General features: G+C 52.4%; 14 protein-coding genes, 1 long non-coding RNA gene and 1 pseudogene across 105 annotated transcripts; 9 read left to right on the plus strand and 7 right to left on the minus strand.

Annotated features, from left to right (window-relative positions):
* The first annotated feature begins 34,807 nt into the window (after positions 1-34,807).
* Positions 34,808-83,014, plus strand: CSNK1E (casein kinase 1 epsilon). 14 transcript variants are annotated; one of them, XR_012418733.1, is made up of 14 exons: positions 55,512-55,781; positions 58,760-58,847; positions 69,834-69,944; positions 70,065-70,213; positions 72,490-72,718; positions 73,358-73,528; positions 74,461-74,609; positions 75,186-75,295; positions 75,393-77,514; positions 77,931-77,991; positions 78,841-79,033; positions 79,126-79,265; positions 80,041-80,105; positions 81,777-83,014. XR_012418733.1 is itself a non-coding variant. In XM_045363627.2 (12 exons), exons 2-11 carry the CDS (start codon positions 58,772-58,774, stop codon positions 80,055-80,057), a joined length of 1,296 nt encoding a protein of 431 aa, XP_045219562.1. In that variant the 5' UTR covers positions 34,808-34,873; positions 58,760-58,771; the 3' UTR covers positions 80,058-80,105; positions 81,777-83,014. The 14 variants fall into 14 exon arrangements, 9 of the variants coding, with proteins under 9 accessions (XP_045219562.1, XP_073859870.1, XP_005567359.1 ...); XR_012418734.1 differs by having other exon boundaries at positions 75,393-75,893; XR_012418735.1 differs by lacking the exon at positions 55,512-55,781 and adding an exon at positions 55,926-56,276.
* Positions 83,015-100,765: 17,751 nt separating this feature from the next.
* TMEM184B (transmembrane protein 184B) lies at positions 100,766-154,745 on the plus strand. 14 transcript variants are annotated; one of them, XM_074003792.1, is made up of 11 exons: positions 100,766-100,896; positions 126,392-126,641; positions 127,524-127,624; positions 128,275-128,440; positions 143,616-143,706; positions 144,200-144,275; positions 147,498-147,589; positions 148,771-148,940; positions 149,388-149,582; positions 151,375-151,395; positions 152,320-154,745. In XM_074003792.1, exons 4-11 carry the CDS (start codon positions 128,281-128,283, stop codon positions 152,559-152,561), a joined length of 1,047 nt encoding a protein of 348 aa, XP_073859893.1. In that variant the 5' UTR covers positions 100,766-100,896; positions 126,392-126,641; positions 127,524-127,624; positions 128,275-128,280; the 3' UTR covers positions 152,562-154,745. The 14 variants fall into 14 exon arrangements, with proteins under 14 accessions (XP_073859893.1, XP_065378203.1, XP_005567363.1 ...); XM_065522131.1 differs by lacking the exon at positions 151,375-151,395; XM_005567306.5 differs by lacking the exon at positions 127,524-127,624.
* On the plus strand, positions 152,847-154,745 carry LOC141407835 (uncharacterized; annotated as a pseudogene).
* Positions 154,746-157,289: 2,544 nt separating this feature from the next.
* On the minus strand, positions 157,290-171,226 carry MAFF (MAF bZIP transcription factor F). Its single transcript, XM_005567311.5, has 3 exons — positions 171,102-171,226; positions 159,910-159,976; positions 157,290-159,384 (listed from the first exon to the last, which is right to left on the minus strand). The coding sequence occupies exons 2-3, from the start codon at positions 159,943-159,945 to the stop codon at positions 158,926-158,928; spliced, it is 495 nt and encodes a 164-aa protein (XP_005567368.3). The 5' UTR covers positions 159,946-159,976; positions 171,102-171,226; the 3' UTR covers positions 157,290-158,925.
* PLA2G6 (phospholipase A2 group VI) lies at positions 169,796-266,209 on the plus strand. Of its 20 annotated transcripts, none has more exons than XR_012418739.1 (18): positions 193,833-194,005; positions 206,523-206,776; positions 232,321-232,536; positions 234,452-234,635; positions 237,889-238,076; positions 242,502-242,598; positions 244,242-244,424; positions 247,674-247,782; positions 248,793-248,954; positions 250,788-250,866; positions 253,886-254,049; positions 256,360-256,510; positions 261,239-261,405; positions 261,508-261,644; positions 262,038-262,192; positions 264,045-264,212; positions 265,127-265,200; positions 265,399-266,209. XR_012418739.1 is itself a non-coding variant. In XM_045363638.3 (17 exons), the coding sequence occupies exons 2-17, from the start codon at positions 206,568-206,570 to the stop codon at positions 265,541-265,543; spliced, it is 2,421 nt and encodes an 806-aa protein (XP_045219573.2). In that variant the 5' UTR covers positions 169,796-170,003; positions 206,523-206,567; the 3' UTR covers positions 265,544-266,209. The 20 variants fall into 20 exon arrangements, 15 of the variants coding, with proteins under 15 accessions (XP_045219573.2, XP_073859877.1, XP_045219572.2 ...); XR_012418738.1 differs by having other exon boundaries at positions 261,309-261,405; XM_045363638.3 differs by lacking the exons at positions 193,833-194,005; positions 261,239-261,405 and adding an exon at positions 169,796-170,003.
* A 732-nt stretch (positions 266,210-266,941) lies between these two features.
* On the plus strand, positions 266,942-297,075 carry BAIAP2L2 (BAR/IMD domain containing adaptor protein 2 like 2). 8 transcript variants are annotated; one of them, XM_074003788.1, is made up of 14 exons: positions 266,942-267,152; positions 268,283-268,358; positions 269,126-269,212; positions 269,554-269,615; positions 283,487-283,558; positions 283,789-283,905; positions 284,791-284,937; positions 292,303-292,507; positions 292,810-292,945; positions 293,077-293,287; positions 294,717-294,857; positions 295,520-295,727; positions 296,235-296,281; positions 296,595-297,075. In XM_074003788.1, exons 8-14 carry the CDS (start codon positions 292,364-292,366, stop codon positions 296,668-296,670), a joined length of 963 nt encoding a protein of 320 aa, XP_073859889.1. In that variant the 5' UTR covers positions 266,942-267,152; positions 268,283-268,358; positions 269,126-269,212; positions 269,554-269,615; positions 283,487-283,558; positions 283,789-283,905; positions 284,791-284,937; positions 292,303-292,363; the 3' UTR covers positions 296,671-297,075. The 8 variants fall into 8 exon arrangements, 7 of the variants coding, with proteins under 7 accessions (XP_073859889.1, XP_005567375.2, XP_015312703.2 ...); XM_005567318.5 differs by having other exon boundaries at positions 292,355-292,507; XM_015457217.4 differs by lacking the exon at positions 266,942-267,152 and adding an exon at positions 267,791-268,125 and having other exon boundaries at positions 292,355-292,507.
* LOC123567191 (uncharacterized) lies at positions 294,522-299,838 on the minus strand. The gene is made up of 2 exons (XR_012418751.1): positions 299,598-299,838; positions 294,522-296,430 (listed from the first exon to the last, which is right to left on the minus strand). It is a non-coding gene; the product is annotated as an uncharacterized lncRNA (long non-coding RNA).
* Positions 297,815-304,133, plus strand: SLC16A8 (solute carrier family 16 member 8). 6 transcript variants are annotated; one of them, XM_065522151.2, is made up of 4 exons: positions 298,968-299,318; positions 299,932-300,075; positions 300,285-301,124; positions 303,565-304,133. In XM_065522151.2, exons 1-4 carry the CDS (start codon positions 299,105-299,107, stop codon positions 303,879-303,881), a joined length of 1,515 nt encoding a protein of 504 aa, XP_065378223.1. In that variant the 5' UTR covers positions 298,968-299,104; the 3' UTR covers positions 303,882-304,133. The 6 variants fall into 6 exon arrangements, with proteins under 6 accessions (XP_073859907.1, XP_045219586.1, XP_073859906.1 ...); XM_074003806.1 differs by lacking the exon at positions 303,565-304,133 and adding an exon at positions 297,815-297,991 and having other exon boundaries at positions 299,051-299,318; positions 299,932-300,892; XM_074003805.1 differs by lacking the exon at positions 303,565-304,133 and adding an exon at positions 298,802-298,939 and having other exon boundaries at positions 299,051-299,318; positions 299,932-300,892.
* A 2,384-nt stretch (positions 304,134-306,517) lies between these two features.
* Positions 306,518-325,139, minus strand: PICK1 (protein interacting with PRKCA 1). Of its 3 annotated transcripts, none has more exons than XM_005567326.5 (13): positions 325,096-325,139; positions 324,680-324,777; positions 323,163-323,274; positions 317,473-317,601; positions 314,443-314,509; positions 313,096-313,185; positions 311,326-311,379; positions 310,484-310,546; positions 309,613-309,746; positions 309,137-309,229; positions 308,411-308,461; positions 307,780-307,924; positions 306,518-307,354 (listed from the first exon to the last, which is right to left on the minus strand). In XM_005567326.5, the coding sequence occupies exons 2-13, from the start codon at positions 324,718-324,720 to the stop codon at positions 307,086-307,088; spliced, it is 1,248 nt and encodes a 415-aa protein (XP_005567383.1). In that variant the 5' UTR covers positions 324,721-324,777; positions 325,096-325,139; the 3' UTR covers positions 306,518-307,085. The 3 variants fall into 3 exon arrangements, with proteins under 3 accessions (XP_005567383.1, XP_005567382.1, XP_005567381.2); XM_005567325.5 differs by having other exon boundaries at positions 325,043-325,139; XM_005567324.5 differs by having other exon boundaries at positions 324,945-325,139.
* Positions 325,140-339,678: 14,539 nt separating this feature from the next.
* On the minus strand, positions 339,679-432,015 carry POLR2F (RNA polymerase II, I and III subunit F). 15 transcript variants are annotated; one of them, XR_012418747.1, is made up of 9 exons: positions 431,904-432,015; positions 428,533-428,602; positions 425,894-426,024; positions 417,871-417,942; positions 398,209-398,369; positions 346,079-346,184; positions 344,154-344,541; positions 342,407-342,492; positions 339,679-339,863 (listed from the first exon to the last, which is right to left on the minus strand). XR_012418747.1 is itself a non-coding variant. In XM_065522133.1 (8 exons), exons 1-8 carry the CDS (start codon positions 431,921-431,923, stop codon positions 339,828-339,830), a joined length of 693 nt encoding a protein of 230 aa, XP_065378205.1. In that variant the 5' UTR covers positions 431,924-432,015; the 3' UTR covers positions 339,679-339,827. The 15 variants fall into 15 exon arrangements, 10 of the variants coding, with proteins under 10 accessions (XP_065378205.1, XP_065378204.1, XP_045219590.2 ...); XR_012418744.1 differs by having other exon boundaries at positions 398,209-398,380; XR_012418745.1 differs by lacking the exon at positions 346,079-346,184.
* On the minus strand, positions 397,033-398,156 carry LOC102119691 (uncharacterized). The gene is given in 5 exon segments (XM_074003801.1): positions 397,033-397,484; positions 397,487-397,510; positions 397,513-397,775; positions 397,777-397,819; positions 397,822-398,156. Coding segments are annotated over 5 exon segments (888 nt in total). The 5' UTR covers positions 398,060-398,156; the 3' UTR covers positions 397,033-397,164.
* On the plus strand, positions 399,957-412,400 carry SOX10 (SRY-box transcription factor 10). Its single transcript, XM_005567327.4, has 4 exons — positions 399,957-400,165; positions 400,639-401,153; positions 406,340-406,608; positions 410,511-412,400. The coding sequence occupies exons 2-4, from the start codon at positions 400,723-400,725 to the stop codon at positions 411,212-411,214; spliced, it is 1,404 nt and encodes a 467-aa protein (XP_005567384.2). The 5' UTR covers positions 399,957-400,165; positions 400,639-400,722; the 3' UTR covers positions 411,215-412,400.
* Positions 432,016-432,092: 77 nt separating the features above from the next.
* C10H22orf23 (chromosome 10 C22orf23 homolog) lies at positions 432,093-440,694 on the plus strand. 9 transcript variants are annotated; one of them, XR_012418749.1, is made up of 7 exons: positions 432,093-432,199; positions 432,560-432,671; positions 433,429-433,491; positions 437,506-437,688; positions 439,059-439,190; positions 439,643-439,802; positions 439,972-440,486. XR_012418749.1 is itself a non-coding variant. In XM_074003802.1 (7 exons), exons 2-7 carry the CDS (start codon positions 432,569-432,571, stop codon positions 440,041-440,043), a joined length of 654 nt encoding a protein of 217 aa, XP_073859903.1. In that variant the 5' UTR covers positions 432,093-432,230; positions 432,560-432,568; the 3' UTR covers positions 440,044-440,694. The 9 variants fall into 9 exon arrangements, 7 of the variants coding, with proteins under 7 accessions (XP_073859903.1, XP_005567386.3, XP_065378218.1 ...); XM_074003802.1 differs by having other exon boundaries at positions 432,093-432,230; positions 439,702-439,802; positions 439,972-440,694; XM_005567329.5 differs by having other exon boundaries at positions 439,702-439,802; positions 439,972-440,694.
* A 1,222-nt stretch (positions 440,695-441,916) lies between these two features.
* On the minus strand, positions 441,917-477,902 carry MICALL1 (MICAL like 1). Of its 3 annotated transcripts, XM_015457221.4 has the most exons (16): positions 477,638-477,902; positions 472,499-472,547; positions 471,976-472,117; positions 465,633-465,721; positions 464,255-464,397; positions 460,314-460,768; positions 458,061-458,118; positions 456,738-457,120; positions 454,758-455,173; positions 450,587-450,721; positions 449,826-449,952; positions 449,617-449,707; positions 449,394-449,467; positions 445,643-445,757; positions 445,038-445,084; positions 441,917-443,211 (listed from the first exon to the last, which is right to left on the minus strand). In XM_015457221.4, the coding sequence occupies exons 1-16, from the start codon at positions 477,781-477,783 to the stop codon at positions 443,090-443,092; spliced, it is 2,592 nt and encodes an 863-aa protein (XP_015312707.2). In that variant the 5' UTR covers positions 477,784-477,902; the 3' UTR covers positions 441,917-443,089. The 3 variants fall into 3 exon arrangements, with proteins under 3 accessions (XP_015312707.2, XP_073859874.1, XP_073859875.1); XM_074003773.1 differs by lacking the exon at positions 460,314-460,768; XM_074003774.1 differs by lacking the exons at positions 460,314-460,768; positions 471,976-472,117.
* A 17,457-nt stretch (positions 477,903-495,359) lies between these two features.
* Positions 495,360-536,148, minus strand: EIF3L (eukaryotic translation initiation factor 3 subunit L). The gene is made up of 13 exons (XM_045363657.2): positions 536,085-536,148; positions 535,208-535,256; positions 533,486-533,696; positions 529,206-529,285; positions 526,185-526,246; positions 521,634-521,703; positions 521,325-521,398; positions 513,737-513,908; positions 509,083-509,237; positions 507,607-507,777; positions 504,809-505,306; positions 497,454-497,534; positions 495,360-495,568 (listed from the first exon to the last, which is right to left on the minus strand). Exons 1-13 carry the CDS (start codon positions 536,115-536,117, stop codon positions 495,530-495,532), a joined length of 1,695 nt encoding a protein of 564 aa, XP_045219592.1. The 5' UTR covers positions 536,118-536,148; the 3' UTR covers positions 495,360-495,529.
* An 83-nt stretch (positions 536,149-536,231) lies between these two features.
* ANKRD54 (ankyrin repeat domain 54) lies at positions 536,232-560,186 on the plus strand. Of its 8 annotated transcripts, none has more exons than XM_074003809.1 (9): positions 536,232-536,807; positions 545,639-545,686; positions 553,483-553,581; positions 556,755-556,815; positions 556,973-557,044; positions 557,831-557,878; positions 557,957-558,081; positions 558,293-558,400; positions 559,029-560,186. In XM_074003809.1, the coding sequence occupies exons 2-9, from the start codon at positions 545,666-545,668 to the stop codon at positions 559,101-559,103; spliced, it is 609 nt and encodes a 202-aa protein (XP_073859910.1). In that variant the 5' UTR covers positions 536,232-536,807; positions 545,639-545,665; the 3' UTR covers positions 559,104-560,186. The 8 variants fall into 8 exon arrangements, with proteins under 8 accessions (XP_073859910.1, XP_045219594.1, XP_073859913.1 ...); XM_074003812.1 differs by having other exon boundaries at positions 536,724-536,807; positions 553,488-553,581; XM_074003810.1 differs by lacking the exon at positions 536,232-536,807 and adding an exon at positions 542,008-542,286.
* Positions 560,187-561,250: the final 1,064 nt, after the last annotated feature.

Consider the following 561,250-nt stretch of genomic DNA (forward strand, 5'->3'; position numbering starts at 1 on the left):
TGAGACTCTGTCTCAAAAAAAAAAAAAAAAAAAAAAAAAAAAATGGAGATGAAGAAAATCCAGAGGCTGCAGGGGACAACGAAGCCCCGCTATGTGTGTGTTGGGGGCAAAAGACAAGCCTGTCGCCAATGCCAGTTCCACTTGGCAGCTGTGTGCCCCGAGCTTCCTCTCTTCTTCTCTGCAGATGGGGACACTGATGTCTGCCCTGTGGGCTGGAGCAGGCGGCGACTCTGTCCCAGCTGTGAGATCTCCTCCACCGCCCCTGACTCCTACCCTGTCGGGCCCACCCCCAGGCTCTTACCACCACTGGAGGGGAATCTGAGCAATCCCCTACGATCAGGGTCACAGTGAATGCTGCACTTTCCAGGGGACGGAGCCCCTTACTCTCTGATTTCTCATTTGACACCCCCATCTGCCCTGTGAAGGGGGTTCTGTGATTCCCCCGTTGTACAGATGAGGAGGCTCTGAGGGGTGACACGTCTTGTCCAAGGCTTTCTGGCCTTAAGGTTGAAGACTCTTCAGCCTCTACACCGTGGCAGAGGCGGGCTGGGAGGAGAGTGAAGCTGAAAGGGGGTCCATGGCATGGGTGGGGCCGTACAGGGGGCTGGGCCAGGTGAGCAGGTGAGGACGACACACTAATGACCTGGGACCTTTTCCTGCAGGCAGTGGGGAACTCTGGGCAGTCTGGGAGCAGAGGAGTGGGTGACGGATGTGGCATTCAGGAGCTGCACGTGGCAGCTGAGTGGCCTGGAGCAGGGACTGGGCAGGGACAGGAAGCCGGCAGGCCCGGGTGGGCAGAGTGGCAGCCTGGACGGGGCCAGCCTTCTCACAGCCTCTGCCAGTCCCCAGGTGTCTGAGGCTGCTGAGGGACACTGAATGGGGCAGCAGGAATAGGAGGGGCCACTTTCGGGGTTCTGAAGCCAGTCAGGGAGGACCTGGGAAGCTGCCAGAGGCACCTCAGTGGGGAGGAGGGCGCGAGACAGATGAATGACGGGCAAATGGCAGGTGAGAGGAGGGAGGATATGGACAATTGAGCATGGGGACAGCAAAGGTGGGGCCGTGGAGAGGACGGGCCAGGTTGGTCACAGCCCAGTCACTGCAGAGAAGGAGGGGGTGCGGAGGGGGCCACAAATGGCCTTGCCACCTCCTGGCAGCCAAAGACCAGCTTGGGGGTTGGCGGGATAATGAAATCAGGCTTTGGCTTTGTTGCGTCATGAAGGTGGCGGCAGAAGGGCAGGGCCTGGAGCCCGCAGCCTGGGTGAGGGGCCCAACCATGCCGTCCCTCTCGGGTGGTCCTGGGCCCAGCGACTTCCCAGCCCTGGGCTTCAACTGTAAAAACGGGGTGATAACAACAGTCCCTCTCTCACAGGGGCGACAACCTGCAACTACGTGGCATCGTGACGTGGATCCACCGCAGCATGGAGCGGGGTTTGCATCACGAAAGACGCTCCTCCTCTTAGCCTGGCCGCAGGCGGGCCTCACCGGGAGACCTGGAGAATGGGTTTGCCGGACCCCTGGCCGCAGGCGGGCCTCACCGGGAGACCTGGAGAATGGGTTTGCCGGACCCCTGGCCGCAGGCGGGCCTCACCGGGAGACCTGGAGAATGGGTTTGCCGGGCGCCTGTCCGCGGGCGGGCCTCACCGGGAGACCTGGAGAATGGGTTTGCCGGGGAAGGCAGGCTTCGAAAGCCCCGGGTCATTGCAGCGCCTCCCAGCCCAGCTCTCCGCCAGCCTCCCCACGGGACATGTCATAAACATCAGAGTTGGATGGGCCTTGGCCAGGCACGGTGGCTCACTCACGCCTGTAATCCCTGCACTTTGGGCTGCCGAGGCAGGTGACTCACCTGAGGTCAGGAGTTTGAGACCAGCCTGGCCAATATGGTGAAATCCTGTCTCTACTAAAACAAAAATTAGCTGGGCATGGTGGTGGGTGCCTGTAATCCCAGCTACTTGGGAGGCTGAGGCAAGAGAATCGCTTGAGCCTGGGAGGCAGAGGTTGCAGTGAGCTGAGATTGCGCCACTGCACTCCACCTGGGCGACAGAATGAGTGGCCCCATCTCAAAAAAAAAAAAAAAGTTTGATGGGCCTTTTGGGACTGTGGTCCTATCTCACGGAAGTACGCATGGGGACACTGAGGCCCAGAGAGGAAATGGGCTTGCCTGCGTTTGGGCAGTAACTCAGACGCCCACCTGAGGCTGGAGCTTCCCAGGCCTGCCTTCTTGGCTTCAGGCCTATCTGTGAGAAGGGGCAAGACTGCGGCCTCCTGTGGGGTGGGATGCAGGGCCTCACTGAGCCGTCACGCGTGCAGAGGGCCAGGCACCCGGCAGGTGGTCAGGAAACAGCTGCTCCTTCTGCCTGTCGAGGTCCCGCTCATGCCCACTGCTGGGGTTAAGAGCATATCTCAGGCGTCATCTAGACCTGGCTGAATCCGGGCTCTGCCCCTTGCTACTGACTGACCTTGGAGAGGCGAGTTGGCCTCTCAGAGACTCATCTGTAAGATGGGGAAGCCCCAGCTCCTACCTCACACGGCTGCCCTGAGGACGGAGGGAGGTGATGTTTTGGGGCCCCCAGCCCCTCAGCAGCCACGGTCCTCTCCCACTCCTTGGCCAGCGCCCTCTGCCCCAGGCCGCACTCACAGGGCCCACCCCCTGCCACTCCGGCGTAGGGGAGGGCCTGCCCTCGTACAGGCTGAAGCAACTTCTCACTTCTGGCAGGGAAGTGACTCCTGTTTGCCTCAGGCCCCCAAAATAGAGTCCTATTTTAGCTTCCAGCTCCTCCATGGGGAGGCCCAGAGTGCAGCGGGAGGGTGTTCGCTGCTGAAGCCTGCACCAGCCACCGTCACCCGCCCTCCCGCGCCCTGCCCCGCTCCGCCAGGCACTGCCAAGTGATGTGCTTGGGCCTCTCCTGCCTCCTGGTAACGTCCCTGTCACCCAAAACCCTCCACCAAAGCCTGGGCTGCCTGTTCCTCCTGGCTGGGTTCCAATTCGAATTCCAGTCCAGGGTCTCCATTCCCCCCGACTCACAGGTCCCAAGACCATCGTGCATACCAGAATCTCAGCATTCCCCTTCGCAGGATTCAGATTAGGTCACCTGGGCCCACTGGCCAGTCCATCCTTCCACAGCCCCATTTCAGGGAAAGCAGAAGTTCTTCCAGGGGCAGAAGGAGGGAGACAGGACTGCTGAATTAGAACTTGAGCCATAAAATGTATTCGTCCAGCTCCACAGAACCTTCCCCCTGAGCTACCCATGCCTTCCCACTCCAGAGGCTTCCCACCTGCAGTTCCCCCAGCACAGAATGCCCTTCATCATCTCCAGCTGGGACTGGACTGCCCACTGCCCAGGTCCAGTCATGCTCTTACCCCCTCTAGGGACACTAAGGAAGGACGTCCAAGCAGAGACAGCATATACAAAGTCCCCTTATAAAAGAGGGGGCTGGACCGGGCCCAGTGGCTCATGCCTGTAATCCCAGCACTTTGGGAGGCCAAGGCAAGCAGATCACCTAAGGTCAGGTGTTCAAGACCAACCTGGCCAACACAGTGAAACACTGTCTCTACTAAAAATACAAAAATTATCTGGACGTGGTGGCAGGCACCTGTAATCCCAGCTACTCAGGAGGCTGAGGCACAAGAATCGCTTGAACCCAGGAGGCGGAGGTTGCAGTGAGCTGAGATTACGTCATTGCACTCCAGCCTGGGCGACAGAATGAGACTCCATCTCAAAATAAATAAAATTAAATTAAAAAGGGGGCTGCCATCATCGGGCAGGGTGTTTCTGGCTTCCGGAGGAGGTAGGGGGCTTTCAGCCCTTTGCCACATTTTACAAATAAAAAACAAAGGCATGCTGGGTGCAGTGGCTCACGCCTATAATCCCAGCACTTTGGGAGGCCAAGGCGGGCGAATCATGAGGTCAGGAGATTGAGACTATCCTGGCTAACACGGTGAAACCCCGTCTCTACTAAAAATACAAAAAATTAGCCAGGTGTGGTGGCGGGCCCCTGTAGTTCCAGCTACTCGGGAGGCTGAGGCAGGAGAATAGTGTGAATCTGGGAGGCGGAGCTTGCAGTGAGCCGAGATTGTGCCACTGTACTCCAGCCTGGTGACAGAACAAGACTCTGTCTCAAAACAAAAAACAAAACAAAACAAAACAAAAAGGCACAGACAAGTGAAGTAGCTTGCCCAAGATGATACGCTGGTCAGTGGGAAGGCTGGAATTTGAGCCCTGTCTGTCTCCAGAGCCTGGCCCCCGCATTGTCATACTTGCCTCTAGCAGGCTCTCAAAAGATGTGCATCGGTGCCATTCCAGGCTGCTAGGCTACTGCTCACCAACCGTGCCTCTCTTGGCGTATCGCCTCACTTAGCACAGCTGCTTACCTGTAAGAGTGGAGCCAAGCCTTCCTTTCTGGTGGAGGCAAGGGGTTGTGAGGAACTCCTCAATGATCAGATTCTAGATTTGGTGAGTCAATGTGAGGTGCAGATGGATGGGAGGGTGGGAGGCAGACTGTGGGCACAGAACTGGGGTTGCAGGCAGGTGGAAGGCTGGAGGTGCTTTGGCTGCATTCCATAGCACAAGACCACAGTCAACAGCTCCTCTGCTAAAGGGGAAGCCAAGTAGGGTGCGGAGGTGCACACCTGTAGTCCCAGCTACTCAGGAGGCTGACGTGGAAGGATGACTTGAGCCAGGAGTTCGAATCTGATTGCCCCGTGAATGTCACTACCTGCCAACTTGGACAACATAGTGAGACCCTGTCTCTCTAGAAAAATAGAAAATAGAAGGTGAAGACAAGACTCAAGCAAATCTCCCAAGGCCTCTGGGCTCCAGGCTCCCAGCCCCTAGGCCTCCAGGCAGGTTTCCCAACTGCTCTAGGCACCAGAGTCCCACCATCCAGCCACCCTGGCTAGGCTTGAGTCCCATGCCTGTCTCGAAACCACCATTACGGCCGGAGGACCACTCTGACTGGCTAGGCCTGAGCTGGGGGCATGGAGAGGCTTCTGATCTTAATGGGGACACTGGGGGTCCTGGCTGTGGGCCCTGGCAACCTTTAGGGAGGGGAGGGGAGGCCAGAGGGTCTGAGAGCCCAGGAGGGGAGGGAGGAAAAAGCCGTGGGTCGGGGGTGGGCGTTCAGGAGAAAGTTCATCCGAATCCGTCTAAGCCAAGGTCTGGTCAGAAGGCAGCGCAGAGCCCTGAAGTCAAGGTCCCACTCTGCCGGGTAAGGCCACACCAGACCTTGGAGGCCAGGCTTCCCCATCTGTCAGATGGGGGCAACAGTCATACCAACCTCACGGGCTGTTAAGAGAGTGCAAAGAAGCGTAGGCATTTAGCTCAGCACCGGCAGCTGTTATTTTTGTCCTCATCTCTCAAAGTTCGCCTCTCAATCCCAGGCACGCACTGACTCTGGCTCGGCACCAGACAGTTGGCAACGCCCCTTTGCAGCCGGCATCTGCAGGGAGGCACAGGTGTCCCGTCTACAGGTGGGAGACCAGGCCCAGCAGCCCGAGGTCCCTCAGAGGTCAGAACCAGGACCTCACCCAGAACCCCCGACTCCAAACCCGGATCCTCCCATGGCTGCAGTGTTGGCCGACTTGGATTAGGTGGGTTGGGTGGGGGATGCGCTTCTTTGACTCTTTTCCCTCCTGTCACAGAGGGACCAGAGTGACCTCATTATCCCCTCCCCTGGGAAGTGCACCCCAGACAGGCGGTTACTAATTATTCTCGCCTCTCCGCGGGCCCCGGCGGGCCCCGGGGTCCCTGCTCCACAGCGCCGCCCGGTGGCCGCCTCCGGAGCTGCGGGCTGCTGCGGGCGGACTGGCGCGGCCCCCGCGGAACCCCAGCACCGGGAGCCCATCTGGTTTCCCCGGCTTCAGTCCTTGCCCCAACACCCGCCCGCAGGCTTCACACCTTCCTGCCGCGAGCACCCGGGGGCCCCTGACTCCCCCGCACGCGTCTCCCCATGCGCGCCACCGCTGCCGCCAGCAAGAGTCACCACGCCCGTTTCTCAGGTGTACAGGTCAAGGCTCTGGAGGCGAAGTGACTCCCAAGGTCATGTGGCCAGGACGGGACTGAAGGGCCTTGGGGCAGACAGCGAGGAGTGGGAGGCGGAATTGGAGTCCAGGTATGACTTTGTCCTCTTATTTTCTTTGGCACACCGGAGTCTGCAAAGTGAGTTTCACAGACACCATCCAGCCCTGCACTGCTCCCAGCGTGACCCCCGGGCCACCCGGATCAGCCTCCCCGCTGCGCTGTCCAACACAAAAGCCCCGACTCACACTGCGCACTTGAAGTGTGGCTGGTGTAATTGAGGTGTGCTGTGAATGTAAGATACACACCAGATTTCAAAGACTTAGTAGTAAGAAAGATTGCAGCCGGGCGCGGTGGCTCAAGCCTGTAATCCCAGCACTTTGGGAGGCCGAGACGGGCGGATCACGAGGTCAGGAGATCGAGACCATCCTGGCTAACACGGTGAAACCCCGTCTCTACTAAAAAATACAAAAAGCTAGCCGGGCGAGGTGGCGGGCGCCTGTAGTCCCAGCTACTCGGGAGGCTGAGGCAGGAGAATGGCGTGAACCCGGGAGGCGGAGCTTGCAGTGAGCTGAGATCCGGCCACTGCACTCCAGCCCGGGTGACAGAGCGAGACTCCGTCTCAAAAAAAAAAAAAAAAAAAAAAAGACTACAAACTATCTTTAAATTATTGGTTCCTTTTTTTTTTTTTTTTTTTTTTTTTTAAGAAATGAAGTCTCCCTCTGTCGCCCAGGCTGGAGTGCAGTGGCGCGATCTCTGCTCACTGCAACCTCGGCCTCCCAGGTTCAAGTCATTCTCCTCCCTCAGCCTCCCGAGTAGCTGGGATTACAGGCACGCACCACCATGCCCGGCTAATTTTTTGTATTTTTAGTAGAGAGGAGTTTCACCTTGTTGGCCAGTCTGGTCTCCAACTCCTGGCCTCAAGTGATCCTCCTGCCTTGGCCTCCGAAAGTGCTGGGATTACAGGCGTGAGCCACCACGCGCCTGGCAGGTTACATTGTTTAAATGTAATATATCTGATATATTTGGTTAAATAAAATATATAATTAAAATTAATCTCGCGTTTCTGTTTACTTTTTAATGTAATTGCTAGAAAATTTAAATTGATGTGATGTGGATCATTTTGTGGCTTACATATTGTAGGACAGGGCTAGACTCAATTGGCAAAAGGTGCCCACCCCTGACATCCTGAGATGGGTCCTGAGATCTGCATTTTAACAAGCTCTCTTCAAGGATTCTGCAAACTACCAAATCTCAGATTGAAGCTCCAGATAATAATTGTAGGCCGGGCGTGGTGGCTCACACCTGTAATCCCAGCACTTTGGGAGGCCTAGGTGGGTGGATCATGAGGTCCAGAGATCGAGACCATCCTGGCTAACACGGTGAAACCCTGTCTCCACTAAAAATACAAAAGAATTAGCCGGGCGTGGTGGCAGGCGCCTGTAGTCCCAGCTACTCAGGAGGCTGAGGCAGGAGAATAGCGTGAACCCAGGAGGCGGAACTTGCAGTGAGCCGAGATGGCGCCACTGCACTCCAGCCTGGGCCACAGAGCAAGACTCCGTCTCAAAACAAATAATAATAATAACAATAATAACTGTAGGCCAGGTGCAGTGACTCAGGCCTGTAATTCCAGCACTTTAGGAGGTCGAGGTGGAGGACTGCTTGAGCTCCAGAGTTTGAAAGCTATATATATATATACAAGGAAATATAATATATATTGTATAATAATAAAATATATTTTGTATACTTATTTTTAAAATCATTAAAATTTTTATTTTAAAAATTGACATAAAAATTATGGTTATTGTACACAACATGTTGTTTTGAATTATGTATGCATTGTGGAATGGCTAAATCGAGCTAACTAATGTAGGTGTCACCACATACTTATTGTTTTATGGTGAGAACACTTAAAATGTACTCTCAGCGGCCGGGCACGGTGGCTCAAGCCTGTAATCCCAGCACTTTGGGAGGCCAAGACGGGTGGATCACGAGGTCGGGAGATCAAGACCATACTGGCTAACATGGTGAAACCCCATCTCTACTAAAAAATACAAAAAACTAGCCGGGCGAGGTGGCGGGCGCCTGTAGTCCCAGCTACTCAGGAGGCTGAGGCAGGAGAATGGCGTAAACCCGGGAGGCGGAGCTTGCAGTGAGCTGAGATCCGGCCACTGCACTCCAGCCTGGGCAACAGAGCAAGACTCCGTCTCAAAAAAAAAAAAAAAAATGTACTCTCAGCAATTTTCAAGAATACAATACATTGTTATTAACTGTGGTCACCATATACAATAGATCTCTTGTACTTATTCCTCCCGTGTAACTGAAATTTTGTATCCTTTGGACCAACATCTCCCAACACTCCCACTCCCTCTGCCAGCCTCCGCACAACCAACATTCTCCTCTCTCCTCTCTCCTTCTGTGGAGTTCAACTTTTTTTTTTTTTTGAGACAGAGTTTCGCTCTTGTTACCCAGGCTGGAGTGCAATGGCACGATCTCGGCTCACTGCACCCTCCGCCTCCCGGGTTCAAGCGATTCTCCTGCCTCAGCCTCCTGAGTATCTGGATTACAGGCGTGCACCACCACGCCCGGCTAATTTTTTATATTTTTAGTAGAGACGGGGTTTCTCCATGTTGGTCAGGCTGGTCTCAAACTCCCGACCTCAGGTGATCCGCCCGCCTCGACCTCCCAAAGTGGTGGGATTATAGGCGTGAGCCACCGCGCCTGGCCAAGTTCAGCTTTTTTAGATTCCATAGTATAAGTGAAATCATGAGTACTTGTCTTTCTGTGCCTGGGTTATTGCAGTTAACATAACGTCCTCCAGGTTCATTCACGGTGCTGACAGTGACAGGACTGTCTCTTTTTTTAAGGCTGAATAGTATTCCATGGTGTATATATACCATATTTTCTTGATCCATTCATCCACCGATGGACATTTTTGGTTGTTTCCACAGCTTGGCTATTGTGAATAAAACTGCAATGAGCATGGGGTGCAGATGTCTTTTTGACATACTGATTTCATTTCCTTTGGATACACACCCAGTAGTGGGATTGCTGGATCATATGGTAGTTCTATTTTTATTTTGTTTTTGAGGAACCTCCATACTGTTTTCCATAATGGCTGTACTAATTTACATTCCCACCAGCCATATGCAAGGATTCCCCTTTCTTCGCGTCCTCTCCAACACTTGTTACGTCCAAGATGTATTTCTAAAGATCATTACCTATATAATTTCATTAAACAAAATATTTTTATAGAAAGGACAAATGACCTAACAAATTGCAAGGAAATAAAAATAAAAGAGATGGAGTAGGAACCTATAGATTGAATGAAATTTAAGAGACATTGAGGCCGGGCACGGTGGCTCACGCCTGTAATCCCAGCACTTTGGGAGGCCGAGGCAGGCGGATCACCTGAGGTCAGGAGTTCAAGACCAACCTGGCCAACATGGTAAAACCACATCTCTACTAAAACTACAAAAGGTAGCTGGGCATGGTGGTGGGCACCTGTAATCCCAGTTACTTGGGAAGCTGAAGCACGGGAATCATTTGAACCTGGGAGGCAGACGTTGCAGTCAGCCGAAATCATGCCACTGCACTCCAGCCTGGGCGACAGAGTGAGACTCTATCTCAAAAATAAATAAATAAATAAATAAATAAATAATACTAATATAGAGAGAGTATAAAATATTATACTCAAATATTTACAAATTAACTTACGTAACATATGAGATTTGCTTCAAAATAATATGGAAAGAGCATAATCATGTTGATTTGGTGTATACCTAAGCTGGTTGATGGGTGTGTGGGCTGGGGGGCGGTTATTTTATACTATTTTGTAGTTTTGTATATGTTTAAAAGTTTCTGTAATAAAAATATTTTTTAAAAATAAGAAATTGAGTCATTTCTCACTGAGGCCAACTGGTAGATTAGAAGTTATTTGATTCAGATTAGAAGAGGGGGAGGTGCAGTGAAGAAGAAGGCCGGGTGCAGTGGCTCACGCCTGTAATCCCAGCACTTTGAGAGGCCGAGGCAGGCGGATCACTTGAGGTCAGGAGTTCGAGACCAGCCTGGACAACATGATGAAACCCTGTCTCTACTAAAATACAAAAAAAATTAGCTGGGAGTGGTGGTGTGTGCCCATAATCCCAGCTACATACTCGGGAGGCTGAGGCAGGAGAGAATTGCTTGAACCCGGAAGGCGGAGGTTGGAGTGAGCCAGGATGGCAACACGGCATTCTGGCCTGGGCAACAGAGTGAGACTTCGTCTCAAAAAAAAAAAAAAAAAAAAAGAAGAAGAAGAAGAAAAAGAAGAAGGGGAGAAAATAAATTGTTTTTCTTTGTCTGGAAAAAAGATTAAAATCAGGCCAGGTGTGGTGGCTCACACCTGTAATCCCGGAACTTTGGGAGGCCAAGGCAGGCAGATCGGGAGATCGGGAGTTTGAGACCAGCCTGACCAACATGGAGAAACTCCATCTCTACTAAAAAAAAAAATACAAAATTAGCTGGCCGTAGTGGCGCATGCCTATAATCCCAGCTACTCAGGAGACCGAGGCAGGAGAATCACTTGAACCTGGGAGGTGGAGGTTGCGGTGAGCTGAGATTGCGCCATTGCACTCCAACCCAGGCAACAAGAGTAAAACTACGTCTAAAAAACAAAAACAAAACAACAACAACAACAACAAAGATTAAAATCAAAAGATTTTTCATTATATTAATAACAGACAAACTAGGCTTCAAGGCAAAAGTATTATTAGAAACAAAGAAGGAATATATAACTCCAGGAAGATAAAACAATTCTGAACTCTTATACACCTGATAACACAACCTCAAACTATATAAAGCAAATCAAGGAGAAGCTAACAAATCCATTATTCTAAACAGAGCTTTTTTCCTTTCCTTTGATAATGCTGGTGCCAATATAATTAGAGATTTTATGACAAACATTCAGTGACTGACACATCAAAAAGATGAGAGAATCACTAAGGCTATAGAAGATATAAACAGGGGCCAGGTGTGGTGGCTCACGCCTGTAATCCCAACACTTTGGGAGGCTGAGGTGGGCGGATCACCTGAGGTGGGGAGTTCAAGACCAGCCTGGCCAACATGGAGAAACTCTGTCTCTACTGAAAATACAAAATTAGCTGGCGTGGTGGCACATGCCTATAATCCCAGCTACTTGGGAGGCTGAGGCAGGAGAATCATTTGAACCCGGGAGGCGGAGGTTGCGGTGAGCTGAGATCACACCATTGCACCCCAGTCTGGTAAACAAGAGCAAAACTCTGTCTGAAAAGAAGAAGAAGAAGAAGAAGAATATATAAACAAGATGGATATTCAATATCATTAGTAATAAGGGACGTGTAAATTAAAGCTGCAGTGGGTTGGGATTTTACTCTCACTGGCTTGGCAGATATTATGAAATTGAACGGTTTCAGATTTGGCAAGGAAATGAATCAGTGAGAACTCTCATCTGCTTTGGGCAGGAGTATGAACTGGTTCAAACTCCTTCGAAAATAGTTTAGCCTTGCCTAATAAAGTTGAACATGTTGCACACACAATAATTGAGCAATTCTCATCTTACACTTATTATTTAAGGAACACATATGTGGCCAACAGTAAGAAAAAAGAGAAATACAGCCAGGCGCGGTGGCTCATACCTGTAATCCCAGCACTTTGGGAGGCTGAGGAGGGTGGATCACCCGAGATTAGGAGTTGGAGACCAGCCTGGCCAACATGTTGAAACCCTATCTCTACTAAAAATACAAAAAATTAGTCGGGCGTGGTGGCGGGCACCTGTAATCCCAGCTACTTGGGAGGCTGAGGCAGGAGAATCACCTGAACCCGGGAGGTGGAGGTTGCAGTGAGCCGAGATCACACCATTGCACTCCAGCGTGGGCAACAAGAGTGAAATTCTGTCTCAAAAATAAATCAATAAATAAATAAATAAGAGAGAAAGGAGGAGGTGCAGGCATAGAGATGTACAGGGGTATAATTCAGGTGTTAGCAGTTTTTATGGGTGGTGAGTACATGGTATCTCTATTTTTTTTAAATTGTAGCTCTTTTGCATGCATATCTTACAATAAAAATTCTGTCTATATATTTGCATATATCATGTCTGTAGTTCAATGCATAAGAGGTCTGGAAGGAGACCCCAGACTGTTCACAGTGGCTCTTCCTGGAAAGTGTTATTGGGGCACAGGTGCATTCAAGGAGGAGACTCATATTTTACCCAAATATTCCTGGATGGTTTTAATGTTTTTACAGTAAGTGCATATGACTTGCATAATTTCAAAGACCTAATTACAGCAAGTGAAGCAAAACAAAACCTAAATAACATTCACTTGAGATGAGCGAAAATGCCACAGGGACATTTTAAGAGGCAGGTTGATGGGATGGAAAGAGCTGCCACTTTCTGGTGAGTGATGGGACCTTCCTGAGGCTCAGTTTCTTCATCTGTAAAATGGGCCCAGTGGGGTCCTGTCTCACGGAGTCCCTGGAGGACTAGGGAGAATTAGATGGGCAAGGGGCCTGCCTCAGCCCTGGGTGCTCAGTGGATGTTTAGGAGGACACAGAAGCACTGAAAAGAGGGGGACCTGGCCAGCTGCAGAGGCTCACACCTGTCATCTCAACACTTTGGGAGGCCAAGACAGGTGGATCACCTGACGTCAGGAGCTCGAGACCAGCCTGGTCAACGTGGCGAAACCCCGTCTCTACTAAAAATACGAATTAACCAGGCGTGGTAGTGCATGCCTGTAATCCCAGCTACTCCGGAGGCTGAGGCAGGAGGATCCTTTGAACCTGGGAGGTGGAGGTTGCAGTGAGCCGAGATTGCACTATTGCACTCCAGCCTGGGCAACAAGAGTGAAACAGTGTTTTGGGAGTTCAGAGGAGGGGGGCTAAAGATTGTGAAACTGGGCTGGACATGGTGTCTCACTCCTGTAATCTCAGCACTTTGGGAGGCCGAGGCGGGAGGATCACTTGAGTCCAGGAGTTTGAGACCAGCCTCAGCCACATAGCGAAACCCTGCTTCTACAAAAAATACAAAAATTAGCTAGGCATGGTGGTGAGGGCCTGTGGTCCCACCTACTCGGGAGGCTGAGGTGGGAGGATCACTTGAGCCCTGGAGGCAGAGGTTACAGTGAACTGAGATCACACCACTACACTGCAGCCTGGGCAACAGAGTGAGACTCTGTCTCAAAAACAAAGCAAAACAAACAACAAAAAAAGCGTGGGACTGAGAACAAGCTTTCAGCTCTGGGGTGGAGGAGGTGAAGTGCGTGTGCCGGGCCTTGGGGGACTAGGAGAAAGTGGAGATGGGGTCAAAGGATGACACATTTGACTGGGGCTAGGAGGTGAGGAGGACAGGGTTAGTCCAGGCCAGCCAGGTCTGGGTGGGGGCAGTGCTAGGGGAGGGCGGGAGGGGAGAAGCTTTGCTCAGCACCCAGCAGAAGTGAGGAGAAGGACTAACAGGCTTTATTTGGAACCAGGGAAGTCATGCAAATATATGCAAAAGATCATGCAAATGAGCCTGGCTGGGTGGCCGGTGGGAAGAGGACCCAGCTGGCGATTTTGTTCCTAAGTGTGGTCCAAGGCCACCTGTGACAGAATCACCCAGGAGCTCATCCTGCCACCCGCAGCCCCACTGCTTCCTCCCTTTGGGGCCGCAGCCCAGGCGTCCACATGCCCAGGGAGCTCCCGGGTGATGACTGACTTCCGCATTCATTCATGGACCTGTGCATGGCGATGCATTATAATGATACCACATTATAATATATAACACAGACATTCAATCAGAAAAGTACGTCTCCCTCCCACCCCCATTCCCAGACTCAGCCCCCGGTGCCAATTCCTGTGTGTCCTTTTTTTTTTTTTTTTTTTTTGAGACAGTCTCACTCTGTTGCCCAAGCTGGAGTGCAGTGGCGTGATCTTGGCTCACTGCAGCCTCCGCCTCCCAGGTTCAAACAATTCTCCTGCCTCAGCCTCCTGAGTTAGCTGGGATTACAGGTGCGCACCACCAAGCCCGGCTAATTTTTATATTTTTAGTAGAGACAGGTTTCACCATGTTGGCCAGGCTGGTCTCCAACTCCTGACCTCAGGTGATCTGCCTGCCTTGGCCTCCCAAAGTGCTGGGATTACAGGCATAAGCCACCGTGCCTGGCCCTTTATGTGTCCTTCTGGAAGCTACTCTATATACATTCCGAGGTGATTCAGCCTCCGACTGTTCAGATCCACCGCGTCTTTGCATCTTAGGGAGATGCCTCTGGGTCACTCTGAAACTGAACTGTCACCCATACATGTCTGTATTCACTCACTCAAAATCCCTGAGGGGACTGCTGAATGCAGGGCCCACGCCAGGCACAGGGAAGACTCCGCTTTGCCCTCAGGAGCTCACAGGAGACGGAGAGCCATTCATTTACGAAAGGCAGTAGCGCAGTTGTTAGAGCCCCACCTCTGCAGTCAAGATGCTGGATTCAGCAAGACCTCTCCTTCCCTCAGGATAGTAATGGTACTTGCATCTCAGGGCAGCAATGTCATGGTCAAGAGGCTCACGCAAGCGTGAGAGCAGGGCAGTGTCTTCAATAAATGCTGGTTTCCTTCCAGAAAATAAGACTTTGTCTAGAGCAGACGCAATGGGGTCAGCTTTTTGAACATTCGCTGGCCAGGCTTGGGGCCAATCGGTATGAGCTGCTGGTGGCAATCAGGGCTTGTTTTCTTTTCTTTCTTTCTTTTTTTTTTTTTTTTTTTTTTTTTTTGTCGCCCAGGCTGGAGTGCAGTGGCGCGATCTCAGCTCACTGCAACCTCTGCCTCCCAGGTTCAAGCGATTCTCCTACCTCAGCCTCCCGAGTAGCTGGGACTACAGGCACGCCCCACCATGCCTGGTTAATTTTTGTGTTTTTAGTAGAGACAGGGTTTCACCATGTTGGCCAGGATGGTCTTGATCTCTTGATCTCATGATCCACCCGCCTTGGCCTCCCAAAGTGCTGGGATTATAGGCACGAGCCACTGTGCCCGGCCGGGCTTGTTTTCTTGTCCCGCTCTCAGACAGAGCTCTCTCAGGCTGTGGTTCCAGTGTGCTGGGGCCTGGGTGGGCAGCTGTGACAACAGCAGAAGGTCCACAGCCCTTGGCCTGTGTTCAGGGGCCCCAAGGTGTGGGGGAGCTCGGCAGTCTCTCCTGTGCTCACTCTGAGTCTCTCTAAATCAGCCCTTACCTTCAAGGTCTGCCTCCTCCAGGCAGCCTTCCTAACTGCTTCAACCAGAAGGGGAAGGAGAGGACATGCTCACCGCCCGCTGGGCTTACTAAGTACCTGCTGCTGGGTCCAGCGCTATGACATTAAAAAAAAAAAAATCTAATTTAATCCTTCCAACCCTTATGGAAGGAGGCATTTCACACCCACAGGTGTGGCAACTGAGCCTCAGAGAGGTGAACAGACTTGCCCAAGGCCGCCCAAAGAATCAGCCTCTATGCGGGCTCTGAGCCTGCCCTGTGCCTGTGTTTGGGACTCCCGCCCAGAAAGCCTGAGCCTCTCAGCAGCAAAGTCCCAGGGACTGTGGAGGAACCAGGATAGTTGGACTCCTGTCAGCAGGGATGCTCATCACTGGGTGACCTTGGTGACATGGCCTGCTCTCCTTCCTCCCTGGAACTCGATGATCTCATCTATCAAATAGTGCCTGACCTGCAACCCAGGGAAGCTGGGAGCATGTCTTGTCTATACCTCCAGTCCCTCTAGGCCCCTCCCCCGGCCTACACACACTTCTCCAGCTCATAGGGCGCCAAACAAGCTCAGCAGCCCCCGATTCTCCCCACCAGGCACCTTCCAGTCCCACAGCCCCCATCTCCTGGGCCAGAGTCCTGAGCATGCCCTTGTAGTCTTCCTTTTCTTGCCCCCACATCCAGTCACCAGGTCCTTTAGCTTCTCCCAACAAAAGGCCCCAGCTGGCATCTGTCCCCACCAAGCTTTGGGCTCCCCACAGTCGGGCTCGGGTTGGCTGAGCTCAGAGAAAGTCAGCTGCAGGACAGGTGCACGGCTCAGCAGCAGGTGCTGGCGGAAGGTGCTGACCCTCCTAGTCGGCTCCGCCTGAGACGCGGTGGAAGTCTTAGATCACTTTCAAATCCACACCAAGTGGAGGCGATGTGCTGGATGCGCGGAGCGCAGGCTGGCTCCAGGCTTTCCTGTTCCTGGCTCTGCCGCCACCGGGCACGCTCAATTTCTTCCCCTCACATTCACCCAGAATGGGTCTATGTCCAGCCTGGTGGGGACCCTGCCTGGGCTGGGGGCTTGTCTCCCCACCAAAGAGGAGACACAGCAGGTACAGGCTCCAGCACATGGCGGGGCTCAGAATATCCCCGCTGGATTGAATGTGTGACTTAAGTGCATAGAATGAGAGGCTCCTGGAAGGGCGCAGTGGCTCACACCTGTAATCCCAGCACTTTGGGAGGCTGACGTGGGCAGATCACGAGATCAAGAGATCGAGACCATCCTGGCTAACACAGTGAAACCCCGTCTCTACTAAAAATACAAAAAACTAGCCGGGCGAGTTGGCGGGCGCCTGTAGTCCCAGCTACTCGGGAGGCTGAGGCAGGAGAATGGCGAGAACCCGGGAGCCGGAGCTTGCAGTGAGCTGAGATCCGGCCACTGCACTCCAGCCTGGGCGACAGAGCGAGACTCCGTCTCAGAAAAAAAAAAAAAAAGGCCAGGCGCGGTGGCTCAAGCCTGTAATCCCAGCACTTTGGGAGGCCGAGACGGGCGGATCACGAGGTCAGGAGATCGAGGCCATCCCGGCTAACCCGGTGAAACCCTGTCTCTACTAAAAAATGCAAAAAACTAGCCGGGCGAGGTGGCGGGCGCCTGTAGTCCCAGCTACTCGGGAGGCTGAGGCAGGAGAATGGCCTAAATCCGGGAGGAGGAGCTTGCAGTGAGCTGAGATCCGGCCACTGCACTCCAGGCTGGGCGACAGAGCGAGACTCCGTCTCAAAAAAAAAAAAATTTTTGAACAATTTTATTATTTTATTTTTGAAACTGAGTCTCACTCTGTCACCCAGGCTGGAGTGCAGTGGCGCAATCTCAGCTCATTGCAACCTCTGCCTCCCAGGTTTAAGCGATTCTCATGCCTCAGCCTCCTAAGCAGCTGGGATTACAGGTGTGCGCCACTACGCCTAAAATTTTTGTATTTTTAGTAGAGATGGGGTTTCACTGTGTTGGCTAGGCTGGTCTCAAAATCTTGACCTCAAGTGATCCACCCGCTTCAGCCTCCCAAAGTGCTGGGATTACAGGCGTGAGCCAGTGTGCCTGGCCTGAAAAATTATATTTTAAAAGGAAACTTCCTATCCCTTCATAAGTGGAAACCAGTATTATTAACTTGCCACATATGGAAAGTAAAAGTGAAAAGAAACACAATGAAGTCAAACAAGGAGTTTCTATTCTAGTCAGGTACTCCTGCTGGTCAGTGCTGGGCCCAAGGCCCAGGACCTGCCTCTCTGGCTTTTGTTTTGTTTGTGTTTGTTTTTTAGGAAGACAGGGTCTCACTCTGTTGCCCAGGCTGGAGTACAGTGGTGCGATCTTGGCTCACTGAAACCTCAAACCCCCCAGCTCAAGCAATCCTCCCACTTCAGCATCCCAGGTAGCTGGGACCACAGGCATGCACCATCACGCCCGGCTAATTTTTGTATTTTTTGTAGAGGGTTTCATCATGTTGCCCAAGCTGGTCTGTAATTCCTGGGCTCTAGTGATCCGCCGCCTCAGCCTCCTGAAGTGCTGGGATTATAGGATCACAGCTGACCTCTGCCTCTCTGTTGACGAGGTTGATGAGAAGGTGCTGTAGATGGCTAGCACTCGATGGAGACCTCCTGACCCCATCAAAGAGAAGGGGAGAACACAGGAAGCTCTCCCACTGTGTGGTCAGGGCTAGTTCCAGCTCTGTTCCTGGGCCTTGGCAGGGCCTGGAGACACCTTTGGGAGGAGGAGTTCCAGCTCAAACTCCTGCAGTCGGCGGGATGGAGAGAGGGGAGGCTGAGCACATCCCACCTGCAACCCGAGGCTGGGCCCAATGCTTTGAATACCAACTTAATTAATCTTCACAACAGTCTGTGATGGGTGTGTGTGTGTGCGTGTGCACATGCGTGTATGCCTGTACGCCAATTTCTTGCTGAGAAAAAGGAGGCTCAGAGAGATTAAGGCACTCGCTGGAGTCCACGGCAACCAAGCCCCTGGAACTTCTCTGCCAGGTTCCCAGTGCCTCGCTGTTCTCAGGCCAGCGCATAATTCAGCCCTGGGCTGCACTCCTCCAGGTGGGGCACCCGGAGCACTCCCAACCACCTGTTCCAAGGACACCGCCTCCCAGAAGGGTCCCTGGTTTCCCTTTGGAGGTGAACTCGTTCAGGGCACTTCTCGGGGTCGCAGGCTCAGGTGGCCAGGGCAAGCCTTCTCGCCATGGGTGCTCCCCACGTCCGCCCTGGGCTTGGCAACGAGAAGCAGCCCCGCCCCGCGCGACCAGGACCCGCCTGCAGCGCCCACGGCGGCCACAAGGGGGCAGCAGGCAAGCGCCGCCCGAGTTCCCGAGTCCCCACCTGGGCTGGACCGCAGGGCGCTGGCGGGTGGCCTAGCCCCAAGAGCCTCAGTTTCTCTGTCTGTATAATGGACTAGGCTGTCTGCCAGTGTCTTTTTCGTCCTAGCAATCTGACCCCAAGCGAGCTTTATTAACAAATAGAAAAAAGAAGACCTGAAAACAAATAGCCGGGCGCGGTGGCTCACGCCTGTAATCCCAACACTTTGGGAGGCCAAGGCGGGCGGATCACCTGAGGTCGGGAGTTTGAGACCAGCCTGACCAACGTGGAGAAACCCCGTCTCCACTAAAAATACAAAATTAGCCGGGCGTGGTGGCACATGCCTGCAATCCCAGCTACTCGGGAGGCTGAGGCAGGAGAATCGTTTGAACCCAGGAGGTGGAGGTTGCAGTGAGCTAAGATCCTGCCATTGCACTCCAACCTGGGCAACAGGAGCAAAACTCTGTCTCAAAAATAAATAAATAAATAAATAAATAAATAAATAAATAAAACAAATTTAAAGGGGCGTTTGCTGGGTGTCCCTGATGGCAGAGTGGGGTCCCACCCACCTGGGTCCCAAAGAAGAGTCCAGGCCCAGATGGAGACCAAGAGCCAGGAGAGGACCATGAGTCCCCTGAGGTCACACCTGACTCCCAGCCCAACTCTGGGCCAGTGGAAATCCCCATGTATAGATGGGGAAACTGAGGCCCAAATGGTAAGGGGACTTGTCCAAGCCCTCACATGGAGGATAGGGCAGAGCCGAGCCTGGGACTCTGACCCACGTGGTCTCCGGGGACCTCCCTCTAGGTCTAAGGACTTAGCAACCCCTTCGCTCGTGTTTTTTTGGATTTTTTATTTATTTATTTTTATTTATTTATTTATTTTGAGGCAGAGTCTCCTGTTGCCCAGGCTGGAGTGCAGTGGCATGATCTTGGCTCACTGCAATCTCTACCTCCCAGGTTCAAGCGATTCTTCTGCCTCAGCCTCCTGAGTAGCTGGGACTACAGGCGCCCACCACCATACCTGGCTAATTTTTGAATTTTAGTAGAGACGGGGTTTCACCATGTTGGCCAGGCTGGTCTCGAACTCCGACCTCGTGATCTGCCTGCCTTGGCCTCCCAAAGTGCTGGGATTACAGGCATGAACCACTGCCCTGGCCTGTTTTTTGGATGTTTGATGGAACCAGAACTGGCAGTCCATTCTGTTTATGGACCCATGCACACAGCAGGAGGGAGAGGCTCCAGTGGCCCTGGACTTGGGAACAACCCTCACTTCATCACCCTGCCTGAGGGTCTACCGTAGCCAGCACTGGGCCTTCTGCCCCTTTCACTCCAAGATCTCCGGGCTGACCTTCACCAGCCCCTTCCATCCTCCTCAGGAGGTAGGGACAAGGCTGGGAGTGGCCTTTGCAGCCCCTGAGAATGAATACTGTCCTGCATACACAGCCCAGTAGCCACGAGAGGCAGACAAAGATACTGAAGGTCAAAGAGGGCCAGAGGCGGAGCCAGGACTTAAGCCTCCCTCTCTCCAGGCCTGTCTATACCATTGGGCTGCCCCCTTCAGACCTCCGGGCAGGAAAAGAAGAGAGAGGGGATATTCGCTGAGCTCCTGCCTTGAGCCTGGTCCCGACCTGGGGTGTTTGCCTTACTGGCCGTTCCAGCCAGCGTGAGAGGCTGCGCTATCATGCACCCCACTGACGGGTGAGGAAGGCGCTGTGGCCACCAGAGGAGTGAGCAGACTGGAATTTGAGCCAAGGTCTGCTCGGCTCCCACACCCGGCACTGAGCTTCAGGTCTGACCTGGCTCTTGGGCAGGGGCCCTGCAGGCCGCCTCTCTGTGTGGCCCCAGAGTCCAGAGAGCAGCAAGGAGAGTGTCCTTCTAGGGTGACCTGGGCAAATGAAGACACTACCTGTGCCTCAGTTTCCCCAGGCCTCCCCACTCACAGCACAAAAAGAAACACTGAAGGGGGCCCTTCAGCCCACCTGGGTCCCATGTTCCAGTGTCAATGTTGGGGACAGCCTGGGGCCCGGCCTCAGGCAGGCTGTGTGAACAGCTTTCCCAGCTGGGAAGTGAGAGCAAGACTGGGAAGGCCATTCAGCCACTGGATCTGGGCCCATGTTGGGGGGCCAGTGAAGGAGGCGCACCAGGCTAGTCTTCCAGGAGCTCCCTGGTTGGGGGGACAAGGAAGGACACAGGCAGGGACAACCAGGGCCACATTTAGGGCCATTGTGAGGGACAGGGATGGGGCTGTTGCCATCACAGTGACAGAGATGTGGTACGCTCCTGGCACCCTACATTCCAACCCAGGCCGGTCCCACCTTTGGCAGAGGGTGGGAAAAGACATGATCCTGGCTTCCAGAGACTGCCCTGGTCAGAGAAGGACATCAGCAGGAAAGCCAGAGATTCCTCCTTCTCTCCATCATCACCATTACCATCATCCTCATCATTATCATCGCCATTATCACCATCATCACCACTGTCACCATCATCATCATCACTATCATCATATCATCACCACCATCATCATCACCACCATCGTCACCACTGTCACCGTCATCATCATCATCACCATCATGGACTTCAAAGAAGTTCAAAGAATTTCCTCCTCTGGCCAGAGTGAATCCCATTCTGTGGAAGCAGGAGACTGGGTGGGAAGCCCTGTGGAGGCTCCGCCCATGTTTGGGTTCTGGGCAGGGATCTGGGGACAGGCGAGGCCTAAGGCTTATTGCAGAAATTCTCTGCCTGGGAAGACAGGACCACTCCTTGGAGGAGGCAGCCTGTCCTCTGAGCTCTCAGGAAGGAGCTGGTTGTGTGGTTCCCTGTAAGTTCTGGAGATGGGGCGGGCAGTTGGGGGAGCAGAACAGTAGTGTAGATGTATTAATACTTAGCGCCGGCCGGGTGCGGTGGCTCACTCCTCTAATTCCAGCACTTTAGGAGGCCGAGGCAGGCAGATCACCTGAGGTCAGGAGTTCGAGACCAGCTGAGGCAGGAGAATCACTTGAACGCAGGAAGCAGAAGTTGCAGTGAGCCAAGATCGCGACATTGCACTCCAACCCAGGCAGTAAGAGTGAAATTCTGTCCCCCTCCCCGACAAAAGAATACTTAGTGCCACAGAACCGACACTTAAAACCGGTTAAAATGACAAATCTTATATAATAGGTATTTTACCACAATTTTAAAAATTAATTATTTCCTGGCCAGGCACAGTGGCTCACATCTACAATCCCAGCACTTTGGGGGCCACGGCGGGAGGATCCCCTGAGGCTAGGAGTTTGAGACCAGACTGGGGAACATAGTGAGACCCCATCTCAACAAAAAATATTTTAAAAATTAGCCAGGTGTGGTAACGTGCGTCTGTAGTCCCAGCTACACATGAGGAGGTTGAGGCTGTAGTGAGCCGTGATTGCACCACTGCACTCCAGTCTGGGTGACAGAACAAGACCCTGTCTTAAATATAACAACAACAACAAAAAATTAGGTCTTTCTGCCCAGGGGCCCGTTATCCTGCTATCTCCCAGTCTTCCCCACACAGAGTCATGCTGGACAAGATGGTACATGCTCACAAGGCCTCTTGGTCACTGTAACTCAGGGAGCCTTAGAGTCTTACCGTTCCCCCCAACCCCTACTCTGGCTGTCACGCACATCCCTGCCATCTGGGGAGACCCTGAGCTCTGTCCTCTGCTAAAAACCTCCTAGGACCCCTATGGTCTACAAGACACAATCCAGAGTCTTTGGTCTGGCATTTAAGGCTCCTGGCACTCGACCCGCTGACCTCTCCCATCATTCCTTGCGCAGGCCCTGCCCTAGCCCTGTGGGCACCTGTACCCAGCTCAAGGAGCAGCTTCAGAGCAGCCTCCCAGCAGCCTCTACTTCCATCTAGACCATGCCTTGCCCGTCCCTGCTACCCCTTGGCCTTCACCCTCCCTTCCTCTAGGAATGCCCTTTCCCAGCCTGGCAGGCTGACTCTGCTCTCTCCTCTGTCCCCTGGATGGCTCACAGGGGCATCCTCTGAAGGCCGTCTTGACAAATTCCAGGCCCTTCCTGGAGCCAACACAAAGTAGGGGCTCAGCTGGAATCGGTCGAGGGATTGGTTCATTGCAGCCTTTCTGTCCAACCTCTGAACTCCATGGAGGACGTGGAACTGGTAGGGACAACCCCACAGAGTTAGGAGTTCTGGGTTCCTGTCCTGCTCTAGCTTTGCTGTGTGACCTCAGGGATGTGTCTCCCCTCTCTGGGCTTTGGGTACAACTTTCTAGGGAATGTGGCCTTCTGGGCAGCCAATCCCACAGGATGTGCTCCATCAGAGAGCAAAGGTGGGGACAGGGAATTATCAAGGCCATGACCCAAGGGTGGGGCACGGTCAGGTGACAGAGTGACAGGTGCATTATCCCCATAGCAGAGTTAGCTGGGTGCTCACACTCACTCACCGCCTCCCGCCCCCCAGAGCTATGCTCAGCGCTTAGCCAAGCCTGTCCTGGCCTGCCTGAATGTCAGGGAGTGACCAGAACTTAGTCACCAGAATTACCCTCTTCGTCACCGCCTTCATACTCATCCCCATTCTCCTCATCACCACCATCACCCCCACGCCGTCAGCATCTGGAGGTTCAAAGAATTTCCTTCTCTGGAGGATGCCTCTGGCCAGGGACAAGCCTGCTCTCTGTATACAAGGTGGCCTGGACTAAGAGACCTTTCCGGACTCTGTCCCTGACCTCCCCAGGGGTGTGAGGGGGGACAGGAACCCACTTTCCTGAGCACGTGATTTGTACACCAGGCATTGGATTTTGTCTTCATAAGCTTCAAGGCGGGAATCTTAGCCCCATCTTACAGACTGGAAGACTGAGGCTTGGAGAGGTGGAGTTGCACAGTCGGAAGCTCACATGGTGGGGATTCAACTGAGTCTGCTCACCTCCAGCTTGCTCCTCCCTCCACTTCTAGGCAAAAAGCAAAAATGAGTGGAAAAACCTGTCCTCCGAAAGCCGCCCGTTCCCAGCCCCATGGGCTTGCTCTTGCTGTCCCCTGCCTGGGAGTCCTCTGTGCCCCGAGGCAGCTGGGGTCAAGAGCCAGGCCCTGGAGCCCCCCTGCCAGGGTTCAAGGCTAGCCTTGTGACCTTGAGCGAGTCACTGACCTCTGCCACCAGGGTTCTCCAGCCATTGCTAAGTGGGGATCCCAATAGCACCAGCCTCCCGGGGCAGAGTGTGAAAAGCATTTAGGACAGAGAGGGGCACGGGTTGGCCAGGAGAATGATCATTTCCCCACCAGGTCAACGCCACCTCCTCTGCGCAGCCTTCCTGGCCATCATCCCAGGTAGAGCTGCCCTCTTCCTTCTCTGCAGCCTTTCTCATCCTGCAAAGCACGGGCGAGTGGCCTCCCGGCCTCCTCCTCAATCCTGGCCCTGCGTCTCTTGAGGGCAGCAGTCTGGGGGGGCCGGCCGGGCTCCTGCTCACGCCCCTGGCAGGCCCTCAGATCTGCTGATGCTTGAGTGAGCAAGTCACCTTCCATTTCCCCCTCCCACTCCTGTGGCCACCTCTCACCTCCTAGGAGTGCCAGGCATCCTCTCTGACCTTCTACCGGCCCCAGCTCAACTGAACCTCGTGCTCCAAGAGCTAAGACCCTCCAGCCCTCATCCTGCCTTGCTTCTAGCACAGGATGAGTCCCCCGTATGATCTCTGCACACCTCCTGGGCTCAGCCTGGAGTCCTGATATTCCGTGCCCGCTGGCCATGTGACCTTAGGCAAGGCCTTGCCCCTCCGGGAGCCCTGGGCCATTCAGCTGTAAGAGAGAAGCCACCCCCTTGCCCTCATGGGCTGCTCTGAGGATTACAGAGAGAAGGTGGGAGCTCTTTGTAAACTGTAAAGCCTGGTGCACTTTGGAGATCTGGCCTTGTGGGTGCTCAGTGCTGGCCGGAATAGGGTGGGGTGGTGGATGACTGGAGTCAACTGGGAAGCACCTGCCTTCTCTGAGAGAAGAACTAAGCTCGGTGTCCCATTGGGGCAGAAGCGTGAGTCCCTCAGCCTTGGAATCAGGAGGCCTGTGGTCAGTTCCACTGAATTCACTCCCACCCTGCCCAGCCCCTGCTCTGAGCTAAGACCTCTGCCCAGCGCCCGGACCCAGGTGAGCCCCACAGTCGCTGTCCCAAAAGAGCTGAGAGCCTGATAGGGAAGCAGTCCTAGAAACACCTTGCTAGCACCCAGTGTGGACCAGGAGGAAGGGGCTCCTAGAAGACGTGGCCCAGGGCCCAGCTCAGAAGGAAGCAGCCTTCGGAATCAGCCGCTGAAGCTGCGGGACTCACCCACGGCCCCCAGGACTCCCTGGTAAGGTCCACGGAAGCGTCAGGGAAGAGGCAAATGAAGGCTTCCAAGAAACTGCCGTAATTGGATCAGAAAAAGAACTCTGTTAATTTAGTCAAAGAACCAGTTAATTGAATTTCTTTCCAAATCCAGGCCCATTCAGAAAGCCAGTGAATTCAATGCCTACTAAATTTAAAGTCAACTCCGCAAGTAAACTAATGAATGGCATGGCTAGCCGAGTCAAGTCCCCAATAAATCTGCCTTGAAATTGTCCAGTCCCGTGACCATTCATTCCATTGGCTTAGCCTTTTTTTTTTTTTTTTTCAATAAAGTATAATTTGGGGAAACAATTGTCCACTTTGGTCAAACGACCAGAAAGTTCACACTGAAGAAGGCCAGCGCCAGTAAAATGAGAAATTGGTCATACCTCGCTGGGGGTGGCATTGTGTGGTGACGGGGCTCGGGGAGGGTGTTGGATCCCCACTGTACCCCAGCCAGTGAGCCTGGGGTGTCCTTCTCCCACTCTGTGCCTCCGTTTCCACATCTGCAAACTGGAGAGGCAGCTGAGCATTAAATCAGGAAACCAAGGGGAGCACCCTCCCGAGGACGCCTGGTGGCAGGTCCTCTTCCCTCACCATTCTGCCGTCACCCTGGGCCTTGTGGGAGAGAAACCCACAGTTTCCTTCTCTGTAAAATGGGAAAATTGGTCATTTAATTTAATTCAATTTATGGAATGGAAAATGTTTTCACATAGATCAAAATTCAAAAGTTGGCCGGGCACATTGGCTCACGCCTGTAATCCCAGCACTTTGAGAAGCTGAGGCAGGCAGATCGCCTGAGGTTAGGAGTTTGAGACCAGCCTGGCCAACATGGTAAAACCCCGTCTGTACTAAAATACAAAAAGTTAGCCGGGCGTGGTGGTGCACACCTGTAATCCCAGCTACTTTGGAGGCTGAGGCAGGAGAATCGCTTGAACCTGGGAGGCGGAGGTTGTAGTGAGCCAAGATCGCACTACTGCACTCCAGCCTGGGCAACAGAGCAAGACCCTGTCTCAAAAAAAAAAAAAAAAAAGTTACCAAAGAGGGTACAGTACAGTTTCCTTCCCTCTCAGTTTCCCTTCCTCCCTGTCCCCAACCTTTGTATTTTCTTTCCTAGGAACAGTCTCTTACTATTCTTAGGCATTTTTATATTATATTGGTGGTATTTTTCTTATTGATTTGTAGCTGTTTTTTATATATTAAAGAACGCATGACTTGCAAATATTTTTCTTCTGGGCCCATCCAGAGATACTGTATGTACGTAGAAGCAAATACACATATATTGCAAGGGGCACTTTGAATCCGGGTTTGCTGGGGCTCTTTTCAAGTCAATGATTCCGGTAACTGAGGTGAATCTCTCTGGTCCGAATCTTGAAGCTGGAGCTAGGACGAGAGCTGGGTGACCTCTCCCCCTTCTGGGCTAGGAACAACTCACCCCCAGTTCCATAGCCATCCGTTTATGTTAGGCCTTTGAGGGCAGGGACCGCATGTGAGTATAGCACCCAGGCGTCTTCTGCAGCCCACAGAAGCTTCATCTTCAGGGCTGGGCACAGTGGCTCACACCTGTAATCCCAGCACTTTGAGAGGCCAAGGCGGGCAGATCATCTGAGGTTGGGAGTTCAAGACCAGCCTGACCAACATGGAGAAACTCCATCTCTACTAAAAACACACAAAAATTAGCCAGGCGTGGCGGCGCATGCCTGTAATCCCAGCTACTCGGGAGGCTGAGGCAGGAGAATCACTTGAACCCGGGAAGTGGAGGTTGAGGTGAGTCAAGATCGCACCATTGCACTCCAATCTGGGCAACAAGAGTGAAACTCTGTCTCAAAAATAAATAAATACATAAATAAATAAAAGAAGAAGAAGAACGTTCATCTTCAGACTCTTAGTCCAGTGCTCTCAGCAATCCTCATCTTGTAATGCTGTCTACAGACTCCAAGTATGCAATGGGCCAAGTCACACCCTCTCCCTCTTCCTCCTGCCCAAGGGCAGACATTCACGGGAGGTTGTCTCTGATGAGGAATGGAGTCGTTGCCCCGTTGCCCCGACTCGAATCACACCTCAGGCCTGACTCAGATGGTGGGCCTCTGCCTTTACTGCCATGGCAAATTCCTACACATACTTGAAGGCCCAGCTGCAGTGAAGCTCCTCTCGGAAAACTTCCGTGACTCCCATCTCTTCTCTCTATGGCTCTGATCACCTTGTCCATGTCTACACTTAACAGAGCAAGAACTGTGTTTTCTGGTTTCTCGATCCTCCAGGATCTCTCAACGTGAATTAGCAGACGATGCATCAAAGGTGGCACCTCCACCATTTTGGGGTCTCCTCAGTCTCCTCATTTGAAAAGGAGGAACATAACATAAGGCCAGCCGCAGGGGGTTGTTGAGAGGATTAAATGAGTCAGCCCATGATAAGCCCTTAGAACAGTCCCAGGCGCAGAGCAAGGGCCCAATGTGTAGTTGCTATCAATTATGACTAGTCTTGGGACCTTGAGCAAATCCCTTCTCTTCTTCTTGACCTATGTTTTTTGGTTTTTGTTTTTTGTTTGAGATGGAGTCTTGATCTGTCGCCCAGGCTGGAGTGCAGTGGCACCATCTTGGCTCACTGCAACCTCCGCCTCCTGGGTTCAAGCTATTCTACTGTCTCAGCCTCCCAAGTGGCTAGGACTACAGGTGCCCACCGCCACGCCCGGCTAATTTTTGTATTTTTTAGGAGCGACGGGGTTTCACCATGTTGGCCAGGCTGGTCTTGAACTCCTGACCTCGAGTGATCTGCCTGCTTCGGCCTCCCAAAGTGCTGGGATTACAGGTGTGAGCCACCACTCCTGGCTAGTTTTTGAGGGGTTTTTTTGTTGTCTTATTTTTTTTTTTGTTTGAGATGGAGTCTTGCTCTGTTGCCCAGGCTGGAGTGCAATGGCAAGATCTTGGCTCACTGCAACCTCTGCCTCCCGGGTTTCAGTGATTCTCCAGCCTCAGCCTCCTGAGTAACTGGGATTACAGGTGTCCACCACAACTCCCAGCTAATTTTTGTATTATTTAGTAGAGACGGGGTTTCACCATGTTGGACAGGCTGATCTCGAACTCCTGACCTCTGGTGATCCACCTGCCTTGGCCTCCCAAAGTGCTGGGCCTACAGGCGTGAGCCACCATGCCCATCTTGGCCAGTTTTTTAATCTACAACTGAAGGGTAAAATTGCTGGCCTGGTCAATGATCACCAACAGATGCTACATCCACCGGGTAAAAGATTGATGAGAAACTTTGCAGCAGAAGGATGAGGCTAACAACACCTAAAGCCATTGATTAACCTTAAGGTCACTAAAAGGTAGGGCAGCCCGCACCTATTGGTCTCCTGCTCTGGTGCACCAGGAAGGACGCAATATCATCTATGAAATATTCTTTTTTTTTTTTTTTTGAGAAGGAGTCTCGCTCTGTTGACCAGGCTGGGGTGCAGTGGTGCAATCTCTGCTCACTGCAACCTCCCTCTCCCGTGATCAAGTGATTCTCCTATCTCAGCCTCCCAAGCAGCTGGGATAACAGGCACCCACCACCATGCCCTGCTGGTTTTTGTATTTTTAGTAGAGACAGAGTTTCACCATGTTGGCCAGGCTGGTCTGGATCTCCTGACCTCAGGTGATCCACCCTCCTTGGCCTCCCAAAGTGCTGGGATTACAGGTGTGAGCCACTGTGCCTGGCCAAAATATTCTTGATAAACTCATTGAATTCAAATCAAATCAAGCTACCAGCCTCTAGGGTCTACACTTGATTACCAGCTTAAGGGAAATATGGAGGTAGTGGAGCATGTTTTAAAAAAAACCTGAGGGCTGGGCGCGGTGGTTCATGCCTGTAATCCTAGCATTTTGGGAAGCTGAGGGGAGAAGATCACCTGAGGTCAGGAGTTCAAGACCAGCCTGGCCAGTATGGTGAAACCCTGTCCCTACTAAAAATGCAAAAATTAGCTAGGCGTGGTGGTGAATGACTGTTACACTAGTTACTTGGGAGCGTGAGACAGGAGAATCTCTCGAACCCAAGAGGGAGAGGTTGCAGTGAGCTGAGATTGCACCACTGTACTTCAGCCTAGGCAACAGAGCAAGACTCCTTTAAAAAAAAAAAAAAAACACAAAAAAACATGAGGGCTGGGCGTGGTGGCCTGTAATCCTAGCACTTTGGGAGGCCGAGGTGGGCAGACCACTTGAGGTCAGGCGTTCAAGACCAGCCTGGCCAACATGGTGAAACTCTGTCTCTACTAAAGCTACAAAAATTAGCCAGGCATGGTGGCAGGTGCCTGTCCCAGCTACTTGGGAGGCTGAGGCAGAAGAGTCGCTTCAACCCAGGAGGCAGAGGTTGCAGTGAGCTGAGATGACACCACTGCACTCCAGCCTGGATGATAGAGTGAGACTCCATCTCAAAAACAAACAAACAAAACAAAACAAAACAAACCCCACAAGGATGCAGTCGACTAAACCAGACTGTGGGGCTCAGTCTAGAATCTTACTCAGTCACAAAAAGGAAGAAGGACCTGACACACATTACAACATGGATGAACCTTGAAAACACGATGCTGAGTGAAAGAAGTCAGACATGAGAGGCCACGCGCTGATTCCATTGACACGAGATGTCCAGAAGAGGCAAATCCAGAGACAAAAGTCCATTAGTGGTCCCCAGAGGCTGGGTGGAGGGCTGAAGTGGGGAGCAACTGCGAGTGGGGATGGGGTTTCTTTTTGTTTTTTCTTTTTTTGAGACGGAGTCTCACTGTGTCGCCCAGGCTGGAATGCAATGGTGTGATCTCGGCTCACTGCAAGCTCCGCCTCCTGGGTTCACTCCATTCTCCTGCCTCAGCCTCCTGAGTAGCTGGGACTACAGGTGCCCGCCACCACGCCTGGCTAATTTTTTGCATTTTTAGTAGAGACAGGGTTTCACCGTGTTAGCCAGGATGGTCTCAATCTCCTGACCTCATGATCTACCCGCCTTGGCCTCCCAAAGTGCTGGGATTACAGGAGTGATCCACCGTGCCCAGCTGGGGTTTCTTTTTAGGTCAATAAAAATATTGGGGAATTAGGCTGGGCATGGTGCCTTACGCCTATAGTCCCACTGCTTTGGGAGGCCGAAGTGGGCATATTGCTTGAGGTCAAGAGTTCAAGACCAGCCTGGCCTACGTGGTAAAGCCCTGTCCCTACTGAAACTACAAAAATTAGCCAGGCGTGGTGGCACGTGCCTGTCCCAGCTACCTGGGAGGCTGAGGCAGGAGAATTGCTTGAACCTGGGAGGTGGAGGTTGCAGTGAGCCAAGATGGCGCCACTGCACTCCAGCCTGGGTGACAGAGTGAGACTCTATCTCAAAAAGAAAAGAAAAAAATCGGGGAATTAGAAAGTATTAATGGTTGCAAAACCTTGTGAATATACTAAAAACTATTGACATTTTTCTTTTCTTTTTTTTTTTTTTTTTTGAGACAGAGTTTTGCTCTTGTTGCCCAGGCTGGAGTGCAGCAGCGTGATTTCGGCTCGCTGCAACCTCTGCCTCCCTGTTTCAAGCGATTCACCTGCCTCAGCCTCCTGAGTAGCTGGGATTACAGGTTCCTGCCACCGTGTCCATCTAATTTTTGTATTTTTAGTAGAGACGGGTTTCACCATGTTGGCCAGGCTGGTCTCAAACTCCAGAACCTCAGGTGATCCGCCTGTCTTGGCCTTCCAAAGTGCTGGGATTACAGGCTTAAGCCACTGCTCTCGGCTATATATATGTATACATAAAATAATATTGGTGGATATATATTATATACATATTATATATTTTATATAATATATATTATATCATATGATATATTTTATATAATATATATTATATCATATGATATATTTTATATAATATATATTATATACATATATATTGTAATATTGGTGGATGGGGCTGATAGCTGACCTCTCAGTCTTGCAGCTTGACCTCTGGGAAGCTCTGTCCTCTCTGGGTCCTTCCTGGGTGGGTACTGCCAGCCTCAAAGCCCCCCTGGGTGGGAGGAAGGGGGCAGGAAGAAGGCAGGGTGGGACTTCTGCCCCTCACACTCTGTGGTTTCCTTCCACACTGCCTTTTTATGAAGCTGTTGCCCAACGGTAGACAAACTCAGCTCCCTGGCTCCCTTTAGCCCAATGGGGGCCGGTAGCCTTTTAGCCTGGTGGCTAACCAGGAGTCTGCCTCAGAGGCCCCACTGGGCTTAGAACAGAAAGGCCTCTGGCCCTTTCTACACATGTGACTTTGGGAATCAACCTCTCAGACCCTCCTTTCCTCATCTGTAACATGAACAAATAAGAATTCCTACCCCAGGGCTATTGCAAGGATTACATGAAAGGAGCTTATCCTAGATTATAGTAGGTGCTCAACTAATGGGAACTTTTTTTTTTTTTGAGTCTCACTCTGTCATCCAGGCTGAAGTGCAGTGGCGTGATCTTAGCTTCTGCCGCCTCTACCTCCTGGGCTCAAGCCATTCTCCTCCTCAGTTTCCTGAGTAGCTGGGATTACAGGTGCCCGCCACCATGCTTGGCTGATTTTTGTATTTTTATTTGTACTTTTTTATTTTTTAGATGGAGTTTTGCTCTTGTCACTCAGGCTGGAATGCAGTGGTGTGATCTCAGCTCACTGCAGCCTCCGCCTCACGGGTTCAAGCGATTCTCCTGCCTCAGCCTCCTGAGTAGCTGGGATTACAGGTACACGCTGCTGTGCCCAGCTAATTTTTGTATTTTTAGTAGAGATGGGGTTTCATCATGTTAGCCAGGCTGGTCTTAAAGTCCTGACCTCAAGTGATCCACCGGCCTTGGCCTCCCAAAGTGCTGAGGTTACAGGTGTGAGCCACCACACTCTGAAACTGGGAACTTTTTTTTTTTTTTTTTTTGAGACGGAGTCTTGCTCTGTTGCCCAGGCTGGAGTGCAGTGGTGCGATCTTGGCTCACTGCAAGCTCTGCCTCCCGGGTTCACACCATTCTCCTGCTTCAGCGTCCCAAGTAGCTGGGACTACAGGCACCCGTCACCACGCCCGGCTAATTTTTTTTTTTTTTTGTATTTTTAGTAGAGACAGGGTTTCACAGGGTTAGTCAGGATGGTCTCCATCTCCTGACCTCGTGATCCGCCCGTCTCGGCCTCCCAAAGTGCTGGGATTACAGGCGTGAGCCACCGCGCCTGGCCTGAAACTGGGAACTTTTTAAGGAATGAAGAAACTTGGCTGGGCGCAATGGCTCACATCTGTAATCCCTGCACTTTGAGAGGCCAAGGCAGGTGGATCATCTGAGTTCAGGAGTTCGAGACCAGCCTGACCAATGTGGTGAAACCCCGCCTCTACTAAAAATACGAAAATTAGCTGGCATGGTGGCATGTGCCTGTAATCCCAGCCACTCGGAAGGCTGAGGCAGGAGAATCCCTTGAACTCAAGAGGCAGAGGTTGCAGTGAGCCAAGATTGTGCCATTACACTCCAGCCTGGGCGACAGAGCAAGACTCCGTATCAAAAAAAAAAAAATTAAAAAAAAATGAAGAAACTTTATAAAAGCGATATAAGCTTATAAGATGTTGAAAAAGCAGGAAAACAGAAGGATAATAAAGAAGCCTCATAGTGCCACCTCCCAGAAATAGTTCCAGTGAACATTTTCCTTCCAGACTCTTCCTTGTGCATAAATTGTTCTGCTTTTAAGTACAGCTGTGACCCTGCTATCACCACACATTGACGTCCTGCTTTTATTCTCTTAATATTATAACATATTTCCTCATATCATTATAAGCTGTTTGTAAACATAACTTAATGCTTGCATAATATTTCATTGTGTGTTTGCTCTGTTAAAGAATCCCCTTCTCTGGACACTTGGACCAGCCCCAACCCTCCCCATTAAAAAGAACTCCACAACGCCTGGGTGCAGGGGCTCATGCCTCTAACCCTAGCACTTTGGGAGGCCAAGGTAGGTGTATCACTTGAGCCCAGGAGTTCAAGACCAGCCTGGGAAACATGGTGAGATCCCATCTCTTTTTTTTTTTTTTTTTTGAAACAGGATCTCACTCTGTTGCCAGGCTGGAGTGCAGTGGTGTGATCTCTGCTCACTGCAACCTCCACCTCCCAGGTTCAAGCTATCCTCCTGTCTCAGCCTCCCAAGTAGCTGGGACTACAGGCATGCACCACCACACACAGCTAATTTTTGTATTTTTAGAACAGACGAGGCCGGGCGCGGTGGCTCAAGCCTGTAATCCCAGCACTTTGGGAGGCTGAGATGGGCGGATCATGAGGTCAGGAGATCGAGACCATCCTGGCTAACACGGTGAAACCCCGTCTCTACTAAAATACAAAAAAATTAGCCGGGCGAGGTGGCGGGCGCCTGTACTCCCAGCTACTCGGGAGGCTGAGGCAGGAGAATGGCGTGAACCCAGGAGGCGGGGCTTGCAGTGAGCTGAGATCCGGCCACTGCACTCCAGCCTGGGCAACAGAGCCAGACTCTGTCTCAAAAAAAAAAAAAAAAAACAAGAACAGACGAGGTTTCACCATGTTGGCCAGGCTGGTCTTGAACATCTGGCCTCACGTGATCCACCCACCTCTGCCTCCCAAAGTACTGGAATTACAGGCATGAGCCACCACGCCTGGCCAGAGACCCCATCTCTACAAAAGATGGAAAAATTAGAAGGGTGTGGTGCTCGCCTGTAGTCTCAGCTACTCAGGAGACTGAGGTGGAGAGATGGCTTGAGCCCAGGAGTTCGAGGCTGCAGTGAGCTGTGATCACACCACTGCACTCCAGCCTGGGCAACAGAGCAACACCCTGTCTCAAAAAAAAAAAAAAAAAAAAAAAAAAAGGAAATAAAGGAAATAAAAAGATTTCCATAATGAACAGGTATTCTGCATGACTTCCTTGGAAGAGATTTCCAGAAATGGAATTGCTGCTCTAAGGCAAACGCTAATTTAAGACTCTTGGGCAGCTGGAACCTGTCCGACAGCTCAGAGACCCTTATCTCTGCCACCACCAGCAGGCTGATATTTTCTTATTTATTTATTTATTTTTTGAGACGGAGTCTGGCTCTGTCGCCCAGGCTGGAGTGCAGTGGCGCAATCTTGGCTCACTGCAAGCTCCGCCTCCCGGGTTCACGCCATTCTCCTGCCTCAGCCTCCTGAGTAGCTGGGACTACAGGCGCCCGCCACTGCGCCCGGCTAATTTTTTCTATTTTTAGTAGAGACGGAGTTTCACCATGGTCTCGATCTCCTGACCTTGTGATCCGCCCGTCTCGGCCTCCCAAAGTGCTGGGATTACAGGCGTGAGCCACCGCGCCCGGCCTGCAGGCTGATATTTTCAAGAAAAAAAATTGCCAAATACGAACAGTCTCAGATAATGCAAAGAAGATAGATACAGTTTCCCAAGCACAGGTGTCAGAGCCAAAGATAACTTGACCCAAACGCTCTGATCTTCATGTGCCCATCTCTCCCTTAGGGGTTGGAGCGGGCCAAGAGAAGTACAGAGCGTGGGCTGCGAGGAGAAGGAAACAGGGATTTGAGAGGTTCCTCATCCCTCCGAGGTCATCCCTTACTCCAGGTGATCTGAACCTGAAGTCCGAGGCCCCAGTGAGTTCTAAGTAACCCAGGGGTGGAGGTGGGGTGGGGGATCCCAGCTCTTTCTGATCTGGGAGATCAGAAAGATGCTCATCTGGGAGAGTGGGACTTCCCCTTTCAGTCCGCCCACCCCCGAGGGCCGCACTAGGAGGCTCCCTCCAAGGCAGGCGCGGCTGATGCCCGGGGCCCAAGCCATGTGGGGCATGCTTGCCGGGAGAAGTGTCCCAGCGCCTCACCCCACAAGCACGAGAACCACGAAACCCCCGGGGCCGGAAAGCCAGGGCGGGGCGGGGCCGGGAAGCGGCGCGGGGCGGGGCCGGTGACGTCACGGCCCCGCCCCCGGCCGGCTCCCTCCTCTCCGCGCACTCCCCAGCGGAGTCCTCACCTGCAGGCACAGGTGTGCGTACCTCGCATCTAGGAGGCCGGCCAGCAAGCTTCAGGTGAGCGCCAGCAGGAGCTGGGGGTAGGTGCTGGGAGGAGGGCCCGGGGTGGGGGTCCTCACTCGAGGGAGAAGAGAGCCGGGTCAAAGGAGAGGAGGAGGGGGTGGGCATAGGTCTGTGGAGATGTTGCCTGCTCTCCCAAATCCTCCCTTGTCTCTGGGTTATAGTCACATTGTCCTGAAAAGGTAGACTTTGGAGGGAATTGAAGGAGAGGAAGTTGAAGAGGAAGCAGCAGGTTTCCAAATATTTCAACCACGAATGTATTATTATCATTCTTCTTATTATTTATTTCTTTGTTTTGTTTTTTTGAGACGGAGTCTCACTCTGTTGCTGGCATTATCTCGGCTCACTGCAACCTCTGCCTCCTGGGTTCAAGCAATTCTCCTGCCTCAGCCTCCCGAGTAGCTGGGATTACAGGCATGCGCCACCACGCCCAGCTAATTTTTGTGTGTTTTTAGTACAGATAGGGTTTCGCCATGTTGGCCAGGCTGGTCTCGAAACTCTGACCTCAGGTGATCCGCCCTCCTCGGCCTCTCAAAGTGCTGGGATTACAGGCATGAGCCACCGCACCCGGCCCTATCATTCTTTTCATTATTATCATTATTATCATTGGTGCTTTTCTTTGTTGTAAAACTGTATGCCGATTGACTATTTGGCAAATGTAGAAAAGTAGAAAAGTAGGAAAGAAATTGTCCATAGTACCAGGACACAAACAACCACTCTGGATATTTTGGTGTGTTTCCCTTCAGTCTTTTTTCCATGCGCAACCATTTTCTTATCATTTTGTCATACTGTATCTGCAACTTTTATGTCATGCTTTTCTCCTGAATATTGTGTCATAAGCATTTTCTCGTTGTTGTGAGTCATTTATGTATGTGTAATCATTGTTTTAATGGCTGCATAATGTAACATTTGAGAGACTGGCCATGGCTGGGTACCATTCTGAACGCTCCGTGGAAGATTATGAAGGGAGACAGGGACGTGTAACAGAAAAAAACAGGCCAAGGCCTCCACCCCCAACACTGGGATCTGGAGAAAGACCTTTGCTCCCTGGAACCATGAGTTTCCACATCTGGAAAGGGGGTACATAGAGCTACCTCCCCAGGGTGTTGTGAAGATTAAATGAGCTAAATTGTGTAGGTCCTGTCCCCACAAACACCTGAAGGACCAGAGAACGGGAAGCGCTGGGGAGAGAAGGACGGGGATGAGCTCTTGGGAACACCCCCAGAATGGAGACATCTCTGAGTCTGGGCCAGGTGGACGTGAACCACTAGGTCGGTCCATATCCACTCAGTGTGGGCCGGACACAGACAGGATCCCTGAGGCAGGACCAGTGACCTCCAGGCCTTCAGATGGGTTCATCCCCTTGGAATGAGCTTCTGGGAGAGCTTCAGAGTGAGGGGACTGGAAGATAAATAGGAGGAGGTGGAGGTGGGGCATAGTAACCAACCCCTTGTACAGATGAGGAAACTGAGGCTCAGAAGACAGGTGATTTGTTCAAGTTCCACATGGGAAACAGTAACCGAGTTGGTTTGGCCCCCGGGGCTCCTAACTCCCCCAGGGGTGTCTACACCAAATGCCAGGATGGGGGAGTTGGGGAGAGGAGGATGTCAGGGCTGGGTCATCAGCTGTACTTGTACCAGGCCCTCCTCCCACTTTGAGAGGCTTTCTCAATCTCTGACTGTACACCCCCACCCTGGCCCCTCATCTTCTTCTTCTTTTTTTTTTTTTTTTTTAAGACAGAGTCTTGCTTTGTCGCCCAGACTGGAGTGCAGTGGCGCGTTCTCGGCTCACTGCAAGCTCCGCCTTCCAGGGTTCATGCTATTCTCCTGCCTCAGCCTCCCGAGTAGCTGGGACTACAGGTGCCCGCCACCAGGCCCGGCTAATTTTTTGTATTTTTAGTAGAGACGGCATTTCACCGTGTTAGCCAGGATGGTCTCAATCTCCTGACCTCGTGATCCACCCGCCTCAGACTCCCAAGGTGCTGGGATTACAGGTGTGAGCCACCGCGCCTGGCCCTGGCCCCTCATCTTCTTAACTCCCTGGCCATCTTCAGAGGGGGTCTGGGTACTGGGAACCTGTGGCCACACCTCAGTGGGATGGGAAATCTCCATTTCCCAGAGCCATCCATTTCTAGACCCTGGGGGGCTTGCTGTGTTTCTCTAACTGGGCTTTTTTGTAATGTGCACCCACAGCATGCTCTCACCGGATGAGAGAAAAAGGGCTCTGAGCCCTGTTGGGAGTGTCTGAGCATTAGGATAATCTTATAGAAAGGGTCTGTGTGGCCGGGCGCGGTGGCTCAAGCCTGTAATCCCAGCACTTTGGGAGGCTGAGACGGGCGGATCACGAGGTCAGGAGATCGAGACCATCCTGGCTAACCCAGTGAAACCCCGTCTCTACTAAAAAAAATACAAAAAACTAGCCGGGCGAGATGACGGACGACTGTAGTCCCAGCTACTTGGGAGGCTGAGGCAGGAGAATGGCATAAACCCAGAGGCAGAGCTTGCAGTGAGCTGAGATCTGGCCACTGCACTCCAACCTGGGTGACAGAGCGAGACTCCGTCTCAAAAAAAAAAAAAAAAAAGAAAGGGTCTGTGATCCCCCTCAAGGTCATCCCTTTCTGCCTGGCTTGCCACTCCAGGACGGGAATCTGGTTAGCAGGTCCCCCTAACAATTGGGTATCCAAGGGTCTCTGATGTTCTAAAACAGAATTAGGACAGTCACCTTCCAGTTCACAGAAAATTGGAAGTGGTTCATTACATAGTCACAATGTTAGTCATTTGGAATGATAGCACTGGGGCTCAGAAGCAAGTCACTGCCTTGGGCCTGGGAAATGACACTTTTTGAAACTGTCGCAGCTCCACAACGTGTCTGTTCAAAAATCTGATAGCTCATACTTCTTGAGGACCTGGTGTGGCTGTCTCTTGTTCTAGGCACTTTAGAGTCATTCTACGAAATAGATACATATTATTTAATTAAATTAAATTAATTTATTTGTTTTTGAGATGGAGTCTCCCTCTGTTGCCAGGCTGGAGTGCAGTGGCGCGATCTCGGCTCACTGCAACCTCCACCTCCCGGGTTCAAGCGATTCTCCTGCCTCAGCCTCCCGAGTACCTGGGATTACAGGCACGCGACACCACGCCCGGCTAATTTTTGTAATTGTAGTAGAGATGGGGTTTCGCCACGTTGGCCAGCCTGGTCTCCAACTCCTGACCTTAGGTGATCCACCCGCCTTGACCTCCCAAAGTGCTGGGATTACAGGCATGGGCGACAGAGGGAGATTCAGTCTCAAAAAAAAAAAAAAAAAAAGATACCGAAACTGAGGCACAGAAAGGTTCAGTAAGTTGCCCAAGGGAAGCCAGAATTCAATCCCAGGCTGTCTAACTCCAGGCCCCTCATCACTAGGCTACACTGCCTCTCTAACCTAAGAGGGTGTCTGACACTGTGTTCTCAAAGACATCTCTCTATTGTCTTCTGCACAAGGCATCAGGGCTTTCCCGGAGCGTCCCTGTACTCTGTCAGTGTCTGTTGACATCCCTGTCTCTGTCTTAGCCCTGCTCACACTAATCTATAATGACCGGTTCCTAGGTTTGGGTTTCCTTGAGTAGATCAGCTCCACCGTGCCAGACCCATGTACATTTCACCTCTGGACCCACCAAAAGGCCCAGCCAGGCCCAGCTCTGTAGCTGAATTAATAACTGTAGCTAGGTCAAGTTCCTATAGCTGAATTAATAACCGCAGCTACTATTCACGTGCCAGGCTCTGAGCTACAGGCTTTATGCATAGCAGCTCTTTGATTTCTTATTAGTATTACTATTGTTATTTTTGAGACAGAGTCTCACTTTGTCGCCCAGGCTGGAGTGCAGTGGCACCATCCCGGCTCACTGGAACCTCCACCTCCTGGGTTCAAGTGATTCTCCTGCCTCAGCCTCCCAAGTAGCTGCGATTACAGGCACCTGCCATCATGCCCAGCTAATGTTTGTATTTTTGTAGAGATGGGGTTTCACCATGTTGGCCAGGCTGGTCTTGAAATCCTGACCTCAGGTGATCCAGCCGTCCCAGCCTCCCAAAGTGCTGGGATTATAGGCATGAGCCACCGCGCCCGGCCATAGCAACTCTTTTAATCCCCACTGAGGTGGGTGCTATTGCCACCCCCATTTCTGAGATAAGGAAACTGAGGCTTAGGAAGGTTCTATAAACTCATCCAACCACATAGCCTGGAGCTTAAAGTAGCCAATTAAGGATTTGAATCCAGCCTCTTGAAGCAGAGTCTTTTTTTTTTTTTTCTTTTTTTGAGACAGGGTCTCGCTCTGTTGCCCAGGCAGGAGTATGGTGGCGCAATCATGGTTCACTGCAGCGGGGTCATGGCTCACTGCAACCTTGACCTCCTGGGCCCAGGCAAGTCTTCCACCTCAGCCTCCCAAGTAGCTGAGGCCATAGGCATGCACCACCATGCCTGACTAATTTTTTTATTTTTGTAGAGACAGAGTCCCCCTATGTTGCCCAAGGCTGATCTCGAACTCCTGGGCTCAAGTGATCCTCCTGCCTCGGCCTCCCAAAGTGTTGGGATTACAGGCATGAGCCACTGCACCAGCCTGAGGCAGTCTTTACCACTGCTGCCCCTCAAGTGAGAACTGGTTCCAGGGGTCTCCAACACTAATGCAAACTGGTTGCACACCCTATCCGGGAAAATGTTTTTGATCAGCAGGACTACATATGAAAGGAAACAACATAGAGACCAAAAAAACCCCACAAAAATATTTTTGAGCATTCATTTTGTATTTAATTGTATATTTACTATTTATAACCTAGGTATATATGTTCTGCTATGTTCATAGTGCATTATAAAACACATTAGGGGCCGGGCGCAGTGGCTCGTGCCTGTAATCCCTGCACTTTGGGAGGCTGAGGCGGGCCGCTCACTAGAGGCGGGAAGTTTGAGACCAGCCTGGCCTACACGGCAAAAATCCATCTCTACCAAAAATACAAAAATTGGTCGGGCGCGGTGGCTCATGCCTGTAATCCCAGCACTTTGGGAGGCTGAGGTGGGTGGATCTACTGAGGTCAGGACTTTGAGACCAGTCTGGCCAACATGGCAAAACCCCATCTCTGCTAAAAATACAAAAATTAGCCGGGCGTGGTGGTGAGCGCCTGTAGTCCCAGCTGCTCCGGAGGCTGAGGCAGGAGAATTGCTTGAACCCGGGAGGCACAGGTTGCAGTGAGCTGAGATGGCACCATTGCACTCCAGCCTGGGAGACAGAGGCAGACTCCGTCTCAAAAAAAAAAAAAAATTACCCAGGCGTGGTGGTACAGACCTATAGTCCCAGCTACTGGGGAGGCTGAGGCATGAGAATCACTTGAACCTAGGAGGCAGAGGTTGCAGTGAGCAGAGATAGAGCCACTGCACTCTAGCCTGGGCAACAGAGCAAGATGCTTCTCAAAAAATAAATAAATTTAAAAAAACATACATTGAAGCAGAATATTTAGCAGGCTCAGATTAAAAATTAAAGAATACAAATTCTGATTTTGTTTCTTCTCACACCCCGCTGGGTTAGTTAGTGAACTTACTGGGGTGCAGACGTCTGCTTTGGAGTCAGCTACCTTCACGGTCACCAGAATCCCTGTGCTTCTGGAGTGGTGATCGAACTTGTGGTGTCCTGAGAGGAGGGCCCAGTTACCATGCATTGAGGGAGACAAAGGCAGAAGGTGCCCAGTCCCCAAGGCAGGGTGAGGCTCCAAGCTAGGTCTGGAGAGGTAAACAGAAGTCCTTCCTAAGCGATTTTTTTTTTTTTGAGACGGAGTCTCACTCTGTCACCCAAGCAGTTAGAGTGCAGTGATGTGATCTTGGCTCACTGCAACCTCTGCCTCCCGGGTTCAAGTGATTCTCCTGGCTCAGCCTCTCCAGTAGCTGGGGCTACAGGCACACGCCACCATGCCTGGCTAATTTTTTGTATTTTTTTAGTAGAGACAGGGTTTTACTGTGTTGTCCAGGCTAGTCTCGAACTTCTGAGCTCAGGCAATCTGCCCGCCTTGGCCTCCCAAAGTGCTGGGATTACAGGCGTGAGCCACTGTGCCTGGACAATTATTATTATTATTATTATTATTTTTAGATGGAGTCTCGCTCTGTCACCCAGGCTGGAGTGCAGTGGCACAATTTTGGCTCACTGCAGCCTCCGCCTCCGGGGTTCAACTGATTCTCCTGTCTCAGCCTCCTGAGTAGCTGGGACTACAGGTGCATGCCACCACACCCAGCTAATTTTTTGTATTTTTAGTACAGACAGGGTTTCACCATGTTAGCTAGATGGTCTTGATCTCCTGACCTTGTGATCCACCCAACCCAGCGTCCCAAAGTGCTGGGATTACAGTCGTGAGCCACTGCACCCAGCCCTTCCTTAACTTTTATGCATTATTTGGTCAGATTCTCTTAAACTCTCTGAGCCTCAGGTTTCCTCCTTTTTTTTTTTTTTTTTTTTTTTTTTTTTTTTTTTTGAGACAGAATCTTATTCTGTTGCCCAGGCTGTAGTGCAGTGGCATGATCTTGGCTCACTGCAGCCTCGATCTCCTGGCCTCCTGAGTAGCTGGGACCATAGGCATGTGCCACCATGCCCAGCTAATTTTTTAATTTTTTGAATAGAGACAGGGTCTTCCTTGTTGCCTGGACTGATCTTGAACTCCTGGTGAACCTCAGGTTTCTACCTGCAAAATGGGTGGGGTGATCTCCAGCTCACAAGATTCCCGTGGCATGAAACCAGATTCCGTGCTGAGTACCCAGTGTGGAGCCTGCATGCTGTCCATCCAATAAATCCTAGTTTTTTTCTCTCTTCCCGTCCATGGGCAAAACTCTAAGCTGTTCTGAGCAAAGCCATTGGATAAATCTCCTAGGTAGCTCCTAGGATTAGAGATCCTCTTACCTCTCCCTTCCTCTTCAGCCTTCTCCCCTGAGGGAGGCCTGGGTGCCATTTGACTGGTCTCCCCACAGTGGGCCCCTCCCACCCCCGAATATCTGAGGTTCCTACCATTCAGCTATTGCTCAGGGCTGTTCCTTCCCCAGCCAACCAGCATCCAAATCCCACCTACTTTTATTTATTTATTTATTTATTTATTTATTTATTTATTTATTTATTTATTATTGAGACTGAGTCTTGCTCTGTCGCCCAGGCTGGAGTGCAGTGGCACAATCTTGGCTCACTGCAACCTCTGCCTCCCTGGTTCAAGTGATTCTCCTGCCTCAGCCTCCCAAGTAGCTGGGACTACAGGCAAGTGCCACCACGCCTGGCTAATTTTTTTGTATTTTTAGTACAGACGGGATTTCACCACTTTAGCCAGGATGGTCTCCATCACCTGACCTCATGATCTGGCCACCTTGGCCTCCCAAAGTGCTGGGATTGCAGGCGTGAGCCACCACGCCTGGCCTATTTTCTTTTTTTCTTTTTCTTTTTGAGCCAGAGTCTCACTTTGTTTTTTTTTGTTTGTTTGTTTTTGAGACGGAGTCTTGCTCTGCCACCCAGGCTGGAGTGCAGTGGCCGGATCTCAGCTCACTGCAAGCTCCGCCTCCTGGGTTCACGCCATTCTCCTGCCTCAGCCTCCCGAGTAGCTGGGACTACAAGCGCCCGCCACCGCGCCCGGCTAGTTTTTTGTATTTTTTAGTAGAGACGGGGTTTCACCATGTTAGCCAGGATGGTCTCGATTTCCTGACCTCGTGATCCGCCTGTCTCGGCCTCCCAAAGTGCTGGGATTACAGGCTTGAGCCACCGCGCCCGGCTCACTTTGTCACCCAGGCTGGAGTACAGTGGCATGATCATGGCTCACTGCAACCTCAGGCTTCCAGATTCAAGTGATTCTTGTGCCTCAGCCTCCTAAGTAGCTGAGATTACAGGCATGCACCACCACTCCTGGTTAATTTTTTTGTATTTTTAGTAGAGGTGGGATTTCACCATGTTAGCCAGGCCGGACTTGAACTCCTGGCCTCAAGCAATCTGCCTGCCTTGGCCTCCCAAAGTGTTGGGATTACAGGCGTGAGCCATCACGCCTGGCACCCATCTACCTTTTTTTTTTTTTTTTTTTTTCGAGATGGAGTTTCTCTCTTGTTGCCCATGCTGGAGTAGGATGGTGTGATCTCAGCTTACTGCAACCTCAGGCTGGAGTGCAATGGCGTGATCTCGACTCACTGCAACTTCCACCTCCCGGGTTCAAGCGATTCTCCAGCCTCAGTCTCCCAAGTAACTGGGATTACAGGCACCTGCCACCATGCCCGGCTAATTTTTTGTATTTTTAGTAGAGACGGGGTTTCTCCATGTTGATCAGGCTGGTCTCGAACTCCCAACCTCAGGTGATCTGCCTGCCTCAGCCTCCCAAAGTGCTGGGATTACAGGCGTAAGCCACCATGCCTGACATCCCACCTACTTTCTTTCTTTCTTTTTTTTTTTTTTTGAGACGAAGTCTTGCTCTGTGGCCCAGGCTGGAGTGCAGTGGCCGGATCTCAGCTCACTGCAAGCTCCGCCTCCTGGGTTTACGCCATTCTCCTGCCTCAGCCTCCCAAGTAGCTGGGACTACAGGCGCCCGCCATCTCGCCCGGCTAGTTTTTTATATTTTTTTAGTAGAGACGGGGTTTCACCGGGTTAGCCAGTATGGTCTCGATCTCCTGACCTCGTGATCTGCCCGTCTCGGCCTCCCAAAGTGCTGGGATTACAGGCTTGAGCCACCGCGCCCGGCCAACATCCCACCTACTTTCAAGTCCTGCCTCCTGCCTTCCACCCTAGTGTCAACTCCAGAATTTCTCTATAGACAGGGCTTAGGGGGACAGTCTGATGGCAGGGGAAGAAGGGGTCGGAGACTTGTCTCAATGCTGTATTTGTGTAGCACTTCAGATAAAATTACAAGAATAACAACTGCCCACATCACAAAGGGGAGAGGGCTGCTCGCCAGCCATTGGTACCACCACTGCCCCCAGACACTGACTTTCCCGTGGCAGTCACTGTCTAGCGTATTCTCTCCATACTGTAGGTCCCTCTTTTTTCTTTTTTTTTTTTTTTTTTTTTTTTTTTTTTGAGACGGAGTCTCGCTCTGCCACCCAGGCTGGAGTGCAGTGGCCGGATCTCAGCTAACTGCAAGCTCCGCCTCCCGGGTTCACGCCATTCTCCTGCCTCAGCCTCCCGAGTAGTTGGGACTACAGGCGCCCGCCACCGCGCCCGGCTAGTTTTTTGTATTTTTTAGTAGAGACGGGGTTTCACCGTGTTAGCCAGGATGATCTCGATCTCCTGACCTCGTGATCCGCCCGTCTCGGCCTCCCAAAGTGCTGGGATTACAGGCTTGAGCCACCGCGCCCGGCCGGTCCCTCTTTTTTCTTGTGTCTATTCAGCCTCTCCTGTCAGATCGTCAGCTCCTGGCAAGCTGGGGCCAGCGTAGACCTCTGGGGCCCTGCAAGGAGTTGGCATCGGGAAATGCTTGTGGGTGAACGTGTGATGTGGCAGGATGATGAGTCGCACCAACTATGCCGAGCGAGGAGCGCTGCTGTGGGCATCGGGATTATTAGTTGCAGCAATCATCCTCATTCCTGGAGCCCAGCTAATGAGTGGTTGTGTGACCTGGGAACGGGAAGCCCTGGCTTCTCAGAGGACAGAAGGAGCAGGTTTGGGTGCTGGTTGACTGCAGCACAAACAAGGGATGTTGTGCTGAGCAGAGGGGTCAGAGGAGCCCATAGGGCCAGGGGTGACAGGCCAAGCTGGGGGAGGGAAGCAGGCAGGGGTGAGCTGGAGGCCGGGCACGGGTGGCCCTTTGGGGGTGCCGAGGATTTGTGTAGTGCTCCCTGCTCCTGGGGACACGTGACAGGTGCTCCTGGCTCCTCTGGGAGTTACAGCAGCACAGGGAATGCTGAGCGGAGCAGGAGGACAGACGGCCCAAGCAGAGCAGGAGGACAGGCAGCCACCATGAGAAGGGGGGGGTGGGGCGAGGTGGCCCTGAGGGAGGGCTGTTAGGGACCATTTGGCTCAGGATGGAAAGTGTTAGGCCCTGCCTTCACCCCCAAGATCACACACAACATCACCATTGCACAAGTATTTACGGGGCACTCATGACCAGTTGGGTACCCACAGGAGCACCTATGGGAGATTTCTTTGTCTTGGAGAGACCCTAAGAGCATTAAAAATAAACAAGTTAATAAGCCAGTCATAAGTACCATGAAGAAGATAAAGCAGCTGGCCAGGCACGGTGGCTCACACCTGTAATCCCAGCACTTTGGGAGGCTGAGGTGGGCGGATCACGAGGTCAGGAGATCGAGACCAGTCTGACCAATATGGTGAAACCCCGTCTCCACTAAAAATACAAACATTAGCCGGGCGTGGTGGTGGCAGGTGCCTATAATCCCAGCTACTCAGGAGGCTGAGGCAGGAGAATCACTTGAACCCAGGAGGCGGAGGTTGCAGTGAGCCAAGATTGCGCCACTGCGCTCTGGCCTGGCGACAGACTGAGACACCATATTAAAAAAAAAAAAAAAAAAAGCAGGGTATCCCCAGTACAGGAAAGACAGAGGGGAAGGAAGCTCACTGAAGACAGATCAAGGAGGGCTTCTGTGCACAGGTGACTTTCGAGCTGTGATCTGAGCCTTGAGTAGGAGGCAGTCATGGAGGATTGGGGGAGATCATTGTAGGCAGAGGAACAGCCAGGCAAAGGCCCTGAGGCATGGTGAGATGACAGACAGTGAGGCAGGGAGAGTGAGGTTTGAAATGGGTCTGAGGCAGGCAGGGACTAGATCATAGCAGGCCCTGGGAAAGAATGTGAATTTCATGCTAAGGGAAGAAGGAGCCACTGGTATATTTTCAGTAGCCAAGGTCAGATCTCAGTGGTTAACAGGCCATGTAGTATCCAAGTGGAAGACACACGTGGTGAGAGTGGCTGGGTTAAGAATCCAGTTGGGAGGTAGGGCTCATGGGAGCTGCTCAGGTTTTGAATATGGGGATAAGGGGTGCAGGGAGAGCCGTTTCCCACTAAGCCCAGATTTGTCACCTCAGGGTCTGTCTCAACTTTGTGCCCAGGATGTGGAGTGTAGGGGCCGTGCCCATCCAGCCCTGCCCTTAGCTTCAGCTGGGGAGACTGAGAGCTTTAGAGCTCACTTTGTCCAGCCCCTCAGAGACGGGCTGTGGATTCTCCAAGGTCGCACTAAAATTCCGACTGACCGGGGACCAAACCCAGGCCTTGCTACCCTGCCCTGCTGCCTCTCCGCTGAAGATGGAAGAGGAGGGAGGAAGCCCTAGCAGGAGTGACCTGACCGGGCACGGCCCAGTGCTGAAGTTCCCTGGGAGAAATGCCTGAAAAGAGAGCCTGGGGCCAAAGCTGTGTCCTGGGAACAGTCAGGGGTGGGTGGGACATCATGGAAGGGTCTGGAGACAAAGAGCCAAGGCCTAGCTGGGTGAGGAGAGGAGAGTGCCCCAGGTCAGCATCTTCAGGCTGGCAGGGCTGGGGGTGGGGGGACCTCTGAAGCCTGTGGGCCATGGGCCCTCCATGAGCAGGGCCTGAGAAGGGGAGGACCCCGAGAAGCTTCCCACAGAGGGCCTTCGAGAGCCAAGACCAAGATGGGCAAGGCTAGCAGCTCCCCTGGACCCAACTAGGTTTCCATATCTCCAACTCACTCCCACCTTAGAAGGGGCTGGCACTGGCACCTCCAGAGGAAGGGTGACAAAAGAAAAGGAGAGGCGGGGGATACAGCCTGCAGGGCTCAGGTGTTCAGAGGAGCCCAAGTCAGGAGCCCTGCATTGGACTCTGCTCCACTTCTAAGAATGGCAACATTGTAATATAAGCGTCTTCTTCTTATTCAGGGCTGTTTCTGGGCTACATTGTTTTTGTGATTTATTTTACATATGAGACTCAGAGTTTCAGGAACTTGCCTAATGACACAATATTACAAAGTGGCAGAATACTATCTTTTTTTGTTTTGGAGACAGAAGAGCCTCGGTCTATCGCCCAGGCTGGAGTGCAGTGGTGGGATCGCAGCTCACTGCAACCTCCACATCCTGGGTTTAAGAAATTCTCCTGCCTCCCAAGTAGCTGGGACTACAGTCACCTGCCACCATGCCAGGCTAGTTTTTTTGTTTTGTTTTATTTTGTTTTGTTTTGTATTTTTAGTAGAGATGGGGTTTCACCATGTTGGCCAGGCTGGTCTTGAATTCCTGAGCTCAGGCAATCTGCCCACCTTGGCCTCACAAAGTGCTGGGGTTGCAGGCATGAGTCACCCACCATGCCTGGCCGCAGAATACTATTTGAAGTTAGCGTCTTTTTTTTCCTTTTTTTTTTTTTTTGAGACAGAGTCTTGCTCTGTCGCCCAGGTTGCAGTGCAATGGCGGGATCTTGGCTCACTATAACCTCCATCTCCCAGGTTCAAGCGATTCTCCTGCCTCAGCCTCCCGAGTAGCTGGGATGACAGGCGCATGCCACCATGCCTGGCTAATTTTTGTATTTTTAGTAGAAACAGAGTTTCTCCATGTTGGCCAGGCTGGTCGCGAACTCCTGACCTCAGGTGATCCGTCTGCCTCAGCCTCCCAAAGTGCTGGGATTACAGGTGTGAGCCACCGTACCTGGTCGTAGAATACTGTTTGAAGCTAGCTTCTTAACTATGGGGGGCTGCCATCACATGCTGCCTGGGACCTTGGACAAGGCTCATTCCCTCATTGGGCCTTGGTCTCTCTATCTGTAAAACAGTGGAGGGGGGCTAGGTGTGGTGGCTCACCCCTTCAATTCTAGCACTTTGGGAGGCTGATCGGGGAGGATCACTTGAGGGCAGGAGTTTGAGACCAGCCCAGACAACATAGTGACCCCATTTAGGCAACATAGAAACCCTGTCTCTATAAAACAACGAACAAAATTAGCCTGTGATGGTGGTGTACGCCCATAGTCCCAGCTACTCAGGAGGCTAAGGTGGGAGGATTGCCTGAGTCCAGGATTTCGAGGCTGCAGTGAGCTATGATCATGCCACTAAATTCCAGCCTTGGTGACAGAGCAAGACCCTGTCTCTAAAAAACAAAGAAAGAAACAAAAAATGAAAAAAGCAGTAGAGTGGAATACATGAAGCTTGTAACTCTCCCAACTGGAATCTACAGTTCCTTCTGTAGTGGATGGGTTCAGGGGCAGGAGCCTGATGGGGGATGGGGGACACCCAGGACTTTTCTTTTTTTTTTTTTTGAGACGGAGTCTCGCTGTCGCCCAGGTTGGAGTACAGTGGCACAATCTCTGCTCACTGCAAGCTCCGCCTCCCAGGTTCACGACATTCTCCTGCCTCAGCCTCCCGAGTAGCTGGGACTACAGGCGCCCACCACCACACCCAGCTAATTTTTTGTATTTTTAGTAGAGATGGGGTTTCACTGTGTTAGCCAGGATGGTCTCGATCTCCTGACCTCGTGATCCGCCTGCCTCGGCCTCCCAGAGTCTGGGGATTACAGGCGTGAGCCACCGCACCTGGCCAACTTTTCTTGAAATTATGTCCTCAGCAGGGCATGGTGGCTCACGTCTGTAATCCCAGCACTTTGGGAGGCCGAGGCAGGTGGATCACCTGAGGTCAGGAGTTCGAGACCAGCCTGACAAACATGGTGAAACCCAGTCTCTACTAAAAATACAAAATTAGCTGGACGTGATGGCACATGCCTGTAATTCCAGCTACTCGGGAGGCTGAGGCAGGAGAATCACTTGAACCCGGGAAGCGGAGGTTGTAGTGAGTTGAGATGGCACCATTGCACTCCAGCCCTAGCAACAAGAGCGAAACTCCATCTCAAAAGAAATAAAGAAACTATTTCTTCCACTAGCCTGGGAGAGTAGTTAAGGGCACAGACACTGGCAGGCCGCCCCCAGCCCCAGCCCCCGAGGGTGGAGTGAGTGCTGACTGCGTCAGGATAGGCCACACGTCTCTGAAGAGTCTGGCGCCCGGTGGGCGACAGCATTTGGAGTTGGTCAGAGATCAGGGGGCTGTCTCTTCACGGTCCATTCATTCATTCATCCAGCAAATCTTTGTTAAATACCTCCTGTGTGCCAGAATAGATCCTAGATATTGGTGACACAGTGGTGCCCAAAATAGCATTAACTCCTTCCCTTTATGCAGCTTAGACCCCAAAGTAAGGAATGCAGACAAAAAAAATAAAAATTCCCTACAGAGCATGTTAGATAGTGATACAGGCCAGGAGAAAAAGAAACAGGCCACAGAGGCTAGGCACGGTGGCTCACGCCTGTAATCCCAGCACTCAGGTGGGTGGATCACCTGAGGTCGGAAGTTCAAGATCAGTGGGACCAACATGGAGAAACCTTGTCTCTACTAAAAATACAAAATTAGCTGGGCGTGGTGCCGCACGCCTGTAATCCCAGCTACTCGGGAGGCTGAGGGAGGAGAATCACTTGAACCTGAGAGGCGGAGGTTTCAGTGAGCCAAGATCGCAGTGAGCCGAGATCACGCCATTGCACTCCAGCCTGGGCAACAAGAGCAAAACTCCATCTCAAAAAAGAAAAAAGAAAAAAAAAAAAAGAAACAGCAGAGAAGGGGAAGGCAGTTACCCATGGGGGTGGGGTTTTATTATTTTTTTTATTTTATTTTTAGTAGAGACAGGGTTTTCCATGTTGTCCAGGTTGGTCTCGAACTCCTAACCTCGTGATCTGTCTGCCTTGGCCTCCCAAAGTGGTGGGATTACAGACATGAGCCACCAAGCTTGGCCAATTTTTTTTTTTTTTTTTTTTTTTTTTTTTTAAGATAGAATCTTGCGGCTGGGCGCGGTGGCTCAGGCCTGTAATCCCAGCACTTTGGGAGGCCGAGACGGGTGGATCACAAGGTCAGGAGATCGAGACCATCCTGGCTAACACGGTGAAACCCCGTCTCTACTAAAAAATACAAAAAACTAGCCGGGCGAGGTAGCGGGCGCCTGTAATCCCAGCTACTCGGGAGGCTGAGGCAGGAGAATGGCGTAAACCTGGGAGGCGGAGCTTGCAGTGAGCTGAGATCCGGCCACTGCACTCCAGCCTGGGCGACAGAGTGAGACTCCGTCTCAAGAAAAAAAAAAAAAAAAAAGATGGAATCTTGCTCTGTCATCCAGGTGGGAGTGCAGTGGCACGATCTCAGCTCACTGCAACCTCTTCCTCTCAGGCTGAAGCAATTCTCCTGCCTCAACCTCCCAAGTAGCTGGGATTACAGGTGCACACCACCATGCCCAGATAATTTTTGTATTTTAGTAGAGACGGGGTTTCACCATGGTCTCGATCTCCTGACCTCGTGATCTGCCCATCTTGACCTCCCAAAGTGCTGGGATTACAGGCATCAGCCACCACGCCCAGCCAATTATTATTTTTTAATTATTTATTTATTTTTATTTTTTGAGACATGGTCTCACTGTTTTTTTTTGGTGTTGTTTTGTTTTTTCGAGTCAGGGTCTCACTCTGTTGTCCAGGCTGGAGTGCAGTGTTGTGATCAAGGCTCAGTGCAGCCTCAACCTCCTTGGGATCCGGTGATTCTCCCACCTCAACCTCCCAAGTAGCTAAGACTACAGGCATGCACCACCCACCCAGCCACCACGCTCAGCTAATTTTTGTATTTTTTGTAGAGATAGCATTTCGCCATGTTGTCCAGGCTGGTCTCGAATTCCTGAGCTCAAGCAACACCTGCCTTTACCTCCCAAAGTTCTGGGATTACGGGCGTGAGATACCACCTGTGGCCCAACGCCAGGATTTTAAATTGGGAGACTGGGCCCAGACGTGGTGGCTCACACCTGTAATCCCAGCTTTTTGGGAGGCTGAGGCAGATGGATTACCTGAGGTCAGGAGTTCAAGACCAGCCTGGCTAACATGGTGACACCTCCATCTCTACTAAAAATATGAAAATTAGCCAAGTATGGTGGTGGGTGCCTGTAATCCCAGCTACTCTGGAGGCTGAAGCAGGAGAATTGCTTGAACCTGGGAGGCGGAGGTTGCAGTGAGCCGAGACCGGGCCACTGCACTCCAGCCTGGGAGACAGAGCAAGACTCTGTCTCTAGGCCGGGCGCGGTGGCTCACGCCTGTAATCCCAGCACTTTGGGAGGCCGAGACGGGCGGATCACGAGGTCAGGAGATCGAGACCATCCTGGCTAACACAGTGAAACCCCGTCTCTACTAAAAAAATACAAAAAACTAGCCGGGCGAGGTGGCGGGCGCCTGTAGTCCCAGCTACTCGGGAGGCTGAGGCAGGAGAATGGCGTAGACCCGGGAGGCGGAGCTTGCAGTGAGCTGAGATCCGGCCACTGCACTCCAGCCTGGGTGACAGAGGGAGACTCCGTCTCCAAAAAAAAAAAATAAATAAATAAAAAAGACTCTGTCTCTAAATAAATAAATAAACAAACAAACAAACAAACTGGGAGACCAGGAAGGCCTACCTGTGAAGGGGACTTGAGGAAGGTGAGAGGTGAGGGGGTGGCGCTCTATGGGAAGAGCGCACCAGGCAGTGGAAACAGCCCCCGCTAAGGCCGTGAGGCCAGAGGCTTATTCCGCGGGAGGCCAGTGAGGTTACATGGCTGTGAGCAAGAAGAAAACGTACAGGAGCTGAGGTCAGGAGAGCCAGGTGCAGGGAGTGGAGGACAGATCCTGGAGGGCCATTTTCAGGCCAGCCCTCGATGTTTAGTAAATCTACATGTCCTTAGTCAAGACTGAGATTCCTGCAGGAGGTACTGAAATCTTTCTGGGTTTATCTGCAGCCGTATCTTCATTATCTGGGAATTCCAGGGCTGTCCTTGGGATGCCAGCCCAGTGTTCCTGCAGGTCAAGTGATCCTGAAGGGTCTGAAATAGGGAGCAGGTACGAAATGTCAGTTTGGGAACACAGTGGCCCACACTTGTAATCACGGCACTTTGGGAGGATGAGGCAGAAGGATCACTTGAGCCCAGGAGTTTGAGACCAGTCTGGGCAACACAGTAAGAACCCATCTGTATAAAAAATTTAAGGGCCGGGTGCGGTGGCTCAAGCCTGTAATCCCAGCACTTGGGGAGGCCGAGACGGGTGGATCACGAGGTCAGGAGATCGAGACCATCCTGGCTAACACGGTGAAACCCCGTCTCTACTAAAAAAATACAAAAAATTAGCCGGGCGTGGTGGCGGACGCCTGTAGTCCCAGCTACCCAGAGGCTGAGGCAGGAGAATGGTGTGAACCCGGGAGGCGGAGCTTACAGTGAGCTGAGATCCGGCCACTGCACTCCAACCTGGGCAACAGAGCGAGACTCTGTCTCAAAAAAAAAAAAAAAAAATTCTAAGAATTAGCTGGGTATGGTGATGCATGCCTGTAGTCCCAGATGCTTGGAAGGCTGAGGCAGGAGGATCACTTGAGCCCAGGAATTTGAGGCTACAGTGAGGTATGATCTGCCACTGCACTCCAGCCTGGGTGACAGAGTGAGCCTCTAAAAAACAACGACAAAAATCAGTTTGGAAAGGTGTGAGAGCCTCTATTCCTGAACCAATGCAGAGCAGCTGAAACCCAGGGTGGGCCCATTGGGAACTGGGAATTCACCCCACACCTATTCTAGCCTGATTTCATCTTCTTGTTGGCTTGCAGAGAAGGTGGCTAGGGGACTTTGCCACACCCTTGGGTTTTTTGTTTGTTTTGTTTTGTTTTGTTTTTTATTTTTATTTTTTTGAGACGGAGTCTCACTCTGTCACCCAAGCTGGAGTGCAATGGTACGATCTCGGCTCACTGCAACCCCGGCCTATTGGGTTCAAGCAATTCTCCTGCCTCAGCCTTCCGAGTAGCTAGGATTACAGGTGCCTGCCACCACGCCCAGCTAATTTTTTTGTATTTTTAGTAGAAACGAGGTTTCACCATGTTGGCCAGGCTGATCTTGAACTCCTGGCCTCAGGTGACCGCCCGCCTTGGCCTCTGAAAGTGCTGGGATTACAGGGGCGTGCCCAGCCCCACCCTTGGGTTTTAAAGTTAGGAGTTAAATCTGAGAGGAATCACTGAGAACCAAGTCGGAGAGAGAAGTCAGGCTGTAGGGCTGCTGGAACAGGTAATATTTTTTTTTACTTTAGACCAGTCTCCCCTCCTTAGCTGGGTTGTGTGTCATGGTTTGCCTTCCCTTATGGCTTCACTGCAAAGCTCTTTGGGAGGGCCCACAGATAGGTCTTCCAGGGATACGAAGGACAAGGACTTGGGCCCACAACTCAGGCAGTGGACAATAGCAGGCCCTTCGAATGGTAAGGCAGGGAGGCTCTCTAGCAGGCCTGGGGATGAGCCGGGCTCCTCAGCCTGGCTGGCCCAGGAAACTGAGCAGGATCTTAATTGGGGCAGGGGGTGGGGGTGGGGGTGCTGGAGTGGGAGGTGTGGTTACAAGTCCTGAATGCAGAGGGGAGAACATGAGCAGGTGGAGGGAAGCTGGGACATTGTGCTGCAGTCAGACCTGGGGGTCTGGCTGGGTTAGGAAGGGGCACGGGGTCTGTTCCAGCCAGGCCCAGTTTAAAGGAGAGGTTGATCTGTCCCCTTAGGCAAGCATTGGGAGGAGCCTGATTCCTTCTCTGAAAGAATACAGTGTAATCTGTTGTTTGAGAGGATTAAATGAGATAACCAATAACCTCCTCTCCCAGGGCTGGGTGCTTAGAAAGTGCTGAAGAAGAGGAGGGCTTTGGGAAGCAGGGCCCAGGTTGGAAGGTTAGGGGTGGTGAGGACTGGAGGACACTGGGGCAGACTTCACCCCTGCTCAGTTGTGCCCAGGCCCCTCTGCCTGGGCTCATGTGAGGAAAGAAACAAAATGGGCAGCGGGGGTGGGGGGGAAGGGGGTGGGCCTGGGACTCCCACCAAGGCAGGTGGCTGGTGCTTAGGTCCGCTGAGAACTTGGGACCAGAGTTACCGGATCTCCTAATGCCTCAAGAAAAACAGGGAATCTGGATCTGAAATATGAAATCTTCCAGTTTTAAAACTTTGGGGATTGGCCAGGCGTGGTGGCTCACGCCTGTAATCCCAGCACTTTGGGAGGCCGAGGCGGGCGGATCACTTGAGGTCAGGAGTTCCAGACCAACCTGGCCAACATGGTGAAACCCCATCTCTACTAAAAATACTGTGTGGTCCTGGGCAAAAATTATCCAGGTGTGGTGGTGCACATCTGTGATTCCAGCTACTCAGGAGGGAGGCTGAGGCTGGAGAATCACTTGAACCCAGGAGGCAGAGGTTGCAGTGAGCCGAGATTGGGCCACTGCAGTCCAGCCTGGGCAACAGAGTGAGACTCTATCTCAAAACAAACAAAAAAAGCAAAAAACAACAACAACAACAAAAAACTTTGGGGATTAACAATACAACAACAGAAAGCACCACACAGGCCAAGTAAAGCCCACTGCCTGGCTGGTGATCCCCTGTCTAGCAAAGGTGTCACTGAAGGCAGGCCCTCCTGGGAGGAGGCTTCTCACTCTTGGAAATGGGCTCTTGATAGACCCAGTTTCCTGGTGATTGCTGGGAGAACAGAGCTGTCCTTTTGGGTTTGTGGCCCTGGGCACACCCCTTCCCCTCTCTGGGCCAGTTTCCTGGTCGGTGAAAGGACCTAGTCTGCGGGGCTCCTGCCCGTTTGGACAAGTGTGTGACTCAGTCCCTCAGCCTCGGGGAGGGAAGATACGGCCATTATAGTGACTCCTCCCAGGAACTGTGCTTCCGGGATTGGACGCAGGGCCTCAGGCATTTTGCGTGTCCACAGTCACAACTGTGTGAATATAGGTGTGTCATAATTGGAAGCTTTGCATGGCACAGTGTAAATATCATCGCTTTAATGACTTTGTTCTGCAACCTTTCATCGGCGGCTCTGGATGCCAGTGGAAGCTTTTATTAATTCTCCCTGTGACCTGGGGAGGACAGGGTCCTTCCTCCCATTTGCTGTTTAAGGAAACCCAAGCTCAGAGCTGGGAGGTGACTTGGCTAAACGTGCACCACCACTCGTGCACCACTCGGAGCCATGACTCAGGTGTCGGTGCTTTGGTACTGTGGCACCCCTCCTTCAACAGGGGAGAATGAGAGTGGGATCTGAGGGTCCTCTCTGTGCCCATCACAGTTTGAGCTCCAGGGAGGAGAAGAAGAAGAAGGAAAAAAGGTCTTTACCCTTGATTTTTCCACGGGAGGAGAATGTATGAACCCAGGCTACCTTTCTGGGCCTTGTGTCGAAATCCCTACCTGTCTCCTCAAATCTCTTGCCCGGAATCAACCTGGCCTGTGTTCTCTGCGGCACTCTGAACCTGGAGGCGGACTGAGCCCCCAGCAGTCTAACATCTTTTGCAGTGTCGTGAATAGCGCCTGTTTTCGCAGGGGCCCAGTGCTCCGCCTGGAGAGGAGAGAGAACCCGGCAGGCAGGGAGAGAAGACTTTGGGTCTAGACCCTCCCCTCCCATCCCTTCACCCCCGCTTTTTGTGCGCCCTCCTCTTCCCCTCTTCCCTGTGTCCCCTCAGCCCGTCTTTTCCACCTGTGCCCTGGACTGCATTAGGGTGTCAGTATCTGTGCGCTCCCCTACCCCCACGCGTAAGCCCGCGCTCCTGCACTGGGGCTGGGGGACTGCGTCTCGCGGCTGCGGCCCCCAGCGCGGAGGGCGCGGGCCCTTTAAATCCTCCGGGGCGGCGGCGGCGGGCCGGGGATGACATCAGCGGGCGGGCCCGGGGCTCAATGGGAGCCGGCGGGCGCGCGCGGTGCGGGAGCGCGCGAGCCGGCGGCGGGGGCGGGCGGGCAGGAGGCCGGGAGGAGGGAGGCGGCGGCGGCGGCGGCGGCGAGAGCCCAGAGCCAGAGCCCGGCCGGGGCCGAGCGGAGCGCGGCGGCGGCGGCGGCGGCGGCGGCGGCGGCTGGGCCAGGAGAGGCTGGCGCGCCGGGCGGCTCCGCGAATCCTCCGGCATCCGCCCCGGCGGGCCGCCCCCGCCCGTGGCAGCCCCCCGAGCAGCGGCCCGGCACCGGCGCCTTCCCGGAGGGGTAAATATTGGGGGGTCGTGGGCCCGCCGAGGGGCGCGAACCTGGGGGGAATCGGGGCTCCCTCACCCTCTTTGTTTTTGCTGGAGAGGGAGGGAGGGGAGGGCGGACACGCGCGTTCGCGCTGGGGTGTGGGGGGGGCAGCCCGGGCGCCGCCCGCTCGGCCCGGCGAGGACAAAGGCGCGGCTGGGGACGAGGAGGAGGGGGCCTGTTATTTTGCAGGCTCGCGGGGGAGGCCCCCTCCGGCCGGCCTGCCTCCGCCTCCCCCCGCTGGACCCTCCGAGGCCCCGGCCGGCCAGGCGGCCACCCCGGCTGTGATTTGGGTACGCTGAGGGAGGGGGCCTGGGGTGCTGGGCGCCGGATACTGTTGATTCGGGCCCGCGTAGGTTTCATCGGACAATCGACGGCGCCCCCTGCTCTCCCGGCCCCGGCGCCCGGACCTGGGGGTCCGCAAGGCTGCTCCCGCTCGTTGGATGGCGGGCGTTTGGGGGTCCTAAGGTGAAGATGTGTGTGGTCACCAGGCCACCGATTTGTTTTTCTTTGTGGAGAGAAAGAAAGGGGTGGGGGTTATTTATCGGATCGGATTCTCCCATTTTTGTGTGTGAGAGATTCGTGTCTTGCAAGTGTCTAAGGAACGTAAAACTGTGTCTGGGTATCGTTAGAGAGAGGATTCCCAAGCCCTTCTTAATATCCAAACTCGAAGTGGGGTGAACCCCCTCCCCAACTTTCCCCTTAGTTTTCTTGCATATTTTCTTCTTGGCATAGTCTCCTTCCTGGAGAAGGATTTGGGGAGAGGAGAAGGGGACACAGTGTCTCAAGTTGCTTCCAAGCAATGCCTGTTTTGGATCTCCTTTGCTTTCCTTTCTATGATGTCCCTTCAATTTTTATTTTAATCGTCCAAGGGACAAGGGCCCTGGCTCAGGGGTGGGCGATGGTGGTCGGGGAGTAAGAAGCACTGCCCGTGTGCCATGCTGGTTGGTAGTTTGTCTAATTTTTTTAACCTGCTGAAACTCTTGAACCTTCCTATACACTTTTCCCCCCACTTTGTTTATCTCCCCCCTCCCCCATGGGAGAAGCAGCAAAACGGAAAAGCCTCTCCATTTCTGAATGAAGCCTTTCTGCTCTCCTCTGGGAGGCTTTTTGGGGATTGGTGCCGGGACAGTCTAGGCTCCCCCAGAGACCTTGAACCCCAGGGGTGTTGGGGAGGGCACTGGGGGTCTGGATGGCTGGCACAGAGCAGTCGGGGTCCTGAAGGCCTTGCCCCTCCCCGCTCCCGTTTTCTGCAGACAGCCGGTGAGTGGGGAGAGACTGGGGGTCATGTGCAGTATATTTATGTAAGACACCCAGACAGAGGGCATGGGTATTTATATAACCCGGCGTGGGTATTTATGTAATATAGGATGCGGGTATATTTATGTTCCTTTCCTAACCTGCGGGTTTCCTGGCTGCCGTGTGTGGTCTCTGAATTGGTGTTGGCGGAAAATGGACTGGGGTGTGGGGGGTGTTGCGTGCACACCTCCCCCCCGCCGCCCCCCGCAACAGGGCTCACTGTGCGTGCCTGCTTTTCTTTCTTCCCTTGGAGTGTACACACTCGGGAAGCTGGACGTGTGTGTACGTGGGGTGTGTGGCGTGTGGGTTTCCTGCAAACGTGGACTGCGTTCCCCTGGCAGCGTGGCACCTCAGCTGAGACAGGCCAAGCATGTGGGCAGTGGCCCTTGATTGAGAGCCCAGAGTTTGGCCAGCTTGGGTGGAGGTCCCTGCCTCATGGTTATTGGTGGAGGGCTGGTGAGCTCCTGGGGAGCCAGGTTGCTGGGGTTGGCCTTTCTCTCCTGGGCTCTGCCCACTGTCCCTGCAATCCATCTCCCTCCCAGGCTGGCCTGGTCGTTGAGGGCAGCACTTGGCACGGGCAAGGGGCTGATCTTCTGTGCCAGCACAGCTGCTCTGCAGTCTTCCTGTTTTGCCTGGTTTGTGAGTGTGGGAGACCACCAGGTGGGATGGCCGGAGCCGTGTCCTAGGCGAGGCTGCTACCGTCTACAGGGTGGTGTGGGGCAGGTGGCGTGGCCTCTGTGGGCCTGAGTACCCTGTCTGCGAAAGGAGTTCCCTCTTGCTAGTCCTTGATGCTGGTTCTCTTGTAATCACCCTTCCCCCTGCTTACTGCAGTCCCTGGTCCCTGTGCCCACGGCAGCACTGCCTCCAGGCCTCCAGTTTCCTCCTCTGCTGACCAGGAACAGGGTGTCCAGACTTTTGCCCCAGGCCAGAGCAGAGGGGTCCCTCCTAGGGTGGCCCTGGCCCTGAGGAAGGAGAGAAGCTGCTCACATCAGAACTCCTCCTCCCACCCCTCAGGGGCTGGCGGCTAAAACCCTGGCTCATTGCCCTCTGTTCTATGAGGGCCCTCTTAGGAGACCCTCCTAGTCTTGAAGGACGCCAGCTCCAAACAGTTTATCCAAGAGGCTACGGGCCTCCACGTGAGGTTCTTGGTGTCATGATGTAGAGATGGGGAGGCGACTGGAAGGTGGGTGGTCTAGGGTGTTTCTTTCCTGCCTTCCCCCCATTAGGGGATATGACCTTCTCCTGCAAGGCACGCTGGGCACCCGTGAGGTCTGGCCTCTGGGCAGGGGCAGTACTTGGGAAGACCAGGCCAGGCTGTGGGAGCCTGGGGATAGGAGTGGAGAGGCCCTGTCGTTTCAGAGGTGTAAGAGGGCTGATGCCCGTTGTGATCCTTTGAGAAGCTTCTGTTGAGGGGCCCCTGAATGAGTGTCCCCCAAAGACATGCTTGTTTGGCCGCTTCCCCTCTGGCCACACTGAAACCTGACCTCAGCCTCCCTTAGCTGTTCCCCAGGTTTGTGGAGTGCAGGCTGCGGGCCGCCTGACACCGGCAGAATGTGGGTCTTCGAGTTCCTGGTGGCTTTGCCTGGCCTTGGGCTGGACCCCTTTCCCGGCTCCCCACTTCACTGACCCTCATGTTCCTGCTTCCTCTGCAGCAAGAGTGAGCCATGGAGCTACGCGTGGGGAACAAGTACCGCCTGGGACGGAAGATTGGGAGCGGGTCCTTCGGAGATATCTACCTGGGTGAGTGTTCCTGACTCCAGCTGGAGCCCCTGGGGCCAGCCTGTGGTACCAAGAGGAAGAAAGACCCCAGGATTTGGGGCTCTGAAGTTGGAATGTGGCTCCAGGGGCATAATTTGCCCCAGGGCCATTCCAGGTCGGGAAGGAAGCAGCAGGTAGTCAGTCGGGAGGCAGGCCGGGGGCTTCTCCTGTCACAGGCCAGGCTGGGCACTGGAGGGTATTTTTAGCTCCAGTTTCTGCAGGAGTCATGCGGTTCCTCTGTGCCTCAGTGTCCCGGGTCAGCTGGGTCCCCAGCTGGGTGTGGGAAAACCCAGGCGGGGTTCACATCCTTTGCCTTGCTTCCTGGGAGAAGGATACTGGTAGATAAAAGAGATCTGGGTTGCTGCTGGACCCCTAGCCAGGCCCCCTCTCTATGTCCTGGTCTCCTGGAACCCAGCCCTGGCAGGCTTTAGGATGATGCAGGCTCCCCTGTAACCTCGGGGGCGGGGTGGGGGGGTCTCCTCATTAGGGAGTTCTCTCTCTTTTTCTCTCCAGATGTGCTTCCTGTTGAAAGTGTGAGTTTGCTGTGATGTTGCATTTTAAACAAGTCACTGACCTCTCAGTCCTCCCCTTGGCCTGGGAGAAATGAAGCTTGCACCTTTCAGTGCCACTTTTGGGGGGCACAGTCATGAGTCCTGGCCCTTCCTTTGTGATTATTGGTCCAAAGGGAAGGTATTTAGTGTTGGTGATTGTGGATTGGGAGCGGAGGCTTGGAGTTGCTGGAGTGAGGTAGCCAGCCCCTCTAGGATTTATCCTCATTCCTGTCCCTGCGCCCTCAGAAGCAGGTTACCCTCCTTGGCAAATGAAAATCAGCTCTGTCCAGTGCAGAGATCACCAAGTCTGTGGGCCGTGTCCATCAGTTCAGAACTTCGGGGTTTCTGTTACCCCGTGGTTAGGGTCCCTTGGAGTGTGAAATGTGTTAAGGAAGCCTCAATGGAGACAGGGTCGGAGACTGGGAGTTCCCTGAGCACTTCCTTGCACGGTACTTTCTGCAGCCCCTAGAGATAGTACCAGATTCTTTGGCACATCAGGAAACTGAGGCACAGATGGTCATGTTGGTCTCTCAAGACCACTCTAGAAAACTGGCAGAAGCAGCCTGTATGCCCACAGCCCGCCACATGAGTGAGAGCGTGGAAGACAGAACATGCTGAGGGAGATGTTAGATGTCTAGTTCAGCGTTCTAGACATGGCTTTGTGTGGCTGTGGGAAGGTCATGCGGCTCCTCTGTGCCTCAGTGTCCCCATCTGTAAAGTTTGTGATAATTCTGCCTGACTGATGAAGAAAGGTTCTAAGGCACAGATGAAATGACAGATGGAAAAGTATTTTGTAAACTCTAAAGTGCCAGCCAGATGTGCAGTTCATTGCTGAGTGTTTAGTGGATGACTCTCCCCTATGGACACCTGGGAGCTCAGAGGGAGGGAGAGTGTGCGGCGCAGCTGGTTCATAGGTTTTCTCTGCGACGCCAAGCTACTCCCGGGGAGGCAGGCGTTAGGTAGTATCTGCTAGTGGTCAGCACAGTGGGTGTTCACTGAAGGCTAGTCAAGCAAACCAGTGAGAAAATGGGGACTGTGACATGCACAGGCATGCACAGCAGCCTCACAGCAGAATAGAAAAAGGCTGGGATGGCCAGGTGCGCTGGCTCACACTTGTAATACCAGCACTTTGGGAAACCAAGGCAGACGGATTGCTCGAGTCCAGGAGTTCGAGACCAACCTGGGCAACATGATGAGACCCCATCTCTACAAGAAAAATACTAAAATTAGCTGGGTGTGGTGGCACGTGCATGTAATCCCGGCTACTTGGGAGGCTGAGGTGGGAGAATCACCTGAACCGTGGAGGTTGAGGCTACGGTGAGCTGAGATTGCACCACTGCACTCCAGCCTGGGTGTCAGAGTGAGACCATGTCTCAAAAAAAAGGAGGCCAGGAGCTGTGACTCACGCCTGTAATCCCAGCACTTGGGAAGGCCAAGACGGGCAGATCATTTGAGGTCAGGAGTTCGAGACCAGCCTGGCCAACATGGTGAAACCCTGTCTCTACTAAAGATACAAAAATTAGCTTGGTGTGGTGGCACATGCCTGTAGTCCCAGTCTCTGCACTGGACAGAGCTGATTTTCATTTACCAAGGAGGGTAACCAAGGCACAGAGGTGTGTCTAGCCTGCTTCTGAGGGCGCAGGGACAGGAATGAGGATAAATCTTAGAGGGGCTGGCTCTGGGACTACAGGAGGCTGAGGCAGAAGAATGGCTTGAACCTGGGAGGCGGAGGATGCAGTGATCTGAGATCGCGTCATTGCACTCCATCCTGAAAAAGAAGGAAAGAAAAAGGCTGAGATTTGGGGGTCAGTCCAGGTTCAGATCCCCAGTCTGTTCCTCATTTGTTGTGTGACCTGGAGTAAGTCACTGTATCATGCTGAGCCTCAGTCTTCACATCTGAAATGAATGTACCCAGCTCCTTACTGTGTGAAATTGGAGTGGGTGTAAAGGACCATCGTATGATTGAAGCTGTTGGGTTCAGCACTGAAGCCTGGAGCCACTGGCTGGAGGTCAAAGGGCATGGAGACAGCTCTTGGCACAGCCTTGTTCCTAGACAGTGCCCATCCCAGGTCCCGTCTTGTCTTTTTGCAGACAGGAGACTGAGGCCCGTGGCTGGAGGGCGGTAGCCCAAGATCACTCAGAAAATCCAGAATCTCTTGTGGTGGGACCTCCCTGGGGACAGGACTTCCTGTTTATCTGCATAGTCATCTCATTCATTTAAAAAACTAAGTCCAGATTTACTCCTCTTTGTACTGGCTCTGGAGTAAATTCAGCCTAGGTTTGGGTGCTGGTGCTCCCTTTTATGAGCTGTATGCACTTGGGCAGGTGATGACCTTGTCCATCCTCGGCTTCCCCATCTGCAAAATGGGGTCATGAGAAGTAATGAGGTTGTGGTGTGTAAAGTACCCGCGTGTGCTGGGCCTAGCAGTAGGTGCTGTACGCTGTGCCCCCCCCATTGCCCCCACCATTGGAACTGTTTTCGAAGGGTCTGGGTCCTCTGGGTCTGAGTCTGGGGAAGCGAGTCAGACTCCTGACTCTCTGTGTTCCCTGGTGCAAGGGCCTCGGGGGACCCTGCCCCGACTCACCATCGTGCCAGCACCCTCCTGGGCCCCTGTCTTGTTGGTTTGGGGACAGTGGTGATTGTAGGGCATCCCTGGCCAGCCTCGCCGGCTCCATTTATTCAATGCTCTGGCCACATTCTTATCCCCAGTGCCGTGCCAGGGCCTGACTCCAGATGGCCTCTGCAGGTGGGGCTGGATGTGTCCTCCAAGCCCTGCTTTCCAGGATCACCTGAGGGCCAGCACACTATACATGTGACTTCTGCCCTTCCTCCCTTTGCATCATAAGGGGTCAGCCAAGAGAGTGGGGCCTGCTTTGTTAAGGCCCTGCTGTTGCCCATCCAGGGTCCAGAGATGGCCAAACTGGGCCCATTCTCTAGACTTGCATCCTGGGGAACTCTCTAGACCTCTTAGAGTCTCTGGTCCTCAGCTCTGAAGGGAGAACAGTGTTCTCCACTGATGGGGGGTTCCAGGGGTGAGAGTTAATGCAGGGAATACTCCAGGCCTCTGATGGGTGGGAACTGAGGTTGTCCTCGCTGCTGCTGCTGCTGCCGCCGGGACGGGTGGGCTTCATCCCCTGTCCTCCAGTCTACCCGGGTCCCCGATTGTGTCCATGTGTCTGTGTAGGTGTCAAGTAGGCCCCCACGTGAGGCTGGCCATGCCTGTGGCCACTTGGAACTTGCCAAGTTCCTAGCCCCTCTAGGGCCAGCCAAGTCCAAGCCCTTTTCTGTGTCCAAGTTTGTTTTGGGAACTGGCAGTCCCCCCACTGTGTCTAACTCATGGGACATCTTCTGTTCCTGAAATTGGGCAGTTCTTCCAGCTTCTAGGCCTTCGCATGGGGGGCACCCCTGCATCTATGCTCAGCTGGCTGCCAGACACAGCCTTTGCCGGGAGGCCTCACCTGGAGTTGGAGTGGAGAAAAAACACAGGGACTTCGGGGACTAAGACTGAAATTCTGGCTGTGCCCCAACCAGTTCTGTCAGACCTCAGGCCAGTTACCTAACCTCTCTGAACCTCAGCTTAGTGGTTGTAAGAATTAAGGGAGCTCAGAGAAAAGCCTGGCAGCTTCCCGATAGAATTTAGAGTCCACCAAGGAACTCATTGGTGGCAGGACCTGCTGCAGGGGGAGGCAGCTCTGGCAGGTTTCTAGCACTTGCGGGAGTCAGAGGCTTTGCCTAGCAGCTTGGATCCCTGTCCCTGGGACATGTGTGGCATATGATCATTTGACCTTTGGTGTCTGTTTTTCCACATGTCAAACAGAAATGCAAACAGTAGGCCGGGTGCAGTGGCTCATGCCTGTAGTCTCACCATTTTGGGAGACCAAGGCGGGCGGATCATTTGAGGTCAGGAGTTTGAGACCAGCCTGGCCAACATGCAGAACCCCATCTCTACTAATGATACGAAAATTAGCCAGGCATGGTGGTGTCTGCCTGTAGTCCCAGCTACTCGGGAGGCTAAGGCATGAGAATTGCTTGAACCCAGGAGACAGAAGTTGCAGTGAGCTGAGATCATGCCACTGCACTGCAGCCCGGGTGACAAAGTGAAGCTATGTCTCAAAAAAAAAAAAAAAAAAAAAAAAAAGAAATACAAACAGTAGTACTCGACGGGTGGGATAAGGGCTCGATGGGAGGAGGGCCCCGTCTACCCACTACCTCCCCGGCACCCCCCCAGCACCCCCCCAGCACCTCCCCAGCACCTCTCCTCCCTGCACACATCTGCCGAATCACCAAGTACTGCAGGCCCTGCCTCCAAAGTGTCACTCATTCTCTGCACCCTGCCCGGGCAGGGCCACTGTCAGCTCATGCCTGGTCTCTGTAGTGGCCTTCCCAGGCCTTCCACTACCGCTCTAGCCTCCTCCAGCCCTTTCTTATCCACCAGGTAGCCTCAACAGGGTGATTTTTGTCCCCCAGGAGACATACGTCAAGATCTGGAGAACTTTTGGTTGTTACAATTCAGGGGGAAGGAGGTGACCTGGCATCTAGTGGGTAGGAGTCATGGGTGCTGTTAGATGCCCTGTGGTGCCCAGGGCAGCCCCACAGCCAGGAGTTCTCCAGCTCCAGCGTCAGGAGTGCCAAGGCTGAGAGATGCTGTGATCACACACCTGAACATGGCCCTTGGTGCCTCGGGCTGAAGGCCAGGATCTTAGCCGGCCATTCAAGACCAGATCTCTCCCCTGCCCACCTCTTGCACTGTGTTTTTCTGCCACTCCAGGGTTCCCGCTGCACCCGCTCCTATTGGGCCTCTGCCTGTGCCGTGACCTCTCTTGTCTGTCCAGTACAGTCCTGTTTGGGAGCCAGGAGCCCTTGCAGCCTGCCTTCCCGGAGGCTCTCCTTTCCTCCATAGCGTGACTCACTCCCTCTTCCCCTCCTCCCACTGGCTGGACACCGGCTCATCTCTAGCCTAGGGGCTGCACTTCCCATCAAGCCGGACATCGTAGAGCATTGACTGTGTGTCAGGCACTCTCCTAAGCATGTTCGTCCCTCAGAACATCCTAATGAGCCAGGTAGTGTCATTGGTTTACACCTGAGGTGCCTGGGGCTCTGAGGGGTCAAGTGCCTTGTCTGAGGACCCCGGCCAGGGGATATCCGAGTCAGGATTTGGGCTCTAGCAGGTTGGCTCTGAAACTCACACTTTAACTGCTGCACTCTCCTGCCTCTCTGCTCGTGGGGAAATGGAGCACAACCAGGGGACTCTAAGGAGCCGAGCGCCCCTCCCGTGCCATATTCTCACTGCCCCCTGGAAACCTGTGTGGCTCATCCCAGTGATGAGCATTGATGTATCAAAAGCTCTTTACAGTTTGCAAAGTACTTTCTTTCCTATTGCTGGCTAGATTGAGTTATTCATTCTATTTTTCTTTTTCTTTTATTAAAAATCCAAATACACACACAAAACTAAAAATCAAAACACAAAAATGTGTTAAGTGAAAGAAGCCAGTCACAAAAAATCACATGTATGATTCTATTTGATTCTATTTTTGTGAAATGTCCAGAAAAGACAAATCCATAGAGACAGAATGTAGATTAGTTGGGGGGCAGGGGATGGAGCGAGGAGATAGGGCCTGACCCCACTAAAGGCTATAGGTGTTTTCAGGGTGATGAAAATACAGCCCTCCTGGGCCAGGCACGATGGCTCATGCCTGTAATTCCGGCACATTGGGAGGCTGAGGCAGGTGAATCACTTGAGCCCAGGAGTTGGAGACCAGCCTAGGCAAGATGGCAAACCCTGTCTCTACAAAAAATATAAAAATTAGCCGGGTGTGGTGGCTGGCACCTGTAGTGCCAGCTACTTGGGAGGCTGAAGTGGGAGGCTCACTTGCGCCCCAGAGGTTGAGGCTGCAGTGAGCTGTGTTAGTGCCACTGCAGTCCAGCCTGGGTGACAGATTGAGACCCTGTCTCAAAAAGAAAATACAGCCCCCCACCCTCGGTACCTGTGGGGAATAGGTTCCAGGATCCCCCTCAGATACCAAAATCCTCTGATTCTCAAGTTCCTAATATAAAAAACTAGAGTATTTGTGTATAACCTATCCGCATCCTCTATATACTTTGTTTTTTTGAGACGGAGTCTCGCTCTGTCGCCAGGCTGGAGGGCAGTTGTGTGATCTCGGCTTACTGCAACCTCCTCCTCCCAGTTTCAAGAGATTCTCCTGCCTCAGCCTTCTAAATAGCTGGGATTACAGGCACTTGCCACCACGACTGGCTAATTTTTGTGTTTTTAGTAGAGATGGGGTTTCATCATGTTGGTCAGGCTGGTCTGGAACTCCTTACCTCGTGATCCACCTGCCTGGTCTCCCGTAGTGCTGGGATTACAGGCGTGAGCCACTGCACCCAGCCTTTTCCATATACTTTAAATCATCTCTAGATTATTTATAATACCTGATACAATGTAAATGCTATGTAAATAGTTATTGTACTGTATTTTTAATTTTTATGTTATTTACCTATTTACTTTTGAGACATGGTCTTGCTCTGTCACCCAGGCTGGAGTGTGGTGGCGTGATCATAGCTCACCGCAGCCTTGACTTCCTAGGCTCAAACAATCCTCCCGCCTCAGCCTCCCAGGTAGCTGGGACCACAGGCACGTGCTACCATGCCTGGCTAACTTTTGTATTGTTTGTAGAGATAGGGTCTCACTATGTTGCTTAGGCTGGTCTCGAACTGCTGAACTCAAGTAATCCTCCTCAGCCTCCCAAAGTGCTAGGACTACAGATGTGGATCACTGCACCCAACCTATTTCTTTTTTTTTTTTTGAGACGGAGCCTTGCACTGTTGCCCAGGCTGGAGTGCAGTGGTGCAATCTCGGCTCACTGCAAGCTCTGCCTCCTGAATTCATGCCATTCTCCTGCCTCAGCCTCCCGAGTGGCTGGGACTACAGGTGCCTGCCACCACGCCCGGCTAGTTTTTTGTACTTTTAGTAGAGACGGGGTTTCACCATGTTAGTCAGGATGGTCTAGATCTCCTGACCTCGTGATCCACCCACCTCGGCCTCCCAAAGTGCTGGGATTATAGGCGTGAGCCACCGCACCCAGCCCAACCTATTTCTTATTGTTGTATTGTTATTTTTTTCCCCACGTATTTTTGATCTATGGTTGAATCGGCAGATGCAGAACCCACGGCAGATGCTGATACTAAGGGCTGGTTGTGTTCTAAAATTGATTGTGGTAATGGCTGCGCAAGCTTGTGAATATACTAAAAACAGTGAGTCGCACACTTTGAGTGAATCAATTGAAGAGTTATCTGAATTACATTTCAATAAAGGTGTTGAAAGAAATTGCAACTTATAACACAGTATCCAGTGAAGTGTCCCCCCTTCTTCCTCCCTGACCCACTTAGCCCTGTACAGTCATGTTTCTGTTCAGTGTTTCTTTATGTAGCTAGAGCCAAACACAGATACTTAGTTCCCCATCTTTTTAAAGACAACTGAAATGAGAGCGTGGAATATACACTGTTCTGTGCTTTGCTTTTTCACTTCCTGTATCTTGGAGATCTTTCCACTTCTGTGCAGAGAGAGCTTCCTCATTCTTTTTCCATTGTATTCTGTTTTATGGATGGGTTATTCTTTATTTAATCAGCACCCGCCCCCCCCCCCCCATGAGGCACATTTGGGTTGTTTCCAAGCTTCTGCTGTTGCAAACAGCCTGCAGCCAACAGCCTTGTCCCTGCCTTGTTTTGCACCATGCTAGGATGTCGGGTAAACTCCCAGAAGCGGGGTTGCTGGTCAGGGCTGAGTGGTGTCAAATCCCCCTCCAGTGGCGACTCAGCAGTTCACGCCTGGAACACCTGAGAGGAGTGCTCAACCACCCCACAGTCTTGCTGACAGAGGGGTGTGTTATCTCGTGAGACTTTTGACAATCCTAGGTGAAACATGGTCTTTCACGATCATATTAATTTGCATTTCTCTTACAAGGAGGTTGGGCATCTTTCCCTATGAGTAAGGCTTTTCTATTAATGATTTCTTTCTCTGTAAAGTGTGTGTTCAAATTCTTTGGCCTATTTTCTGTTGAGTCTCTTTCCGACTGATTTGTAGGAGCTCATTACATATTAGCTCTTCGCCTGTGATAAGAATTGCAAGTGAGTATGTTTCTTACGACTTTATTTCTGGTGTTTTTGCCATGCAGAAGGGATTCTTTTTTCTTTCTTTGGAGAGGAAGGAGCTTTTTTTTTCTTTTTCTTTTCTTTTTTTTTTTTTTAATGGCTTCAGGATTTTGAATCAGGGATAAAAATAAGAGCCTTGCCTAACCCCAAGGCTATAAGGCAATTCTCCCTTCTTCTAACATTTCATTGTTATTTCCTATTAAACGTTGAGTGGATACAAAGAATACATGTAGAATACCTGCATGGCATAAGGTATCCCTCCCTGGGAGCCACCGTCTGACATTTCATCTTTTCCTTTCTTTCATGTTTAAGTCTGTATTGTCTTGTTGCCTGCTTTGATATGGAAACAAGTAGAGCTGTGCTCACACTCTTCTTTCTTTTTTTTTTTTTTTTTTTTTTTTGTTGAGACGGAGTCTCGCTCTGTCGCCCCAGTCTGGAGTGCAGTGGCACCATCCCAGCTCACTGCAAGCTCCGCCTCCCGGATTCGTGCCATTCTCCTGCCTCAGCCTCCCGAGTAACTGGGGCTACAGGTGCCCACCACCATGCCCGGCTAATTTTTTGTGTTTTTAGTAGAGACGGGGTTTCACTGTGTTAGCCAGGATGGTCTCAATCTCCTGACCTTGTGATCCGTCCGCCTCGGCCTCCTGAAGTGCTGGGATTACAGGCGTGAGCCACCATGCCTGGCCTCGGGTAGAATGTTTTCAAGGTGCACTTGTGTCATAGTGTGTATCGGTGCTTTATTCTTCTTTATTGCTGAATAACATTCCACCGCGTGGAGTCACCGCATTCCGTTCATCCCTTTGTCTGTGACAGATGTTCGTTGTTTCCACCCTCTGGCTGCTGTGAGGAGTGCACCCCTGGGACTGGGGTCCTTGTGTGAAGCAGGCATCCTTTCCTCTTCACTGCTGCCTGGGATTCCCGGGTGCCTGCACCACTGTTCCCATTCTTCTGCTGCCAGGCACTTGGGCTGTTTGTTCCTGTGTCCATCCTTGTCCTGTCCCCCTGGTGCACACATGTTTCTGAAGGACGTACAGTCAGGACTGGGGTTGCTTGGGCGAGCGTTTGTTTATGTTCAGCTTCACTCAAGAGGTGCACAGGGGCTGTGCCAACTCACACCCCCACCTTTATTTCTTACATGCAAACATTTCCTCTACTTGAGATTTCCCCTGGTTGTGGTGTGAGCCATGGTGTCTTTTGTCAGATTGCCAGCCGGTTGTTCCAGGGGCATTATTACTGAATAGTCTCATCTTTTCCTCTGATGTGAGGTCCTGCTTTTCTCCTGTCTTGAACTCTTCCTGGAGCTGTGTCCCTAGGGGTTGTTCTGGCCTGTTTGTGTGCAACAGTGTCCTACTCCTGCTACTGGGCTCCCTGCTGGCCCCAAGAAGGAGACACCCTGTCACCCAGCCTAGTCCCAGCCCTACATCTCATCCACCCCATACAGCTAGGGAAACTGAGGCAAGGTACACTTTGGGTTTGGTCTTTCTTGTGACTTCTTGAGTTGGGCTGTGCGCCCAGGCAGAGAGCGGGACCTTAGTGTGTGTGAGGGTATTTTCGTAGGGCCCCTTAAGAAGCCAGGAGTGCACTGGGGGAGAGGCGGAGGTGCAGGCAGGACCTCTGACCTAGGCTGGAGGCCAGCAGAGCCGGGGTTGACGCTCAAGGCCGCCATTTACAGGTCATGTGACCCTGAGCTGGGTCTCAGTTTTCTCATCTCTACAACTAGGGAGTGAAAATTGAATGAGGCACTGGATTAGAATGTGCAGGGCTGCCTCTGAAGGCACCAGCGTTGATTGAGGGGTTGCTGTGGCTGTCCCGTCTTCATTCTGCAGGCCAGGGTGGTCCTGGGTTGTTCTGGTGTGTTCGGCAGCCCAGCCCCATTGGGCCCCTTCTCTGCACGTGCCACCACCTCAAACCTACAGACACCGCTGCCCGAATTAGCTCCAGGACTCAGTCCCCTCCCTTAGGTGGTCTGTGAGCCTTTTGCATCCCTGCCCCTTGCCCCACTCACATCGGGCCTCCTTGTTGCCCCAACCTGTGGCCCTTGGTAGCTTTTGTGTGTCACCTCTGTCCCTCGCAGCGCTGACCTTCTTTCCCCGCAGGAAACCTTTGCCTGGGCTCCTTTGCCCACTTCCCAGCCTCCCCCAAGAGCTCCTCAAGGGCAGATGACCCCGGGCCCAGCGCACAGCAGATCTCAGAAATGCTTAGTGGGGTGCCTGGGACTGCCTGGCCTTTGAGGGTGACCCTGGTCCCTTGCCTCCCCACCCCGGGCAGGTGCCAACATCGCCTCTGGTGAGGAAGTCGCCATCAAGCTGGAGTGTGTGAAGACGAAGCACCCCCAGCTGCACATTGAGAGCAAGTTCTACAAGATGATGCAGGGCGGTGGTGAGCGCAGGGTGGGCGGCAGCGGGCGCCGGGTGGGGGTGGGTGGCCATGAGTGCAGGGCGGGCTGGGCGTGGCTGGCTGCCTCTGACCCCTGACAGAGGCCCTCCGCTTGACCCCCAGTGGGGATCCCTTCCATCAAGTGGTGCGGAGCTGAGGGCGACTACAATGTGATGGTCATGGAGCTGCTGGGGCCCAGCCTCGAGGACCTGTTCAACTTCTGTTCCCGCAAGTTCAGCCTCAAGACGGTGCTGCTCCTGGCCGACCAGATGGTGAGTCCCCGTCCCCTCCATCCCCAGCCAGATGCCTGTGGGCCCAGGATACCAGCCCTGCCTCCTGCCCCCAGAGGATGCCAGAGGACTGGCCTGCGCCAGGAGACCTTGGCCACTGGCTATAGAATTCTAGGTGTTTATTTATTTTATTTATTTTTTGAGGCAGAGTCTCACCGTGTCGCCCAGGCTGGAGCGCAGTGGTGCGATCTTGGCTCATTGCAACATCCGCTTCCCAGGTTCAAGCAATTCTCCTGCTTCAGTCTCATGAGTAGCTGGGATGATAGGCCTTGCCACCACGCTGGGCTAATTTTTATATTTTTAGTAGAGACAGAGTTTTACCAAGTGATCCACCCATCTTGGCCTCCCCAAGTGCTGGGATTACAGGCGTGAGCCACCACGCCCAGCCAAGGTGTTTATTTAAAATGTGGATTTCAGGCCCAACTCCAGACATTCCAAGTCAGGTTCCTGGGGTAGGGCCTGGAACTCTGCCTGGGGTAGTTTTATTTATTTATTTCAAAAATATTGTTTAATTATAAGAAATAGAGATGGGGCCGGGCGCGGTGGCTCAAGCCTGTAATCCCAGCACTTTGGGAGGCCGAGACGGGCGGATCACGAGTTCAGGAGATCGAGACCATCCTGGCTAACACGGTGAAACTCCGTCTCTACTAAAAAATACAAAAAACTAGCCGGGCGAGGTGGCGGGCGCCTGTAGTCCCAGCTACTTCGGAGGCTGAGGCAGGAGAATGGCGTGAACCCGGGAGGCGGAGCTTGCAGTGAGCTGAGATCCGGCCACTGCACTCCAGCCTGGGCAGCAGAGCCAGACTCCATCTCAAAAAAAAAAAAAAAAAAAAAAAAAAAAAAGAAATAGAGATGGGAGTCTCACTGTGTTGACCAGGTTGGTCTCAAACTCCTGGCCTCGAGCAGTCTTCCCATCTTGTCCTCCCAAGATGGGAATTACACGGGATTACAGGCATGATCACCGCGTCTGGTCTGCCCTGGGTAATTTATAAAGCCTGCAGTCGGTCACACAGACCTGGGTCCTGTTCCAGACCAGTGACTGTAGGTGAACGCCGAACCCCTCTGAGCCTCAGTGGCCTCATGTGAGAGTCTCTCGTTTGTCGGTTGTTGAAGGGATCGAGTGGATTAGGTGAGATGCCATTCAGCGCTTTGCCAAACCAGACCCCTCTAACAGGCCGTTAAGTACCAAGCCCTTCATCAGCATAGGGAGGAAAGCCTCTTGAACACACGAAACTGTAGAATTTTGAACTTGGAATGGAACATGAAGATCTTGTACAGGGGTTTTAGTCTTGGTCTGCATTAAGTCCTGCGACGTAGGCTGAAGGTGTGTGAGCAGAGGGTTGCCAGAGCCCCTCGTGGTGTGAAACCCAAGAAAGGTGCAGGAGATGTTGAGCTGTGCTGAACCTGGGACCAGAGCCAGAAGCCATGGCATGTGCATGGATATTACTTTGAGTTTTAAACACTCGCCTGAGAAGGTGGCTCAAGTCTGTAATCTCAGCACTTCGGGAGGCCAAAGCGGGCGGCTCACCTGAGGTCAGGAGTTTGAGACCAGTCTGACCATCATGGTGAAACCCCGTTTTTGCTAAAAATACAAAAAATTAGCTGGGCGTGGTGGTGCGCGCCTATAGTCCCAGCTACTCGGGAGGCTGAGGCAGGAGAATCACTTGAATCCTGGAGGCAGAGGTTGCAGTGAGCCGAGATTTTGCCACTGCATTCCAGCCTGTGCAACAGACCAAGACTCCATCTTAAAAAATAAAAATAAAAAATCAAAGAAAAGAGGGCCATGTGCCTGTCTGAGTTTGGCATCCTTCAGAAGCCCTGTCTTTTGTGCTCTGCCTCTGTCACCTCTGCCTGGTTTAGGCTGCCCCGTGCTCCCTCCCTGCCCCTCCCCCACATCTGTTGCTTCTCTGGCTCCCTGAGTCCTGTGAGTGTGGGGCCGGGCAGGCAAGCCTTCCATGGGGAACCAGTTGCCTTTCTAGCAGACTCTTCATTTCTGGATCAGCTTTCCTGCAGTACTCTCTTTGTCTCACAACCAACTTGGTGAACTCCCCCTTCAGAGTTCATCCTGATATCACATTTTCCAGGAGGCCTTCTCTGGCCTGCCTCTTAATCATCCTTCATGGTCGAAGGCAGACCTTTCTCCCTTCCCAGGGCAGGGACCATGTGTGCGTTTTCTACCTCTGTGGCCCCAGCCCCTGCCTGGCCCAGAGCACTGGGCGAGGGCCCCTCTGTTGAACAAATGGCCCCCTCCTCCCCAGATCAGCCGCATCGAATATATCCACTCCAAGAACTTCATCCACCGGGACGTCAAGCCCGACAACTTCCTCATGGGGCTGGGGAAGAAGGGCAACCTGGTCTACATCATCGACTTCGGCCTGGCCAAGAAGTACCGGGACGCCCGCACCCACCAGCACATTCCCTACCGGGAAAACAAGAACCTGACCGGCACAGCTCGCTACGCTTCCATCAACACGCACCTGGGCATTGGTGAGGGAGCCAGGCCTGGAGCAGTGTGCACCTGGGGCCGCTGGCTAGGGCCTGGCTCTCTGGAGCCCTCTCACCCTCTGCCTTGATGGAGGCCCCCAGGCTCTTTTCTAGTGAGAAAGTCCCCACCCCATCTGCCCCCAAGCTCGGACTTAATCCCTGTCCTTGCACAGTTGGGTCTTCCCCTTTGTAAGCCAAGCTGGCCCTGCTTCCTCCTCTGCCCTGTTGGTGCAGGCTGGGAAATACAGGCTCAGAGGTTTAACACGGGTTGCTTAAGGTCATGCAGCTTAGCGAATGCCAAAGCTGGATTTGACCCCGGCCCTGTCTGATGCTGAAGCTTGTGACCTCTCCACGGAGTGGGCCAGGCAAGGGGGCAGTAGGTGCCCTGTCATGGTCATTGAATGATTAAGTGCCTGAGCTGGAAAAACTAGGCCCAAATTAAGTTGAGACGGCCCTGCCTTAGGCTTCTTCTCTGTAGGAGGAAGATAATAGCAGTGCCTGTTTAAAATGTGTGCAGTGAGCAACATCTGATGGGGGGAGCAGGAGGGTCCTGGTTTGCATGGTGAGGAGCATGACCCAGAGGATGACTTAGGGGCCTGAGTGAACCCCTGTCTCTCACCTAGTGTTTGACTCTCTGTGCAGAGCAAAGCCGTCGAGATGACCTGGAGAGCCTGGGCTACGTGCTCATGTACTTCAACCTGGGCTCCCTGCCCTGGCAGGGACTCAAAGCAGCCACCAAGCGCCAGAAGTATGAGCGGATCAGCGAGAAGAAGATGTCAACACCCATTGAGGTCCTCTGCAAAGGCTATCCCTGTGAGTAGCCCAGTGGGAGGGGACATGCCTGGGGGTCCCTGAGGCACTGTCTAAGGGAAAGGTGAGGCCATACAAAGCCCACACTAGGGCCAGGCGCAGTGGCTTATGCCTGCAATCCCAGCACTTTGGGAGGCTGAGGCAGGCAGATCACGAGGTCAGGAGTTCGAGACCAGCCTGACCAACATGGTGAAATCCCATCTCTACTAAAAATACAAAAATTAGCCCCACTTGTAATCCCAGCTACTCAGGAGGCTGAGGAAGGAGAATTGCCTGAACCTGGGAGGTGGAGGTTGCTGTGAGCCGAGATTGCTCCATTGCACTCCAGCCTGGATGATAGCGAGATGTCTCAAAAACAACAACAACAACAAAGCCCATACTGGGCTGCCCCACAGCCCTTGGCACCTGAGCAGTAACCCCTGGCTCTTTGCCACCCCTTGGCACAGCCAGAAGGCCCAGTTTCCCTGGCCTGGCTGTTACACCTGTTGCTCCCCAGCCCACATTCCTGCCTCATCTCCCAAGGGCCCTGTCCCCAGTTTTTTGAGGAGGAAATGGAAGTTTTTCTCCTCTTGTTTAGGTTGTGTTGGAAGGTCCGTCAGGCTCTTGAGTCCTTTGAGTTTATGGCAGCAATTGATCTGCAGGCCCCCGGGTGCTTGGTGAGGGCAGCGGAAGAGCTGTGGGCATGGCTCCTGGAACCGGCTACCTGGCAGAAGCTCCTGGCCACAGTTCACAGGTCTTCCCTTGCTCTGAAAGTGGCAGAGGCTCTGCTCACAGGCAGGCCAGGGAAGGCCGTGGTTCTGTTGCCTCCTTTTCTTGCCTCTCTTAGATTGGAAGTATCTGTGGGGCAGTGGGTGGCTAGGACAGTGCTGGCTGCAGGGGATCTGGGAGCGTGGGCCTCACGGTTGCCTTCTCTGTCCCCTGCAACCCCTCCTCAGCCGAATTCTCAACATACCTCAACTTCTGCCGCTCCCTGCGGTTTGACGACAAGCCCGACTACTCTTACCTACGTCAGCTCTTCCGCAACCTCTTCCACCGGCAGGGCTTCTCCTATGACTACGTCTTCGACTGGAACATGCTGAAATTCGTGAGTCACCTGGAGGCCAAGGCGGGCTTAGGGGACTGGATGGGGAAGGCCCTGACTCAGAGGGCCAGAGTGAGCCAGTGGCGGGTGGGGCTCCCGACAGACGGGAGGTATGAGCTGGACAGTGTGGTTGACCTCACTGGGGTCCTGGAGCCCTCCTGCCTCATCCGTGCTGACAGCTTGTGCCGCCGTGGGCAGCAGGGCCCAGGCAGGGCGCTGCCTCCTGCTGAAACAAGAAGGACCTGGCTTCACCTGGGGTCCCTCTTGGGTGCCCGCGGCAGGGCGTGGGTGGTGCTGGCGGTGTCCCCCGCCGCCCTGATCGCTGCCTACACCGTCCTGCTCCTATTCTGCACATCCCAGGCAGCTACCTGCACTGTGGCCCCTCTGGCCAGCCTGGACCCAGTCATGGTGCTTTCTTTCTTCTTGGTCATGGGACCCTGGGTCTGGCTAGGCAGTTCTGTTTCTCTCTTTTAAGAGGCCCGGGGGTGGGGTTCAATGGGGAGCAGCATTGGTCGGCCGTGCCCAGGGCTCTGGAATCTGTGAAATTATATGTCTTGTTTCACATCTCTTCTGGAAAAGGGGGCTTCCTCTAGCCAGGCTCAGCCCCATGACAGCCCTGTGACAGCGAAGGGACCGTTCTGTCCCCGCCCCTGTCCCTGTGCCGGGCCCACGTGCTCACCCACCTACTGGTAAGGATCCTCTGAGGCCTGGCTTTTCCAAAATTTGCCACTTGATCAGCGAGCGCAAGAGGCTGAGCCTCGGCTGTGCTCTTTTTGTCCCTTCCAGGTGCCCGGCGCCCCTGGGCACCCAGAGCCCCCCAGATAGGCCCATGGAGGAGGTGGAGGAGGTGGAGGAGCTGCCCCAAAACTACTGGCCTGTGGTCTGGACTCCAGGGCCCCATTTCTGATGTCGCCAGGTGTGCCTGAGCCCATCGGGGCCAGGCCTGAGGAAGTGTTTCTTGGGAGGATGGGATGACCCCCTGTTCCCAAGAGATAGCAGCACAGTGGAGGGCATGGTGGAAAAGGCCCTGCCATGGGATCCTAGGGAAGTAGCCAGCCACCTGAGGGCCAGGACAGCCTGAAGGAGGGATGGCGGTCACTGCCCACAAGGGGCCTGGTGGGAACGGGTCCCAGGACAGACTCACGGCCAGACCCCGTCAGCGGCCTCTGTTGAACTTGAACTCATTAAACACCTCCTCTTGCTTCATCCTGGTGTGCCTCTTTCATGGCAGGGTCCTCAGCCGCCCTGCTAGATGATTAGGACCAAGGCTCTGTTCTGGAAGGCAAGGTCAGCACGTTGGTCGGCTTTTCTTCTCTCTGGGTTTCTTGTTCAGTAAGGAGTGAGACAGAGGTCAGGCAGAGAGGGAGAGGCCTTGGTTGCCCTTTTCAGCAGGGCTGGAAATGGGATATGGGCAGGGGGCGTCTTCTCTGATTTCACCCTAGACCTTCTGGCTCCAAATGGGGCCCATGGCCTTGAGCACCTGGGACCAGCTCTTTCCACCACAGGGCATTGGGCACTGGGCACTTTCTCATCAAGATAGTCGGTCCCAAGTCTGGTTCGTGATGGGCTTGGCCCTCCAGCTCAGCACAACTCCAAAAATGGATTTTGTATTCTCTAGACTGACACTGTCCAGGATGGTAGCCACTGGCTATATGCGACACGTTTTTAATGAATTAAAGTTAATCAAGACTGGAAATGTCAGCCAGGCATGATGGCTCATGCCTGTAATCCCAGCACTTTGGGAGGCCAAAGAGGGCGGATCACTTGAGGTCAGGAGTTTAAGACCAGCCTGGCCAACATGGTGAAACCCATTTCTACTAAAAACAAAAAATTAGCTGGGCATGGTGGTGTGTTCCTGTAATCCCAGCTACTGGAGAGGCTGAGGCAGGAGAATCGCTTGAACCCAGGAGGCAGAGGTTGGAGTGAGCCGAGATCACGCCCCTGCACTCCAGTGGCCACCACATCCAGCAAGGCAGACGGGACCATTTCCTTCATCCAGAACGTTCTGTGGACGTCACTGCTCTAGGTGCCTCCCTTACGGAGTCTCGCACGACTGTCTAGCCAGCAAGATCTCTTCTCCAAGCAGGCCAGGAGCACCTCTCCATCCACTGCTGCTGCTCTGACCGCCTTCCTGGAGTCCCTCTTGAGTCAGGCCCTGAAGTTAGAAGCTGGGCAGAGGTGCCCACAGCCTTATCCTTTGCCAATCACTGACTCATTGCCACAGCCACCGTAGTGAGCTGAACCACTTCCAGCAGTCCTCTGGCAGAAGCACCTGGAAAACATGCGATGGGAACTTTCACCCTGAGGCCGGGCCCTTCCCATGCCAGCCCGACAGTAGACAGGACACCCTGTGGTGCTCTGCACCGGGGTGCTGGGATCTGTGGATCCCTGGAGCCTGGAAGCCACTCGCAGCACATACAGTCACTGTGTTCCGAGGTCCAGTCAGCCGGCCGGGAAGGAATTCAACACAGCCAAGGACAGAAGTCCATATGATGACAGGTGGATGCTCGTGTGACTTTGCTGATCTTTTGCATTTTCTGTGGGCAATAAAGGCCAAGAGAGCTCCCTGCTGTGTGTTTCTTGCGTCCTGCGGGATGGATGGGACCATGGAGAGTCGCCCACTTCCTGCCTCCGGGCTGGCAATGGCCTGAGCCTTTTGGGCTCACAAAGGGCAGGGGCTCCAGCGCTCCTCTTGGCTGCTGGCTGCAGGGCTCCACACCGTGGAGTGAGTCACTCAGCCTCTACATCCCAACCGTGGAAATGAGATTGACCTGCCTTGCAGGGTTGATGTGGCCCTGCCCGCAGAAGGTTCAGCACAGAGATGCCACAGCTCGTGGTCCTCCCCAGGCTTTGCTGGGGCTCTGGCTGAGTCACTGTTTCCCAGCCTGCAACTGAATGGGAGCCCAGGGTGAGAACCAGAGGTCAGGAGTTAGAGCCTTGGTGGTCCCAGGCCTGCCTGAGAGGCTTCTGGGTGGGAGGATGGGAAGATGCATCTTCTAGAGTGTTCTAAGGCAAGGCTCTGAACAGTGACCTCTTGGGGTACAGAGAGCAGAGTGGGACTAGGTGGCAAAGGCCTGGGTTCAGACCCTAGCTCTGCCCTGAGCTGTGCGACCCCAGGCAGGTCACAAGGCCTCTCTGGGCCTTGGTGCCTCACTAAGATTCAGGGATCATTCTGGTCTTAGCCGCTACTTCCTGGAGTTGCTTAAAGACAGGGGCCACCACCACCTCTTGGCTAGTCTCCTGGGAGAGACATGGGTTGCAGGAACCACACCCTGTGGCCCATGAGCAGGCCCCCCACTCAGCCCGCAGCTCTCTCCTCCACAGATGCGGCCCCCTTCCTGCCAGCCCCCTGCCCTTCCCTGCGGACGGCCCCGGGATGAACTAGGTAACGCAGTTGGGTGCTGCCCCCACACACGCTCTTCTCTGGCCCCTTCTCACTTCCTCCTGCACAGGGGCAGCAGTGGCTATAGAGCCGGCACCTGGGGGCTTAGGGCACCCCTTCTGCTCCAGCCGTGCCTGCTGGGCCTCTTCTTCCTCCATGGGGCACATGGCCCCATTTTCTTCTCCAGCTCCCCTTGAGCGCCCATCCCAAGGCAGGCGGTGTGTGTATGGGTTCCCTGGGCCTCCTGGCTGTGGCCTCCACGGCACCTGCCAGAAGCCATTGCCAGGTCCCAGCAGGGGCAGGACAGCTCCCTGGTGAAAAGAGCCCCTGGCTGCGTACCAGGAGACCTGGTCTGAGTCCTGGCCCACTTCCACTAGTTTTGTGACTCTGGGCCTGTCCTTTTCCCACTCTGGACACCCCTAGCCAGTCTGCTAGAGGCCTCTAAACAGCTTCCCTGCCCGATTTGGCAACCTTGAGTAGTTAAGGGCTCTTGGTACACCGAGGGGGGCCAGGGCAGGCCCAGCCCCAGGCCAGGAGGGCCAAGAGGTGCTCTTGATCATCCTGGGGGCGTTAGTTGTCCTGGCTCTGGCTCCATCCCAGGAGAGCAGGGCAGACTGGCCTCCCTCTGCCCCCAGACTCCTGCTTTCTCCTTCCTTCGGTGGTTGTGTGGCTTCGTGTCTCTGTGCTGTGTGATTGGGGGTCATGGCTTCCCGCGCTTGTAGGGGAGGCTGGAGCGGAGGGTTTCTGAGATACCTACCCGGCCTCCCTCCCCTGCTGTGCCCCGCAGGGCTGCTGGGCCCAGAACACCCTGGCCTCTGGGGCTGACCGGTGTCCTTTCTTGCATCCCTGCAGGGTGCAGCCCGGAACCCCGAGGACGTGGACCGGGAGCGGCGAGAACACGAGCGCGAGGAGAGGATGGGGCAGCTACGGGGGTCCGCGACCCGAGCCCTGCCCCCTGGCCCACCCACGGGGGCCACTGCCAACCGGCTCCGCAGTGCCGCCGAGCCCGTGGCTTCCACGCCAGCCTCCCGCATCCAGCCAGCTGGTGAGCAGGGACTCAGGCAGTGGGCTGGGCTCAGGGTGGGTGGGGGACTCTGTGCCCACTCTGAGGGTGGCTCTCCATGCCTCTTTCTCCAGGCAATACTTCTCCCAGAGCGATCTCACGGGTCGACCGGGAGAGGAAGGTGAGTATGAGGCTGCACAGGGGCGCGCCCGCCAACGTCTCCTCCTCAGACCTCACTGGGCGGCAAGAGGTGTCCCGGATCCCAGCCTCACAGGTGAGCTGCCCCCCTGCCAGTCCCTCTGAGCCTCACAACTGAGCTAGAGACCCCCCAGTGTGAGGTCAGGCCTTGGCTCTGTTCTTCCCTCCCCGTCGACGCTGCTTGCCTCAGAGTGAACCCCTTCTGTTGAGCCGGGACTTGGCCTCATTTAATCCTCTGAGGTCTAATGAGCCCTCTTGAGTAAAGTCATTCACCAAGGCTCAGGGCAGTAACATTCCCTGACAAGTGTCACGGCTGGGCTCTAGCCTTCACGGCCAGCGGCCCAGCTGGGGTGGGCAGCAGGGGCTCAGAGATGAGGTGTTCCTGCTCCCTGACATCAGGGGGCGCCCAGGAACCCCCGTGAGCATTGGCAAGAGCATGCGGTGTAGGGGCGGTGAGGTCCCGTCCACTTTGGGGCCATGTTTGGATGGGGACACTTGGGAAGGGGGAATCTGTAGTTGCCCAGGGAAGGTGTCCTGGCAGAGGTGGATGGGAGCCCTGCCCTCGTCCTCCTGCCTGTGGGCGAGGAGGGAGTCCTGCGAGAGAACCCTCCTTGGCCATTTACTTAGGTAGCAGGTTTGCCTCCCGGGGCAACGTTCTTACCTACAGAGAGGGACATCTTAGAGTCACTGGAATCACACAGGCTTTCCCTCGGCTTGAGGGGCTGCATGGAGGTGGGGGTGGGGGTAGAACTCCTCAGCGGGGAGAGACTTGCCAAATCTCCATCGCCAGCAGCTGAGGGACTTGACTTGAAGCTTGTCCCTCCGTCTCTCTCCCTTTCCTCCCTCAAAAGACAAGTGTGCCATTTGACCATCTCGGGAAGTGAGGAGAGCCCCCATTGGACCAGTGTTTGCTGAGGTGAGTCCATGACTGCTGCAGATGCAACCAGCCCAGCCGGCCTAGAAGCTCCCAGGCTCCAGAAAGAGACTAATGTGTTGTAAGGGGTGGGTCGCAGTGGCAGTGGCAGATGGTACCAGGTGCCCCAGAACTCTAAGGGGCGTCAAGGAATTTAAAACCTTGGAGCCTGCCTGGCTCAGGGCCAGCGGTTTCTCTGCTCAGGCCTGACCCCGCATGAATTAATTTCTGCTGGAAAAACTTTTTCTGCCCTGGGCCAGCCCTCTGTCTCCTTCTGCCTTAACATATTCTGGAGGCCGGGCACGGTGGCTCATGCCTGTAATCCCAGCACTTTGGAAGGCCGAGGCGGGCGGATCACAAGGTCAGGAGATCGAGACCATCCTGGCCAACACCCCGTCTCTACTAAAAAAAAACAAAAAACAAAAAAATTAGCCAGGTGTGGTGGCGGGCGTGTGTAGTCCCAGCTACTCAGGAGGCTGAGGCAGGAGAATGGCATGAACCCGGGAGGCGGAGCTTGCAGCGAGCTGAGATTGCACCACTGCACACTAGCCTGGGCGACAGAGCGAGACTCTGTCTCAACAAAAAAAAAAAAGAAAAAGGAAAAAGAAAAAAACGTTCTGGAAGGTTGGTTCCCAGCAGAGATGGGGCCACGGGCTCACACTCTGACCTCTCCCACGGCATTAGCCCTGTCTCAGCCTCTGGGCTGTTACGCAAGTTAATTCCTGCACAAGACTCAACAACAGGACTGTGGAGGAAGCAAGGGAGCCCTTTTTCGGCCTCTGTAGTAGGCCAGCGTGAGCCTCCCGGTTCTTCCCTGACTGCACGAAGCCTTGAAGCGGGACATGGAAACGCTCCACTCTGGGACCTGGCTTGGGAAAGGGGAGGTGGCAGGGGCTCTTTGGGCTTGTCGAGGGTGTAATCTTAGCTGTCTGGGGAACGTGTGTCCATTTGTAGGCAGTAGCAGTAGTCCGACACGTCAGGGGACTCGACTTCACACTGGGACAATCTGTGTGTCGTCTGTGTTGTAGGAGTTCATCCACACAGAGAGGAGGCATGAACAGGACAGGCCTTCCTCAGATCTCAGGCCCAGGAACCAGGCTGTCCATGGCTGGCTGGACAGATATTTGGGGGTGGGGTGGGGTGGGATGAGGTGGGGTGGGGTGGGATGGGGTGGGGAGATGCTCACCAGGAGGGCAGAGGAGGGAGATAATCCGTTTCTGTCACATGAAGGTGGATCTCCTAGCGTGCTGGGCCTTGAGCCAGGCTCTGGGGTTCAGAGGGAGATAGACCAAAGGACGAGAAGACAGGAGTTCGGGGGGCCGGGTGCAGTGGCTCGCACCTGTAATCCCAGCACTTTGGGAGGCCCAGATGGGCAGGTCACTTGAGGTCAGGAGTTCAAGACCAGCCTGGCCAACATGGTGAAAACCCATCCCTACTAAAAGCACAAAAATTAGCCAGGTGTGGTGGTGGGCGCCTGTAATCCCAGCTACTTGGGAGGCTGAGACAGGAGAATCGCTTGAACCCAGGAGGTGGAGATTGCAGTGAGTCGAGATTGTGCCACTGCCCTCCAGCCTGGGGGACAGAGCAAGACTCCATCTCAAAAAAAAAAAAAAAAAAAAAGAGTAGCCAGAGACAGCTGTGCACCTCACCTGTCTTCTCCCTTCTCCCTTCTAGTGTCTTCACTGTATTTTCTTTTAAAAAAACAAAAAAAGATGGCAAAAATAAACCACTCAAAAGAACAACAAAAAATCCCAGCACAAAACCGACGATGGAGTTTGTTTCTTTGATTTATTTGCCAATGGCAAGAAGATGAGATGCCCTCAGCACTGAGGATTCTTGCCCCTTTGTGGTGCCCGCTATCCCCAACCTTCAGGCTGCCAGATGCTCCCCTGACAACACCAGGCTACAGGAGCCAGACGCCACGGCCCTGCCCGGCCGCCTGTTCCTGCCCCCACCCGTCACCTGCCCGGAGAGGAACGGGTCGGGTCCGGGTCGGAGAAGTGACAGGTCCCAGAGCCAAAGCCGGCCCTCGAGCATCACCAGGCAGTGGTGTGGTCAGTCGAAGGCAGTTCCCACCGAGTTTCCCGAGCCTCACAATCCAGGAGATACGCACAGCCCCACCCACTCTGAGATGACAGTGGCCGACTTCCTGTGCTGGGCTTTTCCAGTGTCCCCCTGGCCTCCAGGCTCCCCCTCTGCCTCTCCATGGAGTGGATGGGGAGGTTGTGGGGGTCGGCGTCCCTTGTGTGCGTGTGTGGATGTATTGACCTGTGTTTCCCAGGACAGCAGGTGCCACGGCCTGCCCCGCCTGCCAGCCCAAATTCCCGTTCTCCTGTGTCTACTAACAAGGACATGGGGGTGGGCGGCGACCTCCGCATCCCTCAGAGTTCAGAGGGTCCTCACTGCCACCGATCCCCCTCAACCCGTCATCAGCCGGTGGCAGCTCCATCTTCCGTTCCTGGTTTTAGGGCAGAATCCATGGAGACTACTTCCAGAAGGCATCTGGCTCTGAGTTATAAATTACTTCCCTGGTCCTGACAGTCACCTGGGGTCCCCCCTCTCCCTGGGTTCCACCTTTCTGAGGAGGAGCCTGGGGTCAGGGCTGGGTTTTGGATTAACTCATCCTTCCTAGTTAACACCTCTTTTTGTTTTTATTTTATTTTATTTTTGTTTGTTTTCTCCGTGTGTGTGTTTTCCTAATTTATTTACCTCTGTTTCCCCTTTTTCCTTTTTTTTTTTTTTTTTTAATTAAAGAGCAAAGCTTTTTATTACTTTGTAATTTAAAAAACTGAAAAAAAATACTGAAGAACTTTGGGGGGAATTTTGTACTTTTTTCCTGTGTAAATATTGGACTTTTTTGAGCTTTATTGTGGTTGTTAATTTGAAGTAATAAAGTAGAAAAGATAAAGTGATGGAGGCAGCCCTTTGTCCACCTCTGTGCCCTTGGGACTCTCCCCGCAGAACCGGAAGTGGGTCTTGCTGGGATCAGCACAGTCAGTGAGGAACAAGCCCTCGCCCTGGAGGCAGGTGTGACTGGGGCCACGTTCACCACACTTGGGCTGTGGTTGGGGTGTCCAGGGGGCTTTGAAAACATGAGTGCACACAGACGCCACGCGGGGGTCTTGTAAAGAGGGTGGGGTGGGGCTGAGAGCTTCTCCCTGCACACTCCAGCTGTGCTGATGGCCTGGGACCCCTCTTTGAGAAGCAAGGCCCTAAAAGCTCTTCACACATGGTTTATCCACACAAAAATTCTGAGTTAGGTCCTGTTAATAGCTCTACCTTCAGACAAGAAACTGGTCCTGCTGTAAAATATCTTGCCCACAGTCACAGCTCTGGTGGCAGAGGCAAGACTTGAGCCCAGGCCATCTCACTGTGTGGGTTGTGGAGGTGCTGTGACCCTCTCCACCGCTGGCCCTGGGGCTCCATGAGGGAGGGTGCTGGAGCGAGCTCCAATAGTGACCCTGGGCAAGGTCCTTCAGCCAAGCCGTGATAAAAGGGCAGCACTCAGCCTCGCCTGCCTTGGTCTCACCAGCTTGGAAAAGAATCTGTCAGTCTGCATTTACCCAACACAGTTTACTTCCTTTCGTTAAGCCAAGAGCCATTACTGCCACCGTCTCAATCCAGAGGCAAGAGCAAAGCTAATAGGCTAATAGGTCTACCAGGGAAGCGGGTGGAAGGCCCTGGAAGGTTCCCCTGGGGTGTTTTGAAATCCTGGACGTAGCTCAAGGCCCCTTCCAGTGCTGGCCGTCAAGACCCAGTGACCCACAGGCTCATGGCCTGGTGGAGGGTTTCCTGCTGTGTGAGGCCCATGTAAAGGTGGGGTCCCCTTTACAAGCATCAGGTTTCAGGTGTGTTACCCAAAGCCAGGAAACGCCAGTAGGCCCTGGAATGGCAGGTGGTAAGCAGAGCCCGGGCCTTGGGGCTAGGTGGCAGCCGGGAGTCAGTGGTCACTTGGTCAGCCTGCGAAGTGCCATTTTGTTCACCCACACTTGGTTGAATGAGGTGCTGGGGGAATGCAGCAGAGGCCGCTCCAACCCGCCCCCGGCCTCCCTGGAGCTTAGGACCTTTTGGGATGGACAACCTGACATGAGACAGCGAGTGGAAGTTATCAGCTAGAGGCCCTGAGAGAAAGTAATAAGGAGCTGGTCTTTATATGTCTTTTACAGTGAAAAGTATAGTTCCTCTTTTTCTTTTTTGGAGACAGGATCTTGCTTTGTCACCCAGGCTGGACTGTGGTGGTGCAATCATGGCTCACTGCAGCTTCAACTTCCCAGGCTCAAGGGATCCTCCTGCCTCAGCCTCTCTAGTAGCTGGGACCACAGGTGTGTGCCACCATGCCTGGCTAATTTTTGTATTTTTTTGTAGAGATGAGGTCTCACTATGTTGCCCAGGCTGGTCTTGAACTCCTGGGCTCAAGCAATCCTCCCACCTCAGTCTCTGAAAGTGCTGGGATTACAGGCATAAGCCATTGTGCCTAGCCTATTTCATCAATTGTAATAATAAGCTAATGCTTCTCCCCCTCCTCTTTTTTGGTTTACTTTTTGGATATGAAGGTGTTTACATACATGAAAGTCAAGCTGTCTAAAAAGCTATAATTGGGCTGGGCGCGGTGGCTCAAGCCTGTAATCCCAGCACTTTGGGAGGCCGAGGCGGGCGGATCACGAGGTCAGGAGATCGAGACCATCCTGGCTAACACGGTGAAACCCCGTCTCTACTAAAAAATACAAAAAACTAGCCAGGCGAGGTGGCGGGCTCCTGTAGTCCCAGCTACTCGGGAGGCTGAGGCAGGAGAATGGTGTAAACCCGGGAGGCGGAGCTTGCAATGAGCTGAGATCTGGCCACTGCACTCCAGCCTGGGCGGCAGAGCGAGACTCCGTCTCAAAAAAAAAGAAAAAAAAAAAGCTATAATCTGAGAATCCCTCCCGCCCTGCTGCTCTGCCCCATTTCTACCCATCATGCTTCTTCCTGCACTTCTTACTCAGAGGGCTAATATTTGGGAGTGGGCAGTGGCTGACAGCCTCTAAGGAAGTGACATTAATGTATCAACCATACAGTTTATTAAGTATGCCAAATAATCACAAGGAAATTTTGCCCCTACCAGAGGGGCAAACAGGCACCTGCTGAGTTCTTTTCATTCGTGCCACAAAAAACATTTGCTAACTGGGCTTGTGTGGGCACCAGGGTGCCAGGTACTAGGCTGGAGGTGGTGCAGGCGTGGAGGGTTGGGAGCACAGGATTGACATCCTGGGGGCTTTGGGCAGATCTCAGTTTCCTCCTCTGTAATGTTGGGGTGATGATGCCTGTTTCTGAGGGTTACCAGAATTCAGCGAGACCTCAGATGAACACAAGGGCTGAGTTCATTGAGGGCTCACCTGTGCCAGGCCATTTCCAACCCTTTGCTCCCAACAAGTCTGTGAGGTTAGTGTATTATGTTCTTTATTTTATTTTATTTTATTTTTTGAGATGGAGTTTCGCTCTTGTTGTCCAGACTGGAGTGCAATGGCACAATCTCGGCTCACTGCAACCTCCGCCTCCCGGATTCAAGCGATTCTCCTGTCTCAGCCTCCCGAGTAGCTGGGATTACAGGCATGCGCCACCATGCCCAGCTAATTTTGTACTTTTAGTAGAGACGGGGTTTCTCCATGTTGGTCAGGCTGGTCTCGAACCCCTGACCTCAGGTGATCCACCCACCTCAGCCTCCCAAAGTGCTGGGATTATAGGTGTGAGCCACCGCACCTGGCCACGTGATCCCTATTTTATAGATGAGGACCTTGAGGCACAGAAAAGATGTCCGGCTCCGCAGCCCACGCTGCTAACATTGACTCCATAGTCCCAGGTACCTTGTAAGCGCTCTGTTACGATAACTCCTTGTTTCAAACATGAAGTGTGAATCTTAGCTTCCAGGGACTCATGGCCTAGTCAGGGGAAGGACTCAGAGTAGCAAGTGGTTCACCCCAATCTAGAATCCAGTGTGAGAGGCCTAGTGTGAACTAAGGGCAAAGGAGGGCGGGAATGTGTCTGATATCATCAAGGAAGGTGTTTCAAAGGTACTCAGCCTGAGCCTTGAGATATAAGTGGGATTTTGCTGGGGAAAGTCATTCCCAGCAGAGGCAACAGCATGTGCAAAGGCCAAAAGAGGTAGGAACTAGCACGAGATACTCAGGGAGGTTCAAACAGGGAGTGGGAGGGAGACAAGTCACAGTGGCTGAGGCTGGAGAAGTCCAATCCTGCAGAAGCAGACTTGCATCCAGAAAACTCTCCCACTCCCTAGCTGTAAGCTCTGGGCCTTCTTGAGCCCTGATTTCCTAATCTGTAAAATGGGGAGAATTGTCTGCACAGAAGCCATTATGCCCCCTTAGCCTGACCCCTTCTGGGCCCACTCGCCTGACTTCCATCGGGCAGCACCTGGACCTTGAGGAGCCTCTGCTGGGGGAGGGGCACGATGGAAGTTAACTTGGGGAATGGGAATCTGGCGACAGTGGGCAGGGAGATTGGAGAACAGAGAAAGGAGGCAGGAAGAAGGCTTAGGAAGCTGAGGTCACAACCCAGGCATGAGGTGTCTGGGAGGCCAGGATGACTGAACTGCTTCAGAATAAGATCTGTTCTTTTTTTTTTTTTTTAGACAGAGTCTCACTCTGTCGCCCAGGCTGGAGTGCAGTGGCTCGATCTCGGCTCACTGCAAGCTCCGCCTCCCGGGTTCACGCCATTCTCCTGCCTCAGCCTCCCGAGTAGCTGGGACTACAGGCTCCCGCCACCGTGCCCTGCTAATTTTTTTTTTTTTGTATTTTTAGTAGAGACTGGGTTTTACTGTGGTCTCGATCTCCTGACCTCGTGATCTGTCTGCCTTGGCCTCCCAAAGTGCTGGGATTACAGGCGTGAGCCACCACAGCCGGCGTTGAGTGTACGTTTTTCTATTGTGTAGTCCTGCCTGGATGAAGATGTAGGTGCTTGTCAATATTCCAGCACATCCCCTTATGCCCCTTCCCTTCCACACTCCGCTCCCCCATACACACACAGGTATCCACTCCTCTAAGTTCTATCACAGGTTATGGGGGGAGTGAGAAGGGAAGCTTGTAGCTCAAGAGATAGGAAGAGGAAGGCCTGAACTGGGACGCTCTCACGGGCTTGGCTGGTGGGAGGAGGTTATTGTGAGGTCAAAGAGGTCTGCAAGTGTTTTGGAGGCCACAGAACCCTTGAGCAGGGGGTGTCCACGACTAGACAGCAAAAGATTCTGAAAAGGAAGGAGGGGAGGGACCAGGGAGACTTTGACCTGGGACAAAAGAAGGGGCTGGGTTTCCTCTGCGCTTGGTCTCATCACCTCCCCTCTGTTTCTTATCCCCTTCAAAAGGGCGTGGTGGCTTCCGCCTGTAATCCCAGCACTTTGGGAGGCCAAGGCGGGCGGATCACAAGGTCAGGAGATTGAGACCATGGTGAAACCCCGTCTCTACTAAAAATACAGAAATTAGCTAGGCATGGTGGCGCGTGCCTGTAATCCCAGCTACTCAGGAGGCTGAGGCAGGACAATCGCTTGAACCAGGGCGTTGGAGATTGCAGTGAACTGAGATCACTGCACTCCAGCCTGGCAACAGAGCAATACTCCGTCTCAAAAATAAAAAGAAGAAAATACAAGCTCCTGAGGCCGGGCGCGGTGGCTCAAGCCTGTAATCCCAGCACTTTGGGAGGCCGAGACGGGCGGATCACGAGGTCAGGAGATCGAGACCATCCTGGCTGACACCGTGAAACCCCGTTTCTACTTTAAAAATACAAAAAACTAGCCGGGCGAGGTGGCGGGCGCCTGTAGTCCCAGCTACTCGGGAGGCTGAGGCAGGAGAATGGCGTGAACCCGGGAGGCGGAGCTTGCAGTGAGCCGAGATCGCGCCACTGCACTCCAGCCTGGGCGGCAGAGCGAGACTCCGTCTCAAAAAAAAAAAAAAAAGAAAAGAAAATACAAGCTCCTGAAGTCACTGACCTGCCCCCTTCTAGGGGGTAGCATCCCTTTCCATTTACTGCCTTCCCCCTTCCTACCTTTGGTGCCCTCACCCCAGGGTTTCCTAAGGGAGAATGGATCAGGCAGACCCCTGAAGCAGCTCCAACGGAAGCCTCTTTAGTGCAGTATTATTTGTATTTATTTATTTGAGACAGGGTCTTGCTCTGCTGCCCAGGCTGGAGTGCAATGACAGGATCACAGCTCACTATAACCTCCACCTCCCAGGCTCCAATGATCTAGCTAGGGCCACAGGCAAGCACCACCATGCCTGGATAATCTTTTTTTTTTTTTTTTTTTTTTGGTAGAGACAGGGTTCTCTCTATGTTGCCCAGGCTGGTCTCAAACTCCTGGGCTCAACCCATCCTCCAGCCTCAGCCTCCTAAAGTGTCTGGATTACGGGCGTGAGCCACTGCACTCGGTCAGCAGTGCAAAGTGTTATAGCAAAGTGAAATATTCTCTCTCCCCTCCTCTCCTCCCTCCTCTCATCTCTGCTTTATTTCAGAAACAGCTGTGGAAACAGTTATGGCTGAGAATGCTCAGTCCCCATGGCCTCTTTCCCAGAGCCTACAGCACAAGCACCCACAGGAACACAACCGGTCATTGGAGAAGTCCACACATTCCAAGCTCTGACCTCACTCTGCCCAATTACCAGACATCCATAATTTGTTCTCAAAGCAGCCTTCTCCAGGGTCTGCCTGTTTCCGGCCTGCATGTGGCCCAGGGAGGGAGAAATGCCAAGGTGCAGGATAAAGGTTGCCATGAAGCCACCTTTTTCTCCTTCTCCTCCCTCTGGCCTCCTCTTCTTTCACCCTAGCCTTGGGCACCAACGGCAGCTCTCTATCCTTTCAAGTGGCCCATGTGAAGCGGTGTCCCATAGCCTACTGAGGTTCAGGGAAGGTGCACATCTAGGGCTTGACTTCACCAAGGTTGCCCGTGCAGGAGAGGCTGATGGGATGAGCAGAGGGCTCAGCCCTGAAGCTGTGGGAGGAGCACTGCCCCTTTAAGAAGGCCAACCTCACACCTGTAATCCCAGCACTTTGGGAGGCCGAGGTGGGCAGATTACCTGAGGTCAGGAGTTAGACACCAGCCTGGCCAACATGGTGAAACCCTGTCTCTACTAAAAATACAAAAATTAGGTGGACGTGGTGGCACACACCTGTAGTTCCAGCTACTTGGAAGGCTGAGACAGGAGAATTGCTTGAACCCAGGAGGCAGAGGTTGCAGTGAGCTGAGATTGCGCCACTGCACTCCAGCCTGGGTGACAGAGCAAGGTTGCATCTCAAAAAAAAAAAAAAAAAAAAAAGGCCCACCTGGGGCAAAGGATGCCTACAGATAGTAACCTGGGCTCCTCCAGGGCCCTTGAAGAATGTCTTCTCAAGTAATTATGCCTCCCAAGGCCTTTCATCCCAGCATCTTGAAAGCACGTAGTGTAATTAACTTTGAAGTCACCCTATGCAGGTTTACCAAGGGCAGGCCTGAGACCTGATGAGTCACTGCAGCTCTGCCACTCAGGCAGAGCCTGTTGCAGCTTCCCTGAGAAAATCCAGGACCTTGCCGGGGGCGGTGGCTCACGCCTGTAATCCCAGCACTTTGGGAGACTGAGGTGGGCAGATCATGAGGTCATGAGTTTGAGACCAGCCTGGTCAACACAGTGAAATCCCGTCTCTACTAAAAATATAAAAATCAGCTGGGCATGGTGGTGCGTGCCTGTAGTCCCAGCTACTTGGGAGGCTGAGGCAAGAGAATCACTTGAACCTGGGAGGCAGAAGTTGCAGTGAGCTGGGATTGTGTCATTGCACTCCAGCCTGGGCCAGCCTCCCCAGCTCCCTGTATGCCCCTGACCCAAAGGTGGACCTCCCTTTCCTGATGGCATGTCCTGGACAGGTGACTACATCCTGGGATTTTGTAAAGAATCTGAAACATCTTCCTGGTGATTCCAGGAAAACTGATAGGAAATCCTTCTCTTTGGCCTGTTTTTGTTTGCTTGTTTGTTGGCTACGTAAGTTTGAAGTGGGACTCATCTCACCAGTGATGGAGTCCCAGGTCATGTGTGCAACTGAGAGAGACAGAGAAAGGACGCTTCCTCTCTCTTGTGTCTCCTACTCAGGCTCCTTACACAGCAATCTGGGAATCACCACCAGCTGCATCCCTGATTCACTCACACACACACATCCCAGGTAGCGCACCCACTAGGAATGGCCTTGTTCTGCTTGCTGATGGCCATTGATATCCTGAATGTCACCACCCCAACAAGAAGGGCTGCATTGAAGTTGGAAGCATTTTCTGTTGCTGGCTGATTTCCACCAAGGGGGTGCTGGCATGGGTTCCCGTGTTCATTTAACAAACAGGCTGCACAGGTGTGACCTTGGTCAAGTAACATTGCCTCTCTGTGCCTCAGTTTCCTCATGTGCCAGGTGGCACTCACAAGATCTTGGTTTACATTGCCTGCCACATAATGAATGCTCAATGAATAGCAGCAGTGATGAAGATGATGAAGGACACTCGTCATCTTCCTGCGTGTCAGGGAGAACACTCATCCCCTGTGTGTAAGGTTCTGGGAACAAAAGGATGGTTAAGATCCAGTCCCTTTTGCCCTCTGTTTGTGTGAGCACCCGTTCTCCTGACTTCCAGAAATTTCTTGTATGTTGAAAATCACACACAAGTCTGGGCCTGGTGGCTCACACCTGTAATCCCAGCACTTTGGGAGGCCAAGGTGGGTGGATCAGAAGGTCAGGAGTTCAAGACCAGCCTGACCAATACAGTGAAACCCCGTCTCTACTAAAAATGCAAAAATTAGACAGGCGTGGTGGCAGGCACCTGTAGTCCCAGCTACTCGGGAAGCTGAGACAGGAGAATACCCTGAACCCAGGAGGCAGAGGTTGCGGTGAGCTGAGATCATGCCACTGCACTCCAGCCTGGGTGACAGAGCAAGACTCCGTCTCAAAAAAATAAAAATGGGCCGGGAACGGTGGCTCATGCCCATAATCCCAGCACTTTGGGAGGCCGAGATGGGCGGATCACGAGGTCAGGAGATCGAGACTATTCTGGCTAACACAGTGAAACCCGTTCTCTACTAAAAATACAAAAATTAGCCGGGCGTTGTGGCAGGCGCCTGTAGTCCCAGCTACATAGGAGGCTGAGGAGGAGAATGGCGTGAACCCAGGAGGCGGGGCTTGCAGTGAGTGGAGATCGTGCCACTGCACTCCAGCCTGGGCGACAGAGCCTAAGACTCTGTCTCAAAAAAAAAAAAAACAAACAAAATAAAAAAATTAAAAAATAAAAATGAAAACAAACAAATACATAAATAAATAAAATCACATATAAATATTTGCATTAATGGCTGGGAGCGGTGGCTCATGCCTGTAATCCCAGCACTTTGGGAGGCTGGGGCAGGTAGATCACTTGAAGTCAGGAGTTCGAGACCAGCTTGGCCAACATGGTGAAACCCGTCTTTACTAAAAAAAAAAAATTAGCTGGCTGAGTGCAGTGGCTCACGCCTGTAATCCCAGCACTTTGGAAAGTCAAGTCGGGCGGATCACAAGGTCAAGAGTTCGAGACCAGCCTCACCAACACCTAGAAACCCTGTCTCTACTAAAAATACAAAAATTAGCTGGGTGTGGTGGCACGTGTCTGTAATCCCAGCTACTCAGGAGGCTGAGGCAGGAGAATTGCTTAAATCCGGGAGGCAGAGGTTGAAGTTAGCTGAGATCCCACCACTGCACTCCAGCCTGGGCGACAGAGTGAGACTTCATCTCAAAACAAACAAACAAAAACTTAGCCAGGCATGGTGGCGCGTGCCTATAGTCCCAGCTACTTGGGAGGCTGAGGCGGGAGAATTGCTTGAACCTGGGAGGCGGAGGTTGCAGTGAGCCGAGATCACACCACTGCACTCCAGCCTGGGCCACAAAGTGAGACTCTGTCCTCCCCCGCCAAAAAAAAAAAAAAAGATGGAGTCTCACTCTGTGGTCCAGGCTGGAGTGCAGTGGTGTGATCTCGGTTCACTGCAACCTCCGCCTCCTGGGTTCAAGAAATTCTCCCGCCTCAGCCTCCTGGGTAGCTGGGATTACAGGTGCCCGCCACCACGCCTGGCTAATTTTTGTATTTTTAGTAAAGACAGGTTTTACCATGTTGGTCAGGATGGTCTCGATTTCTTGACCTCGTGATCTGCCTGCCTCGGCTCCCAAAGTGCTACGATTACAGGTTGTGAGCCACTGTGCCCGGCCAAGACTCTGTCTTTTTTTTTTTTTTTTTTTTTTTTTTTTTGAGACGGAGTCTCGCTCTGTCGCCCAGCCCAGGCTGGAGTGCAGTGGCGCGATCTCGGCTCACTGCAAGCTCCGCCTCCCGGGTTCACGCCATTCTCCTGCCTCAGCCTCCCGAGTAGCTGGGACTACAGGCGCCCACAACCGCGCCCGGCTAATTTTTTGTATTTTTAGTAGAGACGGGGTTTCACCGTGGTCTCGATCTCCTGACCTTGTGATCCGCCCGCCTCGGCCTCCCAAAGTGCTGGGATTACAGGCGTGAGCCACCGCGCCCGGCCGACTCTGTCTTAAAAAAAAAAAAAGAATTGCATTAGTGAGGCATCCAGTATGCATTATTCTGCATGATATATTTTTTTTCCCACTTGGTGACAGGGAGAATGAAAGTTTTATCAGGGACCTGAAGAAAGGGTAGGAATTAACTAGGGGAAAGAAAGGGATGGAGACAGCAGTGAGAAAGAGTGTGTTTTAGGTGATGGGAACAGCAGCATCAAGGCTGTGATACTAGACACCACATGGCTGTTGGAAATACAATCATTGGTGACAGTGTGAGGGGCAGATTTGCTTAAAAACTGACGCACTGGCCAGGCACAGTGGCTCATGCCTCTAATCTTAGCACTTTGAGAGGTCAAAGCAGGAGGATCACTTGAGGCCAGGAGTTTGAAAACAGTCTAGTCAACATAGCGAGACCCTGTCTCTAAATAAATAAATAAATAAATAAATAAGGAAAGAAAAGAAAAAAACTAGTTGGGCCTGGTGGTATGTACCTGTAGTCTCAGCTACTCAGGAGGCCAAGGCAGGAGGATTGTGTGCGCCCAAGAGTTCAAGGTTTCAGTGCGCCATGATCATGCCACTGAACTCCAGCCTGGGCGACAGAGAGAGAGAGACCCCGTTTCAAAAAAAACCAAAAAATCAACAACAACAACAGAACTGGCCTTTTGGGCCTGTTTCTATTTTCACTCCTACACAGCAATTTCGGATTTTTGGCTGGGTGCAGTGACTCAAACCTGTAATCCCAGCACTTTGAGAGGCCGAGGCGGGCAGATCACGAGGTCAGGAGTTTGAGACCAGCCTGGCCAACATGGTGAAATCCCATCTCTATTAAAAATACAAAAATTAGCCGGGAGTGGTGGTGGGCGCCTGTAATCCCAGCTACTCAGGAGGCTGAGGCAGGAGAATCGCTTGAAACCAAAAGGCGGAGGTTGCAGTGAGCCAAGATCGTACCACTGCACTCCAGCCTGGGCAAAAAGAGCGAAACTCTGTCTCAAAAAAAAAAAAAAAAAAAAGGAAAGAAAGAAATTGCGGCTTATTGAGGCTTACAAGATTTGCCCAGAATCTCACAGCCTGTCAGTGGTGGAGCTGGGATTTAACCAGGCCATTGACGATTGCACAGGCTAAAGGCCTCCAAAGAGCCACCCTATACTGATGGCTCTGTCCTAGGTCCTTCCATCTCTGGGTGAGGTCACATCTCAGCCCTGTCCCTGATCTTCCTTCTGGATGACCCTTGGAGAGCCACTTAAAATCCCAGAGAGGCAGAACATCTGAGTTTTTGTTGTTTTTTTTTTTCCCCCAGCACTCTTTCCCAGTTTTTCTGGTCATGGAACCTCATTTTTCTTTAGGTACTCATGCCTCCTTTCCAGTACATTTGGTTCTGAAGGGGCTGACTCCACCCACTGGCTCCAGGGTGGGGCTGTGATCCAGGCCTGGCCAATTGATGCCCTGCATTTCCTGGCTACAATGATTGGCTCAGAGATGGGACTCAAGCTGGGCCAATCAGAGTTGACTGTGGGACATATCTTGGAATTCTTGGGAAAAAGATGCTCTCTCTGCCACTGGGGAGAAAAGGCCACATGGGAATGGGGCCAACACACACACAAACACACATACACACAGCAAGAGACGGAGAGAAATAGCCTCCCAGTGACACTGTGTGAGGTCTCAAATCCAGCTCTGCTTTGAATTTCTTAATTAAGTAAACCCATAAATTCCCCTTTTTTAGTTCGTTATTTTATTTTTGAGACAGCGTTTTGCTCTTGTTGCCCCGGCTGCATTGCAATGGCGCGATCTTGGCTCACTGCAACCTTTGCCTCCCGGGTTCAAGTGATTCTCCTGCCTCAGCCTCCTAAATAGCTGGGATTACAGGCATACATCATTACACCCAGCTAATTTTGTATTTTTAGTAGAGATGGGGTTTCACTGTGTTGGCCAGGCTGGTCTCAAACTCCTGACCTCAAGTGATCTGCCCACCTTGTCCTCCCAAAGTGCTGGGATTACAAGTGTGAGCCTTAAACAACATTTTTTTTTTCTTTCTGAAAACATAATATGCTTTTTGAAACACTTTTTGGAAAATACAGAGAAGCAAAAATGAAAATAAAATTGAAAGAAGAAGATAGCCCAATGTTCATAATCTTGCCACTTAGAACAATCTACTATTGGCATTTTGTTATATTTCCTTCCAATCTTTTCTATTATTATTTTTTAAGACCAGTCAAGTGAAACAGTGGGAGTGGAGAAAGAACAAAGCCAATCTTTCTTTCTTTTTTTTTTTTTTTGAGACGGAGTCTTGCTCTGTAGCCCGGGCTGGAGTGCAGGGGCCGGATCTCAGCTCACTGCAAGCTCCGCCTCCCGGGTTTACGCCATTCTCCTGCCTCAGCCTCCGGAGTAGCTGGGACTACAGGCACCCGCCACCTCGCCCGGCTAGTTTTTTGTATTTTTAGTAGAGACGGGGTTTCACGGTGTTAGTCAGGATGGTCTCGATCTCCTGACCTCGTGATCCGCCCGTCTGGGCCTCCCAAAGTGCTGGGATTACAGGCTTGAGCCACCGCGCCCGGCCTTCTTTTTTTTTTTTTTTGAGACAGAGTCTTGCTGTGTGGCCCAGGCTGGAGTGCAGTGGCCGGATCTCAGCTCACTGCAAGCTCCACCTCCCGGGTTCATGCCATTCTCCTGCCTCAGCCTCCCGAGTAGCTGGGACTACAGGCGCCCACCACCTCGCCCGGCTAGGTTTTTGTATTTTTTTAGTAGAGACGGGGTTTCACCGTGTTAGCCAGGTTGGACTCGATCTCCTGACCTCGTGATCCACCCGTCTCGGCCTCCCAAAGTGCTGGGATTACAGGCTTGAGCCACCACGCCCGGCCCTCTTTTCTTTTTTTTATTGAGACAGAGTTTCGCTCTTATTGCCCAGGCCGGAATGAAGTGGTGTGATCTCAGCTCACTGCAACCTCTGCCTCCCAGGTTCAAGTGATTCTCCTGCTTCAGCCTCCCAAGTAGCTGGGATTACAGGCATGTGCCACCATGCCCAGCTAATTTTGTATTTTTAGTAGAGATGGGGGTTTAACCATGTTGGTCAGGCTGGTCTCGAATTCCTGACCTCAAGTGATCCACCCACCTCGGCCTCCCAAAGTGTTGGGATTACAGGCGTGAGCCACCCAGCCCAGCCAAAGCCAATCTTTCTCCTAAGCATTTTTTTTTTTTACAGCATTCAGAAAGGCTATCATATAAGTTTGTAACTGCGTTTTTCACTCAATAAGGAAATGATTAGTAATGTGTCGAGAGACTACATTAATATCTATACAATATGCCATTCGTGGCATGGATCTACACAATTTACTTAACCTTTCTTCAATGACTTTCAGGTTATTTCCAATTTTTTGTTAGGGAGAAACTAATTAAAACAGAATTTGGAGGATAGAGAGGGAGGTGGGATCAAGAAGGAACCATGCCAGGCACGGTGGCTCACGCCTGTAATCTCAGCACTTTGGGAGGCCAAGGCAGGCGGATCATGAGTTCAAGAGATAGAGACCTTCCTGGCCAACATGGTGAAACCCCATCTCTACTAAAAATACAAAAATTAGCTGGGCCTGGTGGTGCGCGCCTGTAGTCCCAGCTATTCAGGAAGCTGGGGCAGGTAAATTGCTTGAGGTGGAGGTTGCAGTGAGCCAAGATCGTGCCACTGCACTCCAGCCTGGTGACAGAGCGAGACTACATCTCAAAAAAAAAAAAAAAAGGTGATATCTGATTTGGTCCTTGAAGGGAGAGTAGGAGTAGCTGTTTGCTGAGTTGCGTTGAAAAGGGTGGAGCTGGGCATTGAGAAAAGTATTCTTTCTTCATTAACCTGTGGGCAGGGGGAAAGGTGATTCTAGGGGGCTGGGAAACCATTATAATTGTCCAGAAGTTAAGGCAGACTGAACCAGGGCAGTGGAGGGGAAAGGGGACAAATTTAAGTGGAATCTTTGAGCCTGATTAGAAAGAATAGTCCAGGCATGCTGAGCACATCTGCAATCCCAACACTTTGGAAGGCAGAGGCATAAGGATTGCTTGAGGCCAGGAGTTCAAGACCCTGTCGTTATAAAAACATTAAAAACAAAAAATTAGGCCAGGCGCGGTGGCTCACACCTGTAATCCTAGCACTTGGGGAGACTGAGGCGGGCAGATTGCCTGAGCTCAGGAGTTCGAGAGTACCCTGGGCAACATGGTGAAACTCCGACTCTGCTAAAAAACAAACAAACAAACAAAAAAAACCCCCCAAAAATTAACTGGTCGTAGTGGCGCGTGCCTGTAATGCCAGCTACTCCGGAGGCTGAGGCAGGAGAATTGCTTGAACCTGGGAGGTTGCAGTGAGTCGAGATTGCACCACTGCACTCCAGCCTGGGCAACAGAGCAAGACTCTGTCAATAAATAAATAAATAAATAAATAAATAAATAAATAAATAGAAAATTAGCCGAGTGTGATGGTATGCCCAGGTAGCCCTAGCTACTTGGGAGGCCGAGGTGGAGGATCACTTGAGCCCAGGAGTTTGAGGCTGCAGTGAACTATGATCAAAGCACTGCACCCCAGCCTGGGTGAGAGAGCAAAACCCTGTCTCTTAAAAGAAAGGATGGGTAGTTGCCTGGAGGAGGGGTGGGAAGGAAGATAGCAAGGGAGGTGTTTATCTTCATTTTGGAAAGCCTGAATAAAGGTCTTGAGAGGGCTTTTTTCCTCCCACAGGGAGCACCCACTAGGGCCCCCAATACCACCTGCTGGCCTGCCATATCACTCAGACCAGGTGACTTTCTGTCTTTGAGCCCCTTCCTGGCAACCAAGCCTAAAAATACCCACCACCTGCCTCTGCCCCCCCACCCGCCAGCCTGGGGCCTCTGTAAGTGGAGACCCAAGAGTGCCCCTAAGCAGAAACCAAGACCCTGAAGTGAAAGCCCTGGAGGGGAAGTGTAAGGTAGATAGTGTCTGGTCTCTAAGTGTTCTGTACTAGCATTGCAGATGTGGTGGGTAATTGGCACAAGGACTTCCTCCCTAAGGGGTTAGTGTGTAGGGAGGGAGAGCTGGGAAGTCATAAATGAGTCATTACAACGCAATTGATAAGCCTTGCTCTTGTTAGGACAGCCCCAGGCATGTCCTACCTGGGGCTGGGGAGGAATTGTTCTATAGGATTTTGCTATTACGGGATCTCTGGTCATGTTATACCTACTTTTTGGGGCATGTTCTCTATGCCAGACCCTGTACTAAGTATTGGGATTACATCAGAAAAGAAAACGGAGGCCGGGCGCGGTGGCTCAAGCCTGTAATCCCAGCACTTTGGGAGGCCGAGGCGGGTGGATCACGAGGTCAGGAGATCGAGACTATCCTGGCTAACATGGTGAAACCCCGTCTCTACTAAAAATACAAAAAAAAAAAACTAGCCGGGCGTGGTGGCGGGCGCCTGTAGTCTCAGCTACTTGGGAGGCTGAGGCGGGAGAATGGCGTGAACCTGGGAGGCGGAGCTTGCAGTGAGCCGAGATCACGCCACTGCACTCCAGCCTGGGAGACACAGCGAGACTCCGTCTCAAAAAAAAAAAAAAAAAAAAAGAAAACGGATACTTGGGAGGCACAGGCGAGAGAATCGCTTGAACCCAGGAGGTTGAGGCTGCAGTGAGCCGAAACTGAGCCACTGCATTCCAGCCTAGGTGACAGAGTGAGACTCCATCTCAAACAACAACAATAAAAAGCCAAAAAGTATGAAAATCTTTGTCCTCAGAATTTATTGGCCAGGCAAGCGGTGGCTCACACCCATAATCTCAGCACTTTGAGTGGTCGAGACGGGTGATCGCTTTGAGCCCAGGAGTTCAAGATCAGCCCTGGCAACATAGCGAAAACCCATCTCTACAAAAAAATACAAAAATTAGCCGGGTATGGTGGCACATGCCTATTATCCCAGCTAATCAGGAGGCTGAGGTGGGAGGATCACTTGAGCCTGAGTGGCGGAGATTACAGTAACCTGAGATTGTGCTACTGCACTCCAGCCTGGGTGACAGAGTGAGACTGTCTCAAAAACAAAAACAAAAACAAAAACAAAAAAACAAAAACCAAAAATCGTATGTTCTACTAGAAGAAGACACACAGGGAAATAGGCAAACTATATAATATGATAGAAATGAAGTGACAGGGAAAGTAGGGCATGGTAACGGGAAATACAGAGTGCATGCGAGGGGTCTGGTAGTTTTACTAGGGTGCTCAGGGCAGGCCTCACTGAATGGAGGACATTTGAGCAAGCCCTTGAAGAAGGTGATGGAGCAATCATTCTGGTGTCTGGGGAAACAGCGATCACAGCAGAGGGAACAGCTAGTGCAGGGGGCTCGGGGCTGAGTGAGCTCAGCTTGTTCTAGGAACAGCACGGGGTCAGTGTGGAAGAAAAGGGTAAGAGATGAATGAGGTCAGGAATACCCAGGAGAGTAGAATGTCAGATTAAGCATTTGTAAGGACTTGTAAGGCTTTTACTTAAAGCGAAATAGAGAGCCAACGGACGGTTTTGAGCAAAAAAGTGCCATGTTTTGACTTAGATTTTATTTCTTTTTTTTTTTTTTTTTGAGACGGAGTCTCGCTCTGTCGCCCAGGCTGGAGTGCAGTGGCCAGATCTCAGCTCACTACAAGCGCCGCCTCCCGGGTTTACGCCATTCTCCTGCCTCAGCCTCCCGAGTAGCTGGGACTACAGGCGCCTGCCACCTCGCCCGGCTGGTTTTTTGTACTTTTTAGTAGAGACGGGGTTTCACCGTGTTAGCCAGGATGGTCTCGATCTCCTGACCTCGTGATCCGCCCGTCTCGGCCTCCCAAAGTGCTGGGATTACAGGCTTGAGCCACCGCGCCCGGCCAGATTTTATTTCATTTTTTGAGACAGATTCTCATTTTGTCACCCAGGTTGGAGTGCAGTGGCATGATCTTGGCTCACCACAACCCAGCCTCCACCTCCCAGGTTCAGGCAGTTGTCATGCCTCAACCTCCCGAGTAGCTGGGACTACAGGCATGCACCACTACACCCAGCTAATTTTTGTATTTTTAGCAGAGATGAGGTTTCACCATGTTGGCCAGGCTGGTCTCTAACTCCTGGACTTAAATGATCCACCCGACCTCACAAAGTGCTGGGATTACAGGCGTGAGCCACCGTGCCTGGCAGATTTTAAAAGAATCTCCCTCAGCCCTGAATTGATAGGGTGGATCAGAGGGCCGGGTTGGAACAAGGGAGATGGGTTAGCAGAACTTTACAATAATCCTGTGCAGATACTGGACCAGGGTGGTAGCACTGGAGGTGGAGTGGCAGACGTCAGAGTCTAGATCTATTTTGCAGGTAGAGCCAGCAAAAGCGGGGCATTCACAGCTGACTCTGAGTTCTGGCCTGGGGACTGGAAGGATGGAATTGTCAACAGCTGATGAAGGCAAGGCTGAGAGGGAGCAGGGTTGTGTGTGTGGAAGTGCAGTTGGCTCAGCTGCAGACACGTTGACTTTGAGATGCCTGCTGGACCTCCAAGAAAGAAGTGTTGAGCAGACAGTTCAGGGGAGGAGTCTGGAGACACAAATACATTTGGGGATCTTGAGCACATCAATGCCAGAACATAATTGCATTTTATCTGGTTCAATTAACCTAGGTGATGTCTGGACCTAGCAAACGGAAATGGGCTAGGCGGCTTGAACCCTGTCTGAAGACTTTTGCTAGTTCGGCAGCCTAGAGCCAGATGGGGCAAGAAAGAATCGCTGCTAAGTGGGGTGGGAAGAAAAAGCCTCTTTCAGTGGTTTGCAATTTCATCTGGCCTAATTGCACACAACACTCGGTCCACGTTCATTCCACAATTCCACACGCATCCTTCACTCAACAAATAGCCATTGTATTTCGTTTCATCTTCAAAACAGGCTCAAATGGAGGAAATTAGGGTTAAGAGAAGTGAAGCACCAGCGAGGGTCAGGGACAGAGATCGCAGCCCAGAAAGTTCTCGAGGTTGGGGGCCAGTCGTAGTTGGTTTTGTGAGTGGCAGGAGGATGCGGGTCGCGCCCCAACCCGCGGGGCGGCCGGCTGGGGTTCGCGGCGCGGCCCCTTTAAGGCCCAGGCAGTGATCTCAGCCGCGTTCGCCGCCCCGCCCTCCCCGGCGGCGAGCCCAGTGCGCATGCGCGCCGCGGCAGCACACCACTGGGCCCGGGACGCGCCGGCGGTGGCGGAGAGTCCAGGGCTGGGGCGCCTACCGCCCGCCCCCCTCGCAGAGCCCGGCCGCCGCGCGTCGTCCGCACACGCCGCCACCGCCATGGGCTCCTGAGGTATCCTGTCTGGCCGGTCTCGCCCGGGAGCCCCAAGGGGGAACTGCGACTCCCAAGCGCGGGGGGCTGCTTGTTTCGGAGAGGCCCGCGCGAGGGACGCCCGGCTTCGGCCGCCGGCGCCCGGGCGGGGAGGGCACTAAGGAGGCCGGCGCGGCCGCGGAGGGAGGGGGCATCTGTCTCCCAACCCGTGCCTCCCCTCCTCCCCGCAAGGTCGCCCGTGGGTGTGCCCGCTCCCTTTCCACGCCAACGTGGCGGGGGCAGCGCCTGGAGTGTAATCGGACCTGCCCGGGGGGTGGCCCCGGGAGAGGGAGGCGGATGGACAGGCGCTTTGCAAGAGGGATTGTGTGCTCCTGGGTGGGTGTGCTGGCGCCTGGCACGGCCGAGTGAGTGGGGGAGGCGTCCGTGACCTGTGCGGGTGGCAGTGACCTGGGAGGGTGGTCGGCGGGGGGCCTTCGGGGCTGCGTCGTGAGTGGAGGGTGTACACGCCCGGCACACAGATACTCAGGTTTGGAAGGCGATCTACTGGGACCTGGGGCTCGAAAGATGTTTGCCTCCAACTGGGACCAACCAAAGACTGGTTTTGGGTGTCTGTATCCTTCCCGTGGATTGTACATTTCCTTCCCGGGCACACCCTTGGTACCTCGCTTGGATCCACTTACCTCCAGTGCTGGGTGGCTCCAGGCCAAAGCAAGGCAGTTAGGCTGGGGGTTGGGCATGGATTCCCAATACATATCCCCTCTGGGGGTGTTGTATAAGGCCAGATATTTTACTCCTCCCTCCCTTCCAGGGCATTTTGGGGCAAAGCAGGTGTTTGCATGCCTGATACCTGTGGTGAGGTGAAGGCCATATATTATTTATCTGACTGCTGGTGCTTTTGTAAGGAAAGCAGCAGCAATCTGTGCCCTGGAGGCCCTGCGCTGCAGAGTCAGCCAGGCAAACAAGCTCACCTGCACCTGCAGAGGCAGCGCAGGTCTCAGAGGTGTGACTTCGTTGACACGTTATGCCTACAGTGTCCTTTGCATGTCCCTATTCAGCTTCCTTGGTAGGATCCCTAGGCTCTGCACCTCGGAACCTTGTCTAGGGTGCTGTGCGTATCAGAGTTGGGACCTGGGACGCTGGGGTGAGAGGGCCCCAGCAGCCAGGTATGTGTGCGCACCTGGAATTGATGCCCAAGCTATCAAGGAGCTCTCAAGCGTGGGGGAATCAGACTTGGAAACAGGTGATCACAGTGATGTGAAAAATACCAAACAAAGGAGTAGAAGGAGTACAGGGGCAGGTTTAGTGCCCAGGAAGGAGGATCGTGGCCACAGGAGACTCTCTCATAAGGAGACAGACGGTTGTGCTGAAGCCTGAAGGATGACTGGCGTTCATCTGAGGCTTTTGTGCTTTCCACGTATATTTTCCTGTGTTAATTTGCACAGCAGCTGTGTGAGTAAGGAACGGTTGTTGTCCCTATTTGTGGATGTGGTAAACTGAGGCCCAGAGGGAATTCATGACGCTCTTCTCCATGATCAGTGGCAAGCCTGGATGGAATCATCCTTGAACCAGGAACTCTCTCTTGCTGCCAGATCTTATCTTGCAACTTACTGAGCATCTATGTGCCAGGCACTGTGCTGGGGCATAGCGGTGTGATGGTCAGTGGGACCTGGTGCCTGCCTTCTAGGGGCTCCCAGTCTGCTGGGAAGATGGACACTGATTTAGTGACCCCAGTCCAGATACGAGGCTCCAGTAGCTAGTGTGGGTGGAGAAGGCGCTGTGAATTACCCCAAAAGCCTTCGTGCAGTGGATTCTGGATGTCTTATTTGTTGCACCCACGGTGGTGGTGGGTTATGCAAGGAGCCCCTTCTGAATTTCTCCAACCAAGTGGAAAGAAGAGCTTCGAGGCAGAAGGGTGAGTGAGCCACTTGTCCTAGTTCATTCCTGTTGGCCGAGTTCTTTGAGCTGGGGCTTCTGTCCGGAGGTCGTTTTCTCCCTCTCTGTCTTAGAGGTTTTGCTCCTGGTCTCTGGCTGGCCTGCCCAGTCTCTCACCCCGAGAAGGGCTCAGTGCTATTTCCAGTCCCTGCTGTGCTCATTTCTCTCTGTAAATTCCCTGGAGTGGAAACAGCCCCGGCAAGGCAGGGTACAGCCTTTTATTGTTTTGAAACCGAGTCACAGCTCTGGGCCTGTAGACTGCGGATTTGGTGTGGGAGTTCTGGGAGGCCAATAGCTGGGCCCCTGGGAGAGCTCTGTGTGGGGTCTGCCCCAGGCGCTGCAGCCCCAGGGAGTAAGCACTCACGAAGGACCATGCTGCCCTGCACTGTGCTGGGAGCAGCCCTCTAAAAGGTGGTTGGCAGAGGGAGCCCGATGTGTAACAAATATGTGCAAGACAGTGCCCTACTTGTGGTGGAAACAGAGGGCCCTAAAGGGGCCCAGAGGACAATAGGAACAACAGTCCGTTTATTGAGCACTTACTGTGTGCCAGGCACAGTTCAAAGCGCTTTCATGAATTACTGTATTTAATTTTCCTACCACCCAATGAGATGGGGGCCGTCACCGTCTGCATTTTGTAGGGGAGGCAGCAGAGGGTGGAACAGCTGAGTTTTGAACGAGTAGGTCTGACCTCAGAGCCCATGCTCCTCCCCTGTAACCCTGGGGTGCTGGAAGTCGTCTTGGCCCTGAAGGATGAGGGGTGCTCGACCTGTGAAGGAGAAGGAGGACATTCCAGTTAGAGGGAACTCCGGGCAGATGTGGAGGTCTGAGCTGCCTCACCTCTCAGACGCAGAGGATTGAACTACTTGTGGCTGTGTTGGGTCTGTGTCCTGAAGACACAGACTCTTTGGAGGCCCCGCCAAGGAGTTTGAACTTGATCCTGATGTAGTCAACAGGGAGGCCTTGAAAGTTTCTGGAAGGTTGTGACATGCTCAGCCACGTGTTACGGGGCGGTATTACCATCTCTTCTCATCCCTCCTTCATTCCTGCAGAGAACTTCTGGAAGACCAGGCGTCTGTCCCGTTGGCTTTCCTACAGCCTCTGGCATCACTGTTAGACCCCGATGCCTTTCTCTTGTCTTCTAGCAGCTTCTGGTCTTGAAGACCCTGTGTGACCCAGGGCAGGCTCTGGAGCCCACTGTTGTAATGGTGTCTGCCCTACTGCTGACCTCTTGCCTGCTGGGATCTGGCTCCTTTGAGCTGGAACTTTTTTTGTTTGAGATGGAGCCTCTTTGTGTTGCCCAGGTTGGAGTGCAGTGGTGCTATCATAGCTTGCTGCAGCTTCTACCTCCTGGGCCCAGGAGATCCTCCCACCTTGGCCTTCTAAAGTGCTGAGATTATAGGTGTGAACCACCATGCTTGGTCAGCTGGAACTTTTTTTTTTTTTTTTTTTTAAGACAGAGTCTTAGGCTGGGTGTGGTGGCTCACACCTGTAATCCCAGCACTTTGGGAGGCCAAGGTGGGCGGATTGCCTGAGGTCAGGATTTTGAGAACCAGCCTGGCCAACACAGTGAAACCCTGTCTTTACTAAAACAATTAGTCAGGCATGGTGGCACACGCCTATAGTCCCAGCTATTTGGGAGGTTAAGGCAGGAGAATCACTTGAACCTGGGAGGCGGAGGTTGCAGTGAGCTAAGATGGCACCACTACACTCCAGCCTGGTGGGTGACAGAGCGAGACTCTGTCTTTTAAAAAAAAGAAAAGAAATGGTCCCTAGGAGCATGAGAGGAGGAGGGAGAGAGGGAGGTAATGCGCTGAGCAGTCCTGGTGACCTGGAGAGAGAATTGGGAGATGCAGTTTAAATCTGTGGTTGTTAGCCTTGTGGCCTTGGGCAAGATGCTTACCAGGTTTCAAAATAGGGGACAAATGGTACACTTTCCTTCATCTGTAAGATGGGAGTAATAACAGTGTGGCCGTCATGTGGCTGGCATGACCAGTGTCTGCATGGAGCTCATGTGTACCTGGCACGCAGGACATGCTTTTATTATGACCTTATAGGCCCATTCATTTATTTGAGAAGGAGGCATCGCAGGTCTGTGTGCCAGGCTGTGGGGAGCCTTCCTTAGGAGCCAAGTGCAGCTGGGTAGAGAGAAATCAGACACACAAGCCATTATGATTGTCCTGGGGGCTCTGAGGGAACATTAAGCCATTGTCACCTGGGCGGGCACTTGTCTGGTGAGGTGATGTGATGTGTGTTAAGGTGGAGGAAGAAGTGGGTTCCAGGCAGAAAGAAGAGTGCATGCAAAGCAGAGATCTGAGTTCACGTCTATGAAGTTGTTTGACACTGAGACTCAGCACCTAGTAGACCTGAAATAAATGTTTGCTGAATATGATCTTCTCAGCCTCAGAGAGGAGAGAAATAGGAAGAAGTAGAGTGGGAGGGGGCCACGGAGAGATGAATTAAAGGGTCACCCAATTTGTAGATTTCTCATTCCCTCCCCATCGCCTCCACCTCTGTGGAAAAGCACGTGGTGCAGGTACTAACAATGCGTCTAAGTCCACCAGAATTCTTTTTTTTTTTTTTCAGGCAGGGTCTCCCTCTGTCTCCCAGGCTGGAGTGCAATGGCGAGATCTTGGCTCACTGCAACCTCCGCCTTCTGGGCAATTCTCGTGCCTCAGCCTCCCAAGTAGCGGGGATTGCAGGCACCCACCATCACGCCTGGCTAATTTTTGTATTTTTAGTGGAGATGGGGTTTCACCATGTTAGCCAAGCTGGTCTCAAACTCCTGACCTTGTGATCCACCTACCTTGGCCTCCCAAAGTAATGGGATTACAGGCGTGAACCACCGTGCCCGGCCTTCGCCAGCATTCTTACCAGGCACTCATTCCCAAACTGCTTGTCCTCAGGACTGGAGAGGATAAATCTAAATGCAGAGGCAGCTGAGAACTGGAATTAGGCCGGACACTCAGATAGCATTTGTTCACGTGTCTGTTTGCTGCTGTTTTAGCGTGGCTGAAGCCCTATGCCCGGGTACGGCGTAGAAGGATGGTGCGTGGCTTCTGGTTGGTAACTTTTCCAGTCTTAGGTTAATCATGGCTCAGTGTCTGGCGAAATACGTAGAGTAGGTATGAAGTAGTTTTTGATTAAACAAATGAATGGTTGGATGGGTTCGTGGCACTGCCACTCAGGATAAAGCTATAATTATTCTTGAAAAATGATGGATATGGCTGGGTGTGGTGGCTCATGCCTGTAATCCCAGCACTTTGGGAGGCCGAGGTGGGCGGATCACTTGAGCTCAGGAATTGGAGACCAGCCTGGCCAACATGGTGAAACCCCATCTCTGCTAAAAATACAAAATCAGTCAGGTGTGGTGGCACATGCCTACAGTCCCAGCTACTTGGGAGGCTGAGACAGAAGAATTGCTTGAATCTGGGAGGCGGAGGTTGCAGTGAGCTGAGACTATGCCATTGCACTTCAGCCTGGGTGACAGAGCGAGATTCCATCTAAAAAGAAAAAAGAAAAAAAAGACAGATATTAGGGGTGATTAGAACAGGATTGTTTATTCCAGGTGCCAGCGGTGCTCACTAAACAGCCTTGAGTCTGGCTGGCTGGTGTGGGAGATCTTAGGCCTGTGATGGGAGACAGGAAGCTTGGTGGACACCTCCTTTTCCTTCTCTGGGGTGGAAACCACAGGGGGATGATCCACCCAGAAAGTCTTTGTGCTGAATGTGCGTCACTTCCAGCTCAACCATGTTTTACAAAGTCACATCCCACTAAGTGAATATTTGGTGAAAAGTTTGCCACATTATTCTGTGTTGTACCTTTGAAAAACAATAGGCTTCTCTGAGATTAGAAGTAGTACTTGTTGATTATAGTAAACTTGAAACACAGAAAAGATTGGGGATAAGAATAAAAATTACCCCAAATTTCCAAATCAAGAAGTAATCATGGTTCAAGTTTGGGCAGATGTTCTTTTTTTTTTTTTTTTTTTGAGACGGAGTCTCGCTCTGTCGCCCAGGCTGGAGTGCAGTGGCTGGATCTCGCCTCACTGCAAGCTCCGCTTCCCAGGTTCACACCATTCTCCTGCCTCAGCCTCCCGAGTAGCTGGGACTACAGGCGCCCGCCACCACGCCTGGCTAGTTTTTTTTGTATTTTTTAGTAGAGACGGGGTTTCACCATGTTAGCCAGGATGGTCTCCATCTCCTGACCTCGTGATCCGCTCATCTCGGCCTCCCAAAGTGCTGGGATTACAGGCGTGAGCCACCGAACCCGGCTGGGCAGATGTTCTTTCTAGGCATAAGCATGCGTTATCTCATTGTTTGCTTAACACTGAGTTATAAATATTTACCCATAGCATTTGAAAGGTAGCTGTAGATAGAAAAGAATCAGAGAAGTTCTAAAACAGCCCTCGTGCTTTGTTTCAGATTTTCTGCAGGGAAGATGAGGTCTTCAACCTTTTTTAGCTGGATGGCACCATTGCAGGAGTGGTGAACAGGGCACTGAATCGAGTCAGGAAACCTAGCTGTGACCTTGGGCAAGCCACTTGCCCTCTTTGAGCTTCACTCCTCCTAAGGCAAGGGGCACTATTCGTACCCTGTCTCCTCACCTCACAGGCTCTGATGAAGTCCTCAGTTAGAATGCCTTTAGCTCCCAAGGTTGTGGTTTGGAGGTAGGGCAGGTCACACGATCGTGAAGATGGAAGGAGAAACGGAAGCATGTGTGCCTGTTGCTTCTTTCCCAACCTAAAATGTTTGGTGATCTCCTGAAGACTCCAGCCTCCACGCTGGGAAGCCAGGATCCGGAGGCCCTTTACTTGTGGTCACGGGCAGTCCCAGATGGTCCCCCTCCCCAACAGAGGGGGCGCAGTGAGACCTCCGGAAGTTACTGCCTCTTTTACCTTCAAAGGGATTTTCAGATCAGTTAGCCCCCCTACTCCAAGGGACGTGTGTGGAGCTTGGTACCTTTATTTATCTCCTGCTCTAACCCCTGTGGACTGCCTGCACCCAGGGGGGCCCAGTCCTGCTGGCAAGTGACTGAGAACCTCCACTCCACTCAGCAGGGCTGTTCCCCAAAGCCCTTTGGGTCATCATTTACCGAAAAGCTCTGAGAGAAAATAACTAACCCCATGGCCCCGCTGTAGCTACTGGCAGAGCCTCCTGGTCTCCATCTCTAGTACCTGTGGTTTTTGTTTCATCCAGAATGAGCAGTGAATCTGGGATCCCATCAGCAATCAGTTTGGGTGCCTACGAGGCACAATGATAGATATTGGTGAAGGGTATGTGTGAGGACATTAGTTAATATTAACGTGCTAATCATATTATTCTCATTGGAATTTGTGGGGCTTTGCAAATTATATTTCAAATATATGGTTTTATGTAATCCTTTTAACTGCCCTGAAACCTTGAAATTATTGCACCTATTTTATAGATGGAGAGACTGAGGCTCAGAGGGGTGAATTGTCTAAGATCCTGGGGGAGGAAGCACCCCCCCAGGTGCTTTCTGGTTTTGAGTCCTGGGCCCTTCCTGCTGAGTAGCTGCCCCCAACACAGACCCGCCCTTGGGGAGCTTGCAGCCCCACTGGGAAGCCCAGTGTATTGGATTGCTGCTTAGACCCGGAAAGCACATGAATAAAACTTCAGGTTAAAACCATGGGGTTTCCCGGAGGCAGCAGTTGGCTCTGCGTGGGGGTGAGCTGAGGAGCCAGTGCTCTCTGGAGCAAGGGCAGTTGGACTGAGGCTCATTGGACAGTGGAGGTTGGCAGGTGAAGTGCAGGAGGGCTTTGCAGGGAGTGGGACCACCTTGAGCACACACAGAGGAATGAGACAGGCAGGTAACTCAAGGAGCAGAGGTCTCGTGACCCCTTCCCAGAACATGTTGGGTCCTAGCCTCACCTCCAGGAGGAGGAAGTGCATGTATACACAAATTTATCAATGGAGTTTAAATAAATAGGATGTGGGAAAATGTAGATTTTCCAAAACAATACATATTTGCTTTGAGAAGAAAGGTGGATGTGGGATGCGTTGGTTAGAAGAATTTTAATGACAGTAACCTCAGAGCTTGTAAGCATGATTTGATTTACTAGAGTGCCTGGCCGTCTCAGTCAGTGGGAGCAGGGCTTGGGCTGGGAGATGAGTTGACAAGGTTCTTTCAGACACTGCCTTTGGTTTGCTAAGAGGTATCCCCTGCTTGGCTGGAGGCAGAAGACCTTTCCTTCTATTCCCAGTTTGCAGTAGTTGGGCCAGATTTGTGGAAGTGGGAGAAAGGCCTGCCTTGCTTCTGTATAGACTCAGCTGTCCTCACTTGACACTCAGTGTGCCTTCCAGAGACCCGCCTCCATCTCCTCGACTGCCTGGCTTGATGCTTAGGTGGCGATGGCTGTTGGGCATAAGAGTTATGTAACAGATCTGTGATGGACCCAGGAGCAGAGCCAGTCAAGTGAATGTCATGGAATGGGAGGGGGTCTTGCATGGCTGTGGTGTCCCCAGCAGCTTGTGCAGGGGATGTGGCAGGAAGTGCTCACCACTCATTTGGAATGGTTAGACTGGAAGCACTTGGCCCTCTTGGGCTCTGCACCCCCACCCCCTTCCGCCTGGCCTGCCTGTTCCTCCTCTGGTAGGGCACCTGGGGAAGTCAATTATGGCTGCTTGTCATAGTGGCTCAGGTCACCGTTCACACTTCCACCTGCCCTGGGACCAGGACATCAGAGCCCTGAGAAGGATCAAGGGACCAAGTGGGCCTAGCCTTTTACTGACAGCTGGGAAGTGCAAGCATGTGGACCAGAGCACCAAGTGAGTTGGGGCTGGTGTGGGTTCAGCACCGTCTCCCTACCCAGAGCTCCATTTGTTGAAAACAGCCTTTCTCTACCGTTTCTTCACATGGACAACTTTAAACTATGTATTGGCTGGTCATGGTGGCTCACGCCTGTAATCCCAGCACTTTGGGAGGCCGAGGTGGGCAGGTAACTTGAGGTCAGGAGTTCGAGACTAGCCTGGCCAACATGGTGAAACCTCGTCTCTACTAAAAATACAAAAATTAGCCCAGTGTGGGGACATGCGCCTGTAATCCCAGCTACTTGGGAGGCTGAGGCAGAAGAATCGCTTGAACTTGGGAGGCAAAGGTTGCAGTGAGCTGAGATTGCATCACTGCACTTCAGCCTGGGAGACAGAGCCAGACTCCATCTCAAAAAACAAACAGAAACCTACATATTGTGTATATTTCCCCCAACATTGAGGCTCATTTCTTGGATGAACAATTTAAATATACTGTGCCTCTCTGGCAATGTTTTCCAAAATTACAGATGTTTCGACACTTTCACCAGCAGCTCTACCTCTCAGAATTTATCTTACAGATGCATTAACACATGTGCAAAATGATTTATTTGCAAGATTAGTCATTGTTGCCTTATTTGTAATAGCAAAAGATTGGCGGCAGCTTAAATGTTCATTTGCGGGGAGCCATGAACAAACTGTGGCCCGTCCAAACTTGGGATACCGTGTGGCCATGATGAATAAGATGGAGGCTCCACGCACTGTGCCAGATGGATCACCAAGGTGGATTGCCGAGGGAAGAAGCAGGTCTGGGCGGTGTGTCTTGGAGCTGCCATCAGTGTAAAAGGGAAGGGAATCAAAAGTGTCTTTACTTGTCTATGCCCAGGGGGTCTCTGGGCAGACACAGGAAGTCAGTGATTGTGATGCCTCTGGAGGGGTGGCTGGTGCCAGGAGGTTGCTTATTTGCTGGAGATCCCATGTACCTTTTGATTGCTGAAGCAGGTGAATGTAGGCCTTTCCAAGAAATTAAAATAGGCCAGGTGCGGTGGCTCACACCTGTAATCCCAGCACTTTGGGAGGCCGATGTTGGAGGATCCCTTGAGGTCAGGGGTTCAAGACGAGCCTGGCCAACATGATGAAGCCCCATCTCCACTAAAAATACACAAATTAGCCAGACATGGTGGTACACACCTGTAATCCCAGCTGCTCCAGAGGCTGAGGCAGGAGAATCAGGTGAACTCCAGAGGCCGAGTTTACAGTGAGCCAAGATTATGCCATTGTACTCCAGCCTGGGCTACAGAGCGAGACTCTGTCTCAAAATAAAATAAATAAAAACATAAGGACTGTAACCTTGCCTCCTGCCCAGCGTAGGAAGGTCAAGGCTCTGACTACTTCTCAAGGACAGGAGCCTCACTCAGGCCCCAGACCACAAATCAAAAAATATATGCTTGCTTCTCACAAAGGGGCTGAGTGTTAGGGCTTAGGTGTTGCTTGGTGAATACGACCCCCAGTCCCAGCCTTGGAGAGACGGAGCCACTCTCTGGGCCCCTTGGACACACTGCCGTTGGCTGACTTTGTCATTTTCTTTCTTTCTTTTTTTTTTTTTTAATGGAGTCTTGCTCTGTTGCCCAGGCTGGAGTGCAGTGGTGTGATCTCGGCTCACTGCAAGCTCCACCTCCCGGGTTCACGCCGTTCTCCTGCCTCAGCCTCCCTAGCAGCTGGGACTACTGGCGCACGCTGCCACGCCTGGCTAATTTTTTTATATTGTTAGTAGAGAAGAGATTTCACCTTGTTAGCCATGATGGTCTTGATCTGATCTTGTGATCTACCCACCTCGGCCTCCCGAAGTGCTGGGATTACAGGCGTGAGCTACCGCGCCCGGCCTCGTTTTCAACCCTTGCTCTGATCGGCTCACATGATGATTTCTGAAACCTTTGGGGACTTCCCCACTGACAGCAAAATACAGTTTAACTCAGTCTTAGATGTCCCGGCCCCCCTTTACTGGGCCTCTTCTTGAGCTGTACTTGGCCTGTCACCCTTTCCTCTGTCTGCCCCCTTATCTCCCTGCCGCTGTGCCTTTCCTCACGCAGTTTCCTCTGGCTGCCTTTCCCTCCAAAGCAGTTTCCACGTGCGCAGTTCCTGTGTGACTTTCAAGGGCCAGCTTAGTTTCCACCTCTGTACTGCCCTCTGACCTCCCTGGCTTCTGTGTCTGTTTCTCTCTGCTGGCACTTGGGCATTTTTACATTGTGTCTTAGGTATCTGATTCCTCACTGGTCTCTGGGTTCCTTTTGGGCAAAGTCTTGTAATGCTCATAGGCCCTGATTTGCTAGATGTATGCTGAGTGAGTGAATGTGTAGCCACCCTCTTCGTGGTGGGATTGGAAGTTTGGGGGTCAGGGCCTGTTTGACATCTGTGAATGTACCCCAGTGCCTGGCGCCAGGCAGGCCCAGTCTCGAAGCAGGAATGCAATAGTCACGTGTCTTGAGGCCAAGGCCCTGGGCTGTGTGCTGTGTGCAATTCCTTCCTTGCATCCTGACAAGGAAGAACCCTTGACAAGGAGAACCCTTGACACATGGCAACTCTGATTCCGTCTTACAGATCAGGAAGCAGAGCAAATACTTTGTCTAGGTCATACCTCCAGCAGTGGAATCTGGACACAGGTAAAGATGTGCCTGTAACTCCTGTATTTAATCAATTTATTCTGCCACCTGCCCCAAATCACAAGTAATACCAATACCCTTAACCTATTCCTATTACCTGTCCCACTGGCCATGGACAACTTTGTGTTGTTATTTGCATGTATTTTTCTTCCCCTCTAGACTGTAAGCTCTTAAAGGATCAGAGTCTTTGAGATACCCTTTGGACTTAGCACATAAAAGGTGCTCAAAGGTATTTCTGTATGTTTTAAAACTTTTTAGCGGAGGTTTAACTGACTATAGTAAAGTATACAAATCTTGGATGTACAGCTTGGATTTTCACATCTGTAAATACCTGTGTAAACTGCCCAGATCAAGCCACACAATGGTTCCTGCACCCGAGGAAGCTCCCTGGGGCCCCCTCCTGGCCACCTGCCCTCCCTCGGTAGTCACCACTCACACCTCGGCACTTTTGCGTGGTGCCGCTGCCTGTTTGGGCCTCCCACACACGGAGTGTATAGAACGGACTCCTCGGTGTCTGGCTGCCTTCCCTCAGCACTGTCAGATCATCCAGGTTGCCTGTAGTGACCCTTTGGTTTTTTCTCTGCTGTGTAGGAGTTCACCAAATATACCACTATTTATTCGTTCTCCTGCGGACAGGCATTGGGTTATGTCCAGCCTGTTTGGTGAAATTCATTCTTGTCTTTGGGGGCATGTGCACTCATTGCTGGGTATACACCCAGGGTGGGTTGAAGGCTTACCTGACTCTGTATGTATTTGCATGAATGAAATTCAGGTTGGGATGAGAAATCCAGGGTGTCCTGACTGGAGCCGGGCTTCTTGCTTACAGGGACAGAGCAGGTGCAGGGGTCCTGGCTTAGCCTGCTCCCATGGGGTGGTAGGACTGTTGGGGCTCAGGATGCTGAATCTGCAGGGGACCCATCTGCTCAGTGCCCAGTGGGATTTCAGCTGGCTGGGAAGGTGGTCACATGTAGAGGGGCTCAAAAGTCTAGCTAAAGAGGCTGAGCGTTGGTCTGTTGTTCTCAATTTGAGAGAAAACTGAGATCATCAAAATTAGGACTGGTATGTACTAAAGAAAAAGACCTAATTACAAGGCTGAATTGAGTAAGCCCTTGCCGAGGGACTTTGGATTTCTTTGTTGTTCCCCTTTATTTCTGCACCCCCACCCAAGTGACAGATGCGTACATGATTGGATGATTTTTCTTTCCTGGTTGAGAGATTCCTGGGAACTTGGCCCCAGGAGAAGGGGGAGAAATGTGGAACTGCTAGAGTGGCCTCAGCTTGTTTGTGTTGATTGAAGGGGAGACGGAAGGAGAGCTGTGGACCCCTGACCCCTTGTGAGGGCATGTGATCCTTTTCAAAAGGCTCACCAGGCAGAACTGCCAGGCCAGTGGCCGCTCTTTCCCTCTAATCCCCTCTGGAGAAGGGCCAGACTGTGGGTTGCTGACCTGCTCTGATGTGGATCAGCCTTCCCCCCACAAGGCAGCCGCCCAGAAGCCCAGAGAGCCCAGGCAACCCCCAAAGGCAGGAGGGCCGGCTCTCAGTCCCGTTGTCATTCCCAGGCGGCTGGAGTAGGAGCAGAGTGGTCAGTTCAGATGAACAGCACTCAAGACCGACTCCAACCAGCGAGTTATGGTAAGATGGAAGTTTCTCCATCTATTTTAAATAAGAACAAAGGCCCTCCTAGGCTGCATGAATATTCCAGGGATGTATATGTGAACGCATTGCCAGTTTAGCTTCGTCCGTGGGTGGCAGCTGCCTGAGTGAGCACTTCGTGGCTGCAGCTCTAAAGGATTTGGATCTGAAACTAATGAATGAAAAATATGACCTCAGAAGATTTAAAGAGAGCAAATACCCAGTGACAGGACCTGGGTCCCAGAGACTGTTGGGAGCATAAAATCCCAGGCTGGCCGAAGGAGGAAGTGGGAGGACGATAGCAGCTGACGCCACATGGTGCCAGACCTTGTCAGTGCTGCCTGCATTCACTCATTATTCCGTCCCGCGCTCTCAGAGGCAGGTATGGCTGCATCCCCATTTTACAGATGAGGAAACTGAGGCAAGGAGAGGTTGTGTAACTTGCCCATGGACACAAAGCTAGCCAGTGGCAGAGCTGAAGATCAGGTCTAGGTGGTCTGGCTCTAGAGTTCTGCGGATTTCATAGCATGGCAGCGCAGTCGGAAGAACCATTTGTCAGGTGATTGTGGGTAAATGACTTCAGCCTTTCAAACCTCTGTTTTGCGTCTGCAAGCTGCTTGCTGCTGCAACAAATTACCAGAAACTTAGTGACTTAAAACACAAATTAGGCTATGTGTGGTGGCTCACATCTGTAATCCCAGCATTTTGGGAGGCTGAGGTGGGTGGATCACTTGAGGTCAGGAGTTCGAGACCAGCCTGGCCAACATAATGAAACCCTGTCTCTACCAAAAATATAAAAAATTAGCCAGGTGTTTGGCCGGGTATGGTGGCTCACGCCTGTAATCCCAGCACTTTGGGAGGCTGAGGTGGGCGGATCACGAGGTCAAGAGTTCAAGATCAGCCTGACCAATATGGTGAAACCCTGTCTCTACTAAGAATACAAAAATTAGCGGGGCGTGGTGGCACACGCCTGTAGTCCCAGTTACTCGGGAGGCTCAGGCAGGAGAATCGCTTGAACCTGGGAGGTGGAGGTTGCAGTGAGCCAGGATCGTGCCACTGCACTCCAGCCTGGGTGACAGAGTGAGACTCTGTCTAAAAAACAAAGAAAAAAAATTAGGCGTAGTGGCAGGCACCTGTAACCCCAGCTACTCTGGAGGCTGAGGCGGGAGAAGCGCTTAAACCTGGGAGGCGGAGGTTGCAGTGAGCCGAGATTGCATCACTGCACTCCAGCCTGGGCCACAGAGTGAGACTCCCTCTCAAAAACGAAACAAAACAAACACAGATTATAGATTACTTACAATAAGAAAAACCAATAAAACGCACATACACACACATTAATTATCTTACAGTTTTAGAGGTCAGAGGTCCAGAATATGTTTCACTGGGCTAAAATCGAGGTGTTGGCAGGGCTGTGCTCCTTCTGGAGGCTCTGGGGGAGAATTATTTCCCTGCCTTTTCCAGCTCCTAGAAGCCACCTGCATCTGTGGCTTGTGGTCCCTTCTGCCATCTGCAAGGGCAGCAGCGTAGCAGCCTCCACTCTCTTCTCTCTGCTTCCTGTGTCACACTGCCCTCTTCTCGCTCGCTGTCTCCTGTGTTCCTCCTACGAGGACCCTTGTGATGACATGGGCCCACCCAGATTATTCAGGATAATCTCTTATTTCAGGACCCTTAACTCAGTCACTTCTGCAAAGTCCCTTTTGCCATGTAAGGTAGCATGTTCACAGGCTCTGGGGGTTAGGATGTCAGCATCTTTGGGGGATTATTCTGCAGCCCACCACACAGCGCATAATAAAATCCATGGGCGGAGGGGATAGCAGCAGTAAGGTGCCCCTCAAACATGAGTTAAAGTGACTCTGACGATAGAATCTGGGTGAGATGGTGCGATGCTCCTGAAATAAACTCCAAGGCAGGTGGCCAAGTTCAGTGATGACATAGCTGCGTAGCTTATCGGAGAAAGGAGGATGTCTCTGATGGGGGCCAGCGGAAGACGTCTTTCCTGGAAGAGGAGGGAGGAGGGGCAGTCTTGGGAGAAGTGAGACTTTGGGTCCCACGGCCAGCTCCTGCCACATTCTCAGTGGATTTCAGCTTGGGAGGAGGGATATCATTACAGTTGAAAATAAGCATAAAAATAAACCACACTCGATGTCTGCTTCCTCATCAGCCTCCCTACAGTTCTGGAGGACGGTCCAGGCCCACATCCCCTTCTCTGCTGTTCTAGAATCCAGAACGCTCAGAAGTCCCAAAGGTTCTTCCTAAGTCTGCAGCAGACTAATTTCTGCTGCAAAAATCTGACCTGAATTGATGTGATACTAATTATGGCCTTTAAAAATATCTTTTTTTTTTTTTTTTTTTTTTTGAGACAGAGTCTCGCTCTGTCGCCCAGGCTGGAGTGCAATGGCCGGATCTCAGCTCACTGCAAGCTCTGCCTCCCGGGTTCCCGCCATTCTCCTGCCTCAGCCTCCCGAGTAGCTGGGACTACAGGCGCCCGCCACCTCGCCCGGCTAGTTTTTTGTATTTTTTTAAGTAGAGACGAGGTTTCACCGTGTTAGCCAGGATGGTCTCGATCTCCTGACCTCGTGATCCACCCGTCTCGGCCTCCCAAAGTGCTGGGATTACAGGCTTGAGCCACCGCGCCCGGCCTAAAAATATCTTACCTAAGGTGACTAACAGTATGTTTTCCTATGAAAGTACTGTATGTTTGCTTTTGGGATGCTGCAGCCACCCTTCAAGGAGTGTCACTGTGTCTAGCAGCATAATCCTTTCTAAAATCTGAAAAATTCGGCCAGACACGGTGGCTCATGCCTATAATCCCAGCACTTTGGGAGACTGAGGTGGGTGGATCACTTGAGGTCAGGAGTTCAAGACTAGCCCTGCCAACATGGTGAAACCCCCCATCTCTACTAAAAATACAAAAATTAGCCAGGCATGGTGGCTCATGCCTGTAATCCCAGCTACTAGGAAGGCTGAGGCAGGAGAATCGCTTGAATCTGGGAGGCGGAGGTTGCAGTGAGCCGAGATTGTTCCTCTGCACTCCAGCCTGGGTGACAGAGCGAGACTTATTCTAAAAAAAAAAAAAAAAAAAAAAAATTGGAAAAATTGTAAATTTTTAAATCCATTTAGTCCGAAAGCCTTAGCTACAGGACAGTGCATCTGGACTCTTCTCCCCAAGAAAGATAGTGAGAGATGTCCAGTCACCTGTCTGAGGCCCAGCTCAGGTGACAGCACTGAGGTTCCAACTCAGTTCCCTATCTCAGAGCCTGGGACAAAGTGCAGACTACGTGGCTTGGCCTCTTTGCCACCTGCTGGGTGGCATGTGAATGAGAGACAGGTGTGGAGACTGCATTCACTGGCAGGTAGGCTGTATGTGGGGGAGGAAGGGGTCCTTGACTTTATTTTCTGTCTGATCTGCAGCCTGGAACTGAGCCAGGGGGCCTTGTCTGGGGAAGGGCGGAGAGGCAGAGAGATTGCAGAGGAGAGGGGAATAGCAGCAGCCATTAGGAAGCCTTGGACCTTCGCCCATCACTACAGCACTGCTCTCCAAACTTCCTTGGGATCACACAGCCCTGTCAGTAAAAAAGAAACCGGAACAAAACCTCTTGAGCATGCATCCCAATATGTGGATATTGGTGTAATTATAAGTGTATGTTACAATAAGTATACATATGTATTACTTTACTGTTTCACTGTGTACGTGATAAAACCTACACCAAAAACAGAAACCAAAGGCCAAGCTAAAGATGTAATAAAGAAAATTTTTACTTTGTTGATGGTACAAAAACCTCCTGAGTTCATACACAGGGTCATTTTTTGGGGTGCGCACTTTTGTGCTCAGTGAGAGAGCGTTTGGAAGGTCTGGCTTCACGTTCAGCTTGTTTAGAGACTGGGTTTTAATGGCTGCTTTCCCTGCAAAAGATCCTGTCTGGGACAGGAAGCTGCACACGGAACAGACACATCCTTGGCTTTCTTTCTAAATCGGGTTACTCATTTTTCCATCCCGTCCACTGAGTATGCAAAGGATTTGTTGAAATTTGGCCAGTACATTTCCATCCTCCCTGATGCCAATCACATGTTTTTGTAAACGAAATGGAAGGTATTTTATTTTAAAATTCTTAACAAGTGAGTCCAAAACCCACCGAAATGCTTTGGATAATTTTTAATGGACTAGAAAATTGTTACGTAGTTTTTTAGGAGTTCAGCTATGAGAGAATTTTTTTTTCTTTTTAAAATCAGTGACAGACATGTTGTTTTGGTGCGTGCCAGTAATCCCAGCTACTCGGGAGGCTGAGGCAGAAGAATCGCTTGAATCTCAGAGGTGGAGGTCGCCGTGAGCCAAGATTGCGCCATTGCATTCCAGCCTGGGCAACAAGAGCGAAACTCCATCTCAAAAAAAAAAAAAAAAAAAACTATTAATGTCCACTTCCGGGCTTTGATACTGTACTACAGCTAGACTAGACGTCACCCTTTGAGGAAGCTGGGTGAAGGGCATACAGGACCCTAGATTCTATTTTTGCAATTTCCTGTGAGCCTACGATTATTTCAAAATAGTTTAAAAAGTCTTTATCAAGTACAGATGCATACCGAAGTATTTAACATTACATCTGGGGGACAGGGAAAGATGCAACAAGATTGTGCAATGTTGCTAACCGTTAAAGCTCGGTGACAGAGAAGTGGAAAAATTCATTACACTATTTGTTCCAGCTTTGTATGTTTGAAATTTTCCATAATAAAAAACTTTAGACAATAGAAAACAGATTTTTCTGTGAAATCTGTAGTAAGATGGGGAGGGACTCAGTCTGTGTCAGAGATTTATTGGTTATCTTGTAGAAAAGCGATCAATAAGATTTGTTGGCTGGGCATGGTGGCTTACGCTTGTAATCCCAGCACTTTGGGAGGCTGAGGTGGGAGGATCATGAGGTCAGGAGTTTGAGACCACCCTGTCCAAGGGACCAGCCTGGCCAATAAGGTGAAACCCCATCTCTACTAAAAATACAAAAATTAGCCGGGCATGGTGGCGGGTGCCTGTAGTCCCAGCTACTTGGGAGGCTGAGGCAGGAGAATTGCTTGAACCCAGGAGGCGGAGGTTGCAGTGAGTTGAAAATCGTGCCACTGCACTCCAGTCTGGGTGACAGAGTGAGACCCCAAATCCAAAAAACAAAACAAAACAAAACAAAAAGGTCCCCTGGGCAAATTTTTGTATTTTTAGTAGAGACGGGGTTTCTCCATGTTGGTCAAGCTGGTCTCAAACTCCCCACCTCAGATGATCCACCCACCTTGGCCTCCCAAAATGCTGGGATTACAGGTGTGAGCCACCATACCCAGCCCAACAGTATTATTAACTGAAGTACAGACCTTATTCATTCAGTTTTCTGTGTTTTTCATGTAGGGTGTATGTGTAGTTCTATTCAGTTTTATCACATGCAGATTCGTGTAACCACCACCACTATCAAGATACAAACTATTTCATCACCTGGAAGGAACTCCCTTGTTACCCCTTTAAATTCGCACATCCCCCACCCATCATCGTCACTGTCCTCTGCCAACTACTACACCATGCTCCGTCTTTACAGCTTTGTCATTTTGAGAATGTTACGTAAATGGATCATGCAGTGTGCGACCTTTTGAGATTGGCTGGTTTCACAAAATGTAATGCCCTGAGATCCATCTAGATCACTTGCATGTGTCAGTCATTTGTTCTTTTTTTCTTGCTGGGTACTGTTCCATGCTCTGGATGTACCAGAGTTTGTTTAACCCTTTGCCTGTTGAAGGACATGGGTTCTTTCCAGGTTTTTTTTTTTTTTTTTTGAGACGGAGTCTCACGCTGTTGCCCAGGCTGGGGTGCAGTGGCCGGATCTCAGCTCACTGCAAGCTCCGCCTCCCGGGTTTATGCCATTCTCCTGCCTCAGCCTCCTGAGTAGCTGGGACTACAGGCGCCCGCCACCTCGCCCGGCTAGTTTTTTGTATTTTTTAGTAGAGATGGGGTTTCACTGTGTTAGCCAGGATGGTCTCGATCTCCTGACCTCGTGATCCATCTGTCTCAGCCTCCCAAAGTGCTGGGATTACAGGCTTGAGCCACCGCGCCCGGCCTTGAGCATTCTTGATACATTTCCAACGCTAGTCATTTACCAGATCTGTGACTTGCAAATATATTCTTCCACTCTGTGCCTTGTTTATTCATAGTGCAAAAGTTTTTACTTTTCTTTTTTTTTTTTTTTTTTTTTTGAGACGGAGTCTCGCGCTGTCACCCAGGCTGGAGTGCAGTGGCCGGATCTCAGCTCACTGCAAGCTCCGCCTCCCGGGTTCACGCCATTCTCCTGCCTCCGCCTCCCAAGTAGCTGGGACTACAGGCGTCCGCCACCTCGGCCGGCTAGTTTTTTGTATTTTTTAGTAGAGACGGGGTTTCACCGTGTTAACCAGGATGGTCTCGATCTCCTGACCTCGTGATCCGCCCGTCTCGGCCTCCCAAAGTGCTGGGATTACAGGCTTGAGCCACCGCGCCCGGCCAAGTTTTTACTTTTCTTATATTCCAGTTTATCGATTTTTTTCGTTTTATGGATCATGCTTTTGGTGTCAAGTCTAAGAACACTTGGCCATCTCTAGGTTTCAAATAGTTTCTCCTGTCTTCTAAAAGGTTTAGAGTTTTACATTTTGCATTTAAATCTGTGATTTATTTTGAGTTAATTTTTGTATATGTGTAAGGGTTTAGGTTAAGGTTTATTATTTATTTATTTATTTATTTTTGAGATGGAGTCCTGCTCTGTTGCTCAGGCTGGAGTGCAGTGGTGCGATCTTGGCTCACTGCAACCTCCACCTCCCAGGTTCAAGTGATTCTCCTGCCTCAACCTCCCAAGTAGCTGGGGATTACAGGCACGTGCCACTATGTCTGGCTAATTTTTATATGTTTAGTAGAGACGGGGTTTTGCTATGTTGCCCTGGCTGGTCTCGAACTCCTGGCCTCAAGTGATCCACCCACCTTGGCCTCCCAAAGTGCTGAGATTACAGGTGTTTGCCACCGCACCCAACCAATGTTTTATTTTTATCATTATTATTATTTTTATTTACTTATTTTTGAGACGGAGTCTGGCTCTGTCACCTAGGCTGGAGTGCAGTGACGCCATCTCGGCTCACTGCAAGCTCTGCCTCCTGGGTTCACGCGATTCTCCTGCCTCAGCCTCCCCAGTAGCTGGGACTACAGGCGCCCGCCACCACACCCGGCCAATTTTTTGTATTAACAGAGATGGGGTTTCACCGTGTTAGCCAAGTTGGTCTTGATCTCCTGACCTCATGATCCACTGGCCTCGGCCTCCCAAAGTGCTGGGATTACAGGTGTGAGGCACCTTGCTGGGCACTGTCTCCATTTATTTATTTATTTATTTATTTATTTATTGAGATGGAGTCTCGCTCTGTTGCCCAGGCTGGAGCGCAGTGACCGGATCTCAGCTCACTGCAAGCTCCGCCTCCCGGGTTCAATCCATTCTCCTGCCTCAGCCTCCGGAGTAGCTGGGACTACAGGCGCCCGCCACCTCGCCCGGCTAGTTTTTTTGTATTTTTTTTTTAGTAGAGACGGGGTTTCACCGTGTTAGCCAGGATGGTCTCGATCTGACCTCGTGATCCACCCGTCTCGGCCTCCCAAAGTGCTAGGATTACAGGCTTGAGCCACCGCGCCCGGCCTGTCTCCATTTATTAATGGGACTTCTGTAACCTAAAACTGTCCCTTGTCAATTATGTAGTTCCCCTGAAATGTTATAATGGAGAAACTGAGGCTCAGAGAGAAGTAACCACGCAGGTTGCACGTGGTGGAATCTAGTGGGAGTCCTGTTGGGTGACTCAAAGCATAAGCCTGGTTATGTCCCCACCAGGTGGAAGCCTTCCCTGACCCCCTCCCCAGCCTGGCCAAGCCCGATGCTTGCTCTAGGCTCCTGTAGTGCTGGGCACTCACCTCTCAGCAGTGCAAGGGGAAGAGGCCTCCAGGTCACTCCTGCCTGTGGCGTAGAGCAGGCACGAAGAGCAGCATGGAGCACCTTAAAGGCTGGGGCTGGGTGTGTCGGTGCCTAGCATGGAGTCCAGAGGCCTCAGGACTTGTTAAAAAGATGATTTCAGCATCTTCCCTTAGGGCCCTCTGTCATGTTCCTGGCAGAAGTTTAACACTTGGTCAATTAGGGAAATAATGGGAGACAGTTGTGGTGGCTTATGCCTGTAATCCCAGCACTTTGGGAGGCCAAGATGGCAGGATCATTTGAGTCCAGGAGCTCGAGACCAGCATGAGTAATGTCGTAAAACCCCATCTCTACAAAAAAATAACAAAAATTAGCCGGGCATGGTGGCTCACACCTGTAGTCCCAGCTACTTGGGAGGCTGAGGTGGGAGGATGGCTTGACCCCAGGAGGCAGAGGTTGCAGTGAGCTAAGATCACACCACTGTACTCCAGCCTGGGCAACAGAGCAAAGCCCTGTCTCAAAAAAAAAAAAAAAAAAAAAATTGTTGGGCATGGTGGCACATGCCTGTGGTCCCAGCTGCTTGGGAGACTGAGGTGGGAGGATCACTTGGGCCTAGGGAGGTCAAGGCTGCAGTTAGCTGTGATCATGCCATTGCACTCCAGCCTGAGCAACAGAGCAAGACTCTGTCTCAAAAAAAACAAAACAAAACAATAAAAACAAGATAATGGGGTCCTGTCAGAGCAGCTGAAATTCTGAGACTCATCTGTTTGCGTGGACTGCATTGGAAAAGGGGAGACATGGATGGAGTCATTCCCCACCCCTTTGCCCACGGGAGTAAAGAGGCTGCATCAGACGGCATTGTGCGTGCTTCCCCAAGGTCCACAGGCTATGCCAGGTGAACATCCTGCTTGCCTGTGGGATCTGGGCAGGCAGCTTCCCAGTCAGTGCCTATACAAAGTGTGAAAGGGTCAGATCCCAGTGCCCACCCTGCCCCAGCCCCAACACACTGAACAGTTTGCAGAGTCTGGCCTTGTGGTCACTGGCTTGGGAGTACATTTGACAGCCTCCGTCTGCTGCCTTGGGTCCAGGGAACAAGGTGAGCTCTGGACCTTCAAGCAGCTGCCTGCACCTGCTGTCTTGAGTGTTGGGGACCATGCGTCTATAAGCCAGAATATTGCTTTAAGTATTTTGGGGAATTATGAAAACCCTTGAATCGTTGCCACCCTGGGTGGCTATAAAACCAAGTTCTGCATCGTTTTCCTCATCTCTAAGATGGAGATAATGTTACTTACTTCAAAGTTGCCTTGAGAAAATACATGAGATAATGTTTGGGGAAATGCTTTGTAAACCACTGGGGTTGCCCAAGAGTAAAATACGTTGTTGATGAATTGGCCCCGGTGCAGAAACGTGGCCAGCATGAGTTGGGCTGCGGAAACACTCCCAGCCATGGTGGCTTCTCCTCCGCCCTGGGGGACCTGCCTGCCTCCTGCTAGAAGAGTCTGGAGGCTGTGGGAGGATGGGCATGGCCATGTCTTGTTAGGAGGCTCTGGAGCAGGAGGGGTGGCTCAGCTAGGTCCCCCCACTTTGTAGGAGGTGGGGAGACAATGTGTTGATAGGACCTGGCTTTGAGTCCCGGCTCTGATTTGGGGGTAAGTCACCCACATCTCTGGGTGCATTTCCTCTTGTGAAATAAACAACCTACATGAAGAACGTGAAGGGGCCCTGAACGCCAGGTGGACATGTGCATGTGAGTGAGCAGAGCCGCAGGAGGAAGCTGGCCTGCAGCCTTCACCCAGATCCCAGCCCTGGCTCGGGTCTGCTCCCTGGGGTTGCCCCTCTGCCTGGGAGTCCAAGCTGGAGGCTTCTCAACACTGCCCTTAGTCATGAACAAAACAGCCTTCGACATCCCCCCGCACCTTGCTTGGAAGGTGAAGATTTAGGCGTATTTGTACTTCCTCTGGTCCCCCCACAATTCCCCATGTCTATTCATTTAATTTGAGATGATAGACAAAGATGATGGTTTACAACCCAAGTCTTTTTCAAGAAATATTTCTGGCGCTGGTTTTCAGTTTTGCAACCATACTTACAGGAGCTATTCTTGGACTTGTCACTGTGTCTCTTTTTCAAAGCTTGCCACCAGTCTTTATATATAGACACCTTCTCCATTTTTGAATTTCTTTATATAGACGCCTTCTCCAGTTTTGAGTTTTAATCTGGATTCGTGTCTCGATTGGTGTGTTAAGAGATCATGTATGTGTGGGAAAATAGAAATGTAAAGGGCTCTCCTAGAGTGCACACTTACAGCTAAGAGCCAACATGGTGGTGGAGATGCTGCGGCCGTTGGCGAGGAGCCCGGGGTGCAGGCGGGCAGTGCAGACAGACAGCGGACGCAAGATCCTCTGCATCACGGGGCCGGGCTGCAGGCTGCTGCACCTGGGAAGGCCCAGGGAAACCTCCGTTGGTGTCAGGATATTCTGACTTGAATACCAGCCTGTGGATTTGAAAGGGACCATGAGATCATCTAGAGTGACCTCCGTTCAGACCGAGATGGTCGGGGTTGGGGTTGGCTCATTTTCTGAGCTAGTTTTTGGAGCAGGGAACCCACATGGCTGGTTGGCGGGGGAGCTGGTGTTCACGCTCCAGCCAGGCTCTTTCCGCAGTGCCCACACACGGCACTTTGCATCTTTTAAAATCGTCGGGTATTCCTCTGGTGGCATTGCAGGTTATTGCCATAGTTGGTGATTTGGGCAGAGGTGTTTGTTGGATGGCATTGACCAGCCTTTCAGCAGGTGGCTGTACTGAAAGGGACACCCCATCAGGGCTGTGGGTAGAGGATGCGGCCAGGCTCCTGCCTTAGTCTTCTTGAGCCGCTATGACAAAATCCCATAAATCGACTGCCTCCTTCCTCGCAGTTCTGGAGGCTGGGAAGTCCAAGATCGAGGTGCTGGCAGATTCAGTGTGTGGAGAGGGCTCACTTTTTGGTTCATAGATGGTGCCTTCTCCCTGTGTCCTCTTGTGGTAGAAGGGGCGTGGCAGCTCCCTGCGGTTCCTTTTATGAGGACACTAATCTCATTCATGAGGGCTTCACCCAGTATTCTTTGTTTCACTGTGAGGCACCTCACATTTTTGGAAACAAGCAGTGAAAATCCGTAGATAGGCCAGGCACGGTGGCTCACGCCTATAATCCCAGCGTTTTGGGAGGATGAGGCAGGAGGATTGCTTGAGGCCAGAAATTCAAGACCAACCTGGGCAACATAGGGAGACCCCATCTCTACAAAAAAATTAGAAAATTAACCAGGTGTGGTGGTGCACGCTTGTAATCCCAGCTACTCAGAAGGCTAAGGCAGGAGGATTACTTGAGCTCAGGAGGTGGAAGCTGCAGGGAGCCGAGATTGTACCATTGCACTCCAGCCTGGGCCACAGAGTGAGACCCTGTCTCAAAATAATAATAATAATAATAAAGTTAAGTATTATAAGTGGGCTGGGGGTGTGGGATCTTGCCTCAAAGAGTAGGCAGGAGGATGAACACGTGAGCGGTGACAGACCCGCATGTTCGAGGATGCGGAATGGCTGGAAGTCTCAGAACTGGAGAAGGTGTGCAGGCAGACTTTCAGGAGGGGTGGCACATGGGCTGGCTTAAAAGATGAGAGTTTAGAGTGCACAGATTAGGGAGGAGCCACAGAGTCTCCAAAACAGCACAGCCAGATGGTGGGGGAGTGGGTCAGCCGTTAAGGGGGAGAAATGGCGAAGAACGCACACAAGCCCTCGGAGGAGGCCTCAGCAGTAAGTGGTTTTACTGGCTCCGGGGTATAAAGATGTTCAGGCCCAGCAGGAAGTTCCCAAATGTCTGTTGTGTGCCCACGGTTCCCAGTGCTGCCTGTATAGTCCCAAACAGAGCTGCTGTCCCCAAGGAGCCTGTGTTCTAGGTGGGGTAGGGGGAACAGTTAATAAATACATGAGTGAATCGAGTTAGTCGGGTGGTGTCGATGTAATGCGTGCTCTGGAGGAAAAGAAAGGAAAGCAGGGAGTCAGGCTTGCCCGGCCTGGGAGAGGCTGACATGTTTTCATGGTGGCCAAGGTAGAGACCTAAAGGAACGGTGGGAGGGAGCTGTGTGGCTAAGCAGAGACAGCTAGTGCAAAGGCCCTGTGGCAGAAGCAGGCTTAGTATGTTCAAGGAACAGCAAAGAGGCCAGCGTGGCTGCAGCTGAAGATGGAAGTGGGAACTGTAGGAGCTGAGATCATAGAAGCCAGGAGGTCTTATCGAGTCCTTGGGGCTGTTGCGAGGACTATAGTTTTTACTCCAGGGGAGCTGGGAGGTATTGGAGAGTTTTGAGCAGGGGCAGCCTGGTCTGGCTAATCCTTGGAAGACTCACAAGCCTGCTGAGTGGGGACTGGTCATTAGAGGCAAGGGCAGAAGCAGAGAAACTGGTCAGTGGCCTGTTGCATCAATCCAGGGGAGAGGCTGGCTGGGACAGGGTGATGGTTGGGGTCAATACAGACGTGGTCAGGAGGTGGGTGGAGAGACCTGGAAGATTCTTTGCAACGCTGCCACTTGCCCTAGGAGAAGACTCACATTGCAATTTCTTCTCTCTAGGCTAGCTTGTCACTTACTGCAAGGGTTTCCCTCAGGGAGCCTCCTGCTGCTGGGCACCATGACAGTGAGGGGGGCTGTGCTGGCCCCAGATCCAGCGTCGCCCACGACCGCAGCAGCCTCGCCCAGCGTCTCCGTGATCCCCGAGGGCAGCCCCACTGCCATGGAGCAGCCTGTGTTCCTGATGACAACTGCCGCTCAGGCCATCTCTGGCTTCTTCGTGTGGACGGCCCTGCTCATCACATGCCACCAGGTACCCAAGCCTGGCAGGGGGCCTCTAGAAGGGTCCAAAAGGTTCCTGGCCCAACAGAGTGTGAGTTAGGCTAGGCCAGGCTGTGCTGCAGTAGTAGGTAAGCCCTGTGTTATCAGAGGCTTCCCTTGATAGAAGTCTACTTGTTTTTTGTTTTTTGGGTTTTTTTTGAGGCAGAGTCTCACTCTGTCACCCAGGCTGGAGTGCAGTGGTGCAATCTTTGCTCACTGCAACCTCTGCCTCTTGGGTTGGAACAATTCTCTTGCCTCAGCCTCCCGAGTAGCTGGGACTACAGGCATGCGCCAAGAAGTCGCCTTCTTGCCCACGTCCCAGGGCCCAGTATGCAGCACAGGTTCCGACGTGTGACTCTGGCATCAAGCGTCGCCCATCTGACAGCTGGCAGCAGGGAGTGTGTGAAGGCACTCTGGATATTTAACCACCTCCATCCAGAGGCGACACTCGTCACTGTTCACCTTCCATTGGCTGGAACTAGTCTCGTGTCGAACCTAAGTGACAGAGAGCCTAGAACCGCAGGAGCACAGGGACAGGGACCGCTTTGCAGATGAGAAAATGGAGAGCCAGAAGGGGAGGGGAAGAGGAACTAGCCCGGTCACTTGGAAGTTGGTGGCAGACTGGGATAGAAGTCAAGTCTCCCGTCTGCCTGTACTCGTGGCCCCAGAGGAGGCTGATGTGGGTGGGGACTGGCCTTGGCAGCCTGCAGAGGTTTGAGGGTGGTCCAGTGGAGAGGGGCAGGGCGAGTTTGCTCGTGTTCCCCAGTCAACCCCTTGCCAGATGCCCTGCGTCCTCATCCCTTTTAGAACCCATTTGCGTCCAAGGCTTTTGGCCCATAGCAGATGGAGAATATTTTGTTCTTTTCCTCCCCAGCCCAGGTCTCAGCTGGGCCAAGTGTGATGTCATGAGAGCTGGGACGAGACACCCAGGGGCTGCCGGGACTGAGGACCGTGGTAGAGCAGCTCTTGGCATTTGTGTGTAGCTTTTACTTTTTTCTCTGCTTCCTAAAAGTAGCATTCATTCTTCTAACTTCCTGGTGAGGTAGGCAGTGCTGCCTCTGTTTACCAGATGGGAGGAGGAGGCACAGCCTGAGGACATCCCTGCAGCCACTCAGCCAGGAAGTGTGTCCACCTGCCATAGAGTGAGGGCCCGGTCTGTCTTGCCATAAGTTAAGGGACGGGGCAGGGCTGCAACCCAGATGGCAGTGATTTAGCTCAGTGCTGCCACAGTCACAGCTGGAGTGAGGCAGAGGGAAAGGGCACACACTGATGGCCCAGAGCTGCCTGTGCGTGAGGTCCCCTGGGGAGCTTGTGGAAACTGGATTTCCATCTTCGTCCCTGGCCCTCCTGTGGTCTGGGGTGTGGGCTCACCGCCACCTGCACCTGCAAGACCGTCCCGCGAGCACTGCTGCATGCACTCCACGAGCCTTGTGCACGCCCGCTGGTCTGAGTCTCACAATGGCCTTGGGAGGCAAGTCTTGTCATCCCCTTTTTGCAGAGCAGGGCTCTGAGGCTTGGGTAGGTCCCGTGCATCGGGTCACAGGGTGGCAGAGCTGGAAGCCCACCTGTCCTCCTGTTCCTGCGGACAGGAGGGTCCCCTGCTGACCCCGCACCTCTGCCCCCAGATCTACATGCACCTGCGCTGCTACAGCTGCCCCAACGAGCAGCGCTACATCGTACGCATCCTCTTCATCGTGCCCATCTACGCCTTTGACTCCTGGCTCAGCCTCCTCTTCTTCACCAACGACCAATACTACGTGTACTTCGGCACCGTCCGAGACTGCTACGAGGGTGAGGATGGGGGTGGAGTGGGGAGGGCTGGCTGGGGGCCGGGAGGCTGGGAGCCCCTCTCCCCACATTCCTCCCCGAGGGGCCTCACGAGGACTGTCTTGACACATCCCTGGCTTCTTTAGCTGCTACAGGGTTTCTGTCCCAAATTGACAGGTAACAGCACATGCAGCCACAGTCTCACCTCACAGGTGCCTGAAGCAGGGACCCTCCACCTGGGTCTCGTTTTTCAATGCCGGCATCTCAGGCAGGGTGGAGGCAGTAAGCAAGTGGTCTGTTTGTAGAGACCCCAGGTGGTCCCAGGTGCAGTTGGGTAGGGACCAATCCAGGGATCCCTGGCATGTCAGTGGCAGGGCTGGGCATCTGTCCCCATGGGTCTTAATTCTGAGGGCTTTGTCCCATGAGTGGGTGCCCTACTGCGCCACCCAGGAAGAAGACTCGATTCCTTTCGGGGACTTGGTTCTGGATGTGGAGTGGAGACATCACCTGCTCCTGTCCTGAGCTCTGACCACAGGCCAGGAGCTGGAAAGAGGAAAAGCCAGCCTCACCCCTGCTGCCCTGAGGGAGTCTGTGGCCCCTAAACAGTCACCACAAGGAGACCAGGATGCTGCTGTCACGGGAGCTGGCCTCTGACCTGTCTTGGGCAGGTCCCAGGCATTCCTCCTCCATCAGAGGCCAGCGATGCCCAGGTCTGCCCTGGACAGGCCAGCAGGAATGGAGAGGAGGGGTTCCTCAATTCAAGACCCCTACACTGGGCCGGGTGCAGTGGCTCACACCTGTAATCCATTACTTTGGGAGGCTGAGGCGGGCAGATCACCTGAGGTTGGGAGTTTGAGACCAGCCTGACTAACATGGAGAAACCCCGTCTCTACTAAAAATGCAAAATTATCCGGGCATGGTGGTGCACGCCTGTAATTCCAGCTACTCGGGAGACTGAGGCAGGAGAATTGCTTGAACCCAGGAGTCTGAAGTTGTGGTGAGCCGAGATTGTGCCATTTCACTCCAGCCTGGGCAACAAGAGCAAAACTCCGTCTCAAAAAAAAAAAAAAAAAAAAAAGACCCCTACATTGATACTCATGCCATTCTCAGAGTGTGAGGTTTCCTGTCTCCTACCCACACCTGTGCTGCTGGTTTTAGATAAAGTGACTGGATGTGGTTTTTCTCATCTCAGGCTGAGCAGCTCTGGCCATGCCCGGTTGTCTGTTTCCCTGACCTGGGAGGTGCTGCCCCAGGCCTGTACTCTGTGGATATTGGGGTGAGGCATGCTCATCCCCCAAGCGCTGGAGTCTCTCTTCTTGTCTACGTTGAACCTTGTGTATCCCTGAGAACTCATAGGGCACAGGAGATGCCTTTAGGTTTGGCAAGAAAGTGAAGTTGCTGAACAGGAGGATATTGCACCCCAGGCTGTCATATTTCTGCCTGCCCACCCCCAACTGCGGCCACATCAGGCAGGTGCTTCCCAGCCTCAAGGGCTTGATGTGTGCCATGTCCCTGGCCTGGGAAGCTCTTCTGCTCTGCGTGGGGTCCCTCCTTTCCATCCGTCTGTTCCCTGCCACTCACTCCCAGCAACTCAGTAACTTCCCATGTTCCCTCCTCGCAGGCTGGCGTTCCGTCCTGTCCTTCCAGGTGAGAATACTGAGGCCAGGTGGGGACCTGCTCAGGGCTTAACTGGGGCTCTCGTGTCTGATGTTCCTGGAAGCAGCCAAGTCTCCAGGGAAACCTCTGGGTCCCTGGGGCACCATAAAGGCTGGAATTGGCGAAGGGTGGGGCTGAGAATCCTCTTCCATTCAGCTGCCAGCCTCGCATGGGTACCCAGGGGCAGCCTCTGTCCACCTGTTCCTTCAGAAGCACAAAGCTGTTCCCTGCCAAGGCGGCCTCTCCTGTGTGGTCGGGGGACAAGTGTGGGCTCTCTTCTCGGCAGGACCCCGAAGACGGGCGCATGGCAGAAGGCGGGGCACACAGCCAGGGGAGCCTCCGCTTCACCCTCACTCTGTGCCCCAGAGGCGGCAGCAGATGGCTGGCGGGCACCCCTCGCTCCAGAAGCCTCTTTGTTCAGGCCCCGCCTGCCCTGACCTGCCTCCCAGCCCAGGGAGAGGTCCTCCAGGAAGTCGGCCGCCCTGTGAAGTACATCTCCTAGCAACGCGATTATCCCTTTGGCCTGGCCTCTCCCAGGGAGTTTACAAACAGCACAGCAGCTGCGGTGAAGTTCAGGCTGCCCCCGAGTTCACCAGCTTTTTTTTTTTTTTTTTTTTTTGAGACCATTGCCAGGCTGGAGTGCCGTGGTACGATCTCAGCTCACTGCAACCTCCACCTCCCAGGTTCAAGTGATTCTCCTGCCTCAGCCTCCCGAGTGGCTGGGACTACAGGCATGCACTACCACACCCAGCTAATTTTTGTATTTTTAGTAGAGACGGCGTTTCACCCTGTTGGCCAGGATGGTGTCACTCTCTTGACCTCGTGATCTGCCCACCTCGGCCTCCCAAAGTCGTGGGGATTATAGATGTGAGCCACCATGCTTGGCCGAGTTCACCAGCTTTCAGCATCAGAGGCAGTGGGGCCTGCTCCTCGCCTTGTCCCTGCACCACTGCTCTGCGTCCTAGCCCCTCTCTTGCAGCTGCGTCTGTAGAGTCAGTGATGGGGCAGTCCCTTAAAACTCAAAGAGGTCCCCCCATGTATTCCCCCTCCCACCCTTCCTTCTAAGTGCCCAAGAGGGGCCAGGAGGACCCTGGAGGAGCGGGATTCGCCTGGGCTGGAGAACTCTGCAGGTCCAGCCAGCCTCTCCTGAGGGCTCACTCAGAGCTGGGCACTGCAGTCATTTGTTTTCTTTCTTTCTTCTTTTTTTTTTTTTTTTTTTTGAGATGGAGTCTTGCTCTGTCACCCAGGCTAGAGTGCAGTGATGCGATCTTGGCTCACTGCAACCTCCGCCTCCCGGGTTCAAGCTATTCTCCTGCCTCAGCATCCCAAGTAGTTGGGACTACAGGCGCACGCCGCCACACCCGGCTTACTTTATTTTTGTATTTTAATAGAGACAGGGTTTCACCGTGTTGCCCAGGCTGGTCTCAAACTCCTAGCTCAGGCAATCCGCCCACCACCTCGGCCTCCCAAACTGCTGGGATTACAGGTGTGACCCAGCAAGCCCGGCCTTGCTTTTTTTCTTTTTCTTTTTTTTTTTTTTTGAGACGGAGTCTTACTCTGTCGCCCAGGCTAGAGTGCAGTGGCACGATCTCGGCTCACTGCAAGCTCCGCCTCCCGGGTTTACGCCATTCTCCTGCCTCAGCCTCCCAAGTAGCTGGGACTACAGGTGCCCGCCACCACGCCCGACTAAGTTTTTGTATTTTTTAATAGAGACAGGGTTTCCACCATGTTTGCCAGGATGGTCTCGATCTCCTGACCTCGTGATCCACCCGCCTCGGCCTCCCAAAGTGCTGGGATTACAGGCATGAGCCACTGCACCCAGCCACTTTTTTTATTTGTTAACAAAATTCTGCTTTTAAAAAACACTGAAAAAATTTACGTTTATTAAAGTAATATAGGCATATGGTTGAAACACAAAACTCCTCTAACTCCTCACTCCGAAGTTCACTGTACTTTCAACTCTTTCAGCTGTTTTCTTCCTAGAATGACCTAAAAATATGCTTATACTGGTTTTTGTTGTTACTTTTCAGTTTTATATACGTAGTGACTTCCTATTGTGGAAGGGCTTTGTTTGAGAGACAGGTCTTGTTCTGACACACATAGGTGTGTGCTGCCACCATGCTCCAGTAATTTTTTTTTTTTTTTTTTTTTGTAGAGATGAGGTCTCACTGTGTTGCCTAGGGTGGTCTCAAACTCCTAGGCTCAAATGATCCTTCTGCCTTGGCCTACCAGAGTGCCGGGATTATAGGCATGAGCCACCGCATCCTATCCATTTCCTTTTCCTGTGTAACTTTTTGTTTTTTGCTTCAGTGACTACTTGCCTTCTTTTAGTTTGCTCAGTTTTCTACATACCTATCATTAGTTTATTCCTAAATACTTATATTGAATTTAAAAACAAAACATAACAAAAACCAAACCAGCCCTGCTCTCAGTAAAGCCAGGCCAATCCAGGAATCCATGAGCTCTGCCATTTTCCCCATGGCGTTTCTCCTGGAACCTTCTCCCTGTGGTGCAGTCAGGAATGCCTGCTTTCCAGGCTCCCGCTGCTCAGCTGTTGCCCTGGCTCTTTCATTCACCATCAGCCTGGAAACTGCTTCTCCTGTGCTGAGTCACCTGTTCCGTGGAGACTGTTTCCTCCTTGTTCGTGGTTTGCTGTCTCCGCCTGGTTGGAGCACATCTTCCAGCAGCTTCCTGAGAAAGAGAATGCATGGGAGGTCTATTTTGTGGAATCTGAAAATATCTTTAGTATATTGTTCTATTTGACTGGTATTCAAGGGAAATACAATCCTAAGTTGGAAATCCTTCTCCCTTTGAATTTTGAAGGCATGTCTTCACTGTCTTAGATTCTGATGTAATTTCTGGAAAGTCTCCTGCATTCGATCCCTAGTGCCTGTGTGTGTGTGTGACCTGCTTCACTCTTTTTTTTTTTTTTTTTTTTTTGCTTTTTTTTCCCCTCTCCTCTTTGTATTTAGGATCTTGTCTTAATCCCCAGAGTCCTGAAATCTCACAGGAGGTGGGATAGTCATTGTGCTCAGCAACCTGGCGGGCCCTTCCAGCGTGGATGCTCCTGCCTTAAGGTTCTGGGAAGTCTTTCTGTATGTTTCTTTGATCATTTCTTCCCCTCCACTTTCTTCCAATCTCCCTTTCTGGAATTCCTGTTAGTAGCACCTCATGCTTCCGGATTGAGCCTCAAATTTTCTTTCTTTTTTTTTTTTTTTTTTTGAGACGGAGTCTCACGCTGTTGCCCAGGCTGGAGTGCAGTGGCGCGATCTCGGCTCACTGCAAGCTCCGCCTCCCGGGTTCCCGCCATTCTCCTGCCTTAGCCTCCTGAGTAGCTGGGACTACAGGCGCCCGCCACCGCGCCCGGCTAATTTTTTGTATTTTTAGTAGAGACGGGGTTTCACTGTGGTCTCGATCTCCTGACCTTGTGATCCACCCGCCTCGGCCTCCCAAAGTGCTGGGATTACAGGCTCTTTTTTTTTTTTTTTTTTTTTTTTTTTTTTTGAGATGGAGTCTTGCTGTGTCGCCCGGGCTGGAGTGCAGTGGCCGAATCTCAGCTCACTGCAAGCTCCGCCTCCTGGGTTTACGCCATTCTCCTGCCTCAGCCTCCCGAGTAGCTGGGACTACAGGCGCCCGCCACCTCGCCTGGCTAGTTTTTTGTATGTTTTAGTAGAGACGGGGTTTCACCGTGTTAGCCAGGATGGTCTCGATCTCCTGACCTCATGATCTGCCCGCCTCGGCCTCCCAAAGTGCTGGGATTACAGGCGTGAGCCACCGCGCCCGGCCGAGGCTCAAATTTTCTTTATAATTTTCTGGCTCTTTTTTGGTACTGTTTTCCAGGAATTTTGTTTTGTTTTGTTTTCTGTTTTCTTTTTTTTTTTAATCTTACCTTTGAGCTATTCTATTGAATGTTTTATTTCCTTTATCATGTTTTAAAATGTCAGTAGCTCTCTCCATTCTTGTTCTTTATGATGCCTTGTTCTTGATACAGGAGAGAGTATTGTTCTTTGGTCGCTGGGGATGTTCATTGCAGTTTTCTTCTGTTCCCTACATTGTCTCTATCTCTTGAGTTCCTTTCATCTATTTGTTCGCTTTGGTCTTTGACCTTCTTGTTAGAAGCGCTCCTCAAATATCAGTGTCCTTGGCTATTTTTTATATTTAAGAACGGGGCTGAAAATACCAGCAACTCAGGAGGCTGAGGCAGGAGGATGGCTGGAGCCCAGGAGTTTGAGGCTGCACTGAGCCGTGATCGTGCCACTGCACTCAAGCCTGGCAACAGAGCAAGACCTTTCTCTCCCTGTTCCAGAAAAAAAAAGAAAATTGCTGGGCCTCCTGATTGGGTGATGGAGTGTGGGGTGTTTCCGTGGCTATTTGTATGCAGCATGGGGGCAGGTACCAAATGAAGGCTTTTTAAATTCTGGGACCTCTTTCTATAAAGAGTAATTTCTCATCTCCTGCCTCAAAACACTGAGCAGGCTGAGTGACCGGTGCAGAGTGGCAGAGACCTGAGAGGACCTCTTGCCCTTCATATTCAGGCTTAGTCTTTGGATTTTCCCCAAGTCGTCCCATTACGGCCCTCAGCTGGACCGTGTTCTGAGGATGGAGCTATCTCAGCCTTTGTTGAAACTTATAATCCAGTGGTTCCACGTGGAGACTTAACCAGCTTCTGCATCTGTATCCTCACCCACAGCCTCCAGAGCTGCCTGGCATGTGCAGTGCTGAGGTTTCCTAGGGCTCTGCCTCCCACCCCCACCCCGCTAACTGTCCGCCACTCAGTGACCGTGTAGCGGTGAGCATGTGGCGTTCAGAGCTTTGTTGATGTCAGTTGGCTGTTGTCATTCCCCTTGTCCTTGAAGGTTTGCTCCCCACCCCACCTTCATTCCTTCTCATTTCAGTGGCGTTAGGAGGGCGAGGAGGGGGATAATGGAGATAAGTGTATGTTTAGCCTGTGAACTTGTGACTGGTGCTTCCTGTTCTCAGAGAGAGGGCTGAGTCTTGGAAGAGAGCTTGGTGCCACGTACCGTCTGCGAGGGCTGGAATTCATAGCACTGGCATGCGTCACCAGAGGTTGTACAGTGGCAGGCAGATGGGGGCAGGGTGGGAACCACCCCCCATGTGCGTTTAGTGTTTGATTGTGGGGTTGGGGGTGGGCCGTAAAGACAACTCTGAGGCAGCGCTGGGGAGTTCTGTGATCAGAGGCACGGGGCCTTGGGGTTCAGAGGCAGGAGACAGTGTCCGTATGTCGCTTTATACAGTTGCTGTTTGTTAAGAATGTTTGCGTGGCATTTCACAGTTTTCCCACGTGTTTTTCATCACTGTTAGCTCATTCTCACCTCCCAAGTACCTGGCAGAGTATATATATTATCATCCCCATTTTACAAATGTGAAAAAATTTTGAATAGTCTCTGAATCTTCTCCAGAGTGACCCAGATCGTAATGGCCAAAGGCCAGACTCACACCTGGGTCTCTGAATCCTGGGGCTCTTTGCCAGCGTGGTGAAGGAGAGGACGGGACAAGTTTTTCCCCTGGAAAAGTGTGAACTCCTGTTAGGGAAAGAGATTTGAATGCATGAAAGTAACAGAGAATGATGCTTCATTCACTGTCCAACTGGGGTGAGCACAGCCAAGGGCCACACGAGGGCCACAGGCCAGTTTGCTGCCAGAAGGACTCCCGGGCTGGCCGGGGCACTGGCTGGCCGGGGCTCTTACAGATAGAGCCAAGGATTATGAGACCCCAATAGTGGCCGGGCATGGTGACTCACGCCTGTAACCCCAGCACTTCGGGAGGCCGAGGCGGGTGGATCATGAGGTCAAGAGATTGAGACCATCCTGGCCAACATGGTAAAAGCCCATCTCTACTAAAAATACAAAAATTAGCTGAGCATGGTGGTGCACACCTGTAGTCCCAGCTACTCAGGAGGCTGAGGCAGGAGAATCACTTGAACCCAGAAGACAGAGGTTGCAGCGAGCCGAGATCGCACCACTGCTCTCCAGCCTGGCGACAGTGAGAGACTGTCTCAAAAAAACAAAGAAAAGAAAAGAAAAAAAAAAAAGAACTCGATAGATCCGAGTGCAGAAAGACATTCAGAAGAAGCCGGTAGAAGAGAAGTCAGAAACAGCATTCGGGGTGGCGAGAAGCAGGAATAAGCAGAATCAGCAGAGGACAAAAAAGCCACGAGGGGGCCAGGTGCGGTGGCTCACACCTGTAATCCCGGCACTTTGGGAGGCCAAGGCAGGTGGATCACCTGAGGTCGGGAGTTCGAGCCCAGCCTGGCCAACATGGAGAAACCCCGTCTCTACTAAAAATACAAAATCAGCCCGGCGTGGTGGCACATGCCTGTAATCCCAGCTACTTAGGAGGCTGAGGTAGGAGAATTGCTTGAACCCAGGAGGTGGAGGTTGTGGTGAGCTGAGATTGTGCCATTACACTCCAGCCTGGGCAACAAGAGCAAAACTCTGTCTCAAAAAAAAAAAAAAAAAAAAAACCCAATAGGGAGGAGAAGAGGAGCCATTTGGCACAACTTGAAGTCTGGGGTCACTTGTACCACGCAGACCCCTGCCCCCTTGGTTGCAACACATTGTGCCCATTCTTGTCCAGGATGATCACCCATCACTGAAAAGGGGCAGAAGAACATTCTAAGGCCCCTATTTTCTTTTTTTTGAGACGGAGTCTCGCTCTGTCGCCCAGGCTGGAGTGCCTGGCGTGGTCTCAGCTCACTGCAAGCTCCGCCTCCCGGGTTCACGCCATTCTCCTGCCTCAGCCTCCCAAGTAGCTGGGACTACAGGTGCCTGCCACCATGCCCGGCTAATTTTTTGTATTTTTAGTAGAGACGGGGTTTCACCGAGTTAGCCAGGATGGTCTCGATCTCCAGTTATCTGAAATACAGAATGTCCCAGTCTTTCCAAGTAATCAGAGTGTTTCTCTGCAGCAGAGGGCTGGGCCATGAGGCCAGCTTTAGGCGCTGAAGGTGTGCACAGGAGATGAGCTTAGAATGGCCCAGTGTGCCCAGGGCCATTGAGGTTCTGCACACAGTGTGTGGCACACAGTAGGTGCACAGCGAGTGTGCATTGAAGTTATAGTGAGTTATATGAGTGTGTCTGCCTCCTGACCCTGGGAGCTGCATGCAGAAACGTGGGAGGGCAAGTACTGAGTCTTTTCTCAAAGCCCAGGGGCTCTTGGGGCAAGTGTCTTAGGTGCTCCGTGCCTGAATTTCCTTATCTGTAAGTGGGGATAACTCCATCCTTGTGGGGGAATGGGGTGGCGGTTGTTGGAGGGGTGTGTGAACATGTAAAGCCTTACAACTGCTGGATTCTGTAGCAGTTACTAGGTCATGGGCCAGCTGAGAGGCTGGGTCAGGAGCAGTCTCTTGGACTACAGCTTCCTACCCAGACTCAAGGAGCTGCCGATAGGAAAGAAGCCCATTCAAAAGAAGCCAGTAGAGGAGAGGTCAGAAGCAGCATTTGGGGTGGCGAGAAACAGGAATAAACAGGATCCGCAAGGGACAGGAAAGTCACGAGGGAGAAGCCTGGAGCCTCGGGTTTGGAAGGGACCCCTTTAGAAAGTCTGCTGAGGGGTGGCCCAGCCTGATTGCTTCTGTTGGCAGCAAGCTCACGACTTCCATCTCTGGACTCTACCCGTTAGAAATGGTTTCTTATAGGCCAGGCGCAGTGACTCATGCCCTTAATCCCAGCACTTTGGGAGGCTGAGACCAGCAGATCACTTGAGCCCAGGGGTTCAAGACCAGCCTGGACAACATGGTGAAACCCTGTCTCTACAAAAAAACCAAAAAGCAAAAATTAGCCAGGCATGGTGGCACATAACTGTAGTCCCAGCTACTCAGGAGGCTGAGGTGGGAGGATCGATTGAGCTTGGGAGGTCAAGGCTACAGCGAGCCATGATCGCATCTGTGCACTCCAGCCTGGGCAACAGACTGAGACCCTGCATCAAAGGAAAAAAAAAAAAAAAAAGGAAATGGTTTTTTATATTGAGTATATTGAGCTGCAGTCCTGGGATCTGCCCCTGGGAGTCCCATCTGACCCTGGGAACAAGGTGCTTGTCACGTCTATTAAGAGAGTGACCCCTGATGTCTTCTCATTCCTAGCACAGTCCTTGTTTTGTGTTCATCCTGGTCCTTCTCTCCTGATAGTGTGCATTTGTCTGTAGTTTAAGATTTGGTGTCTAGAGTGGGGCAGAAAGTTCCGGGGGGGGGCTTGGGAGTGGGGGATGGACAGCCTACTCTCTTTCCAATGCTGGAGGAGTTCCTCCCAGACGCTGGCCCCAAGGCCATCAACTCTTCAGTCTCCAAAGACAAAACCCTCCAGAGAAGCCACAGCCTGATTGTCCAGGCCAGGAGAGAGGCTGTCCGGTCCCTCATGCTGGTTGCTGCCCTCTGGACTTGGCCTGAGGGCTCCTTGATCATTTAGGAGTCCCCAGGGCTTAGCACAGAGCCTGGCACACCAGCTGTGGTGGATATTTAGGGAGGTGTAGAGTCATTGTGTGTCTCCGAGGCCTCTTCAGGGGTCTGGTACTGGACCCATGGTGGGAAGGGCGGTGGGCAGTGAGCTTCCCGGCCAAGCACCCTCCCTCCAGCCCCGCCTCAGCTTCTCCGCTCTTCTTACATCCAGGGCACACATCTTTGTGTTTGTTTCCAGGGGATGTGTTGAGTTTTCCATTTAAACACTTTTGCTGGGATGATGGAGGTGGTGGTTCACATGGCTCTGTACTTTCCAGGAGGGAAACTGATGCGTCTAGTTGGTCAGTGGGGCCGAGCTTGGGCCGGTTGCGTCACGTCTAAGGAGATTCTGTCTCATCTTCTCCAAGAATTAGGGAGTCAATTATCGACTCACTAATGATTCTTTAAAAGGAGCTGTCAGTAAATTGGTATTTTATAGACTAGCTGGCCCCAGAGCACCTCCAAAAGGTCAAGAATCTTGAACTGAGAGAGACGATGACATTTGACAATTCTGATCAGTTGTATGCAGAGCCGGTTACGGATGGACCCCGGCCACGTCATTCAAAAGTGTGCTGACTGCTAACGTGTGTTTTGATGCAGGAAAGGACATGAGCCCAGGTGCCAGGCCTTTCTCGGGAGAGGACTGCAGGGATGGGCTCGCCCGGGAGGGAGCTTCCAGATAGAGGGGGCTCATGGGCCTGGGACCCCTGTGGCTTCCCTGGAGGGTTTTGTCATTAGAGACTGGAAAGCTGATGATCTTGGAGCTAGCCTCTGAGAGGAGCTCCTCCAGTGTTGGAGTAAGAGTGGGGTGTCCCCTCCTGCCCTGCCTGAGCCTGTTGTCATGGCAGACTCCCCTGGGGAGATGGCCCATGTACGTCTGTCCGTTCCTTCCTTCAGTGTTGATTGTGTTTGTAGCTGCCAGGCCCTCGGTAGTCTTTGGAGGTAGGACTGCATTCTACCTGCAAGGAGTTTACGGTCTGGAAAAAGCAGTAGGCAACACCGTGGACTCTTGCCTGTGCGCTCAGCTCATCTAAGGCTCTGCACATTCACAGCCCCTCACCCCACCAAGGAAGGAGTTATCCCGCTTACAAATGAGGAAATTCAGGCATGGAGCGCTTAAGACACTTGCCTGAGGCCACACAGCTCCTAAGGGGTGGGACCACAGTCCACACCAAGACAGGCTGGCTCCAGGGCCCATGGCTCTTTACCTTACTTGATGCTGCTTTTGTGCCAGAAGGATCAGGCAGAGCCCAGAGAGGGGTGGTAGTGAAGTCAGCGGGCTGCAGGACAGAACAGGCGGCATCTCAGCAGGGTCTGCCTCTGGGGTGAGCAGAGGGACTAGAATGTACCGTTGCATGCAGGCGTGAGCGGTCACTGCACGACCCAGGAGCTTCAGTTGTGGTTTTATCTGTATTCCACTTACCATGGCTGTGCAGATACCTACTGCCAAAACACACAAGTGTAAAACAACCATCCAATTTCTTCACGGATATTATAGGGCAAGAATTTGGACTGGGCGTGGGGGAGGTAGTTCGTCCCTGCTCCGTGACCTCTGGGCTTTGGCAGGAGAGTGTGAAGGCCGGGGCAGACCACCTGAAGGCTTGCTCCCTTGTGTGCTTGGCAGTTGATGCTGGCTGTCAGCTGAAGGCCTCGGTTCCCTCACATGAGCCTCTCTGTGCAGTGTCTCCAAAGGCTAGCTCGTGCTTCCCCCCTGCATGGTGGTTGGGTGCAAGGATAGGCACTCAAGGAAGAGCCAGAGGAAAGAGGCCTTTTCTAACCCCTACATCAGATGTCATGAAACATCACTTTGGCTTTAGTCACTCAGGTCCACCAAATGCAAAGGGAGGGTACAGGACCCCCACCTCTCAGAGGTGGGGTGTCAGCATCACGGGCTGTGGCAATCTTTAGAAAATGCAACCGTCGGCCGGGCACGGTGGCTCACTCCTGTAATCCCAGCACTTTGGGAGGCTGAGGTGGGCAGATCACCTGAGGTCGGAAGTTCGAGACCACCCTGGCCAACATGGTGAAACCCTGTCTCTACTAAAAATACAAAATTAGCTGCGTGTGGTGGCGCATGCCTGTAATCCCAGTTACTTGGGAGGCTGAGGCAGGAGAATCGCTTGAACCCTGGAGGTGGAGGTTGCAGTGAGCCAAGGTCGCGCCACTGCACTCCAGCCTGGGCAACAGAGCGAGACTCTGTCTCAAAAAAATAAAAAACAAAACCCAGACAAACAAAAAAGAAAATACAACTGTCATGATATAGCTGGACCCGGCTTAGAATGGACACTGTCATTGTGCTTCGCCTTGTGAGGTTTTGAACAGAGGTTACTGACAGGTTGATACCACATTTGGCTTAATGCCCACCCCTTTCCCTTCGCTCCATAGTTCTTGCTAGTGAAGAGTCATCTGGAGATTGGTGGAGACTCGTCTGTCCTGAGACATCCTGAGCTGCCTCCAGCACAGGCAGGCAGTACACACGGCCCTCAGCCCTGTCCAGGGGCTCCTGGCCCTGCAGGCAGCACATAGACAGTAATGGTCGTGACAGCCAACACCCAGCACAGCGCGCCCCGGACACACTTCTGAGCACTTTGATGCTCACGCTTCACAGCCACCTGCCAAGTTGGTGCTCCTGTGATCCCCTTTGATAGATGAGGAAACTGAACCCAAAGAGGCTCACACACATCACATACCTCTGCTGTATGTATGTGAAGGGCAAAGGGACAGTGACAACAAGGCGTAGTCAGCGCTGGGGGACAGACATATAGGGAGGAGCTTCAGTCATGGTTTTATCTGTATTCTACTTACATGGCTGTGCAAATAATTACTACTAAAACACACTAGTGTAAAATAACCATCTGTTTCTTCATGGATATTATATGTGGATGTCACCTGGAGATGGGAGCGCTTAATGGGTTAGGGCAACCGTGAGTCGCGTAAAATGCCGCAAATATGTTCCTTTCCAAATTGCTGAAGGCCAGCTTTGCCTAAAAAGCATCACCAGGGCTTTCCACGCCCCAGTTCAGTCAGTGAAACAGTTGTGGTGTGCCCCGTGTGTGCCACCAGTGGCGCCTGTGTCCTGAGGAAGGAGAGGAGGAGACAGTCATTATGACACAGGGTGGGAAGCACTGGGAAGTGTCTGCAAATCAGGTTCCATGGGTAGGAGGGCACTCAATTCCACAATGGTCACCGGGGACTTGTCACACTGGGTGCTGTCCAGCGGGGGTTAATGGATCCTGAGAGCACAGCGGGAAGGGCTCTGGAGCCTCTGGGATCTGGGAGTGCAGAAGCACCGAAGGGTAGAGAACCTGCTCTGGGGAGAAGCGCAGCATTAGTGCTGCTCGGGAGTGGCGGGAGCATGGGCAGGGACCAGGTCACCCATTGAAAGACCAAGTGCCAAGCTGGGCAGCACCAGGGAGCCTTAAAGGACTTTATGCTGCAGGGGCTGGCGGGATGGGATGAGAAGGAGCCCTCTGGCTGCAGGGCCACTGTGGCTCCCTCGACCTGTTCCCCTCACCCTGTTCTGCCCCTCCCCTTGGCTTTGTGCCTTTGCTGGATGCCCATCCTCATTCCCATGTCCTCGCTCTGGCTCTTCCTCTTGCGTTCGTTCCTTTTGGGTACCCTCTGCTGCACCCCTCTTCCTCTTCTCCATGCTCTCCTCCATCCTGGTATATCCATTTGCCTCTAGCACCCTGTAGGCAGCAGCCTTCATTTTGCTGACCCAGCAGAAACCCGCTGACCAGGAGACCCGTTACAGCGTGTTGCTGTATTTATAGCATCCACATTTACAGCAGATGTGCTGTGCCATCACTCCCTGTGGCAAATTTTGGGTCTTTGTGGAGATGTTGAGCCGAGTCCCAATTTAGAATGAGCAGCCTGCCGGGCGCGGTGGCTCACGCCTGTAATCCCAGCACTTTGGGAGGCCGAGGCGGGCGGATCACAAGGTCAGGAGATCGAGACCACGGTGAAACCCCGTCTCTACCAAAAATACAAAAAATTAGCCGGGCGTGGTTGTGGGCGCCTGTAGTCCCAGCTACTCGGGAGGCTGAGGCAGGAGAATGGCGTGAACCCGGGAGGCGGAGCTTGCAGTGAGCCGAGATCGCGCCACTGCACTCCAGCCTGGGCGACAGAGCGAGACTCCGTCTCAAAAAAAAAAAAAAAATAGAATGAGCAGCCTAAGCTTGCCGAGGTTTCTGCACTGTGTTCTGTGCTGCTTGTGTGCTTTGTCGTAGCTCATAGTGCTGTGTGTATTCCGGATACCGCTACAGGTTGTTGACTGGATGAAGGTTCTGCGCTCTCATTCCTGCTTGCAATTTCTCCCAAGATTTTCATAAAGACTGTTTTGTGGTTATCTTATAAAATTGTGATCTATAACACACAAGTATGTAAGACAAATATTTACTTATAAATACATTAGAGATGAGGTCTCGCTATGTTGCCCAGGCTGGAGTGCAGTGGCCATTCAGAGGTGCGATCCCACTCTGGAGTTGCACTTGCTTTGTTTCCAGCCCGGGCTGGTTCACCCCTCCTTAGGCAACTTGGTGATCCCCCACTCCCAGGAGATCACCATACTACTACCAGTCTCGGTGCAGACACCAGATCGACATAGCACACTACAGCCCAGAACGCCCAGACTCAAGCCGTCCTCCTGCCTCAGCAGTAGCTGGGACCACAGGCACGTGCCACTGCGCCTGGAAAAACTAATAAAGCCAGTACCGCTTCCCCCCAGGGTCGACACTGCCAGCCCTCCCAAACCTCCTGAGTGCCCACCCTTATCTCAGCCTTCTCCGGCCTCCCCACATAACCCTGAACTCACGGCAGTCCCTTCCTTGCTTCCCTTTGTAGTATTACGCCAGTGTAGGGGTGCATCCCTGGGTAAGATAATTTAGGTGTGCTGGGATTTGAACTTAGGAGCGGAAGGTCAGCTGTGTGCGTTCTTGACAGGCTCCTTTTGCACAACCTTATGTCCCCCAGGCTCCTCCCTGTTGCCACGCATGGCTGTGGCTCTTTCACCTCCATTGCCGTTTAGAATCCCAGCATCTGTGGACCCATTCTGCTGATTTGACTGGTTTCCCCTGGACACTGTTTTCGCAGCCTTGGTCATCTATAATTTCCTGAGCCTGTGCTATGAGTACCTAGGAGGAGAAAGTTCCATCATGTCGGAGATCAGAGGAAAACCCATTGAGTGAGTATGGAGTCTTCCTGGAGCCCTACACCACCCCGTTTCCTGGGCCTTGTGTACCTGGAGCTGTCCTGGCACCAGCTGGACACAGACCATCTCTGCCCGTGACCTTGACCTGCTGTGCCTCGCCACATTTCCTGAGCCATTCATTCTTCTTGGCGTTTAGGAGGGCCTCTGCGGCTCATTCTCTCTCTCTCTCTTCCGGTCTCAGTCTTAGTGCTTTCCTGTCTGTTTCTGCCTCCTGCAGTTTTTACATTCAGAGCTTTCCAAGTTGGTTTGTCACCCCAGGGCCAGTGCAGCCCTGTGTCCCTCCGCCTATGGCACATGCAGATGCCCTGCCATACCTCTCCCTGTGCTTGGCCTCGGGTTCAAAGTCTGCCCGGGATGTGTGCCCCAGCTCCTCTGGGTGGACGGGAGGGCGGCCTTCCCCACCCCACCGTTCCTAAGTCCTGGCTCTTCACTCACCGCTGCTGCCTCCCATGCTTGTCTCCTCCAGGTCCAGCTGTGTGTATGGCACCTGCTGCCTCTGGGGGAAGACTTACTCCATCGGGTTTCTGCGGTTCTGCAAACAGGTGTGTGCCCCCAGCAGCTGCCTAGGTCAGGAGGAGCAGGGTGGGGACTGGGAAACCCTGCCCTGGGCTGCCCTGGGCCCCACCTGAAGAGGTTCCCTTTCCTATGAGGCCCCCCAGACCCCCAGCACCCCAGCATCCAGCCCCCGAAGCTGTTAGGCGGGCACCACATTAGCAGGGTGTGCTTGGAGGGGCAGCGACCGGCATCCTGGGAGTGTCTGCTGCATTGTGGGCAAGAGCTGAGCCCAGACTCTTGCTCGTGTGACCAAGTCTTGGTGTGTGTGAGAATCAGAAGTGGTGCATGGGGATTCTAGAACCTCCATTTGAAAACTTCTCATCAGCTACAGCTAGGGGGCAGGAGGGTTTTGGCATTAAAGACACACGCTAGAACAGGCCTGTGCCATCTCTCCCTGCATTTCCTGGTTGGCAGTCCAGCCGCTCTAGCTTCCTGGGCTGACCTCCGTGTGATCTAGAGTAACCTGGGCGGAGGCAGTGTGGTGGGGTCACTCAGTGTGTGGGCCTGGGTGTCTGACCATCCGAGCCTGATTTCCAGCTTTTCTTCTGACTGTGTGACCTTGGATAATTGGCTCACCCTCTCTGAGCTTTAGTTTCCTCCACTGTAAAATGAGTGTAATGATACTCCTCTCGAGAGATGGTTGTGAGGATCAGATGAGGTCATGGATGTAGAGCTTTCAGCCCGGTGTGGCGGAGCCCACGGCCTCCTGTTCAGGGAGGCAGAGTCGGAGGGGATCACGCCCAGTCTTCATGACCTCGTCTCCTCTGGGGCTCTGTAGGGGCTCTGTCATGTCAGCCTCTCCAGCTTCGCCAAGAGTAGTCACGAAAGGATACGAAACCCACAGCCAAGTCACTGTGGCTTGGGCAGGGAGGTCAGGGCCTGCTGCTCCCTTCTGTGCAGGGCCCAGGCCACAAGGCGGGCACACCCACAAAGCCTCTGCCTGGCCATGCCAAGTCTCCAGTTCTGCTTCCAGACCTTCCTTCCTTAGCATGTTCCTAAATTCAGAATCTCACCACCGGACCTGCGGGGAAAGAGTTAAAACTATCCTGGGTTCAGGGTGGGGCATTGAGAGCCATTGTTTACCAGTTGGTGCAGCCACCCAGGTTCCGGCCAGCTGTGACTCACCGCCTCGTTTGACGATTATATCGTCTACAAAGTTTTGATTTCATGATTGTTAGCTCGGGTGGCCTTGTTCGAAATGATTCCCCAGCCCTGTGGGCTCAGACGTTCTGCTCTTGTTCCTGACGGTGGCAGGGAGAGATGCAAGAAGTAAGAGAACAAAAGAGGCCCTCTTCCTTTCTTTACGAAGGCGAGAGAGCACACCCCACAGCTTTGTCCTGGGCGCACAGAGACGGGCCTTCGACTCCTCAGGGCCAGCGCTCAATATCCAGATCTTCTGGAGAGATGCCCTACTTAAAGCAGAGATTCCCGATCACCACTCACTGCCCTAGCCCGCAGGAGAAGCTCTGGAATGGAGCCCTGGAACCTGGCACGTGTCTAAAACTCCCCGGGGGGTTCTGATGTCCAGCCCAGCCTGGGAACTGCTGACTGGTCCAGGGTATGGTGAGGTGATGATTCTGGGGCCTACTGGCCTGGGCTCTGCTTCTGCTGCATCAGCTTCTCTGTGCCTCAGTTTCCTCATCTGTACCGTGAGGATAATGATAGCACCCACATCAGGGGGCTGTCATGAGTACTAGGTGAACTGACCCAGGGAAGCACCAGCCTGCTGCCAGGCTCATAACTAGAATTCACTCATACTGCCGCTCTTCCCTTTTCCCAGGCTCATAACTAGAACTCACGCAAACTGCCGCTCTTCCCTTTTCCCCAGAAGGTGCCAGTCCCACTTCTTCTAGGCGGGATGACAGGGCCAGGGACGTTCTTTGGGGCTTTCTGGGAGTGGGACTACACGTCTGCCCCATCACACAAGCCCCTCCGTATGGCAGCCCCATGGTGCGGGCTGCCTGGGGCTCCCCTGCAAGCCTGGCTCAGATCCCTGGTTGGGGCAGAAGCTGCAGTTTCCACAGATCACTGTTCCCGCTCCAGGCTCCTCGTCCTTTTTTCAGCTACACTAGCTGAGCCTTTTGGATTGGATTTAACCACCCCCCAGCTCCTCAGGAGGGGCCTTAGGGCTTAGATTTATTTGCTTTCAAGATAATGGTGATACTAGTGATGTTATGGGCACCACGGGTCCTCCCGTAGGGAATCGGGAAAACCTGGCTGAGGAATTCTTTCCGTGGCTCAGCCAACTAGCAGGCGCCGTTAGTGCATGCACAGAGGCGGGACACTCCCGAGAAGACACTGCGCTTCCTGGCTGTGCCACCCCGCAGCAGTGGCCCTGTGGTGTGGGGAGTGACTACGTCCTTTTCACCAGGGAGTCTGTGCTCAGAGGCCAAGTGACTGCCCAAGCTGTCCCCAGAGTTCAAACTCAGATTTCGAGACTGTGGAGCCCACGTGCTCTGGGGCTACATTTCCTGAGTCACCTCCATCCCCAGAGTGACCTGTGCTCACCAGAAACCCTGGACCCAGATCCAGAGAGTGGGGCCAGGAACCGGACAGGGGGTGGACCTGGAGGATGGGAGGAGGCCCTCACCTGTGCCGGCTACGCGGTGGCTGGTTCCTTGAGCGGGGCCCCAGCCTTGCTCCAGGCACCAAGGTCTCTAGGACCTGGCCCTGTCCATTTCCTCGGCCATCTCTCCAGTGCGCAGCCCCTTGCACTTGTCCACCCTCTACCTCGGGGCCTTGGTGCAAGCTGCCCCCTCTGCCTGTCGAACCTTTCGTCTCCAGCACCCTCCTGATGGTCCTGGCTCGAGAAGCTTCCTTGTGTGCATCTCCTGTCCCCCGCCTCCATCATACCCTGCCACGCTGTTCCTTCCTTCCTCCACATGCTCATCTCACACACGGCATTGCGTGGGCTGCATCTCCTACATGTTCTGCCCTCTGCCCCATGCAGACAGCAGTCCCCTGGGAGCAGGACACAGAGCCATCCCCCCATCCCCCCCATCTCCTCTCTCCTTCCATCCTTCCATCCCCTCCATCCCTTCGTCCCTCCAACCCCTCCGTCCCTCCGTCCCCTCCGTCCCCTCCGTCCTCTCCGTCCCCTTCATCCTCTCTGTCCCTCCATCCGGCACAGTTCTGGCTGCCAGAAGCAGAGCTTGCTTCATGCCTTCTGCGTTCCTCCTCCACACTCAACCTCCTTTTCCCCCCGACAGGCCACCCTGCAGTTCTGTGTGGTGAAGCCACTTATGGCGGTCAGCACTGTGGTCCTCCAGGCCTTCGGCAAGTACCGGGATGGGGACTTTGAGTAAGCAGCGGGTGCTCCCCGGGCTGTGTGGGAGGAGTGTTGGCACAGGCTGGTGCCTTGGCTGAGGGAAGGGGGCGGCCAGAGTGGCTGCACAGCCGTGACCTTCCTGGGTGCCTGGTGCTCACGCCCCCCTGAAGTCCGAGCCCAGCAGTGGACACCCTTGCAGTTGGCCCCGCTGCCGGCCCAGGAGTGAACCATTGGCAGCAGTCACATTCACGTCCAGGCTGCAGAGTGGTACCGCGAAGGGATGGGCCACAAAGGGACAGTGACCACTGCTGAGGCAGGGAGCGAGAGGGTCAGAGCCCCAAGAGGTCGGCTCAAGTCCACAGGTACATAAGCCCCTGCTGTGTAAATTGACCACACGCGTTTCATTCTGGGCTTAGTGAAAATGACCATGTGGCTGGGCACGGTGCCTCACGCCTGTAATCCCAGCACTTTGGGAGGCCAATGCTGGTGGATCACCTGAGGTCAGGAGTTCAAGACCAGCCTGGCCAACATGGTGAAACCCCGTCTCTACTAAAAATACAAAAAATTAACCGGGCATGGTGACGGGGTGCCTGTAATCCCAGCTACTCGGGAGGCTGAGGCAGGAGAATCGCTAGAACCCAAGAGACAGAGGTTGTGGTGAGCCGAGATCACGCCATTGCACTCCAGCTTGGGTGACAAGAACAAAACTCCGTCTCTCAAAAAAAAAAAAAGTGACCATGTGTCTAGCCCTGTGCTTTGAAGCACTTGGCACACACTGTCTGTAAACTGCACAACAGCCCTACCAGGGCAGGTGAGCAAAGGGAGGTCAGGGGGATGCAGCCGACCAAGTGAAAAGGCAGCAGAGCTAAGCAGCGTCACCCACTTTGACGCCTGTTATCTGCCTGTCAGGCTATGGCCTCCAGGTCAGCCCTGGCTTCCACACTGGTGTCCAGTGTTAGGAGTGTGGGCACCAGGGCGTAGACAAGTCCATGAGTCACGCAGAGGCAGCAGAGCTGGTCTGGCCTGCAGACGCACCCCGTACACTCCCACCCCTGTCTGTCGCTTTGATCACCCCCTCTGTCCCCTTCAGTGGCTCTTTGAGCTCTGCTGGACATGTGGGGCTAAGAGCCATGGGGACTGTGTGTGGTGCAGTCGAGGAGAGCCCCTTCCCTCCAAGGGTCTGTCCCAGCCAGAAAATGCTCCCCGTCCTGCAGCGTCACAAGCGGCTACCTCTACGTGACCATCATCTACAACATCTCCGTCAGCCTGGCCCTCTACGCCCTCTTCCTCTTCTACTTTGCCACCCGGGAGCTGCTCAGTCCCTACAGCCCCGTCCTCAAGTTCTTCATGGTCAAGTCTGTCATCTTTCTCTCTTTCTGGCAAGGTGAGCCCCCTCCCAGCGCCTCGAGGCTGCCCATGCTGCCCTGTCCTCTGTGCTTCCTGCTGCCCCTTCTGCTTATGGTCCCTGGTGCCCGCGGGGCCTGTTCAGAGGGGCCTCAGCCCACTGGGCACTTGCTGGGGGTGAAATCTGAGCCCTCAGGGGCCTTTCCCAGGGGATAGGGGAGATTTGTCGGGGCCGCTACATGGATGGGAGGGCCTAGGAGACCCTGTGAAATCGCTGACATCTCAGTTTTGGTGGCTGGCAAAGAGCTGGGAGAGCAGGGTTTCCGGAGGCTGTGGCCTTGTGTCGCTACTCCTGCCCTACAGGAGCAGCTGTGGCCCTGCTTACATCCTTACTGGGGTGTGTGGGTAGCTGAGTGGGGCATTGTGGAAGATGGGGGACCAGGAAGGGGACCAGTCTGGGTCCAGACACCCATGCCTCCTCATCCAGGCATGCTCCTGGCCATCCTGGAGAAGTGTGGGGCCATCCCCAAAATCCACTCGGCCCGCGTGTCGGTGGGTGAGGGCACTGTGGCTGCTGGCTACCAGGACTTCATCATCTGTGTGGAGATGTTCTTTGCAGCCCTGGCCCTGCGGCACGCCTTCACCTACAAGGTCTATGCTGACAAGAGACTGGACGCACAAGGTATGAGCCAGGGTCCTAGGTGACCCCCACTGGGAGAAACAGGGAGCCCCAAACATCCCAGGGCCCTCCCACCTCCCAGCATCCTACAGGTGCGGCTGGGTCAGGACATGGGATCCCGACTCTATGTGCAGAAATGGGGCCACAGAGGTCGGGGAAGAGCAGGTGCCGCCAGCACTATGGATTCGGTCCTGGAAGCTCAGGCCACCTGTCTCTTGCAACAGATCCAAGTGTGGAGACCCAGGGATGATACAGACAGAGACTGTAATGAATAGACAAATTCCCTCGGGCTTCTGACACCCAACACTGTGGTTACCATTTTGTCCTGTAATTCCCTCATCTCATATACTATGTTTTAAAAAAAGAATATTTCTGAGAAACAGACTCGGATGGTAATAGGTTTTAACAGCTTTCTTTTACACCTGCGAATCTTCCTTCTTGCTAGAACGGTGGTAAGTGGCCCCAGTTGTACTGGAAAATGCCCTGGAGAGCTTTTGAAAGGGCTGATACCAGCCCCACCCTCGGAGATGCCGCTGTAATGGGTCTGGGCTGGCAGGCTGTGTGCTCTGAGAGTTCTGTGCTTTAAGCACTCCCAGGGTGGTGTGAATGTGCTGCTGCCGAGACGCTCCAGTGGGCCGGAAGGGCTGCCTCTGGCCACTGGGCAAACGGGCTTGTCCTTGGAGGATGGGGAAGAGGAGGCTGGGAAGGCCTGAGAATGACTGAGCCAGTGAAGGGGCAGGAGGAACTGGGGAGAGGGGAGCCTCCTTCTCTGACACATCTACCCAGGAGCCTGGCTGCTGCCAGCTGTCTGCCCAAGTGGCTGGAGGCAAGAAACCCACTTCCCCAGGGCCTACCTGCAGGCCCACACAGGCTCCGTGGTGGGTAGTGTGAGTGTAGAAATGTCTGCCTGCAGCGGGGCTCCCCTTCCTTCCCACCCCGCTTCCTCTGTGCCTTCCCTGGTCAGGGAAGACCTACTCTATGGCCCAAAGAGCAGGCGCACAAAGGCCAGGGCTTGCCAGCTGATGGCCCAGTTGGAAGGACCTAGCAAACACCCACCCAGCATTGAGGGCAATGTCCCTTAGACCTGGTCTGGCATACCCTGTGCCCGTAGGAACATCGTCCTGGGGCCTGGGGCCACCCCAAGGGGCAAGGGGGGGCACGGCAAAGAACCATTCCTGCCCCATTGGGTCTCTGCCGCCCAGCCTGAGCTGTCCCTCCACACACCGCTCCTAGACATACCCGCACCCGGCCGGGGAAGCCGCTTGCCCTTCTCTGCCTCCGCACTGGTCCTGAGCCCCTTGCTACCCTCTAACCCAGGCGCAGACCCTTAGCCCTCAGGATAGGCTTGGGTGCAGAGCTGGCTCAGCTGTGCGATCGTAACCCCTCCCTCCGAGCCTCCATGTCCTGGTCTGGGAAGTGTTGTGAGGTTTGTAAAATATGAGGTGCAGATGTGGCCCCAGGCTAGCCTGGGAAGAAGTGGGGATGGGACGTCCTGACCTAGACGTGGAGGCGGAACTCAGCCGCCAGGCGGATGTTTCCTGTTGGCGTGAACACCAGGGGAGGAGTCATCACTAGGTGGATATCCCCCCTGCCAAGCCCCAGGAGGCACCTGGAGCTTCCTGGGTGCCCTGTGGGGGCCTAGAGGGGCGGGGGCAGGGTGTGTGGTATGTCATGCTGGTGGGCCTCGGTGGTGGGCACACATTGTTCACTCAGCTGTCTCTTGTCTTCTCTATTTCTTCGGCTTCTCTCCCCACCCCCCTTGCCCTGCTTTTGCCCGGGGTTTGGCCGTGGGCAGTGCCAACATACGGCCCTTACGGTAGGTCCCGCTCTTGGTCTGCATGTCTGTCCTGCACGTCAGTTCTGGTCACGTCACTGGCATGCCTCTCTCTGTAGCTCCTCTGTGTTCTCATCTCCCCACTGGCACCCCTGGGTGGGAATGCCCAGAGCACCTGCCAAGGGCCACCCTCTGTAGAGCTTGCCTGCTTCCGTCCTGGTCTCTCGTTCTGGAATATGCCCCGCCCTCATCTGGGGTCACCGTGCTCTTCATGGGATATCGGGGCATTTCACGATGTTTCCAAGAGTTCACAAGCTGAGTCAGGAATCCTGGGTTCTGGAGTTAGGCTTGCCCCTTACATCCAGGTTTTGTTTCCTGGGCTGCTTTTCCCCTCTGAGCCCGTGAGGACGGGACGATTGATTAGAGGAGATGAGGAGGAAGCCCTCTTAGAGGGAGCCAGTGAGTCGCATCTGCTGCCCTGGGGGTGCAGGCCAGCCTAGTCCTGATGGGGCCAGCCCCTGGCCCACTCTTCAGCGTGGAGGGAGCACAGCACTTCCCCAGGTGGTGGGGGACGCGTCTGGCGCCTGTGGAACAGGGCACCCCGGCTTCCAGGCCCTCTGGCCCCACATGCCCCGACTTCAGTCGGTTGAGCCTGCCCTGGCCTCTCTGGGGCATTCCAGGCTCACTGCCCATAGCTCGCCAGTCTCTAGCCTCGGTCCCTCCCCCAGCCGGCCTGGCTCCAGTGGGGGGTTACATCTGCTCCTCTTCACAGTTGAGCCTCCCCTTGGGGCTCCTCAGCCAAAGGAGTCCATTTTTTCCTGCCCCTTTTCATATCCTGGACCCTATTCTCTGTCCCAGAAGGGGTGGTGGAAGGGCACAGCTTTGGGCTAGGGGGTGTCTGTCCCAGGATCACAGGCAGGGGCTGAGCAGCCTCCTCACCCACCCCTCCCGCCCCCTGCCCGGCAGGCCGCTGCGCCCCCATGAAGAGCATCTCCAGCAGCCTCAAGGAGACCATGAGCCCGCACGACATCGTGCAGGACGCCATCCACAACTTCTCACCCGCCTACCAGCAGTACACGCAGCACTCCACCCTGGAGCCTGGGCCCGCCTGGCGTGGTGGCGCCCATGGCCTCTCCCGCTCCCACAGCCTCAGTGGCGCCCGCGACAACGAGAAGACTCTCCTGCTCAGCTCTGATGATGAGTTCTAGGTGCGGGCTGTGGTGGCAGAAGTGCTGGTGCCGTAGCCATGGTCAGGCTGTGCCCCACCTCCAGCCACACCACCAGGCCAGGAGGCAGCTGGCACAGCACTCACGCCACCATTTATTTATTGGACCAGAAACACTCACATGTCACTTCCAGAGGACACGGGGACAGCCAGGCTCGCCCATGGGCCTTCAGGAATATTTATACACGGCCCAGCCTGCACTGCCCGGGCGAGGGCAGAGGACACTGGGAGCAAGGCTCATGCCCCTGCTGCCCATCCTGTGCTGGGGGCATGCTGGGACCAGCCGCGCCCAGGCCCCAATGCTTGTGTGTGGACCAGCGGCTGCAGCCTTCTAGCCCCTTCTCCCCGCGAGACTCTCAGGCTGAGGTCGGCAAGCCGTGGCCCCCACACACACCGTGCAATACCCTGTCTGACCTGGGCTCTTCCCGCCTGCATCCCTCCCCTGTCCACCTTTGTCCAGTGCTAGATTCACCTCACCCTGGGCAGGAGCGGGGATGTGGGCACTCTGTGGTCCTCCCCTCCTGACCTCCCTGGCATGCTGCAAGGATCAGAGCCAGACACCAGGAGTCACAGGCCCCACCCAGAAAGGGCATTCAGGGGCCTCTGGGCACCACTTCTGTTGAAGCAGGGGCTTCTGGCCCCTGGGTGTCCCCGCCCGTCATGGCCACACCTCTGCCTGCCTCATGCCCCTTCCCCCTGGCCTACCAAGGACAGCCCACAGCCCGCACTGCCGGCTCACCTGGGTCCTTCCTCGATAGCTTTGGGCAGAGCCCTTGCTTCCTGGCTGCTCCAGGGTTCAGGGGCTCCCAGCCCTCCCTCCCAGGCTGATGCTGGGTCCTCTCTCTCTCTGGGGCTTCTCCCTCCCATTTCAGGGGAAAGGTCTGAGTCTCCATGTTTCAGACCAGCTTCCGGGGGAAGGCAGTCTGGCAGGGAGGCTGGGAGGGGTGGCCACACGGTGGGGAGCTGAGAGGTGGGGGAATGGTCCCAGACTCCTCTCGGGGCCCCCATCTACACAGGGCCTGGTGTTCTGCCCCATCCGGCCCCTGGCCCATCTCTTCTGTGCCTTAGTCACATATGAAAGCGCCCCTCTCTGGCTCCCTGTCTGTCCCACATGCTCCCTGGGGCTCTTCGTTCAGCTGCTGGCGCTCACAGGATCCTGCAGTGCTGGGCCCAGAGCCCTCAGACAGGCCTCAGGAGTGTTCAGGACCACCAAGCCCCTCCACTCCCCCTCCACACCTCTAGACCTGGGGCCTCCGGAGCCGGAGCCCCCGGCAGGCTGGGCTTATACCAGCTCCTGACTTAGGAAGAGCCTGGTGTCACAACACATGTCCCTACAGGCAAAGTGTCCTGGCATCTAAAACCCAGATTATCCCTGGGTTTGGGCTGCAGTGGCCTCAAGAAGCTGGTAGGGTAAGGGAGAGGGACCCTGCCGGTGTTCACTGGGGATTGTTTCTTTTGGTCCTTCCTGGAATGAACAGGTTCCCTCCCTGCCACCTGTGAGGAGAGTCGGGGCCTGGCTGTCTTCCTGGCCTCCTTCCTTCCCTTGTGGCAGAGGCCTGCATGTGGGTGCCAGAGGCCAGCTCTCCCCCTCCGTCTTGGGGGGCCTGACCCGGGAAGGTGGGTGCAGACACAGGCTGAGGACCAGCCCTGGCCCTGCCCCTGCCGTCTGCTTTCACCAAGCTGTCTCCGACGTAGCTTCCCTTCTCCCTCCAGGCCAAAGTGTGCTGCTGACTCCCACCCCCTTGGTCATCACCTGCCCCAGCGTTGCTGTTTGCGTGGAGGGTGGGGGTGGGGGGAGCTCAGTGGTAGGGAATCAGCGGTCCCTGGGGTCATGGGAATGGGAACACGTGCCCAACCGCTCCATCCCCTCCTCCTCCTTAGGATGCATAACCTACCTTGTCTTTTTTTTTTTTTTTTTTTTTTTTTTTTTAATTTTCTTTCCAGATAGAGTAGCTCTTTGTACATAAGGAATACTTGAAAAATTAATTGTATGATGTATGAGAAGACAGAGTCTCCTAGTTTTGTATCTTGTTGTATGACTGCCATGAGTTCCACCAGAAAGCCACTCTATTTTGGTCTCTGTGACATTTTAAATGCGTGACAGAAGTGAGCAAATAAAGTGAGGAAGAATATATATATGAGATAATATAGATTGTATTGAAATCTCTGCATGTGGGTGAGGTTTTTCCTTCCTCCTCCCTGCCCCCTGTGTTGGGTTTGGAGTGGGTGTAGTGGCTGTGGGCAGGGGCGGCTTAGGAAACCCTCTCCTTCCTGTGTGTAACCTTTAAGTGATGGGGGTTCAGATTGACCGGGACCAAGGTCAAGGCCCAGGCCTCCCTCGGACAAAGGGTCTCCCCAGCCCCCAGGAAGCTCCCACCCCAGGACAGACAGCCGGGCTGCAGGTGGTCAATGCTCCTTCCCTGTTTGGTCAACCAGGTCGATGGGGCCCACATGCTGGCAGCCCCGCTCCTGCAGGCTTCTCCCAGGATTTCCTGGGATCCCCTTTCCAGACAAGCTTCCTGCATCTCTGGGCCCATCCTCCACCCTGGGACCCTCAGGGCCAGGGACCCTGGGGCAGGGGGCCTCTGGCCGTGGGCACAGTGCCTGGCCTCTCTGGTACTGCATGCCTTCTCAGGGCCTGGCTTGCTGCTGACGGGAGCACTCAGGAATGCAGCGTGGGTGGGGGAATTCCCGCCAGCCTCCCGAGGCGGGTCCTGCGTCCTCCCGCAGCTTCCTGCTGCCCTTCCCGCAGGACTGAACTCAGTATTTCAGGGTCATGGTCTTGGCAGGGAAAGCACCGAGCCCCAACCTGGAAAGGGGAGAAAGCCCCGTGGACGTGGCCGACCTATGCGATTTGGCCCTTTCCAGGACTCAAATCCTGCACCTTTGCACAGCTGGTGCCTCACCCCACCGGCCCCATACCCAGCCCCACAGTTGACCTCACCTCAATCTGTGCCACTGTCAATGTGTGTTCTGAGTGTTAAAACTTGCAGCCCGGCCGGGCGCGGTGGCTCAAGCCTGTGATCCCAGCACTTTGGGAGGCCGAGACGGGCGGATCACGAGGTCAGATTGAGACCATCCTGGCTAACACGGTGAAACTCTGTCTCTACTAAAAAATACGAAAAACTAGCCGGGCAAAGTGGTGGGCGCCTGTAGGCCCTGCTACTCGGGAGGCTGAGGCAGGAGAATGGCGTAAACCTGGGAGGTGGAGCTTGCAGTGAGCTGAGATCCGGCCACTGCACTCCAGCCTGGGCGACAGAGGGAGACTCCATCTCAAAAAAAAAAAAAAAAAAAAAAAACCTGTAGCACAGGGTCCCCAGGGTTTTTCATGCCTCATGCCCCATAGCATGTTCATTTTACAGATGGGTAAACTGAGGCTGTGAGAAATCAAATAAGTACCAAAGATCCCACAGCTAAGAACAGACACCTAGATTCAAACCCCAGTTGCCGTGACCCACAGACCACAGTACACTCCACTAGCTCCTTCAGGGTGCCTCAGAAGGGCTGGCAGATTGGGTTGAAATTAGTGACTTTGAGGCCTAGGACAAGACACAGGGTTATGGTTTAGGTCTGCAGACGGGCTGGGAAAGCCACTCTGCCTCCGTGGGCCTTCTGAAACATAGGGAAGATTGTTTCTACTTGCCTGTAGAAAATCAGACCTCAGTGTGAAAGTGCTGGAAAAATGACTCCGAAATCTGGGTTTTTTCCTCTCTGGGTGGGAGTGTCTGTTCACTAAAGGGATGCCCGGGAATTTAACCCTAAATTTCTTTTGAGACAGGGTCTCTGTCACCTAGATTGTGCAGTGGTACAATCATAGCTCACTGCAGCCTTGAACTCCTGGGCTCAACCACACCACTATGGCTAATTTTTTTTTTTTTTTGAGATGGAGTCTCGCTCTGTCACCCAGGCTGGAGTGCAGTGGCGCGATCTCAGCTCACTGCAACCTCCGCTTCCCGGGTTTAAGCAATTCTGCTGTCTCAACCTCCCGAGTAGTCGGGACTACAGACGTGCACCACCACACTCGAGTGTTTTTTTTTTTTTTTTTTGTATGTTTAGTAGAGATGGGGTTTCACCATGTTGGTCAGGCTGGTCTTGAACTCCTAACCTCAAATGATCCACCCACCTCGGCCTCCCAGAGTGCTGGGATTATAGGTGTGAGCCACCGTGCCCAGCCTGTTTTCTTATTTTTAAATTTCTTGTAGAGATGGGGGTCTTGCTATGTTGCCCAGACTGGTTTCAAACTCCTGGCCTCAAGTGATCCTCCCACCCCAGCCTCTCCAGTAGCTGGAACAATAGGCACGTGTACCACCATACGTGGCTAATTATTTTTTATTTGTTGTAGAGATGGGGTCTCACTGTGTTGCCCGGGTTCATCTTGGACTCCTAGTCTCAAATGATCCTCTTGCTTCAGCCTCCCAAAGTGCTGGGATTACAGGTGTGAGCCACCATGCTCCGCCAGAATGTAGCTCTAAATTTCACTGTGTTCATGGCTTTGTTTTCCCCAGGAGCTCCTGTGCTCTAAGCAACCAAAAGGAAGCATCGAAGTTTCAGCACCGCTGGTCTCTGTAGCCGTCTCCACCCCACCTCATACCCTGTGCAACAGCTGGTGATGTGCACCAGCCCTCCCCACCACCAGAGGCCCCAGGGGTTCAAAGCAGAAACCCATTCTAGACACCCCTCCCCAACAAAGATAGTCCAGGATACACACTTATTCTCTGTGGAAAAAGAACTTGACTTTATTTAGAAAGTCTACAAAATACAGAAGGCGATAACTCGCTTGCTGTAAGTCAGGAAATAAATAAATTCTAGGAGCCGGGCAATATTTTTAAACTTTTTTTTTTTGAGACAGGGTTTTGCTGTGTTGCCCAGGCTGGAGTGCAGTGGTGCGATCTCAACTCACTACAGCCTCTGCCTTCTGGGCTTAAGTGATCCTCCTGCCTCAGCCTCCCAAGTAGCTGGGACTACAGGCATGATGAGCCACCAAGCATGGCTAATTTTTGTATTTTTTGTAGAGACGGGGTTTCACCATGTTGTCCAGGCTGGTCTCAAACTCTTAGACTCAAGCGATCCCCCTCCTTGGCCTCCCAAAGTGCTGGGATTACAGGTGTGAGCCACCGTGCCTGGCTTAAACATTTTTTGTTGTTGCTATCCGGCTTTCCCTAAATATAAGATAAAATGTGATTTATTTGCAGATATAAAATATAAAGTCCAGCTCAGGGCCATACGCCACTTTCCCCAGGGAACAGGAGCTCAGGCTCTGGCTGGGGAGAATAACTTAGATCCGTGCAATAAATAAAACAGTGGGGAGGGGCAGTGTGGACAGTGTTGGGGGAGGGACTTGAGGCTGGGCTTCCCAGGAGAATGACAATCAAAGGCAGGGGTCAGCCCCCACCACACAGTGGACACTGACAGGGGTCAAGGTGGTACCCTTCTTCTTAGGACCCCACTCCAGGCTGCAGTAGGACTGCAGGGTCTGTCTCCTTGTCTCCCTATTTGCCACAGCAGTCCATGGCCCCGTTTCTCTGACTGGCCAGCCCCTGGACACCCTGGCTGCAGGGACAGCCTAGGGCTGAACCAGGCCAGCTCCTTCCCACTCTTCCATCCATGTCACCTTCTCTCTCCCTCTGCTTCTCTCCCCCTCCCTTGCAGCGAGCGGTCTCCCAGGCCAGGGATGCCCTCCCACCACCTTTCTGAGTCCCTGTCCACTGTCCCCCTGAAAACCATGGCTGGAATGAATCTTAGGGCAGCAGTGAGGAAACCCAGGTTTTGGTCCCAGCACAACCACTAAGTGAAATGTGACCTCGGGCCTGTTTCCCCATCTGTGAACTGGGTTTCACTAGTCTTCCTACCCACTCTTAGTTTCGGAGGGTCAGGCACCCCCAGGCCTAAACCAGAGGTGGAGGCATCTCTTCAGTGCAATTTCTCAGCAGGATGGCCTGTAAGTCACAGCCAGCCAAACCTAGCTCTGAATCCTGGGAGGGTTTGGAGGACATATTGGCACAATCAGAGCAGTTTCCAAGATGAGGGGTGCCCTCTTCTCCCCCAACAGCTGTTCTCTGAGCCGGCTCTGTATCTCTCAATCTAAAAAGGCTAAACTTTCAGCCAAGGGCGATCCCAGATCCAGACCTCTGTCCCATCCCCAACCTACCAAAGTTCCCCTTCCCAGGGCCATGCGGTCCCAGTTTTGGGGGCTGCAAGAGGAAGACAGGGCCCATGGAGGGAGTGTGTGTGCACCAAGGGGCCAGTGCTGCAGAGAAATGGGGCCTGGGCACAGAGGCGGCGCTCAGGCACTTTGGGGAGGGAGCTGGAGCCGGAGGGGCGTGGCTGGGGCATGGCGGGGGCGGGCACTAGGAGCAGGAGGCCGGGCCGTGGGCGGGGTCCGCTCCGGGGGCGGGGCCAGACCCCGAGCCCGGGGTGGACTTGACGATGGTGATGACGCTGGCTGGCGCCACGAGCGTGGTGGGCCCGCGGGCTGCGGCCACAGAGCGCGCGAAGCCCTGCAGTGCCTCGCACTTGCCGCGCAGCGCGTCGAGCTCCAGGCGCATGGCGGCGTTCTCGCGCGCCAGCTTGTCCACCTCGCGCTCCAGCTCCGACTTCTGCTTCTGCAGCTCCTCCTTTTGGCACACGCGCTTCACGCGGCAGCTGGCGGCGTAGCCGCGGTTTTTGAGTGTGCGGCGCCGCTGCTTGAGCCGTGTCACCTCCTCGGCCGAGAGCCCGCGCAGGTGCCGGTTCAGCTCGCGCACCGACAGCCCCATCAGCGCCTCGTCCGACAGGTGCGGCGTGTTCTCACTCAGCTCTCGCTTGATCTGCGGGCATAGGGAAACTGAGGCCCAGGGACTGGGGACGGTGCCCCGCTCCACACCTCGGTGTTCCTCTTTCACTGCCTTAGCCACCGAGGTGGTGGTTGGACTTGATCCAAAACCCTGAAGGGGAGCAGGAATCCGGGAAGGGGAAACCAGGCCAAACTAGGATCCGGACACAAAAGGAGGCCACCCCGGGCTCAACCTGAATTCTAACCTAGCGCCAAGCCCTGGACTCAGCCAGAGAAACCCAGCCCGGAAAGCACCTTTGAATGCACCAGGGGGCATTGACTCGATGGGGAAGGAGGATGGAGAGGGAAGTGACCTACCCCAGGGACATGCAGCCCGTGACCAGAGCCCAGGCCTCCTGGTTCCAGCCTGTGGCTGTGGCCCTTCCCTTGGGCATCATGAAGGCCTGGTGCCTGCTGAGCCACCCAGGGGATTCCAGGAAAGAAGGGGAAGTTGGGATGACGAGGCTCTACATGGGCAGGGAGGGAGGGCTTCATGGGTTAACAGAGGCTGCCTCCTTACCTTTAGAGCTTTGCTGGATAGGGGATCCACAGACATGTTTGCAGAAGGTGCCTTCTGGGCCGCAGACCTAGGGTAGAAAGGAGGTCAAAGTCACCTTGTTTTGTTTTTGTTTTCCCATTTAGAATAACATCCAAACTCACTACCTTGCCATTCAAGGCCTCTGCTATCTTAGAACTGATTCATACCTGCCACCTTCCTCTCTCCACATTGCTCCACAGGCCTCCTTGAATGGCTCTTTCCAGCCTCGGGAGCTGTGCACATGCTGTTCTCTTTACTGTTCTAGCTCCCCATGGTGACTCCTCATCATTTAGGTGTTTGCCCAATGTCACCGCCTCAAGAGATCTTCTTTGACCATTCCGGCTAAACGCCTCTTTGTGTCACATCACATAACCCTGCCTATTAACCCTTGTAACAGTCACCTCTTCTGCATTTCTTGTGCTTGGTTCCTCATCTATGATTTGTTTCTCCTTCCCACTCCTCCTCCACCAAAACGGAAGCCCATGAAGGCAGAGGCCTTGCCTGTCTCACCATGGCATCAATATGCCTAAATAAGTGCTTGGTATATAGTAGATGGCCCAGTAAGTGTGCACCAAATGAATAGATGTCCCTCTCCTGACCATTCTTCCACATGGGGCTTGGTCATGTGCCTTTGATTTGATTTTTCAGAACTTTTTTTCTTTTTTTGACACAGTCTTACTCTGTCGCCCAGGCAGGAATGCAGTCGTGCGATCTCGGCTCACCTCCCGGGTTCAAGTGATTCTCCTGCCTCAGCCTCCCAAGTAGCTGGGATTACAGGTGCCTGTCACCATGCCCAGCTAATTTTTTGTATTTTTAGTAGAGATGGGGTTTTGCCATTTGGCCAGGCTGGTTTTAAACTACTGACCTCAGGTGATACACCCACCTTGGCCTCCCAAAGTGTTGGGATTACAGTGTGAGCCACCGTACTCAGCTGATTTTTCAGAACTTTTCTTAAAGTATAACCTACATTCAGAAAAGTACACACAGCATATGTGCACCAGTAAATGCCTTCTTTTTTTTTTTTTTTTTTTTTTTTTTTTTTTTTTTTTTTTTTTTGAGACAGAGTCTCGCTCTGTCGCCCAGACTGGAGTGCAGTGGCCGGATCTCAGCTCACTGCAAGTTCCGCCTCCTGGGTTTACACCATTCTCCTGCCTTAGCCTCCCAAGTAGCTGGGACTACAGGCACCCGCCACCTCGCCCGGCTAGTTTTTTTGTATTTTTTTAGTAGAGACGGGGTTTCACCGTGTTAGCCAGGATGGTCTTGATCTCCTGACCTCGTGCGAGGATCCACCCGTCTTGGCCTCCCAAAGTGCTGGGATTACAGGCTTGAACCACCGCACCCTGCCAGTAAATGCCTTTTTACAAAGCCCATCTGGCACCCCATAAGATACAATATCAGCCAGTCCCCTCTCTCCCCAGGCCTCCTTCATCTAGACCTCTGTTTTGGAAAAGCTTTCCCAGCTGCCTGGGGACTGCCCCACACTAACTCAGCATGCCCTAGGCAGATGGGGCAGCCATCCCTAGACCACTGAGGGCCTCTCATCTCCTAATCCCCCCTCCCACACGCCTGACAGCCGCATGCTCCTTCAACAACTATTTATTGAGCAGCTACTCTTTGCCAAACATGTAGTTGGTAATGGGGAGACAAAGGTGAATAAAACTCGTGGAGGGTCAGTGGTCATTGCTCTGGGCTGGAGAAGGGGACCAACTCCCAAAGGCCCCTATAAAGCAGCAGTCTGCTTTGTCCCTAGCTGATAGGATCTACTCCGCCATTCCTTGTGAACGTGAGTTTTCTCATCTGTCTCCAAGGGGAGGGGGCAGTAATAAGAAGCCAAGGAAAATGAAGGAAGATAGGCTGGGTGCAGTGGCTCAAGCCTGTAATCCCAGCACTTAGGAGGCTGAGGCGGGCAGATCACCTGAGTTCAGGAGTTTGAGACCAGCCTGGCCAACATGGCGAAACTCCATCTCTACCAAAAATACAAAAATTAGCCAGGTGTGGTGGTGCACGCCTGTAGTCCCAGCTATTCGAGAGGCTGAGGCAGGAGAATTGCTTGAACATGGGAAGTGGAGGTTACAGTGAGCCGAGACTACGCCACTGCACTCCAGCCTGGGTGACAGAGCGAGACTTTATCTCAAAAAAAAAAAAAAAAAAGTAAAAAGAAAATAAAGGAAGATGTTTTGTGATCTGAGCTGTAGCATCCTATAAACACATGCCATATCGGAAAGAGCATTACCCAGTTTGGTGGACAGCAGAGGGCAACAGGCCAGGTCCAAGCCCTGGTTCCTTGAGCTGTCTGCAGGGCTGACCTCACAGGTCGGCTCAGCCTCTGACACATTCTGGCAGGACCGAGGTGTCTCCCAGGGACAAGGTGGAGAAATGAAAACTACATGGACCTTGGTGCCAGACACACCTGGGGCCTTTTGGGAGTGGTCTCGCTCACTAGTTGTGGGGTTCTGGTAGGTTAGCCACTCTCTCTGTGCCTCACTTTCCCCCTGGGTGACACAGGTAGCTGTGTTAAGTCAGCTCATGTCACGCCTCTCTCAGGACCTTCCCACGGCTCACTGGAGTAAAGCCAGAGTCGTCACCGTGGCCCACAATGTGCTGCAGAAAGTGATCCCCAGTGGCCGGGCGCGGTGGCTCACACCTGTAATCCCAGCATTTTGGGGAGGCCAAGGTGGGTGGATCACAAGGTCAGGAGATCGAGACCAGCCTGGCCAACATGGTGAAACCCCGTCTCTACTAAAAATACAAAAATTAGCCAGGCGTAGTGACGGGCGCCCATAGTCCCAGCTACTCAGGAGGCTGAGGCAGAAGAATCACTTGACCCCGGGAGGTGGAGGTTGCAGTGAGCCGAGATCACACCACTTGCATTCCAGCCTGGACAACACAGTGAGACTCCATCTCAAAAAAGAAAAGAAAGTGCTCCCCAGCATGCCCTCTCCGACCTCAGTCCTGCTTGGCTCCCCTTTGCTTCCCCTGCCTCAGCCACACCTGCTGTTCCTCAACACAGGATGCATGCTCCTCTCCAGGACCTTCACACTTGCTGGTCCCTCTGCTGGCATTTTTTTGTTTTCATTTTTTTTTTTTTTTTTTTTATACAGGGTCTCACTCACTCTGTTATAGGCAGGAGTGCAGTGACATGGTCAAAACTCATTGTAACCCCAAACTCCCAGGCTCAAGTGGTCCTCCTACCTCGGCCTCCCTAGTAGCTGGAACTACAGGTGCATGCCACCAAGCCTGGCCAATTTTTGTACTTTTTGTACAGACAGAGTTTCACCATGTTGCCCAGGCTGGTCTTGAACTCCTGGGCTCAAGCGATCCTCCTGCCTCTGCCTCCCAAAGTATTGGGATTATAGGCATGAGCCACCGCTCATGGCCTCTGCTGGCATCTTTGTTCCCTAGATAGCCACAGAGTTTGCTCTGTCACCTCCTCAGGTCTCTTCAGACCCCATGTTCACTCAATTTAGAATTTGCAACCCCTGACACACACAGACACGCTCGCGCACACACACACACACACAGACAGACTCCCCATGTTCCTTCCCCACTTCAGGTTTTCTCATGTGTAATTATCATGACTCACATATATGGTGGGTATTTGTTCAGTGTCTGTCCCTCCCAGCCCTCCAATTAGAATGCCAGCTCCATGAGGGCAGAGCTTATACCTCATTCACCGTGGCCTCCCTTGTGCCTAGAAGAGCGCCTAGTACCTCATAGATGCTCAAGGAATCCTTGCTGAGTTCTCAGTGTGACTCAGGCCGAGGTGGGGACAGTCCAGGGCTTCTCAGGAAACTCCCCAGCCCCTCCTGGCCCACACAGTCAGGGGGTCTGACCGCTCAGAGGGAAGGAAGGAGTGGGACAGAAGGAAGTTGATGCTTGCAGAGATCCCCTGATGGGGCAGCCACTGTGGCCCTTAAGCAGGAGAGTCTTAGGAGTCACACAGGTTGCGCTGGGGGTAGCTGCGTGGACCCAGAGTGCCAGGTCAGGACCCAGGCAGCTTTAGACCCCTGTGTGGATCCATGGTGAAGACCAGTGGCTTCATGGGGTGAACCCTGAGCTGCAACCCCCACTGCTGAACATGCCGGCTTAGCCTGGGCTCTGGCCTCAGTTTCCCTGCCTAGCACTTCAAATCCTAGGGGGCTCAGGCAGGCCCTGGCTACCCACCTAGCTCTCCTTGGGGGCCTCTGTGCACTCCTATCCTACCTGGAAAAGTCGTATGAGATCTGTGGGCTACCTGACCTTTCAGACACTATCTGGAGATGTTTACATGTCAGCCTCACTGATCCTACCCTTCAATGCAGGCCTTTTTTTTTTTTTTTTTGAGATGGAGTCTGGCTCTGTCACCTAGGCTGGAGTGCAGTGGCAGGATCTCAGCTCACTGCAACGCCCGCCTCCTGGGTTCAAGAGATTCGTTCTGCCTCAGCCTCCTGAATAGCTGAGACTACAGGCGCCTGCCACCATGTCCAGCTAATTTTTGTATTTTTAGTAGAGACAGGGTTTCTCCATATTGGTCAGGCTGGTCTCGAACTCCTAACCTCAGGTGATCCACCTGCCTCGGCCTCCCGAAGTGCTGGGATTATAGGTGAGAGCCACTGCGCCCGACCCAATGCAGGCCTCTTAAGTGGTCACACTCACTGCCCTACACACACCTGGGGAGGTCCAGCACGCCTCCCTGCTGCCCTCAGCTCATCCCCACACAGCAGCTGGACAATCTTTGCACCACGTGAATCTGACCATGCCACCAACCAGATTAAAACTTTCCATGGTTCAGCTGGGCAGGGTGGCTTATGCCTGTAATCCCAGCACTTTGGGAGACCAAGGCGGGCAGATCACGAGGTCAGGAGATTGAGACCATCCTGGCTAACACGGTGAAACCCTGTCTCTACGAAAAAATACAAAAAAAGTTAGCTGGGCGTGGTGGTGGGCGCCTGTAGTCCCAGCTACTCAGGAGGCTGAGGCAGGAGAACAATGTGAACCCGGGAGGTGGAGCTTGCAGTGAGCCGAGATCGCGCCACTGCACTCTAGCCTGGGCGACAGAGTGATACTCCGTCTCAAAAAAAACAAAACAAAACAAAACAAAAACCTTCCATAGATAGTTCCATAGATAGATAGTTCCCTACTATCGTAAGGACAGAGTCCAGACCTACCCTCACAGCACCCCAGGCCCTGTGTGTCCAGCCCCACGCCCATTTCCCACCACTGCCACCTCCACTCTGCTCCAGCCACACAGAATTTCTTTCACTTCCTCCCACCCGTACTTTCTTGCCTCTGAGCCACCTCCCACCCCATGACATCTCTCTCCCCTTACTCCCCCCTACATTGGCAGACTCCTACTCATCCTTTTGCCCTGGGTGTAGACATCTCCTCCTCCAGGAAGCCCTCCCTGATCCTTAGGACTTGTTAGGCACCCCTACCCCTGTGTGTAATGGGTTGTGTTTCCTTGCTGTCTCTCCACCAGACAGCGAGAGGCTGAATCAGCTCTGGGTGCTTGAGGCCACCCATCTCAAGACCTGGCAGGGAGCAGGCACTGGGGAAGGGTGGATGGGCGGAGTGTCTGACGCCATCACCCAGCTAGTCAGTGTCCAAACCAAGTTCCAAGCTGAAACGTCGTTCAGTACCTCCTGGCCCTGTCTCTAATTCTTCCTCCTCTCCAGCTGCTTCCTTGCGCCTGTTGGCAGAGCCAGTACAGATGCTAGGAGAATGGGAAGAGAACAGAGGAGATCCCATCCACGTGACTTTGGGCCCAAAGGCGGGGTGTGGGAAACAGGGAAAGGAGCACTGGATTGGGAGTCAAGCTTGGGTTTAAGTCCCATCTCTGTTTTCTCAGGCTGTGTGACCTGGGGTGAGCCACTCCATCTCTCTGGGTCTCCACTTTCCCATTTAAAGGATCAGAATAATACCTGCCTCGCAGGGTTTTGGTGCAATCAAGTGGTATACACTGTAGAGGTCAGTGAGCACCTGGGAGGTTAGAATTGCTGTCTGTCCAGGAGGGGTCAGGCCTGTAGCCAGCACTGGGGTTTCGCTCTGATTCAGCATCTCCCAGCTGGCGGCAGTCACACAGGGAACTGCAGGAAAGGCCGTTCGAGGCCATCAGGTCCTGCCTCCTCACTTGACCCAAGGGGAAGTAGAGACCCAGAGACGGGCATCACTTGCTTGAAGTCACACAACAGGTGTGAATGAATATCTGCAAAGGCCCAGGACTGAAACCTGGTCCCTTCACACCGTCATCTCCCTGGTTCGCCCAATCCTGAGGTAATGCCCAGAGACGGCAATAGAGTAGTCCAGGCTCATACAGCCAGCATGGGGTACGATTCAGGCCTGAGAGTTCAAGACCAACCTGGGCAAGATGGCTAGACTTCATCTCCAAAAAATAAAAAGATTAGCCAGGTGCAGTTGTGCACACCTGTGTCCCAGCTACTTAGGAGGCTGAGGCAGGAGGACCCCTTGAGCCCAGGAATTCAAGGCGGGAATGAGCTGTGATCCTGCCACTGCACTCCCTGGGTGACAAAGCAAGACCCCGCCTCTTAAAAAAAAAAATTAGCCAGGCATGGTGGTGGGCGCCTGTAGTCCCAGCTACTCGGGAGGCTGAGGCAGGAGAATGGCGTGAACCAGGAGGTGGAGGTTGCAGTGAGCTGAAATCGTGCCACTGCACTCCATCCTGGGCGACAGAGTGAAACTCCATCTCAAAAAAAAAAAAAAAAAAGATAGCCAGGCAAGGTGGCTCACGCCTGTAATCCCAGCACTTTGGGAGGCCAAGGTGGGCAGATCATCTGAGGCCAGGAGTTCAAGAACAGCCTGGCCAACATGGTGAAATCCTGTCTCTACTAAAAAAAAAAAAAATGCAAAAATTAGCTGGGTGTGGTGGCGCACACCTCTAGTCCCAGCTACTTGAGAGGCTGAGGCAGGAGAATTGCTTGAGTCTGGGAGGTGGTTTCAGTGAGCCAAGAACAAGCCACTGGACTCTAGCCTGGGCAACAGAGCGAGACTCCGTCTCAAAAAAAAAAAAAAAAAAAAAGAGGCATAGGCAAGAAAGATCACCTCATCTCGCCATCATCCCACTATCCACAAGCAACAGACACATCACTAACCACACACAGCACCAGTTCCCAGTGAGGCAGGACACAGCCCCTGAGTCTTTCTCAGCACAGAACTGTTTTCTCCTGAGCTTGGACACAGCCTCAGAATCCTCAACAGTGCCTCCAGACCAGGCCCGAGAGATGGAACGGAGAGATGGAACCATCAGCCATTCCCTACCCTTGCTAATAGTGGAAGCTGGCTGTGTTTGTAAATACCCTCAGGCGCTAGGAAGGTTTTGAACCTGCTCTTCCCCCACTCCTCCATGCCCTCCTGTCCCAGCCTCAGCCCCCTCAACTGTATCCTGGATGTCAGCTGAGGCACCCACGTTTGCCCAGGAATGTCCTAGCTCAGCAAAGTCAGGCAATCACAGAGGGAAAGTCACAAGAAGGGGGAACTTTCTGGTAACCTCAGGCTTTCCGCAGGCAACCCCAGGCCAGGGGCTGCCAAGGGGCCTGGGTCCTCTGCCTTTGCCAGGCTGGCGGACCCTGGGCCTGAGAAATAGTAGCTGATCCAATCCCCTGTTAGGCACCGGAGGCAACCAAGCCACTGTTTGGTAGCAGTGGTGGACTGGAACCCAGGGGTCCTCTCTCTTCTATTCCGGCCACCACCGCCTCTCCCTAGCTTCTTCCCTTGGAAGCCAGCAGAGCTGACCTCCAGGGTCTGGAGGTCCATGACGTCTTCTGGAGGCATAAGGAGAGAGGTGACTCTTGAGGGACTGACAGCTGCCTTGTCCAGTCAGCAGCCACAACCCTCCAACGTCCCCCTCCCTGGCCCCAGCAGTCCACTCCAGAGACACCCTGTAGAAGGCCCACCCGCTGGCATGGGCTCCTCTCTGGCTGCTGAGCCATTTTGCTTGCTCTGTGAGGACAGAGGGAAAAAATGTGTTTTCCTAGGTCTTGGCAGCCAGCTCTGCTGGAGCCGCCTCCCTGCTGGAAGGGGAGCAAGGCTGGGAGAACCCAGCACCACAGAGAAGCAACGGCCTGGGGTTCCAGCCCTAGTTCGGGCACCCTCTCACACTCGCTGTGTGGCTTCAGGGACAGCACTCCCTCTCTCTGGGCCTCAGTTTTCCCAATACGCCAAACCTCCTCCAAGTCTAAGGTACCTTCCAACAATGACTATCTCCGAGTTTAGAGTTTCAGATTCTGGCTCAGAGCTCCAAGACCACCAGCAGAATGGAGGCAGGGAAAGGAAAGTGGTGAAGGCTTCCCGAAGGTGGGGGCATGAGACGCAAACTATCAGACTATCAGACTAGCCCTCTTCTCCACCTGCACAGCCACAGACCACTTCTTCTTTCATCTGGACCATGACCACAGCTGCCTGCTCACCAGCCTCTTGCCTTGCCGTCTGTCTCCAATCCCCACCATTGATCCTCCCGCAAGAGCTGTCAGAGGAATCACTACTGACCCAAACCCACAAGCCTGTCCGTGCTTGGCCCATTTCAAAACCCTGCAATGCCAGCCTGCCCGCAAGCCCACACAGTAGGGTCCTCAGGCCTCAACCATGTTCCTGTCCACTCTCTCCCAGGATCATATGCTAACAAATGAATGAACAGATAGCAAATTCTACTATCCCTGAATGTTTCCCAAAGGGACAAGCGGGCAGTGCATGCCAGTGTGTGTGAGGGAGGAAGTTGCCTGAGCCCTGAAGGATCTGCTCGCTTTTGGGAGACTGCTTCAAGATTCCTCCAGCCTCTGCCCTGGCTTCCTGTTTCTCTGGGGTTCCCAGGCCTTTTTCTGCATATGTTGTGGAGCTCTTCGAGGACAGGGATCCAGGGCTCATTCATTCAATCAGCAAACATCCGAGAAGCACCCATTGTGTTCCAGGCTCTGTGCTGGGCCCTGGAGACCCTGAAGTGAATCACAGTTCCTGCCTTCAAGGGCTTTGCAGACAACCACCACTCTATCAGACTCAGTGCACTAGTCACCTCCCCAGGGAAGCCTTCCTTGATTGCCCTGGCTAAGTCAGAGCGCTGTTATGTACTTTCAAACCACAGTGACTTCTCCCTCACATCACCCATCTCAGCTGTGTTTTGCATTTACTTCTGTGGATCTTTCTTCAACTCTGTGTCCACTGCTCAGCTGTAAGCTCCCAGAGGTCAGTCTCTGGATCTGGTCTGTTCATCTCATCCCTGGCATCTGGTCCAGGGCAGGGGCCCAATGGCAATGCAGGGCCCAGGGGTGATTCAATGGGAAGTTAAACCTCTCAATGCTAACTTTTCATCTGGGACTGAGTCAACCAGCCACTTCCCCTCATCCCCTGACCCCAGGCCCTACTTTGGAAAGTTTCCTGCCCAGCTTTGAGGGTGGGCCTGTCTGGTTCCTGTGCTCCTGGCCCCAACCCCCCTGACTCAAACCCCACCTACTCTTGGGTACCCCCAGCTCCTGGCATGGGGCAGTCGGCTCTTTCTCTTCCACAATTCACCTGGAAAATATGCTGTCTGCAGTCTGAGACTTCCAGAGCTTCCCCCTTCTACCCACCATCCTGCCATCCTGGCTGTTATCTAGTTCCAGTGGCAGATGGGAACACTGAGGGTCTCAGCTGCTGCAGCAGAGCTCACCCAGGGTTCAAAGATCCAAAGTCAAAAGATCATTGGTTCCTCACACTAGGAAGTTCCATTGCTTCCCTCCCATGATTCCCTAGCCTGTGGGTGGGTGGAGGGGGAAGGTGGATTAAGACCAAGGAATCTCTAGCCCCCAGCCCATCCTGCAGGCTGCTACAACAAACAGGTGCTTTCTGCAGGGCTATTGGGTGAGTGGGTAGGTGGTGGCTAGGTCAGGCCCCACCCCTCCTCGTTAACCCTTCGTGCAGAGGCCTATCCCCACTGCCTGCTGACCCTGCCTGGCCCAGGGTGAGGACTCGGGGTCTGCCGGCTGGCTCAGAGCCTCAGCTAGCTTCCGGCGTCCAGCTGTAGGTCAGTCTGGTCTCACTAGTCCCACTTGCGAACTGAAACTACCAGGAGGGCGGAAACCGGCTCCACCCCATCCTCCAAGACCTAGCAGGTACAGCCTCCAGAACCCGGACTAGCGAGAAAGCCTGTGGTCCTCTCCCTGCCCCGCACCTTTGCAGTCAAGGTTTTCTGGCCCTTCCTGTTCTCACGGGACTGAGGGGATGGGCAACCCTGGGAAGAACGAGAGTACGTTGGGTTTTCCCTCCCTAGGGAGCCCCAAAATCTGGGGACAAGAACCTGGGCTCCAACTCACTTTGTTACCAGATCCACCAGGGTGCCAAGCGGGGGTGGCTCACACCCCTCGCTCCTAGCTTAGCTGGGTGGGGTCTTTGATACCTTGCCCCACCCTGTGGCTGCGGGCACCGGCTCTGGGCGGGGGACAAACACTGGGGTCACGTGGCAGAGGCCCTGGGAAACTCCGGGGAGAGCGGGGACCGGACAGCCCTGGGTAAGTAGGACTGGGGAGGCCCGGGCCAGAATTCCCAGACCCCGTGTGAAGACGCATGGGTCCGCTTCCTTCGCTCGGGTCCTTGTTCCGCGTTTACTCCGGTGGCCAGCCCAGGGCACGCCCTCTCCGAGGTACACACCGCTGGTGTACAGGCCCCAGGGAGCGCGCGCGCGGACACGCACACACAAGCACACACGCGCACACACAGCACAACAGACACACGCCCCCCGAGGTACACCGCGAACGCACGCACCGGGCAGGATACCCAGGCCGCTCGCCAGGGAACACACGCCCGACCGCCCGCCCTCAGACGTAAACAAACCGCGCACGCACCGCCCGCCGGCGCCGGGCCAGGGCCTGTTCCCACCGAAGTCACGTAGGAGCACAGCGCCCCCGCCCCCGCCGGGCGGACGCGGAGATCGCCAGCCTGCGCTGCCCCTTCCTCCCCGGCGCCGCCGCCTCCCCGCCCGCGCCCCGGGAAGGGGCCCCGTCTCCACCCCCACTCCGCCGAGCTGGCCTCGGCCCCGTCCTTGGCGTCCCCGGGACGGCCGCTCCCTTCTCCCCGCCCCGAGCCGTCGGGCGATGGAGCCCCGGGAGCCCCGACGGATCGGGCCCCGGCGCCCACCCCAGGCGCGTCCTGGGGCGGGAAACTCTGCCGCCTCGGGGTCCCGCGCACCGCCCTCCTGGCCCCGCGTTCCTCACCCGCCTCTGGGCCCTCTTGGCCCGGCGCACTCGCACGCGCGCGTCTCGCCGCTGTCCCGGCCGCTGTCCCGGCCCGCGCTCTGGTCTGTCTCCCCTCCGCTCTGAGCCGCAGGTCGCTCTGAACCGGGCGCTCTGGAGCGCCGCGCTGAGTTTTGTTGTGGGGAGGGCGGCGCAGGGGGCCGAGGCCGCGCGGAGTTGTAAGGCGAGCTTCCCGGAATTACTCACTCACAGGATTCCTTTCATTCATAAAAACCCAGTCATGCGGTGACGTCACCGTCCCGGCCGCCCTCCGGCCAGCAGCGGCCGCCTGGTCCCTCGGCCCCGCCCCCGTCTGACCCCGCCCCCTGGTAGCCCCGCCCCCGGGGCCGCTCTGGTTCCAGTGCTCGTTGGGTGCGTTCACGCGACACGTCGCGAGAGCCCCGTGGGTGTAGGTGTCATTGGCTCATTTTGCAGTCAGTGGTCCTGGCCCTCTTCTTTCGACCTACACCTTCTGCCTTAATGATCTCATCCAGTCCCGTGGCTTTAAATGACATCTATGACCATGAGCCCCAGGTGTGTATTTCCAGAGCGAACAGCTTCTCTGAGTTCCAGACTCATAGCCAGCTGTCCACTCTGCACCTCCAGTGGGTGTCAGATGGGGACTGCAGAGGACTCGGCCCAAAGACCGCTCCTGATGTCAGCCCTACCTCCACTCCCCTGCCATCCCATCTCAGCTGCTCAAGCCAAAACCTGGGAGCCTGGCTCCATCCCTCACTCTCCCTTCCTTCCCACCTCAGGACTCAAGCTAGTGGTGTCTCCAGGTCTCCTGCATAGGACCACTTCTCACCACTTCCAGTCATGGCACCCGGTCTCAGCACCATCAGCTTACCCGGACAATGGCAGCAGCCTCCGGATAGATAGGCTCCATACTTTGCCTCCAAAGTCTTTCTTTCTACACCAGCCAATATTCTTCTCAAAACAAAGCTCAGGTTGTTTACACACCTCCTTTGGCCACTTTCTCTCCATCCACTGCTCTTCAGCCACAGTGCCCTTCTTTCTGTCCCCCAAACATACCAAGCTCATTCCTGCAACAGGCCTTTGGCACTGGCTGTCTCGCCTTCTGTTCACTTGCCTGGCTTTTTCTCATCTTTCACGTCAGCCCAGATGTCACTGCCTCAGAGAGACCTTTCCTGACCACCCTGGTTAAAGCAATCTTCACCTCTGAAATTTTATTTTTATTATTACTGCTTTTTTTGAGACAGGGTCTCACCCTGTCACCCAGGCTGGAGTGCAGTGACACAACCTCCTTCTCCCGGACTCCAGCCATTCTCCCACCTCAGCCTCCCAAGTAACTAGGAGGCTGAGGTGCACGCACCACCATGCCAGGTTCTTTTCTGTATTTTTTTTTTTTTTTTTTAGAGACAGGGTTTTGCCATGTTGCCCAGACTGGTCTCAAACTCCTGAACTCAGGCAATCCACCCATGTTGGGCTCCCAAAATGATGGGATTACAGGTGCAAGCCACTACACCCAGCCTTGAAATTTGTTCTTATATTACCTTAATACTTCTGTAGGGTGTTTCATCATTTATGTATGTGAGCGCTGGTTATTGTCTGTCTGTCTTCCCCAACCAGAATGTATGTTTTACAAAGGCAGGCCTTGTCTGTTTTTCTTTTTTTTTTTTTTGAGACAGAGTCTCACTCTGTTGCCCAGGCTGGAGTGCAGTGGCATAATCTTGGCTTAGTGCAACCTCTGCCTCCCAGGTTCAAGCAATTCTCGTGTTTCAGCCCCCCATTAGCTGGACTACAGGTGCGTCACCATGCCTGGCCAGGCTGGTCTTGAACCCCTGACCTCAGGCCACCCACCTCGGCCTCCCAAAGTGCTGGGATTACAGATGTGAGCCACTGCGCCTGGCCAGGCTTATCTTGTTCACACTGCCTGCCCACTGTCTGGAATAGTGCTTGGCACGTAGTAGGCCCACAGTAAATACATGTTGAAGGAATACATGACTGGAGGCTCAGAGAGGTGAAAGTGACTTTCTAAATTCACTTGGCTAGGAAGTACCAGCACTGGAATTGGAATCCAGGTCTGAATGATTCCTGGCCCAGGGTACATCGCAGGGGAGGAGGGCCACATAAACATGAGGGCTGTGTGCCGTGGTGGGAAGCCCCACCCAAAAGAGATGGCTTCAGAGGCCACATAGGGGGTGGGTGTTGCTGTTCATCCCGCGCTTTCCTTTGCTCATGATGTCCCCACTGCCTGAAATTCCATCGCTCCCACAGTCTCTCCTGTGAAGCCGACATCATGGTACTTCCTCCACTGTGGAGGGCATAGGACCTCTCCAAATGGGGAGACCTCTGTGTGGCACCCTGATCACCAGCAAGGATCCCCGCTCTTCTTGATGTAGCGAATTCTATTTCAGTGCCCTTGTCTTGCTTTCCTGCCTCTGTGCCTTGGTCCACCAGACACTATGACTTCTTTCCCTTCCCTCCCACAGGCCGTGGGTTTGGTATGCAAATTGGCCCACTAGTTTCCCAGATGACCAAATGTTGAGGCAGCTCTGTCTAGCACTCAAAAAACCAATTGCTCACTCCTCTCCATGTGCATAGCTAAAAGAGCCACCTAGGTTAACTTTTGTAACCTTTGGGGTACAAAAGTTCTTAATTTTAGAAACTGCACAATGGAGTCTATTTTCTCTACTCCCCACCCCATTTAAGAATAAAAACAAAACAAAACAGGGTCTTGCCCTGTTGCCCAGGCTGGAGTGCAGTGGCATGATCATAGCTCACTGCAGCCTTGAACTTCTGGGCTCAAGCGATCCTCTCACCTTAGCCTCCCGAGTAGTTGGGACTACGAGTGTGCATCACTGTGCCTGGATAATTTTTCTATTTTTTGCAGAGATGGGGGTCTCACCATATTGCACAGGTTGATCTTGAACCCTTGGCCTCAAGCCTTCGCCTCCCAATCTACTCCCTTTTTTATTAGTTTCTCAGGAGCTGGGGCCACGCCTGGAACATTGTAGGTGCTCAACTAGTGAGTGAATTCCCAGTGGACCTGAACAACACTTCTGGACACCATGCTGCCTATATCCTTTACTCCCATCCCAGCCCGCCAGAACAAGGGGTCAGTGCCTCACTATCCTCCCTTTCTGGTCAAGATCAAGGGCCATGGTGCAATGTCCTACTTAAAAGTGGGGGCTCAGGCCGGGCATGGTGGCTTACACCTGTAATCTCAGCACTTTGGGAGACTGAGGCAGGAGGATCATTGAGCCCAGGAGTTCGAGACCAGCCTGGGCAATATGGTGAAATCTTATCTCTATTAAAAAAAAAAAAAAAAAAAAAAAAGAGAAAGGAAAAAGAAAGAAAGAAAATGACCATCAGGCAGCCACCATAGTAATCATGGGTTGCAGCAAGAATCACCAATGGATATGAAAGCTTGATGAGAAAGTGTTTACATAGTTTCAGCTTATTTCCCCACAAGATGATAATTAATTATGGAAGGAAAAATCATAACTCTGCAGTGGAGAAATTTGGCAGACACAACCTTCGCTAAGTGATCAAAGTTAATATCACCAGTGAGGGGCAAATTGCCATGGAGTTCGCAGATGAGATAATAGTATCGTATCGATGCCCAACTTCCTGACTTCAGTGCTTGTCCTGTGGTCGTAGAAGAGAATGTGTCCTTGATTTTAGGAAATATACACTGGAGTATTTATTTATTTATTTATTTGAGACGGAGTCTTGCTGTCTCACCCAGGCTGGAATGCAATGGCACGACCTTGGCTCACTGCAACCTCTGCCTCCCAGGTTCAAGTGATTCTCCTGCCTCAGCCTCCTGAGTAGCTGGGATTACAGGCACCCACCATCATGCCCGGCTAATTTTTATATTTTTCTAGAGACGGGGTTTCACCATGTTGGCCAGGCTGGTCTCATGGTGATCCGCCCACCTCGGCCTCCTGAAGAGCTGGGATTACAGGTGTGAGCCACTGCACCTGGCCCACTGGAGTATTTAGAGGTAAAGGGCCTCATGTTTGCAATTTACTCTGACATGGTTCTGAAAATAATACATGTAGATAGATAGCGTTATGGGTGGAATTTCATAATGTTAAAATGTATATTTTGAAGTCCTAATGCCTAAAAATCTCAGAATGTGACTGTATTTGGAGACAAAGTTGTAAAAGGCGTAAGTAAATTAAAGTATTTACAGTAGGCCCTAATCCAACCTGATCGGTGTCTTTATAAGAAGAGAAAATTTGGCCAGGTGCAGTGGCTCACACCTGTAATCCCAGCACTTTGGGACGCCAAGGCAGGCAGATCACTTGAGGTCAGGAGTTTGAGACCAGCCTGGCCAACATGCAAAACCCTGTCTCTACACACACACACACACACAAAAAAAATTTAGTGGGGCATTGTGGCACATGCCTATAATCCCAGCTACTCAGGAGGCTGAGGCAGGATAATTGCTTGAACCTGGGAGGCAGAGGTTGCAGTGAGCCAAGATCACACTACTGCACTCCAGCCTGGGCAACAGAGCAAGACTCTGTCTCAAAATAAATAAATAAATAAAAATTTTTTTAAAAAATTGTTTTTTGAAAGTAGGGACTCTCGGCCGGGCGCGGTGGCTCAAGCCTGTAATCCCAGCACTTTGGGAGGCCGAGACGGGCGGATCACGAGGTCAGGAGATCGAGACCATCCTGGCGAACACGGTGAAACCCCGTCTCTACTAAAAAAATACAAAAAACTAGCCGGGCGAGGTGGCGGGCGCCTGTAGTCCCAGCTACTCGGGAGGCTGAGGCAGGAGAATGGCGTAAACCCAGGAGGCGGAGCTTGCAATGAGCTGAGATCCGGCCACTGCACTCCAGCCTGGGCGACAGAGCGAGACTCCGTCTCAAAAAAAAAAAAAAAAAAAAAAAAGAAAGTAGGGACTCTCAAGTCAGCCTGTCGGGTTCAGATCCTGGCCCCACGCCTCACCAGCTGACCTCATCTCCACCATCTATAAACCGGGCTTACTAATAGTGCCTCCTCTTAGGCTGTGAAACAAGGTAATGTGTTTGCACTTACAAGCCTCTGGCACAGCGCTTAGTATGTAATAACAGGTCAATAATATCAAGTTAGAGACAGGAGTCCTCTAGAGCAGGGGTCCCCACACCGCAGGCCGAGGATCGGCGCCGGTCTGTTCGTGGCCTGTTAGGAACCAGCGGGCTGAGTGAGCATTACAGCGTGAGCTCCGCCTCCTGTCGAATCAGCAGTGGCATTAGAGTCTCAGCTAGGAGCGCGAACCCTATTGTGAACTGCCCGTGTGAAGGATCCAGGTTGTGCGCTCCTTATGAGAATTTAACTACTGCCTGGTATGCCTGATGACCTGAGGTGGAACAGTTTCTTTTTTTTTTTTTTTTGGAGAGTCTCGCTCTATCCCCCAGGCTGGAGTGCAGTGGCGCCATCTTGGCTCACTGCAACCTCCGCCTCTTGGGTTCAACTGATTCTCAGGCCTCATCCTCCTCCGAGTAGCTGGGATTACAGGCAGGCACCACCATGCCTATCTAATTTTTGTATTTTTAGTAGAGTCGGGGTTTCGCCATGTTGACCAGGCTGGTCTCAAACTCCGTACCTCAGGTGATCCACCCCGCTCAGCCTCCCAAAGTGCTAGGATTACAGGCGAGAGCCACCGCACCCGGCCACTGGAACAGTTTCATCCCGAAACCATCCCCCACGCACACTCCCGGACACTCTCCACCCCCACCCCCCATCCCCCATCTGTGGAAAAGTTGTCTTCTACGAAACGGTCCCTGGTGTCAAAAGCAGAGGTAATGGACAGAGTGATCAGTTCCCCGAATGCCCAGGGAGCACGCCCTGGGTACCAGGTGTGGCGCTCCTGTGTATCAGGTCGCCCTCAATCTTCTCCACGTCTTAGCACTTAGGTGTTATCATGGCCACGTTGCAGATGAGGAAGTCGAGACCGTGACAGGTGAGGAACCTTGCCCAGTATTGCACAGTTAGTCCCTGGCAGAGAAGGACTTGAACTCAGGCTGGTCTGACTCGAGGGCTGTGCTTTCTCCTGTTGCCCCCGGCAGAATGACTTGCTGGGTTTTTTATGGAGAGAGTCGATATTTCACGTGGGCCACTTCAGAGTCTGACCATAATTAGAACACATGCCATTTCTGCACGTGGGCACCCCTGGGTGGGATCCTGGAGGACGCTTGTGCCCTCCTCCCCCTCTTCTTCCTCTTCGTTTCCCTCTACTTTATCAATCCTAAGGCAAACCAGGCAGGGTGTGGTGGAGGGAGTCTCTGACCAGGGCCACTGTCTGCAAATACAAGGGTCCTGAGTCTGGACTGGAGATGTGATTGTTCAGCAGAGAGAAAAACGGTTTGAGTAAACCCAAACAACCGGGCCGGGCACAGTGGCTCACGCCTGTGATCCCAGCATGTTGGGAGGCCAAAGCAGATCACTTGAGGCCAGGAGTTCGAGACCAGCCTGGCCAACATGGTGAAACCCTCGTTTCTACTAAAAATACAACAATTAGCCCAGTGTGGTGGCAGGCGCCTGTTGCCCCAGCTACTCAGGAGGTTGAGGCAGGAGAGTCGCTTGAACCCAGGAGGCGGAGGTTGCAGCGAGCTGAGATCTTGCCACTGCACTCCAGCCTGGGCAACAGAGCAAGACTGTCTCAAAAAAAAAAAAAAAAAAAAAAAAAAAATTCCAAACAACCCCAGCACCTACTGTTATTATTTTTTTGTTTTGTTTTATTTTGGAGATGGAGTCTTGCTCTGTCGTCCAGGCTGGAGTGCAGTGGTGCGATCTCAGCTCACTGCAAGCTCCACCTCCCGGGTTCCCGCCATTCTCCTGCCTCAGCCTCCCGAGTAGCTGGGACTACAGGTGTATTATTGTTTATGAATCACATTTATGTGCCTAAGAGCTGTCATCTCACAAAATTCTATGAAGTATCTGTATCACCCCCACTTTATAGATGAGGAAACTGAGGCTAAGTGGGCTGAAGCCATTTGCTAAGGGCCCTTCCCACCCACATGTGAGTATGAACCTTTCTCCACTTCACCAGCACTGGGAGTTTTCATTGTCTAAGCTCTGCTAATTTCCTAGGCAAATGACGTTATAGTATTTAAATTTGCATTTCTGTGAATAGGAATGAGCTTGAACACATTCCCGTTTGCTTGTTAACCAGTTGGGTTTTTTCTTCTTTTGTTCGTGTGCTTTGCCTATTTTAGAGAATACATTTTTATGTTTGCAAACTGATATTTTAGGAAGCTGAAACAGTACTGCACATATTCCATTTTTCCCCAGCCCTCCATCATTTTCCCTCTAAAACCTCCCCCCTCCCCACCCCCAGCAGCTTCAATATACCTGGAGATGTGCCAGCCCTGGTCTGAGTCCTTTTGTGCCAAGTCTATAAAACCATCACTGGGGCACTGCTGCTCCATCCACCTCACTGCTGCACGCCAGCTGCTCTGGCTTCTGGAGAGAAACCAGCATCGCGACCACAACCGCCACCGCAACGACAGCTGCAGTCACGACAAGGTCATCTTCACCAGCCATAGCCAGATCCTCAGAGCTTCCATGAATCCCTGGAGTACTCGCCTCTCTCCTTCATCCCCAGGCCTTCATCCTCATCTCCATTGAACCCACTCTCCTGCCACTTCCAGAAGAAGCAGAGGCCGTGTGATAGGCACTGCCTCCACCCTCTGCACCTGCCCTTCCCTCTCCCTCACTGTCCCCTCAGAGGCTGTCCTTTGTCTTGCCCCAAACCCACCTCTCCTCCTTCCAGAATCCCCATGCCCACACCCCAGTCCCTATCCCCTCCCTCTGAAGCAAATGGCTTCAGCCCTCCTAGCCTCGGTTTCCTTATCTATAAAGTGAGGGTGATACAGATACTTCATAGAATTTTGTGAGATGACAGCTCTTAGGCACATCAATGTGATTCACAAACAATAATAGCCGGGCGCAGTGGCTCACGCCTGTAATCCCAGCACTTTGGGAGGCCGAGGTGGGTGGATCACAAGGTCAGGAGTTCAAGACCAGCCTGACCAACATGGTGAAACCCCATCTCTACTAAAGATACAAAAATCAGCCTGGTGTGGTGGCATGCGCCTGTAATCCCAGCTACTAGGGAGGCTGAGGCAGGAGAATCATTTGAAACCTGGAGGCGGAGGTTGCGGTGAGCCAAGATCGCGCCATTGCATTCCAGCCTGGGTGACAGGGTGAGACTCCATCTCAAAACAAAACAAAACAAAACAAACAAACAAAAACAATAATAACAGTGGGTACTGGGGTTGTCTGGAATTTTTTTTTTTTTTTTTTTTTTTTTTTGAGACAGTCTCTTTCCGTTGCCCAGGCTGAGTGCAGTGGCAAGATCTCAGCTCACTGCAACCTCTGCCTCCTGGGTTCAAGTGATTCTCCTGCCTCAGCCTCCCAACTAGCTGGGGCTACAGACACCTGCCACCTCACTGGGGATGGGACTGAAATATCTCCAAGTGGCTGCCATCTTTAGCAGCCACCCCTGAACCCCACCCTCACCCTAACACCCGCCCTTGTTTTTTCTTCCCTTTATGGGCAAACCTCAAGTCATCCCCACTCACTGCCTCTGGGTTCTCACTGCCCCTCATTCCCAATCCCTCACAGGCTGAGGGCTGCCCTCAAGAAACCTCTAAAGGGAATCTGGCCAGGGTCCCAGTGACCTCTTTGTTACTAAATCCAGGTCCAATTTTAGCCCTAATCTGTCTTGACCTTTGACAGCATGCAATGGTGTTGCAATCTCCCTTCCTTTTAATTTTTCTCTTTTTTTTTGAAATGGAGTCTTGCTTTGTCATCAGGGTGGAGTGCAGTGGCACCATCTCGGCTCACTACAATCTCTGTGTCCTGTGTTCAAGCGATTCTTCTGCCTCAGCCTCCTGAATAGCTGGAATTATAGGCGCCCACCACCACGACCAGATAATTTTTCTTTTTTCCAGACAGAGTCTTGCTCTGTTGCCCAGGGTGGAGTGTAGTGGCACGATCTTGGCAAGCTCAGCCTCCCGGGGTTCATGCCATTCTCCTGCCTCAGCTTCCCGAGTAGCTGGGACTACAGGTGCCCACCACCACGCCTGGCTAATTTTTTGTATTTTTAGTAGAGACAGGGTTTCACTGTGTTAGCCAGAATGGTCTCGATCTCCTGACCTCATGATCTGCCTGCCTCGGCCTCCCAAAGTGCTGGGATTACAGGTGTGAACCACTGCACCTGGCATTTTTGTATTTTTAGTAGAGACAGGGTTTCGCCATTTGGACAGGCTGGTCTCGAACTCCTGACCTCAGGTGATCCACCCACCTTGGCCTCCCAAAGTGCTGGGATTACAGGCATGAGCCACTGTGCCAGGACTATTTTCCCCCTCTTTTTGGAAATACTGTTTTCTTCTTGGTGTTTTTGTTTTTGTATTTGTTTTGAGACAGGGTCTCTCTCTGTTGTCCAGGCTGGAGTACAGTGGCACCATCATAGCTCACTGTAACCTTGAACTCCTGGGCTCAAGCCATCCTGCTGTCTCAGCCTCCCAAATAGCTGGGATTACAGGCATGCAGCCACGTGCCTACCTCCCCTTGCCTTCTAAAGCTTGGATTTCCCTCCTATCTTTTCAGTTTTCATCTCTGGCCCTCCATCTTGGCCTCTTAATTCTTAGCGAGGCTCAGAGCTTTGGCCTTTGCCCTCTTTTCTTATCGCTGGGGAACCTTATCCCTGCCTCAAGATTTTAGGTGCCACCTGATGCTGAGGACTCCCAAATCTCTATTTTGGGCTCCCAGCTGTCTCTCATGGAACAGATCTGTTTAAGCAACTGCATGTATGACATGGATTTTCCCATGCCCTTCCCTGGCATGTCTAACTCCACACTGTCTCAGTGGGGCTCAGCACCACCCTCCCCACCTAATTTCTCCAAAAGGTTGATGATGCCGTCTCCTCCCCAGTCATCCTGGAGAGAAACCAGGCCATCATGCTCACCTCACCCTCTCTCTCCCTCCCACAGTGAACAAGTCACCAGGCTTCAGTGATCTCATCTCCTTAACTTCTCTCTAGCCTCTCTCTTCCCTCAGCCATGGCCTCCGTTCAAGCCACAGCATCTGGCTCCAGGACAATTGCAGCAGCCTTCCGCCTGGTCTCCCTGCCTCCAGCCTCCATGCAGAGGATAGAGAGAGCTTTCTAAAACCTAAACTTGGCCAGCCTACTGCTCTGCTCACAACCCTTCCACGGCTCCCCAGTGCTGTCAGGACAAAGTGTAAGCTCTTTCCATAAGCCTCCTCGGTCTGGCCTCTGCCTGCTTTCGCCACCTCCTCGCGGCTGCAGCCACAGTGAACTCTGTTCTCATGCCCATCTACTGCCTCGTGCTTTCAGTCTTGCCAGTACTTCTCCCTGGAACTCCCTACCCCTCTTGTGCTTCAGTCCCCAGCTCAGATGTGACTTTGTTCAGCAGGCTTCCCAGATCATCCCCAGGCTGACTCAGGTTCCTGTGTTCAAGGTAGGAAACTTACCAGTGTATCCCTCATGATAGCACTTTCCTCTCTGAGTCGGTGTTCTCTGTCTTCATGGCTGTCTTCTCTTAAACCACATGCTTTTTGAGGACCAGGATTACATCTTTTCATTTTTGTTTCTCCAGAGCTTAGCCTGGGCCATGCATATAGCAGAAGCATGATCAATGTTTTTCTTTCTTCTCTTTTTTTTTTTTTTTTTTTTTTTTGGAGACAGAGTCCTGCACTGTCACCCAGGCTGGAGTGCAGTGGCGTGATCTCAGCTCACAGCAACCTCTGCCTCCCGAGTTCACACGACTCTCTTTCCTTTCTTTTTTTTTTTTTTTTTTTTTTGAGACAGAGTTTCACTCTTGTTGCCCAGGCTGGAGTGCAGTGGCCTGATCTCGGCTCACTGCAATCTCCACCTCCTGGGTTCAAGCGATTCTCTTGCATCAGCCTCCCAGGTAGCTTGGATTATAGGCATGCGCCACCACGCCTGGCTATCACGCGACTCTCATGTCTCAGCCTCCCAAGTAGGTGGGATTACAGGTGTGCATCACCACGCCTGGCTAATTTTTTTTTTTTTTTTTGTATTTTGTATTTTACTAGAGATGGGGTTTTACCCTGTTGGCTAGGCTGGCCTCGAACTCCTGGCCTCAATGATTTGCCCACCTCAGCTTCCCAAAGTACTGCGATTACAGGCGTGAGCCACTGTGCCCTGCCTAGGCCACCGTGCCTATGCTAGGAGCATGATGAATGTTAATGGGATGAAGGGAGGAGTTGTCCTTGTTCCACTAGGCCTTGTCCTAGGCTCAAGCAAGAGGGTCAGGCTGTGGCGGGAAACGGAGGAAGGAAGAGGGTATCATTAGTTTCTTAGAACAGGGATCCCCAACCCCTGGGTCTGGGTCGATGGCGTATTAGGAATTGGGCTGCATGGCAGGAGGTGAGTGGCGGGTGGGTGAGCCAGTAAGCTTCATCGATATTTACAGCCGCTGCCCATTGCTGGCTCACATTGCCACCTGAGCTTCACTTTCTGTCAGATCAGTGGCGGCATTAGATTCTCATAAGAGCTCAAACCCTATTGTGACTTCACATGCAAAGGATCTAGGTTTTGCATTCCTTATGAGAATTTGATGATCTGTCTGCCTGATGATCTGTCACTGTTTCCCATCATCCCCAGATAGGACCATCTAGTTGCAGGAAAACCAGCTCAGGGCTCCCACTGATTCTGTGTTGTGATGAGTTGTATAATTATTTCATTATGTATTACAATGTAATAATAATAGAAGTAAAGTGCACAATCAACGTAATGGACTTGAATCATTCCCAAACCATCCCCCAGCTCCGTGGAAAAATTGTCTTCCACAAAACCAGTCCCTGGTGCCAAAAAGGTTGGGGACCTCGATCCTACAAGGTCCTTTGGCTCCCTGACAGTGGGGACTGTGTTTATATCACTGATTGCCCTCATACCCTGCATAACGCTATGGCAGGGTAGCCAAACATGGATTGATTCTCTGGAGACCACTGCAATTCCCCTTTATTACCATTGCATCCCAGGGGCACAGTGATTCAGCCTACTCATGAATGTGTGATTTGCAGTAGAATTTCAGGAACCCCCGGGGACATAAAAGAGGATCATCAGGGCTGGGCGTGGTGGCTCACACCTGTAATATCAGGACTTTGGGAGGCCAAGGCAGGAGGATTGCTTGAGCCCAGGAATTCAAGACCAGCTGGGGCAACATAGCAAGACCCACCTCTACAAAAATTTTTTAAAAAATTAGCCAGGTGTGGTGCTGTTCTTCCGTGGTTCCAGCTACTTGAGAGGCTGAGGCAGGAGGATTGCTTGGGCCCAGGAAATCGAGGGTGCAGTGAGCCATGTTTGAGCCACTGCACTACAACCTGGGTGACAGAATGAGACTCTGTCTCAAAAAAAAAAAAAAAAAAAGATAGGGGCTGGGCACAGTGGCTCACCCCTGTAATCCCAGCACTTTGGGAGGCTGAGGTAAGCAGATGGCTTGAGGTCAGGCGTTCGAGACCAGCCTTGCCAACATGGTGAAACCCCATCTCTACTAAAAATACAAAAAGTAGTTGGGCACGGTTGCGGGCACCTGTAATTCCAGCTACTCGGGGAGGCTGAGGCAGGAGAATCATTTGATCCCAGGAGGCGGAGGTTTCAGTGAGCCGAGATCACGCCACTGTACTCCGGCCTCAGTGATGGAGCAAGACTCTATCTCAAAAATAAATAAATAAAAAGTATTTTGGGGTGATACACACATTCAGACCATAGAATATGTGAAGATATGGAAAAATATATTTGCCTTTATATTCCAGTGCTTTTTCACAATAAACTATTATCTGTATATTTGAGACAAGCTTGTATTAAACTGTGAGCCCTAAGGACAAGAATAGAGATGTTTTAGTGTTCCCGCCATACTAAGAGTAAGGCCAGCCAGGCGCGGTGGCTCACGCCTGTAATTCCAACACTTCTTGGGAGGCCAAGGCAGGTGGGATTGAGACCATCCTGGCCAACACAGTGAAACCCCGTGTCTACTAAAAATACAAAAATTAGCCAGGTGTGGTGGCACGCACCTGTAGTCCCAGCTACTCTGGAGGTTGAGGCAGGAGAATCTCTTGAACCCGGGAGGAAGAGGTTGCAATGAACCGAGATTGTGCCACTGCTCTCCAGCCTGGCGACAGAGCGAGGCTTTGAGTCAAAAAAAAAAAAAAAGAAAAAAAAAAGAGTAAGGTCATGCACATAGCAGGTATTTCATAATTAAGGGCTGATAAAACAGAAATGAGGACGAGAAGCACAAGAGAAGGGACAAAGGGATTAAGAGCTTGCACACTCTGACCCTCAAGAACTCCACATTAGATGCCCCCATCCTGGGAGGCTTGGCACACACCCTGCATCTTTACCTGAAATACCCCTGCTCAGCCTCTCCAATCCTCACCGTCCTTCACCATCCTTCACCATCCCTCACCATCTCCCACCATCCCCCACCATCCCTCTCCATCCCCCACCATCCCTCATCATCCCTCTCCATCCCTCACCATCCCTCACCATCCCTCTCCATCCCTCTCCATCTCCCACCATCCCTCTTCATCCGTCACCATCCCTCTCCATCCCTCTCCATCTCCCACCATCCCTCTTCATCCGTCACCATCCCTCTCCATCCCTCTCCATTCCCCACCATCCCTCTCCATCCCTCACCATCCCTCTCCATCCCCCACCATCCCTCTCCATCCCTCACCATCACTCTCCATCCTTCTCCATCCCCCACCATCCTTCTCCATCCCCCACTATCCCTCTCCATCCCCCACCATCCCTCTCCATCCCCCACCATCCCTCTCCATCCCCCACCATCCCTCACCATCCCTCTCCATCCCCCACCATCCCTCACCATCCCTCTCCATCTTCTCCATCCCTCTCCATCCCCCATCATCCCTCTCCATCCCTCACCATCCTTCACCGTTCTTCACCATCTCTCTTCATCCCTCACCATCCTTCTCCATCCCTCTTCATTCCCTACCATCCCTCTCCATCCCCCACCATCCCTCTCCATCCCCCACCATCCCTCTCTATCCCTCTCCATCCCTCTCCATCCCTCTCCATCCTTCACATTCAGGTTTAAGCCAGCTTCCTTGTGAAGCTCCCTGGTTCCCTGTTCCTGAGAACCAGCTTCTTCTCAGCCCACAGTCTGTCCTGTGAGCTCCTGAGCCAGGCTGAGGTTCTCCCAGAGTAGGGAAATCCCGCCTTTCCTGACCAGGCCTGGCTTTTGCCCTTGGGATGGAAACACACACGGCTGCTGCCTCACAGCTCAGGTCACCTCCTGAGGAGTCCACTTCCCTCCTGTGGAGGGCACAAGCCCTGATGTCCCGCTCACCAAGTCAGAAGCCATGTAATTAGCATAATCATGCACAGCTGCCCTGTGGGCTCCGCACCCTCCCATCACCTCTCCCATGGCAGCAGCGGGATTTTTCCACATTGCTTCCTGGCCCCAACCTTCCAGGGCACACACTGCTTGTGGGACAAGGTCTGCCTCCTTGGCCTGGCACTCAAAACTCTTTCTTTCTTTTTTTTCTTTTATATATATTTTTTGAGACAGAGTCTTGCTCTGTCGCCCAGGCTGGAGTGCAGTGGTGTGATGTCAGCTCATAGTAACCTCTGCCCCTGAGTTCAGGCGATTCTAGTGCCTCAGCTTCCCAAGTAGAGTAGCTGGGACTACAGGCACCTGCCACCACGCCCAGCTAATTTTTTGTAGCTTTAGTAGATATGGGGGTTTCATCATGTTGTCCAGGCTGGTCTTGAACTCCTGACCTCAAGTGATCTGCCTGCTTCACCTCCCAAAGTGCTGGGATTACAGGCGTGAGCCACTGCACCAGCCCTTTTTTTCTTATTTTGAGACAGGGTCTCACTAAGTCACCCAGGCTAGAGTGCAGTAGTGCAATCATAGCTCACTACAACCTCCCTTCCCTTGGGAGGCTGGGGCTCAAGCAATCCTCCTGTCCCAGCCTTCTGAAGTAGTTGGGACTACAGGCATGCACCACCACGCCTGGCTAATTTTTAAAATTTTTGTGGAGATGAGAGTCTCGCTATGTTGCCCAGGCTGGGTTCGAACTCCTGGGCTCAAGCGAGCCACCTGCCTTGTGCTCCCAAAGTGCTGGGATTACGGGGAGACTCTTTCTAGATGGCCTCTGGGGACTGTCCTCCTGCTCACACACCAGGTTTCAGCAGTACTCAATCCCTTGCAGGTCCCCAAACAATCCACACAATCTCACGGTATTGACTTTTGCTCACACAGTTCCTTCCACCTAGAATGTTCTCTTTCCTAATCCAGCTGGCAAACTCCTATTTAATCTTTGACATCCAATTTAAGATCAGAGTGGGTAAATTTTTTTTTCTGTAAAGGGCCAGAGAGAAATATTCCAGGCTTTGTGGGCCATGAAGTATCTGTCATGATTACTCAACTCTCCCACTGCAGAAAGCAGAAACGTGTGTAAACAAATGGTGTGGCTGTGTTCCAATAACACTTGTTTACAGAAACAGGTGGCAGGCAGGGTAGTTTGCCCACTCCTGCTCAAGAATAATCTCAAAAGCTTCCCACAGGAAGGAGTTTAACAATGCCTTCTAGCAATGGCTTACGTATTTTATCGTAACACAAACCTGGACTGTAATGAACCTATAGCTGTGATGATTACATGTGCTGCTGGTCAGACCATTATCTCTCAGCTGGATTTCTTTTTTCTTTCTTTTTCTTTTTTTTTTTTTTTTTTTTTTTTTGAGACGGAGTCTCGCTCTGTCGCCCAGGCTGGAGTGCAGTGGCGCAATCTCGGCTCACTGCAAGCTCCGCCTCCCGGGTTCACGCCATTCTCCTGCCTCAGCCTCCCGAGTAGCTGGGACTACAGGCGCCCGCCCCTGCGCCCGGCTAATTTTTTCTATTTTTAGTAGAGACGGGGTTTCACCATGGTCTCGATCTCCTGACCTTGTGATCCGCCCACCTCGGCCTCCCAAAGTGCTGGGATTACAGGCGTGAGCCACCACGCCCGGCCTTTTCTTTCTTTTTCTTTTCTTTTCTTTTTTCTTTTTTTTTTTGAGATGAAGTCTCACTCTGTTGCCCAGGCTGGCAGGCTGGAGTGCTGTGGCACTATCTCAGCTCACTGCAGTCTCTGCCTCCCGGGTTCAAGCAATTCTCTGCCTCAGCCTCCCGAGTAGCTGGGATTACAGGTGCCTGCCACCATGCCTGGGTAATTTTTGTATTTTTAGTAGAGATGGGGGCTTTCACCATCTTGGCCAGGTTGGTCTTGAACTCCTGACCTTGTGATCTGCTTGTCTCGGCCTCCCAAAGTGCTGGGATTACAGGCACGAGCCACCCTGCCTGGCTATGGATTTCTACGATAGCCTTCTCACTGGTCCCCCAGCCTCTGCCTTCCCTTACACTCTATTCTCACTGAACAGACATAAGCTGTTAAAGTGTAAATTAATTCTGGTCACTCCTCTGCTCAAAAACCTCTCATGGTTCCCTATTGCCCTGAGATTGAAAGCCAAAGTCTTTTTTTTTTTTTTTTTTTTTTTTGAGACGGAGTCTCGCTCTGTCACCCAGGCTGGAGTGCAGTGGCCGGATCTCAGCTCACTGCAAGCTCCGCCTCCCGGGTTCACGCCATTCTCCTGCCTCAGCCTCCCGAGTAGCTGGGACTACAGGCGCCCGCCACCTCGCCCGGCTAGTTTTTTGTATTTTTTTTTTAGTAGAGACGGGGTTTCACCGTGTTAACCAGGATGGTCTCGATCTCCCGACCTCGTGATCCGCCCGTCTCGGCCTCCCAAAGTGCTGGAATTACACGCTTGAGCCACCGCGCCCGGCCGAAAGCCAAAGTCTTTTTTTTTTTTTTTTGAGACGGAGTCTCGCTTTGTCGCCCAGGCTGGAGTGCAGTGGCCGGATCTCAGCTCACTGCAAGCTCCGCTTCCCGGGTTTACGCCATTCTCCTGCCTCAGCCTCCCGAGTAGCTGGGACTACAGGCGCCCACCACCTCGCCCGGCTAGTTTTTTTTGTATTTTTAGTAGAGATGGGGTTTCACCATATTAGCCAGGATGGTCTCGATCTCCTGACCTCGTGATCCGCCCGTCTCGGCCTCCCAAAGTGCTGGGATTACAGGCTTGAGCCACCGCGCCCGGCCAAGCCAAAGTCTTAAAACGGTTTCCAATGTCCTACAAGTTCTACTCCCAATATCCTTTTAACCTCAACGTTATTGCCTACTACACCCACACGGGCTCTCTGTACTCCAATACAAAGCTATGATAGCCTCCTTGCTTTTCCTCTTAAAACAAGCCAGGCGGGCTTCTGCCTCAGGGCCTTTGTTCTTGCTCCATCTGGAACACTCTTTTCCTGGTTGTCCACATAGCTCACTCCTTCGCCTCCATCAGGTCTTTATTTAATTATCTTCCTTCTAACGTTTTTCCTGGCCAGTCTAGTTAAAACTGCAACGCTCCCGGGTCTCTCCTTCCTGTGTTTACTCCCCAGCACTCCTCACCCCCTAACTCACTACGTATTCCCCCAACTTTTTGTTTTGTTTTGTTTTGAGGCAGAGTCTCCTTCTGTCGCCCAGGCTGGAGTGCAATGTCAAGATCTTGGCTCATTGCAACCTCCGCTTTCTGGGTTCAAGCTATTCTCCTGCCTCAGCCTCCCACGTAGCTGGGATTACAGGTGCCAGCTGCCATGCCCAGCTAATTTTTATATTTTTAGTAGAGATGGGGTTTCACCATGTTGGCCAGGCTGGTCTTGAACTCCTGACCTCAAGTGATCCACCTGCCTCAGCCTCCCAAAGTGCTGAGATTACAGGCATGAGCCACCGTGCCCAGCCTCCTCCAACTTTTTAATTATAAAAATGTTCAGGGAGTCTGGGCATGGTGGCTCACGCCTGTAATCCCAGCACTCTGGGAGGCCGAGGTGGGCAGATCACGAGGTCAGAAGATCGAGACCATCCTGGCTAACACAATGAAATCCCGTCTCCACTAAAAAATACAAAAAATTAGCTGGGTGTGGTGGCGGGTGCCTGTAGTCCCAGCTACTCAGGAGGCTGAGGCAGGAGAATGACGTCAACCCGGGAGGCAGAGCTTGCAGTGAGCTGAGATTGCGCCACTGCACTCCAGCCTAGGCGACAGAGCAAGACTCTGTCTCAAAAAAAAAAAAAAAAAAAAAAAATGTTCAGGCCAAGCACGGTGATTCATGCTTGTAATCCCAGCACTTTGGGAGGCTGAGGCAGGCAGAATGCTTGAGGCTAAGTGTTCGAGACCAGCCTAGACAACATGGCGAAAACCAGACTCTACCAAAAAAAAAAAAGTCATAGTGTCCTGAACCTGTAGTCCCAGCTACTCAGGACATTGAGATGGGAGGATCACTTGAGCCCAGGAGGCAGAGGTTGCAGTCAGCCAAGATCACCCCATTGCACTCCAGCTTGGGTGACAGAGCCAGACCTGGTCTCAAAAAAAAAGTTCACACAGATAATGGAGGGACTAGTGCAAGTGCAAAGGTATTCAAATACACAAGCACAGATCCCACAGTTAAGGTGCTTTGAATGTAACATGCTGACATGATGACACCTCACTCAAAGACATTAGCAAAACACACTCTCTGTTTCCTTCTCTATCTAGTTCATTCTGTGTCTTTCCCCACCAGGATGTGAGCAGCAAAAAGGCAGGGATTTTTGTCTATTTTGTTCAGTGCAGTTTCCTCAGCACCAAGAACATTGCCTGGCACATAATGAGTGCGCCTAGAGTTTGCAGAGAGAAAAGACGAAACAGGTGCTGATCCTGGTTCTGCCTCTCATTGACACCGGCGACTGGCACTGCCTCTCATTGGCAACTCTGGGGATAATTTTCCCTTGTGGAACCTCATTCTCTTCAACTACAAAGTGGGGATGACAGTACTACATCACAGGGCTGTTGCAAGGATCAAAAAGTAAGAGGTCGGCTGGGGGCGGTGGCTCACACCTGTAATCCCAGTACTTTGGGAGGCCGAGGCAGGTGGATCCCCTGAGGTCAGGAGTTTGAGACCAGCCTGGCCAACATGATGAAACTCCGTCTTTACTAGAAATACAAAAATTAGCCAGGCGTGGGGGCGCACGCCTGTAATTCCAGCTACTTGGGAGGCTGAGGCAGGAGAATTGGTTAGAACCCGGGAGGTGGAGGTTGCAGTGAACCGAGATCACGCCACTGCGCTCCAGCCTGGGGGGCAGAGCGAGACTGTTTCAAAAAAAAAAAAAAAAAAAGTAAAAGGTGTAACATTGCACCCGTAGCATGTTAGTTAGATTTCCACGTAGCTCCTTGAAGGAAGGGACTAGTCTAGTCTGACCCTCTGTGCTCTGGGCTTAGAGGGCAGATGCCCTCCCTGATGCATGGGAGGAGCCTAGCGCAGCATCTCAGGAGAAGTTACTTTGACTTTAACTGCTAGCAGCTCCGCTAGCTCTACAGAACCCACTCCCTCGTGCTTACTTGCCCCATCCCTTTACTTGCTCATTCAGTGCTATCTAATAAACCCCTCCATTCCATCTTTTGATTTATCTACTCATTAAATAGTTTCAACCAGAAATACCTAGGGAAGGGATACTTAACTTCATCAGGTACTGAGATTCTATTTTGTGAATGTCTTCTGTGGATCTTTGTTTCCAACAATTGATCCAGCCTCCCTTGGCCTTTTCTGAATTTTATTATCTATTTTATTTATTTATTTATTTATTTATTTATTTATTTATTTAGACGGGGTCTTGCTCCGTCACCCAGGCTGGAGTGCAGTGGCGCGATCTCGGCTCACTGCAACCTCCGCCTCCTGGGTTCAAGTGATTCTCCTGCCTCAGCCTCCTAAGTGGCTGGGATTACAGGCGCATGCCACTGTGCCTGGCTAATTTTTTTGTATTTTTAGTAGAGGCAGGGTTTCACCATGTTAGCCAGGATGGTCTTGATCTCCTGACCCCGTGATCCACGTGTCTCGGCCTCCCAAAGTGTTGGGATTACAGGTGTAAGTCACCGCACCTGGTCTATTTATTTTTTGAGACGGAGTCTCACTCTGTCACCCAGGCTGGAGTGCAGTGGTGTGATCTTGGTTCACTGCAATCTCCACCTCCTGGATTCAAGCAATTCTCCTGCCTCAGCCTCTCCAGTAGCTGGAATTACAGGTGCCTGCCACCACGCCCGGCTAACTTTTTTGTATTTTTTGTAGAGAGGGGGTTTCACCATGTTGGTCAGGATGGTCTCGAACTCCTGACCTCAGGTAATCCATCCGCCTCAGCCTCCCAAAGTGTTGGGATTATAGGCATGAGCCACCGCGCCCGGCCCTTTTCTGCATTTCAGATTCACCTGTGTGTCTGCATTTCCAAATGTGCTTTGCAAAATCCTGAATGCAAAGGTGGGTGTTTGTTGAAGAATGGGACACCGCATGTTGCCCCTGTGGTTTTTCTCAGGAAAGATTGCTTGGCAGTGGGTGGAATGCATGGCCTTTTTTGCAAGCTCCTTGATAACCATCACTCTAACTTTGCTTGTTTGGGGTGTGGAGGGCAAGATATTTTCATTGGGAATTCTGAGTCTTTATCCTTTTCTCTCCACTTCAAGCTGAAACTCTTTTTTCTTTTCTTTTTTTTTTTAGACATGGTCTCGCTCTGTCGCCCAGGCTGGAGTGCAAGCAATCTTGGCTCACTACATCCTCGACCCCCCGGCCTCCCCTGCACACTAGCTGGGAACAGAGCCAGGCACCACCACACCTGGATAATTTTTGTATTTTTTGTAAAGACGAGGTTTCTCCATGTTGCACAAGCTGGTCTTGAACTCTTGAGCTCAAGTGATCCACTCACCTTGGCCTCCCAAAGTGTTGGGATTACAGGCGTGAGCCACTGTGCGCAGTCAAGCTGAAACTCTTAAGCAAATTTTAAATCTTACTTTAAGTAACACTTTCCTCACCTGTAAAATGGGGACAGGAGGAGATGATGGAAGTGAAGTCACTTTGTAACTGGTGAAGCTCTGTACAGATATTAGTTAAGATGGTTAATTTCATTAACCTGTGAAGATTCTTAACTAAATCTTGAGCAATTTGCATTGGCTGCCCTACCTAGGCACTAATATCTTTAGAAGGACTGAGGAGGAAACACACTTTTATTTTGTTTTGGAGACAGGCTGGAGTACAGTGGTGTGATCTTGGCTCACTGCAACTTCTTCCTCCCGGGTTCAAGCGATTCTCCTGCCTCAGCCTCCGGAGCAGCTGGGATTACAGACTATGGCCAGCACACCCAGCTAATTATGGGGTTTCACCATGTTGGTTAGGCTGGTCTCAAACTCCTGACCTCAAGTGATCCACCCGCCTCAGCCTCCTGAACTGCTGGGATTATAGGTGTGATCCACTGCACCTGGCCTACACACTTTTTTTCACAAGAATAATACCAGCAACTATACTTCCCACATAAATGGAGAGCAGTCTGGCAGATTCCTCTAGACCTAGGGTTGGGTGATTATTAGGGAAAGAAAAGGTCCAACCAAACCGGTGGGCTGAAGAGAGGAGACATGACCTGCTCAGTCCGAAGCAGATGTGTGACTGAAGTCTAGTCTCCTGGCTTCTCTGCAACATACCTCATTATCGGCATTATTCACCCTAACAACTGCTATTTATTGAAATCCCACTATGTGCACGAATGGGGACTAATTTACTTCTAGATGTCACAACAACCTTGTATTACTGTGCCCACTTCTTGGATGATGGGTCTGAGGTTCACAGAGATCATTTGCCCAAGTTCCTACTGAAAGTGCTGAGGTATTTCCTGAGACTGGCTCAGGGCGTGTTACCAGACAACAATGCATACATTTTTAGCACGATACTTAGTATATTTTACTTACGTTAAAAATTTAGGAGCCAGGGGTGGTGGTTCACGCCTGTAATCCCAGGACTTTGGGAGAATGAAGTGGGCGGATCACTTGAGGTCAGGAGTTCGAGACCAGCCTGGGCAACATGGTGAAACCCCTTCTCTACTAAAAATACAAAAAATTAGCTGGGCATAGTGGCGGGCGCCTGTAATCCCAGCTATGCGGGAGGCTGAGGCAAGAGAACCGCTTGAATCCGGGAGGCTGAGGTTGCAGTGAGCCGAGATCGTGCCACTTCCAACCTGGAAGACACAGCGAGACTCTGTCTCAAAAAAAAAAAAAAAAAAAAAAAAAAAGACATATGTGGTAATTCCCCTAGGGAGTTTGGCCTTAGTTGTGAAAAATAAAAAAGCTATGCTCAATTTCTGTTCTATCGGAAAAAAAAGTATTGGCCGTTTAGCTGAAATTCAAATGTAACTGAACATCCCGTATTTTTTATATGCTACATCTGCCAACCCTGGCTTGAGGCTACCTGGCAAAAATCAAAACAGGTTCCTCCTTGTTATGCCCTATGCCTCTGTTGCCTTTATTTTTATCTTTACGAGCAATCATTAACAGTAACTTCAGACTCCAGGTTCTGGCCGCTTTAGGAGGCGGAGAGCGGACTAGGGTGAGACTCCTGGTCCTCATCAACTTGACTGCCAAGGAGCCGTCACGTGCACCTTCCGCCCCGCACAGACATGGCCGCGTCTCGCCGCCGAGGATTGGCTCCCGCCGAAAGCTCGTCCTCCCTCGGCTAAGGGAGCCCCTTCCATTGGGCAGTTAAAAAAATGGCGGACCCCCGCCTCCCGCCGTCCTCGGGCATGGGGGCGGAGCCTAGAGGAGGCCTGGGGCAGGGCCACCAGTGATTGGTGGAGAGCCGTGGTCAGGCCATCACGTGTCGAGGCCGGTTTGTTTGCGGAAGTGGGAGGAAGTAGAAGTGCTGAGTAAGCCGAGGTGAGTGACCTCGCAGGTGGGCGGGGCCTGGGGTACCTTCCCCAACTTCCTCCGCGCCACGGACTGCTACATCTCCGCCGGACCCCCTGTGGATCTTCCTCGTGTCTCCGATTCTGAGGCATGTCCTACATTGACTCTTATGTGACTCCCTGAGTGCCCCCACCTTCCATCTTTTCATCCCCCAGCGTCCCCAACTCCCATCCCGAGACCGCCCGTGTCTCATCTCGAACTTGTGGACTCCAGGGACCCCAGCTTCGACCCTGAGTTCCTTCCCTGTACTCCAGTCTCCTCCGTGTGTCTCCCTCGATATTCCTAACTTCCCGAGTCATTCCATCTCTCCTCTTTCCCTGACTCTCAGTGCCTCTTTAGGCCCCATTGGTCGTCCTCATTTTCCTTTGTGTGCTCCTCTAAGTGCTCCCCAGTTCACTTGATTCCCCGCTTCACCTCCTTTTCCACCTTTCGTGGTGCATCTACCCATTTCTCACTCCCTGCTTCTCCTGCCTTTCCTCCCTGCCTTTCCTCTCTCGCGTGCCTGCAGACCTGCCCCCGACATGCTCCCTCCTTCCCCTCAGCCTGGCCACCCCAGAGTCTCCCACCCCCAATCCTGTGTCCACCTCCTGCTCCCACAGATGACTTGGAAGCTGGTGACAGGGAGCATGTGACCCGGGTGATCATGGGACTGGACCAGGAGCAAGCCCGTGGGTGTGGGACAGGGAGGGCACAGGGCAAGGGGACCTGTGGCCATATTTTTAATGGGCTACCCACATGACGCCAACATATACCTCCCCCTAGCTTCTGGGTCTTTCCCTCACCTGCCTCTTACCCGCCCAACAGGATGTCAGGCAGGTTTGGTTTGGCAACGTTGAGGCTCCACCCTTGGGCCGAATGCATTGTTTTTGAATGCATTGTTTTTGTTACAGTCTCTGCCTGGAGTTTAGCCTGTCCAAGTCTCAATTTCCTCATCTGTGACGGGGGATTGTACTTCCTGCCCTCATAAGGCTGCCATTAGTTTCAAAATTTGAATGAGAAAATGTAGAAGGTAAAGCTTTATAACCAGTATGGCCCTGTACAAATACATGACTTTACTGTTGGGTTGTAGGCAGGGTTGAAAGGAATGGAAAGGGAAAAGGGTAGAATGAGAAGACGAGGAGAGAAGGATGAGCAGAAGGTCCCTTGTCTTTCATTGTATCATTTGGCAATGTTTGTTGATCACCCCTTGTGAGTCAGGCTCTTCTGTGTATGTTCTCTTCACCGTTCATTCAGTCATCGTTTATCTAACAAATATTTATGAACTGTCTGATGTTCTAGGCTACCCTTGGTGTAGCCAATGGTATTCTCACTTCACATGAGAAAAAGAGGGCGAATGAGTTGCTTGAGATCACACTGATGAGGTTGAAGCTGGAATCTGACACCAGAGCCTGTGTGGTTGCCCTGATGTGTAAGGTTTTTGCCACTGTTGTCTCAGTGCTTAGGACACTTTTTCTCCCTTCCATGGGTTACTTTCTTGTTACATGACAGACTCCCCCGAAGGGAGTTCCCCTCTTACTCAGCAGATTGACATCACTAAGAGATACAGAAAGGAGAAATTTAAATACTCTGTGTGTGTGTATGTGTGTGTGTCTGCACACATCTGTTGGGTGTGTGTTGGGGGAAGTAGGTAGGCAACAGGTAAGGGGCCGTAGTGAAGAGTGTGTTACAAGCTTCACTTTGTAGAGGGTGGCTCCCTGGGAGAATATGTTCTGTGTCTTTCACAGTGGATTTTGATAGGGTCATGTCTTAAATGTCTCTTCTCATTTTCGGATGGTGATCTCATCCAGTCTTATTTCTTTAAGTGCCATCTCTATTCTGTCAACCCGCAAATTTATATCCCCAGTCCAGTCCAGACCTTTCCGTGGAATGACAGACTCAAATATCTAGTTGCTTACTCAGCACCTCAAACTTAGGCTTTTCAAACTTGAAGTATTTATTTATTTTTATTATTTTTTAATTTTTTGAGACAAAATCTCACTCTGTCACCCAGGCTGGAATGCAATGGCGCGATCTCGGCTCACTGCAACTCCCACCTGCTGATTCTCCTGCCTCAGCCTCCTGAGTAGATGGGATTACAAGCATGCGCCGTCATCATGCCCAACTAATTTTTGTATTTTTGTAGAGACAGGGTTTCACCATGTTGGCAGGCTGGTCTCGAACTCCTGACCTTAAGTGATCCGCCTGCCTTGGGCTCCCAAAGTCCTGGGATTACAGGAGTGAGCCACCGTGCCAGGCCTCAAACTTGGAGTTTAGAATTGAGCTCCTGTTAGTTCTGCTCTCCATCCCTGACCCTACCCTTCACCAAAACCTGTCCCTCCCACTGTCTTTCTCATCTTAGGAAATGGGAGTATTATTCATTCAGTTGCTCAGGTCAAAGCTGTGAGATTATCCTTGATGCCTCTCTGTTTCTTACCCCACACCCAGCCAGAGCAATCTTGTTAAAAAATGTTGTCTCTTTCAGTGGCCTCTCCTCTCATGGCACATGCCTGGCCCCCTGTTGCTTCTCTGATCTCACTGGCTTCCTTGCTTTTCCTGGAACTTGCTAAACATGTTCCAGCCCTAGGCCTTTTGCATGTGCTCTCTTTGCCTAGATATTCATATGACTTTCATCTCTCTCCATGAGGTATTGATTTAAGATCAATTTCTTGGTGAAGACTTCCCTCCTCGCCCTATCTAAAATTTCACTCTCCACCTCAGCACTTCTATCGCCATTCTCTGTTTTTTCTCTTCAATAGTTAATTGGCATCTAAAACCTTTGTATATATTTTACCTGTTAATCTTCTTTATTATTAGTAGCTCTGTCTAAAATATAAGTTCCAGGATGTCAGGGATTTTGTGGGGGGTTTTTGATTGATTGTTTGTTTTGGTTTTGAGACAGAGTCTCACTCTGTCACCCAGGCTGGAGTGCAGTGGTGTGATCTCGGCTCACTGCAGCCTCTGCCTCCTGGGTTCAAGTGATTCTCCCACCTCAATCTCCCAGGAAGCTGGAATTACAGGCGCACGCCACCACACCCAGCTAATTTTTGTGTTTTTTGGTAGAGATGGGGTTTCACTATGTTGGCCAGGCTGGTCTTGAACTCCTGACCTCAAGTGATCCACCCTCCTCAGCCTCCCAAACTTCTGGGATTACAGATGTGAGCCACTACACCCGGCCGTGTTCTGTTTTAAGACAGGGTCTCGCTGTCGCCCAGGCTGGATTGCAGTGACACAATCACAGCTCACTGTAGCCTCGACCTCCTGGACTTAAGCAGTCCTCCCACCTCGGCCACCTTAGTAGCTGGGACTTACAGGCATGAGAGACACCATGCCTGGGTAATTTTTAAATTTTTGTAGAGATGAGGTCTCGCTCTATTACCCAGACTGGTCTCAAAGTCTTGAGCTTAAGTGATCCTCCTTCCTCAGCCTCCTAAAGTGCTGGGATTATAGGAGTGAACTACTGTGCCAGACCAGTCTGTTTTGTTTACGGTTGTATCCTCAGCGGTTAGAACAATGCCTGCCACAATCCATCTCAGTAAATATTTGTGGAGTGAGTCATAACATGGGCCACACTGTACCGTGCCACCAGCCCAAAGATCTCTTAAAGTCACCCCTGTCTCATGTGCTTGGGAGCTCCAGTGACAGTTTTGGGGCAGTTTGCTCCCAGCTGTGGTGCAGCCAAGCTGAGTGAATGAAAGAGATGCTTTTTCCTTTTGTGAGAGGACACTTTGCTCTGGCTCACGTGAGCAGCAGTGCATTTGAGACAAGCCTTTTGGAATCCAAGAGCCTGTAGAGCAAGCCTCGCTCAGCCACTTTCTTTTAGCTTTCTCCTGAAGGCAGTTTGAAGATTAAGAGCCTGATGCTCCGGATTCCGGCTAATTGGGTTCAGATCCTGGCAGATTGTGTAACCTGTGTCCCAGTTTCCTGTGTAATGTGGAGAGGCCTGGACCTTTTCTTACAGGTGTTTGGAGGGTTAAATGTAGCAATTCGGCCGGGTGCAGTGGCTCACACCTGTAATCCCAGCACTTTGGGAGGTGGAGGTGGGTGGATCACCTGAGGTCAAGAGTTCAAGACCAGCCTGGTTAACATGGTGAAACTCTGTTTCTACTAAAAATACAAAAAATTAGCCAGGCATGGTGGCGCGAGCCTGTAATCCCAGCTACTCTGGAGGCTGAGGCAGGAGAATTGCTTGAACCCGGGAGGCAGAGGTTGCACTGAGCCAGGATCGTGCCATTGCACTCCAACTTGGGTAACAAGAGCGAAACTCCGTCTCAGAAAAAAAAAAAAGTGGCAATTCACCTGAACCAGTGCTGAGGCATCTAGTGCCCTGTGGGTGCTGGGCAGCATCTGGTGCCCTGTGGGTGCTGGGCAACCAGTGCTGATGGGGTGTGAGGGGATGGGATCAAGCCCTTTTCCACTCGCTACTAACTGAGGGAAGAGGCTGGAGTGAGCTGGGGTCAGAGGGAACATTTGCGGGGATATTTGCTGGGAGGCTGCCTTGGATGTCCAGAGGCTCAGATGGGAGCTGACATGACCCGTGTGTTCCTTCAGTGTTTTCCCACCCACGGATTGAGCACCTGGTGTGTGGCCAGCCCTTTGCCTAGTGCTGTTCAAGAGTCAGAGGACCCAGGCAGGCACCCGGCCCCCGCCACCTGCCACCCCATTTCCTCTCTCGGGGCCTCGATTTCCCCACATGCCAAACAGGGAGAATGATCGCACCTTCCTTGTTTCTTTTTTTCTCTTTTTTTGAGATGGAGTCTCACTCTGTCATCCAAGCTTTAGTGCAGTGGCGTGATCTCGGCTCACTGCAGCCTCTGCCTCTCAGGTTCAAGGATTCTCCTGTTTCAGCCTCCCAAATAGCTGTGATTATAGGCACCCATCACCACGCCAGGCTAATTTTTTTTTTTTTTTGTATTTTTAGTAGAGACGGGGTTTCTTTCTCACCACATTGGCCAGGCTGGTCTTGAACTCCTGACCTCAGGTGATCTGCCCGTCTCGCCCTCCCAAATTGTTGGGATTACAGGTGTGCACCCGGCTGCACCTTCCCTGTTTCTTTGTGAGCTTGGAGGTAGATAACAAGCGTGAAACCCTTTGCCAACCGTGAAGCATGGTGGCCTTGTGAGAGGCCGGAGGCTAGTGTGTGATGGCATGCCCACATGCTGGGTGGCACAGATGGTGGGAGCTGCAGGAAGGAAGTCAGGGCAGCTTGGCACTCTGAGCAGACCCTGAGTTTTCGGCCTGCTCTGTCTTGACTGGGTGGGAGGAGGGTGCTCAGGAGGGTGTCACTGCTGCCAGGTTCTGCTGCCAGGACCATCCAGCAGTTGTTCCAATCATGGGACATCCTGTCGTCAGCAGCTGGGGCTCGTGAGGCCTGATTTCCACCTTGGGCAGTTGTGTGTGTGCTCCCGGAATCCCCCACGTGGCCAAGCCGTGAGGTCTGCTTCCTGGCCTGCTGCCTGTGGGTTCCTGTCACGCACCTCTTGGGCAGCTGTCCGGCTCCTTTGCTCTCAGCTTAGTCAAGAAGGAAGCAGAAGGCTTGGAGCCTTTCCTGCTTGCACTAGGAGTGAGCTCAGCCTAAGCACCCTGACTATATATAAAGCTGAACTTTCCAGGCTGAAGCCTGGGGAGGGATTAGTCCGATCACTTAGGGCCACTCCTGAAGCAGTGCAGGTGCTGGATACAGGTTCTCCCAGGGGAGCCTGTAGCCACTGGTGGGATTTGAGCACGATATTTCCATATCCATTGTGGAGAGGAGCCTGGCAGCTCAGAGTGGGTGGGAACAGTGTGTGATCCCTGTTATCACCTTCAAGGGAATAAAGTGTGTCCAGGGGCTTCAGAGGTGCTGGCCCCGTGGGCTTGTAATTGGGTCCTTCATTCATTCTCACTCATTCATTCACCAAACATTTATTAAACACCCACTGTGGGGAACATCATGCTAGGTGCTTAGGGAAACAAATCAAAGCGGGTGGGGTGGGCAGCCCAAGCCAACAGATGCACCCCCATTCTCACATGGTGTATGTTCCTGTGGGCTGGCCCCTGGGTGGTGTGGGGTGCTGGGGAGAAGGGGCAGGCACACCAGGCTGCAGGGCGGAGGGGCAGGTATGAATTTTCAGAGGAGATGGCACCTGAGCTGAATTTTGATGGACAAGAACAGATTTATTCATTTGTCCTTTATGGAGCACACACTCGGGTTAAGAAAGCGGGGAGGACGGACTAAGCCGATGGCGCGTATGTGCGGTACCCCCCGGTGCACTGAGACGTGACTTTGACGTGTTCTGGGAGGATCGATGGTGCGGCGTGGCTGGAGTAGAGGTGAGGGATGAGCTGGAGGGGTGAGTTGGGCCAGCTCTCCTGGATACTGGAGTCTGGGCTTTCCCTGGGAGGTCATGGGGCGCCACTGGCCAGGGTCAGCAGGGAGACCTGCAGCGGGATTTGCATCGTACAGTGGGCATGGAGGGGTGTCAGGCTGGGTCAGGTACCATGCAGGCTGGAAGGGAGCTCTGGTGCTCTGAGCATTCAGAGCGGGCAGCTGGGCCGTGAAGGATGAGCAGGGGCTCCAGCAGGAACGGGAGAGAGCCTTCCAGGGAGGACGCAAGCGCAGGCCCCTTTCCCTCCAGAAAAGCGGTTTTCACACAGACCTTCCAAAGGGGAGGAGAGGGGACTGCCCAGGCCTGGCGGCTGCAGAAGACAGCAACCACCAGAGGGCAGGGACCGCTCCTCTCGTGCCTGAGACCTGCCCAGGGGCCTTCAGGGAATTCGTGGCTGAGGAGGAACCAGATTTTTGGGACTGACTTCTCCCTCACCACCCGCTGTGAGCAAGCCTCTTGGTCCCTGTCCTCTACTGCACTTCTTCTGGGGCTTGGCTCCTCATCGTAAGAGGAGCTTCCCTGGGCATGACTAGGGGCATGACTGACATAGCACCCGCTGGACAAGTGACTCCGGGTGACCTGTATTCACACTGATCACAGCACTAACCGCGGCCCCTCCTCTCGGCACATTCCCCTCTCCAGCCATCCAGTCCCCATGAAAATACTCACTGTTCGTGGGTGGGCCAAGCAAGCCCCCGATCTCTGCCTTCCCCCGTGTTCTGATCTGCTTCATCCGCTGTGAAGGCCTCTCGCCAAATCCCCCTGCTGGCAAACTCCTATTCTTCCTGGAAAATTCAGCTCAAAAGTCATCTCCTGTAGCAGTCCTTCCCCCAGGGGACTGTGCACTCAGCGAAACAGGGACTGGGCTTGGGTCTCTACAGTGACTATTTGTTTTATGAACCCAGGTAGTCACTTCCAGGGAACTCATCAGAGATTCTCCCATTGACTCTAATCTCCCTCTGTTCCCACTCAAGGTTTTTTGTTTCTTTGTTTGTTTTTCTTTTTTGGTGGACATCAGCTTTAATTTGTCCTTTGTTTTGTTTTGTTTTTGAGACAAGGTCTTGCTCTGTTGCCCAGGCTGGAGTGCAGTGGTACAATCTTGGCTCACTGTAGTCTCGACCTCCTGGGCTCAAGTGATCCTCTCGCCTTAGCCTCCCGAGTAGCTGGGGCCACAGGTGCCCACCACCATGCCCAGCTAATTTTATTTTATATTTTGTAGAGACAGGGTCTCGCCATGTGGCCCAGGCCAATCTCAAACTCCTGGACTCAAGTGATCCGCCTGCCTCAGCCTCCCAAAGTGCTGGGATTACAGACGTGAGCCACTGTGCCCTACCTTGATTTGCCCTTTGAACATGTACAATTGGGGGCCTCTCTGGGCCTCAGTTTCTTGATCTCTGAGATGGGATAATAATACTTGTTCCTCCCGCCCTTCAGCTCCTCCAGGGGAGCCTCACACCAGCACACTCTCTGTCAGTCTTCCCTGAATGAACCCAGCAGGCGAGCTTGGTTTTGACAGGGGATGGGTGAGCAGAGATAAGGAAAAAGGCCAGAAATATCTGACTTCCCTTGAGGGGGGGACCAAAATTGGTACCTGGAAATTGCCTGGCTTGGACAGGCAGAATTGTCACTGTCAACCCCCACCACCAAAGGTCTTGGGTCTTTGTCTTTCTGCTTGTGGTGTTTGAGAGAGCTGCTTGACGCAGCCGAGGTGGGGTCTGTGTCAGGTGACCCGGGCATCCTGGGGGTGCAGGGAGAAGCCCAGGTGAGGAGCAGGAGGGGCCGGTCATCAGTAGGGAAAAGTGATTGTCTACCCCACGGGAAGGTCAAGGGTAGGAGGCTGTGAGAAGCCAGGGGGAGAGACAAAGTGAGGCATGATTGCCCCCCAGCATCCCCCTCTTGCAGCTGTGCTGGGAAGAGCTTGGGCTCCGGGGTCCGGGTGGCGGGGACAGAAGGAAGCACGTGTGAGCACTTTCTCCCTGCTGGCCGCCTTCCTGGTTGGCAATGCCGTGAGTGTTCCAGGATGTGGCCCCGTGGCTGTCATTTCCTTTCTTCCACCTAGTGATAACAATGGCCACTGTTTGTGTGCCCACGGTCGGCCTGTGTCCCAGACACCTTCCCTCCATTGCGTCATCTCGTCCTCCCGCCAACCCTGAAGGCTGGATGCCAGCCAGGCCTGTCCTTTCTTTTTTTTATTTTTTATTTTTATTATTATTTTTTTGAGACGGAGTCTCACGCTGTTGCCCAGGCTGGAGTGCAGTGGTGCGATCTCGGCTCACTGCAAGCTCCGCCTCCCGGGTTCCCGCCATTCTCCTGCCTCAGCCTCCTGAGTAGCTGGGACTACAGGCGCCCACCACCGCGTCCAGCTAATTTTTTTTTGTATTTTTAGTAGAGACGGGGTTTCACTGTGGTCTCGATCTCCTGACCTTGTGATCCGCCCGCCTCGGCCTCCCAAAGTGCTGGAATTACAGGCTTGAGCCACCGCGCCCGGCCCAGGCCTGTCCTTTCTGTGGCCACACACTGCTGTGGGTGTGTGGGAGGCATCCCCCAGCCCCAGGCCCTGGTGGTGGGGACGCAGGCTGGGGCATTGAGGAAGGAGGCTCTGTGGGGGTGTGGAATCTTTCTTTGATTTCACTGCACCCCTGTTGGCTTTCTCCCTTAACCTGAGGCTCGTGGGTGCTGGATGCTCTTGACTCTGCCTTTCCTGGGAGCACCCCTCCAGGTCTCTGCAGGCCCATCCTCGGGGGCGCCTCTCTGCCGCTCTTCCAGGCCAGGCCTGACCCCCATGGGTCCCCATCTTCCCGGCTGCAGCCCCCAGAGGCTCAGCCTACACTGTTACTTCCTTTGAAAGCTATAATCGCTTTACATAGCATCTGGAAAATAAGGAAAAGGAAAAAAAAAAAAAAAAGCCCATAAACCCAGCACCCTCATCTACTCAATGGCATGTTTTCTGTCAGTCTATCTTGGTTTGTTTTCTATCAGTCTTTGTTTTTTCTATGCATAATATTTACTCGGTTAAATTTTTGTTTTGACAAACTTTCTGTGAGCCAAGCTTGTGGACGGAGATGAAAAGACGAGCAGCTGCCTTTGAGAAACTTAGACTCTGGGCCAGCCCAGCTGGGCGCCAGCTTTCACTGCTCCACCCACTAGCTGGGTGACCCTGGGCCCGTGAGTTTACCCCTCCGTTCTTTGGTGTTCTCGTATGTAAAATGAGGATAATAATAGTAACCAGTTCATAGAGGGGTTGTGCAGACAAAATGATTAATGTACAGAAAGCTTTCAGGATGGTGCCAGAAAGATGCACCGGAGTGTTTGGTAGGAGGATGACGAAGCTTACAGTCTGGCAGGAGGGGCAGTTGTAACGTGCTGGGGTGTAATAGTACAGATGTGTTTAAAGTGAGGGAGAGCCCAGAGCAAGGAGAGAGAACCTGGCGTCTGGCGATGGTGTATCAAGAACATTTTAGGCCAGGCACGGTGACTCACACCCGTAATCCCAACACTTTGAGAGGCCGAGGCAGGCAGACTGCTTGAACCCAGGCATTCAAGACCAGCGTGAGCAACATGGTGAGACCCTGTCTTTATAAATTTTTTTTTTTTTCTGAGACAGAGTCTTCACTCTGTCACCCAGGTTGGAGTGCAGTGTGCTGTCTCAGCTCACTGCAACCTCCACCTCCTGGGCTCAAGCGATTCTCCTGCCTCAGCCTTCCAAGTAGCTGGGATTATAGGTGTCCACCACCATGCCCAGCTAATTTTTTTGCATTTTTAGTAGAGACAGAGTTTCACCATGTTGGTCAGGCTGGTCTCAAATTCCTGACCTCAAGTGATCCGCCCGCCTCAGCCTCCCACAGTGCTGGGATTACAGGCATGAGCCACCATGCCTAGCCTCTATAAAATTTTTTTTGAAGAAATTACCTAGGCATGGTGGTTGGTACACACCTGTAGTCCTAGCTACTCAGGAGGCTGAGGTGGAAGGAGGTAGAGGCTGCAGTGAGCCATGATTGAGCCACTGTACTCCAGCCTGGGCAACAGAGCCAGACACTGTTTCAGAACAACAACAACAAAAACATTTTTTTTTTTTTTTTTGAGATGAAGTCTTGCTCTGTCGCCCAGGCTGGAGTGCAGTGGCCGGATCTCAGCTCACTGCAAGCTCCGCCTCCCAGGTTTACGCCATTCTCCTGCCTCAGCCTCCCAAGTAGCTGGGACTACAGGCGCCCGCCACCACGCCCGGCTAGTTTTTTGTATTTTTTTAGTAGAGACGGGGTTTCACCGTGTTAGCCAGGATGGTCTTGATCTCCTGACCTCGTGATCCACCCGTCTCGGCCTCCCAAAGTGCTGGGATTACAGGCTTGAGCCACCGCGCCCAGCCAACAAAAACATTTTTAAGAAGGAGGTGAGAACCATGAGAACCAAGCTTGGATTTGAAGAAGGATCAGGGCTTTCTCAGACAGAAAAGGAGAGGAAGAACATTCCGGATAGACATCGAGAGATGTCACTGAGCCTTGTGACAGGACACTGCGAACTTTTCTTGAGTTGTTATAATCTTTTATTATTTTATTTTATTTTATTTTATTTTGAGACGGACTTTCGCTCTTGTTGCCCAGGCTGGAGTGCAATGGTACGATCTCGGCTCACCACACCCTCCGCCTCCCAGGTTCAAGTGATTCTCCTGCCTCAGCCTCCTGAGTAGCTGGGATTACAGGCATGCACCACCATGCCTGGCTAATTTTTTGTATTTTTAGTAGAGACAAGGTTTCTCCATGTTGGTCAGGCTGGTCTCAAACTCCTGACCTCAGATGATCCTCCTGAGTCGGCCTCCCAAAGTGCTGGGATTACAGGCGTGAGCCACCGCGCCTGGCAGCATAATTATTCTTACTGATCTTTTTTCCTTTTCGTGTGCCTCTTAGTGGACCCCTTGCTTTTGTCTTCCTTCTGTCCCCAGGGTTGATCCTGTGCTCAGCACATAGGCCAGGGAAGAATGTGGCTGTGACCCAGTGTTCACTCAGATGTCCTCTCTCCCCCAGGGCACCCATACTGTGTCCTTAGTGTCTTTTGTCTGGTAACATCTTGGCAGAGAGGCAGAGGGCGGCGTCCGTCTGATTGGCACCTGGCTTTGGTGACAGTACCTTAGGAAGGCAGTGTATTTTCTGGGAACCTAGGAAATAACAAGGTATCTAATTTCATCAACACTGGGGTCAATTTCCGTGGCAGAAACTATGACTCTGAATATACAACATAAAGTTACCACCCAGACACTGCTGCTCCTGAGTCTTCAATGGCATCTTCTGCAGGGCTCCCCGACCTGCTGCCGCAGAAGGCGCAGTGCGTTCATTTCCAAGGAGCTTGCTTTTGTGTGCTGCCTCTCGGAGTTCTTTGAGAAACCTGTGGTAGCAGGAAACAAAGGATTTAGACCGATGCCGATGATCCCCTTGCTCCGATAGAGTGTGACATGATACTGGTCACCTTTTGGTGTCTAGGAGGGGGGACACTGATTTTGCTTGCGGAAGTGAAATGATCCATTCTGGCCTCTTTTTTTTTTTTTTTTTTTTTTTTTTGAGTCTCACCCTATCTCCCAGGCTGGAGTGCAGTGGCGCAATCTCAGCTCACTGCAACCTCTGCCTCCCAGGTTCAAGCAATTCTCCTGCCTCAGCCTTCCGAGCAGCTGGGACTACAGGCGCCTGCCATCACGTCTGGCTAATTTTTGTATTTTTAGTAGAAGCGGGGTTCACCAGCCAGGCTGGTCTCAAACTCCTGACCTCAAATGATCCGCCTGCCTCAGCCTCCCAAAGTGCCGGGATTACAGGCGTGAGCCACTGTGCCTGGTCCACGTTGGCCTCTTTGAGGGCTGAAAGGTTCTCTCTATAAGTTATATAGTGAGAACCCTCCATTTGTCGAGGGCATTACTGCCTATAATGTATGTTCACATGTGCTGTCTCCCTTGGTCAGTACCACACACTACAGGTGAGGAAACAGTCTCTGCTGGGACACTGGGTCAGGAAGCAGGCAGTTAAGGTCACCTGTGCACAGTGGCAGCACAAGGGGACAGCCTTCTAGGTCCCCAGCCTGGCCTGAGGGTTCTATCACTTTTACCTCCCATTCAGTGTTGTTTCTTTTTCGTTCCCCTCCTTTTCAGGTCCCTCTAGGCCCAGGATCTGGGGACAAGGCTGGTGGGGAGCGATCTGGGTGTCTGTGCAGGAAACCGCGACACTGGGTGAGGTTGGCATGGGAGACCGCACCTGGCTGACCAGAGACCTCGTTTTCTTCCAGACTGAGGGGGAAGGCGGTGGGGCCTCCCCACCTGCTCCGCAGAAGATGCAGTTCTTCGGCCGCCTGGTCAATACCCTCAGTGGCGTCACCAACTTGTTCTCTAACCCATTCCGGGTGAAGGAGGTGGCTGTGGCCGACTACACCTCGAGTGACCGAGTTCGGGAGGAAGGGCAGCTGATTCTGTTCCAGAACACTCCTAACCGCACCTGGGACTGCGTCCTGGTCAACCCCAGGAGCCCACAGAGTGGATTCCGGTGGGTGATGCTCAGCGGGAACGTACTTCTCTCCTTTGACTCCCCCACATCTCAGATTGGAGGTCTTGTTGGCCAAGAAGCAGCTTCTTTGGGTCTCTATCTGAGGGGTCTGGAGAGGGGTGGGAGAGAGGGGAGACTGTACTCTTAGACCAGAGGGAAGGGCTTCTAAGACTCCACACTTCTGGCCCGTCAGTGTCCAGCAGCATGAGGCTGGGTTGGAAGCCTGGAGGCTCGACCTATATGGACAAAGGGAAGAAGGAAGGACAGGGAGACTGATAGGGGCCACGTCAGATAAGGCCCATGGGGAGAACCTTTAGCCCTGGCTCTTTATTTTTGTTTTTTGTTTTTTGAGATAGTCTTGCTCTGTTGCCCAGGCTGGAGTGTAGTGGTAGGATCTCGGCTCACTGCAACTTCTGCCTCCCAGGTTCAAGCGATTCTCTTGCCTCAGCCTCCTGAGTAGCTGGGATTATAGGCACTCACCACCACGTCCAGCTGATTTTTGTATTTTTAGTGGAGATGGGGTTTCATCATGTTGGCCAGGCTGGTCTCGAACTCCTGACCTCAGGTGATCTGCCCACCGTGGCCTCCCAAAGTGCTGGGATTACAGGTGTGAGCCATCACACCCTGCCTAGCCCTGGCTCTTTAAGGGCATGGCCATTCTCTTAGGGGCTGCCCAAGGTTTGCTCAAGAGGGCCGAACAGAGCTGTCGCCTCTTGGGGCATGCTGGGACTGCCCCGGGCCCGAAGGGAAGGCTCGAAAGCCAGGACAGGGCCGAGGGAACCGGGCTGATGGCAGAGCTGGTTGGGAAAAGGGGAGAAGCAGCCAAGATTCCAAATGCAGGCCCCAGTAGCGCTTGGCAGACTGGCATCTAGTTGGGCTCAGATAGATATTCCTGTTTCCGCTCACCCATCCATCTGGCTGTCCTGTCAGCCATCCATTCAGCATGCACCAGACACCTCCAGTGTCTCCAGAGTCCTGGGCTCCAGGCCAGTCCTGGCTGGCCCTGTGAGATGACAAACATGCCCTGTATCTTTAAGGAATGTACAGTCTGGTGGGGGAGGCCCAGTGCAAACAGGCATCATAGCACCCCTTGAGGGGTGCTCTGACAGAGGGAGAGCCTAGGAAACGGTGTGGATCACAAGGAGGGGATTGAGAGCTCCTCTGCATCTGGAAGAGTGAGGAGGAGCCTCTGTGGCAGACCAGAATGGATAAGGTCGTTCCAGCCATACAGAGGTGTGGAGGTGTGAGCCTGCAGGCAGTTGGCTCTGGCCGGATCCTGGGTGCATGCAGGGCTTTGTTGAGAGTGAGACTGAAGGAAGCAGCTGGGGACTCATTCTGACTGAAGCGGCATGGCAGGAGGGGTCTCTGAAAGTCTCAGGCTGGGGGCGAGGGGCTGCCACCAACAGAAGAGCAAGGCAGGTATCAGGGCCCCATCCAATCAGGTGAGAATTCAGAGCCTGACTCCACAAGGAACCTGAGACAGAGTTGCTTGGGCTAAATGCAGCTCAGTGGCCAGTCCAGGCACCAGTTTTAACACAGCGGGGCCATTCCAGATTCTGAGTGCAAATGGGGCTGAGTGGACCACCCTCCAGCCAGACTCAATCAGGACTGACCCTGGATGGGGCAGACTTGCACTTGCAACTCCAGAGCCCCACTGCAGGCACAGCTGACCAGGGCGCGGGTCCATTCCTTGGAGAGCTGCACAGCCCCACTTTTGAGATACATGGGCCTGGGGATACCACCAATCTCCACGCACCAAGAATCACCAAGTTCTGTCAGTTGTAAAACTGACAGGATTCCAGATTTGTCTCAGCCAGCTTAAGCCCCAGTGTGGGCAGACCTCCATCCCAGTGGGATTCAGTCCTTTGCCAGCAGCTTCTTAGCTACACCTAAGCTATTTGGTGGTACTTTATAGTTTACAGGATTTTTTTTTTTTTTTTTTTTTTTTTTGAGACGGAGTCTGGCTCTGTCGCCCAGGCTGGAGTGCAGTGGTGCAATCTCGGCTCACTGCAAGCTCTGCCTCCTGGGTTCATGCCATTCTCCTGCCTCAGCCTCCCGAGTAGCTGGGACTACAGGTGCCCGACACCACGCCCGGCTAATATTTTGTATTTTTAGTAGAGATGGGGTTTCACCGTGTTAGCCAGGATGGTCTGGATCTCCTGACCTTGTGATCCGCCCGCCTCGGACTCCCAAAGTGCTGGGATTACAATTTTACAGGATGTTTTTAAGTATGTTGGGTTAGCACATTCTCTGCTAACCCATGGAGGTGGGCAAGGAAGGCAGTATCCCATTTTATATGTGAGAAAACAGGCTTGGGATGACAAGTGATTTGTCCTAGATTATACAGGAAGCAGTGAAGAAATAGAATCGATGTCTTCTGTTTCCCAATCCGTTTCTCTGTCTGTGCTGCTGTGTTGTTTCCATGTATGTATGTATATATGAATTTATTTATTTATTTATTTATTTATTTATTTTTTATTTATTTATTTTTTTGAGACGGAGTCTCGCTCTGTCGCCCAGGCTGGAGTGCAGTGGCCGGATCTCAGCTCACTGCAAGCTCCGCCTCCCGGGTTTACGCCATTCTCCTGCCTCAGCCTCCCGAGTAGCTGGGACTACAGGCGCCCGCCACCTCGCCCGGCTAGTTTTTTGTATTTTTAGTAGAGACGGGGTTTCACCGCGTTAGCCAGGATGGTCTCGATCTCCTGACCTCGTGATCCACCTGTCTCGGCCTCCCAAAGTGCTGGGATTACAGGCTTGAGCCACCGCGCCCGGCCGCATATATATGAATTTATTTGAGACGGAGTCTTGCTCTGTTGCCCAGGCTGGAGTGCAGTGGCATGGTCTTGGCTCACTGCAACCGCTGCCTCCTGGGTTCAAGCGATTTTCCTGCCTCAGTCTCCCCAGTAGCTGGGATTAGCCCGCCAGCACCCCTGGCTAATTTTTACATTTTTAGTAGAGATGGGGTTTCACCATGTTGGCCAGGTTGGTCTTGAACTCCTGACCTTGTGATCTGCCCGCCTCGGCCTCCCAAAGTGCTGGGATATAGGCATGAGTCACCGCGCCCGGCCTTGTTTGTCTTATTTCTAAATTTTATTGATTTATTGATTTTCACAGTCATAGCTCTGGAGTCTTTTTTATCTTCTCCTCTCTAACCTGCTCCCACCCGAGCCTTTCCATTTCAGCAGATAGCATCATCCCAGCTGGCTGTGCCAGATCCAGCCATCACATCCACCTTTCCAGCCAGAGGGAGGGTGGAAGGGCAAGGTGCAGAAGGTCAGTCTCCCCCTCCTCAAGGACACTTCATAGACGTTGCACGCTTGCCTTCCACCTACATCCCATTGGCCAGAACCCGGTCACATGGCCACAGCTAACTGCAAGGGAGACTGGGAAGTGTTGCCTGTGTTGCAGACAGCCACATGCCAGTGGAAAACCAGAGGTTCTTTCCCCCTCGGTCTTGCTGCTGGCTCACTTCTCTAGGCCGCAATCGTGCACATGTCTTCTGCTGCTCTGGCTGTGGCCTGTACTCCTCTAATCCTCTTCCAAGCTGCTGTCACAGCGCTCTTTCCAGAGGGCAAATCTGATTGGTCAGTCCCCTGCTTAACTCCTCAAGGGCTTCCTGTTTTCTTTTATTTTTATTTATTTATTTTTTTTGAGACGGAGTCTCACTCTGTCACCTAGGCTGGAGTGTAGTGGCATGATCTCAGCTCACTGCAAACTCTGCCTCCTGGGTTCATGCCATTCTCATGCCTCAGCCTCCCGAGTAGCTGGGACCACAGGTGCCCGCCACCATGCCTGGCTAATTTTTTTTGTATTTTTAGTAGAGACAGGGTTTCACCGTGTTAGCCAGGATAGTCTCGATCTCCTGATCTCGTGATCCGCCCGCCTCGGCCTCCCAAAGTGCTAGGATTAGAGGCGTGAGTCACCGCGCCCAGCCAGCTTCCTGTTTTCTTTTCTTTTTTTTTTTGAGACGGAGTCTTGCTCTGCCACCCAGGCTGAAGTGCAGTGGCGCGATCTTGGCTCACTACAAGCTCTGCCTCCTGGGTTCACGCCATTCTCCTGCCTCAGCCTCCCGAGTAGCTGGGACTACAGGCGCCTGCTACCATGCCCGGCTAATTTTTTTTGTATTTTTAGTAGAGACGGGGTTTCACCGTGTTAGCCAGGATGGTCTTGATCTCCTGACCTTGTGATCCGCCCGTCTTGGCCTCCCAAAGTGCTGGGATTACAGGCTTGAGCCACCGAGCCCGGCCTGGCTTCCTGTTTTCTTAACACGTCAGGTGCTTAATGGCTTAAGAGGGCCCTGTGTGATCAAGTGTCTGCCTCTGTGTTCTCAGCTCATGCCACCTTGTGCTCCTGGCCTTTGCCCAGACTCTTACTGTGGCCTGGAATACTCCCCTTTCTTTGCCTGCCTCCCTTCTTCTTGCCCTCCCCTGACTTGCAGGCTGGATTAGGAGTTTCTGCTGGGCATCCCATGGCACCCATCCCTGCACTGGGGAGCCTGCCTTCCTGGTAGGCCACAGACCTTGTGAGAGGAGGGACTATGTCTGTTGGGTTCATGACAGTGTGCCCGGCCCCCAGCAGGTGCCTGGCATAGATCAGGTTTGTGGAATAAATGAATGTAATATATTAATTCAGCTTTACAGTATTAATTGAGGGCTGCTGTGTGCCAGGCCCTCTGTGCCACCTGGGTGGAGGGTGGAGGACTGTTGCATTCAGGGCAGTTGAAGGAGCGAGCTGGGAAGTGGGAGGTGGAGGATGGGGACTGGGATGCAGGGGTTGAGGTTACCAAGGGTCCCAGAAGTGGTAATGCCAAGACCTAGGGTGTGACCTGGAGTGAGGGCTGCGACGAGGTGGGGTGGGGTCGAGGCCGTGGAGGAGGGTCAGGGCACTGCCGGAGCCCTGGGGTTCTCCAGGGCTGGGGTTCTCCAGGACTGGGGTTCTCCAGGGCCAGGGGTGGTCATTGCAGTGTTCTCCCAGCTCCTCTCAGCACCCTGCAGTTTGTGGAGAGCAGGCCTGGCGCACTGGACTTCCTCTGGCTGGGGGCTGAGGTTCTGCCTTCTAAACGATCATCCTCCTATGTTGCTCTGGAGGCCTTTGGACTGTCCTGAGTACTTGACGCATGTTAGAGTGAGCGTGGGCCGCTGGCCTTCCGCTCCAGGTGGAGGAATTTCTGTTGTTCTTTTGCTGCTGCTGTTGCAGTGAGCTGCCAGGCTGAGCTTCTGGATGAACCTGGGGGATGGAATTAGGAGCTTCCGAATTCTTGGGTTGTATAACCTAAGGCCAGAGTCCCACAGCACTGCTGCTGGGTGGAGAGACTGGACCCTGCTGCTACAGACGGTGACAGTAGCATCTGCAGTTTCCCAGCGGGTCCTGCACGCCTGGGCTTGGCACTAGTCTAAGCAGTAACTCATGTTACCCTCACGACAGTCCCATGAGGTGGGGTCTTTACTGACCTCCTATTACAGATGAGGAAACAGAGGCTCACAGAATTTAAGGAACTTGCTTAAGGTTCCATAGCTGGTCAGTGTAGTGATTATTCAGACCCTGTCACCTGTCTCCAGAACCCACTCGTTTATCTTTCTTACGTCAGGGCCGCTTTGTAGTGTGGCGAGCTGAGTGGAGCTCCACCGCTCTGGGCTGATCCTGGCCCTTCCTGCCTGACCTATGGTGCGGGGGCCCTAGCTCTCCCCATGTGAGCCCCCAAGGGTCACTTGTAATATGCCTGTGTACATTATGATAGCATAGATACTTCTGTTCCTGGTACAAATTAATCATTTACGGCTGGCATTGACTTGTAACAGATGACATTTGATGAAATTGGCTAGCCTCTCACTGGTATCTCAGCAGAAACAGGGCTGTACCTCCCAGGCATCCTGGGAAGGATGACAGAAGCGTGTGATCTGTGCTTCCCTACCAGGAGCTGGCTTTTGAGGCTCTCTAGACTGGGACTTCGCCATAAAACTGCTTATCAGGAACCTCAGATGAGTGGAGTGCCCTGTGTCTCGGCCACGTACTCTGGGGCCAGCTCCTCCATCCATTCAATCTGCCCACATCCCATCCTCACCAAGCAGAGTGGAAAGCGGCAGGTCTCTGCCAGAAAAGGAGGCTCTGTCCCCATCCTTCAGTGAGATAATGTTAGAGTGGGACCTTGTGTTCCCTACACAGCCTTGTCCCTGACACAGCTTCTTTGCCCTTGCTTCTCCTTCTGCTACAAATGCTCCTCCCCGACTCCTTGGCTGGACACACAGCTCCCTGTTCTGTGGGTCTGTCCCGTTCCCACTCAGAGCCTCAGCACCGCCCATGTGGCCAAGACACAGCCCCTCTTGCCTGAGGTTGCCGTGGGTCTGTTTCCACATCTCTTTCCCCTCCAGACTGCAGGGCTCCTGAGGGACAGAGCCTGGGGCCAAGTCTCCTCTGCGTTCCTGATGCCCGGTGTTGTGCCGGGCTCTCTGTGGGTGCATGGTAAATATCTGCCGAGTGGCTAGATGTATCCGTGGTTGCTGCAGGCCAAGTGTGTTGACCAGAGGGAGTGGGACAGGCTCCCCTAGGGTGGCTGGGGTAGCGATGGACCTTAAGGGGTCCAGAAGACTCCACCAGCTGGAGGGAAAGGCCCTGCAGAGACAAGGCACCAGGAAAGGCCCAGAGGACAGAGGAGCGGCCCTGTGGGGAGCCTGTGGGCAGGAAGGGCCTGTGCTGGGCTTTGAAACTGGGGACTCAGGTACCGCTCTAGTGTGAGGGTCCTTGGCATTTTTTTGGTCCGGGACCCCCTGAGGCCCCCGGGAAATGAGAACAGGCTCACACAGCCCCTTTCAAGAGGTTCGCAGACCCCTCCCACCCAAGCAGAGGCAGAGCAGAGGCTTCCCAGAGTGGAGGCCAGGTGGCTTCAGTCTGGGGTTCTGGAAGGGAGGGAAGAGACACACCCCCCTGCGTCCTCCAGAGCCTCAGCCTTCTTCCTGAATCCCCCCTTTACCTCCTCACTGTAACCCACACCTGGCTCTCCTCGAAGGACCCCGCCTTCTTCCTGAATCCCCCCTTTACCTCCTCACTGTGACCCACACCTGGCTCTCCTCGAAGGACCCCGCCTTCTTCCTGAATCCCCCCTTTACCTCCTCACTGTGACCCACACCTGGCTCTCCTCGAAGGACCCCGCTTCCCCCACAGCCCCCTGAGAGTTTTCTCTCCCCGTCCCTCTCCCAGTGGGCCTGGAGGTGGGGTAGGGTCCTCCTTGCTCCCAGCCTTGAATCTTCTGTCACCTGCAGTACTGCTTACTGTCACCCCTGGTGATAAGAATCTACGAGCCTGGGGTGCTCCCCAACATCTTGAAAGATGTGAGCCCCCGACTCAGCGTTGCCTCTGGTTCCTGACCCCTCCACGTTCGCATGACCACGCGCTGGCCTTTATCATTGCCAGTGACAGCAGCTCTCCCATAAATACAACTTTCTTTTTTTTTTTTTTTTTTTTTTTTTGAGACGGAGTCTCACACTGTTGCCCAGGCTGGAGTGCAGTGGCGCGATCTCGGCTCACTGCAAGCTCCGCCTCCCGGGTTCCCGCCATTCTCCTGCCTCAGCCTCCTGAGTAGCTGGGACTACAGGCGCCCGCCACCGCGCCCGGCTAATTTTTTGTATTTTTTTTTAGTAGAGACGGGGTTTCACTGTGGTCTCGATCTCCTGACCTTGTGATCCGCCCGCCTCGGCCTCCCAAAGTGCTGGGATTACAGGCTTGAGCCACCGCGCCCGGCCCATAAATACAACTTTCAACCACCCCACTTTCCAGTCTCTGCATTCCGTCTTTCCAGCTCGTTCCCTCTAGTTCTCCACGCGCACAGTGCTTCTCCCCATTGACAGTGAATTGCTCTTGGCTGCTTTTCCCAGCCCCATCCCGTTCATGTGCCTCGCTTTGTACCCAGCGTGGACTCCATGACCTGTCACTGTCACTCCTTCGCCTACACTTCCTGCCTCCTTGCTTCTCTCTCTCTTCTTTGTCCTGGCATCATCAACCCCAGAACTGCTTGATTCCAGTTCTCCACCATGGCTTTCTGCTGACTGCTCTCAGTTTCTTTTTTTGTTTTTTTTTCGACATGGAATCTTGCTCTGTTGTCCAGGCTGGAGTGCAGTGGCGTGATCTCTGCAACCTCCGCCTCCTGGGTTCAAGCAATTCTCCCTGTCTCAGCCTCCTGAGTATTACAGGTATTACAGGTGCCCGCCACTATGCTCAGCTAATTTTTGTATTTTTGTATTTTTGTATTTTTTTGTAGTAGAGGCAGGGTTTCGCCATGTTGGCCAGGCTGTTCTTGAACTCCTGACCTCAGGTGATGTGCCCACCTCGGCCTCCCAAAGTGCTGTGAGCCACCCTGCCCGGCCCTATTTGCTCTCACTTTGAAATCACAACGTGAGCCACAGTGAGCCTATGATGTGGTTTGACATCTTTCTACATTTCTGTGTTCACCCCTCTCCCAGTCTCCCAGAAGGCATGCCTCCCTCCCTCCCCTCAGCCTGCAGCCCCTTCCCCTCCACGCTTACTCTCAGCCGATAGCCCTGCTGCTGTCTCGCTGAGAAAATAGACTCGCTAAGAAAACAGAAACAGCCAGAGGAGAATTCGCTCCACCCCATGCACACACCTCTGTCCCTGCTTACTCCACATTCCCTGTTGTCAGCACCAATGTGTCTAGCTGAGGCTGGTCCCCCTATTCAAGGCCATCATCCCCTGTCATTTACTTCTTGACACCATTTGAACAATTATTTCCCCTCTTTCCTACATAACACTTTCCCCTTTTCTACTATATATTTTCTGCTATGGATTGAACGTATCCCCCAAAATCATATGTTGAAGCCCCAATTCCTCGTGTGATGGTGTTAGGAGGTAGGGCACTATGGGGTGATTAGGTCATGAGGGTGGAGCCCTCATGAATGGGATTAGTGCCCTTATAAGAAGAGGCATCAAAGAGATGATATGTCTCTGCCATGTGAGGGCACAACAGGAAGGTAGCCGTCTGCAAACCAGGAAGAACCCTCACCAGGAACTCAATCAGCCAGCACCTTGATCGTAGGCTTCCTAGCCTCTAGAACTGTGAGAAATAAAGGTTGTTTAAGCCTCTCAGTCTATAGTTTTCTGTTATAATGGCCTGACCTAAGTTATTTTCCATCACTATACAATGGGTTATTTTTTTGTTTGAAAAAAAATTCTTTCTTGACTCTACTTTTTCCTCTAGGCACTGCTTATATTCAAGTGTCTTCATTTCTCTCCACCTATTTTCTCTCTTTAAACTTTGCAAAAATAGCAAAATATGACACATATAGAGAAAATGATATACAGCTCAGTGATTTATCACAAACATCTGTGTAACCACCACTTGAATCAAGAGATAGGACATTACAGCACCCTGGAAGCCCTCCTTTTGTCCCCTCTTCCCAAAGAAGGGTAACCAATATCTTGCCTTTTATGATAAAGGCTTTTTTATTTTTTTTTGAGGCAGAGTCTTGCTCTGTTGCCCAGGTTGGAGTACGGTGGCACAATCTCCGCTCACTGCAAGCTCTACCTCCCGGGTTCACGCCATTCTCCTGCCTCAGCCTCCTGAGTAGCTGGGACTACAGGCGCCGGCCACCACCCCTGGCTAATTTTTTGTATTTTAGTAGAGACGGGGTTTCAACACGTTAGCCAGGATGGTCTCGATCTCCTGACCTCGTGATCTGCCTGCCTCGGCCTCCCAAAGTGCTGGGATTACAGGTATGAGCCACCGCGCCCGGCCAAGATAAAGGTTTTTGTATCTGGCTTCTTTGTTCAGCATTTTGTTGGTGAGATTGATATGTTTTGTGTGCAGTTGTCATTTTCATTGCAGTAGAATTCCATTGTCTACTGTATCACAGTTTTAGTTACTCATTCTACTACTGATGAAAATTTGGGTTATTTCTAGTTTTTCTGGTGCATACATTTCTGGTAGACATATACCTAAGAGTGAACCGGCTGCATTTTTGGCCGTAACTTGTCTTCAACATTAGTAAATAATACCGCCCATCTGTTTTCCAAGCAGCAGTGAATGACACTTTCTGTTACTTCATATCTTCTGTTACTTGGTACTGTTAGGTTTTTAAATTTTAGTCATTCTGTCTGGTGTCTAGTAGTATGTTATTGTGGTTTTCTTTTGCATTTGCCTGATTGCAAATGAAGTTGAGTACTTTTTGATACATTGAATAACCATTTGGATATCCTCTTCAGTGAAGTATCAGCTGAATTCTCTTGACTATTTAAAAAATAAAGTTGTTTATCTTTTTCTTATAGAGTTTTAGGATTTTTTTTGGTACACGTGTAGTCTAAATATACACCCTTTGTCGGTGATACACGTTCAGCTGTACGCACAGTGTTTTGCCTTTTTATTCTTTTAATGGTATCTATTGATAAACATGAGTTGTTAGTTTTAAAGAAATCAGATTTGTTCATCTTCTTTACGGTGTGCTTTTTGTGTCTTGTTTAAGGAAGTCCTTCACTATCTTAAAGCTTTGAGAAACATTCCTTTCTCCTATTTTCTGAAAATTGTTGAAGATCTTTCTCTCTTTCTCTCTTCTTTCTCTTTTTTTCTCTCTCTCTCTTTCTTTCTCTCTCTCTTTCTTTCTTTCTTCTTTTTTTCTTTCTTGTCTCCCTTTCTCATCTAGGCCAGACTTCAGTGGCACGATCACGGCTCACTGCAACCTCAACTTCCCAGGCTCAAGTGATCCTCCAGCCTTAGCCTCTCAAGTAGCCGGGACTACAGGCACGCACCTCCATGCCAGGCTAATTTTTTAAATTTTTTGTAGAGATAGAATCTCACCAAGTTACCCAGGCTGGTCTTGAACTCCTGGGCTCAAACAGTCCTCCCACCTTAGCCTCCCAAAGTGCTGGGATTACAGGCATGAGCCACATGTCCAGCCTGTATTCTTTCTTTGTTAAATGTTTGGAAGAATTCATGGGTAAAACCATGTGAGCCTGGAGTTTATTTGTAGGAACCTTTTAAAACATGGATTCAATTTCTTTAACAAATATAGGACTATGAGATTTTCTTCTCCTGTCGGTTTAGGTATGTTGTGTTTTCAAGGGATTTTTCCATTTTACCTAAGTTGTCAAATTTATCTGCAGATCTTATTTTCTTTTTAATATATGGAGGATCTGAAGGGTTGGTACTTTGTGTTTTTTCTATTTCTTGGGTTTTGCTAGGGATTTGCCAATTTTAAAAATCTTTCCAAAGAACCAACTTCTGGCTTCGTTTATTTTTTGAATCCCTGAGTAGCTGGGATTACAGGCGCCCGCCACCATGCCCGGCTAATTTTTTGTATTTTTAGTAGAGATGGGGTTTCACCATGTTGCCCAGGCTGGTCTCGAACTCCTGACCTCGTGATCCGCCTGCCTCGGCCTCCCAAAGTGCTGGGATTACAGGTGTGAGCCACCGTGCCCTGCAAGCCTCTTTTTAAATGGCACCAATCCCATTCATGAGGGCAGAAGCCTGATGATCGAATCACCTCCTAATAGCCTCATTTCTTAATCCTGTCACACTGAGAATTAAATTTTAACATAAGAATTTTAGGAAGACACAAGCATTCAGACCACAGAACATATATAAAACAGTTGTTCTACCAACTAACAGAATACACATTCTTTTCAAGCACACCTATATAAAAATTATAGACACTGACCTATGCGAGACATAAAGCAAATACAAATTTCAGATACCTGAAAAGATTTAGACTATGTTCTCCAACTACAGTGCAATTAAGCTAGAAATCAATAGCAAAAAATGTAACTATAAATAAGCCCATATGTTTGAATTTTAAGCAAGATACATGTAAATTATCTATGGTTTAAAAAAGAAAAGAAATCACAGTGAAATTTAGAAAATATCTTGACCCAACTGGGCGTGGTGGCTCATGCCTATAATCCCAGCACTTTGGGAGGCCAAGGTAGGTGGATCACCTGAGGTAAGGAATTCGAGACCAGCCTGGCCAACATGGTGAAACCCTGTCTCTACTAAAAATACCAAAAATTAGCTGGGTGTGGTGGTGGGCGCCTGTAATCCCAGCTACTTGGGAGGCTGAGGCAGGAGAATCGCTTGAACCTGGAGGTAGAGGTTGCAGTGAGCCAAGATTGTGCCACTGCACTCCAGCCTGGGCAACATGAGCAAAACTCCAAAAACAGGAAAGGAAAGGAGAAGAGAGAGGACAGGAGAGGGGAGGGGAGGGGAAGGGAAGAGAAGGGGAAGGGAAAGGGAGGGGAGGGGAAGGGAAAGGGAGGGGAGGGGAAGAGGGAGGGGAGGGGAGGGGAGGGGAGGCTGCCTATCAAATTTATGGGATGAACTTCCACTTCTGGCCATGACAGAATATCCTGTATCACACTAGCCTTCCTATTTATGTATTTATTTTTGAGATGGAGTCTTGCTCTGTCGCCCAGGCTGGAGTGCAGTGGTGCAATCTCAGCTCACTGCAACCTCTGCCTCCTGGGTTCAAGCGATTCTCCTGTCTCAGCCTTCCAAGTAGCTGGGACTGCAGGCGACCACCACCACACCTAGCTAGTTTTTTATATTTTTAGTGGAGACAGGGTTTCACCATGTTGGCCAGGCTGGTCTTGACACCTGACCTCAGGTGATCCACTCGTCCCTGCCTCCCAAGAGACTTTTCATTACAGCTTTGATCTCATTACTTGTTATTGGTTTATTTAGGTTTTGGATTTCTTCACTGTTCACTCTTGGTAGGTTGTGTATGCCTAGGAATTTATCCATTTCTTCTAGGGTTTTCAATTTATTGGCATATAGTTGTTCATGGTAGCCTCTAATAATCCTTTGAATTTCTGTGATATTGGTTGTAATGTCTCTTTTTTTCTGGTTTTTTTATTTGGGTTTTCTCTTTTTGTTAGTCTAGCTAAAAGTTTGTTGATTTTGTTTATCTTTTCAAAAAACTTTATTTTGTTGATCTTTCAATTTTTGTTTTGTTTCAATTTCATTTATTTCTGCTATGATCTTTATTATTTCTTCTACTAATTTTAGGTTTGGTTTGCTCTTACTTTTCTAGTTCTTTAAGAGACATCATAGATTATTTTGAAGTTTTTCTACTTATTTGATGTAGGCACTTATAGCTATAAACTTTCCTCTTAGTACGTCTTTCACTGTATCTCATAGGTTTTGGTATGTTGTGTTTCCATTATCATTTGTTTCAGGACATTTTTAAATTTCCTTCTTAATTTCTTCATTGACCATTCAGGAGCATATTATTTAATTTCCATGTGTTTGTATGGTTTGCAGAATACCTTGTTTTTGATTTCTAGTTTTATTACATTGTGATCAGAGAAGATACTTGATATGATTTCAAATTTAAAAAATAATTTGGCCGGGCGCAGTGGCTCATGCTTGTAATCCCAGCACTTTGGGAGGCCGAGGCAGGTGGACCACGAGGTCAGGAGATCAAGACCATCCTGGCTAATGTGGTGAAACCTTGTTTCTACTAAAAATACAAAAAATGAGCCAGGCATTGTGGCAGGTGCCTGTAGTCCCAGCTATTCGGGAGGCTGAGGCAGGAAAATGGCGTGAACCCGGGAGGCAGAGCTTGCAGCGAGCTGAGATTGCGCCATTGCACTCCAGCCTGGGCAACAGAGCGAGACTCTGTCTCAAAAAAAAAATAGTAACAATAATAATAATTTAAGACTTGTTTTGTGGCCTACCATATGTTCTATCCTTGAGAATGATCTATATGCTGAGGAGAAGAATGTGTATTCTGCAGCTGTTGGATGAAATGCTCTGTAAATATCTAATAGGTTCATCTGCTCTATACTGCAGACTAAGGCTGGTGTTTCTTGGTTGATTTTCTGTCTGGATAATCTGTCTAATGCTGAAAGTGGAGTATTGAAGTCTCCAGCTATTATTGTATTGAGGTCTATCTCTCTCTTTATTTATTTATTTTTTTTGAGACAGAGTCTCGCTCTGTCGCCCAGGCTGGAGTACAGTGGTGCCATCTCGGCTCACTGCAAGCTCCGCCTCCTGGGTTCACGCCATCCTCCTGCCTCAGCCTCCCATGTAGCTGGGACTACAGGTGCCCGCCACCACGCCTGGCTAATTTTTTGTATTTTTAGTAGAGACGGGGTTTCACCATGTTAGCCAGGATGGTCTCAATCTCCTGACCTCGTGATCCACCTGCCTCGGCCTCCTGAAGTGCTGGGATTACAGGCGTGAGCCACTGTGCCCCGCTGAGGTCTATCTCTCTCTTTAGCTCTAAGAATACTTCCTTTATATATCTGGGTGTTCCAGTGTTGGGTGCATATATATTTAAAATTGTTACATTATCTTGCTGAATTGACCCTTTTATATAATGACCTTCTTTGTCTCTTTTTATAGTTTTTGTCTTAAAGTCTGTTTTGCCTGATAGAAGCATAGCTATTCCTGCTCTTGTTTGGTTTCCATTTACATGGAATATTTTTCTCCATCCCTTTATTTTCAGTCTATGTGTGTCTTTATAGGTGAAGTGTATTTCGTGTAGGCAACAGATCGCTGCTTCTTGTTTTTCTATACATTCTGCCACTCTGTGTCTTTTGATTGGAGAGTTTAGTCCATTTATGTTCAATGTTATTATTGACAAGTAAGGACTTATTCCTGCCACTTTATTAATTTTTTTCTGGTTGTTTTGTGATCTTCTTTCTTTCCTTCCTGTTTTCCTTTTAGTAAAAGTGATTTTCTCTGGTGGTATGTTTTCATTTCTTACTTTTTATTTTTTTGTGTATTGGCTGTATGTTTTTTGATTTGAGGTTAACATGAGGCTTGCAAACAGTATCTTATAACCTAATATTTTAAATTGATGACAACTTAACACTGATTGCATAAACAGATAAACAAGCAAAGATGAAACTAATAAAAACTCTACATTTTAACTTTGTCCCCAACTTTTTAACTTATTGTACTGTTTAAGTCTTGAAAAGTTGTAGTTATTATTTTTGGTTGGTTCCTCTTTTAGTCTTTCTACTCAAGATATGAATGGCCTACATACGAGAGTGTTATAATATTCTGTATTTTTCTGTGTACTGGTTATTACCAGTAAGTTCTGTACTTTCAGGTGATTTCTTATTGTTCATTAATGTCCTTTTCTTTCAGATTGAAAAACTCCCTTTAGCATTTAGCAGTATGTGAACTGTGTTTTTCAACTCTAGAATTTCTGCTTGATTCTTTTAAATTATTTCAATCTCTTTGTTAAGTCAGTTATCTGATAGGATTCTGAATTTCTTCTCTGTGTTATCTTGAATTTCATTGAGTTTCCTCAAAACAGCTATATTGAATTCTCTGTCTGAAAGGTCACATATCTCTGTCTCTCCAGAATTGGCCACTGGTACCTTATTTAGTTCATTTGGTGAGGTCATGTTTTCCTGTATGATCTTGATGCTTGTGATGTTCGTCACTGTCTGGGCATTGAAGTTAGGTATTTATTGTAGTCTTTGCTGTCTGGGCTTGTTTGTACCTGTTCTTCTTAGGAAGACTTTCTAGGTAATAAAAGGGACTTGGGTATTGTGACCTAAGTTTTTGGTCACTGCAGCCATATCTGCATTAGGGGATACCCCAAGCCTACTGATACTGTGGCTCTTGCAGACTCGTAAAAGTACCACTTGGGTGGTCTTAGATAAGCTCTGGAAGAATTCTCTGGATTAACAGGCAGAGACTCTTGTTCTCTTCCCTTACTTTCTCCCCCCAAAATGGAGTCTCTCTCTCTGTGCCTGGAGCTAGGGGAGGGGTGACACAAGCACCTCTGTGGCCACTATCACTAGGACTGTGCTGGGTCAGACCTGAAGCTAGCACAGCACTGGGTCTCACCCAAGGCCTACAGTCACCACTGCCTGGCTACTGTCTATGTTTGCTTAAGGCCCTAGGCTCTACAGTCAGCAGGCAATGAAGCCAGGGAGGTTATGTCCTTCCCTTCAAAGCAGCAAGTTCCCCCGACCCCTATCCTGGGAAGGTCTTTAAATGCCATCTGGGAGGCAGGGACTGGAGTCAGAAACCTTAGTAATCTCCCTAGTGCTCTATTCTCTTACAGCCTGGCTGACACCCAACCCATAAGACAAGTCCTTCCCACTCTTCCCTCCTCTTTCCACAAGCAGAGAAGTCTCTCTCCATGGCCACCACTGCCCCAGCCCTGTGGCAAGTACTGCCTGGCCACCGCTAATGTTCATTCAGGGCCTACGGGCTCTTGAGTCAGCTTGTGGTGAATGCAGCCAGGCTGGGACTCTCACTTCAGGGCAATGTGCTCCCCTCTGGCCCACGGCAGGTCCAGAAATGCCCTCCCAGAGCCAATACTTAGAATCTGGGACCCCAAGAGCCCTCTTGGTGCTCTACTGCACTGTAGCTGAGCTGGCACCTAGGCTGATTTATGCTTTTTATGAAGGTACTTTTGTGTGTGTGTAGTTGTTCAACTTGGTGTTCCTCCAGGGAGGACAATTGGTGGAGGTTTCTATTTGGATATCTTTTTTTTTTTAATTTTTTTTTGAGACGGAGTTTTGCTCTTTCACCCAGGCTGGAATGCAATGGCACGATCTCAGCTCGCTGTGACCTCTGCCTCCCGGGTTCAAGCGATTCTCCAGCCTCAGCCTCCCGAGTAGCTGGGATTACAGGTGCCCGCCACCATGCCTGGCTAATTTTTTTTTTTAATTAAAAAGTAAACTTTAATGTTGAAAATGCAAACTTGGGGAAGGCAGAAAGATCACATACAAGGCTGTCACTTCACACTTGGAAGGCTACATGGCAGCCAGGCAGAGGTGCTCCTCACTTCCCAGACAGGGTGGGGGCCTGGCAGAGGCACTCCTCACTTCCCAGACGGGGCGGCGGCCAGAGAGAGCTGCTCCTCACTTGACAGATGGGGCGGCAGCCACGTGCCTGACTAATTTTTGTATTTTTAGTAGAGACAGGGTTTCGCCATGTTGGCCAGGCTGGTCTCAAACTCCTGACCTCAGGTGATCCACCCACCTTGGCCTCCCAAAGTGCTGGGATTATAGGCGTGAGCCACCGCGCCTGGCCCTATTTGGCCATCTTGCTTTGCCTCCACCTTCATTTGATGGATTTTGATAACAGAACACCCCCATGTAACCACCACCACAATCAAGATATGAGACATTTCTGTTATTCCCCAAATTTCCTTTATGCTCCTTTGTAGTCCATGGCACCCACCCCACCCCTGGGCAAACACCTATGTGCTTCCTTTTTTTTTTCCCTGCAGGAGGACGTCTTCCTGCTTTCCATCACTGCTGCTTTTAATCATATAGCATGTAGTCTTATGAGTCTGACTTGTCACTTAGCATAATGCTTTTGCAGTTTGTGATTGAGCGTTTTCATACGATTCTGTTTTTTCTCTGTGTTAGCCTGGAAGTTATACACTTTTTAGTAGTAACTGTTGGGAGATCGTTCTCCAAGAGTCTCTCTCATGTTTCTATACATCCTGCTAGTGGAGACATTGACTACCTGTTTTTGTCTGTTTAGTGTTGTTATAAAGGAATACCTAAGTCTGAGTATTATACATAGAAGAGGTTTTGTTTGTCTTAGCGGGGCGTGGTGGCTCACGCCTGTAATCCCCAGCACTTTGGGAGGCCAAGGCGGGTGGATCATGAGGTCAGGAGATCAAGACCATCCTGGCTAAATGGTGAAACCCCATCTCTATTAAAAATACAAAAAAAAATTAGCCGGGCGTGGTGGCGGGCGCCTGCAGTCCCAGCTACTGGGGAGGCTGAGGTGGGAGAATGGCATGAACCCAGGAGGCAGAGCTTGCAGTGAGCCGAGATCGTGCCACTGCACTCCAGCGTAGGTGACAGAGCAAGACTCCGTTTCAAAAAAAAAAAAGGTTTTATTTGTCTCGTGACTCTTCAGGCCTTACAAGAAACATGGTGCCAGCATCTTACCAGCGTCACATGGCAAGAAAGGAAGTGAAGAAGAGAAAAGAAGTTGTTAACTGTTGTTAAAAAGTGCAAGGCTCGGGCCGGGCACTGTGGCTTGTGCCTGTAATCCCAGCACTTTTGGAGGCCAAGGCGGGTGGATCACCTGAGGTCGGGAGTTTGAGACCAGCCTGACCAACATGGAGAAACCCTGTCTCTACTAAAAAAATACAAAAAAATTAGCTGGGCGTGGTGGTCCATGCCTGTGATCCCAGCTACTCGGGAGGCTGAGGCAGGAGAATTGCTCAAACCCAGGAGGCGGAGGTTAGAGGGAACCAAGATGGCGCCATTGCACTCCAGCCTGGGCGACAAGAGCGAAACTCTGTCTCAAAGAAAAAAAAAAAGTGCCAGGCTGTTTTTAACAACCAGTTCTTATAGGAACGAACAGAGAAAACTCACTCACCCCCACCCCACAGGGAGGGCATTAATTCATTCATGAGGGATCTACCCCTATGGCCCAAACACCTCCCATTAGCCCCCCACCTCTAACATTGGGATCAAAATTTAACATGAGGTTTTGGGGGCAGACATCCAAATTATAGCACTACCTTTATTTCAGGCTACCTTCAAAGGATGTTTATACAGCAGACAGCCTCGGAAAATAGAGTTAGGGTCTCGTAGAACACAGAGTAAGTTTGCTTACTTTTCAGCATAATCAAGATTATACCTTCTTCTGGAGCAAAACTTAGACAACAGCAAGCGGGGCAAAGTCTGAAACCATTTGCACATCTTGACAGAACCTTAGAGATTACAAGATATGTCTTTGGCCCACTGAAGGTCCATTAGTATCTTCCAGAACAATAAGGTAGTCTTAGAACCCTTTAGCTATGTATTCCCTTCCAGGCTTCAATGCCGTGTGCTATTGTTTTATTTAGTTTTTATTTTAAACCTAACAAGACACTATACCATCAATACTTATTTAGATTTCCCCACATATTTAACTTGCCATGGGGCTTCATTCTTTCATGCCTCTTTGAGCATCCATCTAGGATCGTGTTCATTCCACATAAAGAGAAAGCTTTTGGCCCTGCACGATGGCTTACGCCTGTAATCCCAGCACTTTGGGAAGCCAAGGCGGGAGGATCGCTTGAGCCCAGGATTTCCAGACCAGCCTGGGCTACATGGCAAAACCCTGTCTCTACCGAAAATACAAAAAGTTAGCTGGGTGCCGTGGTGCACGCCTGTAGTCCCAGCTACTTGGGAGGCTGAGGCGGGAGGATTACTTAAACATGGGAGGTTGAGGGTGCAGTGAGCAGTGATCGCACCACTGCATTCCAGCCTGGGTAACAGGAGTGAGACCTTGTCTCCAAAAAAAAAAAAAAAAGGAAAGAAAAAGCTTTTGTATTTCCTTTCATGTAGGTCTGCTAATGACAAAGTCTCTGGGTTTTTTGTTTGACTAGTGAAATGTTTTAATTTTAACCATGTTCTTGAAGGTTTTGTTTTTGTTTTCATTTTGTTTTGTGTGCTAAGTACAGAATTCTCATTGGCATTTATTTGTTTATTTATTTAGAGACAGAGTCTCGCTCTGTGGCCCAGGCTGGAGTACAGTGGCACGATCTCCACCTCCCAGGTTCAAGCGATTCTCCTCCTTCCACCTCCTGAGTAGCTGGGGCTACAACCATGCACCACTACGCCTGACTAATTTTTGTAGTTTTAGTAGAGATGGGGTTTCACCATGTTGCCCAGGCTGATCTCGAACTCCTGAGCTCAAGTGATTTGCCTGCCTTGGCCTCCCAAAGTGCTGGGATTACAGGCATGAGCCACCATGCCTGGCCAGCATTTATTTTGTTTTAGCTCTCTGAGGAAGTCATTCCATTATCTCTGGCTTCCATTGTTGAGAAACCAACTGTTATTCTAATGGTTGCCCTTTGAAGATAACTTTTTTTCTTCTGCTATTTTAAATATTTCCTCCTTGTATTTTATTTTCAGCAGGTATAGTATGCACATATATCAGCAATTGCTATGTTACATACAATACATATTGTGCAACATATGTGTCATTATCAGTTACTACTATGTAACAAACTACTCCAGAACAGCTTATAACAGTAATCATTTATTTAGTCCATAAATCTACAATTTGAGCAGAGCTCAGTGGGAAAGCCTCAGCTCTACTTTATATGGCACCATCTAAGGCAACTCGCAGCTGGCAAGTTGGTGCTGGCTGTTGGCTGGGAGTTCATTCAGGGCTCAGGGCCCAGGATCAAGAGTCCTCACCATGGGTTGCTGCAGCCTCCTTGTGGCATGATGGCTGGGCCCCAAGAAAAGAGAAATAGAAACTTCCAGTCTCTTAAGGCATTGGTCTGGAAGCTGGGACAGCATCATTTTTGCCATATTCTGTTGGTAACGCAGTTACATCGCCAGATTAAAGGGTAAAGAGATACAAATTCCCACTGCTCAGTGCAAGGAATATCAATGATTTAGGGGGCCGTGTTTTAAGACCCCCACAAGGTGCTAAGTGTGGATTTTTGGGGCTTTCTTGTTTTTGTTTTTTTCTATGTGTTTTGGCAGTGGCGTCAGGGAGGGCTTATAGGGTATGTTAAGTCAGCAGAATAATGTTTTTTGTTTATTTATTTATTTATTTTGAGATGGAGTTTCACTCTTTTGCCTAAGCTGGAGTGAAGGGGGGTGATCTCGGCTCACTGCATGCTAGTCGGGAATTCCTGACCTCAGGTGATCCACCCACCTCGGCCTCCCAAAGTGCTGGGATTACAGATATGAGCCACTATGCCTGACCACAGTGGCTCACGCCTGTAATCCCCAGCACTTTGGGAGGCTGAGGCGGGCGGATCACGAAGTCAGGAGATCGAGACCATCCTGGCTAACACAGTGAAATGCCGTCTCTACTAAAAATACAAAAAATTAGCTATGTGTGGTGGCGGGCACCTGTAGTCCCAGCTACTCGGGAGGCTGAAGCAGGAGAATGGCATGAACCAGCGAGGTGGAGCTTGCAGTGAGCCGAGATCACGCCACTGCACTCACTCCAGCCTGGGCGACAGAGCGAGAGTCCCTCTCACAAAAAAAAAAAAAAAAAAAAAAGGCCGGATGCGGTGGCTCACACCTGTAATCCCAGCACTTTGGGAGGCCGAGGGGGCGGATCACAAGGTCAGGAGATCGAGACTATCCTGGCTAACACGGTGAAACCCCGTCTCTACTAAAAATACAAAAAAAATTAGCCAGGCATGGTGGTGGGCGCCCGTAGTCCCAGCTACTCGGTAGACTGAGGCAGGAGAATGGCGTGAACCTGGGAGGGGGAGCTTGCAGTGAGCCGAGATCGCGCCACTGCACTCCAGCCTGGGTGACAGAGCCAGACTCCGTCTCAAAAAAAAAAAACAAAAACAAAAACAAAAAATAAATAAATAAATAAATAAAAAATAAAAGTTCAGTTTTGGAAAGTTTGCAGACATCAACTCTTCAAATGTGATTTCCATTTGATTCTTTTTCTACTGCCTCTGATCCTCCACTTACATATGTATGCTAGATCTTTTATTAGTCTATGTCTCTTATCTACTTTACTATATTTTCTATTCTTTTGTCTCTCCTTGCTTTATTCTGTTTACTCTTTCCTGATTATATTTTTTAATTCTGTAATTTCCATTTGATCCTTTTTTGATCATTCAAAGGTCTTTGCCAAAATTCTAAATTTCCTTTTTTAACCTCTCGAATGTTATCACAGTTACTTTAAAGTCTATTTTGGATAACTTAAATATTTACAGCCCCCTCACTTACAGATATGTTTCTTTTGTATATTGTTTCTGTTGGTTTTCTTTCATGTCTTATCTCCACATATTCCTGGTGGCCTGGTGAGTTTTGATTATGTGCTGGTCATTGTATTTGCAAGTATGCTTGTAGAAATAATCTGGAGTGGCCGGGCGTGGTGGCTCCTGCCTGTAATCCCAGCACTTTGGGAGGCCAAGGTGGGCGGATCATGAGATCAGGAGATCAAGACCATCCTGGCTAACACGGTAAAACCCCGTCTCTACTAAAAATGCAAAAAATTAGCCCAGCGTGGTGGCAGGTTTCTGTAATCCCAGCTACTCTGGAGGCTGAGACAGGAGAATCACTTGAACTAGGAGGCAGAAGTTGCAGTGACCAGAGATCACACCACTGCACTCCAGCCTGGGCAACAGAGCTGGAGTCTCAAAGAAAAAAAGAAATAATCTGGAGCCTAGTTTGATGTTTCCTTATAAAGAATGAATTTATTTTTGCTTCTCCTAGGTACCTGGGAACACTTGCAACTAGGATAACCTCAGTCTAGTTTCTGGAACTGAAATTACTTGAGGCTGAACTGTGGTCCCTGTGAGAGCGTGTCTGTGCATGGCTCACCCTTATTCCTAGGCTAAGTAGTTCTTTAGGACCCTAACCCAAAGTAAGAGATGTTCATCAGGGCTCTCCTGTTGGCAGACCCCTGGGCTCCAGTCCCTGTGTCCTGAGCCCCATGACGCTGTTACTGGTGCTGCTCATTCCCCATCCTCTCCAGTAACAGCCACCTGAACACTGAGCTCAGTTCCTCAGTTTCCATCATTCCTTCCAGCCTAGTGAGTCGTCAGTGTCTTTTGAGGTATACAGTGCCTGCCAGCAGATGTTTTTTAATAATTTGTCCAGCATTTCTGGCTGTCCTCAGTAGGTGGTCTGTTTCATATTCCCTAGTCTGCCGTTAATGGAAAGTGGAAGTTCTGAGACAGAATCATCGTTCCCATCAGCATTCAAATGCCTGATTACACTTTCCCCATTCCCCACTTTATTTGCTCCTCTCCACAGCAAAACTCCTCAAAAATATCTGTCTTTGCAATCCTCAGATTCTCACGTCCTGTCCTTAAACCCACTTTAATCAGGTCTTGGTTCCCACCATTCCGCTAAAAGTATTGTTGTCAAGGTCGTGCATGTCTCGGTGATGCTAATTCCAGCGGTCAGTTTTCAGTTGTCATTCTCTGACATATCGGCAACACTTGATATGGAGTGCCCTGATGTTGAGGGGTTGGTGAGATGAAGGAAAAACCCAGCCAAGGGCAATGAGGAATGGCTTCTTTCCACCTCCTCCTTCCCTACCTTTGTTGTGGTTTTTGTTGTTTCTCTAACACTGATTACCTTATAGTTTATTTAATGTACTTCCTTATTTTGTGTTTTTACTTAAGTCATTTTGTTGATCTCCCCCATAATAACAAAGGCTCGGGCCAAGCGTGGTGGCTCACGCCTGTAATTCCAGCACTTTGGGAGACCGAGGTGGGTGGATCACTTGAGGTCAGGAGTTCGAGACCAGCCTGGCCAACATGGCGAAACCCTGTCCCTACTAAAAATATAAAAATTAGCTGGGTGTGGTGGCACATGCCTGTAATCCCAGCTACTAGGGAGGCTGAGGCAGGAGAATTACAGGAGAATTGCTTGAACCCGGGGAGCAGATGTTGCAGTGAGCTGAGATCATGCCACTGCACTCCAGCCTGGGTGACAAAGTGAGATTGTGTCTCCAAAAACAAACAAACAAAAATAGGCAGCCAGGCACGGTGGCGCACGCCTGTAATCCCAGCACTTTGGGAGGCCAAGTCAGGCGGATCACGAGGTCAGGAGATGGAGACCATCCTGGCTAACACAGTGAAACCCCGTCTCTACTAAAAAATAGGAAAAAAAGTAGCCAGGCGTGGTGGCGGGCGCCTGTAGTCCTAGCTACTTGGGAGGGTGAGGCAGGAGAATGGCGTGAACCCGGGAGGCAGAGCTTGCAGTGAGCCGAGATCGCGCCACTGCCCTCCAGCCTGGGCAACAGAGTGAGACTCCATCTCAAAAAAAAAAAAAAAAAAAAAGGCTTCAGGAGGGCAGAGCATTTTATGCAATTGTTCATTAATTGACTCCTCCATTTGGCACAGATCACATGCCCAGTAGTTAATTGTTAATTGACGCACTGTCTGTGGAACAGCAGACTGGTCTCGTGAGCCAGCACTCTCTGGGAACTGCCTCTACTAGACTCTGGCCAACTCCTGCGCTTGTAGTGGTATGCAAGACAAAACCTTCTGGTATGTTAAAAGCCCTGGTCAGAACTTTAAGTAACCATCACTGACATGTAATGGTTTTGGTTTTTTGAAAGTGCTTTTATAGTGCTTTTTCATCTGTCCTCACAGCACCTCTGGGAGGTAGGTAGGACAGGTACAGTTAGTCTCATATTTCAAATGGGGCTCAGAGAGGGAAAAGGATTTCCCAAGATCACACAGCACCTTAGTAGCAAAACTTGGACTCAACCCCAACACTTAAAAATGAACAAAGCTGGCTGGGCGCGGTGGCTCATGCCTATAATCCCAGCACTTTGGGAGGCCCAGGCACGCAAGTTGCCTGAGGCCAGGAGTTTAAGATCAGCCTGGCCAACATGACAAGACCCTGTCTCTTCTAAAAATACAAAAAATTAGCCGGGAGTGGTAGCGGGCGTCTGTAATCCCAGCTACTCTGGAAGCTGAGTCAGGAGAATCGCTTGAACCTGGGAAATGGAGGCTGCAGTGAGCTGAGATCACGCCACTGCACTCCAGCCTGGGCAACGAGAGTGAAACTCTGTCTCAAAAAAAAAAAAAAAAGAAAAATTTCCCTGTTTTTTTAATAGCTCATTTTAATGGCTGCAAAATAGTTTATTACATAGTTATACCATAATTTATATAATACTTTGTTGCTGTACATTTAGGTTAAACAATACTTACTTAGTTCCTACTATGAACAGGGGCCAAGTACTGGAGGCTGGGGCTCTCAGATGTGGCCATCGAATTGGAAAGTGGATATGGCAGGGCTGTGGTAAAATAAAATATAAAAGTAATAAATGATATTACCAAAGAAAAGGAAAGTTTTTCAAAATAAAAGAAAATCTAGACAGGCACAGTGGCTCACACCTGTAATCCCAGCACTTTTGGAGGCTGAGGCAGGAGGATCACTTGAGGCCAGGACTTCAAGACCAACCTGGGCAGCATAGCAAGACCCCCCCTCTCTACAAAAATTTAAAAAATTAGGCCAGGTGCCGTGCCGTGGCTCACAGTGACTCATGCCTGTAATCCTAGCACTTTGAGAGGCTGAGGGAGGCAGATTGCCTGAGCTCAGGGGTTCGAGACCAGCCTGGGCAACATGGCAAAACCCCATCTCTACTAAAAATACAAAAAATTAGCCAGGTGTGGTGGCACGTGCCTTTAATCCCAGCTACTCTGAAGGTTGAGGTAGGAGAATTGCTTTAACCCGAGAGGTGAAGGTCTCAGTGAGCTGAGATTACAACACTGCACTCCAGCCCAGGTGACAAAACGAGACTCATCTCCAAAAAAAAAAAAAAAAAAATTAGCTGGGCATGGTGGTGCATGCCTGTAATCCCAGCTACTCAAGAGCTAAGGTAGGAGGATCCCTTCAGCCCAGGACTTCGAAGATGCAGTGAGTCATGATCACACCACCGCACCCCAGCCTGGGTTACAGAGCTGGGTTTGTCTCTAAAAAACAACGTCTAACCTAAATGCCATTATGTCGTTTACATGTGTATAGATGTGTGTGTGTGTTTGCTTGGGAGGGGAGTCAGGCTGGGGCAGGCCAGGCTGCAGTCTGGGGACCTTCTGATTCCAGCAGGGATGTGGGCTGAGGGTCCCGCCTGGCTCATTTCTGGGTCTTGCTCCTCTGTCCTGGCTCTACAGACTCTTCCAGCTGGGGTTGGAGACTGACGCCCTGGTGAATTTCCAGCAGTATTCCTCGCAGCTGCTACCCTTCTATGAGAGCTCCCCCCAAGTCCTGCACACTGAAGTCCTGCAGCACCTGACCGACCTCATCCGTAACCACCCCAGCTGGTCAGTGGCCCACCTGGCTGTGGAGCTAGGGATCCGCGAGTGCTTCCATCACAGCCGTGTCATCAGGTGAGCAAGGGAACAAGACCATTTGGACAATGTGTGTGTACCAGCTTGTATGGGCAGTGGGGGCTGCAGGCCTCCGTTCCCCTCCGTAGTTTGACTTTAAAAGGAGCAGGGCCTGGCATGGTTGCTCACTAATGCAGTCCCAGCACTTTGAGAGGCTGAGGAGGGAGGATCATTTGAGGCTGGGAGTTCAAGACCAGCCTGGCAAAATAGCAAGACCTTGTCTCTACGAAAAAATTAAAAAATTAGCTGTATGTGGTGGCATGTGTCTGTAGTCCTAGCCACTTGGGATGCTGAGGCAGGAGGATTACTTGAGCCCAGGAGTTATAGGTTACAGTGAGCTATGATTGTACCACTGCACTTCAGCCTGGGCGACAGAATGAGACCTTGTCTCTAGGAAAAAAGAAAAAAAAAAAAAAAAAGGTACGGCATTGCTACCAGATTAAAATGTAAGAAGGACAATGTAATATTTCTGGAGTCCGGAGTGCTCACCAGGTGCCAGGTCTGTGGGAGCTGATTTCTACCCACCGTGAAATTGAATTTTCCCAACCCCCACAAGGTATCGTGATTTTATTTTATTTTATTGTTTTTTGAGATGGAGTCTTAGTCTGTCACCCAGGCTGGAGTGCAGTGGTGTGATCTCGGCTCACTGCAACCTCTGCCTCCTGGGTTCAGGTGATTCTCCTGCCTCAGCTTCCCAAATAGCTGGGAGTGCAGGCGTGTGTCATCATGCCCAGGTAATTTTTGTATTTTTAGTAGAGACGGGTTTCACCATGTTGGCCAGGTTGGTCTCGAACTCCTGACCTCAGGTGATCTGCCCTCCTCGGCCTCCCAAAGTGTTGGGATTCCAGGCGTGAGCCACCATGCCCGACCCACGTATTGTCATTCTAGAGAGAGCTAACAGGATTTGTGCCGGTCACTCAGCCAGAGAGGGTGAAAGAGGGGCTTGGATCCTTGGTGTCTGCTTCCAGGCCGCTCTTCTGGAAGCTGAAGGCCTCCTTTTGTGAATCCATTCAGCCAGCAGATGGAGCAGCGGTTGCCCCTGGTGAGGGTACTGTGCCCACACTTGCACAGGACACCAGTTGGCCATCTTGTGCAGAGGTAGCCACACCTCCTCTGAGTCTCTACCCCAGATGGCTCAGTTAAGTTCCTAGGCCCAGAACTCAACCTCACTGCTGGCCGGGTGTGCTGGCTCATACTTGTAATCCCAGCAGTTTTGGAGGCTGAGGCAGACATACCACTTGAGGTCAGGAGTTTGAGACCAGCCTGGCCAACATGGTGAAACCCTGTCTCTACTAAAAATACAAAAAATTAGCCAGGCGTGGTGGCGCATGCTTGTAATCCCAGCTACTCGAGAGGCTGACGATTAAACCCGGGAGGCGGAGGTTGCAGTAAGCCGAGATTGCATCACTGCATTCCAGCCTGGGCAACAACAGCGAAAGTCCATCTCAAAAATCAAAACAAAACAAAAACCCTCACTGCACTTTAGTTTCCAGGCGTGCTCTTCTCTTGGACAGCACCGTGTCTCATCTCACGACGGCTCTGTCCATTTCCTGGGGCAGGCACAGCAGGTTGTGTAGATAAGGATATTGACGCCAAGGAAGGTTAAGTGAATTGCCTGAGGCTAGTGAGATATCCGCTTCTGCGACCCTTTCCTGTGCCACCACCCTGCCCACTTCTTGCTGGTGTGGCCCTGGGGTCCATCTCTTGTACAAGTGAGCAAACTGAACAAAAACCTGATACAGGTCACATCAGATATAAATACATTCAAATCAGCCCAACTAGCTGAGTGGTGGGAATGCTTTTGAGCTCAAATAAACCAGAATGTCTGAGTTTCCGACTTAGGTTCCGACTTAGGTTCCCCTGCCGCCTTGTGCCACACCTGCTCACCTCTGCTCACCCTGGCCCTTCCCTGCAGCTGTGCCAATTGCACGGAGAATGAGGAGGGCTGCACACCCCTGCACCTGGCCTGCCGCAAGGGTGATGGGGAGATCCTGGTGGAGCTGGTGCAGTACTGCCACGCTCAGATGGATGTCACCGACAACAAGGGAGAGACGGTCTTCCATTATGCTGTCCAGGGTGACAATTCCCAGGTGCTACAGGTGAGCAGGGGGAAGGGCAGGGTGACTGGTACTGATACCTCCCGGTGTCCACAGTTCCCTTTGGGCCCCTGGGCTCGGGTGTCACTCTTGGGCCTCTTACTGTCCCGTGTTGGTCCTTGAGGCCTGAGCTCCTTCATGGAGGGTGCAGACCCCTCGCTGGCTCTTCCCTCCCAGCGCTTTTCCAGGAGCCACCGTCCTCGGTCTCTTTGCTTGATAACCCTAGGGACGACCTCCAACCCAGTAAAATAAACCCAAGGCCCAGCTCCAGCCAGTCAGTTCAGTTCCACTTTTCCTGAGCACAGTCTGTGAGCCAGATACCTGCCTGGAGGGGCTCGTGGGCCAGCGGGACCTGGGCTTAACCTTTTGCGAGCTTGTCCAACCTGCGGCCCTGCAGGCTGCATGCAGCCCAGGACAGCTTTGAATGTGGCCCAACACAAATTCATAAACTTTCTTAAAACATTATGAGATTCATGCACGGACCTTTTTTTTAGATCAGCTGTCGTTAGCGGTCTTGTATTTTATGTGTGATCCAAGACAATTCTTCCAGTGTGGCCCAGGGAGGCCAAAATATTGGACACCCCTGTTTTACAGCAATTCAAACCAAGCAAACCGAGCTCTCTCCAGTTCCTGTAGGCATTTATGCCAGAGGCCTTCCTGTTAACGTTTTTGATTACCTGGGTAAAAGATGTGATTTTTTAATTGTGGGCAAGCTGATGGGTGATATTATTAAATAGCTATTTCATGTATTAGATTGAACAGAAAAGACAGGATGTTGGATTATGTTTTATTGTCTAGAATTAGAAAATTCTTCTAAAGATCATGTTCTCTGTGCCTTGGCATCAGAATGCAACCACGTTATTCCAGAAAATGTGGATTCCTTGTTTTTTTTTTTTTTTTTTTTTTAAGACAGAGTCTCCCTCTGTTGCCCAGGCTGGAGTGCAGTGGTGTGATCTTGGCTCACTGCAACCTCTGCCTCCTGGGTTCAGGTGATGCTCGTGCCTCAGCTTCCTGAGTAGCTGGGATTACAGGCATGTGCCACCAAGCCTGGGTAATTTCCGTATTTTTAGTAGAGATGGGGTTTTGCCGTGTTGCCCAGGCTGGTCTCCAACTCCTGGCCTCAAGTGATCCACCCGCCTCGGCCTCCCAAAATGCCAGGATTACAGATGTGAGCCACTGCGCCTGGCCCAGAAAATGCGGATTCCATATCTTATGCTTCGTGCTCTCAGGGAAGGGAATTCTCCACCCACAGTTGAACTCCGCTTTTGCTGACAATCCTCTGCGTACCCAGCACGGTTCCGCGCAGACCCTGCCTCCACGTGGGGGCACGCACACCCGCTTCTCAGTGGTCATGCACGACTGCAGCTGTCCTTCATCGGGTGCTGATTGGTGCCTGACCCTGAACTGAGTGTTGTATATGTTCTAGTTAATTCTGAGAATACACTTATAGGGTGGAGGTCATTATTCCCCTTTCCTCTCCGAAGAAGCTGAGGTTCAGTGTTGTTAAGAAGTGTGCCCAGGGAGGGCCACAAAGCTGAGAGGGTGGGGCTTGATCTTTCACTGGCCTCGATGCCAGCCCCTTGCTCTCCCTGCTGTGTCTCTGGCCTGCCTCCAGGCCCAGTGGGACTGCTGTGAGGTGACCCTGGTGTCACATAGGTGCACTGTGGTTGTTGTAATGAACCTCATGGGGACAGCATTCAGCTAAAAGAGAGTAAAACCCTCCTAGTGCTTTCTTTTTTTTGAGACAGGGTCTATCTAGCTCTGTCACCCAGGCTGGAGTGCAGTGGCGCAATCGTGGCTCACTGCAGCCTCGACCTTCTGGGCTCAGGTGATCCTCCCACCTCAACCTCCTGAGCAGCTTGGGACTACAGGCTCGTGCCACCACACAGGCTAATTTTTTTTTTTTTTTTTTTTTTTTTTTGAGACGGAGTCTCGCTCTGTTGCCCAGGCTGGAGTGCAGTGGCCGGATCTCAGCTCACTGCAAGCTCCACCTCCCGGGTTTACGCCATTCTCCTGCCTCAGCCTCCCGAGTAGCTGGGACTACAAGTGCCCGCCACCTCACCCGGCTAGTTTTTTGTATTTTTTTTTTTTTTTTTTAGTAGAGACGGGGTTTCACCGTGTTAGCCAGGATGGTCTTGATCTCCTGACCTCGTGATCCGCCCTTCTCGGCCTCCCAAAGTGCTGGGATTACAGCACACAGGCTAATTTTTTTTTTTTTTTTTTTTTTTTGAGACGGAGTGTCGCTCTGTCGCCCAGGCTGGAGTTCAGTGGCCGGATCTCAGCTCACTGCAAGCTCCGCCTCCCGGGTTCACGCCATTCTCCTGCCTCAGCCTCCCGAGTAGCTGGGACTACAGGCGCCCGCCACCTCGCCCGGCTAGTTTTTTTTTTGTATTTTTTTTAGTAGAGACGGGGTTTCACCGTGTTAGCCAGGATGGTCTCGATCTCCTGACCTTGTGATCCGCCCATCTCGGCCTCCCAAAGTGCTGGGATTACAGGCTTGAGCCACCGCGCCCGGCCAAGCTAATTTTTAAAAATTTTTTGATAGAGACGGGTCTCCCTGTGTTGCCCAGGCTGGTATCAAACTCCTGGTCTCAGGTGATCCTCTTGCCTCCCAATGTGTTGGGTTTACAGGTTTGAGCCACTGCGCCTGGCCCCTAGTTCTCTTTTTAATACTGCCGTTCTTTCATTGGAAACATAGTACCTGTGTGTAGAAAAACATCAATCAGGACAGAATGAAAAGCAAGAATCACTCCCGCCTGGACCCCCAGTGCCCATCCCGAGATACGGCCACCTTTTAAGTTCCTTGACTCAGAAACGTTTCATGTGAGCCACAGTCATGCCAGGTCACCCCTTCCTTCCCATGGGAGGAAAGGCACTTGGCTTTCCTGGTGCTTCTTTTTACTTTTTTTTTTTTGTTGAGACAGAGTTTTTGCCATGTTGCCCAGGCTGGAGTACAATGGCGCAATCTCAGCTCACTGCAACCTCTGCCTCCTGGGTTCAAGCAATTCTCCTGCCTCAGCCTCCCAAGTAGCTGGGATTACAGGTGCCTGCCACCACGCCCAGTTACTTTTTGTATTTTTAGTAGAGATGACATTTCACCATGTTGGCCAGGCTGGTCTCAAACTCTTGACCTTGGGTGATCCACCCACCTTGGCCTCCCAAAGTGCTAGGATTACAGGCGTGAGCGACTGTGCCCGGCCTCTTTACGTTCTTATTAGCATCCTATGGAGTCAAACTTCCCTTCCTCTTTCATCAGCTCCTTGGAAAGAATGCAGTGGCTGGCCTGAACCAGGTGAATAACCAAGGGCTGACCCCGCTGCACCTGGCCTGCCAGCTGGGGAAGCAGGAGATGGTCCGCGTACTGCTGCTGTGCAATGCTCGGTGCAACATCATGGGCCCCAACGGCTACCCCATCCACTCAGCCATGAAGTTCTCTCAGAAAGGGTAAGACCTCCCTCCCCACCGCATCTGCTGGCCTGCTGGGCTCCAGCTCTCCTATCACCTGTCCCATGCCTGAGGCAAGCAGTGTCCACCATAGATCTTAGCACCTCCAGCCTCACAGCAGAGGCCCCGGGTTCACAAGCCTCATTAGGCCGGCCTGGCCCGAAGAAAGTGCTCTGTCATTTTATTATGGGTAGGAATCTCAGTTCACAAGTTCAGCTGTGTAAGGAGGAGACTTTACAATTTTTCTGGCTGGGTGCAGTGGCTCACGCCTGTAATCCCAACACTTTGGGAGGCTGAGGTGGGTGAATCACCTGAAGTCAGGGGTTCGAGACCAGCCTGACCAATATGGTGAAACCCTGTCTCTACTAAAAATACAAAAATTAGCCGGGTGTGGTGGTGTGTGCCTGTAATCCCAGCTACTCCGGGAGGCTGAGACAGGAGAATTGCTTGAACCCAGGAGGCAAAGAAAGAAAGAAAAAATACTATCTAGAAGGAACAATATCTAGAATGAATGAATGAGCCAGTGAGTCCTTCGATCCTGGCACTGTGCTAAAGCACTGGCCTCACCAAAATGAATAAGCCACTCCAGGACAGGAGACAGCCCAGCCACCCAGAACCTCCCAGCGCAGTGCTGGACAAGCAGTGAGAAGGCACGGGCGGGCGGCACTCAGGCGGGGAGGCTGGCACTCGTGCCTTTCCTCGGGTTATTCCGTCCTCTGAGAGCTGCATCCACCTTGCTAGCCCCATGGGGCATTGCTAGCCCTTCTAAGGGCTGGACCAAGCCTGGACAAACCCTCCTTTCCTGGAATCTCCCAAGCACAGGCAAAATGAGCTAGAACTTTCAGAAATACTTGACCAAACGGAGAAGATACCAACACCCCCAGCCCCGAAATCAGGTTCCCCAGTTGCAGGTTGTGACCTGATTGGACACCCGGTGACGGGTGATGCTCTTCTCTACCTAAAGGGCTGGCACATGACCCCACTCTTGCTTGGCTCCAGCCACCCTGAGCTGTACTGGGCAGGAGCTGTAATTGACCAGTTTTCTCTCTCTTCAAACAACCTCAGCCCTCACCAGTCCCTCTCTGTCGCCACACAGGCCATCCTGGGTGGGTCCAGCGCCCCATCACATAAGAGGATCTTTGCAAAGAAGACAAAGGAAGAGGCTCCTACCTTGAGTGGAGCAGGGAGATCCCTTATCCACATGGCAGCCAGCACAGCCCTACTCCAAGATTCGCACAGCCTCGGTGTTACTGACAAGTGGTTCCCTCACGGCTCCGACTAGGAGCCCCTCGCTGTTTTTCTTTTTCTTTTCTTTGGTTTTTTTTTTTTTTTTTTTTGAGACAGAGTTTCACTCTGTCACCCAGGCTGGAATGCAATGGCATGATCTTGGCTCACTGCAACCTCTGCCTCCCAGGTTCAACCAATTCTCCTGCCCCAGCCTCCCGAGGAGCTGGGATTACAGGTGTGCGCCACCATGCCCAGCTAATTTTTGTATTTTTAGTAGAGATGGGTTTTTACCATGTTGACCAGGCTAGTCTTGAACTCCTGACCTCAGGTGATCCACCCACCTTGCCTTCCCAACATGCTGGGATTACAGGCATGAGCCACCGTGTCCAGCCACCTCTGCTGTTTTTCAGTGCAGCTGACCTTTCACACAAAGCTGGGTTTGTGCCTGCGGTTCTCAGATGATTAAGCCCCTGCTGGGGAAGGGAAACAGATAATCCCAGACAGTGAGATGGAGGCTGAGACTGAGGATGCCAGGGTTCTGCACTAGGAGCTCAGAGATGGCCGCTCAGGCAGCTGGAGTTCAGGGAAGGCTTGGGGGCAGCAGAGCTCGAGCCAAGCCATGGACCCCAGCTGGAGCTGGCCGCTGGGGTGAAGACGGGGGGCTCCAGAAGGCCCAGGGAAAGAAGCCGCGCCTGACTCCATGTGCCTAGTGCTGAGCACCAAGCCCTGGCATAAGGGCTGTAGGGAGCTGGGCAGCATAAATCCTGGGCCTGTGCTGGGCACCCCTAATAATGGAGAAGAGCAGCTGAACAATAGCACTGTCCTAGCCACTGGCTTAACCTTCATGTGGGCTATTTCACTACAGCCCAGACAGCCGATGTATTTTATTCCCCTTTTAAAGATGAGGGCCAAGTGTGGTGGCTTATGCCTCTAATCCCAGCACTTTGGGAGGCTGAGGCAGGAGGATGGCTTGAGCCCAGGAATTTGAGGCTACAGTGAGCTATGATCATGCCATTACCCTCTAGCCTGGGTGACAAAGGGAAATCCTGTCTCAAACAAACAAACAAACAAACAAAAAACAGATGAGGAAACCAAGACTTAGAGAGATTAAGTAACTTGCTCAAAGTCAGGCAGTCAGTAAGTGCCAGACCTGGAAATTAACCCCATGTGGGCTGTCCTGGTAATTGCACTAAAAAAAAAAATTTAAAAATTAAAAAAATTTAAAAAACAGCTTTCTTGAGATATATTTCCTATTCCATGCAGTCCACCTATGGAAAGTACACAATGGTTCTGATATATTATGTTGATTTTTTCAATTGTGGTAAATTATATATGACATAAAATTTGCCATTTTAACCACTTTTGTTTTTTGTTTTTTTGTTTTTGAGATGGAATTTCACTCTTGTTGCTCAGGCTGGAGTGCAATGGTGTGATCTTGGCTCACCACAACCTCCACCTCCCGGGTTCAAGTGATTCTCCTGCCTCAGCCTCCCGAGTAGTAGCTGGGATTACAGGCATGCACCCCCATGCCCAGCTAATTTTGTGTTTTTTAGTAGAGACGGAGTTTCTCCATGTTGGTCAGGCTGGTCTCGAACTCCTGACCTCAGGTGATCCACCCACCTCGGCCTCCCAAAGTGCTGGGATTACAGGCGTGAGCCACCGCACCTGGCCCATTTTAACCACTTTTAAGTACACAATTCAGTGGTTTTAATCACATTTACAATGTTGTCCAACTATCACCCCTATTTCTAAAACTTTTCTTTCACCTCAAACAGAAACTCTGTAACCATTGGTAACTCCCTATTCTCTCCTTCCCACAGCCCCTGATAACCTCCCGTATCCTGTCTGTCTCTCAGAACTTGCCTGTTCTAGAACCTCATATCAGTGAAATCATACAGTATTTGTCCTTTTGTGCCAGGCTTATTTCACTTAGCATGATGTCTTCAAGGTTCATCCATGTTGTAGCACGTATCAGAATTTCCATTCTTTTTTTTTTTTTTTTTTTTTTTACTATACTTTAAGTTCTAGGGTACATGTGCACAACGTGCAGGTTTGTTACATATGTATACATGTGCCATGTTGGTGTTCTGCACCCATTAACTCGTCATTTATATTAGGTATATCTCCTAATGCTATCCCTCCCCCCTCCCCCTCCCCACAATAGGACCCGGTGTGTGATGTTCCCCTTCCTGAGTCCAAGTGATCTCATTGTTCAATTCCCACCTATGAGTGAGAACATGCGGTGTTTGGTTTTCTGTTCTTGTGATAGTTTGCTGAGAATGATGGTTTCCAGCTGCATCCATGTCCCTACAAAGGACACAAACTCATCCTTTTTTATGGCTGCATAGTATTCCAATTTCCTTTCTTTTTAAGACAGAACACTATTTTGTTTATTCGTTCAGTCCTTCACTGATAGACACCTGGGTTGTTTCCACCTTTTGTCTGTTGTGAAGAATGCTGCTGTGTACATGGGTCTGTTCAAGTCCCTGTGTTCCGTCCTTTGATACTCCCGACCTCAGGTGATCTGCCTGCCTCAGCCTCCCAAAGTGTTGGGATTACAGGCGTGAGCCACTGCACCCAGCCAGAAAAATTATAAAGTCTCCTCCTTGCACAGCTGAACTTGTGAACCGAGATTCCTACCCATAATAAAATGATGGAGCACTTTTTTTGGGCCAGGCCGGCCTAATGAGGCTTGTGAACCCGGAGCCTCTGCTCTGAGGCTGGAGGTGCTGAGATCTATGGTGGACACTGCTTGCCTCAGGCACTGAGTGGAAAGCAATTGTGCTCTTTCCCCTCTGTCATACTGCTTCCTATAGCATGCAGGTCACTGTGTGGCTCACTGACAGTGTGGTAAGGAGGTAGAGGGTGGCTGTGTGCCAGGCACAGAACTGGACTCTGAAATGCCTGGTCTTCCTGGGGCTTGGCTTCAAGCCCATGTGACTCTAAAGCCAGCACCAGGGAGGGTGATCATTGCTAGTGGCAGTCATCAGGAAGGCTTCCTGGAGGAGGAGGTTAGTTGTGCCTTGAGGGGCTCAGTACAGCCTTAACATACCATGGTAAGTGTGCTGGTTGGGTTTGCTAAGCTTGGTTTGCACTGATGCTCTCTGTAAGCAGTAGATGAAGCTCCAAGTCCTGGCTTCATTCCACACCATGCAGACCCCAGCCTTTGCTCACCAGCCGGGGCCCCTGTCTCCCCAGGTGTGCGGAGATGATCATCAGCATGGACAGCAGCCAGATCCACAGCAAAGACCCTCGTTACGGAGCCAGCCCCCTCCACTGGGCCAAGAATGCAGAGGTGAGTGGAGCCTGAGGTGGGTGGGGCAAGGGGCCGGGCCCTGCAGGTCCTCAGGGCCCGCAGGAAGCAGGTTCCCGAGAGGACCCTGAGGCTAGCACTTGGGGGCTGATCGTGCTGTGGGTCTGCAGGCAGAGAAGTCCATGAAGAGCTGGGATCCTGGCAGGGCTCTGCTGCTCTCTGGCTGGGCGGTGGGATCCGCCCTGTACCTCAGTTTCCTCATCCATGAATTCTGCTTTGGAGATGTGGTGAAGTCAGCGAGGTGGTGAAGTCAGCCAGGTAGTGCGTGACAAAACTTGGCATAAATTGTAAAGTGCTTCCCAAATAGAAGGTAGCGTGATGATGATTGTATTATTAGTCAGGGTTCTCTAGAGGGCCAGAATTAATAGGATAGATATATGTATATAAAGGGGGGTTTATTAAGGAGCATTAACTCACAGGATCACAAGGTCCTAAAATAGGCCACCTGCAAGCTGAAGAGCAAGGAAGCCAGTCCAAGTCCCAAAGCTGAAGGACTTGGAGTCCGATGTTGGAAGGCAGGCAGCATCCAGCACGGGAGAAAGATGTAGGCTGGGAGGCTGAGCCAGTCTGGCCTTTTCCCATTTTTCCGCCTGCTTTATATTCTGGCCACACTGGCAGCTGATTAGATGGTGCCCACCCAGATTAAGGGTAGGTCTGCCTTTCCCAGGCCACTGACTCAAATGTTAATCTCCGTTAGCAGCACTGTGTCAGACACACCCGGGATCAATACTTTGCATCCTTCAATCCAATCAAGTTGACACTCATTAACCATCACGATGATGGTGATGGTGGTGGTGGTGCTGGGTCTAGCTGCACACACAAGGAGCCTGGCTGGGCATCTCCTCTGAGGTCGTCCCCTAAGCTAAGCTCTATCCTGGGAGGATGGAGGCCTCTGGTCTCATCACCAGGAAGCACAGCTCAACAGGGCACAGGATGGCCCAGAGTTCATGGCCTACTTCTCAATGTGATGGGCCAGGAGGGAGAGCACTGCCAGCCTCAGGGGTACCTCTGCGTTCCAGGAACTGGACACGAAGTCAGGCCCTTCCGTGTAGGTTTGGTCACTCATTGTCATCACATGCTGTGAGGTGGGGACTTGAATTCCCATCTTCACAGAAGAGAAACCTGAGATGCACATGGCTATAGTGACCCATCCAAGTGCAGGCGCCTGGGATGAGTGGAGCTGGGCTTTGGGCTCAGGTCTGTGACTCCAAAGCCAGGCTCCCCTCCCTGGTCCCAAGGCGCTCTCAGGGATGTGTACTGCCAAGGCCCCGTGAGAGGTGATACCTTTGCAGAGTCCCAGGGAGGGATGCAGGGAGCGGGGTGCTTCAGGACAGGCCCCAGAGGAGCCTTTACAAGGAGAGATGGGTTCTGTTGGCGCTAGGAAAGGACCAGAAGCCTCTTAAAACAGTCAGCACATCTTTGGCTTTTTGTCCCTGGTCTTGGGATGCTGATGGTATGGGAGGCAGTCTAGGCCCCCCTAGAACTGGGGCCTGCCCCTGGAGTCCTGTTGCTAGTGCTTTCCAACATCCCGGTACCTGTAGGCCTCTCAGAGAGGACGTCACATGTCACGGGGTACGGCAACTCCCTGGGAGCCTGTGCTAACTCGGCCTGACCGTCTCCCGCAGATGGCCCGCATGCTGCTGAAACGGGGCTGCAACGTGAACAGCACCAGCTCCGCAGGGAACACGGCCCTGCACGTGGCAGTGATGCGCAACCGCTTTGACTGCGCCATAGTGCTGCTGACCCACGGGGCCAACGCGGATGCCCATGGAGAGCATGGCAACACCCCGCTACACCTGGCCATGTCGGTGAGCCCGGGACCGCGTGTCCTGCCTTGTCCTGCCCCAGTGGGAATGCAGGAGGGCTGTCCAGGCTGGAGCACTCCTCCCCCATTGTCTCCCACCTATCCTCAGCTGCTCCAAATCATCTTCCCACCCACAGCTCAGTTCAGACCCTGACTCCTTCCTCAGGAAGCCCTCCAAGTCCCCCTCTCAGCCCGAAATAACGTCACCTCCTGTGTGCTTTGGTACCTTTTCCACCTCTGCCCCCATTTGGCACTTGCATGGCGTGAGAGGGAAAAATGACAGCTCTGGCCACAGACTGGCCCTGGGCAAGCCATGTCACCTGTCAGCCTTGATTGCCTCATCTGGAAAATGGTGGTGTCAATACTTATCTGGAAGAGTTGTGGAAAAGTTACGGTGGACACTTGGTCACTCTCTACAGAATGTCTAAGTGACACACACGCTACCTGGCCCGAGTGAGCATCCTGCTTCCCTTCACTGGTCCGCATATTGCTCTCATCTCCCCTGGGAGGCTGTAAGATCCTGGCAGGCAAAGTCTGAGTCTGCAGCCCAGCGGCCTGTGGCAGGTGCCAGGCACCTTCGTTGGTTTATTATAAACCACAGTTCCATGCCCTCAAAGCCCTTACTGTCTGGTTAGACAACTAGAGTATGAACATATTAAACCTAGCAGAGGAGGATGTTATTATGTTACAGACACATGTGTGCACGTATTCTTTTTTATTGAGATGGAGTCTTACACTGTCGCCCAGGCTGGAGTGCAGTGGCGCGATCTCGGCTCACCACAACCTCCACCTCCTGGGTTCAAGTGATTCTCCTGCCTCAGCCTCCTGAGTAGCTGGGACCACAGGCACGCACCACCATGCCCAGCTAATTTTTGCATTTTTAGTAGAGACGGGGTTTCACTATGTTGGCCAGGCTGGTCTTGAACTCCTGACCTCATGATCCACCCTCCTTGGCACCCCAAAGTGCTGGGATTACAGGCATGAGCCACTGCACCCGACTGTGTGCACGTATTCTATAGCAATACTATATGTACATAAGTCTGTTTACCGAGTCTCAGTGACGGAACATGAGAGACCCGCGGGACTCTGAAAGAAGTCGATTAAGGACACGTTCAAGGACATCCTGTTTTATACCAAAGGTCAAAACTTGGAAGAGATGTTGCCCAAAAGGCTGAAACTGTAAATACTTTCGTTTTTGAAACTGGAGCTTTTTAGCATGGGGTGGGCCCTTGGAATGATCTAGTTCAGCAGTTCTCAAGTTTTTTGGCCTGTTTGATCCCTTTATACTCTCAAAAATTATGGAGGAACACAAAGATTTTTTAATCATCTGGATTTTCTTTATCTATATTTACCATATTAGAAATTTAAAGTGTGAAATTTTCAAAATATTAATTCATTTAAAAATAACAATAATAAATATTTACACCTACTATGTACCCACAAAAATTAAAATTAAATTTAAAAAAAACTTAAAGAATAACTGGCCTGGTGCAGTGGCTCGTGTATACCTATAATCCCAGCAATTTGGGAGGCTGAGATGGGCAGATCACCTGAGGCCAGGAGTTTGAAACCAGCCTGGCCAACATGGTAAAACCCCATCTCTACTAAAAATACAAAATTAGCTGGGCATGAGACCTCTGAAGGGGTATCATGCTTTCACAGGGGTCCCCAGGTCTTACTTTAGGAACTGCTGATATACTTTGGTCATCTTCATACTATCTTCACAGTTTTTGGCATATTCATCAACCACCTTTACAATTATGTACTTAATCACCTCTTCAAATTGGCTTACTTTTATTTATTTATTTATTTATTTAGAGACAGAGTTTCGCTCTTGTTGCCAGGCTGGAGTACAATGGCGCAATCTTGGCTTACCACAACCTCTGCCTCCCGGGTTCAAGCAATTCTCCTGCCTCACCTTCCCAAGTAGCTGGGGTTTCAGGTGTGCGCCACCACGCCCGGCTAATTTTGTATTTTTAGTAGAGACAGGGTTTCTCCATGTTGGTCAGGCTGGTCTCAAACTCCCTACCTCAGGTGATCCACCCGCCTCACCTCACAAACTGCTGGGATTACAGGCGTGAGTCACCACGCCCAGCCTAGCTTACTTTTAAACTGACTTAAATTTATTTTGAGAGAAATGTTTTATCACTACCATAAATGGCCATCCATCCATCCAGTGCCAACCATAAAAGGTAATCAAGACCGGGGGCAGTGGCTCACGCCTGTAATCCCAGCACTTTGGGAGGCCGAAGTGGGTGAATCACGAGGTCAGGAGTTCAAGACCAGCCTGGCAAACATGGTGAAACCCCATCTCTACTAAAAATACAAAAAATTAGCTGGGCGTAGTGGTGGGTGCCTGTAATCCCAGCTACTCAGGAGGCTGAGGCAGGAGAATTGCTTGAACCTGGGAGGCAGAGGTTGCAGTGAGCTGAGATCGCACCACTGCACTCCAGCCTGGGTGATAGAGTGAGACTCTGTCTCAAAAAAAAAAAAAAGGTAACAACAACAAATCACAGTTAATGCTGAAAACACACACATATTAATAGCCATAGAAGTCCTAATAGAACATTCTAATAGAAGAACTGTTTGGAAAACCCCATTCTAGACCCACAGCTTCATCCTCTAGGCAGGGAAATCAGGTCCCAAGAAGAGGGAGGTGACAAGACCAGAGCCCAGAGTTCCAGGTGGCCAGTGTGTCCTGTGAAACCATGCCATGCTCTGCGCCCCTGCCTGGCCTCCAGGTGTGGAAATGTGTGATGCCCTTCGCAGGGGCACTCCCCTGAAGGCTGTCATCAGGGGCACGTGTGCTCGGTCACCCCTCAGGGATGACACCCTGGACTGGGTGAGCAAGATGACCTTCCCTGCCCTCACCCACCCTCTCCTTGCTACTCCTGAAAGCCATCAGCAGCTGACCTCCTGTGTCCCCATGGCTCCTGGGTCGGGGTCACAGATGCACTGCTTCCTTGGAAGCGGAGCTGGCAGAGCAGGGCCGAGTCACCTCGAGTTTCTGCCTGGGTTCTTACACCCTCCCCTGTGGGTGCTTTTAAACATGTTTGTCAGGGCCCCAGCCATCAAATGGCAGACTTTGGACTACCAGATTGACTGGGGTTGGGGTGAGGAGGGTTCCAGTGTCTCCCCGTGCTGAGGAGAGGCCCGCTGGGTGAGTTGACAGGCTGGGGCAGGCAGCCAAGGGTCCCTTTGCTCTTCACTTCCCCGAGCAGTTACACGTCTTACCCTCTCTCATCCCCGACAGAAAGACAACGTGGAGATGATCAAGGCCCTCATTGTGTTTGGAGCAGAAGTGGACACCCCGAATGACTTTGGGGAGACTCCTACATTCCTAGCCTCCAAGATCAGCAGACGTATGTGTTTGCACTCTGGGGCCGGAGTGGGGCGAGGGTTGGGTGGATGCAGGGACTGAGGAGGAGGGAAGTCCCAGTCATCAGGCACCAGCATCCTGTGCTGACCTGTCCTGCTCAGAGCTGCCAGGAGCACCTCTTACTCTGAGCGGGGGCTACCTTACCCAAGCGCAAGGGCCCTGAGCAGCAGATGCAGGCCCACCAAGGGTCTTGCCATACCAACATCCTCTTCCATGCAGCCCCGCTCCCACCCCAGGTGCTAAGACTCCCAGCAGGGGTGGGGACAGGAGAGCCAGCAGCAGCCCTTTTCCTCTACTGTTGGGGAATTCACTGATGGAACCACTGGCTAGAATGACCCTAGGGTGCATGCACTATACTGCATGAGCTCTGGGCATGCCTGTGTGGACAGGAGCGCATGGCCACGTGCTGCACGCTCGCCCAGTGAGCCTTCGCTTCTGAGCTGGACAGAGCAGATCCCCCTCACCAGAGGCCTGGAGCCTGCTCTGGAGGGTTTCAGGAGCTGTGGGGGTCACTGATGGCACCAGTTTGTGTGTGCCAGTGCACACGTGTGTGTCTGCATGCACTGCATCTGTGGCCTCCTTTCCAGCAATCCCATCCATCCAGTGGAGTAGGTGCCCACTGGCTGGCTCATTAGTCCCTTTGGAACCCTGAACTATCCACTTAGCATTTTTGAGAATCACTGAAAGTGGCCGTGGGAACCCTGCTTTCTCAGTTGGAGTACAAGGAAAGAAGGAGTTCCCACAGTCATCAGGCAGGGTGACAGTGACCTCCTCTTCCCATATCCTCCTTCCCTGACCTTAGGAAGCTGCTTGGGATGTACCAGCCTGGGGGCAGCACTCCCTGTCAGGGTGGGCTGAGGCCTCTGGAGCAGCCCGCGTGCCCAGGGCCTGGTAGCTGGGACGGGACGGAGTGTGGAAACGAGGGGCCTCTCCTTTGCATGTTGACATCGTTTCTGATCCTGTGCGGTCTCCGCTTCCCCAAACCATGACAAGTTGACACCAGGAAGGCGATCTTGACTCTGCTGAGAACCGTGGGGGCCGAATACTGCTCCCCACCCATCCACGGGGTCCCCGCGGAGCAGGGCTTTGCAGCGCCACATCACCCCTTCTCCCTGGAAAGAGCTCAGCCCCCACCGATCAGCCTAAACAACCTAGGTAGGCCTTGCCTCCCAACTCCCTCTTCTCCAGCTGGTTCCCAGGCCCCTGGATCAGAGCAGGCCCCACCAGAGCAACAGGATCCCCAGGATGGAAGTCACTGAAGGCAGCAGGGGAGGATGGAGCCAGAGTTGTCAGCCTCCAGGCAGCCAGCAACCCACAGATCCCAGAGGCCTAGGGCATCCCTGGCTGATGTGCCACGCTCTGTTGCCCCTGAGAGGATGTGCCCTGAACACAATCTCAGGCCTGGGCATTTCCAGTGGCACCCATAAGGTCGCTGCTGTCATGGCCCTCCTGTCCCCGGGGTGCTCAAGGTGGGCAGTGAGGAGTGCTGTCAGGACTGGGGGCCCAGGCCCTCTGGCTTCTCCTCTCTCACTCTGGCTTGACCTCTGTCACACTGTTTGAATCTCAGTTGGGCCTGAGACCTGTGTGTCCCCTTCCTGACCCCATGGTGACTTTCAGAAATTGAATGTGGCCAGGCAGCCAGCATCTGCCCCGGTACATCCTTCGTGCCCAGGGAGATACCCCCAGACTAGTCGGGACCCTTCTCTGGGCTTTCTGTGGGCTGGCCCACCCAGGGACCTCAATGGTTTGGGAGTGGGGTCCCCTGAAAAGAGGGCAGCCAGGAGCCAGTCCTTGGCAAGCCAGACTTTTAACTGTGGAGGCGGCAGCACCTCCAGCCAGGGTAGCCCGACCAAGTCTGGAGCTCTGGAGAGGCACCGTGACCACAGCCTCCAGTCCTTCTGGCTCCACCTCCCTCTCCCCTCCCAGGAACTCCTCCCTCCACCTCCCATCTTTGTCTCTCAATTTTGCAGGCAGTCACCCAAGCCAGGCTGGATGGTGGGCCTGGGGTGCGGCGCCAGATGGGTAACGCCCTGGGCCTGGAGAGGCTGCCGAGCCTCGCCATGCGACATTAGCTCTAGCTGTCATTCCCTAACTTGTCCTTCTCAGCTGCACACACACCACACGCCCCTTCCCCTGCACCCTGTCCCTGGCGCTCTGTCCACGGCCTCTCTCGGCCGCTCTCCTGCTTCCCTTGTTCACTGTGCAGCCATGTGCCCTGGGAAGGGGGAGACACTGCTTCGCAGCCATCGGTTCTGCTCTGCTGCTTCTAGACTCTGCGCAGTGGTGGGGGGCTGTCAGAGTTGGGGTCACGCAGGCTGCTGCGCCAGGCACCTGGGGACTGGGCTGCTTGTCAGGAGGGGCAGCTAGTCAATTGGGTGGACATGGGGCAGGCCTTGGACACAAAGGAAGACGTGGACAGAGTGGATGGTGGGCCTGATCCCAGAGGCCACTGGGATTTCCAGACCTGGGATCAGGACAAGGGATGTCTCCCTTCATCTATGAACTTAAACCCCGAGGAACGTCCTGACTCGGCCTTTTGACTAAATGACCCTGGGCGAATCACGGACCCGCTTAGAGCCTCACCTGTCAATAGGGAATAAGAATTCTTAGGCCCCAGGTGGTTAGCAGCAGCATTGGCTCTGATGCAAGAAGAAGCACTTTGTCTGAAGAGGACACACAAGGGTATTCATGCCTCAGGGTTTCAAGAGGAAGAGATTGAGGGGAACCTGGGAGCTGGCTGGGCAGGGTAGGGAGCCCTTCCCAGAGCAGTGGGCCCCACTTTCCACTCCAGCCCATTTCTCTCCTGTGGCCTCTGGCTCAGCGTTCTCCTGGGACAGAGTCCTTCCTGGGGGGAAGGGACAGATGACCGGGGAGTGGGGTGAGGGCGTGGCCATGGTGAGGCACAGCCCAGGTTTGATCTAGGGACCCTGGGGTGGCAGGGCTTGGGGACCCGCCTGTCCACAGCATGCCCTGCTCTGTGCCTCACAGAACTGCAGGATCTCATGCACATCTCGCGGGCCCGGAAGCCAGCGTTCATCCTGGGCTCCATGAGGGACGAGAAGCGGACGTAAGTGGATTGAGAGTGGGGGCAGAAAGGGGAATGTGTGCGCTTTCCTATCCCTCACCCACCCCCTGTCGTGGGTTCAAGGCTTTTTACTCTGCACCCCCACAGCCGGCGAGACGGCTCTGCTCCTAGTCGTACAGTTCTCAGCAGAGACAGAATTCACTCTGGGGACCAGCCCAGGGTGCCAGGCTTCTTGGATTCAGTGGGGCTGGCACAGTGTTCTGGCCTCCCTCCCTGACCTCCTCGAGCCATGAGTGGATGGTGGGCCTGATCCCGGAGGCCACTGGAGATGCCCGGGTCCCCCCTGGGGAGATCTCAGCAGCTGCTTCCCGCTGCTCCTACCGGCTTCCTTAACCACCTCCCTCTGCAGAATAGTGGAGTGGGCTGCCTTCCCCAGCACCTGCTCTATACCCAGGCCCATTTTAAGAGGCGGGCCTGGGTGACAGGATGCAGAGACAACGCTCAGGCCTTGCCCTTCAGGCATAATCCCGGGTGCTTGGAATCAGTGCCAGCGGGCACGGCAAGGTACCAGGACAAATGCGTTTCCAGCTACTGCTGTCGCCCCCTCCCTTTATTGCTGCGGTTGATTCATTTATTCTGTATTAGTCTTTCATGTTCCTAACAACCTTCCCAGGGAGGAATTAGTAACCTTGTTTCGCAGGTGCAGAGCCTGAGCCCCCGAGAGGTTAAGTGACTTGCTCAGGGTCACAGAGTGAGTGTCAGGGTGGCGACTCACACCCAGGTCTTCCGAACCCACGTCCTTTGTGCTACCCCAGGCTCTCTCTGGGTTCTTTGTGGACTCTATACCTAGTACCAGTGCCCTGCAGGGAAAGCTCTCTTCTCAGAATCAGAGGCAGCTCCACTCCCAGGGCCAGGCAGTGATCGTGCAGCTCTGTGGGTCCTCACACGTCGCACTCACTTCCATGCCACCCTGTGGTGTGCCCTGGAGGTGCCCCTGCCCCATCAGCATTCCGACCCCTGTGCCCCCTGCATGCTCGTGCACACACGCACACACGCACACAGTATACATGCATGCACGTGCACCCACATGCACCCGCATGCACACGCATGCATGCCCACATGCAAACACATGGACACACGCGCACACACACATGCATGTACACACACACACATACACACACACACACCTGTGCAGGGGCTGAGGTGAGGCAGCTGTACCTGAGGGAGGACCCACATTCCCAAGGGAGGAGAAGCAGATTCCCCAGATTCTGGAGCCTCAGAACCCTCCCTGGAGCGGGGCCAAGGTGAGAGTCCAGAGACCCCTTGGTACCTCCCCACTTGGGCCTTCCAAGCTACAGAGCCCTGCGCCCTCTTGGTTCATGTCTGTCGCCAGCCCCGCATCTTCAGGAGTCTTGCTTGTTTGCTTTGGCCTCCAGCAACAGCATAGCCTCCGCTGCCACCTCTGGACTTACTGGGGGGCTGGGTACCTGGTCCAGGAAAAGACCCCTAGAGGTGGGACCTGGGCCTCCTCCATTTATCAGCCCTCTCGGGCACCTCCTGCATCCCCTTGACACACAGTGCAGAGCAGAGCAGAGCAGAGGTGGCCTCTGCCCTGGTGGAGCTTCCAGGTCAGCGCAGGAGAGAGTAAAAGAAAGATTGCGAACGGAATGGAAGCAGCCTCCACCAGGAAGCAGGTGGAGCAGGCTGGCCGTGCGGGAGGGTCCCGATGGCGTCAGGGCAGGCTTCTCTCAGGCAGTGACATTCAAGCTGAGATGGGAAGATGAGAAGATCAGAGGAAGGTTCCAGGCTGAACCGACCACAAAGGCGTTCCCCCAGGGCATGGCCAGTGAGGACAGGCAGGATGTGGGGAGACGTGTCAGAGCGCTCTGGAGAGCATGTGACTCAAGAGGTGGCAGACCCGGGTCCAGGTCGAGTCCACATCCATGTGACTTGGTTCCCGTCACCTAACCTCTGAGCGACACTCCCTCCTTCACTCAAAAATATGCACAGAGAGCAGGTACAGTGGCTCCTGCCTGTAGTTCCAACTATTCAGGAGTCTGAGGTGGGAGGATCACTTGAGCCCAGAAGGTTGAGGCTGCAGTGAACTGTGATTGTGCCACTGCACACCAGCCTGGGTGACAGAGGGAGACCTGTCTCAATCAATCAATCAATAAGGCCAGGCACGGTGGCTTGCGCCTGTAATCCCAGCACTTTGGGAGGCCGAGGCAGGCAGATCACCTGAGGTTGGGAGCTCAAGACCAGCCTGGCCAACATGGAGAAACCCCGTCTCTACTAAAAATACAAAATTAGCTGGGTGTGGTGGCGGGCGCCTGTGATCCTAGCTACTCGGGAGGCTGAGGCAGGAGAATCGCTTGAACCCAGGGGGTGGAGGTTGTGGTAAGCCGAGATCACGTTATTGCACTCCAGCCTGGGCAAAAAGAGTGAAACTCCGTCTCTGAATAAATAAACAAATAAGCACAGGGATGTCAGGAAGGGTCTACCTCAGGGGCGTTTGGGACAATGACATGGGCTAATAATGCTGGTGGTACCCCTCCCACAGCCCCTGACATGAACCTCTTCCTTCCTCCCTACCTGCTCTTCCCCTGCTTCTCCCACCTTGTGTGGAGGACCCTGACACCCACTTACTGCCCGTTCCTGGCCTGGCTGTAGGGCCCGGCCCCTCCTCCCCGAGCCTTGTTTAATTCCAACAGACTTTATCAGGCATCTGCTTTGGGTCAGGCCTGATACTGACCAAAATCAGGTGTCCCAAGTTGGGGAGACTGGCCCAGAGCCTGCTGGGATGGTCCCTGATCAGTGAGATCACCCCCTGGCCTTCCTTTCCCTTTCTCTGTTGCACTCTCCAGCCCCTGAAATACTAGACATTTGTTCCTTTACTGCCCTCACCCCCACCCTCACTGCCCTGCATAGGACAGAAGTTCCTCGGGTCTGTCTGGGTCTGTCTGCCAGGGCACAGCTGCAGGGGACAAGGGCCGTGAGGGCGGATGTAAAGTGCTGGGCTGTGGCCGGACCTTGCTCTCTCCCACTGCTGTTCCCACTTCAGCCACGACCACCTGCTGTGCCTGGACGGAGGAGGAGTGAAAGGCCTCATCATCATCCAGCTCCTCATCGCCATCGAGAAGGCCTCGGGTGTGGCCACCAAGGACCTGTTTGACTGGGTGGCGGGCACCAGCACTGGAGGCATCCTGGCCCTGGCCATTCTGCACGGTGAGGGCGGCCCCGGGGATGGGGCCAGGTGGAGCTGGGGCCTGTCCTCAAAGAGGCCGAGTTCATTTTCAGGGCTTTGCAAAAAGAGAGTGGAGGGGTAGGGGAGGGCTATAAGCCCTTTGTGGAGGTGGGGGTGGGGGATGCAGGTACTGGGGTCCCAGGCTGGAGGGAGAAGGGCTGGGCACATGGGCTTAGGTTTGGGCATCCCCCACCCTCTGGCCACAGAGGGTAGAGCTGGCTGTGAAATTTCAGCATAGGAAGCATTTTCTATCGATTACCTTAACCCGTCCTCCCCTCAACCCTGCAAAGCAGGCACCAGGGGCCACACAGCCTGCGCATAAGGAATCCCGTTCCAGGGTGCACGCACCAGGCAGTCTCAGAAATGAGGAGCCACTGAGCCTCAGGATGCCAGAGCCCTCGCCTGCACACTTCATTTTTACTGGGAAATTTTATTGAAATTAAGTCCCCAGGCCGGGAGGGATGATGTGAAGTCACATAGCTCATCCGTGGAGTTGCTGGGCTGGAGCGCAGTCCCCTAGACTCCCAGCCTGGCACTTCCCAGGCCACAGGCCACTGTGTCGTCTCCTTTCATTGCCACTTTGCAAAGACGCCTAGCTTGCTGGACAGATAGCCGGGTGGCCAGTGTTGTGATGGCTCCTCTCTGGAGCTGTCTGAACTTCTAGGTGCTGACAGGTGGGGAGGGGCACTCCCAGATCAGGGTCCTCAGCTCCCCCCAACCCCCTGGGCATTGTCCTGGGACTCAACATCTCTGACTGGCGCCCCTGCCCCTGTGCTGGTCAGATTCCATTTTTCTCCAGAGTGCCCCCACATGTGGATCCTGGTCATGCAAAGTCTTGGAGGTGCCAGGGGAGGACTCCCCACCCTGGGGTGGGTATCAGGGTCTGTGGGCCAGGCCTATGTTGGATGCTAGGGATGCAGAGCTGAGGCAGGCATACCCCCAGCCTCAGGAGCAGGGGGCTCAGGCAGTCCAGGAGGTGCTGGGGACAGTCCCATGGATGGAGGAGAAGAGTCATCTGTCAAGTTGCCGGGACTTTAGTGTCCACAGCAGTTTCTTGACTGGTATTTCATTTCCTTTTGGTGATTCTCACCATAGCCCTGCAAGGTGAGCAGATGGGGAAACTAAGAACCAGAGAGGATCGCCCAGTGAACTGGGCAGTCAGGACTGGGTCTCCAGCTGTGCACCCAGCTCTCTCCCCCGGCCTCAGGGTCCTAGCATCCCCTCTCTAGTCTTCCATAGGGTCCAAGGGTGGGCACAAGGTCTGAGCAGGCAGAGTGGGTAGAGTCCTAGCTTCTCCACAAGGGCCACATCCTTCTTCAGGGACCATTTCTTCCCCATCCAGGGTCTTCCCCATCCAGGGTCTTGAGACTTTCCCACAAGGTCTGAGCAGGCAGAGTGGGCAGAGTCCTAGCTTCCTCTCCAAAAGGACCACGTCCTTCTTCAGGGACCATTTCTTCCCCATTCCGGGACCATTTCTTCCCCATCCATCCCCCTGGGGAATTTGAGAGGTGTCCTGGCTGACCCTTTGGTGGGCAGATGCCCTCATTTCAGCTACCCTCTGCTTGTACATCCCTGGTCCTGGGGAACTCACTGCCTCACTGGGGAGGTGGGGCAGCTTCTCCTTCCTAGAGGTGCAGCCGGCCCCTTGGCCCTGTCTGTTCTGAAGGCTCAAAGGACAGGGCTGTTCCTTGTTTTCTGTGACAAACAAGGTGGGTCTAACTTTTATAAGCTTTTACTCTTCAGGGGCTCTTCTTTAAGGAAAATAATACAAAATCATGAATACAAAATGAGGTGCAGAGCCTCGGGGCTGCTGAAGCGAGGCTTCAGTCGTTTTTGAGTCTCTCTGTTGCCCAGGCTAGAGTGCAGTGGTGCAGCTCAACTCACTGCAACCTCCGCTCCCGGGTTCACGCGATTCTCCTGCCTCTCAGCCTGCCGAGCAGCTGGGATTACAGGCTCCTGCCACCACACCTGGTGAATTTTTGTATTTTTAGTAGAGACGGGGTTTCACCATGTTGGGCAGGCTGGTCTCAAACTCCTGACCTCAAGTGCTCCACCCGCCTCAGCCTCCCAAAGTGCAGGGATTACAGGCGTGAGCCACCATGCCCAGCCGGAAGGGGGCTTCTGTCTGTCTGGAAAGTTGCAAAGGAAGGGCCCAGAATGTGGGTTTGCTTAGGCCTCGGTAAACCCGCTTCCTCCTGCCACCTCCTGCGCTCAGGCCCTCTGTAGGCTGTTCTCTGGGAGCCCTGCGTGTGGCCGTTGCATCTCCCCACCTCCGACCCCCTTATTCCTAGGTAAGTCCATGGCCTACATGCGTGGCGTGTACTTTCGCATGAAGGATGAGGTGTTCCGTGGCTCCAGGCCCTACGAGTCCGGGCCCCTGGAGGAATTCCTGAAGCGGGAATTTGGGGAGCACACCAAGATGACGGACGTCAAGAAACCCAAGTAAGCCTGGCGCACTGGGGCCGTGACCGCAGCTGTGCCCACTGTGGCTGTTCCCTGGGGACAGAGGGCTCCCTGTCCTGCTGGGGGAGGGGGAAAGCACCCCACGCTTGAGGGGAGCAGAGGGAACCCCCTTCCCAGGGAGGCAGAGGGCTGGAGTGTGGTTCTCACTTGGGCATGCAGACACCTGCTGCTTGCAGGAGGGGTGTGGCCTGGTGGGCCTGGCCCTGCCCTGCCTGGCCAAGGGTCTGGGACTTGCCTGGAAAGAGCCTGGGCCTCCCTTCTCTGAGACCACCTGGGCAGAGGCTGGGTTTTTGCTGACCAGGCAAAAAGAACCCACTGGCCTTTCAAATGACACGGCTAAATCTTTTCTCACATTTCAGACAGCACTTGCTCCCAGGATCAGACTACTAGGTTATAATCAGAGGGCTTTAGTCCTGCCTTTAATTTAAGGTCTATAAGACTTGAACTAATTTAAGTCAGACTAAAGGAGAAAGTCACATTTCTAGGAAGCATTTGTTTGGGAGGCCCCAATCCTAGGACTAAGCAATGCATCCCATTTGGGGCCGGATGAAAGGTGTGTTCCAGGAGGAGCATTTTGAGCATTTCTGAGTGATTTTTTTCATATTTTGAAAGTGAGTCTCTCCCAGTCTTAGGGGCCCGGCATGCTGTCTGTGGTCTTCCCCAGGGTCCAAGGCCAGGGACCTTAAATCTTTTTCCCACTCTGTGGCTTGTCTTTTTGCTCTGTGGTGTTTCTAGGTTTATTTTTATTTTTTTTATTTTTTTGGTGGGCCCATGTTCTTAATGGGGTAGATAATATTTATAAATATTTTTCTTCTTGTAGTTTGTGATTTTTTCCTTTCTCTCTTTTTTTTGAAAAAGGGTCTTGCTTTGGGGCCCAGGCTGGAGTATATTGCCATGAACACGGCTTACTGCGGCCTCAACCTCCTGGGCTCAAGCAGTCCTCCCATCTCAGCCTCCTGAGTAGCTGGGACTACTGGCATGTGCCAACACGTGTATTTTTTGTAGAGATGGGGTTTCACCATGTTGCCCAGGCTAGTCTTGAACTCCTGAGCTCAGGTGATCCTCCCGCCTTGGCCTCCCGTTACAGGCGTCAGCCACCGTGCCCAGCCTAGTTTGTGCTTGTTATGTCTCATTCACGAACCCCTTTGCTGCCCCCAGGCAGCATGCGATTCTCCTGTGTCAAGTTGGAAAGCTCTCTAGATCTGCCTTTTACATTGAGATCTTTTATCAACCCGGAATTGATTTTTGTATGAGGGTGAAGTCCAAGATCCAATTGAATGTTTTCCACATGGTTGGATGATTGGCCAATTTTCCCAGCCCCATCTGTGAAGTCCGTCCTTCCCTCTGCTTCCTCAGCAGTGGGTCAAGCGTCCCTCTGTGCCTGGATCTGCTCCAGGCTGTGTTCTGTTCCACTGGTTGGAAAGCTGTCCCTGTGCCCGGACCACAGAGCATAAATGACTCCAGCTGTGTGGTGAGTCCTGGTGTCTGGACGGCAGATCCTCCACCTTGGCCTTCTTCAAGAACATCGTGGCTATTCTTTTTTTTTTTTTTTTTTTTTTGAGACGGAGTCTCGCTCTGTCACCCAGGCTGGAGTGCAGTGGCCGGATCTCAGCTCACTGCAAGCTCCGCCTCCCGGGTTTACGCCATTCTCCTGCCTCAGCCTCCCGAGTAGCTGGGACTACAGGCGCCCACTACCTCGCCCGGCTAGTTTTTTGTATTTTTTAGTAGAGACGGGGTTTCACCGTATTAGCCAGGATGGTCTCGATCTCCTGACCTCATGATCCGCCTGTCTCAGCCTCCCAAAGTGCTGGGATTACAGGCTTGAGCCACCGTGCCCGGCCCATCGTGGCTATTCTTGGGGGCGGTAGAGAGAAGCGGTTACAAGCATTGACCCTGAAGTTTCTACCTCTTCTCAAAAGTAGGAATATGCCAGGCATGGTGGCTCAAGCCTGTAATCCCAGCTCTTTGGGAGGCTGAGGCAGAAGGATCACTTGAGGCCAGGAGTTCGAGACCAGCCTGGGCAACATAGTGAGACTCTCATCTCTACAACAAAATTAAAACTAACAGGTAGCTGGGCATGGTGGCGTTATGGCTGTAGTCCCAGCTACTTGAGAGGCTGAGGTGGGAGGATCACTTGAGCCCTGGAGGCTGAGGCTACAGTGGTCTGTGATCCCATCACTGCTCTCCAGCCTGGGCAATAGAGTGAGACCCTGCCTTAAAAAACACACACACACACACACACACACACACAAATTATAAAAAGAAAAATATTTATAAATTCTACTCCATTAAAAACATGGTTCCACCCAAATAAATACAACAAAAACATCATAAAGGGAGTAAAAAGACAAGCCACAGAGTAGGAGAAAAGGGCCGGATGCAGTGGCTCACGCCTGTAATCCCAGCACTTTGGGAGGCCGAGGCAGGTGGATCACGAGGTCAAGAGTTCAAGACCAGCCTGACCAAGATGGTGAAAACCTGTCTCTACTAAAAATACAAAAATTAGCCAGGTGCAGTGGCAGGCGCCTGTAATCCCAGCTACTCGGGAGGCTGAGGAAGGAGAATTGCTTGAACCTGGTGGGTGGAGGTTGCAGTGAGCTGAGATCGTGCCACTGACTCCAGCCTGGGCAACAGAGTGATACTCCATCTCAAAAAAAAAAAAAAAAAAAAGAGTAGGATAAAAGATTTCAAATCCATACGTCCATCAAAGGACTCATTTTCAAAATATGAAAAGATCATTCAGAAATGCTCAAAATAGTAACCACCATTTTGCTTTCTCTTCCTATGAGTTTGACTACTCCAGGTACTGTTAAGTAAAATTTGTGGGGGATAATTGGTTTGGACCAGGATTCTGTACCAGGCCCAACAGACCAAACCAATATGGAGTCACTCATGCCAAGTGAACCTAGTTAGCTTAGGCATATACCCATGTAATAAATAGCTGAGTTCTGGTTAGCTACAACAGCTGAGCTTTAATCAATCATAGATGGCCACCTGATTCAAACAAGGCAAACCAATTAAGCTCCACACGTCACTTTGGTTTTCAGCCCATCAACGCTGCCTGACCACGTTTCAGGCCAGAGTTCTTTGAACCTATTCTGGTTTTGTGGGCTGTCTCTCAGTTCATCAATAAAAGCCAATTAACATCTTTAAATTTGTTGCAATTTTATCTTTGACAGTACCTTATGTAAGTGGAATCATACAGTATTTGTCTTTTTGTGACTGGCTTGCTTGCTTTCTTCCTTCCTTCCTTCCTTCCTTCCTTCCTTCCTTCCTTCCTTCCTTCCTTCCTTCCTTCCTTCCTTCCTTCCCTCCCTCCCTCCCTCCCTCCCTCCCTCCCTCCCTCCCTCCCTCCTTCCTTCCTTCCTTCCTTCCTTCCTTCCTTCCTTCCTTCCTTCCTTTCCTTTCTTTCCTTTCTTTCCTTTCTTTCTTTCTTTTTTTAGACAGGGTCTTGCTCTTATCACCCAGGCTGAATGCAGTGGCACAATCTCGGCTCACTGCAATTTCCGCTTCCTGGGTTCAAGTGATTCTCCTGTCTCAGCCTCCCAAGTAGCTGGGATTACAGGTGCCCGCCACCACACCCAGCTAATTTTTTGTATTTCAGTACAGACAGAGTTTCACCATGTTGACCAGGCCGGTCTTGAACTCCTAACCTCGTGATCCACCCACCTCGGCCTCCCAAACTGCTGGGATTACAGGCGTGAGCCACCGCACCCAGCCATGACTGGCTTATTTCACTTGGCATCCATGTTGTAGCGTGTGTCAGAATTTCCTTCCTTTTTAAGGCTGAAAAACTCCATTGTCTGTATCCACCACGTTTTGCTTCTCCATTCATCCACTGATGGATATTTTGGTTGCCACCTTTTGGCTATTGTAAATAACACTGCTGTGAACGTCAGGTGTGCAAGTACCTGTTTGAGGCCTACTCTCTATTACTAGTGCCTTCTCCAGAGAGAATTCTGATGGGTTCAGTTTGATCATATTTTAAGATTTTTGTGTCCATGCTGCTGGGGAGCTTGACCCGTTTTTTCCTATTTGGGGTTTTGAGGAAATATTTCCTCTTTTTATTTTTTTTGGAAGAGTGAGTGTAATAGTGACTTTATTTTGAATTTATGGTAGAACTTCATAGTAAATTCTTCTAGGCTTGGAGTTTGCTTGATGGGAAGATTTTTGATGATGGAATTAATTTCTTTAGTGGTTGTAAGACCACTTGGGATTTCTAAATACCTTTTTGAGTTAGTTTTGGTTAAGTGAGGTTTTTCTAGGAATGTGTCCATTTCATCTAAATCTTCAAGCTTACTGGCATAGAGTGGTTCAAAAAAAAATTTTTTTTTTTGAGACGGAGTTTCACTCTTGTCACCCAGGCTGGAGTGCAATGGTGTGATCTTGGCTCACTGCAGCCTCCTCCTCCTGGGTTCAAGCAATTCTTCTGCTTCAGCCTCCCAAGTAGCTGGGATTACAGGCATGCGCCACAACGCCTAATTTTTGTATTATTAGTAAAGACGGGGTTTCACCATGTTGGCTAGGCTGGTCTCGAACTCCTGACCTCACGTGATCCACCTGCTTCGGCCTCCCAAAGTGCTGGGATTACAGGCATGAGCCACTGCAGCCAGCCGATTCTCCTTTTTCTAATGTCTGCAGTGTCTGTTGATGCAGCCCCCTTTTCTTTTCTGATTCTGATAACAGATAACAGACATGTTTTATCAGTCTTGCCACAGGTTTTTCCATTGGATTAGCCTCTCAAAAAAACCACCTTTTGCCGAATTGCCCTCCCAAGGTTGGACCAATCTGACACTCCTCCAGCACTGCCGGAGAGAGCCTGTTTTTGGAAGATGGTGGGGGGAGAAGCCCACCTATCCCAAACAGAGATTGGAGTAGTCACTCTGCTGCCCAAGGCCCTGGGGTGTGAATGGCGGGGAAGGGGAAAGGCGAATGGGCGGGTGGCTCAGCAGTCCTCCTGCCTCATTTCTCTCCAGGGTGATGCTGACAGGGACACTGTCTGACCGGCAACCAGCTGAACTCCACCTCTTCCGGAACTACGATGCTCCAGAAACTGTCCGGGAGCCTCGTTTCAACCAGAACGTTAACCTCAGGCCTCCAGCTCAGCCCTCAGGTTTAAACCATGTTTGATGCATCCATGGGAAGCGACTGGCCCGAGAGGCTGCAGGGTGGTGGGTGGGAGTCGTGCACTTGCCATCAGGCACCCTCACTGTGCCACCAGCCCACCCACTGTAGTGGTCTTTATTGGCTGAGGACAGGGATTGCAGGGGAGCTGTCAGGCCCCCGGCAGGTTAGAAAAGTCCCTGGAAAGTTCTCAGCTGTACCTGCCTTCCACCAGGACGAACTGGCCAGACAGTGTAGCCTTGTGGGTCCTGCTTCTGTAGAGTTCCCAGCCTCCCCTCTTCCCCCACCCCCAGCCCCCCACATGCACACCCTGAGATCTGGAGCGCATGGGTTTTATACCAGTTCCTTGTGCCACTGGGCCACCCTCCTTCCCCGCCCCTAGACCAGCTGGTGTGGCGGGCAGCCCGAAGCAGCGGGGCAGCTCCTACTTACTTCCGACCCAATGGGCGCTTCCTGGACGGCGGGCTGCTGGCCAACAACCCCACACTGGATGCCATGACCGAGATCCATGAGTACAATCAGGACCTGATCCGCAAGGTGAGTGCCGCAGGCCAAATGCCTGGACCCGCCGCTCCCTGGAGCCAATCCTGTTTCAGCAAACCGTGCTAGGGACTGACCCCCAGGACAGCAGGTGACTTTTACACATGCACTTATTCATATGTGCACGCAGGGCAACTTGATCTCACTGGAACCTGTTCCGCGGGTGGGGTCTGCCTGAAGCACTGTGCTAAGGGGGGGTCTGAGGACCACTGTGCTCTAAGTGTGCATGAATGGGGAGGGCAGCATGCGCACCATGAACGTACCCCTCGAGCCAGCCTGGGGACAGGACACGTGTTTGCCCTTGAGCTCACCTCTGTGGATAGACAGTCCACCAGGAATGCCTTCCCCCACCGGTTGCTGGTGCTGTGGTGGAGGACCGTGATGCCTCTGCTACAACGCCTGGGGGCTCGGAAAGGGCTCCATGGAACAGGGGACCCATCCTGAGGCCTTTGGGGACAGAGCAGTGCAGAATCAGTGATCTGGAGGAAGAGCAGCAGCCCTCCCCCTGCGGAGGTACAGCAGAGGCTGGCAGGACCCAGCATGCTAGGGGAGGCCCTGTGGTGCGGCGGGCAGTGGGTGACCAGGGTGGGCGAGCACGGTGGCTGAGCTCGGGCCCTGGAGCCAGTGCGCATCTGGGGGTCCTGATTCTGCCCGCGCTCACTGCAGCTACTGAATGGGGCCATCATAGCGCCTGCCTGGGGAGGCTGCGAGGCCTTGGCATGCTGTTGGCTGTGAAATGTTCACAGCAGCGCCGGGAGCCTCAGCTCCATCCTTGATGCTGTGGTTTCCCGAAGCCCCAGGGCATCCTGGGCGGCGCAGCAGAGGCTCTGGGCGGACAGAGAAGGGAGCGCCCTCTAGGGGCCAGACCAGGCAGGGCGGGCTTCCTGCAGGCGGCAGAGACTGTCAGACCCTAGCCAGTCTAACTCTCCTATTGCGTGCGGATGGGGAGCCTGGGACCCCAAGTGGGAGGCATCACCCAAGATCATCCTGCAAATTGGCAGCAGAGCTTGTTCGGAAACAAACAAGAGAAGCAGCGGCCGGGCACGATGGCTCACGTCTGTAATCCCAGCACTTTGGGAGGCCGAGGCAAGCGGATCACGAGGTCAGGAGATCTAGACCATCCTGGCTAACACGGTGAAACCCCGTCTCTACTAAAAATACAAAAAAATTAGCCGGGCGTAGTGGCAGGTGCCTGTAGTCCCAGCTACTCAGGAGGTTGAGGCAGGAGAATGGTGTGAACCCAGGAGGTGGAACTTGCAGTGAGCCAAGATCGCACCACTGCAGCCCAGCCTGGGCAACACAGCGAGACTCTGTCTCAAAAAAAAAAAAAGAGAGAGAGAGAGAGAGGCAACACCCAGGGCTCGGGTTCAAGCCTTAGCCCCTACTTCCCTACCATGTGGCCCTGGCAGCTGCTTCCGGGCCTGAGCTTTGCTGAGAGCCCTCATTTGCAAACTGGGTGATTGGTGCCCTCTCCACAGACTGGCTGGAGATTAAATGAAGTAATGATGCAAACACCTGGCAAATCACTGACACCAAGAAACACCCTCTACCTTTCCTCCCCTGGCCGCGACTTGAGTTGGGCCAGGATCAGATGGGGTGAGCGGGATCCTTCTCGCAGCTGGTGTATGTGTGGTCCTGTTGGTACAAAGGTGCTATCCTGAGTAGATGGCATGTGATGCCCACACCAGCCCTTCCGGGGGTGGCTGGAAATCATGCCAGGCGTGCTCTTGCCACCAGAGACCTCTTGCCCTGTTCTCATGTGCCGCAGAGCCCAGTCTTGGGCCTCCCCTTGACGCTCCCCTTACCTGTAGAAGGTCCTTTCTGACTGCCCCTGTCCTGTTCCCAACAGGGTCAGGCCAACAAGGTGAAGAAACTCTCCATCGTTGTCTCCCTGGGGACAGGGAGGTCCCCACAGGTGCCTGTGACCTGTGTGGATGTCTTCCGTCCCAGCAACCCCTGGGAACTGGCCAAGACTGTTTTTGGGGCCAAGGAACTGGGCAAGATGGTGGTGGACTGTGTGAGTGTGGGCCCCTCCCCCAGGCCACTTCCCTCAGGGTCTGCAGCCCAGGTGGATGGCTTCCCCTCATCTTGTGGGGCCTTTGGTGTCGGGGGAGACAGCAGGGCTGTGTCCATCGCCTTTAGCCAGCTGGAGGGAGAGAGAGTCCCCAATTCGGAGTCTCAGGGCAGGGTAGGGACCCTCAGTGACTACCAGCAGGGGGGTTTTCAAACCCTTTTTAGCTGTAGATCCCTTTCTGCAAACATAGCCCAGTGTAGAAGCCCAGAATGGACAAAAGCTCCAGAGTGGGCTGGGCACTCACCCCTATAATCCCAGCACGTTGGGAGGCTAAGGTGGGTGAATCACTTGAGCCCAGCAGTTTGAGACCAGGCTGAGCAATATAATGAGACTTCGTCTCTACAAAAAAATTAAAAACTTAGCCGGACATGGTGGTGTGTGCCTGTGGTCCCAGCTACTCAGGAGGCTGAGGTGGGAGGATTGCTTAAGCCCAAGAGGCAGAGGCTGCAGTGAGCTGTGATCATGCCACTGCACTCCAGCCTGGGCAACAGAAGGAGACCTTGTCTCAAAAAAATAAAAATAAAAAAAAAAGAAAGAAACTTCAGGGAGAGGGGACATGGAGGCCTGTCCACTCAGCCACTGCCCTTTTCCCAGCTCACCCGCTACACTTTTCCCAACTCACCATCCCTGAAAGGGCACTGCTGAGACCTCTGCCCCTCTGATTGCACAGCTGGGACAGTCCCTGCAGTCCCAGGAAGGGGTTTTGCCCGAGCCACTCTGCTGCTGTGTGGCTCAGCCCGACTCGAAAGAGCCTGGGGCTCCCGAGGCCAGGGCTCTGAGAGTGCAGGGCAGGGCCAGGCGGAGTGCGGGCCAGGTGGGGTGTGGGCCCGGCGCTCAGCAAGGCTGCTTCTCACCAGTGCACGGATCCAGACGGGCGGGCTGTGGACCGGGCGCGGGCCTGGTGCGAGATGGTCGGCATCCAGTACTTCAGGTGAGGGCTCAGCCGCCCCAGCCCTTGGCCCCGTGCCCTGGCCTGGTCGGTCTCACCGACCTTCCCTTCCCAGCCCTGGTGTGGACTTTCCCTTTCCCCAAGGGTCTGCTCTGTTCCCCAAGCCCACCCTGGTGCCAGCTGGCATCCCCTGCCCAGCCTGAGCATCCTAGGGTGACCCCTTCCTCCTGGCCCGAACAGATTGAACCCCCAGCTGGGGACGGACATCATGCTGGATGAGGTCAGTGACACAGTGCTGGTCAATGCCCTCTGGGAGACCGAGGTCTACATCTATGAGCACCATGAGGAGTTCCAGAAGCTCATCCAGCTGCTGCTCTCACCCTGAGGGCCCCCGGCCTCTTGCCGGCCCCAACGGACCTCATCCATTCAGCCCCTGCAGGCCAGGCCCAGCCACTGTCCTCCCAGGCAGATCCGGGCCCAGGCAGCTCTGCATCCATACACAAGGCCTGGGAGAATGCCAAGCTGCCTGCCCGAGGCTGGTCCTGAAGGCCTCTCTCCCACTAACCCCGCCTTCCAGCACTTTCTGTCATTCCAGGCTGGGAAAGTCTAGAGCCCGCTTTGCCCTTTCCCTGACTGTAAAGGACAACTGACTCCCCCATCAGCTCAAACATTAAGGGTACCCAGGTGCAACTGTGCCCCTGCCCCCAGCCACAGCCTCCCTGAGGGCCTGTGGGGCTGCCTCTGCCCTAGCCCCTAGCAAGGGCATTCCCAGGCTTCCTAGTGGGTGCAGCCCACTCCCTCTGCCGTCTGCTCCGTCACCTGAGGGCTGGGACTAGAGAAATGGGGTGTCCTGCACCCCATCAGCCAGGAAAGCCCAGGCCGCAGGAGCAGGATGCCCGTTCGACTTTACCCCTCACACCGGCCCAGCTGCTCACACTGCCCCACCCCGAGAACTCTCAGCTCTCGAAGGTCATTCCTGGGGGTTTCTTCTTCCCAATGGAAGTGGCTTAAGAGCCAAAACTGTGAAATAAACCATTTGGATTCGAGTTCACCTGTGTTGTGTGTGCAGTGGTGTGAGTTCCCCCTGCTCCCCTGAACCCCAACTCCTCTCAGCCTTGACCCTCGGCCTTGACCAGCCTTTTCCGGCCCTTAGGGTGTTCAGAGGCAGCTGCCAGGCCCACAAAGCCCAGGCAGGCCCAAGGGGGGACACAATCCTCAGCCTCATCTTGGAGGACCCAGGGAGAGCCCCATTTGTCACCCAGAGAGGCCGGGGACTCTGCATGGACAGGCAGCGCATGTGCAGGGCCAAGGTCTGCCCAGGACTGGGCAACTCCAGCGTCTGTGCTGCTGCAGCTCCAGCAGGTGGAGGAGCTGGGCGGGCCAGAGTGGCTTTAGAAGCCACAGAGGGCGTGGCCCCACGGTGAGCCGCAGGCCGGAGGACAGTGAGAAGTACAGCAGCGTTGCCCTCCAGCGGCTGCGTCCGCTGGGTCTGGCAGAGAGGGTCCTGGGGGAGGGCATTGGGCAATGCCAACCCAGTAAGGTGGGCAATGCCTGGTATAGGCAGGTGGGAGGGTGGGGCCCCCCAGGGTCAGGGGTCCTTGAGGAGGGGGTGGCCCAGGAGGGGGCTCATCCACATGGGCACTTGTATCAGCCCACGGCTCCGAGGGGTGAATAATTGAAGGGCAGGTCACACGAGCCCGCCCGTCACAGGATGCCTTCCCCACCGGGTCCGGTTACGCCCCAGATCACATTCTGACATCCCGAGCTGGTGAATAATTAAGCTGCCACTCCTCTGAGGCAGGCCTCCATCTCCAGGTCCCTCTCTGCAGCTTCCTCGCTGCCGGCCGAGCCGTGGGCACCTGAGGAACTACCCACCACTGCTCCCAGCTGTGCCATCACCACCAGCTCCCTGCCTGCTGCTCAGACCCGGCGACAGCCCCTCCATGGCCCCCGAGATGGACCAGTTCTACAGGTCCACCATGGCCATCTACAAGGTGAGCGCGTGCGTGGCCAAGCCAGGGCCTGAGCCCCTCCTCCCAGGGCGCAGAAGTCATGCCCGCTCTGGAGGACGGAGGGCCAGCCGGGGCTGCAGGTGTCCTGGAAAGGGAAGCCTGGAGCCAGGCTGGGCCGGGATGGGTACGGGGGTAAGGATGCCTGAGAGCACTCAGCCACACAGCAGGAACCCCCAACTCCCAGATGCTGGACAAGGCAGGAGAGGGTCCAGGGCCCAGGGTGGGGAGAGTTGAGAGTTTGGATGAGAATGGCCTGGCTGCCCGGCCTGGGAATGAAGACCCTCTCTGTCTCTGTCTCATTTCTGAGCCCCTCACTCAGACTTCCTACTTCACCCCCAGGGGGTTGCTGCAGCCGCCACAGACATTTAGCACCTCCTGTGTGCAGGATCCTTTCACCTGGAAGCCTCAGGCCACCCACCTGTGAAGTCAAAAATGACCACCCTGTTTGATAGATGAGAAAACTGAGACCAAATGGGTTAAACAGCTCATTCAAGGTCATGGAGGGAGGGAGAGGCACTGCTGGGACTTGAACCGAGACCCAAGTCCAAGTCCAGGCCTAAGTCCAGGCCCGTCTCCACCATCCAGGGAGCTCTCTGCCCTGCCCCAGCCTGGGGTGGCCCACACTAATCCAGCCACAGCCCTGCCTACGGCGGGGCTGTTCTTGGAGGAGGGCAAGAGCTGCCCTTGCCCCTGGGGCGACTGTTGGCAGCCCCATGTGTCTAGCCCAGCAAGGCCTGGACACAGGGCAGGGCTGAGCGGTGCCCAGTGGGGACCACAGCGGGTGGGCCAGCTTCAGCCCAGCGGGAGGAGAACCTTCCAGGTGCACCATCTCGGGAGGTACCTCGGTCCTGCCAGAGCAGGTGTGAGCAGGAGCTGGTTGTGAGGGGACCATAGCTTGGAACAGGACCCCAAAAGATGGACTCTGAGGTCCCGCAGCCAAGAGCCAGGATTCTGGGTGAGCCTAGGTTTGTAGGTGGGCTCCCCAAAGTCCGGGAGCTTCTCACTGGGCTGGGGGTGCCCTGTCCCTGACGCCCGGTGACTTGACTCTGTCCATTGTTCCTTCTCGCTCCCCCATCTCCACACATTTTTCCTCCCCTGGCCCTGGGGTCCAGAGCATCATGGAGCAGTTTAACCCCGCCCTGGAGAACCTGGTGTACCTGGGCAACAACTACCTGCGTGCCTTCCACGGTGAGTGCCTGTCCGGGCCACCCAGCACCAGCCCTGGGCCTCTGCTGTCCCCACCCCCAGGCCCCTCCCAGCTTCTCTGCACCCCACACCTGTTCATCCTCAGCCCTACACCCTCCTACCCACCACCCTCACCCTCACACCTCTGCGGCCAGAAAGGCCTTATGCACCCCCACTCTCCTGTGCCCACGCATCCCAGTCCACACCCAGCACCCCTCATTGCCCCCTCCTTCAGGTGCCTCCAGACACTCCCATGATATAGTAGCAGGCCCTGCAGGCCCACACAACCCCAGTGCAACCCCTGATACATTTCTAGGCATCACCTCGATGCCACCTGCTGAACCCACCCCTATACCAGTCCCACCTCTGCACCCAGACTCACACGGCAGCTGGCTTCCTCACTCTGACCGGCCACCATCCACACGCCCTACACTCACTCGGTCCCCACGCAAACCCTTGTACCGGTCTGCTTTGGCTGCTCATACCTGCCAATAGCACCCCTCTACCCACCAGCGCTGATCAACCCTGAACCTCAGGGCCACCCATTCCCCTGCTTCTTAGATGCTGTCCACGCCACCTCCCTGCCCCCAGCTCTCACCTTATGCCCCACACCTGAGCTTCACAGCTCAACTGGCCACACCCTCCTCGGGGGCACACACAGATGCCCACACCCCACCCAGGACAGACACAGTCCCTTCCGGATGAAAAGAGCCTCCAGAAGGGTGGGGCAGAGGCAGGGCTGGACCGGACCTGTCCCTCCTGGTCCATAGCTCTGTCTGAGGCAGCCGAGGTCTACTTCAGTGCCATCCAGAAGATTGGGGAGCGTGCCCTGCAGAGCCCCACATCGCAGATTCTGGGTGAGGCTCCCCCTCCATGGCAGACCCCATTCTTGGGCCCTCCTTTTGCACCCTTGCCCTTCCAGGATGCCCCACGTCCCTGACACAGGCCTTGCAGCCCAAGGCCCAGAGCCAGACTCTCGTTCTGGGGCCCAGGCTCCCCCCCACCACTCCCTGCCGGGCTGCTTCCAGGCTGGGACACGCACGGCCTGGCTCCTAGAGAGCCGTATGGGAAGTTCCCGGACTTTGGTCCTGAAATCCAGCCTCGGGCAGGCCCTCTGTTGGCTTTCAGCGGAAGAGGGTGGTAGGCGGGTGGGGCAGGCTTCCCCACACCAAAGCCACAGCTCCATCCATCCCTCCAGGGGAGATCTTGGTGCAGATGTCTGACACCCAGCGGCACCTGAACTCTGACCTGGAGGTGGTGGTGAGTATCAGACTCCAGGGCCTGAAGGGGTCACTCGAGGAAAGCGGGGTGCGTGCCAAGGAGAGGGCCCAGCCTACCAGATGCCCTTCCCAGGGGGGATGACCGTGGCTGCCCTTCCCAGCACCTGGCTCTGTGGGGCACGGTTCCTTGCAATAGTCGTTCAAGCTTTTAGCAGCCCTAGGAGGCTGGTGGCATTTCTGCCTGGATTTTATAGAGAAAGAAACTGAGTCTCAAAGAGCTAGTCATTGCCTGAGATGCCAGAGTGAGTGGAGGCCCAAGGAGGAGAAAGGCCCTTTCGCTGCGGCCCTCCTCACTGCAGCCGCCCAGGGAGCAGCCACGCGGACCTGACCATGTCACTCCCAGGAGCAGAATCATTCCACGGCCCCACTGCCCACAGAACTGAACGCAGGCTTCTCAGCAAGGGCTCCCACGCTCTGCTGACCCAGCAGCTTCTCCCGACACCCCAACACAGCCCAGCTCCCCGGAAGAGCCGGCCCTCTGCTGGTGTCCCCGCTGTGGGGCTGCTGCCCTGCTGTCCTCTTAGCCTACAGCCACCGGTCCCTTCCTCTGCTGCCCAGTTGAGAAGCAGCTGTCCCCTCCTTCCCAAAGCCGCCTCTGACTCCTGAGGCAGTTTCAGTCACCCCTCCCCCTGGACTCCCAACAGTCTGTTCGTAGCTCGTGGTGGCTTCAAAGCCCAGCTTCACCAGTGACTAGTTTTGTGACCTTGGATTCTGTGCCTCCGCTTACCTATCTGAGAAATGGAGAGAATCATAGTAACTGCCTCCCAGGATTCTTGAGAGGATGAAGTGAATTAATAAGCATAAACTGTTTGCCCTGGCCCCCGCAAGGCCCCTGGGTACCTTAGCTATGAGAACTAGAAGTTAACTCGCCTGCCCCATCCCTCCCGAGACTGCGAGCTCCGCAAACGCTTCCTTCCGCTTCCTTCCTCTCTGTAGCTCCAGGGCCTGGTGCCAAGCAGGGCTTCAATGACACAGGGGAAAGAAAAGAGCCGAGGGAGTGGGCTTGGCTAGATGGAGAGAAGAGAGGGCTTTCCAAGGGAACACAGCAGCAGGCTGCACACAGCCATGAGTGGGCAGTGGGCAGACGTGAGCCAGGGCTTGAGCGCCGGGGCTGAGTGGGAGAGGTGGGGTGGGGCCTAGTGGTGAGGCGCCTTGGAAGGTTCGGAAGGAAATTTCAGCTAATTGTTCTCCCTCCAATGTGTGAAGGGAACCCCTGGAAGTCAGGGTGCTCTTTGGAGGATACCATAAAATACTGGTCAGCTGGGCATGACGAACAGTCTTTTTTTTTTTTTTTTTTTTTTGAGATGGAGTCTCACTCTGTTGCCCAGGCTGGAGTGCAGTGTCGTGCTCTCAGCTCACTGCAACCTCCACCTCCCAGGTTCAAGCGATTCTCCTGCCTCAGCCTCCCAAGCAGCTGGGATTACAGGCACCTGCCATCATGCCTGGCTAATTTTTTCATTTTTTTTGTAGAGATGGGGTTTCACCATGTCAGCCAGGCTGGTCTTGAACTCCTGACCTCAAGTGATCTGCCCGCCTCGGCCTCCCAAAGTGCTGGGATTATAGGCATGAGCCACCACGCCTGGTTGGGGAGCAATTTTTCTATTAGAAAATGCACATCCCACGCACACACAAGACCGTGCCCCAAGGCCCCTGGGCTCCGTGCACTCCGTGAGCACTTTAGGATGTCGCATTAAGCCCCTGCCACCCCCTTGGACGTGGGCACAGAAGTTATGGAGCCTGTGGGTTCCTGTCCTTGTGTTCAATGGCTGACCTTGTCACTTGTGGCACACCTGGGCTGGGCAGGGATGAGTATCACCCAGGCCCACTCAGTAAGGAGAGCTGCCTTCTCCAGGCAGTGGCACCTCGGTCGTGACAACTGGGCAGGTCCAGTGGCCAGAATCACACCAGACAGAACAGTGCCAGAGGCCACCCCCACCTGCAGCTCATTTACTTGATCCCTACTTACGACCCTGTGCCAGGCACTGTGGGAGGCAGCGGGGATACAGCAGACAAAAACCCCTGCCATCCCAAGGAGGGAGCCAGAAATACCCACAGTGAGTAAGTGAATCGATACGTAACACGTACCATGCAAAATATGCTAGGAGAAAAGTAGAGCAGGGACGGGATGTCTTTGGTGGGGGTGCAGCTTTTAACAGATGCTCAAGGAAAACATCACCAGAAAGGTGACATTGAAAAAGGCCTAAAGGGCCCGGCGCAGTGGCTCACGCTTATAATCCCAGTACTTTGGGAGGCCGAGACGGACGGATCACCTGAGGTCAGGGGTTCGAGACCAACCTGGACAACATGGTGAAACCTTGTCTCTACTAAAAATACAAAAAAATTAGCCGGGCATGTGGTGGCGGGTGCCTGTAGTCCCAGCTACTCGGGAGGCTGAAGCAGGAGAATCGCTTGAACCTGGGAGGCGGTGCTTGCAGTGAGCCGAGATCGCGCCACAGCACTCCAGCCTGGGTGACAGTGAGACTCTGTCTCAAAAAAAAAAAAAAAAAAAGAAAAAGAAAAAGGGCTGAAGGAGGTAAGGGCATTAGCCAGGGAGACCTCTGGGGGAAGGGCATTCTGGACAGAAGGGACAGCGCATGGAAAGGCCGAAGGCTGCAGTAGAGGGCGAGTGTGAGATAACCAGCTGGCAGGACTGTGGTCCTTCCCTGACCCTGCAGCCCCGGCAGGACTGTGGTCCTTCCTCTCAGTGAAAGGGACACCATGGGAGGGTCTTGAGCCAAGGAGGGACAGGATCTGACTTAAAAATTTTTTTTTAATGTTTTTTATTGTAAACTAAAACACAGACACAGAAAATCTTGCTGAACAGATTAGAGCCGAATGAATCATTATTAGGCAAACAGACCTGAAACTACCATGCAGAACTTTGCCAGCCTCCCCAGAAGCCCCTTCAGGTGCCCCCGTCAAAACCACAGCCTCTCCCTCCCTCTAAAAGTGGCCACTGGTCTGAGGTCACATTTCCTTGTGTTCCTTTGTAGTTTATCACTCTACCTTACAGCCTGAGACACTAAAATTTGGTTTTACTCTTAAAAAAATTTTTTTTTGACCGAGTGTGGTGACTCATGCCTGTAATCCCAGCACTTTGAGAGGCCAAGGTGGGTGGATCACGAGGTCAGAAGATCGAGACCATCCTGGCTAACACAGTGAAACCCCGTCTCTATTAAAAATACAAAAAATTAGCCGGGCGTGGTGGCGGGCGCCTGTAGTCCCAGCTACTCGGGAGGCTGAGGCAGGAGAATGGCGTGAACCTGGGAGGCAGAGCTTGCAGTGAGCCAAGATGGCGCCACTGCACTCCAGTCAGGGCAAAAGAGCAAGACTCTATCTCAAAAAAAAAAAAAAAAAAAAAGAGTCTCTTTGAACCTATGGGTTCCCCTTCCATCTGTTTCTTTTCCTTACACTTTGTCTGTTGGAGACCCTGGGACCGTCTGCCCTGACTTTCCTATAGTCTGGAAGTTGCTGATGGTGCTCTCCTGGTATGTTCAGCTGCTTTCTCTGTCCTCTGGATCCGGAGGCTTGATCAGACTCCAGTGCCATGCCCTTGGCAAGACCAGAGGGGCTGCTGAGTTCTTCCACCAGGAGGCATCGCTGTGTCCAGATCTGCCTGGCATCACAGGATACGCACCACTGTTCTTCTGACGCCCTTTCAGAACATTCTTAGCTAGGATGCTTCCAGAAAGAGACGCTTCCCCTTATCCATTGTTATTACCCACTGGCACGTTTCATATGGGGAGGGCAGGAGAAAGGTTTCATTCATTCCCTTTATTCATCAGGTTCCAAGATAATGAATCTGTGCCCTGTCATCCTCTGAAGGTGAAGTCACCAATTAATTTTATGTTTTAACTAGCACCATTATGTAGTACTTTTATTTGTTATAATCAATATCATAGATTTAAACTCATCTGACCTATTTCAATGGTTGGCAATTATTATCTTTATTGAGGTTGAAAATGTCCTATTTTTGGCCAGTGGAAGCTGCTGCTGCTTTTTTTTTTTTTTTTTTTTTGACATGGAATCTCGCCCTGTCGCCGAGGCTGGAGTACAGTGGCGCGATCTCGGCTCACTGCAACCTCCACCTCCCAGGTTCAAGCAATTCTCCAGCCTCAGCCTTCCCGTGTAGCTGGGACTACAGGTATGCACCACTGCATCTGGCTAATTTTCATATTTCTAGTAAAGATGGGGTTTCACCATGTTGGCCAGGCTGATCTTGAACTCCTAACCTCAGATGATTTGCCCAGCTCAGCCTCCCAAAGTTCTGGGATTACAGGCATGAGCCACCGCACCTGGCCAGTGGAAGCCTCTTTAATCTGCCTCCTGAGTCCTTGCTGTCTGCCTGACAAGAGGTTCTAGGCTTATCTGCTACTTGTGCTGTGTGAGACGTGGAATCAGCTATTTCTTCATGAAGCCCTGTTTTTACTTTTTGTTTTTAGTGGCAAGTGGTATTTCAAAACCATAATCTGAATACTAGGGGTGCTCATTGCCTCCGGGTTGATCTTTGTTTCTAGGCTTTTTTGGTGGCTGTGCAATGCATAGATTGATACATATTTATATGCAATGTGTGTGTACACACATATAACACATATTCTGTCACTTTATTTCTGTTGCTGCTGCACAAATTAATTTTATTTATTTATTTATTTATTTATTTATTTATTTATTTATTTCCAGAGACAGGGTCTCACTCTGTCACCCAGGCTGAAGTGCAGTGGCACAATCATATAGCTCATTGCAGCCTCCAACTCCTGGGCTCAAATGATCTTCCTGCCTCAGCCTCCCAAGTAGCTGGGACTATAGGCAAATGCCACCGTGCCTGGCTAATTTTTTAACTCTTTTTATAGAGATGAGGTCTCACTATGTTGCCCAGGCTGGTCTTGAACTCCTGGCCTCAAGAAATCTTTCCATCCGGGCCTTCCAAAGTGCTAGGATCACTTTTAGACCATTGATTCGTTTTTTTTTTTTTTTTTTTTTTCTGTTTCGTGGGGCTTTCTGGTGTGTTTTGGTTGTCAGTAGGAATGTTACTCTCTTCCATATTCTCTTTTTTCTAATAATAACTTTCTATTGGATTTCACCTCAGAGATTTTCTGTGGAAAAGTAGGTTTTTTTCTGAAATTGTAGAAGGAACACAGTCAAGACAGCTTTTCTCACTTCGCAAGATCTCTTTCTGTTGTTCTTATGTAGTTTTCCAAAAATATGGCAGCTCCCTTTCTGTGGTTTCCTGGTTCTGTTCATGCTCTTACTTCTGTTAGACTTTCTCTTTCCTTTTGTGTCTGTTGTCCTTGTTCCTGATTTTGATCCCCCTCACCACATATTCTCCTCCACGTGGGCCCTGTCTGGATGGGAGCCTGACTGGTCAGTTTCAAGACTTCCTAGAGGCTTGACTACTCCAGTCCCTTCAGACCAGGGACCTCTTGCCTTCACCCTCTGGACTCACAAACTCCTTGGAGTTTCAGCTACTGTTCTCAGACTGGCCTACTGAGCTTCCCATGACCATCTGCTGACCATGTTGGGGTGCGCCTGTGCTCAGGTCCCTCGACACCCAGCTACCTCCCACTGCTCCATCCACGTGGATGCTGGTCACATTGGCTTCACAGCTGGTGCTGATTTGTGTTTGGGGGATTGTAGAGATATACAGTCACCTAATTTTGTTCTGAATATTGTCTTGAGTTTCTTTATTTTTTTCTTTTGGTGGTTTTTTGTTTTGTTTTGTTTTGTTTTGTTTGTTTTTTGAGATGGAGTCTTGCTCTGTCGCCCAGGCTGGAGTACAATGGCTCCATCTCAGCTCACTGCAACCTCTGCCTTCCGGGTTCAAGCTATTCTCCTGCCTCAGCCTACTGAATAGCTGGGATTATAGGCATGTGCCACCATGCCTGGCTAATTTATGTACTTTTAGTAGAGATGGGGTTTCACTATGTTGGCCAGGCTGGTGTTGAACTCCTGATCTCAGGTGATTCACACACCTTGGCCTCTCAAAGTGCTGTGATTACGGGCATGAGCCACTGTGCCTGGCCTTTTTTTTTTTTTGGTAGAGACAGCATCTCACTATGTTGCCCAGGCTGGTCTGGAACTCTTGGGATCGAGCAATCCGCCCACCTCAGCCTCCCAAAGTGCTGGAATTACAGGTGTGAGCCACCGCGCCCGGCTCATCTTGAGGTTTTTATTTTGCTGTCTGGTTTCTCCATTCATTTTTAGGAGAAGATGAAGGAAGGTTTCAAAACTACATTTCATTTCCACCATCATCCCAGAGCCTGAGGTTTTATTTTTCTATTGAGGTAAAATTTACATACAATAAGATAAAGTTCCTAAATATCTGAAGTGTTAAGTTCAACAGATTTTGACAATTGTATGCCCTGTGTGGCCACCATGTTAAACAGGATTTATTTAGAATGTTTCCATCAACCCAGAAAGTTCTTATGTCCCTTTTGTCAGTCTCGCCCCCTAGGGGCAAAGGCTTTCTGACTTCTATCTCTACAGATTAATTTTGGCTGTTCTAGAACTTCACTTGAGTGGAATTGTACCCTGTGTATTCTCTTGTGTCTAGCTTCTTTCACTCAGCATAGCGTCTGTAAGATTAACTCATGTTGTTGCATTGTATGAATCTGTTTGTTTCACTATCAAGGAATACCTGAGACTGGGTAATTTATAAGGAAAAGAGGCATATTTTGGCTCATGATTCTGCAAACTGTACAAGCACGGTACCAACATCTGCTTAGCTTCTCATGAGGACCTCAGGAAGCTTACACTCACGGCAGAAGGTGAAGGGGTAACAGGTGCGTCACATGGCAAGACAGCAAGAGAGCGAGCGGGGAGTATTTATTTATTTATTTATTTATTTTTGAGACAGAGTCCCACTCTGTTGCCCAGGCTGGCATGTAGTGGTGTGATCTTGGCTCACTGCAACCTCCACCTCCCAGGTTCAAGCAACTCTCCTGCCTCAGCCTCCTGAGTAGCTGGGATTACAAGCACCCACCACCATGCCCGCAAATTTTTTTTATTTTTAGTAGAGATGGGATTTCACCATGTTGGCCGGGCTGGTCTCCAACTCTTGACCTCAGGTGATCCACCCGTCTTGGCCTCCCAAAGTGCTGGGATAACAGGTGTGAGCCACCATGCCCGGCCACCAGGCTCTTTTTAAACAACCAGATCTTGCATGAACTTATTACTACAGGGAGGCCACCAAGCCATTCATGAGGGATCCGCCCCCATGATTCAAACACCTCCCACCAGGCCCCACCCCCTACACTGGGGATTACATTTCCGTATGAGACTGGAGGGGACACAGATCCAATCCGTATCATGGGTGTATTAATACTTTTTTCTGTTTTATTGCTTAGGATCCCATTGTATGAAAATCCCACAATGTGTCTGTCCATTCTGTTGATAGTCATTTGGGTCGTTTCCAGTTGAAGGCTATTATGGAGCTATTATGAATAAGGCGGCTGTGAACATTCTTGTACGAGTCTTTTTATGGATATATGTTTTCATTTCTGTTGCACAAATACCTAGGAGTGGAATTTGTCGGGCATGGCGTTGACATGTGTTTATTAGAGTTCTCCAGTGTTCTTGTGCTATTCTGCATTCCGCCAGCAATGAATGAAAATTGCTGTCATTCTAAATTCGTGCCAGTGTTCAGCGTCGTCCGTCTGTTTTATTTTAGTCATTCTCGTGGGTATGGAGTGGCGTCTCACTGTGGTTTTGTTCTGATGTCCCTGATGACTAATGACTTTTAATGTGCTTACTGGACATTTGTGCATCTTCTTCCTTAAGATGTTGGTTTAGTCTTTTACTCATTTTTTATTGGGGTATACTTAGTGTTGAATTCTTTATATAGTTAAGATACGAGTCCTTTGTCAGGAGATGTATGGGAAATGTATTTTTTTCCATCTGTAGCTTGCCTATTCATTTTCTTAATACTGTCTGTCTTTGATGAGCATAAATTATAAATTTTTATAGCCAGGCATGGCAGCGCATACCTATAGTCTTAGCTACTTAGGAGATTGAGGTGGGAGGATCACTTGAACCCAGGAGTTCAAGGCGGAGGTTCAAGTGCAGTGGATCGCACCACTGCACTCCATTCTGGGTGATGGAGCAAGACACTGTCTTTTTTTGTTTGTTTGTTCGTTTTGAGACGGAGTCTCGCTCTGTCGCCCAGGCTGGAGTGCAGTGGCCGGATCTCAGCTCACTGCAAGCTCTGCCTCCCGGGTTCACGCCATTCTCCAGCCTCAGCCTCCCGAGTAGCTAGGACTACAGGCGCCCGCCACCACGCCAGGCTAATTTTTTGTGTGTTTTAGTAGAGATGGGGTTTCACCGTGTTAGCCAGGATGGTCTCGATCTCCTGACCTCGTGATCCCGGCCCTAAGACACTGTTTCTAAAAATATAAATAAATAAATACTTATGAAGCCCAATTTTTTTTTTTTTTTTTTTTTTTTTTTTGAGACGGAGTCTCACTCTGTCCCCCTTGCTGGAGTGCAGTGGCCGGATCTCAGCTCACTGCAAGCTCCGCCTCCCGGGTTCAGGCCATTCTCCTGCCTCAGCCTCCCGAGTAGCTGGGACTACAGGCGCCCGCCACCTCGCCCGGCTAGTTTTTTTTTGTATTTTTTAGTAGAGACGGGGTTTCACTGTGTTAGCCAGGATGGTCTCGATCTCCTGACCTCGTGATCCACCCGTCTTGGCCTCCCAAAGTGCTGGGATTACAGGCTTGAGCCACCGCGCCCGGCCCCCAATTTTGCAATTTTTGTGCTTTTTTTTGTTTTGTTCTTTTGCAATGGTTTGTGCTTGTGTCCTATCAAAGAAATCTTTACCTACCCCTTGGCACAGATATTCTCCTAAGTTTTCTTCTAGAAACTCTATATTATGGACTTTATATTTATTTCTATGATTTGTCTTAAATTTATTTTTGTGTATTGAGATGGAGTTTAATTTTCCCTGGATGGATATTCAGTTATTCCCACATCATTTTAAAAACACTTCCCAGCCGGACACAGTGGCTCACTCCTGTAATCCCAGCACTTTGGGAGGCCAAGATGGGTGGATCACGAGGTCAGGAGATCGAGACCATCCTGGCTAACACGGTAAAACCCCGTCTCTACTAAAAATAAAAATTAGCCGGGCGTGGTGGTGGGCGCCTGTAGTCCCAAGCTACTCGGGAGGCTGAGGCGGGAGAATGGGGAGAACCCGGGAGGCAGAGTTTGCGGTGAGCCAACATCACGCCACTGCACTCCAGCCTGGAGACAGCGAGACTCCATCTCAAAAAACAAACAAACAAACAAACAAAAAAACACTTCCCTTGACTCACTGAAATGACTTGGTATCTTGGTCAAAAATTGATTTTGGGCCAGGCGCGGTGGCTCATGCCTGTAATCCCAGCACTTTGGGGGGCCAAGGCAGGTGGAACACCTGAGGTCAGGAGTTTGAGACCAGCCTGACCAATATGGTGAAACCCCATCTCTACTAAAAATACACAAATTAGCTGTGTGTGGTGGTGTGTGCCTGTAGTCCCAGCTACTCAGGAGGCTGATACAGGAGAATTGCTTGAATACGCGAGGCGGAGGTTGCAGTGAGCTGAGATCGTACCACTGTACTCTAGCCTGGGCGACAGAGCAAGACTGTCTCAAAAAAAAAAAAAAAAAAATTGACTTTGCATATATGTGTGGGTTTGTTTCTGGACTCTGTTCCATTGGTATGTGTTTCTGTCCTTATGCCAATATCACACCGTATCAATTACTGTAGCTTTATAGTAAGTACTGAAATCAAGTAGCCTAAGTACTTTGTCCTTTTTCAAAATTATTTTGCCTATTCGAATTCTTTGCATTTTATCTAAATTACAGAATCAATCATCTTGCCTTTGAGAAAGGCTTCTGGAATTTTGATAGAGTTGCATTCATCTGTAAATCAATGGTCGTCTTAACAATATCGAGTCTTCCAGATCCATGAATATGGTTTATCTCTCCATTTATTTATCTCTCCATTTATTTATTTTTCTTAGCAATGTTTTGTCATTTTCAGCAAATGATATTTGCGGAGGTGGCAAAAGGATTCCTCAAGAGTTACTGGAGGCTGGGCACAGTGGCTCACACCTATAATCACAGCACTTTGGGAGGCTGAGGTGAACAAATGGCTCGAGGTCAGGAGTTTTAGAGCAGCCTGGCCAACATGGAGAAACCCCATCCCTACTAAAAATAGAAAAATTAGCCAGATGTGGTGGCACACACCTGTAATCCCAGCTGCTCAGGTGGCCAAGGTGTGAGAATCACTTGAACCTGGGAGGCAGAGGTTGCAGTGAGCTGAGATAGCACCATTACACTCCAGCTCGGGCAACAGAGAAAGATGCTGTCTCAATTAAAAAAAAAAAAAATGGAGTCCCTCTGTCCATAGAGCTTGCAGTGCATGGCTGAGACCACAGAATCTGCTGTCAGCTTTCTATACTTCTGTACGGAGGCATACACAGGACCCTCTAATGAAGCATGCGCCCCAGGGAGTGGAGACGGAGAGGGCAGTCTCTATCTAATCCACTGCGAATTCCTCAGCCTGCTCTGTGGTTGGTGACTTTCTCTGTCAGAAGCCACCTGCCAACAGACTGTTCTCTACCTGTAATGGACACAGCAAGAGCTCAAACTTCACTTCCATTGTCAACCTCTTTTTTTTTTTTCTGAGATGGAGTCTCACTCTGTTGCCCAGGCTGGAGTGCAGTGGCGTGATCTTGGCTCACTGCAACCTCCACCTCAGTGGTGCGATCTCAGCTCACTGCAACCTCCACCTCCTGGGTTCAAGCGATTGTCCTGCCTCAGCCTCCCAAGTAGCTGGGATTATAGGCATGCACCACCACGCTGAGCTAATTTTTATATTTTTAGTAGAGACGGGGTTTTGCCTTATTGGCCAGGCTGGTCTTGAACTGACCTCAAGTGATCCTCCCACCTTAGCCTCCCAAAGTGCTGGGACTACAGGCATGAGTCATCACACCTGGCCCATTGTCAGCCTCTTGATGGACCCATTTCTTCAGGAGCTTGGCATCCTTTCCATTAACCCAGTGATGCCTGGGACCTACCAGCTGGGGGCATCCTGGGTCTGTGTCCTCTGCTTCATTGGCGATCACAGCCAAACCATGACAACAGGAAGAGCTATGATATGGCTGTCCTGCTGAAGCGCACATTGCCACCACGTACCTTTGTTCACACATGACTGGAAGCAGAAGCAGCACCATGCCATGATACAGGACTCAGCTTGTTCCTAAGTGATTTTTCCTGGGCAAGAGGAAGGGAGTGGGGCAAAGAGAGTTAGCAGGAAAGGAGAGAGCCCCCGCTTGTCTGCTGAGCTGACAGCAGGAGCCCTTCAGGCTGCATTTGAAGGATACCTTAGAAGAGCTCCTGCACCCAGGCCTTTTGGGGAGAGCCTGCCCCATCTCCCAGGGCTCTCAGGGCAGGTTGTGACAGCCTCACTGGCTAGGCTCTGCTTCCTCCAGCATCACCTGTGTCCTTGTTGCCTCTGCAGACCAGTCCTACTGTAACTGAGTGTTCTCTGCAGGTCTGTACTTTGAGTCTATGCATTTAAAGTGTTTTCCGTGACTTTTGGTGTGGTTCAAGTCAGTCTCTCCAGGTGCCATTCACCATCTTTATAAGTGCTCTGGTTACAAGGTTGCCTGGGTTTTGAGGGTCTGCCCCAAGCCCTGTTGTTTATATTGTGCATTTTTGCAGAAGGTGGGGATTTTCAGGGACATGTGGATTCTGATTGACAGAAAGCTGGGACTGTCTCTTTACAAGCGAGGTCACAATTTTTTTTCTTTTTTTTGAGACGGAGTTTTGTTCTTTTATAAGGGCACAATCTTGGCTCACTGCAACCTCTGCCTCCCAGTTCAAGCAATTCATCTGCCTCAGCCTCCCCAGTAGCTGGGATTACTGGCAGCCGCCACCATGCCCAGCTAATTTTTGTATTTTTAGTAGAGACGGGGTTTCAGCATGTTAGCTAGGCTGGTCACGAACTCCTGAACTCAAGTGATCTGCCTGCCTCGGCCTCCCAAAGTGCTGGGATTACAGGCATGAGCCACCGTGCCCGGCCTGAGGTCACAAAATTTAAGGAGGCGGCGCTGTGACGTTCATACTAGCGAACGCTTCCTTTTGATTGGATCCAGCAGAAAGCGGCCCCCTGTCAAGTAGAAGCATCTACCTGGCATTTCTATAACAATGCATGTTTCTGTTTACTGTTCTGTCATTCTGCAAACCTGAGTGCTACTTCCTTCTTGGTGCTGACACCCTTCTGTACACACGCACTGGCAGCCATAGCTCAGGGTTTTGGTACGAAAGAGGCACCCTCAAGCTCCCTTGCAGACCAGTGGGCACCAAAGTTTGGGAAACAACTGTGGGAGGAAACCTTAAACTTTGGAAAATTTATTATGTAGTGATTTTTTTCTGCATACTGGGAGGAGACTGCCAGCATTCCCTAGCCCCACGGGATGGTGTGAGGACACCTAGGGCAGGAGGAAGGACCCACTGTGTGAAAAGGGTGTGTGGACAGAGGCTGCGCAGAGGCGGGAGGGCCTCCAGAGGAGGAGGTTTCTGCGGGGCTGGGGAAGCGCCTCTTGTGCCCCATGGAGCCTGAACCCTCTTGCAGCTGGAAGGGTTTAGGTCCAACTCCTCAACAACATGGAGTGACTCAGAGAAAGCCGATAGAGAATACAGAATATAGGAGAATACAGGGCACCACATGGGCCCACAGAATTGAAGCTCATCAAGCTCTCAGAGAGCAGCTGGTTAAGCCTTTCCTTTTTTTTTTTTTTTTTTTTTTTCTTTTTTCTTTTGAGACAGAGTCTCACTCTGTCACCCAGGCTGGAGTACAGTGGTGTGATCTCAGCTCACTGCAACCTTTGTCTCCTGGGTTCAAGCGATTCTCCTGCCTCAGCCTCCCGAGTAGCTGGGACTACAGGCATGCACCACCACACCCAGCTAATTTTTGCATTTTTAGTACAGATGGAGTTTCACTATGTTGGCCAGGCTGGTCTCGAACTCCTGGGCTCAGGTGATCCACCCACCTCAGCCTCCCAAAGTGCTGGGATTACAGGCGTGAGCCACCATGCCCAGCCTGGTCAAGCCTTTCCTGTTACAGATGGGGCAACTGAGGTCCAGAGATGGGTGGCAACTTGTCCAAAGTCACAAAGCAAATAAGAGGCAGAACTAGAATGAGGACGAAGCTTCTGAGCCTGAACCCAGCAGCCTTTCCTGTCCTCCCCTGGTGGCCAGACATCCACTTGTCATGGGAACCTGTCACCTCTCAGGCCCATCTGAGACCTCAACAGCTTCTGAGTGTTTTTGCTGGGCTGTGCCCTGCCCATGGTGCTGAGGACACAGAGGTGAGCCATGGCCATAACAGCTCCGAGGGGCTATGCATGGGGGCCTGGCCATAAATTCTGTATACAACTGGAGGAATGGACAACGAAGGAACAAAATGTGCACGCATTCCAGAAACAAAACAAAGGAGCAATGGATTCTGCTTGGGGGAGTCAGGAAGACAGGAAGCTGGCATTGGAAGATAGAGAGGAAATTCCAGGCAGAGGGAATGACATCATCAAAGTACAAACTAAGAATAAGACAAAAAATAAGAACCAGAAGACTCTGACACACTTATCAAGGGTTCGTTTCCAGCCAGCACTGCAGTAAACATTGTGAATGTTTCACCATTTCATCCTCCCTCCAGCCAGGTGCTCTTCTTGTCTCCGTTTCTCTGACAGGTGGGCAGGTGCCTGGTGTACTAGAAGCATGGTGGGCAGGCTGTTATACAGAAAGTGCAAGGGGGTGCTGGGGCCTGGGAACAGTAGGGGGGCCTTGATCACCCTCACCCTGCACTCTGCTCAGGTGCAGACATTCCATGGAGACCTGCTGCAGCACATGGAGAAGAACACCAAGCTGGACATGCAGTTCATCAAAGTGAGTCTGGCCTCCCCACTCGGCCCCAACCCATCGTAGGCAGGACCCCCTCTCCCATTTGACAGGTGGGCACACACAGGCCAGTGCTGAGCATTGACTGGGCCCCAGATTATCCATGTTCCCAGCTGAGCCTCGAGTCTCCAAACTTCCAGGGTCCTGATCTCTGTAAGGGGTGTCTTGAGCTCTCTGATGTGGGGGGATTCTCCCTCCCCAACTCCACCCTACTCCAGGACAGCCGCCAGCACTATGAGCTCGAGTACCGCCACCGAGCGGCCAACCTGGAGAAGTGCATGTCTGAGCTGTGGCGCATGGAGCGCAAGAGAGACAAGAATGTGCGGGAGATGAAGGTGCGAGGGCCGGGAAGCGGGGATGAGGCGGCAAAGGCGGTTGGGCAGACCTTGGGGCGAGACCGGGCCCTGGGAACCCCGAACACCTCCCTGAGCTCCCCCACCGAGCACCAGCACAACTGTGATGAGCGTGGCTGGGGAGGTCAGCCAGCCCCTGGTGGGGTGGGCGTCTCTAGCTCCCAGGGCCGCGCCCAGCACCGCCCCTTGCCCTGTGGCTTCCTGGCCTTCCCCAGAATCCCCGGGCTTCTCCTGCAACCCCATCCCACCTCCCCCGTCTCCTACTTCACCGAGAAAATTGCTCGCTTGGACATGGTGCCAAAGCTGTCATCCAGCAGCTGCCCATCCTCCTCCCCTCCCTCCTGCCAGGCAGAGGTATCCCGCCCCGCTAAGTCCATTTCCCCCTCCTGAGCCTGGGGCCCCATCCCTGGCCTCTATCTCCAAGATCCAAACCCTCTACCTCCCTCCCCGTCTCTTCTTCTGGCTCCTGGCTCCTTTAAGTGAGCTCATGCCTCCCCTCCTCAGAACCTTCCCCCTAAATAGGGGCTATTAACCTACTCATTCACATTCTCATTAAACCCGTCACCCTGCTCTCCTCCCCCAGCCCGTGCTTGGGCTTGTGCTGGGTGCCAGGGACAGAGCGAGGGCTCACACACCAGCCCTGCTTGTGAGAAGCACCCGGGCGAGGGGGACGCACGGCCCAGACTCATAACAAGGCTGCCGATGAGGGGGCAGGCTTAGGAGCTAGGGTGGGCTGGGTGATGGGGGGTGGGCTTGGGGAGGCGCAGTCAGGAAGGACAGGGGGCTTGAACAGCTGGCGCCTGTGGGCGAGCTGGGATGGGATGAGACACACCCACGGCCCCCAGCCAGAACTCCCATTCCCCCCAGGAGAGTGTGAACCGGCTGCACGCCCAGATGCAGGCCTTCGTGTCTGAGAGTCAGCGGGCGGCTGAACTGGAAGAGAAGCGGCGCTATCGCTTCCTGGCAGAGAAGCACCTGCTACTTTCCAACACCTTCCTGCAGTTCTTCGGCCGGGTGAGCTGAACTGGGGGACAGCAGGCGGGGCGCTTCTAGGAGCTGCCCCCGCCCTGAGTGGCCGTACACAGCGACGTCCCTGCCTTCTTCCCTCTTCCCTCCCTTCCTGCCTCTTCCCTCCCTTCCTGCCTCTTCCCTCCCTTCCTGCCTCTTCCCTCCCTTCCTGCCTCTTCCCTCCCTTCCTGCCTCTTCCCTCCCTTCCTGCCTCTTCCCTCCCTTCCTGCCTGTCTGTAGAAATTCATTTTATTTTGCTCTCTCCATCCATTTCTTTCTTTGTTTCTGGGTTTGCTTGTATCACTGTACATTCACTCATTTATTCACTCGTGATATTGTTTGTTTTTAATGCATTCACTAATTCATGCATTTATTTATTCATGTGTGCACCATTTTTTCATTCCTGCTTGTATATTTTCACAATTCACAAATTCATTAATTGATAGGTTTGTTCAGTTATTGTCTATTAATTTTCTCTTATTTATTTATTTATTTATTTATTGAGACAGCGTTTCACTGTTGTCCCCCAGGCTGGAGTGTAATGGCGCAATCTTGGCTAACAGCAACCTCCGCCTCCCGGGTTCAAGCGATTCTCCTGCCTCAGCCTCCCAAGTAGCTGGGACTAAGGCATGCGCCACCACGCCTGGCTAATTTTTGTATTTTTAGTAGAGACGGGGTCTCGCCATGTTGGCCAGGCTGGTCTCAAACTCCTGACCTCAAATTATCTGCCTGCCTCAGCCTCCCAAAGTGCTGGGATTACAGGCGTGAGCCACCGTACCCAGCCATTTTATAATATTATTTAAATCCTCTACCCTCTTGCCCCGTTCTGCCTGCTAGACCAGTCAGACTCGCTCGTTTCTCACTGAATTTCTAATAGATTTCACTTTCTGAATTGAGCTGCCATGTTGTTTGGTGCTGTTTTGGTTATAACTATTCTACCTTCTTTGTAAATATTGCTGTTTATGTACGTAATGTCTGTCTTAATCAAGTTTGGTGCTTTCAATTCTCCCTTGTCTGATATTAATACTGCTCTTTCTACTTTCTCTTCTCTTTGCTTATCTCTTTGTATGTTAAGTAAACTTTCTGTTACTGACATATAGCTGACTTTGAGCTTTTGACCAGTCTTAGAGTCTGCCTGTGTCTTCTAATAGAAAAGGAATTCAGCCCATTCCCCTTTAACATAACAATGAATATACCTGGGTTTTATTCCTTCTAGATAACTTGAGCTAACTGTAATTATTTTGTCATTTCCTCTTTTTCTCTCATGTTATTTCTTGTCAGTTTGGTTATTATACTATATATTTCCCCTTTCCCTTTATTAATTTAGAAATTGCACTATTTGACCGGGCGCGGTGGCTCAAGCCTGTAATCCCGGCACTTACAGGATGTCTCGTAAAGACGGGCGGATCACGAGGTCAGGAGATCGAGACCATCCTGGCTAACACGGTGAAACCCCGTCTCTACTAAAAAATACAAAAAATCAGCGGGGTGTGGTGGCGGGTGCCTGTAGTCCCAGTCACTTAGGAGGCTGAGGCAGGAGAATGGCGTAAACCCTGGAGGCGGAGTTTGCAGTGAGCTGATATCCGGCTACTGCACTCCAGCCTGGGCGACAGAGCGAGACTCCATCTCAAAAAAAAAAAAAAAAGGAAAGAAATTGCACTGTTCTTTTTCTCTCTACCTGTGGTGACCTCACTTTGTGACTTTCATAATCACATATATATCCACCTATTATCTTTTCCAAAAATGTCAACTTTACCCCACTACACACACACACTATTCAGTCAGTTGCTCCCCCAGTTCATAAGATGAGACCTTGATTTAAAGCTTTCCACAAAAATTAGGCTGGGTACGGTGGCTTACACCAGTAATCCCAACAATTTTGGAGCCTGAGGTGCGTGGATTGCTTGAGGTCAGGAGTTCAAGACCAGCCTGGCCAACACGGCAAAACCCCGTTTCTACTGAAAATACAAAAATTAGCTGGGCATGGTGGCAGACACTCGTAATCTGAGCTACTTAGGAGGCTGAGGCGGGAGCATCGCTTGAACCTGTGAGGCAGAGGTTGCAGTGAGCCAAAATCGAGCCACTGCACTCCAGCCTGGGTGACAGAGCGAGACTCTGTCTCAAAAAAAAAAAAAAAAAAAAAAAAAAAGATAACACCCTAAGAAGTATTTTCCTGCCCTCCAACTATTCTGAGATGGGGTCTTTAGAAAGCTTTTACTCCTCTCTTCATCCTTCCCATCCTCCACCTCTTGGTTTTGCCAAGATAGTTTAGGACTTAGTTTCAGACTTCACTAGTCATCTCTGCAGCATGACCAAAATTATTTTGATAAACTAATTGTATGTATGTATGTATGGGTATTTGAGATGGAGTCTTGCTCTGTTGCCCAGGCTGGAATGCAGTGGTGCAATCTCAGCTCCCTGAAACCTCCACCTCCCAGGTTCAAGTGATTCTCCTGCCTCAGCCTCCCGAGTAGCTGGGATTACAGGCGCCCGCCACCACTCCCGGCTAATTTTTGTATTTTTAGTAGAGATGAGGTTTCACCATGTTGGCCAGGCTGGTCTTGAACTCCTGATCTCAAGTGATCCTCTCACCTTGGCCTCCCAAAGTGCTGGGATTACAGGCATGAGCCACCACGCCCGGCCTCAAGAACCTTTATTTAGATTGCACATGTTACCGTTGCCGGGTGTACCGCCATCTGTTACTGCTTCACCACACCTGTGATCAGATTCACTGCCCACTGCTGTAACCCCTTTCCATCTCCCACTGCCTTGAGGTCTCTGTTTTGATTGATTGCTGTAGTTAAAGAACCTTCATGGGTGTTTTCTGCAGACACACTGGAAGAGCCTTGCATATCTGCAAATGGCTAGCTTTTGCCATGCCTGGTGAGTGGTATACTGGCCGGCGGAAGGGCTCCAGAGCTGCAGACCTTTTCTTTCATGGTCCAAGCCCCACTATGTTCTAGCACCCTGTGTTGTAGAATTGAAGTCTGGTCGTGATCTGTCTCCTTCCCTTTTAAGTAACTGGCTTTTCCTTTGTGGGTGCTGGAGATTTTCTTTGTAACCTTGGGACCAGGAACTTGCCCAGGTGCCACCGTGGTGAATGCCGAGGTCAGCGCTCCTGCAGGCTGCAGGCTCAAGTCTCTCTTCTGGTTAAGGCATTGGTTCCCTTTCTGTTTCTTTCATTGTTACCATTCTGCCATCTTTCCTTCTCATTGTGGAAATCCTTATCACTGGAGCCTTCACATCTACGACTTTCTCCCTCACCACATCTATTTTGTTTATTATTTATTATTATTTATTTATTTATTTTTCTTTTTCTTTTTTTTTTTTTTGAGACAGAGTCTTCCTCTGTCACCAGGCTGGAGTGCAGTGGCATGATCTTGGCTCACTGTAACCTCCACCTCCTGGGTTCAAGTCATTCTCCTGGCTCAGCCTCCTGCGTAGCTGGGATTACAGGCGCCTGCCACCACACCCAGCTAATTTTTGTATTTTTAATACAGACGGGGTTTCACTATGTTGCCCAGGCTGGTCTCAAACTCCTGACCTCAGGTGATCTGCCCGCCTCGGCCTCCCAGAGTGCTGTGATTACAGGTGTGAGCCACCGCGCCTGGCCCTGGCTCAGGGTTCTTATCCCTCCCGGGCCCTCCCTGAGTCTCTGGATCTGAACCCAGGGGCCCAAGGGTACATGACTGGATCCAGAGACCCAGATCTTGGCTCAGACTCCCATCTGCCCGCTGTCATCACCTCACCCAGCCCCAGGCTCAGCCTTCTTGTCCCCTATTCTCCCACAAAAGGTCTGCCAGGGAGAAACAACTTCCTTTTTAGAAAAACAGTTTTATTGAGATAAAATTCACACACAATTCACCCATTTGCAGTGTACACTTTCTGGTTTGTAGTATATTCACAGAGTTGTGCATCAATCTGCACAATCAAGCTTAAAATATTTTCAATACCCTCCACCACAGTAACCCAGTACCCCGGCCGGGTGCGGTGGCTCATGCCTGTAATCCCAGCACTTTGGGAGGCGGAGGTGGGAGAATCACCTGAGGTCACGAGTTCGAGACCACCCTGGCCAACACGGTGAAACCCCGTCTCTACTAAAAATACAAAAGTTAGCCGAGCATGGTGGTGCATGCCTGTAATCCCAGCTACATGGGAGGCTGAGGCAGAATTGCTTGAACCCAGCAGGCGGAGGTTGCAATGAGCCAAGATTGCACCACTGCACTCCAGCCTGGACAGCAAGAGTAAAACACCGTCTCAAAAAAAAAAAAAAAAAAAAAAACCTACAAACCAGTACCCCTTAGCTGTCATTCCCAATCCTCCAACTCCCCCAGCCCTAGGCCACCAGTAATCTACTTTCTGTCTCAATACATTTGCCCATTCTGAACATTTCATATAAACGGAATCATACAATATGTGCTCTTTTGCGACTGGCTTCCTTTTCATTGCTGGATAATATTCCATTGCTTGGATAGACCACATTGTATTTACTCATTTACTCAGATGTATTTACTCAGATGTCAGCTGATGGACCCCTGGTTGTTTCCCCTTTTTGGCTGTCATGACCAATGCTGCTCTGAGCATCCGTGTACGAGTCTTCACGTGGACATATGTTTTCATCTCTCTTGGATATATAAGAGTGGAATTGTGGTGCCATATGGTAACTCTATGTTTAACTGTTTGGGGAACTTCCAGACCCTTTTCCAGAGTGTTTCCATGTCCCCAGCAGTTTATGAGGGTTCTAGTTGTTCCACGTCCCCGCTACTATTTGTTACTGTCTTTTTGAGAATAGCCATCTTAGCAGGTGTGAAGCAGTATCTCATTGCAATATTGATTTCCGGTTCTCAGATGGCTAATGATGTTGACCATGTTTTCCTGTGCTTCTTAGCTATTTATAGATCTTCTTTAGGAGGAAACTCTTTTTCACCTGTGTTAAACTCCTTGTTGCCTGTAAACAGTTAACCATCAGCATTAAGAGAAGAGCTGACCCTTTCCTTGACTGTCTCCTGGTGGGTGAGGGTCCCTCAGGAGGGAGCTGTGGGTTGAACAGGCAGATTTTCCCCTATGCATGGTGTGTCAGTCCACTGTGCATTGCTATAAAGGAATACCCGAGGCTCTGTAATTTATTTTAAAAGAGGTTTAGTTAGCTCTTAGTTCTGCAGGCTGTACAAGAAGTGCATTACCAGCATCAGCTCCTGGTGAAGCCTCTGGAAACTTACAATCACGGCAGAAGGCAAAGGGGAAGTTCATATCACGTGGCCAAAGAGGGAGCTGGTGGGGGTGGGGGTGGGGTGCCACACTCTTTCTTTTTTCTATTTATTTCAAGATGGAGTTTTGCTCTTGTCGCTCAGGCTGGAGTACAATGGCATGATCTCAGCTCACTCCACCCTCCACCTCCTAGGTTCAAGCGATTCTTGTGCCTCAGCCCCCCGAGTAGCTGGGATTACAAGCATGCACCACCATGCCCAGCTAAGTTTTGTAATTTTAGTAGAGACGGGGTTTCACTATGTTGGCCAGGCTGGTCTTGAACTCCTGACCTCAGGTGATCCACCCACCTCAGCCTCCCAAAGTGCTGGGATTAAGGTGTGAGCCACCGCGCCCGGCCACTACAAGGAGATCTTGCATGAACTCATACCACTCATCACTGTGGGGTAGAGCACCAAGCCATTTGTAAGGAAGCTGCCCCCATGACCCACCACCTCCCACTAGGTCCCACTTCCAACACTGAGGGGTCACATTTCAAAATGAGATTTGGAGAGGACACTATACAAACCATATCACACAGGGGAGCAAGTAACATGCTGTCTGACTCCACTGGACTTCAGAACATCCAAGATCTGACTCCTAAGATAGCTAAACATATATATTTACTTCTTGTTCTGTTTATAAGTAGAAGGCACACTCAGGGCCAGGCGTGGTGGCTCATGCCTGTAATCCCAGCACTTTGGGAGGCTGAGGCGGGCGGATCACAAGGTCAGGAGTTCGAGACCAGCCTGCCCAACATGGTGAAACCCCATCTCTACTAAAAATACAAAAATTAGCCAGGCATGGTGGTGGATGCCTGTAATCCCAGCCACTCAGGAGGCTGAGGTATGAGAAGGGCTTGAACCCGGGAGGCAGAGGTTGCAGTGAGTCGAGATCGCGCCACTGCACTCTAGCCTGGGCAACAGAGCAAGACTCTCCAAAACAAAACAAAACAAAAAAAAGCACCCTTAGAAAAAGATTTAAAGAACTCTAGGTGCCTGGGCATGGTAAATTGCCTTTTTTATTCGTATTCAATTATTAGTCTTTGCTTAGTCCAAGTCTAGTCAATAACGTGCCTTCCCACCTCATCCTTAGCTTCTCTGGTTTACTGCAGCTGTGCAAATGTATTTCCAGGATAGATTCCTAGAAGTGGAATTGGTAAGCCCAAGAATACAGTCATTGGTTGCACCAATTTACACTTCCATCAGTGACGTATGAGTTTCTGTGCTTCCGCACCCCTTGAAAACAGTGTTATGAGCAAACTTTCTGATCTTGGCTAATCTGAAAGGCAAAAATGGTATCTCGGTGTGGCTTTACCTCATACTTGTCTTAAACGTGAGCTTGACATCTTTTCATGTTTCAAAGCCATTGGATTTTCTGTGCTGTGACATGCCAGTATCTTTTCATCCACTTTTCTCATTAATTTGTAGGAGCTCTTGATATGTTACTGAAACCAGCTTTTTCTTGGTGATGAGTTGCAAATATGACAGCCAGTTTGCCATTTGTCATTTGCCTGTGTTACGGTTGGTTTTGCCATACAAAAACATTATTTTTATTTAGTAAAATTTATCAGTCTTTTCGAGTTCATGGGTTTGGTATCATACTTAGAATGGCTTTTCTACTTCGTAAACATATTTTTAAAATTTTTCCCATGGCCTCTTTGATGGTTTTGAAACTGTATGCAGTGTTTCTTCTCACTCACCGTTTATTTTAATTTTTGTGGTACACAGTAGGTGTATATATTTATGGAGTACATGAGGTGTTTTGATACAGGCATGCACTTACCTGGGTTCTTTGGTCGTAGTTTCTAGCTAAGCGCCATTCCCGAGCCTATCGCTGCAGGCAGGAGGATGGGGCGACTGAGTGGCCAGGCCTGGGTGCCACCCCTACCCCTGAAGCTGGGCGGTGAGGACAGCCCCGCTCAAAGCACAGACACTGAGGGGGAAGGCGAGGCGGGGTGGGGGTAAGGGGAAGCTCTTCGTGGAAAATGGAGGCACCTTTGCAAAAAGTGGAGGGTGTGGGGTGGACGGTGAGCTGGCTTCTGGCTCCTTCCAGCTAGGAAATCCGGTCATCCTGAGCGGGTAGGGCCTGAGCTCTCAGGTCGAGGGTGCCATTTTGGGTCCCCAGGATTCAGGGAGCCGCCCGGACCTGGCTGACTCCCGTGTCCCCCCCCGGCCAGGCCCGGGGGATGCTCCAGAACCGCGTGCTGCTGTGGAAGGAGCAGTCTGAGGCCAGCCGCAGCCCGTCGCGCGCCCACTCCCCCGGCCTGCTGGGCCCCGCGCTGGGGCCGCCCTACCCCTCGGGCCGCCTGACGCCCACCCGCCTGGACATGGTGAGGCCCTGGGCGCCCCCGCCGCCGTTCGCGCCCCCGCCGCCCCCCGCGGGGCCCTGGGGCCTCAGGCCCCCCGCCTGGAGCCTCCTGCCCCCCAGGCTCCCGCTCTACGCTGCACCCTCCGGCCTGCCCTTCCGCCCCGGCGCGTTCTCGGCTCCCCCCGCGTTCTCCGCGCCCCCGTGGTGGCCCGGCCGCCGCCTCCAGAACCCCTACGCCGACGCCTGGGACTGGGGGTGGGGGCTGGACTAGGGCGCGGCCCCCGCCCTCCCCGCCCCACCCTCCCCTGCCCGTCTCCCCCGCAGCCCCCGAGGCCCCTGGGAGAGTTCAGCTCCCCCCGCAGCCGGCACGGCTCCGGCTCCTACGGCCCAGAGCCCAGTGCGAGGCCCGCGTCCCAGCTGGAGCCAGACCGCCGCTCCCTGCCCCGCACGCCGTCGGCCTGTGAGTGGCCCCGCCCCGGGGCGGCAGGAGGGCCGGGAGAGGTGCGGGGGTGGGGCTGCAGCAGGAGGGATCGAGGGCAGACGCCAGGGAGAACTTCCCGCCCACGTGCCGCCGCGCTCTCCTGCCCGCAGCCTCGCTCTACAGCGGCAGCACCCAAAGCTCACGCTCCAACTCCTTCGGCGAGCGCCCGGGCGGCGGCGCCAGGAGGGTCCGCGCCCTGGTCTCTCACTCAGAGGGCGCCAACCACACGCTGCTGCGCTTCTCCGCCGGGGACGTGGTGGAGGTGCTGGTGCCCGAGGCCCAGAATGGCTGGCTCTACGGCAAGCTGGAGGGCTCGTCCGCGTGAGTGGGAGCCTTGGAGGGGCCGGGGGTTGGTTGAGAAGAAGGCCCTGGGGGCCGGGGACCCGGGGACCTGCTGGACTGAGGCTTCCCTGGCCTCCCCTGGAGGCCTCGGACAATGCTGCTCTCCTCCCGCCCCCGACACTCTAGCTCAGCTTCCTCATTCATTCAGTGGGAGTGGGAAGAGTCGCCTTACCAAGTTCAGGATGACGGCCCTTGAGAGGGGGCAGAGGATGGGGGATGGGCGGGTTCTTCCAAAAGTGTAGAAATGGCAGAAATCCTATTGCTTGAGCACCTACTGTGTGCCTGCCTCTGGGAGGAGGCTGTGTCCCCGCCTCTGGGAGGAGGCTGTGTCCCCTCTGCAGAGTCAGCCCTGGAACTCTGATGCAGGGGGCTGGGCTAGGAGTAGGGCCTGAAATGTGCTCACCTCTTTGCAGTCACTCTCAGTGGAAATCCTTAAAGCACCTAAACCAGGCTGTTTTGACACTTGGTGTGGAGGAAGAGTTGGGGAGTTTCATACAGTGAGGGCGCCAGAAAGCCCGGAGGACAGCAGGCCTGGCAGCTAGCAAAGGGAATGGATGGGCACCACTGTCCTGCAGGGGAAAACGGGGCAGATGGGGCTGGCTGGAGCCAGGCAGTGCCCCCTCGGGGCTTCATGGGCAGGGGAGTGTGCTGCAGGAATGCATGCACGGGCAGAGCGGGTGGTGGCGTGGTCCTGTGCTTAGTGGATGGACAGGTGGATGGGTGGACCAGCGGATGGGCATGTGGGTAGGTGGAGCGTGTGCAAGTGGATGGGCATAAAATGGGAGGGTCACTGACTGGGTGGTTGGCGACATGGGAGGATGCGCGGATGTGGGGGACAGACACTGATGGGTGACTGGAGAGGTGTGAGTGGCGAGGGGGTGCTGGATGGATTCGTGGCTACACAGGGGATGGAGTACAGACAGGTGAGTGGGGGATGGGTGATGCGTGGAGGGGCTCATAGTTAGGCTCGAAGGTCCATAGCTGGGCAGGTGACCACAGGGACAGGAACAGAAGGGGGTCAGTGGGGAGAGAGATGACTGAGAACACTAACGACACGGACACCTGCTGCTGGGGTACCTGCTTCACAGACCCACAGCAGAGGATGGTGTGCCGCAGACGCCCCCGGGACCTGAGTATAGAACCTTCTAGACCGAAGCTGTCAGACCCTCCTGGGATGTTCTGGGAATGTCATTATCCATCCTTGACTCACATAGCTTGTTACGGAAAAGCATGGCATGTTTTATCATCCATAGGCACTAGCAGGTGAAAACAGAAGTAAACATACGGAATTGACTCTAGTCTGTCAGTTTGAGGTGAAGTAGCTTCCGGCAACCCTGAGGGGAGGATGTCTTCTTTTGGTCATTGTCCCCGGGCCTGGCTTGAAGGACCCTCTGCCTCTGCCCCACAGGAGCGGCTGGTTCCCCGAGGCCTACGTGAAGGCTCTGGAGGAGGGGCCTGTGAATCCCATAACCCCCGTGACCCCCATGACCTCCATGTCCCCCATGACCCCCATGATGCCTGTGAAGCCTGGGAACGAGCTGCCTTCCAGGTACCTGAGTCATCAGGGGTGGGGCGGGGATGGGGCGGGGGCGGGGCGGGGGCGGGGACTACGGCGAGGGCGCCACTGCCCAGCGGAGAGGATCTGCTAGGTACAGGCTTGTTTGTTTTGAGACAGAGTCTCACCTTGTCACCCAGGCTGGAGTGCAGTGGCGCCGTCTCGGCTCACCGCAACCTCCACCTCCCCACATTCAAGCGATTCTCCTGCCTGAACCTCCCGAGTAGGGACTACAGGCTCACACTACCACACCTGGCTACCTTTTATATTTTTAGTAGAGACAGGGTTTCTCCATGTTGGCCAGGCTGGTCTTGAACTCCTGACCTCAGGTGATCCACCCACCTCGGCCTCCCAAAGTGCTGGGATTACAGGCATGAGCCACTGCACCCAGGTGGCAAGGTGCAGTCTTGAGTGGGCCCAGTCCCCTTCAGCCCCTGGAGAACCACCGGCCCTGAGCCCCTCTCTCTGCCCTGAAGGTCACTGCATCCATCCCTCTGCCTCCCCTCAGGACCTCCCTCCAGTCAACAGTCTCCTTTCAGGCAGGTGCAGGGAGGAAGCTGTGGGATCCCTCCTTCCTAGGGTGCCCCAGCCACTGGCAGGACAAGGGATTGGACAGGCCCCAACCCCCTTCCTTCCCCTCCTTTCTCTGGACTTAGGTCCTACCCACTCCGGGGCAGCCATAGCCTCAATGACCTCCTGGACCGGCCGGGCAACTCCACAGCACCCTCGGAGTACTGGGATGGCCAGTCCCGCTCCCGCACCCCAAGCCGGGTGCCGAGCCGTGCCCCGAGCCCTGCACCTCCGCCCTTGCCCAGCAGCCGCCGAGGCAGCATGGGCAGCACAGGGACTGCCACTGACGTCAAGGTGAGCCCTCGCCCGCCCTCTCCTGGGGCCTCCAGTGGGCAAGGAGGCAGGAGAGCAGGGATCCCGAGGCTCTGTCACTGGCTGTCTGGTAGGGGACCCGCCCACCTGGCCTCAGTCTGTTCCTCAGTGCATGGAGGGGTGGTGTGGGGCTGAGTCCGGGCTGAAGGGGAAGACCAGGGTCCTGGAGCAGAATGTGACCTGGGGCTGGCCCGCAAGACGGGGCTGGGGGAGGCCAGGGAGATCATCTACCCATGGAGTCACCCCAGTCTTATTATGGGGGCGTGGTTAGTCCTCGGAGGTGGTGCTCTGGCCCAGGGATTTCTCACTTCTGCAACCCACAGAATTCTGGGCTTCAGAACCTCAGGGTCTCATTTCCCAGGAGCCTTGCATGGCAGGGGCTCTCTGGCCCAGTCCTCTGCCCTATGGGCATGGGGAGAGGGAGGGGAGGGGCAAGGGATTGCTTGCCGCTCTCCCCACCAAACCAGCCCTTCCCCACCCCCACTGCAGAAACTGATGTCCTCAGAGCAGTACCCGCCACAGGAGCTCTTCCCAAGGTGAGTCCTCAAACGGGGCCGAACAGTGAGGGGGGTGGCAGGTGTGGCAGCACACACTTGTAATCCCAGCTACTAGGGAGACTAGGGGGGAGGATCTCTTGACTCCAACAGTTCAACACCAGCTTGGGCAACACCGTGGGACCCCATCTCTAAAAACAAAACAAAACAAAAAAATAGATGAAGTGGGGCAAGGAGTGGATGGAGACCAAATAGGGGCAGGAGGCGGGACCCGGCTCAGTTGCCCAGCTGCCTTCCTGAGCCACAGCCAGGTGGGGATCATCTGCCCTTCTCACCCTGTCCTCTCCTCCTGCAGGGGCACAAATCCTTTTGCTACCGTCAAGCTTCGTCCCACCATCACCAATGACCGCTCAGCACCCCTCATCCGCTGAGGCGGGGTCCGAGGTCATACCCCCCAGCACACCTGCCCAGGGGCTGTTCAGAGCTGGCAGTGGCAGTGACAGCAGCAACAGCAGCGGATACCAGAAGCAGGGCGCTGAGACCAGGGGTGGCTGCCCTTCCCCAGACCACCCTGGCAGCCTGAGCAGCTCCAAAGCACTGGCTTGGGGTCCAAGACCTTCGAAGTAAAGCAGGCGGAATGGGGGGACAGGATGATTTCTCCCCCTCCAGGGGCCCCAGGACTCTCCCTGGGGGGCCTACCTCTTGCCCCCCAACCTCTTTTCCCCTTTTCTGCCCCCGTGGGGAGGAGCCCCTTGTACCTGCTCCGTGTCCCACACATGCCCTCTCTGTACGTCTTTTGTAAATGATGAGAAATAAAGGAAGTGGACGCAAAGTGACGTGGCAGCAGGATTGGTGGTGTCTTATTTGGGGGACAGGGCAGGGGGTGAGGGATGGAGACTCCCCCATTGGAGAATGGGGTCCAGAGGGTACTGAGGTCCTGGCCATTCCCCGGGAGGCTAGCTCACTCCCAGCCCCTCGTTTGGAGAACCCTTCAGGGCTACCCCAAAGCCCTGGCACTGCAGCCCCCATCTCTACCCACTCTCATTTTGATGTGTGGGTTTCATAGGAAGTAGTGGCTGCTCAGGTCAGGGGAGGGTTGGCAGTGGCCAAGGGCTGGGACCACCAGCAAGCTGCCCTCAGGCGGCCTGGACACAGCACTCTTTGTTCTGGCCCCTCCCCACCCCCACATCCCCAGGCACAGGCATGGATTAGCTTCATCCTGGAGAAAGCCGCCAGCCCCTCCTGGAATGTGGCCTGGGGCGGGGGGTCGGGCGGGGGCAGATGAGGCACTGAGGTGATTAGAACCGTTGGGGTCTCTTCAGGGCAGGGCTGTGCTCCGAGCACCTGACTAGGACCCCCTGGGCAGGGTCTCTGTGTCTGCGACCCCAGGCTCCAGGAGGCAGAGGGATTTCTCTTCCTCCCTCCTGGACTGTCGGGACAGGGAGCCCACCGTGGAGCCCCAGCCTGGTCTGGGGCTCCCAGTCTCTTCTCCCCTCCTGGACAAAAGCCTCTTAGCAGGGGTGTGGTGTGGTGGGGGCACACACTCTAAGCTCCAGGCCTGGGGGAGGGAGCGTCAGGCGGGAGTCCGCCAGAAGCTCAGCCCAGGCTGGTGGGAAGCTGGAGTGTCTGGCAGACCCCATCCGGGTAAGCTTCACCGGGAGCTGCCGCGGACAGCTGCAGGGACAGCAGCCCCTCCCTGCAGGCCTCAGGAGACGTGAGGCTGGACCCCACAAACCCACGAGGCAGGCTCAGGTGAGTGTGATGTGAGGGCTGCCTGGGATCACTCTCCTGTCTCCACCTTCAAGTGGCTGCCCCTGTGACAAGAGAACAACAGGCAGGAAAAGCCACGACCTGGTCCTAGTGGAGGAGGGGCAGAGTCCCAGATACCCTGGGGGTGGTGGCACTGCCCAGTGCCAGGAGGGACACTCCAGGCAGGAGGGGAGGAGGCTATCCCCAGCCCCGGGCTCCGGGCTCCGGGCGCACCTGTCTCTGAGTGCACCCTCCTCATCTGTTAGGGGAGCGCTTGTAGCTGCTGTGAGGGCCCTGGGGGGAGCCCCAGGAATGAGACAGGCTTTGGAGCCATTCTTTGCATACAGAGGGTTTGAGGTTTGGAGGGCAGAAGGCCACTCTCCCAGTGCTGCTAAGGTTCCTACCTGTCTGGCAGAAGCCAGAGACCTGACTCCTCTCCCGCAAGATTCCCAGCTGGCCTGGGGGTGATCAATCACCCATCTCACATCGGAGGAAACTGAGGTTCGGAGAGGGGAGGCGACCGGCCCAAGTCAGGGAGGGAATCCATGGCTGAGCTGGGAAGCATGGGAACTCAGCTCCCCTGGCTGATACCTGTTGAAAGTGGCTTTTGTCCCCTTCATGTTCTAATGACAGTAGTCATTTGTGATCACTAAGAAATATTAAGAACATGGCGCAAGGCTAAAAAGGAAAAATCTTCACGCACACTGGCCCTTTGCAGCTGGCATCTGCCCCTCTGCTGTTTGTTCCGTTGTCCCGAGACCCTCACGCATACTTTGGTACTGGTCGCCCACCTCCAGGCACACACCTGCTCCACTTCCCGATGCCTTCCACCTGAGGTCCTGAGGGGCCAGCAGTGTTCTCCAGAGGGAGCCTGCTGAGGTGCAGAGTCAGGTGGGACCCCTCATCCTACCCTCATCCTTCAGGGCCCTTTGCAGGAGAAGGAGACTTGGGGTGAGATTCCTACCTCCGTTTCCCCTTTTGGTTCCCAGACCTGAGCCACGCTCACGTGGGTAGCCCTGTGCCTCAGTTTCCCCATGCTTCATCTCCATTCCCCTCCTCTAGGCTTCTGGCCCAGCCACAACCTCTTGTCCCCGCCCCCTCCCAACAGAGGCAGCCATGGGCGCTGGCGGCCCCCGGCGGGGCGAGGGCCCCCCAGACGGCGGCTGGGGCTGGGTGGTGCTGGGTGCCTGCTTCGTGGTCACTGGCTTCGCCTACGGCTTCCCCAAAGCCGTGAGCGTCTTCTTCCGGGCGCTCATGCGCGACTTCGGCGCCGGCTACAGCGACACGGCCTGGGTGTCCTCCATCATGCTGGCCATGCTCTACGGCACGGGTCAGTGTCCCTGCCCAGCTCTCCGCCTCCTCAGGACCCCTGGGACCCGGAACCAGGAGACACCCGACCCCCTGAGCATCCCCCTGACCGTCGGGGCGGCCCCCGAAGTCCATAAAGAGGGGAAGAGAGGGCAGGAGGGGGGACAGCGGCCAGAGGCGGGGCCGGCCTAGGGGACTGCCCTGTGAGCTCAGAGGGACCCTTCCGAGATCTACACCTGCTCATTGTAGAGGCGGGAAAGCTGAGATCTACAGAAGCACTCCCCATCCCCGCAGCACTGACCTGTTAGGTGGGGGGCTTGCTGGAGTTCCCATCCTGGGAGGCGGGGCTGCGGAGGAATCCCAGGCTGTGCCAGGGCAGGACTTGGAGGCTGTGAAGGTTAAAGGGGTGTGGAAGTCCCCGCTCTGCTTGGGGTTTGGGTTCTCAGGAGTGGTGGGGATAGGGTGCTCTGGGCCTTGCCCTCGCAGTCTGCTGTCTCTTTGGCCTGCCCCTCCAAGCTGTGTGACCTTGGCCAGACAATGCCCTCCTCTCTGGGTCCCTGAGCCGGAGGTGACCTTATTCCTTAGAGGACTCAAGCCATCCCGGGACCCGGGTGGTGACCCTGCCCTGCCCACAGGTCCCGTGTCCAGCATCCTCGTGACCCGCTTTGGCTGTCGCCCGGTGATGCTGGCGGGTGGGCTGCTGGCTTCCGCGGGCATGATCCTAGCTTCCTTTGCCACGCGCCTCCTGGAGCTCTACCTGACCGCTGGGGTGCTCACAGGTGAGGGCCCCCTGGTCTCCTCCCCTCTGGTTTGGGGGTCGGGGGTTCTTGCTGCAAGATCTGCCCTCGGTTTCCCTATGTGGGACAGTCTTCGAAGTCCTTCGGCTGGGTTCTTGGATCTGCTGGGTTCCCGGGCCTGGCCCCTCCCTCCTGCGGGGGCCAGGGAGGGGCTCCCTGGGGACCCCGGCACAGCGCCGCCTCGCCCGCAGGCCTGGGCCTGGCCCTCAACTTCCAGCCGTCGCTCATCATGCTGGGGCTGTACTTCGAGCGGCGGCGGCCTCTGGCCAACGGGCTGGCGGCGGCGGGCAGCCCCGTGTTCCTGTCCGCGCTGTCGCCGCTCGGCCAGCAGCTGCTGGAGCGCTTCGGCTGGCGCGGCGGCTTCCTGCTGCTCGGCGGGCTCCTGCTGCACTGCTGCGCCTGCGGGGCTGTCATGAGGCCGCCGCCCGGGCCGGGCCCGCGACCGCGGAGGGACAGCGCCGGCGACCGCGCGGGGGACGCTCCGGGCGAGGCGGAGGCGGACGGCGCGGGGCCGCAGTTGAGCGAGGCAACCCCCAGGACCCGGCCCCGCCGGCGCCTGCTGGACTTGGCAGTGTGCACCGACCGCGCCTTCGCCGTGTACGCCGTCACCAAGTTCCTGATGGCGCTCGGGCTCTTCGTCCCCGCCATCCTGCTGGTGAACTACGCCAAGGACGCGGGCGTGCCAGACACCGACGCCGCCTTTCTGCTGTCCATCGTGGGCTTCGTGGACATCGTGGCGCGGCCGGCGTGCGGCGCCCTGGCGGGCCTGGCGCGTCTGCGACCGCACGTCCCGTATCTCTTCAGCCTGGCCCTGCTGGCCAATGGGCTCACGGACCTGAGCAGCGCACGCGCGCGCTCCTACGGCGCCCTCGTCGCCTTCTGCATCGCCTTCGGCCTCTCCTACGGCATGGTGGGCGCGCTGCAGTTCGAGGTGCTCATGGCGGCTGTGGGCGCGCCCCGCTTCCCCAGTGCGCTGGGCCTGGTGTTGCTCTTGGAGGCCGTGGCCGTGCTCATCGGACCGCCCTCTGCCGGTGCGCCCCGAGGGAAGAGGGGGTGGCGAGCCTAGTGCCACTTAGACCGAGGGAAGCTCTCTTCTCCCCCGCCCCCGTCTCAGATGGAACTTCCAGGGATGAGGGGAATGGGCAGCAGGGTGGGTGGACTCCCCTTCATGGCCAGTTAGTCCCTCCTCCAAGCCGGACCACCCGCTCTGGGTGAGGACAGAAAAGCCGAGGAAGGTGCGGGAAATAAAGCAACACTGATAGCTGGCCAGGTCTGCCATCCCAAGTAGTTGGCACAAGGCCATCTGAAGCGCAAGTGCTTATTCTCATTTTGCAGATGAGGAAACTGAGGCACAGAGGCTTAGCGCAAGTTGCAGCCCCAGAATGAGAGCTTCAGTGTACCTAATGCTAAATGCCCACGCCTTTAGATTGGTGCATCTAGAATGGTGACTGGAATGGGGACAGTATCTTTGGGAAACTGGTGTTGGGACCAGAAACAGAGTGGGGGTGCTCAGCGGGCAGATGGGGAGAAGGAGAAGCACTGGTGTCTTTGACTGTGCAGATGGCCTGCTGGCACTTGTCACCGTCACCCTTAGGAAGTCATCGTCATGAGGGTGGTCAGGAAAGGCTTCCTGGAAGATCCCCCAGGTGAAGGCACAGCATGGATGGGCAGGGTTTGTTAGGGGGAACAGCATCCTTATGGAAGCAAGGCAGGAACCAAAACTGGAAAGGTGGGAGTGGGGAACATGAGGGTCTTCCCGGGCTGTCAAGTTACCTTGAAACAGCAGGGAGACTGCCTTTGAGTCCCAGAGGCCAGAGGGCTGTGGGATGGTGCAGTAATGGGGGAGGACACCTTGCAGGGGGCACAGGCTACACTGAGATGGGGTGAGCTGCCCGTCCTTCCTTCAGGGCTGGGCTAACCGAGTGCCCTCACTGAGCTCCGTCATCCCACCTGACCCAGTGAGACGGGCAAAGCCCCTAAGCCAGTGTGTGGGCAGCCCACAGAATCAGCCTGTCCAGGGCTCAAGGAACTGTCTTCCATTTCTTGTGTGAATCTGGGTGGATCTGAGGGGCAGAGGAGGTGTGTGGGGTGAGGAGAATGACCTAGAGAGAGGGTGGAACGCACAGACAAACCACACTTTAGGGGGAAATATTTGCAATTAAGAGATTTTCCTGGTCGGGTGTAGTGGCTCATGCCTGTAATCCCAACACTTTGGGAGGCTGAGGCCAGACATGGCAAAACCCTGTCTCTACCAAAAAAAAAAAAAAAAAAAAAAAAAATTTGCTGGGGTGTGTTGGCATGCACCTCTGGTTCCAGCTACTCAGGAGGCCGAAGTGGGAGAATGGCTTGAGCCCAGGAGGTGGAGGTTGCAGTGAGCCAAGATGGCACCACTACATTCCAGCCTGGGGAATGGTGCAAGACCCTGTCTCAAAAGAATAAGAAAATTCCTGAGGCCAGGTGCAATGGTTCACACCTGTAATCCTAGCACTTTGAGAGGCCAAGTTGGGAGGATCCCTTGAGCTCAGGAGTTCAAGACCAGCCTGGGCAACAGAGCAAGACCCCATCTCTAAAAATCCATAATAAAAGAGAGAGAGACAGCCAGACGCGGTTGCTCACGCCTGTAATCCCAGCACTTTGGGAGGCTGAGGCAGGTGGATCACCTGAGGTTGGGAGTTCGAGATTAGCCTGACCAACATGGAGAAACCCTGTCTTTACTAAAAATACAAAATTGGCCGGGCGTGGTGGCACATGCCTGTAATCCCAGCTACTAGGGAGGCTGAGGCAGGAGAATTGCTTGAACCTGGGAGGAGGAAGTTGCAGTGAGCCGAAATCGTGCCATTGCACTCTAGCCTGGGCAACAAGAGTGAAACTCTGTCTCAAAAAAAAAAAAAAAAAAAGAGAGACTTTCCTAAGTTTTAAAGTAATATGTACAAGTGATAGAAGCCTTGAGAAATAAAGGAGGAAACAAGTCACTGGCCCGCAAGCCCCACCTGTGCTGATGATGGCTGGGTCTGCAGTGCTCATGGGCCTCCTGGGACAAAAGGGTGGGAAGACTAAGTCAAGCCCCTGAGGACCGGGGCATTTACATATGGCAACAGCAAGAGGTGGAGGCCCCCAGGAGGGCAGAGCTAAGCCCATGGCCCCTCCCCACTCCCACCCCAGATGCCCCACTGCCAAGCAAGTCACAGGACACTTGTGGGGCTTGAATCAGTGGGAGGAGGGGACGCCTCACCAAAAGCCCCATATCACTTATTCAATTGAGGTCCAGGGACAGCAAGTGACATTTTTAAGGTTTCAAATGTCAGAACCCACATAGGGTTTTACATTTGTAAAACAGGAATAAAGAGTGGGCATGTGTGTGTCACCTATGAGCCTCACCAAGTCAGTGGCACCACCCTTGACCTGAGAGTGCAGGGAAGTGAGGGGGGACCCCGCAGGGCCTTACCTCTTCCACCTTCTCCCCGTCCCCAGGCCGACTGGTGGATGCATTGAAGAACTACGAGATCATCTTCTACCTGGCAGGCTCCGAGGTGGCCCTGGCCGGGGTCTTCATGGCTGTCGCCACCAACTGCTGCCTGCGTTGTGCTAAAGCTGCCCCAGCAGGCCCAGGCACTGAGGGTGGGGCCAGTGACACTGAGGATGCTGAGGCTGAAGGGGACTCTGAGCCCCTGCCTGTCGTCGCAGAGGAACCTGGCAACCTGGAGGCCCTGGAGGTGCTGAGCGCCCAGGGCGAGCCCACAGAACCAGAAACAGAGGCGAGGCCGAGGCTGGCTGCCGAGTCTGTGTAACTCAGGGTGCACCTGGGTGGGGTGGCCCAGTGACTTGGGAACACAGCTTCTTGTCTCAGAGGGCCTGGTACACTGGGAGGCTGGTCTGGGGTGGTCACTCCCGGGGTCCACGTCTGGGCTCCAGTTGATCCCCTGGGTGTTTGGGAACTGCCTCCCTCATCTGTGCCCCAAGTTCCACCAGGCCGTGCCCCATTGCCAGTGAAGCCGCTATGAAGCAACAGGAAACTGTTGATAAAGCTCAGCTGAACGACAGAAGGTTCTGTTCCTGCGCCTCTGCCCAGGCTCCGGCTGCCACCTGAGTTGGGGGTCGGGGTGGCAGGAGGGAGTCTGGGAGGTCTCTCCAGGCCCCTGAAGCCGGCTTCTAGGTGGGCAGTGTTGGGAGGAAGCGTCAGAGATTGATGAAGAGACCCATCGTTCCCAGGTGTAGACACACGGGCTGGGTGGGCACAGGGCTCAGGGGCACGGGGCTGGGTGGGCACAGTGCCTGGCTCCTGCCCAGCCCCACTGCTCAGAGCTGTTTGCTGAAGCCCCCCTCACTGGCGTCTGCCTTTTCCAGTGGAGGGGATGAGGGGTTGGCAGCAACTAGGGCTCAAGGTTGGGGGCTGCTTGCAGGCGGGGGGCCCGAGGGGTCTTAGAGGGCTCAAACAAAGTCCCAGGGTCAGGGTCAGTTTGAATCCCAGCCCGGCTGCTTTCTTTGTTCACTGTAGGCTGAGCAAACGACTCTGTCCCTGGGGTCCTGGGGGGGCCGGGGGGGGACCAGGTGCTCAGTAACAACATGGGCCCTGCTGCCTTCCACTAGGTGGCCATGTCCCCTCACCTTCCCAGAGGGCATCTCTCCCCCTAGAGGATAAACTTGGGTGTCCAGGGCCAGGGGCTTTTGCTCTGGACACTGTGCTGGCAGCCAGGTCATCCGCTGATCCCAGCACCTGCCTTCTCCCCACAGAGTGTCCCACATCTCCCTCGCACTTTGACATCTGACCTCCTGCACTTGGATCCAGGTGCACAAATCTGGCAAGACGCGATCTATTCCCTCTACGCATTTATCCTCCTCCCATACATCACACCCCCCCTTTCTTTGCCTCCCTCTGAATCATCAGCGTGGTGAACAGGCCCCTGCAGAGAAAGCCACCTTCCCTCCGCAAACTCCCCTTGCCTTCCAGCCCAGTCCATAGTGACCCCTCCCCACTGGTCCCTGCTGGCCCTCATATTCCATCCAGGCCCCAGGAAGGTCTGGGGAGCCTCACAGATGCCTGGCCAGCTTCTGCTTATACAGCCTATGGCTTCCCCTGTGCCACTAGAGCAGCGACTACGTTTGACTTTATTTATTTTATTTTATTTATTGAAACGGAGTCTCGCTCTGTTGCCCAGGCTGGAGTGCAGTGGCACAAGCTTGGCTCACTGCAAGCTCCGCCTCCCAGGTTCACACCATTCTCCTGCCTCAGCCTCGGGAGTAGCTGGGACTACAGGTGCCTGCCACCATGCCCGGCTTATTTTTTGTAGTTTTAGTGGAGACGGGGTTTCACCATGTTAGCCAGGATGGTCTTGATCTCCTGACGTCGTGATCTGGCTGCCTTGGCCTCCCAAAGTGCTGGGATTACAGGCGTGAGCCACCGCGCCCAGCCCTTTTGACTTTGACACTTAAGAGTGCTTACTCTGTGCCAAGCCCTGTTCCAAGCCCTTTCTAGATGTTCATTTAATCTCCTAACAAGCCAATGAGGTAGGTGCCACACTTCAGATAGGGAAACTGAGGCCGAGAGAGATCAGGAACTAACCCAGGCTGTCAGTTCCAGCCTGTGCCCTTGGCCTCCACTCTGGCTGCCCCCTTCAGGGACGTGGTGAGGTCTGTCTGATGGCTCTGCGGGAACCCAGGTGGGCTCCTGGTGACAGCCGGCCCCTCCTCTATGTCCCACCCTTGCCAAGCCTCCCATTTGGGTTTGTGCCCAGCACTGCATGCTCAAAGCTCAAACCCTTTTTCCATCCTGGACTCAGCCCGCTTCGCACACCCTCTTGCCCCCTCCCATTATCAGGATGGCCATATTCATCATCCAAACTGGAACACGTTAGAGTGACAAGGGCCACTATGACTGATCACACCAGGCCGAGGCTGGCCAGGAGAAGCAGAAGTGGCCACCCTGTTTCTGCCACTCTGCAGACACTCCCCATGGCCTCTCTCCACACCTCTCTTCCCACAGCCCTTTCCCCATCGCCCAGGGGCACAGGTGCACCTGGAGTCAGCACTTGCCCCTTACCACCCTCCCCTACTTGGGGGCTGTCGCCCTGGCTCCATGTCTGCCTGTCTCTTCCCCAAAGGTTTATTTCCTGTTGGAAGCACAGAAAGGTCACAGATTGGGGGCAGGGAGCGGGGAGGGTGAGATAGAAAAGGCTCCACAAAGCAGAAAGCTTTGGAGGCAGGTGGCAAAGTCAGGCCCTCAGGACAGATCTGAGTTAAATCCCACTGTGTCCCCACACATGGTGTGGCCTTGGGCAGGATCTTTCTCTGAGCCTCAAATCACCAGCGGTAAGGGGACCACAGTGCCAGCCCTGCAACGCTTCAGTGAGGTATAAATGACGCACAGCGAGGGCACTATGGTGGAGGAGAGGGGCAGACGAGGAGGGGCTAAAGCCACTGCGACCACTGCGCCATCCAGGTTTGTTTATTCGATACAGGCCCAGAGCCCAGCCCTCCTTCAAAGAAGTGGCCAAGCTGGGGGAAGAGAATAAATAAAGGCCGCCGAGGTGTGATGGGGACTGGACGGGCCGGTCTGGGGCGAGGCAAGGGTGCCCAGGAGACACTGGCCCCAACTTCAGCTGTCCATCGCTGGCCCCACTGCCGGCAGGCTCCGGGGGCAGTGTGAGTGCCCACAAGGAGCAGGGCCCGGACTCCTGCCACCTCCAAGTCCTTTCTTTTCCTTCCTGCCCTCCCTCTCCTTCCTAAGGCAGGTCCAGAGACCAAGCTCTCCCTCTGGCCAGGGAGCCGGGAGGGGAGGGAGGGTGGAGGGGCCAGTGTCCAGGTCCCAGGCCATGACCCTGGTGCCTGTCCTGGGCAGGAGCCCAGGTTCACTGTGAGAGGACAAAGGAGCAGGGAGGCAGGCGCCCCAAGCCAGCAGGCCTTTATGCGTCGCCCCCTTGCTTGGCGGCCCCGCCCCGCTCCCAGGCTCCGTCCTCCCACGCACCCTGCCCCCCGGCGCCATACCCGCGGGGCACTCAGGAGTCACACCAGCTTCCACCCTTGTCCAAGGGCCCAGCAGCCCCTCGTGTATCCCTGGACGGCTCCCCAGCTGCCGTGTCCTCCTCCTCCTCCTCCTCCTCCCCATCTGTGAACTCCTCCTGGTTGAGGCCGTAGGCCAGTGTGGTGTGCGCCAGGTCCACCTCGATGGGGAAGACGTCGGCATCCCGCAACACCGCGTAGCAGTCGTTGTAGTACTTAGACATGGTGGACACGAGGCGCTGCAGCTGGAACACGATGTCCTGGACTGGAGTGGGAGGTCGGGGGACAGGCAGCAGTGGGCTCTGGCTGCCTGCCTCGGAGGAGACTCTCCCAGCCCACCCGGCCCACCTCTCGTCTCCCCTGGGCTTCCCACTCGGGCACTTCCCTGATCCCTCATGACCCGGCAAGGGGCAGAGGCAGGGGCTGCCCAGCCCGGGGTCTCCCAGCTCCCAGTTCAGGGAACGCAGGAGGCTGCAGGGTAAATGGATCATGGACGGCCGCCCACGGAGCCCACATGCACAGGCCAGCCCCACCCACGCCAGACTCTGGGCAGGTGGCTAGGCTCCTGTAGGGGCTTCACATCTGGGCCGTGGCCTGGCCCTGAGACCTCAGGTGAGTACCTTACCCCTCTGGGCCTCAGTTTTCCCACCTCTGAAATGGAGAGGGGACGGGGAGGAGGGCGGCGCTCACCGTGCTTCTGGTCCAGCAGTTCCATCTTCTCCAGCACGTCCTTGCGCATCTGGGAGAAGCGGGCGCGCGCCTCCTGGCGGCAGCGCAGGATCAGGCGGTACTCGTAGTTGCCGGTGCTCACCCGGTAAAGGGGCTCGCCTAGGGCCTGGGACGGGGATGGGACAGGAGGGCCTGCTCAGGGACAGCCTCGCCCCGCACCCCACCGCGCTTTCACCCCACGGTGGTTCCTCATTCCTGAGACCTCACTTCTGAGACATCAGTGTGCCTTAGAAGCACTCAGTGATAGCTTTGAAGAGAGGAAAACAACAAACCCACACCTCTGCCACATTCAATGAACATTGGCCACAAGATGGATCCCGACGGCAAAAACATCAAAAACTTAAAAGTGCCTCGTGGGAGTGAAAAAAATCCGATTTTCCCTCCAAGAGCCCCCCAGACTGAGGAAGTGGTTCCCTGGCCAGGTGCCCAGCACCCCGAGGCCCAGCGGGACTGGGGAGGGTGGCCCCAAATCGCCAGGAACCAGAGTCCAGCCAAGTCCCCCAGGTCTCTCCCGGGTTGTCCTGAGCCACCTGCTATCCCTGGCAGATCAGGTAGGGGAAGGTAGGAGTCCGCCACCCCCTCCAACACTCACAATGCAGCTGTATTCCTCGTCGTCCATCTCCTTCACCTTCAGGCAGTACGACTGTGTGGGACAGGTGAGGCTGTCAAAGTGGCTACCCCCACCCCAGGCCCCCAGCTCCACCCCCCATCACCCACACGCATTGGGAGAGGCTGGCACAGGTGTTCAGGGAGTCCCAGAGAGGCATGAGGCTGGGGGATGACCAGGGCCTGAGGCTTAGGCAGCCCAGAGTTGACCAAACTCAAGGCCCAAGAGATGCTCTGGGAAAAAAGGGGTCTGTCATTAAAGAAGCTTAGGAAGACCCTTGAAAATTCACACTGCACATGGGCCTATCAAAAGCTCTGAAAAGTCCTGCAGCAAAGGAAATTTGGCTTGCTTAATGGAGCATTTTCTCTCAATTCCTTTGACTATAGAATAATTAAATATAAAACTCACGAACATTCACTGACACCCACTTTACGCTCACTCACCTAGTCTAACCCATTGTTTAAAGGCAACAAATCCCAAGGGGTCAAAGTGCACAGAGCAAGAGCCATGCCCACCCCAGGCTCTCAGATGCTTCTTCGTGCAGGAGCATCAGGGCTTTGGATACACCTCCCTGGGCCCCTGGGCCCACGCTTCCAGCAGACACGCTGTCGGCTCTGGCTAGCCTCGCTCGCTGCGGTGTGGCTGACTGAAGTGGGGCAGATCTCCAGAGTGAGCGCTCGCCCTAGCAGCCTGGGCACCTGGACTACTCACCAGGTACTCAAACTTCACGTCCAGGTACTTCTTGATAGTGAGGCGAGTGTCTGGGATGGCTTTGTTGAGGTACGTGTTCAGGTCCGTCAGCATCTGGAAGAAGGTGGGTGGATGCTGAGGCTGTCACGGCAGGGAGTGCCAGGGTGACAAGAATGGCACTGATGCATCACCCCTGCTGGTGGACTCAACCGTCAGAGCCAGTGCTCCCTGATCCCTCGTCTCTCTCAAGGATGAGAAGACTAGTGCCAGGCCCAGGGCAAGCTGTGACTCAGTAGTGAGCCAGGGTCAGAAGCCCACCCAGAGGTCAATGGCAAGGCCCAAGGAGGCGCAGTGACTCACCCACGGTCCACTGTGTGGGCGACCGAGCCAGAGGCTCTACCCAGGCACAGGACTCCAGCATAGGACCTTCTCTGCAAGCCACACTCTCCCCTCCCCACCCTCACAGGCCAGACACACGCGTGCTCAACGGGACCTACCGGCTTGATGGTTTTCAGAAGCCGAATGCCAAACTTCTCGATGCTGCGGTGGGCATCGGCGAACTTCACGAAAGCCTCGCTCGCAGCTGGCTGGGGCTCCCGCACCCCGATCACGGAGAACACGTCCCCAAAGGCTGCAGGACAAGTTTGCCTTGAAGGCTGCCCCTGCTTGGCCCCCTAATGGAGAAGCCAGGGGTTTGTTGGGGAGAAGCAGGGCAGGAGGCCTGGCAGGCTGGAGGCCAATGTCTGCACAGGGTCTACACCTCCAAGAGAGCTGGTCTAAACCCCCTGAAGGAGCTGAGTCTACACCCGGAGGAAACTGAACGGACACCTCCAAGAGCTGGTCTATTCCCCCGAAAGTCCTGAGTGTACACAGCAAGGGAGCGGGTCCTCATTCCCCAGAGGGACCAGCGAGAGAAGGCTGGGTCAAGATTTGAGGAGGTGGTGCCGCCTGAGGCAGAGCACTGGTCCGAGTCTGGACACCTGGATTGGAACACCAGCTCCACCACTGGGGAGCGGTGTGGTCCTTTCCTCAGTCTGGGCTTCATTTTCTGCAGATAGCTGGGGTCAGCTGCAGTCGGCCTGCCCAGAGTTACAGGTTTATCAGAAATATAAATAAGCAAGGGCCTTGTGCACTGCCAGTGGCAGTGTGAAGAAGACAGGGTGAGGCCTGTCCATCGTTGCGGCCCTTAAGAGGCCAGCTAATCTAGATGCTCCCCGCAGACCTATCGCAAATCCCAGCACCTGGGACCAGGCCCAGCCCAGGGCTGGCCTGAGGTCAGGCGCTGTGGGTCTGACCCACCTCAGCACGGGAGTGAGAGGCCCCAGGGATTGCCCAGGGTCATGCCACAGGTTTGGGGGATGCCATTACCCCGGTGAGTCTGCGACAGCTCATAAAAGGCCCGTAGGAGGTTCTTGGTGTGTTCCGTCATCCCTGTGGGAGAGACCGAGTGATGGGAATGGTGACGCATGGTGGGGACCACACTGGCCCAGGGCAATGCCTCCAACTACCCACCCCACCTAAGGCCTCTGCTAGGCCCTGGTACACAGCCTTTCCCAACCACCCAACCACGGCCCAGGGGTAAAAGCTCAGTCCAACCCACCCCGTGAGGAGCCCCATCAGACAGGGGCACCAGGATTTTGTAAGATGCAGGGAACACAGCCTGCTGTGGGCTTTAGCCCTGGGACAGCATGGGATTCCGGGGGACTCTCACTATGTTTACAGATGCTATTCTCTGAATTTTTATGAGTGTCAGATTTTTTTTTTTTTGAGATGGAGTCTTGCTCTGTTGCCCAGACTAGAGTGCAATGGTGTGATCTTGGCTCACTGCAACCACTGCCTCCCTGGTTCAAGCGATTCTCGTGCCTCAGCCTCTCGAATACTGATTACAGGCACGAGCCATCATGCCTGGCTAATTTTTGTATTTTCAGTAGAGATGGGGTTTCACCATATTGGCCAGGCTGGCCTCAAACTCCTGATCTTAAGTGATCCGCCCGCCTCAGCCTCCCAAAGTGCTGGGATTACAGGCGTGAGCCACCGCGCCTGGTCCCTGAGTTATTTTTAAATTCAAAAGAAGTATATATATATTTTTAAGAACTCTTAATGCCCATGGTCCCAGGATTTTGTAGGTTGGTATTCCTAGTGCCAGCACCCCCACTGCCACTCTGCTGACAGCATGCTCCCTGGGGTAGAGCCAGTGCCGGGACGAGCACCTTTGTACAGCTCAGCGGTCCGCTCCAGCTCCTCTAGCCTCTTGACAAGCCCATCTGTGGGGATTAAAAGAGGGGAGGTCAGTGGGCTCAGCAAGCCACAGGAGGCCCAGGGCCAGGCTGGGGAGGGGAGAGGCAGCCCCAGAGGAGAACCAGGATGGGAAAGATCAGGGGTCCCAGGGAGGGGGATTTGGCACCTCAGGTCAGCTGGGTTCAAAGGTGTTTTGTAAATGACTAGGCCCTGCTCAGGGCCAGCGGAGGGTCCCTGCCTAGCAGGCGAAGCCCCTGCACTTCTATCACAAAGCCTGCTGGCAGCCGGGGAGGAAGGCTGGCAGGAGCCATAGGAATGGAGATGGAGCAGCCAGGCCGCCAGCGCAGGCAGGACGTGGTCCCTGCCTCCCAAGCACACAGATGGCTCAGAAGGGAAAATGCAACTTGGGGAGGGAAGGGGAAATTCAGGAAGGTTGAGAGAGCTCACACTGGGAAGAGGCCTTGGTGATCATATTCATTGGTTTAACTGGTGTTTCTTGAGCACCAACTGTGTGCCAGCCACCATGTCAGGCTCACTTTGAGCCAAGTCTTGCTCTCAAGGCTCAAAGCCCAGCAGAGAAGCCAGCCCAGTGGCCGGGTGATGGGCAGCGGTGTGATGGTGAGGGCTGCAGGGGAGAGGTGGGGCAGTTGGGCGTTCTCTGCTCCCCAGTCTCCTGTGTTGACCTGGGTCAGGGTTTTTGAGCAGAAGCAGGGAGGAGCGGAGGCTGTGTTCAGGCCTCTCTGGGCAGGGAGGAAGCTGTGCGACAGGCTGTCAGGGGAGGAAGGGAGCACTTCAGAGGTCTTGGTGAGGCTTTGGCCACCCAGTGGCCTCCAGGCCTGGGCTCCCCAGAGCCTTAGCACCCGGCCAGCCGGCAGGAAAGGAGCCATGTAAGCGTCGTGCTGTTGTTTTTAGCTGGGTCATGGGACATCATGAGAGCTTCAATTTTAGAAACCCTATTTAAGGCCAGGGAAATTGCAAGGTTTGGGGGGAAAAACACAACAACCAGTTCTAATTTCATCTCAACGGCTGGTAACTACAGTAACAGGGATTTATAGGCACCAGGAGGCTGAAAATAGCAGCCGCCACTTTTGTACACCATTTGGAACAAGCTCAGACCCCACCCCCACTTCCCTAGCCAATAAAGCCCAGTGTGCCCAGCTGAGCCTACAATTTCTGGAGGTATTTATATCTACCCCACACGCACACTGCAGAGCTGCTGCTATTTTTAAACTCGGACTGGCGACGGTAGGAGTGGGACCGAGTGTTTCGTTGGCCACCCCGGGGAGGGGAAGTGTGTGCGCATGTGTGCACGCGTGTGTAAATGTGCATGTACACGCCTCCCCGCTCGCCTGGGCAGCCACCTCGAAGGGAGGACCTGCTAAGGCAAGGGCAGCAGCGCCACCTCCTGGACAAAGGAGGCGTGAGGTGGGCAGCGAGAGTGCTGGGGTGAGGGGTAAGGGGGCTGAGGGCAGGGGCAGAGGCACCTCCCCACACTGAGTCTGTTTCCCCATCCGTGACCTGAGGGACGCGGGCTAGGACAGCCCAGCTGACAGCTGTGGACACTCCAGGAGCTGGAGAGGCCTCTGGGGATGCAGAGATGGTGACTTCTCAGCTCCACGGGCAGAGGCCAGGGCCAGGCCCACGGGACCCATAGCAGCTTGGTGGGCAGCCATGGTGCCCCTTCTGTCTTCCTAGCCTGGGCTTGAGTCCCTGGGGCCCAAGCTGGGTGGGAAGGGACTCACCATTGCACAGGATGGCCCGGCTCAGGCCAAGAGCATCTGCAGTCCCCGAACTCATGTTCTCCACCAGCCGGTGCTTGACTTTCTTCAACACTGAGCGGGGGACGAAGGACCTGGTGAGTCTGTGGCTGCCCAGAGGCCCTCCCTGCCCCCAGCCGTACCTCCATTCACAGGGAGCATCCCACAGGGGGCAGAAGGACTGCTGGGGGTGGCTATGAAGTGGGGAATGTCCAGCGGGGAGGTCCTAGGTCCCTGTCCTATTCCCCCTGCTTCACAGAGGTGCTGGCAGTCTGGGCAGTTGAACATGGAGGGCTTCGCCCAGGGCTGCTGCACATCAGCTGGTGGTCCTGAGAGCCCAGTGCCGCCCGGGCTCCGCACCGGCCAATGGAAGCCAAGGAGGCCTCTTCCCTCCTCTGTGTCACATCAGGACCTAGGGTGTCGCATAAAGGGGAAGGGGAGAAGAGGGGCCCCTGGGCTGGTTATGTGAAAGTAATGGGCGCCATCAATGACCATGAAGCTCGGAGCCCAGACTCAATTACTGCATCTCACCAGCTTAGTCCTAGGAAGGGGACTTAGTCCTGTGTTGGAACGAAAGGGTTTCGGAGGAAGCTCCTGGACAGATCCAGGCTGCCCTTAGCCCCTTGGCCTCTGGCCCTAGGGTGTATGAAGAGGGCTGCCGGGCTCCAGAGCTGAGAGACCTGGGGGTGCGCTCACTAGGGGCTGCAGCGCCCTCTCTGGGTCTCAGGCTTTGATCCGTAATGTGAAGCGGCCGGTCCAGAGGACTCGAAGCTGCTGTCCAGCTCTTGAGTCTTAAAGTTTCTACAGAACCAAGGCTCAGCCCCTCTAACAGGAGGGACCTTATCCCAGGGCGCAGACCCTCTGCCCAGTGCCTGAGCTCCAGTTCAGATCCAGAGTCCCTGGGAGCTGAGGGCAGGAGAGGCCAGGGAGGAGTGCGGTCGTGCTAGAGGGCATGAGGTGCCAGGCCAGGGTTGGGCTGCTCTGCCTTTATGAAGAGGGAGGCCCTGGGCCGTGGAAGCCAAGGCGATGGCCTGCAAAGGACAACCCTAGGGTAGCAAGTTCCCAGAGGAGGTGGCCGAAGTGGGGAGGTAGGGGTGAAACACGGGGGAGTGAGAAACCAGGGACAGAGTACAGGAACAGATGCAGGGAGAGCACCGGGGGTCCTCCCAGGCCTTTCAGATTTGCTTGGTCAGAAGTCAGAGCCCACAGCCATGTAACTCTGGATTCTCCTGTCATAAAGGGGAGGGAAAGGCTGGCTGGGGCACTTCTCCGTTGGGCCAGGGCCCATCCAGGGAGGCTGCTGGACACCCGTAACTGCTCTGACCAGCTTACCAATGTCCAGGGACATGCCCTGCTTGGGGTCCGCCTGCAGCTTGTTGTAGTGGATGGTCACCTCCCCCTGGAAGAGCAGCACACACAGACTAGTGAGGGAGGCTCCAGACCCTGAGCCCTTCCCCGCCAAGACTGTTCTGGACTGAGAATCCTGAGCCCAAGGCCGGGCACGGTGGCTCACACCTGTAATCCTAACACTTTGGGAGGCTGAGGCGGGCAGATCACTTGAGGTCAGGAATTTAAGACCAGCCTGAGCAACATGACAAAACCCCATCTCCACTAAAAATACAAAAATTAGCTGGGTATGGTGGCGCGTGCCTGTAGTCTCAGCTACTCAGGAGACTGAGGCACAAGAATCACTTGAACCAGGGAGGCGGAGGTTGCAGTGAGCTGAGATCGCACCATTGCACTCCAGCCTGGATGACAGAATGAGATTCTGTCTCAAAAAAAAAAAAAAAAGAATCCTAAGCCCCAGTAAGGGACTAGGCTGAGAGCCGTGACATGGCCCCAGCTTGTGACCCTGTCTGCTCCCAGGCCCCTCCGTTTCTACTCTACATCCAAGCCCTGGGGAATCAGTGGGGACAGGGCCTGCACAGGGCCCACAGCCCGGTCTCTGATGTCTTGTGCTTCGGTCAGGTCAGGCTCTCCTTCTTCCCTCCCCAGGCAAACCACACTCCAAGCCTTTGCCGTGTCCTTTCCCTACACTGATTATTCCCTCCTCCCCCGCAAACCACCCCATCCCCAGGAATCCCTCTACTCATTGAACAGCTACATCTGAGCACTTGCTCTGTGCCTGGTGCTAGGGCACCAAGGGGAAGGGGAAGGGGCAGGGGCAGCCCCAGCCCCCAAGGCTGATGCAAATCAGGGAATGACACAAACCACTTTCTAACGACTGCTTAGGAGACACAGCTTCTCCCAAGAGAATTTCCCTGAGCACGGGAGGCTACTGTGTTCACCTCATCCTTGCAAACCAAAAACCCTTCAACTTGGGACCACATTCATCCAAATATAAAACAGGATTTAAAAATCAAGTCCCAAAGGGAAACCAAAATGAGAGATGCGATCAGAGTCAGAGGTGGGGTGTGAACCGCTCCCCCAGAATAAAACACAGGCGTGCTCAGGGGCCACCCACAGGGAGCAGCTGTAGGCTCACGGCAAGCGGGCTGCAGTGGGAGTCGGACCACAGGCAGGTCACTCCCCGCCTCTGGACACCTGTAAGACGGAAGAGTAATCCCTGCCCAGCACCCAAACAGGGCAGCTGGGCCAATGCCGCATCCCTGTCATGCTGTGTGCAAACACAAAGAGCTCTTGTCCTCACGGGCAACCTGAGGAGCTGCTGTGACCAAGCCTGAGAGGACAGGGAGGGACCTGACGAGCAGAGATGGGGAGGGGGGAGGGGCTGCCGAACAGGGCACACACAACCCAACTCGACCAGAACAAGACCCCTGCACCTGTTCCCGTGATCAGTTCCTCTGCCTAACAGGTTACGCCTGGGGCAGTGATACCCAGGCCATGTAGAGTGGACGCCTGGGGCAGTGATACCCAGACCATGTAGAGTGGACGCCTGGGGCAGTGATAGCCAGGCCATGTAGAGTGGACGCCTGGGGCAGTGATAGCCAGGCCATGTAGAGTGGACGCCTGGGGCAGTGATACCCAGGCCATGTAGAGTGGACGCCTGGGGCAGTGATACCCAGGCCATGTAGAGTGGACGCCTGGGGCAGTGATAGCCAGGCCATGTAGAGTGGACGCCTGGGGCAGTGATACCCAGGCCATGTAGAGTGGACGCCTGGGGCAGTGATACCCAGGCCATGTAGAGTGGACGCCTGGGGCAGTGATACCCAGCCCATGTGGAGTGGACGCCTGGGGCAGTGATACCCAGACCATGTGGAGTGGACGCCTGGGGCAGTGATACCCAGACCATGTGGAGTGGCAGCTGGGGTCTCAATGAACCTTGCTGCTTCCTTTTTTACAGCAGAGCTCTGAGCCCCAGCCCCAGGCCCCGATTTGTCCTATGGCTAAAGGGGCTGGAATAGGAGAATGTACAGGATGGGAATATTCCTCCCTACAGCAAGGAAGGAGAGAAGCAGGGACCACTCAGGAGCAGGACAGGAGGATAAAGGGGAGAGACGATGGAGCAGCAGCTGGCCTGGCTTAAGGCAGGAAGGGGGACTATCAGGGGTGCTAGAACCCGGAGGACAGAAGTGGGGCTGAGGGAGGTGGCTGCAACGCTTGGCCAAGCTCAACTCACAGTGGGGACCCCTGCCCCCAAGACTTCTAAATCACCCCGCGTCGGTGCGCTGCCTGCACATCAGTTCTTTCACAATATTGGTTTCCTGAGACTCGCTAGCAGCCACATCGCTAGGAAATGGCAAAGGGGCTGCATGCTTGCTTCGGGAGAGGCCAGGACACTGCCTGCCATTCCAGGAGGGAGTGTCCCTGCAGAGAGGCCTGGGCCTGTAGCAGCAGGGGTGGGGGGAAGCAGGGGCAGACAGTGTGTGACTCTGGTCCATAGAGCAGAAGAGCAGCTGGCCTGGGACGGGGGGTCTCTGGGTGTCGATGAGCCCAGGAGGCTGCGTGGGACCAAAAGTTCCTACAGGATGGGGAAAGGGTGCTCTTCCTTCTCTCTTAGCCCTCGCAGGCCCAGCATGACCCGGCTGACATTACTGGGTGTCTACCGACCCGGGTAGGATCACCTTGGACTTTTAGCTTCAGCTCCAGCGCTGACTGGACACATGGGCTTGCCTGAGGGATGGTTCCGAGTCTGTCAGCTCCCCGGGGGCTCACATGGACCTTGTGGTCTTGCCGCCCACTCCCTTGCCAAGGTTCAGCACAAGTCCTGGAGCACGACTACTATTTATTGAATGAATGAGGGATGGACGAGGGAGGCTGGAGTGTGACCCTAACCCTGCACGTGCCAAGGAAGGGGGCGGTGAGGGCTGATACCCCCTTGTAGGCCTGATGGGGCCTCTGGCAGCCTGGAGGTCTCAGAAGCATGTGTGGCTGCCTCTGCTGCTCTGCAGCAGCCCTTACCTTCACCTCCTGAATCATCTTCGCCACCTCCACCTTGGTTTTCCCTTTGATTGACCTGCCATTGACACCAGTGATCTCATCGCCAGCTGCCACTGTGCCGTCCAAGGCTGCTGGGGTGTTGTCAAATACCTGTGGGTGCATAAGAAGAGTGGTAGGGGAAGAAAGGGAGGGCTAAGATGGAACCTGGGAAGACACCTGACCACTGCCTGGCTCTGTCTTCCACTCTACCCTCTGCTCTCGTTTTTTGAGAACGCATCTCACCACCCGGGCTGGAGTGCAGTGGCGTGATCACAGCTCACTGTGGCATTGAGTTCCTGGGCTCCAGCAATCCTCCTGCCTCAGATATACAGTCAAATGATTTTTTTTTTTTTTTTTTTTTGAGTCGGAGTTTTGCTCTCATTGCCCAGGCTGGAGTGCAATAGTGTGATCTTGCTCACCACAACCTCTGCCTCCCAGGTTCAAGCAATTCTCCTGCCTCAGCCTCCCGAGTAGCTGGGATTATAGGCATGCACCACCACGCCCGGCTAATTTTGTATTTTTAGTAGAGACAAGGTTTCTCCATGTTGGTCAGGCTGGTCTCGAACTCCCGACCTCAGATGATCCACCTGCCTCGGCCTCCCAAAGTGCTGGGATTACAGGCATGAGCCACCACACCCAGCGTCAAATGATTTTTGACAAGGGTGTCAAGAACATTCAATGGGGAAGGACAGTCATTTCAACAATAGTATGTGAAAAATGAAGTTGACACTACCTAACACCATATACAAAAATTAACTCAAGGCCAGGCGCAGTGGCTCACGCCTATAATTCCAACACTCTGGAAGGCCAAGGCAGGCAGATCACCTGACGTCAGGAGTTCGAGACTAACCTGGCCAACATGGTAAAACCCCATCTCTATTAAAAATGCAAAAATTAGCTGGGCATGGTGGTGGGCGCCTATAGTCTCAGCTACTCAGGAGGCTGAGGCAGGAGAATCGCTTGAACCTGGGAGGCAAAGGTTGCAGTGAGCCAAGATCATGTCACTGCACTCCAGCCTAAACAACAGAATGAGACTCTGTCTCAAAATAATAATAATAATAATAATAATAATAATTAACTCAAAATTGATTAAAGCCCTAAATGTAAAAGTTCAAACTTATAAAACTCAGAAAAACGCCTAGCCCAAAAGCTTCATGACATTCGATTTGACGGTAATTTCTTGGATATGACACCTAAGACCCAAGTAATAAAAGAAAAACTAAATAAATTGAACAAATTTTCAAACTGGTGCATCAAAACACACCATCCAGCCTGGACAATGTGGCAAAACCCAGTCTCTACAAAAAAATACAAAAATTAGCTGGGCATGGTGGTATACGCCTGTAGTCCCAGCTACTTGGGAGGCTGAGGTGGGAGGATAGCTTGAGCCTGGGAAACAGAGGCTGCAATGAGCTGAGATCCCATCACTGTACTCCAGCCTGGGCAACAGAATGAGACTCTGTCTCAAAAAAAAAAAAAGAAAGAAAGAAAGAAAAGAGAAGAGAGGAAAAGAAAAGAACATTATCAACAGTGTAAAAGGCAACCCACAGAATGGGAGAAAATATTTGCAAATCACATTTTTGATAAGGGATTAATATCCAGAATATATACAGAATTCCTAAAACTGTTTTCTTTTTTTCCTCTTAGCTGATTATGCTTTGTAGAGAATTCCTAAAACTCAACAATAAAAACCAAACAATCTAATTCAAAACTAGACCAAGGGCTGGGCATGGTGGTGCACACCTGTAATCCCAGCATTTTGGGAAACTGAGGTGGGAAGATCGCCTGGGCAATATGGCAAAACTCTACCTCTACCAAAAAAAAAAAAAAATACAAAAATGAGCCAGGAATGGTGGTGTGTGCCTGTAGTCCCAGCTACTCAGGGGGCTGAGGTGGGAGGATGGCTTGAGCCCAGGAGGTTGAGGCTGCAGTGAGCCGTGATCGTGCCACTGCACTCCAGCCTGGGCGACAGAGCAAGATCCTGTTTCAAAAAAAAGAAAAGTTAAGATGGTAAATTTTACCACAATAAAAAAAAATAGAAAAAAACAGAACAGAGAATACAGAAAGCAGGATGTCATCATCAAGATACATGACAAGAAAGACACGGTGTTCCCAATGACATCACCCTCTGAGGATCTGGCACAATAAAAAAAAGACTGTGCTTGCAGCTATCATCACGACTCTTCCCAACACCAGAGACAAAAAGAAGGTCCTCAAAGTCCTCACAGATCAGAAATAAAACACATCACAAATAAAGGTTCACAAATAAGAATGGCAATAGCCATGTGACAGCAAAAGATAATGTGACAAGGCCATCACGCTTCACACAGGAATTACTGTCAACCTTGACATTCATTCTTGAATCTGATGAGCCAAAATGTCAACTGAAAGGAAAATGGGAACCACAATGACCAAATCAGGCAGACCCGAGGTCTCAAAAAACTGACATCCCACGTGCCCTTTCTCAGAAAGCTACAGGAGGATATTCTCCATGGGAGATCAGGGAGTAAACCACGAAAGGGACCCCCAAGATGGGGGAATCCAAAGAGGAGGGGCAAAGGGAGGGCACAAGGGGTAGAAACTACAGGGCAGAAAACAGACTGAAGAAGATGGGGCCAGGCACAGTGGCTCACGCTGTAATCCCAGCATTTTGGGAGGTGGAGGCAGGCGTATCACTTGAGGTCAGGAGTTCAAGACCAGCCTGGCCAACATGGTGAAACCCTGTCTCTACTAAAAATACAATTAGCCGGGCGTGGTGGCATGTGCCTGTAATCCCAGCTACTTGGGAGGCTGAGGCAGGGGAATCACTTGAACCCAGGGGCTGGAGGTTGCAGTGAGCTAAGATTGAGCCATTGCACTCCAACCTGGCAACTGAGCAAGACTTCATTTCAAAAAAAAAGAAGATAGGAAATTGTGGAAAACATACTGAGAAAACAAGAAGAGTGCAAAATGAAAAAAACAAAACAGGAAATTACCCCCACCCTCTCAAAGAAGAAGAAAAGGCTGAATTAAGAAAAGAAACACAGATTCCTCAGAAAGTTAAACATAGATTTGTTTCGACTAGAATGAGAGCTCTGCAAGAGAGGGATGTTTGTTTTCTTCACTTTTTTATCCCTAGTGCCTACAACGAGCCTAGGAGGCACTTGGAAAAGATTTCCCGAACAAAATATCTGTTGTACTAATAGTAATTTAGCCAAAAACGGAAAAATAACTATGTTGGAAAGGTGAGATGAGAGGAAACAGACTGGTCAAGGGAAGAACTAAATTCTCATCTACCAGATGAGGCAAAGTCAATAGATATTTACAGGTGACAGATAAAGAAATAACAGGATAGGCTGAGAGTGGTGGCTCATGCCTGTAATCCCAGCACTTTGGGAGGCCAAGGCTGGTGGATCAGTTGAACCCAAGAGTTTGAGACAAGCCTGGACAACATGGCAAAACCCGTCTCTATAAAACATACACAAAAATTAGCCAGGTTTAGTGGCACGTGCCTGTAATCCCAGCTACTTGGAGCCTGAGGTGAGAGAACCATCTGAGTCTGGGGAGGTCAAGGCTGCAGTGACCCATGACTGCACCACTGCACTCAAGCCTGGGCGACACAGTGAGACTATTGAGAAAAATGGAAGCCCATGCATGAAGAAACAGAGCAAGCCGGGTGAGGTGCGCAGGGGAAGGGCAGTGGCTTGCTATTATTTGACACAGGACTTTTAATGCTCTTGACTTTGTAGAGGCAAGTCACATGGCACTTTGATAAAAACAAAATTGAATTTTAAAAAATTGATTATATTATTATTATTATTATCGAGACGGAGTCTCACTCAGCTGCCCAGGCTGGAGTAGAGTGGCATGATCCCGGTTCACTGCAACCACCATCTCCTGAGTTCAAGCAACTTTCCTGTCTCAGCCTCCCGAGTAGCTGGGATTACAGGCACCCGCCATCATGCCTGGCTAATTTTTGTATTTTAGTAGAGACAGGGTTTCACCATGTTGGCCAAGCTGGTCTTGAACTTCTCACCTCAGGTGATCTGCCCGCCTCAGCCTCCCAAAGCGCTGGGATTACAGCGGGGAGGCCTTGCTAATGCCTCCTGGGTCACAGGAGGCCAAATGGATCATGAAGGAGGCAGCACTGTGAGCAGAAGCAAGACCAGGTCAATCCTGGGAATCTGTCTTCGAGGCCTACAAATGACTCCTTAGCAAGATCCTCACAGAGGCCAGTTTCCTATCTGCCACCAGTGGCTACCCAGTTGAGAGGGTTAGAACGGGTCTTCCCAAGGCTACAGCAAGGTCACTGACTTGGATGAGCCACACAGTGAAGGAGCCCCCACAGCAGGTCTGTCAGCACTGCTGAGTTGCGGTGGACAGAATATCACCAGTGCAGCTTCCTCTACAAGACACACAAGAGTGTTCTTCACCACTGGTAGAGCATCTGGGGAAATGTACAGCTGCCTGGAAAATAACAGCAGCTACTGCTTAATGCATGTTTCTTTTTTTTTTTTTTTGAGACGGAGTCTCGCTGTGTCTCCCAGGCTGGAGTGCAGTGGCGTGATCTCGGCTCACTGCAAGCTCCGCCTCCCGGGTTCACGCCATTCTCCCGCCTCAGCCTCCCAAGTAGCTGAGACTACAGGCGCCCGCCACCACGCCCGGCTAGTTTTTTGTATTTTTAGTAGAGACGGGGTTTCACCATGTTAGCCAGGATAGTCTCGATCTCCTGACCTCGTGATCCACCCGCCTCGGCCTCCCAAAGTGCTGGGATTACAGGCTTGAGCCACCGCGCCCGGCCTCTTTTTTTTTTTTTCTGAAACAGCGTCTCACTCTGTCATCCAGGCTGGAATGCATGGAATGCAGTGGTGTGATCTCGGCTCACTGCAACCTCTACATTCCAGGTTCAAGCGATTCTTCTACCTCAGCCTCCCGAGTAGCTGGAACTACAGGCGTGCACCACCACGCCCAGCTAATTTTTTGTATTTTAGTAGAGACGGGGTTTCACCATGTTGGCCAGGCTGGTCTCGAACTCCTGACCTCGTGATCCACCCACCTCGGCCTCCCAAAGTGCTGGGATTACAGGCGTGAGCCACTGGGCCCGGCCAATGCACGTTTCTTAAGTGCTAGTGTGTTATGTTGTTTTACTGACTTTTCACAGGAACCCAGAGACGATTATGTCTACATGTTTTAAATCCCCCCTTTCTAGGTGATGAAACTGAGGCCCAAAGAGGTTAAGTAACTTGCTAGTAAGTAGGGAAGAAGCTTGCATTTGAACTTGGGCCATTATTTCATCATATTCCTATGACACTTCATTTTGGCTAGTACCCAAGGCTGATGGTTTTGTTGATTCAATAGTCAATTTCTATTGCATGTCCACTATGTGCCAGGCACTGTACCTGGTGCTTACTGTAGTGAAAAAGCAAACCAGGACACTGCCCTCAGTGCAAAGAGTCTACTCTACTAGACAGAGGGCAAATAACAAGTACTAAGTGCCGAGAAGGAAAAAAACAGAGCGACATAGGGGAGAAGACAGGGCAGACCAATGCAGTGCAGGTGATCAGAAAGCCCCTCTGAGAGGATCAGACCTCAAGAATGAGAAGGAGTCAGCTATGCAGCGTGGAGAAATGAACCTGCCTTTGTCATGCCCAAGTAGGGATGTACCTTGTGCCCCCCTCCAAAGCGCCCAATACCTGGACGATATAGAGACAGGGACAGTACTGGGCCCCTCCTCCGATGCTGATCCCGATCAGGTTCTGAGCATCCTTCTGCAGGGTCACCTTCCCAGGCACAGTTGGGATTCCGCTAGAAAGAAAAGCAAGCGAGGCTGACTCTCCTGGCGGAAGGATGACTGGAGGGGGTGGGCCCTCCAAAACTCCCGAGGGGCTCCACTGGCTGCCCAGCTTTTTCTCTCCCTCCCTTGGACAAAACATTTTGTGCTGAAACATGCACAGCTCTTGGAATTAAGCAGATGTGGGATCAAACCCCAGCTCTGCCATTTATCAGCTACAGAACTTGGTTTCTTTTGAGGCAGAGTCTTGTTCTTGTCGCCCAGGCTGGAGTGCAATGGCACAATCTTGGCTCACTGCAACCTCCGCCTCCCGGGGTTCAAGTGATTCTCCTGCCTCAGCCTCCGGAGTAGCTGGGACTACAGGTGCCTGCCACCATGCCTGGCTAATATTTTTTGTATTTTTAGTAGAGATGGGGTTTCACCATGTTGGCCAGGCTGGTCTTTAACTCCTGACCTCAGGTGATCCGCCTGCCTCAGCCTCCCAAAGTGCTGGGATTACAGGCGTTAGCCACCATGCCCAGCCAGCTATGGGACTTGGGTAAGTCACCCTCTTACCCAAGCATCTCAATTTCTTCATCCATAAAATGGGGATGAGCACCCTTATCAGAGTTCTTCTAACCATGCATGGAGGGTGCTAACAGCAACCCAGTCCACAGCAGGCACTCCATAAAAACAGGTCTCCCTTCCCTTTCATTTATTCAATCTCTGAGATTTGAGCCAGGTTCTGTCCTTGTCACCTTATCAGGCATCTATGGAATATGACGGCCACCTACTCCAAGGAGTCTTCCTCTATTAAACCATCTACCTCCCACCTCTCAACTGCTCAATTACCTCTCAGTTTCCACTATAAATTAGCATTGACTGGTGTTTTATGGTAAGTACTCACGCTGATTCACTTATTCATTCAAAAAAATTTGCTAACAACCTACTGATGTCAAGCCCCTTACTAAGTGCTGAGCACAGAGCAAGGCATTGCACCCACTCCTTGATCTGAAAGAGGATATATTCTAATGGGAAGACAAATCTAATGTTTGAAAATCTGTCCTACTAACGATCTATGTTGGGAAAGAAGGTGTGTCTACAATATTCCTATTAAACCTTCAAAACCTGGTTCAATTGCTACCTCCTCCATGAAGCTTTCCTTGACCACCCCAGCAGAAGCACTGCTCCATCTGCTTTGCTCTTCTTGTCACCAAGTCATGCTAATAGTGCCCTCACGGCACTGAGCTGTGATTATCCTTTTAACTGTCCACAGCCCCCTACAAATAGTGAGCTCCTGGGAAAGCAAGGTCCATTGCTGCTTCAGTACAACACCTGATCCACCGCTGAGAAGCAAGGCTTTGTGGGACTGGGAAGTCCTGGGAAATGAGAAACTTGGGGCTCCTACACTGCTGGAACTTGGGGGAATAAAATACTCACAGTTTATCCTCTTCGATGTCATAATCCAAGTCTGCAAACATGGTTCCGAGAGTTGGAGTGGGCTGGCTAACTGCCCAGCTCGGTAGGGGAATGGGGAACTGGATCCGGGAGAGAAAGGAGCATAGGATTTAGGGAACCGAAGTGCATAAATGCCAACGCCACCCCTCCCTCCATCACCCTCATACGGGACAGCAGGGCCCTCCTCTTCCCCTCTGGAGTGGGATGGGACAGTCTCCGGGTGGGGGGCTGGGTAGGTGATTCTTACTAGGTACAAAGGGGGACTCCAGGCCAGGGCGATAGGCTCAGATCCCAGAGCCCGCCCCACGGGTCTCCAGGCCCTGAGGAGCTGCCTCTGTCGCTCACCGGAAGCGTTGGTACCACAACCGGGTCCGGGCCAGGCTGGTACCTGAACCCACCTGCCGTTCCACCTGGCGGTGGCCGCTACTGTCACGTCACTTCCGGCAGGACGCGGAAGTCCCGCCTTTTCCCACACTGGATATTTGCTCCAATCCCTGCAGACAATCCTTCCCTTCCCGGCTCTCGGGACGCTCGGAACCAAGAACAAGAACAAGTATTGGCGGAAGCTCGCCGTTAGTAGGAACAAGCGAAAACAGAGGAAAGGTCTGGACAGGCTGACAGCATCTAACCCCGCCCTTTGCCCTGCTGCCGCCGCCATCTTGGGAAGGGCAGGATTGGTCCCAACTTCTTCAGCCGCACCCAGGGGCCCGCGCCTACCCGGCGGTTGCCATGGCAACGAAAGCATCCCTGAGCTGGGGTTACCTCTGGCGAGGCTCAGTGGACTATAAACCGCGAGACATGCCCTTTCACCCCTTCACCACCTGGGCCTGTGACTCCCCTACTAGAACGGCCCTTTGAGGTCCCAGCCCATCCCAGTTTCGCCAACTTAAGTGCCAAAGAGCAGGGAGTGATTTTGTGCGGGGCCACACACAGTTGGTGTAAGATCTGGATCGTGGCCCTGAAACTCCCGCCGCCTAGTCTAGGGGTCTTTGAATGTCCAAACACTAAACAAAGAGCCAGGAAAGGTGTATTCAGTGGGTCTTACAATTAAGGACAGACTGGACATGCTCCCTTCCCTTTATGTGCCTCAGTTTCCCCATAGGTAAACTAAGGCCATTGAGGTAAATGCTTTCTATGGTATATGGTGAAAGATTTCTCACACCCCCTCCTCCTTCCTTAGTCCTGAGGGGCAGCCTAACTGGGGTCCCAGGGAGGGTCACAGTCCCCATGTATCTGAGGCTCGGGAAATGCTCTCAGTGCTCCCCAATTGAAGACTCCGAATCTTGTCTCCTCGCCAGCCTCTGCTGCCACTGCTACTGTGTAAAGTGGGTTCCCTGAGGGAGGGTGGCTCTCCTAGAGCCACAGCCAGGCATCCACCTCACCTGGCAGCATGGGGCCAGGCCCATCCAGCTTGCTTCCCCAGCTGGCCCAGGAGCCATGGAGGAAAGATATAGAAGGATGATTGTCCACATATCCCACGGCCGATGGAAGCCCCACCCTACTCTCTCCTTAGGTGGCTAATTGAGTCTGGACAGATGTGCAGAATGCCATGACAGCAACAGCCTTCCCACTGTCCACTGCTCTCCAGTCAGATCACTTTCACAGGATTTTAAAGCTCACCATCACCCTGTGAGAGGAGACCAAGTCTTGCCAGCCACATTGTGCAGGCAAGGAAACTGAGGCCCAGGGAAGCCTCTTCCTCTGGTATCATAGCGGCAGGGCAAGGGTTGGAAAAACCAAGCTCTGTTTCCAGGCCAGAATTTTGGTTTCAAAAAGCAGCAGTCTAAGGCCAGGTGCAGTGGGGCACACCTGTAATCCAAGCTATTCGGGAGCCTGAGGCAGGAGAATTGAAAATGGGAGAGGGAGGTTGCAGTGAGCTGAGATCAGGCCATTGCACTCAGCCTGGGCGACAGAACAAGACTCCATCTCAAAAAAAAAAAAAAAAAAAAGGCAGCGGTCTCCAAACCCAGGTGCCTCAACATGGATTGTGGCTCTTCCAGCCCATGACGATGCTAGCTCAAGCCCAGGCTCTGCCATTTTGTAGCTGGGAGGTCTTGAGTAAGTCACTGTCTCACTCTGAGCCTCGGGTACCTGTAGAATGGGGAAATGACGCCTGCCACCAGGTATTTGTGAAAGTCAAGATTAAAAGGAGAGGCTGGGGCGAGGTGGCTCATGCCTGTAATCCCAGCACTTTGGGAGGCCGAGGAGTGTGCATCATGAGGTCAGGAGTTGGTATAAGATCTGGATCATATATCTGGACCAGCCTGGCCAACATGGTGAAACCCCGTCTCTACTAAAAACACAAAAATTAGCCAGGCGTCGTGGTACGCACCTGTAATCCCAGATACTCAGGAGGCTGAGGCAGGAGAATCCTTGAACCCAGGTGGTGGAGGTTGCAGTAAACCGAGATTGCGCCATTGCAGGCCAGCCTGGGTGACAGAGCCAGACCCCATCTCAAAAACAAAAGATTAGAAGGAAAAACAGGTGTGAATGCTTTGTAAACAATTTGCTTGGCACAGCTGTCACTCTGACCTCAAAACCCCCTACCCACTCTGGCCTTTCTTCCCAGGTTGGGGAAGATGCCCCTCTTTGCTGCCTTGTTCAGCCGTTGCCTGCAGGCTCCGCTCTAATTCACCTCTTCCCGGCAGGCTTAGCAGACGATCTCAGCTCATATATCTTGCTCCCTTTTCTGAGCTCCTGAGCAATTGCTATTTGAATCATTCGTTCAGCAATTTGCTGTGTATTTGCCTTGTGAAATCTCTTCATGGTTTTCCTGAGCCAATTCTGCAGTGATTAATTTATTACATGCTTGTATTCTGTCTGGCAAGGTTTTTATCCCCTTTAAATGTGGGGCTTAGAGCTCACAGTTGGATAAATTATAAAACGCTTCTCCATGTCCCTCTTCTTGTATTCTGTTTCTCTACTGACTTTTTTTTTTTAAGATGGAGTCTTGCTCTTTCACCCAGGCTGGAGTGTGAAGTGGCACAATCTCAGCTGATTTCAACCTTTGCCTCCTGGGTTCAAGTGATTCTCCTGCCTCAGCCTCCCAAGTAGCTGGGACTACAGGCGCCTGCCACCACGCTGGCTAATTATTGCAATGTTTTTTCTTTTTTCTTTCTTTCTTTTTCTTTTCTTTTTTTTCTTTTCTTTTTTTTTTTTTTTTTTTTGAGATGGAGTCTCGCTCTTGTCGCCCAGGCTGGAGTGCAATGGCATGATCTCAGCTCACTGCAACCTCTGCCTCCGGGTTCAAGCAATTCTCCTGCCTCAGCCTCCTGAGTAGCTGGAATTACAGGCCCCCACCACTGTGCCCAGCTAATTTTTTGTATTTTTAGTAGAGATGGGGTTTCACCATGTTGGCCAGGCTGGTCTCGAACTCCTGACCTCAGATGATCCACCCACCTCGGCCTCCCAAAGTGCTAGGAGTACAGGTGTGAGCCACCACACCCGGCCTCTTTCTCTACTTACTTTCTAATCTCTGGCACCCCCATCTTCCGTAGGATACTTGGAATTCATCAACAGGTGTCATTGTGACAGACAAGAAAAAGGAAATTGGATTGCTTTGTAATACCTGTTGGTGTGAAAATGTCACAATCCGCTTAGCTTTTTTAGCAGAGGGGGTCACCGGAATCAGCCCACACAGCAGAGGAACATGTCCCAGTCAATTGAGGGGGTCTGGTTGGGACCAGGAATCTATTTGATGGAAAAGAACATTCAAGTACCTTATTCTGTCACCCAAATAAGCACTTGTTGTCTTTCCAGCTGGACAGGAAGCCCCTGGTCGGGGGGCAGGTGCTCTGTTTTGCCCTTCTCTGAATTGCCCACAAAGTCCAGCACATACCTGGCTGCAAATCTAGTGCTTGCAGAAATCGCTGCAGCTTTAGTATGAGACGAGACTTTCTCTGGGTCCAGGAAGAGAGGACTTGGATGGGCAGAGGGAGTCAAGAGGGTTGGATGTCTCAGAGAAGAGATGAGGAGGGCCTCAACAGGGACAGTAGCAGTGGCCCGTTTCCTCCACAAGGCTGGAATCACCAGGCCATGTCTAGGTCCTGAATTTTGGAGCTCCCCTAGCCCAGGGTGACTCCAGTTCAAATCCCAGCTCCGTTCTTTTAGCTGGAGGACCTTGGACAAGTCACCTTTTGTCTCTGAGCCTTGGTGTCTGTGGAGTGAGGATGATGATCCTCCCAAGACAGTAGTTAAAAAGAGGAAGACAGGCTGGGCACAGTGGCTCACACCTCTAATCCCAGCACTTTGGGAGGCCAAGGTGGGTGGATCACCTGAGGTCAGGAGTTCAAAACCAGCCTGGCCAACATGGCAAAACCCCGTCTCTACTAAAAATACAAAAAATTAGCCAGGCGTGGTGGCACATGCCTGTAGTCCCAGCTACTTGGGAGGCTGAGGCATGAGAATTGCTTGAATGCGGGAGGCAAAGGTTGGAGTGAGCCAAGATTGCACCAGTGCATTCCAGCCTGGGCAACAGAGTGAGACTCCGTCTTAAATAAGGAAATAAATAAATAAATAAATAAATAAATAAATAAATAAATAGGGGAAGGCAAAAAAGGAGAACCAGATGTGAAAGTGTTTTACGAGTGATTCAAAGAGCACAGATGTCAGAGGTTTTTATGGTCCTTCTGTTTATAGTTATTTTGCTGAACCCCTGCAGAGATCAGGGCCGATGGTACATTTAACGAACACTAAGATGCTCAGGCCTCTGCATCAGACTTGGCTGGGAAGTGTCTTAAATGCAGATTCCTGGGCTCCAGCTCAGACCTGTTGGATTGGAATCTCTGGGGAAGGGGAGATCTTGGGGACTGCATTTTCACAACACTCTGAGGGTGACGCCAATGCCTGCTGCAGTTTGAGGACCTCTGTGCCAGAAGCTGCGAACACGCAGTGTCTGTGCACACCTAGGTGGGCCTGTGCGAGGTACCAGCAATCCCTGCCCCCAGGGCCTCACCATCCCGGATAATCCAGGGTGTTGCATGGGCCTGGAGGAGGGGCTCCTGCCCAACCAAAGGCCAGCGAAGCCTTCCTGGAGGAGGTGCTGGTGGTGCCCAGGCTGAGGCAAGGAAAGGGAAAGAGGGAAAGGTGCAAAGGCTTCCCGTGGCCGGTGGTGGAGGGGACAAGGCACAGTCCCAGGACCCTGGGAATCAGTCTGGCGAGGGAGACAGACTCAGAGGGCCTCAGAGGGGAGGCCTGGGTGGAGCCCCTTCCTCAGGATGGGTAGGATTCTAGGGGTTGAAATCAAGGTCAGGACATCCACCCACTCCCAGGAGGCTGAGCTAGGGCTGCGGCTCACACCCTCCCTCTTCAGCTCGCATCTCCTCCTGCCCTGAGGCTACTCCTGAGTCCGTCCAGGTGGCAAGGCAAGTGACCTCTGTCCTGGCCTGGCCCTGCCACTGAAAGTTGTGTGACCCTGGGCCTGGGTCCCCTCCAAGCTTCCATCCCTGTGGCTCCCTCTGAGATTCAATCCACAAGGGCTGGCTCTGCCGCCCACATTCCTGGGGAAGTGCTGCCACCCGGTGGCCATTAGGAAAAACAGCTCCTGAAGCACGCGGCCAGCTATAGAGCCCCCAGCTTTCCGCATACTGTCGCCTGACTCAGGGATGCCGGGGAGCTCAGGGGTCCATATACTTTGTGGACGGGTGAGCTGGTCTTGCCCACGCCAGCTCTGTGCCTGGCTGCCCGCTCTGCAGCCACCGCTGTCCCCCAGCCCAGGCCTGCAATCCTCCCTACTTAAAGGTCCAGAAGCTGGAGTGGGTTGCTGGAATTCAGTTCAGTTCGTCGTCAACATAGACATTTAGAGTGTGGGCTTTCAGGTCAAGCAGAGGACAGTGACCCTGGCGGCTAAGGCTGGGTGCCTTCTGTGCAGTAGCCCGGAATCGAGCAGCTTCCATTCCTTTCTTCACACGAGCCTCACGGCTGTGCGGTGATCCCACACTCTCACCCATTCACTCACTCATTCATTCAGTACGTATTTCTTGAGCACCTACTACATCCAGGTCACACACCAGGGAACAAGACGAGCAAGGCCCTGCCCTGACAGAGGCCTCGTGAGTGGGAGGAGCAGGCAATCAACTGGTAAGCAAAGAATTGGCTGCTTCCAGCTGGTGGCAGACACCAGAGATTTTATAAAATGGAGGGGTGGGAAAGGTGATGGGTACAGTGGTGTGATCTCGGCTCACTGCAACCTCCACCTCCTGAGTTCAAGTGATTCTCCTGCCTCAGCCTCCCAAGTAGCCGGGATTACAGGCAAGCACCACCACACCCGGCTAATTTTTGTGTTTTTTTGTAGAGATGGGATTTCACCATGTTGGTCAGGCTGGTCTCAAACTCCTGACCTCAGATTATCTGCCCACCTCGGCCTCCCAAAGTGCTGGGATTACAGGCATGAGCCACTGTGCCTGGCCCAGGGAGTTACTTTTTTTTTTTTTTTTTTTTGAGACGAGTCTCGCTCTGTCCCCCTGGCTGGAGGGCAGTGGCGCGATCTCAGCTCACTGCAAGCTCCGCCTCCCGGGTTCCCGCCATTCTCCTGCCTCAGCCTCCTGAGTAGCTGGGACTACAGGCGCCCGTCACCGCGCCCGGCTAATTTTTTGTATTTTTAGTAGAGATGGGGTTTCACCGTGGTCTCGATCTCCTGACCTTGTGATCTGCCCGCCTCGGCCTCCCAGAGTGCTGGGATTACAGGCATGAGCCACTGTGCCTGTCCCAGGGAGTTCTTTAGATGCGCCGCTTTGAAAGGGTCTCTCTGAGGAAGTGCTCAGGGACGCCTGAGAGGAAGCTGCAGGGTGTTTCTGTGGCAGGTGTGCACTGTCACCCTCGAGCGGCCTGAGAAGAGGCAGCGCAGCCAGCAGGGACCAGTCCTGCGTTATCCCCCTCATGTCACCGATGCCTGCAGAGTGGCTGGTGATGGGGCCTGCGCTTGCTTGCTAACCAGTCTCTGGTCTGTTTTCTACAGACAGCCAGGTCCCTGAGGGCAGAAACCTGGCCCATCCAGGTCACACCTCTGTCCCCAACACCTAGCACACTGTCTAGCCTGGGGTGACGCTCAACACCTGTCTGTTAAATGAATGAATAACTGTGTCATCAAAAGTAGAAGGCCAGATATCAGGCGATGGCCAGAGATAGCAGAGGCCTCAAGTGCTGGCATCAGAATCCCAGACTTGATCTGCCTGGCACTGAGGAGCCACAGAAGACTCTGGCCAGGAAGGGAAAGGGCAGTCAGGCCTGTGTTTGCCTGGAGCCCCCTGGCTACCATCGACAGGCTGGAGGGAGCAGGGGGGCCCGCTGGTGGGGGTGGGAACACCACCCCCCGAGTCTGAAGCAAGGTGGGGACAGGGCACAGGGGCCAAACCACTGGGAGGTTGGGTTGGGGCAGCAGAAGGGAGGCCTGGTGGGGTGGGCCAGCCCTGAGGACAGCGGGTCAGGAGGGTCACCTTCCTCTTGGGACGGGAAAGTGTCTCCCACTAAGGTGGCAGCCGTGGAGGCCAGGGAGGGGATTAGTGTGGCTCAGGGGCATCTGCATCCTTCTAGAAGCCTGTTCTTAGCTTTGATGGAGCCCTGGCTCTCACCACCCTTGGGGTACAGGGCAGCTATCTCCTGTCTTCTCCAGCGCCTCCTCCAGTCAGCTGCCTCTAGCCAGAGGTGGGAGGTGGGTTTCCGTGGGGCCCCAAGTCCCCCCAGCCACCCCCAAAGTGGATCTATTCCTGGCTTGGCTTGGCGTGTAATGGGCTGACCTCTGCCCTCCCCTCCACCCCCGCCCCCCAGTGCCCTGCCCCCTGGGTTAGGTCAGTGATGAAAGCTGGTGGGAGCCCAGGGGGGTGGGGAGGAAAGGGACAGAGCCTGATTGTTCCCCAGCCTGGCAGCACAGTGGCTGGCTCATTGCGCTCGCCCTCTCTCTCTCCTCCCTCTCCCTTGCAGGGTTCTCAAACTCAAGTGGGAAGCTATTTCTCTTGCAGATGCCGCAACACCCCATCCCCAACTCTCCCTCAGAGGTTCGGAATCTTCAGGACTGTAGTGGGTTGGAGGCCCATGGTTCCGACACAGGCAGGGAAGGCTGGTGGGACCACACTTTGGAAAGAGCCCGGGACCACAGCCAGAAGACCTTGGGTGTCACTGGCCCCCTCTGAGCCTCAGTGACCTCAGTGTGGAATGGGGTCTTGGGATGCAAAGAGCAAGGCCAGCCTAGAGGAGAGGGATGAGGACAGCAGGTGAAACTGACGTGAATGCGCCTGGTCCTTCCTTTCTCCTCACCTGCCACGCCCCCACCTTCAATATCCCTGTGTGCGGCGGTCTCTGCCGGGCTCTTTGTCCCATGGGTCTCGGTGGCCACCTCTGCACTGATAAATCCCAGACTGGCCTAAAGACCGTAGCTGTACGCCTGGCCTTGACAGCGGGTAAGGCCGGTGTCCCGCCTCGTTCTGTAGGAGTGTCTCAGCTATTCTTACTGCTTTGCTCTTTCTCACTGATTTTTGGAATCAGCTTGATAACCTCCATCAGAAAGCCTGTTGGGTTTTGATCAGGACTGAGTTTAATTGACATTAATTTGGGGAGAATGAACATCCTTATACTGAATCTATGCAACTTAATAGCTGTCTCTTTGCATTCACTTACCTCTTTTATTTCTTATTAAGGAAATTTTTTAAAGTACAAAATTAGAGAGAAGAGAGTAATGACACTTTTGTTACCTAACACCAAGTTGCCCAGCGATCCCTCACAGCCACTCCATTTTCAGCCACAACCCTGCCCACGCTGCACCCCTTCCTCCAGGCCTGCTTTCCTTATGGTGAAGCAAATATTGAGGATTTTCTTTCATGTCTTCCAATAACATTTTTTGTCTATGTTTTTATTTTCAAATAATTTTAGACTCACATGAAGTTGCAAAAATAGTACAGAAGGGTCCCGGCTTTTCCCAGTTTCCACCAAAGGTAACATCTTACATAGCTAGAGTACTTGACCACAGAACCTTATTCAGAGTTCACTAGTTCTGCATGCATTCATGTAGGTGTGTGTGCACATGTGTGTGTATGCCTGTGTGTGCGTGTGTGTGTGTGTGTGTAGTTCTCTACAATTCATCACAAGTGGATTCATGTAGCCACCATCGCAATTAAGATACAGAACTGACCAGGCATGGTGGCTCACCCCTGTAATCCCAGCACTTTGGGAGGCCAAGGCGGGTGGATCACAAGGTCAGGAGTTCGAGACCAGCTTGACCAACACGGTGAAACCCAATCTCTAATAAAAATACAAAAATTAGCTGGGTGTGGTGGCACACGCCTGTAGTCCCAGCTACTCAGGAGGCTGAGGCAGAAGAATAGCTTGAACCCGGGAGGTAGAGGTTGCAGTGAGCCGAGATCATGCCACTGCACTCCAGCCTGGGCGACAGAGCAAGACTTCGTCAAAAAACAAACAATTCAGCATAATTCCCTAGAGCTCCATCCTTCTGGAAGCCTGTTCTTAGCTTAGCCCGTCCCTTTTCATTGCTGAGTAGTATTCCATGGTATGGAGGAACTAGTTAGCTTAATCACTCACTGAAGAGCATTCAAGTTGTTTCCAATTTTTGACCATTACAGATAAAGTTGCCCTGACAATTGTGTACTTGTTTTTGTGTGGATATGAGTGTTCGTTTCTCTGATATAAATGCCCAGGCATGCTGTCACGGAGTCCTATGGTAAATGTGTGTATAGTTTTTTTAAAAATTGCCAAATTGCCAGTTGTGAGCATGGTGGGTCACACCTATAATCCCAGGGCTTTAGAAGGCCAAGGCAGGCAGATCACTTGAGGCCAGGAGTTTGAGACCAGCCTGGCCAACATGGTGAAACTCTGTCTCTACTGAAAATACAAAAATTAGCTGGGCAGGGCACGGTGGCTCCCGCCTATAATCCTAGCACTTTGGAAGGCTGAGGTGGGTGGATTGCCTGAGCTCAGGAGTTCGAGACCAGCCAGGACAACATGATGAAACCCTGTCTCTGCTTAAATACAAAAAATTAGCTGGACATGGTGGTGCATGCCTGTAATCCCAGCTACTTGGGAGGCTGAGACAGGAGAATTGCTTGGACCTGGGAGGCGGAGGTTGCAGTGAGCCAAGATCGCACCATTGCACTCCAGCCTGGGCAACAGAGTGAGACCCTGTCTTAAAAAAAAAAAAAAAATTAGTTGGGCATGGTGGCACGCACCCGTAATCCCAACTACTCAGGAGGCTGAGGCATGAGAATCACTTGGACCCAGGATCATGTTACTGCACTCCAGCCTGGACGATAGAGTAAAAAAACTCTGTCTTTAAAAAAAAAAAAAAAAGGAAAACCGTTTTTCAATGTGCCTGTACCTCAATAGCATTTTATCACCATAAATATTTTGTTAGATGTAATTTTTGTTATTATTGTAAATGGAAGATTTTTAAAAATTATATGTTGTCAGCTCTGATGTTTATAAATGCAATTACTTTTTTCTTGAGATACAATTTACATACCATAAAAATTCATCATTTGAAAGTGTACAATTCAGTGGTTTTTCCTATATTCTCAAGGTTATATACAGCCATCACTGCTATCTAATTCCAGAACATCTTCATCACACCAAAAGAAAACTTAACTCATTCATAGTCACTCCCCAAGCCCTCCTCTCCCCAGCCCCCCAAAGCCACTAATCTACTCTCTGTCACTATGGATTTGTCTATTCTGGGCATTTCATATAAATGGAATCACTTTCTATGTGGCCTTTCACCTCTGGCTTCTTTCGCTGAGCATCATGTTTTCAAGGATTATCTGTGTTTTAGCTGTAATTCGTTTTTTTGTTTGTTTTGTTTCATTTTTGTTTTGTTTTGTTTTATTCTGTTCTGTTTGAGATGGAGTCTTGCTCTGTCGCTCAGGCTGGAGTGCAGTGGCACGATCTAGGCTCATCACAACCTCCACCTCTCAGGTTCAAGCGATTCTCCTGCCTCAGCCTCCAGAGTAGCTGGGACTACAGGCGCATGCCACCACACCTGCTAATTTTTGTATTTTTAATAGAGATGGGGTTTCACTATGTTGGCCAGGCTGGTCTCGAACTCCTGACCTCAAGTGATCCACTCACCTCAGTCTCCCAAAGTGCTAGGATTACAGGCACGAGCCATCACACCCTATAATTAGTTTTTCATATTGATTGGATGTGGGAATATCCTTTCTCTGCTAAATTTCATTCATAGTTCTAATACTTTGCCAGTAGATGATTTGGGGTTTTCTATGAATAGACAATCATACCACTTATAAATAATCCCAGTTTTGCTTTTCTTTTCCAATTCTTATCCCTTCTTTCATGCCTACTTTCCAGGCTAGCTAGGACCTCAGGTACAATGTTGAATCCACTCATGGATGAGGGGCAAATCCATCCCTGATTCTAAGAAATGTGTCCATTGCTCCTTTAAGAACTCTGTGTTTGTGCTGGGATTTGTGGATAATCTTTATCAGTTTAAGGAAGTTTCTTTCTTTCTTTTTTTTTTTTTTTTTGAGACACAGTCTCACTATGCACTATGTTGCCCAGGCTGGTCTCAAACTCCTGGGCTCAATCGATCCTCCCACCTCAGCCTCCCAAGTAGCTGGGATTACAGGCGCACACCACCACACCCAGTTAAACTTGTCTTTTTTGTAAAGATGGGGTTTCACTGTGTTTCCCAGGCTGGTCTGGAACCCCTGGGCTCAAGGGATTCGTGTGCCTTGGCCTTCTGAAGTGCTGGAAACCACCATGCCCAGTCTAAGGAAATTCCTTTCTATCCCCAGTTTGCTAAAACATTTTTATCTTAAGTAGATGTTGACCTTGATTTCCAGTGCCAAAATGATCATATGACTTTTCTCCCTTAATTCATTAATGTGATAAATTCACTAATAGATTTTTCAAATGTTAAATGAACCTTACATTTCTAAGATAAACTCAGTTTGGGCATGATGCATGTATCTGTTTGGCTAATATCTGATTTAGGATTTTCGCATCTAATTTCACAAGCAGGGTTGGTCTATGATTTTTCCCGTGAACGCACTTTGTAAAGGGAAAGGAGCCGTCTCGAGTCTCAAGTGTCTGTCTCAGATGATCTGCCCACCTCGGCTTCCCTCTCTCCGAGTCTCTGTCTCTTTCTCAGGGTCTCTATCTGTCCTTCCCCATACACACTGCTTTGGCTTGAGGGTGGTTGGCCTAGAGGGTGCCCTCTCAGGGGACAGAGAATGGGAGGCTCCCCCAGACCCTGCAGGAGCCGCAGAGGTTGGGAGCTAGAGAGCCTGGGAGCAGCCAAGCAGCCATTGCTCCTGGGCCCCTTGCTGAAAAGCGAGGCTTGACAGAAATCCCCCATCCGTTCTCAGCCCCATACACCCAGCCCTCAGAGGAAGTGGCTAAAAAGGAGCTGGGGTCAGGGGTTAATGACCCCATTGTGCTCAGGGCTGACGGATGGCCCTGCTTGTCAGTGGCAGCCCAGGGACACCCCCTCATCCTTGGAGGGAGGGGACCCGCTGGCCTTTGATAACCACTGGGGGCCATCATTCCTGCTGGGGGGTGCCAGGCCAGCCTCTTTGGTGGGGTCTGGTCTGCTGAGGCCCTGGCATGTAGCCCTCCGCCCCCTCTCTACACCCACCCCAGTCTCTACACGGGGCTACAGGGAGCCACGGAGGGAGTTTCTGACTGAGGGCGCTGCCCGTGGCCCTCAACCCATCAATCTCGAGCACCTGGCACAGGCCTGGGCCATGCGAGCCCTGTCCATCTTCTGGACAATGGTGCCCTCAGAAGTGACCTGGCAAAGCCCAGCTCTCCCACATTTTGGATGGGGAAACTGAAGGGGTGGCTTGGACAGGAACATGACCAGGAATAGAACCAGGTCGTGTGACTTCCTGCCCAGATGTGCCAGGATGGGGCCAGCGCTGGGACATGGAGGCAAACCAGACACAGTCTCTCCCTCGAGGGACTCACAGGCTGGAAGTGGAGGGTCAGCAAGTCAACCAAAAATTATAACTGTGTGTGGAATATTCAGTAAGCACAGAGGACTAGGGGGTACCAGAAAAGGGAACCCCAGCCCAGCCAGGAGGCCAGGGAGGCTTCCAGGAGGAGAAGATGCTGAGGCTGACTCTTTTTTCTTTTCTTTTTTTTTTTTTTTGAGACAGTCTCATTCTATCCCCCAGGCTGCAGTGCAGTGGTGCAGTCTCAGCTCACTGCAACCTCCACCTCCTGGGTTCCAGCGATTCTCCTGCCTCAGCCTCCTGAGTAGCTGGGATTACAGGCTCCCACCAAATAATTTTTTGTATTTTTAGTAAAGATGGGGTTTCACCATGTTGGCCAGGCTGGTCTCAAACTCCTGACCTCAGGTGATCTGCCCACCTCGGCCTCCCAAAGTGCTGGGATTACAGGCACGAGCCACCATGTCTGGCCTTATTTTTTATTTTTTTATTTTTGAGATAAAGTCTTGCTCTGTCTCCCATACTGGTGTTCAGTGGCACAATCTCGGCTCACTGCAGCCTTGACCTCCCAGGCTCAAGCAGTCTTCCCACTTCAACCCCCAAGTACCTGAGACCACAGGTGTGTGCCACCACACCCCGCTAATTTTTTTAATTTTTTGGAGAGATGAGGTCTTACTACATTGCCCAGGCTGGTCTCAAGTTCTTGGGCTCCAGCAATCTTGCTGTGGGGTTGATTCTTAAATGGGGAGTAGAAGTTAGACCAAAGTAGATGGGGACAGCAGGGAAAGGTATTCCAGGCAGAGGGAACAGCATATGGAAAGGCATAGAGTAAAACCAGCTGTGAGACCCACAGCAGTTCAGCAGCGAGGGAGGAGGCTAAGGAGGCCAGCAGAGGCCAGGTTTTCCAGGGCCTCATATATCGTATTAAGAAGTAAGATGCTGGACGGGCACGGTGGCTCACGCCTGTAATCCCAGCACTCTGGCAGGCCAAGGCAGGCGGATCACCCGAGGTCAGGAGTTCGAAACCAGCCTGGCCAACATGGTGAAATCCAGTCTCTACTAAAAATACAAAAATTAGCTGGGCATGATGGCACGTGTCTGTAATCCCAGCTACTCAGGAGGCTGAAGCAAGCGAATCACTTGAACCCGGGAAGGAGAGGTTGCAGTGAGCCGAGATTGCGCCATTGCACTCCAGCCTGGGCATCACAGCAAAATTCTGTCTCAAAAAAAAAGGCCAGGCACGGTGGCTCATGCCACTTTGGGAGGCTGAGGCAGGTGGATCACAAGGTCAAGAGATCAAGACCATCCTGGCCAACATGGTGAAACCCCGTCTCTACTAAAAATACAAAAGTTAGCTGGGTGTGGTGGCGGTCACCTATAACCCCAGCTACTTGGGAGGCTGAGGCAGGAGAATCTCTTGAACACGGAAGGCACAGGTTGCAGTGAGCTGAGATCGTGCCACTGCACTCCAGCCTGGCGACAGAGCGAGACCTCCACCTCAAAAAAAGAAAAAAAAGTAAGATGTTTGGACTTGGCAGTTTGTTACTTGTGTGGCATTGATCATTGACCCTTCAAACACACTTGTGGCCCCAAGTTCCTCCTGGTGCCACAAAAAAAAAAAAAATCCTCATAGGCATCATTTTTAGTGGACATGTCATATGCTGTCACAGGATTGTGCTACGATGCACTTTACCAATCTTTACTGGTTTGTGGTTTTTTGTTTTTTCGTTTTTTTGAGACAAGAGTCCTGCTCTCTGACCCAGGCTGGAGTGCAGTGGCATGATCTTGGCTCACTGCAACCTCCACCTCCCAGGTTCAAGTGATTTTTGTGCCTCAGCCTCCTGAGTGGCTGGGATTACAGGCGCCCACAACCACGCCTGGCTAATTTTTGTATTTATAGTAGAGACGAGTTTTCACCATGTTGGCCAGGCTGGTCTCGAACTCCTGACCTCAGGTGATCCAGCCACCTCAGCCTCCCAAAGTGCTGGGATTACAGGAATGACTCTGTAATCCTCTACTGTTGATTAAGGTTGTGGCCAGTTCTTCACAATTAGACACATTGCAATACAGATCTTTGAACATGAATCTTTATTTATACCTAGTTTGCTTTAACAAAGTTTCATACCAATGCAGCTGCCATTTGCATGAAGTCATCACAGCCACCAAGCCAGCAGAGCACCCGTGTGTCTTTCAACAAGCGCCCCATAGGTGTCATGTCTGTGTTATACAGTGGCTCCAGGGCCTCCCTTGAAATTCGGCTGCAAATGTTGACAAAACCAACTTACCACCTGTCTTCTCTTTTCCTAGGCCCTCTCTCCTCCCATGCACCTTTCTAATTCCCCTCCAGCCTAGGGAATGGAAGCACCCAAGGTATCAGGACTGTGTCAAAAGGAAGAATAAATGGCCTTTGAGTGGGCCGATGAGGCACAGGAGGGGCTCGCTTGGGAGGAAGTGCCTGATTTGGGTCCAGGGTGGGGGGAACTCTTCCCAGCCCCACTGGGTGTGTATGCATAGGGGTAGTGGTGGAGAGATGGCACTCTGTGGGTAGTTAAGGGAAAGTGCTTTGAAATCTGCCCAGAGCATACAGGCATAAGGGCAAACTGACTGAGGCCCTGCTGTGTGCTGAGCCCGGTGGAGTGGAGGGCAGTAGCAGGTACAGCCTGGGTGGGAGAGGGAGGTGCTGTCCTCAGCTGAGGGGTGGGGCTGGGGGCCTGGGGAAGCACCGGGAGCTGCCCAGCCTCTGTTAGTTCTCCTTGGTATCCACACCAGGTGCGCTGATGACAAGTTGCCCAGGACCAGGCGGGGGCACCTCTGAAAAGCTGTAAATGAACCCACAGAGGACAGGCCCCTTGCTCTCCAGGCCAGGGGCACATGGCTGGCACTTGGAGCTCTCAAGAGAAAGAACAACCCCGTTTCAGATGGGGACTTCCACACAGCCCAGCAGTGGCATGCAGGCCTTCTCCCAGCGCCACCCACCCTTTCTGGTCCCCAAGGCTTCCTTCTTCTGGGGCCTTCAGTAGAGACAGCAAACCTCCTGAAGCCCCACAATCCCAACACCCCTCCTCTATTGCAAAGAGGAGAGGCCACAGGGCCCCTCGGCCTCCCCTCCTGCCATCAGCTTTGCAGCTCTCAGCCCACACCCCACCCACTGCCCTCCTGGGAGTGGGGGCCCCCATCTAGCTCCAGAACACCCCCATCTCCACAGAAGCCTCTCTCCCACTGGCCCACCCCTCTGCTGTGTGGTCAGCATCTCTTCTCCCCACTATCCATTCCTTCCTCTCAGTCCAGAAAATAAAAACTATTGCTCTACCCCCTCTCCCTTCTCAGCCCAGCTTCCCCAAAGAACTGTCCACTAGCTGTCTGCACTTCCTTCCCTCCTGAATGCTCGTGACCCTACTCTGAAGAAGGTGCCATGGCATGGGAAGCCACTCTCCCAAACCCTCTCCTCCTCGTCTCTCCAGGCCACTTTGCTGGCCACCCCCCCTTCCTGGACAGCACAGCTCCTTCTCTGACCCCTCCAGGTGGGTGGGGCAGGCCTGCAGACTTCTCCCTTCCTCTTTTCATTCTCCCACTGGCTCATACCCAGGGGGTCCCTGGAGCCTCTTCACAGTCGCCATCCTGGCACAGGCCATGGGTCAGTCACAGCCCCTAGGCACCAGGGCAGCCTGGGCCTCCCAGCCTCAGTTGGGATATGGGGGGAGGAGCCAGGCGTGACCATCACAGAGACCATCCTGGGTCTCCAGCCCATGACCTGTGGGGACCAGGAGGACCGGAAGGAAGGCAGCCACTGTGTGTTCCTGGACCCAAGCAGACACTGGGGTTCCTCTAGGAGGGGCTGGGGCACCAAGCTTATGGGTGATCTGCTGGCTGGGCCCTTGTTCCTCCAGGAAGAGCAGCTGAGACACTATCCTACCCCATCCCTCCCCAACCCCTCCCCAAAGTCATATGGAGCAAGCCTCCAAAAATTGGTGGTTGGGGTTTACTGCTTCCTGAGGTGGAGTAATCTCCACCCAGAGGCAAAAGTGTCCAGGTACAAATATTCTCTTTCTCTCTCTCTTGCTTTTTGGTTAACAGCTCTACTGAGGTGAAATTCAAATACTATACAATTCACACATTTAAAGCATACAATTCAGTGGGTTTCTGCATATTCACAGCGTTGTGCAATATTTTCACAGTCATTTTAGAATATTTTCATCACCCAAAAAAGAAAGCCTGTGCCCGTTAGCTATGATCCTCCCCAGCCCACCACTCACCCACGTTCCTTTCTCTGCAGATTTGCCTATTCCAACACTGCAGGCTTAATGTCTCTTGCCTCAGTTTCCCCAACTATAAAATGGGGGTGATAATGGTGGCTCCAATTTGATAATGGTTGAGAGGGTTCAATGAGTTAATGTAAGGACGAAGGAAGAGGTCTGCACAGAGTCAAGGCTACGTAACGTCTACTGTCGTTATTACTTGACGTTGGCTGGGTCTCTGGGGGCTGGAGCTCTTCCACTGCCCACTAGCCTTCCACTTGCCCCATGAGCTCATTCCGCCCTCCCCTCCGTCCCCCGCCCAGATTCTCTCCTAGACTCCAGATATCCCAACAGTCCCTCCCCAAGCCTGTCTGTCCTGCTGTGTCCCTCACTCAGGAAATGACCTTCCACCTGGTCACCTGGGCCAGAAACTGAGGGGCGTCCTTGAAACCTCCCTCCCCCTGTGCCTGCCCCCGTCATCTGTTCCATCAGTCTGGACCGTGTCCTCACAGCCCCTCCCTGGTGGCCACCCTGACCAGTCCCCACCACCAGCATTGGTCACCAGCCTGGCTCTGGCGTTCCATGTACTTCCATCCACCACGCATTGGCCACGGGGCCTCAGGTGAGTCACTCCTCTCTGAGCCGCCGCCTCCTGGAAAATAACACAGGGATAACTACGGTGCCGCCTTCCTTCGCTGTGTTGAGGATGACATGAATGCAATACATGAAGAACTTCAGCCCTTGATCGTCACTGTTGTCATCGTTATTCTCGCTCCTCTGGCTGACTTGACCACTCCTGACTGGGGTCCTTGCCCTCATCTCCCCCTTGGGACATCCTCCACACATTTTATAAAAGCTGCCATTACAGAGTGCTGACCACGTGCAGGACAGCAAGCCCAAACTGCCAAGCTCCCTTCACCATCACGACACGCCCACGAGGCAGGTGCCAGTGTCCTCGTTCACAAAGGAGGAAACTGAAGCTGAAGGACCCTCACAGGAGTTAACCATCGCCTCTGGATACACAGCTGGCACCTGTGTATTGATTCAAAGCATTTAGTGAACATCTACTGTGTGCTGGCACTGAGCTAGGTGCTAGGAAAACACTAATAAACCAGACTGGTATACGGCCAGCCCATATGGTAAAGATAATTCTAGAACACAAATCTGACTCCCTTGAAATCCTCCAGTGACCCCATCGCCCTTAGGATCTAGTCCACACACCTTCCCAGGTCACCCTTGGTCCTCTGGAGTCCCCCACCTCTGTGGCCACTTTGCTGACCGCTCCTCCCCCTGCCGCCTCTCCCACCACCCCTGCCAGGCCCTCTCTGCTCCAGCCCATGGCCTGGGGTGCCTCTCCCACCAGCTTTGCCGTTCACATCTGCTTTCCTACCCTTTTCTCAATTTATTTTCTTTTTTTTTTGAGACAGGGTCTCACTGGTGCCAAGGCTGAGGTGCCATGCTGTGATCTCCGCTCACTACAGCTTCCACCTCACAGGTTCAAGTGATCCTCTGGCCTCAGCCTTCCAAGTAGCTGGGACCACTGGGACCACAGGCAGACACCACCATGGTTGGCTAATTTTTTAATTTTTTTTGTAGAGACAGAGCCTCCCTATGTTGCCCAAGTTGGTCTCCAACTCCTTGGTCTCAAGTGATCCTCCTACCTCACCCTACCAAAGTGCTGGGACTACAGGTGTGAGCCACCATGCCTGACCCTATTTCTCATTTTCATTGCCTGCAGAACTTTTACTATCTCTTGAGATTTTATTCACAGTCACCTCCTCCAGGAAGCCTTCCTTTCCCAACTTCAGGTTAGGAGCTCCTGGGTAGCCCAGGCCCCATCTTGCAGCACAGGGGCTCTGTGCTGATTTGCCTGTCTTCCTTGAGAGCCGCCAGGGTCTCGCTGAACTCAATGGCCCTCGCCCTATCCCTGCCCGCCACCCCGTCCAGTGCCAGGTGCGTGGGTTTCCTCTCTGGATGTCTGTGCCTGGCTGGAAGGCCAAGGTGCTTGGCCAGCAGTGGCTTTGCTTCCTTTGCGCGTCTGTGGAGGCAGGGCTGGTGCAGGGGTGGAAGCGGTGCCTCTCGGGAGCAGCTGCGTGCAACCTGCCAGGGCTCTGGCTCCTGGGCCTGGGTGAACTGCCCAGGCCTCCATCCCTCCCCTCCCCCGGGCACCGGCTCTCACAAGGCGGGGGTGGCTGCCCTGGGAAGAGAGGATCTGCGCTGGAGTCAACTGGATGAGCGCCCAGTCCTGGCTGTGGAGCTGCTCTGTGCCTCAGTTTCCTCATCTGAAAAATGGCATCAGCCGTCCCTACCCACCTTGCAGGGCTGTGAGGGGACGTGGGCAGGGACAGTGGACAGATACTGTGTCCCCGGAGGGCAGACACTTCGTTGGCTGGCTTCCTGACATTCCCATCTTGGACACGTTGTGTTTCAGTTTCCAAAAATTCCGGTACAGTTGGTTTTAGGCTTTGTCTCGGGGACAGCCCCATCTTGTGCTTCGCGCGGGTGGGAGCGGGTGCAGAGAGGGCTCTTTCTGGAGGGGCTGGGTCACAGCGGCGGCCCCCCCGGCGCAGTCCACTCAGTCGTCAGGCGGGAGCCGCTCCCGGGAAGCAAGGGCCGCGGGAAATGGCGGAGGGCCGCGACCTGTCCCGTGCAGGGACAAGGCCTGGCGCGGAGGCTGGAAACCCAAGGGTCATGCCACTCCCTGGGGGGCGTAAGGTGGGTCAGGGACGTCCTGTGGGGCCCCAGACGCCCCCCACGACCGCCCCGGCCCCGAGAGCCCCAGGAAAGTCGCAGCCGCCCTGAGGGCCACTCGCAAGATGGCGGCCGCCAGTGCAGGCGCCGGGAGAGGGAGGGCGCCGTGGCCGCCACGGTCAGCGCGCAGCCCCGGGGTGCGGGCGCCGGCGGCGTGGGGAGGAGGGAGTTGGGGTGGGTGGGGGGCCGGGAAGAGCCAGCGAGAGGGGCAGGGAGGGGAACAAAAGGTCCCTTTGTGGCGCTGCGGGAGAAGAGGGAGCGCATTACCCAATGCCCAGAAGCCATGTTGGTAACAAGAGAACCATTCTCTGCCTCGCTTGGAAAACAACTTGGAGCAGAGAGAGACAGGGAGAGATTTAACCCCATGGGCGCGGGCGCAAGGGGCTCAAGGCCACGGCGGAAGGTGGGGAGGAGCGAGGGCACACTCAGGGCCTGGACGGCCAGATCTCTCAACCCGTCCCGTCCTGTGCCCGGGTGGCTCCTGGGTCTAGAGTCCATCATGGCCGCCAGGTCAAACCCCAGCCGCAGCCATGGCTTCCACCTGCCTGGGCCTGGCCTGGTCCTTTCCCCTGAGCCACTTGCTCCAAGCTCTAGGGCCTGGCCCACCCTAACCTCAAGAGGACGCCCTCTGAATCCTCACATTCTCTGGCTTCACGTCCCAAAGCTGGTCCTGGTTCCAGGGCCACCAGGGCTGAAGCCTCCTGATGCTGACAGGGAGCTTGTCCCTTCCATCTTTGCACAGTTTGCCTTTCAGAACATTCTTCCTAAAATTTAGGCATATCTCTTCTTTCCCCACCACAGCTTTCTCCCCTTCCCCCACCTTCTACCTCCCAACACTGACTCTCTGGCTCCCAGAGAGGCCATCTGATCACAGGCAAGTGGTTCTAAAAGAAGCTACTGTTCGTGAGCACCTACTGTGGTTAGAGCACTTCCCACACGCTGACTTGATGACCCTTGCTACCTCCAGCCAACCTGTATGAAGTGAGCTGCTGTCCATCTGCTGAGGCTACTTATTCAAAAAGCACCTCGCACAGGGACACACATAGGAGGCACTGGATGAACAAAAGATAGGAAGAGTTGGGAGGCCGAGGTGGGTGGATCACGAGGTCAGGAGATCAAAACCATCCTGGTGAAACCCCATCTCTATTAAAAATACAAAAATTAGCCAGGCATGGTGGCACGTGCCTGTAGTCCCAGCTACTCAGGAGGCTGAGGCAGGAGAATCCCGTGGGAGGCTGGAATCGCCACTGCACTCCAGCCTCCAACCTGGGCGACACAGTGGGACTCTGTCTAAAAAAAAAAAAAGGAGATAGGAAGAGGCCAGGCGCAGTGGCTCATGGCTGTAATCCCAGCACTTTGGGAGGCCAAAGCAGAGGACTGCTTGAAGCCAAGAGTTCAAGACCAGCCTGGGCAACATAGCAAGATCCCCATCTCTACAAAAAAAAAAAAAAAAAAAGCAATAATTTGCCGAACGTGGTGGTGCCCACCTGTAGTTCCAGCTACTTGGCTACTTGAGAGGCTGAGGCAGGAAGATCGCTTGAGTCCAGGAGTTCGAGGCTGCAGTGAGCCAAGATTGCGCCACTGCACTCTGGCCTGGAAGACAGAGTGACACTTTGTCTCAGACATGACATAACATAACATAGCATAACATAAAAAAGATAGTATGGTTGCTCATTAGCAGAATAAAGAGGTCCTTCCTTCCTTCCTTCCTTCCTTCAACAAACACTGATTGAGCACTGGCCATGTGCCCAGCACTGTTCCAGCTCTGGGGCTATAGCAGTAGACATAACAGACCAGCTTGCCCTCACAGAGCAGCTATTCTCCTCTTTCCTCAGGAAGATGGGCAGTATACAAGTAAACCTACAAGCTAACATCAGGCAGCCGTGAGTTCCAGAATGAAAAACAAAGCAGGGTAAAGGTGGAGAGAGATGGGAGGGGTGTTATGTTAGACATGGTGGTCAGAGAAGACCCCTGCGAGAGTATGACTTTTGACAAAGATCCGAAAGAAGAGAGGAAGAATATCTGGGGAAAGAATATTCCAGCCAGTGGCAACAGCATGAAAGGCCTGAGAGGGAATGTGCTGTTGAGTTTAGGAACAGCCAGGAGGCCAGTGTGTGGGAAAGGGAGTCAGACACATGGGGTTGGAGGGCCTAGCTCTGAACGCTGGGGGAAGGCCTGTTGGGGCTTTGAGCAGGGGATGGTGTGGTCTGAGTTCCATCGCAACAGGACTCTCTGGAGGTCAAGGTCAGAAACTGAGAGACCCACAGGCCTTGGCCGCAGCCCTCCTTACCCCCCTCTCCCATCCCTTGCAGCCACTCCTCCCCTGTTATCCACCCCTCCTAAATGAGACCCAAATCATTCTTTCAGTAAGTGTTTACTGAGCATCTAGTATGTGCCAAGAATGGGCCTGTTCATCTAGGACAGGTTCCTAAGGAGAGCAGCCTTGCCCCTGAGGGCAGTTCGCTAATGGGGGGTTCCAGGTCCCTGAAGGGGAGACTTGCCTGTGGACGTCCTGGTTGCACAGAAGGAAGCTTCTTCTTGGGGAAATTTTTAAAGCTTCTCAAAGGACTCTGAGGACATTCCCTGCCCCACCAGCCTCATGGTGCCATGACATCAGCAAATGGCCTAGAAAAGTAGGGGTTCGGCTGGGCGCGGAGGCTCATGCCTGCACTTTGGGAGGCTGAGGCAGCTGGATCACCTGAGGTCAGGAGTTTGAGACCAGCCTGGTCAACATGACGAAACCCCGTCTCTACTAAAAATACAAAAACTTAGCCAGGTGTGGTGGCAGACGCCTGTAATCCCAGCTACATGGGAGGGTGAGGCAGGATAGATAATTGCTTGAACCTGGGAGGCAGAGGTTGCATTGAGCCAAGATCCCGCCACTGCACTCCAACCTGGGCAACAGAGCGAGACTGTCTCCAAAAAAAAAGAAAAGCAGGGGCTCAGTGCCTCACCTCTGACCTCAGGCTGGCTCCTGGCCTCCCAGGGCCTCAGTTTCCTCATCAGTAAAACCGCACCCACTCTGGAGCTCTGCGGGTGTATCAAAAGAAGGCAGCTTGCCCTTCGGGGGTAGGAAGGGGGCTCTGAGACATGAGGCTGCAACTCGTGGTCACCCAGCTGGGAAGGGACAGCACCTCCCACCCGCTTCCGCCAGGGCTGCCCCTGCTCTTCTGCCGCTCCCAGTGGCCTGGCAGGTGCCTCAGTTCAGCCATGGTTATGAAGCAGATGCATATGAACTGTCTGCAGGTGTCAGGCAGCACCTGGAGAGTGAGGTGGGGCAGTCATGCAGAAAGTGGTGACAGTAGCAGGGGGTTTCAGATGGCAGAGAGGCCGGTGGGCAGGAGAGGGAGGACAGAAGCAGGATAGACTGAGGGATTGCAAATGAACAGAAAGGAAATGTGCTCCTGCTAGGCCCCCTGCCCTGGGCAGGGAAGAGAGCGACCCCCGATTCCCACTTGCCCCACTGACTTGCTATAGACCCTTGGGCAGCCGCCCCTTGGCCTGTCTGGCCTCAGCATCCTCATTTGTCAAGTGGGCTCATCCCTCTGGTCCCATAGGACGATGCTGAGAATCAGGCAAGGTGAGGGGTATGCACACACCAGTCTGGGTGTAAAGCCCTCAGAGGCTCCCGTTGTTAACAGTTAATGGGCTCCAGACGTGCAGCATTTACAGAAGAACCCACCGTGGTGAGTTCATGTCACAGGCGATGCCACAGAAGGGTGTGAGACCGAGAGAGGCAGAGACAGAGGGGGAGAGAGAGATGGCTGTGGCAGAGAGCAGGGAAGGCTTCCTGGAAGAAGGAAGACCCACACTGTGTGTTACGGAGGGATGGGCAGGATTTGCAGAGGCCAAGAGGTGCGGGGAGAGCTTGTAGGTGGAGGGACCAGCACCAGCACAAGGGAATCTGCTTGGGGCGTGGGGAGGGATGTCAGCCCCCTGGCTAGCAAGGTAGGGTGAGGAGGCTGGGGTGGGATCCTGGAAAGCCCCAGCTCGTCCTAGGCCAGGGCCCCAGGTCTCACCTCCCACCACTCCCAGCCCTGGGCCGAAAGCTCCCATCTGGTTTCTCCTCTGGCCTCTGCTCAAGCCCTGCCCCCACCTCCAGTGCACTCCGCTCAGTGTCTCTGCTGGCTGCTTCTGACTCATTGTTCCAAGCTGCGCAGGCACAACCCCCTCCAGAAAGCCCAGGCTGACAGGTCTCCCCTGGGATTAGTTCATTCTGTCCCAAGGGGAAGCTGCTATTATTATCCCCATTTTACAGAGGGGGACATTGAGGCTCAGAGAGAGGTCCAGGGCTGCACGGCTGGTGTCAGCGCTGGGATTCCAACTCCAAGTGGCCTGGCTCTCCTTTGAGCTCTTCGGCTGCCTCCCCACACCGCCCTGTGCCGGGCACTGCGGTCTCCTTACAGCCGGTGCAGGAGGTCGCTGGTTTGGCATTATTCCCTCCCCCGCTTCTCAGAGGAGGAAGCTGGAGCCCAGAGAAGGGTTGGGACCTGCCTGCCGCCACGCGGCCAGGAAGTGGCCAAGCAGATTCTGAAGCCAGGAGTGGCTGACCCCACTCCTCTGTGACAGGCCTGGGGAGGCTGCCAGGCCTGGGACGCAGGGGTGCATGGAAGGGAAAAGACTGTGGCCCAAGGCCCAGTGAGAGCCCAGGGCAGCCCTGGAAGGCGGAAAAGACAACCAGTGGGGACGAGGAGCAGAGTGGACAGGCCTGAGGAGCTGAGGGACAGATGGTGGTGGTGAGGTGGTGAGGCGATAAGGCTGAAACGGTGGGACCAGAGGAGGCAGAAGGGGAGGCGGAAGGGGCTGACAAGGGGAGTCGGGAGGACCCCAAGTGGCCATGCCAAGCCCTGGGTTTTGGGGCACCCCTGCCCTGTCCGGGTTCAGCCCTAGCCACTTGACCCCTGGGATGGTGCAGGGAATAGGGGTCAGCGGCAGTCACAGCCTCTCTTGACTCCTAGAATCAAAGGGGTTGGGGCCCCAAGTGGGCAGCAGACTTAGAGTCAGCATGGGTCACGAGGAGTCACCCAGTGCGGGCCCAGTGCCCTCGTCCACGTCACACCCTTGCCCAGCAAGCACAGGACGGAAGCCTCGAGGCCCTTCCACGCGGCACTGTCGTCAGTCAGCGGAGTCACATGGGGGGCAGGCAGTGGAGCCCTGGCGCCTTCCGGTGGCTTCCCCACCTCCGCCCCTCCCCTCAGGATCCTGCCACCGCTCTTGGAAAACAACTGAGGAAATCAAGTGGAAACACAAATCCGCCACCCAGTCCCTCCCGCTCCCCCGGGGCCAGATCCCATCCCCCAAACCCCACTGCACTTGGGGAGCAGGCTTGGCCTCAGAGGCTGTGCCAGCCCAGCAGGGCTTGCCTTGGCGAGGTTCCGTGGGCACTGGTGATTGGTCCTGGGGTTCCCAGCAGCTGGGCCTGTCTGTTGCCCCATCTGGTCCTACAGAACCAGCCCTACCCCAGAGGGACCGGGTAACCAAGCTTGAGCCTCCCTGCAACCTCTAGACTCTGGGATCCGGGGCCAGGGAAATTCCAGGCCTGGCTCTACCAAAGCCTAGCTGGCCACCCTGGGCAAGCGCCTTCTCTCTGTAGATCTGAGTCCTCATCTGTAAAATGGGAGTGATAGGCCATGCCCCGTCCACCTGAAAAGGGTGGCGAAGAACGGCAAGTAGGGAGGGCCGCTCTGTGCAAAGTCTCGAGATTTTGTCCACTTCCTTTTTTTTTTTTTTTAAGACAGGGTCTCACTCTGGGGCCCAGGCTGGAGTGCGGTATCGCGATCATGACTCACTGCAGCCTCAACCTCCTGGGCTCAAGGATGGCTCACCGATGGCTGCTTTGATGTTTACAGGGAGGCATTACTTCCCAGGTTCAGCTCCGTGTGGGGGACATGAATCACGGACGGCAGTAAGGGATTCCATAGGCAGCTCGCCTCTGACCAGCGGCCCACGGAGCCTTTCTCAGCTTGGCCTCCCCGCCTCCCACGGTGGCCACCGCACCTGCCCCTTCGGGCCTTCGTAACGGCGCATCCAGGCAGCTTCCTTGCTGAAGCACCCTCTCCACAGAACTCCTGCTCGTTCCTCAAGACCCAGCTCGACTGTCCGTCCTCTGTGACACGTCCTGATTCTGGGCAGCGTGAGGGGTGACCGCCACCCCATGTAGGTTCCTATAGCACACTGCGTCGGTGTGGCATCATCCATCCGTGTCCCTGATCAGGGTGTGGACAGGGCCTGTGCCTCAAGCATCTTGGTTTCCCTGCCCCATGCCCAGTGCTAGGCCTAAGGAATAGCAGAGCTCAGTGGACTGTGTGCCTGACTGTGGGCAGAGACCCCGGTGTCTCCTGGGCACACTCAACCTCGAGGCAGCAGCTCGGCTCCTGACTGATAGATTCAGGGGCAGGTGATGGGTGTGAGGCAGTTTCCCCTGCCAGGTACCTGCTGCATGTTTTTGGGAGGACCATAATAGTGGAACTCCAGAGCTCTCCTGGGAAGATGGCCATAGTGGAAGGTGAGAGGACACTGGCAAGTTGGAAAATGGACAAAATCAGGCCAGGTGTGGTGCAGTGGTTCACACCTGTAATCCTGGCACTTTGGGAGGCCAAGGTGAGAGAATTGCTTGAGATCAGGAGTTCAAGACCTGCCTGGGCAACAGAGTGAGACCCTGTCTCTACAAAAAATTTAAAAATTAGCTGGGTGTGGTGGCTTGTGCCTATGCTTCCAGCTATTTGGAAGGCTGAAGTGGGAGGATCACTTAAGCCCCAGAGGTTGAGGCTGCAGTGAGCCGAGATCACGCCATTGTACTCCAACCTGGGCCACAGAGCAAGACCCTGTCTCCAAAAAAGAAAAGAAAGTGGACAAAATCTCCAGACTTCAGACCAAAGCGGAGGCCAAGACAGAGGGGACTAGAATGTTGGGGAGGGGACTACGGATGTGTTTTGAAGGAAAAACTGTGGCTGATGACTAGCCATAGGGGATGAAGGGGATGGATGAGTCAAAAATGACTCCGAAGCCTCATGCCTGGGTCACTGGAGAACAGTGGGGCTGTTGATGGGGCAGGGAAGCGGGGAGGGGTTGGTCTGGGGGCAGGATGGTGACGTGGGTTTGAGACATGGACTCTCAGCATTTTCAGGCGGGAAGCAACCTTCAGAGGTCACCAGGGTCACACGTGAGGAAGTGGAGGCTGAGTGGGGAGCTGCCACTCAGCCGGACACCTGTGACATCGAGCGCCTGGGACAGGGTCTTGGTGCTGGTGGGGACCTGGACAGTGACACAAGGTGTGAAGTCCGTGCCTTCCCAGGTCCTGCACTGGGCTCTGGGGACCTGGTGGTGAATCAGACCCAGTCCCCACACTTAGGGGCTCACTGTTCCATGGAGGAGACAGACATGACTGTAACTACTACCTGGGCTAAGAGGATGGTGTGGTGGAGACTCAGAGGGCCAAGCCTACCTTGTGGGGGGACATGGGTGGGGGAAGTAGCAAAGGAACGAGGGCATCCCTGTTGTCAGAAGTAGGCTCCTCCGTGCCAAGAGCATTTCATTTAATCCTTGCAACCATCCTGCAGGCTCTGTGGTATTACTGTCCCCATTTTACAGATGAGTTTGAAAAAGATGAAGCAGATTGTCCAGGGCCCTGCAGATGGAATGACACCCAAACTCTCACTCTTAACCCCTGCGTCTTGGAAGAGGTATGCTGGAGCTGAGGCCTGATGGAGGAATAGGAGTTTCCCAAGGGACAAGGAGGGAGGCAGCGACACTGACACTTACCAAGACCCGTTTTTCCATCGGCAGGGTCTGAGGTGCTGGTGGTCTGCAGCCTGCCTCCTTACCTCTTGCCCAGGGCCTCTCATAGCTCTTCCGGCCCTCATCCTGTCCCAGGACCCCTCATTTCACAGACCCTGCCTTTCCCACCCCCTACTGGTGACAGCAGACTGATCTGATGGATTTGCCCAGCGACTGAGCTGGGGGTGGGGTGGGAGAGGGCTTGTTACTGATCCCTGGGAACCACTGCCCACGCTCCCCAGGCCTTCCCAGCACAACCCTGCTCCCACCCACACCTCCCCACTGCGTGGCCTCTTCTTATCCCGGCAGCGACCCTGCAAAGCAAGTCACCCCAGAGAAGTGAGGGTGTGCCTGAATCACCCAGCGCATAAGCAGCTGAGCTAAGGCTCAGACCCACAGGCCTGGAGTCTCAGACCATGGCGGTCCCCTGAGCTTGGACAAACCACAGAGCACTTTTCTATCCTTGGGCTCCGGTTTGCAGGGCACCATGGGAGTGATCAGGGGAGAAGGAGGGTTGAGCACTAGCAGTCTTGGGCAAATACAGTTTATAACCCAGGGTGTGGCAGTGTGCTGGAGTCAGCTCACACTGGCTTCCGAGAGCCAACTGTGAAAGTCTCTGGAATCTTCGAAGCCAGTTGATATTACCTTGGAAGCTTTGAGCCTGCCCTGATGAGAGTTTTTATATGCAAACTGGCAGTCTATCTCTGTGTCTCCCACTCCCACAGACAGAGCTGGTTGTGAAGCATTTTTACCAGCACATGACTGTCCAGAGGGCCCGTCTCCTGGCTCCCCAGGGGGCTCCTGGGTTCTCTCAAACTCCCAGCCCTATCTGGGGATATTTGGGGAGTCCTTCTTGCTCAGAATCCATTGATATCTCCCACTTGCCACCAATGAAAGTCCAAACTCCTCCCCTGGGCTTCCCGGCCCCAGCATCAGGCCCAGGCAATCTTCCCAGCTGCATCTTGACTGTTCCCTTGGTGCCCCCATGCTTGAGCCAAACAAGAACAGATGATGCTTGCCGAAAAGGCCCTTGCTTCCTCAGTTTCCTGCTGCTGTGACACCCGCACCTTTGCTCATGCTATTCCCTTTTCCCAAAATGCCTTTCTCCCAACTCTGCCTCTTGAAATCGTCTCCCGCCTGCAAGGCGCATTCACAACTGGTGTTCAATCAATGTTTCTTGGCCAAATGGGAGGGAGCTTGGACGAAGGCTCCACAACCAGGACTGACCTGGTGGTGCCTGGGTGAAGGCCAAGACCCTGGGAAACCCTGCATCCAATCATCTGCCTCAGGACAGAGACACCCCGAAATCCCCTGCCTTCCCTAGCTTGCTTGCAGTCTCCCAGATAATGGGGTGTTAATGGAGGACAGACTGGTCACTGCTTCACAGGTAGCAAAAACAGAAACCAACTTGAACCATCCAGGTTACCTGGAAACCAATCCCTTCATTCTGTGATCAGTCTCAAACTCCTCTGCATCCTTCAAAACCCAACCCAGGTGCTGCCTCCATTGAGAGGTCTTGCCCAGTTGGAAGTCCTCCATTACCCTCTTGCCCCTGTGCCCTGCGCACACTGATCATTGCACTCATGGCACAGGGTAGCACTTATCTGTCTGTCCATCATCCCACTAGACCACAGCCAGTGAAGACAGAGCCTTATTTAAGGCTTAATCCTCAGGCTGGTGCCCAACAGGCTTAGGAGGTGCTTGTTGGACTAACTTGAAATGACTCCATCACTGTCAGCCAAGTCATCCTCCACTATCCTTGGGCCTCAGTTCTCCCCTCTGGATAAGCCAGACTTAGACGGGGTCATTTCCAAAGACATTCTGCCTCTCCCATTCTGGGATTCTGTGATATGCCCCACTCCTTATCCATCTCTAATCTTCAAGTCTCTTTCCCTAAGCTTCAAGCCTTCCGGTGGGTGATGCCCCTTCCTCGGCTGCCTTCACCAGCACCACCTCACCCTGCAGACCACAGCAGTCTCTCCTCAGACCCCTGAACTCCATTTTCAGGGTGCTCTCTTCTCTCAGACTGTGGACTCCTCTGAAAGGGCAGAGGCCTCTCCTGCCCACCCCAGGCCTTGCTCACCAGCCAGATGCACAGTCAACACCCATAAGTGCCCATCAGTGGGCTGTGATGGAGTGGCCGGGGCTTGCGGGGCCTTTGGAGAGTTGGCAGAGTTCCGTTCAGACAGGCCTGGGAGCTGCCTGCCTATCACAGTGCGGGTTGCGGGGGTCCCCTCAAGCCTCCAGGACAAACAGCCCCATCCCATTCTCTGCCTATTTCACTCAGACCTTCAGAGGGTGTGTATGCAGGAGTGTGAGAGGACAGGCTGCTGCCCCTTCCTCCCCATCCCACAGAGGGACACAGTGGCTATATGGCCGCTGTCCTTTCCCAATTTCTGCTTTCTTCTCTATCTCCCAAGCACACCTAGAGACAGATGCATGTGCATGTGTGAGCACACTGCACACACACATGCACACACATGCACACACACATGCACACACACAGATGCATGCACAGAGACAGAGAGGGTCATGAGCCCGTGTATCAGTCACCCTGCACTGACATTTGGAGCACAGGGAGTTGTCCATGTGCCATCCAGCTGTGTTGACCCCAGGGGAGACCATGTAGGGCTGTGAGAAGGGGCTCCCAATCCCTTGTCAGTCTTGAAACCCCCCTACCCTGAGGCATCGCCATGCAGCAGGAAAGCAGCCCACAAAGCCTCCAACCCTGGCTCTGTGTCTCTGTCTAAATCACCCAGGTCCCCACTGTTCTCATGTGGTGACCTCCTGCATCTCTAATGCAGTCTCTCTCTGTCTCTCATGCACACAATGTAGTCAGGGAACACACAGAACAAGCTTCGGGAGGTCAAAAGGGGCAGTCAGTGGGCCAGGACATCCCAGAAGGCTCCAGGGAGTGGGGGCTCTTGGCGACGCAGATCCGATGGCTTACAACCCAGACTGTGGCGCCCCCTCCCCTAAGAGCTAGCTGGATGATCTTGAGCAAAATCCTAACCTCTCTATATCTCAGTTTTGCTCTCTAGAACATAGCGGCGGGTAATAGTGCCATCTTGTAAGGTGGTTATGATTAAATGCATTTGATGTCCACTACATTGTGGCGTGCAGTAAGGGCTCAGTAAACATTGGCTGCTGCTGTTATAAGTGTGGAGGGGGTGTCCAGTGTCCTTGCCTATGAGCCCGCGCTGTGCTGGGTGCTGGGAAAGACACCGAGGAGTTCATGAGAATGGGGAGGGGCAGACAGGGAGCGGGCTGCTCACAGGCCTGGGGTGGTGGAGGCGGGGAAATGTATGTGTGCACGCGTGCATATGAGCATTTGTTTCTGGGTGTGCTGCAGGAGCAAATGAGGACGGTTGAGGGGCCAAGCCCTGATGGAGGAGGATCGGGAGCTGTGAGAGGCCCCACATGAGGCCAGATGTGGTCTCAGAACAACAGCACAGCGAGAGGAGGGAGTTCCGGGCAGAAGGAATGGCCTGGGCAAAGGTGTGGACAGTGAACTGTGGCCAAGGAGGACGTGCTGCGGAAGTCACCAGCTTCAGGACCACCCCCACTGAGCAGAGAAGGACAGAGACCTCCCTGAGCTGCTCTTGACCCCCGCCCCACATGGGTGACACACCTCCATTTCACGTCTCTACCCCTCTGTCCATGCAACCCCTCCCACAGGTCACATCCCCTGAGAAGAACACGAACTCAGCGTGCTTTCCTAGAACTACAGGTGCCCCTCACCCAGCATGGGAGCTTTCTGAGGTCTGCAGGTCGGAGGAACTCAGTAGAGACTAGCTGACGAATGAATGAATGAATGGACCACCTGTATCCCCCTAGATGCTAATGAGTCACCTGAGGACTGACACCATCCTGCACCCCATGCCATCCCACACCCCGTGACACACCGTACAATCCCCAGGGACATGGACACACACCCCGCAGGCCATCACCATCCAGTGAGCCTCGCCACCCAGGCCACATGGAAAGCCGCTGTCTCTCCATGCACGCCCCTCCCCGTCCATCCACCCACCCACACACACTTTCCCTCTTGCCTGGGGCAGCTGGGAGGGGAGGCTGGGGCAAGGCAGGGCCAGAGGAGCCTCAGAGGCAGCCGGGGTAGGAGACTGGGGGAGGCTGGGAAAGTCCGGGCTGTCTCTTCTGGGGGGCGGTGGGCGGTGTGGTGGGGCGCTCGAAGGGATGGGGGGAGGGAGGAGGGTCGCCAGCCCAGTACAGCTGCGTCCCCTCCCCAGCAGCCTGCCTGGGCACAGAAAGGCCTCTTTGTTCTCCGCCTTTAAAGGGTAAGAGAAACACTTATGCATGGCAAATTAGCCCAAAAATGTATTTCTCTAAAACACCCAATTGTCTCACCAGGCCTGCAGCTGCAGGGAAGTTCCAGGGAGCCGGGGGAGGGGGCGGCTTTGGGGTGACCCTGGGGGACAGAGAGAGGCGGTGGGGAAAGAGGGGCCATCCCGCCTTCCCTCCTCTGCTCTCAGAGTCTCACAGTTGCAGAAGGGCACAGCTGGGGAGGGCCCTGGGATCAAGGAGACCAGCCCTGGTGTTATAGAGGGGGAAACTGAGGCCCAGAGAGGTGGTCTGCCTGGCCTCAGGTCACACAGCAGAGTGAGGGCTGGCTGGTGGCAGAGAAAGGGCTGGGTCCCGGGTCTGTTGGCTTCTTTCATCTGTTCTCACTTGTCCATGCTTGGGTCAAGCAAGCCAGCTGCCCTGGGCAGGAGCGAGAGAGGGAAACTGAGTGTTCTGCTCAGAAGCCTACTACTCAGTGCTTCAGTGCTCAAGGCACCAACTGAGCACTGCCTCCTCCCCAACCTGGTGCCCACCTGCCAGGCATCTGAAGGCCAGTCTTCTGGGGCAAGGGGGAATCCAGGCAGGGGCACTTGAGGAGAGTCCTCCACCAAAACCTTCTCCCAAGAGCAGGCAGCAGGGTCCGTCTTACTCGGCAAATTGAAACCCAAGTGCATGAGGGGAAGATTCCAGGGCCCTCTGAGGAGCACATTCTCCAGGAGTCTGCTCTCTGTGGACCCTGGGAACATCTCTGGGCTCCCAAAGATGAATCAGACACAGCCCTGTCCCCAAGGAACTCCCTGTCCTATGGGCGAGACAGATGGGTAAACAAACAAGTGTACCAAGAGTCCCACAGAGAAGAGCACTGCAACCAAACACAGGTCTGCCCCTCGCAACCAAACACAGGTCTGCCCCTCGCAACCAAACACAGGTCTGCCCCTCGCAACCAAACACAGGGGAAGAGAAGACGGGGAGGGATTTTCGAGGAGGGGCTCCAAGGCTAGGCCCTGAAAGGTGAGTCTGACGGTGGGATGGGGACAGTCAGGTCGGAGGGAACAGCAGGAGGACACAGCGGTGGCTCCTGAGAGCCACCCGGTTGACTTCTAGATTCAGAGTCATTGATTTTAGAGCATCTCTTGAACGCTCCTGAGTCCATCCCATGTAGAAGACAGGAGGGAGAAGAGACAGTCCCAGCCCTGGGGAGGATGTGAACTTGGTGAAGTGAGTTTCATACATAGGAAACAACACCATACTGGCCATGAAAAGTGCCCAGAAGAGGGTGCAGATTGAGTGCCCTGGATCCTGTGTTCAGCTCGGGTGAGACCATCAGCAACCTGGGCTCAGTTTGTGCATCTGTACAATGGGGTGATGATATCCACCCAGCAGGACTGTTGGGAGTAGTCAGCGGGAGGAGATGCTTGAAAGAGCCTAGGCTGTGGGCCAGTGCCCAGGAGGGTCTCAGCACTATGTATTCCAGCCTCCAGAGAAGTCTAGAAATGAGAGAGATGGGAGAAGGGCGTGGGCAGGGAAACAAGGAGGGGCTGTCAGGAAATGTGTGAATGTTGGGGCTGTGAGTGTGAACGTGTGTTTGTGATTGTGTCTTTGAGTACGTGTGTGTCTGAATCAGTGTGTGCACATGTGTATCTGTGAGTTGTGGGCATGTGTATGCATGTGTAGTATGACTGTGTGTGTGTGTACGTGTGTGTTGTGATTGTGCATATAATTGCATGTATGTGCATGAGTGCTGTGATTGCAAGTGCATCTGTGTGTGTTTGTTGGAGTACATGAGTGCCTGTGTGTGTGTGAGCAAGTGAGTGCACCTGTGTCACTGTGAAGGGACCACATTTGGGAACACCTCTTGGGAGGGGGACTGAGCTAAGCCTTGAAATGGTCAAATATATGAAGAGGCCAAGCTGCCTAGGGGGACCAGGACACCAGGAGACAGAAGGGACCTCCAAGAGGCCCAGAGATGCCAAGAAAGGAGAAACTTGCTGTGGGGTGGAGGCCTCAGCTCCACCTGGCTTCCCTGACATTCCAGGCATCCCTGGTGCAAGGTGGCACCAATGGTTGAGCCAGCCCCTGAGGTGAAGCAAGACCCTCCCCTCTACTACTAAGAATCTCCATGGCTTCCTCTTCCCTCCAGGTCCTCTTCCCTCCATGGACTCCGATGCATGGTCCACAGCATCCTGCACGACCCCTCCAGGGTCCTGTCTACCCTGCAGGAGCAGGCAGAGTCTCTGCGCCACTCTGCCCAGTCCTCTCCCACTGCCAGCCTCCTTGGTTCCCTGCACTTTGGCCAGACCAAATCATCCTCTCAAATCACGCCTTCAGCCGGGCGCGGTGGCTCAAGCCTGTAATCCCAGCACTTTGGGAGGCCGAGACGGGCGGATCACGAGGTCAGGAGATCGAGACCATCCTGGCTGACACTGTGAAACCCCGTCTCTACTAAAAACTACAAAAAACTAGCCGGGCGAGGTGGCAAGCGCCTGTAGTCCCAGCTACTCGGGAGGCTGAGGCAGGAGAATGGCGTGAACCCGGGAGGCGGAGCTTGCAGTGAGCTGAGATCCGGCCACTGCACTCCAGCCTGGGTGGCAGAGCGAGACTCCGTCTCAAAAAAAAAAAAAAAAAAAAAAAAAAAAATCACGCCTTCAGATGCACCACCTTCCCTTGACCCTCCGCACCTGCATGGATTGCACCCCCATCTCCTAGACCTGGTCTGCCTGGGGTGTTCTCAGTCTGCACCAAGTGTTGGTCCTTCCCACGTTTGTCCCTGCCCCTGCCCTCCTGCACCCCCATAATGTCTTGTGTTCCCACAAACATGTTACAGTCCTCTCAGCATGCTGTAACTTACAAAACCGTGATCCCTAAGTCCCAAAACCAAGGAAAACTTGTCAAAGAATTTGCTCTATAAAAGGCACCAGGAATTGAAAGCAGGGACTCAAACAGATAATCTGACCACACGTGTTCATAGCAGCATCATTCGTAATAGCCCAAAGTAGAAACAACCTAAATGCCCATCGACAAATGAATAAACAAAATGTGCTACATCCATATCATTTATTATTCAGCCATAAAAAGGAAGGAAATTCTGACACATGCCATAACATAGATGAAACTTGAAGACATTATGCTGAGTGAAATAAACTAGATATGAAAGAACAAATATTATATGATTTCATTTTTCTGAGGTCCCTAGAGTAGTCAAAATCACAGAGACAGGGCCAGGCGCGGTGGCTCAGGCCTGTAATCCCAGCACTTTGGGAAGCCAAGGCAGATGGATCACCAGAGGTCAGGAGTTCGAGACCAGCCTGGCCAACATGGTGAAACCCCATCTCTACTAAAAATACAAAAAATTAGCCGGGCATGGTGGCGGGCACCTGTAATCTCAGCTACTCGGGAGGCTGAGGCAAGAGAATCGCTGGAACCTGGGAGGAGGAGGTTGCAGTGAGCTGAGATCACACCATTGCACGCCAGCCTGGGCAACAGAGTGAGAATCTGTCTCAAAAAAAAAAAAAAAAATTAGCCAGGCATGGTGGTGCACGCCTGCAATCCCAGTTACTTGAGAGGCTGAGGCAGGGGAATCACTTGAACCCGGGAGGCAGAGGTTGCAGTGAGCTGAGATCGTGCCTCTGCATTCCAGCCTGGGCGACACAGCAAGACTCCATCCCAAAAAGAAAAAAAAAAAAATCATAGAGACAGAAAGTAGAATGGGGATCTCCAGGGGCTGGAGGTAAGGGAGTTAGTGTTTAATGGGCATAGAGTTTCAGTCTAGGAAGACCAAAAAGTTCTGTGGATGGATGGTGGTAATGGTTGCACCACAATATGAATGCACCCAGTGCCACAAAACTGTACACTTAATAATATAATTAATATGGGAAATTTTAGGCTACATGTATTTTACCACACACACAAACTTATTGGGAAAAAAAAAAAAAAAAAAAGCACCAGTCCTGCACAGTTTTATGAGGAAGACCTTTGCATAGATTTTAAGAAATAGTTTTCAGGCCTTGTAGCCTGTTGATAATAGAAGACAAGCAGATATCACTGACATCCTTCGAGCAGATGCCGGATCTCTTCTCCCCAGCGTCCCAGCGCCAGGTGTAGGTGAGACGGGTGCACAGTGACGTGTGCTGATAAACAAATGCCTTCTATGACTAGGTCCCCTGCCAGACCCCACTGCCATCTGGGAAAACCACTCTGGAGGCACCATCCCCCAAGTCCCTATCACAGCCCAGGAGTCTTCAGAGATGGCTGGGACACCCCAAGGGGAACATAAAATTACCCAGTGGGGCACAGAAGGAGAATCTCAGTGCTTATTTCTGTTTGTTTGTTTGTTTGTTTGTTTGTCTGTTTGTTTCTTCAGAGACAGAGTCTTGCTCTTGCTGCCCAGGCTGGAGTGCGATGGCACGATCTCGGCTCACTGCAACCTCTGCACCCCAGGTTCAAGCTATCCTCCTGCCTTAGCCTCCCAAGTAGCTGGGATACCACCACACCCAGCTAATTTCTTGTATTTTTAGTAGAGACGGGGTTTCGCTATGTTGGCCAAGCTGGTCTTGAACTCCTGGCCTCAAGTGATTCTCCTGCCTCAGTCTCCCAAACTGCTGGGATTACAGGCATGAGCCACCTCATCTGGCCCACTTATTTCTTAAGTTTACTCTCATTATTTTAAAACTTCTACTTTGTGCATGTTGAGCATAGTAGAACATGTACATAACTTAGAAATAAACAGATAATGCCTTGAGATCTTACTTAGAAACTAAATGGATTTTTTTTTTTTTTTTTTTTTTTTTGAGACAGCGTTTCACTCTTGTTGCCCTGGCTGGAGTGTAGTGGCACAATCTCGGCTCACTGCAACCTCTGCCTCCCGGGTTCAAGCAATTCTCCCGCCTCAGCCTCCTGAGTAGCTGGGACTACAGGCATGTGGCACCACACCCGGCTAATTTTGTATTTTTAGTAGAGATGGGTTTTCACCATGTTGGTCAGGCTGGTCTCGAACTCCTGACCTCAGGTGATCCGCCCGCCTCGGCATCCCAAAATTCTGGGATTACAGGCGTGAGCCACCGTACCCAGCCAGATTCTTAGAAATTCTGTGAGATATACTCCGCTATGCAAAACTCAGGACCCAAATATATTCAATAATGGCTTCAATACTCGAATGCATCTGATTCATACTATCCAAACTCAGGCGCCAAATGAATTTTTTTTTTTTTTTTTTTTTTTTTTTTGAGACAGAGTCTCCCTCTGTCACCCAGGCTGGAATGCAGTGGCATGATCTCAGCTCACTGTACCCCGGGTTCAAGTGATCCTCCTGCCTCAACCTCCCGAGTAGCTGGGATTACAGGTGCCCACCACCATGCCTGGCTAATTTTTGTATTTTTAGTAGAGATGGAGTTTCACCATGTTGGCCAGGCTGATCTCGAACTCCTGACCTCAAGTGATCTGCCTGCCTTGGCCCGAAACCGCATCTCTATTAAAAATATAAAAATTAACTGGACGTGGTGGCGTGTGCCTGTAATCCCAGCTACTTGAGAGGCTGAGACAAGAGGATCACCTGAGCCTGGGAGGTTGAGGCTGCAGACAGCCGTGATTGCGTCACTGCACTCCAGCCTGGACTCAAAGAAGAAAAAGGTCAGAGACAGCTGCTTAGACCATTGGAGTACTGAAGTCTTGTGGCCTCATTTAACAGATGGGAGAAATGAGATTCTGTCATTCTCACTTCACCCCCAGGAGACAGATGCTATTACCCACCAGAGATTTTCTTATCAAACCACAAGGAAGAACTTGGCAAAGGCAGCCCCATGGCCAAGTTCCCTCTCTATCAGCAAGTTCTGGGCCACTCTCACCAACCTCAACACATACACACCCTGCCTGGCCAATTCCTCCTCACCTATGAGCCTTGGTTCAAGGTCGGCAACTCCAGGAAGCCTTTCCTGGTGCCTTCCCCAACCAGGCACTCCCTTAGCCTGGGCCTTCCTTTGCTGGCTGTCTTCCCCTCAGAAGCAGTGTGCACCCCAGGACAGGTCCACGTAGGACTCTCCTCTGTGCCCTGGATGCTCTGCTGAGAGCCTGGTACACAGTAGAGGCCCAGCCTCTACGGGCCGTGAGCAAAGGGACAGGAGTAACCGCTAAGAGCCTCACACCAGGCAGCACACACAAGTGTGGGACTGGGAGGCCTCTCAGGTCCCTCCTAGCCCTGATACCCGATCATGACCCTGATTGCAAGTAAGTGAATGTGCAACTGACCCTGAATGGTTACAGCAGAGAAGAACCAAGAAAACCGTGGCAATGAGAGCGGGTGGAGGTGGAGGGGAAAAGGTGGCAGGAAACCTGATCCCACCCAACTTCTTTGTGTTTTGGTTTTTTTTTTTTTTTTAGACAGTCTCACTCTGTTGCCCAGGCTAGAGTGCAGTGGCATGATCATAGCTCACTGCAGTCTTGATCCCCTGGGCTCAAGCGAGCCTCCCACCTCAGCCTCCCAAGTAGCTGGGACTACAGGTGTGCGTCACCATGCTTAGTTAAATTTTCTTTTAATTTTTAGTAGAGGCTGGGCACGGTGGCTTACTCCTGTAATCCCAGCATTTTGGGAGGCCGAGGTGGGCAGATCACTTGAGGTCAGGAGTTTGAGAGCAGCCTGGCCAACATGGTGAAAAGCCGTTCCTACTAAAACTACAAAAGAAAAAAAAAAAAAATTAGCCAGGCATGGTGGTGCACACCTGTAATCCCAGCTACTCAGGAAGCTGAGGGAGGAGAATTGCTTGAAACGGGGAGGAGGAAGTTGCAGTGAGGCAAGGTTGCACCACTGCACTCCAGCCTGAGAGACAATGTGAGACTCCATCTAAAATACTTTTGTTAAATATGTGTGTGTATATATATGTACATATATGTACATGTATGTGTATACATATATATATATATGTATATATACCAGAGACAAGGTCTCGCTGTGTTGCCCAGGCTGATCTCGAACTCTTGGACTCAAGCAATCCTCCCACCTCAGCCTTCCAAAGTGCCAGGATTACAGGTGTTAGCCACCACGCCTAGCCCACCTGGACTTCTGGGGTTTTTTGTGTGTTTGTTTGTTTGTTTTGTTTGAGACAGAGTTTCGCTCTTGTTGCCCAGGCTGGAGTGCAATGGCATGATCTTGGTTCACTGCAACCTCTGCCTCCTGGGTTCAAGTGAGTCTCCTGCCTCAGTCTCCCAAGTAGCTGGGATTACAGGGATGTGCCACCACGCCCCGCTAATTTTGTATTTTTAGTAGAGATGGGGTTTCTCCATGTTGGTCAGGCTGGTCTCAAACTCCTGACCTCAGGTGATCTACCTGTCTCTGCCTCCCAAAGTGCTGGGAGGGCACAGGCGTAAGCCACCACGCCCAGCCCCACCAGACTTCTTAAAAGGCCAGTGAGGACATGAACTGCTGTGGGCCCCGCCCATGTGAGGAGGGAATGCCACCTTCTCCCAGACAATGGCCTGATTTCCCTGGTGCCCCCACCACCGTGTCCCCCCTCCCTCTCTCTGCCTTGGGTAGATCTACTTCCTGGGCAGATTCCTGTGAACCTGGCCATTTTCAGGCTGTGCTTGGGGGATCAGGGAGGGGAGGTGTGTGATCCATGGGGTCATGACCACATCTGTAACCTGAGGGGCTCACTCCCCAACCATCCCCAAGGAGGTCCTTGCGAGGCCATGGACTGCTCCAGGGCAGACTGCTCCTGGAGTGTCTCCAGCTGCTGGGCAGTGGTCACGGGCTCTCAGCTGATGGTTGCCCAGGGCACAGATGCCAGTCACATGGGGATGGCCGGGACCCTTGGGGAATGTCAAGCCCGGGGGCTGAAGAAGCGGCACCAGCAGCTTAGGAATGGGGGATGTGGAGGGTGTCATCTTACCCCTACTCTGACCCCGCCCACAGCCACACTGTGCCTCCAACATGTGTGAAGTCCCCATCACTCCAACACAGATACCCACACACATGTCACCTTCCCAGTCCACCGACACACAGCCATGTGCACAGGGAAAGGGCCAGATGCCCCCACACCTCCTTCTCTCCTGGTCTGATGTCTTCCACCCCCTCCCTCCCTGGCTTACTCTTCTCCATGTTAGCCATGTTTCCCAGCCCCAAAGCATCCCCAAGATCTTTTGGAAATCCTGAGGCTAATGGCCTGGTTCTCCCTGGAGAGGGGGGATTTCATGTGCCCAAGTCATCCTGGCCCTCCAGAGACCAACTTCTTCCCTCAATCTGACCCCAGCCTCTCCGGCTCTCATGTGTCACACACTGGCCTCCTCCCATGGGCTGCCTGGGGAGAGGACATGCTCATGCATCTGGCCTCATCTCCCCGCTGCTGAACCTATGGGCACGTCCTGGTGCTGCCTGCTCTGGTGATAACTTCCAGAGACTGGGGTCTACCATAGAAAACTTTGGAGGACTCTCAGCAGGGAGAAGACGCAAAAACTGCACATTCAGGAGTCAGCCCAGCCTGGGTCACCTCACAGTCAAAACACAGCCTCAGATGGAGTCCTGACCCCAGCCCAGCCCCAGATGGAGCCGTGGCACTAGTTAGAGATTATCTATCAGAACTCGGTGATAGCCTGGGGCCTTGACCCCACCCTAAGCCTGAGGCCCGACCCTGACCCTGACCCCCACTTCAGCTTGATTCTAAATCTAAAATGACACTTATGGGCCTTGCTCTTGGTCACAAACTGGACTCTGATCCTGAAATAAAAAATGAATATTTACCCTGCAGACCCCAGAGTGAACCATTATCCTAAGTCCAGAATGAACACCTACCCTATCTCTGACTCTGTCTATAAACTGAGCCCTGATCCTAACCCTACACTGAACCCTTAACCTGGCTCAAGCCTAAGCCCTGATCTTGACTTCAGACTGAGCCTTTGCCCTCTCCCAGATGAACTTTCACCCCAGCCACAGACAAGCCCTGGTTTCGATCACAGCCTGAGGTCTTGCCCTGGCTATAGCTTGAGTCCTCACTCTAAGCCAATCCTCTCCGTAAACTCTGCCCTCCGTCATATGAGGGATGGTCCCCACGGGTTTCCCAGGACAGAAATTCCTAGCTGAAGCCCAGGAGGATCTGGATAACGTTCCACCTTATGGCCACATTATAGGGCCCACATTATAGCCTCTGCTATGTGGCAGGAGGGCAGGGACAATCATGCCCATTTTCAGGTGAGGAAACCAATTCTCAGGGACGCTTAACTTGTTCCATATGGTTCCAATGAGTAGAACTGGAACGAAAAGGTAGAAGCTGCAGGGAGACAGAGTTCAGAAAGAACTTCCCAAAAGCCTGGGCTGGGCAAGGACAGAGCAAGCCATGTGAGGAGTGAGCTCCATGTCACTGGAGCTGTGCCAGCGGGGGCGGGTGACTTCTTGGCTGGGGCTACAGAGAGACCTACAGGAAGATGCAGGGAGAGGCCACAGCCTCAGAGGGCCCCTCCAGCCCTGAGATGCTGATAAGATTACATGACCCATTCAGGTGCTCTGGGCTCTTCCCTACAACCTGGACATAGTCCTAGATACAGCCCAGACTGCCAGATCTGGAAGGACCCTACAGCCCATTAGCTGAAGAGGGAGAGACCCATAGGCCCAGAGATGGCGAACAACTTGGGAGCCCTTGGCAGAGCCAGGTGGGACCAGGGCCCACTCTCCCCTACTGAGGTTCTTCTCAGCTCCTGCCCCCACATCTGGACCAGGCCCAGATGGCAGACAGACCCCCAGAGCCAAGCTGACATTGAACACGGTCACTCTGGGGGCAGTTCAGGGCTTTCTGTCCTAGTATGAGTCCCCTATTCCACCCCAAGCTCAGACGCACAGACCCATGACTGGGGAGGACACATCATCATTTCCAAAAACCCCAGAAGAGCCTTTCTTCCCCAGCACCCCAGTTTTGCAGGCTTTGGGCACCTAGACCTAGAGAGGCGGCCTTGGGTGGCACAGCAAGGCCAGGGCACATGAGGATGCGGACCCCAGACCCTGGCACCTGCCCTGCTCAGGCACGGCCCCACAGCTGCCTCAGGAGGGCTGGAGGGTGGTGGGGGGACCTGGTGCCAGGCAGCAGAGGCTGGGGTGGGGGGCTGGCTGGCCCCTTGCACTGCCCCCCGGCACCCCGGCCTGGCTCCATCTCGCCCGGCCGCCCAGCTGCCGGCACATCCGCCCAGGCCCAGACATCAATCCACACCAGGCCCTTGCTCTGCTCTTTCTTTTCTGCCCTCCTCTTCCCTCCCCAGCTTGTATCTTTTTTTTTTTTTTTCCTTCTCTCTCTCTCTCTCTCTCTTCCAACATGTCATTACAGTAGAAACAAAAAGCGCGGGGACAATGCGGGCATTGACGGCGGCCCCCTCCCGCCCCCTCCCCCCACGGTGCGTGCCAGCACTCTTTCCACCCGCCCAGGGCTGGAACCACTGCCAAAGGAGCCCTGCTCATAAACAAGAGGAACCAGATAAACCAGGAACACAATAGAGGGATTTGTTGCACTTAGAATGGTGGGAACAATGTCAACGTCGCGCGCAGCTGCTTCTAAGCCCCCACCCCACCAAGTCCTGCCAAGCAGCCCCCTCGCCCCCCAGCCCCTCTGATTTATGAAAGGTCAGAGGGCATCATGGCTAAAGAGCCCCTTCCTTGCATCCCTCGTTAACCCTTCGGACACAATGGTCCCTTCTCTGGGAGGTGGCGGATGGGGGTGTGTGTCAAGCACAGCACTTCCTGGAGCATCCCGGGGACGGCTGGTGGAGGCGCAGAGGGAGGAGCAGGCTCCCAAATGCCTTTGGGCCGGGGCTTTGTCCAGAGTAATGCCTCATTGGAGGACGCCTTCTGAAGTGACCCCCAAGGGTATGGTCAGAGCCCGTTGGGTCTACATCATGATGACCCCAGGCTTTGGCCCAGCTGTGCCTTTCAGGGCAAAACAGATTCACTGATGCCCCAGTGGGTGCTGAGTCCCTGGTTAGACACAGCGGGTGTGAGGCAGAGCAAGACATAGCCCCTAATATGAAGGGAACATAGAGGATGAGTGTGTAGGAGCCCAGGGCAGTGGGCCTGACACTGCTAGCGCGGGCTAGAGAGTAGGGAAGACCATCAGGGGAGAGTTCCAGGAGGGGCAGATGCTTGAGCAGAGGAGGCCACACAAGCAAAAGCACAACAGGCAGTTCCAGCAGAGGCCGAGACTCAGACGCGCCCCCACCGCCACTTACGAGACCTGGGGTCCTTTACTCCATCAGTAAAATGAGGATAATAATAATACCGATCTCACAGAAACTTGGGAAGTTAAGTAAATAAACAAAAATAAAGTGCTTAGAACAGAGCCTGGCACATGGTTAAGGTTAGACAGGTGTGGCTGTTGGTGGTGGTGGTGTTGTTGCATTGAGGATTCTCACAACTCCCCTGTCTTTCTATCATGGCCCCCACAGAGGGGGCAGCTGAGGCTGGGACACCTCTCAGGTCATAAAGCTGCATTTACAGAGTCCAGGATTCCAACCCAGGGCTCCTAACTCCAAATCCAGGAACCTTTCCTGCCTATTTAACTGCTTTGGATGGGGGACCCAAAAGCAGAAATCTGGGGTTGAGGGAGAGAGGAGTGCTCAAGGACCTATTCCAGAGTTGATCCCCAAACAGGTCTCAGCCTGTCTTCCTTCCCCCAGATCACATCGAGTCCAGTTAGTTCCTTCAGGTTCAAGCCCAAACTAGACGAAGGAAGACACATGGGAAAGTCTCCTGTTCACCCACGTCTCACCTCTGCCGAGCAGGGGCTCCTGACAACACCCTGAACCTCTCTGCTCCCCCACAAACCATCCCCACCACCCCAGCTGGAGCCTCAGGCCCCTTCCATGGGCACCAACTCTTTCTCCAACAGAAGTTTGATGTTCATAATAATCACTAACACTCCAGTCCTTGAGGAAATCCTGTCAGCTCTACCTTCAAAGCACACCAAGAATATCCAATCTCACTTCTATTCAACACTGTATTAGAAATCCTAGCCTCAGGCTGGGTGCGGTGGCTCACACCTGTGATCCCAGCACTTTGGGAGGCTGAGGCAGGTGTATCTCAAGGTCAGGAGTTCGAAACCAGCCTGATTGACATGGTGAAACCCCATCTCTATTAAAAATACAAAAATTAGGCCAGGTGCAGTGGCTCGTGCGTGTAATCCCAGCACTTTGGGAGGCCAAGGCAGGCGGATCACAAGGTCAGGAGATCGAGACCACAGTGAAACCCCATCTCTACTAAAACAAAAAATTAGCTGGGTGTGGTGGCGGGCACCTGTAGTCCCAGCTACTCGGGAGGCTGAGGCCGGAGAATGACATGAACCCAGGAGGCGGAGCTTGCAGTGAGCTGAGATCGTGCCACTGCACTCCAGCCTGGGGTGACAGAGCGAGACTCCATGTCAAAAAAAAAAAAAAAAAAAAAAAATATATATATATATACACACACACACACACACACACACACACACACACAAGAATTAGCCAGGCGTGGTGGTGGATGCCTGTAATCCCAGCTACTTGGGAGACTAAGGCAGGAGAATGGCGTGAACCCGGGAGGTGGAGTTTGCAGTGAGCCGAGATCGCACCACTGCACTCCAGCCTGGGTGACAGAGCGAGACTCCATCTCAAAAAAAAAAAAAATACAAAAATTAGCCAGGCCAGGCCCAGTGGTTCATGCCTGTAATTCCAGCACTTGGGGAGGCTGAGGCAGATAGATCACAAGGTCAAGAGATTGAGACCATCCTGGCTAACATGGTGAAACCCCATCTCCAATAAAAATTCAAAAATTAGCTAGGCTATTGTGACCACGCCCAGTCACAAGTCAATTCTATTTCTATATGCAAGCAACAAACAACTAGAAATTACTTTTTAAAATATTTAAAATCACATCACAAAACATGAAATTTTTAGGGATAGCTTGGGGATACATTTGTATTATAAATCGGAATGAAACTGAAGAATGTGGAGAGAGAATGAGGTGACCTAAATAACTTTGTGTAGTGGTGTTTTTACTAGATACCGTACGGCTAAAGACAAAAAGAACTATACACAAACACTGTATGCTAGCTAGTAAAGTTGGTTTTGACAAGGGTGTAAGTTAGGAATTCTGAGACCATTTTACATGTACACAGAGTTTGAACAAATAGGTAAATATGCTATAGATAATGAGAGCAAGAATTCTCTCTGCTTAAGAAAGAAGTCACAACTGACCAGGCGTGGTGGCTCACACCTGTGATCCCAGCACTTTGGGAGGCCAAGGCGGGTGGATCACCTGAGGTCAGGAGTTCGAGACCAGCCTGGCCAACATGGTGAAAACCCGTCTCTACTAAAAATACAAAAATTAGCCAGGCATGGTGGCATGTGCCTGTAATCCCAGCTACTCAGGAAGCTGAGGCAGGAGAATCACTTGAAACCGGGAGGCAGAGGTTGCAGTGAGCCAAGATCATGCCACTGCACTCCAGCCTGGACGACAGAGTGAGACTCTGTATGAAAAAAGAAAAAGAAAGAAAGGGAAGGAAGGAAGGAAATCACAACTAAGCAATGAGGGAGTGCTAGAATAAGCTCTGTGGGGCAGGAGGTGCAGCTTCATTTCCATCTCCTTGAGTGTGAACTGGACTTAGTGACTCACTTCTAACAGATAGAATATGAAGATAGCTGTTTTTACAGTGGAGAAGACACCATCTTAACTCAGAGGTCTGGCTAACATCACCATGAATAAGACATATCAATATCACATACCCCCTGCAATGACGTGATGACAAGAGCAATCACCTCTGTGGTGTTCTTCCCCAAAATCCACACCCTCATTTGAAAACACACCAGAAAAAAAACAAGTTGAGGGACATGCTACAAAATGCCTGACTTGTAAGCTTCAAAAATGTCAAGGTCATGAAACATAGAGAATTGAGGAACTGTCAACAGTTAGGGGGACACCTGGGAGATATGGCGAGTAAATGTAATGTGGGATTCTGGCTTGGATCCTGGAAGAACGACAACAACAACAACAACAATGACATTAATGGAAAAACTGAGGAAATCTGAATAAAGACTGTACTTCTGTTATAGTATTTTACCAATGCTAATTTCTTAGTAAGTATACCATAATTATGTAAAATCTTAACATAGACAAAGCTGGGAAAAGTATATATGGGAATTTTTTGTACTGTCTTGGTAATGCTTCTGTAAATCTAAAATTATTTCAAACTAAAATGTAAAAACAGGCCAGGTGCAGTGGCTCACACCTGTAGACCCAGCACTTTGGGAGGCCAAGGCAAGAGGATCACTTGAAGTCAGGAGTTCGAGACCAGCCTGGCCAATATGGCAAAACCCTGTCTCTACTAAAAATACAAAAATTAGCTGGGCGTGGTGGTGGGCATCTGTAATCCCAGCTACTTGGGAGGCTGAGGCACAAGAATCGCTTGAACCCAGGAGGTGGAGGTTGCAGTGAGCCAACATTGTACCACTGCACTCCAGCCTAGGCGACAGAGCAAGACTCTGTCTCAAAAAAAAAAAAAAAAAAAAAAAAAAAAAAAAAAGCATAAAAATATAAAATACTTAGGGATAAATTTAACAAAAGATGTGAAGACCTCTATATGAAACTTATATTACTGATTGCTTGGTGCTTTATTATGCTGAAAAAAGAAATAAAATTTTAAATAAATAAATGTTGCTCACAGTGAAACCCCGTCTCTACTAAAAATACAAAAACTTAGCCGGGCGAGGTGGCAGGCGCCTGTAGTACCAGCTACTCGGGAGGCTGAGGCAGGAGAATGGCGTGAACCCGGGAGGCGGAGCTTGCAATGAGCTGAGATCCAGCCACTGCACTCCAGCCTGGGTGACAGAGCGAGACTCCGTCTCAAAAAAAAAAAAAAAAAAAAAAAAAAATGTTGCTGAAAGAAATTAAGGAAGACAAAAATAAATGCAGAGATACACCACATTCATGGATCAAAAAACTAAATGTTGCTGAGATATCAATTCTCCCCACATTGTACTATAGATTTATTTATTTTTTTATTTATTTATTTATTTTTTTTTTTTGAGACGGAGTCTCGCTCTGTCGCCCAGGCTGGAGTGCAGTGGCGCGATCTCGGCTCACTGCAAGCTCCGCCTCCCGGGTTCACGCCATTCTCCTGCCTCAGCCTCCCGAGTAGCTGGGACTACAGGCGCCCACAACCGCGCCCGGCTAATTTTTTGTATTTTTAGTAGAGACGGGGTTTCACCGTGGTCTCGATCTCCTGACCTTGTGATCCGCCCGCCTCGGCCTCCCAATGTGCTGGGATTACAGGCGTGAGCCACCGCGCCCGGCTGTACTATAGATTTAATTCAATCCCAGTAAAGAAAAAAAAAATGTCAGCAAGCGTTTTTTAAAGAAATTAACAAGCTGATGTTGAAATTTACATGGAAACGCAAAGGATCCAGACTAGTAAAGGAATTTTGAAAAGAAGAACAGAATTGGAGGACTTGTACTACTTGATCTCAAGATTTACAAGCCTATAATAATCAAGTCAGTGTAGCATTGACATAAAGGCATACATCAGTGGAAAAATAAAAAGCCCAAGAATAGACCCACACATGTGGTCAATTGATTTTCAACTAAGGTATAAGAGACAAGTCAATAGGGAAAGAACAGTCTTTTCAATAAATAGCACTCAAACAATTGAATAAGCATGTGTAAAAAAAAAAAAAAAAGAACCATAACCTTTATCTGACACCATATTTTTTAAAATTAACTCGAAACAGATCGCAAGGCTGGGTGCAGTGGCTCACACCTGTAATCCTAGCACTTTGGGAGCACTTTGAACCCAGGAGTTCAAGACCAGCCTGGGCACTATGGTAAAACCTTGCCTCTACAAAAATTAGCTAGGCATAGTGAGAATGCCTGTAGTCAGGAGACTGAGGTGGGAGGATCACTTGAGCCTGGGAGATCGAGGCTGTAGTGAGCTGCAATCATTCCACTGCCCTCCAGCCTGAGTAACAAAACAAGACCCTGTCTCAAAAAGAAAAAAACAGATCATTAAATCTAAAAACGTTAAATCTAAAACTATAAAACTTTTAGAAGAAAATATAGAAGACAGTATTTGGGAACTTAGTCGGGCAAAGATTTCCCAGATATGACATTAAATGCATAACTCATAAAAGAAAATATTGATAACTTATACTTCCTCAAAATTCAAAACTTTTTCTCTTCAAAAGATACCGTTAAGGCTGGGCGCAGTGGCTCACACCTGTTATCCCAGTACTTTGGGAGACCGAGGCAGGTGGATCACCTGAGGTCAGAAGTTCGAGACAAGCCTGGCCAGCATGGCGAAACCCCGTCTCTAATAAAAATACGAAAATTAGCTGGGCATGGTGGTGTGCTCCTGTAATCCCAGCTACTACTTAGGAGGTGGAGGCAGGAGAATTGCTTGCATCTGGGAGGCGGAAGTTGCAGTGAGCCGAGATTGCGCCACTGCACTCCAGCCTGGGTGACACAGCAAGACTCCATCTCAAAGGAAACACACACACACACACACACAGACACACACATACACACAAGGAGTTATTACTACACATTTATTACATATACATATTTAGTAGAATGCCTAAAATTTTAAAAACTGATCAGACCAGGTGCTGTACAGGGTGAAGGAACTGGAACTCTCAAACCTCGATGGTGGAAATGTAAAATGGTACAGCTACTTTGGAAAACAGTTTGATCCTTTGCTTTTCTTTTCTTTTCCTTTCTTTCTTTCTTTCCTTTCTTTCTTTCTCTCTTTCTCTCTCTCTCTCCCCTCTTTCTCTTTTTTTTTTTTTTTGACAAGGCCTTGTTCAGTTGTCCAGGCTGGAGTGCAGTGCTGTAATCACAGCTCACTGCAACCTCAAACTCCTGCATTCAAGCAATCTTCCCACCTCAGCCTGTAATAGCTGGGACTACAGGTGTACACTGCCACATCTAGTTAATATTTTTACTTTTAATAGAGATGGGGTCTTGCTATGTTGTCCAGGCTGGTCTTGAACTTCTGGATCCAAGTAATCCTCTCACCTCAGCCTCTCAAAATGCTGGGATTACAGGCATGAGCCACCACGCCCAGACTTGATCATTCTTTAAAAGTTAAATATACATACCCCATGACCCAGGCATTCCACTCATGGCTATTTACCTACAAGAAATGAAAGCATATGTCCACACAACTTGTACATGAATGTTCATAGGAGCTTTATTTGTAATAGCCCAAATCTGGAAACAACCCAAATGTCTATCAACAGGTGAAGGGATAAACAAATTATGGTCTAGCCATACAATGACACATTCTTCTGTAATAAAAAGGATAAACTACAGATGCACACAACAACACGGATAAATCTCAAAACAATTATGCTGAGGGACAGAAGCCAGACCACACACAAAAATGAGTACATTCTGTACGATTCCATTTAGATAAAATCCTAGAAAATGCAGATTAATCTACAGTGACTGCACGTGGTTGCCTAGGGAGAGGGTGGGGAAAAGGGAGGGATGACAAACGGGCAAGAGGAAAGTCTGGGAACGGTGGATGTGTTTGTTTACTTGATTATGGTGATAGAGTTTCATGTGTGATGCATACATGTGTCAAAACTCATCCAAGTGCACCTTTTCAACATGTGCAGTTTATTGTATATCAACTGTACCTAAGTGAAGCTGTCGAAAACATAATTTTAAAAGAGGAAAACCAAACCCAACCAGAAAACTGGGTACTTCTCACCACTGCCACTGTGGCCCCCCAGCCCCACCCCCCCCCCCACTCCCTGGCTCCTGCCATTGCCTCTCCTCTGAAATACTTCAGGGGCCTCCTCCCTGGCCTCCCAACTTCTGCTCTAACCCCCTTGGACTCAACAGAGTAGATAGCAATCCTGTGAACACAGAGATCAGGGCCCATCTCTGCTCTGCTTAAACCCTCCGCAGCCCCACTGCCCTTGGAGTATGAGCCTGTGTCGCCGCAGTGACCATCTGGTGGTCCCTCGAACCTCTTCCTCCTCTCTGTCCCCCTCGCTCACTCTGTCCCAGCTGCACTGGCCTCCTGGCTGTCCTCAGAACGCTCCAGCCATGCTCCCACCTGGAGCCTCTGCACGGTTGTTCCTTCTGTCTGGAATGTTCCTCCCCAGATACCCAAGTGCCCAACTGCCTCTGCAACTTCAAGTCTTCATGCATATGCCACCTTCTCAGAGGGACCTGCCCCTCCATCACTGTCCCCTCCACTCCTGACACCCCTTTCCCTGCTCCACTTGTCCACATATCATACTATGTAAAATTAACTCACTGCTTTTTTTTTTTTTTGAGATGGCGTCCGTCTTGTTCTGTTACCCAGGCTGGAGTGCAGTGACACAATCTCGGCTCACTGCAACCTCTAACACCCGGGTTCAAGCGATTCTCCCACCTCAGCCTCCCTAGTAGCTGCGATTACAGGCATGCGCCACCACACCCAGCTAATTTTTGTATTTTTAGCAGAGACGGAGTTTCACCATGTTGGCCAGACTGGTCTCGAACTCCAGACCTCAGGTGATTCACCCACCTCGGCCTCCCAAAGTGCTGGGATTACAGGTGTGAGCCACTGCACCCAGCCTCATTGCTTTTTATTTCTTTCAGCTGGAATTTGCATGTATTTCAGTTACAGTTCAGTGATGTAGCCTGAGGGCCCAAGAATGCATGGCACATAGTAGGTGTTCAACATATACCAGTTAAAGGAGTATTTAATGTGTACTCTTCTGTTTTTCATAGATCACAATAACCCCTGAAAGTAGCACTATCATTCTCCCCATTTTACAGATGAGGAAACTGAGGCACGGAGCTATTAAGCAAGCCCATGATTATTCAGCCCAGCTCACCTGGCTCCACCATCTGTGCTCTTTGCCAGCACATTCTGCCGCCTTCCTGCCAGTGCCCCAGGCTTGGGTCCTCTGGTCACAGCTTCTGCTCATGCTTGGTGTCTACCACCAGATTCCTCTCAGCAACTAGAATTCAAGCCCTGCCCCTACCCCAATTCCCAGAGTTGAGTCCTATATTATAATTATAGCAACTGAAATAATTACCTTTACTGGTAATTATTTTTAGCGAGGTGTGCTCACTACCTTGGTCCAAAAAGGAACATGAGGGAGAGCAGAAGGGTGCAAAAGATGCTCATGAATTCATTTCTTATTTTTGAGGAGTCTTGCTCTGTCACCCAGGCTGGAGTGCAGTGTCGCAATCTCGGCTCGCTGCAACCTCTGCCTCCTGGGTTCAAGCGATTCTCCCACCTCAGCCTCCCTAGTAGCTGGGATTACAGGCGCACGCCTGGCTAATTTTTTGTAGTAGAGACGGGATCTTACCATGTTGGCCAGCCTGGTCTCAAACTCCTGACCTCAGGTGATCCGCCTGCCTAGGCCTCCCAAAGTGCTGGGAGTACAGGATTGAGCCCCCGCATCTGGCTTTTCTAATGTGTAGTTGTTGTTGTTGTTTGAGACACAGTCTCTCTCTGTCACCTAGGCTGGAGTGCAGTGGCATGATCTCGGCTCACTGCAACCTCCACCTCCCAGGTTCAAGTGATTCTCCCATCTCAGCCTCCCTAGTAGCTGGGATTATAGGCGTGCACCACCATGCCCAGCTAATTTTTTTGTAGTAGAGACGAGGTCTTACCATGTTGACCAGCCTGGTCTTGAATGCCTGACCTCAGGTGATCTACCCACCTCAGCCTCTCAAAGTGCTGGGATTACAGGCATGAGCCACAGCGCCTGGCTTTTTTAATGTTTTATTTTTTGTTTTGTTTTGAGACAGAGTCTCTCTCTATAACCAGGCTGGAGTGCAGTGGCACGATCTCTCCTCACCGCAACCTATGCCTCCTGGGTTCAAGTGATTCTTCTGCCTCAGTCTCATGAGTAGCTGGGATTAGAGGCAGGTGCCACCACGCCCGGCTATCTTTTGTATTTTTAGTAGAGACGGGGTTTCTCCATGTTGGCCAGGCTGGTCTCAAACTCCTGACCTCAGGTGATCCACCGGCCTCGGCCTCCCAAAGTCCTAGGATTACAGGCGTGAGCCACCACACCCAGAGAGTTTATTGTAAAGTGACAGAGGAGCTAGAGGGGGCCTGCCATGGCACAGCCCTGAAGACAAACGGGCTGCACACAGACCACAGCGTTTATACTCACTCACACAGGCCTCAGTCCCGCTGCCGCATCACAGGGAGCCCAGCAACGCTATAATTCCCCATTCTTCAGGACAGAAATCGACCACGACCACAACTAGTGTGAGTTCCCCTCTCCCTCCCTCAGGCATTTGTTAATTCAGCAAGTCTTTGCAGAGGGCCTGCTGCTGCCAGGCCCAGATGAGGCCCCGGGAGACTCGGGAAGAACTGGAGGCCGGCGGCGCCTTCTCTGTCATCTGCCAGCCACCAGGAGCCCTGGGAGGCACAGCTTTCCATCTCATTTTGCAGATGTTACAGCAGGTCTTGGAGGCATGGGGGCGGCCCTGCTCTGTCCACCGCCAGCTCCTTCAGTGTCCTTCCACCTCCCGGGCTCCCAGCGTTCCTTTTTCCAGATCAACCTTAGCCACATCCCTCACAGGTCTGGAGCCCTGCCCCCTGACATGGGTCTCTGCTGCTGGGCCCCCTCCTATCTGCCAGCCACCCTAGTGCTGCTTGCCTGGGCCACCTCATGCCCTGTGAGCCCCTCACGGTCTGCCCTATGGCTAAGCCCACTCTCCCTCTGCCTTCCTGAAAGGTTCCTGCCACCCTGGGCAGTCCTCGCTGGCTGCTATCAGGAGACCTAGTGAAGAAGGGGCTGGGGGCCTGCCGGACACTCAGTCTCTGTCATTCAGATTTTCACGGCACTCTGGGAGGGCCCTTCCCTCAGGCTTTCAGGGTGCCAGATGTCCAGTTGGGGATCTAGGTTCATGTTCCCACTCTGCTGCTCACCACGGGCAACCTTAGCCACATCTGTCTCCCTCCAGGCCTCTCAGTCCTGTAAAATGGAGCACCCGTACCAGTAAATTCCAAGTTCCTTTCAGATGTGTGCACTTGTGGCTTCCAGAAGCTCTACAAGAAGACAGAAGCAGGGTGCACCCTGGAAATTTGGACCATGATCACAAGTCAGCCCACTGTCCTCTCCCAAGCTCATTCTAATCCGGGCCTCTGTTGGGTGAGGCAGGAGGACCCCAGGATCCCCACCATGCAGATGTGGGAGCTGGAGCTCTGAGATGACAGGCTCCCCGGGACAACAGCATAAACAGAGGTGACAGAGCTGGGGCTATGGTTGCTGACCCAAGTCCTGTTCCCTGTCCTTCCCCCTGTTGCTCCTCCCCAAGTCAGGCCCTTCTTGGGGGGTCTGTGGGGGCAATGGACCGGGTAGGGTGGAAAAGCTGCTCCTTGCTCCCCTTGCCCACTCCTCCCCAGAGCCAGGTTGAAGTTTCCCTTCTGGAATGACCCTTGGGGACTAGTGCGAGCGGGTATCAACTCCAAGAGGAAGGGATGAACCTGCCTCGTCACCGTTTTCCCAACATGTGCCTCAGCACCTGGCCTGGCATGTAGAATGTGCCTGCTAAATATCTGCTGAGTGAGTGACTGGAAGGTGGCCCTTGCTATTGGCTGGGTGGCTGTGGTTAGCTCCCCGTGATCACTCTGACCCCAGAAATAATCCCAGGTCCCTGGAGTGTGTGCACAGCTGCCCACATGCCTGCTCACTGCCTCGCTGCCCTCCCTATGTCCCAGTGTCCATCTAGATCAGCATTTTTGCAGCTCAATGGAGTGAAGAGCAAACAATTTTTAAAAATATATATATATTTTTAGAGATGGGGCCTCACTCTCCTGCCCAGGCTAGAATGCAGTGGTGCCATCATGGCTCACTGCAGCCTCTACCTCCTGGTTTCAAGAAATCCTCCCAAGTGGCTAGGACAACAGGCATGTGCCACCACACCCGGCTAATTTTTTTTCAGTAGAGATGGTGTCTTACTAGGTTGCCCGGGCCGGGCTGGTCTTGAACTCCTGGCCTCAAGTGGTCCTCCTGCCTCGGCCTCCCAAAATGTTGGCATTACAAGCATGAGCCATTACATCTGGCCCAAGGTTTTTTAAAACCAATTCTTTGCGGACCAATACTTCTGTAACATACCATAAAAAAGAATTATTAAAATGAATCACACTCTTGGAAATTGCAGCCATGTCAAATTGTTACAGGAGTTTCTAGACTATAATTGTCTGAGTTCTGTACTAATCTCTGACCTTGCTGAGGACCAGCGACCAACAGCGCAAGGGGGTCCCACTCTGCAGACCTCGCTCAGAGGGCACTGCTCTGGGTCTTGTCATTTTAGGTGATTACATCGCCCCTCCATTCCCATTTTGCCTGACAACCCCTCACCCTGCCTCCTACACACCTAGTTGATCACCAACTTCCTTCCATCCTAATGTTTTGCTGGGGGAGCTCTCCTCTCTGGCGTCCAGGCCAGTACCGGCTCTCCTGCTATCAGTCTTTCCTCCACCTGGCCAGGATGAACTGCCTAAAGGTCTATAGGGTTCCATCACCCCTGAGCTGAAATTCTTTGTGGTTCCCCATTAGGACTCCAAACTCTTTTTTTTTTTTTTTGAGACGGAGTCTTGCTGTGTCACCCAGGCTGGAGTGCAGTGGTGCGATCTCAGCTCACTGCAAGCTCCGCCTCCTGGGTTCACACCATTCTCCTGCCTCAGCCTCCCGAGCAGCTGGGACTACAGCCGACTGCCCCCACACCCAGCTAATTTTTTTGTACTTTTTAGTGGAGACGTGGTTTCACCGTGTTAGCCAGGATGGTCTCGATCTCCTGACCTTGTGATGCACCTGCCTCAGCCTCCCAAAGTGCTGGGATTACAGGTGTGAGCCACCGCACCCGGCCAACTCCAAACTCTTAAACCTGGTATTCAAGGTGGCTCACATGCTGTAATCCCAGCCCTTTGGGAAGGTGAGGTGGGCAGATCACTTGAGGCCAGGAATTTGACATCAGCCTGGCGAATATGGTGAAACCCTGACTCTACTAAAACAAAACAAAACTTGGCCGGGCATGGTGGCACACACCTATAGTCCCAGCTACTCAGGAGGCTGGAGTGAAGGACGTTGGAAATAGGTGGTAATAACACCCCTACCACTTCCTGAGTGCTCACTGTGGGCCAGGTGCTTTCTACCTATAAGACATGCATATCCACTCACCGAGTTCTCATAACTGCCAGTATGGAGCAAGAGATGGCAGGCAGACCTGATTTAACTGGAATCTGCAGAATCTATGCCCTGCAGTTAAAAACCAATGGCACCTGGCCTTTCTTCTTGTTTTTCTATATTTTCTAATTTGTCTACAACAAATATCCATCACATGGTTTTGTTTTGTTTTGTTTCATTTTCTGAGATGGAGTTTCACTCTTTTTGCCCAGGCTGGAGTGCAATGGCCCAATTTTGGCTCACTACAACCTCTACCTCCCAGGTTCAAGTGATTCTCCTGCCTCAGCCTCCCAAGCAGCTGGGATTACAGGCGTGCTAATTTTGTATTTTTAGTAGAGACGGGGTTTCACCATGTTGGCCAGACTGGTGTCGAGCTCCTGGCCTCAAGTGATCTGCCCAACTTGGCCTCCCAAAGTGTTAGGATTACAGGCGTGAGCCACTGCACCTGGCCTGTGACATGGTTTTTGACACTGGTTTTTATTTATTTATTGTTTCCTTTACAGAGGTAATCAAGTTAGCCATTGGTTTTTAACTGCAGGGCATAGATTCTGCAGATTCCAGTTAATCACGCCTGCCTGCCATCTCTTGCTCCATTCTGGCAGTCATGAGAACTCAGTGAGTAGATATGCATGTCTTATAGGTAGAAAGCAGCTGGCCCACAGTAAGCACTCAGGAAGTGGCAGGGGTGTTATTACCACCTATTTCCAACTTCCTTCACTCCAACCACTGCCTGACTTGTTCTCAAATCTCTCCTCTTCTTCCGCCCCTACCTAGGACCCATCCTAATACGGGTTCTCATCATTTTTCACCAGGATTAATGCTCCAGCCTCTGGCCAGGTGTGGTGGCTTATGCCATCAGGAGCTCAGAAAGGTGGGAGGGTCACTTGAGGCCAGGAGTTCAAGACCAGTCTGAGCAATATAGTGAGACTCCCGCAACTCTACAAAAAATAAAAATAAAAATTAGCCAAACACAGAGATGCATGCCTGTAGTCCAAGTTACTCTCTGGAGACTGAGGCAGCAGGATTTTTTTTAGCTAAGGAGCTATGTCAGCTACGTCGAGCTATGTCATGCCACTGCACTCCAGCCTGGGCAACACAGCGACACCCCATCTCAAAAAAAAAAAATTAGTCTCCTAATCTCCTAATGGGTCTCTGGCCTCCAGTCTCCAGCACCTCCCTCCCCTAGCAACCATGCAGCTGCCACAATGCTTTAAGAGTGAACTTGGGGAAAAAAAAGGCTGACTGTTCCGGGAACAGTGGCTCACTCCTGTAATCCCAGCACTTTGGGAAGCTGGAAGCTGAGGCAGGTGAATCACCTGAGGTCAGGAGTTCGAGACCAGCCTGGCCAATACGATGAAACCCCATCTCTAATAAAAATATAAAAATTAGCTGGGCATGGTGGTATGCACTAGTAATCCCAGCTATTCGGGAAACTGAGGTGTGAGAATCACTTGAACCTGAGAGGCGAAGGTTGCAGTGAGCCAAGATCACACCACTGCACTCCAGCCTGGGTGACAGAGTGAGACTCCATCTCAAAAAAAAAAAAAAAAAAAAAGTTGGCTGACTGTGTCACCATCGCCCTCCTCACCCTCCTTCTTTTTTTTTTTTTTTTTTTTTTGAGACGGAGTCTCGCTCTGTAGCCCAGGCTGGAGTGCAGTGGCCGGATCTCAGCTCACTGCAAGCTCCGCCTCCCGGGTTCACGCCATTCTCCGGCCTCAGCCTCCCGAGTAGCTGGGACTACAGGCGCCCGCCACCTCGCCCGGCTAGTTTTTTGTATTTCTTAGTAGAGACGGGGTTTCACCGTGTTAGCCAGGATGGTCTCGATCTCCTGACCTCGTGATCCACCCGTCTCGGCCTCCCAAAGTGCTGGGATTACAGGCTTGAGCCACCGCGCCCGGCCCACCCTCCTTCTTAAAATATCTCCCAGCAGGGTACAATGGCTCATTCCTGTAATCCCAGCACTTTGGGAGGCCGAGGTGGGCGGGTAACTTGAGGTCAGGAGTTCAATACCAGCCTGGCCAACATGGTGAAACCCCATCTTTACTGAAAAGACAAAAGTTAGCGAGGTGTGGTGGTGCGGGCCTATAATTCCAGCTATTCAGGAGGCTGAGGCAGAAGAATTGCTTGAACCTGGGAGGCAGAGGTTGCGGTAAGCTGAGATCGTGCCACTGCACTCCAGCTTGGGCAACAGAGCCAGACTCTGTCTCACTCATGGTTCCTGATTGACCTTAGGATAAAGTCCAAGCCTGGTACATAAGCCTCTACCAAACTTTCTACAGTCACCCTAACCCCTCCCCTGTTCTCCACATCCTAATTCCAAAGTATTTTGCATGCCAAGTATCTCACCTTTCTCTCTAACTCTCCATGTGCGTTCCTTTCTCTGAACCTTTGCTCACACATCACCCTTTACCTCAATACTCAAAAGTCACCACCAGGCCATTTTTCCCTCTATTCAATCCCTTCTCTCTCTGTAAGGTTGCACCCAAACATCACCTCCACCGGGAAGCCCTTCTCAGTTGCCCCCAGACACAGCTCCCTTTGCTGAGCAACCCCAGCCCCATGGCCCCAGCCAACATGGCAAAACCCGGTCTCTACTAGAAATACAAAAATTAGCCGGGCATGGTGGCAGGTGCCTGTGATTGCAGCTACTCAGGAGGCTGAGGTGGGAGAATTGCTTGAGGCCGGGAGGCGGTGGCTGCAGTGCCCTGGACACTTCATAAGACTCTTGTGGGTCCCACTGACCCCACATTGCATCAGGCATGTTGAAATGTACCCACATCGCATGCTACATAGAACTGGTTGGCTATAAACAAGTTTTAAAGGGTCTTTTTCATTTTCCATTTAAAATTTTGAGTAATTTCTATTTTGCTATTTTTGCATACTTTGGAACTGGAGTTTTCTTCTTTAGTTCTTAAGCATTTTTGTGGCCCAATAAAAAGTCTGTAAGTGATATGCTTTGTCCAAGTTTGGGGGAAAAAAAATAAATTTTAAAAAAAGGTCGGGTATGGTGGCTCACGCATGTAATCCTAGCACTTTGAGAGGCTGAGACGGGCGGATCACCCGAGGTCAGGAGTTCGGGACCAGCCTGGCCAACATAGCGAAATCCAGTCTCTACTAAAAATACAAAAATTAGCCGGTCATGGCGGCAGGTGCCTGTAGTCCCAGCTACTTAGGAGGCTGAGGTGGGAGAATTGCTTGAGCCCAGGAGGCAGAGGTTGCAGTGAGCCAAGATCACGCCACTGCACTCCAGTCTGGGCAACAGAGTGAGATTCCACCAAAAAAAAAAAAAAAAAAAACACTTGGCCAGGCGAGGTGGCTCACACCTGTAATCCCAGCACTTGGAGAGGCCTAAGCGGGCAGATCACTTGAGGTCAGGAGTTGGAGACCAGCCTGGCCAACATGGTGAAACGCCATCTCTACTAAAAATACAAAAACTAGTCAGGCATGGTGGTACATGCCTGTAATCCCAGCTACTCAGGAGGCTGAGGCAGAAGAATCGCTTGAACCTGGGAGGCAGAGGTTGCAGTGAGTGGAGATTACGCCACAGCACTCCACCTGGGCAACAAAGTGAGACTCCACCCCAAAAAAACCACAAAGCAACTCTATAATCCCGGAGCCTCCAATGTCAAGGGTTCACTGTCTCCATCCCAGCGCTCATCCCCAAAATGAGTAAATTCACAAATTCCCCTAAAAATCTATCTTTAGTCTCTCTGAATCTAATACGATGCAACTCACATTATTTATGTATCTGTCAACTGTGTCTCTATAAGATACTTCTGTAATGTTTATCTGTTCTTTCTAAAGATCTCTGTTCACAACACACTGGGTGTCCAGGAGGCATGGTTGAGAGCCTGTCAGGACCCATGTGTTACCGTTCTTGAGCCTTGCAACAAACAACTCACGAATAAATCCTATCCCTGTGTTACAGATAAGGAAACTGAGCCTCAGAGAGGGGAACTAGCTTGCAAGTAAGAGGCCACAGGGCAAAGAAGGGCTCTCAGGAGTGTTGACTCCATTCCTTCTCTAACCTCTCTCAACCCCTTCTCTCAGTGGCGCTGCACCCATGCCAGCCGCCACTCGTCACTTGCTCCTTTTCCTCCCCTCTGCTTCCAGGCAAGACGCAGATGTCATCTCCATTCATACCCTTAATCTTGCCTCAACGTCATCACCCCATTCCATCCCATAAACACTTCCTGAGTTCCTACTATGTGCCAAGCACTGTACTGAGAACTGGAATGAAAATAATGAATGCCGAGGTCACCAGACTATGAGCCCAAGGGCAGGGATGGAGCCCACAGCGGAGTTGGTGGGTCCTCGTCAGCCCCTGTTGAGTGCCTGTGGTCTCCGTATGTTCCCAAAGGAAGCTAGTTTCACTTTGAGCATGTTGAAGAATGTTATTTCAAACACCCTACACCTCCAAAGCCAGGCAGGGAGCCCTGGGCTGCCCCCTCCTCAATGGTGTTGGCTTATTCCTCTGCGGGGGAGGCCTGTGTCCAGCAGCCCCTGGACTGGTGGCACCAACCACCCTAGTGTCCTGCACAGACTGCAGACAAACACAGGGTCAGCACCATCTCGTGGGGCCCAAAGCCATCCTCCTAATAACCCCCCATATTTGGAAAGCACTTTAGTTTGCAAAAGGCTCCACCTTCTTTCTCCATGTGTCCTCTCCCCACCCCAGCTATGAGTAAGGAATTTTCCCAGCCCACTTGGCCCCTAGCATCCAAGTTTGGGCAATAACCCAGGAGTCCAGACTCCCAGTCCAATGTAGAAGGGCCTGCCAGCTCTGTTTACTCCACAGTGCCCCAGAAAGGCCCTCTCTTTTCTAGACCTCAGCTCCCTGTCAGTATAAGAAGAAGGTCCAGCTGGACAACCGCTAAGCTCCCTTCAGGCTTCAAAATGCCAGTCTACCGTGGGGGCGCAGGTGGCCAACCCCCAGGGGAGGAACCGAGGCCCGTGGCTGCACACACTGTGCCTGCACCATGCCGTCAGGGGAGGCATCGTGTTCCGGCAGGACCAGCAGGATGAGTCACCAGATATGGAAATGACGCTGGCACACAGGAGGTCTGGGGGCCGGGAAGCTCACCCTCGCCAAAACCACAGCTGAGGAGGAACAGCGCTGGGATCCCTACGATTCACCGAGCGGGCACAGGCTGCCAGGTGCAGATCCAGGCAGTCAAATGGTGTGCATGGTGTATCTTCCAGCCCAACAGCAGTGGAGGCTACCCAGTCCTCCAATAACAATAATCATCATAATAAAAATAACAACACACAGTGGTTGGCTATTGTGTCGGGCACTTGACACCTGTTACCTTCTCTCACTTCTGAACCTGCCAGTTATGATATGACCCATTTTCAAGAGGAAACCCCGGGGATCAGAGAGACAAAGGAGCTCTGCCCAGGTCACAGAGCCAGGGAGAGGGGTACCCTGCTCTGACTGCCCCAAAGCCCTCATCCTCTGCACCCCACTGCCTCTGCATCCCACAGAGTCTAGGCTCATTTCAGCTCGGTGGCCAGGCTGAGGTCCTGGGGAGGGGAAGGGGTATCAGGGCACCCAGAGGCAAATGACCTGGGAGGATTCTGACTCAGCCCCACAACTGGAGCAGGCGGGCGCCACGCCCTCCTAGGCCTCCTGGAGCCCCGCCAAGGCCTTTCTTAGGCTGTGACATTCAGATGTCGGGAGGCCTGCTGGTCCTCACCCACAGGCCAGGCTGAGGCTGCCACAGGGGCCTGAGCAGATGAGGAAGGCTGAGCCCCGTGATGGCTGACAAGCTCCAGCGTCCCAACACACAGGCAGCCAAAGATGCCTGCAGCCACCTGGTAGGAATGTGTCTGAACTGGGCCTGGAGCCTGGCAAGTGGGGCTCCTGGATCCTGGGACAGAGGGTACAACTCAGGACCCCAGGCTGGCACTCCACAGTACCATCCCCAGGGCAGTTCCCACAAGGAGCACCTGGATCTCTCAGCAAAGATGGGAGCAGATGTGCGAGAGCCCAGGAACTCAGGGCCAGCTGCCCAACAGGCCCACCTCGGGGTGGAGGGTACGGTCGTCTGGGAATGAAGACAGAAGTGGGAGGCCCTGGGTTAGGGAATGACAGGAGGGGGTCTTCATCCTGTGTAGGGGCGGGGAAGCATCTGTGGTGAAAAGCAGGACCCATCTTGGGGCAGCGGGCCCACCTACCAGGGTGGGCTCCTGTACCAGCCAGACCCTAATGCCCTGCCTTTGACATCTCCGTCTCAGCCCCCACCACACCTCTCCTCTCCTCTCCCTCTCTCTCCCTCTCACATTCCTCTGGGAGTCGATCAGTGCTTGAGTGACACCCCAGATGACTCTTTGCTATTAATTCCCACACACAGAATGGGCCCCTTGTTCTCTTCTCCCAGAGGAATGGCCGTGGCCAAAGCCATCCCAAGAGTCCCTGACTTAACCCTTCTCCTAGCCAGTCCTCTGCACATCCCACACCCAGGGCCACAGGGCCAGCAGTGGGGAGGGTGCAGAGAGGGAGTCTGGAAGGAATAGGGGCTCCTTCCAGCCCAGAGCCCCTGGAATAAAGTCTCCAGGGTGGGACAGCAGGACCACCCCAACCGGCCCAGGGAGCCTAACAGCAACTCTTCACCTGAGGTTCTCGCCAGACCCTGGAGGCCAGAAGGCCTGTCCAGATGTAAGTGCGAGGCCCAGGGTCCACAGCCTCCCCAGGGCCAGTATGATGTCTCCGGACCCCAGGGAGGTCCCTTCAAGTGGCAGGTGGGAGGCTCAGACCCTCAGCCCAGCCCTGGCCTTGAGGGGGTTAACACGGACTGGAGGCAGGACACCACCTGTCAGGGCAGGTCTCTGAGGAGAGATGAGGCGGCCATGGCCTCTTTTGATCACAGGAGAAATTGCTCTGTTGAGTAAAAGCCCAGCCTCCCCTCATTCCCTGCCCCACCCCACCCCCAATCACACCAGAGGCGGGAAGGAAAGGCTAACTTAGACAATGAGAGAGAGGGAAAAGTTTGTGAGGAGAAACTGAGGCCCCGGGAGGGGGAGAACATGGCCCTCCATTTCCACTTCTCACCCTCTCCCTGCCTCTTCCCCAATTCTGCAAGCCATCTTGGCTCTCTGGGTGCTGGAAAGCTCTCACCGGAAGGGGACACAAACACCTGCTCTTCCGTCAATCTGGGCAACCTTGGCTCTCGTGCCAGGAGATGGCACAAATCCTGCAGTCCATGACTCAGTGAGGGTCGTGTCCCAGGGAGGCTCGGATGCATCCTCACCTCCTGCCTATACCCCCTCGACAGACAGTGAGCTGTGGGCTCACAGGAGGTGAGGTCCCCAGGACAGCCAGAGAAAGGGCCCCAGGGCAGTGTCAGGGAAGCTGGAAATGGGAAGAGGGAGATGCGGAGCTGGGCACAGGCACGAGGGAGGGGCAGGGTGACCCAGGGTGTGCAGGGGACAGAGCCAGGTGGCCTGGGGAAGGTAGGCTGGAGCCAGGTGGGGAAGACTGCGGGCTGCCACGGTTTCCACAAGCCTTGGTTTCTCTAACTTGTCAGCTTTCCCCACCTCTGTCATTTTCCAGGGTCCTCCCCACACTTACAGAGGCAGGGAAGATGAGAGGTGGCACAGGGCAGAGACAGAGAAATTCATGGAGGGAGGGAGAGAGAGAACGTATCAGGGAGAGAAAAACAGGGAGAGACAGAGACAGGGCTGGAGAGAGACAGGGAACCAGGGCAGGAGGGCCAGGACAGGAAGGACACCAAGAGGCAGGAGCAACCAACTGTGGGATGTGGGGTCAAAATTAAAAAGCTTCCCAGAGAGAGGAGGCTGGGGACAGAAAGAGGAGAAGGAGGGAGCAATGGACAGAGAAAGAAACAAGACGGAGGCCGAAGTGGAAAAGAAGGGAGAAAGGTCAGGAGGAAGAGGCCTTCAGAAGAGGGGATGGAGGGGAGACTCTGGCTGGGAAGCTCAGGGCCCTCCCAGGCCCCTCTGTATTTGTTCCTGGCAGGTCCACAGTGCACACCCTCCCCAGGCAGCACCCTGCTCCCCACGGCCTGCCACCTGTGTCCCAGCTGGCACCCCAGAGGATGCAGCCAGCCACTGCCACCCTTGCCTTCCAGAGCAGGACACAGGAGTGGGGTGGCCTGCCCTAGGGGTGGGAGTTTTGAGGCCGGGGAGGGGCCCTTAGAGCATCTACGGCAGTAGTGCCTCCACTAGGTGCATCATAATAGCAGCAAAGATTTAAAAATACAGATGTCCCACCCAAATCTACCACTCAGAATGGGGCCTGGGAATTAGTCTTTTAAAACTCCTCAAAGGGCTTGTGATCTTTGGCCCTAGGTTTGGACCACATTGGCGGATGAGAAGAACAACAGTGGCCAGAGAGGGGCTGTGCCCCACCCGAGGTCACACAGCAGTTCTCGACAGAGCCCAGCCTTTCAGTGAGGTCTCCCAGGTCCTGCCCAGTGCTCGTCCTCCTGTCGAGTGACACTGCAGCTAGGTCTGCACAGGATTGGGCACACAGGAAGGGCATAAGTGGGCAGTGCCCTCTCCCTCTTGCTCCATCCCTCCTGCCTCAAGGCCCCAGCCAAGCTCTCCAGGGACTGCCAGAGCAGTCCCCAATTTGAGGCCAGAAACCAAATGAGGGAGAGGAAGGGATTTGCCCAGAACGGGATTTCTGTCCCCCATCACCCCGCCCTTGTCCCCCTAGTGCCAAGGCCTGGGGCTGCGAGCTCTCTCGCCAGAGATGGGGGCGGAGGGTGGGGCAAAAGGGAGGAGGGGAAGACCCGGGTGCTTCCTGTCTCCCCCTTTTTCCCTGCCTCCCTGGGCTCAGGGCTGGGTCCCCTGGGGCAGTGGTGTCTGAAGCTGACAGATCTGCCCTGTCCTTCCTGCCTGTTGGGGGAAGGGGTGGAGCTGGCTCAGATCCCCCATGCCCTCCTCCTCTTCCCTAGGTCCTCAGGGGCTTGGCTGCCCATTAAACCCAGCCTGGTCCCCCAGGGTGTCCCTGCTCCAGAAGAAGGAAGAGCACTGGACTTGGAGTCACAACCACCTCCATCAGTGAGAGGCCCTGGACAGCCTCATCTAACCCTCAGCGTCCTCCTCGCTCTTTTTTTTTTTTTTTTTTTTTTTTGAGACAGTCTCACTCCTGTCGCCCAGGATAGAGTACAGTGGCACCATCAAGACTCACTTCCCAGACTCAACTTCCCAGGCTCAGGTGATTCTCTCACTCAGCCTCCCGAGTAGCTGGGACTACAGGCACACACCACCACACCCAGCTAATTTTTTTTTTTTTTAATTTTTAGTAGAGATGGGATTTTGCCATGATAACAAGGTAGAGATGGGGTTGCCCAGGCTGGTCTTCAACTCCTGGGATCAAGCAATCCAAGTGCTGGGATTACAGGTGTGAGCCACTGTGCCTGGCCTCTCCCAGCTTTTTACCCCCCATTCTGTCCTCACCATTCATTCATTCATTCGGACACTCAGTTGATCACTGAGGACTTACAAGCATGTCTGCCCTCATGAAGCAGACATCCTTGTGGGGAAGATAGACAATGAACAACTAATCTGCCAATAAATATGTGATCATAAATTTCAATGAGTGCCATAAAGGAAAAGTCTAGGGTGCTGTCAGAGAAAACAGCTGGTACTGGAGGGTCGAGAGAGGCGTCTCTGTAGACATGAGCTTTAGGTGATCCCCCAGGAGGAGGCTGCAGGGAGGGATGTGAGAGGACTCCCCCCGCAGTGCTAAGGGAATGACAGACCCAGAAGACAGGCCCACTGAGCTCTCTCTCTGATCACTGAGGTTCAGCAAGCACTTATTGAGCATCTGCTGTGTGCTCACATGTCCAACCCGGAGCACTTGGGGGACAAAACGTGGGAAACAAAAGCAAATGTAGGCCTGTCCCAGTAGAGCCCTAAAGCTCCTGATAGCAAATCTGATAGATGTCAGAGGCCAACTCCCTCCAGGCACTGATGGAGAATGTACCAGAGAGGGTGGCTGGCTTCCCCAAGATCACACAGCAGGAGTTGGGACCTTGGCAGTCGGGAGCAGCTCCTCCCACTGCACCTGCCAAAGCAGAGTCACTGAGATTTCAACTCTTGGTTCTCAGCCCTAAACTCTCTGATTTCTCAATTTGTCACCTGGTAGAGAGGTGAGGCAAATATAAAACACCTGTGCAGGTAACACACACCTGTAATCCCAGCACTTTGGGAGGCCAAGGTGGGAGGATAGCTTGAGCTTAGGAGTTCAGTAAGACCAGCTTGGGCAACATGGGGAAACCCTGTCTCTACAAAAAAATACAAAAATTGGCCAGGTGCGGTGGCTCATGCCTGTAATCCCAGCACTTTGGGAGGCTGAGGAGGGCGGATCATGAGGTCAGGAGATCGAGACCACGGTGAAACCCCGTCTCTACTAAAAACACAAAAAATTAGCAGGGCGTGGTGGCGGGCACCTGTAGTCCCAGCTACTCGGGAGGCTGAGGCAGGAAAATGCCGCGAACCAGGAGGTGGAGCTTGCAGCGAGCTGAGATCACGCCACTGTACTCCAGCCTGGGAGACAGAGGGAGACTCCGTCTCAAAAAAAAAATTAGCCAGGCACAGTGGCTGGCGCCTGTAGAACCAGCTACTTGGAAGGCTGAGGTGGGGGATCGATTAAGCCCAGGCAGTAGAAGCTGCAGTGAGCCATGACGGCACCCCTGAACTCCATCCTGGGCCACAGAGTGAGACCCTATCTCAAAAACAACACAAAACAAAACAACACCTGTGCACAGTGAAGCACACACAGCTGAAGGTGAGCTGGGGTGGGTGTGTGTGAGACCCTCAGCCTGGCAGCCTGGCAGATATTACACTTCCTGTGTGAACTGAAGCCCCTGACATGTGAACACACCCCAGGGCTGTGCCTGAGTCCCTGTCGTGACCTCAGTAAGCTCAACTCTGTGCCCTAGACAGGGAAGAGGTTTTCCTGGGCTTGATTATACCCAAGACATAAGCCATCCCACCTGGAAAATGCGGGGCATTAACTGGCAGTTGAAACGACTGAAAGAGGCAACTACTAGGTCTTGTTTTTGTCAAAGGTGCTAGGCTGAGCACTTGCCATTCCTTACTTCTTTTCATCCTTGTGACACTGCAAGTATCGTGATTCTCATTTTACAGACAGGAAATTGAGGCATGGGAAGGTTACTTAACTTATCCCAATCTTGCTGGTAAGTGGGGCAAGGGCCAGCCTTGAACTCTGGTCTCTGGCTCCCGAGCTCAGCTCATCATCACTCGGTTCCCATTTTCATTAACAAGTGACATCAGCGAAGAATAAGGAAACCTTATGTCAGCAAGGAGGATCCTCCAAGGTCAGACAAACGCTGAATTCTGACTGGATCACCCCATTTTTACCTTTAAGGGACAGCAGTGAACTGGGGGAGAGCAGGAATATGGGTGGGCTGAGCTCCCTTCCTGCCCAGCCCTGGTCTGGGGCAATGGCCTGGATCACAGAGGAAAATGACAAGGAATTTGGAATGAGAAGATTCAGTTCGGTTGTCACCTCCTAAGCTGGGCAATTTTGACAAGCCCCTTCCCCCAAGCTGCCAGCTGCCTGCCAGTGGTGAAAGGACAAAGGTCTCATCAGCCATGTGCAGCCCACCCTGCTCAGACCATATTTAAAGACAGCTCTTTTCCGCTCCAGGGACAACACCAATGGTCCCCTCTGCCCCCTCTCTTCCTTCCCTCCACCTTCACCACTCTCTTAATCCTCATGCATGTCTGCACCATGTTGTCTAGTGTCTAGACATGTATGAATGAACAAGCTCCCTAAAGACAAGGGGCACACACACCCCTCTTTACCCCACAGACAGCAGGAGCTTGCCTAGGGTAGGTCCCCAGGAACCCTGGGGATAAAACGTCACAGCAGACATGTCCAATTCCATGACTAAACAGTCATGTGAGCTTGGTCACTTGCTTCCCCTTCTGCTTTGGTTCGATGGATGGCCATCGGCCATGGCTCTGCAGCCTCCGTGGTGACTGGGAGCAGATGGGGAACATCTGAGGGCAGCATTTTGACGGGATAAGAAGCAATAACTAATATAAAAATTAGCTGGGGAGCTGGGCGCGGTGGCTCATGCCTGTAATCGCAGCATTTTGGGAGGCCGAGGCAGGTGGATCACCTGAGGTCACGAGTTTGAGACCAGCTTGGGCAACATGGTGAAACCCCATCTGTCTCTACTAAAAATATAAAAATTAGCAAAGTGTGGCCGGGCGCAGTGGTTCAAGCCTGTAATCCCAGCACTTTGGGAGGCCGAGACGGGCGGATCACGAGGTCAGGAGATCGAGACCATCCTGGCTAACCTGGTGAAACCCCGTCTCTACTAAAAAAATACAAAAAACTAGCCAGGTGAGGTAGCGGGCGCTTGTAGTCCCAGCTACTCGGGAGGCTGAGGCAGGAGAATGGCCTAAAAACTCGGGAGGCGGAGCTTGTAGTGAGCTGAGATCCGGCCACTGCACTCCAACCTGGGCGACAGAGCGAGACTCCGTCTCAAAAAAAAAAAAAAAAATTAGCAAAGTGTGGTGGGGTGCACTTGTAATCCCAGCTACTTGGGAGGCTGAGGCTGGAGAATTGCTTGAACCTGGGAGGCAAAGGTTGCAGTAAGCTGAGATCACATCACTGCACTCAAATCTAGGCAACACAGTGAAAGAGTGAGACTGTCTCAAAAAAAAAAAAAAAAAAGAAGCAATGACTACTCTAAAACCCAAGGTCAACCAACAGCCACCTTGGCAGCAGATCCCCAAGCTGCTGGTAACAATAGCCACCATTTACTGGGTTCTGTCATGCACCAGACCCTGTCTTAAGTGTTTACATACATTATCTGCTTTAATCCTCACCACAACCTGGAAGGAAGCTGAGACTCAGAGACCTTCATTCATTTGCCAAGGACACACAGCTAACAAATGGAGGTGTCAGGATTCAAACCTGGGGCTAGAGCCAGGCATGGCGGCACACACCTGTAGTCCCAGCTATTCAGGAGGCTGAGGAGGAAGGATCACTTGAGCCCAAGAGTTTGAGACCCCATCTCTAACAATGTTTTTTAAACCTGGAGTGTCTGACTCAGGAGCGTGTGCTCATTCCTACCCCGCATGCTGCCTGCACACATTCTCTTCCATGCAAGCCCTTCATCTGCTGACATCATTCCTATGTAACAGGCACCACAGAGGAGGCGGGAAAGACCCATCCCTCAAGTCCACACCCCAGCAGGGACAATTCAGGACAATGAGAACTCTGAAGGCATGGAAACACAGGGAACTGGGGGTCAGTGCCATATTCTATTCAGCTGCTTCCCTGGCCTGACACTGAGTAGTCACCTGGTACATGTCAAACAGGTCTGAACAGAGTTAGAAACCAAGGCAAGGTGACCCCAAAGTAAGGAACATGCACATGTCACTCAGAGGCCATGGTGCCTCCACGTCCACCTTAGGCAACTATGTCCTCTCCAGAACAGGGTGAAACTGGTTTCCATCAAAAACTCTACAAGATGTTAATAGGTGGTAAAAAATAATAGAATAATAAATTGAAGATTCATATTAAATATTTTAAACAAAGAGCTGTTTTTAACTGCAGAATTCAGAACTTTTAGCATGCTTAGAGGCAATGCATCTCTTTACTTAAACACTTTTTAAATTAAAAAAAAATAATAATGGTGGCCAGGCGCGGTGGCTCACATCTGTAATCCCAGCACTTTGGGAGGCCAAGGCAGGCAAATCACTTGAGGTCAGGAGTTCAAGACTAGCCTGGCCAACATGGTGAAACCCCGTCTAATAAAAAGACAAAAAATTAGCTGGGTGTGGTGGTGTGCGCCAGTAGTCCCAACTACTTGGGAGGCTAAGGGAGGAGAATCACTTTAGCATGGGAGGTGGATGTGGCAGTGAGCCGAGATCATGCCACTGCACTCTAGCCTGGCCAACAGAGTCAGTCTCAGTCTCAAATAATGTTGATAATAATAATAATGGAGACTGGGGTCTCACTATGCTGTCCAGGCTGGTCTTGAGCTCCTGGGCTCAAGCAATCCTCCTACCTTGGCCTCCCAAAGTACTGGGATTACAGGTGTGAACCACCACTTCCCGCCCTTGCATTTCTAAAAAGAGGAAGCAGAAAGCAGTGTTTCCCAAATGTCTTTCAAGAGATGCCTATCAGTGTCCTGAGGAACACCAAGGGTCTGAGGCATCACCTTGCAAACACTGGATCAGGCATGGGCCTCTTGTTTTGAAACACAATTCATGGGTTATCAAATATGGAAACATTCTCAGAGATCAGCTGGCCTGCCACTCGTTTTATAGATGGGGAAACTGAGGCCCAGAGAGGGAAGAAGGTTGCCAAGGCAACACAGGGCCTCTACAGCCATTGGGTCTTGACCCCAGCCCTTGGGGTCCAGAGGCCCAGCTCCAGCTGCCTGTTTGGCTGGGCCAGGTTCCAGGTTTCTATGTAGGTCTCTCCTATCAAACCCTCAACTCCTCAAAGCCAAGGTCTGGTCTCTCTCACCTCCCAGCCCCAACTCCTGGCCCAGTACCCTGCACAGAGGATACATTCACAGAAATTCCCAGCAGCTGGAAAGGCTCAGGGTAGACGCCAGGAAGGGCTTTCCAGCAGCTGCGTACAGATGGCAGGAACGGGCAGTGAACTTCTCTGAAGGCTTCTCAGAAGAGGGCAGAGGCCGGGCTGCCAGAGGCAGTGCAGGGCACTGGCTCCAGCTTCCTGGTTTCCAGAAAGGGTGGAGTTGGTAGTGAAGGAAGATTCCAACCCCAAGAGCTGCCTTCCTGGCCTGGGTCTGAGACCCTCAGCTTGCACCAGAAACAGGGAGGGGCGAGAGCCCCTGTTGGGACAAGCCGTGGAATGCCATCCTCCTCCCCCAGAGTTCAGGCCCTTTGCCTCCAGGAAGCCACTCCTGCCCACTCCAGCCTCCCTGATATTTTCCTCCTTGGAACTCTGACAGCAACTCAGCTCAGGGAAGGTGAGCCCAGGCTGAGCATGGCCTCAGGGGCTCCCAATAGGAAGTGGAGACTGGCCCGTCCTCTAGGCAATGCAGTAAGGAGGCAAAGCACATCTGAAGGTGTCTACTCCTCTGAGGGAAAGTCATAGAGAAAAGAATTCCAACCAAGGTGCCCAAGGTGTGTCCCAGAAGTGGACCTCTCAGTGGGGCTGCAGCAGTGCCTAGATCGCCAGGAGGCAGCGGGAGAACAGTGCTCCAGGGGAAGGCAGAGCAGGCCCAAAGGCCCAGGCAAGGAAAGGAGGTAGGTGCAGGAACACCTGCAGCTGCACTTGCAGCCTAGGGGCAGTAAAGCAGAGTGATCAGAGGTTGGGCTGGGACCAACCACAGGTCCCAGTCCACATCCTACCATCATTTGCTGGGCAAGCTCAGGCCCGTCGCTGAATCAATTTGTGCCTCAGTTTCCTTCCTAAAATGAGAATAATAGCATCTACTCATAGGGTTGTTGGGAAGATGAAGTCCGATGACAGGAGCCCTCAGAGCTGAGCCAGCACCTGGGGAGGGCCTAGAGTGTCGCCTTCACTGTTAAAGGGCATGGCACAGGAGGCCCACCCATGACAGAGGAGCTTGTCATCACAAGCAGGAGTGCCACCTGGTCTGACATTAGGATTCAAAAGGCAAATTATAAACTCCTGACGGTGAGGCCGTGGTGGCTGCTCGGTAAATACTTGTGCACTTGACCTGAGGTGAGCATGCTCCACACCTCCCAGTGCTGGCCTAATAGCTAAATGATTTCCTCTGACTGACATTTATTGAGCAGTCACAGTCACTATGCTAGGTAGGGTGTGTGTGTGTGTGTGTGTGTGTGTGTGTATTCTTATTCAATTCTCTCATCACTTGGGGATATCACAGGTGCATAAGATTATCAGCATTGTACATATGCAAAAGCCGAGTCCTGAGAGGTTAATAGCATGATTTGCCTAAGGCCCCTTGGGTATTAGTGGCAGGATTTCTTGACTTCGAGTCACTTTCCGCTGCACCCCAGACTGAGGATGACGCAGCCTTATCCAAAGGTGGAGGTGGCCTAGAAATTGCTCAGGGCAACTCCCACAGCCACCCCAGTGCACCCAGACTCAGCTGAAGACCCACAGGGCGGCTTCTGTCTGTCACTACGCTGCCCTCGACCACTAACCTGTGCCCATCGGCCCTCCACCTTCCCAGTGCGAAGTTCCTCCCCAGCCACACCCTGAAGCTCTCTGGATACCCCAGTATAACCTGCCTGGCTGGCGGGTCCAGTACCCAAGCCCGCTCCTCCATCCCTGGTGATTTTGGTTCAGCATCCAGAGACTCAGTGAAGATTTCCCTGGGAACTTCAAGCCTGCACCTCAGCCTCAGAAATTCAGAATCAACCTGTCTGGGGTGGGATCTGGGCTCCAGTATGTTTTTGTTGTTGTTGTTTGTTTGTTTGAGACAGAGTCTTACTTGTCACCCAAGCTGCAGTACAGTGGCGCCATCTCGGCTCACTGCAACCTCCACCTCTTGAGTTCAAGTGATTCTCCTGCCTCAGGCTCCCATGTAGCTGGGATTACAGGTGCATGCCACCACGCCCAGTTAATTTTTGTATTTTTAGTAGACATGGGGTTTCACCACGTTGACCAGGCTGGTCTCGAACTCCTGACCTCAGGTCATCTGCCCGCCTCGGCCTCCCAAAGTGCTGGGATTACAGGAATGAGTCACCATGCCTGGCCCAGTATGTTTTTCTTAATTCCACAAGTGATTCTAAATTCAACAAGAATTAGAGCCAGTCCTAGGCAACTGATTAGAAATGCAGAACCGCAGGCCCCACCCCAACCTGAAGAATCCCAGTGCACTTCCCATGTGAGAAACACTGCCCTACGCCAAACCCCACATCCACAAGCCAGGCCCTGTGAAAGGCCCCCACAGGGCAACTGGAGGTAGGAGGATGCACAGGCCAGATAGAATTAAAGAGTGGATTGCCAGGACCCTCCAGGTCGCATCCACACAGCACTCAGAGGTGCTAAATGCTTTCCCTGTGTTCCTTCATCCCATCTCAGCCCTGTCCTCTGAGAGTCAGGAAGACAGTCTCATGCCTGTGTGGGGAAACTGAGGCGGGGGCAGAGCCTCAACTTGACCAGACCGTCCCTCACTCCTGCATGGCCCCTGGCTCTGCAGCCAGTAGATTTCCTGACCTTCATCTCAGTGTATCCTGCAGGGCAGGCAGAGAGGGAGGGTGACCATTGCCCCATGTGACAGGTGAGGGACCATGGACCCAGGGTGCGGAACGCAGGTGGAGCCTTCCGTAAAGCAGGGCTGGTTCCCTCAGGAAGAGGACTTGGGAGCTGGGGGGTGAAGGGTAACTGCTGACCAGCGGCAGCTCTGCCAGGCAGTGTCATCAGTGGGTTTCATGTTTGACTGACAGATATTTCTTTCCTCTCCTCCTCTCCGGGGCCCATCTTCTGAGTAAATCTAGGACCTGCCTTAACAAAAGCCAGGCCAAGTCCCAGGAAAACTCTGTTGCTCTAGAAAGGCCTCCTTGGGCCATGGAAGGAAGCCTGGATTTCCACCATTACGCTTAGACCACAGGCCCCTCTCTGCTGCGGAATAAACACCCAGAGAGAGGGCAGGTTACGGAGCCCACCAGGCACCACACCTTGCCATGGACGGTGACAAACCCTCACTTCAGGACAGAGAGGTGATGGGGGGTGGGGTAAGGGGGTCAAGGCATCCCTGGGGAAGGGTCAAGAATGAGGGGTAAAGGGACCCCTGCCACCCCCAGCAGGGAAAGGAGCAGAAGGTGACACTGGCCCTCCTGTTGTCCTGCTGGGACAGAGGCCCAGGTGTCTTCAGCCAGCATCCCTCCCCTCTCCAAGCTCCCTGCTCTTCAGGAATGAGTGTGGGTCCTTCACCCTCCCCTGCTGGATAACACTGGGTTCCCAGGGTCTGGGATGGGATGGAGGGGATCCCAGTTGCCAGCATGGTGGGCAGGGATGTGTTCGCAGCAGGGGCCCCAACCACACACACAGCACTGGTCATCTGACAGCCCTTCCCACCCCCCTGCAGGCCCACCTGCCTCACCCAACACTGCTCAGCAGAAAGCCCAGCACAGCCCTGAGAGGAAGGCAGTGTCTGTGCGGGGACAAGGGAGACAGAGAGGGAGTGGCCCCTTCTGTCTAGCATGGCTTCCTGCAGACAGAGCGTGCCCACTGCTACCCCCACCCCCATCCTGGCCCAGCTGGGCCAAGGAGGGCAAAGGAGGAAGCAGGGAGTTAGAAAGGGGGCAGCTGTGGGACCCCACATTCCACCTCCTAACTCTGGGCTCTTTCCCTCCACAACCACCCCTCCTGCCCCAGGGGGGTCTCAGGCCAGTCACAGACACGGCAGAGAGCGGGGAGGCCCTTTCCTCAAAGAGGAGGAACTGAGGGGTGGAAGGATGAGTGGGGACCCACCGGGAAAGAGAGATGCCAGGCAGGCAGGCAGCGGGCGGGCAGCAGCGGGTGTTGGAGGCGACTGCGGGGCAGCCGGGACACGACTGGGTAGATGCTCGTCCCTCGTCCCTCTGTCCATCCAGGGCGGCTCCTCTCCGGGCGGTTCTGAGGCCGAGCGGGCGCTGTTAAAAAGCTTTTTATGTGTGTGTGTGTTAATCACATGATTGCCGTTCACCTGTATTTCGAACAAAGACAGCTCACTGTTTCAAGGCCCCGAACAAGAGTCTGGGCACAGGGAAGAGAAGGGAGGCGGGGGGAGGAGGGTTGGCAGCGCCGGGGGTGGCGTCGAGGAAAACTGGGGGGAGATTGTCCAAGGCCAGCAAGCGAGAGAAAGAGAAAACCCTTATCAAACTCCTAATTCACTGGGCTCCGAGGCCCCAGACACACTGGCCCGATTGTCTGGCTGGTTGTGTGTGTGAGCATGTGTGTGTGTGTGTGTGCGCTCCAGTGTCCGCTCCCCCCACCCCCAACATGCCTCTGCCTCGTGTGACTACCTCATTGTGTCCCATTACCCACCCCCCACATCCCTTTGGCCTTTCCCAAGCATGACGCCTTGCCTCCCAGACCCCTTGTAGCCCACTCCAGACAGGACCCCTTGGGGTGGGCTTGGGGCCTTGCCCAGCTACTGAGGACCTGAGAACCACACATGGTCACCAATGTGGCCCCGGCTCCATTGCATACCCCACATACACCCCACCTCAGCCTCAACACCTGGGCAGGGCTGCCCTCAGTTAAGAGTATGGCACTGTGACCTTTGGAGGAGAGGCCTAGGAAAGAGAGAGGAAAAGGTGTCATGGGAGGATGGCCAGGAAAGAAAAGGGGAGGGAGGGAGAGGTGGGCAGAGGAGGGAAGAGGCAGGGCAAGTCCCCACCCCTTCTTGGGGTCAGGGAATAGAGGACTTCGTGACAACCAGGACTAGTACTCCCCCACCCTCTCCCAAGACAGGGTGAGCCCAGTGTGGAAGGAGTTGGGTCCCAGGAAGTAGGAACCCAAAATGCCTCCAAGACCTACTGAGAGAGGACCCTACCCTGTCCCACCTTGGCCTCCTGGCAGCTTTAGTCTTGTGTTTCCACCTTGAACCAGACCAGCCCATGTGTGTGTGCTGGGTGTCTGCAGAGAACAGACCAGGGGTCAAGCTGGGGCTCTACACTTCTCAGAGGGAGCCCTGAGAAGTCCCTCACACTGTACAGGATGGGGCAGAAAGGGCCGCCTGGGAAACGATGGGAGGCAGGGTGAGGAGCTGGGCATCAGTGCCTGGCACACAGTAGGCACTCAACAGGATTTTGCAGATGAAGCAGCTCAGGCCTGCCACCCTCACAGGCCCGCAGGACCCTCACCACCTTCACGTCTCTCCCTAGTTCCCTGCCAAGTGCCCATCCTGCCACCTGAGGCAGACTTTGGGAGTCCCGGTTGGGCCCAGTTTTCTTCCATTCAACAGGTTCTGAGCCTCCATCCTACATCTCTTCCTTCCCCGGCCTAACCTCCCCTTCGCCTTCCGGACTAAGCTCAAGCTAAGCCCCAGCAAGATGGGCCTGGGCAGCAGGGCAGGGAGCTGGGTGGGGGGGCCTGGGCTCCGGGTGGAGGAGCCCTGAGTGTTGGGGATGAAGGAAAGCCTGGAGGCTCCACCTTCTGCCCTTCCCTCCCTCCTCTCCCCCTCCCCCCTCTCCCCCTCCTTCCTTCCCCAGCCCTCTGCAGCGGCTCAGTCGCTCAGTCAGTCTCGGGCTGTCCGGCCAGGGTGGTTGGTGGTAAGGATTCAGGCTCCGTCCTAACGAGGCCGTGGCCTGAGGCTCAGGGCCCCCCGCCCCTCCCTCCCAGCCCACCAGCGTTACCCCCCAGCCCCGAGCTGGACCGCACACCTTGGGACACGGTTTTCCACTTCCTAAGGACGAGCCCCAGACTGGAGGAGAGGTCCGAGGAGGTGAGTGCGCAGCCTGCTCCTCCCTGGCCCGCCCAGGCCTGGGACCCTGCTGGGTGGGGTGGAGAGAGGCGACACCCCGCCCTTGCCCCCCACCTGGCTCTCCTCTAAACCCCGTTGGGGCAGGCTGAGGGAAGAAGGAAAGGTGAGAGAAAAGGTGGGAAATTCCAGGGGCCGGGATTAGAGCAAAATAAAGGTTCCGTTTTTTTCTTCCTATCATCAACAAACCTCCACCCAAAAAAGGAGGCTAAAAAAAAAGCCACCCACACCAAGAGACGGTTGGGACCAGGTGGTGGGAAGACGCAGAGGCAGGACGCACCCACCTAGAGTCTGGCATGTGCGTGGGCCCCAGGGGCCAGAGTGGGTTTAGCTGGAGCTAGGAAGGGCCGCCACCTCGGGGCTGTCCCCGCGTCCTGTCCCAGGCCGCCCTCGAGGCTGCGCGCGCGGTCGCTCCATCGCGCCCTCCTTCCATCCAGGTGGGCGTTGGACTCTTTGCGAGGACCCCGGCGGCTGGCCCGGGGGAGGCGGCCGAGGCGGCGGCGGCGGCGGCCGGGGGCGACATGGCGGAGGAGCAGGACCTATCGGAGGTGGAGCTGAGCCCCGTAGGCTCGGAGGAGCCCCGCTGCCTGTCCCCGGGGAGCGCGCCCTCACTAGGGCCCGACGGCGGCGGCGGCGGCGGATCGGGCCTGCGAGCCAGCCCGGGGCCTGGCGAGCTGGGCAAGGTCAAGAAGGAGCAGCAGGACGGAGAGGCGGACGATGACAAGTTCCCCGTGTGCATCCGCGAGGCCGTCAGCCAGGTGCTCAGCGGCTATGACTGGACGCTGGTGCCCATGCCCGTGCGCGTCAACGGCGCCAGCAAGAGCAAGCCGCACGTCAAGCGGCCCATGAACGCCTTCATGGTGTGGGCGCAGGCGGCGCGCAGGAAGCTCGCGGACCAGTACCCGCACCTGCACAATGCCGAGCTCAGCAAGACGCTGGGCAAGCTCTGGAGGTGAGCACCCGACCGCCCCCCGGGCTCGGGCCCTCTGGCTTCGGGTGGATTCAGGGTAGCCGAGGCGGCCCGGCCTCCTGCACCCCGGAGCGGGACTGCCTGGCAGTCCTCCTTGGATAGGGCTGGAAGACCAGGTGTGGGGACCCCGCCCGCCCTTCCACCACAAGGACCCTAGAACTCCGAATTCCAGCAGCCTAGGCCAGGTCTTCCCACCGGGCGGCGGGCAGGAAGGCGCCCCCTCGTGGTTGGAATTTTGGGGGTGGCAGACCGTGGGGCCTGGGGCTTCGGAGAAAGGGAAGGAAGCCTTCACTAACTCCCTGCCCACAGATATGCACATTCATGCCACCAGCTGCTGTGGTCAGGAGGATTCGAGGGAAACGCTTGGAAAGAACCAAAGGGTTGGCTGGAGATGCAGGGAAACTGAGGCAGATGGAGAACTCAGGGGAGGTTCAAAGAAAACAAGGAATTCAGATGAGAGTCTTTGGAAGAGTGGGGGATGAAGAACTGCGGGTACAAATGTTTCTGCTGCTGCAGGATCTCATCCTATCCTTGGGGTCTTCCCTGGGACTTTCTGACCCCACCCTCCTTTGAGTTGGGGGCTTCTTCATCCTCCCAGGGAGAGGACACACAGAAAGGGGCCTCCCCCTCCTGCTCTGCCCCAGAGCCACCAAGTTGATCTCTTTCCTTTCCTCCCTCTCCCAGTTCGGCGCCATCTTCCCTGCCAGGGCCCCACCCCAACGTTGAGCAACCTCTTCCCCCCTGCCCCAGAGCTGGAACTGAGCACTCTGGCCAGAAGGAAACCTTGGCCCCCTTCCTGCCCAGGGGCCCTCAGAGTCCCAGGTTCCCTGGGACCAGCCCACACCTCTAGGAAAAACATCCCCCCCAGGGAACAATTCTGCCACCCTCGACTCAGGTCTGGGGTTCAGCCCGGCCTCCTGGGGATGTGTGGAACAAGGCAACCCCCTACTCCCACCCCGGGAATGCCAGAGCAGCTCCGAAAGAGAACAGGGACTCCAGGAGATGTGAGTCGGTAGCAGTCACCTGATTCCCGCTAGACTGGCCAAGAGACAGGCCCAGAAAGGCAAAGGAATTGCAAAGGTCACATAGAAGTTAGTGGCAGAGCCAGGGCCAGAACCCAGGACTCCCATACTCTGTCCAGAGGACTTCCCCCGACCCTGGTGACAGTGGTGGATCACCTACCCTCTGAGGAGTGGTCAGAATGTTGTGGGGAAGCAAGAAGATAAGAACAAGAGTGAGGAGCATCTGGGTTCCAGAAAATTAGGGCTTTGTCAGAGGAGCCCAGCTCTCTTCCACTGCCCTTTCCCGTGCTGACCACAGTTGGGTAGAGATTGGGTCTAGAAACTTAGCGTGGTAGAAGGTGCAGGAGGGTCTCCAAGAGACCAAAAGATTCACATCCAGCCCCCTGGCTTGTTCTTGCCATGTGTCTGCTGAAGACCTGGTGCCCCTTCCCCTGCCCCTTCTCAGCCCTCAGTGCCCTGCTCACCCAGGGCAGGCCCAGGGCTCACCAACCAGCCCGCTGTATGGACCCAGACAGCCCAGTTCTGCTCAAGAGTAGAGGTCACAGCTAGCTCCTCCGCCCAAGGTCCATCCAGATCTGGGTGGGGCTTGGCCCAGGCCAGTACCTTTAGCGCCAGGGGACAAAGAAGAGCAAGTGAGAAACAGACAACCAGGAGAGACATACAGACAGGGCAGACCCTGAGGACCATGAGAAGACCACAGTGCGAGCCCAATGAGAGTCAAAGCAAGGACGGACCTAATTCTCCCTCCATCTCCCATTGCCAAGGGTTTAAGATTGGCTCCTCCATTGTCCCTGTCCCCAGGTTCCCCCAGCCCAGAACCCTGGGCTTGAACTCCCTTCAGGAGGACTTATTCTTGGCCATCACTCAAGCTGTGTGCACATGAGCCAGCCTGAGGTGTGGCAGTCAGGAAAACTGGCACTACTAGCTGAGGACCCAATCCCAGGGGGAGGACAGGGCCAGAACCATGGCAAGGATCAAAGGCAATGCCAACAGATGGTGGCTCTCTGGACCCTGGAGGGGGTTCCTGAGAGACCTGTGGGTATGCACTGGGCTCGCCAATTGCTCCAGGGGCTTCTCCTGAAACCTCCTCAAGCTGTGATTCCCAGGATGTCAAGAAGAGGGGTGGTTAGGTAGGCAGAGCTGGAAAACAGGTGTCTTAAAACCAAAAAGAGAGAGATACACACAGACTGTGTGGAGTGCCCCAAGGGAGTGTGGGATCAGACACACTAGAGCCCAGGTCCTAAGGGGCCGTGTGAGCCCCAACAGTCACGCTAACTTTTGATGCCCATCTGGGGAGGGGCTAGTAGAGGCTGATCACAGGGTGGTACCTGTGGGTTGGTTGACCTGCCTGGAAAGAACCAGAGCCGAGAAACTGGAAAGGTGGACACAGGCAAGAGTCCCTCCTGTGTGGTGGGGGTCACCCAGCCTGTTCCCAGTGCCACAGGCCCTTCCCCAGGTAGTCTTCTTATGCCCCTGGCCTAGCAGGATATATGTAGCAGCACTCAGTGCCCCACTGTGGGAGCTCCCCGGGTGGGGTTTCCAGTTTGGGTAAGGAATCAGCCTACCTCTTCTCGCCCCCATTCCAAACCTGGAAGACCAGGGAGAAAGAGGGCTGACAGGAAGGTGCAAATGAGGACTGAGTTTGGAGTTAGAGCTGGGGGTGACATGGGGGGTTTGGGGCTGGTAATGTTGAGTGGGGACTGGTGCTGGAGATTGGGTTTACATGGTGGGCAGGCTGGGTTTGGGGTTGGGTTGGAGGTGGAATCAGCTGTCCAGCACAGCTGGTGGAGGAGGGGGCTGGGGTCGGGGATGGCAGTGGTCCCGGGCTTAGGTTTCTGTCAGGGTTAGGCTAATGCTGGGAACTAGCTTAGAAGGTGGCAGTGGAATCTGATGTTGGAATCCTCCCTCTCTTCTAGCCCCTGTCACTTTCTTGCTGATGCCAGCTGGGCAGGGGGCAAGGGAAGGATGGGTGAGAGAGTGAGCTTTGTGTCCCATGTCCCTAGCCATCCCAGAAGCCCCTCTGCTGGGGCCCACTGCTGGCGGAGCAGCTCTCTCCTCTGTGGGTTCTCCCCAGTCACACCCTCAAGGCCTGCTCCACCCCCTCCCCTGGTCCCAGCCATCAGAGAGGGTGCCCACATCCCACTCCCTGACTCCCAATTCCTTGCTCCAGCATCTTTGTCCTAAGTGTGTACACTGACTGACAGTCTCGGCTGGAGGGACCCTTTGAGAAAGCTGGGGCTAGGGCTGGGCTCAGGGCGGGGGTAGGGGGAGTAGACAGGGAGGCTAAGCCGCAGAGGAATGCTGCTGCCGGCTAGGAGGTGCCTGGCATGACCACCCCCGCCCAGCCTGGGGAGGGAGGGCTCGGCCTTCTGCTGACTGGGGGAAGAGGGCACCCACTGGGGTGTGAGGGGTGGGGCAGCTGGAGAGAGAGGCCCTCTGGACTGACAGGGCTGCTCCCACAAAGCCTTATGGACTCTCAGTACCCAGGTCTGGGACTCTAGAATCTGTGGACTTTCCCCTCGGCCCCCTCTGTAAGGTACCCCATCCTGCCCTCCTCACCCTGGAGTAGCCAAACCCTGAACACCCTCCACCCTCCAACCCTGGCCTGAGGCTGGAGTTGGTGGCAAGGGCGCTGGCTTCAGGGTTTCTTCTCTCCATGTGTTGGTTTCAGGGACTGTTCCAGGGTCTGAGGAGAGTCTAGCTTCCTCTACCCTCTGTTATTTTCTGGACAAGGATATACGATCCTCCCCAGGAGGCAGTGCCCCCCCGCCCCGACCCATGGTAAAGAGGACCCACATCTGCCCCCTCAGTTCCACCACAGTGGAATTCACACAATCAGGACCCAGAGTTGAGAGGCCACCCCTAGATCCTCCTGTCCAACCACCCCGGCAAGCAGCATTAGAAAAGCACCTCTCGGGGCCGGGCACGGTGGCTCATGCCTATAATCCCAGCACTTTGGGAGGCCAAGGCGAGTGGATCACCTGAGGTCAGGAGTTCAAGACCAGCCTGACCAACATGGTGAAACCTTGTCTCTACTGAAAATACAAAAATTAGCCAGGCATGGTGGCCCGTGCCTGTAGTCCCAGCTACCCAGGAGGCGGAGGTTGCAGTGAGCTGAGACCGCGCCATGGCACTCCAGTCTGGGTGACAGAGTGAGACTCTGTATCTAAATAAACAAAAAATAAAAAATCGAAAAGCACCTCTTGGGCCGGGCACAATGGCTCATGCCTGTAATCCCAGCACTTTGGAAGGCTGAGGTGGGCGGATCACCTGAGGTCAGGAATTGGAGATCAGCCTGGTCAACATGGTGAAACCCTGTCTCTACTAAAAATACAAAAATTAGCTGGGCATGGTGGCGCATGCTTGTAATTCCAGCTACTTGGGAGGCTAACGCACGAGAATCACTTGAACCTGGGAGGCAGAGGTTGCAGTGAGCTGAGATCGCACCACTGAACTCCAGTGTGGGTGACAGAGTGAGATTCTCTCACAGAAAAAAAAAAAAGAAAGAAAGAAAAGCACCTCTTTCTCAAGGTGCTCAGCCCACTTCCCAGGCCCTGGTGCAAGGCATTTCACATCCATTATTCTGGCCAATCCCACACCCAAGTTAAGCCGATGTTATCATCCTTTTATAGGTGAAGAAACTCAGGCTCAGAGAAGTAATTTGCTCAAGGTCACACACACAGCTAGTAAGTAGCAGAGACTGAGCTCTCCCCCAGCCACGCTGCTTCTGTTACCCACCCTCAGTCCCAGGGAGCTCACCCCCTAATGAAGTAGCCGATTGCACTTGCAGACAGCTTTGATGATAAGAAAGTGTTTCCTTTTCTTGAACTGGCATCTGCCCCTTGAAACCTCTATTCCTACTTCTAACTCCTGCCAGGAGCAGCAGGCTGACCCCTCTCACCCTCCAGCCCGTGAAAGATTTTGGGGGCAGAGATCATAGTCCTCTGAGGCTGTATTCCTTGGGCCTCACATCTCTCAGTCCATAAATCATAGGGCACAGCCCCCACCCCAGGTCCTGTCCTCTGGGTGCCCCATCCCAGGGCCTCACATCTTCCAAGACGGACACTCAGAGGGAGGCCAACCTGGAGTGCTCTGGCACTCACGGGGGCCCCTCTGCCGTCCTCTCCGCCTCCCACCACACCCCAGGCTGCTGAACGAAAGTGACAAGCGCCCCTTCATCGAGGAGGCTGAGCGGCTCCGTATGCAGCACAAGAAGGACCACCCGGACTACAAGTACCAACCCAGGCGGCGGAAGAACGGGAAGGCCACCCAAGGCGAGGCAGAGTGTCCCGGTGGGGAGGCGGAGCAAGGTGGGACCGCCGCCATCCAGGCCCACTACAAGAGTGCCCACTTGGACCACCGGCACCCAGGAGAGGGCTCCCCCATGTCAGATGGGAACCCCGAGCACCCCTCAGGTGAGTGCTGATGACAGGGCTGAGGGTGGGGCAAGGCCAGTCAGTGGAGAGAGGAGACGGCTGGATGGCAATGAGACCCTGGACTCTAGGGAGAGTGTGCCAGGCTGTGCAGTTGCCCCAGCAGAGCTGCAGGGGCCCAGAGGGAGCTCCATGGGGGTTCCAGTGCCAGGGGCAGCGGCTGGGCAAGATGGCTCTGGTCAGGGCTGATCCAAGGGGTCACTGCTGCTGGGCAAAGAGGGCCAGTTAAAGAGTCTATAGAGGCCAACTGGCCAGGCACAGTGGCTCACGCCTGTAATCCCAGCACTTTGGGAGGCCGAGGCGGGCCGATCACAAGGTCAAGAGTTCGAGAGCAGCCAGGCACGGTGGCTCAAGCCTGTAATCCCAGCACTTTGGGAGGCCGAGACGAGCGGATCACGAGGTCAGGAGATCGAGACCATCCTGGCTAACACGGTGAAACCCCGCCTCTACTAAAAAATACAAAAAACTAGCTGGGCGAGGTGGCGGGCGCCTGTAGTCCCAGCTACTCGGGAGGCTGAGGCAGGAGAATGGCGTAAACTCGGGAGGCGGAGCTTGCAGTGAGCTGAGATCCGGCCACTGCACTCCAGTCTGGGCGACAGAGCGAGACTCCATCTCAAAAAAAAAAAAAAAAAAAAAGAGTTTGAGAGCAGCCTGGCCAATATGGGGGAAAAAAAAGAGTCTGTGGAGGCCATGGAGTGAGAGGTGGCTGGGGTAGTTACAAGGAAAGGGGAAGAAGACAGGACAGTTTTGAGAAATGGAAGATCAAATGGAGGAGAGGAAATCACTGCCTCTTTCCCACCAGCCATTCTTTTTTTTTTTTTTTTTTTTTTTTTTTTCTGGAGACAGAGTCCCACTCTGTCGCCCAGGCTAGACTGCAGTGGCATGATCTCGGCTCACTGCAACCTCCACCTCCTGGGTTCAAGCAATTCTCCTGCCTCAGCCTCCCGAGTAGCTGGGACTATAGGTGCACACTGCCACGTCTGGCTCATTTTGTGTATTTTAGTAGAGATAGGGTTTCACTGTATTGCCCAGGCCCAGTCTCAAACTCCTGAGCTCAGGCAATCTGCCCACCTCTCGGCCTCCCAAATCCCACCAGCCATCCTGACAGAGGAGACACGGCATGTGATGCTGAGCACAGGCCATGGATGAGCCAGACATAAGCTATCTTGTTTAATTTTCATTAATGATAATAACAGCTAACATTAATTGAGCACCTACTGTGTTCCAGGCACTGTGCTAGGTGCTAGTTGCCTTATATGTACTAACTCAGTCATTGCAAACAATGTGATGAGATAGCCAAACTGCCTGGGCTCAGATCTCAGCTATGGCAAGTTACTCTCATTCATTTTACTGATGAGAAACAGACAGGAACTTCCTCAGTTTGGCTCCAGGGCTTCTACTTGGCACCACGGCTGCCTTGCCTGTGTTCCTAATGTACAGAAAGTGACACACACAGGTCTGCCACATGGAAAGTGCTCAGTGAGCAAAGCTCCTGCCTTCAGAGAACACGCTCTGAGTCCTACTTTGTGTCAAACACTGGAGTGGACACCAGGGGTACTAACCAGAGAAGCCTACAGTCCCTGGCCTCAGGGACTAGAGAGTCTAGAGAGCAGGGATGAAAACGAGTGAATTAAATACAGGAAGAAACGAAGTTGGGCATGGTGGAAGGCGCCTGCAGTCCCAGCTACACAGGAGGCTGAGGTGGGAGGATCACCCGAGCCCATGAGTTTGAGACCAGCATGGGCAATATAGTAAGACTGTGTCTTTTTTTTTTTTTTTTGAGATGGAGTCTTGCTCTGTTGCCCAGGCTGCAGTGCAGTGGTGCCATCTCGGCTCACTGCAACCTCTGCCTCCTGGGAAGTGACTCTCGTGCCTCAGCCTCCTGAGTAGCTGGGATTACAGGTACATGCTACCACACCCAGCTAATTATTATATAGTAGAGATGGGTTTTCACCATGTTGGCCAGGCTGGTCTTGAATTCCTGACCTCAGGCTCCCAAAGTGCTGGGATTACAGGCGTGAGCCACCGTGCCCAGCCTCCTATCTCTTAAAAAAAAAAATTTTATATATATATATATATATATATAGAGAGAGAGAGAGAGAGAGAGAGAGAGACAGAGAGAAGTACACAAGAAGCCTGTGTGAGATCCAGGGGTGGCACAGCCGTCCATCCCATCCAGTTAGGTCTCCAAGAACCCCTGCTGCCCACCAGACTCTTGTCAAGGAAGGCTTCCAGAAAGAGGCAATGGCTGGGCTGCTTGGTACAATCTCTATTTTACTGATAAGGAAACTGGTTAAGAGAAGACTGGGGATTTGTCCAGACACAGAACCAGGATTCAAAAACCTAGGCAGGTCTCTTGAAGTACAGAGCCCTTGGCCAATGCAGGACTCGGCGCTGCCTCTGGTCTGAGGAAGGAGGAACAGGCCTGTCCTTGGGGAGCTCTTAGTCTCTTACGACCGTGGACGTGTTCTGTCTCCAATGGGATGCCAGGCAGTCATCCCTCCCACACACATGCACATACTCTTCACCTTCAAAGATTCAGGGACACACAAACACACACACACATCAGGAGACACTGGACCACATACAGAGCAACCACCTCCGAAAGAAACTGTGGACACAGACTTTTTCTCACTCTTCAAGGCCCCACCCCACTCAGATATCCTTCCCCGATGAGACCTTCCCCAAATCCCTGGGGCAGCGAGTAGACTCCTCCTCTGGTCTCCCAAGTCCTTGCATATTGTCATCACAGCACTTCCAACTCTGGGCGCATGTGGGTCTATGGATCTATGACTATATGAGCTTTGGGAACAGGGATCCATTTTATTTACATTTGTATCCCCAGCACCTGGCACAGTACCTGGCATTTTGTAATGCTCCCTAAGAGTTTGCCGAATTAATATGTGAATAGGAAAGTGAACAGACAAAGGAACAAGGACCAGTTTTCTAAATGCTCTCCCACGGAGGAAGGCAGCTCAAGGAACGACAGGGCAACACAGACCAGCGTGTGACGGGGCTGAGGGCCCAGAGAAAAAGTGTGTGTCCTCAGACCCTCAGCCCAGTGAGCTGGGCAGCAAGGCGGGCTTAGGAGGAGGGAAGGGTTGGAAAGGACACAACACGAGGCCAGGGCAGGGAGCAGGCTCAGGCAACCAGCAAAGGTGAAACAGAGCACTCAGGAGCCTGGGTGAGCAAGGCCCAGCAAGGAGGGCAGTCAGCATGGGTGTGGAAGCGGGGCTGGCAGAGCACAAAGGCCGGGCCAGACCACTTGGGCAGCAGAGAAGCTGATGAGAGGAAGAACTTTCCACAGGAAAGGTTTTTCAGAATGAGGCAGGCCTCCCCAGGTGGGTGACAGGGGAGGAGGCAGGATTCATCCCTAAGATTTGAGAATTTCATAAACAACTGGAGACCAATCTAAGACACTAGTATTTAAACAAATGCTGCCAGGTGCAGTGGCTCACGCTGATAATCCCAGCACTTTGGGAGGCCGAGGCAGGTGGATCACCTGAGGTCAGGAGTTCGAGACAACCCTGGCCAACATGGCGAAACCCCGTCTCTACTAAAAATACACAAATTAGCTGGGCATTGTGGCGGGCGCTTGTAATCCGAGCTACTCAGGAGGCTGAGGCAGGAGAATCGTTTGAACCCGGGAGGCAGAGGTTGCAGTGAGCCAAGATGGCGCCACTGCACTCCAGCCTGGGTGACAAGGCGAAACTCTGTCTCAAAAAAAAAAAAAAAAAGCCGATTCATGCTGCCAAAACGTGAAACTTACAAGGTTTTCCCAGAGGCACCCGCTGCCTGAAGGTGAACCATTGAAGTTCACGTGCGCCCACCTGCCTCTAACCTGTTTCCCCCTTTTGCTCTCTCTCTGTCTCCCTTCCACCCAGGCCAGAGCCATGGCCCACCCACCCCTCCAACCACCCCAAAGACAGAGCTGCAGTCGGGCAAGGCAGACCCGAAGCGGGACGGGCGCTCCATGGGGGAGGGTGGGAAGCCTCACATCGATTTCGGCAATGTGGACATCGGTGAGATCAGCCACGAGGTAATGTCCAACATGGAGACCTTTGATGTGGCTGAGTTGGACCAGTACCTGCCGCCCAATGGGCACCCAGGCCACGTGGGCAGCTACTCAGCAGCTGGCTATGGGCTGGGCAGCGCCCTGGCTGTGGCCAGTGGACACTCCGCCTGGATCTCCAAGCCACCAGGCGTGGCTCTGCCCACGGTCTCACCACCTGGTGTGGATGCCAAAGCCCAGGTGAAGACAGAGACCGCGGGGCCCCAGGGGCCCCCGCACTACACCGACCAGCCATCCACCTCACAGATCGCCTACACCTCCCTCAGCCTGCCCCACTACGGCTCAGCCTTCCCCTCCATCTCCCGCCCCCAGTTTGACTACTCTGACCATCAGCCCTCAGGACCCTATTACGGCCATTCGAGCCAGGCCTCTGGCCTCTACTCGGCTTTCTCCTATATGGGGCCCTCACAGCGGCCCCTCTACACGGCCATCTCTGACCCCAGCCCCTCAGGGCCCCAGTCCCACAGCCCCACACACTGGGAGCAGCCAGTATATACGACACTGTCCCGACCCTAAAGGGGGCCCTGTCGCCACCACCCCCCGCCCAGCCCCTCCCCCAGCCTGTGTGCCCTGTTCCTCGCCCACCTCAGGCCTGGCGGTGGCAGTGGAGGAGGCTGAGGAGGCTGAAGAGGCTGACGGGTCGGGGGGCTTTCTGTCTGGCTCACTGCCCTGATGACCCGCCCGCCCCATCCAGGCTCCAGCAGCAAAGCCCCAGGCGAACAGGCTGGACAGAGGAGAAGGAGGTTGACTGTTGCTCCCACACTGAAAGATGAGGGGCTGCACCTTCCCCCAGGAATGACCCTCTATCCCAGGACCTGAGAAGGACCTGCTCACCCTCCTCGGGGAGGGGAAGCACCAGGGTTGGTGGCATCGGAGGCCTTACCACTCCTATGACTCCTGTTTCCTCTCTCACAGAGAGTGAGGGTCTGACATGCCCATGCCACCTGTGCCACAGTGCCTTAGGGCTAGGCCACCCAGAGACTGTGTCCGGAGCTGGCCGTGTCTCCCACTCAGGGGCTGAGAGTAGCTTTGAGGAGCCTCATGGGGAGTGGAGGGTTCGAGGGACTTAGTGGAGTTCTCATCCCTTCAATGTCCTCTCCCCTTCCGAAGGCAGGAAGGAGTTGGCACAGAGGCCCCCAGATCCAATTCTGTGCCAGTAACCTCATTCTTTGTCTAATCGAGAAAGAGCCCCCAGTCCTCCTCCATTACAACCTCTGTGACCTTGAGGCGCATCCCAGGAGGTGAGGAGGCAGGGGCTCCAGGAAAGGAATCAGAGACAATTCACAGAGCCTTCCTCCCTGGGCTCCTTGCCAGCTCCCTCTTCCCTTACTAGGCTCTACGTCCCCTGCTCTGTCAGCCCCACTCCCTGGGCTTCCCAGAGAGTGACAGCTGCTCAGGCCTGAACCCTTTGCTCCAGGAGACACAGGGCCCAGCACCCAGGTTGCTGGCAGCAGGCTGAAGACACTAGAATCCTGACCTGTACATTCTGCCCTTGCCTCTTGCCCCTTGCCTCCCAGTGGTATTTGAATAAAGTATGTAGCTATATCTGCCCCCCATTTTCCTGTTCTGCAGCCCCCCAAATCCACATGTAACTCATTACTGTCTCCTGTTATTTATCTCAGTAGTCCCCTCTCCTAGCCACTCTAGCCCCTATTAACTCTGCATTAAGCATTCCACATAATAAAATTAAAGGTTCCGGTTACCTGCTTGGTGAGCCTGACCTGGCCTGTCTCTTCATCTCTTATCCCTGTACTGGTGCTTCCTCAAATGCTTTCTGGAAGTAGCTAGGAGTAGAATGCAAAGGACAGATCATCAAAGGTCTCTCTCTCCCACCTCCTTCCCTCTTTCCCCACCCCCTTCCCCTTCCCCCTCCTCTCTTCTCCCTCCCCCTCCTCTCTCCCCCATCTCCACCTCTCCTCTCTCTCTCTCCCCCACTCCCCCTCTCCTTTCTCTCTCTCGCTCTCTCTATCCCTGCTAAGAAATTAGGAACAACGGAGTCGGTTAGGATAGCTGGCATCCCAGTGAGGTCTGTCTGAGCTCAAGGACTGAAGCCTCAGATGGGAGCTTCTCCCCAGCCGGCTATGCCCCACACTGCAGGGGGGCCACTCACTCTTAACTGGCTCAGCTGGAACTCACTGCCTTGCAAGCAGCCCCTCTGCTCACCCAGCACCCAGCAGAGGGGAGCTGGCAAAGAATTCAAGAGACAGGTGTCTGAAGAGGAGAAGGTGGGTTGAGTGTGACACTGTGCTGCCTGCAGTCAGAGGCCTGTCCTTCAGGATGTGTGGATAGGCCCTGTGTTGCTGCATCCCCCTACTTGCCACCTCCCCCAGCACATACACAGCAGCCCATGCCAGGATCTAGCCAAGCCTTCACAGCAGCTGCCCTTGTCCAAGTCTAGACCAAGGATGTCAGACAGTCTACTCCTTAAGCACCTACTCCCTAAGAGCTCTTTCCTCAGCAGAAGTCCAAACTGCACTCAGAGGCCAGGACCACTCCACCTCACAAGCACACAACTGCAAGGACAGGGGAAATCTCTTTGCCATCTTGCTCCACTGATGAACAACTCCGATGGTTGGAAGTTCTTCCTCATACCCAGCTTCTAACAGCTTATATACAGCTGCCATTTACTAAGTGCTCCACTAAGGGTCTTATGTCATTCAGGCCAGTGAAGGGGTAGGTCCAGTCGTTATCTCAATTTTCCAGATGGGGAAACTGAAGTTTGAGAGGTTGATGCTAAGAAGTGCTGGCGCCAGAATCTGAAGCCAGCTCTGACTCCAAGGCTTGCACTTTTAACCATCATCCCCTCTACCTGCCTGTGGTTTGCAGACCCTACTTCTGCTTTGTATCTGGAGCAATGCATCTTCAACTGCTCCAGACTGGGTATCGTCAGCTCCCTTCCTTCCATCTGTGGTCTCCAGCCCCTAGTCAGGACTGGGGCAGAGACAGGGCACCAAGAACTAGCCCAGTCTCCAGGGTGACCAAAATCCCTCCATCTGGGAGCTGCACTATGGAAGCTCTTCAGGCAACCTCCCCAAAACTGCTGGTTCCGGTGAAGCTGAATGGTAACCGAAACCCCTGATCTTTTAGACAATATCCATTGCAAAGTCATATCCAAATTGTATGTATGTCGTTGTTTTGTTTTAGATAAAAGCAGGACTTTACACTGATCTTTAACAGATCTCACCTTGTTGGGTTTGACCCATTTCCCCACCTGTATTAAACCTTTTAGAACTTAGCTCTTCTTTAGAGCTTTATGTATCTGCAAACTTGAATAGCCTCATTCAAGTCACTAATAAAGGTCGAAATGAAGAGGGACACCTGCGTACAGCACTAAATGCCTCTCTCCACCGTCAGTTCTATTATCTCCACTCTTTTTTTTTTTTTTTAAGATGGAGTTTTGCTCTGTTGCCAGGCTGGAGTGCAATGGTGCAATCCTGGCTCACTGCAACCTGTCTCCTGGGTTCAAGTGATTCTCCTGCCTCAGCCTCCTGAGTAGCTGGGACTACAGGTGCCCACCACCACACCCGGCCAATTTTTTGTATTTTTTTAGTAGACAGGGTTTCACCACGTTGGCCAGGATGGCCTCAATATCCTGACCTCATGATCCCCCTCAGCCTCCCAAAGTGTTGGGATTACAGGTGTGAGCCACCGCACCTGGCCTATTATCTCCACCCTTCTTTTTCTTTTTTTTCTTTTTTCTTTTTTGAGATGGAGTCTCGCTGTGTTACCCAGGCTGGAGTGCAGTGGCGCAATTTTGGCTCACTGCAAGCTCTGCCTCCTGGGTTCACACCATTCTCCTGCCTCAGCCTCCCAAGTAGCTGGGACTACAGGCGCCCACCACCATACCTGGCTAATTTTTTGTATTTTTCAGTAGACAGGGTTTCACCATGTTAGCCAGGATGGTATCAATATCCTGACCTCGTGATCCACCCGCCTCGGCCTCCCAAAGTGCTAGGATTACAGGTGTGAGCCACCATGCCCGGCTATTATCTCCACTCTTAAGGAGGCTGTCTAATCAGTTCTATCTCCACTCTTAAGGAGGCTGTCTAATCAGTTCTAAAACTGTCTAACTACATCACCATGAAGCACATGCTTCTCTGTCACGGTGGCATGGAGACTGCCAATGCCTTGTCAAAATCAAGATTCACTGATCTCTGGCATTCCCTCAACCTACTGGACTAGACCAGTAACCATTGAAAAAAAAAAAAACTTATTTGGCAATATTGGTTCTTAGACAACCCATGCTAGCGCCTGATCTCCTTTTTATTATATAAGCACTTTTAAACATGGAGTGACCTATTCTAGAATTTTTTTTTTTTTTTTTTGAGACAGAGTCTCGCTCTGTCGTCCAGTCTGGAGTGCAGTGGCGCGATCTCGGCTCACTGCAAGTTCCACCTCCCAGGTTCACGCCATTCTCCCACCTCAGCCTCCTGAGCAGCTGGGACTACAGGCCCCCGCCACCACGTGCAGCTAATTTTTTTGTATTTTTAGGAGACAGGGTTTCACTGTGTTAGCCAGGATAGTCTCGATCTCCTGACCTCGTGATCTGCCCGCCTCGGCCTCCCAAAGTGCTGGGATTACAGGCATGAGCCACTGCGCCTGGCCAACCTATTCTAGAATTTTGTCACAGATCAATCAGTACTAACCTTATGTGTTTATAATTTTTACAACCCACCCTTTCCTCTTCATTGAAAGGCAGGACTTTTATCCATTTGCGGTCTGTTCACTACTCCTGCTCGCAGTGGGATGAGGGATATGGAGCTGGCATGGTGGGGAGCAAGGGGCACATCCGGAAGATGACACTATCACCTCCAAGACCCCACATCTCATGAGATTGAGTGGGAAATCACTGAGGATGTGGAAGGAGGGGAAGTGACCCCAGAGAAGTCAGAAGACCTGGGTTGTGCACATCCCTTAGACCAAAGGTTCCAAGGGTACGCAGGCCTCAGGAAGGCAGGAGCTCCACTTGTTAAAAAAGAGTCGGGTGTTTCTGGAAATGACTCAAGAGACTATGCCCAAACCCTAAGGAAACAGAACCAGTAGTGGTGACTGGTGACATTTTATTCAAGAGAAGTCAAAACCCAGGCCCAGCCAGCTGAATAGCAGGGGACTCCCCAAAAGAGGAGAATGGGAAGAGGAAGACGGAGGAAAAACACCCATTCTGTCCCATTTCCCTTGCACCCTATCCCCTAAGGGTTAACCCCCCACTCCCCTCCTCCCCAGCCCAAACCCCATCTCCCTTTAATCACATCTGATACTGAGCAGCCCAGCAGGGAACAAAGAGACTATTTAGAGAAATGGGGCCGAGAAAGTGACCCCCGCACTCTGGGGCGGCTGCCTGGATGCCAGCACAAAGGCGGCATTTCAGAGCTGAAATTTCAGCACCCAACTTGATTAAAGGATTCCACAGGCTTGGAGGAGGATGGATGGGGGTGTGAAGTCCACTGCTCCCTGAATTAACCCTTCTCCAGGGCAGCAGACACCCCTCCCACCAGTGCAGATGCTCACCATTCACTCCCCACACCCCATCCTGGGACCAGGCTGCACCCAGGCCCGGAGGCCCTGCCTCCTGCAGAGGTTAGGGAAGCCCAGCTCCTCCTCTTGGAAGGACAGCTGGCAGTGGAATGGAGGTCAAGGCTGGCATATTCAGGAAGCCAGTTTTCCCTCTATTCCTGTTCAGTCAATATACACCCTCCCCGTGACCCCCTAGGAGGGAGGAGCCAGTGTGACTGGTCTTACCTCAGGTTGGGTAAGCAGGATGGAGAAAGGAAGAGGACCCATTAGAACCTCAGGCAGAGGAAGCGGGAGCTCCAGCTGACTTAATGTAACACCTGGAACCCAGAAGCACCACCACCCCAGTACCATCCCTGCAAGGCCTCAGAGGATCACCAGCCCCAAACAGGAAGGAAAGGATATCTTATAGGGGCTGGGAAGATGGCATGGGTGTGGCACACCAAAGAGGTGGGCCACAGAGGACAGCGTGTGGGCAGAGTCCTGAGGAGGAGTGGGGACAGAGGCATGGGGGCAGGGGTAGGCAGGTGCTCGGTCCTTGCTTCAGCCGCTGACTTGCCCAGCAGGGCTCTGCCTGGGGACGGTGGGAGATCAGCACACCCCCACGCTTCCTGCTGGGGCACTGCTCCTGAAAGGGGATCCGAGCCCACGATAAGAGGCTCGAAGCAGGTCCTTAGGAAACAATGGGTGGCTTGATGAGACCTGCTCTGTGATACTCCTGAGAAGGGAGAAGCCCCTGCAGCCAGTCCCCACTGGAAAGGAAATTGGGGGTTTCCGTGGCAACCAGCTCCCTGGGCACAAAGACTCGTCTGTCTGCTGGGAAGGCAGCTGAGGTGTCTCCCCTGCAGCAGCCTTTGCTCTGGGGAACAGGGAGATGGAGGGAAGGATGTGGGGGATCCAAAGGGGCTAAGGGCCTCTGGTGCTTCTTAAGGAGCTGACAGTCACAGGGCCACTGGAATAGGTGTATGCTCCAGGCAGCATGGCGGTAACAGGGAAGCAAAAGGTGGTGACATCGCAGATAAGCAGAGGGGAAGGGGGTTGGAAAGTTGAATATTTTATTTACACATATAAAGTGGGAATGAAAATTGGGCAAGGGCAGGAAGATGACTCCAGCTCAGTCGGTGATGATGAGCTCGTCCACCCCCCAGTCTTCATAGCTCCCATCTGGCAGGTAACGGCGAATGATGATGGGGATCTTTCGGGCCCTGTGGCAGGGGAAAAGTCACAAGTACATGAGGGCTGGTGACCCCAGCTCTGCCGCAGAAGGAACAGATTGTGTGCAAAACACAAGGAAAGAGAAGTCTTAGGAGCAGCCTCTTGGGGCTGATGAGTGTACTTTGTAAGAAAGCAATTACAAGAAAAAGAAAGTTTTTATATCAGACAAGAGGGGGAAGAGTGATAGAATTATTGGTAAGGCCTCCTGCAGCAGGAACAGGGAAACTCCAACAGCCAGAAAAGGTCCCGGTCTCATCAGTGCCCTCCCCCCTTTCCCTGCCTCCTCTTCTCTCTTCCTCCTACCTCCTGGTGAGCTGTTCCTAATGATCTGTAGGAATAAGCATCAACTTCTTCAGCCAGGGAAGTGGGAGAAAAGGGTGCAACAGAGAACCCAACAGATGCCTCCCAGAGATTTGGAGAAGTGAGCCATGATTTGAGTGACTTACTTGAGTTCCTTCATGGCAATGAGCAGAGGATCTGTCTCCCCCTCCAGCTCCACCATCACAGGGGCACACATCCTGTAGGGATACGCACAGGTGTTGGGGAGACTACAAACCCAGGGAGAAGGGCCTAACAGGCAGTGAAGGTGGAACGGCATCCTGATCCCCACCTAGAAACATCATCTTCTAGGTAGACAGGCACAGTAGGGAGTGGTGTGTAGGGGCACTGCCAGAGATCTTCCCTGGCAGAGGCCTATCGCAGACTCCTGAGCCCAGCGGCCACAGCAGAGTGTCCTGGTGGAAAGGGTGGCGTGTGCAAAGGCACACCATTCTAACTGCTCCAACCCCAGAGCCTTGCCTCAGTGCCCAGGGCCCCTCATTTCAATTTCTATTTTCTCTCTCTCTCTATTTTTTGGAGAGAAAGTTTCACTCCCATTGCCCAGACTGGAGTGCAATGGCAAGATCTCGACTCACTGCAACCTCCACCTCCCAGGTCCAAACAATTCTCCTGCCGCCTCCCAAGCAGCTGGGACTATAGGCACACACCACCAGCTATGCTAATTTTTTGTATAGATGGGGTTTCACCATGTTGCCTAGGCTGGTCTCAAACTCCTGGGCTCAAGCAATCCGCCTGCCTCAGCCTTCCAAATTGCTGGGATGAAACCCAGCCTCATTTCCATTCTCTATAGCCACAACACCTCAGTAGAAGCCCTGCCCTTCCTGCCCAGCCCTCCCTACCCTTCACCTGAGGCCAGCAGGCAGTCCAGGGACTCATCTGCTTACAACACTGCTATGACTCCCCTTGGCTATCAGGCCAGAGTGCAGTCTGGTCCCTGTTCGCCTTCCTAGCACAGTCCCGTGCTACTTTCCTGTATTTACCCCACATTCCAGCCATACCAAACTATTTCTGGTTCCCTAGACGAGCCATGTTGTTTCCCTTTTGTGTGCTCTTACAAGCTCTTCATCTCCCTAAAAGCCTGCAAGAGGTCCGGATGTCTCCATCCTGGAAATCGTGTGCTGACTCTTCAGTACCCCAAGTCAGTCAGGATATACTTTTCTTGGCACCAATCTCACTGAACTGTAACTACTTGTTTGGAAAGTTTCCACATTAGACCATGAGCTCCTGGTGGCCCAGAACGACATGTGATTCACCACGGAGGTCTAGCCCCCAGCACAACACTTGGCCAACAGTGGAGACTACCACCAAGCAAAGGGATGCCAATTCTAGGCCCATCTCCTCTAGGAAGTCAGTCTTGATGATTCCAGCTCAGGTTCACACTAACACATCCAGAATGAACAGGAGAGCATGCTAAAAAATACAGGTTCACGGGTCCTTCTCCAGAATCCCTGAACAGAATCTCTAGTGAAGCGGCCTGAGAGCCTGCATTTGCAGAACTGCCCAGATGATTCTGATAATCAGCTAGTCTGAGAGCTACCAGCTTACTGATTTTATTACTAAATATTTCAATTTATATTACTCCCAAAAGCCTGAAAATTTCCCAAGGGCAGAGATGGAAGATTTAACTTTCCCTATATCCTCTCTCAATAAGTATTCAAACTTTCCCAAAATATAAAGCTTTAAAGAATGTGGCAGAATACTTTCCATGATCTGCATACGCCTGCTTTCTTTTAAAATGTAAATAATTCAAGGGCATTCACTCATTCAGCACCTATTATGCACATGGAATGTGCAAGATGTGTCCTTAAGTAATTTAATTTTTCTTGCACCACGGCCTCTACAAATAAACACATCCACCATCCAGTTAAGAAGCAGATGTGGCCGGGCGTGGTGGCTCAAGCCTGTAATCCCAGCACTTTGGGAAGCCGAGACGGGCGGATCACGAGGTCAGGAGATCAAGACCATCCTGGCTAACACAGTGAAACCCCGTCTCTACTAAAAAAATACAAAAAACTAGCCAGGCGAGGTGGCGGGCGCCTGTAGTCCCAGCTACTTGGGAGGCTGAGGCAGGAGAATGGCATAAACCCGGGAGGTGGAGCTTGCAGTGAGCTGAGATCCGGCCACTGCACTCCAGCCTGGGTGACAGAGCGAGACTCCATCTCAACAACAACAAAAAAAAGAAGCAGATGTGACAAATATCATCAGCCACCAGGTGGTGCTAATGAACCAGACTGAAACTCCATCCAAAACCCACCCAAGAAACAGTTGTTCTGGCCGGGTGCAGTGGCTCACGCCTGTAATCACAGCACTTTGGGATGCTGAGGCAGGCAAATCACCTGAGGTCAGGAGTTTGAGACCAGCCTGGCCAATATGGTGAAACCCCATCTCTACTACAAATACAAAAAATAGCTGGGCACGGTGGCGCGCGCCTGTAGTCCCAGCTACTCGGGAGGCTGAGGTACGAGAATCGCTTGAACCAGGAGGTAAAGGCTGCAGTGGGCCAAGATGGCACCACTGGACTCCAGCCTAGGCGACAAAGTGAGACTCCATCTGCACCTACCAAGTGCAGAGTCCCATTATGGCTGTACAAGAGCTTAAAGCAGGCAAGAAGCCACCAGAAGGTGTCATAGCCCTTAAGTGGAAAGAGCACTAAAGACTGGAATGAGCTGGATCAAGCTTCGCTCCCCAAGAAAAACAGGACACTTGGCTGGGCGCAGTGGCTCATGCTTGTAATCCCAGCACTTTGGGAGGCCAAGGCGAGTGGATCACCTGAGGTCACGAGTTCGAGACCAGCCTGACCAACATGGTGAAACCATGTCTTTACTAAAAATACAAAATATTAGCCAGGCGTGGTGGCGGGCACCTGTAATCCCAGCTACTCGGGAGGTTGAGGCAGGAGAATTCCTTGAACCCAGGAGGCAGAGGCAGTGAGCTAAGATCATGCCATTGCACTCCAGCCTGGGCAACAAGAGTGAAACTCCGTTTAAAAAAAAAAAAAAGAAAGAAAGAAAAGGAAAACAGGACACTTGGACTTATTAGTGGCCTGGATGTCAGTAGCCTGGATGTCAGCCTCAAAACCTTTAAGTGCTTCACATTGCCCAGCAAATGAACTCCAGTCTTCTGAACTTGTCACTCATGGGACCAGTGTCATCTTTTCCAGCCTCATGCCCCAAGCTGCTTGTGATCCCTCACCACAAATCCACCACCTGGACCTTTCCTTGGGCTGTTTCTGGCACCTGGAGTACCCACAAAATCAAATCTCTTTACCTGTCCCCACTAGAATTCTAATCCCTTCACAAGGCTTTCCCAGTCACCTCTGCAATAACTCTCTTTGTACCTTTCATAAAGCACCACTCGTGTCTGCCTTGGGTTGTGGGTACCTGTGCACAGGTCTATCTCCCCCACCAAAAAACACCTGGAGGACTAGGGATTACGTCTTTTTTTTTTTTTTTTTAGTTATTTTTGGTAACAGAGCCTCACTCTGTCACCCAGGCTGGAATAGTGGTACGATCTCGACTCTCTGCAACCTCTACCTCCCATGTTCAAACGATTCTCCTGCCTCAGCCTCCCGAGTAGCTGGGACTACAGGCGTGTGCCACCACACCCGGCTAATTTTTGTATTTTTAGTAGAGACGGGGTTTCACCATGTTGACCAGGCTGGTCTCGAACTCCTGACCTCAGGTGATCTGCCCACCTTGGCCTTCCACAGTGCTCAGATTCCAGGTGTGAGCCACTGCGCCTGGCTGGGACTACATCTTTAATCATCTCAGCGTCCCATAGGGTGCTAATGCAGTATCTTTCCTCAGTGCTGAAAGACTGTTTAACTTGCAAATAAGCAATCTATTTGTTTTAAAAATAACTTATGAATTCTTGCTTCTGCTGGGCCACTTTTAGTCTCTATCAGTGTGCCCCATAGAATGCTCTGCAATGATAGAAGTGTCCTATCCCCCTGTGCTATCCTTTATGGTAACCACTAGCCACATGTGGCTACTGAACACACTTGAAATGTGGCTAGTTATAATCCCAGCACTTTGGAGGCTGAAGCAGGGGTCTCACTGGAAGCCAGGAGTCTTTTTGTGAGACCCTGTCTCTACAAAAAAATTAAGACATTAGCCAGGTGTGGTGGCATTAGCTACCTGGGAGGCTAAAGTGGAAAGATCACTTAAGCCTAGAAGTTTTGAGGCTGAAGTGAGCTATGATAGCACCACTGCACTCCAGCCTGGGCGATACAGCCAAACTGTCTCTAAAAAAATAAAAGGCTGGGCGTGGTGGCTCAGCCTGTAATCCCAGTACTTTGGGAGGCTGAGGTAGGAGGATCACCTGAGATCAGGAGTTCAAGACCAGCCTGGCCAGCGAACACGGTGAAACCCCATCCCTACTAAAAATACAAAAATTAGCCAGGCACAGTGGCAGGCACTTGTAACTCGCTACTCAAGAGGCCCTGGTGGGAGAATCACTTGAACCTGGGAGGCGGAGGATGCAGGGAGCCGAGATCACGCCACTGCACTCCAGCCTGGGTGACAGAGTGAGACTCCTTCTCAAAAATAAAAATAAGGCCGGGCGCGGTGGCTCAAGCCTGTAATCCCAGCACTTTGGGAGGCCGAGACGGGCGGATCACGAGGTCAGGAGATCGAGACCATCCTGGCTAACCCGGTGAAACCCCGTCTCTACTAAAAAAAAAATAGAAAAAACTAGCCGGGCGAGGTGGCAGGCGCCTGTAGTCCCAGCTACTCGGGAGGCTGAGGCAGGAGAATGGCGTAAACCTGGGAGGCGGAGCTTGCAGTGAGCCGAGAGCCGGCCACTGCACTCCAGCCTGGGCGGCAGAACGAGACTCCGTCTCAAAAAAATAAATAAATAAAATAAAAATAAATAAATAAATAAATAAAAGAAGTGTGGGTGGCTAGTAAGACAGAAACTGAATTTCTAATTTTATTTAATTGTACTTAATGTAAATGGGTACATACAGTTCATGGCTACCATAATTGGTGGTGCAGGCCCAGAGGATCCTGACGTTGGTGGTATATTGGGTAGGGATATCATACTGGGCATGGCTCTAATGCCACGCAGAAGAGCAAGGAGTACAACCAGGCTGAGAAGAGGTCCGCTGCTGAGGCATGGGGAAGAACAATGTTGCCCACCCATAAAACCCTTTATTGAGGTAGACATGATGGTCATCTTTATCCCTACAGGACTAGAGGAGACAACAGCCCAATGCTGCTTGAACACTAAGGAGGGGAATTTTTTTTTTTTTTTTTTTTTGAGACGGAGTCTCGCTCTGTCACCCAGGCTGGAGTGCAGTGGCCGGATCTCAGCTCACTGCAAGCTCCGCCTCCCGGGTTCACGCCATTCTCCTGCCTCAGCCTCCCGAGTAGCTGGGACTACAGGCGCCTGCCACCTCGCCCGGCTAAGTTTTTGTATTTTTAGTAGAGACGGGGTTTCACTGTCTTAGCCAGGATGGTCTCGATCTCCTGACCTCGTGATCCGCCCGTCTCGGCCTCCCAAAGTGCTGGGATTACAGGCTTGAGCCACCGCGCCCGGCCTAGGAGGGGAATTTACAGACAGCATTGCTGCCCCTATAAGCACACAGAGTCCACAAATCTGGCCCCAGCTTTCTTTTGGTTTTTTTTTTTTTTTGAGATGGAGTCTTACTCTGTCGCTCCGGCTGGAGTGCAGTGGTGCAATCACAGTTCACTGCAGTCTCAACCTCCTGGCCTTAGGTGATCCTCCTACGTCAGCCTCCCGAGTAGCTAGGACTACAGGTGCACACTACCACACTTAGCTAATTTTTTGTATTTTTTCTAGAGATGGGGGTTTCACCATGTTTCCCAGGCTAGTTTTGAACTTCTGGGCTCAAGCAATCCACCTGCTTCATCTTCCCAAAGTGCTGGGATTACAGGTGTGAGCCACGGCATCCAGCCGCTTTTCTTTCTAGGCTAATTTCCACTATTCCCTTCTTGAACTACCCCCGCTCCTCCAGATACCCACCATTTCCCATATCAGCCTATAGGGAGTTTGGGGCAGGGGCTCCTATTCTCAGTCTCGTGCTTCCCCACAGTACCATTAGAGCACCCCGCTCTGTTCCCTCACCTACTCCTCACAAGAAAGGAAGAGGAGGGAAGTTTGCTGATTTTCAAATCCCCAAAACCCCACCACTGCTCTGTGCTTTCATCTCTCTAGTGTGCTCTCAAGCTGGAGGGCCCCCCACTCTGCTGGGCTGGCCATAGTCTACCTCACTTCAAGAACCACCTCAAAGCCAGGCATGGTTGCTCATGCTTGTAATCCCAGCTCCAGCACTTTGGGAGGCTGAGGCAGGAGAATCACTTGAGGCTGAGTTCAAGACTGGCCTGGGCAACATCATGAGACCCCTATCTCTACAAAAAATACAAAGCCAGGCATAGTGGCACATACCTGTAGTCCCACCTTGAAGCTACTTGGGAGGTTGAGGCAAGAAAATTGCTTGAGCCTGCCAGACGCAGTGGCTCATGCCTGTAATCCCAGCACGTTGGGAGGCCGAGGCAGGTGGATCACGAGGTCAGGAGATTGAGACCATCCTGGCTAACACGGTGAAACCCCATCTCTACTAAAAATACAAAAAAATTAGCCGGGCGCGGTGGCTCACGCCTGTAATCCCTGCACTTTGGGAGGCTGAGGCGGGCGGATCACGAGGTCAGGAGATCGAGACCATCCTGGCTAACACGGTGAAACCCCGTCTCTACTAAAATACAAAAAATTAGCCGGGCGCGTTTGCTGGCGCCTGTAGTCCCAGCTACTCGGGAGGCTGAGGCAGGAGAATGGCGCGAACCCGGGAGGCGGAGCTTGCAGTGAGCCGAGATGGTGCCACTGCACTCCAGCCTGGGCGACAAAGTGAAGACTCCGCCTCAAAAAAAAAAAAAAAATTAGCCAGGCGTTGTGGCAGGCATCTGTAGTCCCAGCTACTCGGGAGGCTGAGGCAGGAGAATGATGTGAACCTGGGAGGCAGAGCTTGCAGTGAGCCGAGATTACGCCACTGCACTCCAGCCTGGGTGACAGAGCAAAACTCCATCTCAAAAAAAAAAAAAAAAAAAAAAAAAGAGAGAAAAAGAAAATTGCACCGGCCAGGCGCGGTGGCTCACGCCTGTAATCCCAGCACTTTGGGAGGCTGAGGCAGGTGGATCACAAGGTCAGGAGTTCGAGAGCAGCCTGGCCAATATGGTGAAACCCCATCTCTACTAAAAACACAAAAATTAGCCGGGGGTGGTGGTGGACGCCTGTAGTCCCAGCCACTCGGGAGGCTGAGGCAGGAGAATCACTTGAACCCAGGAGGCGGAGGCTGCAGTGAGCCGAGATCGGGCCACTGCACTCCAGCCTGGGAGACAGAGCAAGACTCTGTCTCCAAAAAAAAAAAAAAAATTGCTTGAGCCCAGGAGTTTGAGGCTGCAATGGGCTATGATCAGGCCCCTGTGCTCCAGCATGGGCAACAGAGTGAGATCTAGACTCGGAAAATAAAACAACAAAGAACCACCATGGCCGGGCACAGTGGCTCTCACCTGCAATCCCAACACTATGGGAGGCAGAGGCAGGTGTATCACTTGAAGCTAGGAGTTCGAGACTAGCCTAGGCAACATGGCCAGACCCTGTCTCTAAAAACACAACAATTAGTTAGGCATGGTGGTACATGCCTTTAATGCCAGCTACCTGGGAGGCTGAGGCACAAGAATCACTTGAACCTGGGAGGCAGAGGTTGCAGTGAGCTGAGATTGTGCCATTGCACTCCAGTCTAGGCGACTCAGTGAGACTCTATCTCAAAAAAAAAAAAAAAAAGAATCACTGGTACCCATTGGCTCTGAATTCACCTTTTTTGCTGCACGAATGTGACAGGCAACCATCTAGTTCTGTTTTTTTTTTTTTTTTAATCATTTTTCTCCCATACTATTACTTGACTTCTCAGATGTTCATATCCTAGTTCTCTTATTAGATCACAAGCTCCCTGAGGGCAGGGGCCTAGCACAATGCCTGGTACGCAGGGACGGCACCACCTTTGGAATGTGAGAGCAGAGAGTGTTTTCAGGTGCCAGGCTGGGCAAGATTAGCGGTACAGGAGCTCACTGTGGTCTGACAGATGGAGAAGACAGTGAAGGGGCAATCACTCACGCAATCTGGAGCGCTCGGGTGCCCAGCACACGGGCTCGCTCGTACTTGGTCATATATGGTGTGGTGATTCGCTTCTGGTTGGCCTGCGGTCGCTCCCCAGAGGGGAGGATCTCGACATTCTCCTGGCCTTCCTGGACACCAAGACAAAAAAGAGGGAAAATCTCAGGTGGCATTTTTGGATTACAGGGAGGGTGATAATGACAACAATCACAATCCCCGCTACTGCCACCATTAATGCTTACTGCATACCAGGGTACTGCATGACTGCTTCCTAACGACTCATGTAATCCTTACAATAACCTTATGAGACAGGGATTACAGTTCTCATTTCAGAGGCTTGGAAAGTCAGCTAACCTGACATAGCCTGAGACCTTGTAATGGAGGACCATGACTGAGATTCCAGAGCCGGCTGCCTCATCCAGAAGAGAGCAGAGGGCCTGGAGATGGGGTGGTCTCAGAACACTGGTCCTGTAAAAGAGGTCCTGGCACAAAAAAATTACCCTAAGCAGGAAGCTAGGAATAGTCTCCCCATCTTTCAGATAGGGGAGCTAAGCCAATGGGTCAAGTGACTAGAAAAGTCAAGGTGAAGACAGGAATATTTAACAATTACTTACTAAGCATTTGTCCTGAATCAGATATCGTTAACAGATACTGAGAAAGCAAGCTAGGAATTTCTGCTCTCAAAGAATTAATGGTCTAAAGGGGGAGACAAGAGTAAACAGAGCAGGTGCTATGAAGGGATGCAGTGTGCAACAGAGTTCCCAAGGAGGTGGGGACACCTCACACTGGGAGTCAGGAAAACTCCAGGGATGAGATTTGAGCTCACCTAGAAGGATGAGCAGCAGCTGTCAAACCAACGAGGAAGGAGGCAACATGCAAAGGCACAGAGGAGAAAGAGGTTTGGACAGCTAGTTGTGGACAATAATTAGAATGAAAGGTGCGTAGAGGATTGTAGGCAGGAGAATAAATTCTGTGGTATATAAAGAATTAAGTAAACAGGCCGGGCACGGTGGCTTACGCCTGTAATCCCAGCACTTTGGGAGGCTGAGGTGGGCGGATCACAAGGTCAGGAGATCGAGACCACCCTGACTAACACGGTGAAACTCCGTCTCTACTAAAAATACAAAAAAAAAAAATTAGCCGGGCGTGGTGGCGGGCGCCTGTAGTCCCAGCTACTCAGGAGGCTGAGGCAGGAGAATGGCGTGAACCCAGAAGGCGGAGCTTGCAGTGAGCCCAGATCTCACCACTGCACTCCAGCCTGGGCGACAGAGCAAGACTCCGTCTCAAAAAAAAAAAAAAAAAAAAAAGGTTGACTCTGAGCTGGACATGGTGGTGCAGAACCTGCAGTTCCAGCTACTTGAGAGGCTGAACTGGAAGGATCACTTGAGCCCAAGAGTTCAAGGCTGTAGTGCGCTATGACCGCACCTGCAAATAGCCATTGTACTCTAGCCTAGACAACGTAGCAAGACACCACTTCTTAATTTAAAACAAGCAAACAAACAACAACAACAGAAAGAAAGGATCACTCTGGATACTCTGTTGAGAATATTCTGCAGGGGGCAGTGGCAGAAGCAGAGAGGCCATTTAGGAAAGCCAGTAGTAACTGAGCACGTGGGCAAGTAAGAAAGGGCGCTGAAAGGAGAAGAGCACTCAGAGCAGTCTGGAGTGAGACTGAAGCAGGAAAACCAGCCACACAATTCCTGCAGGAATGTGGCTGAAAAGCAATGAGATCTAAGCCAGCCTAAGGCACCAGGAGTAGAAAAATGCAGACAGGGCTGAAGTACATCCAGAAGGCACAATCTACATGACAGTGATGGGAAGGCGACCAGAATGATGAAGAAGGACACATCTGACTCAAGCGAAAAGGTATCTGAAAGTGCCATGCAGAGAGAGAGAGGGCTCCCTGTCTCTCCAGGACATAACTGCATTTTTTTCCCTCATCAGTCACACAGGACAGAAAGCCCTACTTTCCTCATGAGGCTAGCAACCTATCCACCTAGTTGCTCAAGCCAGAAACCTGAGAGTCGTCCTTGTCACCGCTCACTTTCTCAGCCCCATAACCAACCCACCGCAATAACTCTTTCATGTGTCTTCTCATCACCTGCACTACCAGCACCTATATCCAAGCCACAGGCCTCTCACCTTCCACTCTTGCCCTTCCCCAGTTCACTCCTTACTCAAGGCAGGATTGCACTTTCTAAAATGTAAACTGGACTGTGCCCTGGCTCAAAATTTGTCAGTAGCTTCCCATTGCCTTTAGGCTACAAAATACTGCCTCATCTGAGCCCTGCTTACCTCTTCCTTTTGCTGCCTAACTAGTCCCACCCTGCAGAAAGCACCTGGCACATAATAAACATTCAACACGTGTTTGCCGAATGAAGGAAGGCACTGTTTAACTTGTCAGTGAACTAACTGCCCCAGAAGCCACAGGCTGTGGACCACATGGACAAAAGCTTTCAGGTCCACCCTGCAGGGCTGTTCTGCTATGCAAGACTGGAACACAGCTCACTCTAACTGGGAATGCTTATGGCAGGGGCCTTGACCACAAACAGAAGGCAGACACGTTCAGCTAATTATCACCTGCCAGACTATTTGGCAGCTTGGGCTGCAGAGGTGGGAGCCTGAGGCTGAATACTGACCTCTTCAGCATTCTCCAAGTCATCTAGCCCTTCATCCTCTTCCACATCATCAAAGTCGTCACCATCAAAACTGTACAGGAAGAAGAGATCAGTTACTTAGAGCATCACTTACAAGAATCAAAGAGGGGCCAGGTACGGTGACTCACACTGGTAATCCTGGTACTCTGGGAGACCGAAGTGTGTGGATCACTTGAGGCCAGGAATTCGAGACCAGCCTGGCCAACGTGGCAAAACCCCGTCTCTACTAAAAATACAAAAATTAGCCAGGCATGGTGGCATATGTCCGTAATACCAGCTACTCGGGAGGTTGAGTCACAAGAATTGCTTGAACCCAGGAGGTGGAGATTGCAGTGAGCCAAGATTGCACTGCTGCACTCCAGCATGGGTGACAGAACAAGAACCTGTCTCAAAGTAAATAAAATAAGAAAAATAAAAAATAAAAATCAGAGGCCAGGCGTGGTGGCTCTGGGATTAAGCCTGTAATCCCAGCACTTTGGGAGACCAACGCGGGCAGAGTTCAAGGCCAGCCTGACCAACATAGTGAAACCCCGTTTCTACTAAAAATACAAAATTAGCTGGGAGTGGTGGCACATGCCTGTAATCCCAGTTACTTGGGAGGCTGAGGCAGGAGAATCACCTGAACCCAGGAGGCAGATGTTGTGGTGAGCTGAGATCACGCCATTGCACTCCGAGCAGCTTGGGCAACAAGAGCGAAACTCCATCTCAAAAAAAAAACCAAAAAAAACAAAACAAAACAAAAAAATCAAAGAGGGCAGAGATCTGTGTCTCTCCCAGTATGTAAGAAGCACTCAAATATTTACTTGATAAGTAAATCAGCCAGGCGCAGTGACTCACGTCTGTAATCCCAGCACTTTGGGAGGCCGAGGCGGGTGCATCACCTGAGGTCAGGAGTTCGAGACCAGCCTGGCCAACATGGAGAAATCCCATCTCTACTAAAAACACAAAAAAATTAGCCGGGCGTGGTGGCAGGCGCCTGTAATCCCAGCTACTCAGGAGGCTGAGGCAAGAGAATTGCTTGAACCCGAAAGGCAGAGGTTGCAGTGAGCCAAGGTCACCCCACTGCACTGCAGCCTGGATGACACAGCGAGACTCCTTCTCAAAAAAAAAGAATACTGGCCGGGTGCGGTGGCTCAAGCCTGTAATCCCAGCACTTTGGGAGGCCGAGACGGGCGGATCAGAAGGTCAGGAGATCGAGACCATCCTGGCTAATCCAGTGAAACCCCGTCTCTACTAAAAAATACAAAAAACTAGCCGGGCGAGGTGGCAGGTACCTGTAGTCCCAGCTACTCGGGAGGCTGAGGCAGGAGAATGGCGTGAACCCAGGAGGCGGAGCTTGCAGTGAGGTGAGATCCCGCCACTGCACTCCAGCCTGGGAGACAGAGTGAGACTCCGTCTCAAAAAAAAAAAAAAAAAAAAAAGAATACTAAGTAAATCCGACTTTTGTTCCATTTTACTCCTTTAATTTTTCCCCATCTGCCCCCAAATTTCGCTAGGACTCATTCGTCATCACTGTTTCCCTCTCTACTAGATCATTCCCATCAGCATTTTTATTTTATTTTATTTTATTTTTGAGACAAAGTCTAGCTCTGTCACCCAGGCTGGAGTGCAATGCCACGATCTTGGCTCACCGCAACCTCCGCCTCCCAGGTTCAAGCAATTCTCCTGTCTCAGTCTCCCGAGTAGCTGGATTATAGGCACATGCCACCATGCCCAGCTAATTTTTGTATTTTTAGTAAAGATGGGGTTTCCCCATGTTGACTAGGCTGATCTCGAACTCCTGACCTCAGGTCATCCACCCTCCTTGGCCTCCCAAAGTGCTGGGGTTACAGGTACTGGCCCCATCAGCATTTCAACATGTGCTTTTCCTCATGTAAAACAAAAACAAAAACAAACAAAAAACCTTACTTCTCTTCTCCCTCCCCCATAGCCCTAATTCCAAGGTGCCCTTTGAAGCAAAAATGTGTGAAAGAGCTGTCCACCCTCACTGCCCCCAATTCCTCTATTCCCATTTTGTCATAATCTCACTCCCAAAAGCCTTTCACCGCGATAGCTCCATCAAAACCACTTTCCAAGCTCATTAATGATCTCCACGTTGCTAAATCCAATGGCCAACTCTCATTCTCATTTAGCCTGATCTATCAGCTGGCACATTAGGCCACTTGCTCTCCTCACTTGACTCCAACAACACCTCACTTTCTTGGTGCTCCCCCACCTCCCCGGCTTCTCTTTTCCTCCAAGCACTCAATGTCCAAATGCCCTAATGCTCAGCCACGGGTCATCTCCTCTTCTCTACTGACACTCACTAGGAATGCGGTAGCGATCCCACGCGTTTCTTATTTTTATCTTCAGACTAGCTCTCTTTGCGCCCACACATCCAACAGGTAATTTTTTGGCTCTATCTTTAAAATAGTAATATATCCAGAATTCAAAACCAGTTCTCACCATCTCTACTCCTACTGACTTCTTTCACCTAGATTACTAAAAACAGGCCGGGCACGGTGGCTCACGCCTGTAATCCCAGCACTTTGGGAAGCCGAGGTGGGTGGATCACTTGAGGTCAGGAGTTCGAGACCAGTTTGGCCAACATGGTGAAACCCGTCTCTACTAAAAATACAATTAGCCAGGTATGGTGGTGCACGCCTATAATCCCAGCTACTCGGGAGGCTGAGGCAGGAGAACCCCTTGAACCCGGGAGGCAGAGGCTGCAGTAAGCCGAGATCGTAAGCCGAGATCGCGCCACTGCACTCCAGCCTGGGCGACAGAACGAAACTCCGTCTCAAGAAAAAACAAAAAAATTACTGCAATGAACAGTCTCAGACTTTTATTTAATGCCACCCGGGGAGCTGCCCAAGACCCTCCTGTGGAGTACTCCTACACTACGTACTTCTAGAACTGTGAAGAACTTCTAGAACTACGTACTTCACAGAAGCAGATGGAGAACTGGGGAAGCTCACGCGACCACCATTACCTGCTTGCTTGCTTACTTATGGGCCTATGCCGCCTATTCTACAAAGTGAGCACGTGGAGAGGCAAGGACGATTCTTCTTTCACCTCAGTATTCCCACTGCATGACACAGAGCCCGGCTCGCTGGAACATTTGCTGAAGGACACCTTTTCCACGGATCCCCTCTGGACCCTCGAGCCTGGGCCCTCCTGTGCCCAGCCTCCAGCCCGGGCTATGCCCCTGGGTCCCCGCCCTTCCCTTCCTAGGCTCCGCCGGCCCCCTCAGGACCCCAGGCCCCTCAGACATTGCCCCTAGACGCCAGGTTCCTCAGCTGCCTTCGACCCAAGCCCTGCCTCACCCGCCCCTTCCGAATATGCCGCAAAGGCCACTCCGCTCCCGCACTCACTTGTCCTCGTTGTCTGACATGACACCCCCGCCTCAGGGACCCCGCTGCGTCCCAGTCCCGCACGGAGACCCGCAAATAGCGCCTCTACAACTCGCGGCGCCTCCCTTATCTTGCGCCTGCGCGGTAACCCAGAGGCAATCACTTCCGGGAGGCAGGCCAGAGAGGGGAAGTGCGCATGCGCTGACTCGTGAGTGCGCGTTTCTATGGTAGCCAGAGTCGCTAGCTGCCAGCTCCAGCAGCCCAGATCGCGTAGTATTTCTGCGTGGCACCGGTGCTGGTGCGGCTGTAAAGCAGTGGTCAGTGGTCACCGCCTCCGGGAGCCCACTTGTATGTGCAGAGGGGAGCACCCAGAGTGGGTCTTAGGGTGAAATTTCAATTTTGGCATATCACCCAGTGGGTACGGTTGTGACCATGGCTATATTAACACTCCCTTCCCGAGGGGACTTCCCTGCCACAGGCGCTGGGTCAGAATGAGCACTGTGTGTGTGTACCTGTCTGTGTCTGGGTGGGAGGTTTAGGCACTGTCGCAATATTAACTGGCGGCATCATTCTCTGGCTCGATCTCCGCTTCCAGACTTCTGGGGATGTTGGGCATGGGGGAACAGAGATTAGGAATAGGAGACAGGGGGTGTGTCATTGCGTCTTTCCCTCCTCAGGGTCCTCCCATGGCTTCACAGAAGCAGATGGAGGTAGTGACCAAAGGAACTGGGTTCCGGCGCCGCCCCAAGACGACCACTTACACCCCGGGGACCTGCGAGCTGCTCAGAGGTCAGTGCGTTAAAGCAGCGATCCCCAGCCTTTTTGGCACCAGGGACCGGTTTCGTGGAAGGAAATTTTTCCACTGACGGGAGTGTGGGAAATGGTTTCGGGATGAAACTGTTCACCTCAGATCATCAGATATTAGTTAGATTCTCATAAGAAAAGCGTGCAACCTAGATCCCTCGCGTGCGTAGTTCACAATAGGGTTCGCGCTCCTATGAGAATCTAAGGCCGCCACTGACCTGAAAGGAGGCGGTGAGGCTTGCTAGCCCGCCGCTAACCTCTTGCTGTGCGGCCCGGTTCCTAACAGGCCAGGGACTGGTACCAGTCCACTGACGGGAGGTTGGGGACCCCTGAGTTAAAGGATGAGAGAAGAATGGTGGTAGTTACCCTCTGTAACTGAGTTCCCCCGTACCTGACCTGTGGCTTAGCAATTGCTATTTTCCTTTACAGATAAGGAGCCTGGGGTTCAGAAAGCTTCAAAGTTCTACTGCATATGCCTTAGGCGGGGAGAGGAGGGGGAGGTTCAAGGTGCTACAGCTTGCCAAAAGTCAAAGAACTAAAGTTTTTAGAGTAGTTAACTCCTATGCATCCTTTAGATCACACTTTCAACTTTCCCGAGGAAGATCTCTCCTCCTTACCACCACAGTAGGATCAGCTGTTATGCACCCTCACACATTTTCCTTCACTGGGGTTAGCACAAGCTGTAGTCAGTTATTTATCTGCCTGCGGCCCAGGAGGCCTCACAGAATGCTTTGTCGTGCAGTGATGATGAAGGAATCCAAACTGACGAACATCCAGCAGCGCCACATCATGGACATCATGAAAAGTAAGGGGCAATCCACAGAGCCTTCCTGGCCAGAGGGGATCTGGGGCCACGTTCTTTTTTTTTTTTTTTTTTTTTTTTTTGAGACTGAGTCTTGCCCTGTTGCCCAGGCTGCAGTGTAGTGGCGCGATCTCGGCGCACTGCAAGCTCCACCTCCCGGGTTCACGCCATTCTCCTGCCTCAGCCTCCTGTGTAGCTGGGACTACAGGTGTCTGCCACCACACCCGGCTAATTTTTTGTATTTTCTAGTACAGACGGGGTTTCACTGTGTTAACCAGGATGGCCTCGATCTCCTGACCTTGTGATCTGCCCACCTTGGCCTCCCAAAGTGCTGGGATTACAGGTGTGAGCCACCGTGCCTGGCCTGGGGCCACATTCTTATTTTTTTTTTTAATTTTTTTTTTTTTTTTTTTTTTTTTTTTGGAGACGGAGTCTTGCTCTGTCGCCCAGGTTGGAGTGCAGTGGCCGGATCTCAGCTCACTGCAAGCTCCGCCTCCCGGGTCTATGCCATTCTCCTGCCTCAGCCTCCCGAGTAGCTGGGACTACAGGCGCCCGCCACCTCGCCCGGCTAGTTTTTTGTGTTTTTTAGTAGAGACGGGGTTTCACTGTGTTAGCCAGGATGGTCTCGATCTCCTGACCTCGTGATCCGCCCGTCTCGGCCTCCCAAAGTGCTGGGATTACAGGCTTGAGCCACCGCGCCCGGCCAGGGGGCCACATTCTTAATGCTTCTGCATGTTAAGGGAGAGAGGACCTCATATAAAAAAAAAAAAAACAGCTGGGCACGTGGCTCATGCCGGTAATTCCAACACTTTGGGAAGCCGAGGTGGGAGGATGGCTTGAGCCCAGGAGTTCAAGACCAGCCTGGGCAACACCGCAAGACCTTATCTCCACAAAAAAAATTTTTTTTTTGAGATGGAATCTCACTCTGTCACCCAGGCTGGAGTGCAGCGGCATGATCTCGGCTGACTACAACCTCCACCTCCTGGGTTCAAGCAATTCTCCTGCCTCAGCCTCCTGAGTAGCTGGGATTACAGGCATGCGCCACCACACCTGGCTTAATTTTTGTATTTTTAGTAGAGACGGGGTTTCACCATGTTGGCCAGGCTGGTCTCAAACTCCTGACCTCATGATCTGCCCGCCTCGGCCCCCCAAAGTGCTGGGATTCCAGGTGTCAGCCACCACACCCAGCCTCCAAAATTTTTTAAAATTAGCCAGGTGTGGTGGTGCACACCTGTAGTCCCAGCTACTCAGGAGGTTGAGGTGGGAGGATCACTTGACCCTGGGAGGTCAAGGCTGCAATGAGCTGTGATTGCACCACTGCACTCCAGCCGGGCAACTGAGGGGAACCTGCTCTCAAAATTAAAATAAAATAAAATAAAATAAAATAATAATAAAAAAAATAAAATATAAAATAAAATATAAAATAAAATAAAATATAAAAACAGGTCAGGCTGGGTGTGGGAGCTCACACCTGTAATCCCAACACTTTGGGAGGCCAAGACAGGCAGATCACCTGAGGTCAAGACCAGCCTGGCCAACATGGTAAAATGCTGTCTCTACAAAAATACAAAAATTAGCTGGGCATGATGGCGGGTGCCTGTAATACCAGCTACCCAAGACGCTGAGGCAGGAGAATCACTTGAACCTGGGAGGCAGAGGCTGCAGTGAGCTGAGACCACACCACTGCACTCCAGCCTGGGCGACAGAGCAAGACTCCATCTCAAAAATAAAAAATAAAAAATATAAAAACAGGTTAGGTGTGGTGGCTCATACCTATAATCCTATCACTTTGGGAGGCTAAGACAGAAGGATTGCTCAAGCCCAGGAGTTCAAGACCAGCCTGGGCAAAACACATACATACTGGGCTGTACCTGTAGTCCCAGATAGTCAGGAAGCTGAGGCAGGAGGATCACATGAGCCCTGGAGTTCAAGGCCAGCCGGGGCAACACAGCAAAACCTCTCTCTACAACAACATTTTTGGGTGTGTGACCAAAAAAATTAGTATTCCTGACCCCTTGCTCCTGGGGAATTGATCTTGTAGAGGCTGGATGAGCAGAAAAGGTAGACAGGCACAGATCAAAACAGTGGATGGGCCAGGTGTGGTGGCTCATGCCTGTAACCCCAGCACTTTGGGAGGCTGAGGCGGGCAGATCACCCAAAGTAAGGAGTTCAAGACCACCCTGGCCAACATGGTGAAACTCCATCCCTACTAAAAATATAAAGATTAGCCAGGTGTGGTGACCCGGGCCTGTAGTCCCAGCTACTTGGGAAGCTGAAGCAGGAGAATAGATTGAACCTGGGAGACGGAGGTTGCAATGAGCCAAGATCATGCCATCGCATCCAGCCTGGGTGACAAGAACAAAACTCTGTCTCAAAAAAACAAAAAAAATTAGCCAGGCATGGTGGCACACACCATAATCCCAGCTACTCAGGAGACTGAGGCACAAGAATGCTTGTACCCAGGAGATGTAGGTTGCAGAGAACCAAGATCACGCCCCTGCACTCCAGCCTGGGCAACAGAGGGAGACTCTGTCTCAAAAAAAAAAACAATGGATGGGACCTGCTCTAAGCTGGGCTTTATGGTAGTTGAGAGGTGGGGTCAACCGACCAGACAGGTGACATATTTGGATGGCCTGGGGGAGAAGCCCCAGGGATGGCCAAGCAGGGGGATGGACCACAGGAAGGATAGGTACCTATCGTCCGAACTGTCCCTCCTTATCCATGGAGCATACAGAAAGCTTTAGAAACCCATCCATAGAAATTAAAGCACCAGTACAAAGATTTGATGTACAAGAATGTTTATTGCAGCATTGTTTGAAGTAGTAAAAAACAAACCTAGAAATAACCTGAATTTCTGAAACTAGGAGGTGTGCTGAATAATGTATCCATTCCAAGGATACTAGTATATAGCTATAAAAAATAAGTTACATATAAATGGAGTGATCTGAACAGATGTCTATGAAAAAATGTGAAGTGAAAAGTCTGTTATTTTAATATATTACAGTATGATCCAGTGTTTGAAAGAATCTTATATGCACATATAAAATATATACACATATATCTCTGAACATGTTTGTATAACCATCAAAAAGGAAAGAGACCACCAAACTGTTACCATCATCACTCATTCATTATAGAGCGGTAGGATTGGAAGGAAGAAGACAAGATTCCTTGTACTCTTTGACTTGTTTTGTTTTGTTTTTTGAGACAGAGTCTCCCTCTGTTGCCCAGGCTGGAGTGCAGTGGCTCAATCTCGGCTCACTGCAACTTCCGCCTCCTGGGTTCAAGCGATTCTCCTGCCTCAGCCTTCCTAGTATCTAGGATTACAGGCATGCATCACCACGTCTAGCTAACTTTTATTTTTTGGGTTTTTTTTTTTTTTTTGAGACAGTCTTGCTTAGTCACCCAGGCTGGAGTACAATGATGCAATCTTGGCTCACCGCAACCTCTGCCTCCTGGGTTCAAGTGATTCTCCCACCTCAGCCTCCTGAGTAGCTGGGACTACTGATGCCTGCCACCACGCCTGGCTAATTTTTGTATTTTTAGTGGAGACGGGGTTTCACCGTGTTAGCCAGGGTGGTCTCAAACTCCTGACCTCAGGTGATCACCCATCTCGGCCTCCCAAAGTGCTGGGATTACAGGCGTAAATCACCGTGCCCAGCCAACTTTTATTTTTAAAAAGTGGCCGGGTGTAATAGCTCATGCCTATATTCCTAGCACTTTGGAAAGCTGACGTGGGTGGATCACTTGAGGTCAGGAGTTCAAGACCAGCCTGGCCAACATGGCCCGTCTCTACTAAAAATACAAAAATTAGCTGAGCATGGTGGCACATGCCTGTAATTCCAGTTACTTGGGAGACTGAAGCAGGAGAATCGCTTGAACCTAGGAGGCGAAGGTTGCAGTAAGCTGAGATTGCGCCACTGCACTCCAGCCTGAGTGACAGAGCAACAGACTCAAAAAAAAAAAAAAAAAAAAAAAGCCATGTGGGTCCTCCCACCCCCACTCTTCATTCCCCAGGAGGAGATGCTTTGCCCCTACAGTGCAGCCTAACATCCAGCCAGAGGGTCTTACCTTCCAAGCAAATAGCCTCGCCTATCTACCTGCCTCCCATCCTCGCAGCCCGTCCCCACCTCCGGCCTGCCAACATGTGCCAAGCCAATGGGGCCTACAGCCGGGAGCAGTTCAAGCCTCAAGCCACCAGTAAGTGAGGGTCTCGGCCTTTCCCCATCTCCCTGGGGGAGGACGGGGGAGAGGGACGCAAGCAGTGGGAAGGTTGCTAATCACATCCCCATGCACTTTGTACCGATGCTCTTGAGCCTCAGCACATGTTAGCTTAGGGGTATTCAGGGCGCAGAGGAAACCAGTCAGATGGTCCTCTTTTTTTATTTTTCCAGAACTCACGATTAGCTGGAATCTACCAATTCCTGATTTTAGGGGCTATCAGGGCTCAAGGCCACAGCCCAACCTCTCCCTGCAGCCCCTACACATAGGTTGCCACTACAGGCATCGCCAAGGCCCCAGGTTCCTGAGCTTTCTTAGCCTTGCTCTGCACCTTTCAAAGCAGTGTGTGGGTTTTGACAAAACAACTTTTTTTTTTTGGAGATAGAGTCTCACTCTGTGCCCAGGTTGGAGTGCAGTGGTGCTATCTTGGCTCACTGCAACCTCCACCTCCTGGGTTCAAGCAAGTCTCATGTCAGCCTCCTGAGTAGCTGGGATTACAGGTGTCCACCACCATGTCCAGTTAATTTTTATATTTTTAGTAGAGATGGGGTTTCACCATGTTGGCCAGGCTGGTCTTGAACTCCTGGCCTCAGGTGATCCGCCCACCTTGGCCTCCCAAATGCTTGGACTACAGGTGTGAGCCACCGTGCCCGGACTCTTTTTCTTTTTTTTTTTTTTAAGAGATGGGATATTGGCCCGGCGTGATGGCTCATGCCTGTAATTCCAGCACTTTGGGAGGCCAAGGCTGGCAGATTGCTTGAGCTCACGTGTTTGCGACCTGCCTGGGCAACGTGGCAAAACTCCATCTCTACTAAAAAAAAAAAAAAAAATACAAAAATTAGCTGGGCACGATGATGTCCACCTGTAGTCCCAGCTACTCGGAAGGCTGAGATGGGAAGATGGCTTGAGCCCGGGAGGTTGCAGTGAGTCGAAATTATGTCACTGCACTCCAATCTGGGCAACAGAGTCAGACCTTGTCTCAAAAAAAAAAAAAAAAAAGAAAGAAAGAAAGAAAAAAGAAAAGAAAAAGAAAAAAAAGAGATGGGGGTTTCACTACATCCATTAGGCTGGTCTTGAACTCCCGGTCTTAAGTGATCCTGCCACCTCAGCCTCCCAAAGTGTTGGAATTACAGAACATACCCAGAGTCTTTTCTTGGTTCTTTCAACCTCTTTCTGCCTCTCTTGACAGTACAGTATTGCTCAGGAGAACCCAGGGTAGGAGCCAGGTGTACAGAAGCCCTGTCTGCATGACCAGGCACCCTGCAGCAAGCGCGTGCACTTGGGAACGCAGACCATGAATGAGGGCACCCTTCGCGGCCTAACTAGGCCATTTCTTTTTGGCCCTACAGGAGATCTGGAGAAGGAGAAACAAAGACTCCAAAATATCTTTGCCATGGGGAAGGACCCAGAGGAACGGAAAAGAAAGGCCCCTCCTGCACGACAGGAGGCTCCAGCCCCTGAGCAAGACCGATTTGAAGAGTGTAAGGCTCCGATGGACCAGTCATGCTGGGGGTGGGGGTAATGTGAGGAGGGGGCCCAGAATTGGATGCAGCAGTCAGGGGATCCCTGGGGGTCAACAAGTGAGAAACACTATTTATTTAATATATTTATTTTGAGACAGTCTCGCTCTTATTGTCCAGGCTGGAGTGCAGTGGCATGATCGGGGCTCACTGCAGCCTCCACCTCCCGGGTTCAAGCGATCCTCCTGCCTCAGCCACCTGAGTAGCTGGGATTACAGGTGTGCGCCACCACGCCTGGCTAATTTTTGTATTTTTAGTAGACAAGGGGTCACCATGTTGGTCAGGCTGATCTCAAACTCCTGACCTCGTGATCCACCCGCCTCGGCCTCCTAAAGTGCTGGGATTATAGGCACGGGTCACCGTGCCCGGCCTAAAAACACTATTTGACAATAGAACCACTTCTTCTCCTCAAGAGAGGCAACCTGCTGCCGGCATCTGTCACGGGAGCCTGACAGCCCTCTCCTCTGTCCAGTGGTGAAGGAAATCCAGGAGAGGAAAGAATTCCTGACTGACATGGAGGCCCTGGGACAGGGCAAACAGTACCGAGGAATCATCCTTGCTGAAATATCCCAGGTAGGAGAAACAACCGGGGAAGCGGGGAGGGGAAGGGCCCAGAGCAAGTGTGAATGGAAATACAGGGCCAGCTGTGGCAGGGTTCAGGGGTCAAGCTCTAGCTCACTGCTGTGACGGTTCCTCGGGTTCCTAGCCCTGATATACCCACTTTCCCTGATGCCCTTTGCAGAAACTCCGGGAAATGGAAGACATTGACCGCAGGAGGAGTGAGGAACTTAGGAAGGCTCTTGCCACCACTTAATCTGTCTCCAGAGATAGGCAGCATAGCCCAAGCTCGACCACTGGAGTCCACTCCTCTGCCAGGCAGGGCCATCCTCAGGCCAACCCACCCTACCAGCCTTCAGCCACGTTAGATGGTGGCACAGCACTGCCCTGCAGTACCCCACGGCATACTCAGCAGCCTAGCCCCTGCCCAGGAATGCCACTGGAGCCCGAGACCACAGCCCCATACACAGAGGAGTAAGACCTGAGCCTCCCTAATAGGACGTGTATCTAAAGGTATCCACTGGGCGTGCTTCCTACCACCTCCAGCCTGTGGCCTGTTCATTTGGTTTTCTGAATTCAGGAATGAAAATGATTCCTTTCTTTCTGTTTTAGGATTTACTTATTTGATTTCTTACCGCCTTAGGCAAGTATTCAATCACAATGATTAACTGGCCAATAAAACATATTGAACGTGGGTCATTACAAGCACCATTTTGTTTTCAGAGGGATAAGCTTATTTGTTCAAGGCGTTAGAATTTGTCAAGCACAGATGGTTTCCAGCTACCTGTTTGCATATTTCAAGTGGCAATGAGAGCCAACCTCTTGGGCACCCCATGGCTGGCTGCTGTGGCAGGTGCTGAATTCCACTCTGTTAATGATCTCAATAAACCTCTGCAATGGTTCATTATTCCTCTGTGAAAACTAGGTCTTAATGAGATACCACAGGCAAGGGCATCTAACTGGCAAGCCAAGCAGTGTACTCGGGATTCAAAGCTGGCTTTAGCTTTATGTCTTTCCACTATACCCATGGCCACAGAAAGAAACACGAAAGGGTGGGAGGGACCTAGAGCCCTGGCCTGGAAGTTCCAATCCCAGCATGTGCTGCGTGACCTTTCTTGGGCAAAACCCAGCAGCTCCGTGCTTGTGCATCTGTGAGGCCCTGCTGGGAAGGAGCCACCCGACACCGTGTCCTGTACACAGCACATCTGTCCCCTCCCCTCTAGTTCCTGATACCCATGATCCCTACCTTCTCCAGTATTCTGTCAGTTGCCTGTCCCAGTAAATCACCAGAATATTTTGGAAATATCAACCCTGTCTCGGGCACCTGGAGGGAGTCTCATAATCCTATCAGGCCACATGACCCAAGTTTTGGTTTGCAGAATAAACACGGCCCTGAAGTGGTGAGGCCCCGATCAAGGGCGGGCTCAGGAACGTTCCTCGGAAAGCCTCTGTGTCCACACACCCTCAAGAACCTGAGGGCAGAGGGTGCACCCTGATGGGAACAGTTGTCCTCCACCTCAAAGGCCCCATCATGTGGTCAGGAGGCAGCAAACCAGAGAACCCCAGCAAACCAGAGAACCCCAGCCCACCCTGGACACACAGTATCAGCCAACCCTTGACTGATATGACCAAATGACACACATATAAAATCTGGATTTCTAGCTTCTTACGACAAACAAAGGATCTGGCAACACCGGGCCCACATTCAGTGCCACAGGCCACAGGTGACTTGAGTGAGGAAGGCAGCCCCTCAAACTGCCTCCAGCTCACCCCTGCCCCTGCCAGCTTAGTCTCCTGACACTGAAACAGCCCGTCAGAGCTGTCACTTGGGTTCATGCGTGTTACCTGTCTGGCCCTGGAAAGGCTCTGGAGTTGGTGGCTCCAGCTCCAGGCCAACAGGAGTGTTTAGAAGCAGCCTGCCAGGGGCTGCATGGCCGAGGAGCCACCTCTCCCTGCAGAGGAAAGGGATCCTGCCCAGTGGCAGGCGGTGAGGGCAGAGATCCCTCTTGGAGGATGGCTCCAACATGGCCTCTGGGGGACCAGAGATGCTCAGCCAGCAGCTGTGGCAGAGGCAGGCGGGAGGGCAGACAAGGCTGCCGCTATGGCCAGAGGCAGCAGGGCACTGGCAGTTGAGGTTGTCTGTTTATTGGCGAGGAAACTCCTCGAGAGTTAATACAGTGTGATCTTTTCCCAGAGGTGTGTAGAGGGAAGGGGGCCTAGAGGCGTCCCAGAGATAGCTTATAGCAACAGTGCTTTGACCAAGAGCTGCTGGGCACATTTCCTGTAGAAAAGACGGTGGCCCCCATCACTCCTCCTCTCCTATAGCTATCCCAGAGGGGTGAGTGGCCATCAGGCCTTCGGTGGGAGGGAGTCAGGGAGAGAAGAGACAACAGGGGAGACAGACCAGTGATGACCACGAGCGGGAGCGAGCCTCTCCCCTGGACTGGGGTGGCGGAGGAAAGTCTAAATGAGGTGTCAGACTACAGACGTTAAGGAAACGAGATGAGCACGTGCTTCGAGTGTACCCTCTTCCTACCTGACAACCAGGGACCGGAACTGCAGCCTGGGGGCAGCACTGAGAGCAGCCAACAGGGCACCCACCTGCCCCTGCATGGCCATCACAGCCCTGGTCCTGGCAAGGGAGGCTCCCTGTGGAGTAAGGGGAGACGAGGGAAACTGCTCCTGGAACTGTGAGGGAGAGAGGGATGGATTTGCCCGTCAGGCCCATTCACGTCTGACAGTATAGGCCTCTCAGTCATAAACTCAAACTTAACTGGAGACGTCAGAAACAGAGCTCCTGAGTGAGGGAAACTGAGAGCCAGGGGCGCCTGCCCAGGACAGGAAGACAGAGACTCAGAGCCAGGGCTGGGGCAGGAAGAAGCCAGGGCGGCCCAGCGCCACTTCCTGGCCTGCCTGGAAGAGCAGGACCCTGGAGGTGGAGACCCAGGCCAGAGTTCATGGCAGGGGCTGGGCAGGGTGAGGGGGCGAATGTGCTCAGCAGGCGCCCCTCCCTGTACCCTGGGACCCTATTTGCCCCTTGGGACTGCAGCATCTGCAGTCATCAGAATCAGGTTGGCCAGGGCCAAGTCACCGCTGCCTGGGGCTCGGAGAAGAAAGAAAAGACTCTTTGGCCCAGAGCAGTCAGAGGCCCCTGAGGAGGAAGAGGCCATCACCCCGAGGATCCATCCCCTTAGTCATCTTCCTCCTGACTGATCTGAAGGGAGCAGCACGTCCCCTTCAAACAGAGCACAGCCCAGGAGCTGGTCCAGGAGGGGGCAGTCCCCAACTGGCTTCTCGTGCTGTTAGCTCTTGTCTCTGGGGGACTTGCTCTTGGCATCACGTTTGTTTCCTAGCAGTTTCAACATCTTCATGGTCTTGAACTTCCCCTTCTTCTTGCCCTCGGGTTCAGCCTCCCTCTGGAACTCTGCAGCACAGACAGGGGAGCACTTAAATAGAGAAGAGGAGTCCATCCAGGGCAGGCTAGAGCCAGTGACAGGCCTGGGCATGGCCAGCAGGGCTCAGCCAGCCCCACCACTTCCTGTGTGGAGCCTGGGAGGGACAAGCCACTCACCTTTCCCAGCCTCTGTCTCTTCATCTAGAGGATGGGGCCCATCCTCCCCCTCCCACCTCCAGTGTTTGGGGAAAGATCAGGATGGTCAGCACATGTAAGAGCTCTGCAGAATCCAGGAATTCTTTTTTCTCTGGAGACTGAGTCTCATACAGGCTGGAGTGCAATGACGCAATCTTGGCCCACTGCAACCTCCGCCTCCTGGGTTCAAGCGATTCTCCTGCCTCAGCCTCCCCAGTAGCTGGGACTACAGGAGCCCGCCACCACGCCTGGCTAATTTTTGTATTTTTAGTTGAGACGGGGTTTCACTGTGTTAGCCAGGATGGTCTCCATCTCCTGAGCTCGTGATCCCCCCTGCCTTAGCCTCCCAAAGTGCTGGGATTACAGGCATGAGCCACCGCACCCAGCCTAGAATCTGGGAATTCTGAAGCATGGCATTCATTTATCTTTTTCTTTTTTTATCTTTTTCTTTTTTTTTTTGAGACGGAGTCTCGCCCTGTCGCCCAGGCTGGAGTGCAGTGGCCAGATTTCAGCTCACTGCAAGCTCTGCCTCCCGGGTTTATGCCATTCTCCTGCCTCAGCCTCCCGAGTAGCTGGGACTATAGGCACCCGCCACCTCGCCCAGCTAGTTTTTTTTTTTTTTGTATTTTTTAGTAGAGACAGGGTTTCACCGTGTTAGCCAGGATGGTCTCGATCTCCTGACCTCATGATCCGCCCGTCTCAGCCTCCCAAAGTGCTCGGATTACAAGCTTGAGCCACCGTGCCCAGCCTTTTTTTTTTTTTTTTTGAGACAGAGTCTCTGTCGCCCAGGCTTGAGTGCAATGGTGCGGCCTCAGCTCACTGCAAACTCTGCCGCCTGGTTCAAGAAATTCTCCTGCCTCAGCCTCCCAAGTAGGTGGGACTACAGAAGTGTGCCACCACACCCAGCTAATTTTTGTGTTTTTAGTAGAGATGGGGTTTCACCATGTTGGGCCAGCCTGGTCTCAAACTTCTGACCTCAGGCGATGAGCCCGCCTCAGCCTCCTAAAGTGCTAGGATTACAGGCATGAGCCACTGTGCCCGGCCCCATTTATCTTTTTTTTTTTTTTTTTTTTTTTTCTGAGACGCAGTCTTGCTCTGTCACCCACACTGGAGTGCAGTGGCACGATCTCAGCTCACTGCAAGCTCCGCCTCCTGGGTTCACGCCATTCTCCTGCCTCAGCCTCCCGAGTAGCTGGGACTACAGAGGCCCGCCACCACGCCTGGCTAATTTCTTGTACTTTTAATAGAGATGGGGTTTCACTGTGTTAGCCAGGATGATCTCGATCTCCTGTCCAGTACTCTTTTAACTGTTCCAAGCACCACTTGGTCCCCAGGAAGCATTGCTGTTTGGGCCCACAGACTCCAACAAAACCAGCTGCAGATCTCAAGGGGGAATGCACAGCTGAGGACAAATCCACAGTCGTCTCTGTGGGCATCAGGGCATCCCACGGCTACCCTCCAAGCCTAAGCCACAGCCTTCCTGGCTGTAGGCTGGCCTCTCTTGCTACACACAGCCCTCTCCGCAAAACAGAGGCTGCGGAGTTTGTGCACAGCCATCCTGGTAGTGCCCACTCCAATCCTCCCTTCAACCAATCCCTCCCTTCCACCCCCAATGCTGAAGTTCAACTGGGCACCAGCCTCATCCCCAGCAAGGGCCTCACCTTTCTTCTTGATCATGGCTTCCAACATCTTGTCTTCCTCTTCCTCCCTGAAATAAGCAGCAGCAGTTAGGCTGGGCACGGTGGCTCACGCCTGTAATCCCAGCACTTTGGGAAGCCAAGGTGGATCATCTGAGGTCAGGAGTTCGAGATCAGCCTGGCCAACATGGTGAAACCCTGTCTCTACTAAAAATACAAAAAGTAGCTGGATGTAGTGGCTCATGCCTGTAATCCCAGCTACTCGAGAGGCAGAAGTAGGAGATTTGCTTGAACCTGGGAGGCAGAGGTTGTAGTGATCTAAGGTTATGCCATTGCACTCCAGCCTGGGCAATAAGAGCGAAACGCTGTCTCAAAAAAAAAAAAAAAAAAAAAAAAAAATTAAAACGGCAGCAGCTGAGAGTCCCACAGGAGGAAGGAGCAGATGCCCTCTCTGTCCACACAGGGCTGAGCAAGGGTGTACTGGGATCGCTGGTAGGAGGGCAGGGCTGGCCTGGCCCGAGGTGTGGACTGTGTCTTTGGCTCTCCAGGGAGCTGCCCCACCCATGGGGCCATGGGCCTGATCTGCTCTGGCCCTGTCTCCCAGGAGCCCCCACCCCTGGCCATGTCACCTCTGCCGGTCCTCATCCAGGCAGTTGACGATAGCGTTGCGCTGCTCAATGAGGGTCACAAGCTCCTGCATCAGCACCTTCTCCCGGGCCCGGTCCTCCTCCGTCCAGTCCTTTTCTGCCAAGGGAGAAAATTTAGGGGGCATGAGTGTAGGAAAGCCCTCTTCCTCCCCAGGCTGCCAGGAGCCACTGCCTAAGTGCTGCAGGCCAGCCCCGTGCTAAATATCATGCTAGATACTAACAGCGCAGAAAGGAAGGGCCCCGATAGGTGGGGCTTACAAGTTCTTGGGAAAAGAAGGTTGTTGACAGAAGAGACCAAGGGCACCAGGCTGCCTACCAAAGAGTCTGCAAAAGGCCCCAGCAGGGCCAGCAGAGCACATGCTGCAAGAACAGGGCGGCACCAAGAGTCTCAAGCTTATGTTCATTCATCCATTCAACAAATGTTCACTAGGTGGCTTCTGGCGGGAGGCAAGATTCAGGAGGGACAGAGTGGGGCAGGGGACAGGAGACAACAGGGAACCCCAAGGCTCCTCCAGCAGGAGAAGCAACATGACCCAAGTGACATACTGGGACATTTATCCAAGGCTGTGGAGGAAGGTAGACTAGAGGGGATGCTGGGGGCAGGGAGCCCAGCAGAAGGCTCCCCTGAAGCCAGGCACACCTGCTGCCCCTCCAGCCTCCTCTCCTCTCAAGGCCCCAGCCAACCCACAGGACCACCCCGAGGGGCCCACCAGAGCCCTAGTATTTCCCCCTCCCCCAGCCTGCAGGCTCCAGGGATGAGTGCCTATACTTGGCCTTCCCTCCACAACATCTACCGCCACAGGCTTCCCTGCCTTCAAATAAATATCCTAGGCCGGGCCCGATGACTCATGCCTGTAATCCCAGCACTTTGGGAGGCCGAGGCAAGTGGATCACCGGAGGTCTGGAGCTCGAGACCAGCCTGGTCAAATGGTGAAACCTCATCCTACTAAAAATACAAAAATAAGCTAGGCGTGGTGGTACACATCTGAAATCCCAGATACTAGGGAGGCTGAGGCAGGAGAATTGCTTGAACCCAGGAGGTAGAGGTTGTAGTGAGCTCAGATCATGCCACTGCACTCCAGCCTGAGCAACAGAGCAAGACTCTGTCTCAAAAATAAATAAATAAATAAATAAATAAATAAATAAATATCCTTAGCCAGGTGTGGTGGTGGGCGCCTGTAATCCCAGCTACTGGGGAGGCTGAGGCAGGAGAATCACTTGAACCCGGGAGGCGGAGGTTGCAGTGAGCTGAGTTCACGCCATTGCACTTCAGCCTGGGTGTCACAGTGACACTCCATCTCAAAAAAACGAATAGGCCAGGTGCAGTGGCTCACGCCTATAATCCCAGCACCTTGGGAGGCTGAGGCAGGCAGATCACGTGGTCAGGAGATCGAGACCATCGTGGCTAACACGATGAAACCCTGTCTCTACTAAAAATACAAAAAATTAGCCGGGCGTGGTGGCGGGCATCTGTAGTCCCAGCTACTCAGGAGGCTAAGGCAGGAGAATGGCGTGAACCCGGGAGGCGGAACTTGCAGCGAGCCAAGATCGCACCACTGCACTCCAGCCTGCGTGACAGAGACTCCAACTCAAATAATAATAATAACAATAATAAATAGGGCCAGGGCTGAGCACGGTGGATCACGCCTGTAATCCCAGCACTTTGGGAGGCTGAGGTGGGCGTATCACGAGGTCAGGAGATCGAGACCACCCTGGCTAACACGGTGAAACCCCGTGTCTACTAAAAATACAAAAACAGCCAGGTGGGGTGGCAGGCGCCTGTAGGCCCAGCTACTAGGCAGGCTGAGGCAGGAGAATGGCGTGAACCTGGGGAGGCGGAGCTTGCAGTGAGCTGAGATTGTGCCACTGCACTCCAACCTGGGTGACAGAGTGAGACTGCATCTCAGAAAAATAAATAAATAAATAATAAAAAATAAATAGGGCCGGGTGCAGTGGCTCGTGCCTGTAATCCCAGCACTTTGGGAGGTTGAGGCGGGTGGATCATGAGGTCAGGAAATCGAGACCATCCTGGCTAACATGATGAAACCCCATCTCTACTAAAAATACAAAAAATTAGCCAGGCGTGGTGGCGGGCGCCTGTAGTCCCAGTTACTCGGGAGGCTGAGGCAGGAGAATGGCATGAACCCGGGAGGCGGAGCTTGCAGTGAGCCAAGATCACACCACTGCACTCCAGCCTGGGTGACAGAGCGAGACTCCGTCTCAAAAAAAAAATTTTTTTAAAAATAAAATAATAATAATAAATAAATACCCCTCCAAAATAAATAAATAAATATCCTGAAGCCCCCTTGGCCACTGCCCCTCTCCCCCATGGCCTCACCTTGCCAAAATTGAGGAGCAGGTGGCCCAACCTGGTTCTGGAGACAGAGCAGGGCCTCCAAATCATCACCGAAGTTTGAATCTCACTTTGCCATTTCCCATATCTGGGGTCTGGGTACATTATGTCCCCAGTCTACGTGCGGGGAAACGGAGACTCGGGGACATGAAATCTCTGACCAGTGCCACGCAGTGAAAGTGGAGCTGGTACTTGAACCCAGCAGCCTGATGCCCCCAAGCAATGGCCCTCATGGTGTACTGGACTCGGGGCCTCATACACCAGCCTCACCCTTCCAAAAGCAACATCCGGGACAGGCTGACAAGCCCAGGACGCACAGCCACCACATGGGGGCTGGAGAAGCCCCAGTAAGCCCGGGGCCAGGCTAGCCAGGGAGGCAGAGGAGCCGTGCCCACTCTGGCCACAGGGCGCCGCTGTGGGATCCGAGTGGTGACCGCGCCCCAGCCTCCTGGAGAGTTGGGAGTGACTCACACAAGGCAGCAGAAGCCTGGGACATTCTGTGGCTTCCCCTGGGACGTTCCAGCCTCCCAAATTCCCCAGTCAGTAGACAGTTTCCCTGCCACCATCCCCACAGTCTGGAGGGGCTGTGTGTGCAGGGACAGCCCCAGATCAGAGATGTGGATGGAAGCCCAGCCCCGTCACCCACAGCCAAGTCCCTTGACCTCTCTGGCCCTCCACTTCCCATCTGTCAACATGGCACTTGCCCAGGGCTGGCACCATGCCTGAGCCATAAGAAAGTGGTCAAAAGCCTTGGCTCCCAACTCTGGGCTCTCCACAGTCCTGGGGTTTCTGCCTGCAGCTGCGGTCACTGCATTCCACTGTCACATGGCGTGTGAGGAGCCCTCCTCACCAAACCCCAACTCAGCCACATGGTAACTGTCAGCCATCAGCCCCTCAGAGGGTACAGAGTCCACGTCCACGGTCTTCTGGTCCCAAGAATACCCAAGGAGGTGGGGACCTTCATTCCCGTTTTACACTTGAAGCCACTGAGGCTCAGTGAGGCTAAGAATCCTGCCCAAGGTCACATAGCAAGTTAGCAGCAGAAAAGGAACAGTCTGACCCATGTACACATCAGGCTGGGCTGGTCCTGGGCCTGATCTTCATTCACTGAGAGTCCGTCGTCCCTGGTATCACGGACGTCCACAACCCAAACTGTCTGTGCGGTTCCCTCTCCAACGCAGCCCCGGCCAGCTTACTGCCTGTTACAGTCTCTCCCATCCTCGGGGGTGACCCAGACAGCCCTGCCCCGCACCTCCTCCTCTGGCCCTGTCCCTAGTCTGCCTGTGCATCCCACTGGGGTTCTGTCTGCCCGCTCCCCCACTCCTCCATATCACCAGGCCCCGGGGCAGGTGCCAGGGGAGTGCCAGTGGCTGCGCTCACCTGGCTTATTGAGGAGGCACCGGAGCTCATACTCGACATCAGCCTGGCGCTGCTCCAGGTTCTGCTGCTTGAAGCTAGAGGTGGGAATAAGGTGACTCTTAACAATTCTGCCCGAGCCCCGGCTGCCCTGCCCTGTGCTGTTACTGATGAGGGAAGAGGGTAAGGGTTCTCAGTTCTAAGCTCTACGGATTCCAGGGAGGGCTGCCCCGAGCGGATGACTCACACATAGATGAGCTCGGACTCTCGCCGCACCAGTAGGTGCTTCTCGTGGATGAGCTTGAACCAGTCCACCAGCATGTCATCCTCACGGCCCTCTGGAAGCCAGACACCCACTGAGGCCAGGGCTGGCCGCCATGCCTGGCTCAGTTCCCCAGGGAATAGAGGCTCCTGCCCCCAGCCCCACCCAGCAGGCCCTCCCAGCCACTCCCGCACCATTCAGGCCGCCACGCAGCTTCTCCTCCAGCAGCACCCCACGGTGCTCCAGGGCATCCAGCCGGCGCTCAATGGTGTCCATCTCTCCGTGGATGTCCTCCTCGGGGATGTACTGGTCAGCTTGGACCTGCCCAACAGCTCCTGGTCACCTGACGGCCAGCCGAGCCCTCCCCTGCCTAGTTGCTGCCAGGAGCCTTGCCCTCTTCTCTGGCCAGCATTGGCCACTGGTGGCTCCAGGGCCCGGGGCCTGCCCCCGACCCCAGCATGGTTAGAAGGCAGGGTCCCAGTGTAGGGAAGGGGCCAGTGTGGGGACAGCCACAACCCTGCATGCTACTGGTCCCAGCACCAACAGACACACCAGAAGGTGGCATGACTCCCTGCCCTTCAGAAACACCTCCTCTCTGCCACTCCAGAAAGGCTATCACAATGTCAGTGAGAGTGACCTTATTACAGAGATAAACTTGAGAACACTCTAATCAGCTTAAGTAGCAGCGTATCAGGAGTGTTTGATACTTGAACTTGTTAGTAACAAATTAAAGGCACCACCTACTGCTTTTGGTGGTGAAGGGCGGATCTGCTCCAAATCTCTCCGGGCTGCAAGTTAGACCTTCAAGTTGGGCCACCCAAGAGCACTCTCTTGAGCATCTGAGGCCAGCTGCCCAGCCAGCCAGCCTCCCTAGAGTCCCAGGGGAAGCCTGCAGCTGCGGAGTGGGAGGTGCCAGCCCAGGCCAGCCTGGTCTCAGGGGGCTCCAAGCTGGTACCTTGCGTTTGATGAGTGGGAAGCCGTGTCCTGGGGCAGGTGGCCTCACAGGCTTAGAACCCTTGGTGGCCTTCTTTGTGACTGGGGACGCTGCAGGCGATGGCTTCCGGTTAAAAGGATTCTCCTTGCAGGAGGACTAAAGGCAAGGAGACATGACACAGGGTGAGTCTGGGAAGAGGGCACGTGAGACCCCAGCAGCCTGATATTTGGGAACATGGAAAGCAGGCCAGCGCTCCAGGGCCAGCAGGACACAGGCAAAGAGACGGTCTCCTCAAATTCCGTCTCTGATGCACGGAGTCCTTCAATAAACTTTCTATTTCCAGGGATCTTCTCGCCTGTCAGTTATTGCACTGGATACTTTTTACACTTTTTTGAGACAGTCTCACTCTGTCACCAGGCTGGTGTGCAGCTGTGGCATAACCACGGTTCCACTGCAGCCTCAGCCTCCTGGGGCTCCAGCGATCCTCCCAGCTCAGCCTCTCAAGAAGCTGGGACTACACCTCCCAGCTCAGCCTCTCAAGAAGCTGGGACTACAGGCTCGCACCACCATGCCTGGCTAATTTTTTTTTTTTTTTTTTTTTTTTTTTTTTTGTAAAGACAGGTCTTGGCCGGGCGCGGTGGCTCAAGCCTGTAATCCCAGCACTTTGGGAGGCCGAGACGGGCGGATCACGAGGTCAGGAGATCGAGACCATCCTGGCTAACACCGTGAAACCCCGTCTCTACTAAAAAATACAAAAAAAACTAGCCGGGCGAGGTGGCGGGCGCCTGTAGTCCCAGCTACTGGGGAGGCTGAGGCAGGAGAATGGCGTAAACCTGGGAGGCGGAGCTTGCAGTGAGCTGAGATCCGGCCACTGCACTCCAACCTGGGCGACAGAGCGAGACTCCGTCTCAAAAAAAAAAAAAAAAAAAAAAAAAAGACAGGTCTCACTTTGTTGCCCAGGCTGGTCTCAAACTCCTGGGCTCAAGTGATCCTCCTGCCTGGGCCTTCCAAAGTGCTGGGATGACCACACCTGGCCTTTTTATACATTCGTGTTGAATTCTCCCGACCACCCTGCCAAGTGGGTATCACAATGCCCATTTCACAGCTGAGTAAACTCAAGTTCAGAGAGGGTTAGTCATTTGCTCACGGCCACACACTTCCCATGAGCCCCGGCTGGGATGAGAATCTGTCTGTTTCAGGGCCTGGGCAGCCATCTAGCATTGAGGGGTAGTGCTTAGAACCTTGCCCATGTGGTAGGCAGTGCCCTACTGTGCCCCAGTGGTGGGGGTGCCTGGCTGTGCTAGCCTCAGAGAAGGCAGGGGTTTCCCTAGAGGCACAGAATGGCATGGGGTTTAGGGCAAGACAGAGCTATGGTAGTTCATTCGGGCCTCATAACCACCCTCTCCCCAGTGGGGACTCTGAGGCTCAGAGAGGTGAAGTTCTTCGCCCAGGGTCACCCAGCCAGGAAGTGCCTGACCAGCAGATGGAGTAAGAGGGTACCTCCCTCCCTGCCAGAGAAAGATCTCATCCTCTGCTGCCCAGCCCAGTACCCACACACCCAGAGCCCAGGCTCTGCATTCCTCCGTGCCTCTGGGGAGACCCCTGCCCTCTCTGAGGCCAGCACAGCTGGGGCAGCCCCACCACCGGGACACGGCAAGGCCCTGCCCACCACATGGGCAATGTCACTATTTCCCAACCACTCTTCCCAGCTCATGGGAAACAGGCATCACTGTGAGCCCCTTACAGAGGCCTCACCTGAGACCTGGGACGCTCCAAGAAGCACTGACCCAGCTTTCCCTCGGCAGCTGCAGAGCAGGGGGAGGTCTGTGCCAGCCCAGGCAGAGAGGCTTTCGGGGTGGGGGCTGCTCTGGGGTTTCTGAAGCAGGGAGGGTGCCAGGGCCCAAGTCTGGGCACAGCAAGGAGCCAGGGCTTGGCTCCCACAGGGCAGCACCTGCCCAATGACCCAGGGTGGCACCCGAAGGTGCCCACTGCCTCTGAAATTCTCTCCTAATCCTGGGGTGACAGTGGGACAGGGGTTCCCCACAAGGAGGTGTACTTGGGGTTCTGCCCCCTCCAACACACCCAGAGGGGCCGGCAGAGCCAAGCAGCCCAAAGCCCCTGAGCCCCTCAAAGGTTTTCAGCCTTTTCTCAGCCTCAAAACTTCAGATCAATCTTCACGCAGCCCAGGACACAAAACAGGAGAAACCGAAGCTGACCCACCCCCGTGCCCTCCACCACCAAGGAGCCAGGGAGCCTTCCGAGCACTCAGGACACTTAGTGCCAGGCAGCCCCTCACCATCTGTGGGAGCCCGAGGCCCAGAGGAGAATGGGGCCTGCTCAAGGACACACAGCAGATGGGAGGCAGAGCCGGAAGCAGTGCCCAAGAGGCTCTTGCCAGGGCCAGGGAAGGTTCAGTGGCGCCTGAGGCACATGGGCAGGGTCAGGCCACAATTTCAGCTGCCCCACAAAGGCCATCCTGCCACCCTCTACCTGGGGCCAGATGAGCCTTGGGAGCTCAGAGGCCTGCAGAGCATGGGGCCTTCCGGAGGGGCTGTGGCTGCAAGAGAGGCCCCTCATGAACTAGGTGCCCAGAGGAAAGTCCTGAGCCCAGGCAATCCCCAGGTTCTCAGTATGGGGCTGAGAAATAGGTGAGCCCACAGCACACAGCATATGTGGAACAGGAGCAGCCTGGACGGGTGCCTAGCCAGACCCTCCCCACGCCCATGTCACCCAAGAAAAGACAAAGCCCAGCAAGGGAGCAGAAGGACAGGAGAGGGCCACATCTGCTCTGCTCGGTAAACTCCCCCATGGCACACAGCGGAAGCATCCAGGAAAGCGGTATGTCCTGGGTCCTTCTGCCTGTTGGGGGTTGACCCCCGGCCCACTACAAACTCCACACGCAGCAGCGTGCTCATTACAACCCCTCCCCCTGACCTGGCTGGGAGCGCCTTGGAGACAAGGGACCACAATGTCCACATGACCTGGGGAGCCCAGGCAGCCATGCACTTGGGAGGCATTCAGAAACCCCAGCTCCCCTGTTCCATGGCGGGGAGACCCAGGTCTCTGCAGAAGGGAGTCACCCCCTCCGCTCTGTGCCCTACCATGGGTCACCTTCCAAAACGACCATTACGCCTATCTCCCTGAGCAGATTGTGAGCCCCTGGAGGCCAAAGACAAGGTCTTTTTTTTTCTGAGACAGAGTCTCACTCTGTCACCCAGGCTGTGGGCCATCTCAGCTCACTGCAACCTCCACTTCCCAGGTTCAAGCAATTCTGCCTCAGCCTCCCGAGTAGCTGGGATTACAGGCGCCCACCACCACACCTGGCAAATTTTTGTATTTTTAGTAAAGATGAGGTTTCACCATGTTGGCCAGGCTGGTCTCAAACTCCTATTCTCAAGTGATCCGCCTGCCTCAGCCTCCTAAAGTGCTGGGATTATAGGTGTGAGCCACCGCGCCCGGCCAGTACAGGGTTTTAATACAACTCTGCCCAGGGTCTGGCATCAGTAGAGCCTGAGTGAATGGAAGAGTGGACAGACAATATGGGATGACTAGTAGCTGGTGAATGGAACCCAAATAGGCCAGTGCAGGCGATCAGAGGCAAACAGGGGCCCTGATACCTAAGACCTGGAAGGCTATGCGTGTGGACAGGTGGATAGATGGGTGGGAGCTCTGGCAGATGAATGGAAGGATGGACAGATGGGTTTGTGCCTCAGTGAATAGAGTGGGTAATGGGTAGATAGGCTGGCCAAAGCCACTCAGGAAATCAGAGGCCTGCAAAGATAGAAAAGGCCCTGAACAGCCGGGCGTGGTGGCTCACGCCTGTCATCCCAGCACTTTGGGAGGCCAAGGCGGGTGGATCATGAGGTCAGGAGATCGAGACCACCCTGGCTAACATGTTGAAACCCTGTCTCTACTAAAAATACAAAAAAAAAAAAAAAAAAATTAGCCGGGCATGATGGCGGCACCTGTAGTCCCAGCTACTCGGGAGGCTGAGGCAGGAGAATGGCGTGAACCTGGGAGGTGGAGCTTGCAGTGAGCCAAGATCGCACCACTGCACTCCAGCCTGGGCCACAGAGCAAGACTCCATCTCAAAAAAAAAAAAAAGAAAAGGCCCCGGACATTTCTGCCCTAAGACCAGACCCACATCCACTAGAGAGGATATCACTTTTAGTGAGGGTGAGCGGGTACTCACCTTTACCTGCAGCTGTGGGGACGAGCTTCCAGGGGAAGGCACGGGGCTCCTGTCTCCAACCAACAAGAGAGGTGTTGGGGTGGCACCACTGCAGGGCTTGGCTGGCTGGGGACCTGGGCTGCCCCTGGTCCTGGGGGCAAGGCCAGGGCTGGCTTGTGGCGTTTGTTCCACTCTAGGCTCCACTAGCTCCCCAGAGGACGCCAGAGAGGAGTTGGTAGAGAGGCTGACAGGGTTTCCAGGGGTGCCAGGGGCATGGACAGCAGGCTCTGAGGAGCTCTTGGGCACAGCTGGCGGCTCCAGAAGCTCCCCACCTGCAGTCTGGCTGGAGCTCTCGGATGACAGGCTCTCCACACTGAGCGCTGGCGATGGTGTGGCTGAGGGCGGCTCCGAGTGCGAGAGGCGGGAGGCGTGGAGAGCTGTGCAGACGAGCACCAGGACACCTCACAAGGGGAGCACCACAGGGGCTTCCAGCCCCACCTCTCAGCTCCACTCTCAACAGAGCCGCAGGCAGCCCTGGAAACCCAAGCCCTCCACATCGAGACAGGGCCAAGGCCCAGGGAACAGCAAACGCCCAGCGGGATGGAAGTCGTGAGGTGCATCCAGCCACCGGAGTCCATCCTGCCCCGCCCACCTTGCATTCTGCCTGCTGCCTCCACTTCCCCACACTCCCCACGGCCCCCATGAAGGCACCCACAGCAAAACCACCTTGGGAATGCCAGAGGAAGAGAGGCAGCCCCTCCTCTGCCCCTGATCTGCAGTGCGGAGGCAGGGAGGAGGAGCACACAGCCCTCGCTGTGTCCCAGAGCCACCAGCTCTGGGACAGGCACTGCCGGGCACCAATTTCTCTCCTTGTGGCTGACAGGTATGATGCTTCCAAACACATTATCTGCATTTTCCAGATGAGGCAACAGGTTCATCTGGAGAGGAGAGGACGCTCACCCCAGAAAGGGCTGGGATTGAATCCACTGTATCTGACTCTAGAGCTCACGCCCCTCTGCTGTCCCCTGAAGCTGTCCACCACCTCCACCTAGACAGGCCAGCCTCCGCTGGGCTCCCAGGGCTCCCCTGAAGCTGTCCGTCACCTCCACCTAGACAGGCCAGCCTCCGCTGGGCTCCCAGGGCTCCCCTGAAGCTGTCCGTCACCTCCACCTAGACAGGCCAGCCTCCGCTGGGCTCCCAGGGCTCCCCTGAAGCTGTCCGTCACCTCCACCTAGACAGGCCAGCCTCCGCTGGGCTCCCAGGGCTCCACTCGGACCCCCTGAGCACCTGCCTCTGCCAGCTCTGGCAGGCTCTTGCCCACTGTGTGCGGGGGTCCCATGGGACTCTCAGAGGCGGCCAGACCCAGCCGTGGTGAAGGTGAGGACCAAAAACCCAGCTCAGGGTATCAGAAGACTGGGAGAAGGTGAGGGCCAAAAACTCCAGCGTGCCTGGGTGAGGGGATAAGCACTGGACGGAGAAGGCCCAGCAGCCTGGAGCTGAGTCACCATGTCACATGGAGGACTACAGACAGACTCAGGGACAGTCAGAGTCATTACACCTGATCACGCACGGCCAGGTGAGAGCCCAGGTCGCTCAGGAACTGCAGCGACAGTGACGGAGTTAGGATTCAAGCAAACCCCTCCTTTCCGTGAGCCCCTCGCTGCACTGAGCACACCAATGGACAGCACATTTAACGAGCACGACAGGGAGGGTGAAGAGATGGACTCAGGCCAGACTCCGTGGGCTCAAATCCTGCCTCTACAGCTTAAGCACTGAGAGGCTTCACGCAAACTACTTAGCCTCTCTGTGCCTCAGTCTCCTCACCTGCAAAGTGGAGGTGATGATACCTACTCACAGGTTTACTCTAGGATTAAATGAGAGGTCACCCATGAAACACGCGGTGCCCAGCCTGGGAGGCTCTGCCTCACCACACCGTCACCCCAGGCCTGGGCCCCATCCCCAAGTTCCAACTGTCAGGAGAGCTCCAGGAAAGGCACTTACCCAGTGGGGATGCGCTGGGAGCGCGGGGGGCAGGGCGCTTCTTTGTCTTCGGGCTGCTGGTAGGGGTGATGCCGTACCAGGGGTGCAGGGACTTCGGTGTGGACTCCAGGTGGCCCAGGGCAGGGCTGGTGGCCAGGCTGGGTGCAGCCGGAGCCTCTTCCTCCTCGTCCTCCTCCTCTTCCTCAAAAGGGTTATAGGGTTTGGGCTCCAGGCTGGCCGCTGGGCTCGGCTGGGCCACCTCCTCGGTGCCTCCATTCTCCACCTGCCTGCTGTCCTGGCTTGGTGGCCCAGGGCTGCTGCTCGGGGGAAGTGGGGCTGGCTTCTTCTTTGGTTCCGCCTGCACCAGCGTGATCCATGGGGGGTCCTTCCTGGGGGCTGGTGTCCTGGAGGGAGGGGGGAGGCAGCAGAAACCATTAGCAGAGGCAAGGGGTCAGCTTCCTTCTCTCTCTCGACAGTTTTGAGGCCACTTCAAATGGGAATGAGAAACGGCCGTTTCCATTCTCCCACCCCCAGCACCATGGGGCCAGTCTGAAATGGACTGTTACAGTCACAGCCCTTGAGGCCCAGAGAATGTGAACCTTCAAGTCACAGAGCTGCTGTTAACCCAGCCCAGGAAAGGATCGACGAGGGACTCTGTCATCTACAACCCATGTAACCTGGAAAAGTCACCTGCTCGCCCTCTGTATTAGTCTCTCCTTCCGCTCAATGGGGACCTTAATAATCCTTGCCTCACAGGGTTGGTGTAAGGATGCAGTGAGCTACGGAGTCCAGCACTGGGCAGGGCACCAGGGCACCTGCTGAGTGCCAGGGGCTCAGTAAACATTAACAACTGGCACAGCCATGGCCCACCTGGCTCCCTACAGAGCGACCACATAGGGGAAGCGTGGCCCCCAAATAACAGCTGAAGTAGACGTCGGCCACGTGAAGCAGGGTCCTGTGCTGCAAGGCCTGAGGGACAGGTACTACAGCTGAGCTTTTCCAGGTCTTTCTATACTCTGCTGCTAAGCCTCAAATCAACTCTATAATCAAGGCTAGGCCTCCCACGTTACAGGCAAAGGAGCTTGGAGAGATGACGGGAACCAGAGGTGGCTGCCTGCACCGGGTACTGCCCACAGGACCAGGCACCTGGGGAGGGGGCCGGGCAGTGGCTGCAAGAATCCCAGGGTGAGCCTCAGGAGAGGGGGTGTGGGCCCAGCTCTCCTTCCCCTCCTGAGCCCCACGCTGCTCATCCACAGGAAGCCTCTCTCCCACCCGGCCCCAGAGTACCCCAATTCCCACCACCAGGGCCTCTGAAGCAGGAACGCCCCTCAGGGATCAACATACCCCTCAGATGGCTTCGGTGTCCCCCTCGGCTTCGGGACAGGTGGTTCGTGCAGTCTTCCTACATGGGAAATGATAGTGAGCCAGGCCTTCATGGGCAGCAGGAGGTGGGCACCCAGGGAGCCAGCCACAGTAGCTGCCTCCCCAGGAGCACCCCGCCTTCCTCCTACACCCTCGCACCTCCCCAGCCCAGCCCTTGGAAATTAGATAAGCACCCAGGTGGCTGAGAACAGTCAGGGGTCAAGGCCAGGCCACCTGAGATCCCATTTGCATTTCATTTGAGAAGACGCAACCCAAATCCCCTCAGACACCCCCCCAGTGTGGGCGGAAAACATCATCTCAGTTCAGCCCGGGAGCCACCTCCTCCTGGAAGTCCCAGACTCCTGAGCGTCCTCCACGAATCCCACAACAGCCCCTGCTCCCCTCCTCCAACTTCACAAGACTTCCACAATCCACTGAAACCCGTGCCTCTGTGCCTGTCTCCACCTCAACGCTGGGAGCGCCCTGAAGGCACAGATAGGCCTGAACAGTATTCTGTGTCCCCAGCGGCCAGCTCAGATCCAGCCTCCATGAGAGCTGAACAAACAGAATGTTCTGGTGCAAGTCGCAGGGTGACCCTGGGAGTCTCTCACCCCGTGGCCACCAACGCCTTCCCTAATGGAATGATAAGGGCTGCCCAGCAGCCTTATACAAGGAGTCTCAATCCTACAAGCTCACTGAAACCCGGGGAGGTCATCTGGGAGCATTTCACAATGTGGGGCTGGGGGAGAATGCACCCACAGAATGAGCCAGGGGTCTCCACTGCAGCTCACACTGGCTCCGGGGCCCACCTGACCCCTCTGCTCTCCCCCAAGCCCCTGAGGTCTCCCCTTCCAGACATGGGCAAGCATAGAGGCTGGGCTTGGAGGTCACCTGCGGTGTGCCTGTGGATGGGCCAGGACACACAGGAAGGATACCAATGTGCAGAGTCCCAGAGACCTCAGGGACACACGGGCACACTTGGAGTGGCACTTACTACCCACCCTGAAACTAAAGCCCACAAAAACAGATGCAAAAGAGCGCATGCAGAGGAAGGCAGCATAGGGGTGGGGCCTGGGTCTGTTTCCTTTGCACCGTCCCAGCATGGAGAATAGAGCACAGCAGAGGCCGCAGGAACTCAGCATTTGTGGCAGGAATTAATAACCTCAGAAACAGGCCAGGCACGGTGGCTCACATCTATAATCCCAGCACTTTGGGAGACCAAGGCAGGTGGATCACCTGAAGTCAGGAATTTGAGACCAGCCTGGCCAACATGATGAAAACCCGTTTCTACCCAAAAATACAAAAATTAGCCAGGCATGGTGGTGTGGCCCTATAGTCCCATCTACTTGGGAGGCTGAGGCAGGAGAATCGCTTGAACCTGGAAGGCAGAGGTTGCAGTGAGCCAAGATCGTGCCACTGCACTCCAGCCTGGATGACAGAGTGAGAGTCCATCTCAAAAAAAAGTAAAAAGTAAGAGCCGGGTGCAGTGGCTCATGCCTGTAATCCCAGCACTTTGAGAGGCTGAGGTGGGCAGATCACCTGAGGTCAGGCATTCGAGACCAGCCTGGCCAACATGGTGAAACCTCATCTTTACTAAAAATACAAAAATTAGCTGGGCTGTGGTAGCCTGTAATCCCAGCTACTCAGGAGGCTGAGGCAGGAGAACTGATTGAACCCGGGAGGTGAAGGTTGCAGTGAGTCGAGATTGTGCCATTGCACTCCAGCCTTGGTGACAGAGTGGGATTCCGTCTCAAAAATAGTAATAGGTTGGACGCCGTGGCTCACGCCTATAATCCCGGCACTTTGAGGGGCCGAGGCAGGGAGATCACCTAAGGTAGGGAGTTCAAGACCAGCCTGACCAACATAGAGAAACCCTGTCTCTACTCCATCTCTACTAAAAAAAAAAAAAATACAAAATTAGCCGGGCATGGTGGCACATGCCTGTAATCCTAGCTACTCGGGAGGCTGAGGCAGGAGAATCACTTGAACCCAGGAGGCGGAAGTTGCAGTGAGCCGAGATCGCGCCACTGCACTCCAGCCTGGGGGACAAGAGCAAAACTCCCGTCTCAAAATAAATAAATAAATAAATAATAACCTCAAAAACACAGGCAGTCCCCAACACAGCACAGTACACAGCAGCACAGACAGAGAGGGGCCGACAAACAATCCCAGACACACAGACTTCAGTAGTGCACTGCCACCCAGTGCACCCTGCCCCGACTGCACCCTGCTCACCATTCACGAGGCTGCTGCTGCCAGCCTGCTCCACCAGGTTCTCCTGCTGCAGACTGGAGCGGGGCCGGGGCGTGGGGGGTGCTGGGGCGATGCTCTCGGAGGCCTTCCTGGGGGCGGGGGTGGGGCGGCCTGCAGGGGTGCTAGCCAGCTCCTGTGGTTTGCCAGGAACCCGGGGTTTGGTAGGGATCTGGGGCCGGGCCTCAGGGCTGGCCTTGGGTCCATCGGCCTCAGCCCCTGCAGGAGCACTGGAGCTGGGGCTGCCTCCTGGAACATCCTTGGCATCTTCTGCGAGTTGCTGCTGGTGCTGCTGCTTTGGCTGTGAGAAAGGCCCAGGCCTGGTCCCTGACCGTGTCCCCGGGCCCAGCCTCGCACAGTGTTCTGCACACACAAAGGTGCCCTCCTCGGGCCCATTCTCATAAGCCCCAGGGAGCAGGGTGCTGGAGCACCGCCGACACCTAGCACGGGACAGGACAGGGGTTCACTTAGCCAGGCAACCAGGCCCAGCCACTGGCTACCCCTCCAGCCGCACCCAGGGCTGTTTCCTCCCTTCCCTCCTCCCAACTGCCAGCCAAGCTCCAGGATTCATACTCTAGACTTCTCAGAGGATAAAGAAAACAGTAACTGTCAGAAGCATAGTGGAACAATAAAATCACAAAATCACACAAAATCAGCAACAGAAGTTGTGAAACATGCCTTCAGTTTATGCTGCAAGAGGAAGAAGCAAAGGTCCCCCCGAGAGGTGGCATTCAGTGAATGGCTGCATCCAGGAGTGGCTCAGGAAAATAAAGCGGTAGGTTTTACCCAATCAGGTGGTGTTTTGTGTTTTCTTTTTCTTTTTTTTTCTTTTTGAGATGGAGTCTCACTCTTGTTGCCCAGGCTGGAGTGCAATGGTGCGACCTCAGCTCACTGCAACCTCCGCCTACCGGGTTCAAGCGATTCTCCTGCCTCAGCCTTCCGAGTAGCTGGGATTACAGGCATCTGCCGCCATGCCTGGCTAATTTTTTTTGGTATTTTTAGTACAGACGGAGTTTCACCATGTTGGCCAGGCTGGTCTCAAACTCCTAACCTCAAGTGATCCACCTGCCTACGCCTCCCAAAGTGTTGGGATTACAGGCGTGAGCCACTGCTCCCGGCTATGTTTTGTTAATGAAATAGAATAATATACAATGTATAAGACTGTATCATACAAGAAAGGCCAAATAGTGCTTTGTGAAACTCTTACTCCAGCTGTGCCTCTACTTACACAGTTTTTTTTTTTTTTTGAGACGGAGTCTGGCTCTGTCGCCCGGGCTGGAGTGCAGTGGCCGGATCTCAGCTCACTGCAAGCTCCGCCCCCCGGGTTTACGCCATTCTCCTGCCTCAGCCTCCCGAGTAGCTGGGACTACAGGCGCCCACCACCACGCCTGGCTAATTTTTTTTGTATTTTTAGTAGAGACGGGGTTTCACCGTGTTAGCCAGGATGGTCTAGATCTCCTGACCTCGTGAATCCACCCACCTCGGTCTCCCAAAATGCTGAGATTACAGACGTGAGCCACCATGCCCGGTCTTTTTTTTTTTTTTTTTTTTTTTTTTTAATTTTTTTGTAGAGATGAAGTCTCATTATGTTGCCCAGGCTGGTCTTAAACTCTGGACCTCAAGCAATCCTCCCACGTCGGCCTCCCAAAGTGCCAGGATTATAGGCATGAGCCACCACACCCAGCTCCGGCCTGTAAAAAGTTTCTAAAACACTGCCCTGGTGGCCAGATGTGACTGTGTTGGTAGAGTCTGTTCCCTCCTTGAGATTTTTCCCCATGACACCCCAATTCTGCAATCAGGTTCCAGGGTTCCAGCACCAGTTGTCCCCCACTCAGGGGCACACTCAACCAGATCAAGGGCATGATGCCACTGCCAGCTTCCCTTGACTATTCAGTTTCCTCTTTTGGTTTCATTTTTGAAACATATAAAATGTTTTCATTAATTTTTTAAGTTTTTGTACTTTTCTTGCCGCTTATATCACTCTTAAAATCTGGCTTCCCTTGGAAGCCATACACTTAAAGCAAGTTGTTAATGTAATTTTTTTTTTTTTTTTTTTTTTTTTTTTTTTTTTGAGACGGAGTCTCGCTCTGTCGCCCAGGCTGGAGTGCAGTGGCGCGATCTCGGCTCACTGCAAGCTCCGCCTCCCGGGTTCACGCCATTCTCCTGCCTCAGCCTCCCGAGTAGCTGGGACTACAGGCGCCCACAACCGCGCCCAGCTAATTTTTTGTATTTTTAGTAGAGACGGGGTTTCACCGTGGTCTCGATCTCCTGACCTTGTGATCCGCCCGCCTCGGCCTCCCAAAGTGCTGGGATTACAGGTGTGAGCCACCGCGCCCGGCATTAATGTAATTTTTTAAAACTTCAAGCAGGGTATGGAAGCACATGCCTATAGTCCCGGCTACTTGGAAGGGTGAGACAGGAAGATCACTTGAGCCCAGGAAGTTGAGACCAGCCTGGGCAACATAGTGACACCCATCTTAAAAGAAAAAAAAAATTTTTTTTTGAGACAGAGTCTCGCCCTGTCGGCCAGGCTGGAGTGCAATGGTGTCATCTCAGCTCACTGCAACCTCCACCTCCCGGGTTCAACCAATTCCTGCCTTAGCTTTCCGAGTAGCTGGGATTACAGGTGCCTACCACCACACCCAGCTAATTTTTGTATTTTTAGTAGAGATGAGGTTTCACCATGTTGATCAGGCTGTTCTCAGACTCCTGACTTCAGGTGATTCACCTTCCTCGGCCTCCCAACGTGCTGGGATTACAAGTGTGAGCCACCATGCCCAGCCAAAAAAAATTTTTTTTTTTTTTTTTTTGAGACAGAGTCTGGCTCTGTCACCCAGGCTGGAGTGCAGTGGCCGGATCTCAGCTCACTACAAGCTCTGCATCCCAGGTTTACGCCATTCTCCTGCCTCAGCCTCCCAAATAGCTGGGACTACAGGCGCCCGCCACCTCGCCCGGCTAGTTTTTTGTATTTTTAGTAGAGACGGGGTTTCACCGTGTTAGCCAGGCTGGTCTCGATCTCCTGACCTCGTGATCCGCCCATCTCGGCCTCCCAAAGTGCTGGGATTACAGGCTTGAGCCACCGTGCCCGGCCCCAAAAAAATTTTTTTAAGCTAAAATATTTTCTTTTCTTTTTCATTTTTTTTTTTAGATGGAGTCTCGCTCTTTTTGCCCGCGCTGGAGTGCAGTGGCGCGATCTCGGCTCACTGCAATCTCCGCCTCCCGGGTTCAAGCAATTCTCCTGCCTTAGCCTCCTGAGTAGCTGGGATTACAGGCGCCCGCCACCACGCCAAGCTAATTTTTGTATTTTTAGTAGAGATGGGGTTTCACCATGTTGGTCAGGCTGGTCTCGAACCCCTGACCTCGTGATCCACCCACCTTGGCCTCCCAAAGTGCTGGGATTACAGGCGTGAGCCACTGTGCCCAGCTCAAATATTTTATTTTCTTTCTTCAATGGCCTTTTTTTTTTTTTTGAGACAGAGTCTCACTCTGTCACCCAGGCTGGAGTGCAGTAGCGTGATCTCAGCTCCCTGTAACCTCAGCCTCCCGGGTTCAAGCGATTCTCCTGCCTCAGCCTCTCAAGTAGCTGGGATTAGAGGTGTGCACCACCACGCCCGGCTAATTTTCAATGGCTTTTAAAGTACACATGGCTTTTAAAGTGCTCCTTCATCATCATCCAGTAATCCTCAAAGAGCCTGGGCGCTGGAAGGAGAACCCCTGTGCTCTAGCCCTGTTTCCGTCTCGAATCATGTGGGTGAGCGAGTGCTTTTCCCCTCACTAAGCCTTGATTTGCTCATCAGTAAAATGGGGATAAGCCAGGGGCTCTGGTGCGAAGGGCCTGGCAAGGTGTGCCTGGCACACTGTGTGTGCTGAACCCATGGCAGCACCCTCCCTGGTTTCGGGGGTAACGGGAGGCCCTGGCCACTCACCGGAAGCAGTGGCGGTGGTACAACCTGCCGTCAGCCAGGTAGCGCTGTACCAAGTGCACATGCTGCTGGCAGGCCGCGCACGTGCTGCTGGGGGTCTGGCCGGTGGCCTGCTCTGACAGGCTGCCTGAGGAGAGCTCCTCGCCCTGCAGAGAACGAGGTGGGGAGGTTGGAAGCAGGACATGGTCACCAGCCATCTTGTTCATGTCACGTCCCTCTCCCTCCCTCCAACGGCCACCGTCACTCAAGTGTGCACCAGTTTTCGTGGTGGAAATGGACTTCATCAGGGCCCCAGGAGGGGCAGAGGGCAGGAGGCTGCCACTGTCTCCCAGGTGAGGAAGCCAAAGCCCAGAAAGGGGGAAAGCCTTATTCAAGGTCACTGAGCCAGTGTGGAAACACGAAAATCCTGACTTCCAGTTTCTGAGGCTTCCTTTCCCCAAGGCAGGCAGCTCCTGGCTGTGCAGCTCCTTCCCCTTGGCGGCTCCTGCCCCCTCTTCCTCCCCTTTGGGGAGCCCTCCGACAGGTTCCTGTCCTCCCAGGCCCACTTCAGCTGCCTTTTCTGTTCTCTCCTAGAACTGCCATGGATTTAAATCCCAGTTTCTCTATGTCCAAGCTCAGTGAACCTGAGCAAGCTGCTTGAGTGTGGGCTTGGGTCCCCCCTGCAGAATGAAACTGTATAACCCCCGCCAGCCTCGGCCCCATGTACCTTCATGGGGACCCCGCCCTGGGGCTAGCTCCGTCCAGCAAGGAGCGGATGGAAGCAGGAGGGGAAGGCCCTTCATACACTGTAAGGTGCTGTCCAGATGTGAAGGGCTGGTGTCACTTCCTCTACGCCCTTCAAACAGGTGACTGGCAGTTGGCCCCCACTTCCTTGCTGAGTAACCTTGGACAAATGACTAAACCTCACTAAGCCTCAGTTTCCTCATCTGAGTATCAGGGCCCATAATGCTGACCTCCCTGGGTTGTTGAGAGAATTAAAGGAAATCAAGCTGGGAATTTCAGAGCTGTCTCCACAGGAATCAAGGGGAATCTTTGCTTTACTACATGTGTAACTCCTGACAGTCCCATGATGGTGAGCTCAGCATTGTGGACCGCCCTCTCTCCCCTTGCCAGAGCTGGCATCTCCTGACCCCACCTGAGCCCTGGAGAAGGAGGTAGGGCTCCCTGCCCACAGAATGGGACTGGCCTCCTGAGCCATACCTCACTGCCCCAGTCAGGGACACCTGTTCCCAAAGCCAGTGTGGCAGGGACAGAGAACAAGCACCCTCTGAACTCTGTCAGGGCTAACTTCCTCACATGACCCAGTCACTGCAATGATAGCTGTCCACATAACTCACCCCCTCCACCCCCGGCCCTCCCACCTCTCCAGGGATCTGCCTACCTGAGCCACATCTTCTGGTTCCGCTGAAGTGGGTGCTACAGATGGCGGGGAACAGGGTGCCAGGCCCTTTCTGGGTGGTGAGACACCAGCTGCCAAGAGATGGGAAAGGGGCCCTGAAGCAGGTGGAGATCCTGGAGTCCCAGGAGGTCCCAACCTGGCCGAAGATTTGAGACCTGTAGCCATCACCTTAAGGCAGACCACCTCATGCAGTGGGACAGGAGCTGGCTCCTACTTCACGCGGACCCGGGGACGCCTCCAGTTTTCAGCTAAGTGCTGAGGGCAAGTCACTGAATCTCACTGAACCTCCATCAAATGGGGAGAGTGACTCCTGCTGCACATAGCCAATCCGAACAATGGTGCAACAGTACGATCACAGAACACAGCACCCACGTGTGGCTGCACTAGCAGCTTCCCCACCACCAGGGTAGAAGAGGTGAAGGAAAGGAAAAGAAAGGAGCCACATGATGCTGGCATGACAGCTCAGGAAAGGGGCTGCCTCCTTGGGGTTGACAAGGAGCTGTCCTGCCTATCCCCAAGTGGGTATGGGGGGCCAGAACCTGGACTGCACACCCCCTCACCAGAACAAAGCCACCCACCCTGGGTTCCTCTAAGACTCAGTTCCTCAGGCCGGGAGCAGTGGCTCACACCTGTAATCCCAGCACTTTGGGAGGCTGAGGTGGGCGGATCACTTGAGGTCAGGAGTTCGAGACCAGCCTGGCCAACATAGTGAAACCCCCGTCTCTACCAAAAATACAAAAATTAGCTGGGTGTGGTGGTGCGCGCCTATAATCACAGCCACTCAGAAGGCTAAGGCAGGAGAATCGCTTGAATCTGGGAGGTGGAGGTTACAGTGAGTAGAGATCGCACCACTGCACTCCAGCCTGGGCGACCAAGCAAGACTGTCTCAAAAAAAAAAAAACAAAGAAATTCAACAATACTATGGTTGGTGCCAGGAGTGGCTCCAGCTGACTGGGGAGAGGCTCTTAGAAGCCACACGAAGAAGCTGGACTTCATCCCGACATTACTCCCCAACCCCTTTCTGATTTCGCACAGCCCCTGGGCTTCCTTCAATCATGCCCTGGCTCCCTGAGCAGGCTGCAGATCCTCCAGGGCGGGGGTCCATCTGCTGTGCCCAGGATCACTGGCACCCACTAAGCGTGGTGGCACAGCAGAACACTCAGCACAACACCGCAACATCTCAGCCAGGGGCAGGCTCCAAAGTTACCCAGTCTGGTAAAAAGTCAAGGCTAGTCAGGCCGGGCGCGGTGGCTCACACCTGTAATCCCAGCACTTTGGGAGGCCAAGGTGGGCGGATCACGAGGTCAGGAGATCGAGACCATCCTGACTAACACGGTAAAACTCCCTCTCTACTAAAAATGCAAAAAATTAGCCGGGCGTGGCAGTGGGTGCCTGTAGTTCCAGCTACTTGGGAGGCTGAGGCAGGAGAATGGCATGAACCTGGGAGACGGAGCTTGCAGTGAGCCGAGATCGCGCCACTGCACTCCAGCCTGGGCGACAGAGCGAGACTCCGTCTCAAAAAAAAAAAAAAAAAAAAGTCAAGGCTAGTCAAAGTCACTCTTGAAATGCCTCCACTTGCCCAGAAAGTACAGTCTAGGACCATCTGGGGGAGTCAAACAGCTTTGCCTCCAGAGTTGGAACACATCACTGTTTCCTTTGCTTAAGCAGCAGATGGGATAAAAATGGTTTGTATTTAGGGGCCAAGTTGTATGAAAGGCACAAACTGTACCTTTTTTTTTTTATTACAAAAGGCAGATTTATTAGAGAAGGTATGAAAATACATCGCGAGGTTGACAATACAGGCAGCATAACAGACAAGGGACTATCTGCCATAAACTGTACCTTCATCAATGAGAATCCTTGCAGGGAAAGGGAACGCCCGTGCCCACGCTCAGCACGGTAACCTGGGCCCACCAGGGCTGCCCCTGCCTACCAGGCTGCCCAGAGAGGGCCAACAAATGAGCTGGGCACCACCAACAGCTCCCCGCACCCCCCGCCCACCCCCCACCACAGAGTCCCAGAGAAGAGCCCAGTAGAGAGAGATTCAGGTTTGGTCACAAGGAAGGTTGTGGGCTAAGGCTGAATTGCAATTGGAAGGAAGCCAGCTAAACGCTGATCAATGGCGTAAGAAGTAATAAGAATACTAATCTTGGCTGGGCACAGTGGCTCACACCTGTAATCCCAGCGCTTTCGGAGGCCAAGGTGGGTGGATCACTTAAGGTCAGAAATCCCAGACCAGCCCGGCCAACATAGTGAAACCCCATCTCTACTAAAAATACAAAAATTAAGCCAGGCATGGTGGTGCATGCCTGTAATCCCAGCTACTTGGGAGACTGAGGCATGAGAATCGCTTGAATCTGGGAGGCAGAGGCTGCAGTCTGCCAAGGTTGTGCCACTGCACTCTAGTCTGTATGACAGAGCGAGACTCTGTCTCAAAAAAAAAAAAAAAAAAAAACTAATCTAAATACATGCTAAACACAGGTTTACACATTTCCTCATTTACGCCTCAAGTCAACCCTGTGAGATGGGTGTTATTCCTATCCTAACTGCAAAAGGGAAACTGAGGCAGAGTGGTTAAATAACTGACCCATGGTCACCCAAAGAGGAAACGGCAGAGTGAAAATTTTGAGTCCACGTTTTTAACCCCAACCTTAGACCGCCTCTCACCAAAGCCTCGGAGGTCTGGAAATACTTTCATTTTGTTTTCTATTAAAATATACACAATGTTATTAGTTCAATTATTTTAATCCCTAGTGTTACATCGGGGGAAGGGGTATAACATATTATTTTAATTTTTCTGCTTTTGCCACATTCTAAGTTTTCCTGTTTATTTTTTGTGTTTAGGGATGGTGTCACGCTCTGTTGCCCAGTCCGGAGTGCACTGGCGTGATCATAGCTCACCGCAGCTTCAAACTCCTGGCTTCAAGCAAACCTCCCACCTCAGCCTCCCAAGTAGCTAGGACTACAGGTGTGCCACCACTATGCCTGGTTAATTTTTTTATTTCTATTTTGGTAGAGACAGGTTCTTGCTATGTTGCCCAGGCTGGTCTCAACAACAATCCGCCCGCCTCGGCCTCCCAAGGTGCTGGGATTACAGGCATGAGCCACTTCACCCGGCTCTTTTCTTTATTTTCTAAAGTGATTTATTTATGGCTGGGCATAGTGGCTCACGCCTGTAATCCCAGCGCTTTGAGAGGCCAAGAAGAGTAGATCCTTTGAGTTCAGGAGTTCAAGACCAACCTGGGTAACACGGTGAAACTGCACCTCTACTAAAAATATAAAAATTAGCTGGGTGTGGTTGCATGCACCAGTAGTCCCAGCTTCTCAGTAGGCTGAGGTAGAAGGATCACTGGAGCCCAGGAAGGTTGAGGACGCATTGAGCTGTGGTCATGCCACTGCACTCCAGCCTGGGCAACACAACAGAGTAAAACCCTGTCTCAAAAACAAAAAAAACTGGCCGGGCACGGTGGCTCAAGCCTGTAATCCCAGCACTTTGGGAGGCCGAGGCGGGCGGATCACGAGGTCAGGAGATCGAGACCATCCTGGCTAACACAGTGAAACCCCGTCTCTACTAAAAATACAAAAAATTAGCCGGGAGAGGGGGCGGGCGCCTGTAGTCCCAGCTACTCGGGAGGCTGAGGCAGGAGAATGGCGGGAATCCGGGAGGCGGAGCTTGCAGTGAGCCGAGATCATGCCACTGCACTCCAGCCCGGGCGACAGAGAGAGACTCCATCTCAAAAAAAAAAAAAAAAAAAAAAAAAAACAGGCCTGGCGCGGTGGCTCAAGCCTGTAATCCCAGCACTTTGGGAGGCCGAGACGGGCGGATCACGAGGTCAGGAGATCAAGACCATCCTGGCGAACACGGTGAAACCCCGTCTCTACTAAAAAATACAAAAAACTAGCCGGGCGAGGCGGCGGGCGCCTGTAGTCCCAGCTACTCGGCAGGCTGAGGCAGGAGAATGGCATAAACCCGGGGGGCGGAGCTTGCAGTGAGCTGAGATCCGGCCACTGCACTCCAGCCCGGGCGACAGAGCCGGACTCCGTCTCAAAAAAAAAAAAAAAAAAAACTATATATATATGTGTGTGTGTGTGTGTATATACACATAATATATATACATATATATGTATATGTGTGTGTATGTGTATATACACATGTGTGTATATACATTTCATTTTATATATATATATAATGAAAGAAAAGATGGTTGGGTGCAGTGACTCAAGCCTGTAATCCCAGCACTTTGGGAGGCTGAGGTGGGTGGATCACCTGAGGTCAGGAATTCGAGACCAGCCTGGCCAACATGGCGAAACCCCGTCTCTACTAAAACTATAAAAATTAGCTGGGTGTGGTGGCGGGTGCCTGTAATCCCAGCTACTTGGGAGGCTGAGGCAGGAGAATCGCTTGAACCTGGGAGGTGGAGGTTGCAGCGAGCCAAGACCGCACCATTGCACTCCAACCTGGGCAAGAAGAGTGAAACTCCATTTCAAAAAAAAAAAAAGGAAAGAAACCTCTGACTTCATAAAACTCTTTAAAGAGCTGGCCCAGGGCTGGGCACAGTGGCTTATGCCTGTAATCCTACCACTTTGGGAGGCTGAGGCGGGCGGATTGTTGTTGAGACCAGCCTGGGCAATGTAGCAAGAACTTGTCTCTACCAAAATAAAAATAAAAAAATTAACCAGGCATAGTGGTGGATCACCTGAGGTCAGCAGTTCGAGACCAGCCTGGCCAAAGTAGCGAAACCCTATCTCTACTAAAAACACAGAAAATAGCCAGACATGTTGGCGCATGCCTATAATCCCAGCTACTCAGGAAGCTAAAGCAGGAGAATCGCTTGAACCCCGGGGGCAGGGGTTGCAGTGAGCCGAGATCACGCTATTGCACTCCAGCCTAGGCAACAAAAGCAAAACTCCCTATCAAAAAAAAAAAGAGTTGGGCCAGGACTGTCCAGACTGAGAGCAGAGGCAGGAGGGAGGGGCTGAAACGGGCTCTACTCAGACCCAGGGGCAGCAGGAACCCAGCGTAGGATTCAGGACACCTGGATTCTCAACCCAGCTGTTCAGTTTGTCTGCTGTGTGATCTTGAGCTCCTTGCTTCCCCTCTCTGGGCCTATTTCCTCTCTGCAGAAGGGGAGGCCCAGCTGCCCCCAAGAGAGGTTCTTGCATGGGAATGCCCAGTGACCTCACTCAGAACCAAGGTCACCTTGTAGCCCCTGCAACTCTGGTTCCCCAGCTCCCCAGCCTCTCAGCTCTTAGTCACTTCTGTGGAAGACAGCACAGCAGCCTCACCAGACAGGGCCACTTCCCTGCTGGAGGAAAAACCCAAGGAAGTGTCTGCAAACAGGAAGTGAGGGTAGGTGCCGGGGAGGTGGGCTCCATGCTGCAGATGAACTCAACCTGCTGTGTCTCCTCTGATGTGATTGTGTTCATTTTCTGGTGGATGTGTTTGGTGTCTGTCTCCCCCATGGGAATTCAGCAGCGATTACATTCACAGCTGCAACCCCAGAGCCCAGCACAGGGCTCTTTTATTCAAGAAATATTTCAGGCCACGCACCAGTGGCTCACGCCTGTAGTCGCAGCACCTTGGGAGGCCGAGGCAGGCGGATCACTTGAGGTCAGGAGCTCAAGACCAGCCTGGCCAACAGGGTGAAACCCCATCTCTACTAAAAATACCAAAAATTAGCCAGGCGTAGTGGCGGTTGCCTGTAAGCACAGCTACTCAGGAGGCTGAGACAGGAGAATCGCTTAAACTCCGGAGGTGGAGGTTGCAGTGAGACAAGATCGCTCCATTGCACTCTAGCCTAGGCAATAAGAGCGAAACTCCGCCTCAAAAAAAAAAAAAAGAAAAGAAAAAGAGGGACCAGGCACGGTGGCTCACACTTGCAATCCCAGCACTTGGGGAGGCCAAGGCGGGCAGATCACGAGGTCAGGAGTTCGAGACCAGCCTGGCCAACATGGTGAAACCCTATCTCTACTAAAGACACAAAAAATTAGCTGGGCATGGTGCCGGGCGCCCGTAATCCCAACTACTCGGGAGTCTGAGGCAGGAGGTTAAACCCGGGAGGCAGAGGTCGCAGTGAGCTGAGACTGCGCCACTGCACTCCAACCTAGGTGACAGAGCGAGACTCCATCTCAAAAAAAAAAGGGCAAAACTCTGTCTCAAAAAAAAAAAAAAAGAAATATTTCATGAATGAATGAATGAATAAGTAAATGAATGATATATTCCTCAGCAGCCTGTTTGCAACTCAGAAAACCAGTAGCAAGCATCAAACATCCCCAGGGCCACCCCCTGGGCCAGCCTCCATGAAAGGCTGAGTCCCCCTCTCACCTTGGCCAGGACTGGAGAAGTGGTTGTAATACTGGGACACATAGGTCATGATGCTGAGGCAGTCAGGGACGCTCATGGAGACCATGTCACTGGGGTCCAGGAGAGCAGGGATCCCCAGCTCCTTCTCAGCCACTTCAAAGGCCTGGGGCGGTGACAGGTGCAAGGGTGGGAGCAGCCACAGCAGGAAGAGGAGGCCAAGGAGGAGGCAGCGTTAGGGGGCGACCCTCAGCCTAGGCTCAGCTCCCCTCGGTGGGATGGGGTGACTGTGGGCTCCCCTCAGTATCAATCCCACCCAAGCGCCACAGGACAGCCTAGAGAAAAAGGAAGCCTGGTGCTCCATGCATGAGGGGGTTGGTGGGAAGTAGAAAGTGGGGAGAGGTGCAGCCAGGGCCGGTGTACAAGGGCAGCCACCCTGCAAGACCCCTGCCCTCCCCACCAAACACACACACACACACACACATACACACACACACACACACACACACACAGAGCCTCTTGGGCTTCCATCTGTCCACGAACTTACCAAACGGTTATTCTCGAAGACATTGTCCTTGGAAAGCGAATCAAAATCTCTGCAAGAGGCAAAGGGAGGATGATTGGTCAAGAGGGGAGGTGACTGGGGAATAGGGGCAGGGTCAGAGTCAGAAAGGAGCTGAACAGAGAAGACCTTGTCCCGGCCAGCATCAGCCTCAGCAGGGTTGCTGGGGAGAGTCTGTGGATTACTGGGGGGGGCGGAAACTGAGGCAGCAAACACTTGCTGCTAGAGCTGGAGCTGCCAGGGCAGGGCAGGGCGTGAGCTCACAGACCCTGGAGGCATCCAAGCAGAGGCTGGGAAATCACTGAGAAGGGGCGGTGCTCAAGCCCAAGCTTTCAGGCTTTAGATCCCTTCCTTCTTTCCAGGAAGCCACCTCTGGAGTCCGCGGCAAAGATACAACTAAGACCCGCATGTGACCTCACCCAGGGCGCGGTGCTGGGCTCCGCTGTCTCATTTACTTTCTTTTCATAGCAACTCTGTTTGGCAAGAATCGATCTCATTTTACAGATGAGGACACTGAGTCCTGGAGAAAGGAAGCCACCAGCCCTGGGAATCCACATGCCTCGCCCTTCCACTGCTCACAGGCCCCTGCAGATGTATCACGTACTTGGAGAAGCCACACCGATTTGCTGAATCCCAACCCAGTCCAGCTTGCAGATGAATGTTTTTCATAATGGGGCCACGAATAGAAGAACAAGTTTGAACCAGAGTGGAAATCTACATACTCTGGAGCTGCTGGCACAGAACAGCTGGTTGGCCCCGCTGGGCCACTCCTGGGGCAGCTTCCACTGGGGAAGCAGTGAGGGATTTTCTAGTTTCTAAACTGGGACAGGTGAGAGGCGGCAGGGCCTGTCTGAGGGCCCCAGCACGGGACAGCTGGCTGGCCTGCAGGCTTTATTTATCCCCCTCCTCCCTCCCCACTCCAGACCGCTGAAACCAGCAGAGGCAGCTCAGGCTTCCCGCCGTCGGCCTCCTGGGTGCACCCGCATGCCGCCTTGCCCTTCTATGGCTGAAAACTGCAGCCCTGACTGCCAGAGACGGGTGGGCAGAGGCAAGAGCAGGCCACACCGCCTCTGAGGGCTGAACTCCCATGTGACCATGGGGTTGGGGGGATCAGCAGTCCTTCCAGCATTCATTGTCCCATCTGCAAATCAGGGAAAGCACTAGCACCACCTCCCAAGCTGGTGGAGTCCCAGCTTGGTAAAGAGCAGGCCTCGCAGATATGAGGGAGCTGGATAAGCACAGCCCCTCCCCCTGCCCCCAACACTTTTCCAGGCAGGGGCCAAGGACTGTGAACCCTGGGCAGGAAAGAGTTGCTTGAGGACCCTGGAAGGAGTCTGGTGCCCCAGGGCTGGGTGGACAGGGAGAGGGAAGGTGACTATGTCTGGGCACCAGCTCCCTTTTTGCCACTCTGTCCAGGCCACTTCCTTCTCCCCTGGGCTGCCTTCCTAGCTCCCCTTTACTGCCACTGCCTCAGAGTGCGACCTTAGCAAGCTGTTTCACCTCTTGAAACCTCCATCTCCCAGTCCGGTACATGACACTGCGACAGGGTGAGGGAACACCATGGAACCCAGCCCCCAACAGAGGCTTGTTCCAAGACCAAATGAGACAAAAGCAACTTGTCTCAGCCATTTATTTCAGTCACCCCACAAGTGTTCCTAGAAGGCTGGGGTCACATTCTATCCACTCTGTGTCCCCAATTCCCTACACAGTTCCCCAAATTTCGAAGACACTCTGTAAATGTTTGTTGAATGAATCAATGCTGAAAACAGTGTGAAAACTGTAAAAAAAAACTTCAGGATCCTGCAGGTTTTCCTCCAACTTCTTCCACCCCCATCTCTGTCCCTAATTAACATCTGTGTTTTGGTAACACATATATTTTCTGAGAGTCCTCCGAGGCCCACGGAGTTCTACTTGGCTCTGGGGAAAATGAAGGACGCAGAAATGAAACCCACATGGTCCATGCCCTCAAAGGAGCTTAAACATGTCTGTATTTCGGGTGGTGCGGAGGGATGGCCCAGCCCCCACAACCCTCGTCCCAGCAGAGCCCTGGGCCAACACTGGGTTCACCCAGGCAGGGCCCACGACCCCAGAAGCCTGAACCACTTTAAGAGATGATTCTCGCCCTCACCCGAGGCCCTCACCCTTACTCTCACGGAGATCCTCCCAACCCACGACTGAGGCCTTCCCTACACATTATGTGGGACCTGGGCCTCAGCTTTTTTCCTGTGCAATGGGCTGACAGCATTGCAAATGAATGCCTGGACATGATTCTGGATTCAGAAGGGGAGCCGCCCTCCCCTGCACAATTTTTCCAGCCACATCCCTCCCTTGCTTAAAACTTATGTGGCTCGGCCAGGCTTGGTGGCTCACGCCTGTAATCACAGCACTTTGGGAGGCCGAGGCAGGTGGATCACCTGAGGTCAGGCGTTCCAGATGAGCTCGGCCAACATGGTGAAACCCCATCTCTACTAAAAACTACAAAAATTAGCCGGGCATGGTGGTATGTGCCTGTAATCCCAGCTACTTGGGAGGCTGAGGCAGGAGAATTGCTTGAACCCGGGAGGCGGAGGTTGCGGTGAGCTGAGATCATACCATTCATTGCACTCCAGCCTGGGTGACAGGCCTCCATCTCAAAAAAAAACAAAAACAAAAACAAACCCGCAAGGTTCCCTGAGGCCCCTATCCATGCTTCTTAGCCAGCAAAAGCAGCTGTCAGCCATCTGTCCCAACTGCATCTCCCAACTTGCTGCCTTGTGCTCCCCACTCAGCTACACGGCCTCCAGCTCTGCACACACCTCCCGCCCCTCGCCTTTGCTCAGACGGGGTCCTCTGCCAGAACGCCCACCTGGCAGCCCTCACCTGGCTCCTGCCATCTCCTTGAAGACTATATTCTCCCTAGGAGGTCTCCCACCCCTAGCCCTCTGATAGGGTACATGGAATTGCCATCATCATTTATACATGTTTCCCATACAGGTGTGGGAGAGCGTGTAGGGTTGTCTGTTTTGTTGGCTGGTACTTCCATTACCAGGTACAGTGTCCAGCACAGAACAATAACTCTACAAATACTGGTTGAATAAATGAAGAAATCAAACATTGTTATTGGGCCAGGCATGGTGGCTCATGCCTATAATCCCAGCACTTTGGGAGACTGAGGCAGGCAGATTACTTGAGCTCAAGAGTTCAAGACCCGCCTGGGCCACATGGCAAAAACCCATCTCTACAAATACAAAAAAATTAGACAGGCGTGGTGGCGTGTACCTGTGGTCCCAGCTACTCGGGAGGTTGAGGTGGGAGGATCACTTGAGCCCAGGAGGTGAGGACTGCAGTGAGCCATGATCGTGCCACTGCACTCCAGCCTGGGTGACAGAGTGAGACTCCGTCTCAAAAAAATTTTAAAATTATCATTATTCCCCTATTGCCTATAACACTACTTACAATAACGAATGTTAACTGAATGCTTATTATCGCATGCAATCCTCACAACAATTCTATGAGCTGTGTCACATTACCAGTCCCACCTCACAGATGAGGACACTGATGCCTGCAGAGAGCCCATGAGGACCCAAGGCCGTGCGCCTAAGACATGGAGAAGCTGAACACAAACCCAGCGGCCTTTACTTTGATGATGACAGGCTCAGGCCCACCAAATGGCTTCACTTCACACCCAAGTCCCCTCCCACACTGGGTTTGTCCCTGCTTCCTGCCTCACTCCTGCCCCTCAGACAGAATAGAAGACCCCTTGGGCCCTCCCTTCCAATGCCCAGGTCCAACCCTGGTGCCCTTTTCCTCCATCCTTCTACCCCCTGCTCCTGGGCAACCAGGCATCAATCTTGTGCCTCCATTAGTATGGGTGTGACATGCCCCACAGTGGGCAGGGACCCACCTACATGGCCACCTCATCTTGTTCCCTTCTGTATCCACAGCCCCAAAACCCTCTCCTCCAGGGCCCAAGCCACGACCCACAGACATGGTACTGCAGGGTACATACAGGTAAACCAGGTGCACCTGCACCATGGAATCCCGAGGCAATCCCTTAGAAGCCCTCCCACATGTTGCCCTTGGACAGTGCAAATCTGGAGGAACAGGCACAGAAAGCCTCCATCTGCCAGGCCGGGGAGGCCCTGGCAAGAGTGCTGCATGCAGAAGGCGTAGGAACCAGAACTCTCCTCCCTGATTCACAGGTGGGACCTGAAGTGCAAGGAATGGCACCACAAAAACTCACCCAGTGTTTTAGGAATGAATGGACGAAAGGAGAAGAGGTTCTCTGCTCAAGGCAGAGAGAGCAAAGACAGAGGCTCCAAGTCAACTGTTCTGGGGAGTCTGAACGCATTTTCCCATGAGAACCTCACTGGGCAGCTCTGGGCAGGAAGGGGCCATTTCACAACCTGCAGCAGCCGGTTGGTGTCTGTCAATCGGATCCTAGGAGTCTTCCCAACATCGCCAGTCCTGTGACTCCTCTTGCGCGCCCCACCTGCGTGCCCCACTGAGGAGGGCAGCAGGGCCATGGAGCACACACTCGGGAGGCAGGGCTGTGTCCTAACTGGGGAGGAGTGGGGAAAGCACAGGGTCTGTACATCCGTTCATCCAACACCTGTTAACCGAGGTCTTCTCTGCGCCGGGAACTGTGCTAGTGTCTGGAGACAAACTCCTATTTGGGGGGTCAGAGAAGTGAAGGTTCACCTGCACACCTGGAGCAAGGGGCCACCCCGTGTGGGAAGCCTCGGGGGAGAGGGGAGGCACAGCGGAGAGGAGTTTAGGGTAGGAGAGGCCCAGGGCCCCCAAAGAGGGCTCAACACCCCTTCAAAGAGGTCAAAGGCTTAGGGGTTCAGTGATCCTCGGCGGAAATCAGCGCTCTGTGGGCGCGGCCGTGTCCCTCGCGGAGGGACCGGCCTCTGGGGGGGGTTTGGGGTCCCAGGGGCTGGGTCAGGACGGCCGGGCGGGGGAGGGGCGCCCGGGGCCGGGGTCTCAGGGACCCGCCCGGCGTCTGGGTTCGTCGAGGGGGTCGGCGTCTCAGCGTCCGGGGGTGGCGCCTGTCACTGCCCGGGCTCCGCGTCACTGAGGGGGGCGGCGGTCGCGGCCCCGGCCCGCCCCGCGCCGCCCGCTAGCCCGGGGCCCCGCACTCACAGCAGGTCGGGCCGGTGCCGGTGCAGGATGGCGCAGAAGGCCAGGCCGTCCCGGAAGGAGCTGCTCAGGTCGCGGATCTCCACGCCGCGGTAGCCCTCGCACTGTCGGCGGCACCAGGCCAGCAGCGCGCCCCGCGGCCCCGCCATGACCCCGCGGCCCGCCCGGCTCCGGCTCTGACTTCGGGGCCCCGGCTCGGCCGGGACGGCGGCCGCCGCGCGGGCCCGGTTTCCGGCTGCGGCTGCGGCTCCGAGCTCGGGCGCCGACCGGCAGGGCGCGGGGCGGGGCGGAGGCGGGGCCGCGGTGTCTTCGCTCGGGCGCCCAGCTGCCCTGCCCCAACCTGCCCAAGCAGCGCCGCCGCGTGGCCCGGCCCGGCCGGCCGCCGCCTACTCCGCGCTGCCTGCTCGCCTCATTGTGGGCCGGCCTTGGGCGCGGGCGTCCCACCGCCTCCGTCCCCGCCCGAGGCGCGCCCCACCCAGCAGCGGCTCCGCCCCCATTACGGAGCCCACCCCTACCAAGACTGGCCGGCGCCCCATCGCCCGCCCCTCGACGGTGCTGGGCCCCCACTGCTCCACTGGGTGCCCGCGAAGCCCCCGCACCCGCCGCAAGCGGGCCACTCCCCACGATGACTTCACTGCCGCGGCCGCCGCCGCGCCGCCCACCAGGAGCCCTCCACCCTTTGGAGGCGGGACACCTCGTGCTCCCATTCGGCCTCCTTCCAGCTCCTAATGATCGCAAATCCCCTCTTCTATCCCTAGCTTGAAACTTTGGGGAGGCAGTTCCCCTGCAGACCCTAAAGCACCCCACCATGGCCACCAGCTTCCCTCACCCTGGCTCCCCACCCTAAAGCACCGCTGAGCTGGAAGTTCTCACGTCCACCATCCCCTACCCCACAGCTTGGCAGGGAGACCCATGCGCCCCTCCGCCACCGTCGGTCCAGGTGTCCCCTTGGTGATTCACTGAGCTATCCTCAGCCCCTGTGTAAGCTCAGGGATCTCGCCCCTCCCCACTGCGGCCTGCCGGGTTCCCTCAGCCATGGTTAGCGCGGTGGTGGTTTGAGCTACTACGGGAAGGACCTAGGCCAAGGAGGCCCCTGCCTGGGAGGCATACAGGCAGTTCGCATCTGGCCCTGGAACCTCCCCAAGACTCATTCTCTATCTTTGCCCTCTTCGAGACACCCGCCAGCCAACCGACCCTTCCAGGCAGCCGACCCTTCCGCAGAGGCCCCTCCTGACTCTCCCACAGATGAATCAGCCTCCATCTGCTGCAGAGGTGGTGATGTCACCCTGACCCATGCAATAGTTAGCCGGAGTGGGTATGTCGCTCCCTCCCAAGGGAAGGAACAGGGTCTTAGTCATCTTCATCACCCCTGAGCACTCAGGGGAGTGGAAAGATCAGGCATTTTGGAGCCCTATCAACCCACACTCCAATCCTGGCTTTCCCCATTCCCTTAGTCATGTGATCTTGTGCCTCCCTGGACCTCAGTTTCCCTGACTTAAAAATGGGGATAATACCTATTTTACAAGGTGGCTGAGAGGATTAAGATGTAAAGTGCCTTACCCTTTAGTTATCACTCATAAATTCTATTGACATCTGGTACTTGGTAAACATGATGAAATGGACTGAAATATTTTGTACCCAGACTGTCATCTGGGCCATTCTGGGTAAATTATCAAGGAGAGAGGCCGACTTAGGGAATTCTACCTCCTCAAAGTTCACTGAGTCCCAGTCCAGAATACTGGCCCAGGGCCTGGAGACCCCAGCTTGCCAATCTGGGCTGGCCTCACACTCCTGCAGCTGGAAGGCTGCCATCTTGGCTCAGAATACAGACTCTCAGGCTACCTAGGAAGAGCATGGCCAGAGTTCCTGGCTAGCCTTCTGGACTCCTCACCAGCCCTGGGCTGCCAACTCCTGCCCTGTCCCCTGTGGGATAACAGCAGCAGGAAAGCAGGATTCCGGGTGCTTTTTATGAAATCAGGGACTTGGGTTCAGGATCCTGACACCAGCATCTACCTAGGCCTTCAAAGACCACCCAGGACTCTCATTAAAACCTAGGGAGGGGGGAGGGGGGAGGGTGCCATGATTCACACCTATAATCCCAGCACTTTGGGAGGCCGAGGCAGGTGAATAACCTGAGGTCAGGAGTTTGAGAACAGCCTGGCCAACATGGTGAAACCCGGTCTCTACTAAAATACAAAAAGCTGGGCTGGGCGTGGTGGCTCACTGTAATCCCAGCACTCTGGGAGGCCGAGGCAGGCGGATCACGAGGTCAGGAGATCGAGACCATCCTGGCTAACATGGTGAAACCCTGTCTCTACTAAAAATACAAAAAATTAGCCAGGCCTGGTGGCACGCGCCTGTAATCCCAGCAGGAGAATGGCTTGAACCCGGGAGGCGGAGGTTGCAGTGAGCTGAGATCGCACCCCTGCATTCCAGCCTGGGCAACAGAGCAAGATTCTGTCTAAAAAACAAAAAACAAACCAAAGAAACCAGGAGGGATTATAGCCCTGTCCTCACGAGCCTAAAGGGCTCCCTTTAGGTCCCTGAAGACGGCTCCAGATCTGATCTTGATCCTGTTGCCGTACTAATAGCTTACACAGCACAGCCTGGTCACCCCCATTAGCCATTTGTGGGCTTTATAAACTCATTATCTGAGTCAGCTCACAATGTTATGAAGTAAGGACCTGTACGACTACAGCTGTGTGACCACAGGCCAGACAACTCACCCCCGTGAACCCCAATTTCCTACCCTATAAAATGAGGATGATCATCTTTGCCTTGCCTGCATCCCAGGGTTGTGGGTAACGAGGTGAGATGATGGATGAGAAAATGCTGTGCAGACTGTAAATCCAGGGTTTGGGTGGAAGGTGGGTCTGTGTGTTTACAGGTGAGATCAGAAGCCACAGAGATAGGTGTGTAGAGCACTTGCCCAAAACCGTGCTATAATTTCAGGATTAGAACTGAGGGACTTGGGCCCTTAGTTCAGTGCTGTTTTGTTTTATTTTTAACTATCAGTTAAGAAATGGGGCCAGGCATGGTTGCTCATGCCTGTAATCCCAACACTTTGGGAGGCCAAGGCCAGGAATTCAAGACCAAACCAGCCTGGGCAATATAGGGAGACCCTGTCTTTTTTTGAGACAAGTCTCTGTCGCCCAGGCTGGAGTGCAGTGGCTCAATCTTGGCTCACTGCAACTTTCATCTCCCAGGTTCAAGCGATTCTCCTGCCTCAGCCTCCCTCGTAGCTGGGATTATAGGCACAGGCAACCAAGCCCAGCTAATTTTTTTATTTTTAGTAGAGATAACAGTTTTGCCATGTTGGCCAGACTGATCTCGAACTCCTGACTTCCAGTGATGCGCCTGCCTCTACCTCCCAAAGTGCTGGGATTATAGGCATGAGCCACCATGCCCAGCCTGAATACACCATTCTTATCAAAAATTTAAAAATGAATCTAAAGTTCCAGTTTGACTGTCTCCTTCAACTCTAGTCCCCTCCTAAGAAGTAGCCGCAGTCGTCGGTGTGAAACAGGTTTCCCCACCATGTTCACACATTTATAGTCAAGCATGGATTCAACACATATTTACTGAGCACCTGTTGGGGGCCAGGAGCTGTAAACAAGCAAACAAATCAACAAGGAGGCTGTGCACAGTGGCACACCCCTGTAATCCCAGCACTTTGGGAAGCCGAGGCAGGTGGATCACTTAAGGTCAGGAATTCAAGACCAGCCTGGCCCACGTGGTGAAAATCCATCTTTACTAAAAATGCAAAAATTAGCCAGGTGTGGTGGTACACGCCTGTAATCCCAGCTACTCAGGAGGCTGAGGCAGGAGAATAGCTTGAATCCGGGAGGCAGAGGTTGCAGTGAACTGATGTTGCGCCACTGCACTCCAGTCTGGGTGACAAAGTGAGACTCTGTCTCAGAAAAAACAAAAACCAAAAAAACCCAAAAAGGAAAAACAGGCCGGGCGCGGTGGCTCATGCCTGTAATCCCAGCACTTTGGGAGGCCGAGGCGGTCAGATCATTTGAGGTTAGTAGTTCGAAACCAGCCTGGTCAACATGGTGAAACCCCATCTCTACTAAAAATTTAAAAATTAGCTGGGCGTGGTGCGTGCCTGTAATCCCAGCTACTCGGGAGGCTGAGACAGGAGAATCACTTGAGCCTGGGAGGCGGAGGTTGCAGTGAGCCGAGATCATGCCATTGTACTCCAGTCTGGGTGACAGAGTGAGACTCTGTCTCAAAACAAAAACAAAAACGAAAACAAGGAGAACCTCAGGTGGTGACTGGTGCTGTGACAGGGAATGATGGGGACACACAGCATAGCCAGGGAAGACCTCTTTGAGATGGTGACATCATTTAGGCTGAAGAACACCTAACTCCCAGGAAAGCAAGTTGAATGCAAGCCAGTGAGAGCTGTCAGTATAGGTAGAGTTTGAATCCTTTCTCTCTTTTTTCGAGACAGGGTCTCACTTTGTCTCCAAGGCTGGAGTGCACTGGCACAATCACGGCTCACTGCAGTCTCCACCTCCCGGACTCAAGCGATCCTCCCACCTCAGTTTCCCGAGCAGTTGGCACTAACAGGCATTCACCACCACACCCAGATAATTTTGTTTATTTTTTGTAGAGGTGGGAGTCTCACTATGTTGCCCAGGCTGATCTTGAACTCCTGTAATCAAGCACTCCACCTGCTTTGGCCTCGCAAAATGCTGAAATTATATGCACAAGCCCCCGCATCTGGCTGAATCCTTTCTAATTTCTTCCCAGGTAACGGCTGCAGATGTCCAGCCATGGGGCAGGATCCTGGCAGGGAAAGGCTGGCTCGGCCAGAGAAGGAAACAGTTCTGTAAACAATTCTGCCTGTAGCCTAATAAAGGCAGGGAAAAGGAAACCAGAGGAACCATGGGAACCTAAAGGAGGCCCTTGACAGTTTGAGGCAGACGGTCGTGTTTTTCCACGCACCATTCTTCCAGCCAACATGCTTTGTAGGATGGCTTTGCAGGAGGGAGGTACAAAAGCAAGATTAAAAAACAAGAACGTGGCCGGGCACAGTGGCTCACGCCTGTAATCCCAGCACTTTGGGAGGCTGAGGTGGGCAGATCATTTGAGGTCAGGAGTTCAAGACCAGCCTGGCCAACATGGTGACACCCCGTCTCTGCTAAAAATACAAAAATTAGGCCAGGCGTGGTGGCTCATGCCTGTAATCCCAGCACTTTGGGAGGCCAAGGCGGGCGGATCATGAGGTCAGGAGATTGAGACCATCCTGGCTAACATGGTGAAACCCCGTCTGTACTAAAAAAATACAAAAAATTGGCCGGGCGTGGTGGTGGGCACCTGTAGTCCCAGCTGCTCAGGAGGCTGAGGCAGGAGAATGGCATGAACCTGGGAGGCGGAGCTTGCAGCGCGCCAAGATCGTGCCACGTCACTCCAGCCTGGGCGACAGAGCACGACTCCATCTCACAAAAAATAAAAATAAAAAAAATAGCCAGGGGTTGTGGCAGGCGCCTGTAAGCCCAGCTACTCCGGAAGCTGAGGCAGGAGAATCGCTCGAACTCAGAAGGGAGAGGTTGCAGTGAGTAAAGATGGTGCCACTGCACTCCAGCCTTGGTGATAGAAAAAAACCAAACCAAACCAAACCAAAACAACAACAACAAAACAAAAACAAAAACAGGCCGGCACGGTGGCTCACACCTGTAATCCCAGCAGTTTGGGAGGCTGAGGTGGGCAGATCACCTGAGGTCAGGAGTTCGAGACCAGCCTGGCCAACATGGTGAAATCCCGTCTCTACTAAAAATACAAAATTAGCCAGGCACGGTTGCATATGCCTGTAATCCCAGCTACTCAGGAAGTTGAGGCAGGAGAATCGCTTGAACCCGGGAGGTGGAGGTTGCAGTGAGCTGAGATGTGCCATTGCACTCCAGCCTGGGCAACAAGAGCAAAACTCCGTCTTGAAAAAAAAAAAATCCAAGGTTTAAATGTTTTCCCAACATGGAATCTCATCATCCTTACTTTGGATCCAGTGTGCTGAGAAAAATTTAAGACTCCGTCTCAAAAAAGAAAAAAATTATTTTTCTCACTCGTGGAATCTAAAAAAGTTGATCTCATAGAAATAGAGAGTAGAGGCCTGATGTGGTAGCTCACGCCTGTAATCCCAGCTACTTGGGAGGCTGAGGCAGGAGGATCGCTTGAGCCAGGGAGGCAGAGGTTGCAGTGAGCTATGATTGTATCACTGCACTCAAGCCTGGGCAATGGAGTAAGACCCTGTCTCAAAAAAAAAAAAAAAAAAAAAAAACAGAAAGAAAAGAAAGAAAGAAATAGCGAGTAGAATGGGCTGGGGGGTAGTGGGAGTGGTTGGGGAGATGTTGGTCAAAGGGTGCAAAATTTCAGTTAGATAGGAGGAATAAGTTCAAAGGATCTATTGTGCAGTGTGATGACTATTGTTTTTTTTTGTTGTTGTTGTTTGTTTGTTTGTTTGAGACGGAGTCTTGCTCTGTCACCCAGGCTGGAGTGCAGTGGCGCGATCTCAGCTCACTGCAAGCTCCGCCTCCCGGGTTCACACCATCCTCCTGCCTCAGCCTCCCCAGCAGCTGGGACTACAGGCACACGCTGCCTTGCCTGGCTAATTTTTTTGTATTTTCAGTAAAGACGGGGTTTCACCGTGTTAGCCAGGATGGTCTTGATCTCCTGACCTCATGATCTGCCCACCTCGGCCTCCCAAAGTGCTGGGATTACAGGCGTGAGCCACTGCACCCGGCCTATGGTGACTGTTGTTAATGACAATATATTGTGGGGTTTTTGTTGTTGTTGTTGTTGTTTTTTGAGACGGAGTCTCACTCTGTCACCCAGGCTGGAGTGCAATGGTGCGACCTCAGCTCACTGCAACCTCCACCTCCCGGGTTCAAGCAATTCTCCTGCCTCAGTCTCCTGAGTAGCTGGGATTACAGGCACCTGCCACTACGTCTGGCTAATTTTTGTATTTTTAGTAGAGACGGGGTTTCACCATATTGGTCAGGCTGGTCTTGAACTCCTGACCTCATGATCCGCCCACTGCGGCCTCCCAAAGGGCTGGGATTACAGGCATGAGCCACTGTGCCCAGCCTAGGATTGTATTTTTCTTTTCTCTTTTATTTATTTTTTGAAACGTAGTTTCATTCGTTGCCCAGGCTGGAGTGCAATGGTGTGATCTTGGCTCACTTCAGCCTTCCCCTCCTGGGTTCAAGCAATTTTCCTGCCTGAACCTCCCAAGTAGCTGGGATTACAGGCGCCCACCACCACGCCCGGCTAATTTTTGTATTTTTAGTAGAGTTGGGGGTTTCACTATGTTAGCCAGGATGGTCTTGATCTCCTGACCTTGTGATCCGCCTGTCTCGGCCTCCCAAAGTGCTGGGATTATAGGTGTGAGCCACCGCGCCCGGCCTCTTTTTTTTTTTTTTTTTTTTTTTTTTTTGAGATGGAGTCTCACTCTGTTGCCCAGGCGGAATGCACCCAGGCTGGAGTCTGCCTCCCAGGTTCAAGTGATTCTCCTGCCTCAGCCTCCCAAGTAGCTGTGATTACAGGCATGCGCCACCATGCCCAGCTAATTTTGTGTATTTTTAGTAGAGACGGGGTTTCACCATGTTGGCCAGGCTGATCTCAAACTCCTGACCTCATGATCCACATGCCTTGGCCTCCCAAAATGTTGGGATTATAGGCGTGAACCACCCCGCCCAGCCAATTCTAGGATTCTTAGGGTGGAATTCTCCAAGTTCCACAGCTGTTTTCTGTGAATCTGACCACTCTGCTCTTCTCTCTTCTACCCAGGCTGTGCCCCAGGAATCAGGGCCCTGCCCAGGTTCTTGGCTCTGAGCTGCTCCCTGGGGGGCAGCCGGGCAGAGCAGTGGACAATGGAAGCATTGTGGGACCTCTGAAGCTGGGGCCTGGGGCAGTGGAAGGCGCTGCACTGGTCGCTGGAGTGTCAGTTGCTTCACCATGTTCCCTTATTGCTGGGCCAGAGGCATGCCTAGAACATGCCAGGACGGCACCCTGAGCCCCAGCCCTGCCCGCCTGGGTGAGGCTTGGGTCTCCTGGAATCCCAGCTATGCCTGAGGACAGACAGCTATTCCAAGCCTTTGTTCACAGACCATCCTGCCCCAGCAGATACACATTCTGGAAAATACACCTGGGACTGGGCAAGTAGTCTTGCCTCCCTACCTCTAAACTGAACTACCCTCCAACTAAACCCTCTGGAACAGAGAGGACATGTGCTGGCTCTCACTGGACGGGTGCTGTCTGAACTGGGAAACCCTCACACTTGTCTGGGGCTCCACGAGGGGGGCAGGTCAAAGAAGCCACTGAAATATCCAAACTGGCAGGGAACCTTATCTAGCAAAGCCCTCTCAGTACACTGAGAGGAGAGCCTGCAGCCCAGAGAGCAGAGGTGTTTGCTCAGGGTTGTGGAGACTCTTAGGAGGGGAGCAGGGACCCGCATCCAGCAGCCCCAAACTCTCTGTGCTTCTGGCTGCTTGCTGAGGTCTCAGCCTGCCAGGTTGTCTCCGCTTTTGACTGCTCTTGAAATGGCTACTGCTGCTGTTCCAAATTGTCCACAGGTTTTATGACCTAGCTCAGAGATCATCCCCTCCCTGAAGTCTTCCCTGATAGTCCCAGACAGAAGCTGCAACTTCAGATCTTCTCACAGAATCCCACCCTTAGAGGGGACCTAGAGGGGATGTCCTTGCTAATTTACAGAGGAATTTCCACGTCTCCTACTGGCAGACCAGTGTGGAAGAAGCTCTATAAACAATCACAGAAAGACAAGGGAAGGGATGTGATGGAGAGAGGGGCCAATGCTATAGGGCTTCCAGAAAGAGCCTTTCACCTCCTGCCAGGGACTGAGAGACAGCCCAGAGGGCTGCACGAAGGAGGTGGCATTTGAACTGTTGCTCACATTGTATGGCATGTATTTGTGCATACCTATCTCTCTTCATTGGGCTGTGACATCATTAATAATATAGTTACGTAACTTTATGACCACTAACCACACTCTAGACATCGTGTATGTGTGTGTGTGTGTGTGTGTGTGTGTGTGTGTTCGTTGTTAAGGTACATTACCATATTGAATCCTCACAATTCTATGAGCTAGGAGCTATCCCATTATCCCCATTTACTGATGAGGACAAGGCTCTGAGGCTTCAACAAGCATGTTCAAAGCCACACAGCTGTCAAAACTTGCAGTCACGCTTGAAAACTAAAACTAAAAGTAAAATGAAAAGAATATAATATGAATATAACTAGCAACAACAACAAGAAGTGGTCAGGACTCAGCCTAGCTATTTTTTTTTTTTTTTTGGCCAGGCTGAGTGAAGTGGTGCAATCTCGGCTCACTGCAACCTCCGCCCCCCGGATTCAAGGGATTCAGCCTCCCAAGTAGGTAGCTGGGATTACAGGCACCTACCACCATGCCACTAATTTTTGTATTTTTAGTAGAGACGGGGTTTCACCATGTTGGCCAGGCTGGTCTCTAACTCCTGACCTCAGGTGATCCACCTGCCTCAGCCTCCCAAAGTGCTAAGATTACAGGTGTGAGCCTAGCTCTGGCCTCAGCCTAGCTCTTTCTGACTTCACAAAGAACCTTCTTCTGGTGTATGGAGGCAGGCATTATGTGCAGTTCACCATTGCATGCCTGGTTTTCACTGTAAATTCATTCGTTATCTTCCCGTGAGTTTGGTGAGCAAGAGCCCCGCTGGGAGCCCCAGCTCCACAGCCTCTGGAGGCCCTGGCTGCACTGAGGCCTTGATCCACGATGCCAAAGGCCATTTCTGGACAGAAAGCTCTGAAGGCCTCTAGCCTTTGCTGTCTAGGAACTTCATCTCTCCTTCAACTTCAATAATTATTGGTGCTGGGATTTTTCCAGCAGGCCAGCAGGATTGATGTTTGGGTGCTAACGTAGTATTCAAGGCCCTAATAGTTGGGCTCCTGTCACTCTGTAGGAGGAGCTCAGGGACATAAATTTGGCAGGAAGAAATGGAAGGAGACTAGAGCCTATAATCCCAGCTAGCTACTCAGGAGGCTAAATTGTTTTAATCCGGGGACAGAGGTGGCAGTGAGCCAGACTGCACCATTTCACTCCAGCCTGGGCAAAAAAATAAAATAAAAAGCCAGCTAGGCTGAGTCCTGACTTTTATTTTACTTGACTTAGAATTTGGTCTGCACAGCAAGTCCACTGTTTATGATTTGGCTGTAGGTTTAGGGGGTGCCAGATGATTTGGGGTGGAGAGCTACAGCCCTCCCTACTACCCCCTCAGTATCAATCTGGCCTGCTCTGCAGGGCAAAGGCAGGCAGAGAGGGAAATGGTTTCTGAGCCTTCCTGACACAGGAAGGTCGCCTCTCCTCCGAGGCCTGAGTGGCAAGGAAGGGGCTGTCAGAGACCGGAAGAGGCCTGTTTGTCTCCCAGCTACCTGAGGTCATATGTATATGGTGTTGTGAGCTAGGCAGCTCTTCCTCTTAGAAACAGAAAGTGAGGCTTGTGTTGAAATTCTGGGAGTGAGCTGCTGTTTCCTCTAAATAGAGCAGGGGTTGGAGAGGGCACAACTTATCCCCAGGTGATACAATACACCCGGGATGGATATGAGTCATCCCAAACACCTATATCATACCCGAGTTCAATATACTCAGATTTATGTATTACTTAGGGACAGGGTCTTTTTTTCTTTTTTTTTTGAGACGGAGTCTCGCTCTGTCGCCAAGGTTGGAGTGCAGTGGCCGGATCTCGGCTCACTGCAAGCTCTGCCTCCCGGGTTCCCGCTATTCTCCTGCCTCAGCCTCCCGAGTAGCTGGGACTACAGGCGCCAGCCACCTCGCCCGGCTAGTTTTTTGTATTTTTTAGTAGAGACGGGGTTTCACCGTGTTAGCCAAGATGGTCTTGATCTCCTGACCTCATGATCCGCCCGTCTCGGCCTCCCAAAGTGCTGGGATTACAGGCTTGAGCCACCGCACCCGGCCTGGACAGGGTCTTGCTCTGTCGCTCACGCTGGAGTACAGTGGTGTGATCATAGCTCACTGTAACTTTGAACTCTGCTCAAGCAACCCTCCCGCCTTAGACTCCCAAGTGGCTAGGACTACAGGCACGCACCACCACGCTTGGCTAATTTATTTGATTTGATTTATTTATTTTGAGACAGAGTCTCGCTTTGTCACTCAGGCTGGAGTATTGTGGCATGATCTCGGCTCACTGCAAGCTCTGCCTCCCGGGTTCACGCCATTCTCCTGCCTCAGCCTCTCTAGTAGCTGAGACTACAGGCGCCCGCCACCACGCCTGGCTTTTTTGTATTTTTAGTAGAGATGGGGTTTCACCGTGTTAGCCAGGATGGTCTCGATCTCCTGACCTCGTGATCTGCCTGCCTCGGCCTCCCAAAGTGCTGGGATTACAGACGTGAGCCACTGCGCCCAGCCCTCATTTTTAAATTGTTTTTCTAGAGACAGGGTCTCATTATCTTGTCCAGACTGGTCTCAAACTCCTAGGCCTAAGCAATCCTCCCACCTCAGCCTCCGGAGGTGTTGGGATTACAGGTATGAGCCACCGTGCCAGGCCTATGCTGACACTTAGAAAGACCCAGGTAGGGGAGAATTACTCTCCTCATTCGACTGATGACAAAACAGAGGTTCAGAGAAGTTAAGCCAAGTTCCTGGAATTTTCCAGTTTCAAGGGGCAGCATCAGTGTTTGAACCTAGACTCCCTTCCACTTCCCAACCATGACTGAGAGTGAAGTCCACCCTCCCAGGATCCACTGGTCCCAGGGAAAAAGTAGGGGTGGGAGGTAACTTGATCATAATCAAGAGGCTGGATAGGGGCAGGGTGGGGCCAGAAAGAAAGAAAAGCCAGGTTTTTCAGTTGCAGGCTTGACGGGAATGTGGAGCCACAGGAACCAAGACAAGTTGCTGCTTCCCCTAGCCCTCTTCCCTCGGGAAAATCTCAGGAACTTGCTGATCAGGCTTTGGACCTTTCCCTTGCCTCCCTCTCAGCCTCTTCTTGCTGCCCTTCCCCCGACACTGGAGGCCGGCTCCTGACCTGAGCCACAGCGCACTCCAGCCTATATCCAGTCTGCAAGGCAGGCTGGGGGTGGGGACGGGAGGCCACTGTTGGCAAGAGCCAGCACAGGCACAGCCACGGCTTTCCCTGGCTAAAAGCTGGGCTGGAGAGCACATCTATTCATCAATTCATCGGTGCCACTACATCCCAGACAGGATTTAAGGCACACTCCAGCCTTATTCCCATACTGATATTGTTGCATTCAATCCTTATTCACTTACTTCCTCTTCCATTCACCATTCATTCAACAGAATCACTTTACCGAAAGGGTCATTGCTCCCAAGCACTGCCTCTTTCCTCCAGTGCTCACAGAGCTCCTGGCCCATTTAGATCCTTAGAATGTCACCCAGAATTCTAGAACGCAGGGCTGCAGCCCCCAGACAGCAGCTGGTCCCACTGCCTCATTTAGAAGATGAAGCCATCAGGAGCCACCTATGGTCAAGGCCATCTTAGGAGGAAAAGCGCCCCACGCTCCCATCTTGGGCTCACAATCCAGTGTAGAAGGATGCAGAGAGTGGGACTGTGTGGAAAGAAGTGTGCCAAGCAAAGGCCGGGCGCAGTGGCTCACGCCTGTAATCACAGCACTTCGGGAGGCCAAGGCAGGCAGATCACCTGAGGTCAGGAGTTCGAGACCAGCCTGGCCAACATGGTGAAACCCCATCTCTACTGAAAATACAAAAATTAGCCAGGCATGGTGGCAGGTGCCTGTAATCCCAGCTACTCGGGAGGCTGAGGCATGAGAATCGTTTGAACCCGGGAGATGGATGTTGCAGTGAGCTGAGATCATGCCATTGCACTCCAGCCTGGGCAACAAGAGCAAAACTCTGTCTCAAAAAAAAAAAAAAAAAAAGGTGTGCCAATCCCACCGGGGCTTGTCTGAGGAGGAACCAGCTCTAGCCTGGCAGCCTGGAGACCAGAGTTCCAGCCCCAGCTGTTCATTGCCTCTGCCCAAATTGTTAGGCCCTGGGCACCTCCAACTGGATGTCCTACAGGCTCCTCAAACTCCTGTTCCCTATCCACTTGCACTTACCTCCTCCAGTCCCAGACCTGCTCCAGCCACCAATCTCATCTCAGACAGCCCAAGAACTGGGCATCTCCCTTCCCTACAGACTCCACATCCACTCAGTTGCCATATCCAAGTCCTGTCCTCTGCAACTTCTCAATCTCTCCAATTCTCCCCTCATGCCTGCTGCCGCCACTGTGCCTGGGGCCCAGTTCCTCCGTGGCTGGCTGCTCTAGACAAGTGCCTTGACCTCTGTGAATGGGCCTCCACACTGTCTATACGGGCCCTCTCTTTGGTCCTTGGAGCAGTTAAGAGAGCCCCAGGCGGGAGTCCGCAGGTTTCCAGTCCCAGCTCCACCACGAAGTAGCCGGGCTCTTCCACACATGACCTGCCTCAGTAATCTATGGCTCTATGGCTTTGGAGGCCAAAGTCATGGCCAGCTAATAATGGCCTCCTTCCCCTTATCACACACTGTAGCCAGGTGTTTTAGTAAGGCCCTCCTCCCCTCATCACACACTACTGCCAGGTGCTAAGAACTTTACATAACTTGATGCACAGAACAATTCTGAGGCAGGCGCTAATCCCATTGTAGAGATGAGAAAGGTGAGGCACTGAAAACTACGTAACTGCTCAGCTGGTATGTGGCAGTCAGGACTCAGACCTAGGTCCAAGGAAGTCCAAGCCCACATACTTTGTTCTGCCCCATTCTCTTGCTGGTGGACAAACTTCTGGAAACTGGTACCACCCAGAGCTCCCCATTCCCCGATAACAAAGCCCTTGCTCTCCTTAGCATGCGGGGGATCATGAACCTGGTTCTTCTGCTCTGATGGAATAAAAATCCTGAGCTGGCCACAGCTGATGAATGCTGTGCATTCCGCAAGTGGTGCCAGGCAGAGTCCAGCTGTGCCTGCCCCCCTCACAGGGGTTGCTGGCTGCCTGTCCCTGCTGCCGAGCCTGGACCAAGCTGCTGGGAGATGGCCCCAAGCCAGGCACTCATGCACACTGGGTCTATGTGACCCAGAGCTCCTGCAATGGCCTCACAGCAAGAAGAGTGCCAAGAGCTGTGTCAGACAACACACTTGGACCTGGCATAATTGTAACGATAGAGAACTATGACATGAACTATGAAATTCTGGCATTGAATTCAAAACATGTTAACCCAGGGGGCTGCCCAGTGGAGTCGGAGTTCCTTCAAGTCACCATCGCCAAACGTCAGGGCATGGTGGAAAAAGAATGAGACATTCTTTAGGAGGAATCAATGCACAGCAACCTCCCTGCACCAAGGAACCATGTGGTAGCCAGGGAGTGGGGGGTTAAGGAGCCCTGGCTGGCACCGGGCCACTCATTCGGTTCCAACAAGGCAACAGATGAAGGACGGCTTGGAAAGCTACCAAGAGCTCTAGAAATGTTTGGACTTATAACTGGAGGCTGCTTTTTAAAAATTCCTTTGGGGCTGGGCGTGGTGGCTCATGCCTGTAATCCCAGCACTTTGGGAGGCCGAGATGGGCAGATCACGAGGTCAGCAGATCAAGACCATCCTGGCTAACACTGTGAAACCCCGTCTCTACTAAAAATACAAAAAATTAGCCTGGCGCGGTGGCGGGCGCCTGTAGTCCCAGCTGCTAGAGAGGCTGAGGCAGGAGAATGGCGCGAACCCAGGAGGCGGAGCTTGCAGTGAGTGGAGATCGCGCCACTGTGCTCCAGCCTGGGCGACAGAGTGAGACTCCGTCTCAAAAAAAAAAAAAAATTCCTTTGGGACCGGGCACAGAGGCTCATGCCTGTAATCCCAGCACTTCGGGAGGCCAAGGTGGGTGGACTGCTTAAGCTCAGTTCAAGACCAGCCTGGGCAACATGGCAAAACACCATCTATACAAACAAAACTATAAAAAATTAGCTGGGCGTGGTGGTGTGTGCCTGTGGTCCCAGTTAATTTGGAGGCTGAGACAGGAGGATCACTTCAGCCCAGGAGGCAGAGGCTGCATTGCAGTGAGCCAAATTTGTGCCACTGCACAAATTTGTCTCAAAAAAGAAAAAAAAAAAAACACAAAATACCCTGGTGCGGTGGTTCACACCTGTAATCCCAACACTTTGGGAGGCCAAGGCGGGCGGATCACAAGGTCAGATTGAAACCATCCTGGTGGCCGGGCGCGGTGGCTCAAGCCTGTAATCCCAGCACTTTGGGAGGCCGAGACGGGCGGATCACGAGGTCAGGAGATCAAGACCATCCTGGCTAACACGGTGAAACCCCGTCTCTACTAAAAAATACAAAAAAAAAAAAAACTAGCCGGGCGAGGTGGCGGGCGCCTGTAGTCCCAGCTACTCGGGAGGCTGAGGCAGGAGAATGGCGTGAACCCGGGAGGCAGAGCTTGCAGTGAGCTGAGATTACGCCACTGCACTCCAGCCTGGGCCACAGAGCGAGTCTCCGTCTCAAAAAAAAAAAAAAAAAAAAAGACCTTCTTCCAAATAAGGTCATGCTGGCTGGGCACAGTGGCTAACGCCTGTAATACCAGCACTTTGGGAGGCTGAAGCAGGCAGATCACCTGAGGTCAGGAGTTTAGAGACTAGCCTGGTTGCCGGGTGCGGTGGCTCACGCCTGTACTCCCAGCACTTTGGGAGGCCGAGACGGGTGGATCACGAGGTCAGGAGATCGAGACCATCCTGGCTAACACGGTGAAACCCCATCTCTACTAAAAAATACAAAAAAAACTAGCCGGGCGAGGTGGCGGGCGCCTGTAGTCCCAGCTACTTGGGAGGCTGAGGTAGGAGAATGGCGTAAACCTGGGAGGCGGAGCTTGCAGTGAGCTGAGATCCGGCCACTGCACTCCAGCCTGGGTGACAGAGCAAGACTCCGTCTCAAAAAAAAAAAAAAAAAAAAAGAGACTAGCCTGGCCAACATCGCAAAACCTCATCTCTACTAAAACTACAAACATTAGCCAGGCGTGGTGGCGTGCACCTGTAGTCCCAGCTACTTGGGAGGCTGAGGAAGGAGAACCACTTGAACCCTGGAGGTGGAGGTTGCAGTGAGCCGAGATCACAACATTGCACTCCAGCCTGGGCAACAAGAGCAAAACTCCGACTCAAAAAAATAAATAAATAAAAATACAAATACAAAAAATTAGCCAGGCATGGTGGCATGCAACTACTTAGGAGGCTAAGGCAGAATTGCTTGAACCTGGGAGGCAGACGTTGCAGTGAACAGAGATCGTGCCACTGCATGCCAGCCAAACAAATAAGGTCATGCTGATGGCATCCAGGGCTTAGGATATGGACGTATCTTCTTGGGAACCACCATTCAGTTCCCAATAATAATGATCAAATCAATGGGGAAAAAGAACATACTGAAAAGCTTATGAATTCCAAGTGTGGGGGAAATAGTAACTGAATATCCATTATAGGCCAGGCACTGCACTGGGCACTCAAATAGCATTCTCATTTATTCCTCACCACTGCCCAGTGAGCCAGGTTCTGCTAACCTTATTTTATATACAAAGATCCAGGCAGAGATGTGAGGCAACTTGAAAGCAGAGGCTTCCAGTCCAAGTACCCACTACATGGTGACAGGTATAGCACTAACACTGTGGGTAGGTGGGAAACCATTTAGCTCAGCTCCAGCAGCTGCCTAATGTGACCTTAATCAAGTCACTAACTACTGTGGGGTTCATTTCCTCATCAATAAGATGAGGAACTACTACTAAACCTGAGTTGCAAGGTGTAAGTAACGTATATGGATCCCTCTTTGCATAGTTCCTGGCAGTAGGAAGTGTACAATAGTTTATTTCCAGGACCCAGCACTGCCACAATTATGTCATGAAAATTACAGAAGGTCATTTAAATTTCATAGGATTTTGTGAGGCACAAACAAAATACTGAATGTGAAAATGTCCTGTAAACCGAAATATTGTTTTATGAACAAGAGGGATTTAAGAATTCAATTTAGGGCCAGGGGCGGTGGCTCACGCCTGTAATCCCAGCACTTTGGGAGGCTGAGACGGGTGGATCACAAGGTCAGGAGATCAACACCATCCTGGCTAACACGGTGAAACCCCATTTCTACTAAAAAACACAAAAAATTAGCCGGGCGTGGTGGCAGGTGCCTGTAGTCCCAGCTACTCGGGAGGCTGAGGCACAATGGCGGGAACCCGGGAGGCAGAGTTTGCAGTGAGCCGACATCGCGCCACTGCACTCCAGCCTGGGCGACACAGCGAGACTCCATCTCAAAAAAAAAAAAAAAAAGAATTCAATTTAGGCGGGGCGTGGTGGCTCATTCCTGTAATCCTGTAATCCTAGCACTTTGGGAGGCCAAGGCAGGCAAATCACTTGAGGCCAGGAGTTTGAGACCAGCCTGGCCAACATCGTAAAACCCACCTCTACTAAAAATACAAAAATTAGCTGAGTGTGGTGGCACATGCCTGTAATCCCAGCTACTTGGAAGGCTGAGGCAGAACTGCTTGAACCTGGAAGGCGGAGGATGCTGCGAGCCAAGATCACACTACTGCACTCCAGCCTGGGAGACAGAGTGAGACTCTGTCTCAAAAGCATAAAATAAAAATAATTCCATTTAAACACTAACAACTGTTGTATCCTGAAAGCATCAGGACACATGGGAAATGATGTATTACTGCCATAACCCACAAATCCTCTCCTACAATAATGAGTCAACAAATCTGGCTCCAAAGATCCTTTACTGAGATCCACGTGAAACACTTCGGTCCTTAACTTGTTAACTGAGTTGACAGGCTGATGGCTGATCTAGGTAAAGGTTTCATGGTAGCAAAAACACTTCCTGCCTATAATATATCAAAAGAGGTTCCTGAATAATGTGTGTGAATGTCGTCAAGGTCTCTGTCCCATCTTCTTCAGGGTTCGATTAAGCTAGAAGAGAAAGAAAAGCAAAGTTACACACAGGGATTTCCCCAACCCCTTTCCTATAGTGTGTATGATCACTAGGTCAGATTCCCAGCTGCTCCTCTGAAGCCAAGAAAGGAAGTCTCTGATGTGGGTGTCCACTATGAGTATGCAAAGCCGTGACATTCATATGGCCCTGCACAGTTCATGCAGATTGTTCTTTTACCTGCCCTTCACACTCAACAAACCCATACCCAACACTGCTCTATCCATCTGACAGAAAAAGGATTCAGAGTGGCCAGATTTTCAAGGTTACTAGTTCAGTTAGGGGAAGAATCAGCAGCTTTCTCCTTTCACAAGAACAGGATCCTTGTTAGAAGACAGCTCTAGCCCACTGCCCTGACAGATGTGATCTAAACAGCCAGAAAGTAAAAAGCAGCAGGGCTCTTAGGATCCTGCAGGAAGAGCCTGACCTCTGCTGGAGAACTCAAAGCACCAGGACACAGTAGCCCCAACAATGGCCATAAAGAGAGACCCACACCCTTACAGTGTTTGACCTGACCCATAAGACCTCTCCTAGGGCAAGACAAGGAATGCACCAAGTATGTCAAAACAGAGTTTCCTGTCCTCCAGCCTGCAGGAACTAGCCAGACCTGTCTAAGTTGGAAAACAATGCCAAATGGGGAGGGATGGGCAAGAGCAGGCAGTGAATCCACCCATATTAGGAAATACCAGGGAGGGAGAGGAGCGCTGGCCACCCGCAGAGGGAGGTCTTGGAAAGAGATGCTCTGGAGAAGGCTGATGCAGCAATTCCTACAGGCCCAACCCCACTCCCCAAACCCCAAGCAGCCAGCCAGTCTAGCTTGAAAATTTAAAGGGCCAACCTCTGGCTTTCTTTTGCAGTGGCACGATCTCTGCTCACTGCAGCCTCCACCTCCTAGGTTCGAGTGATTCTCCCGCCTCAACCTTCTGCATAGATGGGATTACAGGCATGCACCACCACACCCAGTTAATTTTTTATTTTTAGGAGACACGAGGTTTCACCATGTGGCCAGGCTGGTCTTAAACTCCTAATCTCAAGTTTGGCCTCCCAAAGTGCTGGGATTACAGGCATGAGCCACTGCGCCCGGTCTCTTTTTCTTTCTTTCTTTTCTCTTGAGACGGGGTCTTGCTCTGTTGCCCAGGCTAGAGGGCAGTAGGCTTTCTTAATAACAGAAATGAAAAATTTTAAAAGGCCGGGCATGGTGGCTAATGCCTGTAATCCCAACACTTTGGGAAGCTAAGGCAGGCTGGATCACTTGAGGCCAGGAGCTAGAGACCAGCCTGGCCAACATGGTGAAACCTCGTCTCTACCAAAAATACAAAAATTAGCTGGGTGTGGTGGCACACGTCTGTAATTCCAGCTATGCGGGAGTCTGAGGTGGGAGGCTGAGGCGGGAGACTCGCTTGAACCTGGGAGGCAGAGGTTGCAGTGAGCCAAGATCACATGACAGTATAAGACTCCGTCTCAAAATAAATAAAGAAATAAAAATTTAAAAAATGTTAACTCTTGGCTGGGCGTGGTGGCTCATGCCTGTAATCCCAGCACTTTGGGAGGCCAAGGCGGGTGGATCACAGGGTCAGGGGAGCGAGACCATCCTGGCTAACACGGTGAAACCCTGTCTCTACTAAAAATGCAAAAAATTAGCTGGGCATGGTGGCGGGCGCCTGTACTCCCAGCTACTCGGTACTTGGGAGGGTGAAGCAGGAAAATGTTGTGAACTCAGGAGGCGGAGCTTGAGATCGCACCACTGCGCTCCAGCCTGGGCGACAGAGCTCTGTCTCAAAAAAACAAAAAACATGTAAACTCTCGATTCAGTTCCTAAGCCCTGTCTTGAGCCAACAAAAACCCCTCTTCTCTCAGATCTCTCACCTCCTCAAATTTGTGGATCTGACGGATGAAGAAATCCCCGTACCGCCTGGCGACCTTGGTGTCCGCGATGTGGATCATGTCCTGTGGAGGAAAGCAGAGTCAGGGAAGGGGAGGAGTCAGGTGGAGGAGCAGGGCCATCTAACCCAGGAGCCACCATGGACTTTCAAGTGACAAATGATAGTGTTAGATGTAAAGGCGGGGAAAAGACCACTGGAAAAACACCACCAGTTAACAGTAAGTCACTCTCTCTAGAGAGTTCTTTCTTCCCCCCCTTTTTTTTTTTTGAGACGGAGTTTTGCTTTTGTCGCCCAGGCTGGAAGTTCAATGGCACGATCTCAGCTCACTGCAACCTCTGCCTACAGGGTTCAAGCAATTCTCCTGCCTCAGCTTCCCGAGTAAGTGGGATTAGAGGTGCCCGCCATCTTGTCTGGCTAATTTTTGTATTTTTAGTAGAGATGAGGTTTCACCATGTTGGTCAGGCTGGTCTCGAACTCCTGACCTCAGGTGAACCACTCGCCTTAGCTTCCCAAAGTGCTGGGATTACAGGCGTGAGCCACCGCACCCGGTCAAGTTTATATATATTTTTTTAATCAATTCATTTGTACTTTTATTTTCTAGACTTTTATTTTTGTCTTTTATTTATTTTTTTTGAGACAGTCTCACTCTGTCGCCCAGGCTGGAGTGCAGTGGTGCGATCTCAGCTCACTGCAAGTTCCGCCTCCTGGGTTCACACCATTCTCCTGCCTCAGCCTCCTGAGTACCGAGTAGCTGGGACTACAGGCGCCCGCCACCATGCCCAGCTAATTTTTTGCATTTTTAGTAGAGACAGGGTTTCACCATGTTAGCCAGGATGGTCTCAATCCCCTGACTTTGTGATCCACCTGCCTCGGCCTCCCAAAGTACTGGGATTACAGGTGTAAGCCACTACGCCCGGCCTAGTCTTTTTTATTTGGGGAATAAAGATGTTTATGCTGGCCGGGCATGGTGACTCACGCCTGTAATCCCAGTGCTTTGGGAGGCTGGGAGCTCGAGACCAGCCTGACCAACATGGTGAAACCCCATCTCCACTAAAAATACAAAAATTAGCTGGGCATAGTGATGGGCACCTGTAATCCCAGCTACGTGGCAGGCTGAGGCAGGAGAATCACCTGAACCCGGGAGGCAGAGGCTGCAGTGAGCCAAGATTGTGTTATTGCACTCCAGCCTTGGCAACAGAGACTCCATTTCAAAAAAAAAAGTTTCCGCGTCTACACTGTTGATAAAATTGCAAATTCGTCCAATCTTCAAATTTTGTTTTTAGCTGAAAATATTTTGAACACCGTTTTACTTTAAAAGTTTCTACATCCTCTAGGTTAAGACCTAAGAACATTCTAAATCTCTGATAGGATTTCTTTCAAGTTAAGAAAGAAGAGTCAAAAAGGGGGAAAAAAAGAAGCACTTTGCCAAAGACGAACCTGAACCAGCACCAGAGGAATAACAATAAAACATGCACTAAATAATAACCAAATGGCCAATTCTTAGGATAAATGTTTTGTTAAACCACCCAGATTAGTTGAGAATAGCTAGGCTGGTAATTAAGAGGTGACAGAAGGATGCAGGAGGCTACTATAATTGCCAAAGAATGTATATGTCAGGTATTGAGAAAAAACTAGGCCAGGCATGGTGGTTCACGCCTGTAATCCCAGCACTTTGGGAGGCAGAGGTGGGCAGACAACCTGAACCCAAGGAGTTTGCATTTGAGACCAGGCTGGGCAACATGGTAAAACTCCATCTCTACAAAAAATACAAAAATTAGCCAGATGTGGTGGTGCACTCCTGTAGTCCCAGCTACTTGGGAGGCTGAGGTAGGAAGGTCACCTGAGCTCCCAGGAGTTGAAGCTGCAGTGAGCCGTGATTTTTGCCACTGCACCCCAGCCTGGACAACTGGAGGAGTAAGATGCTATCTCCAAATAAAAAAAAAAAAAAGGAGAAAAAAAACCAGGCTTGACATGATTCTGGCAAGGGAGAGTTTTATTTTTCTTTATTTATGTATTTATTTATTTTTAGAGACAGGGTCTCACTTTGTTACCCAGGCTGGAACGCAGTGGCTAGATCGTAGTTCACTGTAGCCTCAAACGCCTGGGCTCAAGTCATCCTCCTGCTTCAGCCTTCTAAGGCAGGGGCTATAAGGGACTCCCTCCCATAGCTGGGACTACAAGTACACGCTACCAAGCCTGGCTGAGTTTTCTTTGATTTATAAAAGCATGATTTATAACAGTATTGGAAAACTTCCACTATTGACGTGTTATTACTTTTGGCAAAACTGTTTGTATCGGGGTAGCTAACTTATGCCAAAAACCAAATCTTCCAGAAGTCATAAAAATGAAATGAGAGTATTTATTTTAAAGCAAGATGAACTTGCAAAAACAGACTACCCAAACTGACCTAGAAATTCCACAACTAGATATATAGCTGAAAATTAAAAACATATGTTCACATAATAACTTCTAAATGAATATTCACAGCAGCACTATTCCTAAACCAAAAAGTGAAAAAAGGAACAAAAAAACCCCAAAATCCCAAATGTCCAACAACTAACAAATGGATAAACAAAATGCAGTACCTTAATACATGGGATATTATTCAGCTATAAAAGGAATGTACTGACACATGCTATAACACGGATGAAACTTGAAGACATGTTCAGTGAAAGAACCCAAACACAAAAGCCCATATATTACATGATTCCACTTATCTGAAATGTCAAATGCAGAGAGACCAAAAGCAGATTACTGGTTTGCCAGGGGATGGCAGAAAGGGGGAACTGGGGAACTGCAAGTGACTGCTAGTGGGTAGGGAGCTTCTTCTTGGGGGGACAGAAATGTTTTGGAATTAGACAGTGGAGATGGTTGCAAAACACTGTGAACATACTAATAACCACTGAATTGCTCATTCGTTCATTCGTTCAATTTATTTATTATTATTATTTTTTTGAGATTGAGTCTCGCTCTGGCGCCCAGGCTGGAGTGCAGTGGCGCAATCTCGGCTCACTACATGCTCCGCCTCCTAGGTTCATGCCATTCTCCTGCCTCAGCCTCCTGAGTAGCTGGGACTACAGGTGCCCGCCACTACACCCAGCTCATTTTTTGTATTTTTAGTAGAGATGGGGTTTCACCGTGTTAACCAGGATGGTCTCGATCTCCTGACCTCGTGATCCACCAGCCTCGGCCTCCCAAAGTGCTGGGATTACAGGTGTGAGCTACCGCGCCTGGCCCATTCAATTTATTTATTTATTTTTATTTATTTATTTTTTTTGAGACGGAGTCTCGCTGTGTCGCCCAGGCTGGAGTGCAGTGGCCAGATCTCAGCTCACTGCAAGCTCCGCCCCCCGGGTTTACGTCATTCTCCTGCCTCAGTCTCCCGAGTAGCTGGGACTACAGGCACCCGCCACCTTGCCCGGCTAGTTTTTTGTATTTTTTAGTAGAGACAGGGTTTCACCGTGTTAGCCAGGATGGTCTCGATCTCCTGACCTCGTGATCCGCCCGTCTCGGCCTCCCAAAGTGCTGGGATTACAGGCTTGAGCCACCGCGCCCAGCCCATTCAATTTATTTATGGAGACAGGGTCTCACTCTGTCACCTAGGCTGGAGTGCAGTGGCGTGGTCTTGGCTCACTGCAACCTCCACCTCCTAGGCTAAAGCAATTCTTGTGCCTCAGCCTCCCAAGTAGCTGGGATTACAGGCATGCACTACTACACTCAGTTAATTTGTGTATCTAAATAAATAAATAAAAACGAAAATCTTATCAGACATTAAAATGTCCAGCTTGAACTTAAAAGTACCAGTTAAAACTAACACCGTTCTTCAACCCGCCTCCCCTCCTGAGAGGAAGCTACTGCTATGTTGCTTGTTTATCCTTCTGGAAAGAACTTCATGCATACACAGGCATACACAAATGTATTACTAGTCACTCTGTAAAAATCTTTCTTGTATTTTTTGTAATATACAAACCATCCAAATGTTAATCAACAGGAGAATGGATAAACTGCAGTACAATAACAACAGTAGATGCTGGACTATCAGAACAACAAACACGAAGGAATCACTGCTACACACAATGGACGGTGACTCACTCAATTATAATGTTGGGCAAAAGAAGCCAGACTTAAAGAGTACATACTATGTAATTCCATTATATAAAGTTCACAAACAGGCAGCACTAACCCAAGGTGTTAGACATCAGGACAGGACAGGCGCAGTGGCTCACACCTGTAATCCCTGCGTTTTGGGAGGCCAAGGTAGGAGGATCACTTGAAACTAGCCTGGGCAACAAAGTGAGACCCTGTTTCTATAAAGTAAAAACTTAAAATCAGCTGGGAACAATGGTGCATATCAGAGTTCGAGACCAGACTGGGCAACATGGCGAAATCCCATCTCTACTAAAAATACAAAAAATTAGCCAGTCGTGGTGATGTGCGCCTGTAATCCCAGCTACTTGGGAGGATGAGGTAGGACAATCACCTGAGCCCAGGAAGTTGAGGCTGCAGTGAGCTGAGATTGCACCACTGCACTACAGCCTGGGCAACTAGAGCGAGACCTTGTCTTAAAAAAAAAAAAAGAAACTAGCCGGGCGCGGTGGCGGGCACCTGTAGTCCCAGCTACTCGAGAGGCTGAGGCAGGAGAATGGCGTGAACCTGGGAGCCGGAGCTTGCAGTGAGCCGAGATCCGGCCACTGCACTCCAGCCTGGGCGGCAGAGCGAGACTCCGTCTCAAAAAAAAAAAAAAAAAATAGGGCCGGGCGCGGTGGCTCACGCCTGTAATCCCAGCACTTTGGGAGGCCGAGGCGGGCGGATCACAAGGTCAGGAGATCGAGACCACAGTGAAACCTCGTCTCTACTAAAAATACAAAAAAAAAATTAGCCGGGCGCGGTTGTGGGCGCCTGTAGTCCCAGCTACTCGGGAGGCTGAGGCAGGAGAATGGCGTGAACCCGGGAGGCGGAGCTTGCAGTGAGCCGAGATCGCGCCACTGCACTCCAGCCTGGGCTGGGCGACAGAGCCAGACTCCGTCTCAAAAAAAAAAAAAAATAAAAATAAAAAAAAAAAAATAAATAAATAAATAAATAAATAAATAAAAGAGAGGCCGGATGCAGTGGCTCACGTCTGTAATCTCAGCAATTTGGTAGGCTGAGATGGGCGGATCAACGAGGTCAAGAGATTCAGACCATCCTGGCTAACACGGTGAAACCCCGTCTCTACTAAAAAATGCAAAAAATTACCCGGGCGTGGTGGTGGGTGCCTGTAGTCCCAGTTACTCAGGAGGCTGAGGTAGGAGAACAGCGTGAACCTGGGAGGTGGAGGTTACAGTGAGCTGAGATTGCACCACTGCACTCCAGCCTGGGCGACAGAGCGAGACGTCTCAAAAACAAATAAATAAATAAAATTTTTTTAAAAGGCCAGACACGGTGGCTCATGCCTGTAATCCCAGCACTTTGGGAGGCCAAGGCAGGCAGATCACGAGGTCAGGAGTTCGAGATCAGTCTGGTCAACATAGTGAAACCCTGTCTCTATTAACAATACACAAAAAATTAGCTGGGTGCGGTAGTGTGCGTCTGTAATCCCAGCTACTCAGGAGGCTGAGGCAGGAGAATCGCATGAACTCGGGAGGCGGAGGTTGCAGTGAGCCAAGATCGTGCCACTGCACTCCAGCCTGGGCGACAGAATGAGACTCCGTCTCAAAAAAAAAAAGCTTTGTGCAGTGGCAGTATGGCCAATGAAGGTTATGTGAGGTATGATTATTGCTAACTAAAAATAAAAAAATTAAAAAGGCAGCAGGACAATGGCTTCCCACTTGTAAAGTACTCCAACAGTCTACAAAGCACCATCCCCCTTTCTCCAACCTCATCTACATAGCCTCCTTTCTCAGGCCACTCGGGCATACCGCAGGTGTCCCTTAAACTTACTGGCCTCACTCCTCTTCGGGGCCTTTGCTCTAACTATTCCTTTGCCTGGAAGGCTCTTCCTCCAGGTATCTGGGGAGCATTTTTTTTTCTTGAGACAGAGTCTTGCTCTGTTGCCAGGCTAGAGTGCAGTGGTGCGATCTCAGCTCACTGCAACCTCTGCCTCCCGGTTCAAGTGATTCTCCTGCCTCAGCCTCCCAGGTAGCTGGGACTACAAGCATGTACCACCATGCCCAGCTAATTTATTTTTAGTAGAGATGGGGTTTCACCATGTTGGCTAGGATGGTCTTGATCTCTTGACCTCATGATCCGTCCACCTCGGCCTCCCAAAGTGCTGGGATTACAGGCAAGAGACACCGTGTACGGCCTTTGGTGAGCTAGTAAGAATCCTCCACCGGGTGGATTGCTTGAGGTCAGGAGTTTGAGACTAGCCTGGCCAACATGACAAAACCCTGTCTCTACTAAAAATATAAAAATTAGCCATGTGTGATGGCAGCCTCTTATAATCCCAGCTACTCAGGAGGTTGAGGCAGGAGAATTGCTTGAATCTGGGAGGCAGAGGTTGCAGTAAGCCGAGACTACATCACTGCGCTCAAGCCTGGGCAACAGACTAAGACTGTCAAAAAATAAACAAACCAAAAACCACTCCCTTCAAGTCTTAGCTTAGCTTAAACTTCACTTTCTCAACAAAGCCTGTCTGAACACCATATTTAACACTGCAACCTGTGCCTCCCACCACCTCTTCCTCCCTTTACTTTGCAGTGCTTGGCAACCTCTTATTACATAGTTTAATTATAACATCTATTGTTAGCTGGGCATGGTGGCTCACGCCTGTAATCCCAGCACTTTGGGTAGCCAAGGGTGGCAGATCACCTGAGGTCAGGAGTTTGACACCAGCCTGACCAACATGGAGAAACTCCATTTCTACCAAAAATACAAAATTAGTTGGGCATGGTGGCACATGCCTCTAATCCCAGCTACTCAGGAGGCTGGGGAAGGAGAATCGCTTGAACCTGGGAGGCGGAGGTTGTGGTAAGCCAAGATCGTGCCATCACATTCCAGCCTGGGCAACAAGAGCGAAATTCTGTCTCAAAACAAAAACAAAAACAAAAACAAAACAAAACAAAAAAAACCCAAAAAACATCTATTGTTTATCTCGTGTTTTTTTTTGTAAACAGAGACAAGGTCTCACTACATTGCCCAGGCTGGTCTTGAACTCCTGGGCTATAGTGATCCTCCTACCCCAGCCTCCCCTAAAGTACTAGTATTACCAGCGTGAACCACCGCGCCTGGCACCTTGTGACAGTACCACAAGGGCAGGAATCTCTGATTTTGTTCCCCGATATACTTTCATGTGCCCACAATAGTGAATGAAAGATAGTGAACACTTAATACAAGACCCCAAGCCCGGGGACAGCATACCTTATCAATGTAGAAGTCAACCTCTGAGGCTGACTGAAATTCACCATCCAGGGCTGAGATGCCGCTGGTCCACACCAGATTCTTCATCTTGTGTTTGAAGACAAGAAGCTGGATCCGGAACTCCTGCTCTGTGAGGTCCAGGAAGCCAGCCAGCTTGGCCACAGGCATGGTGGTGTAGAGCTTGAGGAAGCTGCGGATGGTGGAAAGCTGGGCCTGCTGCTGCACTTCATCAGAAAACACCTTCAGCTGCTGCAGGAAGGGCTCTTTGTGGTAGTTGGGGTGCACATTATCATAGTTGGGCACTACAGGCGATAGGAACTTGGGGCAGGAGTAACTGAAAAGTTCTTCATAGACTTGTGGGTCACCTTTCTGCATGCGCAGCATCTTGTCCCCATATTTCTCCCGCAGCTGGAGGTGAATGCTCTCATCAATACGCATGGGGTACATAGTGAGGGCAATGGCCAGCAGCGCATGCATCTGCTCATTCTGCTTGTTAATCTGGGAATGGGGTGGAGAGTTGTACCCGGTCAAATAAGATGGACTTCCTGAGGTCCCCACCGTCAGTCAACTGGCCTCACCATTCTCTGCACAGATCTTTCACTTACCCAGTTGTCTCATACCAGCCACTGAATTTACCCCACCTCTCTTCCAATCCTCCCTCTAGATCTACTTAACTTCCATCCTAGGTCCAGATCCTCCTTAGCCATTTCCTGGATTCCTTACTGGCACCTCTGCCTTAGTCTCTCCAGTTTGTCCCACACATCACTAGCAGGTCAATCCTTTTACACCAGTTAGGATCGAGTTACCCAAAACCTTTGATGCGACTTTGATGCCGACAGAATATAGACTAAACAGTCATGTGCTGTGCAACAACGTTTCAGTCAACAACGGGTCATGGGCTACATATAGGATGGTGATCCTACAAGATTATAATCCTGTATTTTTACTGTATCTTTTCTGTTCAGATACACAAATACCTTGTGTTACAACTGCCTATGTTATTCAGTACAGTAATATGTTCTAGAAGTTTGTAGCCAAGGAGCCATAGGCTATACCATGTAGCCTGGGTATGTAGTAGGTTATCCCATCTAGGTTTGTGTAAGTACACTCTAGGATGTTCACACAACAAAATCACCAAACGGTGCATTTCTCAGAATGTATCTGCAGCATCAAATGACACGGGACTATACTTTACCTGGGTTAATGAAGGTTCTCAGAATCCAATAACCCAATTCCTACTGCCTATTTGCCCTCCAGCCAAAACGGTTTATTGTGCTGCTGCATCACCACACCTTCAAGTCTCAACCACTTTGCTCATGCTATTCTCTGCCTAGGAAGCTCCTCCCAATTCTATGTATGCTTTGAACCCATCCTCCTTCCCATCAATATCCACACCTTATTTTTTTTATTTTTTTTTTTTTGAGACGGAGGCTCGCTCTGTCGCCCAGGCTGGAGTGCAGTGGCCGGATCTCGGCTCACTGCAAGCTCCGCCTCCCGGGTTCGCGCCATTCTCCTGCCTCAGCCTCCTGAGTAGCTGGGACTACAGGCGCCCGCCACCTCACCCGGCTAGTTTTTTGTATTTTTTAGTAGAGATGGGGTTTCACCGTGTTAGCCAGGATGGTCTCGATCTCCTGACCTCGTGATCCACCCGTCTCGGCCTCCCAAAGTGCTGGGATTACAGGCGTGAGCCACCACGCCCGGCCCACACCTCATATTAAAACACTCAGAAGCCAGTGAACACTCTGATGTTTGTATTTTTCTTTTTTTTTTTGAGACGGAGTCTTGCTCTGTCGCCCAGGCTGGAGTGCAGTGGCCGGATCTCAGCTCATTGCAAGCTCCGCCTCCCGGGTTCACGCCATTCTCCTGCCTCAGCCTACCGAGCAGCTGCGACTACAGGTGCCTGCCACTTCGCCGGGCTAGTTTTTTGTATTTTTTAGTAGAGACAGGGTTTCACTGTGTTAGCCAGGATGGTCTTGATCTCCTGACCTCGTGATCCGCCCGTCTCGGCCTCCCAAAGTGCTGGGATTACAGGCTTGAGCCACCGCGCCTGGCCTGATGTTCATATTGATGCTGAATAAATAAATGTAGGCACTGCTGGAGGATATAATTGAAACAAAAGATATTATCATCAAGATGTTAATGATCTGAGATAACAGGCATCACAACAGAAACTCTTAGAGTATGCTAGCCATTAAAACATCATTTTGGCCGGGGGTGGTGGCTCACGCCTATAATCCCAACACTTTGGGAGGCCAAGGTGGATGGATCACCTGAGGTCAGGAGTTCGAGACCAGCCTGGCCAAATGGTGAAACCCCATCTCTACTAAAAATACAAAAATCAGCTGGATGCGATGGCACATGTCTGTAGTCCCAGCTACTCAGGAGGCTAAGGCTGGAGAATCACTTGAACCCAGGAAGCAGAGGTTGCAGTGAGCTGAGACCGCACCACTGCACTCCAGCCTGGGTGACAGAGACTTGGTCTCAAAAAAAAAAAAAATTAGCCGCTGAGCCGCTGTTGTGTCTGTTGTGTGCACTTTTAGACCCAGCTATTGGGAAGGCTGAGATAGGATGATCGCCTGATCCCAGGAGGTTGAGGCTGACGTGAGCTGTGACTGCGTCACTGCACTCCAGCTGGGTGATCTACTAGTAGGCACAATCATCATAGAGCACTCTACAGCCGTGAACTCCTGGCTTAAAATTGCAATATTTTGGATGGTGTTTACCAAGAACGGTTGGCATAGGTGCCAAGGAGCCTTCTGATTAGAAAGGTCATTGGTGGCAGGCAGAGTCCCCCTTACCATCTCATACTTATATGTGGTCCTCTGAAACATGCTCTTGGTCCTCTGGATGTAGAGGAGGATGTTGGCGAAGACCCGGATGGCATCCTGGTAGCGACGCATCATCAAATATGCAAACCCAACATAATAGTATGTGGTGACCTGGCACTCTGGCACGCGGGAATACATACTCTGCAGAAGGAGGTGGAACATACATCCATGAGTCTCAATTCATCCTAGATAGAACCAGAGGTAGAAACACCAAGAGTTTTCCCTGCAGAGCCCTGAACTATCCAGAGGAAGCTCTGCAGTTCCAGAGTTTGAGAGCCCATCTTCCTATTCATCAATTAAGTTGTATGTTTTGAGGAATCCATTTTCTTAGCTGTAACAAGAAGGTTCTGGATCAGGTAATTCCTAAAATCTCTTTCAGCTCCAAAATGCTATACATCTCAGTTTTGTTATTTTTCCTTGTTTTTTCAATTAAGTCCTTTTGGACAGGGAAGACAGAAACACATACACACACATGAACCAAACACCAAATAATCTGTAATATTTTTCTGTGGTTAGGAAGAACACAACAGCTAACCATGTATCAATGAACATACCATCTCAGAATTACATCTTTACTTCTTTTTTTTTTTTTCTGGGATGGAATCCTGTTCTGTCACCCAGGCTGGAGTGCTATGGTGTGATCTCGGCTCACTGCAACCTCTGCCTCCCAGGTTCAAGTGATTCTCCTACCTCAGCCTCCTGAGTAGCTGGGATTACAAGTGCCCACCATCACACCCAGCTAGGTTTTTTTTTTTTTTTTTTTTGTATTTTTAGCAGAGACAGGGTTTCACCATGTTGGCCAGGCTGGCCTCGAACTCCTGACCTCGAGCGATCCACTTGCCTCAGCGTCCCAAAGTGCTGGGATTACAGGCGTAAGCCACTGCAACTGGCCTTCTCAATCCTTTAGCAAAACGTGAAGAGTAAAGAACTGCCATGGGCCAGGTGCAGTGGCTCACACCTGTAATCCCAGCACTTCGGGAGGTCAAGGTGGGTGGATCATGAGGTCAGGAGATTGAGACCATCCTGGCCAACACGGTGAAACCCCATCTCTACTAAAATAAAATAAAATAAAAAAATTAGCTGGGCATGGTGGCGCATGCCTGTAGTCCCAGCTACTCAAGAGGCTGAGGCAGGGGAATTGCTTGAACCCAGGAGAAGGAGGTTGCAGTGAGTCGAGATGCGCCACTGCACTCCAGCCTGGCGACAGAGCAAGCTGCCATGATCACTCCATTTTGAAAAGAGAATAAAAAACTGTCATTAACTATCAAAATCGTCCAGGTCCAGCTTTTTACCACAGCTGTTTGCCCAGTTTTAGTCTCAACTTTCAATGGCCTGAGGGAAGAGTCCTCTTTCCTCTCCTGGAAATTTGTCCTAAGAGATCAGAGTGGTTCTCTAGAAATACATATTCTGGCTCTGGCAAGAAGGGCCAGAGGCAACAGGCATCACCTTCTTGTTCAGTTCGATGTTCTCCAGCACCTTGATAGCCTGGTAGTAATCTCCTAACAGGGAGTGCAGGCGGAGGAGCCCCACCAGGCTGAAGTAACCAAGCATTTTGTAGAGGGAGTGCCGCCCATACTCCCCAGCCACACTCTCGGGGTCACCTGAAAAAGAGAGACACCGTGAATACTCTGATAGGAGGCAGGTAAAGGCATGTATACCTGACCTCTGATTGTTACTCAGTAGGCATCTCACCTACTGCCAGCCTTGAAAGCTTCCCTCAATTGGGAATAACTTCAAAGGAATACCACGAAACAGCAAAACCAATCTTATGCTAATCTTAAATTTACCAATATTTGCTTACAGGGTGGCAGTTCAGTCTGCTTATTTTTTTTTGGTCCCAACACATGAAAAGGCCCCTCTCATCAGTAAAATACATCCATGAACACTCCTCCTTTCAGAACGCACATGAGGTCAAAGCTATTTTCCTAATAACAACACTAAGATGCTACTTGCCCTTCCCACTAAGTTGAATTTTACATGATGCAAACGCTATGTTGGGTAAAATTACTGTTAACTTAAGCATAAATCAGGTAGCGACACAAAATTGTACTGATAGTCACTGTATTGTTCCTTGCCATGCATTTATTTGCACTAAAAGAACTAGTCCTTAGCCAGGCATGGTGGCTTGGACCTGTAATCCCAGCTACTTGGGAGGCTGAGGTGGGAGGATTTGCTTGAGCCCAGGTACCATATCTGAATAACCAGAGTTTGTATCAGTTTTTGTTGTTGTTATTTGTTTGTTTTGAGACACAGATCTATGGAAGTGCTACTGCATTTTGGCCTGGGTAACAGAGAGACTCTGTTCTTAAAAAAAGACAAAAAAAAGAAAGAAAATCCTTTTTTCATGGAGTATCATTTTTACTTGAAAGAACAACTGATACACAGCTGAGCGCAGCTCATGCCTGTAATCCCAGCACTTTGGGAGGCCGAGGTGGGCGTTATCACTTGAGGTCAGGAGTTTAAGCCCAGCCTGCCCAACATGGTGAACCCCGTCTCTACTAAAAATACAAAAATTAGCCGGGTGTGATGGTGTGCACCTGTAGTCCCAGCTATTGGGGAGGCTGAGGCAGGAGAATTGCTTGAACCCGGGACGCGGAGGTTGCAGTAGGCAGAGATTGTGCCACTGCACTCAAGCCTGGGCTACAGAGCAAGACTCTGCCTCAAAAAAAAAAAAAAAAAAAGGCCGGGCGCGGTGGCTCAAGCCTGTAATCCCAGCACTTTGGGAGGCCGAGACGGGTGGATCACGAGGTCAGGAGATTGAGACTATCCTGGCTAACACGGTGAAACCCCGTCTCTACTAAAAAATACAAAAAACTAGCCGGGCGAGGTGGCGGGCGCCTGTAGTCCCAGCTACTTGGGAGGCTGAGGCAGGAGAATGGCGTGAACCCGGGAGGCGGAGCTTGCAGTGAGCTGAGATCCGGCCACTGCACTCCAGCCTGGGCGACAGAGCGAGACTCCGTCTCAAAAAAAAAAAAAAAAAAAAAAGGCGGGGGGGGGGGAAGGGCACACATTTTCACAAAAATGAAGTAAACCTGTCACACCTCAAAGAAAAGAACTGACAGTGTTTGCTACCAATACAACAATTCAAAAGTTGGGCACAGTGGCTCACACGTGAAATCCCATGAGTTCAAGATCGGCCTGGGCAACAAAGTGAGACCATGTTTCGTCTTTTTTTTTTTTTTTCCTTTTTGTGGAGAACGGGGTCTCGCTATATTACCCAGGCAGGTCTCGAACTCCTGGACTCAAGCTATCCTCCCGCCTCTGCCTCCCTGAGAGCTGGGATTACAGGCGTGAGCCACCGCGCCTGGCCGTGAGACCATGTTTCTATTAAAAAAAAAACCAAAAAAACAGCCAGGAATAGGTGCACATCTGTGGTCTTAGCTACTCAGGAGGTTGAGGTAGGAGGATCACTTGAGCCCAGGAGGTCGAGGATGCAGTGAGCCATGATTTTGCCACCGCACTTCAGCCTGGGTGACAGAGTGAGACCCCATCTCAAAATAAATAAAAATTCAAGCTATTAAGCAAAAATGGAATTTTGTAAAACTTGTATCTGCCACTACAAGCTCTGTAGCTGACGAATAAATGCTTACCTGATATCAGTGGCAAAAGTAACAAATGTGACTTTTTCAAAAAAATGTAATAAAATGTGTTAACATTTGGAAGATCTTTATAACTCAGTGAACCAATTTTTTTTTAAAAATCACACATGGCCAGGCACAGTGACTCACGCCTGTAACCCCAGCACTTTGGGAGGCCGAAGCAGGCAGATCACTTGAGCCCGGGGGTTCAAGAGCAGCCTGGCCAACATGGTCAAACTCTGTTCTACTGAAAATACAAAAATCAGCTGGGTGTGGTGGTGCGTGCCTATAATCCTTCCTTTCTATATCCTGGGAGGCTGAAACAGGAGAATTGCTTGAACCCGGAGGCAGAGGTTGCAGTGAGTTGAGATCATGACACTGCACTCTGCCTGAGTAACAGAGTAGATTCTGTTTCAGGAAAAAAAAGTCACACATGGATGTAAGGAACTCATTCAAATTACAAGAGTGACCAATAACGTTAATATAACAAAAGAAAAATTCACTAATACAGTTTCAGATTCCTCACTGCACCTAATCTGTATGAAACTACCAATGGTTATTTCAAAGTACAGGGTGAGTATACTTCTATAAATGCTTGTGACCAGAAGTGTTCTGGATTTTGCAACTTTTAATATCCGCATACATCTAATGATATATCTTTTTTTTTTTTTTGAGACGGAGTCTCACTCTGTTGCCCAAGCTGGAGTGCAGTGGTGCCATCTCGGCTCACTGCAACCTCTGCCTCCCTGGTTCAAATGATTCTCCTGTCTCAGCTTCCCAAGTAGATGGGATTATAGGTGCCCAGCACCAAGCCTGGCTAATTTTTTGTATTTTTAGTAGAGATGAGGTTTCACCATGTCGGCCGGGATGGTCTTGAACTCCTGACCTCAGGTGATCTGCCCGCCTCGGCCTCCCAAAGTGCTAGGATTATAGGCGTGAGTCATGGCACCTGGCCCTAATGAGGTATCTTAAGGATAGGATTCAAATCTGAACATAAAATTCAATTATTTTTCATATATGTCTTATACACACAGCCTGAAAGTAATTTTATTATAATCTTTTAAATAACTTTTGTGCGTGAAATAAAGTTCTGACTGCAACTGGTCACATGGGCTTGGGGGTAGAATTTTCCAGTTACGGCATCATGTGCGTGCTCAAAAAGTCAGATTTCGGGCCGGGCGCGGTGGCTCAAGCCTGTAATCCCAGCACTTTGGGAGGCCGAGGCGGGTGGATCACGAGGTCAGGAGATCGAGACTATCCTGGCTAACATGGTGAAACCCCGTCTCTACTAAAAATACAAAAAACTAGCCGGGCGTGGTGGCGGGCGCCTGTAGTCTCAGCTACTTGGGAGGCTGAGGCGGGAGAATGGCATGAACCCGGGAGGCGGAGCTTGCAGTGAGCCGAGATCACGCCACTGCACTCCAGCCTGGGAGACACAGCGAGACTCCGTCTCAAAAAAAAAAAAAAAAAAAAAAGTCAGATTTCGGAGCATTTCAGACTTCAAATTTTCAAATCAGGAATATTCAACCTATACATACTACTACATGGTGTAGTATCAAAGAAAATCCTCTCCAATAAGCCTGGCACTTTTGGGAGGCCAAGGCAGGATTGCTTGAGCCAAGAAGTCCAAGACCAGACTGGGTGACACAGCGAGACCCTGTCAACAAAAAACTCCTTCCTTTCTATATCTGCATTAAGCCAGATTTTCTTTCTTTCTTTCTTTTTTTTTTTCCAGATAACCTCTCGCTCTGTCGCCCAGGCTAGAGTACAGTGGTGTGATCTCAGTTCACTGCAACCTTTGCTTCCTGGGCTCAAGCAATCCCCCGACCTCAGTCTCCCAAGTAGCTGGGCCTCCAGGGGCACCCCGCCCACCATGCTCGGCCAATTTAAACACTTTTTTTGAGACAAAGTCTCACTATATTGCCCAGGCTGATCTCAAGCTCCTGGGCTCAAGCGATCTTTCTGCCTAAGCCTCCCAAAGTGCTGGGATTACAGGTGTGAGCCACAGTGCCTGGGTCAGATTTTCTTTCTAATCAAACAAAAGATTACACTGCAACAGATTGCATGCAGAAGGAGAAATGAGAAGCCAGCTAACTTGTATGAAGCCAGACAGAGAGACCGGCAAAAATGCCACTCTTCACTTAAAAAAAAAAAAAAAAAAAATTTTTAAAGTATAGATACATTTTGTGGTTCTCAATATTTTAACAGGGTAAAGTGGCTCTGACACCAACACGCGTGAGAAGTGCTTATCTGAACAAAAGCACTGGAGACACAGTAGAAGTGTTTATAAACGTAAATCTCAACATGCTGGTTCAGTGTGTTGGCCAACGGACTCCCAAGCCCCAGAGCCCCCAGCATGAATACTCTGCTACTGTTTGTACTCGAGCACCTACAAAGAGTCAACAGACCACCATCTAAGACATGGTGACTCATCTGCTTTACTTGCAAGATTCTATTCATTTAGAACAGACGGCAAGCAGCTGGAAATTCGCAGGCCGCAGCTGTTGGCCTGCTGCACTCACCTCCGCTTGTGTATACCTCCAACTGTCGGTTGATGTTGGATTTGTCTACCAGGGAATGAAGGACATTGAGGACACTGTGAACATTCCAGATTTTGGGATTGGAACGAAGAAAGTCAATCTCCTCCTCTGACTTCTTGGCAGTCTTACAGCGGTACTGACTGAATGACTGAAACTGTTGAGGAATAAACGAAATATGCTGTAGTGGTATAAGCCCAAAGTGATCGTCCATGTGCACAATGCTGAAAACGAGGCAATGCTCTGGCTCTGGACGGGGCGAGGTGATTGAGACATCCACTTCTCATTCTAAACCATTCTGTACACTGTTTTTCAAAGCCATCTTTGACTAAGCTGTGAATGTTGTTCATTACTGAATGTTACTACACAGTGAAGTAAAAATCTCTAGGATTAGAGGTAGTCTGTGGTAAAAACATCCAATCTGGAGTCAAACACAACCTAAAGTCACTTCCTATCTCTGGGCCTCACAGTGCAGTTGAGCTGGTCACCAGAAACACCCCAGGGGCTCTTGTACCATCTATTCAGATGCAGCTAGACCATGGCACGGCCTGGGTTATGAGCGGTGATGTGGTAGTAGGTATCTGCACGTGTGAGCCTTCCCTACCAGTTCCCTATCTGGGAACTGACCATCAGTTCCCAGACTATGTCCTCTCTACCACTCTCAACCAGAGTCATCTGGCCAAGAACAAGGAACACAGAGAAGACAGGCCACAGGAATCCATTTGGGACAGAAGTAGAACCTGGAAGCACTGCTGGCCTGGCTCCATCAGTCACATAGATGGAACACAACAGACCTGCCTACTCAATTTTTTTAAGTTCTCTGGTTGAATCTGGTGTGCATCAGGTTTGGAAATCACAGACCTAAAACCTAGGTCTTAGAAGCTCTAAGACTGTTCTTCAACTATTCCAGCAAGGATCAGTGGCTCACCCCTGTAATCCTAGCACTTTGGGAAGCTGAGGTAGGCAGATCACTTGAGTACAGGAGCTCAAGACCAGCCTGGGAAACATGGCAAAACCCCAAAGCTATAAAAAATACAAATGAATTAGCCAGGAATGGTGGCAGGCGCCTGTAGTCTCCACTAATAAGGAGGCTGAGGTGGGGGCATTGCCTGAGCCCAGGAGGCAGAGGGTGCAATGAGGTGAGGTTGTGCCACTGCATTCCAGTGTGGGTGACAGAGTAAAACTCTGTCTCAAAACACAAAAAATTATCTTATTCTAGAGTGTGGGACAAAAAATTGCTAATCTTATAATACAAAAACAAAGAATATGCCAAGCACAGTGGCTCACGCCTATAACCCCAGCACTTTGAGAAGCTGAGGTGGACGGATCACGAGATCAAGAGTTTGAGACCAGCTTGGCCAACTTGGTGAAACCCCATCTCTACTAAAAATACAAAAATAGGCTGGGTGCGGGGGCTCACGCCTGTAATCCCAGCACTTTGGGAGGCTGATGCAGGTGGATTACCTGAGGTCCAGGGTTCGACCCCAGCCTGACCAACATGGAGAAATCCCGTCTATACTAAAAATACAAAATTAGCCAGGTGTGGTGATACATGCCTGTAATCCCAGCTACTCGGGAGGCTGAGGCAGGTGAATCGCTTGAACCTCAGAGGTGGAGGTTGTGGTGAGCCGAGATCGTACCATTGTACTGCAGCCTAGGCAACAAGAGCAAACCTCTGTCTCAAAAAAAAAAAAAAAAAAAAAAACCACCACAAAACACAACAACAAAAATAGCCAGGCATGGTGGCACGTGCCTGTAATCCCAGCTACTCAGGAGGCTGAGGCAGGAGAATTGCTTGAACCTGGGAGGCGGAGGTTGCAGTGAGCTGAGATCGTGCCACTGCACTCCAGCCTGGGTGACAGAGCAAGACTCTGTCTCAGGAGAAAAAAAAAAAAGAATATCCAGAATATATAAAGAATTCTCAGGCTGGGTGTGGTGGCGCTTACGCCTGTGATCCAAGCACTTTGGGAGGCCGACATAGGCAGATCACTTGAGGTCAGGAGTTCAAAACCAGCCTGGCCAACATGGTGAAACCCCATCTCTACAAAAAATCCAAAAAAAAAAAAAAAAAATTAGCGGGGCATGGTGCTACACACCTATAATCCAGCTACTCGGGAGACTGAGGCAGGAAAATCGCTTGAACACAGGAGGTGGAGACTGCAGTGAGCAGAGATCGTGCCACTGCACTCCAGCCTGGGTGAAAAAGACTCTGTCTCAAAAAAAAAAAAAAAATCCCACAAAGAATTCTCATAATGCAATAAAAAAAGTAATCAAATAGAAAAGTGATGATTACTTCAAAGAAAACAAAATTGATGATTAACATGAGATATCAGAAAAGTATGATTTTTTTTTTTTTTTTTTTGAGACGGAGTCTTGCTCTGTCACCCAAGCTAGAATGCAGTGGCACGATCTTGGCTCACTGCAAGCTCCGCCTCCTGGGTTCACGCCATTCTCCTGCCTCAGCCTCCCGAGTAGCTGGGACTACAGGCGCCCACCACCATGCCCAGCTAATTTTTTTTTGTATTTTTAGTAGAGATGGGGTTTCATTGTGTTAGCTAGGATGGTCTCGATCTCTTGACCTCGTGATCCGCCCGCCTTGGCCGATTTTTTTTTTCATTTTTGAGAAGGGGTCTCACTCTATTGCCCAGGGTGGAGTGCAGTGGTGTGATATTGGCTCATTGTAACCTCCACCTCTCAGGTTCAAGTGATTCTCGCCCCTCAGCCCCTGGAGAGCTGGGAGTACAGGCATGCGCCATCACATCCAGCTAGTTTTTGTATTTTTAGTAGAGACGGGGATTCACCATGTTGGCCAGGATGGTCTCGAAACCCTGGCCTCAAGTGATCTGCCACCTCGGCCTCCCAGAGTGCTGGGATTACAGGCATGAGCCACTGTGCCCGGCCAGAAAAGTATGAATTATCATTTCTTTCCCACTGAACTGACAAAAAATTAGACAGACTGATAATATCCACTATAGAAAACAGTTGCTCTTGGCTAGGTGTGGTGGCTCATGTCTATAACCCCAGCACTTTTGGAGGCTGAAGAGGGAGAACTGCTTGATCCCAGGAGTTCAAGACCCCATCTCTGCAACAAATTAAAAATCAGCTGGGTGCACCTGTAGTCACAGCTACTCAGGAGGCTACTGCTTGAGCCCAGGAGGTCAAGGCTGCAATGAGCTGTGATCACACCACTGCACTCCACCCTGGACCATAAAGGCAAGACCCCTATCTCTTAAACAAACAAACAAAAAAACCAACAGTTGCTCTCAAACACCGCTGGTAGTAGCATAATTTGATACAGCCCATTGGTGGGGCAATATATTACTATTTATTATAATTCAAAGTGATTGAAATGTTCTTTATCTTGATTGTGGCACTGTACACATTTGTCAAATCTCATCAACTGTACACTGATAACTGGTACACTTTATTGTATAAACTACACCTCATGGCCTCATGGCTGGGCATGGTGGTTCACACCTGTTTTTTTTTTTTTTTTTTTTTGAGACGGAGTCTCACTTTATCGCCCAGGCTAGAAAGCAGTGGTACAATCTCAGCTCACTGCAACCTCCGCCTCCCGGTTTCAAGCAATTCTCCTGTCTCAGCCTCCTGAGTAGCTGGGATTACAGGTACTCGTCACCATCCCCGGCTAATTTTTTTGTATTTTTAGTAAAGACGGCGGTTTCACCATGTTAGTCAGGCTGGTCTCGAACTCCTGACCTCATGATCTGCCTGCCTCGGCCTCCCAAAGTGCTGGGATTAACAGGCACGAGCTGGTGGCTCATCTTTACTTAAATAAAGAAAAAAACTACACCTCAGTAAGCTGACTTTAAAAAACTTAAAAAGTAAGTATCGTTCAAGCCACAATTCTACTTCTAGGTAGTGATCCCTAAAAATTTGCCTACGTATGGCCGGGCGCGGTGGCTCAAGCCTGTAATCCCAGCACTTTGGGAGGCCGAGACGGGCGGATCACGAGGCCAGGAGATCGAGAGACGATCCCGGCTAACACGGTGAAACCCCGTCTCTACTAAAAAATACAAAAAAACTAGCCGGGCGAGGTGGCGGGTGCCTGTAGTCCCAGCTACTCGGGAGGCTGAGGCAGGAGAACGGCGTAAACCCGGGAGGCGGAGCTTGCAGTGAGCTGAGATCCGGCCACTGCACTCCAGCCTGGGTGACAGAGCAAGACTCCGTCTCAAAAAAAAAAAAAAAAAAAAAAAAAAAGCCGGGCGCGGTGGCTCAAGCCTGTAATCCCAGCACTTTGGGAGGCCGAGATGGGCGGATCACGACGTCAGGAGTTCAAGACCATCCTGGCTAACACGGTGAAACCCCGTCTCTACTAAAAAATACAAAAAACTAGCCGGGCGAGGTGGTGGGCGCCTGTAGTCCCAGCTACTCGGGAGGCTGAGGCAGGAGAATGGCGTAAAAACCCGGGAGGCGGAGCTTGCAATGAGCTGAGATCCGGCCACTGCACTCCAGCCTGGGCGACACAGCAAGACTCCGTCTCAAAAAAAAAAAAAAAAAAAAAAAAAAAATTTGCCTACGTATAACATATATATGGATATTCATTGATTCACTGTCTGTAACTGTGGAAACTGCCAACCCAAACGTTCATCATCGGAGGCATGGTATACCCACAGCACGCATACTGCAGTAAAAGAACAAGTCAGGTCTATGAAAACATAGTTTAAGTGTTAACAAGTCACAACAAATAGCACAACAGAGTACGTAACCATTTTTGAGGCAATCTCTCTTTATATAGTCATGTTTACGTAAATGCCTGAGAGACATCAACAAGGTGCCTTTCCTTCCAGACAGTAATTGATACCTCTGCAAAAGCAAGGAAGGCAGGCACTTTCACTATATCTGTAGTTTGAAAAAACAAAAACCAATGAAATAGAGTGGTGAGTAAGAGCCACCTACCCCATGTGGCATCTACCTGGCCAGGAGGAAATACACCAGGCACTCACTGACCCTCACTGGACAGTCTTTGTTAGAAAGCACCGTAAGCCCCTTAACGAGAACACCGGCTAAGCCCAGGGAATTATGATTATCTTAAGAGGGATAAAGAAAATCACCACGGATGATCCTTCTTCATTTGCTCTAAGTCAAAAGGACTGCTATTCATCTATAAGTATTCCAAATAAGAGGATGTCACAAGCCAAGGAGCCAGAGGGCAAACAAGGCCAGTGCAGTTTGTGGTCTTTGCTATAAAAGGCACTGAAGCTTAATCTTGAGCAGGAAGCCTCTTTCTCAAGGAGCACTATGAAGGTTTCTCAGCTCACCACTCCTAACACTTCAGCACTTTGTATACCCAATGTCTCCCTGGTTCATGGAGTTCCAGTAACATCTTTATTAAGATACCAATTTACCCTGAAATAACCAGTTAGAGCTATAGACAGAGCACAAAGGGGGAAAAGAATTTTATTTTGTCAAATGACATACCTTTTTTTTTTTTTTTTTTGAGACGGGGTCTCACTCTGTCGCCAGGCTGGAGTGCAGTGGCAAGATTTCAGCTCACAGCAATCTCCGCCTCCCGGGTTTAAGTGATTCCCCTGTCTCAGCCTCACGGGTAGCTAGGACTACAGGCGCCTACCACCATGCCCGGCTGATTTTTTGTATTTTAGTAGAGATGGTGTTTCACCATCGTGGCCAGGATGGTCTCCATCTCAGACCTCGTGATCCGCCCGCCTAGGCCTCCCAAAGCGTTGGGATTACAGGCGTGAGCCACCACGCCCAGTCTATTTTATGTTTTGTAGTCTCTATTTCTCGAACTCCAGAACTGAAGAGATCCTACTGCCTTGGCCCCAAAAATGCTGGGATTACAGTTGTGAGCAACCTTGTAGTTTGTATTTTTAAATAGAAGGACTGGGCTAAATAAGATGGAAAAGAATAATGATGGCATTGAACATCATCACAATGAACAAGCAACATGTATTAATTATTCTGTGACAAGCACTATCCTAAGCACTTTATACGTAGTATCTCAGTAACATTCACAGCAATTCCTGTTTTAAAGATGGGGAAACCAATGCACAGTGTGGTTAAGTAATGTGCCCACAACAGAACATGTTACCATTTTAAAATGTAAACCAAGCGCGGTGGCTCACTCCTGTAATCCCAGCACCTTGGGAGGCCGAGGACGGTGGATCATCTGAGGTCAGGAGTTCAAGACCAGCCTGGCCAACATGGAGAAACCCCGTCTCTACTAAAAATACAAAAATTAGCCGGGCATGGTGGTGGGTGCTTGTAATCCCAGCTACTTGGGAGGCCGAGACAAGAGAATCCTTTGAACCCACGAGGCAGAGGTTGCAGTGAGCCAGGATCACGCCACTGTATTCCAGCCTGGGTAATAGGGCGAGACTCCATCTCGAAAGAAAAAAAAAAAAAAAGGCCACTAAACAGCAAAAATCTGAACTTTCACCCCCAGGCCACACAGCTGCTGTCCTTTATTTGCATTTGGCACAGTTCTTAGTCGACCTTGTAACTCCTGAGGCAGGTGATATTCTCATTGTGATGAAAATGTTCTATTGTATTCTGATCAAGCATACACTTAAGTAACCACCACCACAATCAAGATATAGACGGCTGGGGCATGGTGGCTCACTTTGGGAGGCCAAATCAAGAGACTCACTTGAGGCCAGGAGTTCAAGACCAGCATGGGCAACACAGCAAGACTCTCATCTCTACAGTAATATAAATATCCGGGCCTTGTAGTGGCAGCTACTCAGGTGGCTGAGGTGGGAAAATCACTTGAGCCCAGGAGTTCTAGGCTGCAGTAAGCTATTATCACACCACTGCACTCTAGCCTGAGCAACAGAATGAGACCCTCTTAAAAAAAAAAAAAAAAATTCCATTGTGTGGGTAAAGAAAGTGAGACAGCCGGGCGCGGTGGTTCACACCTGTAATCCCAGCACTTTGGGAGGCCGAGACGGGCGGATCACGAGGTCAGGAGATCGAGACCATCCTGGCTAACACGGTGAAACCCCGTCTCTACTAAAAATACAAAAAACTAGCCGGGCAAGGTGGCGGGCGCCTGTAGTCCCAGCTACTCGGGAGGCTGAGGCAGGAGAATGGCGTGAACCCGGGAGGCAGAGCTTGCAGTGAGCCGAGATCCGGCCACTGCACCCCAGCCTGGGCGATGGAGCGAGACTCCATCTCAAAAAAAAAAGAAAAAAAAGAAAGTGAGGCTCTGAGTTTAAATAGCACATCCCTGGGTGTTACAGAGGGATGGTTACAGAGCTACCAGCAGGTGGCAGCACTCAGGTTAGAATCCACTTCCACCTGGCTCCAAAGCCTGTGAAGCCTGTGTTCTTCCAGCCAGACCACCTAACAAGGTCAAGTAAGAGCCTGATGACCGTCAGGAGCTGAACTTACCGACTTCCAGCTTCCTATCTGGAGAGCTTAGGCTTCACTTTCTCTTCAGAAAGCCAAAGGAAACTGGAGTCTACTGCCATGGGGTATTTTATACTATAATGGGGATATTTTTACACCATGCAGCTTTTTTACAAAAACAATAGTAATAGCTATTCCTGGCATGGACCAGTTATTTCAAATTAGGCTAAGGCTGACCAGATACCTGGTAGATGAACTCATCGATGATATCCCAGAGCCACTGGTTGGGTAGTTCAAGAGGAGCAGGACCATCGGCATCTGTGCAGGAGATCACAGAAAAGTCAGATTCAAAGCAATGACTCTGCCCATTCCATAGGCTGCAGAATACTTTGTAATTTCTCTCTGAAAAGGACCATGAATCACAAGACCACCCCTTTTCCCACCTACACATTGAGATCCTGCTTAAAAAAAAAAACAAAAAAAAAAAAGCTGGAGGCCAATGCTGAACCTCATCATAACCACACACAACCCCTTGGCCAAATCTCAGACTCACTAAGAATGTAGTTGAAGAGATTGCAGTAGTTGTAATAGGATTCAAACCTCTGCTCCAAGGAAGGTCCCCCCTGTAAAGAAAACAGAGATATCAAGATACAGATATTTAATTTTAATGCATTTTACCCATGGTATACTGTGATAGCTGTGAACAAATACATTAGAATTGGTATCAGTCCTCTCCTTGGTAGTATGTGAATACAAAAGTGAGAGGGAAGACAAAGTCCTATAGCATTCGAGGCACTGAATACTGCAACATGAGGTTAGATTCTACAGCAACAGACCTTAAATGACCCTCAGAGCAGGCATGATGATCTGGCAAAGCAGAGAGAAGGAGAACTGTTTCAGGAAAAAAACACACTAGCAAAGGTGAAGAAGTTAAATTGTGGCACCTAAAGGCTCGTGAGTTAGAGAAGATAATGCTGCACCGGGCATCACTGGACTATGGGCCAGGAATGTAGCAGTCTTCCAATGCCAAACAAGAATCCAGGTCGGGGGCCTGCAAGTCTATTCCACCACCTGTTTTGTAAATAAAGAAGTTTTACTGGAACACAGCCATGCCCACTCATTACATATTGGTTATAACTGCTACAAAGACATAGCTGAACAGATTTGACAGAAACCATCATGGCCTGCGAGCGTAAAATATTTATTATCTGACCCTCCACAGAGAAGGTGGCTGACCCTTTATGTTGCTTGCATCTGAGAACCACTGATGGCTTCTGAGCTGGGGAACCATACCATGAACAATGTATTTGTGATGGAGAAGAAACAACTTTGGAGTCAGTCCCACCTCTTATTAACTGTGGGGTTCTCACAAGGTATTTAATCTCTCTGTAAAATGTGGGCAAAAGATTGTTGACTAGTCACAATTAAGTAAGATTATATAGCTGGGTGCAGTGGCTCACGCCTATAATCTCAGCACTTTGGGAGGCTGAGGTGAGCAGATCACCGGAACCCAGGAGTTTGAGACCAGCCTGGGAAACATGGCAAGACCCCATCTATGTTTTAAAAAAATTATGTAAGGTGCTTAATACATTAAGCACAATCTAAGCATATTCAATGAAAAACTACTCCCCAGGGGCTTAAAACTGGTCATTTATGTGGGAGCCCTGGTACCTAATAAAAAGATTATAGCATCAAAAAACTTCTGCTGAATCTTCATCTACAGACTGAACAGAGAGATTAGAGGTGGTAAAAGCAGCTATACTATGGGCTATGGTGTCATGGTGTTCCCAAAAAAGCAATGTACACATAATGGCTAGACTCTTAGCATATCCACAAAGCACCTGAACTTCAGCATCAATGGCAGTAGGAATCTTTACTCTTTTTTGTTTTTGAGACAGAGTCTTGCTCTGTAGCCCAGGCTGGAGTGCAGTGCTGCGATCTCAGCTCACTGCAACCTCCACCTCCCGGGGTCAAGCGATTCCTCTGTCTCAGTCTCCCGAGTAGCTGGGACTACAGGCACACCCCACCACACCTGGCTAATTTTTGTATTTTTAGTAGATACGGGGTTTCACCATATCAGTCAGGCTGGTCTCAAACTCCTGACCTTGTGATCCACTCACCTCTGCCTCCCAAAATTCTGGGATTACAGGCGTGAGTCACCGCACCCAGCCAGGTATCTTTACTTTCTATCAGATAAAGTAGTCAGAGATCCCACTGGGATGCCAGAAAGACAAGGCCCCTTACTCTGGCAGCAAGCACTTTTCCACCTACCACTACTGACAGTGGCTCCTGTGGCCAAGGCAGGAGTTCTAGCCCTATCAAGTGATCCTCAAGAAGAGGGGTGAGTAACTGTGAGAAACTAGGACCTCCTTAGGTGGAGATCCTGGTGCCAATTTCCTTCATTTACATATGCATGCAAGCACACACATGCTCAATTAACACCATTATGATCAGACATTATTCTTCTAGGTACTGGTTACATTAGTGAACAAGACAACGTGCATACCCGGTGGAGTTAACCTTCTAGTAGATGAGGAAACTCCCTCCCCTAAATAAACAGATAATAACAATGTATAAGAGATAAGTACTCTGAAGTGCCACAGAATATTGCCAGGAGCCCAGGGAGGGAGGGGAAGTTTCAGGAAATGACTGAGAAGGGAAACAGGGCTAAAACCTGGAATTAGTAAATGTGCTGGGAAGTCATGGTAGGATTGGGAGGGAGTGACCTGATGAAAACATGTAGCAAAAGGATCATGCTGGTTATTATGTTGAGCATAAACAGCCAAGAGTGGAAACTGACACCAGGTAAGCAGCTCCTGCAATAATTCAGGGAAGAGATGATAATGACTTGAACTAAGTGAGCAGCAGTGTGGCAGTGAAAAGTGGCTGATTCAAGAAGTATGTTGAAGGCCAGGTGCAGTGGCTCACGCCTGTAATCCTAGCACTTTGGGAAGCCGAGGTGGGCGGATTACCTGAGGTCAGGAGTTCAAGACCAGCCTGGGCAACAAGCGAAACCCCATCTCTACTAAAAATACAAAAATTAGCCAGGCATGGTGGCGCATGCCTGTAATCCCAGCTACTTGGGAGGCTGAGGCAGGAGAATCGCTTGAGCCCAGGAGGCAGAGGTTGCAGTGAGCCGAGATTATGCCACTGCACTCCAGCCTAGATGACAAAGCAAGACTCCGTCTCAAAAACAAAACAAAATAAAACAAAACAACAAAAAGAAGTATGTTGAAGACAGAACTGAACAGGATTTGCTGGATTTCATGTCAGAAAAAGTCAAAAATAATGCCAAGGTTTTTAGTCCAATTAACTGGGTAATTAATGGTAGCGTTTATTGAGATGATTACCATGGGAAAAACTAGAGGGAAAATAAGAATTCAGTTTTAGATGTGTTAAGCTTGAGATGACTCTCAGCCAAGTGCAGATGTTGACAGTTGAATATACAAGTCTGGACTTCAGTGGGGCAACTGAGGCTAAAGATAGAGATTAAGTCATTGGTGTATATAAATAACACAGATGGCATTTTTTTTTTTTTTTTTTTTGTGACAAAATCTCGCTCTGTCACCCAGGCTGGAGTGCAGTGGTACAATCTTGGCTCACTGCAACCTCCGCTTCCCGGGTTCAAGCGATTCTCCTGCCTCAGCCTCCCAAGTAGCTGGGATTACAGGCACCTGCCACCACACCCAGCTGATTTCTGTATTTTTATATTTTTAGTAGAGACAGGGTTTCTCCATGTTGGCCAGGCTGGTCTCAAACTCCTGACCTCAGGTGATCTGCCCTCAGCCTCCCCAAGCCACCATGCCTGGCCTTAAATAGTACAGATGGCATTTTAAGAAACTTTAGGCACTCTAGGCCGGGCTCAGTGGCTCATGCCTGTAATCCCAACACTTTGGGAGGCTGAGGCGGGCAGAACTCGAGGTCAGGAGATGGAGACCATCGTGGCTAACACGGTGAAACCCCGTCTCTACTACTAAAAATGCAAAAAAAATCAGCCAGGCATGGTAGCGGGCACCTGTAGTCCCAGCTACTCAGGAGGTTAAGGCAGGAGAATGGCATAAACCTGGGAGGCGGAGCTTGCGGTGAGCTGAGATTGCGCCACTGCACTCCAGCCTGGGCGACAGAGCGAGAGACTCTGTTTCAAAAAAAAGAAAAGAAAGAAACTTTAGGCACTCTATAATTTAGAAGTCAGGAAGAACAGAATCTAGCAAGTGCCCAAAGTTGGGATAATGTGTAGAACACTGATGTTATAACAAGCTGGTCTAGAGTCAAGAAGTTTTGTCACTTACTAGCTGGATGAATTTGAGAAAAAGTAACCTCTTGGCACCTCAGGTGCCAACTTTGCACGATTGATAGTAGAATGAGGTATGTGAAGATGTGTGCTAACTGCCTAGCATTGTGCTTGGCATACAGTGAGTGTTATGTACATTTCAGAGAAACGGAGGCTCAGTGCTCTGAAGGGAAAAAGAACCCCAAGCAGAAGCAGCAGCAGGTGCCTGGAAATACCCTATGAGGATGGCAGCCTATAACCAGTGCATGGGTGATTGCCCAGTCCAGGAGAATTGTAGAGACAGATAAATTTTTTTTTTTTTTTTTTTTTTTGAGACGGAGTCTCACTCTGTCACCCAAGCTGGAGTGCAGTGGCCGGATCTCAGCTCACTGCAAGCTCCACCTCCCGGGTTCATGCCATTCTCCTGCCTCAGCCTCCCGAGTAGCTGGGACTACAGGCGTCCACCACCTCGCCCGGCTAGTTTTTTGTATTTTTTTAGTAGAGACGGGGTTTCACCATGTTAGCCAGGATGGTCTCGATCTCCTGACCTTGTGATCCGCCCGTCTCGGCCTCCCAAAGTGCTGGGATTACAGGCTTGAGCCACCGTGCCCGGCGGGACAGATAAATTTAAAAGAATGCATAGGTTATATAGGTTGGTGTGTCTGGAACAGCTTTCTGGGTTAAACTGTTCCTTCCACCATTTCTTAAGAGAAAACTCAAAAACAGGCCAATCACGCCTAGACACTGAACCAATATAAACAAATGACTGTGTTCTAGGGACAAAAATAGCACAGAGTTAAAAAAACAAAAACACTGCGACACTTAAATACTTACACTGACTTTGGCATATATGTGCCTGTAGTATAATTCTTTGTATAATATCAGGAAGACAGCATCTGAAAGAGATGGCAGAGGGGTACTTCACTATCCATAAAACTGGGGTATCCTGGCAGCTTTAGCTCTTTGGTGGGGAGGAATAAAGGTAATTTTGAAGACTAAACAACATCTAAATTGCTATGCATATGCCCCAAGAATACATGCAATGAGAAAATCCACTTCTCATTTGACTCCATCAATCTCAATCTCCGTCGATGAAATTAAGATCTCATTCAGATCTATTTCCCTTCTCCATTTAGAGACTTCTGCCGTCCAAGTGCATAAATAAACCAGCACACAGGAGTAATTAGAAGAGCGTGGTAGTGCGCACCCACAGTCCCAGCTACCCGGCAGGCTAAAGTGGGAGGATCGCTTGAGCCCAGGAGGCAGAGGTTGCAGTCAGCCATGATCACAGTACACTCCAGCCTGGGCAACATAGTGAGACCCGTGTGTCAAAAAAAAAAAAAAAAAGAAAGAAGAAAGGAAGAAAGAAAATATTAATTTCAGAATGTTGTTTGTTTGAAGACAGAGTCTTGCTCTGTTGCCAAGGTTGGAGTGCAATGGTATTATCATGGCTCACTGCAGCCTTGACCTCTAGGGCTCAAGTGATCCTTCCACCTCAGCCTCCCGAGTAGGTGGGACTACAGGCATGTGCCACCATGCCTGGATAATTTTTCAAAAAAAAATTTTTCTTTTTAGGCCGGGCACGGTGGCTCAAGCCTGTAATCCCAGCACTTTGGGAGGCCGAGACGGGCGGATCACAAGGTCAGGAGATTGAGACCATCCTGGCTAACATGGTGAAACCCCATCTCTACTAAAAAAATACAAAAAAACTGGCTGGGCATGGTGGCGGGCACCTGTAGTCCCAGCTACTTGGGAGGCCGAGGCAGAATGGCGTAAACCCAGGAGGCGGAACTTGCAGTGAGCCGAGATCCGGCCACTGCACTCCAGCCTGGGCAACAGAGTGAGACTCCGTCTCAAAAAAAAAATTTTTTTTTTGTAGAGAAGGGGGTCTCCCTATGTCGCTCAGGCTGGTCTCAATCTCCCTGCCTCAAGTAACCCTCCCACCTCAGCTTCCCAAAGTGCCAGAATTATAGCCATGAGCCACAACACCCAGCCACAGAATGAGTTTTGAACTCATTCTGTGTTTAGTCAATTAAGGGTAAATGTTCAGGCCAGGCATGGTGGTTCATGCCTGTGATCCCAGCACTTTGGGAGGCTGAGGCGGGTGGATCATTTGAGGTCAGGAGTTCAAAACCAGCCTGGCCAACATGGTGAAACACCATCTCTACTAAAAATATAAAAATTAGCCAGGCACCTGTAATCCCAGCTACTCGGGAGGCTGAGGCAGGAGAATTGCTTGAGCCCAGGAGGCAGAGGTTGCAGTGAGCAGAGATCACGTCACTGCACTCCAGCCTGAGTGACACAGCGAGACTTCCTAACTCTGTCTTAGGGAGAAAAAAAAAAAAAAAGGAGTAAGTGTTCAAAAAACGTTCAAAAAACAAAATGAGAGACTTGTACACTGAAAACACAAAACATTGGTGAACGCAACCAAAGACCTAAATAAACCAAAGACATCCCATATCCATGGACTGGAGGACTTAATACTGTTTTTTTTTTGTGTTTCGTGTTTTTTTTGGGGGGGATGGAGTCTTGCTCTATTGCCCAGGCTGGAGTGCAGTGGCCCAGTCTCGGCTCACTGCAAGCTCTGCCTCCCGAGTAGCTGGGATTACAGGTGCCCGTGACCACACCCAGCTAATTTTTTAATATTTTTAGTAGAGACGGGGTTTCACCATGTTAGCCAGGATGGTCTCCATCTCCTGACCTCGTGATCCACCCACCTCGGCCTCCCAAAGTGCTGGAATTACAGGCGTGAGCCACCGCGCCTGGCCTGGAGGACTTAATACTGTTAGGACGGCAATAGTCCCCAAAGTGATCTTCAGATTCTAGGCAATTCCTCTCAAAATCCCAGCTGGCTGCTTTGCAGAAATTGACAAGTCCGTCCTAAAATTAATAAGGAAATTCAAGAGACCCAGAATAGTCAAAACAATCTTGGAAAAAAAAAAAAAAAAGAACAAAGTTGGGGGACTTACAATTCCCAATTTCAAAACTTACTACAAAAACACAATAATCAAGACAATGTGGCTGGGCACAGTGGCTCATGCCTGTAATCTCAGAACTCTGGGAAGATCACTTGAGGTCAGGAGTTCAATATCAGCCAGGTCAACAAAGGTGTGACCCCACATCTACAAAAAATTTTTTAAAATTAGCTGGGCAGGCCGGGTGCAGTGGTTCATGCCTATAGTCCCAGCACTTTGGGAGGCTGAGGTGGGTGGATTGCCTGACGTCAGGAGTTCGAGACCAGCCTGGCCAACATGGTAAAACCCCGTCTCTACTAAAAATACAAAAATTAGCTGGGCATGGTGGCGGGAGCCTGTAATTCCAGCTACTCAGGAGGCTGAGGTAGGAGAATTGCTTGAACCCAGGAGAATCGCTTGAACCCGGGAGGCAGAGGTTGCAGTGAGCCGAGACTGCGCCACTGCACTTCAGCCTGGGTGACAGAGCGAGACTGCATCTAAAAAAAAAAAAATGGTGCTAGGGTAGCTGAGTATCCGCAAGCAAAATCATGAAGTTGGATTTGCCTACCTCATCCATATATAAAGGACAGAATCTAAAAAAGTGTAAGGTGGGAGGCTAGAGAGCTTATTCCAGAGTGACTGTAATGACCCCCAAATTACAGAGGGAAATAGAAACAAGTCAGTACGAAGATCTAAATTTCACCACATATGAGAGATCTCTGTCCCCTCTTAAATCACCCAGCCTTCAACAAGTTATTTTACTAAGGCCCTACTATATACCAAGCACGGGGGATACAAAACGGTGAGCTAAACAGACAGAGACCCTCTTGGGCGTTCTGTCTAATGACTCTCGGCCACTGGACACCACTCAGTGTACAAGATATAAAGAGCTCACACCTACCATTGCCAACCTGTGGAGCAATGGCTTCAGCTTCGGGCCAAGGTGTATTCTTGAAGAATCTTTCAGTCAGCTTGGTCCAGCTAAAAATTAAGCAAAAAAATCTCTAAAATTCCAAAAGGACTGGAGAATGCCAATCCTAACATTTTACAGATGAAGACCCAGGCTTAGAAAGGGGAAGATATCAAATAAACAGAGCTGAGGCCAGAGCCCTTCAAGTCCGCAACTGTCCTTAACCCAACTCCACACTTCAATCTTTCTCAACACAAGAAAATAATATTTTTGTATCAGTTAGGGACCCATTAAGCTTTTCAGGATAATCTCCTGCCTCTGTATCATTAACTATAGCCATATTTAACTGCTTGCTGTTTCCTGACATGAGAACTACGTTTCTGGCCACCATTCTTCAACACATAGCGTTTCCATCTCCTGGAGCACATCCAAACATCTCCAAACACAGAAGCAAATCAGTACAGAAGCAAATCAATCTGCTGCAGTCCAAGGCCACAACAGACCTACAGCATCCAATTTAAACACTGCTGCCTATCCAATCCAAACACTGCTACTTGACAAACCTGCAACAGGTTGTTTAATTTTCTTCTCCTGATCCCCTCAGCAGCTATTAATACTTTCCTCCAAACTCCTCAAGCCCCACCCCTCCTGCTTCTCTGGCTCTTTTAGTCCAACATATAAACATGCTCAAGTTCCCCTAAAAAACACCGAACAGGCCAGGCATGATGGCTCACGCCTGCAATCTCATCACTTTGGGAGGCCAGTATAGGGGGATCGCTTGAACCCAGGAATTCAAGACAAGCCTGGACAATATGGGAAGGCTCTGTCTCTACGGGATGGGGGTTGGGGAGAAACACAGAAATAGAACAGAAAAGAAATACTGAAACAGGCCAGGCACGCTGGCTCACACCTGTAATCCCAACACTGGGAGGCTGAGGCGGGTGGATCACTTGAGGTTAGGAGTTCAAGACCAGCCTGATCAACATGGTGAAGCCCCGTCTCCACTAAAAATACAAAATTAGCCAGGCATGGTGGTGCACGCCTATAACCCCAACTAGCTGGGAGGCTGAGACAGGAGAATCGCTTGGAGCCAGGAGGCGGAGGTTGCAGTGAGCTGAGATTGTGCCATTGCACTCTAGACTGGGCAACAAAAGAGAAACCCCATCTCAAAAAAAAAAAAAACAAAAAAAAAAACACAGAAACAAAACGCAAAGCTTCTAAATGGCCCTTTGTGTCCCCATACTTATCAATTCCCCTTTCTCACCTCACTGCTCTCTGGTTGTTGCTTCTGTCACTCAATTGACATTGACCTTGCTAAGGTTACCAAGGCCCTCCAAGTTACCAAATTCAACTGGCTTTTTTCTCATCTGGACCTCACTAAAACATTTGGTGATACTCTCTTCCTCAAAGTTTCTTCTGCAGACTTTTTGGTTCCTGTGACATTTCTCTGCCAATTTACTATCTACTTTTCACTTTTCTTTCTGCTTCCTTTACTAGATCCTTTCTTTGCCTGCCCACCCATCCCTAAAGAAACATACTTTCGAAGGCACCAGCATTTCTTCACTACATTCTCCTAAAGAAAGACTCACAAGATGCTTGGTTTCAGCTATCATCTGTATCTGCTGGCACTGCCCAATGCAGTAGCCACTAGCTACATGTGGCTACTACATAAGCAAAGAGTTAAACTTATATTTCAGTTAGTTGTCATTTAAGTTTAAAAACCAACACTTAACTCAGTTATTGGAAAACTTTTAGGTCTATTCGGAATTACTTTAGTATTTGAATCTACTTTTCCGGTCACAAACTCTATGAAGTCTAAGTATGAATCAAGTATTTCTGATACACACTGGATTTAGGAAACTTAGTATAAAGAAAAAAAGGGCAAATATCCCCTTAATTTTAAAATACTGATTACATACAGAAATAATATTTTAAATAAATCTCCACTTCACTTGGCTGAAAAATTAAAATTACATTCATGTCTAGCTATATTTCTATCCAACATCACTGGTCCATTTTTAAATTTTATTTTCAGAGAGGGTCTCGCTCTATTGCGCAGCTCACTGCAGCCTCGACCCCCCAGGTTCAAGCAATCCTCCCACCTCAGTCTCCCAACCAGCTGGGACTACAGGCATGCGCCACTATGCCCCAGCTAAGTTTTGTAGGCACTGGTTTATATGCTTCTAATCAGAAAAGACCTGGGGAATAAAGAAACACACGTCAGCACACTTGCCTTTCAGGTTACCCACCTGGCCCTCTTCCACCTGTCCTTTCCTTTCTTTCATTCCTGTTCTAAAGCTTTTTAATAAACTTTCACTCCTGCTCTCAAACTTGCCTCCCTCTCTTCTTCTGCCTTGTGCCCCTCAGTCAAATTCCTTCTTGTGAGGAGGCAAGAACCGAGGCTGCTGGAGACCCGTACAGATACGGATTCATCATTGGTGGCATGTTTTGATGTTGTGTCACTTGAACACCTTCGGCTGCTAATCTCTTTTGGTGCCGCATGACTTGGATCCATTTGCTAGTGGTGAGAGACCTCGAAGCCACACCTTCTTTGGCTGGAGGTGTTCAACCTCTGAACAAGGTTTTCTCCCTTTCTCTCTCCTGCTTACTAACGAACCCCCAGAACAATTCTTCTCAGTCGTAAGTGACTCTTCCCCCTGGCTGATCTCTCAGCTCAACCTAATGGGTGGCAGGGGTGGGAAGGACCTTGGGGTCCACACCAAGTAGAACTTAGGCTCAGGACAGTGGCAAGGGTGAAGCCTAAAACCATGCAATGTCCGAGGTTTCCTTTGCTTTTCAACTACAATCAGCTCTTTCAAAACAACAAAAAAAGAAAACATATGTCAGAGATCCTATTCATTGATCCAATAAGCCTTTGGCGATTTGCTTTCTCTCCCCCATCCTTCTGACTTGCTTAAATTCTATTTCCTTGGTGAAGTCACTCCTGACTATCCCAGCTTCGACTGATCTATCCTATCTCTAATGCCCATTACACAATGGCGGCCCCTCAAAACCTGCAGAGTTCAGCTTGCTCTGATATGCATTGAAGGGCTGCATAGCACAGTTTAGAAATTAGGCTCTGGTACCAGACACTGCAGGTTCAAATCTCAGCACGTCCATTAAACTAGCTACATGACTTATTTCTGTGCTGTCTCCTCATCTGTAAAATGAGAAAAACTCCTACTTCATGGGGTTACTGTGAAGGGTAAATGAGTAAAAAAACAGGAAGAACACACTGAACATTGACAGATCTATCCTGGTAATAAAAATAAATGCTAATCGGCCGGGCACGGTGGCTCACGCCTGTAACACCAGCACTTTGGGAGGCCGAGGCGGGCGGATCACAAGGTCAGGAGATCAAGACTACCCTTGCTAACACGGTGAAACCCCATCTCTACTAAAAATACAAAAAATTAGCCGGACGTGGTGGCAGGTGCCTGTAGTCCTAGCTACTCGGGAGGCTGAGGCAGGAGAACGGTGAGAACCCGGGAGGCGGAGCTTGTAGTGAGCCGAGATCAAGCCACTGCACTCCAGCCTGGGCATCAGTGCGAGACTCCATCTCAAAAAAAATAAATAAATAAAATAAACGCTCATCACTATTATTACAATTGTTAATAGTGATATTATTTTAGGCTTTGTACAAATTTCTGAGGATATAAAGTCCAACAGGCCGGGTATGGTGGCTCACGCTTGTAATCCTAGCACTTTGGAAGGCCGAAGGGGGTGCATCACTTGAGGTCAGAAGTTCAAAACCAGCCTGGCCAACATGATGAAACCCTGTCTCTACTAAAAGTACAAAAATTAGGCCAGGCGCGGTGGCTCACACCTGTAATCTCAGCGCTTTGGGAGGTTGAGGTGGGTGGATCACTTCAGGTCAGGAGTTTGACACCAGCCTGGCCAACATGATGAAATTCTCTCTCTACTAAAAATACAAAAAAAAGTAGCTAGGCGTGGTGGCACATGCCTGTAGTCCCAGCTACTCGGGAAGCTGAGGCTGGAGAATCACTTGAACCCGGGAGGCAGACGTAGCAGTGAGCCGAGATCTTGCCACTGCACTCCAGCCTGGGCAACATATGACACTCCGTCTCAAAAAATAATAAACAAACACATAAATAAAATAAAGTCTAACAAAATAAAATGTCCCTAGCCACAAGGACTCACAAAGACCACCCCCCCAAGCACTGTTTACAAAGTGCTCGCCCCATTTGTAGGAACTGTAATACCAGGCCAGTCCCACCCAGAAAGAGGGCCTTTCAGCCAGTAGTCCATACCTGTTCTCATAGATGTCCTGGATCTCATACACTTTCTGGTCAATGACATCGCTGGAGACACGACTGGCCTGTAGCTCATACACTTTCTGGTCAATCAAATCTGAGACAGTTTTGTGGAAATACTGGATGAAGTTTTTGATCACCTCAGGGATCACCTGATAGGTTTGCTGTTCATACTGACGTTCATAAGCAAGGTCCTGCTTTGGATCTCCTGGAGGTTGGATAAAACAAACACAGAGTGCTTTCAAACCCACATACATGATAGAACAAAATGGCAAGACCGCCCCAGAAACTAAACTCAGGTCTGAGTAAAATTCCCTTTTGAACACTCAGAGATACAAACATCTCAACTCACTCCCAATCTCATTGTCCCTGTTTCTTCAAAAATATTACCACGACTTAAAGTTATTTTTCACTTATTATCTGTTTTGCACCCTTCTCCCAAGTCTAGGAAGTCGGAATCTTGTCTGTCTTGTACTCAGATGTACCCTCAGGGCCTAGAAAAGTATGAGTTAGAGGGGAGAGAGGCAAGACTGTTGGAATGTAAGTGGTAACAGGTATTTAATATTTCTTGAATGAATAACTGTCACCTTCTAAATATATGACTTGTGGCAAGTTAGTATTAAATCTCTGTGCTATATTTTCTCTTCTTTTTTTGGTTTTTTTTTTGAGACAGTCTCACTTTGTCCCCCAGGCTGGAGTGCAGTGGCATAATCTCCGCTCACTGCAAGTTCCCGCCTCCTGGGTTCAAGCCATTCTCCTGCCTCAGCCTCCTGAGTAGCTGAGACTACAGGCGTCTGCCACCATGTCCGGGTAATTTTTTTTTTTTTTTTTTGTATTTTTAGTAGAGACGGGGTTTCACCGTGTTAGCCAGGATGGTCTAGATCTCCTGACCTCGTGATCTGCTCATCTCCGCCTCCCAAAGTGCTGAGATGACAGGCGTGAGCCACCACGCCCGGCCTATTTTCTCTTCTTTAGGAGACAACAGTAATGTACAGAACCACTGTAAGAATTAAACAAAATATTGCATACAACGTACTTAGAACAATGGATAACACTGACTACTAAGTCCAGTCACTATAACATTTCAGGAAACCTCCCAAAAGATTTCATCTGGGCTTGGTTTGAATTAAATTTTTCACATCAAGATTTTCTTCTTTGGGCCAGGTGCAGTGGCTCACGCCTGTAATCCCAGCACTTTGGGAGGCTGGGGCGGGTGGATCACCTGAGGTCAGGAGTTTGAGACTAGTCTGGACAACACGGCGAAATCTCGTCTCTACTAAAAAAAAAGTAAAAAATTAGCCGGGAATGGTGGTGGGTGCCTGTAATCCTAGCTACTTGGGAGGCTGAGACAAGAGAACTGCTTGAATCCGGGAGGCGGAGGTTGCAATGAGCAGAGATCGCATCACTACACTCCAGCCCCGGGGAGGAAAGAGGGAGACTCCATCTCAAAAAAAAAAAGTTTTCTTCTTTGGCTAATAGTTTACACAAGAAAACCATAGCCCGGTAAGTAATCTTTCTCTTCCAAGACTGAGGTGGACTATGATAAAAAGCCTGGTTTATTAGGCTTTATACAACCCCACGCACCAGCAGGTAATGACTGACTCCAAACCTGGACCACCAAAGAGCAATTTTTAACAGGTGCCTGTCAGAGCTGGTTCTAAGACATTGCAAAGGAACTGATCCCTACGAGTACTCAGCCAGCCTAAGCCGTGGTCTCACCTGTGTGCATATCATAGTCGCTCGGATAAGCGTAGGGGTCATAAGCCGCCTAGAAGGAAAGAGACAGTCAGTAAAGTCGCCAACTCGTGAATTCAAAACGCTCATCCTAGAGTCTAGATGCCAAGCAGAGAGCTAAGGATACAGAGGCGGATAAGACACTGTGCCTGGCCGGGCGCGGTGGCTCAAGCCTGTAATCCCAGCACTTTGGGAGGCCGAGACGGGCGGATCACGAGGTCAGGAGATCGAAACCATCCTGGCTAACACGGTGAAACCCCGTCTCTATTAAGAAATACAAAAAAACTAGCCGGGCGAGGTGGCGGGCGCCTGTAGTCCCAGCTACTCGGGAGGCTGAGGCCGGAGAATGGCGTGAACCCGGGAGGCGGAGCTTGCAGTGAGCTGAGATCCGGCCACTGCACTCCAGCCTGGGCGACAGAGCGAGACTCCGTCTCAAAAAAAAAAAAAAAAAAAAGACACTGTGCCTGCCTTTGAGGAACTCACACGCCTTAGAGAAAAGCGACAGTAAACAGACAATGACAATACATTACGGGTGCAAAGGACAAGAGGCTGTGGGAATCAGCGAGATTTGACCTGACGGAGCCCACACCAAAATAACTCAGGGGCAGAAACACAGAAATGTCTAACAAGCCTTGGTCTCCGGTCTTAGAAAGGGGAAGGACAAGGGAACCGGACACGCGAAATGGGCGGGCAGAGCCAGGGTTGTCTAGGGGCCGGGAACAGAGGGAGCAGCCTGAGGGCCGCGCGGCAGGTAGGCCGGAGCTGGCCGCGGCCCAGAAGCTGCCTCGCGCCGGGACCCACATCCAGAGGTCCCACAGATCTCCCCGGCGTGAAGTTCACCGCGCGCTTAGGGCCACCTTACCTCCGACTCATAATCATCAGCAGGATACGACATGGCTACCGGGCTCACAAGCACCGCCGGAAAGACCGAAACGAGCGGCCCGCGCCTGCGTCCTTAGGCCGGAAGTTCGGCCCCCCTCGGGCCTGCCGGGAAACCGGAAGCCTTTCCGAGGCCGCTGGCCATCTGAGACAGCCATATCAAGAAGGAAGAGGTTCCGGGCTCGGTGGCTCACGCCTGTAATCTCAGCACTTTGGGAGGTCGAGGCGGGCGGATCACCTGAGGCTGAGGTCGGGGGTTCGAGACCAGCCTGACCAATGTGGAGAAATCCCGTCTCTACTAAAAATACATAATTAGCCGGGCGTGGTGGCGCATGCCTGTAATCCCACCTACTCGGGAGGCTGAAGTAGGAGAGTTGCTTGAACCCGGGAGGCGGAGGTTGCGGTGAGCCGAGATCGCGCCATTGCACTCCAGCCTGGGCAACAGGAGCGAAAACTCCGTCTAAAAATAATAATAAGAGGGTTACAAGTAGCCTGAATTTTCTTTTCTTCAAATAGAGGCTTCTCAAAGAAGGTGAATCTGTGATACTAGTGTAGATTCAGATATAAAGACACGTATTTGGGGTAAAGGAGGGGCAAAGTTACAGAAACCAGAAAGAATGCCACACAAAAGATGGCCGGCTTCTCGCGTGAAGGGAGATTCGGATACGGGGACCTGATGGATTTAGTTGTAAGCGGTTTGCCTGCAGTGAGTAAATTATTAAAACGTTCGGACTTAACAAGACTAAACTTACTGGGGATAAAAGTTGAGATTTGGCCGGGCGCGATGGCTCATGACTGTAATCTCAACACTTTGGGAGGCTGAGGCGGGTGGATCACCTGAGGTCAGGAGTTCGAGACCAGCCTGGCCAAAATGTCGTAAACCCCGTCTCTAGTAAAAATACAAAAATTAGCCGAGAGTGGTAGCGTCCGCCTGTAATCCCAGCTATCCAGGAGGCTGAAGCAGGAGAATCGGTGGAACCCGAGAGGCAGAGACTGTAATGAGCCAAGATCGTGCCACTGCACTCCAGCCTGGGCGACACAGCAAGACTCAGTCTTAAAAAAAAAAAAAAAAATTGAGATTTGGTCCTATGCAGTAAGAGGGCATGGGAAACAGGAGCCACCCAACTTTGGACATTAAAGTTGGAGTAGGCAAAGACGAGGCCAGCTGTGTCGCGAAGCCTGGGACAGGGGCAGCTCTTGAGTACACCGGGTTCGAGTCTGGGGGAAACCGTCAAAGTAGAGATGGGGTTATAAAACAAACCAATAAAAACCAGTGTATGAGTCAAGGAGGGACCTTAGTTCCACCACTGATTTCTTGTGTGACCAGGACTCTCTGGGTCCCTTTGTCACGCTGCCCTCCTCGCTTTTCCCACTGAGGCACACTCCACCTCTGGGATTTTGCACTCACTGTTATCCAAGTCTAGAATCGAATGCAGCGGTGCCCCCACTCCCATTCCCTTCCCCATTGGATATCTGCGTGGCATCTTTAGGTGTCTGCTCTGATGCCATTCACTCGACCTCCTATTTAGAATTGCAATGCCCGGCCCCAACTCCCTATGCTGCGTTATTGCTCTCTGTTTCTTCCTTGCGCTGTCACCAGAGGTGATACAAATTTGGAAATAATGGAGCTTAAGCTTTACAGACCTTCGATTTGGTTCAGGACCCTCCCTGAACCAAGGAAGAGTCCCAGTCTCATGTCCTCATGGTCCTTTGCTTTTGTAAAATTTGTGAAATATTTTTATTGCGGAAACCACCTTTGCAAAAATTATAACAGTGAGAAAATAATGACAGTGAAAGAGATCTGATCTAACCAACCCTCATCTTCCATTTAATCTCCAGACTGCCCTTAATCATTCCTGGCTCAAACCAAGCTAACTTTGGGAGACATTTAGTTTCTAGTTTTTTTGTTTGTTTGTTTTTTGTTTTGAGACAGTCTGGCTTTGTCGTCCAGGCTGGAGTGCAGTGGCCACATCTCAGCTCACTGCAAGCTCCACCTCCTGGGTTCAGGCCATTCTCCTGCCTCAGCCTCCCAAGGAGCTGGGACTACAGGCACCCGCCACCACGCCCGGCTAATTTTTTTTTGTATTTTTAGTAGAGCTGGGGTTTCACCGTATTCGCCAGGATGGTCTTGATCTCCTGACCTCATGATCCACCCATCTCAGCCTCCCAAAGTGCTGGGATTACAGGCGTGAGCCACCGCGCCCAGCCAGTTTCTAGTTTAAATGATAACAACCAGTGGCTGGGCGCCGTGGCTCACGCCTGTAATCCCAGCACTTTGGGAGGCCGAGGCGGGCGGATCACGAGGTCAAGAGTTTGAGACCAGCCTGACCAATATAGTGAAACCTCGCCTCTACTAAAAAAAAAAAATACAAAAATTAGCTGGGCCTAGTGGCACGCGCCTGTAATCCCAGCTATTTGGGAGGCTGGGGCAGGAGAATCGCTTGATCCCGGGAGGTGGAGGTTGTAGTGAGCCGAGATCACACCACTGCATTCCAGCCTGGGCAACACGGCGAGACTCCGTCTCAAAAAATAAATACATACATAAAATAAATAAATGATAATAACCTTTCTCCAAGACCTGGCACCGTGGCTCACACCTGTAATCCCAGCACTTTGGGAGGCCAAGGCAGATGGATCACCTGAGGTCGGGAGTTTGAGACCAGCCTGGCCAACATAGTGAAATCTCATCTCTACTAAAAATACAAAATTAGCCGGGCATGGTGGCATATGCCTGTAGTCCCAGCTATGGGCTGAGGCAGGAGAATCACTTGAACCCAGGAGGTGGAGGTTCTAGTGAGCTGAGGTCGCACCACTGCACTCCAGCCTGGGCAACAAGAGCAAAACTCCGCCTCAAAAGAAAAAAAAAAGAAAAGAAAAGAAAGGAAAAAAAGAAAAGAAATTACCTGAAATCTTATAGCCCATATATGACAGGAATTTGATACAGGTTGCTCCAATTTGACAACAATTCTCAAAATGTTCATGACATTTGAGAAGGAGTTGTGAAGTCAGAAGATTTTCTTTTTTTTTTTGAGACGGAGTCTTGCTTTGTCACCCAGGCAGACTGGAGTGCAGTGGCGCGATCTTGGCTCACTGCAAGCTCCACCTCCCGGGTTTGCACCATTCTCCTGCCTCAGCCTCCCGAGTAGCTGGGACTACAGGCGCCCGCCACCACACCCAGCTAATTTTTTTTTTTTTTTTTTTAAAGTAGAGATGGGGTTTCATGGTGTTAGCCAGGATGGTCTCAATCTCCTGACCTTGTGATCCACCTGCCTCGGCCTCCCAAAGTGCTGGGATTATAGGCGTGAGCCACCGTGCCTGGCCATTCAGAAGATTTTCACTGGGCCGAATGTGGTGGCTCATGCCAGCACTTTAGGAGGCCAAGGTGGGAGGAGCACTTGAGCTCAGGAGTTCAAGATCAGCCTGGGCAATATAGTAAGACCCCATCTTAAAAAAAAAAATTGGGGCCTAGGCACTGTGGCTCACGCCTGTAATCTCGGCATTTTGGGGTGCAGAGGCAGGAGGAGCCCTCGAGGCAAGGAGTTCAAGACTAGCCTGAACAACAAAGGGAGACTATGTCGGCAAAAAAATAAAAAAAAAAAATTAGCCAGGCATGGTGATACACGTCTGTGGTCCCAGCTACTCAGGAGGCTGAGGTGGGGAGGAAAGCTCGAGTGCAGTGAGCTGTGATCACACCACTGCACTCCAGCCTTAGTGACAGTGAGAGATCCTGTCTCAGCACTTTATCCATTACGGGGCAGACGAGGAGAGTACAAATAAACATAGCATTTTTCTCCATATAGTACAATGATAAACCTCACAATGGCGACCTGCAAACACTGAAAATTCTGGAAGTGCTTTTCCAATTGTAAGAGATTTTTTTCTTTTTCTTTTTTTTTTTTTTTTTTTTGAGACGGAGTCTCGCTCTGTAGCCCGGGCTGGAGTGCAGTGGCCGGATCTCAGCTCACTGCAAGCTCCGCCTCCCGGGTTCACGCCATTCTCCTGCCTCAGCCTCCCGAGTAGCTGGGACTACAGGCGCCCACCACCTCGCCTGGCTAGTTTTTTGTATTTTTTAGTAGAGACGGGGTTTCACCGTGTTAGCCAGGATGGTCTCGATCTCCTGACCTCGTGATCCGCCCGTCTCGGCCTCCCAAAGTGCTGGGATTACAGGCTTGAGCCACCGCGCCCGGCCTCTTTTTTTCTTTTTTTGAGATGGACTCTCGCTCTGTCACCCAGGCTGGACTGCCATGGCACAATCTCAGCTCACCGCAACCTCTGCTTCCCAGGTTAAAACGACTCTCCTGTCTCAGTCTCCTGAGTAGCTGGGATTACAGGTATGCGCCACCACACCCGGCTAATTTTTGTATTTTTAGTAGAAACGGGGTTTCATCATGTTGTCCAGGCTTGTCTTGAACTCCTGACCTTGTGATCTGCCCATCTTGGCCTCCCAAAGTGCTGGGATTACAGGTGTGACCCACCATGCCCGGCTGAAAGATTACATTTTAACTGGGTTGAGTGAGAGGGTTTATATATGGCAAAAACTTTTGCCTGGACACAAGACTTGGTCCCATGAGAGCTGGGCAACAGTGAATGAGTCTCTTCTCTCTGCTTTTCAACTCATCTATAAAATAGGGACAGTCCTTCTTGTCTACTTTATAGAAGTGTTTGTGGGGTACGGGATTGTGAGAAGTTTTACGAAAAGGTGCACCCATGAAATGTTGCTTGAGGAACACTTATTTGTTTCCTGGTCTCCTCCCATTAGACTGTGAGCATCTCAGGGGCACCAAGTCTGATCCTGTGTCCAGGACCTGGCAGTCAACTGGCTCAGTGACTGGCTGTCGAACTAAACTATTGCTCTAATGTAATCACTTTGTATTACAAATCTTTGTAAATCAGCTATCTACGTCGGGGTTACCTAGAGAACTCTGACTAAAGGAAATCCATTGCATTTAGACACTATGACTCACAGTGTGTAGTGATATCTCCAAATTTCAACACATTTTCCCTTTCCCACGTACATTATGCATTTGTGGGAAGTTCTTTTTTTCTTTTTCTTTTTCTTTTTTTTTTTGCGTTCATTGATTTACAACATCTATATCTATCTACATGAATAGCGTGGCTTCTTCATTTTCCTTTGTGAGTGCCTGCAAATCATCTTAATCTGATTGGCTAAGGTATCTGCTTGTTCTTTCGTTAGACCGGGAAATGGAGAGGAAAAAGAAAAAAAGAGACCGGGCGCGGTGGCTCACGCCTGTAATCCCAGCACTTTGGGAGACCGAGGTGGGCGGATCTCGAGATCAAGAGATCGAGACCATCCTGGCCAATATAGTGAAACCCCATCTCTACTAAAAATAAAAAAATTAGCTAAGCGTGATGGCGCGCGCCTGTAGTCCCAGCTACTCGGGAGGCTGAGGCAGGAGAATCGCTTGAACCCAGGAGGCGGAGGTTGCAGTGAGCCAAGATCGCCAACCTGGCGACAGACTGAGACTCCAAAAAAAGAAAAAAAGTGTCTGAAATGCCATTTTATGGGCTCCGGTAGCGACGTAGCGCGAAAGCCAAAGTCACTTTAAGTTTATGATTGGTTATTATGTCTGTCAGTCACGTTGCCGGAAATCCTGTCCAATTATCCTGCTTATACTGTGCCCTCCCTTTCCGATTGGTTTTGGGAGGGGTTTAAGCTGGAAGGGTCGTCATTGGTTCGCCGCTACGGCTCGGCCTGAGCCCACCCCGGCTCGGTTGCCGTGGTTTCAGGCCCGGCCAGCCCGCCCGCTAGCTGACAGCGCGACTCAGATAGGAGGGAAGTAGGTCCGTTGGTCGATCGGGAACGAGGCTCCGGCGGCCAGGCCCGCGCGGAGCCGTTGCCATGGCAGCCGCCGCCGGGGACGCGGACGACGAGCGGCGCTCGGGCCACTCGAGCTCGGAGGGCGAGTGCGCGGTGGCGCCGGAGCCGCTGACGGGCGCTGAGGGCCTCTTCTCTTTCGCCGACTTCGGGTCTGCGCTGGGCGGCGGCGCGGGCCTCTCGAGCCGAGCGTCCGGCGGGGCCCAGTCGCCGCTGCGCTACCTGCATGTCCTGTGGCAGCAGGATGCGGAGCCGCGCGACGAGCTGCGCTGCAAGATCCCCGCCGGCCGACTGAGGCGCGCCGCCAGGCCCCACCGGCGGCTCGGGCCCACGGGCAAGGAGGTGCACGGTGAGCTGCGCGAGCGGCGCGGGGGCCCGGGGCGGAGCAACCCGGATGAGGGGCGGGGCTTTGGAGGACGGCTGGCGGCGCTTTGGTCGCCCCCGACCCTCAGTCGCGGTCCCCCGACGTCTGCGCTGAGGGCCACACTGACCCTTGAGTCTCCTTTCAGTAATGACGGTGATGATGGTTTTTAAAAAAGTCTTCCTGCTCTGAGACAGTCACCCCAGACTTCTCTCACTGGGGAATTTCTGAATGGAAACTTCCCATGACTCGGAACACTTATTGGTGGATAATAAAATGAGGCACTGGAGAACACTTTTATTATCAGGGAGAGGGGAGGCCAGAACCTGCAGCCAAGTCGTATCAGCTTGTTTAAATGCACGGACTTGGACTCCTTTACCACGTTAAGACCTTAGGGCAAATGATAGACCCTTTAAACTTTAGTTTACTTTTTAAATTTTTTTATTTTTTATTTTATTTATTATGATTATTATTATTATATTTTTTGAGACGGAGTCTCTCTCTGTTGCCCAGGCTGGAGTGCAGTGGCGTGATCTCGGTTCACTGCAACCTCCGCCCCCCGGGTTTAAGCGATTCTCCTGCCTCAGCCTCCCCAGTAGCTGGGGTTACAGGTGCCCGCTACCACCCCTGGTTAATTTTTGTAATTTTAGTAGAGATGGGGTTTCGCCATGTTGGCCAGGCTAGTCTCGAACTCCTGACCTCAGGTGATCCACCTGCCTCGGCCTCCCAAAGTACTGGCATAACAGGCATGAGCCATTGGCCTGGCCTCAGCCTTAGTTTTCTCATTTGTAAAATGGGTTGAGTTAAGTAAGGTAATGGACGTTTAGTTGTTATGCTGCTTTTGTTGTGCCCCAAACATGCTGATACATGATCATTTGTCCTCACAAGAACTCTTTGAGATATAGGAATTCTTCCCATTTTACTGAAGAGGAAACTGAGGCTCAGAGAAATTGTCTTATTCCAGGTCACATAACAAGTGGCTGTTGCTGATATTAGAATCTGGGTCAGCCCGACTCAAACTCCTGCTCTGGTATATCTACCATATTGTCTTCTATATTACATGGGTGACACCGAAACCCAGGCACTGAGAGATTAAGAATGGGGACTTTCGGGATTTCTTCCAGGACTGGCTATGACTAGCCATATTTTCGTCATGTTGCAAAGATTAAGAATTTGGAAGTGTTGTATAGACTGTACAGTGCTGTATGAAAGCAAGGAATTGTTATGTATCTGAATTGCAATTTTTGACCATATCTCCAATGACAAAAACATTGCTTTCCATTAGCCATTGGAGGGGGAAAAACTTTCTGCTTAGGAAATACCAAATTTAGGCAAATCATTTGGGAACGACCTGCTTTGAAGGAGAATATAAGATGATCTGTGTGACCAGCTCACAAAGAGCTTCCATGTAAATCATTTACAATAACTCAGGGCTGGCAGAACAACTCAGCCTTGTTGTGCAGATGATAGACCTGAGGCCCAGCGGGGTTAACTAGCTTGCTCAAGGTCACCCTGCGACTACAAGTGATAGAGAGGAAATCTGGTTCCAAAAAAAGTCTTGGAGGATTTGCAGGAGCATGTGGCCTTTGTACTAGCTCCGCCTCATTTCAAGTTCCTCCTTGTTCCCAGGGCACTGTCTTTCTTTTCTTGTTTGAAGACAGAGTGTCACTTTACCACCCAGGCTGCTGTGCAAGTGGTGCAATCTTGGCTTACTGCCTCAGCCTCCCAAGTAGCTGGGACTACAGGCCCACGCCACCACACCCAGCTAGTTTTTGTATTTTTAGTAGAGAGAGGGTTTTACCATGTTAGATAGATTTAAGTTAGAACTTAACCTAAGATTTAGAAATATGTTTTCTTTCTTTTTTTTTTTTTTGAGATCGAGCGTTGCTCTGCCACCCAGGCTGGAGTGCCGTGGGGTGATTTTGGGCTCAAGTGATTCTTGTGTCTCAGCCTCCTAAGTAGCTGGGATTACAGGCATGCACCACCACACCTGCCTACTCTTTGTATTTTTATTTTATTTATTTATTTATTTTTATTTTATTTTACTTATTTATGTATTTATTTATTTATTTTGAGACGGAGTCTCATCTGTCGCCCAGGCTGGAGTGCAGTGGCGCAATCTTGGCTCACTGCAACCTCTGGCTCTCAGGTTCAAGCGATTCTCCTGCCTTAGCCTCCCGAGTAGTTGGGATAACAGGCATGCACCACCATGCCTGGCTAATTTTTGTATTTTTAGTAGAGACAGGATTTCACCTTACTGGCCAGGCTGGTCTCAAACTCCTGACCTCGTGATCCACCCACCTTGGCCTCTCAAACTGTTGGGATTACAAGCGTGAGCCACTGCACTCGGCCTTTTTTTTTTTTCCCTTTTTTTTTTTTTTTTTTTTTTTTTTTTTGGTGACAGTCTCACTCTGTTGCCCAAGCTGGAGTACAGTGGCACAATCTTGGCTCACTGCAACCTCTGCCTCCTGGGCTTAAGCGATTCTCCTGCCTGAGCCTCCCAAGTAGCTGGGATTATAGGTGTGCACCCCCATGCCCAACTAATTTTTTGTATTTTGCTATAGACAAGGTTTCACCATGTTGCCTAGGGTGGTTTCAAACTCTAGAGCACGGGCAATCTGCCCGCCTCAGCTTTCCAACGTTCTGGGATTACAGGCATGAGTCACCACGTCTGGCTATTTTTGTATTTTTAGTAGAGATGGGGTTTCACCTATTGGCTGGGCTGGTCTTGAACTCCTAGCCTCAAGTGATCTACCTGCCTTGGCCTCCCAAAGTACTGGGATTATAGGCATGAACCACTGTGCCCGGCCATCATAGCTTTTTTTTTTTTTTTTTTTTTCTCCCTGAGACAGAGTCTCGCTTTGTCTCGCAGTGACGTAATCTCAGCTCACTGTGGCCTCCACCTTCTGGCTTCAACCCATTCTCCTACCTCAGCCTCCTAAGTAGCTGGTATTACAGGCGCACACCACCACACCTGGCTAGATGGCTATTTTTTTGTTTTTGTTTTTGTTTTCTAAGACAGAGTATCACTCTGTCACCCAGGCTGGAGTGCAGTGGCACGATTTTGGCTTACTGCAACCTCCACATTCTGGGTTCAAGCGATTCTCCTGCCTCAGCCTCCAGAGTAGCTGGGATTACAGGCATGCGCCACCACACTCAGCTAATTTTCTTGTAGTTTTAGTAGAGACGGGCTTTCACCATGTTGTCCAGGCTGGTTTTGAACTCCTGGCCTCAAGTGATTTGCCTGCCTCGGCCTCCCAAAGTGCTAGGATTACAAGCGTGAGTCATCACGCCCAGCCAATGACTGTTTTTTTAAACTAGCATGTTACTCTCTTTACAGCTCTGAAGAGACTGAGGGACTCAGCCAATGCCAACGATGTGGAAACAGGTGAGTGTGCACAGTGGGTTCAACTACAGGGACCCATGGGCTGGTTGGGGAAGGAAAAGGCCAGGTAATCAGTATATGGGAAGGCAGTCTACAAGCTCACCCCCTTGGAGCAGGCTCACGTATTTATTGTCTGACTGTGCAGTCATCTTGCTGAAGGTAAGTCTAGCTTAGACACTTACTTTCCCCATGCTCCCCTGTCACTTTGAACTTCCTGATGTCATAGCATTTACCACCCTGTGGAATCCTTGATGGTGGAGACCACGTATACTTTTGTATCCCTGGCAGCCAGCACAGTCCTCTGCAAAGAGTAGGCACTCACTTTGGAACTTCTGGTTAATGGGAGTGAATACTCAACTTAGCTGCCACAGCCAGGTGAGGTGGCTCATGCCTGTAATCCCAGCACTTTGGGAGGGTAAGGCAGGAGGATCACTTGAGCTCAGGAGTTCGAGACCAGCCCGGACAACATAGGGAGACCCCGTCTCTACAAAAAGTAAATGTTGGCCGGGCGTGGTGGCTCACACCTGTAATCCCAGCACTTTGGGAGGCCGAAACGGGCAGATCACGAGGTCAGGAGATCGAGACCATCCTGGCTAACATGGTGTAACCCCGTCTCTACTAAAAATACAAAAAATTTGCTGGGCATGGTGGCGGGCGCCTGTAGTCCCAGCTACTTGGAAGCCTGAGGCAGGAGAATGGTGTGAACCTGGGAGGCAGAGCTTGCAGTAAGTTAACATTGCGCCACTGCACTCCAGCCTGGGCGACAGAGCGAGACTGTGTCTCAAAAAAAAAAAGTAAATGTTAAAAAAAAAAATTAGCCAGATGTGGTAACTTGCTCCTGTAGTCCCAGCTACTTAGGAGGCTGAAGTGGGAAGATTGCTTGCGTCTGGGAGTTTGAGACTTCAGTGAGCTACGATTTTGCCACTGCACTCCAATCTGGACGACAGAGTGAGACCCTGTCTCAGACCAAAAAAAACAAACAAAAAATCCCCAAAACATTAGCTGCCAGGTGATCATCTACACGGAGCCACCACCTTCAGCTGCTCAGTGAGACCTTGTGGTAGTTACAGGTCAGATGGTTCTCAACTTGTTTAGTTACATGAGCATCTGAAAGGCATGGCGGGGCTCCTAGAAGGACACCACGCTGTCTCGTTTTTGTTGTTCTCCAGTGTTCACTAGTCAATAGTATCAAAGGTACAAGGACACTTTATACAGTAAGAAACTTAATTTTATCCACTGACTTAAAATTCTTTCTGTGAATCAGGAAAAAGTGGTATATTTGTCTTCTATGGCTGTTTTAACAAATAACCACAAACTTAGTGGCCTAAAAACCACAAATTTATTATCATACAGTTTTGTGGGTCAAAAGTCCAACATAAGCCTCACCAGGCTGACACAGAGATGATGGCAGGACTGCATTGCCTTCTGGAGGCTCTAAGGGAGAATCTGTCTCCTGCCTTTTCCAGATTCTACTGGCTGTCCACATTCCTTATGGCTGGCCTCTTCCTCCATCTTCAAAGCCAGGAACAGTGGGCTGAGTCCTTCTCACTTTGACCTGTCGCTGGTTCTAGTAGCAGGGACAAGTTCTCTGATTTTAAGAGTTTGTGGTTGGGCACAGTGACTCATGTCTGTAATCCCAGCATGATGGGACCCGAAGCAGGAGGATTGCTTGAGACCAGGAGTTCAAGACCAGCTTGGGCAAAATAGTGAGACCCTGTCTCCACAAAAAAAAAAATTTTTTTTTTTTTTTTGAGATGGAGTCTTGCTCTGTTGACCAGGCTGGAGTGCAATGGTATGATCTTGGCTCACTGCAACTTCCACATCCAGGTTCAAGCAATTCTCCTGTCTCAGCCTCCTGAGTAGCTGGGACTACAGGCGTGTACCACCAGGTCTGACTAATTTTTGTTTTAATAGAGACGGGGTTTCACCATATTGGCCAGGCTGGTCTTGAACTCCTGACCTCGTGATCTGCCCGCTTTGACCTCCCAAAGTGTTGGGGTTACAGGCGTGAGCCACAGTGCCCAGCCTATAAAAAATTTTAAAATTAGCCAGGTATGGTGGCACATACCTGTGGTTCCAGCTACTCGGGTGTCTGAGGTGGGAGGATAGCTTGAGCCTGGGAAGTCAAGGCTATAGTGAGCTCTGTTTGTACCACTGTATGAACGAGCCTGGGCAGCAGAGCGAGACTGTCAAAAAAAAAAAAAAAACCTCATAATTAGATTGGAATAATCCAGGATAAGCTCCTCATCTCAAGGTCCTTAGCCTTGGTTAAATCTACAAAGTCGTTTTTGCCATGTAAGTTAACATATGCACAAATTCAGGGACTAGGGTGTGGACATCTTTGGGAGCCATTATTCTGCTTATCTCAAGTGGAATCATTCTGTTTTGGTGGCAGGATGCTGTGATCAGCAGCTGAAGTGTGAGCATTGGTTGAGGGCCATGGGTTAGGAGAGCCCACTTAGACCAGATGTGGAGAGGGGATTGTTTAGTGCAGGGAGCTGAGGTGTTGCACCACAGGTTTTGAGCTGGTTTTCTTGCTCCTGGTGTAGCAATAGTCAGCAGGCTCGGATGCTGGAGAGTTTTTCAGCTTTCTTCACTTCAGTCTCTTTTTCCATGAACTATAATATGTTGCAGTATTTAAGCAGCAACCCAGATTGCTTTTCAAGAAAACGTAATAAGCATTCTTTTTTTTTAATATGTCTAATGTGTAACCAGAGAATATTTTAATTATACTCGTATTTCCACAGAAAGTCTAGTTTGTCTTGAATCAGGTGGTTTTATTATTTTGATAGCAATGCTGTAATTTTTCTTTTTTTTTTCTTTTTTTTTTTTTTTGAGACGGAGTCTCGCTCTGTCGCCCAGGCTGGAGTGCAGTGGCGCGATCTCGGCTCACTGCAAGCTCCGCCTCCCGGGTTCACGCCATTCTCCTGCCTCAGCCTCCCGAGTAGCTGGGACTACAGGCGCCCACAACTGCGCCCGGCTAATTTTTTGTATTTTTAGTAGAGACGGGGTTTCACCGTGGTCTCGATCTCCTGACCTTGTGATCCACCCGCCTCGGCCTCCCAAAGTGCTGGGATTACAAGCGTGAGTCACCGCGCCCGGCCTGTAATTTTTCATTCAGAGCGTCTTAGATTGACAGGTCCCTGCAGGACTCTGATGATGAAACACTGTAGGATTAGCATCTTTGCTCTTCACTTTGATGGTTAGCATTTTGTGTTCCCTCTGTGAATGTTTGTTTGGTTTTTGTATAGTTTATTTTATTTTATTTTATTTTGAGATGGAGTCTCCCTCTGTCGCCCAGGCTGGAGTGCAGTGGCACGATCTCTGTTCACTGCAAGCTCTGCCTCTCAAGTTCATGCCATTCTCCTGCCTCAGTCTCCTGAGTAACTGGGACTACAGGTGCCTGCCACCATGCCCAGCTAATTTTTTGTATTTTTAGTAGAGACAGGTTTTCACTGTGTTAGCCAGGATGGTCTTGATTTCCTGACCTCGTGATCACACCTGTAATCCCAGCACTTTGGGAGGCTGAGGCAGAAGGATGACTTCAGTCTAGGAGTTCGAGACTACGCTGTGCACCGTATAGAGATTTTATCTCTACAGGGCCAGGTGCGGTGGCTCACACCTGGAATCCCAGAACTTTGGGAGGCCAAGGCGGGTGGATCATGAGGTCAGGAGTTCAAGATCAGCCTGGCCAATATGGTGAAACTCCGTCTCTACTAAAAATACAAAAAAAATTAGCTGGGTGTAGTGGTACATGCCTGTAGTCCCAGCTACTTGGGAGGCTGAGGCAGAAGAATCATTGAACCCGGGAGGGGGAGGTTGCAATGAGCCGAGATCGCACCACTGCACTCCAGCCTGGGCAACAGAGCGAGACTCTTGTCTCAAAAGAAAAAAACAAGATATTTTATCGCTACAAAAAATAAAAAAAATTAGCCAGGCATGATGATGTGCACCTGTAGTTCCAGCTACTTAGGCTGAGATGGCAGGATTGCTTGAGCACAGAAGGTCAAGGCTGCAGTGAGCTGTGATCGTGCCATTGCATTCCAGCCAGGGTGACACAGCATGACCCTGTTTTAAAAAGTAAAAATAACAAAATAACAAAAACATTAAAAAAAAAAAAGTGTTGTGGAAATTAGAGAAATATATAAGAAAAACATCGATGTCCGCAAAGGAACTAATCTGTTAATATTTTGCTGAATATCCTTCAAGGCTTTTTTTCCTATACACTGGAATTTTCTTTATGGGCTAACTTGCAAACTGCTATATACACATGTTGTAGCCTGCATAATTTTTTGTGTATTACAAACATTTTTTCGGGCCAGGTGCGGTGGCTTACACTTGTAATCCCAGCACTTTGGGAGGCTGAAGTGAGCGGATCACCTGAGGTCAGGAGTTCAAGACCAGCCTGACCAATACGGTGAAACCCCATCTCTACTAAAAATACGAAAATTAGCTGGGCATGGTGGCAGGCGCCTGTAATCCCAGCTACTTGGGAGGCTGAGACATGAGAATTGCTTGAATCTGGGAGGCAGAGGTTGCAATGAGCCGAGACCCACCACTGCCCTCCAGCCTGGGCAACAGAGCGAGACTTCATCTCAAAAAACAAATAAATATTTTTTATAGTCTTTGTAACCTTTTTTTTGGTAGAGATGAGGTCTCACTATGTTGTCCAGGCTGGTCTTGAACTCCTAGGCTCAAGTGATTCACCCACCTCGGCCTCCCAAAATGCTGGGATTACCCGTGTTGTTGTTGTTGTTGTTTTGTTTTGTTTTGTTTTTGTTTGTTTTGAGATGGAGTTTCGCTCTTATTGCCCAGGCTGGAGTACAATGGGGTGATCTCGGCTCACTGCAACCTCTGCCTCCCAGGTTCAAGCGATTCTCCTGCCTCAGCCTCCCAAGTAGCTGGGATTACAGGCATGTACCACCACACCCAGCTAATTTTGTATTTTTGGTAGAGAAGGAGGTTTCTCCATGTTGATCAGGCTGGTCTTGACCTCCCAACCTCAGGTGGTCTGCCCGCCTCGGCCTCCCAAAGTGCTGGGATTACAAGCGTGAACCACCGTGCCCAGCCCCGTGGTTTTTTGTTTTGTTTTGAGATGGGGTCTGGCTCTGTCACCCAAGATAGAGTGCAGTGGTGCGATCTTGGCTCACTGCAGCCTGTGCCTCCCTGGCTCAAGCGATTCTACTGCCTCAGTCTCCCCAGTAGCTGGGATTACAGGTGTCCACCACCACGCCTGGCTAATGTTTGTACTTTTAGTAGAAACGGGGTTTTGCCATGTTGCCAAGGCTGGTCTCGAACTCCTGACCCAAGGTGATAGACCCATCTCAGCCTCCCAAAGTGCTGGGATTACAAGCATGAGCCACCGTGCCCAGACTCTCATCAGCTTTTTCTTGCCATTTTTATTCATTTATTCAGCCAGTCTGCATCATTAGTGAAACATATTACTTGTATGACACTATGTTTGACACCAAGGTTATAAAGATAAAACAAGGCCAGGCACGGTGGCTCACGCCTGTAATCCCAGCACTTTGGAAGGCCGAGTCAGGCGGATCATGAGGTTAGGAGATCGAGACCATCCTGGCTAACACGGTGAAACGCTGTCTGTACTAAAAATACAAAAAATTAGCCGGGCGTGGTGGCAGGCACCTGTAGTCCCAGCTACTTGGGAGGCTGAGGCAGGAGAATGGCGTGAACCTGGGAGGCGGAGCTTGCAGTGAGCCGAGATCGCACCACTGCACTCCAGCCTGGGTGACAGAGCAAGACCCCGTCTCAAAAAAAAAAAAGATAAAACAAGAAATATACAGTATAGGCCTGGCACAGTGACGCTTGCCTGTATTCCCAGCATTTTGGGAGGCTGAGGCGGGCAGATCTCTTAAGGTCAGGAGGTCCAGACCAGCTTGGCCAATGTGGTGAAAACCTGTCTTTACTAAAAACACAAAAATCAGCTGGACATGGTGGCATGTGCCTGTATTCACAGCTACTTAGGAGGCTGAGGCAGAAGAATCACTAGAACCTGGGAGGTGGAGGGTGCAGTGAGCCGAAATCGTGTCGCTGCAGTCCAGCCTGGGCAACAAAATGAGACTCCACCTCAAAACAAAAAGTACAGTATAGTTGGAGAGGAAGGATGTAATGTGATATTATTTCCAAAAACACGTACACACACACAAAAGTAAAGTTAGTGTTTAATTGAAGAGGTGTAAATTTTGGAGCCAGAAAAACATGGGTTTATATTCCAGCTTTGCCTCCTGTTATCTGGGTTAATGTAACTTACATCCTTTGTAATGTCTTTGACCCGAGGTGTCCTGGTCTGTAAAATGCACTTGACACCATGCTGGGTCATTGAGGGGTTCAGCATTCAGGTACCTAATGCCTGACTGGTGCTCATTGTATGGTAACAATTCCCCTAAAATAGCACAAGATGTTAATAGTAGAGGAAGAGGATGAACAGGTCACTAAGTGGGTATGGAAGTGGGAGGGGCTGACTCAGCTTGAGGAGACAGCTGGATTCCTGGAGAGGAAGCTGTCGGGACTTCATCTGAAAGGACTCAAGTCCTTGAGAGGTTTACTGGGTGAAAGAGACTAAAACATCTGCTCTAAAATGGCATTTGGCAGCAATTTTCTCCATTTTAGCTGGACATGTACATTAGTACATAATGCGTCACATTTATAGTGCCTCCCTACTTTTCAAAGAAGGAATTTCATATCCATTATTTTCATCACAGCAGCTCTGGAAATTAGCAGGGCAGATATTTCCATTTGCTGGTGAACTGGGACCCACATCCAGGCCTTTGTACTCCCAAGTCAGTCTTTCCACTGCCCCATGCTGTTGGCAATGTACTCCTTTTTCATCCTTTTTGCCTCTATATAATTTCAAATGACCAGTCTTTAAGCTCAGAGGTTCATTTTTCTGCTTGTTCAAGTCTGCTGTTGAAGCTATTATATGTTTTATTTCATCCATTGACTTCTTTAGCTACAGGATTTCTGTTTATTTGCTTTTTTTCTTTCTTTCTTTTTTTTTTTTTTTTTTGAGACAGGATCTTACTCTGTCACCGAGGCTAGAGTGCAGTGGCACATTCTCGGCTTACTACAACCTCCTCCTCCTAGGTTCAAGCGATTCTCCTGCCTCAGCTACCCAAGTAGCTGGGATTACAGGCGCCTGCCATTATGTCCGGCCAATTTTTGGATTTTTTCAGTAGGGACAGGGTTTTACCATGTTGGCCAGGCTGATCTTGAACTCCTGACCTCAGGTGATCCACCTGCGTCAGCCTCCCAAAGTGCTGGGATTACAGGCATGAGCCATTGCGCCCAGCCTGTGGATACTTTTACTCAGAGTTATCTCCATGAGATTCACCCATGAATACTACCTGTATCAGTAGAGTCTTCCTTCAGCATCCTCGGAGGATTGCTGCCTGCTGGGAACAAAGCATAGGCCAATAGCTTGGGCAGCTGTTTGCAGCCAGAATGGATGTGTATCCAAGCTGAGGTCAAGGGAGGGGGGCCACTCTCTATGCTAGGGATTCTTGTGACTCTAAAATTTCTGATCCTGAGGGCCTAGAACCTCCTATGTATCACTAGGCGTGTAGTTTGAGCACACAGAATCCATGGCCCTCAGTTATGCCCTCAGATGAACAAGTCGCTTGTTCCCATGGGACCAGCATCCAGGAACGGCTGCTTTCCTATGCATTGTCGATGTCTTGTCTAGAGGTACCCCCTGAGCCTCCCTCTCCATCCCTCGAGTCTGCAGCTTAGCTAACATCGCCGCTTTCTCCCCCTTTCTCCCTCTGTCTTGGTGGTGTCAGTGCAGCAGCTGCTGGAAGATGGCGCGGATCCCTGTGCAGCTGATGACAAGGGCCGCACAGCTCTACACTTTGCCTCCTGCAATGGCAATGACCAGATTGGTGAGTCCTAGGGAGGGAGGAGGGAGTGGGGCTGGGCAAGTAGTATCTCTGCACAGGCCTTCGGGGAGATGCTGCTGCTGTCTGCACAGCCTTGGGATGCTCAGTTGTCCTGGATATAAGGAAGACTTGGCACTGCAGTGCCCTGCCCTTCTCCCTCCATTAGCCTGTGGAACTGGCACTGCTAGACTGGGGCAGGGTAAACCTGGGGGAGATAATATGTTGACTGAGGGTGAAGGGATGTCTCCAACTAAGAGACTACTGGAGAGTCCAGGGCCCAGGCCTTTAAGACATTCAGGTAACATTTACTCAGTGCCAACCACAGCAGCAGGACAGCTTTTCTTGTCTTTTTTTTTTTTTTTTTTTTTTTTTTGAGACGGAGTCTGGCTCTGTCACCCAGGCTGGAGTGCAGTGGCACGATCTCGGCTCACTGCAAGCTCCGCCTCCCGGGTTCACGCCATTCTCCTGCCTCAGCCTCCCGAGTAGCTGGGACTACAGGCGCCCACAACCGCGCCCGGCTAATTTTTTGTATTTTTAGTAGAGACGGGGTTTCACCGTGGTCTCGATCTCCTGACCTTGTGATCCGCCCGCCTCGGCCTCCCAAAGTGCTGGGATTACAGGCGTGAGCCACCGCGCCCGGCCCCATTCTACTGTTGATAGACATTTGTGTTGTTTCCAGGTTTTAGCTTTATGAGTAGAGCATTGTGAACATTCTTGCATATGTGATTTGTGGCTGTAAGCACTCATGTATCCTCCATAAACCTAGGAATGGCATTGTTGGGTCACTAGGTTACACATGTAGTTAGCTTTGGTAGGTGCTACTAAACCTTTTCCCAAAGGGAATGTACTGACACACTCCCACTCCCCACCAGCAGTGTAAGAGAGTTCCACCTTTCCCCATGTCCCTGCCAGTGCTTGCTGTTGTCTCTCTTTAATCTTAGCCCTTTTGGTGTCTCATAGTGGTTTAATTTGCATTTCTCTGATGGCCAATAATGTTGAGTGCCTCTTCATGTGTTTATTGGCTTTTTTTTTTTTTTTTTTTCGAGATGGAGTCTTGCCTGTCGCCCATGCTGGAGTGCAGTGGCGTGATCCCAGCTCACTGCAACCTCCACCTCCCGGGTTCGAGTAATTCTCCTGCCTCAGCCTCCCGTGTAGCTGGGACTACAGGCACGCATCACCACACCCAGTAAATTTTTTTATTTTTAGTAGAGACGGGGTTTCACCATGTTGGCCAGGCTGGTCACAAACTCCTGACCTCAGGAGATCTGCCTGTCTCGGCCTCCCAAAGTACTGGGATTACAGGCGTGAGCCACCACGCCCGGTCCATTTGTTTTTTTTCTAACTTTAAGTTCTAAGATGCATGTGCAGAACATGCAGGTTTGTTACATAGATATACATGTGCCATGGTGGTTTGCTGCACCCATCAACCTGTCATCTAGGTTTTAAGCCCCTCATGCATTAGGTATTTGTCCTAATGCTCTCCCTCCCCTTGGCCCTCACCCCCTGACAGGCCCCAGTATGTGATGTTCCCCTCCCTGTGTCCAATTATTGACCATTTTTACATCCTCTTTTATGAATTATATGTTCAAATCTTCTGTCCATTTTTTTAAAAACAAGGTTTCTGTCTTTTTTTGAGACAAAGTCTCACTCTGTCATCCAGGCTTATGTGCAGTGGCATGATCACTGCCCACTGCAGCCTCAATCTCCTAGGCTCAAACAATCCTCCAGCCTCAGCCTCCCAAGTAGCTGGGATTACAGGTGCACACCACCATGCCCAGCTAATTTTTTTTTTTTTTTTTTTTCTGGAGATGGAGTCTCTCTCTGTTGCCCAGGCTGGAATGCAGTGGTGCTATCTTGGCTCACTGCAAGCTCTGCCTCCCGGGTTCACGCCATTCTTCTGCCTCAGCCTCCCGAGTAGCTGGGACTACAGGCACCTGCCACCACACCCGGCTAATTTTTTGTATTTTGTTTAGTAGAGACGGGGTTTCAGCGTGTTAGCCAGGATGATCTTGATCTCCTGACCTTGTGATCCGCCCACCTTGGCCTCCCAAAGTGCTGCGATTACAGGCGTGAGCCACTGTGCCCGGCCCCTACTTTTATTTATTTATTTATTTATTTGAGACAGAGTCTCACTCTGTTGCCCAGGCTAGAGGGCAGTGGTGCAATCTCGGCTCACTGCAAGCTCTGCTTCCCAGGTTCAAGCTATTTTCCCACCTCAGCCTCCTGAGTAGCTGGGATTACAGGTGCACGCTACCATACTCGGCTAATTTTTTATTTTTAGTAGAGACGGGATTTCCCCATGTTGGCCAGGCTGGTCTCGAACTCCTGACCTCAGATGACCCGGCTGCCTTGGCCTCCCGAAGTTCTGGGATTACAGGCATGAGCCACCATGCCCGGCCATGTTCTTAATTTTAATGAATCCAATTTATGAATATTTCTTTTCTTTTTTTTTTTTTGAGACAGGGTCTGGCTCTGTTGCCTAGGCTGGAGTGCATGGCACATCTTGGCTGACTGCAACCTCCGCCTCCTGGGCTCAAGCCGCCCTCCCACCTCAACCTTCCAAGTAGCTGGCACTACAGGTCTGTCACCACTATGCCCAGCTAATTTTTGTATTTTTAGTATAGAGAAAGGGTTTCTCCATGTATCCCAGGCTGGTCTTGAACTTCTGAGCTCAAATGATCCACCTGCCTCAGCATTCCAAAGTGCTGGGATTACAAGCCTGAGCTCCCATGCCTGGCCTTTTCTTTCTTATGGTTAGTATTTTTGTGACCTATTTAAGAAATCTTTGCCTGCCCAAGATGTTCATGTTCTTCCAGAAGCCTGACTGTTTTAGCTTTCACACTTAGGTGTATGGTCCCTTTTGAATTAGTTTGTGTATACGGTGTGAGGCTCAGCCTGACCTCCCTGTATGGTGTCTGGGAGCCAAGCTACCTGCCTATGCATCCCTCTGGGTATTGGCAGACCCTGATGGTAATACAGCCACCCCTGAGGTGACCCCAAGAGTGCCAGGAGGGAGAGGTTATCCATGGAGCTCAGCATCGTTTATTGACTTAATTCCCCCCATGGTGCTTGGCTGTGGGAGAAGCAGAAAATGCCCTGGAGAGCCTTCACCAGTAGCAGCTGCTATTGGAAGAACTTTACTTAACCCTTCAAGTCTCATTCCTACACCTGCATAGGCCAAGAGGCCCTCCCCAAATCCTCAGTTCCTGGTTCTCAAGGCCTTGCACATGAACTCTGGTAAGTGAGTGAGTGAGTGAATGAATGAAGTAACATAGCCATCCATGCTTGCATTCCGTGTCCCCTACTCTGAGCCAGTCTCTCTAGCGAGGTTAGGGGTTCAGGGTCCAGGCAATGGAAGCCTCTGACAGCTCCTCTTGGGTTTGCCTGTCTCCAGTGCAGCTGCTCCTAGACCACGGTGCTGATCCTAACCAGCGAGATGGGCTGGGGAACACGCCACTGCACCTGGGTAAGCATGTCAGAAGTCACTAAGACCACTCATTTGCAGCAAAGAAAGGCTCTTTAGATGAAGAGCCTGGGGCCCTGCATGCTCCCAGCAGTATCTGTGAGTGTCAGGGAAGATCCTAGGCCTGCACTCCCGGAGCTGCCCTCCCCAGCAGCCTGTGTCCCGTGGGTCATTTAGCAGTTGGCTGTGCCCTCGACAGAGCCAATTTAGCAACCTAGGCTAGCCCAGCAGCACTCAGCACTGTGACTCACAGTGAGGCAGATCCCATCTCCAGGCCTCAGTTTCCTCTGCTGTACAGGGAGGGAGTTGAACTTGGCTGCCGAGTCCTACCCAGCTGTTGCCTTGGTGATACCTTCTCAGTAGGCATAACTTGGCACAGGCATCTGGGAGACACAGCCCTGCTCCCTCCAGTGGCCACACAGAGCCAGGCTCTGGTGGTCCTGGATTCTTTTTTTTTTTTTTTTTTTTTTGAGACGGAGTCTTGCTCTGTCGCCCAGGCTGGAGTGCAGTGGCCGGATCTCAGCTCACTGCAAGCTCCGCCTCCCAGGTTCATGCAATTCTCCTGCCTCAGCCTCCCGAGTAGCTGGGACTATAGGCGCCCGCCACCTCGCCCGGCTAGTTTTTTGTATTTTTTAGTAGACATGGGGTTTCACCGTGTTAGCCAGGATGGTCTCAATCTCCTGACCTCGTGATCCGCCCGTCTTGGCCTCCCAAAGTGCTGGGATTACAGGCTTGAGCCACTGCGCCCAGCCAGTCCTGGATTCTTAAGTCTCTGTTCTTCTTCCTCAGCGGCCTGTACCAACCATGTCCCTGTCATCACCACACTGCTACGAGGAGGTATGTGGTTTCTTCCCCTCTCTGTCCTCTCTCTCCCCCACTCACCTCCAGAATGCTCACCTTAGCTGGTACCTGCAGGGGCCCGTGTGGATGCCCTGGACCGAGCTGGCCGCACACCCCTGCACCTGGCCAAGTCGAAGCTGAACATCCTGCAGGAGGGCCATGCCCAGTGCCTGGAGGCTGTGCGGCTGGAGGTGAAGCAGGTGAGTACCCCTCCTGTGTGGAGCCCACGGCACCACAGCAGCACTGGACAGATGCTGCCCTAACCACAGACACACCTGCCTCTGGCCCCAGGGCTCCTGGGTGTTCACACTGACCCCAGTTGGCGCCTGCTCCACTGTGCTTTCTGGAAGCAGCATCAGCCTCTCTGCCTCCCTGGGAACCCAGGCAGCTCAGCTCACCCTCTTGTTCCAGATCATCCATATGCTGAGGGAGTATCTGGAGCGTCTAGGGCAACATGAGCAGCGAGAACGCCTGGACGACCTCTGCACCCGTCTGCAGATGACCAGTACCAAAGAGCAGGTGAGCTGCAGCCGCAGGCCCAGACCCAGGGCCTGGCAGGAACCTCAGGGCCAGTCCACCCTGCTCCGATGCCACCAGACACTCATATGAGAAAGAGGCTGTGAGCTGGGACCAGCTGCAGAGGCTAACACCTATAATCCCAACACTGTGGGAGGCTGAAGTGGGAGGATCACTTGAGGCCAGGAGTTCAAGGCTGCAGTGAGCTGTGATTGCCACTGAACTCCAGCCTGAGTGACAAAGCAAGGCCCTATCAGAACATGTGGAAAAAGGCAAAAATTATAAAAACAAACAAGCAACAACAATAACAAAAACAGAACAAGGCCCTGTCTCCAAAAAAAAAAGTGGGGGAAAGAGACTGTGATTGTGGGGTTGCAGGCTTCAAAGCCTTCGTTCACTTCCTTTGAAGTTGCCAGTGGCTAGTATGTGTTCATGGCACTGCCCTCTAGGACAGCCCTAGGCCACCTGGTGTCAAAGATTAACCCTTGGTCAGCTGCTGCATAGTCAGAAGCCACCACACACCCTGGGAGGAGAGACCGTGCCTGTGTTCTGTGCCTGTGGGATTGTGGAAGAGACCCGGGAGCCTGGCACACCCCATGTCCCATAACAGAGCCTCTGTCCCGTCCTGCAGGTGGATGAGGTGACTGACCTCCTGGCCAGCTTCACCTCCCTCAGTCTGCAGATGCAGAGCATGGAGAAGAGGTAGCAAGAGAGGCTCCCTGCCTTCCTGTCACTGCCCCACCCTGCCCCACTGCTGTCTCAGTACCAAGAAAAAGCCCAGCAGCATCTGGGACTTGGAGCTGCACATGTCTGGTGAGGACCTTGCCCTCACCCACAGATGCCATGGGGCAGAGATGCTCTTTCCACGGCCTCAGAGCCACTCCCAGCCACAGTCTCCAGCATCTCTGTGGACAGGGATCACAGCTCCCAGCTTCTTCCAGTTCCTGCAGCACCAGACCAGCCTCTGCAGCTGCACTTCAGCTCCGCAGACCTGCACTGTCCCAGCAGACCTCACTTGCCCCATGGCCTTCATGGCGCCTTCCAGGCCTCAAACCCTTCTCTGCGTTCCATCCTGGCCACAGGCTTGTTGCAGTCAGCAGGTGTGGGCTTAGGCGGGTACCCTGTGGCCATGGGGACTGCGTGGGGCCCTTAGTTGGTTCTGTGCCTCTCACCAGCACTTAGACACGTCACCAGACTTTCAAGGAGATACTGCAGTGACTTTCTCTGGTTGGAAGGGGAGGGATGGTGAGTCCTAGACCTTAAAAATACAAGGTTAAGAGGGATCCCAAAGCAAAAAATCCCAACCCTTTTCCTCCCAGTCATTGAAACACCAAAACTATTATACCGGAGGGTGTAATGGTTTTGCAGTCTGGTTGTGGTAGGCCAGTAGTGGCCCCCCAAGATACCTATGTCCTAATCCCAGGAACCTGTCAAAATTACCTTATATGGCCAAAGGGGCTTTGCAGATGTAATGAAGTTAAGGATCTTTGGTCGGGAAGATTGTCCCGGCTTGTCCAGGCAGGCTTGATGTCCTCATCTGGGTCCATATAAGAGCAGAGCAGGTGACGGGAGAGCAGGTGGGAGGTGTAGTGATGGAGCAGGAAACTGGAGTTGAGGGCAGCTCAAGCCGCGGAGTCCAGGCCACCTCAGAGCCAGGAAACACATTCTCCCACAGAGCCCTGCAAGGCCCCAGCCCTGCTCCCACCTGGACTGGCTCAGTGAGGCTGATTTTAGAATTCTGGCTGATTTTAGAACTCTTAAGGGAATAAATTTGTGTTGTTTTAAGTCACTAAGTGTGTGGTAATTTATTGCAGCAGCAACCAGAAACTAGTATTGTAATGAAGCCCCAAAACTCACCTTGAGGTTTTCAGTCCTGTCAGCCATCCCCCCGCAGCCCGCCGGAGGAGCACCAGTCCTTCGCTGTGGGCCATGGACAGGCAGAAGGAAGCGTGCCCTCATGGCAGAGGCCTGCTCAGGGGAAATCCAGGAGAAGGCACTGCTGGGCCTGCCCCTGCGCCAAGGCTGCTGATGGCGACTTTCTCCAGGTGATCAGTCTGTGTCCCGCCTGGCTCTGCCCTACTCTCCCCTTCACCAAGGTGGAATCCTTGGCTGCCTTTCACAGGAGGAGAGTGTGTTCCCAATCCCAGATCTGCTCAGGTATGGCTCAGATCTGCAGTGAACTTATAGAACCAGGCCCTGGAGGAAAAAAGGGTCTGTCTGTGGGTATGAGATGTAGGGTAGGCCTGTCCCCAGGACCCTGTGAGAGGGAAGCCCAGTGCCCCACCAGGTTGGCAGGGCTGGGGAAGGGAAAGTGTCATGGCCCCAAGCCTGAAGAGAGGTGGCAGAGGGGGCTGTAGGGAGCGGCCGTGGAACTCAGGCCGCTGCCTGAGGGAGGTAAGGGAGAACTGCACCCCAGTCACATGGGTGGCAGAGGTGCGGTTCTGGGGTGGCTTTTCACTCACTTTCTGCCATGTTACTCTGATCCCCTCCAGGTGAGCCTGCCCACTCTCTGGGCCCAGGGTTGCCGTTGTACCCAAACACAGCTCCCTATGGCCATGGTCCCAGGAGTGGGGCAGAGCAGGGAGGAGTCCAGGACAGAGAGGCAGGGGCAGGAGGGAGCGGGCCTCAAACTCCAGGAAGGGGGCTTTCTCATGGGTCCTGCTTGCTGGGCCTCTCCTCTCTCACCCCGGGCTGATCACCTGGGAAGCCTAGGCAGGCTGCTTGGTATTTGCAGAGCTGAGAGCTGGGGCATGCTGGGACTGTGAAGTGGCCCTGAGATGACCCACAGTCCTCAGCTGGGAAGCAAGGCTTGTGTCTCCTGCAGCATCCTCCATCCCTGGAGCCATGGATCCA

This window comes from Macaca fascicularis, chromosome 10 (assembly GCF_037993035.2).
Source record: "Macaca fascicularis isolate 582-1 chromosome 10, T2T-MFA8v1.1".
NCBI classification, from domain to species: Eukaryota; Metazoa; Chordata; class Mammalia; order Primates; family Cercopithecidae; genus Macaca; species Macaca fascicularis.

Coding starts and splice junctions, on each gene's coding strand:
- POLR2F (XM_065522132.1), bottom strand. CDS start 431,923: ATGTCAGACAACGAGGACAA. Junction 398,381..417,870: donor ATTGCCATGAAGGAACTCAA/GTAAGTCACTCA, acceptor ACACATAAAAAG/CTTTTTAACAGCGCCCGCTC. Junction 342,493..346,078: donor CCAAGTAGCTGGAACTACAG/GTGGGCACCACC, acceptor GTTATTTTCCAG/GAGGCGGCGGCTCAGAGAGG.
- MICALL1 (XM_015457221.4), bottom strand. CDS start 477,783: ATGGCGGGGCCGCGGGGCGCGCTGCTGGCCTGGTGCCGCCGACAGTGC. Junction 472,118..472,498: donor TCTTCGAGAATAACCGTTTG/GTAAGTTCGTGG, acceptor TCACCGCCCCAG/GCCTTTGAAGTGGCTGAGAA. Junction 445,085..445,642: donor CTGGATGAGGACCGGCAGAG/GTGACATGGCCA, acceptor TGCTTATTTCAG/GGAGGAAGAGGAAGACAAGA.
- BAIAP2L2 (XM_005567318.5), top strand. CDS start 267,102: ATGGCCCCCGAGATGGACCAGTTCTACAGGTCCACCATGGCCATCTAC. Junction 292,508..292,809: donor CGCCCACCCGCCTGGACATG/GTGAGGCCCTGG, acceptor TCTCCCCCGCAG/CCCCCGAGGCCCCTGGGAGA. Junction 292,946..293,076: donor GCCCCGCACGCCGTCGGCCT/GTGAGTGGCCCC, acceptor TCCTGCCCGCAG/CCTCGCTCTACAGCGGCAGC.
- CSNK1E (XM_045363627.2), top strand. CDS start 58,772: ATGGAGCTACGCGTGGGGAACAAGTACCGCCTGGGACGGAAGATTGGG. Junction 70,214..72,489: donor TGCTCCTGGCCGACCAGATG/GTGAGTCCCCGT, acceptor CCTCCTCCCCAG/ATCAGCCGCATCGAATATAT. Junction 72,719..73,357: donor CAACACGCACCTGGGCATTG/GTGAGGGAGCCA, acceptor CTCTCTGTGCAG/AGCAAAGCCGTCGAGATGAC.
- C10H22orf23 (XM_005567328.5), top strand. CDS start 432,107: ATGGTAGCCAGAGTCGCTAGCTGCCAGCTCCAGCAGCCCAGATCGCGT. Junction 433,492..437,505: donor CATCATGGACATCATGAAAA/GTAAGGGGCAAT, acceptor TTCATTCCCCAG/GAGGAGATGCTTTGCCCCTA. Junction 437,689..439,058: donor GTTCAAGCCTCAAGCCACCA/GTAAGTGAGGGT, acceptor TTGGCCCTACAG/GAGATCTGGAGAAGGAGAAA.
- SLC16A8 (XM_065522151.2), top strand. CDS start 299,105: ATGGGCGCTGGCGGCCCCCGGCGGGGCGAGGGCCCCCCAGACGGCGGC. Junction 300,076..300,284: donor GACCGCTGGGGTGCTCACAG/GTGAGGGCCCCC, acceptor CCTCGCCCGCAG/GCCTGGGCCTGGCCCTCAAC. Junction 301,125..303,564: donor CATCGGACCGCCCTCTGCCG/GTGCGCCCCGAG, acceptor CCCCGTCCCCAG/GCCGACTGGTGGATGCATTG.
- PICK1 (XM_005567326.5), bottom strand. CDS start 324,720: ATGTTTGCAGACTTGGATTATGACATCGAAGAGGATAAACT. Junction 323,275..324,679: donor GACATCGAAGAGGATAAACT/GTGAGTATTTTA, acceptor TTTTCTTTCTAG/CGGAATCCCAACTGTGCCTG. Junction 310,547..311,325: donor GACCGCTGAGCTGTACAAAG/GTGCTCGTCCCG, acceptor TCTCTCCCACAG/GGATGACGGAACACACCAAG.
- SOX10 (XM_005567327.4), top strand. CDS start 400,723: ATGGCGGAGGAGCAGGACCTATCGGAGGTGGAGCTGAGCCCCGTAGGC. Junction 401,154..406,339: donor ACGCTGGGCAAGCTCTGGAG/GTGAGCACCCGA, acceptor ACCACACCCCAG/GCTGCTGAACGAAAGTGACA. Junction 406,609..410,510: donor GAACCCCGAGCACCCCTCAG/GTGAGTGCTGAT, acceptor CCTTCCACCCAG/GCCAGAGCCATGGCCCACCC.
- TMEM184B (XM_045363632.3), top strand. CDS start 101,212: ATGGACAGGCGCTTTGCAAGAGGGATTGTGTGCTCCTGGGTGGGTGTG. Junction 144,276..147,497: donor TTCTGCGGTTCTGCAAACAG/GTGTGTGCCCCC, acceptor TCCCCCCGACAG/GCCACCCTGCAGTTCTGTGT. Junction 148,941..149,387: donor CTTTCTCTCTTTCTGGCAAG/GTGAGCCCCCTC, acceptor CTCCTCATCCAG/GCATGCTCCTGGCCATCCTG.
- MAFF (XM_005567311.5), bottom strand. CDS start 159,945: ATGTCTGTGGATCCCCTATCCAGCAAAGCTCTAAAG. Junction 159,385..159,909: donor TATCCAGCAAAGCTCTAAAG/GTAAGGAGGCAG, acceptor CTATGCCCGCAG/ATCAAGCGAGAGCTGAGTGA.
- EIF3L (XM_045363657.2), bottom strand. CDS start 536,117: ATGTCGTATCCTGCTGATGATTATGAGTCGGAG. Junction 507,778..509,082: donor ACATCGAACTGAACAAGAAG/GTGATGCCTGTT, acceptor CTCCTTCTGCAG/AGTATGTATTCCCGCGTGCC. Junction 495,569..497,453: donor AGATCCACAAATTTGAGGAG/GTGAGAGATCTG, acceptor TTTCTCTTCTAG/CTTAATCGAACCCTGAAGAA.
- ANKRD54 (XM_005567334.4), top strand. CDS start 541,962: ATGGCAGCCGCCGCCGGGGACGCGGACGACGAGCGGCGCTCGGGCCAC. Junction 557,879..557,956: donor CACCACACTGCTACGAGGAG/GTATGTGGTTTC, acceptor TGGTACCTGCAG/GGGCCCGTGTGGATGCCCTG. Junction 558,082..558,292: donor TGCGGCTGGAGGTGAAGCAG/GTGAGTACCCCT, acceptor CTCTTGTTCCAG/ATCATCCATATGCTGAGGGA.
- PLA2G6 (XM_045363638.3), top strand. CDS start 206,568: ATGCAGTTCTTCGGCCGCCTGGTCAATACCCTCAGTGGCGTCACCAAC. Junction 232,537..234,451: donor CATCACAGCCGTGTCATCAG/GTGAGCAAGGGA, acceptor CCTTCCCTGCAG/CTGTGCCAATTGCACGGAGA. Junction 242,599..244,241: donor ACTGGGCCAAGAATGCAGAG/GTGAGTGGAGCC, acceptor CGTCTCCCGCAG/ATGGCCCGCATGCTGCTGAA.